Source organism: Artemia franciscana, chromosome 18, assembly GCF_032884065.1.
Source record: "Artemia franciscana chromosome 18, ASM3288406v1, whole genome shotgun sequence".
NCBI lineage: Eukaryota > Metazoa > Arthropoda > Branchiopoda > Anostraca > Artemiidae > Artemia > Artemia franciscana.
The window spans coordinates 9941042-10428083 of record NC_088880.1 but is presented as its reverse complement, the minus strand read 5'-3'; the positions used below and the strand labels follow the sequence as shown (position 1 = coordinate 10428083).

At 34.7% G+C, this 487042-nt stretch overlaps 9 protein-coding genes and 1 long non-coding RNA gene across 16 annotated transcripts in view; 4 read left to right on the top strand and 6 right to left on the bottom strand.

Annotated features, from left to right (window-relative positions):
• Positions 1–17569: 17569 nt before the first annotated feature.
• LOC136038358 (casein kinase I-like) lies at positions 17570–20319 on the bottom strand. Its single transcript, XM_065721429.1, has one exon. It carries the CDS (start codon positions 20314–20316, stop codon positions 18808–18810), a length of 1509 nt encoding a protein of 502 aa, XP_065577501.1. The 5' UTR covers positions 20317–20319; the 3' UTR covers positions 17570–18807.
• Positions 20320–32034: 11715 nt separating this feature from the next.
• Positions 32035–130274, top strand: LOC136038591 (uncharacterized). Of its 5 annotated transcripts, XM_065721790.1 has the most exons (13): positions 32069–32116; positions 43114–43289; positions 58067–58287; positions 64632–64773; positions 69410–69516; positions 75520–75616; positions 79313–79469; positions 89496–91499; positions 96630–97052; positions 99467–99686; positions 107436–107648; positions 118359–118472; positions 130004–130274. In XM_065721790.1, exons 3-13 carry the CDS (start codon positions 58132–58134, stop codon positions 130253–130255), a joined length of 3885 nt encoding a protein of 1294 aa, XP_065577862.1. In that variant the 5' UTR covers positions 32069–32116; positions 43114–43289; positions 58067–58131; the 3' UTR covers positions 130256–130274. The 5 variants fall into 5 exon arrangements, 4 of the variants coding, with proteins under 4 accessions (XP_065577861.1, XP_065577862.1, XP_065577860.1 ...); XM_065721789.1 differs by lacking the exon at positions 43114–43289 and having other exon boundaries at positions 32035–32116; XM_065721788.1 differs by lacking the exon at positions 43114–43289 and having other exon boundaries at positions 32104–32169.
• A 15835-nt stretch (positions 130275–146109) lies between these two features.
• Positions 146110–172880, bottom strand: LOC136038590 (uncharacterized). Of its 2 annotated transcripts, none has more exons than XM_065721787.1 (5): positions 172790–172880; positions 163606–163780; positions 158985–159187; positions 155845–156024; positions 146110–148142 (listed from the first exon to the last, which is right to left on the bottom strand). In XM_065721787.1, the coding sequence occupies exons 2-5, from the start codon at positions 163718–163720 to the stop codon at positions 146397–146399; spliced, it is 2244 nt and encodes a 747-aa protein (XP_065577859.1). In that variant the 5' UTR covers positions 163721–163780; positions 172790–172880; the 3' UTR covers positions 146110–146396. The 2 variants fall into 2 exon arrangements, with proteins under 2 accessions (XP_065577859.1, XP_065577858.1); XM_065721786.1 differs by having other exon boundaries at positions 172772–172867.
• A 6851-nt stretch (positions 172881–179731) lies between these two features.
• On the bottom strand, positions 179732–282616 carry LOC136038589 (ATP-dependent DNA helicase Q4-like). The gene is made up of 15 exons (XM_065721784.1): positions 282499–282616; positions 269681–270939; positions 260656–260846; positions 247200–247577; positions 239255–239484; positions 233922–234179; positions 232101–232313; positions 224817–224897; positions 216161–216290; positions 212068–212243; positions 206384–206707; positions 200562–200724; positions 191141–191327; positions 185129–185255; positions 179732–182993 (listed from the first exon to the last, which is right to left on the bottom strand). Exons 1-15 carry the CDS (start codon positions 282583–282585, stop codon positions 182751–182753), a joined length of 4047 nt encoding a protein of 1348 aa, XP_065577856.1. The 5' UTR covers positions 282586–282616; the 3' UTR covers positions 179732–182750.
• Positions 282617–291150: 8534 nt separating this feature from the next.
• LOC136038377 (protein obstructor-E-like) lies at positions 291151–336089 on the bottom strand. The gene is made up of 6 exons (XM_065721445.1): positions 336039–336089; positions 327903–327918; positions 313488–313706; positions 299076–299285; positions 294586–294799; positions 291151–291248 (listed from the first exon to the last, which is right to left on the bottom strand). Exons 1-6 carry the CDS (start codon positions 336087–336089, stop codon positions 291242–291244), a joined length of 717 nt encoding a protein of 238 aa, XP_065577517.1. The 3' UTR covers positions 291151–291241.
• Positions 336090–336266: 177 nt separating this feature from the next.
• On the top strand, positions 336267–369788 carry LOC136038588 (vesicle-associated membrane protein-associated protein B-like). The gene is made up of 5 exons (XM_065721783.1): positions 336267–336424; positions 349830–349982; positions 353569–353675; positions 356777–356968; positions 364578–369788. Exons 1-5 carry the CDS (start codon positions 336370–336372, stop codon positions 364836–364838), a joined length of 768 nt encoding a protein of 255 aa, XP_065577855.1. The 5' UTR covers positions 336267–336369; the 3' UTR covers positions 364839–369788.
• A 21309-nt stretch (positions 369789–391097) lies between these two features.
• LOC136038585 (high-affinity choline transporter 1-like) lies at positions 391098–444048 on the top strand. Its single transcript, XM_065721782.1, has 11 exons — positions 391098–391383; positions 405144–405251; positions 417582–417737; positions 421578–421726; positions 427271–427420; positions 429211–429340; positions 431277–431368; positions 434184–434306; positions 436521–436624; positions 440892–441022; positions 443561–444048. The coding sequence occupies exons 1-11, from the start codon at positions 391206–391208 to the stop codon at positions 443806–443808; spliced, it is 1569 nt and encodes a 522-aa protein (XP_065577854.1). The 5' UTR covers positions 391098–391205; the 3' UTR covers positions 443809–444048.
• LOC136038587 (uncharacterized) lies at positions 403135–424396 on the bottom strand. Its single transcript, XR_010620251.1, has 3 exons — positions 424274–424396; positions 406331–406561; positions 403135–403260 (listed from the first exon to the last, which is right to left on the bottom strand). It is a non-coding gene; the product is annotated as an uncharacterized LOC136038587 (long non-coding RNA).
• A 15935-nt stretch (positions 444049–459983) lies between the features above and the next one.
• The window catches only part of LOC136038584 (zinc finger protein 267-like), a 33673-nt gene continuing 6614 nt past the window's right edge, over positions 459984–487042 (top strand). The window contains exons 1-3 of one of the 2 annotated variants that reach the window (XM_065721781.1): positions 459984–460082; positions 481006–481128; positions 483265–483435. In XM_065721781.1, coding sequence (XP_065577853.1) covers positions 481074–481128; positions 483265–483435 — 226 coding nt within the window. In that variant the 5' untranslated portion in view covers positions 459984–460082; positions 481006–481073. Of the gene's footprint in view, positions 460083–480963; positions 481129–483264; positions 483436–487042 lie in introns of those variants that run through there. The other variant, XM_065721780.1, reaches the window with a different exon arrangement.
• Positions 469199–470008, bottom strand: LOC136038374 (uncharacterized). The gene has a single exon (XM_065721444.1). It carries the CDS (start codon positions 470006–470008, stop codon positions 469199–469201), a length of 810 nt encoding a protein of 269 aa, XP_065577516.1.

Genomic DNA, 487042 nt, shown 5'->3' with positions numbered 1-487042 from the left:
CTACGAACCTTTATGGGTAATTTAATTTGAGCTTTTTCACATCGAAAGCATCTTCGACTTGAAATTTTCTTACACACGTCAACATGGGGAAATTTACACAAATCTTCTTACCTAACGGCTAAAAACATAAAATTTCCAAATGTGTAGATATTTACAGTTACTAGACTTACATCTACTGTCTAAAAAGCTAAAGCGCACAGTAGGTTAGCTACACTTAAAATCACTGAGCTCATTTTTTTAACATACTTGCATTGGTAGAGAATTTCCGCTTGTAAGTTAGACTTCAATGTCAATTTTTAAAGAATCAACAAAATAAAGTCATTAAAATTTGATTTCAAGATTAAATTACCTTCAGTTAAAATAAGGTCAGTAGGATTAGTTTGCGTAACCGTTTTAATCCCTTGAGAAAATCTGACGAATGAAGTCCACTATCACTTGTTTTATTAGATTTTGTGACCTTTTCTGGTTCAAAAGGTTTAACAGTAGTTTTTACCCAACTTGAAGAAATTTTATAATGGTTATCTAAAGCAGAAGTATCAGCGAAAAGAGGAATTTTAGGTGGTGTAGTTTAATGTATGTATAGCATCAACAATTGCCAGCTGAAAACAGACTTTTTATTTTTCGATTTCATTGTCCTTGAGAAGATTACTTTTCTGGCACTCGTAAAGATCAGATAAGCTACAATAAAGAAATTTAAGATTATTAATCTGCTTTTAGATTGACGATTTTTATGTTTTTTTTAGGCAATCTTCACAAGTACGGGGTTCAAAATCACCAGCCATTTTTGCATTGCTTGTCAAGTCATCTTTGCTTGAACAAAATATATGCGGGGTAATTTGGGATTAATGATAGGGGGTTATTTATGCAGAATTAACCAATCCCAGAGAATTACTGTTGTTATAACTCGAAACACAATGTACGGTTGGAGAATTTACACATCCGATTAGTATGATCAGCGGAAATAGTTGAACTTCCTTTATTTGAAAAGAGGTGGGACTTAACAGGTTCGATAGGTAGGACCACTTTTGACTGATTATCGATGATATTAAACTCGTCATTTTCAACTATTGATGATTGGAATCGTACGCATAACCAATGAGGGCTTTTAAGACGATTACTTTTTGTGATGCCAGAAAAATCTGTGTGCAACCAGGCATTGTACTTAGAACAATGGAATGACCCAGTTTCACATTTTCTGTAGCATTCTTTACAAGGATGGGATATTCTAGACTTAGAAACAAAAATGAGCCACAATCCTTGGTTGGAAGCTAGCTCTTCAATCAAGACCTGGTTGCCTAAGCCAGGCTGCTCAATAGGCTGCTCTCGTATCTTCACTTAAAAATCAAAAGCGTCATTTATTCAAAAAACAAGACGTCTTGACGAGTCCAGATCTAGATGATGAGTTTTGGGGTGTGGAATTGAAATCTCCTTGACCTCCACTGGATACGGCCTTGATATCAATTATTAAACTGACCAGATGGCAAATGTTTTTTTATCTTTCTTTTTTCTGTATATAAATAATCACAAAATATATAATATGGAAGAGACAATTAATTAATTATAATTCCAAGGTTTAGTAAATAAAATTTCAATGTGCCCACATGTTTCGTTGTACAGTATATTAGTTGGTTTTTCAAATGCTTATCTTTTTCAAATGAGATGTTCCTAGGTTAGAAATTGTAAGAGAGTAACATTGGAATTTTACCTAGTCGTGCATATTAAATAACAAAGTGACATAGAGGGTTGACTTGCAAAAAGGTCTTGTGACTCAAAAATTTTTGTTGCTTTTATTGGCTTCAAATTAAATACAGAAGACCCAATCAAATTTAAAAGAACTGCATCGGGATTATTTGGCAGTTTTTTCTAACATACTTTAGATTAATATGATTGGATATAAAAATATGTTATAAAAATAAACTGATGGAATTTAAGCACAATCTTTACCAGGAATTGAGGGAAGTTAATCTTTCATTTCTCTACTTAATTAATTTCAAATTAAACACAATGTATGTGTCCGAGATTAAACTTCCTAACCTTCACCTAATATCGGACTAGATTCTAATGTTGAATTAAAAAAAAAAACAAGTTTTTTTTTAACTGAAAGTAAGGAGCGACATTAAAACTTAAAACGCAGAGAAATTACTTCGTATATGAAAGAGGCTGCTTCCTCATCAGCGCCCCGTTCTTTACGCTAAAGTTTGACTCTTTCTCTCAATTCTTCTTTTTAAAACAGTAAAAAACTTTAGCGTAAAGAGCGGGGCGTTGATGAGGAAGCAGCCTCTTTCATATACGAAGTAATTTCTGTGCGTTTTAAGTTTCAATGTCGCTCCTTACTTTCAGTTAAAAAAACTTATTTTTTTTATTTAATTTCTGAACGTTTTTGAATCAATGCATGTTTTGATTTTGGCTCTCCGCAGAGGAATAATCAAAACGAAATTTGCCTTTTCTTTTTTTTTTGGCTAAATGGCTTTCTGATAATTTTGATCGAATGATTTTGAGAAAAAAAGAGCGGGGGACGAAGCCTAGTTGCCCTCCGATTTTTTGGTTAATTAAAAAGGCAACTAGAACTTTTGATTTTTTACGAATCTTTTTATTGGTAAAAGATTTACGTAACTTATAAATTAGCTTACGTAAAGAACTTTTGTATTCTCATGTTTTTATTACATATATGAGGGGATTCGCCCCATCGTCAGTACCTCGCTCTTTACACTAAAGCTTAAATTTTATCCCAATTCATTAAGAATGACCCCTGAATCACAAAAGCCGTAGAATAAATAGTTGAAATTACTAAAAATACTTTAGCGTAAAGAGCGAGGTATTAGAAGGAGGTGAGCCCCTCATATGGGTAATAATTTCTGTCTGTTTTAAGTTTTATTGCTGTTCCTTACTTCCAGCTGAAAAAGCTTTTTCACATTTATTTTTTAATTGTTTTTGTTAAATAATGCTAGTAAATCCTGCTCTCCCTTCATGGAAATTTTCTTCTCCCATGACAAATTCTCGATGGAAAGTTCCCCCAGCATGTCCCCCTCTTCTCAACCCCTCCCCCAACCAAAAAAGATCCTCCTGAAAACGCCTGTATACTTCCCAATAACCATTACTATATGTAAGCACTGGTCAAAGTTTGTAACTTGTTGCCCCTCCCACGGGGACTGTGGGGAGTAAGTCGTCCCCAAAGACATAGTTATAAGGTTTTTCGACTACGCTGAATAAAATGGCACTCTCAGAATTTTGATCCGTTGACTTTGGAAAAATAATTAGCGTGGGAGGGGCCTAGGTGCCCTCCAATTTTTTGGTCACTTAAAAAGGGCACTAGAACTTTTCATTTCCGTTAGAATGAGCCCTCTTGTAACATTCTAGGACAACTGGGTCGATACGATCACCCCTGTGGGAAAAAAAAAACAAATAAACAAATAAACACGCATCCGTCATCTGCCTTCTGGCAAAAAATGCAAAATTCTACATTTTTGTAGATAGGAGCTCGAAACTTCTACAGTAGGGTTCTCTGATACGCTGAATCTGATGGTGTGATTTTCGTGAAGATTCTATGACATTTAGGGGGTTTTTCCTCCTATTTTCTAAAATAACGCAAATTTTCTCAGGCTCGTAACTTTTGATGGGTAAGACTAAAATTGATGAAACTTATATATTTAAAACCAGCATTAAGATGCCATTCTTTTGATGTAGCTATTGGTATCAAAATTCCATTTTTTAGAGTTTTGGTTACTATTGAGCCGGGTCGCTCCTTACTACAGTTCGTTACCACGAACTGTTTGATGACGTGGAATATATCTTCGAAAGGCTTAATTTGCGATCCCGTATTTCTTCTAGATTTTAGAGAATAGCTAAATGGGGTTGGCTAAATGGGGAATAGCTAAATGGAGAATCAATTTTGAAGTCTTCAATAGCCTGTAAGAATTGTGGATTTAACAGTGGATTATTGTGGATTAATGTGGATTTAATAGACTGCAAAATTGTGGATTTTGATATAGTTTTCTGGGATTTATATGAGTATTTGTATGACGATAACTATGGCTGTAATTTTTATATCTTTAGTTTCTTATATTTTATTATGATAAGAACTCGTGCTAATTGCCAGGACCGTGTACAGCGTTTGATAGCAAAAATCATTTATCGTTTATCGTATGAATCTCAAGCCTAAATATAGCTTAATACTGGTCCAGCTGTGACCTTGCTTGTAAGCAGAGGGAGGGAATATGACTTTCAAATTTGGGGCTTCATTGTTGTTCCATTGACCGTGGAAAGTTTACTATTTATCTGGATCCCTACCTGAAACATATATTTTGCAAATTAGTGCAATATGCTAATTTTTCACTTGAAAAACCAACACCTAAGATTTATAGGCTTCTGCAGTAGTATGGCATAGATGGGTACTGATTCTAAAGCCTGAGGCTCTAAGGATCTTCTATTAGTGCGAGTGCTCGTTACCATATTATAGACGGTGCACCTCATTAGAATATTACAAAAGGTACATATCATTATTATATTACAGATGGTACACCTAATTTGCATATTAATGACAGAATATATTTTACATACTTTAATCACACTTAATATTCTATATTTCCATGACAGTTCTATGAATAGATTTTTATTCGGATTGAATAAAAGAGATTTATTTGGAAACATCATGAATTTTTACCTTAATGTCTCAGTAATTCTATATTGTTTTGTATATGCTTAATGCTCTGTATTGCCGAGACAATTCTATGAATAAATTTTCATCTGAGTTGAATGAAATCGGTATATATTATCAAAAGTTTACTTCACTGAGATAATATAAACCGGGTTTTAAATGTATTATATTAAATGGTGGCCAGAATAGAATTTTAATAACATTGAAATAAAAGAACAAAGTTGAAAAATGTCATTACAAATATTGTTTTTACGAAAAAAAAAATCGTGAGTAACAAATACTTACAATTTTAATTTTGTATTTCAAAAATATCACAAGTAAATTTCTTTTACTATTGGCTTGAAAAATCATCCTGTGATATTGTATTTGAATGTGCTCTTTTGTTATTGACCTTGAAGCATGGAGATACTGACTTTTTATCACCAGAAAAGGAATTATAATGCGCTCGAGTATGATAAAAGCTTGTGGAGTACTACTTTACGCCATATAATTTTTTTGTGTAAATATGTAGTGTTGTACGTGGCATAGTTTCAGTATGAATATTTCATTGAATCACTTTTTTATGTTCCGAATTATTTCTGTGGCCACCCCTGTGATACTCTATAGTTGGTCATCGACAGTAGTAGGTTTATTATATGTTTTTGATGAATATTAATTATGCACTGGAAGGATAGACACATCATATTTAAAAAAAAACTAACGATGAAATATACCAAGAAGCTGTGTGCACATAATAAAGTTATTGTTACGTTGAATAATGACAGAGACAAATATTTGAACTACGAAACAACTACCAGTGGTGACACTTTTGGAAACATATGCATGCAACGTCTTGCAAGTGAAAGATTAAAATTATTTTGAATTCGAAAAAATTCAATTTTACTGATGGTGGATATGAGAGAGTTACATTTCAAGAGATGATAAAACTCAAGTGAAATCTCTGGCGAAATAAAAAGATTACTGGCTGATAATATCACCAAGTAAATTATAGACAATTCAATTAAAAGCAGTGTGCAAGTGAATAATATTAGTGCCATTGATTGTATACCAACAGATAAAGTCAAAGAACTCAATACTAGAAATTTCAAAATGAATATTTAGCCTGTTGGTGACACCACAGTAAAAATTGTGTATAACTCAAAATGGATTAATAATTATTCTACTAGTTACGAATTAAAGGAAAAGAATAACTACACTGTCAAGAGAGAACATGATGAATTATTTTATAAAACACATTCAAAATGTCCAAAGTAGTTCAATGAATTTAATAATTTGTAATATTGTGTGTAACATTGTTTCAATATTAATGTTCCTTTGCATTTTGGTGTTACGATAAGGATTTTTAACAGGTTCATAATAGAATTGGACATGATACTCTGATATTGACGTTGACAAAGATAATTGGAAATGATGTCTAAGTAAATTTGACAGTTTATTAGCGAATGGCTCTGTCATGTGATAATTTGGAAGGGGGCCACTGGACAATAGGCTGTCAAATTGGTTAAGAATTGAGAAAAATTGCACACTTAAATCAAGGATTTGTCTTGTAATTGGCATGTTTTAAGGAAATGTTGGATGTTGAATACTAGAAACAAGCTTGAATCAAGGAATTCACCCTTAGAAACCTTCATTGATTTTGAAAGTTGAAGGCTTTTTTTAACGGTATTATATTAGAAGTAGACATGCTACGTTGGTACTGAGGGTGACAAAGACAATTTAAACAAATTTTCTATAAATTTGACAGGTTGATAGCAAGTGTTTCTGTCAAGTGAATATTATTTTGGAAGGGTGCCATAGGACAGTAGGTTGTGATATTGATATAAATTGTAGCCAACTGTATTCAAATCATGTCTGATATTATCAAACATCTTGCGCTAAATTATCAAAATCTCGCCTGATATGACGAGAATCCTCTATTGCACTATCAAAACACTACATAGTATTATCAAAGTCAAGGAAGTTACTAACAAAATCTGCATGATATTATTAAATCTTTCCTGGCTACATTAACAAAATCTTCCAAGTTATTAACAAGATCTAGCATGATAGTATCCAAATCTTAAATGATCTTAACAAAATATATTCAGCTGCAATTAAAACCTATCTACTCTTACAAAAATCTAATATGATACTATTAAAACAGTTTCTACTATTAAGAAAATTTAACTTAGTGCTTCCAAAATTATGTTTTTCATTATCAACATTATCAAAATCTTGTAAGATATTATCAAAACATGTCTAATATTATCAAACATCTTACATTACAGTATTAATCTCTTACATAATATTATAAATCTTGCTAGATATTAGAAATTTTGTCTTGCATTATCAAAGTCTTGCCAGATATTAAGAGCTAATACCTCTCTGGTATTAGCTAAGCCTTCCAAGCTATTATCAAAATCATGCTTGAATTATCAAAATCTTACCTGCTACAAACAAAGCATTTTCTGTTACTATCTGATATTATCAAAATCAAGAATGATGATATCAATTTTGTATCTGTTCTAGGGGTGTCATTTCATGATAGTATAGGGAAGATTTCATTTTTTAACTTAAGAAGCAAAAGAAAATTATTTTGTGTCTATCAAGGGAAAGGGGGCAATTTTTTGGTCATGACAATTTCTTTGTCAATGAAAATACAAGAAGAAAATATTTCTACGAAGGGGTTAATTGACCCCTTCTCCCGATTGGTTCCTTGTTGCAATGGCTCCTCGCAAAACTAATATTTTAAGCAGTCAAAATTAATAACTGTCTTGATTTATTCTTGAAAGTGATAACACCTTTTCTGGATTTTACTAACTTGAAACTCAGTGGAATCTTAAATCAATTAGGTGACCGGTGTTAAATGTTTGACCATTCTTAAAAAAAATATTTTTTTACGGACTAAAAATGTTGTTATTTACTGACCTAGTTTCTGGACAACTATTTATATTCTGTAAAAATAGATTAAAGCGTGCCAAGCCGTTTTTATGTAACCCTAATTGACAAGCAGAAGAGGGACAATTCCCAACCGTAAGTGCCGTTGTGCCTGCCAAGAGAATCTCGCTTAAACCGTGGGGATCAGATGGAACGGGGGCTGACGCTTCCCTTGTCTATTGGGAGTTCGTCCTAGGATGCTTCCAGATGGACTAGTATAGAATGTTGTGCTGAATTTTGCCGTAAGGGCAAAATCAAAAGAAAATGCCAACACCGATATCATTAAAACTGGTTGCGACTTTTTCGCAGAAGATATGGTAAAGGAAGGAAAAACATTTTTTAGTCTTTAGCAAGCTATGCTGCTCAGCAAACCGAGAGACAGAAACTTACTGAAACTTTTGCGGACATTTTAAAAGTTCTCGACTAATGTGTTAAACTTTCAGTGACCCTACTAAAGCTCATTATATATAACTCCTGCAATTGCTGCTGAGGCAAGCGCTGCGCTTACACGAAAGGTAAACTATTTATGCCTAGAATTCAAGAATTTGGGATCTACAACTAAAGCGTGGGACCTATGCTTCCCCTCGACAAGTGGAGCCCCAGGCCTTGCTAATCAAGTAGCTGTCAATCCTCAGCCATCTTATGTCGTTGTACTCAAAATTCTAAAATCTCTTGATAGCCCCAATGCTTGTAAGCAGTTTTTGGACAGTGTTTGTCCCAACTCAGTAGAAAAAAGTGAGATAAGAAAGTTGAAACAAGACTGGAAATTGTAAGTCAAATCTAAATCATCTACTGAGAAAATTGTTGAGATAATAAAAGCTAGTAAGCCAGAGGTTGCTGCTTTGCTCAAAGAGAAACTGTTTGTTGCCATCCTGAAACAAGTTCCACCTAACATGACACACAGCGATGTAGAGTCCTGACACACAGCGATGTAAAAAGTCATCGAGAGCAATACAAATCAGTAACTTTGAGCTTTCCAAAGTGTTTAAGCTGTATTTTGGTAACAGGAAGAATCTTGAAGATTTTCTTCCAGTATCAGTTGGGGTCGGCTATGAAAACTGCCTGTAGAAGAGTTCAAATTTCTCGCAAAAATGTGTTTTTCCTGTCATGGAATCGGTCATATAGCGGACAACTGCGTACTGACGCCTATTTGTGGTCGTTTCGATGCCTCTGACCACACCTCCACGAAGGATAACAGATGCACAATAAATACTTTTGACATTTTTTGTAAAAAGAAAGGCCATATATGCTACAGTGTAAGGTGTCTGGCTAATAAAGCGATAAACAATGCTAAATACGTATCACAATGAGTCTAAAGCCCACCAATTCAAGGTGCAATGAAGAAAAAGCCAAAGATGCTTCATTTCTTAAGCGATTGTCTCATAGAATTTAAATGGAAATTTGCTAAATCGGTTTGTGATTTTAAAGGACTTTTTATCTAAGTGTCACATAATGTGTATTCAAGAGCCATTTTCAACTACTTTGAGCCTGAGCCTTTTGGAACTAGCAACCAATCATAAAGTATTCTCGATCACTCCATGCCACTCTCAGTTTTGTGGCTGCCCTTGTGGTGGTCTCGCAGCTTTTGTGAAGTCTTGTTATCCTTCGTCCATTTTGATTCAGCAAATGACTTTTTGGCTATCAGAATCCAAAATTTTCATTGTGCTAAACATTTATCTGCCCACGGACTACCGCGATGACCGATCTAAAAGACTTTTTATGTTAGTGCGGCTTGCTTATCTGAATGCTTAAGAAAAATAAATGAGCATGCTTTATGCTGTATTGCTACTCGTGACTTCAATAACCGACCCACTTAATTTTTCTGGTGAGTATGATCGACCAAGTATTATATTCGGCCTGTTCAGTGATGATTATGTAGTTGCACCGAAGAATGAGAGTTTTACTTACGTCTATAATTCGCTTAGTACATCTAACTTGGACCATTGTTGTAATACGTCATCCATAACTATCGCGGAAGTTGTCGTTAGTGATTCCAATTTTATTTCAGATCACTTCAGTACCTTTGTCTTTTATTGCTCTGATGGGGGATTGTGGCCCTTCTTCTAACAGGCTTCCAAAAAAGCAATCTGTATTTTATGCTAATGATTGGGGTAGGGCGTCTCTAGATCTTTTCCAGAATATGTGCAACGATGTCCTCGGGAGAATTTATATACCGTTTGATTATTGATGCTGAGTTCAAGAAAGAATATGTGTGACTCTCGAGTTAGGCAGAACATTGATCGTAGTGAACTTACTCATGTCCAAGCTCTCGCAGAAAAATTTGCAGTATCTATTGGGCGAGTAAAAGTTAGAACTGAAGACCCCGGCTGCTCAACTAATTATAATTTGCAAAACATTTGCTTTTCTACTAAGTTTTGGCTTTCAGTTTGGATTGAAGTGGATAAACCACGAGATCGGTGGCTGCAAGAATTGCATATTTATAATAAACTTCGGTTTGCAAAGTAGATTTGCCTGCATCGAATATTCAATTATTTTGTCTTGTTCGGAAGAAGTTTGATCTCGGCCAAATACGTTGTGGTCCACAGTCTTGTAAAATATATGCAAGTCAGATACCCGTCTATTATACCACTGTCTTCATGGGTTGAGCATTATAAACAAGAATTTTCTTCTCCAGATCATCATCTGCAAAATACTTACAAATTGAAACTCCGAGGCGTTTTTGAGCATGCTTCTAGTCCGGGACCGATTATTACAAAGAGCCTGATTATTTCTACAATGGGTAAAGTGAACAGGAAAAAGTGTAGAGGAATTGATGTTATATCTGCAGAGCATTTGTCGGTGTGTGGTGAACTGTTTATGGAATACTTAGTCCTCCCTTACCAATTGATATTTAATCTGTGATTAGTCCCTGGTTCTTTTTCAATTGGATGTTTGACTCCTATCCCTAAGAAGAACAAACTTCTTTCTGGATGTTCGTCTTTTCGCTCAGTAGAAGTTGCAACTTTATTTTGTAAAATTTTTGAGAAATTGATAATTGATGAATTTAGAAGTAAATATGCAGTTCATGTTAAACAGTTTGGTTTTCAGTCTCGCCTTGGCTGTGGTCATACCATTTCTTCCTTAGTATATGCTTTATTTGAAGCAGAAAAATAAGGCGAAAGTATTGCTTTAGCTGTCCATGATTTAAGACGTGCATTTGATTCACTACTACATGAGGATATTATATTTGACTTGGGTTTGGCCGGCGATGACCCTTGAATTTTAGTCCCACTGGCCAACATGTATGAAGATCTGAAAGTGGAACTTAGACTTCCTCTACTAGCTAATGAGTGCACTAGTTTCATATATGATTCGCCTGTTTCTCGGTGCAGAAACATCCTTCTCCCAGTAAAGAAGGGGGTGAGACAAGATGTGATTTCTTCACCGAAAGTATTTAATAACAGTATTGCAAGGCCACAATCACAGTCTCGTATGACTTTTATTCTGTGTGGTATTGATTTGTCTTTGATTGGTTATGCAGATGATGTGCTGAACCTGAGCCGGTCTCTGCATAGGCTAGAAGCTAATTTTACTGAGTTGCAACAGGGGAATGCCCCTATTGGACTCCAGTTCAATGCTGAAAAGTCTGAAGTGCTATTTTTTTTGCTCAAAATCAGATGCTGGTCGGAGTATCACACTTGGTGATTCTTTTGTTCAGCTTTTGCATGAAATTATATACCTAGGCCACCCTATTAGGCCTAGGCACGGTCAATACTAGAGATATGGCAGCTACTGCTCTCTCATTTTCAGAAGTGTTCCTCTTTTGCTTAAATCTGTATAGTGGAATACGTGGAAGTTTGATCGTCGTCTGTTGGCCCAGGTGTACATTGTACACCTGGCTATGATTTTGCTTACCCCGTTTTGGCTCATTTTAAGGATACAAATAAACTTAAATAACGCTTCATGTGCTAGAAGTCTGAAAAGTTTTTGCTGCGTTTACCACCGTGGACAAACAACAAGTGTGTTGCGTGCCAGTATAGTGTTACCAATCGTGAAGAAGCGATTCTGTCGCAAATTGACCGATATAATTCATCAGTCAAGACCTATCCTGGTGTCTTATGCTTTTGTGTTTTCTTTTTTATGCTCCATCTGTTTTCCCATTGATGGATACTAAATACATGTATTCATTCATTCAACATACGAATATGTTATGAAGTCCGCTTCCGTATATTCACAGTGCTGTCCAATGTTGTCCATTGCATCTGTAAATTGCTCTACAGTTGCGAGTCCATAACTTAGAAGCTTTTCATTAAACAAACAACATTCCTTTTGGATATTACTATGAAGTTTTGCCATATAGTTTCTAGCGGACTTTTTAGCAACATTAGCTATTTTAAAGAGAATTTTGATATCTAATTTTAATATTTCTTGTAATCTCGATAATACATTCGTAAAATGTTTATCAGTTTATAAAAGTCACCTTGTATTTCTGCCATCTTATTCGGCTTCTGGATTTACTGTTTAACTGTATCTTGATGGGTTCTTTGATACAGACTCGCATAGGTTTCAATTTTCTTATTATAGCTTCCGTCACCCTAGTATTTATTATTATCCTGGCAGAAACTATTTCTTATAATTTTTTTTCCGTAATTGTCATCATTATGATAAGGCTCCTTGATCATTTGGTTGGCTCTCTCGAATTTTGCTTCTCAATACCCCTGAAGAAAATAGCTGCTACCAGAATAATGGGTAGGTTATGGGATGAAAAAATCCATAACAAAAAATTAAAACTTATGCGAGGCTATACCAAGTGACCTATAAAGGCAAAGTTAAAAAGTACTTCCAGACATTCAAAAATGGCAAAAAGCAGGCTAATCTTTATAAATTGAGAATCATGTTACGAATGTCTTATCGGAATTATAGAAAATTACAGATTAAAGTCTCTTTGAAATAGCTGATGTTGTTGAAAAATTGGCTAGAAATTCTCTGGCAAAACTTCAAAGTAATAACCAAAAAAATGGTTGTGTTTTTACTTAAAAGCTTCCAAGACATGGAATGGGAACTGTAGCTATATTAAAAGACGATTATATGAAGAACAGAATATATCTTCTTGGACTTAGTTTGCTGCCTGATTTTTGAGGTTCGTCTCTTACAATTCCGAAGAAAAAAAGCTTGAGAATTTTTCCTGTTTGTAATCAACTATGTATTTAGGCAAGACGTTAATGGTAAATTTTTGATCATAATTATGTGATAAAGTGGACAAATTTAAAATGTTCGTGCAATAACATTTAAATGTTCTTGTGTATTTAAATGTTAAGACGATTAAATCCCATAATAAAAAATTAACTGGTCCATAACTCCGAAAAATAGTCAGATGGAAACACAAAGTAGAATATTAGAATTGTCATGGCTGAAACCCTTATACAGAAAATTTATATCCCCTTGGCTTGAAAAACAAGAAAACATCATTGGCTTCAAAAACAAGAAAAGTGGCTGCAACCTCGATATTCTACATCGACGATTTCTTTTTTTTTATTTTTTTTCCCGCAGCTAGCGGGACATTGGAACATCACAAAGAGCTGTTCAAAAAAAATAGCTGTTGAAAAACAAGAAAAGTGGCTGCAACCTCAATATTCTAGATCGACGATTTCTTTTTTTTTCGATTTTTTCTCCGCAGCTAGCGGGATATTAGAACATCACAAGAGCTGTTAAAAAGACAGCCGTTGGAAAACACGAAAAGTGGCAGCAACCTCGATATTCTACATCGAAGATTTCTTTTTTTTCGATTTTTTCTCCGCAGCTAGTGGGTCATTGGAACATCACAAAGAGCTGTTCAAAAAAACAGCTGTTGAAAAACGAGAAAAGTGGCTGCAACCTCGAAATTCTACATCGACGATTTCTTTTATTTCGATTCTTTCTCCGCAGCTAGCGGGACATTGGAACATCACAAAGAGCTGTTCAAAAAACAGTTGTTGAAAAACAAAAAAATGGCTGCAACCTCGATATTCTACATCGACGATTTCTTTTTTTTCGATTTTTTCTCCGCAGCTAGCGGGACATTGGAACATCACAAAGAGCTGTTCAAAAGCTCATTTTCGAATCGATGCAATTAAAAATCTTTCGTAAATAACAAAATAATTTAAAGAATAAAATCAATATTTTACAAAAACCCTTTTTCCAAACATTGTAAATGCATACGGTATTAATATCTTCCTGTAGACGAAGATCAAAATAGGATTTTTAATACCATAAATAGCATGTAGATATAGTTGTATAAATAAATTAATTTTTTTAGGGTTTGAACAGAAAATCTGGTTTTTCATTCGAAACTACAACAATTCCTGAGAATTTTTAACAAAATAATTTTATTATTTGTGTCCAAGATTAAAATTGTGTCCAGGAACCAAACTTTTTTGACTCAACTCATAAAGTGAGCATCTCTTTAACGTTGAGCTATATTTCCATAGACAAAAAAAAATATTTTATTTGATTTTTCAGTTCAGAATCGCTAAGGTTATTATGTAAATTGCAAAAATATGTGTTGTGTGAGGAAGAATTTTAATTATTTAATTCAAACTAGAAAATACTTGAAGATTGAAAAATTACTTTTTACTGTTAGATTTAATCTACTAGATGCGTGATTTATGTGTAGAACTTCATACATTGAAAAGAAATTAGGGTCTCAAGAGAAAAAATTAAAAGAAAGAAGAAACTAGAAAAGTATAAGAGGGAAGTTCCGGTTTCCAGCGGCAGCTAGCAACTTAGTAAGGGGATGAAAGGGGTAGCTAGCAGCCCGGGACGATCACGACCCAGAGAAAAAATAAGATTGCCCATAACTCCTAAAAATAGACACAGATCGAAACATAAAGTAAACCATTAGAATTATCTTGTCCTAAGCCCATATTGAGAAAACTTACTGTTCTTTGGCTTGAATAGTTAGAACATTTCTGCATCGACGGTGCAGAAGTGTGCAGACATTTCTGCATCGACATTTCTTTCGGTGCAGACATTTCTGCATCGACGGTGCAGGAATTCTGCATATTCTGCATCGACGGTGTTTTTTTTTCTGCGCAGCTAGCGGAGTACTGGAAAATCCCATAGAGCTGTTTATTGACTCATTCTAAAGGAAATTGAAATATTTCAACATCTTTCGTAATTAACAAAAATAATTGTTAAACTGAATCAATTTTTAACGAGAAACTAAATTTTTCTATAACACAGTATTAGCTAATGTTATTAACCTTTTATTGTATATGAAAACCAAAATATGACTTTTAACATTAAGAAGAATGCAGATATAGTTGCGTAAAATACAGCAATTTTTAGGGCTTTGACAGAATATCTGATTTGTCAATAAAAGGTAGAATAATTTCAGAAAATTTAATATAAAATAACTTTATTTCATCTTTTACTTCAAAGTTATAATTGTGCCCTGGGACAAAACTTTTTTTAGCTTAACTCCAAGGTAAGTATTTCTTTAAAGTCATCGATTTTTTTTTACACGAACAATCAAATATCTCTCTATAATTGTCCAATGCCCCACTAGTTGCGGACAAAAAATTGGAAAAAAGATCCTATCGACGCAGAATATCGTGCTTGCAACCACTTTTCTTGTTATGGCACTTGGTATTAACCAATTGACATATAGCGATCGCAAATTCTGTCGGTCGGTCGGTCTGTCTATCGGTCTGTCTGTCTGTCCTGGTTTTGCTAGTTTAGGAACTTCCAGAGAAGCTAGGACGATGAAATTTGGTAGGAGTTTGAAGGACCAAACCAGATTAAATTTGAAATAGGTGTTTCAGCCATTAGAGGGGTAGTGGGGGAACGGTTAATTTGGAAAAATTTGAAAAAGAGGTATTTTTAACTTACGAACGGGTGATCGGATCTTAAAGAAATTTGATTTTTAGAAGGATATTGTGTCTCAGAGCTCTTATTTTAAACTTTGGCCGGATCTGATGACATTGGGGGAGTTGGAGGGGGAAGCCTAAAATCTTGGAAAACGCTTTGAGTGGAGGGATCGGAATGAAACTTGGTGGAAAAACTAAGCACAAGTCCTAAATAAGTGATTGACATAACCGGAACGGATCTGCTCTCTTTGAAAGAGTTGGGAGGGGGGGGGGGGGTTAATTCCGAAAAATTAGAAAAAATGAGGTATTTTGAACTTACAAAGGAGTGTTCGGATCTTTATGAAATTTTATATTTAGAAGGACCTCGTTGCTCAGATCTCTTGTTTTAAGTCCCAACCTGATCCAGTGTCATTTGAGGGAGTTGGGGCGGGGAGAACTGGAAATCTTGGAAAAGGCTTAGAGTGGAGTGATCAGGATGAAACCTGGTGGGAAGAATAAGCACAAGTCCAAAATACGTGACTAATAAAACTGGACCAGATCCGCTCTCTTTGGGGAGTTGAGGGGGGGGGGTAATCCGAAAAAATAAAAAAAAAATGGAATATTTGTAACCTACGAACAGGTAGTCGGATCTTAATGAAATTTTATATTTAGAAGGACCTCGTTACTCACATCTCTTGTTTTAAATCCTGACCACAGCCAGTGACATAGGGGGGAGTTTGAGGGGGAAAACTTGAGAATGGAGGTATTTTTATCTTACGAATGTGTAATTGGATCTTAATGAAACTTTATCTATCCAAAGATCTTTTGTCTCAGATACTCCATTTTCAATTTGAATCGGAAATTATAGAGTTATTAGAGTAATTCGAAAAACTTACAAAAAATGATGTATTTTTAACTTAAGAACGGGTGACCAGATCTTAATGAAATATGACATTTAGAAGGAACTCGTGTCTCAGAGCTCTTATTTGAAATTTTGACAAGATCTGGTGACATTGGGGGTGGTTGGAGGGGGAAATGGGAAATCATGGAAAACGCTTAAAGTGGAGAGACCAGGATGAAACTTGGTGGTTAGAATAAGCAAATGTCGTAGATAAGTGATTAACATAACTGGACTGGATCCGATCTCCTTGGGGGAGTTAGGGGGTCCAGTGCTTTGGCAAGTTTGGTCCTTCTGGAGGTGCTAGGACGATGAAAATTAGTAGGTGTGTCAGGGACCTGCACAAACTGACTTGATAAAGTTGTTTTCCCCGATTCGACTATCTGTGGGGCTGAAAAGAGAGGAAAAATTAGAAAAAATGAGATATTCTTAACTTACGAGTGGGTGATCAGATATTACTGAATTTTGATATTTAGAAGGACCTTGCGTCTAAGAGATCTTATTTTAAATCCCGACCGGCATTAAGTCTCTAATTTTCCTTTTAAATCAATCTATTGATTCTTAGAATTTTACTAGAGCTCATGCCCCATATGAGCTCTTGGCTCTTCCGACCTCGTCACAAGTGCCATATGAGCTCTTAGCTCTTGCTTTTCAGGCCAATGGATTTTCCTAGTTATTCAAGCCAAGGATCTGTAAGTTTCCTGTATAAAGGTTTCAGGCAAGGCTATTCTAATAGTGTGTTTTGTGTATCGAACTGGCTTTATTTTTAGCAGTTTAGGGCTGTTTTATTTTTACTGTTACTAGTCTCTTACTAGGTTGCTAGCTACCGCTGCAACTCGGAACTCGGCTGTTATACTTTTCACGGTTATTCTTTCTTGTACTCTTTTCTCCAAAGACCATAATATCTTTTTAATGTATAAAGTTCTACTCATAAATCAGGGATCTAGTAGATTAAATCTAGCAAAAAACGGAATAATTTGAAAATGTTTAGGTATTTTACTTCTTGGAATGAAATAGTTAAAATTACTGCTCAGACATTATAAATACTTTTGCAATTTATATAATAATTTTAGCGGTTCTGAACTGAAAACTGAAATAAAACAAAATTTATTTTGTATTTTTTTTCTATGGAAATATAGCTCAAGGTTAAAGAGATTCTCACTTTAGGAGTTAAGCCAAAAAAGTTTGGTTCCAGGAGACATTTATAACTTTGAATGAGAGATGAAATTAATTATTTTATTAAAAAATTTCAGGAAATATTCTAGTTTTCATTGACAAATCAGATTTTCTGTTAAAACCCTAAAAAAAGTGCATTTTATATAACTATATCTACATGCTTTTTATAATGTTAAAAATCCTATTTTGATCATCGTCTGTAAGAAAATGTTAATAACGTATGCTACGACAGTGTTATGGAAAAACAAGGTTTCTCGCAAAAGGCTGATTCTATTTTTTTTTATTATTTTGGTTAATTACGACATGTTTCTAAATACATCAATTGCCTTTAAAATGTGCCATTGAACAGCTCTCTATCATTTTCCAGTGTCCCACAAGCTGCGGAGAAAAAATCGGGAAAAAAGAAATCGTCAATGCAAAAAATCTAGCTTCAATGCTCGGACATTTTTTACACGAAATGTATGGAATTTGCAAATCCAAAGATCAAAACAGAAAAATTCAAATAAGAAATTTTATTGTTTTGGAAAACAAATGTCAGTTATTAGTCCTAGATCAATTTCTATTCATCTTGTTAGAAAATTAAATTCTACCTTGCCTCACAAAAGTTACCTGTGGGGTTTTAAAAAAATTATAGAAGAATTTCAATGTTAGCGAATCAATTTCCCATCGTATATTTTCTATATTTCCAATATTCCCTTTCCAATTTCCTATATATACATTTGAAATCAACTTCTTCAGAATCGTTTCTAAAAAATCTAGAAGAGACATTGAATTTTGTTTTCCGGTTCTTAGAGAGACAATTTAATGTTTTGTAGGAGTACGACAGAGTTTTTTTGATAAGGTTTCCTTTGGCCACTAGAACAGTTTAATTTGGGTAACATATACAACACAAGAAACAAATAGGTTTATTTTTTTTGTATTATAACTACTCGGAATCTTATAACCCTCACTGCAACTTTTCTGCCCTGTATCTCAATTCCCGTTTTTGAGAAAAATCTCGATTTTGTATCTCTTACCACTTCGGAGCTGCAGAAAGCCAATTATTAGAAAAAGTGAAAGCAACAGTTTTGCCCAGAATAAACTTAACTTTAAATACCGTCAGAAAACCATTTTCAAAAACAATCCTTCGAACATCTACTTGATGTTACAAAACCTTTCTGGATATATTATTTAGACATTGTGGGCAGAAAACTGCATTATTCAAATCTGTTTCAAAATTTGCAACCAGAGGTGAGTTTTTCTGCAATCAGGTATGAGATTAGAAATGAGCTTTTTTCTTCAAATTTTAGTGCAGCTGGTTTAGCCTATATGACAAAAAATTAATATGCCACCAAAAGACAGGTCAATTAAATTAAATCAGCCACGGTGAATTTCATAATGAACTAATTGCATGTCGATTATTCTTTATCAGGTGTCCAGTCAAATTCCTCAAAACTATTATTGCTTATAGTAAGAGATATTCTTCTTTTCTTAGCAGCTCTAAGAAAGATTCGTTTCAACTTGTCATAATCTGGGTCATCATTAAAGTTAAGTTTTCGACAGTATTTCAACAAAGGTTGGCATTCAGGAAAATATGTACATAATTTCTCGATAGGAGTTTGCATTTTAGCCATTCCTATTTTATCAATATCACGGAATTTTCTCCAAGGTAAGCCACCCCTCAGGCTGATTAGTACATATGCAGCAGCCTCAAGATCGTCTTTTTTGCACTGTGTTACACCAAGATGAGCATTTATTGGAGCATATACTTTGGATCCCACAAATCCACGGACCCCACGATTATTTTTCTGTTTACTCTCCCTATCAAACATTTTGGCTAGGCCAAAATCAATGAGGTAGATTAATTTTGGGTTTTTTAGTCCAAGTACAATATTGTCCGGTTTTATGTCTCTGTGTATAACATCATACTTATGTATAATTTCTAATTGTTCTATTAGTTGTACAGCAATATCAAGAACTGTTTCATATTTTAATCTAATAGCATGTCTTGAATTGCATATCTTCCCTAGTGACATCCCAAAAAGGTCTAATACTAGCGCTGAATAACCCTCTGTTTCCTCATAATAATATATCTTGGGCATTCGTTTCTCCCTGGAAAACAATTTATATATATCTCTTTCTTTTTTCAACAAATTACATTTCTTTTTTTTGGTTGTATTAGTGACAAATTCGTATTTTACAGCAAAATATTTTTGACTCTCTCGATCTTGATATTTAAACACTGCTCCGAACGCTCCTGAACAAATATACCTAACACAATCATACCGATTGCCTAGCCTCAGTGGAACAGCTCTATTGAGCTGCCCCTCTTTGGCACCTCCTTCTTTACAGGTTTTGTACTTATTTGTTTTTTTATTCGCTGTAAGAGGAGAAGCTGGTTGAATTGTGGTAGCTGTTATATCAGAAACATCTTCATTTTGGAATACATGTTTGGTTTCAGGCGAGACTAACTGTTGTTCTCTAAGGATAGTACCAATTTCAATTTGATCAGTAGACCTATGTGTTTCAGTTCCTGAATAAAAATTGGAACTCATTTTACTGTCTATCGATCCAGTAGTATCTTTAGCCACGTTTTGAGAAGTAGCTGTAGATCTGACAGAATCACAGTTGTCAGTTTCTGAATTGCTGCTAGTTTTTTCGGAGTCAAAACTTTTATCGCTGCTAAGTTCAGCTAAAACATAAATGATTGTACGAAAGGCTGCTTTCCCGTATTGGAAAACAGCCCTAGTGTTATCATGAGCAGCATGAAATACCTTTTTTAATCGTCGCTTCGTTTTTATTGGTTTTTTAAATAAAATACTTTCTAAATATATCCATGTTCCAAATGAAGCTAGGAATGTTACCTGGAAAAGCTTACACTTTGTTACAGAAGTCATTATTATGAATTCCACCCATAAATCATGCATCTAATATATTACATCTTAAAAAAAATCAAATTAATTTTTTAATTTTCAGTTAGTTTTCTAATTTGAAATAAAAAATTAAAATTATTGTTCAGACAACATGAATATTTTTACAATTTACAAAACAACTATAACGATTCTGAACTGAAAACTTAATTAAAATTTATTTTCTATATTTTTTCTAAGGAAATATATTTTACTAGCTGGGGCTAGGCGGCTTCACTGCCTGACCCAATCTAGTGGCACGCGGCAGGCTACTATATATTGATTCTCATTGTTCCTTAGACAATTTGCTGCATTTTCGTATTGCGGGTTTTTCAAAGATATTTTATTATTAAAGCAAATCCAATTTATAACAATAATTTCTAATAAGATTCAAACTTATGGTTTTCTTTTTTAAGGTTTAAGCCAGTCGAGGAAGCTTAACTTTTCCTCGGGCGCAACACATTCCCATTGCTTCACCATTAAATTTCAATGCCTTGCAATAGGGACAAATTTCAAACAAAGTTCCGATTTGAACATCTCGATTCAAGCTATAATCATCAGAAGGGCAGTACTTGAATGCCAGGCGATTATAATCACATTGATTTTGTAATACATCAACACGCCTGCTTTTTTACTTTCTCTTTCAGCAGCAAGTCTGGTTCCGCATTGCTCTGGTGGCTCCTCGATACACCTTCTTATTTTACTATCTCTTTCAACTGCAAGCCTGGTTTCGCGTTGCTCTGGTGATTCCTCGACGTGCATTCATAGAAATTAATTGGACATTACTAATCTTGCCCTTTTTCTTTGAGCTGCGAGCCTCGTCTTGCGTTTCTCTGGTGTTTCCACCTGGTGTGCTCTTTTTGGTGCCATTGTAGGATTAGTGGTACTTTCTCTTTGAGCCGCAAATATTTATATTAAACTAGCTGTTGGTGTGACGCTTCTTTTTATTAATTTGTTTTCTTTTTAGTTTTTTCTTCTTTTTTTAGTTTTTTCCCTTTTATTTTTTTTTCTTTTTTAGTTTTTTCTGTTTTTTAGCTTTTTCTTTTTAATTTTTTTTTCTTTTTAGGTTTTTTAGTTTTGTAGCTTTTTTAGTTTTTTTAGATTTTTTCTTTTTATTTTTTTACTTATTTTTTTTTTAGCTTTCTTTTTTTTAGTTTTTCTTTTTTTTAGTTTTTTCTTTTTTTTTCATTTTCAGTTTTTTTCTTTCATTTTCTTCTTTATTTTTCAGACGTCATATGCAAACCCTCAAACATACAAAAAAATAAACATGCTTTAATTTTTTTTCTTTTTCCTTTTTTTCTTTTTTTAGTTTTGTAGCTTTTTTAGTTTTTTGGTTTTTTTTCTTTTTAGTTTTTTACCTTTTTTAGTTTTTTCTTCTTTTTTTCAGTTTTTTTCTTTTTAGGTTTTTCCTTTTTTTTGTTAGTTTATTCTTTTTTTGTTGTTTTTTAGTTTTTTTTCTTTTTTTTAGTTTTTTAGCTTTTTTTTCTTTTTTAGATTTTCTTTTTTTTGTTTTGTATTTTTTTTTTTTTTTTTAATCTTTTTTTTAGTTTTTTACCTTTTCTATTTTTTTTCTTTTTTTTCTGTTTTAGTTTTTTTTTTCATTTTTAGTTTTTTCCTTTTTAGTTTTTTTTTAGTTTTTTGAGTTTTTAGTCTTTAGTTCTTCTTTTTTTATTTTTTATTATTTTTTTTCTTTTTTAGTTTTTTCTTTTCTTTTTTCAGCTTTTTTTCTTTTTAATTTTTACCTTTTTTTTATTTTTTTATTTTTTTAGGTTTTTTCTTTTTAGGTTTTTACTTTTTAATTTTTTATTTATCAGTTTTTTTCTTTTTTTAGCATTTTTCTTTTTAGTTTTTACCTTTTTTCAGTTTTCTTTTTCTTCTTTATTTTTCAGACGTCATATGCAAACCCTCAATACAAAAATTCATTCAACTTATTTTTATATATCTCTATAGGCCTATATATATAAAAATAAGTTGTTTGTCTGTTGACTGACGTCATGTTTGTGTATCGACTGACATCATATTGTCGACTGACGTCATTATAAGGATTAAGCATTATGCCGTCATGAAGTTGTTTGTCGACTAACGTCATGTTTGTCGACTGAAGAAATTACATACCGGGACACCGGGACACAAATGACGACCAGGACACAGGAGATATAAATGACGACCGGGACACTCAAAGAGAAATTACAGACTGGGACACCGGGACACAAATAACGACCGGGACACAGGGAATATAAATAACGACCGGGACACAGGGACACAACTAAAACGGGGACGCCGGGGGGGCACAGGGGGGTATATAAATGACGACCGGGACACAGAGAATGTTCGATTAGCAATCACCATCAACAAAGCTCAAGGGCAATCATTAGAATAATGAGGTATAGATCTGAATACGGATTGTTTTTCCCAGGGACGATTATATGTTGCATGTTCAAGAGTCGGTAAACCTGAAAATTTATGTACATGCACAGACAATGGGACAACAAAGAATGTTGTATATTCGAAAGATATCTATATATATATAAATAAGTTGTCTGTCTGTGTGTCTGTCTGTGGATCAGGTGACGTCATGTTTCTGTGTTGACTGACGTCATGAAATTAGTTGTCGTCATTTTTGCTTTGACGGTGACGTCATTCAAGATATTTAAGACATTTGTTCACGGAAAAATGTTTAATTGTAAAATGACTGAAGAACCTACAATGGCAACAGCCGAGGAAGCTGCTCAAAGAGTTTATGCCAAAAAAACTTGCTGCTGATAGAGAAAGTAAGAAAAGAAAGCGTTCCGAGGAATCACAAGAACAGCAAGAAAACAGGCTTGCAGCTGATAGAGAAAGTAAGAAAAGAAAGCGTGCCGGGGAATCACAAGAACAGCAAGAAAACAGGCTTGCGGCTAAAGAACGCAAAACCGCGCATTTAGATGAAAATCCACCTGGACAGCGAGAGTCAAAACATATCAAAACTGAAAATGATAGCGATGATGATTGGCTTGGGGATTTTGACTTGGATAAGGTCATCAATGTCTACCAGATTTAAGTTAAAAAAACAAAGGTTCGTCGATATGTACTTCATAGTGACGCTGAAAAATAAAGAAGAAAAAGAAAACTGAAAAAGGAAAAAAGGTAAAAAACTAAAAAAAAAACTAAAAAGAAAAAACACTCAAAGAGAAATTACAGACCGGGACACAAATGACGACCGAGACAGAGGGAATATAAGTGACGACCGGGAACCTCAAAGAGAAATTACAGACTGGGACACCCGGACACAAATCACGACCGGGACACAGGGAATATAAATGACGACCGGGACACAGGGACACAACTACAACGGGGACGCTGGGGGCACAGGCGGGATATATAAATGACGACCGGGACACAGGGATTGTTCGAATAGAAATTACAGACCGGGACACCGGGACACAAATGACGACCGGGACACCGGGACACAGGGAATATAAATGACGACCGGGACACTCAAAGAGAAATTACAAACTGGGACACCGGGACACAAATGACGACCGGGACACAGGGAATGTAAATGACGACCGGGACACAGGGACACATCATTAGAATAATGAGGTATAGATCTGAATACGGATTGTTTTTCCCATGGACAATTATATGTTGCATGTTCAAGAGTCAGTAAACCTGACAATCTATTTATATGCACAGACAATGGGACAGCGAAGAATGTTGTATATTAGCATGTTTTACGTAGTTAAAAACATATATTTATATCTATCTCTATTCACAGGTGGGACACAGGGACACAACTACAATGGCGCGTAACTAATATGGCGCGTAACGACTTACGCGCGCGGGGGGGCTTGGGGGGCGCGAAGCGCCCCACCAACTAGGTGTTGGGGTGGCGCGAAGCGCCACCCCAACAGCTAGTAAGTATATAAGGCTTTGTATATGAAGTCATCATAAGATGACACTACAGACCGGGATACCGGGACACAAATGACGACCGGGACACAAGGAATATAAATGCGACCGGGACACTCAAAGAAAAATTACAGACCGGGACACCGGGACAAAAATGACTACCGGGACACCGGGAATATAAATGGACACAGGGAATATAAATGACGACCGGGACACTCAAAGAGAAATTACAGACCGGGACACCGGGACACAAATGATGACCGGGACTCAGGGACACAGGGAATATAAATGACGATCGGGACACTCAAAGTGAAGTTACAGACTGGGACACGGGACACAAGGAATATATATGACGACCAGGACACAGGGACAAAACTACAAAGGGGACGCCAGGGGCAGAGGGGGGATATATAACTGACGACGGGGACACAGGGAATGTTCGATTAGCAATCACCATCAACAAAGCTCAAGGGCAATCATTAGAATAATGAGGTATAGATCTGAATACGGATTGTTTTTCCCATGGACAATTATATGTTGCATGTTCAAGAGTCGGTAAACCTGACAATCTATTTATATGCACAGACAATGGAACAGCGAAGAATGTTGTATATTCGCAAGTTTTACGTAGTTAAAAACATATACATATCTATCTATATTCACAGGTGGGACACAGGGACACAACTACAATGGCGCGTAAGTAATATGGCGCGTAACGACTTACGCGCGCGGGGGGCTTGGGGGTGGCCCAAACCACCCCACCTTTGGGGTGGCGCGAAGCGCCACCCCAACAGCCTGTGTATATATATAGAAGATAGTGTTACAGACTTACAACTTATTTTTATATATATTATAATTAAATAAGACGTGATATTGAATAAGATGTCATATTGAATATGACATCATGCATTAAAATGAAAAATTCCTTACATTGCAATGACCTCATTTTGAATATGACGTCATATGTAGATTTTGTTTACTTTTTTAATTTTTTCTTTGTTTTGTTTTTTATTTTTGTATTTTTTTATTTCCAATTTCATCTTTTTAGTTTTTTGTTCTTTTTTATTTTTTTTATTTTTTTTAGATTTTTTCCTTCTTTAATTTCTTTAAGATTTTTTTCCTATTTCTTAATTTTTTCATTTTTATCTTTTTTCATTTTTTTATTTTTTCATTTTTTCTTTTTTTATATTTGTTTTCTTTTTGTAGTTTTTCTTTTATAATAGATTGTAAATAGTGTAACAGATAAACAAACAGTATATTTTTACAGAAATGTACTGCGGTAACTGTTAACACAGATTGTATTATTGAATACTTGATTAATATAGAGTGGTAGAGAAAATGGAAGTGACTTAAACTCACATCCTTCTGTTCGCAGTTATGTTTCTGTTTGTGTATTGTATCAGATTAACGACGCTTCTTTTCTGTTTGTGTTCAAGACCGGCACAGCCATATCTAAAGCGGTGCAGGTAGGAATGGAAATCAAATGTGTGCCTACCATATAAGTGATTTTACCACAATATATGAAGGCATTGGATAAGTAATCGATGCGGGCAGCAGTCACATTGTATTTTCAGTCCACACTTGGCTTGCTTCGAAGGGATGTACATTCTAAACGCACATCAACCCTTGAATCGAACGATAATTTTGCCGATTGTCAAATACTCAGACGGGTTGAAGTTCTTGCTGCATCTTGTATTCAAAGCACTTTCTAGCAAATTAAAACTTGCAAGGAAAGTAAGAAAAAAGAAAAATAAGGAAGTTTTCTCTAAGAGCCTCCTAGAAAAGTGAGGAAGAAAAGGGAAAGGCAAAGGAGGGTGAAAAATATTCAACTTCTTGGCAAGAAATAGTTTGGAATAGCAGAAACACTAAATTTACTACTAAAATGCCGCAAAACATTTAGTTTTGGTATAAATATATGACGGAAGTAGTGCAACTACAGTCACCCTATCGAATGTTAGCTATTCAGGCTCTCTAACAACCGTTTTTCAAAATATTTGACCCTGACAGTTTTGAGCTTTTTTGTTACGTAAGTGGTCGGGTGGAGTAAATAACTATCCCAAAACAGGAGCGGATCCAGGATTTTCCTTAGGATGGGGCCCATAACGGGCTGCTTCAATAAACTTGTGACCAAAGAAACACCCACAATTAAAAGAGAACCTCGACAATTATGTGTCGTAGTTATGAAGTGGAAATGTTTGTAAATAGGGCAAAGCATTAGTATGTCGCCTAGCTTTGCGGCATCGTTTAGTAGCTATGATTGTTGATTTAGTCTTCGACCTGTTAAGACTTATTTTCTCTGTGAAAAGGAAGAATTTCAGTTTTAACCAATTGTGAAAAAAGGATTATTTTCTGAATTAATTAGAGACTGAATCTGAACAAGTGGTGGAAAAAGGATTATATATTGAATTAATTAGAGACCTCGAAAAGATAAGTCATTTACCGTATTTTTTTTTCTGTAATCAAACTTTGAGTATCGAGATATAGTCAGTGATGGCTTTTGTCCCTGCCCACTGATGGAAGGGATGTTTGCAATCGGTGGAATAGTGTTTTGCAGATCTACACACTACAAAAGCTGGCCCGTGAAGATACTAAAATTTATGCGAATTAAGGATGGTCAAGTTAAGTACCAGGTAACCTGCTACGGAGGTAAAAACAAACTCTCAATTGTTACTGCTGGGTCCCTAATGGAATACAATGCTGGTTATGAAGTGGCCAAAACCTACAAAAAGACCGCAGTGGCAAAAGCACCAAAAGAAATGCTTCAAAATCCGGATCTTGGAGGAACTGTCTCGAGTAACGCAACTTAGCTTCGAGAATCGCTTGATAAAATAGCGCTCAAGATAGCGTCCGATCAAGGCAATATTAGCAAAACGGTTTCCGCTGAAATCACTAAACAAGTAGAAAAGACAGTATGCCAGGAATTACACTCTCTCAGATTGAAAAAAACACTCAAGCTGTCCATGATAGTTTGAAGATCGAATACGACACGAAGTTTGAACTGTACCATAAGTCACTACTGCCAATTGAAAAAATTATCTCGATCTTTGAAAAGTCAGTCAATTTGCTATGGCGTGATATTGACTCTTTTTCTCCTTTATTTTTCAGTTTTTTTCCTTTTTTTTAGTTTTTTTTTCTTTTTCAGTTTTTAGTTTTTAGTTTTTTTAGTTTTTTTATTACTTTTTAGTTTTCTTTTTCTTTTTAGTTTTTTTTTGTAGCTTTTACCTTTTTTTGTTTTTTTTCTTTTTTAGTTTTTATTTTTTTACCTTTTTTTAGTTTTTTTTAGTTTTTTCAGTATTTAATTTTTAATTTTTTTTGTAGTTTTTACCTTTTTTAGTTTTTCTTTTTTTGTATTAATGCTAAAGCCAAGATTCGAACCTGGAACCTCTTGCACCTAGAACCTGGAACATAACGCTTTACCAACTCAGCTACTTCGGCTTGAATACATTCGTTTTTGAATTGGTATATGATGAAATAATTCAGACGTCATATGCGGAAAAACACGACGTCTGTCGACAGACAGACAGACACACAAACAAACAACTTATTTATATATATATATAGATTTACCAGACCGAAAATATGGAATTATTTGCCAAATATTTCAAGAAATGCTAATAGCCTACCAGAGTTCAAAAGTAGAATTAAAAGCTTCTTATGGAAAATATTGAACTGGATCCTAATTTTTTGTACCGACAGTTCTCTATATTTTGTTTTATTAGTTTACATTTGTTTTCTTTTCTTTTCCCTTCTTCTTTTCTTTTCTTACCTTATATTTCTTTTCTTGACGATTGAATGAATACTGTCACCCATTACAGGCAGTGCTCTTTTAGGCTGTAGTTAGTTTACAGCGTGTGATTAGTTTTTTGTTAGTAAACGAATTGAATTGAAAATTTAATTGAATTGGTAGTAATGAAGAATGGGGAACGAGGATAAGGCACAACTTGTTTTTTCTTAAAAAATATATTAAATTTAAGAAAAGGTTCTTTTAGGGGTATAACAAGAAAGACAGAACGAAGAGACAGAAATTCATAGACAGCATTTAAAACGAGGGCTTTAAGTATAGGCAATAAAGTATTAACTATTCACTGTTTCTTTAGAAAACTTAATATTTCAATAGATATTGTCGACTTTGACGAAATCTCAAAAATTTACTAATCAAAATCTTATGTTTAACTATAATGTAGCGTATTTTTCCGATTTTTAAAGTTAAGTATATTTCGCTTAAATTACAGAATTCACAAATTTATAAGAAATGGGCCAATTTCTCTATTTCTACTCTTACCATATCTATTTATTACACGGTCGATTTCTACCTCAGTATTTCGGTGAACGTTTGTAATAGTCACTCTTGTCAGTCTAGAGTCCTGTTAGTTTAAAGCTCTTTCTTAGTATTTCCTCTGCTATTCTTCCTAAAATATTCGAATAAAGACCAATTGATAATTAATAAATTGACAATTAAAAAATAAATAAATTATTAATAAATTTATAATTAATAAATAAATTGTCAGAAAAACAGTCGCTCTATTAAATATGCATGTAGGTATACAACTAACTTTAAGAGTCGAATTACTCCTTAAAAAAAATAATTATGTGTGTTATCTTTGTATTTGATAGGTATAGATTGGTCATTAAAATTCTCAGTGTTTCAGTCTATGGAGATCTCTAAATAATTTGTTTTTTTAATCTTGATATTTTCAGATATTCAATTCAAACGTTTAAATATCGATATGCTCCTGAGAAAAAAAAATTGAATTTTGACTCAGATTTAACATTGAGTACGAGAATTGTCCTGCAAAAAATTTTGTAAAGAACTAATCGTAGAAATATGATTGGATAGATAGATAGATAGATACATGTTTGTCTACAAATTGGAAGTAAATTGGCCAACATTTGCTCACCAAAATCCAGAATTTAAATTAATAATTTTTGCACCTCTCATACATTTACTTTCTACTATACAAATCTGCTAAAAAAAACAAACAACAATGCTGTGAAACAAGACAAAAACAACAACAACAACAACAAACAACAAGACAAACAAACAAAAACAACAATGCTGTGAAAACAACCCTGCTTCGCAAATAAAGCGAACCCACAAAACCAAAACAGACAGCCAAAGAATTAATGATATCAATTTTTTTGCCTCAGTACTATAAAAAGACTCAAAAACGAATTTTGGACTGTAAAAAGAATTAAATGTTTAGCTTTTCAGCCTTGTTGCGACACCACCTTTTTATTACAAAATGGAGAATTTCACCTCCCAGTTGGCTCTTGTGGTAAAACGGACAAATTTTCCTGATAAACCTAAATTTAATTGAATAATTTTTGGCAGTATGCGTCATTAGTATAACATAACAGAGACTGCACAAAGTAACAAAAACCTTGTTTCAAACTTGTCAAACAGTTCGTGGTAACGAACTGTAAATAAGGAGCGACCCGGCACAATTGTAAACGAAATTCTAAAAAAACTCTAAAAGTTTCATCAAATTTAGTCTTTGTCATCAAAAGTTACAAGCCTGAGAAAATTTGCAGCATTTTGGAAAATAGGGAAAAACACCCCCTAAAAGTCATTGAATCTTAACAAAAAGCGCACCATCGCGTTCAACGTATCAGAGAACCCTATAGCAAAAATTTCAAGCTCCTATCTACAAAAATGTGGAATTTCATATTTTTTGCCAGAAGACAAATCAAGGAAGCGGGTTTATTTGTTTTTTTTTCAGGGGTCATCGTATCGACCAAGTGGTCCTAGAATTTCGCCAGAAGGCTCATTTTAACGGAAATGAAAAGTTCTAGTGCCCTTTTTAAGTGACCAAAAAGATTGGAGGGCACTTAGGCCCCCTCCCACGCTCATTTTTTCCCAAAGTCAACGGATCAAAATTTTGAGAAAGCCATTTTGTTCTCAGTAGTCGAAAAACATAATAACTATGTCTTTGGTAATGACTTACTCCCCCACAGTCCCGGGGGGAGGGCCTGCAAGTTACAAACTTTGACCAGTGTTTACATACAATAATGGTTATTGGGAAGCGTACAGACGTTTTCAGTGGGATTTTTTTTGGTTTGGGGGTGGGGTTGAAGGGAGGGGGCTATATGGGAGGATCTTTCCTTGGATACATATGTCATGGGGGAAGAGAAATTCAATGAAAAGGGCGCGGGATTTTCTAGCATTACTATAAAAAAAAAAACAAGAGCTAAGAGCTCATATGGCACTTGTGACTAGGCAAGAAGATTTTAAAGCCAAGAGATCATATGGTATGAGCTCTAGAAAAATTCTATGAATCAATAGATTGATTTAAAAGGAAAATAAGAGGCTTAATGCCGGTCAGGATTTAAAATAAGAGCTCTGAGTCACGATATCCTTCTAAATATCAAATTTCCTTGAGATCCGATCACCCGCTCGTAAGTTAAAAATACCTCATTTTTTCTAATTTTTCAGAATTAACCCTCCCCCCCCAACTACCCCAGAGAGAGTGGATCCGTTCGGGTTATGTCAATTATGTATCTAGGACCTGTGCTTATATTTCCCATCAAGTTTCATCCTGATCCCTCCACTCTAAGTGTTTTTCAAGTTTTAGGTTTCCCCCTCCCAACTCCCCCCCCCCAATGTCACCAGATCCGGTTGAGATTTAAAATAAGAGCTCTGAGACACGATATCCTTCTAAATATCAAATTTCATTGAGACCCGATCACCCGCTCGTAAGTTAAAAATACCTCATTTTTTCTAATTTTTCACAATTAACCCCCCGCCCCAACTAACTCAAAGAGAGCAGATATGTTCTGGTTATGTCAATCATGTATCTAAGACTTGTGCTTATTTTTCCTACCAAGTTTCATCCCGATCCCTCCACTCTAAGTTTCTTCCAAGTTTTAGGTTTCCCCTCTCAACTCCCCCCAATGTCACCAGATCTGTTCGGAATTTAAAATAATAGCTCTGAGACACGATATCCTTCCAAATATCAAATTTCATTGAGATCTGATCTCTCGTTCGTAAGTTAAAAATACTTCTATTTTTCTATTTTTTCCGAATTAACGGGCCCCCCACTCCCTCCCAGATGGTCAGATCGGGAAAACGACTGTTTCTAAATTAATCTGGTCCGGTCTCTGATACGCCTGCCAAATTGTATCGTCCTAGCTTACCTGGAAGTGCCTAAAGTAGTAAACCCGGGACCGACAGACTAACAGAATTTGCGATTGCTATATGTCACTTGGTTAATACCAAGTGCCATAAAAACAATAAAAATATAAACACGAAAAAGTTTTTTCAATTGAAATTAAGGAGTAGCATTGAAACTTAAAACGAACAGAGATTATTACGCATACGAGGGGTTCTAAAAATACTTTAGCATAAAGAGCGAGGAATTTAGGAGAAGATAAATACCTTGCTCTTTATGTTAAAGTATTTTTAGTAATCTAAACTATTTATTCTACGGCCTTTCTGATTCAGGGGATATTCTTAAAGAATTGGGACAAAACTTAAGATTTAGTGCAAAGAGCGAGGTATTAACAAGGGGACAAACCCCCTCATATACATAATAAAAATATTAGAATATAAAAGTTTGCTATGTAAGTTAATTTTTAAGTTACGTATGTTTTTTGCTAATAAGAACGTTCGGTAAAAACTAAAAGTTTTAGTTGCCGAAGCATTTCGGAGGGGACAACCCATTTCATATACGGAGTAATTTCTGTTCGTTTCAAGTTTTAATGTCGCTTCTTACTTTTAGTTAAAAAAAACTAGTTTTGTTTTATTTATTTGCAAAAAGAAACAGTCTTAATAATTAAAAACTTATCAAAAACTAAACTCTTAAAAGTCAATTACAAAAAAACCACTTTTCGGCTCTTTTTGTCTTGATAACCTGCTGTATATAGCAGAAGCTACAAAACATTAACAACGTGATCGTTAGCTCTGTCATATTTGAAAACTGAGCTTCAGGTTTGAATCTTCTTCATGCTATTAAAAAGATAAAATGAAATTTAGTATGCCAGGTCATCATTATTTACTTCTGATATTTAAAGAAAAATATTAAAAATGGAAAGTTGATAGGCCTAGGCTATTTAGGTTAATTCCTCTTGATATATGTGGTAAAATTCTAGTTAATTGACTTCTTGCTTTGTTGGAAAGTGTTTAGGTTAGGAAAATTAAACTTACAAGGACGGTTCTACAGGCTAAAATTTCAATCTATTGAAATGTTGACAAAACAATACTTTACCTTAATTTTCAGTTACTAGTTCCTTTTTCTCTGCTTTTAGTTCTGAAAATGCAATTACTGTTCTTTCAGTAGAATTTTGAGCCATAGCAATGTTTTTTTTTTCAAAATTTAGGAAATGTATTTGTATAGCTCTAAAACCTTATAAAATGGGATTGAGCAAAGTTATGAAGCTGAAAACAATTTTATTGTACTTCAATTAAGCAGAAGATATATTTTGCAAGGTTTCACTTTTATAACACACACCTTTATAAAGGTCTTCAAAGGTCAGGGCCCTCTAGAGGGAGAAGGTGTGGAGGTAGGTACTTCAAAATACCTCCCCAAGATATACTTTAGCCTGTGGACCCATCCTTGAAAGTTTCATTTTCCTAACCTAAACCCTTTCTGAGATAGCAAGAAGTCAATTAACTAGAATTTTACCAAATTTTGATCTATGTTGTTATTATGAAACTAGAGTAACATTAAACCCAAAATGAGTAGAATTTTTCCAATTAGAGGGGCACTACCCCTTCCCCATCCCCACTGCTTACAGTTGTAGAAGCTCAGAGGATGCTCAATTGATCAGAAATTGAGAGTTCTAGTCCTTTTTGGTAAAGTTCTTGTCTAGCTACTTTTCCCTATCTTGTAAAGGGGCAAGGTTACGAAAATTAAACTTTCAGTAATGGATCTAGCACCACAAAAATACACTGGGAAGGTATTGCCAAGCTCCCATTTTGATCCTCTTCTGATTTCCAAGTCTTAGAAATTTGTCTAGTCTACTTAATAGGTCTACACCTTTTGAAACTTTGAAAAAACAACACTTGATCTTAATTTTCAGTTTCTTCATCTCTGGTTTTAGGTCTGAAAATGTAGTTCCCAATTTGGGTAGAATTTTAAGCCATATCAATTAATTTTTTTTCTAAATTTAGGAAATGTATTTGCAGATCTTTGAAACCTTGTAAATTAGGATTGAGTGGAGTTGAGAATCTAGAAATAGTTTTTTTGTAATTTATCTAAGCAGAAGATAGGTTTTACAAGGTTCTGGTTTCATAACACAAACATTTTAAAGGTCATCAAAGGTAACTGCTCTCTAGGTAAATTTATAGCAAACCATATAACTGGCTGTTTTATAAAGTGAATATATCACTTGATGCCTTTTTTTGTACTCTTTACAAATATAACAATTGCTTCTACCTTAAATTGATATTTAAGCACTTTTTAAGGTCTTTAAAATGACAAATTTTCAAAAAATTATGACAGTTCATATAGCTAACTTACCAATAAAGCAAAGAAACCACTTAATGCCTTTTTTTATGTTCTTTAGAAATATAATAGTTGCTTCTACCACAAATTCAAATTTAAGCACTTTTTAAGCTCTTAAAAATGATGAATTTTCAATTAAAGCACAAGTTATCCACTGTTTCTGACAAAATAATACTACATTTTCTCAGTGCAAAGAAAAAAATGTCATAACATTGGTAAAATTAATTTATCCAAATTAATGTTGAAAAATCAGAGCTTGTGGATTATATCAAACAGTTTGTGGTAATGAACTGTAGTAAGGAGTGAACCAGCTCAATAGTAGCCAAACTCTATAAAATGGAATTTTGATACCAATAGTTACATAAAAAATTGCATTTCAATGCTGATTTTAACTATATAAGTTTCATCAAGGTTAGTCTTACCCATCAAAAGATACAAGCCTGAGGAAATCTGCTCTATTTTAGAAAATAGGGTGAAACACCCCCTAAAAGTCATAGGATCTTAATGAAAATCACACCATAAGATTCAGCATATCAGAGAACCCTTTTGTAAAAGTTCCAAGATCCTATCTACAAAAATGTGGAGTTTTGTATTTTTTGCCAGAAGACAAATCACAGATGCATGTTTATTTGTTTGTTTGTTTGTTTTTTTTTTTTTTTTCCCAGGGGTGATCATATCAACCCAGTGGTCCTAGAATCTCGCAAAAGAGGGCTCATTCTAACGGAAATGAAAAGTTCTAGTGCCCTTTTTAAGTGACTAAAAAAAAGGAGGGCACCTAGATCCCCTCCCACGCTCATTGTTTTCCCAAACTAGTTGGAAAATAAATATGAAAAAGTTTTTTTCAACTGGAAGTATGGAGTAGCATTAAAACTTAAAACGAACAGAAAATATTACACATATAAGGGGTTCACCTCCTTCTTTTACCTCACTCTTTACTCTAAAGGATTTTTAGTAATTTCAACTATTTATTCTACAGCCTTTTGTGATTCAGGGGACAAAATTTAAGCTTTAATGCAAAGAGTTATTGACAAGGTATTGATGAGTGGGTGAACCTTCTCATATACACAATAAAAACATATGAACATAGAAGTTTGTTATGTAAGCTAATTCATAAGTTACGTATATTTTTTACTAATGAAAACATTTGTAAAAACTAAAAGTTCTAGTTGCCTTTTTAAGTACCCAGAAAATTGGAGAGCAACTGGGCCTCCTTCCCTCTCCTTTTTTGCAAAATCATTTGATCAAAATTATGGGAAAGCCATTTAGCCAAATAAATAAAAATGCAAATTTCACTTTAATTATTCATCTGTGGAGAGCCAAAATCAAAACATTGATTAACTAAAAAACGTTCAGAAATTAAATAAAAAAAAACAAGTTTTTTAACTGAAAGTAAGGAGCAACATTAAAACTTAAAACAAACAGAAATTACCCTGTATATGAAAAGGGCTGCTCCTTCTTCAACGCCCTGCTCTTTATGCTAAAGTTTTTACTGTTTTAAAAAGTAGAGTTGAGAGAAAGAGTCAAACTTTAGCGTAAAGAGCAGGACATTGAAGAAGGAACAGCCCCTTTCATATATGGGGTAATCTCTGTTTATTTTAAGTTTTAATGTTCCTCCTTACTTTCAGTTAGAAAAACTTGTTTTTTTTTCATTTAATAACATTAAAGAAATGGATTTATAATGAAACAGTAAGTTTAAGATCAATGTTTTAAAGTTTAAGACAAATGTTTTTAGCCTTTTTCATACCCTATATTTAGGTCATTTTTAAGAGCTCAAAAAGTACTTAAATCTGAATTTGAGGTAGAAGCAATTATTATATTTGTAAATAGTTCCAAATGGTTTCAATGTTCCAAAACAATTTCTTGTAACAGGTATTTTGTACAAATGACACATTGTCACACAATACTTACTTGTTGTGCATGCATTCTAGATTGATGGGATTAAAATCCATACAGAATTTGGTTGGTTTTTAAGACAGTTTTGTTTTAAATTTTATTTCATAAAATAAACAAATCATTATTTTTTGTACACTTTTCACAATAAGATATTTGGTATACATTATCCTTTTTTATTAGTCAAAATTTATAAGAATGATGATCCTACAGGAAAAATGTTCTATTTTTTTGGGTGGGGGATATGTATCCCCTTAACCCCTCTGGGTTTGCCCCTCAAGGTAGGTACTTCAAAATACCCTCCAGGAACTTACTTTAGTTTGTTAACCTTTCCCTGAGAGTTTCATTTCCCTAGCCTAACCTCTTTCCAAGATAGTGAAATGTAGCTAAACTAGAATTTTACCTCCCTTTTTTATAAGTTGAAAGCAGTTGGAGACCAACCAGCTACAGGGTGTGTTTTGTTGTTTTTTTTGTGGGGGGGGGGAGGGTAAATACCTAGACCCAGGCTACATACATCTAATACATTGCATCTAGGACGTTGCTGTTGACAACAAATGTACTTTGACTCATCTCTGCTGCTCTCTCCAACCATGCTCGGGCTTATCTTGTGGCTCCCCCCAAAATTACTTAAGGAAATCTGATGCCATCTTCTTGACAAGTTGTGCAAAACAAAAACAAAATTATACTGACCAATAACCAAGAACTCTTTTCTGATATTAGATAATACCACTGACCCTCACCTTGGCACAATAATATTGGTTGGGTCCTACTACAGACTTCTTTAATTTTATACATTTAACAATCTAGTTATAATCAATACAGTATTTAGTCATAAAATGGCCCATAAGTTAAAATGGTATTCACATTATGGTAAGACAGCTTAGCTTAATGGCTGTGTTATTGTAAATTGAAGACTGGCAGGATCAGTATAGCATACTAGGGTACATAAGGATACTTGTATTGATGTCAAAAGTAATGATCACCCTCTAGTACTGCCCAAGGTTAATTTAAAGATTTAGGAAAGAGAACTACCTTCCAGGAAGGTATGATACTGGTAGACTTGAGGATGAGAATTTGAGGGAAACTTTCCTGTATTAGCTGAACACTAAATTAGAGAGTTTAAAATTTGACAACATAGAATATTGAGGGAATAATTTTATGAATAATATTTTGTGGAGTTGCTGGTGGGGTCTTGGGAAAGAAAGTTAGAAATGTAGCCAGGAGCATCAAGAGAGCAGACAATCTAGACTTGTCCTTGTTAAATATAGTAATGGTGCCACATTGCCATTAGTGATAAAGAAAGAGTTAAAGAGAGATAGGTAGACCATTTTGAGAATGTACTAAACCAAGATACAGTTACAGGAAAGTTACAGGAAAAGATAAAGAGGAGAAAGCAAAAGTTTATAACAACATGGGATTTGTAGGAAGATTTGTTTTGTAAGGAAGAATTAGTGACACTACTAAAATGATCAAAAATAATGAGGCCCCAGGTGTTGATAGTGTGGTTAATGAGTTTCTTTGTTGTGGTTGTTGTAATGTTGTCTATTGAATAGGTTTATTGACCCAGGCTACCTACAAAAAAACATAACATGAAACTTCCATACAACATAATATAAAAATACTACATCTTCCTTCTCATAATAAAAAAAGCAACATACTAAACTTCCAAAACACTTTAACTTCAAGAGTGGTCCACTAAAGTCTTGGCTTGGTTCACTTCACTGAGTCTTTGGCCGCGTTAAGGCCGCAGCTTTTCATACTTCTTTTCACTTCACTCTTTTTTACAGGTTTAGCTTCAGGGGTCCTCTTAAGCTTTCAAAACACTTTAACTTCAAGAGTGGTCCACTAAAGTCTTGGCTTGGTTCACTTCACTGAGTCTTTGGCCGCGTTGAGGCCGCAGCTTTTCATACTTCTTTTCACTTCACTCTTTTTTACAGGTTTAGCTTCAGGGGTCCTCTTACTATTCGACCATAACGCGTGCGTAGCTGCAATGGTGTTTTGCTGGTACCCTGGGGCTGAGATACGGTGGCCATCTCGTTGGGGCTTGGGCTGGCCTGCTGACCGTCCCGCAGTGGCAATGGGGACATGAACAGGTCTGGCTGTGAAGCTGAGGGTGGTGACTCAATAGCCGTTTCTGTTGTTGGTGGTGCTGCTTCATCGCTTGTCTCACTGACACGGCTCAAACCTTGCTGGCTTTGATGTGGACGGGCTGTGAGATGTTTACGGTTTCTCCTTAGCACGGAACCTTCGTTGGTACGCACCCGGTAGGATCGTGGCTGTCCTGCATGGGATAGCACAACAGCCTGACTCCATGGTCTGTCGGGTGTCTTCTGTATGTAAACTGCGTCTCCAGGGGTGAGTTGTTTCAGTGATCTAGCTGATCTGTCATGATACAGCTTTTGGCGTTTCTGCATTTCAGTTCTTCGTCGGGTAAATTGTGTGGTCGGAATGACTTTCTTCTTGAGGTGTTGTGCAGTGCACGGCAGGATGGATCTTAGCTGACGCGACATTAGGAGCTGGGCTGGTGACGCGAACCCGTCGACTGGTGTATTCCTATACTCTAGTATACCCAGGAAGGGGTCTTCTCCGTTTTCTGTCGCTTTCGTCATGATGTTTTTTGAGATTTGTACCGCCTTCTCGATCAGTCCGTTGGATTTTGGGTATCCTGGGCTGGACGTGGTTAGTGAGATTCCCCACGTCTTGGCAAAATCGGTGAATTCTCTCGATATGAACTGAGGTCCGTTGTCTGACATTAGCTGAGACGGTATGCCGTGTCGGGCGAAATGGGCCTTGAGTTTCGTGATGACTGCACTGGATGAGGTCGTCGGAAGCTTGTCGATTTCGAAAAAACGGCTGTGGTAGTCGACGGTTACCAAGAAACTGGCGCTTTTCCATTCGAAGAGATCGGTCGCAACCTTTTGCCACGGCAGCGTCTCGATGTTGTGGTTATCATCGGTTCCTTTGAATTGCTTGGCATGTTGTTGGCGCATGTTTGGCACTTCGTTATGTACCGCTCGACGTCTGCGTTGAGTCCTGGCCAATATACCAGCATTCTGGCTCGTTGTTTCGTTTTCTCGATTCCGAGATGGGCTGTGTGTAACTGCTGCAGTGTAGCTGCCTGCATATTCTTGGGGATGATCAGCCTTTCTCCTTTGAGTAGGATGCCTTTTTCGAAGGAGAGTTCATGCTGCAAGTTCCAGTATGCTAGGATGTTGGTTGGGCAGTCTTTTCTTGCACTCGGCCACCCCGCTTGGACCGTTTTGATCAGGGTACTCAGTTCTGAATCCTTTGTTGTTTCCACCCAGATCTCTTCGAGCTTCTGGTCACTGGCAGGTAGGTTTCGTACAACTTGGTGTACGTAGACATCTAGACTTTCTTCCAGTGTTGGATCTGCATCGCCCAGGTGTAGGCGGGATAGAGCATCGGCTACAGGAATTTCTGAGCCCGGTCGGAACTTCAGGCTAAGGTCATAAGGCTGGAGCTGGAGCATTAATCTCTGTACTCGGGGTGGGGCCTTGTGGATAGGGTTTGCCACCACCGTTTCGAGTGGGCGGTGGTCAGTAGTAACTTCGACATGCCGGCCATAGAGATAATGGTGGAAATGTTTGCAGCCAAATACGATGGCGTACAGCTCTTTTTCTAGCTGGGAATATTTCTGCTCTGTTTTGCTGAGCGATCTCGATGCGTAAGCTGTGACTTTCCCCTCCAAGACCAGGTGTGCACCAAGTCCGTGGCTAGAGGCGTCAACTATGAGTTCCATGTTGTTATTCTTGTGGTTGAAGAATGGGGTGTTGGATACTATGGAGCTCTTCAAGTCTTCTAGGATCTGCGTGTGTTCCTCTTCCCAGATGAACGGGTCTGCTTTAGTCAGGTCACGGAGTTTTTTGTTCTTTGTTGAGATACTTGGAATGTACTTGGCTAAGTAATTGATCATCCGAAGAAGTGTTCGAGTTCTTCTCGGCATGATGGGCTTGGCATGTTGTTTATGGCACGGATCTTATCGGGGTCTGGCTGCATTCCTTCGGAGCTTATGACGTGTCTGAAGTACTTTACTCTGGATACTGAGAACTCGCACTTCTCTTCGTTGAATCGGATGCCCTTGACAAGGGCGCGTTCCAATATTGCTGCTAGACGTTCGTCGTGTTCTTCTTGGGTGTCGCCATACACGATCATGTCGTCAATGATGATTTCGAATCCTTCTAGGCCTTCGAAAGCGTCTTCCATTCGCCGCTGAAATTCATCTTGGGCTGAGATGATTCTGAAGGGCATTTGCTTGAAACGGTATCTCCCATAGATCGTGCTGAATGTCATGAGATAAGAAGAGTCGTCAGACAGCAGAATGGACCAGTAACCGGATCGGGCATGAAGTTTGGTGAATACTTTGGCTCCGTGTAGCTTCGAGGTGACATCGTCCAGAGTGGGAATCGGGTAGTGCGGTCGCTTGATGGACTTATTTAGATCAACTGGATCTATGCACAGTCTTATGGAGCCGTCCTTCTTTTCTACCATTACCATTGAGTTAACCCATTCGGTCAGGGTCACTACTTTTTCTATGATACCTAGGCTTTCTAGGCGACTGAGCTCTGTCTTGAGCTTATCCTGCATAGCGGCGGGGACTCGTCGGGCTGGGTAGACGGTTGGCGTAGCGTTATCCTTTAGATGTATGTTGCATTCTCCGTCCAGCTTCCCAATTCCTCTGAATACTTCTTTGTACTTTTCCTTCAGGTGCGGTACTTGGGAGGCTGCTACGTCTATGTTTAGGACTAGCTTGATCAGGTCCAGGTTGAGGCTGGAACGGTAGCCAATGATTGGGGAGGATGAGGTCTCGACTACATAGAACTGCTGCGTGCTGCTCACGTTGTCTTTGTACCTACAGGATATTTCACAGACTCCTGTTACTGGGATCCGTGCTCCACAATAGCTTGTGAGGTGCTTATTGGTGGGTTTCATGGTGGGCTTTGGCGTGATGAGGTCAAAATACTTCTTTGGGATGATATTCACCTGGGCTCCTGTGTCGATCTTAAATTGTACAGGGAACTGGTTGTTGATAGTCAGTGGAATAACTGCTTCGTCTTTGTTCTTACTTTGCTCGATGGAGTAAAGGAAAACAGTTTCGTTGCTGGGGTTTGTATCTGCGGCGTCTTCATCAACTGCACTGACTGTCTTACTTCGACAGACCCTGGCAAAGTGGTTGGTCTTTTTGCATATGGAGCAGGTTTTCCCCTTTGCAGGACAGATGTGTGAGGGGGAGTATGTTCCGCCACAGAAGTAGCATGCTTTACTCTTGGAGCCGCTTGCTTCTGTTTGTTTGTTTCTACCACTGTTCCGGTTTTGGTAGCGGAATATAGCGTCGATCTCTTGTTTGATGGGGGCTGGTCTCGTTCCGTTGAATGTCTTGAGTTGAGCCTGGGTCGCTTCGTGGCTTCTGCACATAAAGGTTGCTTTATCCAGTGTGAGTTCATCACCTTCAGCCAAGAGCTTTTCACGCACGTTTTGGTTTTGGATTCCACATACAATTCGGTCCCGAACCATTTCATCTGGGTCGTAGTAGGAGCATGGTTTCACTAATGTCTTTAGATCTGTGATGTATTTTTCCACAGTCTCTGTGTCGTTTTGGTCTCGCTTCTGGAACAGGTATCGTGCAAAAACTGTGTTCTTCTGAGGTGAAGCATATGCTTTGAATTTAGCGAGGTAAGGTTCAATTTTGTGCAGCTCTTCAGGCGCGACGCTGAAGGTGTTGAATATTTCCCGACCTTTTGCTCCAGCCCAGATGAGTAGGTAGGCACACTGTACTTTTTCTGTTTTGCCTGAAAGTGGCCCTGCAAACATCAGCTTAGCGTGTTCTTCAAAGCGGTCCCATTCTTCTGAAAGGGAGTTGACCTCCCAGTTTATTGATGGCTGAAGGACGTCCATTGTTATTTTGATCCCACTTCTGACACCATGTAATGTTGTCTATTGAATAGGTTTATTGACCCAGGCTACCTACAAAAAAACATAACATGAAACTTCCATACAACATAATATAAAAATACTACAGTTGTTATGTGTTAGAAATAAGCTACTGAATATTATGAGAATAATTTTCAGGAAAGAGGAAGTACCTTGGTGTTGCTACTGCTACTAACAACTCACCACAGCACCAAGCTGCATGTGGCCAACACAGCTATGCAGGTGCCCCCTCTATCCCAATCCGTTCAAAGCCACCCTTTTAAAACCCTCCCAGGAAGTTCTATTTCCCTTAAATCTTTCTTTATAACTTTCTCCCACCCTAACCATGGACAACCTGCTTTCTGTTTAGCCCTAGATGATTGGCCAAAAACGACAATCTTTGGCAATCCATCATCCTTCATTTGCAGAACATGCCCTAGCCATCTTGACCTTTCCCTCATTATTATCCCAGAAAGTGGGATTGAGCCATACTTTTTGTACAGCGTACTGTTTGAAATATGGTCTGTTGGAAGTACCAAACAATTTTAGGAAAACTCCTGTACAAGAAAGGTGATAGTAGTGAATGTGGTAATTATACAGGCATTATTCCAGTTTCTGTAGGAAGCAAATTACTTAGTATGATGATGCTTCTTAGACTTAAAGATACTGTAAACAAAGTTTAATAGAAGATCTGTACAGTTTTAGGAAGGGTAGAGGATGTGTCAGCTTTATTTTCATTCTTAGACTAATAACTGATCAGTGCCTGAGTCATCAAACACCTTTAGTCCTCAGTTTTATAGATGATGAGTAAGCATTTTATTCAGCTGATAGAAGAGCCTTGGTGAAAAGTGAAGGTCTTATCCTTGCATGGTATAGCAGACAAATACACTAAAGTGATTACTGATATGTACAAGAATAATGATGCTGCACTTAAGTTAGGAAATGAGCGTAGTAGTTGGTTTTGTGTTAAATCAGGAGTTTAGAAGGGCTGTGTTCTGTCCCCATTTAAATGCATCATTTTGATGGACTTTGTCTTAAATAGCACAGCAAAGGCAATTAGAGAAAAAATTTAATGGGGAAGTAAAACTTTTGTGGACTTAGGTTGTGCTGATGATTCAAGCATATTATATTAAAATCAATGAATTATTAGAGGTTTTGTATGTTTAGGGGGCCTGAATAAGTTTGAAAATTGATGATACAAAGACTAACTTGCTAAAGCTAGTCATAAGTGAAGATGAAAAGGTGACACTGGGTAGCAAAAAGATTAATAAAGTGAATAGCTTCACTTATCTATGTAGTACTATTAGTAAATGTGGTGGGTGCAGTGAAGATGCTAAAAGTTGAATAGGCAAGACCCAGTGTATTTTTTTTTTTTGAAAATACAATGGAAGAATAGGAAAATATGTTTACAAACCAAGATTAGAATATTGGTAGCTACAGTTTTAACAGTGGTCAAGTATGGTACTGAGGCATGGGTGCTCCAAATAACAGAGGACAATATGCTAGATTTTTTTCATAGAAAATGCCTGTGGATTGTCTTTGAGAAAAAAAAATACCTAATGTGAGGCATTATCCTGAAGATATTTCTTGAGTCCCCAACCGGCTGACTGTATTTCAAACAGAATGCTGTACTCAAAAGTCTCATTCATTCCTTTTTTTACAGCAATAAGAAAAACATTTAGATTGCTAGAGCATGCTCTGCAGATGAAGAATGACAGATTGTCAAAGATTGTCCTTTACACCTAACCATCTGGAGGTGTAAAGAAGGAGGTTTTGAATAGATTGGGATAGAGGAAGAGCTTGGGTAGCTGTGTTTGCCTCAGGTGGCTTGGTACTATGGTGAGATTTTAGTTGTAGTAGTAGTTGTAGAAAAGAAAAATAGGGCTGCAGATTTCATCACAGACCATAGCAAAAGGTGAAAATCCTTTTTTTCCAAGCTGCAATTTAAAGTAATGAGGTAAATAGTCCAATATAATGATTTGAAGCAGCTTTTCTTCCTTTATATGTAAATTTTGGCCTATCCTTCTTGGTCTTTATTTCAACATAGTTCTAGGCTGTGAGATCAAATCCTATAGCCCCTCAGTTGAAATACCATCCTGTAAGTTTTTAAAACTACTGTTTGTCAATTCTTATTGATATTTTATTTTGTGGAGCTCTAGTAGTTCTTTTTCCACCTTGCAGAGAATCCACATCTTGGAGTCATACTTGATCACAATATTGTAACTTTTGATCTTGGTGGTTCTTTCAGACTATTTTCAACTTTAGAAAAATGTTTTTCAGCTTAACTGCTCTACTTACTATGTTTTACTACACCTATTGTCCTTACTAATACCCATCTTAGTAAAATTGACTATTTTATTGATTTTCTTTTTGTGTGATCTATGTAGCCTAAGCAACTTTCTGCTAAGTATTTTCCCCAGTTTAAGCATATTAGTCTTCTTAATATTAACTTTGAAGCTATTGTTATATTGACTTTGTTGATATTTTTTTCTCTAAAAAAATGAAATTGTCTACCTAATGTAAGTCAATAAGATGTTGTGTACTCCTGTAGCCCTTTGTGTATTCTATAACACAGAGTTGATCCAAATACTTTTTATATATATGGAACGAGACAAAACCCTGCTTTGCTGTTACTGTTACAGTAATTTTTTTTTTTTTACTACAATGGATGGATACAGTGGATGTTGGTGGTGATATTACCTTGTGGTGCTTTCAACATATCAGTTATAATTATGACTTCTAAAATAATTTGACATTTGTCTCATTATAATATATCAAACTGTTTGTGGTAACAAACTGTAAGTAAGGAGCAACCCAGGTCAATAGTAGTTGAAACTCTAAAAAAGAAATTTTGATACCAATATATATTTCTAAAGAATCGGGGTTTTATGCTGGTTTCAAATATGTAAGTTTAATCTTAACCATCAAAGGTTACAAGCCTGAGAAAATTTGCCTGATTTTCGAAAAAAGAGGGGAACACTACTAAATGTCATAGAACCTTAATGAAAATTACGCTTTCTGATTGTAAATTGTATCTGATTGTACAATTGACCATTGGGTCAGTTGTATTGACCCAATGGTCCTAGAATATCATGAGAGCGCTCATTCAAACGGAAATTATAAGTTCTAGGGCCCCTTTTAAGTGACCAAATTGGAGGGCAGCTAGGCCCCATCCCATGTCCCTTTCTCCCCAAAATCGTTTTATCAAGGTTTTGAGATAGCCATTTTGTTCAGCATAGTTGAAAGACTGGATAACTTAGCCTTTGGGAATATCATGACCTTCCCACAGCCCCCAGGGATAGGTCTTGAAGTTACAAAGTTTGTCTATTGTTTACGTGCAGTATTTGTTATTTGGAAACATTTTTTGGTGGGATTTTTCTCAGGGATAATTTTCCATGCGCAGGGAAGTTTCCAGGGCGTGAATTTTTCAGGAAAAATTTTATACTGGGAGAATTTTTCAGAATTACCATATGAAATTCTTCTTATGTCTTGCTTTCTCTTTTCTGTCTCAGTTTTACGCATGGAGATGTGAAGGGTAATTGTCCTGGGTAAATTTTCCCCAGTATTGAATTATCTAGAGAATAAATATGTGAGGAGGAGGGATTTTTTCTTGGAAGAGTGACTAAATTTCCTGGCATTATTTAAAGAGCAATCAGAAATTAAATAAAGTTTTTTTTCCACTGAAAGTAAGGAGCAACATTAAAACTTAAAACAAACAGAAACAGAAATTTTAACATATACATGTGAAGGAGGTTACTCATTCACAACTCCTTGCTGTTTATGCTCAAGTTTGAATTCTGTCCTAATCTTTTAAGAACGACTCCTGAAGTACTATTTTCGTTTAATTAGAACAATAAGGAGCTTTTTTTAATTGCTAAAAACCTTTAGTGTAAAGAGTGAGGTGTTGTGAAGCAGTAACGCCTTCATATACGTAATAATTTCTGTTCATTTTGAAGTTTTAATGTCGCTCCTTATTTTCAATGAAAAGATTTTTTTTTTTATTTAAAAAGACCAGAAATTACTGTTAAAGAATAAATGAAACCCAAAACGGACAGAAATCAAATAAACAATCATAGTAAAAACACATACAAGTAATAATATACATGAACCAATAAATCTTGAAGCGAGTAATGTTTAAATTGAATATGCAATTTAAGGTTAAAAGAAAAACAATTGCTATTTACACTGGGGGAATATATCAGAATTACTTTACGAAATTCTACTTATGTCTTGCTTTCTCTTTTCTGTCTAAATTTTATGCGTGGGGATGTTAAGGGTAATTGTCCTGAGTAAATTTTCACCAGGATTGTATTGTTTGGAGAATAAACCCATTGGGAGGAGGATTAAACAAACGATCAGAAATTAACTAAAAAAAAACAAGTTTTTTCAACTGAAAGTAAGGAGCAGCACCAGATTATTGCGTGTATGAGTACCAAATTATTGCGTGTATGAGGGGTTTCTTTTCCACAAAACCTTGGTTTTGTTGGTTTTGCTTGGTCTCGCTTAAATTGGAATTCTGTCTCAATCTTTTATAAACGACTCCTGAAACACTATGTTTGTTTAATTAGAAAAATAAGAAGCTTTTTTTAAGTACTAAAAACGTATAGCGTAAAGAGCGAGGTGCTGTGGAGGAGTAACCCCCTCTTATGCGTAACTATCTCTGTACGTTTTAAGTTTTAATGTTGCTGCTTACTTTCAGTTGAAAAAAATTGTCTTTTTTTTAATTCAAAACGGGCAAAAACTTCTATTAAGAATAAATAAAACCCAAAATGAACAGAAATTAAATGAAAAATCATAGCAGAAATACATACAAACAGTAATAATACAAATGAATAAATAAATCTTAAAGTGAGTGATGCCTAAACTGAATATGCAGATCAAACTTTAAACCAAAAAAGAATGTTTTGTTAATGAAGTATAAATGAAACCCAAAAAGAACAGAAATTCAATAAAAATCAATGCAAACAAACATACAATAGATATTAATATAAATGAATAAATAATTCTTAAAACAGATGAAACTTAAATTGAACATGCAAATCAAGTTTGGAACGAACAAAAGTCACTACAAACAAGAGTTTGGGTAGCCTTTCTTCTCACTGTAAAAGTCTAAAATCTACTGCGTCATTGGCGCTATACAGAAAACAAATTATATTACAAATATTTTTTTGTACTTAATATTGAAAATAAACATTAAAATCGCAGTAGAATTTCGAACTGACGAGCTACAACTATGCAAACTCCAAACTAAAGTTCGTATACTGCCCCCTTCCTTAACAGTTAAAACCGAAAGCCTACTGCCTCATTGGTGCTTCACTGAAAACAAATTATATTACAAGTATTTTCTTTTCCAGCTCTTACAGCATTGAAAATGTAAATAAAATTACAGTGAAATAAAATCTTGAACTGATGGATCTTTCAACAATTAATACCATTATATATCAAATATTCAATTTGATCTTGGTTATACTTTCCAAGACTAGACAAGACACGCATAGTTTTAAGTAGAGCACAAATGATGCAGTAGGTTTTAGACTTTTACAGTGAGAGGAAGGGATACCCAAACCCTTGTTTGTAGTGATTTTTGTTCGTTCCAAGCTTGATTCGTATATTCAGTTTAAGTTTCATTTGTTTTTCAATTAAGTTTTTTAATTAAGTTTCATTTGTTTTTCAATTAAGTTTTTTAATTAAGTTTCATTTGTTTCAAAATTCGCAATATTTGATGTTAGAATGATATAAAATGGACTAAAAATGAGGTAAATTGAATGGATGATTCAAGGTGTGGCAGAAACCCCATTTACTATACTGCTGGTATCAAACAGCTTGTGGTAATGAATTGTAAGTGAGGTGAAACTTTGCCCAGTAGTAAATAAAACTCTAAAAAAGAGAATTCTGATAACGTTTGATGCATCAAAAGATCTGGATTTGTGTGATTCCAAACATTCTTCAGTTGGTCTGCAAAGTGCGAACACCTCTTTGAATTTATTGGATTTTAAAGTCTTCTTTGGACTTGTATTAATTAAGTGCTGTGAACTTGAATTAATTCAGTAACTGTAGCTAATTCAGTTGTTATTTCGTAACATTTGCTATAGTTCAACTTGACCTAGATTCAGAGTGAAAACTTTTTTTTTATTTTAAACTTGCATTAATCCAGTGGTTTAAACTCGAATTATTTCAGTGACCGAAGATAATTTTTGATTTCATATCATTAAGAAGTGTACTGGGAACAAGCGGAAGAGGGAAGGGACCTCCCGCAAGCGACGTATTGAACCAGCCGGTATTAAGTTACCCGTAAATTGCAGGGAATAGTTGAGGGGGTTCTTAAACTTCCCTTGTTCCTAGGCTCCTTCATCACTGGTTTGGATTGACGAATGTGCAAGGAAAATTGATTTTGATTCTGAACCTTCGGAATGCTAAGTTTTTCCCCCGTTCTGAACTTTCTTCAGTATAACTTGGAGAGAGGAGCAGAATTATTTTGAAATCAGCTGTTGACTTTTTTGAGCTGGCTGATATTACGAAGGAGAAGAAGCTGCTGTGGGAAAAGCTGTCGATTACGGATGCTTCTCCTAAACGCAAGGGACCAAATGCTCCAATGAATCACCTGAAGGACATGCTTGAACAATTTCTGAAAATGAAAACCGTGCCTTTTCCTATCATTCCTGTTTTCGTGACACGTTCCCCCACAGAGGTTCCGTGTTTGCCTGCAGTGGCCTATTCTAGACTCTCTGCAAAAATTAATACTATTCATCAAACCTTGCTGCAAATTAAAGATAAGGTGACTGCATATTATCTCCACTTTTCAGGATTACCAGGGGACAGTGCTGCTTCCATTCCACTTATAACGAATCAAGCGACAATCGTTATCACGAAGACACCGCGTGATCATGACAACCCGTCGAAACGAAAAACTGTGATTGATAAAGTTGCCGGATATGAACGTGTTGAAAATATTCGTGCCTTTGGAGACAGAATAATAGTGAATATTGACAGCGTTGCGGCAAGTGGCTTTTGTGATTCAGCCCGATCAGTCTTGCGTGGATTGGATGTGAAGTTTCTGGAAAGGAAGTTCTATGGAATCGCAAAGGGTATTGGCGACTCGTTTGATTTATCTCTGTTTCAAGAACTGTTTTCGAGTTGCTGAAGCCACCCGGATTGGAAATTCCCAGTGTGTCAAGATTGCCTTTAGTGATCAAGGGTCTCTTACTTCGGCTCTTTGACTGGGGTTGAAAATTGAATATGAACTGATCCGTGTCTATGAATTTAAGAAAATCCCGAGATGCTGTAACAAATCCCAGTCTCCTGAACATATAATTGCTAACTGTCCTAGTACCTGCTATAAATGTGCTAGATGCTCTGGTCCTCATGAGTATTGCAAAGACACCCCATGTACAGATCTGATAAAATGTGCAAATTGTGTTGATGATCATGCACTGATCATCACTGATGAAATTTGATATTTCAGCACTCTATTTTTACCTTGTGATGACGTAGTGGTACGAGTCTCACACCTCGATCAATGGTTGTCAGGTTCAAACACTCGTGTCGCAAGGAAAGTTGGATGTTGCCTTTAAAGGTTTCAATTTTAATAGCAGGCTGGTACAGTGGAAGCATAAATGAACTGTCGCAAAATTTCGGTGTGCTTGTGTAACATTAACCAGATTGCCAAGTCTGGAGGAAAAGTTTAGCCGTTTTGATGTCCTTCTCCTGCAAGAGCACTTGCTTCCTGCCTGCAGCGTGAACTTTTTACGAAAGAATCTTGATCACATTGTGTTTAGTACCAATGGTAGACGGACTCGGGGTAGGCTTTCTGGTGGTCTCACGTGTTATATCAGATGGAATCTTGCAGATTTATCACCGTTGTGCTACCACTCATCTGAGCATTTTCTAGCTGTAAGACTTAGTGACTCTGTCCTAATTAATCCTTACCTGCCTCATGATAAAAAGTCGGTACAGTCGTTCTCGAGTTTTGCCAAGTCTTGTGATTAGCTACAAGGTCTAATTAGCGGAATTGAATTTCTTGGGTATTCATGGCTTCTTGCTGCTGATCTAAATTGCCACATCCAAATATCATCCAGTCTTTCCGAGACCCTACTAAATGCTCTACCAGTTGCGCATAGAATTATAAATAAAGATTGTGGCTTCTCATATATCGATTATAGTGGAGCAGTTTCTGATTTGGACCATTGTGTGTGTTCGCCCCTTCTTCATTCCTCTGATGTTCATGTCGACAACGAGGACAGAGACTGTGAACATCTTCCTCTTAATCAAAATATATCTATTAGCTCTACAAGCAGTTTCTACAGCAGTGCTCCTCCTAAGCCTAAGAAATTGATTTGCAAACGTGAATGGGATAATGCAAATTGGTCACTCTATTTTTCGACTCTCGCTTTTCTGCTATCCACTATTTCGATGCCTTATCATCTTCTTGGCGCTGGTTATTTTGTCAGTGATGCTCGTTGTAAGTTAAACTCTTACTACCGAAGTATCGTTTCTTCAATTAAACAAGCTGAAGTAATAGCTGTTCCGTTGATTTGCGTGCGACTTAACACCCGTAAGACCTTTTGGAAGCGTAATCCGGAACTTACAAAAGTGAAGAACCAAGCGAAGTTATGGTTGAAAATGTGGATTGCTTACGGTAGACCTAGTTGGCAAGTTTTTAGCATCAAGCAGAGAACAAAATTATAAGCGTCATCTTCGTGTGTCCTGTTTTTGGGCGCTGAATTTCCGACTAATGGTAAACAGTGGCAAAATGTGCTGAATGCGTCGAAACTCGAAGAATCTTCTTCTAGTGATATTATTCCGAGATTACCATGGATTAAACATTAGACGCGCATCTTTTCCGCTATTAATTATGATGTTCATAGCCGTTTTATTGCTTTATTGGCAAAGGTTCTTCCTAATAGTGTGAGCCAAAGACATGTTATACCTGTTAATAAATCTAATATTGTGAAATCTCTTCGACAGTTAAAGTCAAAGTCTTATGACCTTGATGGTATTTGTGCGTTTCATCTTGATCCGAGGTCAGCTGAACTTCTGTCGCATCTTCAGTTATTATTTCAGATGTGCCTTTCAAGGTCTATTGATCCTGATTCGTTTTTATGTGGAAGTATTACTTCTATATTAAAGAGAGGAAAAGATCTAAATTCGTGTAATTCGTACAGGCCGATTACCGTCGCCTGCACTCTAAGTAAATTATTTGAGTATGTTCTACTTCCACATATCGATGAATTTGTTAATTTCGAGACTAACCAGTTCGGCTTCCGGTCAGGTCTGAGCTGTCAACATGCTCATCGTGTTTTAGCGCAGCTTATTAAGGAAGCCACTCGGAATAGTTATAGTCTTTATTTTTGCACTCTTGATATATCTAGAGCATTCGATAGTGTTTGCCATGCTCAGGCTTTGTATGCTCTTAGTCAGCTTGGTGTGAATGCGCCTGTGATTCTGGTTTTGAAGTTTTGGTATTCAAATTCTTATTTCAGATTAAAGTCAGGAAATGGTGATTTTTTTGGACATATACCAGTCAAGTGTGGAGTTAGACAGGGGGGAGTTCTCTCTCCTCACATCTTTAATGCTTCTATTGAAAATGTTTTGTCTGGTATCCGTAGTTCTTGTTTTGCAGGATTCTTAGACGTATCATACTTAGCTTATGCTGACGACTTGCTCCTTATTAGCCGAACTGAAGCCGGTTTTTGCGCGTTCTGGATCTGTCGCTGATGTATTTGCAAGACTTGGATTATTGCTAAATGTAGATAAATATGAATTTCTTGTATTTAATTTCTTATATTTATTGTGTTTCCGTACCACAAGTCCCTTCTTTTCGATGGCTTGGGATTTCTGTGTGCAATTGTCCAAGTTCTTTTCGTTTTCATACTATTCGGGATATTCAATTTAAGATTAAGCTGGGGTGTTCTAAAATTGTTGGAAATCGTGGACATTTCCAGCGACAAGCACTTACAAAGCTGTACTCGAGTTTCTGCGACCGTTCTGTGTTATTTTGTGCTGATTTTTATTTGCTTTTGAATAAAGGTGAAGTAAAGAGGGGTCAAGAAGGATTACTATCGGTATTGTAAGTTCTTACTTTATTTACCACGATCATTTCGGAACCAAAGGTTAATTAGTAAATATCAGGCAACGGATATTGTTCTCTCAGCGGGAAAACTAAGTTCAAAATTAATTGATGAGGTGCTAATCTGTCTTGGTCTTAACAATCATCTTATTCGCCTCTTTTGATAAATTGTTATTTCTTTTTCTTGTATTTGTGTTTTTTGTGTTATTTGTTTTTTTTTTATATTCTTTGTGTTATTTGTAGTTCTTTGTTTTCCTCCTTGTACTCCACTTTTTCCCTTTTGTAAGTGGGTAAGAAATAAATTATTTATTATTTATTTATTATAAACACTCATTAAGTTTAATGTTACCCCTCAAGTGCTACAGGTCTGAGAAAGTTTGCCCAATTAAAAAAAAAAGACGGGAACCCCTAAAGTTAAGTTTCTTGATGAAAATTACATAATTAGATTCAGCATGTCAAAGAGTCCCTCTTACAGTCGTTTCAAGCTTCTAACTACAAAAATGTCAAATTTTGTATTTTTGATCATAGATGTGTGTTTTTCCCCAGAGAAACTGTATTGAACCAATTCCTAGAAGATTAAGAAAGGGTCGTGTGAAGGAAATCAAGAGTTTTAGTGCCCTTTCAAGTGACCAAAGGATTGTTGGGCAAGTAGTATCCTTTCCATACATCCAATTGTTTTCCACAATGGGATCCAATCAAAATTTTTAGACAGCCATTTGATTCAGCATAGACAAAAAGCCTAATAACTATACCTATTGGGATGACATGACACCCCCCCCCCTTTAGCCCCTGGATAGGGGTGTAAGTTATGTAATTTGTGCATTATTCTCATATATTGCAGTATTTGTTTTTGGTAGATATATTGAACTTTGTGGGGATGTTCTACAGGAGGGGGATTTTCCAGGCAGAAAATTTTCTGCAAGGGGGAAATTTTGGAAAGAGGGGGGACTCCCTGGTATGATTTAAAGCATAATAAGAAATTAAGTAAAAAAACTACTTTTTTGCTGAAATTAAGGAGCAACGTTTAAACCTAAAATGAACAAGTACTGTAGAAAGGGGGGGCACTTCTTCCATAGCCCTTGCTCATTACATTAAAAGTTTGAGTTTTTTTTTTACAATTCTTTAAGAAAGAAAGATCAAACACAAAGGTAGTTGATTTTGAACGAGGAATATTTTTTAAGAATTTCATCACCTAATGTAAGGAGCAAGGATTGAGAGAGGGGTAGCCCCCCTCACGCAGAAAATAATTTCTGTTCATTTTCAGCTTTTCAATTGCTCCTTGCTTTTAGTAGAATTTTCTTTTCTTTTTTTATTCACTACAATACAAGTATCGAACCTTCACCAGAAGTCTTCTCCCCAGCTAAATCAAAATGCCCATTTATTATTTATAAAATTTTGTACTGAAGGGGCCATTAATTTAGACACTTCTCTACTACTAATCTAAGTATGGAAAGTTTGTCCAAATACCCACTGCCCTTTGTAAAACCTTACTAATCTTCTTTTAGAACTTCGTCTGTAGTATCGCTAGTCTAATAAGCATCATGGTAAGCAACATGCTTCCTTTAGAAATTCGTGTAATATCTCTGTAATCACTACCTCTTGTCACCTGTCATATAAAGGGGTTTGTCTAAAGTTTTCCTCAAATTGTTAGGTAGTTTTTCCTTAGTGTACCTCTAGCCTTGTTGTCACCATGTTTCAAAAGCTTGTTTTCTGTGCTACGAGCAGTTAAATCCTTGCTATTTTTCTAAAGCCATGTCTCGTTCCTCCTTTTTGAATAAGCCTTTGTTCTCTTCTACATTGCTGAAATTGTCCTCTCAATTTTCTATATTTTTCCCTACGACTTTGATGTGCTTATAGATTTTCTCAAAGAATTCTATCCATCTCTCTTTTTAGCTATCGTATTAGCTATCCCCATCTAATTTAGCTACCTTAAGAGGAGGCTTGCATTCAGTATTTATCTGTTTGGCTGATAGGCAAAGACTGAGATGGAAGAAGAGTTTCTTACAATTCTCACTTTTTTCTCCGCAATTGTAGATTCAATTTTTAAATCATATTTCTTTTTTGTGTCTCTTTCTCTTCCTTACTTTCCTTCCATATCTTTGTTCTGCGAAGTAAATCATCTACTACTTTTAATTGGACCGTAGTGTCATTTTTGTTAGATTTTATTCTCTTGTTTTATTCCCAATGGGTCCTATACCTCTTCCTTCCTCATAAACTCTTTTTTGTTCTTGTCATTTTGTAATTCTCCAAAAATTATATTTTCCGCCACTGAAAACTGAATCGGCAAATTATGTCTCTTTTTATGGCACTTGGTATTAACCAATTGGCATATAGCAACTGCAAATTCTGTCGGTCTGTCGGTCCCGGTTTTGCTACTTTAGGCACTTCCAGGTAAGCTAGGACGATGAAATTTGGCAGGCGTATCAGGGACCGGACCAGATTAAATTAGAAATAGTCGCTTTCCCGATTTGACCATCTGGGGGGGGGGGAGTGGGGGCCCGTTAATTCGGAAAAATGGAAAAATTGAAGCATTTTTAACTTACGAACGGTTGATCAGATCTCAATGAAATTTGATGTTTGGAAGGATATCATCTCTCAGAGCTGTTATTTTAAACCCCGACCGGATCTGGTGACATTGGGGGGAGTTGGGAGGGTGAAACCTAAAATCTTGGAAAACACTTAAAGTGGAGGGATCGGGATGAAACTTGGTGGGAAAAATAAGCACAAGTCCTAGATACATGATTGACACAACCGGAACGGATCCCCTCTCTTTGGGGTAGTTGGGGGGGGGGGGTTAATTCTGGAAAATTAAGAAAAAATGAGGTATTTTAACTTACGAACGGGTGATCGGATCTCAATGAAATTTGATATTTTGAAGAATATCGTGTCTCAGAGCTCTTACTTTAAATCCCGAACAGATCTGGTGACATTGGGGGGGGGGAGTTGGGAGAGGGAAACCTAAAACTTGGAAAACACTTAGAGTGGAGGGATCGGGATGAAACTTGGTGGAAAAAATGAACACAAGTCCTAGATACATGATTGACATAACCGGAACAGATACGCTCTCTTTGGGGTAGTTGGGGGGGGGGGTCAATTCTGAAAAATTAGAAAAAATGAGGTATTTTTAACTTACGAACGGGTGATCGGATCTCAAAGAAATTTGATAATTAGAAGGATATCGCGTCTCAAAGCTCTTATTTTGAGTCCCGACCGGATCCTGTGACATTGGGGGAGTTTAGGGTGGGGGAACCTAAAATCATGGAAAACGCTTAGATTGGAGGGATCGGGATGACACTTGGTGGGAAAAATAAGCAGAAGTCTTAGATACGTGATTTACATAATTAGAAATGATCCGCTCTATTGGGGGGGGGGGGAGTTAATTCTGAAAAATTAGAAAAAATGACGTATTTTTAACTTACGAAGGAGTGATCGGATCTTCATGAAACTCCATATTTAGAAGGACCTCGTGACTCAGATCTCTTATCTCAACCGGATCCAGCGTAATTGGGGGGGGGGACAGTTGAGGGGAAACGGAAATCTTGGAAAATACTTAAAGCGGTAAGATCAGGATGAAACTGGATGGGAAGAATAAAAACCTGTCTAAGACAGGTGACTGGTATAATCGGACCGGATCTGCTCTCTTTGGTGGAGTTGGGGGGGGGATAATTTTGAAAATCGAGGTATTTGTAACTTACGAAAGGGTGACCAGATCTGAATGAAATGTGATATTTAGAAGGGTATTGCGCTTTAAAGGTCTAACTTTAAATTCCAACCAGATCCTGTGACATTGGGGGGAGCTGGAGGGGGAAACCGAAATTCTTGGAAAACGTGAAAATTGGGGTATTTTTATTTTACGAATAGGTGATCGGATCTTAATGAAATTTCATATTTAGAAGGAGTTCATGTCTCGGAGCTCTTATTTCAAATCCCGACCAGCTCTTTTGACATTGGGGGGAGTTGGAGGGGGAAATCTTGGAAAACACTTGGAGTGGAGGAATCGGGATGAAGCTTGGTGGATAGAATAAGCAAATGTCCTTGATACGTGATTGACGGAACCTTACTGGATTCGCTCTCTTTGGGGGAGCTGGGGGGAGGGGTTCAGTGATTTGGCGAGTTTGGTCCTTCTGGACGTGCTAGGACGATGAAAATTGGTAGGCGTGTCAGGGAGCTGCACAAATTGACTTGATAAAGTCGTTTTCCCAGATTCGACCATCTGGGGGGCTAAAGGGAGAGGAAAAATTGAAAAAATTAGGTATTTATAAGATACGATTGGGTGATCGGATCTTAATGAATTTTGATATTTAGAAGGACATCGTGACTCAGAGCTCTGATTTTAAATCCTGACCGGCATTAAGCCTCTTATTTTCTTTTTAAATCAATCTATTCATTCATAGAATTTTGCTAGAGCTCATACCATATGATCTTTTGGCTCTAAGCTCTTCTTGCCTCGTCACAAGTGCCATATGAGCTCTTAGCTCTTGTTTTGTATTTCTTTTTTCTTTTCAACTTTTCTCAAGTTTTTCAATCACGTAAAATAAATCATCATTAAATCTGAATTGTACTCCAGTGTCCACCATCTTTGACTGCATTTCTTTATTGTTCTGAGTTCTGAGTTCTTTATTTAACATTGTATTTGCGTTTAATATTTCTTTTCTTCCTTTTTGTTTTCCATGTTTTTGTCATAGTACTAAATAAATCGTCATCAAATGGGAATTTGATATTGACATTTGGTTTTTTCGCATTGGACCAGAATTATTCAATTTCTAACATATGATAGTGAACTGTGTCGTGATGCTAAAAAGAAAATTCAAACTGGCTATTCTGAGATTGTTGCCGATCAAGCAAAGTATAATCGACATCTGTTTTGCTGATAGGCAAACACTGAGATGGAAGAAGAACTTCTTACAATTCTTACCAAGCAAGCTATGCTAAACTTGTACATACTATACAGATAGATATACTACAGATTTTGCAAAGATTTTCTGAGTTTATTTGTTAATTGTTAATTCCTCATCCACAACCTCCATTTTGTTGGCACTACGCTGAATTTCCAATAACATAGCATTAACTTGCATGACATAAAGTTTTATGTAAAGACTGAGTCTGCATGGAACTTCCTATGTTAGAGGCACAATGTGTTCCGTTATATTGCATAACATAGTGTAAAGTCTTAAATTAAACTAGTGTGAAAGGCTCTACAGCATAGTCTACAAGCACCTTTATTCTCTGAGTTAAAATAAACATTGTGACATTACACTTTCCAAGTGATACTTGAAGAATTTTGTATAATTTGATTATACATAGATATAATTTATACCATGAATGATTTGATTATACATAGACCAGAAGCAACCATGCAGAACATGAGTGCGATCTCGGAAATAAGCGGTGCCGATCCCACAAAGGCTCCGTAGCCCGTAGGGGAGAGAGAACATTCATATCTTATATATCTTTAAACGAGTAATAATTGTATATGTGTTTGTATATTTTTTCTCGACAAAAATATTTTTTCTACTTTTTTGTGAAAATTCGAAAACTAACATTTTCTTGTGTAAAAAACGCACTGACTGGACTTAAAATTCTCACTAAGCAAGCTATATTAAACTTCACTACGCTAAGTTTCACTACTATGCCAAACTTCTCCACTTTGGATTAATGGCTATTCACTCTGGATGCAACTTCAAATACTAAGACAATTGTCATATTTCTGTTTTATGCGCTCTAATTGTTTGCCAAAAGTGAAGTTTATATGGGCTTAATGCTAAAATTTATTGAAATAGAATTACTTGTAATCCTATGGGAATAGAAGAGGTAATAATATAAGTCCTTTGGGGAGGTGAGAGATGTCCTAGCTGTGATTTTTTTTTTTTATCAGTGCTCTGAATAGCTTGGAAAGGAGGCTTAAATATTGCAAAAAAAATTCGAATTATAAGCAGCCTAGATCTGAAGTGGTATTAACATCTTAGCTATGATTGGTCAGTGGTACAGCAATACCAGCAAAAAATGCCATACTGAAGAAGATACCACCATATTTTATACAACAAAAACCAGTTACAGGCAAAAAAATTGTACCACAGTCTGTTATGGTGATGTGACTAACTATTGCAAATGGTAATATTGGTCTTGGTTCTTTGCATGCTTTTTTTGGTAAAATTTCATCTTGGTTATAATACCATAGTCGTTTACTATTTGGCATTTGTTTTATTGGCGGTGGTGGGGGGGGGGGGAGCAGATTAGAGACTTGTGGCAGAGGAGGGTTACAATTTTCTAGGATGTGTGGGATGTCCCTGGAGCCAACTGGAAGTGGTGGAAACCCCCTTCTTCTACTTTGTGTGCAGTATGCCCATTATTATGTAAGATTATTTATTTGTTTGTTTATATGTTCAGTGTGAAGTTATCTGCTTATTCACACAACTTGATTATACAAACTTCAATTGGTATTTCTCTTTTGGAAGGCATTTCCTGTTTCAATGAGCTCTGTGTCAAATTTTTTTTCCACTTTAATCCCTATGCGATGAATTTGCCTGACTATACTAAATTCTTTTTGTAGATGCTGCTGATTTAGATGATTTTTTGCTGAAGATTACATTTGGAATTCTTCTTCAATTTTTCAACATGTCATATTCTTCAGCCAACGATAAGGTATCAAAGCCGCAGCGACGTATATCCAAAAAGCCTCAAAGATGTCCAAATGTTTTATTTGAAAAGTGGCTTCTTGACCTTTACACCTCAGCAGCTCCTGAATCTAAAATGAGACATCTATATAGCAGAGTAAGTATTTTCAAAAGTTGTATTTTTAACTTTGCAATTCTACTAAATTTTGTGTCACAGGTTGTTTTAATTTGGTTTAATTTCCAGTCAATCAATCTGTTTATTTAAATAAAAAATATAAAGTAAAGTAGTCGCATCATCGCTTCACGCATGGCTCCATGCTAGGTAAAGCAGTAAGGAACAGAACAAATTCAAGCACTTTTTCTTTACAGATACTTAATGTCGCAAATAGAAAGAGGTTATTTATTTGTTTATGCATTCAGTATGAAGTTATCTGCTTATTCCTACAATTTGAACATAAAAACTTCAAATGGTAATGGCGTAATCTTATTTGTTCTTATTATAATTCATTTATTTATTCCGTTTTATTTTGAAATAGACGATCGATTCAAAATGGTTTATGCATTCAGATAGTCAATTTATTCATATTATAAATAAAAATAGAAATACAAATTTTAAACAAAGTAAAAATTTTACAAAAAGAGAGAGGGAAAGGGGGTAAATTCCTTAAACCTTTTTTTGAGGCAAATTACGTTTGAACCCTTTAGACGATTTAACTGGGTTCTTGTCTAAAATTGAGAGAGTTATATTTGAAAGTATAAGGCAAAAATCTGCATTACCTATTCCCTCTTTTAAAATGAACATACGAGGCAATTAAGCGGAGAGGAACTTTAAATATTGATATTTTAACAATATTCAATGTGGTATATGGCTGTACGATAAGTGTGGTTCAATCAAGCTTTCTGGGGCCATAATGAAAGGAAAGTTGAGATGGCTGGGGCACGTTCTGCGGATGAAGGATGACAGATTGCCGAAGATTGTCCTTTTGGGCCGACCCTCTTGGCCCTAGACGGTCGGCCTAGACTCTAGGGATAAACGGAAAACTGGTCGTCAGTGGTTGAGGTGGGAAGATGTCATTAAGGAAGATTTAAGGGAACTGGGAACTTCCTGGGAGAGTGTAATTACTTGAGTTTCATTTGTAAAAGTTCGTGTCCCTCTTTTTATTTTATATTTTTCCCAAATCATTGTAGCAAAATTAGGTGAATTATGTTGCAAATAGAAAGAGAGGTGCTAATAAAAAACCAAAAAGACCAAAATAGCTTATTAATTTGACGCTATGAATGACAAGTGGAAGAATGAAGAGAAAACGAAATAATCAAAGAAGAGAATAGAAATTAATGTTGCAAATAGAAAAATAGGTGCTAATGAAAAACCAAAAAGACCAAAATAACTAAGTAATTTGACGCTATAAATGACAAGAGGAAGAAAGAAGAAAAAACGAAGTAATCAAAGAAGAGATAATTTTATTGTGATTTTTCGCCATAAAAGAGCGACATCTATGTAAGGAGTTAGGAAATATGTTCTCGATAATGTGACCATCAAGTAAGAGCTAAAATTATTTATTGATCATTGGCTGTTTGAAGGAAATATGGTAACACAACAATTGAAAATTCTTCATAATAATCTGTGCCTCAGTGCCTAGCTACTACCTTTTGCAAAGAAGCCTGGTTGACCACCTATCCACAGACACTGTTAAACTTAGAATATCTAGTTTGATAATTCAGTGCCTACAATCAAAAGAGCTCTAACAACATCTATAAAACTGTAACAAGCAGTTTCACTGTAATATTCCACCAAGATGGAAAAATGAGAAGAGGGCTGGGTAGTTGCTATTGTTATTGTTGGTAGCAGTGTTGGGAAATACTTAACTAAAAGTACTTAACTAATTACCTACGTAAAAAATATGAGTATTTGTACTCTACTTAAGTAAAAAATTTCTAAAGCACTTAATATTTAAGTAAAAAATTGAAGTTCTTGAGGGTACTTAAGTACTCAAGTGCTTTCTTCATGGCACAGAACAATTATACCGGCATAACGCAGGGCTGATGCGACGAATTGAACTGCCTATATGTTAGCGGATGAATAGATTTTAGTCTTTGAGAACAGCGGCTCCCGGCCCGGCACGAAATTCTAAAAAAGACGCTATCATGGCGGAACTACCCTATCAATTGAACGGAAAGTTTTTTTTGTGATAGAGGAAAAATTCATAAGGATGGTGCAGTATCTATAGTGACCCCCTCGTATAAGGTCTGTGGATTATCGGCAGGGGTTCCGGTTGCAAATTTTTAATTCTAATTAATGAAAATATTTGCTTTTCTTCTGTCCTCGGCTGCCTAGTCAGGGGTAATACCATTTTACTGACTATCTGGACATTTTTGTTTGTAAAACTACCTGAGCTTGTGAAAGAGCCTAGACAGTCAAACTCAAGACGCAAGCACAGACAGATCAGTTTTTGTAAACCCAACTGTCTTAGCTTATAAATGGGTTCACTTGCATAAATTTCGAGGCAGATAGGAGACCCTTTCAGGCTTTAGACGCTTATTCCCCTTGCAATTTCAGTCAACTTGTTGTTCAACTAACATTAAATTAACTTTTTGTTAGTGCAAATGTCTAAGTTTATAAATTGAATCAGTTGCCTTGCCTGACACACATTGCAGAATGGCCCCATTTTGACTTTAGACGCTGTTTCCCTCCCATTCTTCTCATTCTCGTTGATTTTGAATTAAAATGGAATAGTTGTGGGCATCAAGTCGTGGCTAATTTTTGAAAAAGCCAAGAAAGATAGTCCAATTGAGTGAGAAGCAAACCTGGCATTAATCCCCCCCCCCATATTAGGAGTATATAAAAATGTCGTTAGTTCATTTGTTAATATATGTGTCTATCCATTATCCGTCCATGCGTCATTGCTAGGGCAGTAGAAACAAGATAGATAGTCAAAGAGCTAAGATAGTGATAGAACCTATAGTTTTCCAAGAGTTTGGTTAACCAAACAGTTGGAAAACTTAAGTGTCTGGAGATAAATACTTTGATCTTAGTGATAAAGAAACAACTCGTGATGATTGTGGCAGCCGTGGCCGTGAAACCAATTCTGTGAAGGAGGAGGTTTTATCATATTTGAATGAGAGGCGAAAGAAACTATCTTTGCTCAAAGTGTACCCAAGGGTAATGAAAGTTTTCAGGAAATACAACTGTATCATTCCATCGTCTGCATCTGCAGAACGAGTTTTTTCGGTAGGTGGTGGAATTCTTACTCCAAAAAGAAACATGCTCAGAGATGGTATGTTTGAAAAGCTTCTGCTGTTGGAAGGAGCAACTAAAAAATTAAGTGAAGTTATGATGAAGCTGTAATGAATGTTCTTTGTAAATTCTTTTCTTTTTATATCTTAACTGAAGTAAAATTGGATTTTCATAAAACCAATTGTTTTTTTCACGAAAACTATCGGTTTTTCTGAAAAACGGTTGAACACATCTTAAAGAAGTGTTTCGCGTAATATTTACTTTAAGTAAAAGTTAGTACTTGAGTACTTTTTCAAAAGTACTTATTACTTAAGTAGATTTTTAGAGAAGTACTTAATACTTGTACTTAAGTAAAGATTTCTCTGAGTACTTGGTACTTGTACTTAAGTAAAAAAAAGAAGTACTTGGCACAAGACTGGCTGGTAGTGCTTCTGGGCTATGTATATTATAACGTATGTAAAACTGCAACAAGTGGTTTCGCTGTAATTGCACCAAGATGGAAAAATGAGAAGAGGGCTAGGTAGTTGTTATTGTTATTGTTGGTAGTGCTTCTGGGCTATATTTAATATAACATATGTAAAACTGTAACAAGCAGTTTCACTATAATTGCACCAAAATGGAAAAATGAGGAGAGGGCTAGGTAGTTGCTATTGTTATTGTTGGTAGTGCTTCTGGGCTATATTTAATATAACATATGTAAAACTGTAACAAGCAGTTTCACTATAATTGCACCAAAATGGAAAAATGAGAAGAGGGCTAGGTAGCTGTTATTGTTATTGTTGGTAGTGCTTCTGGGCTATATTTAATATAACATATGTAAAACTGTAACAAGCAGTTTCACTATAATTGCACCAAAATGGAAAAATGAGGAGAGGGCTAGGTAGTTGCTATTGTTATTATTGGTAGTGCTACTGGGCTACTGCTACGGCAAGCATGGCACAAGCTATGCAATCAAGTGCAAAGCATTTTATAATAGTGTCACTACGATGCCAAAAACTTGATTTCATATAGGGGCTTTCTTGAAGACTATTGAGATAAGTCCTCAGCTGAAGAGTTGCAAAAAACAGTCACTGTCTTTTCTCCTTCAATAGAGCAACTAAAAGCTAAAACTGGTAATACAAATTAATAATGCTGTTTCTTTAAAAAATTACTAAAAAATAAAATAAGTACGTTGAATAAAACTATTGCAATTAAAAAGTGGGATTATTTTATTCTAATTTGTCATGGTAACCAAATTTCTCAGTAGTTGGATAGATTGCTTCCTGCCCCAACTTGGAGCATAAGGAGAGTTTAAAATACACCTTGAAGAAAAGGCTTTGAAATAAATATTTGCGATTAGAAAGCCCATAACCCATAATAGAAGAACTAGAAAATCTGATTTTACAAATGGAACAGAAAGAATTTGAAATGCATACAAGTCCCAAAACGGTGAGAAATTTTTAGGCATTGTTGCACTTGGGACATTCCTCCTCATTTCTTGAAAAATGCCTAAAATCTCTTCTTATAAGAAAACATTTTCTAATAAGAAAGTGTAAAACATAAAAATTTTTAAGCCCATTTAAAAATGTTGAAATATTTCTATCCTTGCTTCAAAATTAATAAACCATCCGAGGCAATTCGCTGCTAAAAAAAAAAAAAAAAAAAAAAAAAAAAAAACTGCTCCCATTTAAAGCAATTGTCTGCTTCATCAAAACTGATTTTTTTTGTGGATTTTTCCAGTTTACAATGTGGTGCTTTAAAAATTTCAAATTTGTGAGTATCTAATGTGAATAAAGTGGTACTTAATTTGCGAGTCCAATCGGGTCTTAATTGATCTACTTTTACAGGGCGTCAATTCGAAAGGAATACTGGCCTCCATAGATTTCCAAAAGTAACTTTTTTTTTATTTTCATTAAAACACGCGTCTTTTTGTATTTTTATTACAACCCCCCCATAGATTTCGGAGAAAATGTTCATTATCACCTCCTATATTTTAGTGGGTTGGTGCCATTGCCCTTTTGTCATTTCTAAATTTTAAGGGTTAAGACAACAACCCGGGCAATAGGTAGCTCTTTTCTGCACTGAAATATAAGGAATTGGTCTGATTTTTATTATCTGGTGTCTAGGAGAGCTGATGATAATAAATAATCAGTTATTTTTTTAATGATAAATGCCTTCTAGAACCCCCCCCCCCCATTGTATTTTATTTCTCTTACGGTCTTTTTCAAAATTTCTGTATTGCCAAATGAAAAATCTTAGTTATCATGGATATTGAATTTTTTAATAAATTTCACAAGTTCATTATATGGAATGCTTTCAAGCTGCGCTGAATGGTGCCACCCCTAAAAATGTCAGAAATTATGCTAAAAATTACTACTAAAAGGAATGTCTTTTTTTTATATGTGCTTTATTTTTGTACCTGCTGCGCAGAGGACTTATGAAGTTTCAGTTGAGGAAAGAGCAGGGGTAATACGCCAGAAGACCCGACAAAGTGAATGAAAAATCAGTAAAGTATTGGCGAAATAATAGCAAAATAATAAAAATCTGAAGATTTTTGGCGGAATTCGACAAGAATCGTCTGTTTTTTTATTTTAATGTTTACACTAATTCATTCAGGGTAATACGCGGTGAGGGGTAGGGTGTAAGGACGAAGTCTCCTCAGGGGACTCTTGCTACAAAAAAACATCTTAGATACTACGATAAATGGTATTTTGCTCATTATATAGCAAATCTGTTTATTGCTATATGAAAGGCTAAAAATTTGTTCATCAGTTACTTCAAAAATCGGTTCTGTTTTATTGTTGCGACGTTTATTATCTCTTTTCTTCGACAAATGATTCTTTATGCATGTGAAAATCTCACATGAAATTAAAAGTTAGAAACACAGGACATGATTCTACATAGAACATAGTTTATGATTTCCCACTTATGTCTTCCAACATAGAACTTAATTTATGTCTTAATCGACTTTTCGACCAACTTTCTGGTTACCCCAATGAATTCATTTATGAATATTTTTCGAATTTCTTATGTGTAGTTTATTGCACCAACTTGTTTAAAGTGCCATCCGCGAGCAGGTATCAACACAAAACGGCTATTAAGCACGGTTGCGATATAGATGCAGACCTAAATAATCAGTTTTGTCCGCTTTTTGAAGTGCTCTTCTGGTGTCATGGAGGAAATAGCCCAAGTAACCTAAAATGAATGTACACCGCTTAATATAAATTAGTTTGTCTAAGCTTGGACGTGGCAAACCACTTAAATTATTATTTATTATTTTTTTTAAGGCTTTAAACAGCCTGAGGAAGCATCCGTTGAAATTATACAGCGGTAAAGAATGTATAATCCTGCAACATTTTGGGAAGAAGCTTTGTGGAATCTTGGATGAGAAATTGCAGGCTCATTTGAAAAATGGAGGGAAAATACAAGGTACGTTTTTGTGCTTAACCCTAACTTCCCCTCTCCGAGGAGGTCGATATCTCCCTCTTTATTGCGGAAATATTTTAAGCGTAACATAAAAGATTACATTAGTATGCTTACTTGGACAGCTGTGTACTTATTTGTATTATAAACATCTATATTGCAGAAACAACCTCAGAGTTTTAATGTAAAAACCCAAAAGGAATGTATGATCCAGAAATTTTGGAAAGATGATTTGTCAAATATTTGACAGAACTTGTTAGTGGCTCATTTGATGAATGGTGGGAACATTCTGAATATATTTATTGAACGGTTCTAGAAAAATTAAAAGCTATTAGAAACCCTACCTACGTTCCAAATTTAGTTACTTGTGAAAGCATATTGAAAACCTATCCTGTGACTGCGTTGTATGGGCACAAGTTTGATTATTTCGTACTTCGGATTATGTATTTTGGTTTGTATGCGACTGTATTTCGGACCATGGTAGAAATGAGTTGAAGTTAATGTTTAATTAAACTTTTTTGTGGAACTTGTTATAATCGAACTGAAAACTATTCGTGTAGGCTCTCGATAATAATAGTGGAAAAAAGAAACACAGAAACTGACAATCTCTTTGTGTGTTAGTCTTCACTTTTCCTGTGGTGTTCACAGGAAAAGTGAAAACTTGTGCGAATTCAGACAAAGGATAATATTTATGTATCGAAAAATCGGTTCTTTTCATGAGGCATTGATCCAGCAATACGATGCTACTGAGTATCAATATTTATGGTATCTTATCTAGCAATGGGCAAATCTGTTAATTCTGAGGTTGTTTTCAACTTGATTTTCAACTTGAAGATAAAATGTTTTAGTTTGTCAAAAGTATTTGAGGTGAAAACACGGATAATAGAGGATAGAGATCCTTTAGACTATAGGAAGGAATTTTATTAATTTTTCTTATATACTTTTGTAAAAAAAAAAGGAAAAAAAATAACGCAATTACTCATGAAAAAAAGGGAGAAAAAAGACAAGGATGTGAAAAAATGTGGTAGTTTGACAAAAAATTAATGACACCATTCCTGCTATGAAGTCATACATAACAAACAAAAGCTTAGAGCTCGGCCGAGTTATTTTAAGGTTGATACAGCATGAACTGGTGTTGCGCTTGGATTTGAAACACTCTTCGTTACTGTGTATTCTCTAAGAGTTTCTCTCTCGTATTCTTCCCAAGAAGATTCAATAGACATTAAAAACCTTATACTGAAATAAGGTGAAAGATAAACAGCATATCAGATTCCTAAATTTAGGGATACTTAAGGATTTTTTAAAATCCCTAAATTTAGGCACCGAACTTGAGGATTAACAAAGTTATAGCATAATATTTAATAAAAGCATAAATTGAACAATTGAATAGCATTCATTGCACAACATTGTTACGAAGAGGCTGTCATTACAAATACTATCGCTGGAACCAGGCTTTATTGCATTTGTAGATCAGCCTTGCCTCTGGTCCCTCAACCCGAAAGCCACACTTGCTATTTTGCTTAATTCCAGCTTATTCTACTGTTTGTATATAAATTTATTTATAGTTTATTCAATAAAAATAAATTTGGTTCTATTTTTACACAGATAGGACTATAGCAAGGTTCGATTATAGCTACCCAAACGCGGTAATATGCGTTGGGGCCTAGTATGATAGAAAGAGGTAATGATTAGTTTTGTTTCGTTAGTATTATATGGAGATTTTAATGTTTTTCTTATGCGACCCATTTTTTAATAAAAAATAAAAATACCTGCTACTCAAATCAGTTCTTTCTTCAGACTAAGTTCAACAGGAAGTTTGGGTCAAAAATGAATTCAAAATAATGTGGCTTGGATTGCTGGAAATATACTAATAGTTCAGCGTGAAGTTCCATGCTCTGGTCTGTACTTTGCCTTTTGATAACCACCTAACCTCTATATAATAAAGCAAATTGTGATGTAGTCCCTCCGTATCATCAAAAAATGATTCGAAACAACCGAGTCTGCAATGCTTTTCCTTTAACAGAATCTACAAAGTTGATAATAATATTTAGAACTTGACTGCATTTATGTGGCGAGGTTTTGGCTGCAAGAGCTTGGAGATGGAGAAAGTAATGCATCCAACAAGTGCTTGGCATCTGTTCTTTTACTCTAGATATAAATCCACTGTCCCCACCAGTCATGGCTGTTGCTCCGTCACTACCAATAGCAATAAAGTTTTGTCCTAATCGATATTCATATCTTTCGTTAAGGACCATATTATACAAGCACAGACCTGTAAGAGCTTGCAAGAGCCCTTACAAGCTGCAAGAGCTTGGAGATGGAGAAAGCCATGCATCAAGTAAGAGCTTGGCATCTGTTCTTTTACTCCAGCAATAAAGTCACTCTTCGCACCAGTCATGGCTTTTGTTCCGTCACTACAAATAGCAATACACATTTGTTCCTAATCGATATTCAAATCTTCGGTTAAGGACCATATCATACAATCACAGACATGTAACATCTTGCAAGGGCCCTTACAAGCTACAAGCTGCAAGAGCTTGGAGATGGAGAAAGCAATTCATCCAACAACAGCTTGGCATCTGTTCTCTATTCTAGCACTAAAGTCACTCTTCGCACCAGTCATGGCTTTTGCTCCGTCACTACAAATAACAATACATATTTGTTCCTAATCGGTATTCATATTTTTGGTTAAGGACCATATCATACAAGCAGACACCTGTAAGAGCTTGCAAGAGCCCTTACAAGCTGCAAGAGCTTGGAGATGGAGAAAGCAATTCATCCAACAACGGCTTGGCATCTGTTCTCTATTCTAGCACTAAAGTCACTCTTCGCACCAGTCATGGCTTTTGCTCTGCCACTACAAATAGCAGTACATTTTCGTTCCTAATCGATATATCTTGCGGAGTTTCAAGGACCATATATTACAAGCATAGACTTTTAATATTTTTGGGAAATGGCTTGCAAAACAGTATTTCTTGCATAAAAATTGCATTGGAATCGAGACGCACAAAAACTACAAACTACGTACAACCCATAATATCCGTTGATCCGTCAAGTTGCAAGGACACAAAGAACTTCACTTTATTTTGTCTATGACGTAATCACAGACGTCAGTTGCCAAATTGCTTATCTTGTATTAAATAGTATTGTCAGAAAGAAGTATACTTTTGAGCTTTTCGACCCATTGCTTGCAAAACAACCTCTACTATATCTAAAGCCGCTTGTAAATCAAATTTTCGGCCATAGTTTGAGGTTCTCCTGCATTAACCGCACAAATAGCTAGCGAGCAACAGTTATTTATTTAGGTTGGACAATTGTCCCTTAGCAATTTTCTAATGTTCAAGAGCAAGAGCTTTAAATTTTCGCTAGATTTTTTTTTTCATTAGGATGTTTTGTCTTTAGGTGGCGTACCAACTTCGATGGCTTTATGCTTTCTTTTGACAAAATTTCAAAGCAAATTACCCACTGTGGTTTGTTTTCAATCACAGTAAACCCAAATTTCAAATGATTGTCGTCATTAAGATGTTTTCTTTGTTCTAGTGTGCCTGCTAGTGGTTGAGGGTTTAGGTGAAATTTTTAGAAATTTAGCCATTTTCGATTGTATCAAATAAGTCACGTAAATACGTAAAACAATGGATTCGTGCTCTTCAAACTTAAAAGCTGACGACACGACCGTGCGTGTCTCACTCTCACAAATCACTGTTACTCCAACTCCAAGGCATCTTACACACTTTCAAACCTTTACACATAGTCCGTATATAACAACATAGTTCCACTTCCGAATCATTTTCAATCCTTTGGTCTTTTTTCCGATTCCACTTGCTTCGCGGTCTTGCACCCAACTACTGTGGCCGCAGTCGACCGCACTTTTTATAGGACAGTACAGTGTATTCTAGAGACAATCATCTCGAAGCATAACGAAACGTCTCGAAACTTGTGGGCCTTTTGCGCAGGGGGTACTAGTTCCGAGTATTGCCAATTATTAATTGCCCATGGTTTTGATTTAAAACTATATGTTTTACATGTTTGATTGTGTATTTGCATCTGAGCCCTGATAATGCGAACGCTAGAAATTTATTTTTGAATTATACATTTTTAACTTGAGTGAAGAAGAATATGTGGGGAAAAATATTTTTTGATACTAGGGGTGACATGTTATGAAAAAGGTTGAAAAACACTGTATTAGTTCATCCATCTAATAAAGAAAAGAGTAAGAGAATAGCAGTGCTTTGTGCTATTATTTTTACCGAATCAACTTCTTAAAGTTTGATTGAAAACTTTAGGGGCTTTAACTCCCTTTCTCCATAAGTGGCAACCCTCTCTCTCTCTCTCTCTCTCTCTCTCTCTCTCTCTCTCTCTCTCTCTCTCTCTCTCTCTCTCTCTCTCTCTCTCTCTCTCTCTCTCCCTCCCTCTCTCTCCCTCTCTCTCTCCCTCTATCTCACTCTCCCTCCCTTCCCCCCTCTCTCTCTCTCTCTCTCTCTCTCTCTCTCTCTATTTCATTTATCTCTCTCTCTATTTCATTTATCTCTACCCATCCCGCCTCTCTCTCTTTCCTGTTTGCTCTCCATCTAGCTCTTCCTCCTTTCTATCCTTCACTAGCTTATTTTAGGAGAAACAAATGTAAATTTTCTTTCTATAATAGACCTGCATCACGACCAGACGCTTTCGAAGTGTAGAAGTAAAGACCAAAATCCGCGACTAAAGGATCGTGAAGCGTTAGATCATGGATCTCAGAGTACCTCTGCACAGGTAAGTTCAAAACAATATTACACAGAGATGTATGTATCGCAGCTAATATTGAGCTAATATGTCCGAATAGGTAGCTTGTCAGGGGTGGGTCACAGGCACAAAAAATAAATTTTGTCTGAGAGGGGGATATATCGAGATTTTTCACAGGAAAGTATTTGAAACCGCTTGAATGTACTTTGTAGCGAATGCTCACGGGGGATTTTTCTGACCAATTATAGGCCACCTTTTGTACAGGTATATAGGCAGATCAACGACTTTTGTAGGAAGGGGTTAATAATAAAGCTTCGGAAAACCAATAATGATGTAAATTATTCTTTCTAAGAATCACTATAAAATAACTTTTAATATCAATGCTCTGAGAATTAGGGGAAAAGGAACACCTATAAGATCTCTGCCCCCTGCCACCGAAAATTTTGCGGAAACGATTCAAATTATGCAAGAGCTTCATCTTTGAGACTAAGAACGCTTTCTATGGCTACTATGGTTAGGCTTAGTATTTCGCAGGATTATTATGCATGGGCCTTATACCAACTTGTTAAAAAAGAGGTCAATTATCCTACAGGACTTGTATAAACAAGTGGCATTTCGATTAGTTGTGTTACTTACTTCTTTTTTTATATCAAACGCTATGAATGAATGAATGAACTTTATTACCCGTAAAGTATAAAAAGCACAAAGTACGGAGTATTATAAATAAATAAACAAAAACAAATACGATAAACAGCGAAGAAGAACAAAATTCAAACTAACAAAAGACAACATGGACTATTCAACCAGTATCAATATGGAAAAAAGGCTGCAGAGGGTCATAAACGTGAATAAAGTTGACAGTCTTTTTACATAAATCGTCACTGGAAGACCGAATCCGAGAAGGCACATCTACTATACCAAATCAAGCAATTATTTTTTTGTTTCGGTGCCATCTAGGAAGCCGGAGCAGGAATTTGCAATATCTGAAATAAGCCGTACGTAGAGTATGTCGATCTTTCTTACGAAACAGATGAGCCATGCCTGATAAAAACAAAAGCACAGGGGCGCAATAAGCATTATAAATCATGCACAAACCATTGCGGTTGTAACGGCTTTTGTTTGGGGATATTTTTCCGTAAGCGACGCGTAGGTTTTTCACGGCTTGATTCACTAGGGATGAACAGGTAGTGGAAAGTGTTGGGCCGAAACACAGACCAAGCCAACTAACTAAAGAAGAACATGGCAGAATTGCAGTCCCAGCAACGAATGGAGCGACCGCATAAGGGCTATTAAAACAAATAAACTCGCATTTAGACGCATTAACTGACAGTCCAATCTTAGGTAATTCATTGGTCAATATAGTAAAATTAGAAAGCAATCCACGGCGAGTCCGGGCAACAAGAAGAACGTCATCTGCATATGCAATAGAAGACAAACCAGTATTACCGTAAAAATATAAAAATAAATAGCTATGAGAATGTGTTGCTGTGATATTCAAACAAAGTATAAATATACTGCAATTTTCTTTCACAAAATAACATTAATTGTTAGTATATTGCATTTCCAAAAATCTGTCAAATGAATTGTGGTGCTATTGTTTTTTTCCAAGATTTTAGCAATTCTGGAAAAAGACAGCTTTTGTTGGTACCAAGATTCCCTTGTTGATACCATGCCTACCCAGTAGAGATATCGTTGTTTGTTTATCTTTTTCCCCAATATTTTTTGGCAGTGTGGGCGCATTGGGGTTGGGAATTAGGATTTGTGAACCCGTTTGCGGAAAAAGTTTCATTTTCTTCTTTGCATCCGAATAAAAATGATGCTGTAAGAATGTTGACTTCTTTCTAGTATATTATGCGTATGATTCTAATTACTATTTCGAATTCAATAGAGTTTGGATAACCACGGCGGATAACTCTGACTAGATAAACCACGCCCCTGAATAACACCAATTTTAGGTAACACAGTTGTTAAGTTGCTACCCCAAACTTTTACTTTACCTCTGATTTGTCAGTTAGTTCTCAAGTTACCCTTGTACAAAAAAGTGATTTTCTATAAATATGTATAAGAGCACTCCGACACGTTGGGGAAAATGTATTGTCTATCTCTGAGATCGTTGAAGAGCTTTGGGATATTCATATCTGAGAATTCTCCAGCAACGAGAATTTTGAGGTATCTACATTAAGATAAGGAGACGTATTTCTCTATAGGTTTAATTCCCGTTTTGTATCACTCACATCATCTCCTTTCTTTTTGATATGGGTGCCGTGTGTGGGGCCTTAATCCCAATAACCATGTAACAACTCTTTATTTAGTCTAGATCATGGAAAAAAATGTTGAGAAGAAAAGACGAGAATAACTCAAGCCAGTGAAAAATGCAACAACTATATTTTGGTCGAGACCTCTGCTCAACTGTCCTCGATGCAAAAAATGAAATGTTTAGTAAAAAAAATATAGATGAAAGTCCTCTGAGCAAAATAAAAACAAAACAAACCGCAAATATTAAATTAAAAAGGGTCCTCTCAAAACTACGGTGAAAGAGCGCTTAGTAAAAGTATCAGACATTGAGAGACATTTCGCCTATGCTTTGAGAGGGTCTCTTCGATTGCCTTTTAATAAAATAAATCTTTAACTCAGCTTTTAAGTAAAGCCCAAAACTAAAGTTTTACTAAGTCCAAGAGTATGTTCGTATTGCTATCATACTATTCTCTAAAAATTAAATAGGCTAGAAAAAAAAATGAAGGAAAGGATGTGGCTCCAAAGTCCCAACCGGTCTAACCAGTCAAAACTGGCTGTGCTGGTCTCTGGTTCATGGCTTTTTAGCCAGGAATCTGAGTAAATAGGAAGTTAAAAGAATCAGTATAGCAGAAGTAGGATGTTAGGGTAAAGTACTTATGAACTATGTTGTAATAATGCGTTTGTAAACAAGTTGAGGTTTCTAGTAATGGAACTGAAACGTTATTTAAGGCTCTATTAGTGAACTCTTAAAAATGCAAAGGGACTTGCATTTGAAAAAGAAAGTGTTAGATATATCCTGTGTTTGGAGGTAATATGATATAAAAAATGTGAAATTAATGCAACGAAGACAGAGAATTTTTAATTTTTTTAATTGGTTTAGAAAATTTCAAGTCTTTCTCATTGTTCTTGATCCGTTCTTCAAAATTGTTTTCCTACACTACTTAAAAAACTTTGAAAATGTATGTATCGGATCCGTCCTTATGTTGGGGTTAAGACACTATGTTAAGTTTGTAAAATATATAAGAACATGTAAAATCAATAGGAAATAGCGTAAAGTTTGTAAAAATAAATAAATAAACAACTAGAAAAGAGCGATGTAAAGAGGTGGAGCTTCAGTTCATTTTTCAAATTCATTCAGAAAGTTTCATGTCCATCTCAATGTCACTTTTTTTTAAGGAAGATGTTCTATTGCAGAAACCAAAATACTACTACTCTCGAAGTCACGGTTTTGAAAATTAAGGAATATAAAAAAATTTATGTTTTTAAATTGAATGATACTGGCACTGGTGATAGATAGATAGATTTAGACACACGAAAGCCCAATTGGGCCATGGTGAGATACACAAAACAAGCGACAAACTAAATTTACGTTGCATAGGCAATGTGAGGTGTTGCGGCAACCTTTGTTCGGCTTCGCCGAGTAAAGTGTTCCGAGAGCAACACTTTGGTTTTGTTTCCTCGCTTCGATTAAACGCTGAAGTTGTTTATCTCTAAGGATAAGTACTAGGTACACTAACTCACTAAAGTTGCAAACACCTCATTGCAACTAGTAAAAGTTCGAAATTCCTCATCGCTAAAGATGATTGTAGTCCAACAGCCGATTATTATTTACAAGTCCCCTACATGTCTTACCCCTGGAACCAAATTGGTCTTAACATCAAATATACAGGAAACAAATAATAGGTACACGAACTAGTAAAAGTTTCGAACCCCTCATTGCGGAAGAGGATTATGAGCTAAAAACCGACCGTTGCTTAAAAATCCCCTATATTTCTGGCAATTGGTATCGGCCTATTTTTTTTCAGTATGTACCTTTGTACTGAAGTTGTCAACCCTTTTAAACTTTCAAACTGCTATATCTCATGAAGGAATTTTTCTACCAAAAGATGGATGACATGTACTTTGGTCAACTCATTAAGAACTATCGACTGCCGTCGAAAAAAATATCTATCGGTCTTAGTTCAAAAGCTGACTTTTTTGCCGTAGGCCAAGTTTCTAACGTCATCACTTAGAAAGGAGCAAAGGATAAACTCTAATTTCTTTAGCAATGGAGAACTTTTTAAGTTTAAGAGGTACGTATGATACCATTTCCCTACGACAATTCCAAGTGCGAAAAACCTAATGACAAACTCAGCTGAAATCACGAACAGAAATGGGTAGAAACAATAGAAGGCAACACTTTAGGTCCCCACTTTTATATTTCTGTAATTGTTTCTATTTATTACTCAAAGAAGATATATTGGCTGTGGGGCCGAGTAACTGCCGCGTATATTTAACACTTGTAGGTTGTAGTCCGTCTTCAATTTGAAACGGGTGCCTGCCTGCTTGCCTGCTACAACATAGCTTTCCGCTCGAAAGTGGAAACATGGTTTGATGAAACGAAAGCTTGACTGCATAACATCAGTTAGTTCTCTCTCTTATAGGCTGTAAAATTCCAAGTCACTTCACACACTACAGGCTCTGGCTCAAGGACAAGCAAAAACCATCCTTTTTGGCCCCAGGCAAGAGCTCTACGAAGCTTTCTAAAACACAAAGTCATATTCATCAATCCGGCCTAAGATTTTACACTTTCTGTAAAAACCGCAGTGGTTAGATCCTTACTACTTTCTAGAAATAAGCTGAAATCGGGATGCTAGAAAAAAAACACGACAAAACCAAAGTGTTGCTCTTGCAACACAACAAATACAGCTACAAAACATAGACTGAAAAGACACTAACATCAATTATTTATGAAAATCATCACGATACTCATACCTACTCGGATATAATATCAATATGTAAAATCGACTCTTATCGATATGTAAAATCGACCGCAGTGGTCAGACCCTTACTACTTTCTAGAAATAAGCTGAAATCGGGATGCTAGAAAAAAAAACACGACAAAACCAAAGTGTTGCTCTTGCAACACAACAAGTACAGCTACAAAACATAGACTGAAAAGACACTAACATTAATTATTTATGAAAATTATCACGATACTCATACCTACTCGGATATAATATCAATATGTAAAATCGACTCTTCAATTTCTGCGGGTTTTTAAAGATAATATAAACGCCCAAGGCTTTTGACTGATATGTTGGCGGTAGTGCTGTGAGGCAGTGGTTGTAGTGGATCCGAGTATCTTGAATTCGGACACCTCGAATTTGTTGATAAATGAATTTTCCCGACCCCTTGTGCATGCAGCTCCACTAATCCGGACTTTAGTGTCAGGAATCAATCTTATTCTCAAAGCTTCCAAAGTTTTGTCATTAAGTCATCGGAATTCGAATTTTTTTTCTTTATCTTTATCGGAATTCTACTTTATAAATTTGTTTAACCCCTTTAATTTTTACGGTTTATACATATAGTCTAGTTAATTTGAATTTCAGGGTCTGGAATTGTTCCTTGATTCGAAGTTTTTGAAAAATTTTCTGGACATTTCAGTTGTCGAGGTTCAACTTTACTCACTTTATGCTATTGAGTTTTTCCCTTTCTTTTCAAGTTTCTTCCTCTTTCATACTTCTTGGGTAGTACTTTATACTTTAGTCACTTCGCCTAATCGCTTTCTTCTCTTTCCTTTTTAATTTTCCCCCTCTTTCACACTTTAGTAGTACTTCAGGCTTTAGTCCCTTTATCTTATGGTTTTTTCTCTTTCTTTTCAATTTCTTTTTCCTTTCTACATACTTTCTGGGAAGTTAGAACCTCAATACAGAAGTTTTTAGTTTGAAGTCTTAAAAAAAAAAAAAAAACGTTTGAGTTACCAGTGTTTTTTCGTGCTCTGTCTTATTATTTTTTCCGTTTTTTTTCAACTTTTAGGAAAGACCAAGAAGGGAATATATCCCTGCTCCTCGTTCTGGGTCATACGCAATCCTTACCACGTTACATCAAGTCACTTTATCTATAGGACATAAAGGTATGTTCACTATCATAAAATTCAAATATTAACCTACCCAGTTTGGGTTAAGTTGCTAATGATTAAATTTTTATCTTCGGAAATGATCATTTGACCAATAATTGAAAGAAGAATTTATGGAAATGATTATTTCTTCTTCGCTTTTTGAGTTATGCAGGTATTCTTTCTCGATTTCTAATCGACTAGAGTTAATTTAGTGCCATTTCCAATGTTATTCAAATGGTTTTACTTTTTTGCCTTCGAATTTTACCAACTGTTTGCAGAAAATTAACTTAATTTTATTCTTAATTTTTTAATTTATTATTCATTTTTGATTTATTCAATCTGATTTATTCTTAATTTATTCTTCATTTTTGAATTTCATAGGTACTCATTCAAAATTTCCGATTGATTCGTTTGATTTTCCTCATAATTTTAAGATATTTTTTTTTATTTAGTTATTTGCCCTACGAATTTTACCAACTTTAAAAAAAAAAAAAATTAAGTCACTAATAGGTAAAAGGCACATTTATTTTAAATTACATTAATTAATTGTATTGTCTCTAAATTCCTAATCGACTCAAGTGAATTTTCATATGATTTTCTAATATTTCTCAAATAGTTTGAAAATATCTGGTTTTTTGTTTTGTTTTTTGTTTTTTTTTAATTTGCCCTGTGCATTTTACAATTTATAGGAAAGAATCAATTTACCAATAGTAAAAAGCCATTATTTAAGGGATGGATATTTCTCCTTCACTTTTTATTTATATGAATACTTTTTTTGTATTCCTGATCAATTCGTGTAACAATTTTCGTATAATTTCCAGTTTTTTTCAAACGGTATGACTATTTTTTGTGTTTTCTTATAAATTTTCCGTTCAAATTATGCCATATTTTTTGGAAAAAAATGTACTTACTACCAGGTAAAAGAACTTATGGAGGTTGGTCTTTCTTCACTTTTTGAATTACATAGGTTTTGGTGCTAAACTCCTAGTCGACTCGTGTGAATTTTCATATAATTTCAAATGTCTTTCAAGTAATTTGAAAATTTTTTATGATTTTTTTCAGTTTCGTTCCCACATTTTACAACTTTTAGGAAAGAAAAGCCACGATTAATGGAAATGGGCCTTTTTTCACGTTTTGAATCACTTTGGTATTCTTTATAAATTTTTAATATATTCATTTGATGATTATTGTATTTTTTAATATTCTAAAAACAGCTTTATTTTTTTTTTTTTTTTTTTTTCGAATTTGGTCTACCTGCTCTTTGAAAAATTACCTCATTAGCAGTCAAAAGCCACAATTTATGTGGATTTGCTTTTCTTTTTCACTTTTTAAATTACCAATGTATTTTTTCGCTATTCTTAACCAGATCACGGGATTTTCCTCATTTTTTGAATATTTTTTGTGTTTTTTTTTGTAATTTGGCCTCCGAATTCTGCTGTAAAAAGAAAAAAAAAATAACATACCGTCTTAAAAGCTATAATTTGTGAGGTTCGATCTTGCTTTGTCACTTTTTGAATTACGTGACTCTTTCTCTATTCGTGACCAATTGATGTGAGTTTCTTCAAGATTTGAATGGTTTTATATGTGGTTTTTTTTTTAATTTGGCCTTCGAATTCTGTCATTAAAAAAAAATGAATTAAAGAAAAATTGACTTACGAATTCTTAAAAGCAATAATTTATGAGCTTTGGTCTTTGTTCTTCACTTTTTGAATTACATGGCTTTTTTTTCTCTATTCGTTACCAATTCATGTGAGTTTCCTCATTGAATTCCGCCGTGAAAAAAGAACTTACAAATTTTTAAGATCACTCACAATTTATGAGTTTGGATCTTTCTTTTTCACTTTTTGAATTGCATACGTTTTCTTTCTCTATTTGTAGCCGATTCGTGTGAGTTTTTGTCATGATTTAAAGGTTTTTACACGTGACTATTTTTTTTTTATTTTAAAAATAAGTTACAATTTTAATAAGTAAAAACAAACTTATCAATTGTTGAAAGCCATAAGTTATGAGGTTGGACCTTACTATTTCACTTTTTGAACGGCATAGGCTTTGTTTTTTTGTTGTTGTTTTTTGAAAAGTCTTTCGTAGGCTTTCTTTCTTCATTTGTAACTAATTCATGCGAGTTTTTTTTATTGAATTCTGCCATAAAAAAAAAAAAACTTACGAAATTTTTAGAAAATTTAAGAATTTGTGAATTAGTTTATATGATATAATTTTTAAAATATTTTTAGATAATTATATAATTCTATAAAATATTTAAAGATAAATATAATTTATAAAATAATTTTTAGATAATTCTTAGATATTGCATAATTTATGCGGTTGGGTCTTTCCTATTCACTTTTTGAACTCAATGAACTCCTAATTGATTCATGTGACTTCAAATATTTTTGTAGAATTTCGAGATTTTTATCTTTTTTTCTTCTGAATATATCCTTTTAATTTGAGCAAATTTTTACAAAATAAGGATCATCAGCCAAAGTCTTGATAAGTTTTGCTGGTGCATAGCAGACTGAAAAACCTTTAATCCACATGATGTACAACAAGATTGGCTCCAGTGTACAGAATTTAATTGTCAGATATATGAAGTCAGAAGTTACGGTCGTGGTTAAAAGAAATAATGAATTGAAACCAATGTTTTTGGCCAAAGTGACTCTTACTTGAAATTTAAAAGTCTTGTGATGGAGTATGGGTGTCCTCAACGAGCTGTGCAAAGTAGAAGCCTTGTAATTTCGGCCAGAGTCAAAGATGCTTATATTGGTAATTACACCAACCCGCAAAAATTGCCTTTGTATTCGTGATCTGTTTTGAACTATTTTGCTTTATTTTTGACTGAAAGTCAGAAATCTAATAAGAAGTATTTATGACGTTTTGAAGATTGTCCCATATATGCCCTTTAAATCTCAGTTTGGTAGGCTGTTTAACGAGTTAAGGCTTTTACAATTAGACCATGATCCGTTTCCCACCAACGAAAGTGTTGGAATTACTTGTTCCGGAATGTCTTTATGACGGATGCTATATCTAGTCGGTCAAAATATCTGATTGTCAAATTGTTGTCTCAATCTTACACAAGGCAATACTGACACTGAGAGATCGTTTTTAAGTTTGGATTCGAAGTCAGCAAGAGCGTTTACCAGAAACAAACCCTCTGTAAATTCTACGATGTTCAACTCTATACTGATTGTATCCCAACTCATTTTCTAATATTAGTCGAAGTTGGTCTTTTTTTTGTCTTTTTTTTATGTGTTTGTGCACATCGAATTTTAATGAGAAGAGAAATCACCAGTGCAACAGCACAAACACATAAAAAAAATACAGCAATGGTTCGTTTACGTATTTAATATATGCTATGCTTTACCCCCCCCCCCCCTAATGTGTAAATATATAGCCCAAATTTGTTTCTAAACTATTACAGATTTGTAATGACCCCATATATAGGTCACTTTTAAGACGTCAAAAAGTGCTTAAATCTGAATTTCCGGTAGAAGCGATTATTATATTTGTAAAGAGCATAAAAAAAGGCATCGAGTGGTATATTCACTTTATATGAAAGCCAGTAATACTGTTTGCACCAATTTTACCACAGGCCATATGACCAAAGCTGAGTTGATAGACCGAGCCCAGTGTGTATGCGATGCTTCTTTTGTCAAGCTTTCTGATATTTGTCAAGCCTTCTGATTTGTCAAGCCACCTGATATCTCTATATTGCAGGCTATATGACCAAAGCTGAGTTGATAGACCGAGCCCAGTGTGCATGTGATGCTTCTTTTATCAAGCCTTCTGACCCGAAGACACATTACACAGCCTGGAAATCCATGGGAGTCCTCATAAACAAAAATCTTGTTCTTAAGGAAGGAAACCCTGCTAAGTAATTTTTTATTTTATGTCGCTTATGTCTTATGCTTATGTTGAGTTTTCATCAACAAAAAATCATGTTCTTAGAATGGAAACCTAGCTAAGAAACTTTTTATGTTAAGTTGCTTATGTCTTATCTTTATGTTAAGTCCTCGTCAACATAAATCATGTTCTTAAAATGGAAACCCTGCTAAGTAATTTTTATGTTAAGTTGCGTATGTCTTATCTTTATGTTCAGTCCTCGTCAACAAAAAATCATGTTCTTGAAAAAGAAACACATCTAAGTAATTTCTCATGACAAATTGAATTTCTCTATCTGAATAACCCTTGTCGGAATCATTTGTCCAACTCTTGATTCACTGCTGCCTCTAACAATTATTTTTTTCTTCTTTAATTATATAGTCAAATTTTCATTTTTTGTTTCTTTCTTGATTTTTTTGCTGTCTTTAGATTTATTCATTTAGTTTTATGTAGTTCCTGCTATTTTAGGTGGCATTTGACAATAATAATTTGCGATATGTAATTTGCTACTTTATTTTTCAGCTTTATCATTTAGCTTTGTGTTTGTTATTCAGTTTTATTTATTTTAATTATTGATTTATCCCTAAGTTGATTTTATTTTGGTATTTGTATAATTTAATTCACTTGGATTGGTATTTTAAGGCCTATATATTTAGTTTATACTTTCCAGTTTATGCCACCCTGTGTGCGAATGAAGAAATGAAAACAAAGTAAAAAATATTCTAACTTTTCAACAGAATATCATTTTGGGTACAAAACCCTATTCGTTTTAAAATAACAAATGGGTATTTTCAGTTTTTGTTTTATAAATAAGTTAAGCAGGCCATCAAAGCTTGCAATAGGCCAATTTTTTTTGTATTATTTGACGACCCTTTGTAAAATTTTCGGTTTTCGACGACGCAGATATGATGAAAAAATGCACTGTTCAAAATTTGTCATTTCATTAGCAAAAGACACTCCAGTATTATGGTGTTTTGATAGTGAGGTCACATTCTCATTTGTCGGAATTCTGTTTATTTGTTGATTCGATTTTTACAAATTTTTATTTCTGTTCGTTTTCTAACGAACGTGTTTTTACCCAAAAACACCTTTTTTTTTCGTATTATTTGACGGCCCCTGTTTTTGTGAAAATTTGAGTCTTTAGCCCCAATCAAAGTTTCAGTAAATATTAATTGATCGTATGATTTCAGTTAGAATCGGCAATGTTAAAAAAATAATACGTATATTTTACAAAAATAACGATCAGTTGTTCTCACTATTACAATGAATCCTTAATTTTTACAATTGATTTTGTCCTTTTTATTATATTTATTGATTTATATTTAGTTATGCATACCTACTCTATAGCCCCTCTATAGTCTCAATAGATGTACCAACTTGTTTTAATTAAAAACAAAGCAAGCAAAAACAAATAAATAAATAAAAGGGAGTTTGAAAATAATAAATTAGCTTATTGATGTGGTAGCTTGTTTTAGTTGGCAAATAACTATTACAAGAAAACCTAATTTTTTGGGCAATGACGTAAATAAGACGAATAGCACTAATAAAGCTAAAATAGAACACATTCTTTTTTCTTGTTTGTCCTAGCACTTGGCTACAGGCTCTGAATAGCTTTTGGTCCTATTTTAATCCTCTTGTAAGAGGATTTACTTATAAGATGCCTAATAAGGAAAGAGTAGTGTTGTCTAATCGTACCAAATTTGAATGAAGAGCCAGAAAAATCTATTCTTCGTAATTCGTGCATAAGCTTCCTTAAGTGTAGGACTATTAATTAATTTCCGACAAATATAGAAATTGTCTTTTTGGCTTCGTGAGTGGCTTTTTATAAATCCAAATTGGATGTTGTATTGTAGGTCCAAGGAATCGAGTAAGTCACATAGTTGCTTATCGATAACTTCCCCAAAAGTTTTTTTTTAAGATAATAGTAGGATTTATATTAGCGTTCAATTGCTCATTTACTCATTCAATTACAATGCATAACTTAGATGTTGAGCTATTCAATTATATATATACGTTTTTTTTCAATTCCTATCTTGTAACAAGACGTTAGGGTTACATTCTTACATAATTTAACTCGTTCAGTCACAGGATTTTTATCCAGTTTACTGCCAATTAACGGCAACGTTTGATTTCTGCCAAAGCAATCAGGAACGTTACGCCTTCTAAGACCTCTGCGATGATACATTTTTCCGTTCATTTTTCTACATGTTCCTTGTTTTCAAACTTGATACTTGCTAAACGCTAACACTGCATGGCGATATATTGGTCTTTTTCATTAAAAATTGGCTCGTCGGTTTTTCCTAACTTCTCTAAGACGTTTCTACTGAACCATTTTGAAGAATCAGGTTTTACTTTTAATTTCCTTGGTACTTCAATTTTTTTCACTGTGAGCATACAATTCCTCATTACTCATCTCTTGCTTACTCGACCCTTGCTTGACTCTTTTGAGTATTTTACTCATTTACTCGTTCAATTACAATTAATTTCAATTTATCTCATTTCAAGTTCAATTCATTTGTTTTGCCTACTCGACCCTTGCCTGACTCTTTTTGAATCATTTGCTCTTTTATTCTTGCATTTACTCATTTATTCTTTTATTTACTCGTTCAATTTCAATTCATTTCAAGTTCAGTTCATTTACTCACCTCTTGCTTAGTCGACTCTTATCTGACTCTTTTGAGTATTTTACTCTTTTACTCTTTCAGTTCACTCGTTCAATTACAATTTATTTCAGTTCATTTCATTTCAAGTTCAATTCATTTACTCATCTCTTGCCTACTCGACCCTTTCCTGACTGTTTTGAGTCATTTACTCTTTTACTCTCGTTTACTCATTTATTCTTTCATGTACTCGTTCAATTACAATTCGTTTCAGTTCATTTCATTTCATGTCCAATTCATTTACTCATCTATTGCTTACTCGACCCTTGCCTGACTCTTTTAAGTCATTTACTCTTTTTTTCTTGCATTTACTCATTTACTCTTTTATTTACTCATTCAATTCATTTCAATTCATTTCATTTTATTTAAAGTTCAGTTCATTTACTCATCTCTTGCTTACTCGACCTATGTCTGACTCTTTTGAGTATTTTACTCTTTTACTCTTTCATTTACTCGTTCAATTACAATTCATTTCAGTTCATTTCAAGTTCAATTCATTTACTCCTCTCTTGCCTACTCGACCGTTGCCTGACTCTTTTGAGTCATTTACTCTTTTACTCTTTCATTTACTCATTTAATTTTTCATGTACTCGTTCAATTACAATTCATTTCAGTTCATTTCATTTCATGTTCAGTTCATTTATTCATCTAATTCTTACTTGACCCTTACCTGACTCTTTTAAGTCATTTACTCTTTTTTTCTTGCATTTGCTCATTTACTCTTTTATTTACTCGTCCAATTCATTTCAGTTCATTTCATTTTATTTAAAGTTCAGTTCATTTACTCATCTCTTGCTTACTCATTCAATTAAAATTCATTTCAGTTCATTTCAAGTTCAATTCATTTACTCCTCTCTTGCCTACTCGACCCTTGCCTGACTCTTTTGAGTCATTTACTCTTTTACTCTTTCATTTACTCATTTACTCTTTCATGTACTCATTCAATTACAATTCATTTCATTTCATGTTCAATTCATTTACTCTTCTATTGCTTACTCGACCCTTGCCTGACTCTTTTAAGTCTGATTTGAGTCAAGAGTCTGGTATGAGTCTTGCCTGCTTTAGAATATCTGGTAATTAGCCCTTATCCATTTAAACATTAGTAAAAAATAAGATGCTTGGTAATAAACTGCATGCTACGGATTTAACAGCTTTAAGGCGTAAGCCCTATGAAAAAAGGGCCGCACCCTTCAATATGTCATTAATAATTTGCCAGGTCATCCCTGTACCAGCTTTCTAATACAAAGTAGGCCTTTAGAATCTTTTTCAAAATTGAAATTGTACAACGATTATAACGCGAAAACCGTAATAAAGACGTGAATGCTAGAGAATTATGCAAGCTTCTTAATATGTCTAAGGCAAAAGCCATAGTGGACCATTCCCTTCAACTGAAGTTTTTTAGCAGAAAACAGACGAATTTTCAAGTAGAATCCCGTGAGGAGTTTAGTTTGTGTCAATGGGGGCACGAAGTGTACCCTTTGCCTCTCCAATTGCCCACCCTCTGGTCCTCTTGAAATCAAATCTTAAAAAACTTGAGTATATTTATGAAATATTTTAAAAACTTATTTTTTGAGTACAAAAGGCACTAGGTGTAGTAATTTCCTTTAAAATGAGCCATTATACAGCTCTATATGGTTTTCCATGACCAGTTAGCTGAGGAGGAAACAAACGGAAAGAAAGTGAAAAAAAGTGCCGTGCATGCAGAATAACATGGTTGCAGTCACTTTTCTTGATTGTCAAGCCTATATATTTCCCTTGTTGGTCAAGCCAAGGGACGGTAAGTTTCCTAGATAGGGGTTTCGGACGGGCGGTTCTAATAGTGTACTTTTTGTTCTGATCTGACTCTATTTTTAGGAGTTATGGGCTATTATATTTCTTAGTATTGGACGTGATTGTCTCTTACAAGGCTGCTAGCTACCGCTGCGACCCGGATTAACTTGTTCATGAAATTCAATGCAATTATTGATGACGAAGTAACTTGTTTGATATGATACAGGTTTCTACCCCATAACATATTTTCTAGCCTTATTTTTCTGTCTCCTTTTGGATAATTTGCGGAACTCGGGCTTAGGAGATATAATTCAATCAAGTGCTTTGACGCGTAAATTTTCGAAAATTTGAAAATGGGCTTGTTCAAGTTAGTATTTGAAAGACTGACGTACCGCTTAATTTTTTTATTATAACTCATTATAAGCCTGAAACTCATTTTCATTTGCTGTGCATGTGTTGGCTGATTTTTGAATTAAAATCAACATTGTGGAAGTAATGAAGAACTTGAGAGCCATGGCTAATTGGAGTACAGCCAAGACAGATGGTCTCAGTGAGAGGCAAAGCTCGCATAAGCCCTTGTCAGAATTGTATAAAAATGATTCATATTACTTGTTGAAATGGAACTGATGAATCAACTTGGTGGAGTGATGAAAAGCTTTAGAGCCATAGCTAATTGAAGTAAAGCGAAGACAGATAGTCTCAGCGTGAGGCAGAGCTGGCATAAGCCTTTGTCAGAATTGTATAAAAATAATTCATTCTGCCAAAAAAATTTTTTTTGGCAAATTGAGGCTAATGATTCATTAGCCAAAAATGGCTAATTGAAGTAAAGCCAGGACAGATAGTCTCAGTGTGAGGCAGTGCTGGCATAAGCCTTTGTCAGAATTCTATAAAAATGATTTATTTTACTTTTTGAAATGGAACTGATGAATCAACTTGGTGAAAGTAATCAAAAGCTTTAGAGCCATGGCTAATTGAAGTAAAGCCAAGACAGATAGTCTTAATGTGAGACAGAGCTGGCATAAGCCTTTGTCAGAATTGTATAAAAATGATTCATTTTAGTTCTTGAAATGGAACTGATGAATCAACTTGGTGAAAGTGATGAAAAGCTTTAAAGCCATGGCTAGTTGAAGTAAAGCCAAGACAGATAGTCTTAATGTGAGACAGAGCTGGCATAAGCCTTTGTCAGAATTGTATAAAAATGATTCATTTTAGTTCTTGAAATGGAACTGATGAATCAACTTGGTGAAAGTGATGAAAAGCTTTAAAGCCATGGCTAGTTGAAGTAAAGCCAAGACAGATAGTCTCAGTGTGAGGCAGAGCTGGCATAAGCCTTTGTCAGAATTGTATAAAAATGATTCATTTTACTTTTTGAAATGGAACTGATGAATCAACTTGGTGAAAGTAATCAAAAGCTTTAAAGCCATGGCTAGTTGAAGTAAAGCCAAGACAGATAGTCTCAGTGTGAGGCAGAGCTGGCATAAGCCTTTGTCAGAATTGTATAAAAATGATTTATTTTACTTTTTGAAATGGAACTGATGAATCAACTTGGTGAAAGTGATGAAAAGCTTTAAAGCCATGGCTAGTTGAAGTAAAGCCAAGACAGATAGTCTCAGTGTGAGGCAGAGCTGGCATAAGCCTTTGTCAGAAATGTATAAAAATGATTTATTTTACTTGTTGAAATGGAACTGATGAATAAACTTGGTGAAAGTGATGAAAAGCTTTAAAGCCATGGCTAGTTGAAGTAAAGCCAAGACAGATAGTCTCAGTGTGAGGCAGAGCTGGCATAAGCCTTTGTCAGAATTCTATAAAAATGATTTATTTTACTTGTTGAAATGGAACTGATGAATCAACTTGGTGAAAGTGATGAAAAGCTTTAAAGCCATGGCTAGTTGAAGTAAAGCCAAGACAGATAGTCTCAGTGTGAGGCAGAGCTGGCATAAGCCTTTGTCAGAATTCTATAAAAATGATTTATTTTACTTTTTGAAATGGAACTGATGAATCAACTTGGTGAAAGTGATGAAAAGCTTTATAGCCATGGCTAATTGAAGTAAAGCCAAGACAGATAGTCTCAGTGTGAGGTAGAGCTGGCATAAGCCTTTGTCAGAATTGTATAAAAATGATTCATTTTACTTTTTGAAATGGAACTGATGAATCAACTTGGTGGAAGTAATGAAAATCTTTAAAGCCATGGCTAATTGAAGTAAAGCCAAGACAGATAGTCTTATTGTGAGGCAGAGCTGGCATAAGCCTTTGTCAGAATTGTATAAAAATGATTCATTTTACTTGTTGAAATGCAACTGATGAATCAACTTGGTGAAAGTGATGAAAAGCTTTAAAGCCATGGCTAGTTGAAGTAAAGCCAAGACAGATAGTCTCAGTGTGAGGCAGAGCTGGCATAAGCCTTTGTCAGAATTCTATAAAAATGATTTATTTTACTTTTTGAAATGGAACTGATGAATCAACTTGGTGAAAGTAATGAAAAGCTTTAAAGCCATGGCTAATTGAAGTAAAGCCAAGACAGATAGTCTTATTGTGAGGCAGAGCTGGCATAAGCCTTTGTCAGAAATGTATAAAAATGATTTATTTTACTTTTTGAAATGGAACTGATGAATCAACTTGGTGAAAGTGATGAAAAGCTTTAAAGCCATGGCTAGTTGAAGTAAAGCCAAGACAGATAGTCTCAGTGTGAGGCAGAGCTGGCATAAGCCTTTGTCAGAATTCTATAAAAATGATTTATTTTACTTGTTGAAATGGAACTGATGAATCAACTTGGTGTAAGAGTGAAAAGCTTTATAGCCATGGCTAATTGAAGTAAAGCCAAAACAGATAGTCTCAATGTGAGGCAGAGCTGGTGTTAAGCCTTGGTCAGAATTGTATAAAAATGATTTAGTTTACTTGTTGAAATGGAACTGATGAATCAACTTGGTGGAAGGGATGAAAAGCTTGAGAGCCATGGCTAATTGAAGTAAGCCAAGACAGATAGTCTCAGTGGGAGGCAGAGCTGGCATAAGCCTTTGTCAGAATTGTATAAAAATGATACATTTTAGTTGTTGAAATGGAACTGATAAATCAACATTGGAAGTGATGAAAAGCTTTAGAGCAATGGCTAGTTGAAGTAAAGCCAAGACAGATAGTCCCAGTGTGAGGCAGAGCTGGCATAACCCTTTTTCACAATGTTTCGGATAGTTTCTAAGTCTGTGTAAATGCAATGCAAATATTGACAACAGGAATAATCTAGTTGACATGAGTAAGTTGATCTTCTAAGTTGATATATCTTTCCTTTTTACTTAATTTCGGACACTTTCCTTGACTTATCATTTTATCTTAATTTCGATATCACGGAAAATTTAACGACTTTTGAGTTCCTTCAATCGAAAGAATGAATTAAACGACAGTAAAAATTCATTTAGTAGGTTTCGAGTTTTCAGCTACACACTAAAAAAGGAAATTATTTGAATATTAGTCACAAAAAAGAAAAAAAAAGGGCCAAGAAACGGACATCAGCACCGCCAGTAGGGACCGTAAAGTCTAATACCACATTCTTCTTCTTCTTCTTCAAAAAAAAGTCAGGCCTAGAAGAACTGAAAACGAGGAAAGAGAAAACCCCAAAGAAAATTTCAAGAAATGAATAATCTCCAATTCACAAAGCTGCATCTTGGTTCTTTTACTTAGCCCCTCCTTTCCCCTGGAGGGCCATAGAGTAGCAATATTATTTTGCTACAACGCCGTATCCTGATCATTCGACCAGAGCGCCCCGTTAAGGTCCTCGGCTACTTAACCTGTCCCTCTAGCAACCTTTCCAGGATTATTTTGGTTGTTCCTGATTTGCAAAACGGGGGGTGGGGGATATCCATGTGTCGTAAGGCAATCTTCCATTCCGCATTTATTTGATTTACCACTAATACGTTTATCGTCACTTTCGAACGTCATCAAGAAAGGGATTTTGGTTTATCTTTATGCACTTATTTAACAATCAATAATTAAATGTTTTAGTTATTAACGAATTAATTATAATTAATATAAAAAGGTATAATTAATTAAAAAAATACTTTATTAATTTCTAATAATAATTTAAATTGTCAAGTAATAATTAGGTAACTATCATCTAATACTTGGAGTCGTCTTTGTAACTGCAGATGAATGCTCACAGTTTGACAGCCTTATTCGTTGACGGAAAGTACGCTACTATCATGAATTATGTGCTTTAAATTCTGGGAATAATTGTTATTTCTCTGTACATTTCTTAAGTCAATCAAAAGCTGAGACATTCAACGTGTTTCGGCAAACGACCTCTTCTTGTGAATTGTCGCCTTGTGTAAGAATGATACCAAAACACACACCAAAAACAAGAAGAACAATAGGGAATTTCTCAAGACAGTGGGAAACAAATTAGAATAAATATTTCGGCCCTACGTCCAAGGGCCGTCCTCAGCAATACAAAAATATATAAGAAAAAAAAACTTACAACAGGATAAAATCGATAAAACTAAAATGAAGAATTTTTTCAAAACGGTCCCAGTATCCTTACCTCAGCGAAGTTCAACCGGGACCCTTTTTAAAATATATCATTGGTCAACTGCTCCCCACAAGCGAGCCGTAAATAGCGACGTAGACCGCACTGACTTTCCATCACAATTACCAAAAACAAGAAGAACAATAGGGAATTTCTCAAGACAATGGGAAACAAATCAGAATGAATATTTCGGCCCTCTGTCCAGGGGCCTTCCTCAGCAATACAAAAATATATAAGAAAAAAAACTTACAACAGGATAAAATCAATGAAACTAAAATGAAAAATCTTTCAAAAAATTCCCAGCATCCTTACCTCAGCGTAGTTCAGCCAGGACTGAAATATTCATTCTAATCTTTTTCCCACTGTCTTGAGAAATTCCCAATTATTCTTCTTGTTTTTAGTGTTTTTGATGGAAAGGTAGTGTGGTCTTCGTCGCTATTTTATGCTGCCAAAATATTTGAAACCTCCTATTCTTCAGTCCCTTCACTGTTGACCAGATTTCCTTAAGCAATATGGGAAATAACCGCATTTGAAGTTAATTTAATCTTATTTTTGTTTATGACAAGTCCGACAACCTTTTCCCTACGTCCCAGTTCATTTATGTTTTGCTGCGTCTTTTCTGAGTAGTGAGTAAGAAGGGCAATATCCTCATGACGCATGTTGCTTTATTATGATACTTTATATTTTTCCTATGTTGCTTTATATTTTTCCTATGTCGCTTTATATTTTTCCTACGTTGCTTTATATTTTTCCTATGTTGCTTTATATTTTTCCCATGTTGCTTTATATTTTCCTATGTTGCTTTATATTTTTCCTGCATTTATAAGTTAATTATGATTAACCGATACCGAGTATATCAAAGTTTTCTTCAATTCTAGAGAGGCAACAGGTCTTGTTTAAAATATCATCCGCATAATTGAACAGTGAGAGATCCATTCTCCGGAAGATAAAACTCATTTTACCGCGTTCTGGCTCTCAAGGACGCCATTATTAAACAACAGCGGACTTTAACCCCTTTTTAGTTTCTGTATTCTTTATAACAGTTTTGTCTTGTTTAGCCCAACTCTAATTACAGGTATTCCCTTACAAGAGAAGGCATTGAATTGGCAAACAAACTTGTGAATGTAACCTTAACAGGAAATCAAACAGTAGATGCCTCGGAATCTGATATAAGATCTTCAATACGTCCGAAAGATCGTCATAGAAATTGTGCAGAACGCTCTATATCTGGGGACATCGACTTTGATATAGAATCTGCAGAACGTCCGAGAAAAAGGAAAATGATTAAAACTCCTAGCAAACGTGGATTAAATGTACTCGAAAGTGATAAAAACTTTTCCTGTCGTGTAGTAGATAACGATTCTGGTAAAACAGGAAAAATTGTTGGGTCTGGTGATGAAAAAGAAGAAATAACACTTAGTGATAGTGACAGTGTTTGCATGGGAGAAGATAGTAGCTTAAATAGTAAGGAAGGTTTTGTTGAATCTCAGACAATTTTGAAATTTAAGCCCAAACAATGGAGTGGCATTCAGTTTGGACAGCATTCATCTGTATTAAAGAACAAAGAAGCAAAAACCCTCAGATCGGATGATTTACCCTTAGAGACGAATTTTTCGGAAGTATTTGAAAAACCAATAAATTCGGTTGTCGATATAAAATTATCAGAAAATGAACGAGGCCCAGTTTCTCCCCTTACTACTGGTAAAATTACTGTTATCTCTTCCCCCTCTAAGTTAAATGAAAAGAGGTCAGTACGTGCTAAAGACGGCAGTTCGTATAGTGAGATCAACGTTGCTGGGGTATCCGGAAAGCCAATGAAGTTGGCTGTGGATGTTGAATTACCTGAATCTGATAATGAATTAATTACTTCTTTAAACGTCGATAATTGTAGTTATAATATTCAGAGAGACGAGAATTTTCATATGCTGAACGATACTAAAAGCTGTTGTTCAACAGAAGAACTATCTGACCTGGAAATTTTAAGTACGCCATCCAGTCAGTATTTTGAAGAAATTAATAAGGCCTCAAACTCAGGAAATTGTCCAGTAATGCAAGATGCTCTTAGAAAATTCAGTTGTGGCGCTGAAAAGATAAATGGAGAGGAAATGCTTAAATCCGATATTTTTAGTGAAGAAATACTTGTTGAACAAGTCAATTTAGGCTGTTTAAGTGATACCTCTCCAAATAAAATCTGTTGTGGGTTAAGACTTCCGAAATCTGGAGTGTCAAACAATGAGCAAAATATTCCCCTACTGAATAAGAATTGTATTTTTGGAAGATCCAAAAAGGAAAATACGGAAGTTAAGACAGTAAAAGTAGTAGAACGTAACCCAAGTGGCTCTATCTCTTCGCAAACACTAGATAGAGCATCTGCAAATAATCGGCAAAATAATTCAGTCTGTTCTTTTTTTGCAAGCGAAGCTACTGATAATGAAAACCATTCTGACCTTGAAGTCTTGGAATTTGAGACATTTCCAAATGGAAATAAAGATCGGCAAAATCGTTTTCCTCATAGGTCAAAAAAGAAAAAGATGAAAGCTGAGAAAACAAAACCGGAGGAAGGGCATAGTTCAGATAATTCAAGGCACTCAAGCTATGACCCGGACAAAATGGGACGAAACAGTTTAATTCACTCAACTTCTTTAAACAAAACTTTTGACGGCGAAATTCTTCCTGATACTGAAATCTTGGATTCTCGGGCGTCCTCAACTGTAAATAAAGGATGGCAAAATTCTTCTCGTCGAAAATCTGAGGAAGGAAAGACAATACCCGGGAGTGCTAAATCTGAGGAAGAGCTTAACTCTATCGACTCAAGACCTTTGAGTCCTGCTAGCCTCCCTGACATACCAGACATTACATCCTTCCCTAATAATCCTGATGGCGTTAGCCTATTAAGTGTTAGAGTAAAGAAACCAACTTTACAGTATGTATATTTGACACCAGAGGGACGAGATACCTGCTTGAAAGATCAAGCAGAAGTATTGTTTGATGACAGTGATTTGTTTCTGGGGTATGGATGCTTGTGTGTCAAAAAGGACCTGTTAGAATCAGGGAAGAAATATCGAAATTTGATTGATCGGTAAGTTTCTGATTTACATATAACCTCTCATTTACGCAGTGGTTTTTGTTTGAGCCTCTTTTTTGTGTAAGGAAATAGGTAAAGGGTTCCCATATGTTAAGGTTGGTAGTATTATTAGTGAAGACGGTAGGAGCAGTGGAGATATGTTAAAAGTGGAATAGCCATGGCTCAGGTTTTGTTTTCACAGTTAAAAAAGTTTGGTAGAACAGGAAGGAAAGTCTACAAACCAAGATTAGAATATTGGAAGCTACAGTGACAATAGTGGTCAAACATGGCTCGGAAGAATGGGGACCCTGAAAAGCAGATGAAGGTTTGCTAGATGCTTTCTAGAGAGATTGTCTACGGATTGTTCTGGGTACCCGGTTGACTGATTGTATTTCAAGCACCAGGCATTACAAAAACTGGGGCTCAATCCCGCTTTCTAGTGCTATAATGAAAGAAAGGCTGAGATGGCTTGGACAAATACTGCGGAAGAAGGATGACAGATTGCCGAAGATTGTCCTTTTCGGCCATCTGTCTAGGGCTAAGCGGAAACCAGGTTAGGTTAGGTTAAAGCACTAGGATTTACAAAAACTGTGGTTCAATCTCGCTTTCTAGTGCTATAATGAAAGAAAGGTTGAAATGGCTAGGACAAATACTGCGGAAGAAGGATGACAGATTGCCGAAGATTGTTTTTTTTGGCCATCCGTCTAGGGCTAAGCGGAAACCAGGTTAGGTTAAAGCACTAGGCTTTACAAAAACTGTAGTTCAATCCTGCTTTCTAGTGCTATAATGAAAGAAAGGTTGAGAAGACTAGGAAAAATACTGCGGAAGAAGGATGACAGATTGCCGAAGATTGTTTTTTTTGGCCATCCGTCTAGGGCTAAGCGGAAACCAGGTTAGTTCAGGTTAAAGCACTAGGCTTTACAAAAACTGTGGTTCAATCCCGCTTTCTAGTGCTATAATGAAAGAAAGGTTGAGAAGGCTAGGAAAAATACTGCGGAAGAAGATGACAGATTGCCGAAAATTGTCCTTTTCGGCCATCCGTCTAGGGCTAAGCGGAAACCAGGTTAGGTTAAAGCACTAGGCTTTACAAAAACTGTAGTTCAGTCCTGCTTTCTAGTGCTATAATGAAAGAAAGGTTGAGAAGGCTAGGAAAAATACTGCGGAAGAAGGATGACAGATTGCCGAAGATTGGTTTTTTTGGCCATCCGTCTAGGGCTAAGCGGAAACCAGGTTAGTTCAGGTTAAAGCACTAGGCTTTACAAAATCTGTGGTTCAATCCCGCTTTCTAGTGCTATAATGAAAGAAAGGTTGAGATGGCTAGGACAAATACCGCGGAAGAAGGATGACAGATTGCCGAAGATTGTCCTTTTCAGCCATCCGTCTAGGGCTAAGCGGAAACCAGGTTAAGTTAGGTTAAAGCACTAGGCTTTACAAAAACTGTGGTTCAATCCCGCTTTCTAGTGCTATAATGAAAGAAAGGTTGAGAAGGCTAGGAAAAATACTGCGGAAGAAGATGACAGATTGCCGAAAATTGTCCTTTTCGGCCATCCGTCTAGGGCTAAGCGGAAACCAGGTTAGGTTAAAGCACTAGGCTTTACAAAAACTGTGGTTCAATCCCGCTTTCTCTTGCTATAATGAAAGAAAGGTTGAGATGGCTAGGACAAATACTGCGGAAGAAGGATGACATATTGCTGAAGATTGTTTTTTTTGGCCATCCGTCTAGGGCTAAGCGGAAACCAGGTTGCCCTCGACTGGAGTGGTAGGATGTCATAAAGAAAGATTTAAAGGAAGTGGGAAGTTCCTGGGAAGGTTTAAAGAAAGAGAGGCTTTGAATATATTGGGTGGAGGAGGAGTGTGCGTAGCTGTGTTGGCCTCAGGCAACTTGGTGCTGTGGTGAGTTCTTAGTAGTAGAAGCATTGAGGATTTAGAGTTTGTTGGCTCGCCAATCTATAAATCCAGGCTTTTCCTCAAAACGCCTCAAACTTGAAAATTCTCTAATTTTATTTTAATTAATTAAGGAATAATTAAAATTTCTACTTTTATTTAATTAATTAAGAGTTTCTTTTTGAGGGAGCAATGCGCATTTGACGGCATTTACATTGGGTATAATTGTAAACAAGGAAGCATTTTAACGTGTCACCTAGCTTCTTCCCTATTTTTTTTTTTTTTTTTTTATTTAACTTTCGGTACCATAAATTTAATTGCTGTTTAGGCTAAATTTATCTAAAGGGTATAATACGTGACAGAAAGATTCAAACAGCAATATAGTTTGAAGATATTTAATCATTTTTGGGGTATGACTGCATTTGGGTAAAAAGAAGGAATTTTTAGTATATGGGAAGTAATAGTATCTGGCTGTGAGGTTAATTTCTATTAAAAAAAAAAAAAAAAACGGGATATTTAAACAATGATTCGAAACAGTACTTTGGCTTTTTGAACTTTAATATTAAATTTTTATTTTTTGATTGAATAGCTAAAGTGCATTGAATGAAGGCGAACTCTGGTATGAGTGTGGCATATCGTGGAAATACAGCCAATATATTCTAAAGGTAAGTCGTCTGGCACCGGAGGGTTCATTTCGTTGTTATTTGGTCGAAACAAATGTTCTTCTTGAACATGTGAGTGACTTGTGAAAGTTTTCCTAAACGAAAATGATTATGAGAGCATATTTCTGAGAAAGATTTATTATGCCTTTTCCCATGAAATTTCCTAAGTTTAAAATACTCATTTGATTGAACTTATATGAATCAAACAAAAATATGCGCAAAAATGCGCGAAAGATAGGGCTCGATCCTATTTTCTAGAGCTATAATAAAAGGAAGGTTAAGATGGCTAGGCCACTTTTTTTGGAATGAAAGAATACAGATTGCCAAATGTTATGCCAGGTGGGTGGCATAAATACGTGCATAAAATTAAGAGTGATTGTAATTTTACTGAGAAACAAACGTAATACAAATGTAAAGAGATTGGAGTCACTTAAAATGTTGATTATCTGAATAGAAAAAAAGATATAGGTTTATGGTAGTCTCAAAAAGTTTTCTGCTCATAAAGTTTTATACCTTTCTAGGAGGATTTTATGGTTGATTATAGTGTGTGTAGTTATGAGCGTCACTTTCAAGACACCAATTTCCTTTCCGTTGCAGCTCTACAATACTGCAGATGCAGATAAACATTTTTCTATGAAGTATACAATTTTTAATTGTCAGTTGAAAAAAAATGAAACGATCGACGGTGAAACGCCCTCAGAGTTTTAATGTAACACCCTTAGCGGCTCCTATATACAGTTCAAAAAATTGGCCACTTGTATCACTTACAGTCCTTCCCGTATGGATTGTGGAAAATCTTTTTATCCCTAGATACATAGTTGTTGAGCCTTTCGACTATTTTGAATAAAATAGTTTTCTTAGAATTTCGATCAGATTTCTTTTTGTGGTTGGTAGTAACAAGGGACCGGGAAAGAGGGCCGGTTGCACTCCAGTTACTTTTGACTCTTAAAATGGGTACTAGAACTTCCAATTCTAAATCAAATAAGTTTCTTTCGAAGTTTCTACGATAATTTCTTCCATACGAAGTGTCCTAACGAAAAACAAATATATATTTAATTCATATCGCTCTTTACTTGGGTGTCACTATTGCGCTGGTAAAGGTTAGTCAATCTAATAATGAAAGAATTATCACTCCTATTCAGTGTTTTGTAAACTGTAATTTATGGTAGATGGTTCTTCATTCATTTTGTGTATTGTTTTTTTTTTATTGTTTTTCTTGAAATTTTTTTCAAGAAAAAAAGTACTTACTTTTTTATTGAAAAAAAGTAAGGGCCATCGTTTGGCCACACATTTGTTGCACAATGAAAAGCATGCCGTTACTGAATAAGCCGAGAAGGGGTCATAATTAAAATTTAAAGTGCCTTCACGGAACTTCGTGGGAGGGGGTAGAGAGCCTTTGAATAGGTTGAAAAGGAAAAATATCATACAAAGCTGTGTTATCCCTAGACTGCTTAGTCCTGCAGTGAGTTGTCAGTAGCAGCAAAAGTGGTACTATCGTAGTATCGTAGTATTGTTGTGGTACTAGCAGCAGTGGTACTACGTAGTATCATAGTATCGTAGTGGTACTAGCAGCAAAAGTGGTACTTATGCTATAGCGCATTATCGTGTATTTTGTGCATCCTTTTATATTATCAGGCTCACTTGTGTCCCGGACAACAGCTGGCCAAACAAATAATGAGTACTTGTACTGCCAAGGCTACGAGAGCTAATTCCGAAAGCCCCTCTAAAAACGAAATATATTGCATAGGTAATTCTGGTGGATACCAATCTGATGAATTTATAATACCTAAATTTGAGAAAGTCACGTTAAATAATCTCTTAATTTTTTTCTTATTACCTCCTCCTATCCCATTCAGGGACATATTGTTGTCCTTTGGGCTCTAGATGGACTGCCAAAAGCAAGATTTCGGTAGCCTGGTAATCTGACAATCTTATTAAAGCCTTGACTAAGACCACCTTTGTTTCAGTGTAGCCTCAGAACATGGGATTCTGTACGCTCTTTGTACAGAAGGATAGAAAAGGAAAATAAAACACAAAATGGATTTTCACGACAAAAATAAATGCACAGGGAGGTCATTACGTTAAGAGTCGTTTTTATGGTTCATTAATGTGTCATGAATGCCCCATACTTCCATTTTTTGTCTTGAAAAATTAAATTTGTGGGGGCAATTTACAGTAATGTCAAATTTTCCGGGTAGTAAAAAACAGCAATTATTTAACTTTTGTGCATTTGACACATCTTTAAGAAAGGAAGATTATGCGTATTTCCTTCTAAGAAGACTTGTTTTTACTGTCAGATTTTGCTTTAAACTTCATACCAAGATCACGCCTACCTTTCCTTCAAACAGCCAATAGCCAGTGGTACTTCCATATGATGAGCGCTATACCTATAAACGAGTTTTGATTTTCTAAGAAATTGACCCTTAAAACAAGGATAACTTTTAAAAGACAAACAGAACTCTCTAAAAGTAATTAGGCATTATTATCTCTTCCGTATGATTTGTACAATAATAAAAGGCAGGCGTGTTCAACGTGTACTGATGTGACAAATAGAGAGCTTGCTTTTTTTATTCAATTAATGTCAAAATTTTTCTTTCAGAAGTGGAGGACTTGTTAAAGTTTTTCTAAACGACCGTGATTGTGACGAGTTATCCCCTTGTGCATCACAAGCCTTCTTACTTCCAATAGTTCCTCGGGTGACAACCAGTCAAACAAGTATAGAGCCTTTGTCATCAACTAAGGTTGTGAGAGCCATCTCTAAAAGCCCTGCCAAGAAGAAAATCAATAGCACGATTAATTCCGTGGACTACCAATGTGATGAATTTATAGCCCCTAAATTGAAAGCGTCTCATCAAATAGCTTCTTCCCAGAGCACTCCTTCTAATATTTGTTTGTCGTCGGCATCTACATTCTCCGAACTTTCAAGGGAAGCAACTGTGTCTGACCTAACAATTGAAAAAGTAAACCTAAGGCCAGGAGACTTTAAAGTTTATTTACTGGTTGACACGGGAGAAACTTCTGGGTATGTGTTTTAATTACTTAATAAATGTGACAAGCTTTTTAAAGATCATAGCATTTGGCATTAATAAATAATTAAATAAAAATAATACAATTAAAATGCTTGCTGAATTAAGATAAACTTATATTTAAAAAAAAAAACTATCACAAGCAAAAATGACAAAAACTATGTCTTACCTCAATTAATAGCTCATACCTTAATTAACTTACCTCAATTAACTTACCTCATTAACATATGTCTTACCTCAATTAACATAAAGTTGACACTGTCGTATATCAGTGGCAATAGTGGCGAAGCCGATGAAGTAAGGTTAAGCCATCTAATCAGCCGTATGGTTTTTCGTGGCAATCCTTTTTTATAACCCTAGGCTGATATAGCCTAGCTCATTGCTGTAGCCTAGCCATCACTCAAAAATGGATATTTTGTCAGATGTCATCTCATTTTCACTGCAAGTTCATCCGTCATGAAGGTCCAATAGCTACGTTGAAATATTCTTTATTCTTTTCGATTTCTAATGGCGCCATCTTTTTTGTCATACAATCTACGTCGGTTACTGTATGATGATTTGCCCCGCGTTCAACAGAGCTTATTGCAGCTAATTTTAATTAATTATTTAAAAAGAGTAATTACTGTGCTCTTTTGAACGCGGCTTGACAGAAAAATCAATTTTGCGCGATTAGTTGAAAATCAGGAGAAATGGTCACAGTCTTGGCACACAGGACTTGTAATTCTATCTCCTTTGGGGCGAGATTTTAAGTCTTGGTTGAGCAAATCCTTTGACTTGAGGTGGGGGTGAGTGTTTTGACTCTTAAAGCTCATTTACCATGAGTCTGGGGAGCTTATGGTTAAACAAATTTCGAAGTAACATCTGATTTACAGAGATCCTAGGTGAGGCGGAAAAACTTCTGGCTTTCTATAAGAACAAGAACAATAGAATGATCACATTCTATTGGTCTGACTTTTGTCTCTATTAACTGTCTATATTTATATAATCTGGCGATGTACCCGAAGTAAAAAATAATTTTTCTAAAACATTAAACGAGACTTACTCCAAAGGGGGGGGGGTATTGGATTACCCCCGGAAAATCCAAGAACGTGCTGTTGAAAAAAAAATTCTGCCGAATAAATTTCTCAGATGACAGTTCAGGTATCCAGTAATTGCGCCATTATATACCTTTCAGGTTTCTTTTCTGGTGGTCGCCAGTAATTGAAGACTCTGGCAAACACTGATTTAAAGTCTGATTGTTACAGTATTCTACTCTATTCTATACTCTATTCTCTATTCTATACGATTGTTACTCTATTTTATACGCCTATTGTGTTCCTATTTCCCAAAAATTATAACTGAAATGAAAAAAAACAAAAAAACAGTAGAGTCTAAAACTTTGTAGCTCAATAGTGTCGTTGAACACAATCCAATAATTATAATTATTATAATAATTATAATAATAATTATATTATTATTATTATAATTATAATAATTATTTAATTATATAATTATATATATATATATATATATATATATATATATATATATATATATATATATATATATATATATATATATATATACATATATATATATATATATATATATATATATATATATACATATATATATATATATATATATATATATATATATATATATATGTTCGGAATGTAAATGTAAATGTTCGGAATTTTAACCCCCCTAAATCCCTTTGCTCTTTTTATGTAATGGCTAAAAGCGTATAATTTTACTAAACCCATTTCCAGACGGCTTGAATCTCTGTTCCAAAATCTAAATCCAGGATAGTGTCTACTCAGGATACTCCTGCAATTACTCTCCTCGGCCACCAGAACTAGGCTATGGTTGGAGAGAGGAGGGGCACTAGCTCAATTATAGTTTATTATTTGGAAGGCTTATATAAAAAAAAAGTTTAATTTTTATTATTCAGATGAACTAGCCTATATGCACACAATAATGTTGAATATTCTAGTTATTTTTACTGAGAATGAAAGAGCGAATAGAATTTGGCTTCTAAACAAATGGTGGGAGCTGTAACCCGTAAATCTTTCAAATGTAATAGCTAAAATATATTTTTTAGAGGTATTTTATATATAGGTAAAATATATTTTGGGAGGGCTTGGATATCCCTCCCAAAATCAAAATACAAAATAGTGTTTACGCAGGATTCTCATGGCCATTTCCTGGCTTTATAGTATTGGGTTGTATCCTACAGCGCAATTTGACTCCCCATTTTTCAAAGTTTCCGTTTTTATTTATTGTTCCTGAGTTAGTGACTACCCCCCCCCCCCCCATTCACTTTAACAGACTGTAGTGGGGGCCTTTGTAGAGATTCATCTCTGTGTTGTTTTGGATATTTATAAATAATATTTTTGTTATAAAAATATTACTCGTTTATATTGTATAGGTCCTTTGGGAAAAGTAACCAAAAGGTCCTTACTCTAGACGAGTTGAGAAAGCAAGATGTTCCCTTCGAAGTACGGCGATTAAATGTTGGTGATTATTTGTGGGTTGCCAGGAGCAACTCTGACCCATCAAAGGAGCTGGTTCTTCCATTTGTGATAGAAAGGAAGCGTCTTGATGACCTAGCCTCGAGTATAAAAGATGGAAGATATAGAGAACAAAAGGTGAAGAATATTTATTACTCAGTAAATTGAAAATAGTATAATGGGGGCTAATATGTTCTGGGGACTATTGTCAACTGGCGTCTAGCATAAAAGATGAACTGTGTCAAGAACAAAAGGTGAAGAATATTTATTAACTAGTAGTAAGATTATGGAATAATGGGGGCTAATGTGACCTTGCCTATAGCATAAAAACTGGAAGATGTGAGGAACAAAATGTGGAAACTATTTATTGCTTAATAAAATGATAATGGGATTATGGGAGCTAATATGTTCTGTGGGCAAATGTGCCCTAGCCTCTAGTATAAAAGATGAACGGTGTCGGTAGTGAAAGGTGAAGAATATTTATTAACTAGTAATATGATAACAGAATAATGGGGGCTAATTTGACCTGGCCTAGAGTATAAAAGTTGGAAGATGTGAGGAACAAAATGTGGAAACTATTTATTGCTTAGTAAAATGATAATGAAATTATGGGGGCTAATATGTTCTGGGGGCAAATGTGACCTAGCCTCTAGCATAAAAGATGAATGGTGTCGGGAACAATAGGTGAAGAAAATTTATTAACTAGTAATATGATTACAGAATAATGGGGGCTAATTTGACCTGGCCTAGAGTATAAAAGTTGGAAGATGTGAGGAACAAAATGTGGAAACTATTTATTGCTTAGTAAAATGATAATGAAATTATGGGGGCTAATATGTTCAGGGGGCAGATGTGACCTAGCCTCTAGCATAAAAGATGAATGGTGTCGGGAACAATAGGTGAAGAAAATTTATTAACTAGTAATATGATTACAGAATAATGGGGGCTAATTTGACCTGGCCTAGAGTATAAAAGTTGGAAGATGTGAGGAACAAAATGTGGAAACTATTTATTGCTTAGTAAAATGATAATGAAATTATGGGGGCTAATATGTTTTGGGGGGAAATGTGACCTAGCCTCTAGCATAAAAGATGAATGGTGTCGGGAACAATAGGTGAAGAAAATTTATTAACTAGTAATATGATTACAGAATAATGGGGGCTAATTTGACCTGGCCTAGAGTATAAAAGTTGGAAGATGTGAGGAACAAAATGAGGAAACTATTTATTGCTTAGTAAAATGATAATGAAATTATGGGGGCTAATATGTTCTGGGGGCAGATGTGACATAGCCTCTAGCATAAAAGATGAATGGTGTCGGGAACAATAGGTGAAGAAAATTTATTAACTAGTAATATGATTACAGAATAATGGGGGCTAATTTGACCTGGCCTAGAGTATAAAAGTTGGAAGATGTGAGGAACAAAATGTGGAAACTATTTATTGCTTAGTAAAATGATAATGAAATTATGGGGGCTAATATGTTCTGGGGGCAGATGTGACCTAGCCTCTAGCATAAAAGATGAATGTTGTCGGGAACAATAGGTGAAGAAAATTTATTAACTAGTAATATGATTACAGAATAATGGGGGCTAATTTTACCTGGCCTAGAGTATAAAAGTGGGAAGATGTGAGGAACAAAATGTGGAAACTATTTATTGCTTAGTAAAATGATAATGAAATTATGGGGGCTAATATGTTCTGTGGGCAGATGTGACCTAGCCTCTAGCATAAAAGATGAATGGTGTCGGGAACAATAGGTGAAGAAAATTTATTACCTAGTAATATGATTACAGAATAATGGGGGCTAATTTGACCTGGCCTAGAGTATAAAAGCTGGAAGATGTGAGGAACAAAATGTGGAAACTATTTATTGCTTAGTAAAATGATAATGAAATTATGGGGGCTAATATGTTCTGGGGGCAGATGTGACCTAGCCTCTAGCATAAAAGATGAATGGTGTCGGGACCAATAGGTGAAGAAAATTTATTAACTAGTAATATGATTACAGAATAATGGGGGCTAATTTGACCTGGCCTAGAGTATAAAAGTTGGAAGATGTGAGGAACAAAATGTGGAAACTATTTATTGCTTAGTAAAATGATAATGAAATTATGGGGGCTAATATGTTCTGGGGGCAGATGTGACCTAGCCTCTAGCATAAAAGATGAATGGTGTCGGGAACAATAGGTGAAGAAAATTTATTAACTAATAATATGATTACAGAATAATGGGGGCTAATTTGACCTGGCCTAGAGTATAAAAGTTGGAAGATGTGAGGAACAAAATGTGGAAACTATTTATTGCTTAGTAAAATGATAATAAAATTATGGGGGCTAATATGTTCTGGGGGCAGATGTGACCTAGCCTCTAGCATAAAAGATGAATGGTGTCGGGAACAATAGGTTAAGAAAATTTATTAACTAGTAATATGAGTACAGAATAATGGGGGCTAATTTGACCTGGCCTAGAGTATAAAAGTTGGAAGATGTGAGGAACAAAATGTGGAAACTATTTATTGCTTAGTAAAATGATAATGAAATTATGGGGGCTAATATGTTCTGGGGGCAGATGTGACCTAGCCTCTAGCATAAAAGATGAATGGTGTCGGGAACAATAGGTGAAGAAAATTTATTAACTAGTAATATGATTACAGAATAATGGGGGCTAATTTGACCTGGCCTAGAGTACAAAAGTTGGAAGATGTGGGGAACAAAATGTGGAAACTATTTATTGCTTAGTAAAATGATAATGATATTATGGGGGCTAATATGTTCTGGGGGCAGATGTGACGTAGCCTCTAGCATAAAAGATGAATGGTGTCGGGAACAATAGGTGAAGAAAATTTATTAACTAGTAATATGATTACAGAATAATGGGGGCTAATTTGACCTGGCCTAGAGTATAAAAGTTGGAAGATGTGAGGAACAAAATGTGGAAACTATTTATTGCTTAGTAAAATGATAATGAAATTATGGGGGCTAATATGTTCTGGGGGCAGATGTGACCTAGCCTGTAGCATAAAAGATGAATGGTGTCGGGAACAATAGGTGAAGAAAATTTATTAACTAGTAATATGATTACAGAATAATGGGGGCTAATTTGACCTGGCCTAGAGTATAAAAGTTGGAAGATGTGAGGAACAATATGTGGAAACTATTTATTGCTTAGTAAAATGATAATGAAATTATGGGGGCTACTATGTTCTGGGGGCAGATGTGACCTAGCCTCTAGTATAAAAGATGAATGGTGTCGGGAATAATAGGTGAAGAAAATTTATTAACTAGTAATATGATTACAGAATAATGGGGGCTAATTTGACCTGGCCTAGAGTATAAAAGTTGGAAGATGTGAGGAACAAAATGTGGAAACTATTTATTGCTTAGTAAAATGATAATGAAATTATGGGGGCTACTATGTTCTGGGGGCAGATGTGACCTAGCCTCTAGCATAAAAGATGAATAGTGTCGGGAACAATAGGTGAAAAAATTTATTAACTAGTAATATGATTACAGAATAATGGGGGCTAATTTGACCTGGCCTAGAGTATAAAAGTTGGAAGATGTGAGGAACAAAATGTGGAAACTATTTATTGCTTAGTAAAATGATAATGAAATTATGGGGGCTAATATGTTCTGGGGGCAGATGTTACCTAGGCTCTAGCATAAAAGATGAATGGTGTCGGGAACAATAGGTGAAGAAAATTTATTAACTAGTAATATGATTACAGAATAATGGGGGCTACTTTGACCTGGCCTAGAGTGTAAAAGTTGGAAGATGTGGGGAACAAAATGTTGAAACTATTTATTGCTTAGTAAAATGATAATGAAATTGTGGGGGCTAATATGTTCTGGGGACAGATGTGACCTAGCCTCTAGCATAAAAGATGAATGGTGTCGGGAACAATAGGTGAAGAAAATTTATTAACTAGTAATATGATTACAGAATAATGGGGGCTAATATGTTCTGGGGGCAGATGTGACCTAGCCTCTAGCATAAAAGATGAATGGTGTCGGGAACAATAGGTGAAGAAAATTTATTAACTAGTAATATGATTACAGAATAATGGGGGCTAATTTGACCTGGCCTAGAGTATAAAAGTTGGAAGATGTGGGGAACAAAATGTGGAAACTATTTATTGCTTAGTAAAATGATAATGAAATTATGGGGGCTAATATGTTCTGGGGGCAGATGTGATCTAGTCTCTAGCATAAAAGATGAATGGTGTCGGGAACAATAGGTGAAGAAAGTTTATTAACTAGTAATATGATTACAGAATAATGGGGGCTAATTTGACCTGGCCTAGAGTTTAAAAGTTGGAAGATGTGGGGAACAAAATGTGGAAACTATTTATTGCTTAGTAAAATGATAATGAAATTATGGGGGCTAATATGTTCTGGGGGCATATGTGACCTAGCCTCTAGCATAAAAGATGAATGGTGTTGGGAACAATAGGTGAAGAAAATTCATTAACTAGTAATATGATTACAGAATAATGGGGGCTAATATGTTCTGGGGGCAGATGTGACCTAGCCTCTAGCATAAAAGATGAATGGTGTCGGGAACAATAGGTGAAGAAAATTTATTACCTAGTAATATGATTACAGAATAATGGGGGCTAATTTGACCTGGCCCAGAGTATAAAAGTTGGAAGATGTGAGGAACAAAATGTGGAAACTATTTATTGCTTAGTAAAATGATAATGAAATTATGGGGGCTAATATTTTCTGGGGGCAGATGTGACCTAGCCTCTAGCATAAAAGATGAATGGTGTCGGGAATAATAGGTGAAGAAAATATATGAACTAGTTATATGATTACAGAATAATGGGGGCTAATTTGACCTGGCCTAGAGTTTAAAAGTTGGAAGATGTGGGGAACAAAATGTGGAAACTATTTATTGCTTAGTAAAATGATAATGAAATTATGGTGGCTAATATGTTCTGGGGGCAAATGTGACCTAGCCTCTAGAATAAAAGATGAACGGTGTCGGTAGTGAAAGGTGAAGAATATTTATTTCTAAGTATAATGATAATAGAATAAGGGGGGGGGGGGCTAATATGTTTTTGGGGTTAATTTAACATAACCTCTAGTATAAATGATGAAATAAAGGGGACTACTATGTTATGGAAGCTAATGTGATCTATCCTCAAGTATAAAAGATGAAATACATAGAGAGCTAAAGGTGAAGAATTTTTACCAATTAGTAAAATGATTATAGAATAACAGGGGCTAGATGTGACGATTTAGCCTCTAGCATAAAAGATGAACGGTGTCGGAAACTAAATGTGAAGAACATGCATTGCTTAGTAAAGTGATGATAGAATAATGGGAGGTAATGTGATCTAGCCTCAAATATAAAAGGTAAAATATATAGAGAACAGAAAGTGAAGAATATTTATTACTTAGCAAAGTTATAATGGAATCATGCGGGCTAATGTTTCCTGGGAGCTATTGTGACCTAGCCTCTTGTATAAAAGATGAACACTGTCGGGAAAAAAAGGTGAAAAATATTTATTACTTAGTAAAATGGTGATAGAATAATGGGGGCTAATATGTACCGGGGGCTAATGTGACCTAGCCTATAGCATAAATGATGAAATGTTTGGGGAACTAAAGGTGAAAACTATTTTTTGCTCACTAAAATGATAATAAATGATGGAGCCTGCTACGTTATGGAGGTTAATGTGACCTAGCCTCTACTATAAAACATGGAAGAAATGCAGAAACAAACGAGGTTATGAATTGCTTATTAAATGATAACAAAAAAAATGCAGGGTTAATGTGCTATGTATAAGAGACTGTTTATATTTTTCTTATTAATTATCATTACTCTTTTGGAATGCTAAACATTTTTTTTATTACTTTTATATATATTAGCATTTATATAAAACATTAAAAATATTAAGATTAAATTAAAACATTAAAAATATTGCATATAAAAAATATTAATTATTCATTTTATACAAACATTAGAAAATGTTTAGCTATTGTATTATTTTTATAAGGATTTAAGATATCCTTCTCCCTCCAGATTTAATTTGAGGAACTCACGAACGCCAGGAAATTTGACGAAAGAAAAACCACTAGTAATCATCTGTCACCCTATGACATAGAAATAAAAAACAAATTCCCCGAACCCATCTTAGGTCTGTTCATGCCGGAAAACCATGATCTTCCAAGATTTGTCTTTTGGTTCTTCAAAAATTATGAAGTTTTCAAGGCAGTATCTTACCTTTGTCAGTGATGCTACGTTAAACCATGAAGATTTAGAAGCTAGACTGGTTAGTTGCATTTCGCAACTCTTTTCGTCCGTTAAAATCCAAACATTAGCAATGTGTTGAGGCAAAGACTGCTACATTTTGAATGAAATGATACATCTTCTTAAGCTGTGTGTTCCATTTGTTTCTAGCTACCTTTTTTGTGGTCTCTTGCCCACGTTTATTTCTTTTAAATATGGCGCCCGCTGCTACCAGTTTAATTTCTGAATTTTTCCTAATTTTCTTACATATATAAGGTTGTGTTTCGCTTCACCAATTCAGTTAGATTTTGTTTCTTTCATTCGCAAAATCTGTTTTAGCCATTTCAACCTTGTTCTTATTATAGCCCTAGAAAGTGAACCACATTTTTCGTACAGTTCTCCTTTAGAAATACGGTCTGTAAAACGGGAACCCAGAACTATCCGCTAACAATTTCTCTGTTAAACATTTAACGAATCCTCTTTCGTCTTACAAAGTGCCCACTTCTCGGAACCATACATGACCACTATCATCAACATTGTTTCCAATATTTATTCTTATGTCGTACACTTAATTTCTTATTCTTCCAAACTTTTTTCATTTCTAAAAAAAAAAAAAACCATGGCCGTTGGCTATTCTGCTTTTTACATCTTCATTGTATCAACCACCTTTAGTAATAATACTACTCAGGTACGTGAAGCTATCCATTTGATCGACCTCTTCACCATCATTTATTCGTTGTCTAAGCAGCTTAATCTTCTTAGAATTAATCGTGAAACTTAATCTTGCAGCCTGAACTCTAAAAACCTCTTAAAATGTATTCATTTTGCTAAAATTTTTATCTAGGACACTTAAATCGCCTGCATAATATGGCCCTTAGTGAGTTTTACCCTCCCATTTGGTTCCATGTCTTTGGTGTATTCCTTTCGACAGCCCATCAAAATGATCCAGATAATGTGGACAGAGGCAGTAACGATGTAAAAAGTAGGATAGCCAAGACCTAGGCGCATGGGTTGAAAAAAGTCTGGAAAAATAGGAAGATAAGTGTTAAGATAAGATTAATGGAAGCCACAGCAATGGCAGCGGTCTTGCATAGCTCTGAAACTTGAGCCTTTCGAAAGTTTGAGGAAGAAATGTTATATGTTTTCCAAAGGAACTGTCTAAGGATAGTTTTAAGTAGCCTACTCGTTTGACTGGTGGTATGCCAAAGAATAAATTATACGAAAAATGTAGTTTATACATAAATATTAGCTAAAACAGGAAATAGGGAAAATAAGAAGCTCAAAATTTGAGCTTTCTTTAAATGAATAAATAGACTTATACTAAGTCTAATCTTGGTTGGTGTACCTTGTCGGGACAATTCACAATGATAATAAAAGTAATGTCATTTTTTCAATAAAGTATTTCATTAAAATGGTCATTTTGCTTATTGTGCGTTTATTTTTAAATGTTGCTCATTTTAAACGAAAAAATCCTCTTCTTCTTTAAGAAAACTGTGTTTTTTAAGGTAAATATTTAATTTATTTTAGTCAGAAAACATGAAAATCCCCTTGAAGTTGTCACGAAATTGCTAAGTTATGTTTCTTTAATTTCTTTATTTCTTTTTTTACATTATTTTTTTTCTATCTATCTTTCATACCTCCTTTTCAGTTTCGACTGAAGCGTTGTGGTCTTCAAAATCTAATATACTTGGTCGAAGAATACGGTAATCGACAACATCTTGGATTGCCAGAGTCATCTATAATACAATCAATTGTCAATACGTATGTCATAGATGGCTTCCACATACGGTGGACAAAAACAACTACGGAATCTATAAATTATGTTAGAAGAGTCACTTCCCTTTTGACACAAAAGTTTTCAGTAAGTTTAATTAATAAAGCCATTTTATTCTTGTGGTTAATGCTAGTCTAGATCTTATATCTTTTTTACATTCATTATCTTATTTCACGCCTTATTTATTTAAATTCCAGCTATTTGGTTTCTCTTTCATTTTGTGTTTTTACCAATTATAATTTTCTGTTTTTCCTCTCTTTTCGTTTTTTATGCTTTTTTTTGTATATAGTACGTACATTTAGACCTATCGTTTATATCCTTTTCTGTTTTTTTTTTTTTGGGGGGGGGGGGCATATTGAACTAAGAATAAAGGGAACTGTTCTCCTATTTTTGACGTTCTTTTAATTTTTCCAATCACTTTTTTTACCCTTTACTTCTTTCCCTTCCTATGATTTTGAAATGGTGTCCTCACCATTTTTATGGCACTTGGTATTAAATAAGTGACATATAGCAATCACAAATTCTGTCGGTCTATCGGTCTGTCTGTCTGTCTGTCGGTCCCGGTTTTGCTACTTTAGGCACTTCCACGTAAGCTGGGACGATGAAATTTGGCAAGCGTATCAGGGACTGGACCAGATTAAATTAAAAATAGTCGTTTTCCCGATTTGACCATCTGGGGGGGGGGGAGTGTGGGGGCAGTTAATTCGGACAAAATAGAAAAAATGAAGTATGTTTAACTTATGAGTGGGTGCTGGGATCTTAATGAATTTTGATGTTTGGAATGATATTGTGTCTCAGAGCTCTTATTTTAAATCCTGACCGGTTTGTGGTGACATTGGTGGGAGTTGGAGGGGGGGCCTAAAATCTTGGGAAACACTTAGAGTGGAGGGATCGGGATGAAACTTGATGGGAAAAATAAGCACAAGTCCCAGATACATAATTGACATAATCGGAACGGACACGCTCTATTTGGAGTAGTTGGGGGCGGGGTAATTCCGAAAAATTAGAAAAAATGAGGTATTTTTAACTTACGAACTGGTGATCGGATCTCAATGAAATTTAATGTTTAGAAGGATATCGTGTCTTAGAGCTCTTATTTTAAATCCCGACCGGATCTGGTGACATTGGGGGGGAGTTGGGAGGGGGAAACCTAAAACTTGGAAAACACTTAGAGTGGAGGGATCGGGATGAAACTTGGTGGGAAAAATAAACACAAGTCCTAGATAGATGATTGACATAAACGGAACGGATCAGCTCTCTTTGGGGTAGTTGGGGGGGGGGTATTTCTGAAAAATTAGAAAAAATGAGGTATTTTTAACTTACGAATGGGTGATCGGATCTCAAGGAAATTTTATATTTATTAGGATATCGTGGCTCAGAGCTCTTATTTTATACCCGACCGGATCTGGTGACATTGGGGGGGAGTTGGGAGGGGGTAACCTAAAACTGGGAAAACACTTACGAGTGGAGGGATCGGGATGAAACTTGGATGGAAAAATAATCACGAGTCTTAGATACATGATTGACATAACCGGAACGGATCCGCTCTCTTTGGGGTAGTTGGGGGAGGTGTTAATTTCGAAAAATTAGAATGAGGTATTTTTAACTTACGAACGGATGATCGGATCTCAATGAAATTTGATATTTAGAAGGATATCGTGTCTCAAATCTCTTATTTTAAATCATGACTGGGTCTGGTGACATTGGGGGGAACCTAAAATCATGGAAAACGCTTAGTTTGGAGGGATCGGGATGAAACTTGGTGGGAAAAATAAGCAGAAGTCTTACATATGTGATTTACATAATTGGAACGGATCCGCTCTATTGGGGGGGGGGGTTAATTCTGAAAAATAAGAAAAAATTACGTATTTTTAACTTACGAAGGAGTGATCGGATCTTCATGAAACTTCATATTTAAAAGGACCTCGTAACTCAGATCTCTTATTTTAAATCTCAACCGAATCAAGCGTAATTGGGGGGGGGGGGGGGCCGGAAATCTTAGAAAATACTTAAAGCGGTGAGATCAGGATGAAACTGGACGGGAAGAATAGAAACCTTTCTAAGATACGTGACTGACATAACCGGACCGGATCTGCTCTCTTTGGTAGAATTGGGAGAGGGGATAATTTTGAAAATTGAGGTATTTGTAACTTACAAAAGGGTGACCAGATCTTAATGATATTTGATATTTTTAAGGATCTTGTGCTTTAAAGTTCTAATTTTAAATTCCGACCAGATCCAGTGACATTGGGGGGAGTTGGAGGGGGAAACCGGAATTCTTGGAAAACGTGAAAATTGGGATATTTTTATCTTACGAATAGATGATCGGATGTTAATGAAATATGATTTTTAGAAGGAATTCATGTCTCAGAGCTCTTATTTCAAATCCAGACCAGATCTTTTGACATTGGGGGAGTTGGAGGGGGAAATCTTAGAAAAACACTTGGAGTGGAGGAATCTGGATGAAGCTTGGTGGATAGAATAAACAAATGTCCTTGATACTTGATTGACAGAATCGTACTGGGTTCGCTCTCTTTGGGGGAGTTGGGGGGAGGGGTTCAGTGATTTGGCGAGTTTGTTGCTTCTGGACATTCTAGGACGATGAAAATTGGTAGGTGTGTCAGGGAGCTGCACAATTTCACTTGATAAAGTCGTTTTCCCAGATTCGACCATCTGGGGGGCTAAAGGGAGAGGAAAAATTAGAAAAAAATAGGTATTTATAACTTACGAGTGGGTGATCGGATCTTAATGAATTTTGATATTTAGAAAGACATCGTGACTCAGAGCTCTTATTTTAAATCCTGACCGGCATTAAGCCTCTTATTTTCCTTTTTAAATCAATCTATTGATTCATAGAATTCTGTTAGAGCTCATACCATATGATCTCTTGGCTTTTAGCTCTTCTCGCCTCGTCATAAGTGCCATATGAGCTCTTAGCTCTTGTTTTTATATAATACCGGTTTTTAGATTGACTTCTGAACTTATGCCTAGGGGCATCAAGTTTTGGAGGGGAATGCCCCCTTAGATTTTTGAAAATAACTCAATTCTGGTAATTTCGTTGAGGAAAACTGAATAAATGACAAAATTCCTCCCCCTTCTGTAGATATTCACGATCTGGCCCTGTCCATACCCATGACTTTTCTTGTGTATAGTTAATAGATTATATGTTTAGGTATTTTTACAGTTAAACATATGGTTATGGCTGGATATGGCATTGATTGTATAGTTAGCTATCGAAGTGACAAGTTTTCGTAACTCCCAGTCAATTAATAATTTACGGATCTGAAAAAGATTTGTGTTAAATTAGGCAACGGAAGCCTGAAGGCAAGTGTGTATTTGTCATAAACTCTGTCTGCAGGCCTAACTAAAATGATAACCCATTTCTGTATAGTTCTGGGAATTTGGCTTGGAATCAAGTCGAAGGATTTCAGGAATGGCTTTTTTTCTTTGAGGGATGGGGTAAGAGGGTTCGAAACTGTGGGTTTAGACAAAGGGGTCCATATAAGTTTTCTCTGGTTCTCGTAAAAGAGTATACGTTACATTATTTTTTATATGTCTGTGTCCTTATAGGTCCTGGTGCGATTACTTAGGACAATAAGATGAAAACACTTTTCCCCCTGAGGCATCTTAAGTTTGATCATGTCTAAAAATCGCCATTTTCTAAGTTAATCTTTTGGTTATTTTGAAATCATGAAGTTCGTTGGACAGTACCACATATCCATGAATATTGCCATGTTAAGCAAAGGAAATAAAAGCAAAATAAAAGTATTGTCAAGTTGGTTAAATTTGACAATGTTTTTTGTCCGCAACAACTCAAACATTAACAACCTGTTCAGTCTCAAAGATAATAACAATTTTAAAGAAAACAAAAACTCTCTTAAATCATTTGATGCCATAAGTTTTTACCCTTTTAATTAAACCTACTGGCCTCATGTATAATGAGAAATGCTCACTTAGGTTCATTCTTCCATTGCGTATCTGTAGATTACTGTAACAAATTGCATAACTGGAGAATGTAACATGATTTAATTCAGAGATGGAGGTTTTCACTGTCCTTGATACTCAATGAAACTAAAATTTCAAAATCTCGCTTTTGTTACTAGTGATTGTTGGTACATTTCTTGATCATATGATTTGATGATCTCATTATCGAATTCTTGTTTGCTGCGTCTGCAAATTACTCACCCATTAAGAACAATTTTTTGGCGGACGTTTTGTATAATTTTTTAATTGTCTAGAATATCTTGAATATAAAACAATTCTATTGAATTTGATCAAATAAATTTAAGTCAATTAATTTGCCGTTGATGAAATATCATTATTTTAATATAGATAAATTATTTCATTAATGGTAATAAATCGTTTTTCATACAAACTTTCTTTAATGCTCTAAGAAGGCCGTTTAACTTTCTGCTAAATATATTAGATATTTTAGGAAATTTCTTTCATCTGGTTCTATTAGTTTCCACAAAATATTTAAGAAATTTGGTCCGGAAATCTATTTTTATCTTTATGATTTCGTTTCGAATAAGATTGGTAATTAAATGAATGTTGCTGTGAATCTAGCCTAAAAAAAAACTTTCAAAATTAAATTTTGGTAAATTTCGGTAAACTGCGTATTGAATTTATAATAGAGGACCACTGCCTGCTTTTTCTCATTAGTAGATGTTGGAAATCGATTTCTATTATCTATTACAAAAAAAAATTCCGGTGATGGACACGATTTATATTTAAGCAAAAGTTATCTATCGCCGAATCCTTTGACATAAGAAAAGACGAAATCAGGTGGCACAAGTCTCACTTATTTGGCTGTTTGCATAAATTTAATAGATATACTGGCAGACATAATGCGAGCATTTTTTTTCTTTTATCGTTTTATTTTGCATTGGAATCATCAAGCCGCCAGGTGTTTCAATTCACGACAACTTAGGTGGGGGGATTTTTTTTTTTTATTAAGATTTATTTTTGAAATCTTGTCGATAGGGGGGGGGCAGTTTTTTAATCTTTTGATTAAAAAAAACAAAAAAAGCTATTTTTCAAATATGCACCAGCATTTATCTCCGGATCCAATCTGGCCCCCCTGCACATAGTGTGGCTTAGGAAGAAAATTGCATATAGGCTGTGGTTCAAAACGCTACTTCGAACAGCTAAACAAAATACACCTGAGTAAAGCAGGCTCACGTTTCATTTATTTTCGACTTTTTTTTTGCTTCAACGTCAAGTGACATTTCCTCACTTTTTGGATAAAATATTAGTTTTGGGTCAGCCAAATTTGTCAATAAAGATAAAAACTTGGTGAATATATAAACATATATTAGTATCTATATATATAAAAATAAGTTGTCTGTCTGTGGATCAGGTGACGTCATGTTTCTGTGTTGACTGACGTCATGAAATTAGTTGTCGTCATTTTTGCTTTGACGGTGACGTCATTCAAGATATTTAAGACATATGTTCACGTAGAAATCTATTAATGTTTAAGTTTACAATGACTGATGAACTTACCATGGCAAAAGCCGATGAAGATGCTCAAAGAGTCTATGCCAAAAAACTTGCTGCTGATAGAGAAAGTCAGAAAAGAAAGCGTGCCGAGGAACTACCAGAGCAACGCGAAAGCAGACTTGCTGCTAAAAGAGAAAGTGAAAAAAGAAGGCGTGCCGAGGAATCAAAAGAACAGCAAGGAAACAGGCTTGAGGCTGATAGAGAAAGAAAGAACAGAAAGCGTGCCGAGGAACTACCAGAGCAACGCGGAAGCAGACTTGCTGCTAAAAGAGAAAGTGAAAAAAGAAGGCGTGCCGAGGAATTACAAGAACAGCAAGAAATCAGGCTTGCTGCTGATAGAGAAAGTAAGAAAAGAAAGCGTGCCGAGGAATCAGAGCAACCTGAAAGTTATCGCCTGGCATTCAGGTACAACCCAGTCGATGATTATAGCTTGAGTAGATGTGTTCAAATCGGGAAAATGTCTAAAATTTGTCCCTATTGCAAGGCCTTGAAATTCAATGGTGAAACAATGGGAATGTGTTGCGCCTCAGGAAAAGTTAAACTTCCTCTATTGGCTGCACCACCAGAGCCATTGAAGACTTTCCTTACTGGAACTACGTCAGAATCTAAGCGTTTTTTGTCAAAAATCAGAAAATACAACTCATGTTTCCAAATGACGTCGTTTGGAGCCCAAATCGAAAATCCAGATCAATTTATGTCTACTTTCAAAGTAAAAGGGCAAATTTATCATAGAGCAGGGTCCCTTCTACCATTCTCAGGCGAGAATCATAAATTTTTACAATTGTACTTCATCAGTGATAGAAATTCTGAATTGAATGCACGTTGCGAAATTTCTCCCAACGTTGAAAGGACAATCGTTTCCCAATTGCAACATCTTTTCCACGAAAATAATAATTTAGTGCGTCTGTTCAAAACAGCCATCGATTTGATGCCTACTGATACGCATAAAATTGTTATTTCCGCTGACAAAACGCCCCCTGGCCAACATGTGCGTAGATACAATGCTCCAACTATCGACGAAGTGGCAATCGTTATGGTCGGTGATCAGTTTTTACCTCGAGATATTATTCTTCATAAGCGAAACGCTCAGTTGTTAAGAATTGCTGAAACTCATCGATGCTACGATGCCCTACAATATCCTATCATTTTTTGGGATGGATATTCACAAGTTTTACGTAGTTAATTTGTATTGTATCTATCTATCTATCTATCTATATAAAAACGAGTTGTGTGTATGCATGTTTGTTTGTTTGTAAAAAGAGCGTTTGCATATGACGTCATTATTAGTACATACGGCTTTGTATATGGACAGACAATGGGAAAGCCAAGAATGTTGTATATTCGCAATTTTTACGTAGTTTGAAACACATATATAAATCTATCTATATTCACAGGTGGGACACAGGGACACAACTACAATGGCGCGTAATTAATATGGCGCGTAACGACTTACGCGCGCGGGGGGGCTTGGGGGGCGCGAAGCGCCCCCAACAACTAGGTGTTGGGGTGGCGCGAAGCGCCACCCCTAGTATACGCTATATATATATATATATATATATATATATATATATATATATATATATATATATATATATATATATATATATATATATATATATATATATATATATATATATATATTCATAATAATATACAAAACTAGCGCGAAGCGCCCCACCAACTAGGTGTTGGGGTGGCGCCAAGCGCCACCCCAACAGCTAGTTTTGTATATTATTATGAATATATATATATATATATATATATATATATATATATATACATATATATATATATATATATATATATATATATATATATATATATATATATATATATATATATAGCGTATACTAGGTGTGGCGCTTCGCGCCACCCCAACACCTAGTTGGTGGGGGCGCTTTGTGCCCCCCCAAGCCCCCCCGCGCGCGTAAGTCGTTACGCGCCATTGTAGTTGTGTCCCTGTGTCCCACCTGTGAATATAGATATATATACATATATTTTTAACTACGTAAAACTTGCGAATATACAACATTCTTGGCTGTACCATTGTCTGTGCATATAAATAGATTGTCAGGTTTACCGACTCTTGAACATGCAACATATAATTGCCCATATTCAGATCTATACCGCATTATTCTAATGATTGCCCTTGAGCTTTGTTGATGGTGATTGCTAATCGAACATTCCCTGTGTCCCCGTCGTCATTTATATATCCCCCTGTGCCCCCCGGCGTCCCCGTTGTAGTTGTTTCCCTGTGTCCCGGTCGTCATTTTTGTTCCGGTGTCCCGGTCTGTAATTTTTTCTTTGAGTGTCCCGGTCGTCGTTTATATTCCCTGTGTCCCGGTCGTCATTTGTGTCCCGGTGCTTTGTTGATAGTGATTGCTAATCGAACATTCCTTGTGTCCCGGTTGCTTTCTCTTTGAGTGTCCCGATCGTCATTTATATTCCCTATGTCCCGGTGTCCCGGTCGTCATTTGTTTCCCGATGTCCCGGTCGGTAATTTCGTCAGTCGACAAACATGACGTCAGTAGACAGACACACAGACAAACAACTTATATATATGTACTAGCTGTTGGGGTGGCGCTTCGCGCCACCCCAACACCTAGTTGGTGGGGGCGCTTCGCGCCCCCCCCAAGCCCCCCCGCGCGCGTAAGTCGTTACGCGCCATAATAGTTACGCGCCATTGTAGTTGTGTCCCTATGTCCCACCTGTGAATATAGATAGATATATATATATGGTTTTAACTACGTAAAACTTGCGAATATACAACATTCTTTGCTGTCCCATTGTCTTTGCATATAAATAGATTGTCAGGTTTACCGACTCTTGAACATGCAACATATAATGGTCCATGGGAAAACAATCTGTATTCAGATCTATACCTCATGATTCTAATGATTGCCCTTGAGCTTTGTTGATGGTGATTGCTAATCGACCATTCCCTGTCCCGGTGTCCCGGTCGTCATTTACATCCCCCTGTTTCCCCCGGTGTCCCCGTTGTAGTTGTGTCCCTGTGTCCCGGTCGTCATTTATATTCCCTGTGTCCCGGGTCCCGGTCGTCATTTGTATCCCGGTGTCCCGGTCTGTATATACATTCGTTTTTTAGTTTTGTTTTTCTCCTTTATTTTTTTCCTTTTTTTTTCTTTTTTAGCTTATTTAGATTTTTAGATTTTTTAGTTTTTTTATTAGTTTTTAGTTTTTTTTTCTTTTTAGTTTTTTTGTCCCGGTCGTCATTTATATCCCCCTGTTTCCCCCGGGTCGTCATTTATACTCCCTGTGTCCCGGTGCTTTGTTGATTGCTAATCGAACATTCCTTTTGTCCTGGTCGCTTTCTCTTTGAGTGTCGTCATTTATTTTTTTCTTTTTTAGTTCTTTTAGTTTTTACCTTTTTTAGTTTTTTTTAGTTTTTAGTTTTTTTAGTTTTTTACCTTTTTTTAGTTTTTTTAGTTTTTTTTAGTTTTTTAGCTTTTTTATTTTTTTTATTATTTTTTAGTTTTTTTGTAGTTTTTGCCTTTTTTTTAGTTTTTTTAGTTTTTTAGCTTTTTTATTAGTTTTTAGTTTTTTTTGTAGTTTTTGCCTTTTTTTAGTTTTTTTAGTTTTTTAGCTTTTTTATTTTTTTTATTAGTTTTTAGTTTTTTTTGTAGTTTTTGCCTTTTTTTTCTCTTTGAGTGTCGTCATTTATTAGTTTTTTCCTTTTTTTTTTAGTTTTTTATTGGTTTTTACCTTTATTTTAGCTTATTTTTCAGTTTTTTCCTTTTTTTTAGTTTTTTTTATTTTTTATTTTTTTTAGTTTTTTACCTTTTTTTAGTTTTTTTAGTTTTTTAGCTTTTTTACTTTTTTTATTAGTTTTTAGTTTTTTTTGTAGTTTTTGCCTTTTTTTAGTTTTTTCAGTTTTTTTTTCAGTTTTTTATTGGTTTTTACCTTTATAGTTTTTTTAGTTTTTTAGCTTTTTTATTTTTTTTATTAGTTTTTAGTTTTTTTTGTAGTTTTTGCCTTTTTTTAGTTTTTTCAGTTTTGACGTCACCTGATCCAGTTTTTTCAGGTGACGTCACCTGACACATCCATCCATCCATCCACAGACAACTTATTTTTATATATATAGATATTTTTTTATTAGTTTTTAGTTTTTTTTGTAGTTTTTGCCTTTTTTTTCTCTTTGAGTGTCGTCATTTATTAGTTTTTTCCTTTTTTTTTTTAGTTTTTTATTGGTTTTTACCTTTATTTTAGCTTATTTTTCAGTTTTTTCCTTTTTTTTAGTTTTTTTTATTTTTTATTTTTTTTAGTTTTTTACCTTTTTTTAGTTTTTTTAGTTTTTTAGCTTTTTTACTTTTTTTATTAGTTTTTAGTTTTTTTTGTAGTTTTTGCCTTTTTTTAGTTTTTTCAGTTTTTTTTTTAGTTTTTTATTGGTTTTTACCTTTATAGTTTTTTTAGTTTTTTAGCTTTTTTATTTTTTTTATTAGTTTTTAGTTTTTTTTGTAGTTTTTGCCTTTTTTTAGTTTTTTCAGTTTTGACGTCACCTGATCCAGTTTTTTCAGGTGACGTCACCTGACACATCCATCCATCCATCCACAGACAACTTATTTTTATATATATAGATAGATATATATATATATATATATATATATATATATATATATATATATATATATATATATATATATATAATATATATATATATATATTACTATATTTATATATATATATAGATATATATATATATATATATATATATGTATTATTTATATATACTTATATATATATATATACTATATATATAATAAGTATACTATATATATAATACTATATATATATAATATACTATATATATAATACTATAATAAAAATATATATAAGTATATATATATACCTATATATATATATATATATATATATATATATATATATATATATATATATATATATATATATATATATATATATATATATATATATATATTGGTTGTGTGTCTGTATAGATAAATAAATATATTTATTCACATGAAATCCCTATTGGGCCATAGTGACACACAACAAACAATCAAAAAAATAACAACAAAACGTAAATTGACAAAACACTGAAACTGATTATTTAAGAAAACCTTCACGATGCCTTATACCTACCCAGACGAACCTCCCAATATTGTTTGTATCTAAATAACACATACTTTTCAAAATTTCTAAAATCCAATCTCTCCCCCTTCCCCCCGACCAACGTATAATAACAATTTATTATGATACATTAGTACTCATTTATTATCTACTTAATGACCAATATAATTATTCTGTATATTTCAGGTAAAGAATCTTATGAGTTCGACTTATGTTGAAGAATGTAGTAATCTTAGCCATGAATCATACCAAGTTCTGATGACATTTGATGAGTTTAATAAGCAATCAAATAAAAGAAAGGTAAATCCTTTTGTTTATAAATCTGAATTCTGAACAAAAGTTCTGAGTGATAATTAATTTCTAATGATAAATATTAGGAAAGAAATCTAAATAGTTTTTCTTAGGAATGTTTTTCATAGTAGAAAAAAATCAAGCTTGGTAGCAAGAGCTGGTGTTAAGCCATTCGTTTTGTCACGATGTAACTTTTGGAGTTAAATAAACAGAATTCAGAATAAATAAAGAATTCAGTATGATTTATTACCAAGCCATTACTCTCACCACTAGTAAAGTTGGGGTTGAAAAACAAGAATTGGAAATAAAAAAGAATTGAGGAAAAGAAAAGTTTTAGTGAGAGTTGGTGCAAAGCCACTGGTTTCACCACCACACAACTTATTCGGGTCAATGAGAAATCCTCTGAATAATAAGGGATTCAGTGATAATTTATTATAAACTTTTGCTTCTGTCACCATAAAAGTTTTGAGGTTAATAAAAAAGAATTCAGGAAAAGGAAAGATTTAGTGAGAGTGGCGCAAAGCCACTGGTTTTGCCTCACACAACTTCTTTGGGTCAATGAGAAATCTGAATATTAAGGGATTCAGTGAAAATTGATTATAAACTATTGCTTCCGATACCATAAAAGTTTTGAGGTTAATAACAAGGAATTCAGGAAAAGAACAGATTTAGTAAAATTTGGTACAAAGCCACTGGTTTCGCCACCATACAAATTCTTTGGGTCTATATAAATCCTGATAATAAAGGATTCAGCAATAATTGATGATAAACTATGGTTTTCGTCACCGTAAAAGTTTTAAGGTTAATAAAAAAGAATTCAGTCAGAGACAGTGCCTAGCCGTTGTTCACGTTCCCATGAATTTATCGGGGACAAATGAGGAAAATTGAAAATAAAAAAGAGTTGCGCGAGAGATGGCCCAAGCCACTGGTTTCACCACCTTGCAACTTTTGAGGGTGAATGAGGACAATAAAAAAAAAAAAAAAAAAAAATATTAAGAAAAAGACAGAGTAATAAAAAAAAGTAAGATTTAGTACGAAGCCATATGTTTTGCTACCATTTAACTTGACAGAACGAGGAGGATTTAGAATTATATAAAAAAAATAGAAAGATTTGTTGCCATTATCTTTGGCTGTCATTCAACTTTTGAGAATGAATAAGCAGAATGCAAAATTAAAAAATATTAAAAAAAAAAAATAGAAAGATTTGGTGCCATTATCTTTGGCTATCAACTTTTGAGAATGAATGAAAAATCATTCAACTTTTGAGAATGAATGAGGAGAATGCAGAATTAAAAAATGTAGAAAAAAATTGAAAGATTTGGTGCCATTATCTTTGGCTATCATGCAACTTTTGAGAATGAATGAGGTGAATTCAGAATTAAAGAATATAAAAAAACAGAAAGATTTGGTGCCATTATTTTTGGCTATCATTCAGTTTTTGAGAATGAATGAGGAGAATGCAGAATTAAAAAATGTAAAAAAAATTACAAAGATTTGGTGCCAAGCCATATCTTTTGCCACCATGCAACTTTTGAGAATGAATGAGGAGAATTCAGAATTAAAGTAAAAATAAAAAAAAAATAGAAACAATTGTTACCAAGCCATATCTTTCACCAGCATGCAACTTTTGAGAATGAATGAGGGGAATTCAGAATTAAAAAATATAAAAAAAAATGAAAGATTAGGTGCCAAGCCATATCTTTTGCCACCATGCAACTTTTGAGAATGAATGAGGAGAATTCAGAATTAAAGTAAAAATAAAAAAAATAGAAACAATTGTTACCAAGCCATAACTTTCGCCAGCATGCAACTTTTGAGAATGAATGAGGGGAATTCTGAATTAAAAAATATAAAAAAAATTGAAAGATTTGGTGCCAAGCCATATCTTTTGCCACCATGCAACTTTTGAGAATGAATGAGGAGAATTCAGAATTAAAGTAAAAATAAAAAAAAATTAGAAACAATTAGTACCAAGCCATATCTTTCGCCAGCATGCAACTTTTGAGAATGAATGAGGGGAATTCAGAATTAAAAAATATAAAAAAAAATTGAAAGATTTGGTGCCAAGCCATATCTTTTGCCACCATGCAACTTTTGAGAATGAATGAGGAGAATTCAGAAATAAAGTAAAAATAAAAAAAATAGAAACAATTGTTACCAAGCCATATCTTTCGCCAGCATGCAACTTTTGAGAATGAATGAGGGGAATTCAGAATTAAAAAATATAAAAAAAATTGAAAGATTTGGTGCCAAGCCATATCTTTTGCCACCATGCAACTTTTGAGAATGAAAGAGGAGAATTCAGAATTAAAGTAAAAATAAAAAAAAATAGAAACAATTGTTACCAAGCCATATCTTTCGCCAGCATGCAACTTTTGAGAATGAATGAGGGGAATTCAGAATTAAAAAATATAAAAAAAAATTGAAAGATTTGGTGCCAAGCCATATCTTTTGCCACCATGCAACTTTTGAGAATGAATGAGGAGAATTCCGAATTAAAGTAAAAATAAAAAAAAATAGAAACAATTGTTACCAAGCCATATCTTTCGCCAGCATGCAACTTTTGAGAATGAATGAGGGGAATTCAGAATTAAAGTAAAAATGCAAAAAAAATAGAAACAATTATTACCAAGCCATATCTTTCGCCAGCATGCAACTTTTGAGAATGAATAAGGGGAATTCAGAATTAAAAAATATAAAAAAAATTGAAAGATTTGGTGCCAAGCCATATCTTTTGCCACCATGCAACTTTTGAGAATGAATGAGGAGAATTCAGAATTAAAGTAAAAATAAAAAAAAATAGAAACAATTGTTACCAAGCCATATCTTTCGCCAGCATGCAACTTTTGAGAATGAATGAGGAGAATCCAGAATTAAAGTAAAAAAAAAAAATATAGAAACAATTGTTACCAAGCCATATCTTTCGCCAGCATGCAACTTTTGAGAATGAATGAGGAGAATTCAGAATTAAAGTAAAAATAAAAAAAAATAGAAACAATTGTTACCAAGCCATATCTTTCGCCAGCATGCAACTTTTGAGAATGAATGAGGAGAATTCAGAAATAAAGTAAAAATGAAAAAAAATAGAAACAATTGTTACCAAGCCATATCTTTCGCCAGCATGCAACTTTTGAGAATGACTGAGGAGAATTCAGAATTAAAGTAAAAATAAAAAAAAATAGAAACAATTGTTACCAAGCCATATCTTTCGCCAGCATGCAACTTTTGAGAATGAATGAGGAGAATTCAGAATTAAAAAATATAAAAAAATTGAAAGATATTGGTGCCAAGCCATATCTTTTGCCACCATGCAACTTTTGAGAATGAATGAGGAGAATTCAGAATTAAAGTAAAAATAAAAAAAAATAGAGACAATTGTTACCAAAAAATAGAAACAATTGTTACCAAGCCATATCTTTCGCCAGCATGCAACTTTTGAGAATGAATGAGGGGAATTCAGAATTAAAGTATAAATAAAAAAAAATAGAAACAATTGTTACCAAGCCATATCTTTCGCCAGCATGCAACTTTTGAGAATGAATGAGGAGAATTCAGAATTAAAGTAAAAATAAAAAAAAATAGAAACAATTGTTACCAAGCCATATCTTTCGCCAGCATGCAAATTTTGAGAATGAATGAGGAGAATTCAGAATTAAAGTAAAAATAAAAAAAAAATAGAAACAATTGTTACCAAGCCATATCTTTCGCCAGCATGCAACTTTTGAGAATGAATGAGGAGAATCCAGAATTAAAGTAAAAAAAAAAAATAGAAACAATTGTTACCAAGCCATATCTTTCGCCAGCATGCAACTTTTGAGAATGAATGAGGAGAATTCAGAATTAAAGTAAAAATAAAAAAAAATAGAAACAATTGTTACCAAGCCATATCTTTCGCCAGCATGCAACTTTTGAGAATGAATGAGGAGAATTCAGAAATAAAGTAAAAATAAAAAAAAATAGAAACAATTGTTACCAAGCCATATCTTTCGCCAGCATGCAACTTTTGAGAATGAATGAGGAGAATTCAGAATTAAAAAATATAAAAAAATTGAAAGATATTGGTGCCAAGCCATATCTTTTGCCACCATGCAACTTTTGAGAATGAATGAGGAGAATTCAGAATTAAAGTAAAAATAAAAAAAAAAATAGAGACAATTGTTACCAAGCCATATCTTTCGCCAGCATGCAACTTTTGAGAATGAATGAGGAGAATTCAGAATTAAAAAATATAAAAAAAATTGAAAGATTTGGTGCCAAGCCATATCTTTTGCCACCATGCAACTTTTGAGAATGAATGAGGAGAATTCAGAATTAAAGTAAAAATAAAAAAAAAAATAGAGACAATTGTTACCAAGCCATATCTTTCGCCAGCATGCAACTTTTGAGAATGAATGAGGAGAATTCAGAATTAAAAAATATAAAAAAAATTGAAAGATTTGGTGCCAAGCCATATCTTTTGCCACCATGCAACTTTTGAGTATGAATGAGGAGAATTCAGAATTAAAATAAAAAAAATTATAAAGATTTGGTGCCTAGCCATATCTTTTGCCACCATGCAACTTTTGAGAATGAACGAGGAGAATTCAGAATCAGAGTAAAAATAAAAAAAAATAGAAACAATTGTTACCAAGCCATATCTTTCGCCAGCATGCAACTTTTGAGAATGAATGAGGAGATTTCAGAATTAAAAAATATAAAAAAAATTGAAAGATTTAGTGCCAAGCCATATCTTTTGCCACCATGCAACTTTTGAGTATGAATGAGGAGAATTCAGAATTAAAATAAAAAAAAATTGGAAGATTTGGTGCCTAGCCATATCTTTTGCCACCTTGCAACTTTTGAGAATGAATGAGGAGAATTCAGAAATAAATTAAAAGATAAAAATAAAAATTGAAGGATTTGGTGCCATCATCTTTGGCTATCATTCAGCTTTTGAGAATGAATGAGGAGAATGCAGAATTAAAAAACTTACAAAAAAATTAGAAAGATTTGGTGCCTAGCCATATCTTTTGCCACCATGCAACTTTTGAGAATGAATGAGGAGAATTCAGAATTAAAATAAAAAAATAAAAAATAAAAAGTATTGGTGCCAAGCCATATCTTTCGTCACCATGCAACTTTTGAGAATGAATGAGGAGAATTCAGAATTAAAATAAAAAAAAAATTAGAAAGATTTGGTGCCTAGCCATATCTTTTGCCACCTTGCAACTTTTGAGAATGAATGAGGAGAATTCAGAATTAAAAAATAAAAATTGAAAGATTTGGTGCCATCATCTTTGGCTATCATTCAGCTTTTGAGAATGAATGAGGAGAATGCAGAATTAAAAAACTTACAAAAAAAATTAGAAAGATTTGGTGCCAATCCATATCTTTTGCCACCATGCAACTTTTGAGAATGAATGAGGAGAATTCAGAATAAAAAAAAAATGGTTCCAAACCATTTCTTTTGCTACCATGCCACTTTTGAGAATGAAAGAGAAGAATTCAGAATTAAAATTAAAAAAAAAAAATAGAAAGATTCGGTGCCAAGCCATATTTAGCTACCATGCAAAAACAGAACGATTTTGTGCCAAGCCATATCTTTTGCTGCCATGCAACTTTTGAGGTTGAACAAGAATTCAGAATAAAAAGGATTCAGTGATACTTGGTGCTTTGCTGTTGCTTTTGTTTCCATAAAACTTGGAGTTGAATAAGAACGACTTTAGCAAGATATTTCTCGGTGCTTAGCCATTGTTTACGTCCCAATAGAGTTTTTGTTATAAATAAGAAAAATTTAGAGTAAGAATCAAGAGACGGTGCCAGCCAGTGGTTTTGCAACCATGTAATTTTTGGGGGGTCAACACCAAGAATTCAGGGAGAGTTGCGACTAAGCTGGTGCTTTCAACACCATAAAACTTTCGGAGGTGAATAGCAAGAATCCAGAATCGCAAAAATTCAGTGAGAGTTGGGGCAAGCTATTTATTTTGCCGCATAAAACTTAGGGAGTGAATAAGAAGGTCATTCAATAAAAGATTATGGAATATAGTTAATGATGTTGCAAAGAGTGTCAGAACTTAAGTAAATGGTATACTCTTTAATAACCTGTTGTAGCACAGTGGATTGGTGCTCTGCTTGGCAATACGGGGCCCAGGGTTCGATCCCCGCCGCAGCAAGGTTGGGTGACAAGCTTGCTACTTGTTCGTGTAAAAACATCCAGCAACTGAAACGTCGATTCGACGCCCTATGCGCCAGCAATGGCTCTGGAAGATCTTTATCCTTTTTTTTTAATGGTAGAAAAGATTTGTAGAAGTTCTTAAGTTGCAAAAAAAGGTCAAAGATAAAGATAAAGTAAAAAAATAAAAGCTTTAAAAATAAAGCTAAAAGAAATAAAAAAAGGATAAAGCTTTTTACGCTTTAATTATAATTTTTTCATATTGTAATTACTACATAACTACATTTTATTTCATTACTACATTTCATTACTTCATAAATGTTAGAAAAGATTTGTAGAAGTTCTTAAGTTGGAAGAAAGGGTTGAAGCTGGAAGAAGAAAAAGTTCTTAAGTTGGAAGAAAGGGTCAAAGATAAAGATAAAATAAAAAAATAAAAGCTTTAAAAAATTAAATACAGCTAGAAAAATAAAAAAAAAGATAAAGCGTTTTATGTTTTAATTGCAATATTTTTCATATCATAATTACTACATAACTACATCATTTTATTACTACATAAATGGTACAAAAGATTTGTGGAAGTTCTTAAGTTGGAAGAAAGGGTCGAAGATAAAGATAAAATAAAAAAAAAATATAAAAAAGATAAAACTTTTTATGCTTTAATTACAATATTTTTCATGTATCTTCCTTTTGTTTTGTTTTTCTTTCTTAAGTTGTTCTGATGTGTGGCGAGATGATTCTAAAACTTTCGAAAATGTAAATAGTGTTTACTGGGATTAACCAAAATGGAAAACGAGAAACCATCAGCTGCACTCGGACCTATTGTTCAGTAACAGAAACAAATAATGGACACTTTTTATGATGTCACTTTTGGCGATGACTGAAGAATTTATAATTTGAATTTATAAGTGATATCTAATAATAAACTTTAACAACAGAAATAGAATTTGCTTGAGTTAGATGCCTTATTAATTTTTAATGATTTTCAATATTCCATCTTAAGTTGGTTGGCAAGGTCTTGGGTTGGCAGCATGGTAGATAGTGACCAATGTGACCTTTGAAAACCAAAATCAAAAATGACCTTTAAAAACCCATCAAAAAAAATTTTCTTTGTATTTTTATTACATTTTTACAAGCCAAACAAAAAAAATATCAACACACTGGGGGAGGAAGGGGGGCTTCAAACATGATCCTCTTCCCCTGGATACGGCCATGTATGTAAGTGTATGTAACATGTATGTAGGCTGTAATGTAACTGATGAACTTTAGTTTTAAATGCCCTACAAATTCTACTGATCTTAGAATCTAGTCGTGGCAAGTGGCATTGGCAGAGGTGTTGTAGATACCATTAGTTGACGTATCAAAGCTGATAATAAATGGTGTGTCTGGTTCTAAAATAATGTTTCTATTCATACCAATGTTTTCTGAAAAAATTAGGTTTTTCAGCTTTAGTTAGGGAAAAGGAGAGAAAACCCAGTCCCAAGAAGCAGGACATTCTTCTTTTTGTGTGTATGTGTAAGTAAAATTGCAAAAAATAAGTTATTAATGAAAGTACAAAATATAAAAGATATTGGTATTTTCCGGCTGCTCGCTTCTGGTATATTCCTAAAATTTACCCTGAACTACCCTGAACTACCTTGAACTACCCTGATTTCCTTGAACAAAATATAAAAGATATTGGTATTTTCCGGCTGCTCGCTTCTGGTATATTCCTAAAATTTACCCTGAACTATCTTGAACTACCCTGATTTCCTTGAACAAAATATAAAAGATATTGGTATTTTCCGGCTGCTCGCTTCTGGTATATTCCTAAAATTTACCCTGAACTACCCTGAACTACCTTGAACTACCCTGATTTCCGTGAACAAAATATAAAAGATATTGGTATTTTCCGGCTGCTCGCTTCTGGTATATTCCTAAAATTTACATGGTTTCCTTGAACTACCCTGAAAGAAATCGGTTTTTCCGAAATCTCTTTGATAACTAACGTCGTTGAAAACTAACAGTCTGTGCTTCGTGTCTACTTTTTCATATTTAAACAGTACTTTTTTGGGAGATTTTGGAATTCCCAGTCATTACTTGGAAAAGCCCTAAGCCTCTCCTTTCCTCTCCTTTGATATTTTTCTTCATGAAGACAATGACTTATTTAATAATCAGTAAATATTAATACAGTTAATCGTAAACAAATAATAGTAATAGCTTTAATAAGAGTTTAAGAATAACATAATAAATTAAGGGCCCCTAGATAAAACTTCAAAAGAACTTCAAGTGAAGGAACGGTTGGTAAAATTTTTTATTTTATATTTTATTTTGGCCTCACTCCACTTACTCCACCTGAAATATCCTCATTAAAGATACTGTTTTTTTTTGTTTTTTTTTTTATTGATGAAACAGTGGTTTATTTTTTGTTTGTTGTGTATCAATCGAGGATTGTTAATTTTTGTTTATATGTCTTGCCCAGTAGTCGAGCTTGTCTCTCCATTTGGGCAAGTTGAAGATTTTGATGAATATGAATTTTTGAATAAATGAATCTGAATCTTCAAATACCTAGGTAGTATTATTAGTTAAGATGGTAGATGCCGCAAAGAGGCTAAATGCAGAACAGTTAAGGCACTAGGTATTTTCTTGCAATTGAAAAAAGTTTATAAGAATAGGACGATACGTCTAAGAACTCAGAATGGAATATTGAAAAAATCCATGGAACCGTCCGCTCTAACGAATGCCTCATTAAACTGATACTTCTTGTTGAACCCTTATCAACATGGTGGAGAAGAAAAAGAGAACAGTTTAAAATTTGGTCGTAGCTCGTTAGGCAAGATGGAGCTGGAGGTTTCTATATATTCGGCTACGAATGGGACAAACAAAGTTCGCCGAAGACTTGACACAAGACAGGCCATCATGGGAAATCCTCATTCAAAAGGTTCGTTCCGATACTGGCTAAGATGGAAATTCCTGGTCCCGCTGTAAGTACAAGTAAGTACAAAACAATGACGATGGTCAAGTGTAGCTATAACACATGGGTGCATCGAAGAGCTGAGAAAAATTTTTTGGTGCTCAAAGGAATCGTCGAATGATAGATTTAGTACTTGTTTGGTTGTATATCAAAGCAGCGGTATGGTTTGATCCCACCTTTTAGTACTTGTTTGGTTGTATATCAAAGCAGCGGTATGGTTGATCACACCTTATAGTACTTGTTTGGTTGTATATCAAAGCAGCGGTATGGTTTGATCCCACCTTTTAGTACTTGTTTGGTTGTATATCAAAGCAGCGGTATGGTTTGATCACACCTTTTAGTACTTGTTTGGTTGTATATCAAAGCAGCGGTATGGTTGATCACACCTTATAGTACTTGTTTGGTTGTATATCAAAGCAGCGGTATGGTTTGATCCCACCTTTTAGTACTTGTTTGGTTGTATATCAAAGCAGCGGTATGGTTTGATCACACCTTTTAGTACTTGTTTGGCTGTATATCAAAGCAGCGGTATGGTTTGATCACACCTTTTAGTACTTGTTTGGTTGTATATCAAAGCAGCGGTATGGTTTGATCACACCTTTTAGTACTTGTTTGGTTGTATATCAAAGCAGCGGTATGGTTTGATCACACCTTTTAGTACTTGTTTGGTTGTATATCAAAGCAGCGGTATGGTTTGATCACACCTTTTAGTACTTGTTTGGTTGTATATCAAAGCAGCGGTATGGTTTGATCACACCTTTTAGTACTTGTTTGGTTGTATATCAAAGCAGCGGTATGGTTTGGTCACACCTTTTAGTACTTGTTTGGTTGTATATCAAAGCAGCGGTATGGTTTGATCGCACCTTTTAGTACTTGTTTGGTTGTATATCAAAGCAGCGGTATGGTTTGATCACACCTTTTAGTACTTGTTTGCTTGTATATCAAAGCAGCGGTATGGTTGATCACACCTTATAGTACTTGTTTGGTTGTATATCAAAGCAGCGGTATGGTTTGATCGCACATTTTAGTACTTGTTTGGTTGTATATCAAAGCAGCGGTATGGTTTGATCACACCTTTTAGGGCTATAGGAATTTATTGTAGGAGAGGGGGCTCATTTCCATCCAAGATCCAATTAAAGAATGTTAAGGTGGCTAGGCCACGTTTTACTAAGAATGATAACAGCTTGCCAAAGATTATGCTTTTGGGCATCCGTCTGTGGCCAAACGAAAAGCAGGCGTTTCCTAAATGAAGTCGAAAAAGGTCATAAAGAGGAATTTTAATCATGGGATGAGATGTTATGAATTGAGGTATCATGAGTTGTATCATGGAATGAGGATAAAGAAAGAAGTTTTGAAAGTTTGGGCGGAGGAGTAAGGTACTGAGCTGTGTTTGGCCTTGGTGTTTCAGTAAGTAATAGTAATGATTGCTCCCAATTTTTGTGTCGGTAGGGCTGGATGTGTAAGCACTGAACAGAACTCAGCTGCTTAAAATGGAATCAACATGAATTAAGATGGAATAGTTGAGGGCATCAAGTCATGGTTAATTGTAGAAAAAGCCAAGACAGATAGTCCAATTGAGTCAGAGGCAATTCTGGCATTAATCCCCCCCCCCATACTAGGATTGTATAAAAATGATGTTAGTTCAATTGTTAATAGATATGTCTATCTATTGTCCGTCCATGCGTAATTCCAAGGACATTACAACTAAGGTAGATAGTCATAGAGCCTATAGTTTTCCAAGTGTTTGGTTAAATGGCACGGGTAAACAGCGAAAATAATGAAAAAGTAATGAAAGAGAGAGGTGAAACTGAAATATCAGCTGCTACTTTAGGGAGACATCTAACAATTCATAAGTTGCTTCGGAATTGCCGTGTTGTTTTAAAATCACTTTTCTGTGAATATGCAGCGCTATGACGGAGTGCACCTGACGCTTTGACGATAAATCACATCAGTCCAGTTTTGGCTTAGAAAAAAATCAATGTGATACTTTGTTGCATCCCTGACATTGTGCACTCCTAGGCCCAGGCCTATCGGTAAAATAAATAATTTCTGAGACCACACTGGCTAATCATGACAAGACACAAAATCGAAAAGAAAAGAAGAACGAGGACAATAAACAGCCAGTGAAAAATTGAAAACTATGCAAATGTTTCGGTCAAGTCCTCCGCTTGACCGTCCTCATTGCAGAATAAACTGAAAAAAAACACACACAACTACCTCGTTCTTCTTTTCTTTTCGTTTTTGTGTTTTACTATCGGTAAAGCCCGGCCTGCGTATTGAATAGCTTGTATCTTCATCTTGGATTAAACAAAACTGTGTAGTAACCCATACGGAAGTATTCTTTTTAGAAACATCTTTCATTTTCTAGATTTTTCTTACCTAAAGGCCTTTTCTATTACATATGTTCTATTTACTAAGGTTGTTTTTTTATTTTTCTAGGCCCTTTCTGTCTCTGAAACGTTTGGAAAGCAATTAATGCAACTGCATGGACTCTCAGATAAGAAAGCAGCAGGTATACTATCCTTGTTCCCTACTCCTCATAGCTTATTCGAGGCTTACAAGCTGTGTTCAACGGAACAGGAGAAAATCGAACTACTTAGCGGCAGTAAAAGTAATCGAACAGGAATCAGTGCTAAGATTAGTAAATCTATTTATTTATTATTTAATAAGGAAAATTCTAAGTCTACTTAATAAAATTTATTTTTACTTTTTTACAAGGTAAAATGCTAGGCATCAGCTAATAAAAGTTGTGTTGACTTTAAATAAAGATAGTTTGACTGTCACGCCCTCTTCAAAATTCAAGGAATAAATACCATTACAAAGTGCGCTGGGAATGATAATATTCTCACTTCTATATAAACAGCGTTGACATATCATTTTCTAATCCACCTAAGTAGAGGCCATCCGTGTGCAAAATAGAAATCACTAAAAAAAAAACAGTCAAAAGCCGCAAAAACTGCACTAAGTCGAAATGACGTCTTTACCGTTTGCAAGGTGTATCCTAAACAAATTTAAAGTTGAAAATACAGATTAGGTCCTATTTGAGACTTAGAAGGAGTGTGCAGCGGAACATGAAAAAATCGAACTACTTAGCGGTAGCGGTATTAATCAAACAGGAATCAGTGAATAAATTACCAAGTCCAGTTTTTATTAATGAAGAAAATGCTTTGTCGTCACAAAATTTTACTATATGCAACCCAGTAAAATGTTATTGTTATTATTTGTTTGAAAATCTACTACCAATACTACTAATAACTCACTGCAGCACCAAGCCGCATGAGACCAACACAGCTACGCACGCTCCTCCTCCAAACTAATCTATTTAAAGCCTCCTTCTTTACACCTTCCCAGGAAGTTCCCATTTCCTTAAAACCTTTATTTATGACAGCTTCCCGCACCAGACGAGGACGACCTGCTTTCCGTGTAGCTCCAGTTGGTTAGCCAAAAAGGAGAATCTTTGGTAATTTTTCATCCTTCATCTGCAGAACGTGGCCTAACCATCTCAACCTTTCTTTCATTATAGCCCTAAAAAGTGGAATTGAACCGCATTTTTTGTACAACCCTGTTTGAAATACGGTCAATCATCCGGGTACCCAGAACAATCCGTAGGCAATTTCTCTGGAAAACATCTAGTAAATTTTCGTCTGCTTTTCGGAGCGCCCATGCTTCAGAGCCATATTTGACCACTGTCATCACTGTTGCTTCCAATATTCTAATCTTGGTTTGCAGACTTATATTCCTATTCTTCCAAACCTTTTTTAATATATTTTTTTTTTATAATGGAATACAAAAAAAAATAATAAAGAAATACAACTAAACACAAAGAAATACAGAGCATACCAAACACTTCCAAAAATCAATGTAATAACATCGAAGACCAGGGATGGTTCAGCTTCGAAAGAAGGATATCCGCGTTGCAGCGGTAGCTAGAGGTTTTTAGTAAGAAGCGATCACGTCCAATACTAAGAAATATTATAACCCATCAATCCTAAAAATAGAGCCAAATCAAACAGTTCGTGATAACGAACTGTAGTAAGGAGCGACCCGGCTCAATAGTAACCAAAACTCTAAAAAACGGAATTTTGATACCAATAGTTACATCAAAAGAATCGCATTTTAATGCTGATTTTAAATATATAAGTTTCATCAAGTTTAGTTTTACCCATCAAAAGTTACGAGCCTGAGAAAATCTGCCATATTTTAGAAAATAGGGTGAAACACCCCCTAAAAGTCATAGAATCTTAATGAAAATCACACCACCAGATTCAGCGTATCAGAGAATCCTATTGTACAAGTTCCAAGATCCTATCTACAAAAATGTGGAATTTTGTATTTTTTGCCAGAAGACAAATCACGGATGCGTGTTTATTTGTTTGTCAAAACACTATTAAAGAAGTACACTATTAAAACCGCCTTGTCCGAAGCTTCAATATAGGAAATTACCATCGCTTGGTTTAAACAACAATGGAAATATATTGGCTTGAAAATCAAGCAAAGTGGCTGAAAGCACGATATTTTGCATATACGACATCCTTTTTTCTCTTTTTTCTTTTCCCCATATAGCAGGGCATTGGAACATATTAGAGAGCTGTTTAATGGATCATTTTAAAGGAAATTGATGAGGTTAAAAACCTTTTGTAATTAAAAAAAATTTAATTACGAAAAACTGCATTTTTCTATTAAACAGTTTGTGGTAACGAACTGTAGTAAGTAGCGACCCGGCTCAATAGTAACCGAAACTCAAAATAATAGAATATTGATACCAATAGTTACATCAAAAGAATCGCATTTTTATGCTGATTTTCAATATATAAGTTTCATCAAATTTAGTTTTACCCATCAAAAGTTACGAGCCTGAGAAATCTTGCCTTATTTTAGAAAAAAGGGGGAAACACCCCATAAAAGTCATAAAAATCTTAAAATAGAATTGAAAATCACACTATCAGATTCAGTGTATCAGAGAACCCTACTGTAGAATTTTGAAGCTCCTATCTACAAAAATGTGGATTTTTTTTTTTTAGAAGACATCATGGATGTGACATTTTCGGAGAAATCACGAAAATTTGGGGATAGTGTAAGCACTGAAAAGAACGCAACTGATTAATATGGAATTAAAATGGAATAGGTTTGGGCGTCAAGTCATGGCAGGTTAGGTTTTTTGGAACAGGTTTTTTCCCCAGGGGTGATTGTATCGACACAGCGCTCCTAGAATGTCGCGAGAGGACTCATTCTAACGCAAGTAGTGCCCTATTTGAGTGACCAAAAAAATTGGAGGGCACCTAGGCCCCCTCCCACGCTCATTTTTTCCCAAAATCACCGGATCAAAATTTTGAGATGGCCATTTTGTTCAGCATAGTTGAAAAACTTAATAATTATGTCTTTCGGGATAACTTTATCCAACGCAGTCCCAAAGGGAGGGGCTGCAAGTTACAAACTTTGACCATTGTTTATATATATATATATATATATATATATATATATATATATATATATATATATATATATATATATATATATATATATATAGCAATGGTTATTGGGAAGTGTACAGACGTTTACAGGGGGACTTCTTCGCGTTGAGGGGGGGGGGGTCGGGGGAGGGGGTTACGTGAGGATCTTCCCATGGAGGAATTTATCATGAGGGAAGATAATTTCTATGAAGGGGCGCAGGATTTTCTAGCATTATCTAAAAAAATGAGAAAATAAAAAAAAAAGTTTTTTCAGCTGGAAATAAGGAGCAGCATTAAAACCTAAGAAGAACAGAAATTTTAACGTATATAAGGGTGCTCGTCTCCTCCACAATACCTCGCTCTTTGCTCTGAAGCATTTTTAGTAATTTTAATTATTTATTCTACGGCCTTTGTGATTCAGGGATCATTCTTAAAGAACTGGGACAAAATTCAAGCTTTAGTGTAAAGAGCGAGGTATTGACAAGGGGGCTAACCCCCTCATATACGTATTGAAAATATACAAATATTGAAGTTCGTTACGTAAGTTAATTCGTAAGTTACGTATATTTATTACTAAAAAAACGTTCGTAAAAAAGTTCTAGTTGCCTTTTTGAGTAACCAAAAATTAGAGGGCAACTAGGCCTCTTCCCCCACCCCTTTTTTTATCAAAATCGCCCGATCAAAACTATGAGAAATCTATTTAGCCAAAAAAAATTAATATGCAAATTTTGATTTAATTATTCATGTACGGTGATTCAAAATCAAAACATGCATTAATTCAAAAACGTTCAGAAATCAAATAAAAAAAAAACTAAGTTTTTTTTAAACTGCAAGTAAGGAGAGACATTAAAACTTAAGTCGGAACAGAAATTATTCCGTATATGAAAGGGGGTTGTCCCCTCTTCAACACCTGGCTCTTACGCTGAATTTTTTATTAAAAAAAAATAGAGTTGTGAGAAAGTCAAACTTTAGCGTAAAGAGCGGGGCGTTGAGGAGTGGACACCCCCCCAAACGGGGTGCCCCTGGTTCTGACATGTGGTTACTTCAAAAGACGGAGGCACCTAACCTGCCCAGATTGTCCCAAGCTAACTTAGGCCTGCTTTATACAGATTGGATTTTGACTTTATATAATTTTGAAAATAGAAAATATGGTACCGAAGTTTGAACAATACGAAAGATAATGCAATAAGGAAGTTTTAAAGACAGTGAGTTTTAGAACAGATCTATTGAATATTTCGGCGATATTTGGCTTCAATGTTATGTTATGACTATATAGGTATATCTGTTTTTTAGCTAGGCCTATATCATTAGTGAATGTGAAAATTTACATTTGATTCCCTCCCTTCCTACCGTCATCGGCAATACAGACAAGTAAAGATAAAATTTGACTTACGGTAAAGACGTGAAAATTAAAAGCAATAGTATAACAGTCTCCACTTTATACAAGCCCAGCTAGGACTCCCTTTTTTAAGTTATAAGAGCTACCACGAGCAAGGGCAGTTGGTCTCTATTAAAATAGGCGGAAATCAAAGAAAAAAACATATCCTTTTTTTACAAATGAAAGTACATTGGAATGTTAAAACTTAAGACAAATAGAAACCATCCTAAGTAAGATTAGAAAGACACTAAAGTGAAATAGAAAGAGTAAACACTCGGTCCCGTAGATAATTAATCTCAAGCCCAAATCGATGTCGTCCAGCATGTCATCGTTCTGCAGAATAAATGTAAACAGGTCCCAAGTAGAAGAGATATAAAAAGAAATATAAGGAGATTGCGTGGGAGGATCTTTCCGTGGAGGATGTTTTCATGGAGGAAGAGACATTTCTATGAAGGAGGCACCAGATTTCCCAGCATTATTTAAAGACTATAAAATTTAAAAAAAAAAGTTCTACTGAAACTAAGGAGCAACGTTAAAACTTCCAACAAACAGAAATTATTACGTAAATGAGGAGGGGGGGGGGGTTCGCTCCCTAGTCATTACCTCGCTTTTTACGCTAAAGTTTTCATTAGTACTTTCAAAAAAAAACAATCTATTCTAATAAAACGGCCTTTGTGATTCAGGGGTCATTCTTAAAGAATTGAAATAAAATTCAAACTTTAGCGTAAAGGGATCGGTGCAATTCACTTTAGAGAAACAACACTCTATGTTTGCAAGTTGGGCTATAATCCGCCAATTGGGCTATTAGGTTTTCAGTTTCAAGGGACAAGTAACTAAAAACCAAAGATGTAAAAAGAAAGAAAGTGGAAGATACAAAAAAAAATTCCTTTCAAGTAGTCTAAAACAAGGGTAAGCAAAATGGGCTAGTCTTAATGAGAAACAAAGGAATGAGAGAATAATCAAATCGTAAAATGAAAGGCAATAGTGAAAATTGAAATCTACAGCAAAACGGTGTTAACACCATGACTTTAAGCAAGTTCAGCCAGGACTTTTTTTTGGCTATACTAAAGCCACCATGAGGGAAAACTCTATTGTACAGCTGTTGAGTGGTTCTACCGTTTTAATCTAACTTTTTAGTTCATTTCATTCTATCATTCATTTTATTTAGTTCATTTACCATCGAAGTTACGATGTTAGCACTGTTTTCTTGTTGGTTTTACATTTTTCCTGTCTTTATCATATGTCGAATTTTATTTTTACACTGCTTGCTTATATTGGTGAAGAGGGCTATTTAAAACATAGCCGAAATATTCAATGAGCCTCTTCTAGAATTAAGTCTTTAAAACTTCCTCATTGCATTATTTTCTTGATTGTTGTATAATGGAAAGGCGGTATGGACCACGTCGTTATTCATGACGCCATAGCATGAATGAAAAAAAAAGAGAATGAAGACATTATCCAATTACGATATTAATTATATTATACAATTTTTAGATTATACATATTATTATATTATAAGATTTAGGTATTAATATATATATATATATATATATATATATATATATATATATATATATATATATATATATATATATATATATATATATATATATATATATATATATATATATATATATATATATATATATACAATTAATTCAGTTTATGGTAAAGGCCAAATGATGCTCTATCCCCCGCCCCATACTCAACGTAAGTTTCAAGTTGACCCTTTACTTTTCATCGAAAAAGATGATATTTTGTTTCAATCTGTTTGTTTTAATAAATTAAATCAACATACTCTGTTTCGAAGAGGTCTATATTTCAATATTAGCTTCAGACCTATTATCAACAAGCTCAGAAACCTTTTGGCCTTCCGTCTTTCAGTTTCCACTCCTAGAAACACTGTGAGTAAAGGCTGTGTTTCTGTATATTGTACAGCATGTCTTTGTTTGTTTTTTGTTGTTCTTTTTTTTTGGGGGGGGGTCATCACCCTTTGCTAACACCTTGATTTAACACATTTGTACCGTGGCTAGAGTTTTGTTCTGTCGGCCCGCTGATCTAGCCCTTCAATTATATTTGTTTAATCCGTTTACAAACACTCCAATGTGGTCGTCACCTTAAGCTCCTTAATAGGTAGGGAGGTTAGGCCCTCCGACCTTTCAAACATTATAGCTCCCAAGCGATTTCTCAACTTCAGCAGAAGCCCAATGTTTTTTAAATACCTAGTCCTACCTCCACAGCTACTAATGCTTGCGCAACTATTAACCCTGTATGAAGACTAATCCTGGGTTTGTAACAATAGACTTTAAAAAAAATTGTGATAGAACTGGACTTGCCATTCAAAACTTTTCCTAAATATAATCTTCTTACGGTAAAATTGCAGCCCCTCTCCTCTACCCCTCTTAATGAGACAAAATTAAGCTATAGATTATATTCACATTTGGGGAATAGTTGATTAAAATGGATACGATCCCAAAACATGATTCATAAAAATTGTAAATTATAGCTGAAAGTGAAAATTCGGTTAATATTTCTAGATTGTTTTCTTCAGGGAACGGGAGGAAGGGCTTCAATCTCAGAGTCTTGCTTTAGGTACTCCAATTAAAGAGACTAGAGAATCTTTCAATTGCGAACATATCACCAAAAACAATGTGAGAAATTATAAATCATTGTTTGTCAAAAGTTGCCAGACTGATGAACTAAAAAAGTGGCATATACTGGTTTATTTCCATTTTGCTTAAAGGTGTAATATTTTGGTTTCTGCTTGACACAGGTATTGAAAAAAAAACGCATGAAAAATAGCCTAAAATGTCTAAAGTTTGTGTATAGCCATGGAAAGTTTTTGAAAGGCTATCAACACCAAACAGGTGACCAAGTACAAAAAAGCATCCAGTGCTTCATACATATTATTATAAACGAAAACGGGCAAGGGGGATCGGGAAGGGAGTCAACATTCCTAAGCGCCCTGCTTTTCACCTTCCAATAATAACCTACTCCCGAAACGGTCTCTGGAAAATTATAAGTCGAAAGAGATGTACTACCTAAATAGTGTACTAATTAAATATTTATTTTGGAGAAATGTTCCACTCTTGGAATCATGTGGAACAAAATTATCGCACCATCCTAACGTTAGTAAGGTGTTACATGCCCACCTTTCTACTATTATATATATATATATATATATATATATATATATATATATATATATATATATATATATATATATATATATATATATATATATTTTATATATATATATATATATATATATATATATATATATATATATATATATATATATATATATATATATATTTTATATATATATATATATATATATATATATATATATATATATATATATATATATATATATATATATATATATACATACATATATATATATATACGAAGTCTTTGTCTCAACTGGGATATTTGCATAGTGCTGGGCCTTTCTCCCCAGGCATACAAGAACAGTAGGTCCGCATTGACATTTTTTAGGATCTTCTAACCGTTCTGATAAAACGACTAATCTGAAACTTGTTTCTGATACCATGCGGGGGTATCCTAGGGCAAAAAGGGCTTTGAAAGGTGATTGGTTGGCCTTTTTCAGGTTTTTTCAGGCCATTGGTTGCCATTTAAACCCTTAACAAGGGAAGCAGATTATGACTTGTTGCAAAAAAACAGGAAAATCCAGTTTATCAACATTGTTTCAAGCCCGATCGCTAAATTTACAGTCATTCCATAAAATGGATAACTAAAAATATTCCTCTTAAACTAAAATAAAGCACAATGGTGAATTTGAACATGAAATAAAGGTTTCTTAAATCTGTTCGTTTCACGTAAAGTTGGCATATTTTACTGACACAGACAAGCTCTAAACGTTTCAAATCAAAGGATAAAATAATTTATTCCAGGCAATAACGATGTCATGGTTCGTAATATCAACAATAAATAATATATTTGAAAGAACAAAAAACACAAACAGAAATAAGATAATGTCATTTGGTTACAGCTTTCACAACAAGTTCCAATTAACCATACTTGTGCGTTCATTTGCTACAACATATAGATTTGCAAAATCAAGCAAAACCTTAGATAAACACAATAATTTTACTAGCCTCATTTGGGCTGCCACATATACGAATAAATTCTGGGTCTTTTATTATTATTACTAATGCCAGAATCTAAGTATCGGCAAAGTTAGTCAGAATGACAGCCACTAAATACTAATGTTCAAATCTTACAGGGACATTGACAAAGTAACAAGGACATTGGAAATGTAATCTGATTGATATATATATTAAAAATTTAGGAAAAGCCAAGATTTCCATTATCAGTGGAACAAAACTCCATATGGAGTTTTTGATAGAAGCAGGCGCCAAATTTAAAAAAAACACACATGGATGAAAAATCATCAAAACCCAAGCAACAAACCCATGGCACCAGAGAGCTTAAGAAGGTGTGGCTTCTCTCTAAAGGTGAAATTGTCTTTGGGAATCAATAATTGTTAATATTTGATATTTTTTACGCACAAAAAGCGTTGTCAAATTTAACGAATTAGTTTCGGTTATTTATTTTCATGGCTCAACATGGCAACACTGATGAAAATGTCGTACTACCTCAAAAACTTAATAATTTTGAAGGAACCAAAACAAGGATCTTAGAAAATTCCAGTTTTAAGGTATTAGATGAGTCAGGGAATAATAAAAGGCTTTGATTCTGGTGTATTTGGTGCTTGTGCAATTGTGATTTTTCCGCATTTTGCTGAAATTTACATTAACCCACATTTATTATGGGAATAATTTGGCACGTTTAAAGTTATTTTGACATTAAAACGTCACAAGCTGTCAAATTGAAATATTACGAATATTTAGTCAACGTTTTATTTAGACTATATGATAAGAGCCAAAAATCGCCAAAAATCATGGCGAATTTACGATACTGAGGCTGCCACAAACCACCACATTGGACGGCAAATACGAAACACAAGGTGGATTAAACCACAATAGGTAGATCAAATCGTCTCAGAATTAAATATTTTTAGCCTTAAAATTTTAGTTTCTGTTTTATCTCTCTTAAATGTAAAATAAATTGGGTTCTGATTGGCCACACTTCTATCCACCCAAAATTTCTCTACAGTTGCCAAGCTGCCACAAACCACCACATTGGACGGCAGATACGAAACACTAGGTGGATTAAACCAAAAAGATAGATCAAATATTTTCTGAACTGAACATTTTTAGTCCCAAAATCTTAGTTTCTGTTTTATCTCTTAAATGTAAAATAGATTGGGTTCTGATTGGCCACACTTTTACCCACCCAAAATCTCTCCACAGTTACAAAGATGCATAGAAATGTCTTCATTTGATGTCTTTTAAAAGAGAGATTTCTGAAATGATGTTTATCTAAATATCAAAATGCACTATTAATAACATATAACAGCCCTCATATGCTTCCCTCATATTATCAAAACTAGAATCACATCAGCAGCTAATGGATTTTACCAACTAGCTGGTCATTTTTACTAGCAGATTTAAGATTTTTTTTTTTTTTTTTTTTTTTTTTAATCGACGGAGACGTTCTTTCTTCTATAGATTTTACATCATTTTACACCCTTTATACATTCTTCCATGAGTATTCTAGAAGGTTGGATAACATATCGTAACAAAGGGAGATGGTCAAGAGTGGTTAGTCCCAGCTGACCACTCTAGCTTTAGGCCAAACGGTATAAAAACCGCACAGAGATCTTGAAATAGAATTATTTGGCGTCTAGTCATAACGGTCTTTGGATCTGTCATTAGTGTCATGAAATTCTGATTAAATAGGTCTAGGCTATTTTTTTTTCGGCACTTATGTGTTATAGCGACGACACCAAAGGAGTGAAGCTAGGTTAGTCCTAGTGAAATTTCAAAATATGATGAAAATATAATACTTTTAGTAACAAAATCATGGACAATACAACAGAAAACTATGAAAAGCAGACCGCCCAGAAGATATTATATATTAAATATCTAGCCACCTCTATTTATTTAATATTTAACTAAAATATACCTGAAAAATAGTTTATTTCACTTATGCTAAGCTGATAATCTTCGATTGGACACAGAATACCGGTTTCATTACAGATTAAGAGCGAAGTGTGGTAGCTATAACACGTGAGTACATTCTTTTCATATTCAAAAGTTTGAATCATAAGTAAAAACAAGAAACAGAATTGAAGCAAGTCCTATTTCGAAAAAAAATCCTGCCATAAAGTCACACCAAAATTTCAGAACAGAAGATATAAATAAACCTTTAAAAATATTAATGCTGAAATTTTGATCCAAAGTCACTTAGAGGCTACGGGGTGCCTGAGAACAAAACGGACGATAAATAGGTGATTGGTTAATCTCCAGTAAGATTTTTGCTTTACAAGGGTACCAGAATTCCTAATTTGCGATCGAAGTAGCCCTTTCCCAACTTTCTAATTTAAAAATCTTTCTAAAAAAGGTTTAAAAATTTTACACATAAGTTATACGTAATTGGATGAATTGGGCTCGTTCTTTTGAATCAAAACGGAAGGACACAAGAGAAAGCAGTTATTTTATATACGTTTCGATATTCTAGTAGGCTACTCCACTGTTTACATCATTTAAGAAGTGCTTTAGAAATAAATTATTATTATTATTACCGCCAACGAGGTAAAACTTTAAATGGTTAGAAAAAAAAGAAGCGAAATGAAGAAGTAACTAGTTAGGCTTGTGTTTTTCCTAATTTTTTCTCTAGTTACTTTGTTACTAATTATTTTTCCCCGACCGGTGTCGCCCATAAGTAGGAGTCCAAAAGCCCTTTCCCAAAACAACAATAAAACCTTATATTAGATAAAATCTTTTTCATAAAAAGGCTTTTCCCTAAAATCAGCATTACTTTAAATTTCTGGACAAAACAGCTCCTTTTGAAGTGACTACAGCCACCTCTTACATAAAAGTTTCCTGGAGAAGTAATCAATAATTAGTTATTGATTAGTTATTTATATTAGATAAAATTAAATATAAATATAAATTAAAAATTTAATTTTATATTAAATATTAGAATAGAACCTTTCCCAAAACACCGCTGCTTTGCGTCTTGCTTATAAAGGCTAGAACAGTGCGCAATTTGCGGCCCGAGACATCTCAAAATAAAATTTTAGGAAAACACTTGTAGCTTCTTGAAGGCCTTTCATTAATGTGGTAAATAATCTTAATGATATATATATATATATATATATATATATATATATATATATATATATATATATATATATATATATATAGTACTATTCTTCCATTATTTTTCTTTCTAATACCAAGTAATTTGTTCCATCCCATAGCTATCGTCGAGATAAAACAAAGTCGACACCCACAAAGGAAAATGAGAAAAGGAAAAGGAAACCGCTGCTTATAAAGGCTAGAACAGTGTGCAATTTGCGGCCCGAGACATCTCAAAATAAAATTTTAGGAAAACACTTGTGGCTTCTTGAAGGCCCTTCATTAATGTGGTAAATAATCTTAATGATATATATATATATATATATATATATATATATATATATATATATATATATATATATATATATATATATATATATATATATATATATATATATAGTACTATTCTTCCATTATTTTTCTTTCTAATACCAATTAATTTGTTCCATCCCATAGCTATCGTCGAGATAAAACAAAGTCGACACCCACAAAGGAAAATGAGAAAAGGAAAAGGAAACCGCTGCTTATAGAGGCTAGAACAGTGTGCAATTTGCGGCCCGAGACATCTCAAAATAAAATTTTAGGAAAACACTTGTGGCTTCTTGAAGGCCCTTCATTAATGTGGTAAATAATCTTAATGATATATATATATATATATATATATATATATATATATATATATATATATATATATATATATATATATATATATATATATATATATATAGTACTATTCTTTCATTATTTTTCTTTCTAATAACAAGTAATTGTTCCATCCCATAGCTATCGTCGAGATAAAACAAAGTCGACACCCACAAAGGAAAATCCGCAGAGACAGAACAAGAAATAGAAGCTAGATACCGTAAAGTTTCTCGGTCAGATTTCGCCAAAACCACTTCTGCATTTTAGAATGGAGTCTTTAGTCTATTTTTGAGAACCGAAACCACCACGAATCACACCCAAGTTCTTGTTTCCATCATTTTGGTAGAGTCAGCTCCCCACCTCCAAGGAAGGACAAAATAACATACAAAGCGAAACAATTTGCAGCTGAAAACATTTTTTTTTTGGCAAAATTATTGTTTCCTTACAGCTCTACCATCTCTGCCAAAAAAACATGCCCCCCCCCCCATTTACAGGAATAAATACAGGTGCCATTACTGAAATTCACAAATAATACCAGTAGTTCAAGAGAGAGAATATCACACTGATTCAAATATTAAAAACACGTCAATAATTATTTTCAATTATAGTTAATATTTAAAACAGCGAAATTACAGCATTCATTGTAAGATGGATGTATGGGGAAGTGATCTGTCGTTTTCTCTGTAACTAAACCAAACAATCAACTGTACCAACTATAACCTTCCGAAAAATGAATCTACATTTCACTTTCATTACATGCATAATAACCTTCAATCTACTGTTAAACTTGGGAGTCGGTAAGAGTCTCTTCAACTTCATATAAAAGTAGCTGCGTTGAGTTTAGAAATTGCTCAGCCTAACGTTGAGACTCATACTGTTAGAAAAGCTGGGAAAATTTATACTGCCCTTTAATTGTATCTCAAATATGCTGCTCACTAAGTGAGCAGCATATTTATTGTGCTCTCTAAGTCAGCAAGCACATCATGTTCGTTAAGTAAAAAGCCATCAAATGAGCGAAAAAAGCCTTTGGTTGTGATTGGTTTCTTGAACGATTTGGAGGGTTTTCCCTCGAGGGCTGGGTTAAAATTAGAAAAAGCATTAGAAGCTTAGAAATGATAAAATATAGAATCACAAAGAAAAGATGAAAACGAGGACAATAAACAGTCAGCGAAAAAACTGAAAAATTATGCGAATATTTCGGTCAAGACCTCCGCTTGACCGTTTTCAATGCAGAATAAAACTGATGAAAATATAAAAAACCAAACCTTAAAAAAAAACACATAACTAAAATATGATGACCCTTTCTCAGTAACGGTGAAAGGGTAATTGAATAAAAAGACAAGTCTAAATGGCATTTCAAAATTGTATCTTGCGTAAAGCATTCTTAAAGCCTAATCACTTTCCAGGTAGATTATAATCAGAGAATCTATTTGAATGCACAGCATAATTTTACGGATTAGTGGAAACGGTCAGAGTTAATAATTTCATCATAAATGGGACTTAAAAAAGTTTCTCCAATGTCTCTATTAAGAGCTACCTTTCGGTGTATGCACTTTTTTATCTCAACTAAAATGACTTCATCAACGATGTTGAAATAAGGTCAATATTGAGTGCAATTACCCTCTCCTAACTATTTTAAATAATAAGAAGTTTAATTATTTATGTGTGGCGTGCAATGTACATGAAATAGGAATAGCACAACAGTCACGAAGGGCATCTGAAGTGCAAACATCTGTAGCTGAAAATATTAATTTACCTGGAATTTTTGGCCTACCAAAATGTGCGAAACCTGAGAAATTTTTCATACCATTATAGGCGACACATTTTAATTGGTTGACATATCGCCGGATTCAGAAATCGATGATAATTCTGATGACAATGGTCTGAAGAGATTGGAAGCTTTTCTAAATCCAGTATCATACCAAAAACGGATTTCTGCAATTTTATTTGATTTTAGTATAACGAAATCCAAAGATGACTTGGAACAACAAGGTTAAACTTTTCTAGTTAAACTTTTCTACTTCTGATGCAACGACAGATTATGCAGAGGACATACCCACAAATCCCGAAACAAAGACAGAGAAGAAGGTGGATTTTAACGAAAGGGACGTTAAAATCTGTTTTTGTATTTGTTTTTTCTCTATTTAATCGGAGGTTTTTCAAGAAAAAACAGTTTCAAGGTAAAAACAGGATAAAGTATCACCAGCTAGACTTTTTATTGGAGACAAATAAGGTTTTCTTTGCTTTGTAAATGTAAAGCTATCAGAAATGATCTAGGGAAGAAGGGGGCCATTTTGAATGACTTTCACCATTTATGCCACCAAGGTCTCAATTTCAACCACTATTTTCCAACCACGGCCCATAGTAACCAAAAGTAAAAAGACGCGTTTTGAAAAAAACTGCCTAGTGATGAGGTTCGCCCCTCGTCAATACCTCAATCTTTACGCTAAAGTTCGAGTTTTTTTCCATTTCACAAACGGCCCATAATAACCAAAAGTTAAAAGATGGATTTTACCGACAATGATGAGGATCAATTAGGTAAAAGGACATAGGCGGGTGATGTACCGGATCATGTAAAACGACAACTCCGTGGAAAAACTAGAAAAGAGTTGATATGGCTTGCGTACAAGGCTGGCTTTAGACCAACAGCACTTGATATCTAGATTTATGGACGTTTGCTGCAAACGCTGTCCCAATGCCCCGCAGATTTTAGATGAATTCTTTAGTGAGAAGAGTCACTGTTGAAAAAGTAATCTACAGACTAGGGCAGAATCTCTTCATTTCTTTCTCTTAATAAAAATACTTTGTGCAAAAAAAGAAGAGAAAAAAAGCACATACACCGAAAGGTAGCTCTTAATAGAGACCCTGGAGAAAGTTTTCAAGTCCCATTCATGATGAAATTATTACTCTGATCGTTTCCACTAATCCACAAAATTATGCTGTGCATTCAAATAGATTCTCTGATTTTAATATACCTGTAAAGCGATTAGCCTTTAAGAATGCTTTACGTAAGATGAAATTGTGAAATGCCATTTAGACTTGTGTTTTTATTCCTTCCTTTCACCGTTACTAAGAAAGGGTCATCATGTGTTAGTTTTGTGTTTTGTTTTAATGTTTGTTTTTATGTTTGTTTTTATGTTTGTTTTTATATTTTTATCAGTTTTATTCTGCACTGAGGATAGTCAAGCGGAGGTCTTGACCGAAATATTTGCATCAGTTTTCACCTTTTTCACTGGCTGTTCATTGTCCTCGTTTTCTTCCTTTCTTTGTGATTTTATGCTTTATCATTATTAGCCAGTGTGGTCTCAGAAATTATTCAAGATTAGAAAAAGATAAAATTAAAAGATTCTAACATTAAAATCATTTTTCTGTAGCAATTTTCACAAACAATATTGAATCAGTTTAAACCATATACACTAATTATCATCTGAATTATTGATGGAAGAAGTGCCAATATGGCACTATATGGAAGATGCCATGATTCCCCCGCCCTTAAATAATATCTCCATGGAAAATGGAATTTTCCTTGTTGTTGAAGCAAGAGGACTTTACGTACCAATTATAGGGTATTCGGCCATGGTGATTCCAGTGGTGTACTTGTTATTTAAATCCGATTTGTGTTCAAAATAATTAATTTTCGGTTACTATGGGCCGAGGTTAGTTCTTTACTAGGTTGCAGCAACCACGATCTCAGTCCAGGTGACAAATTTGGAACTATAGTTTTAGGTCGTAAACGTTGATCAGCCAGTAAGCTCAGCCAGGAATTTGTTTTAAGAACGGAAATAAATATCGAAAGAAGATGTTTTACTCAAAACTTTTGAATGAACGCCTTGAAAAAACTAATTTAAACCTCTTAATAATTATACATTCTGCTACTTTTTAGTCTGCCAGAACTAGCATTATGAAAGTAAGCAAGTGTAAATTTTTAATTTACTAATACAATCTATTTAACCTTAAAGCCCTGCCAATTACCTTTAGGAAGGGATGAGGGGGTTTTGATTTGGGGGGAGGAGATTTGGATCTGGGGAGAGGGAAAGAGGGAAACTTGTGGTTTCCCTATTTTTATAGGGAAAGGGGAGAGAAAACACTGCACATGATGGTCCTACTTCAACCTATTATAACGAAGTGCATTAAATATAAGTAGGTGAACCCACAAGACTTGCCCCACACGCAACACAGATTCCTCCGTCTGTGTCATTGACTAGAGTACACTTCCAGCATTCTTTGCCACCACTTACAAGACATGGCACTGATTCTGGTCTCAAATTTCTAGATTTTCCACACATATCACAGACATTTAATAAAGCTTTGTTTATATATGTGCAAAACTGACATTCCCATTTTTTAGGCTTCAATGGGTCAAACTCCTTTAAATCAGGTTGAGGATTATCTCGCCTTTTTTCATTTGCTGCGTTGTTTGAAGATGATCGATGTCGGTCAGGTTCGAGTTCTTTCATGTCAGAATGCTGGTTTTCTCTCCGCTTTTCATTTGATGCATTATTTGAAGACGATCGTAGTTTGTCAGAATCAACGTCTTTCATATGAGAAAGCTGGTTTTCTCTTCTAATTTCATTTACTGCATTGGCTGAAGATGACCGCGGTTTGCCAGTATTAAGATACTTTCGATTTTGAGTTGAGCAATGAAAGTTTTCAAGGTCTTCCTTAAGTCTTTTTTCTATTTCACTTTCTTCCTTTCGAATCCCATTCATTTTACTAGAATAGTCATCACCATCATTGGTCTGTCGTGATCTGTTTTCGTCTTTATATAAAAATGTTGACATATCAGTCTGCCCCTTTTGAGGACTCATTCGCTGAAGATGATCATCGTGACTTTCTTTTCCATTCAAATATAACTCTCTGTTAGCTGAGCTCTTCTCTGCATCACGCAGTGCACCTTCTCTTAATTTAGGTCTATTATCATCTCTATAGCCTACTTTGAACTTATCCGTATGTAATTCTCGTGAACTAACTCGATGGTTGCGACCGCCAGAATCCTCTTCTCCGTTTATATATAATTCTCTGTTAGTTGAGCAGTCAACTTTTGAATTCAAAAACGATTCTTTATGGTCAAAGTCTTTCGGCAGCGAACTCGGTTGTAATAGTCGATTTGTCATCCGTTCGTTTCGTCTTAACGCTAATTCAGAATTATTCTGCCATCGACTATGTTGCTTAACGCTGTCTACTTCATCAAACGATGCATCCTTACCATCTGCATTGTCAAGAATATTACCACGTTCACCCAAATCCTTCGAATACCCTTGATTTTCTAAATCTCGATAAACATAGTCCCATATTGTATTCCCTCCAGAATATTGTAAAGAGCATGTACTTGGTGTAGTTTCACCCTTTTTAGGACGTTCGGTAACTGACAACAGACTCAGCTGTTCATCAGTTGTTTTGACATCATCCTGCATTTGTAAAACAGTTAACGGAATTAAAGGCGACTTGATTCCTGTATCCTCAACTGTGCTATCCAATAAGTGGTATTTATTCTCATTCATATTCTGATCATAAGGGACGTTTCTCCCCTTCACAGATCTATGTGAAGGAGCAGGTTGAAGGTATTCTGATTGACAGGGTAGAGAATGTTGTCGGCTTATATCTTTGATTGGTTGGGGGTATGGGTATTGGTTAAAAGGAGGTGCGAGATTTGGGTAGTGGGTGACAGTTTCGGGATAGGGCATTGTGAGAGTTTGACCACTAGGACAGTGAATAGGCGGCCCATATTTCTTATAATATTCTTCTTCTCTTCTGCGGTAAAGAATTGTTCTCATGGCTTGTTCAGGTGTTGAAATATAGTCACGACGAAAATTAGCAATTTCTTCCCATGATATGGAGTACTTAGAAGATACACCTTCCCAAATATAACGGAGAATCTAAAAAGAAAACTGTGTGAATAAAAAGAAAACTTGTATTTTTAACATTTATTTTCAGCCTAAATTTTGACTTCAGATTGCTGTTTAGTTTCTTACAGGTACACCTATATAATAAGTACACCTAAAATTTGATATTTCTAAAAGACAAGTGTAAAAATTATACTCAAAAATTTATAAAATAAATATATCCATAATCGAACAAATGAGAAAATTAACTGAATTGGTAGAGACGACACGAAAGATTAATAGCATAGTTCTCAGTTCTTCCATTGCAAGTTAAAGGGCAAATTTGAAAAGAAAAATTTGGAAAGAAAAAGTAACCTTGTCTAATTGAAAAATTACTTGAAATGAATCAAGTTAAGGGCAAATTTGAAAAAAAAGACAAAAATTGGGAAAGAAAAAGTAACCTTGTCTAATTAAAAAATTACTTCAAATGAATCGAGTTAAAGGGCAAATTTGAAAAAAAAATGGGAAAGAAAAAATAACATTGTCTAATTGAAAAATTACTTGAAATGAACTATTAGCCCATTCGTGTACAGCTTCACCTAAACTATAAACATGTATCCAAAAACTAATGATCCTAAAGATATTTAGGTTGCATAAAAGGCTTACACATCAGATCCTTTGAAATAAAAGCTGTTCAATGTCTTTTGAATTACACTTTTTTTTGCCTATTCCAATCAATCTTCTATATTACAATTGAGGCTATACAAAAATATAGAAATACAATGTTCAATCGTGAAAATCTTCTTTCTTTTCAAACAGTTTGAGATAACGAACTGTAAATAAGGAGCAACTCTACCCAATAGAAACCCAAACTCTAAAAACTGGACATTTGATAAAAATCAATATATTAAAGAACTGGATTTTTAAGTTGATTTCGATAGGATATATAAAATTCATTAAGTTTAATGTAAAAGCTACAAGTCTATGAAAAATTTTCTTATTTTCAATAAACGGGGGGGACGGCCGAAAAGTCAAGAGATGAAATCGCACCATCAGATTCAGGATATCGAAGAACCCCACTGTAGAGGTTCCCAGCTCCTATCTAAAAAGAAAAATGTGGAATTTTGTATTTTTGCTATAAGAAAGACGCCGGATACGTGTTTTTTTTTTTCAGGGATGATTATATCAAAACAATGGTCCTAAAACGACCAAGAGGGCTTTTTTCAAAAAATTTGAACTCGAACGGAAATAAATATTTTAGTGCCCTTTTTAGGTGAAATAAATATTAGACGGCAAATAGCCCCCCTCCCATGTCCCTTTTTCCCCAAAGACAGCCGATCAAATTTTGAGGTAGTCATTTGATTCCACCTAGTTGAAAGGTCGAATAACTATGCCTCTGGAGACGAAATGACTACCCGCAGCCCCTAGGAAAAGGACTGTAAGTTACAGAGTTTGCCCATTGTTTGCATATAGTATTTGTTATTGGGAAATATACCACTTTTTAGGGGTACTTTCTGCAGGGGGGGGGGGTATTTTTCACAGGGAGAATTTTCTGGGGGAGAAGTTTCCAGGGAAAATTTTTACAAGGGTCTCCCGACGTGATTTGAAAAATGGCCAGAAATTAAATACAAAAACACATTTTTTCATCTGAAAGAAAAGAGCAACATTAAAACAAACGGAAATTATTCCGCGTAGCTCTTTAAGCTAAAGTTTGACTTTTTGTCTCATTTCTTTAAGAACAACTCTTGAAACACAGGGACCATAGAATTTGAAAAGAAATATTTCTAAAGAATTTCAAGACTTTAGTGTAGAGAGCGAGGGATGAAGAAGGGGCAGTTCCCCACATACACAGAATAATTTCTGTTCGTTCCAAGTTCTAATGCTGTTCCTTACTTTAAGTGCCGATATAAGCGCAGAGACCAATCGTGTTACATCGATAGAAAATAAAAATAATGTGCTTGAGAATGAACTTGCAACAGTTAAATCTGAACTTCTGGTTTTGAAGAATATTGTGGAGGGTCAATCGGAGATAATTAATAAATGTAATGAAGAAATGAATTCAGTAGTCAGCCAATCTTTATTGAAGAAAATCGCAATAAAATGTGCAACTTATTATTTTGGGACTTAAATGAAGTACCTATCGAGGATGCCGAGTCTCTGATTTCGGATGTGTTGGTGCATGGATTGTCATTTGATAGCGGAAATTTGCCGTCTTTTAGTGTTGTTCAGTGTTCTAAAAAGTTTGTTAAAATTAAAGTGGACACTACACAGGTTCGATTTTCCTTTTGAAAAATGCGAAAAAAACTTAAAGGGAAACAGTTCAACATTTATAAGAATGTTTTTATTGGTGATGATGTTACGCCTCGTGTGCGTATTGTGCGCAAGGAACTCCTGGGTATCCGTAAATGCCTAGTGGATAAAGGAACTGAATGCTGAATACCCCCTACCTTACCCCCTGTTATTTGTATAAAAAAACAGCACTGTAGCTAAAGTGCTTTGGTACAATACAAAGGGTCTGTTGATACCATAATTTGTGTATTTTGGTTGATTAAGTCTTATTGAAGTTTTGTTAAGTTAGTTTTTAAGTGATATTATGATGTTGGGGTTTTTGTTTATTACTAAGTTGTTAGCCGTTGCGTTAGGAGCTTGAGCTTTATACATGAACGGGTTACAGGCAATATTTTCATCGCCTGTTCTTTTTCTTTTTTGTGTTTTGAAGTGGATAATTTTTGTTTTTCAATTTCTTTTTCTTTTTTGTGTCTGTTGGTTATTTTTATTGAAACCATGTACCGAGATTTTTTTTTAATTTAATGACAATGGATAATTATGATCGTGATTCCCGAAGCATTAGCCGTCTTAATACTCTGGAAGCTTCGAATGTAGATTTTGGGGGTGTATTTACGGAGCAGCTGCATCGGAGTTGTGACATTGGGGTAACAGGGCCTTATAATTCTATTAGTTCCAAATATTTGTTTAAAGATGGAATTCAATCTGAGTATGGTGAGCGAGAGGCCTCAATGTTTTCCATCTTAATTGCCAAGGGCTAAATTCTTGGTTTAATTTTTTAAATGAAATATATGATTTTTCGGTTTATCATGTTATCAGTCTTACTGAAACCTGGCTGAATGACCATAACTCCGTTCTTTTAAATATTCCAGAATATAAATTGTACAATAGGAATCGACAGTTTAGACAACATGGAGGAAACGGTTCATATATTCGAAGCGATATTGAGGTTTTGGTAAGAAATGACTTAGTAGTATATCAGGAAATGGTTTTTGAATCATTTATTCTTCAGCTCAGGCTGAAACCTAAAAATGCATTTGTTATTATATTGTATAGGCCTCCATCTGGCTCCATACCCATCTTTATGGATCTTCTGGATAAACAGCTGGAGAAACTAGCAACTGGTTCACATCCATTTATGATGCTCTGGGATTTTAATATTGACCTTTCTGAGCTTGATACGAGTGTTTCTGTGGATTTATAGCAGCTTTGTATGTCCTACGGTCTATTTCTAACTATAAATATATGCACAGGAGTAACCACCTCATCATCGAAGCTTATTGACAATATTTTTTTTTCAAATCTGTTTTTTTTTCAGCTCCAAGAGTTATTATTACTGACGTATCAGATCATTTTGGGATTTCAACAAGATTTGATCTGTATTCCCCAAAAGCCAGCACCAATAATTCATAAGAGTCCAATGCATGTGTTTAGCCAGAGTAACCTTCAAAACTTTAAGCAGGCAATTGCATAAGTCGATTGGAATAATTTGGTCGATCTTGCAGATGATATAAATACGAGTTTTCAAAGATTTGTAATAAACTGATTTTGTTAGTGACAAAAACATGTATAATGGTTCATTCGAGATCAAGGGAAAATAATCCTAAGAAACCGTGGATGTCAACTGACTAGTTGCGTTGTATTAATGAAAGAGATCAACTTTATAAGAATTCCTTAAATAACGGGAATGATCCGATTTGCTTAAGAATTTATAAAAATTATAGGAAAGCCCTGAATAAATTACTGAGAAATGTAAAAAAAAAAATTCGTAAATAAATTTACTGAGACTTGTGGTAACCCTGCAAAAACATAGAAAATAATTAAAAGTGTATCGACAGAAAACTCTATTATTCCCGATGAAGTAGTAATTCAGAATAACCTGCCAACGACGAAACCAGAAGAGATATGTGATGCTGTTTCTAAACATTTTGCTACTATTGGCGCAGATTTATCTTCCCGTATTGTATCTTCTGATGATGATCCTCCCTTGGAGTTTTTTTATGAAGACTCCAATTGATATTTCTATGTATATGAAACCCTTCTCTCGTGATGAAGTAGAGAAAATTATCTTTGGGATGAAATATACATCGGCAGGTAGTGATTCAATCAATCTTCTGGTGTTAAAAATAGCGTTTCCTTATGTTGCTGATGTTCTCACTTCCCTCATTAATTTGTGCTTGAAACAGGGAACGTTTCCTGATTGCTTGAAAATTGCTAAGATTACCCCTGTTTTTAAAGGTGGTAATAAGAATGATCTTGGAAATTATCGGCCTATCTCGGTCTTACCAGTTATTTCTCGTGTGCTAAAAAGTGTATTAACACTAGAGTTTATGATCATTTGGAACTGCATAAGCTTTTAAATCCAATTCAATTTGGCTTCAGGAAGGGGAGAACCGCACAGATGGCATTGTCATATACAACTTCGATAATCATTGGAGCTCTTGACAATAAGCATAGAGTAGCTGGTCTGTTACTTGATTTGATTAAGGCATTTGACACTGTAGGACACCAATTACTACTTCGAAAATGTGAATTTTATGGGCTAAGAGAGGCTACTTTAGCTTTGCGATTACCTCCGAAATAGAGAGCAGCATGTTCACATTAATGGATTTTCTTCAAGTAAGAGTCCTGTTAAATTTGGTACCCCCAAGGGCTGTGTTAGGTCCTACTCTTTTTTTTTATTAATGATCTGCCAAATGCTGTTGCAAATACTTCTAGAATTAGGGATCTAGTTGATCCTGCACCTTCGGGATCCAGCATCACTACACCCTCATTTGCTGATGATGCGACATGGATGTGTGTTGCTTCAACTGAACAACAACTTACCTCAACAATTAATGCAGCAACGATTACTACATGTCTTTGATTGAAGATAAACCGACTTGACCTAAATATAAATAAGTCAAATTTTGTTATCTTTTCACGATCCCCAAATTATTATCCTTGGATTGCGGAAATAGCTTCACCCAAGGGAATTGTTAAGAGATCAAGTTCCGTTAAGTACCTTGGGATTATTATTGGTATTATTATTGATGAAATTTTATCACTTAAGTACCATGTAGAAGCTATAAGTAGAATACTATCGCGGAAATCCGTAAACTGAAACACTTTTTTCCTTCAAATGTTTTACAGTTTTTATATTTTTCTCTGATACATCCGTATATTTTGTATTGTTCGTCTGTATGGCTTGGGATATTCCCCTCAATACTTCGCCCAATCCGCGTACTGCAGAATATTGCCATCAGATCATTTTGTGGAATAGGGAACCGGGATTCGGTCAGGTCAATGTACAGTATGATTAATATAATGCCTGCAGCCGGATTGCGTGATTTTTATACACTGGTTTTTATGTATAAGTACTATTATGGGTGTGTTCCAGAATGTTTTACAGGAATTTTTCGGGAAAGATCTAATGTTCATGGTCACAGAACTCGAACAAGTGGAGATATTGAGGTTCCTCACCTAGTTTTAAGTAGGAATGCTTTTTCAGTTATTTATAGAGGGGCTAAGCTGTGGAATAAGCTTTTTCCAAGTACCAAAGAATTGCCTATTAATCAATTCAAAACTGAGCTGCATGTGGGATTGCTTCGTAGGTATACCTTTGAAATAGATTGAGATTGATGGATTTATTATTGGCAATAATTGTTTATTGGTTTTTTTTTTCGCTTCGGGATCATGATATTATGTTGTTTTATTGTGTATGAATTATTTATGTAAGTTTTTTTTCTCGGTACACGGTTTCACCCTTCTGCTTATTACAGATTAACTCACTGTTTTCTTCTTTTATTTTTTTTTTTGTTCTTTGTTTTTATTATTTTTTTTTTCTCTTCTAATTTTTGTTCTTTTTTGTTAGCAGCACACCCTCGCAAGCGACGCTTTTGGTATGCTACTGATTGATTTTGTCTCTGTTATTTCTTTTGGATAATAAATTAATACTACTATTAAATTAATACTACTACTAAGTTGAAAGTCTCTTTTTTTAAATTCGAAGGAATAAAAAAACTATCCGGTGAATTCATAGTAGTTAGTCTTAAGACCACAATCAGGATATGTTTTGTCTTAAATTGGCTGTCAAAATTAGCAAATTATTTGTTTATTTCTTTTTTAGAAATTAAATGAACTGTCTTAAATGTCTGCTATCTTGCAGCGCGTAAGCAAGTTTTAATGCAATATCTCGGTACACTTCTTCCGATTCCGGTAAATGTGAACAAGCTTTATAAATAAAGTTGTAAGAATATTTTTTTTTCACTATAAAAAAAGACTTATTTGCTGGCTGAAAATGTTTATCTGAATTTTTGGTACTTAAATATGTCTTTTTTCAGGCTGAGTACAACTAGCACCGTAATAGGGCTAACGGTATAGATTTGAATAAAAACATTTTTAAAGTTTACAACAGCAGCATAATATGTATTAAAGCTGAGCAGAGCAGAACTATATTTAGGACCATTTGTTCGATAAGATCACGCTCGGGAAAAACAAACAAATTAAGACACATGTGTGATTTTTCTTCTGATAAAAATACAAAATTCAACATTATTTTATAAAGGAGTTTGAAACCACTGCTGTAGGATTTTCTGATACGCTAATTTTATGATGTGATTTTCTTTAAGGTGGCATGACTTTTTTGGGGTATTTCGCGTAACTTCCGAAAATCAGGCAAATTTGTTCAGGTTCGTAGCTTTTGATGAGTAAAATTAGCCAAGGTAGAATGCCAGATTACCCTCGTAACTTTACATGGGTAACCCAGTTGGGCCTATTTGGATTATTTTGGTAGCCCTTGTCCTAAGGAACACGGCAAAGGCTATAGAAGAACGTGCACGACAGATTATTGACCAACTGTTATTGACAAGGATATTATGACAAACATATTATTGACAAACTGACATATTGTTGACAAACTGTTTGAAACAAATTGGCTCGTAATGTTTCTCTATATTTGTAGAATTTGAAAAACAATACTTTACTAAAGACATTAAACCGACGCAACAGAAGATAAATATAAACATAATAATTTGTAAAGCTCTCAAAAGTCTTTTGCAGATCACAAAATCAATGAATTTTAGGACACGATTTCAAATCTAAAAAACTCAAGAAAGCTTGGTTTTCAGTAAAGTGCTAGCTAATTTTCCAGAATTCTGTAAATACGGGGGAAAATCAAGAGCCGTTTATGTTAAACATTTTGGTCTAATTTGTTAAGATTTTATAATAGATATTTTTTTCTAATTAACTTTAATTCTCTGAGAAAAAAAATCTTTGCATTCTCAGCTGCATTCATAATAGTACAAAAGTAAATAAAACATTCATGCTAACCTAATAAGCTAAAAAAAACAACTCAGTTAATGAGACCAAAGTAAAGCTAAATTTATCCAAAAGGATCACGAATAAGAAAATGATATAACACTACCAAAATCACAAAAATACTTAAATCCTAAAATGGAATGATTTCTAGCCCTTTCTAAGGTCTACTAACCTCACATTCCGTTTTGGCAAGGAGACAGTCTCTTGCAACTCTGGCTACCCTATCTGGGTCAACTGGACCTTCCAGAATTAATCTTAAGCCAGAGATATTTCGGTAACCCAGAAGATTCAACACTTGAACTGCACCAATCAGATGACCTTCAATTTGATGTTTGAACGCACCGCAATATAACTAAAACGTAGATTTGTCATTAAAGAATATAGTCTAGCCAATTTCAAACAAACGAAAGAATTTTAAGCTAGATGTTTGAAGAAACCATAATAACAACTATTTTATAACCACAATATAATTAAAACTCCAAGGACATTAAAATTTGAGTCTGATTCTTTAAACTGGTTAAGTGGAAACTTAAATAATCAAATACGGCTTAAAAAAATGAGGAAAATCCCAATTTTTAATGAAAAAAACCTCCATATGCAACTAAGTAGTTTTACGCTTAGCAGGCACCAAGTTTGAAAATAAGGAACGTGTGTGAAAATCAGTAGAAAATAAGTAAAGAAAATATATCAGCATGAAAAGTGGAAAGCTCTAAAGGTGCAACTTTCCTTGTTGCTTTAGCAAAAGACAAACACTTAATTTATGCTAATTGACTTAGCTACAAAAACATCTTTTCAGGTAGACCATTAGGCTATTCTACACTGTTATATTTATCCCTTTAGTTGATTATTGACATGCAAATAGAATCTTTATTTTCCTTTGTTTTAAAATTTCACTTTTATTGCTAAATTTTTGCATATCCCCACTAGCATACATTTCTTCAACAGCCTGACTAAAAAACAACGGGGATATCATCCTGTTGATTGTTGGGATACTCGACAATCAGCTGCTGATCAGGGTTGCCAACTCTTTGGTCAATGAATGGGACCTTTGAGCATCCAAAAATGTGTCAACACCATAAAGAAAAAATTCAATAGGGAATTTTTTTCGAAAGACAGAGGGAAACTAACTAGAATGAATATTCCTTTTTCCTTTCTTAATAATCTACTACAAAAGACATGATAATTTTCGTTTTTACTCATGCCAGGTATAAAAAGCCATAAGCCTCTTTTGAAGAAGGGGGTTGTAATACAATGTCCTAACAAAACCAAAGAAAAAAAAAGCAAAACAGAATGACAACAAAACTAAATAACAACACAGAAACAACAGAAATTGCTTAGAGAAACAGATGTCATTATAGAAGTGATTATAGAATCAATAGTGATCATAGAAGTGATTATAGAAACAGATGTCATTATAGAATTATTCAGTTGTGATATTTTCTACTTGCTAGGTTGATCAAGGAGTATCAATAGTATACATTGTTTTGAGCTTTTCTTTTTAGCCCTTTTTATTTTAGACTTCTTCCCTTTCTTAAGTTGTTATGTTCTAGATTGCTTCCTTCTCAAGGTCGATGTTGTATACTAGCATAATATTTGCAGGAATTGCGTATATTTCCTTAATGATGGTCAGAGCCGTTCAAAGGGGGAGGGGGGCTTGACTACTATGATCATTATTTTTCACTTTGATTCAGGTTTCTCGCTTATACTTGAGACGAAAGGAGGTGCTGTAATTAATCTTTCCCTGGGCACCACCAACCCAAGGAACGGTTCTGCCAATGACCTTCTTCTTAGGTCTTGTCATGTGCTAGCTTGGCTTTAAATCAAAGTCTTGAAAATGGACTGCTTGACCATAAGACTTTTTAATGGGCATTCGTTTGTAAAGGTTTTCTTAGGCCTCTAAGAGTTGGTAAAAAGAAATATTGATATTAATCTCCCCGGTTCCAAGCATTTCTCAATAAGTCATCGAAACGACCATTTGTCACTGCTACCCCGAGAATTTTATAATTATATAATAGTATATAATAATAGCATATATATTATATTATTATACAATAGAATTTTATAATCATATAATTATAACAAGAACTATGGCTTCATAGCTAATACATAAACCTAAAATAAATTTTGTCTCTGTTTTACTTTTTCTTCGCATTGCTTCTGAGAAACAAAATCAAATTTACCAAAAATGGACATTAGGTTTATGTGTGCATATTTCTTTGATAAACAGCCTCGCACGCTCCTCTTTCTTACTAATCCATTCAAAGGGTTACCCTTTCTCTCTAACAAAGTTTCAAGTCCACTGAGCCTACCCAATTCTACGATAGCCAGCTTTTCATTTGGCACCACATGGATGCAAACAATCACGATTTCCAGCAACCTAACATCTATTAAATTATTCCATCATCAACTTTTTACTCTTAATTTCTTATTTCTACTATAAGGTTCCGATACCGACATATCGATACTGCACCGGTACGATACCGATATAAGTATATATCGGCCATGTTGAAGCTTCTTTCATAGTTGCCCAAGAAACTAAGACCTAGCCAAATTTTTTCTCAGGGTTTTTTTCTCACCTGCAACAATACTTAGAAAATTCTTCTGAAAATACCTAGTATATCTTCCCCAAATTTTTTAATCACCTAAATTTCACAGCCATAATTGACCATTGTCATTACCCTGGTCAAAAATATTCTAATCTTAGTTCGAAAGCTTTACCTCCTCAAAATTTTGAAGCACCTAAGTTTCTGAGCCACAATTGACCACTGTCATTACCCTGGCCTAAAATATTCTAATCTTAGTTCGAAGGTTTTACCTCCTCAAAATTTTGAAGCACCTAAGTTTCTGAGTATGGAAACTTATTCAATATATATATATATACATATATATATATATATATATATATATATATATATATATATATATATATATATATATATATATATATATATATATATATATATATATATATATATATATATATATATATATATATATATATATATATATATATATATATATATACATATATATATATATATATATATATATATATATATATATATATATATATATATATATATATATTCATAATTTTAATACTGAATTTAGTTCTGATTAATTTTTTTTTATGGTGTATGTTTATTTCTTTGTTTGTGCTGTTACATTGGTGATGATTATTATGTGTATTTATTAAGTATTATTTATCTATATACTTATTTCTATTGAAGTTTTATAATTAGCTGTGGATGCATCCTCTCTGGTTAAGTGATAAACTTCCCATTCAACTGTAATTGTTAGACCCCCGCTCACCCTTAGCTCTCGGAACTCTCTTCTCCAAAACTGAGTGAGCAAATTGGACGCATATGTATTCAACGCATCCCACGCCTGCGCTGTTCGAACAGGGTTGAACTCCTCTTCTTTTTTCAGTATTGTCTCATATAATACGTTGTTTGTAGCAGGAAAATAGAATCTTCTTTCCAATGGTACTGAAGATAGGTAGTCTTTCATACATCCTAAAAAAAGCTCTGGGCATTAATCTCATAAGGAATATCTAAAATCACGGGATGAGTGTCCCCCAATACTAGTCGTAAGGGCCCTGCCCCTCTTTCACTGGACCAAAAGTACACTGCTTTCGTTTGTTTTTCCGCCTTTCTCACCAAAAACTCCTATAAAAGCCCGTCCCAAACAGGAATTACAACAATGAGCCCTTATATAAAAACTATTCCAATTTTTGTTATAATAGCAGAAACATAAAGAATTTATAACATATTCTGAAGAGAAGTATATCTTCAATACAAATAAGATACCGTATGTCTGGTAGACCCATTGGCATAACACCAACATGGTTTATATAAAGGTCCTTCCAGAACCATCCAGAGAAGGGGCAGAGTGACAGGGAAGGAAAGGGACAGAAGAAGTCCCGGGGCCCAATTCTCGAAAGAATGAAGTGTGAGATTGCTTCCTTTTTTGAGAAAATTCGAACTACGAGTTTAATTGTTTGAACAAAGGTGAAGGGATGGGAGCAAACAAAATTGATCCAAGGCCCATTCATGTCTCCCAAGAAATTTGTGCCTCAGAACACAACTGGTTCAACCCAAAATTAACATTAGTCTCTAATTGAGCAGCTATCAATATTAGACAATGAACAATTGTAACACTGATTGTCTCCATCAGCTAAGGACAATTGACCTGCAAATTCAAATGATGAGGACGAGTGTCAGAACCTCTTTTACGGACAGAAGAATAAAACTGAAAATAAATTTCATGACCATTTCATATAAAGTTTTGCGAGAACAAACAATTTTCTTTTAAAAAATTAATAGGCTAAAGCAGAAGATTTGTGGCGAAATAGTAAATTTGTTTATTTGTTCTTTCTTTTACTGAAAATCTATATTGAATTTTGGTAATGTGTTCAGGCTTAATAGGAATGAGGGGTCAACCTGCCTAGGCCCAGATACTAAGACGAATCAGTATGGCCAGAAATTTATTTTGGCAAGGTGTTTCACTTCTTTAAGGGGAGACTATGGAAAATAAATTTTTATAGAAGCAAAATGAACAAGTATGAATTACGTTTAATTTTATGAATTTAAGGAATTAGTTAATTCGGGAGTGCTTGTGGATGTTAAAGAGATCCCCGCGATATTTTCCAAATAATATTTTATTCAGCTGCTTAGAATATACAAAAATCTTAATAACAAGCTTTGCAACTTGTTTCTTTTTTTGGCAAAGTTGCCACACATTATATATTGCAACAAACTCGGACATGGCCATGAAACATTTATTTTCGGAAAACTAATTTAAATTTTTACAGGAAAATGATAAAAATTTAATTCAAATAGTCGAATTTTGATATGCGTTGGGTTAGATATAAAGCTACTCAAAATTCAAATGTCATATTTTTTGTAGTTCAGTGAAGAACTTGGACTGAAAATGACCTAAAGTCAACAAATTAAGTGCATAGATTTTACACTTCTTAGAACTTTAAATTTGAGAAATTTTTCGAAAACAAAGAAACGCTGCAGTTTTTACAAATCATCCAGGAAAATAGTAAGGCCTATAAGATATAAAAACAATACAAAATTTTGGAAAAATATACAATGGACAATAAATTATCCTTTCAAAATTTTAATTTTGACCTGTACCATGTCTTTTGGAAAAACAAGAACAACAAAACATTGGTAAGTAAAAACATAATACTGTTTCCGTTTTTGTGATTCTAGAAAAAAAATAGCAAAAAAAAAACCTTCATATGCTTACCTGCACAGAAAGAGGAAGAGTGGGGATTGACATGCCCTAAGAGCAAGGCTTTTCAAAAGAGGCTCCTTAAAAATGTTAAATTATTATCCTTGAGATTCATTTTGTTTCAGACCCTAATTCCTCTCATTAGAACACTTACAAGAATATATTGTTAGATATCCACCAAACTAAATGAAAATTAAAAACTAGTGCCCCAGACATAGTTTATTTATTTTGGCCAATACTAAAAAATTAGCTAATAGTAATATTTCATGAAACAGCCATAATTTGTACATAGCGGTTATTTACATTGCGTAGATAATACTTCATCTGTTAATAAACCAATTGTTAATTTCGTGTCTGTTCTTGACTATACCTGTCCTTTACCCTTATCCTGTTCTCGACCAGACGTTCTGGTCGGTATGAAACACCAAAAAAGCCATGGATCACCCTAGGATTACTTACCATTATTGAGCACAGAAACATGATGCTCAGGCAATATATACATAATCCTGATAGATTTACTACCGAACTGATAAGCTATAAAAACGCTCTGACATCTATGCTCAGTAAAACTAGGAAGGCGCAGCAAACACGCTCAACGAATTTTTTAGACGACTCAGGGGACTCAAAAAATTATAGGTTAGTAGCCACTGCTGCATTGCTAAAAGAAAAGGGAACACTTGATACAGTGAGTAGATCTTTTTTTATGTTTTCTGTCATCTGTTGACAAAGCTGTCCTAATTTTTTAAGTATTTCAGCTTGTATCTTCGACCATAATTTTAGACAATATAGTTAAGTGTATTTACCCCTGATTCCCATTGCTGCGTCAATCCCAACACGATTTTTTTCTGGCGGAATAGACGTACGACAGAATCGGATTCACAAAAAAGCGCAGACTTTTACATCGCTGCGACAAACTCTAAAAGAATTCAAATCAGCCAAAATTAGCTTTTCAATCAGCTCCATGACTTTGGTTATGATTTATTGTTTTTTAAATCAGAACAACGCATGCAATTTGTCATATGAGTTGAAATTACTCAACGCACCCGACATTGCAGCAAAACGGATGGTTTTGCGTCATTTGGCGCATGATTTGTGTCATTTGTCGCATGTCGCACGATTTTGCGCGAAATAACAGCAGTAGGAACCAGGGATTAGTATGGATTCTAATGCAACTGGCTTTTAAAACTTATTTAGCATCCGGTAGCCAAAATGTTTCTATTTTCTATTGACAATTTTTTCTACAATATTCTTTTGAAAGCACAAATTCAAGACCCAAATGAGTTTTTAAACTAAAATCTAAAAAAAAATTAAATAGATTTTTTGGGGGCCAACAAGATCCTAAATCTGTGAGTAGCATAAATGGCAACAAGAGGGTGTTGTGGAAACAAGGATGGGTTTACATGGGAGGATCTTTTCATAGAGGAATTTATCATGAGGGAAGAGAATTTCCATGAAGGGGGTGCAGGATTTTCTAGCTAGAAGTAAATTTTGTTTTTTTTTTTTATTAAAAAAAAAACAATGAGAAAACAAATAATTTTTTTTCAACTGGAAGTAAGGAGTAGCATAAAAACTCAAAACGAACAAAAATTATTACGTATATAAGGGGGTCGTCTCCTCCTCAATACTTTGCTCTTTACGCTAAAGTATTTATAGTAATTTCAACTATTAATTCTACAGGCTTTGTGATTCAGGGGTTATTCTTAAAGAATTGGGATAAAATTCAAGCTAAACTAAAATTTTAAACTAAAATCTAAAAAAAAAATTAACTAGATTTTTAGGGGGCCAAGGAGATATTAAATCTCAAGTAGGCCACGTATCTCATATTTGGGAGACATCTTGGATTCTGTTTCTTCTCCTCCCATGTTCTTATTCATCATAAATACAATTAACAAAACCACGCCTTACTCTCCTTTTTTATTGTCCAAAATTAGTATACCGCAATGATGTCCATCCTTAATATCATGTTCATATCAAAAATATCAAGCTCCTAATACCAAGTACCACTATGTGCCAATAACCGCCATGTACCAATTATGGCTGTTTCATGAAATATTACAATTAGCTAATTTTTTTGGTATTGACCAAGATAAACCATGTCTGGGACACTAGTTCTTAATTTTCACTTAATTTGGTGGATATCTAACAATATATTCTTGTAAATGTTCTAATGAAAAGAATTAGGGTCTGAAATAAGATGAATCTTAAGGATACAATGTTAACGTTCTTTAAGGAGCCTCTTTGGAAAAGCCTTGCTCTTAGGACATACCAATCCCTACCTAAATATCAAGTTCATCCTTATTGAAGCAAATTTATTGGGATATGTTAACATTATTCATTATCTATAGAGTTGCATCACTCTTTTCTATTACTCTTGGTTCCTGTTCACTTCTTCTTACTGCGTAAATTGCCTTCTAGTGTTTAACACATTATTTAGTATTTTAATTTCGTAGGATTTGCCCTTCAGCTCCTTGACCATTAGTAGCCCTTAACCACAAATCTTTAGCTTGCTAACATTTAGCCCAATAGTTACCTTTTAGTCTTTCTTAACAATCTAATACTAAGTCCTTAAATTAACTAAGATTTAGCCTTCAGCTCCTAAGCCATTAGTAGCCAGTAAACCCACTAACATTTAGCCCTTTAGCTACCCTCTAGTATTTTTTTTAAATCAAATATTTAGTCCTTTAATTACCTTCTAGTCTTCTTTTGTAATCTAGCTTCAGTGGGCTTTCTTCCATATCCATAAGAGCAACATGAAGATGATCAATTTGGATCCATAGCTTCTGAACATTGTCCATAAAATTCATTTTCTGTACCAGAAGCAAGAAAGTCAAAAATTTGTTATATCATAGCAGATGGAATCACTCCTAGAAATAATATCACTCTTTATAAAAACAACAGTCTGATTCTTTTACAATAAAGATTGGGGTCTAGGAATAATTTATTTCTCCATTAATACTAATCAGTCCGCCCCTTCTTTTCCCCAGAGGTGGTCTAAGAAGGCTGAAGAGAGTTCCCTTAAATGAAAATCATGTAATAAAAAATAAAAAAACTACCTTGTATACTGCCAAAAAAAATAATTTAGCCCACTGTAAAAGTATTGATTTGGGGTAAGTGAAAACCCCAGAAACTGCCTATTAGCTAAGTTACAATAAAAAAAAAAAAAATTTAGCCCCCTGTAAAAGTATTGATTTGGGGCGAGTGAAAAGTCCAAAAATTATTAGCTATTAGTTATTCGCCTATTAGTTAAGTTAAAAAATAAGTATTTGTATAGTTGTCTAATTTGGGGCAAGTGAAAAGCCCAATAATTGCCTATTAGCTAAGTTAAGGTGAAACAAATTAATTTGGCCCACTTTAAAAGTATTGATTTTGAGCAAGTAAAAAGCCCAAAAAGTGTTAGCTATTAGCCTATTAGGCTAAGTTAAAAAATAAGTATTTGTATAGTTGTCTAATTCGGGGTAAGTGAAAAGCCCAATATTGCCTATTAGCTAAGTTAAGGTAAAACAATTTAATTTAGCCCAATGTAAAAGTATTGATTTTGAGCAAGTAAAAAGCCCAAAAGTACTAGCTATTAGCTATTAGCCTACTCTCTAAGTTAAAAAATAAATATTTGTATAATTGTCTAATTTGGGGCAAGTGAAAAGCCCAATAATTGCCTATTAGCTAAGTTAAGGTAAAACAATTTATTTTAGCCCACTGTAAAAGTATTGATTTTGAGCAAGTAAAAAGCCCAAAAAGTATTAGCTATTAGCCTATTAGCTATGTTAAAAAATAAGTATTTGTATAGTTGTCTAATTTGGGGCAAGTGAAAAGCCCAATAATTGTCTATTAGCTAAGTTAAGGTAAAACAATTTAATTTAGCCCACTGTAAAAGTATTGATTTTGAGCAAGAAAAAAGCCCTAAAAAGTATTAGCTATTAGCCTATTAGCTAAGTTAAAAAATAAGTATTTGTATAGTTGTCTAATTTGGGGCAAGTGAAAAGCCCAATAATTACATATTAGCTAAGTTAAGGTTAAACAATTTAATTTAGCCCACTGTAAAAGTATTGATTTTGAGCAAGTAAAAAGCCCTAAAAAGTATTAGCTATTAGCCTATTAGCTAAGTTAAAAAATAGGTATTTGTATAGTTGTCTAATTTGGGGCAAGTGAAAAGCCCAATAATTGCCTATTAGCTAAGTTAAGGTAAAACAAATTAATTTGGCCCACTTTAAAAGTATTGATTTTGACCAAGTAAAAAGCCCAAAAAGTATTAGCTATTAAAAGAGGTGTAAATGTATAGTCGTTGTGCCTTTCATGATTGCTATTCCTTGCCTTCCAAAATTAAAGAAAAAACTTGATTAATCTGTATTAATTTTGATTAATCTTACTCCAGAGCAAAAACGTTAGTTTTATTGCTTAAATTACCTTTTTGGGGGCATAAAAGAGCAGGGTGTCACTTTTCAGAAAGAAGCCATATTCAAGCACCAATTATGTCTATCAGAAACGAAGATAAAAAAAAACACAGTGAGAAAAAAAAAACAAGAGTGATTTTCAGCAAGTCTTTATCATTGTGTAAATTCTTGGAAGAAACCACTTTAAAATCACCCAATAAATTTTCTTATTCTGCGGCATACAGTTTGAGATTTCGTCATCCTTCTTTTAAATTTTGGGTCAATTTTTTAACACAAAACTTTGACTTACTTGTCTTAATACTGTTTTTTAAGCAAGGTAACCAGCATAGAGATAAAGGTAACAGCATTGCGATTTTCTCTATGTGGCCCTGTTCAATAGAAAAAACAAGTTTTTTTTACTGAAGGTAAGGAGCGACATTAAAACTTAAAACGAAAAGAAATTATTCTGTATATGAAAGGGGCTGTCCCCTCCTCAACGCCCTGCTCTTTACACTAAAGTTTGACTCTTTCTCACAACTGTACTTTTTAAAACAATAAAAACTTTAGCGTAAAGACCGAGACATAGAGGAGGGGACAGCCCCTTCCACTTAAAAAAACTATTTTTTTATTTAATTTCTGAACGTTTTGAATTAATGAAGATTTGAGTTTGGCTCAGTGTACATGAATAATTAAAACGGAATTTGCACATTGATATTTGCTTTTTTTTGCGAAATGGCTTTCTCAAAGTTTTGATCAGAAATGTTGAGAAAAAAGAGGTGGGGGAGGGTGCCTAGTTGGCCTCCAATTTTTTGGTTTGGCCACTAGAACTTCTAATTTTATTTAGGAACGTTTTTATTAGTGATAAATATGTGTAGCTTACAAATTTGCTTACATAATGAACTTCTATATTCGTGTATTTTTATTACGTATATGAGGGGAGTTCGCACCCTCGTCAACACCTCGCTCTTTACACCAAAGTTCGAATTTTCTTCCAATTCTTTAAGAATGACCCTGAATCACACAGGCCGTTTAATTAGAATAAATAGCTCTTTTGAAATTACTAAAAATACTATAGTGTAAAAAGCAAGGTATTTAGGAGGGGACAAAGCCACTAATATTAGCAATAGTTTCTGTTCGTGTTAAGTTTTAATGTTGCTGCTTACTTTCACTTGATCTTTCTTTTGACAAAAAATACAAAATTCCACATTTTTGCAGATAGGAGCTTGAAACCTCTATGGCAGGGTTCTCTGATACACTGAATCTGATGGTGTGATTTTCATTAGTATTCCAGACTTTTAGGGGGAGTTTCCCCCTTATTTCGAAAATAAGGCAAATTTTCTCAGGCTCATAACTTCTGATGAGTAAGGCTAAGACTAAACTTGACAAAACTTATATATTTAAAATCAGCATTAAAATCCGATTCTTTTGATGTATCTATTGGTATCTAAATTCCGTTTTTTAGAGTTTTGATTACTATTGAGCCAGGTCACTCCTTACTTACAGTTTGTTACCACAAACTGTTTAAGTAAGAATGGGGTATCATTTTAGTCAGTATTTGGGTTTAAGAGACCTTGACTTACTACTTCGGACCATCTAGTGTGTGGTCTCACTCAAGGATGTTGCAGGCCATCTTTATAGAATTGATATCCCTGATACTAATTGTTGGGGTTGTTAGTGAGTGGTAGATTTGGTGGTCATACCCCCTTAAGGAACGAGCTTCTAATTGAGCAGATATTCACCAGCTTGAAAATCATATGTATCTCAGTGTTGTGAACCATGTCATGCAATTCGTAGCCTTTAGCTTAACGCGGTTTCAAAAGTGTTGGCCTTTCCGAGCTATGCCCATGTTATCTGCCATGTGAGAGGTGTTGAGCATGATGCTTGAGACTGTAGCAGTGCAAATTTGAGCTTTGGTTGTTGTTTTTTTTCCAGGGTGATTGTATCAACCCAGTGGTCCTAGAATGTTGCGAGAGAGTTCATTCTAACGGAAATTAAAAGTTCTAGTGCCCTTTTTAAGTGACTAAAAAAATTGGAGTGCAACTAGGCCCCCTCCCACGCTCATATTTTTTCCCAAAGTCACCTGATCAAAATTTTGAGATAGCCATTTTGTTCAGCATAGTCAAAAAATCTGATAACTTTGTTGTTGAGGATGACTTAACCCCCCACAGTCCCCAGAGGAAGGGCTGCAAGGTATAAACTTTTCCAATTGCTTACATATAGTATTGGTTATTGGGATTAATTTTACCAATTAATTTGTAGTTTGAGGAATACTGCTCTCAAAAGTTGTCCAAATACAGAGTTTGCCTTGGCTTGTCTGGTTTCATCTGCAATATGAGGGTAAAACTAACCCAAAAACAACCACCAATGTGCAATTTTACAGGTTGTCTAGTCCCTGTCATAGCACCATTTCCACAGTTACAAATGTTTATGATATTTATTTTACAAGTCTCTGTTTCATTGTGTTTCATATATTTTATTATGAACTTTCTATTTAGTCAATATTTTAGTTTTGTGGTTCACTATTGGGCCAGTTATAGTTTTTGCAATTTTGCACTTTTATTCCATTTTTGTGACCAAAAAATTTGTTGTTTTTCTCTTTTCTGTTGGTGCCTCAAAGTGCTAATTCCATTCAAAATCAGTAAAATCCACTTATCACATGCTTAATTTTTCAAAATAGCCATACATTAATATAATAGAGCATGAATTAGTACTTGGCTTAACCTTGTTTCATTTCTCAGTCATGTTGTGCTGCCTAAGTAAAGAACAAAGTGGGCACTATGTATTATTCATTTTCTTCTTCTGACCAAGGTACTCTGTATAGAAGCAATTGTTGTAGGAACTTTGAAAGGAGCTTATTCAATTGGAAATTAAAAGCTCAAGTACTCTTTTTAAGAGCCAAAGGTGATTGGAGGACAACCAGCCCCATCCAACTTCCATCAATCCCCCCAAACAAATTGATTAAAAACTAATATTCAGTAAAATTTACTAGTAGTATTAAGACTAAGGGTACAGAGGTGAAATCTTCAGAATACAAAGGGAAATTTTGAAATAAATCTAAACACACCATGTGCATGCAGATTATCAAAAGGGCTGTTCTCAGGAATAGATTAAGGTATTAAATTGGAACTTCTAGAGAATGCTTAAAAGGGAAGATCAATTGACTGTAAGCGATTTTCTCCTGCTACTACAACTACTACTTCTGAAGCAGGTATTACCAAGACTGAGGATATTGAAGCAAAAATTTGAGGAAATGTTGAGAGGAAACTACTAATATTACTCACTACTAGTACCATAAAAGTATTATTATAATACCATATAAGACCAAGGATATGCAGGTGAAAAAAGGGAAGAACATAGAGGGGAAATTTGAACCAAATCAAAACAAGCTATGTTCACGTAGGTTGTCATAGGGGTGTATCTCAGGAATTGATTAGAAAGTTAAGTTTAGATTTTCAGAGAGTGGTTAAACAGGAAGATAAATTGACCAAAAGGAAACATGTGCATGCTACTACTTCTGCTACTTCTAGTACAGCTGTTCTCATTACTACTTCTATTACAACTACTACTGATGAAAATTTTAGTAGCGTAAGTGTTGAGGTGGAAGATCAACTAAATTAAAACATGCAATGGAAGGGTATCAAAACATCATATTGACACTTCTACTATTAGCCTATTACTATTACTGCTACTACAACTTCACTGCTATTACAACTATTACTAAGCATATGAAGTTAAAATGTAACATATAGACCAGCGCCCTCCCCTCTATAAAATTCAGGACCAAATCCCTCATTCACACCCCCTTAGAAATCCTCAAATATAGGACCAAATCTCTCATCCATACTCTTCTGGGAACTCTTAAATTCAGGACTAAATTTCTCAGTCACACCCCTTTAGTAAATTTCAATTAGAAAAAGGTTTGAATAAAATCATTTAGAATTTAACAGTTGCTAAATTTAACAGTCTGCATAGTCCAACGCAGTTGGACTATGTGCATTTAGATAAGTTAAATGTTACTTAACAAGTTAAGTAACCAGTTATTCTGACCCCTGGGTTTTTCAACTCAAAACCAAAAGGGAAATCCTTGCCATAAAAACAACTTTTGGATGCAGGACTAGTCACATGATTAAATATTACCAATAGTAGTGGAGGTCAACTTCCACAGGTCACCAAGCCTGTCCGGCGAGTGTTTTTTAGAGAAATCGCGCGTTGGATATATGAGCCCAACGCAAGGGCGAATAGGAGTTTTAAGGAGAGATTCGAATGCATTAGATCAATTGCTCATGTTCACCTTTTCATGCAATAAGTCATTGAAGCTATTTTGTCAATAGTTGTATATTGTAAGTAAATAAACCTTATTGTGTTTAATCATCTTTTGTCTATGCATTAGGGCATCAGGTACAGTTCCTCTAGTCTTCAGGTACGGTCCCAAGGGAATCTACATTTGTTTCAGGAGACCTCGAACATCATTGAGATGGTTCTGTCTCCCAGGTTACTGGGGATTATATATAAAGCTGTTTTGCTCTATTAACAATTTAGCTCCCATATCCTATGTCCACATTAAGCTATTAAGACTTCAGAAAAGTCCCAAGCACCTCAACGCAAACCCCCCTTAAGATAAAATCACACCCCAAACCTATTATTTCAACAAAACCACCCCGTAACAAAAATATTCAGGGAACATCAAGGGGAATACTGTTAGTAGGCTAACATTGTTAGTCTACATGGCAACCTCTATAGTTTAAATACTTTGTTTCAACTAAATTCTAACTGAAAAGTTTACTTTAATATCAACTTCAAAAATACAAGAATGGTAAACAGAAGCAATACAAAGAAGGCTTACAAGAATGGATTTCTAGACAACAAAAGTTGTGTTCTTGTCCCTCTATTTACAGAGGCTTTGATCCCCCCCCCCACTTTTTGAACTAAACAGATAATTAGAATCTGCTTAGAGTTTGGATTAAACATGAACAATGTAGCTGGAATTGGTTTTGATGGAGGTGGTAACATGTCCAGATTATACAAGGGCATTCAAGTAGAGATATGTAAGAAGTATCTAATTGCTATTTACATGTTGTGCTTCACATGATTAAATCTTGTCCTGGTGAAGGCTTCCAGACTGAACTTAAACCAAATCTAATATGGATACTATCCAAAAAAAAAACAAAAGCTCCTTCACTTTGCAACACACAGTGGGATGACAACCATGATAGTGTTATCACTTTTCTGAAGTCACTTTTTCTGTTATCACTTTTCTTTCCCTACTGTTGTTTGAGCATTAGGTTATTGTTTGACAACCAGTTGAATTCAGGTCTAATAGCAAAAGCCAACTGCTTATTAGCACCCATGACTAAGTTCGGCTTCAATTTCTCTCTGATTCTTGTTGGAAAAGTAATTTTAAGTCTGCTCCCCCCCCCCTGAACAGAAATCCTAAATACACCGCTGGTTGTTACCCTGATAATCATACTCCTATCCCTCTAATGGTCTTATATATAGTCATAAAAATATATTTTTTGCTTTTTAGCATCTCATGATGTGTCATGTATTCTCTGTGAAAACAGATCAGCTGAGTTGACTTCATATGACACATGAGAACCAATCTATTGAAGTGATTTGAATAGGACTGTTGGAACTAAATGTCACTTTAGAGTCCATTTAAGGGCTTCAAATTGGGTTCGTTTCACAACGATTATCATATTTGGAAAGAGCTTAAAAAAGGCATTGAATTTGTGTTCACTTTGTCTCTTTGTAATCTACAAGATCATCTCTAAATTTACTGAAAACTACTTTTCTTTGGTAGCCTACTTCTATAAGAAAAATTGATACAACAAAAACAATTTCCCTCAACTAGATTTTGTAAAAAAAAAAACACTTATGCTCATCTGTACATTTCAGTGAATCCAAGCCACTGATTACTACCCTTGTAGAAACAACCTTAGGCTGCTTAATAGGAGCAGATATATTTCTAGGCCATACACAAAAGTTTGCAAAAATTGTAGACAGATATTGGACAGGTTTAATCTTAGGCAAGTGTTTTGAAGCAACATAATAATATTTAACCAAGCTAGGCTATATTAATCCTGAATTCAACTCAAATTATGAACTCTATGGCTCTACAAGGAGAAATCCTTAGATTGCTCAAAGCTGCAATTTAAGATAGGTTATAGGAGTAGCCTAGCAAGCCTATTCTCTACATCTAAGGTTGGAAGACATAGGTTTAAGGTAAAATTCTAGTTAATTGACTTCTTGCTATCTCAGAAAGGGTTTAGGTTAGGAAAATGAAACTTTCAGGGATGAATCTACAGACTAAAGTATGTCCCAGGAATGTATTTTGAAGCAACTACCTCTACTCCTTCTCCCTCTAGAGGGCCCTGACCTTTGATGACCTTTAAAAATATGTGTTATAAAAGTGAAACCTTGCAAAATAGATCTTCTGCTTAACTGAAGTACAACAAAATTGTTTTCAGCTTCATAACTATGCTCAATTCTATTTTATAAGGTTTTAAAGATATGCAAATACATTTCCTATATTATGAAAAAAAAAACATTGATATGGCTCAAAATTCTACTCAAATAACAGGAATTGCATTTTTAGGACCAAAGGCAGAGAAAAAGCAACTAGTAACTGAAAATCAAGGTTAAATGTTGTTTTGTCAAAATTTCAATATGTATAGACCTGTCATGTAGGCAAATTTCAGGAACCTCTAGAGGGAGGAGTAGAGGTGGGTACTTTAAAAAACCTTCCTGGGACATACTTTAGCCTGTAGACCCATCCCTGAAGGTTTCCTTTTCCTAACCTAAGCCCTTTTTGAGATAGCAAGAAGTCAATCAACTAGAATTTTATCAAGTTTATCACAATTGTGTACAGAAAATCCCAAATAGTATATATTAACTAGGCTAGGCCTATTAAACAATCCCAGATGTCTAAATGTATAAGCATCATGTTCAAGATTTGACCCTGTTCTCAATATTTAGGAAAAATGCATTTCAATCAAGGTAAACTATTTGTCTAAGAATATGTACTTACTGAGTTCTGAGGATCTTACCCTATAGTAAAAAGGGCATTACAAGACACCTCAGGCAGCATGTTCATCTATTAGCTCAAGAATTAATTACAGATTACACACCTGTAAGGATTTATGTGCTTCTGTTCTATAAATAGGCTAATGCTGATCCAAAGAGTGGAATTTGACACTGTTCTCTGTAGGCTACTTGTTTAACATTGCCTAGAGCCTAGGTGATTTTTAAAGACTTATTGAATAGACAGAAAAACTAATTAAGTCCAAAAGACCTAAAATTGCTATAGGGGAGAATATTTGAAGGTGGACACATGAGAGTGTTCTTGGTACCTAGGCCTACCTCAGGCTGCAGACAGGATAGTTCCTACATTCATGAGTTTTTTTGAACAAGACTACTTAATAAATTACTTCAATAGCCTACATGGGATAACTTCTATCCTAGAGATTTGTCCAAAAAACAACTTATTACATGTGACTAAGTGCACACCTTCGTCAATGATATTTTTCCTCAATACTGATTATTTTTAGCTTTTTTCAAGCATTTTAAAGCTGCCATCGATTTTAGCGCTATCTTTATTAAAACGTGAAAAAGTAGTAAGGACGGCTCAGACAGCGTTCGGAAGGTTCGTAAAGTCGTTCGCAAAGTGTGTTTCCGTAAAGTTTTCACCGCTCATATGAGCCTTGTACTTTACGTGCGTTTTGAGCAGCAAACATGTTTTGTGTTTTTGAGAAGCAATATATACTTCATATTTCACATTTTATCAGGATGAAAGTGAAAATGTCTTTTGATGGCTTTTTCAGGCTCTTTCATAATTCAGTAATTGCTTCAGGGGCTATTTGTATCTTCAGCCTTCAAAGGGGCCCCAAAGGTATTTTATATGAATTAGCAAGAGCATAAAAAAACATCAAACGACATTTTCAATTTCATCCTAGCTAAATTATATGGCCCACTGCAAATTTGCCTTGAACTTTATCCTCTCCCCCTCTTAATGTGCAATTATATACCCTGGACTGGAATATAGACTATCTTGACCTGTCGACAGCAAAGTTTCAAACCAAAAAATAATTGCTATTTTTATTTAATAGCATTAAAAAATTCACACTTAATTGACATGGTAGGAAAACAGTTTATATTTGAGTGGCATAATAAAAAACGTTTGAATTGCTCTTGGACTAGAGAAATCAGCATATCTTCAGTTTCCTGATTCCACATTCTAAATCTGTTTAAAAGTTTTCCTCTGGAACTCTTTCCCTATTGGTCAACTTTATAAAATTCACGAAAAAAGTCAATTAAAATTTAATTTTAATGCTTGTTCACGTAAAGGTTTAAGGAAGGTTAACGAAGTAGCAACTTTACGAACTTTGAGAATAACTTTACGAACTTTACGAACGCCAACTGAGCCGTCCTGTAATCACTGCAATCAGACAAAAAAGGGCTGGAATTTTCTCGGCACCGACTTCAGCAGCTTTTTATTTTTCTCCTAAAAGAAAGTACCTTGAATCCACAAAAGACTCTTTTCGGCTTTTAATAGGTTCCTTTTGACTATTCATTTGATATTTCAAAACTGAGACAACCATAAAATAAATAGAAAGGCTCTTCTTTCACAAAGTTTTTTTTCATCAACATAAACTTTACGTTAACTTAAGTTCTATTTGATTTTTATCTACTAAACAATTGGGAAGGAAAACAATGCTATTTGTGAACATAATATCAATTGTAACAACATAAAACAAAAGGAAATTAAGAAACAATAGAGTTGGATGGTTTGCGGTAAGTGCGAGTGCTCGTTCTGCTTGCTCCTGCTAAAAATTGGGTCACCATAAGGTCAGTTATTGAAGGAGATACAATTGTTCTGCCGGAAGGAAATGGAAATCGTGAAGCAATAGATTTAGTAAACGATTTGGCCCAACATTTTTTGGAAGTAGGTGAGGAGGTGAAGTCGTCCATACGAAACAATGCCAGTGATGGAATTTTCGAGCAAAACCTACCCCCACCAAGTGATACCAGTCTTTGGCTTCGGTCAAATTCTATGCATGAGGTGAATGAAAAAACTAATGACATGCGAAATAGAGACACGGAAGCAAATTTCTTATCATTAAATGTAACAAGCATTAAAAATCCTTAGAGAGTGCCTTCAATTCGTATTTCACCACACTCCCTAAAGTTTTCATTCCACCCCAGAGTCGAGTAAGTTGTGTTCCCTTAACAAAAAAGCATTTTTCTTTCCTTTCGCCATGCAGTGGTATTGGGATTTCTAGTATAATTTCTAAGCTTCTAAGCAGCCGTTCTGTTGATAGTTTTGGTTTGAGTAATTATGTCCTTAAATAAGTTGGTCAGTTTGTTTCTAACCCCATGTAACACATAATTAACGTCTCTCTATCTCCTGGTCTTTGTACTCCTTTCACCATTGTATAAGAAAGGTGATGAATCTCTAATTTCAAACTATAGATATACTTCTCTTCCTCCCGTCTTTGAGGTTGTTGAAAAAGTAGTGTATCGTAGACTCTCTTCATTTGTATTTGCTACTAGTACGACTGCAGGAAATTCTCTCATAACTAACCAACAGAATGGTTTTCGTCCCACTTTCCCTACGTTGTATGCACTTTCAGATGCAAAAGAGTTTATGTGTGTTAATCTGGACAAGGTCTTTTGTGATTTGGGTCTATTTCTTGACATTGTTATGATCGACGACTCTGTTTTATTTTGTCTAAACTATCTTTATTTGGAGGGCATGGAGTCTCACTAGAATGGTTAAGGCCCTATCTGTCAGGGAGATCTCATTATGTTTCGGTTAATGGTACTTCCTCCTATATTTTACCTATATTGAAAGGTGTCCCAACAGGGCTCTGTGCTTGGACCACTTTTGTTTTTAATTTACGTTAATGATCTTGTGAGAGGTCTTCATCCCCTTGTTCACCATGTTCTTTTTGCTGATGACAGTAATTTTTTCATTACTGCAGTGGACCTGCTATCTGCCACTTCCATAGCTCCAGGTGTTCTTGATAAAAGTAAAGGATTGGTGCTGGTCGAATGGTATGGCTCTTAAAAACCGGAACAGTTCCATTGTCAATTTCAGGACCTCGTACCGTATGAGACACGCACAGGATCTAATCGCCCTGACTTATGGGAGCAATATTATTCAACAAGCTACTATGGTGAAATTTCTTGGCGTGTATCTTGGCTGTTTTATTTTTTTTAAACCACATATAACTCACACCCATTCCCTCTTCCTCCGCCAGTCTTCAATGTTGCACCGAATTAACTCATTTCTTCTATCAAATATTATGCTTGCTCTTTATTATGCTTTTATTTTTCCTTACCTTTCTTACTGCTGCTCTTTCTGGTTAAGTAGTAATAAACCTCTTCTCTGCTCACTTCAAAGAACCCAAAATAGGCCAGTGAAGGCTACTTTTCTTGTCCCTCGGCTTTACCTTCCTCTGATCTTTACAGTGATACAGGAAGAGACCCTTGGGAAATTATTGTGGGTAAAGGTAATCTTGATTTAGCGCATTCTCCTTTTTTAGGTACACTTTCACCACCTCTGCAGAAATTTTTTTCGCGAACAGACTCGGGTAGATACTCTTTTTTTTACTAAGTTCTTCTCGCAGATTTATTTTACCCAAACGATCATCTTCAGCAGCCCAGAGGTCTCCTGTTAATCAATCAATTCTGTTATGGAAATCCATCCCTCTGGATGTCTCTTTATGTCTTTCTACAAAGGCAGTTTTTCGCCGGATCTTTCAAATTTATTAATTTTTCTTTCTCCTTTCTTTATTTTCCCTGTTTTCTTTTCCTTTTATTTCTACTTTCTGGAATTTTTTCCCAACTGATATATCTCTCTCCTATTCTTTGTAATGTTATTTTCAGGAGCCTTCCTAACCTTTAAAATACTTGTCTATTTGTCTTTTTCTGTTTGTTTTAGTTTTTTGTCTCATGTTCTAATGTCGACTTGGTCTTTCCTGTTTCACTACTTCCTCGGTTTCTATTGATTGCTATTTTTATTATTAGCAACTTTTTTTTAAGTATGATAGTGTTTATTCTCCTTCATCTTTATTTAATATGTATTGTTTCGTTTAAGGTATTACTTATGGTTCTTTTAGTGCTTTATTATTGTGTTGTATGGCCCATAACAAGTAAAGCATCTTGGGCTGAATCACTTTTTTACGTTTGTAATAGTGTTTTAGAATTAACGAAATGGTTGATTAGCCTGTGACTCTTCCAGATGTTGTGCCATCAATAAACGATTGTCCCAAAGAATGAGAATTCCTTTAACATTTTAAGAAAGTCAGAGTTGTATCTTTGCATAAAGATGGTGACCGAAATGATCTCACCAACTACAGACCGATCTCATTCCTGCCAATTTTATCGCGAGTTTTTGCAAAGATAAAATATTTCCGAATAAATGAATTTCTGGAAAAAACAACTTTTTTCTACAAGAACCAATTTAGATTTAGGAAAGCTTTTTCAAATAGTATGCTATACAGTCTCTGACAATTACAATAAATGACGCGTTTGATGATGCGCTTGAATTTGCAACTATTTTTTTGTATATTCTTAAGGCATTTAATACCGTAGACCATAAAATCCTGTTGAAGAAACTGGAAAATTCTGGAATAAAAGAAAACGCCCTGAAGATTCTTGCTTCATTTTTTAGATGATCACTATATGTACGAGTGAACGAGCCTGAGTTGGGAGATTTTCCAATAAACTGTGGAGTGCCCCAAGGCTCCCCCTTGCTGTTCACGATTTATATAAATGACTTAAAATCAAGAAAATCTCTTGTTCTTTTTGTCGACGTCATCAAACATTCAGTTATGGCACTTACTGAAAGTCAATAATTGTCCTTAATCAAGGAGGATATGATCTGGAAAGAGAGATAGATGAAAACTAACAAGCTCAAAATTAATTAGAAGTCTGCGTTTATGTGTTTTGGAGATCGGCAAACTATTACCTGTGGCTGAAAGAACTTGATATTGGTGAATCGGTCATATCACGAAGAAAAATTGTGAAATATTTATGTGTTCTGATTGATGAAATAATATGTTTTTAAGAACACATTCAGTGCATATCGTCGAAGATTGCAAGAAACCTAGGATTGTTAAGAAAACTGAAATAACAGTTTCCTAAAAAGGGTTGAGGCTGCTTCATTTTCACTAATCCATTCATATTTATTGTATTGTTGTTCGATATGGTCTAATATATTTTCAACTTATCTTAAGCAGTTGCAGTCATTATAAAACAAAGCGATGAAAGCCGATTGCGAGCCGAACTTCTGCAAGATCCATCTATTCTCGCGTCCGAATACTGCCGTTCTCTGGATTACGTAGATTTTGTTTATGTATGATATTATTAAACATATTGCTCCGCTTTGCTTTCGGAATACATTTTTTACTGCTTCGGACCTTCACAGTTATGGAACTAGACAGGTAAGCCAGTATAGAAGACCACTGAAGGTGTCGACAAAGTCGTCATTTCTCAGTCACCATGCTATTCCAGCACTGTGTAATGAGTTGACTTCTTTGTTGAAAAATGCGTTAGATAGGACTGATTTCCGTTGCCAGTTGAGACGTCATTGCCTGTATGACTTTGAGTTTTCATTTCATTTTTATTTATTTCTCTCTTGAGCAGAATTATAATATTGTGTTGGTATGTTGGTAAATGCAAGGTTTGGTAACCTGATGCATATGTGGAACGCAGAGTATTCTAGGAGTAGCCATATAAGCCCAGAATACTAGGCTTTGTGCTTTTTATGTATATATTAGCTATGTAAGAAAGATCTCCATTATTATTACGCCCATTTATATGAATCATTTTGATGGATTTTGTCCTAAGGAGAACTGCAAATGCAATGGGATGACATAATCAAATGGGTAAGTAAAGCTCTCCTACACTTAGATTATGGTGATGATTCAAGAATCTTAGATGAAAATATTAGCAAAATAAAAGAAATTTTTGAAGTTTTCAGGGTCTAAGAAGAGGTTTGAACATCATTGTCAAGAAGAGTAGGTCAATAATATTAGGATAAAGCGAAGTTGAAGAGGAAATGTTGGGTATCAAGAAGATCAATCCAGTAGATTGCCAAAGATTGAGAGAGAATGTCGCAAGAAAATATTCAAGGGAAATATAAACTTCTTGGGAGGGTATAAAAAGGAAGGCTTTGATCAGACTGGGACGGAGGAGGAGCGTGTGTAGCTGTGTTGGCCTCAGGCAGCTTGGTTATGCAGTGAGTTATTAGTAATAAATAATTATACACATAATACTTTGTTAATTTTTTAACTAATATTCAAAACCTAATACTTTGTTAATTTTTTAAATAATATTAAATGATCTTAATTTTGTTTTTTCTTAGGTGCCACAATATTCTGACGAAAATGGTGAGTCGCAGCGAACATAGGTATTGGAAGCAAAGAGCTGCACATAACGGACTTCTGGCTCTTTTCAAATTATACTTCTGCGTCGTATACTACAGCCCGTAATTCTGAAAACTTCTTTTTACCAGGCAAATTCGGAGGACTAAATGTTTAGGATGCAAATATTTTTTTTTTTTTTTTGGGGGGGGGGGGGGGTAAAAATTGAAAATGAGGTAAATTGTGAAATATCTTCCAATTATAAAATGCCTTTTAAGCAGTCAACGTGTATCCATAGCAAGGTCCACATCTTATGAGAAGTCCAGCAGCTCATACTAAGATGTTGTGCAAAGATTTAATGAGAGTATGGAAAAAAGAGCAAGTTCTTGAGCCCAATTTTTTTTTCACTTGTTTTGTGTATGTCACAATGGCCCAATTGGGCTTTTCGTGTGAATAAATCTATCTATCTATCTATTATTAAATTTTTTATTCAATAGAAGGGGGCTTGAAAAGCATAAAATCTAATAATTCATGATTATTAACTAAACTTAAGAATTAAACTTGTAGCACAAATTTTTACACTAAAATAATATTGCATTAGGTTCCTTTGAGGCTCAAAAAGCAGGACGACGCTGAGGCCTCCAAGTCGTGCGGCTGATCCATTTTGGGCTAAACTCTGAACGAGTTTAGTCTTTTATTGAGCATATTAGTTTAAAACACAAAATTCGGTAATAAAGACACTTAAAAGAACCTGGAATTTCAGAGAACTTTCAATGTTTTTATTAGAATTTCAGGTAAGCTAATTAAGACGGTAAATTCTAGGACCGTGCCTAGTTTTTTTATTCAAAATTATCGAGGGGGAGCAGGATAACTACGGAAAAAGCAGTACTTATGAATTGTTTAGCCAATAATTACCTAAAAATTGTTTATCTATTTGTGCATTTTCAAATGGGGAGGAGAAGGAAGGAGGTGGAAATGGGGAGGGGAGGAGGACGGAAGGTAAGAAGTATTCACACCCTTCCTGGGTACTACTTGAAAAAAAGACAAATCACGTCGTGACACCCACTAGATCTTAAGAAAATTTAAAATACATTTTTATTCTAAAACATGAAGATAAATTATTACAAAGACAATTTAAAAAAAGTATTACTGCGACTTATAATACAGTTTCAAAATATAAAACACGGAATACCTACTAATTCTAGCAGTTATAAGGGAAAAAAAAACAATACTTTAGAAGCTCTCTTGGAAAAAAAAACCTAAAAAACTTCCAAAACAAAAAGATTTTTTCGTAAAATGAGGCTAGAAGAGGCTGTGTAGAAGAGGCCAAGTTGTATAAGTCAAATAAAAGATTACCAGATATAATTTTCAAAAATTAACTTGGCAATACATAAAAATCATAGTTTAGCATATGAGGTCTTTCTCTTCCCTATATGGAGAAGATAGCTATTCCCAAAGCTCAAACCTTTTCTAAATTTTTCACTTGTTTTTTGAAAAGAAAACCCTATTTTGATCTTTTTTTCTGTAAATGATTTATGAATAGAAATAAAAACAGTGCTATTTTATTTTAGAATCACTAATGAAACAGAAAAATAAATAAGCTAAAATTTAATACTCATTTTTAAGCTAAACCCCTAAAAAGTTTATGCCAATTATTTTTGAATTGCCATAAATGACATAAGATAGAATGTGAAATAAAAATGGGACTAAGAAATGAGTGAAATGAAACAAATAGTGCAGATGAAGTAGACGAGAATATTCTATAAGAACTAAAAGATTACCAGAAATAATAAAATTTTCAAATATGAAAGAAAATGACCGAAAATGAAATAAAATTCATTACATAATACAAAATATTTTGCTCAACAGTAAGTAATTAGTACAATAATAAAAGATTGAATGACGAAATATGGAAAGTGAAAAAAAATTGAATGAAATTATATACAATGAAATACAGAATACGGAATAAAGTAAAGAATATGAAAAAAAAAAAACAGAAACGAAAAACAATACAATCAGTCGCATCGGCGCGTCAAGGGTTGGTTGTTTACATTGGTTAAATTAAAACCATATGTTTGTCAAGATCAGCTGAACGGCAAAAGAAAATCCTTTCACGATGTTAAAATGAACCAAGATCTGGGTCAATATGCAGAGGCAATCGAGAATTTTTAATTAAAAATTAATTATTAACTTGACTTTTTGATTAAAATTAATTGTTGGCAACCTTTAAATAAAAAATTTATTAAGAATAATAATTATTATGTAATAAACATTGCTAGTTATAATGTAAATTAAATTAACAATAGATAGATTAACTATTTATTATATTCTATTTTTATATTCTATTATAAGCGCAGAATTTTTATGTGTTTTTGTATTTAAATTTTATGCAAATAAAATTTTTAAACAAGCCTATGGAATAGTTCTAGTTGGAAAAATAGCAAGATCATATGTTTTTGGGGGGTGAATGGGCTGTAAAAAAAAACAAAGAAACTTCCGCGGTTGAGGATGAGTTTAAAATGATTTTTTTTCGTCAGTTTTTGCACTTATTGTTTAGTAAAATAATATATATATATATATATATATATATATATATATATATATATATATATATATATATATATATATATATATATATATATATATATATATATATATATATATCACAACACACTGTGTAAATATATGCGTTTTTGCGTCAAAAGGAAGAAACTGTTTACATCATTCATAAAAGAGGAAGAAAACACGTTTTATTAGAGAATCTAGCCTTCTATATCTCGCCTTTTCATCACCATCATCAGGAGTGGAAAAATAATTGCAATAAATTTTATTACTTAAGCAAGCAATGATTTGCTTGCTTAAGTGTACATATATATATATATATATATATATATATATATATATATATATATATATATATATATATATATATATGTATATATATATATATATATATATATATTTATATATACAATAAACCGAACTTACTTATTTGAAAAAAGGAAATAAAACACAACAGTCTCTTCTTGAGATGTTTCATGAGACATAACTTGGGGCACATACCCCTCTCCTCCCTTGATAGCTCTACAGGTACTTATTCATACCATGAAATTATATGCCTGAGATAATTTGCCTTATTTCCGATAAAAGGGTGGAAACACTTCTAAAAAGTCAAAGATTCTTAATAAAAATCGCACGGTCATATTCAGAAAAAAACTACTGTAGAGATTTCAAGCTCATATCTGCAAAAATGTGGAATTTTGTATTTTTGTCAAAAGAAAGATCACGGGCCATTTGTTCTGGCAAAAGAAATCCACACTTTTAAAGATACGAGCTTGAAACCTCTGAAGTAGGGTTCTTTGATACACTCAATATGATCCTGGGATTTTCATTAAGATTCCATTGCTTTCTGAGAGTATTTCCTCTCTTTGTCGAAAGTCAGGCTAACTCTCTTGGGGTATGTTTCATGGATAGAATAAGTGCCTGTAGGGCGAGCATGGGGAGGCACATGTCCGATATTGTGTTTAACCTATAATTTTAACATCTTTTTAAGAGACTGGCGTGTTTGATTTGTTTCTTTCAAATAAATATATTCGACTTTTAGTAGACTGAAATTCCGAGTTCTTTTTTGGAAATCCTGTTTATATATATATGCACTCTAAATAGATACATGGCCAGTATGGTAACAAAACGTATCTGTATTTGTTCTGATGTTTCATACTAATTATTTATAAATTTAGATTTATCTAATTATATAGTCATTAAATAATTTTATAAATACTTACAGAATTTTATCATTACAAAATTTACATAACTGGTGATGATAGTGAAGAAAAGGGGGATTGCTTGGAATTAGTCCCATGACAGTCATAAACTGGAATATGGCCGATCAAGGTTCATTCTCACGTTTTCTTACAATGTCAAACGCGTTTTGTCTGTAATTACTATCTATTGAACATGGATCAACACAGACACCATCTATCACAGATCCATATCTATTGGATCAACGACACAGACATCGCTGCGCTAGCGACGTCTTCCGCAAACATAAACATTTTGTGTCAATACTCTACAACCAAAAGATTAGTAAAAAAAGCAACTCATAACAGCTTCATTTCTTCTGTTGCAAGGTCCAGCAAAGCATTAAACGGCACATCCAAGCAAGAACGCCAAAACCGGTTCTGCCGCCTCCCATAGATATCGGCTGGAAAACAAGGGGATCCAATACCATGAAAAATCCTAGCCACAGCTCTTGGAGTAAAATCAGCGTCAGGATAGGCAGCTACAAGGTGTCGGATATCATTTCTTATTGAATTTTTATGAACATCTGGTAGACAATTGTCCTGAAATAAGAAATAACTTTTCTACATTATGACAATTAAATTCATCTACTAGTAACTAGGGAGGAAGGCACCTGAAACTAACAAAGCAAAGAAGGGAATAAAATTTTAAAGGATTTCGAACGCGTTAAAAGGGAAATTAGGAAGACGAATACACCAAAACTGGCAGTATATAACATATAACAATACAGCATACAACGCCGCATATAACAAAATCATTATTCAAAACTTTGAACAAACTTGAAAAATAAAGTTTAATATGCAGTATTTCAACAATGTTGAAGTGATTGGCTAACTGAATTTCCACTGGGCAAATTTTTGGCACTAATCACTGTTTTATAGCACAAAATGGCCAACAACGGCACTTTGTTAAGGCAAAATCAAGTGTACTACTTAAAGGCAGTGGCCTCAAATGGGGAAGGACATCGACCCCCAAGATTCCCCCCCCACATTTTAGATGCGTTATTTTAATGTATAATTTTTACTGAAAAACGACTTTCTGGTACATTAATGGTTACCCCCACGAGATTTTGGAGATTACATTTTAGAAGCACCCCCTATTTCTGTGAACTGAGACCACTCTTTAAAATGGCAGCGATTACCTTTCAGAAGAGCTCTTATTGAACCGTCTAAGACCGTCCGTTCTATGTAATACCGATTCAAAAAACAACAAGTACAGAAACAAGACTCATCACTTCTACCAATGTAACAAGACGAGTTTTCCTCGTTTTAAAGGGGGGGGGGGGTAGATTAAAGTTTATGGTTGAATGTTAACAGCTAGGATTTTTCCATTGTGCACTTTTATTTTCTATTAGTAAATAGAAATTGCTTTGTGGTAGCACAACAGATAGATACTTCGCTTGGCAACAAAGGATCCAGGGTACAATTACATGAGCCACAAGGTTGGCCAGCAGACTTGTAACCCTCCCCCTTGAAAAAAAATAGCAACTGAAACGTCAATATGACTCCCTAAACGTCAAAATAGTTGCTAAACGTTGCTGAAAAATAGCAACTGAAACGTCAATATGACACCCTAAACGTCAAAATATTTGCTAAACGTTGCATAACGTTGCTAAAAAATAGTAACTGAAACGTCAATATGACTCCCTAAATGTCACTGATGACTCGGGTGGATCTTTATCCCATTTAAAATTAGAAATTACAATTATTATTAAAGAATTATTATTAAAGAAGACTGAACAATATTTTACACTTTTGAATCAGTGTCAAATAAAAAAAAAAAAAAAAAAACTAATTAGTTTCTTTGAGATATATTTACTTTTCGACTAATTTCAAGTCAGGATTGAATCTTAAGTGGATTAAAAAATACAGCTATATTTAAGGCCACGCGGCACCTTAGAACTCATTAGCAAGTTTGCGCCTTACTGTCTTCTTCGACTGACCGCTTCAAAGACAAAGGGTCTATAAGTAAATCCTCCCAGGGAATTAGCAATCATCAAGAGCTATTGAGAATCCTTGGTTTGACTACAAAATTTGTCAAATTTTTAAAGCGGGTAGCACCACACAAACTCCTAAAGCTGACAAATTGCTCTAATGATACTGAGAAGATTTTTCAGGTTTTTCTAGAAGGTATGCTAGAGCAGTTTTTAGGGGACTGCCCTTCCCTGAACTTTAAAAGACAATTCTGGGCCGTTTAATCGAAATAACAGAATGCGCATTTTTGGTGATGTAAGTTTCATGAGAATTCAAAATCTCTATCTCCGGCACAAAATAAGATACTAAATTTTTTTCTGATATATCCAAGAAAATAGATGTCAGCTTTTAGTTGTCTGTCCTTTAAGTTATGGCAAGACAGCCCGATCCATTCTAAATTGCTTAGCTACACGAATTAAATAAGTTTATAATGGATGAGTCAGAGTGATCCTTTGAGGAGCGCTCTATCAGACCATAAATATAGATGGGTTTAAAGCAAAAGATTAAAAATATTTGCATATTAGATTTTGAAATTTCAGAATTTTATGAACTTTAGTTTCATGAAATTTCAAAATTTCATAAACTTTAGTTTCATGAAATTTCAAAAATATTTACATATTAGATTTTATAAAATTTCGAAAAAAAAGGATTATGTTCAATGAGCAAGTATTAAAGGAATAAAATAGTAAAGAAATAATATTTACCTCACTATTATCAAGACCTTCAAACATTGTGTCTGATTCAAAGTACGAGCGAATAAACTCTTTTAGCTTTTGGCTTTTTGCTTCATCCCCGCTGCTGTAACATCCTCTAAAAGATGGCTCCGAACATCTGAAAGAGAAGGAAACTTACAGAGTTATACTTGGAATAGAAGAAAAAGAAGAATAAACAAACTTGAAGCTGGAAATGGAGTCAAAACACTGAACATATTCACCTTAATTACAATCTGCTTAGAAAGTCAAAACCAATTATGTTTAAATCTTGATACATGTGGCTTTTTGTCACCTCCTTCCAAAGGACGAACTTGAATTAACACAAAAAAATATCACTGATTTTACTCTAGACATACATCTCTAGACTAGACATACATTGAGCTTTTTTTTCAAAACAAATGCAAAAAAGTAAACATTTTCTTTAACTAATGTCAAAAACGTATGCATGAATTCCAGTGAATTTACAAGCTCAAGCTTGTATATTTAATAACTATTATGCACTAGCCTGCTTCATACTGGGGAGTACTAAAAAAAAAGCAAAAAAAAAAAAAAGCCATATTTAGAATCACCCAACCCAAAGTTCTCTTAGCATCTGTATGCAATTCTGGAAGTAATACAGTTTACCTGGGATATGGATATCTTGCTTTACTTCGTGCTTGCTTTACTATAGTCGATTAAATTCCAGTTTAGCAAGGTCAAAAATCCGCTGATTTTTGAATTAAAACGGAACAGTTGTGGGCATCAGTCAGGTTCTCACCCTGTTGAGGTTCTTTCAGGTTATTCATGCTCGGTTCTTCCATTATAATGGAAATTTTCCATTATAATGGAAATTTTTTATAATAGAAAACGGAATTTTCCATTACCATGGAAAATTCATTATAATGTTTAGAGAATTTAGAGAATCCATTTAAAATGGAGAACCCAAGAATTTAAAATTGGCATAGGACCATTAAATTACCTGGATTAATCTCAACTTCTCAATCTTCTTCTCATCATCATGCCAGGTTTTAAGGCATTTAAAATGAATTCACATAAACAGAGAAAGCGTTTATTTCTAATATATAAAAATCAAACTATTTAAACAAAATTAATTTTATCTTCACTTTTTTGAAATGAAGGAAAACCGTATGTTTTAAGTTTTTTTTGAAAAAAAATTAAAATGATTTCTGCATCTAAAGAAAAAAAATTCGTTGTATAACATCAACTGACAAAAATAATAAACATTTTGTCATTTTGTAAAAATATTTTTTTGTAAAAATAATGACATTTTGACATTCATTGATTATGACATTTTGACATTCTTATGACACATTATGACATTTTTTGACATTTAATGGAATTTTGTATTTATTTACCTGCATTTTTGCAGGTAAATAAATATACTAGTACTATACTTTAAATATACGATTTAAACAAAATTAATTTTATCTTCACTTTTTTGAAATGAAGGAAAAACCGTATGTTTTAAGTTTTTTTGAAAAAAAAATTAAAATGATTTCTGCATCTAAAGAAAAAAAATCGATGTATAACATCAACTAACAAAAATAATAAACATTTTGTCATTTTGTAAAAAATATTTTTTTGTAAAAATAATGACATTTTGACATTCATTGATTATGACATTCTGACATTCTTATGACACATTATGACATTTAATGGAATTTTGTATTTATTTACCTGCATTTTTGCAGGTAAATAAATATACTAGTACTATACTTTAAATATACTATTTAAACAAAATTAATTTTATCTTCACTTTTTTGAAATGAAGGAAAAACCGTATGTTTTAAGTTTTTTTTGAAAAAAAATTAAAATGATTTCTGCATCTAAAGAAAAAAAATTCGTTGTATAACATCAACTAACAAAAATAATAAAAAGATGATTTAAGCTCACAAATATTACAATAAAGAAAACAATCTGGCAAAACAAGAAAACAAGCACTGAGCTTATCGTTGGAGGGGAAAGAAAGTCGTCTATTAAGAGACACTTTTAGTCCTCACGAGCACAGAATTCACTTTCGACTAATTTGTGACCATACACATGGTCATGTAATACCACATTTCGAGGTGGCAATTCCTATGTCACTTATGGACAATTCGATTAAGTAAGATAATATTGTTAAGTGGTTAAATTAGAAACAAAATAGTTGGAGGCCATAGAAAGTTCTTATTCAAGTAGGTTATTTGGCAAGGTTAAAGTTTGTAAATGCAAATACTGCTTACACAATAGGAATCGTATTTTTTTTTAAGAGGCAGAGAACTAAAAATCAAGGTTAATTTTTTTGTCAACATTTACACAAGTATAGTAGCCTAGATTTGCCATGTATGCAATCTTCTAAGCCATAAAAATAAGGATAAGGTAGAGATAGCAGCTGGTTGCTACTTACCCTTTCCTAGATATAGTTTAGCTCACGGATTCAGTGGTATCAATTCAAAAAAGCTAGGGGGGGTCTGGGGCAAACATATATTTTTCGAAATCTAGGAGGGAGGGGGAGCAAAAATGCAGGTAAATAAATACAAAATTCCATTAAATGTCAAGAAATGTCATAATGTGTCATAAGAATGTCAAAATGTCATAATCAATGAATGTCAAAATGTCATAGGGAAGGGTGAACACACTGCTGAATACTCTTTCTATACTCTATCTAAATATAATAACCATTTCGCTCGCAAATATAGTTAATGACTAAAGTTAATACTGTCTCTAAAATATGAGCCCTACAAAAAGTTATGGAAGGTGTACGAGTTGCTTTCCAGAGGAATTGTCAAAGGATAGTCTATATATTATGTTTATCATTAATGTATATTTGTCATATCCTTCCGTATTATTAAACTGTCTTCTTGATTACTAGTACCAATTGTGGCATTTATTTGTAGGTGCATTATAATTCCAGATTATCCCATTGATACTAATCGTGTTTGTAGTTTAAAATAACGAAATGAAGTTCAATGAATATTGTATAATGAAATGAATGCAATGAAATGAATATTTACCATTGAAAAGGTTCAACTTGGACAAATTACTCTAAGCAGCACTTGATTTTGCTGAATAGATTTTTATAAATGAATTAAATAATTTTTTTAACAAAGTAAGGAGCGACATTAAAACTTAAACGGACAGAAATTATTCCGTATATGAGAGGGGCTGTCCCCTCCTCAACGCCGCGATCTTTACGCTAAAGTTTTTTATTGCTTTAAAAAGTAAAGTTGTGAGAAATAGTCAAACTGTAGCGTAAAGAGCGGGGCGTTGAGGAGGGAACAGCACTTTTTATATATGGAATAATTTCTGTACGTTTTAAGTTTTAATGTCGCTCCTTATTTTCAGTTAAAAAAACTTGTTTTTTATATTCAATATCTTAACGTTTTTGAATTAATGGAGGCTTCAATTTTGGCTCACCGTACATAAGTAATAAAAACAAAATTTACATATTAATTTTGCTTTTTTTGGCTAAACGGCTTTCTCAAAGTTTTGATCGGACGGTTTTGAGAAAAAAGGGACGAGGGAGGGGGCCTAGTTGCCTTCCAATTTTTTGGTTACTTAAAACAGCCACTAGAAATTTTAATTTTATTTACAAACGTTTTTATTAGTAATAAATATACGTAGCTTATAAATTAACTTACGTAACCAACTTCTATATTCGTATATTTTTATTAGGTATATGAGGGGGTTTGCCTCTTCGTCAATTACCTCTCTTTACACGAAAGTTCGAATTTTGTTCCCATTCTTTAAGAATGACCCCTGAATCACAAAGGTCGTTTAATTAGAATAAATAATTAGTAAAAATACTTTAGCGTAAAGAGCATGGTATTAAAGAGAAGACGAACTCTCTCATATACGTAATAATTTCTGTTTGTTTTAAATTTCAATGCTGCTCGTTACTTTCAGTAGGAGAAACTTGTTTTTCAATTTAATTTCTCTTTTTTTTTCAAATAATGCTGGAAAATCCAGGGAAAAAGAGAATGGAAATTCTCTTCCCCCATGATAAATTCCTCCTGGAAAGATCCTCACACGTAACCTCCTCCCCCGATCCCTTCCACCACCAGAAAAAAATCCTCTCTGAAAACGCCTGTATACTTCCCAATAGTCAATACTATATGTAAACAATGGGCAAAGTTCATAACTTGCAGCCCTTCCCTCGGGGACTGTGGGGGATTAAATCGTCCTTAGAGACATAGTTATTAGAATTTTCGACTATGTTAAACCAAATGGCTATTTCATAATTTTGATCTCGTAAATTTGGGAAAAAAATAAGCGTGGGAGGGGGCCTCATTGCCCTCCAATTTTTTGGTCACTCAAAAAAGGCCCTATAACTTTTAATTTTCGTTAGAATGAGCACTCTCCGGACATTCTAGGACCACTGGGTCGATACGATCACCCCTGGGGAAAAAAAAAACAACAACAAATAAACAAGCATCCGTGATGTTTCTTTTGGCGAAACACACAAAATTGCACATTTTTGCAGATAGGAGCTTGAAACCTCTACAGTAGGGATCTCTGATACGCTGAGTCTGATGGTGTTATTTTCATTAAGATATTATGACTTTTAGAAGATATTTCCCCATTTTTTTTGAAAATAAGGCAAATTTTCTTAGGCTCGTAACTTTTGATGAATAAGACTAAACTTGATGAAACTTATACATTTAAAATCAGCAGAAAAATTCAATCCTTTTGGCGTATCTATTGGCATTAAAATTCTGTTTTTTAGAGTTTCGATTACTATTGAGCCGGGTCACTCCCACTGTTTGATAAGTAAGAATTTTGGATTAGAAATATTACTTAAATTGAGTTGTTCTTAACTAAATTATGACGCTAAGAACGTTCAGAAATATCAGTAAGTCTTATAAGAAAATTTGTCAAAAATTAAAGTTTTTTTTTAATAGGGTCAAGTAATACTGTTAAACGAATAATGATTGTAATAAATTAATGATTCTGAAAGAGAGTACAGAATTTCTAAGAGATAGCTTTAGGTACGGCTTTGAACACCGGTATATCAAACAGCGGCCTGTACAAAGAATGTGATACAATCCCAGTATCTACAGCTACAATGAAAGTAAAAATTTGCCAAAACGCCAAAAAACAATGCCAAAAATTTGGCTTTCAGCAATAATTATGGGGCCAACGGACACGCATGAATGAGGTGAGAAGAGGTCACAAGAGAGGGCTTAAATGAAATATTCATGGGAAGGAGTAAGGATTCAGCTCTAGACAGGCAGGGGTGGCAGAGGGAAGCTCCGAGGGCTAAGGGAAATAGAGGGAAGCTCCGATGGTACAAAGAACTGCTGGTAATAGTTGCATTAGTTCAAGATGAAAAGCAAAAAAAATCGCATATTTAAGTAAAACTTCGTAATTCTATCAGCATCACTTGGTGTTAATGGGTTTGACACACCTGTGATGCGTGAGTTTAAGATACTAAGCTACAAATTGAAGCAAATATTTTCCTGCAGTATCCTCCCCGGTTCGCAAAAACCACTCACTAACACTTGGCTGAAAATGTCAATTTTACGTAAGATAGTGTAATGGAAGGGATCCTGAATATTAAAAGGATTCAGGGATCGGGGTTAAAGAGATCTTAAAGATTTCATGCCAAACGACTATTCTAATTTTGCAAAAAATAAGAGGGGAAAAGAGTTTATATCGTCTGGCTAAAGGTCTAAAAGCTTACCAAAAAACAAGAATGGCAAAAATACAATAAAAATAGGCTACAAATTCCACCACAAAGGATGGTCAGCTTATTTAATGAGCTTTTTTAAAATAGCTTTTTTAATAACTACTTGAAGAAGTAGCCTATTTTGAAAGCGACAATGTTTTCCCTTAGATTAAAAAAAAAAGTTTGAAAAAGCAACCATTTCTGTGCAAAGCTCTTGAAAAGATCATGAAAGCTCTTGTCAGACCAGCCCAGGACTGAATCATAAATCACTTTTTTCATGTATACATTTTTGACCTTTTTTACTTTAGTTAAAGTTAAAGCTTTTTACTTTAACTTTAGTAAAAGTTTTAGCTTACTCTCGGAGGGCTTTATAGAGAAGTGTCAGTTGGGCCAGTTCAGCATTTTCTCTTGCTTTTGTTCTGTTGAGCAAAAAATTTATAACTTCTTCTTTATCTTCAGATGAAAGATCGCCCTTTGAATGAACAATAAAAGCCAAGTCGCTCATCTGAACCAATATTCCACTTCTTCTAGACTGACCATTCACTAAAAATAAAATAAAATTCAAATACGAAAAAATTCTAGGATTAGAATACAAAGCATCCACACAAGGTTGGAAAGCCCCATTTGAATGGCATGAGAGGATGAAGCCTCACTTACAAAATAAGAGAAACTCGTCAAAATAAATGCAAATTTGGGTATCTGGGCACATTCGCAAATCGTATCTTTAAATTCGTATCTAAATTCATTTATTGATTCATAAACAAACTATGTGTTGGCCCAAATTAAATTATCATACGCCTTTAATAATTTAAGAGTACAACATAATGATATTGACTAAACTTAATTGAAAAAAAAGTTTTCTGATGGGAGTAAAGAGGGAAGATTTTAAAACGAATAGAAGATTTTTGCTTTGAAGTCTATGCAACACCTGTCTGTCATATTGGTTTAAATAAACTGACTCGTCATATTTCCCTGAATTTACAGAATTCTGAAATACTAGCGCTTTACTGAAAACTCAAAATCCACACAACAAAGCACAATTAGGAGCAGAAAATAAGTACTGTGCAAAAAATAATAGGATATTTATTAATTTTTCAATAGTCTTTCGACGGCCATGAAATCAATATACTTTGGTGGATAACCTAAATTGTCACAAAACCTCAAATATGATCCGTAAAAACCTTTCGAGGGGTTTCAGCCTTTTTGGTCGAAATTCTTGTAAATTTCTTTTCTTAATACATTTTTACTCTTAAGATACCTATTACTAATTCTGATTGAGCTTGAAACGGCAATTTTTCTAGCTAGACGTTTTTTTTAAATGATTTTTAAAATTTTCGGTTACTATCGGTCGCGGTTTGCTCTTTACTAGGTCGCTAAAGATGCTAACAGCGGTAGCCTTACAAAGGAGGGATTAAAAACCTCTGGTTATTGTTTTTCAACCATACAGGTCTGTATGGTAACCTTTACGTGCTTCCCAGCATTTTTACTCCAGAAAAGGGTACTCAAATGTCATTTTTGGTGGCACGTGGCAATTTATGATAGAGTTGTCGAGACAAATATACAAAGAGCACATAGGCATGTTCATGATATTCACAGGTATAATCGCAGGGTCTTCATAAAAAAAGGTTTTATAATATCATATCTTAATACAGTTATCAAGATGAACTTATAAAGAGGACATAGGTATGCTTATCTACACAATTAGCCATTGAACATCTTTCTAAGATGTTACGATAGACTTCTAATTCTGGTAGTCAGCACACACTTTATGAGACTAAGGGATGGAAGGGAAAGTATATAAGAGGGGAGAGGTATTGTAAAACTCCAGTTTCAGGTTTTTTATCATGAAGATTATGACGGTGCCTTTTTCTAACTTTCTATCGTTCTCCCACAGTTACAGGACAGAAAACTACCATTTTTGGTGCCATATGGTACTTAATGACGGTGTTATCAAGGCAAATATATAAAATTCACATAAATATATAAATTATTTCTTAAATCACACTTTAAACCCAACCTATCCAACTATCTGTTCTGGCTGTACTCCAATTAGCCATGGCTCTCAAGTTTCTCTTCACTTCCACAAAGTTGATTTTTGAATTTAAATCAATTTGGTTGAAGTAATGAAAACCTTGGCTAATTAAAGTAAAGCCAAAACAGATAGTCTCAGTGAGAGGCAAAGCTGGCACAACCTTTTTCAGAATTGTGTAAAGATGATTGATTTTACTTGTTGAAATGGAAGTAATGAATCAACTTGATGGAAGGGATGAAAAATTTGAGAGCCATGGCTGATTGGAATAAAGCCAAAAAAGATAGTCTGCGTAAGAAAGAAAGATGGCATAATTTTTTTCAGAACTGTAAAAAATGATTCATTTTACTTGTTGATACATAGTCTATCATCCATCCTAGGACAAAATTAAATTAGATGGCCATGGAATAAGGGTAATTCAAATAGTGTGTCAGTTCTGCGAGTCATCTAATGTTGCAATATCCTGTCAGTTCTGTTAGCTAGCAGACGACTATGAAAACTATTGGGGGGGCTGAAAGGGGAGAATATAGAAGTGTGCGATTGTAAGCCTCAGGCTTTGAGCTTTCAACCATGGATATTATGTTAGTACCCTTTTCATTCTTCTCAGCCTTTTTTCCTCCGGAAATGGCACTTGAAGTGCACTTTCTGAGTGCCATATAGCACTTAAAAAAAAACAACAAAATATTATGCATCTCTAAGCCCATTTTGGTTACATATTAAGAGTGAATACGATATTTTCTCAAATGAAGCTTTAAAAGTACTGCTGCCGTTCGGAATGTCTCATTTGTGTGCCACAGGATTTTCTGCATTTACTGAAATGAAATTAAATATCGTGTTCGTTTGGTTTTAGAAAAGGAGCATATAAATTTTTTGTACTATTAATTTTTTTGTTTGCTTTATTTATAAAATAGAAGGAAGCCGCAATACGATTTTTTTTTTTTTTTTTTTTTTTTTTTAAAGAAAACAGTGGTAAAATAAAGTTTTAAAACCACTGAGCTAGGGTTGTGATTTTGTTTTCGTATTTGTTGTCACCATTCCGTTTGTTTTCTCTTTTTATTAATGATACTGTTGAGTTTTTAGGAATAGAAACGTGCCAAGGTTGAAATTTATTTCGCTTGAACTGATTTGTCTGTTATTTACTGATGGTACAAACAGCTGACAATACTGGTTCTAAATTTGGAAAATATACTAGATATTTTAGATAGTTATCTGGATATTTTTTTGGGGGAGGGGGGGGGTTGAGACGTTGATGATGGGAAGTGCCGAATGGGTTTTTCGATTTTTGTTTTGTCTTTCACCTTCCATAAGTTTATTTACATATGGCTCAGTGGTGTGATTATATACCTAAACACACTTTGCTTCAGGTTTTGTTATAAACCCTTTCTTATTAAAAAAAGTATAAAATTAGCTTTAAATTTGGATAAATCCGCTATAGGAGTTTTTGGGAAAGATGATAAGGAAAAATAAGTATTGTTATAAAGAGAGGTAAATGTAAAAGTAAAGGATGCGGCACTAGTCCCTTAGGGTACGAACTGGTTGTGCTTGTTTCCGTCTCAAGACCCCTCAGCCAGGAAATACAATGGGGGGATGGGGCCAGACATCCTATGCTTTCGCACACCTTTCCTGTTTAGCTTCCCAAGATTTCTCCAGGTACCCATTTAGAGCTACGAGATGATTCATCTTCCATAAAGGGAGATGAATGACTTAAATGATCTTATTCATTTGGGTTGTAAGTTTTCAAGTTCAGGAAGGTTCACTGACCAAATCCAACTAACGAATTGTAAAGCTCAGAAGTCTTCACAGGTGTTATAGAGTAGCCTCTTTAGGCATCTAGGAACAACAGACTGATATTAAACTGCACAAAATGTTTGTTTTGACAAAAATAAGAACTGTTTTAAAGCTTGAGGATTTGAAAAAGGGTAAATAATAGAAAGAATGGATTAAAGACATTTCACCTAGCTAAGCGGAAAATACAAATTGTTTGGTGTTAAAGGGCGAACTAGGTTTTGCTTTCATTGAGAATAAAAAACTGGTTAGAGTGATAAGATACTAGAAAAGGGCTATTAGATAACCAAACAATAGATGCCGCTTATCTGGAGCTACTGCACGATAAAAGCCAAAGCTCATGGGCTTTACAGGTGCGATCAATTTGAAATAGCTTTGGGTTATCAGGTGTTTGGGATTAAGGGATAGAAATACTTGACTTGACTTGATTTATTGATTAAAAAAAAAAAAAAACAATACATACACTTATTCCCGCACTGCCAACATTCCAGAGCCTATAAACGGCTAATACGGGGATTTGAGAAATCATTTGATAAAAATATCACAAAATAATCATCAAACAAAAATATTCTTTTTCTAATATCATTAAGCAGAAAAGCAAAACAGGACAACAAACAAACAAAAAATAAACAACAAAAAACGTAGGAATTTTTTTTTGTCTACTCAATAGGACAGTTTAATATTTTTTTTCATAACGGGATTAGCGAAATCAATTCTTCTATATATTTGGGCAATATAAGAGTATTCCACATACGAAAGGAAATAAATCACTTCACAAGATTACCGCATATGCCTTGTTCACAAAATATCAAACGGAAAAACTAAACAAATAACTTTTATCTACTCAATAAGATATTTTTTAAAGTTTTTTCGGAACGAACTTAGCGAAATTGATTCCTTTGATTTGCAGTAGAAATTGATTCTACACCAACATGCGTAATGATAGTGCACCTCTATGGCTGTGACGCATTTCTGATATGAGTAAATTATTCTTAGATTTGATCGGTTTTAATGATATTCTTAAACCGTTTGAAACATACTAAGCTGTCTTAGTCCGAGTGGTGCTAAAGAATTAATACAGGAGTAAACCAAACTTGCAACTTGGACTATAGATATTTTAGAAACGTTCAGAATTTTGCCAGGCGGAATGAATCACTTGTGGAGTGCTTATATGAAAATAGAGATTTTATTGCCCGATTTAGTATTACTTGGATTTTACGTGCATTATAATTAAACGAAATAGACCAAAGAACGCATCCGTACTTTAAATATGAAGAAGAGAGAGGATAATATAAAGTTGTAAGCGCTTCATGAGGAATAAATTGTTTTGGTTTATTTAGGATACCTGTCCCCTGGGAAATTTTGATGGAAAGTGCCATCACATGATCTTTCCATATAATCATTTCATAAGTAATCGTTCCCAGATAATTGAAATTGATTAGCCTTTCAATTACTATATTTCCAAATGAAAGTATCTTATTTGTTTCAAAATGTTGTTGATTTGAAAATATCATATATTCTGTTTTCGAAATATTTAATGATAGATGATTTATTCTCAAATAACTAGACAATTGAGCTAAAAAGGTCTCCATAATAGGAAACAAACCATCTACCGTATATGACGTAAATAACATTATTGTATCATCAGGATATCTTATTAGTATACAATTAGTTATAAATTCTTTCATGCCCGAATCATACATTAAGAAAAGTAGTGGCCAAAGGATTGAACCTTGTCGAACCTCGCTTTCTATTTTTCTTTCTAATGATGTTGATGATCGGACAACTAGTCTGCATCCTATCTTTCAAATGCAAATTTAACCATTTTACCATCCAAACCGGAATATGCATTTTATTCATTATGGCACTTGGTATCTACCAAGTGGCATATAGCGATCGCAAATTCTGTCGCTCGGTCGGTCTGTCCTGGTTTTGTTAGCTTAGACACTTCCAGGTAAGCTAGGACGATGAAATTCGGCATTCGTATCAGGAACTAGACCAGATTAATTTAGAAATTGTTGTTTCCCCGATTCGATCATCTGGGAGGGAGTGGTGCAACGGTAAATCGGAAAATTAGAAAAAATGAGGTATTTTTCACTTACGAACGGGTGATCGGATCCTAATGAAATTTGATGTTTGGAAGGATATAATGTCTCAGAGCTCTTATTTTAAATCCTGTCCAGATCCGGTGACATTGGGGGAGTTGGGGGGGGCCTAAAATCTTGAAAAATGCTTAGAGTCGAAGGATGGGGATGAAATTTGGTGGGAAGAATAAGAACATGTCCAAGATACGTGATTGACATAACCGGAAAGGATCTGCTCTCTTTGGGAGAGTTGGGGGGAGGTTAATTCTGAAAAATTAGAAAAAATGAGGTATTTTTAACTTACGAAGGAGTGATTGGATCTTAGTGAAATTTGATGTTTGGAAGGATATCGTATCTCAAAGCTCTTATTTTAAATCCTGACCGGATTCGGTGACATTAGGGGAGTTGGGCGGAGCCTAAAATCTTGGAAAACGCTTAGAGTGAAGGGATCGGGATGAAACTTGGCGGGAAAAATAAGCACAAGTCCTAGATACGTGATTGACATAACCGGAACGGATCCGCTCTCTTTGGGGGAGTGAGGGTGGGAGGGTTAATTTTGAAAAATTGAAAAAAGTGAGGTATTTTTAACTTACGAAGGAGTGATTGGATCTTAATGAAATTTCATATTGAGAAGGACCTCGTAACTCAGATATCTTTATTTAAATCCCGACTGCATCAAGTGTCAATGGGGAGAGGGGGGAACCGAAAATCTTAGAAAACGCTTAAAGCGGAGAGATCAGGATGAAACTTGGTGGGAAGAATAAGCACAAGGCCAAGATACGTGACTGACATAACCAGACCAGATCCACTCTCTTTGGTGGAGTTGGGGGGGGGAAGGGAGTAATTTGGAAAAATTTAAAAAATAAGATATTTGTAACTTACGAATCAGAGACCAGATCTTAATGAAATTTGATATTTAGAAGGATCTTGTGCTTTATAACTCTCATTTTAAATCCCGACAAGATCCGGTGACATTGGGGAGAGTTGGAGGGGGAAACCGGAATTCTTGGAAAACGTGAAAATCGAGGTATCTTACGAATGGGAGGTTGGATCATAATGAAATTTGATATATAGAAGAATCTTATGTCTCAGATGCTCCATTTTGAATTCGAATCTGATCTGGGGACACAGAGGGTTGGATGGGGAAAACAAAAATCTTGGAAAACGCTTAGAGTGGCGAGATAATGATGAAACTTGATGGGAAGAATAAGCACAAGTTATAGATGCGTGATTGACATAATTGGAATAGATCAGTTCTTTATGGGGGAGCTGGGGGTTGTTAAATTGGAAAAATTAGAAAAATTGAGGTATTTTTAACTTAAGAACGGGTGACTGGACCTTAATGAAATCTGACATTTAAAAGGAACTCATGTCTCAGAGCTCTTATTTCAAATCCCGACAAGATCTATTGACATTGGAAGGAGTTGGATGGGGAAACCGGAAATCTTGGAAAACGCTTAGAGTGGAGAGATCGGGATGAAACTTGGTGGGTAGAAAAAGCAAATGTCTTAGATACGTGATAGACGTAACCGGACTGGATCCGCTCTCTCTGGGGAAGTTAGGGGGTGGAGTTCAGTGCTTTGGCGAGTTTGGTGCTACTGGACGTGCTAGGACGATGAAAATCGGTAGGCATGCCAGGAAGCCGCACAAATTGACTTGATAAGGTTGTTTTCCCCGATTCGACTATCTGGGGGGGCTGAAGGGAGAGGAAAAATTAGAAAATTTTTAATATTTTTAACTTACGAGTGGGTGATCGGATCTAAATGAATATTAATATTTAGAAGGGCCTCGCGACTCAGAGCTTTTATTTTAAATCCCGACCGACATTAAGCTTCTAATTTTCCTTTTAAATTAATCTATTGATTCTTAGGATTTTGCTAGAGCTCATACCATATCAGCTCTTGGCTCTTCCGACCTCGTCACAAGTGTCATATGAGCTCTAAGCTTTTGTTTTTATTATTAATGAATGCTTCGTGATTAACAGTATTAAAAACTTTTGAAAGATCCACAAAATTGCCGACGTCATGGACCCAAAATCCAAACACTCCTTAATGTTTATAATAAAATGATATACAAAATATGTAGTGGAATCACCTTTACGAACAGACGCTTAATTTCCATTTTCATTTATAAATTCTGTTTTATGCAACTTTATGCAAAATTAAATCTTTTATGCAACACCTTTTCAAATGGTTTAGAGAATACCGGTAAGACTGAAATTGGCCTGTAGTTATTAATTTGGTATTTATCTCCATTCTAATGTATAGGCTTTATCTGAATTTTTTTTTCAGTTGTTTGGAAACAACACATTTCTTAAAAGAAATGTTTAGCAAAAAAAGAAAAGCATAAAGAATAACCGGGAAAATTAAATTTAATGCTCTTTTTGGTATTCTATCAACTCCCGGGGATTCAGAGAGACCAAGCGATATAAAATACTTTTTCTAACTCAGACATTTGTATCATACCATCCTGAGTGACAACTGAGTCAACTGTATCAAGTACGTTAATGTTTTCAGTTGTTATTATTATTATTTTTATTATTAATAAAAATATGATTTTTAATATTATTAAATATTAAAAAAAAGTATTATTATTAATTTGCCGAGATATACTTGAACCAACATCTTAAAAATAAGGACAAAATCCATTAGAAATATCGGCATCCTCCTTTAACAAAGCCCCATCCGGAGGGGTATTAACATTTGGAATTTCATCTTTGAGGTGTTTCTTATAAGGTGAAAGTATTCCATTTCTTATTTTCCATGTTGCTTGTATATTATTCTTATTTAATTCAAAAACAGAATAATAATAATTTCTTTTTAGTTCTCGTTTCTTTTTATTCACAGTAGCTCGAAATTCCTTATAAAGTTTATCATTTTCAATGAAAGGGAATTTTATTTTCTTTACGTAAAAGCTATTTCTCAATTTTATCATATTTTTTTATCTCAGCTGTGAACCAAAGTGGTTTCAAACAGAGGGGTTTTCTAGAATCCTTTGGTTTGACCATACAACGTAAATCCATGCTTTGAAGAATTTTATCCATAAATAAGGAATATGCACTTGCCACGTCACATGTTCCACATACCTCTTCCCAATCTATCTTTGAAAGAAAAATTTTTAGTTTCTCACAATTTTTAGTAAAAAAAAAAAAAGAAAAACATTTCCCCGAGGGTTGTGGCTGGTTACCAAAATAGGACTGAAGATAGGAAACGCAGTGGAAGTTGCATAGGAAATTTTAAAAGACCAAAGATTCAGACACGTCAGTGTAAAGTTCCAGCTACGACATCCCTTGCAGTTTACCAGTAATGGAAGGAGGTCTGCGGTTATGATATTTATCTTAGAGCATGTTCAAATCATAGATGTTTTCGAAAATGTGTCGTTAGAAGTACGTTTTCCTTCCGCTCTTATATTATTAAGCATCCTTAAGTAAAGATTACTTAGACAAGAGAAATAATTTCTGTGTAAATAAAATAGTGCTCCTACAAAATAAAAGTCCTGAAGTTGAGACTCATACTCTTGAGTGTTCTTAAGTAAAGACTAATATCCATAGTAGGATATTATGGATAATATCCTAATATCCATAGGTAGAGACCAAAGAATGTCCTTCTTTTAAACCTCTTGGCAGGTAGAAAATAGAAGTATTTATAAAACGAAGTGATAGGATAATTTCACAAAAATGGGTGGATGTGAAATATTGAGATTTCATAAAGAGTGCTACCCAATTTGACACAGTCTATGCAAGTTCGAATAGATCCAAAAGCTTTTAATCTATAAAACCAAAAAACCTTTACCCTTGCTCATTGTTATAAGCTGATATAAATCAGTAAGTACTCGATTTAAATAAAGTATGATTTGGTATAAATTAGGAGGAATAATTACCTTTCTCCCATTCCAATTGTTTAAGAGTTTTCTTGGCAAAGCTTGACAACCATCCAACAGATGAGGCTGCACGAACAATGGGAAAAGTTACAGATGAACTTGGCTGCGACTGCTTTTTCGCTTTTTGCTTCTCCCAGACCAACGCAATGGTAAGTATAGGACACTTGAAAGAGGAAAAATGAAAGGTCATAAAAGATATAAATAGCATATATATATATATATATATATATATATATATATATATATATATATATATATATATATATATATATATATATATATATATATATATATACTAGCTGTTGGGGTGGCGCTTCGCGCCACCCCAACACCTAGTTGGTGGGGCGCTTCGCGCCCCCCCCAAGCCCCCCCGCGCGCGTAAGTCGTTACGCGCCATTGTAGCTGTGTCCCTGTGTCCCACCTGTGAATAGAGATAGATATAAATATATATTTTTAACTACGTAAAACATGCGAATATACAACATTCTTCGCTGTCCCGTTGTCTGTGCATATAAATAGCATTTATATTCCCTGTGTCCCGGTCGTCATTTGTGTCCTGGTGTCCCAGTTTGTATTTTCTCTTTGAGTGTCCCGGTCGTCATTTATATTCACTGTGTCCCAGTGTCCCGGTCGTCATTTGTGTCCCGGTGTCCCGGTCTGTAATTTCTATTCAAACAATCCCTGTGTCTCAGTCGTCAATTATATATCCCGCCTGTGCCCCCGGCGTCCCCGTTGTAGTTGTGTCCCTGCGTCCCGGTCGTCATTTATATTCCCGGTCGTGATTTGTGTCCGGGTGTCCCAGTCTGTAATTTTTCTTTGAGGTTCCTGGTCGTCATTTATATTCCCTCTGTGTCGGTCGTCATTTGTGTCCGGGTCTGTAATTTATCTTTGAGTGTTTTTTCTTTTTAGTTTTTTTTAGTTTTTTACATTTTTTCAGTTTTTTTTTCTTCTTTATTTTTCAGCGTCACTATGAAGTACATATCGCCGAACCTTTGTTTTTTAACTTAAATCTGGTAGGCATTGATGACCTTATCCAAGTCAAAATCCCAAACCCAATCATCATCGCTATCATTTTCAGTTTTGATATGTTTTGACTCTCACTTTCCAGGTGGATTTTCATCTAACTGCGCGGTTTTGCGTTCTTTAGCCGCAAGCCTGTTTTCTTGCTGTTCTTGTGATTCCTCGGCACGCTTTCTTTTCTTACTTTCTCTATCAGCTGCAAGCCTGTTTTCTTGCTGTTCTTGTGATTCCTCGGCACGCTTTCTTTTCTTACTTTCTCTATCAGCAGCAAGTTTTTTGGCATAGACTCTTTGAGAAGCTTCCTCGGCTGTTGCCATTGTAGGTTCTTCAGTCATTTTACAATTAAATATTTTTCCGTGAACGCATGTCTTAAATACCATTAATGACGTCACCGTCATAGCAAAAATGACGACAACTAACTTCATGACGTCAGTCGACACAGAAACATGACGTCACCTGACAGACAGACACACAGACAGACAACTTATTTTTATATATATAGATATATATGGAAAGGTTGAGCAGATCGGTCAGTCCCGCACTTTCAGACTTTTTTTTCTCGTCAAAAGAAGCCTTGGAGGCTAACATGAAGGAGTCTCTGAAGATCGGTTTTAAACGCTTTCGCATTGATGTTTTTCAAACATTATCACGCCGTTGTTTGAAATGCGACCATGTAGGAGTCAAGGTCTGTTCTCAGTACGCAGGCTCCGACCATAAAAGTACAAAAGAGCAGCCATGCATCGAGGTCTGTTCTCAGTGCGCAGGCTCCGACCATAAAAGTACAAAAGAGCAGCCATGCATGCAGAAGAAAAGATGTGTTGTATGCTAAGCTTCGGGTCACTCATCTTATTCAGTCTCCTGTCCCGAAAATCGGAAATTGACTGCTGAACAGTACAAATCTAACAGCTTTCAATCAATATTGATGGTTTTCTTTCCGCTATGTCATGGAATATTAACGGTGGCATTCTTGATAAACTACCAGTCCTGGAGAAGTTATGGGAATTCTTTAGTGTCATCTGTATTCAGGAGCCCTTTTTGATGGATCTGAATTCTCAGCTTTTATGCCCTTCCTCTAACGTAACACTGCATCTCTCCCCTGCAAGAAGATTTAAAGCTAAAGTAAGGTCAAGCGGTGGTTTAGCCGTCCTGAGAACTTGTCAATCAGAATTGTTTGAAATGTGATTGCTACCTTGCTGTGACGGTTGATAACTTGGTATTAGTCAATCTTCCAACCAATTACAGGGACAAAGCTTCTGAAAGAAAATTTGCTATCGCTTGCAGAAAGGTGGCCAAACTGTTAAAAAAGAACGAGAAGATGAACAGAAAGTGTATACTTATCGGAGACTTTAACTGTGATCTACTTGAGAATTCATGTGCTAGAGCTGAAACGTTTCTATCTATTCTACCAACCGGTTACTCGATTGTACCGAAAGACCAAAATTATTCGAGGATCCAAAATTATACTTCTGGAAGCACTTCTAATCTTGACCGTGTAGTCTTTCTCCATCCTCCCAATGCAGATCTTATTGTTAAAGTCGGTTTGGGAGGTGAATCTAGTGACCATATCCCTTTGTTCCTGTTTGATCCCCGTCCGAGATACTTCCTCTTCTGAATTTGTCAAAAGGAAATCGAAATTTTCACGTGTTAAATCTTGGGACAAGACTGATAAGTGTATCTCCTAAGAGGAGTGTGACTTTATGCTAGATAAAATCCGAATTCTGTTTCAACTGCTCCAAGGGCAACCTGGGATGGATGAGTCTGACATTCGTATTGAACTGAACTTTTATTGTGTGCAGATCACCCACGCTCTAAAAAATCCCAAGAAATTCACTGTCCCAGTGAGAACGTATACATCTGGAACCGAAAAATTTGGATGGTCCAGTAACGAGAGCCTCAAATCCACTTGTCAGTCTTCGAAATTTTGGTTACGTCTATTGTAATAAACCTAGAAACGGAGTTGTAAATACTTTACAGTTATTTACTAAGTGGCGCTTTCAGAGGGAGATCAAAGCTCACCGAGTTGGCCAAAATGTTGCAATTGCGATATCGATCCAAATGACCCTAATAAGTTACGGAAAACTCGTTCGGCAAATAATAAAACTCGGGAAAGTAAAATTACCATTAGTGAGAACCAGTGGCATTCATATTTCAAAAGTCAGTTCACCGAACCCGATATTAACAATCTCAAAAATTTTTAAACAGAATTAAATAATCGCTTACGTACTCCTGGACCGGGTATCTCTGTGGTAAGTTCTAATGAATTACGTGATGTTATACGAAAGCTTAACAAAAGACACTCTATGGGTTATGATGGTATATGCGCTCTTCATTTACAAAATGGGTCTGACAAGCTTATTTGTCATCTTTCTTTGTTGTACCAAATGATTTTTTTGCTGTGGTGCAGTTCCTGATTCTTTTTGTGTTGGTCTCATTTCATCGATTCTCAAGAAAGGGAAGGATCCCTCTGAATGCTCATCGTATCGACCTATAACTGTTTCAAGCGTTTTTGCGAAGGTGTTTGAATTACTTACAATTAATAACCTACGTTCTTTCTGTTACATGCCTCTTCACCAGTTTGGCTTCCAGCCTAAGCTTGGTTGCTTCCATGCTCTGAAATGTGTGTGCAATTTGTTGATCGATGGAGATAAATCCACTGGTACTTAGCGCTTGGGGCATACGATGTTAGCAAAGCATTTGATTCGTTGTTGCACCCCCAAGCAATGAATGAGCTTTTGAACCGTGGTGTATCGCTAGACTTAGTTAGACCTCTTCTGTACATGTACCGTTATATGAAAGCAAAATACGTATACCTGGAAGCAATTTGCTGACTGATGATATATCAATTCATATCGGGGTTAAGCAGGGTACGGTTACTTCTCCCACGGTTTATAATAATGCAACGCTTCCAGCTCAGTGCCAACTTTCTTCGCGCTGTATATATAAAGGTACTGATCTGTCGATATTATGTTATGCAGACGACATTTTTAATATTAGTAGGACTACCAGTGGTATATCCTCGATCAGCAATATATATATATATATATATATATATATATATATATATATATATATATATATATATATATATATATATATATATATATATATATATATATATATAAAGATCTGAATGGTACAGAAGTAAAGCCTTGTGTTACGTTGAATTATCTTGACCTTCCTGTTGAAAAAAATCTGAAGAAAACTAAGCTATTGATGCTAGAAAGTATGGAAACTAAAAATCCGTCAGGCATATGGCACATTTGTTTGTTCTAAGTTTCATTGGAATATAGCTTGTCTGACCCGTGTGCTAAGTTAGCTGAGCTGAATGTACACACGTCCAATAAGCAAACCGGCAATGAATGGCAAAATGTTTTTGACGTGGAATTAGTTTTGTTTGTATTTTAGGATGGATTTACGATATGTTGTTTCTTTCTTTTTTTCAATGTACTCCCTCACTTCATTATTTTGTATGACGGGTTATAAATAAATACATAGATACATACATATCAACAAACAAAAGATAACATTGGAGATTTTTCTTTTCGACCCGTGTACTTTCATCTGAGAGGACGCGGGTACGAATCCCAGTGTACCCAATTATTTAGTTTCGGACGAGGGTCAGTGGCGTAACTCTGCAACCTTAGCCAGAGTCGACCCAGATCTAAATGAGTACCTGGAGAAATCTAGGAAAGGTAAACAGAAAGGGTGTGCGAAAGGACAGGATGGTTAGCCCCCAAACCCCATTGCACTTCCTGGCTGAAGGGCCAAGAAACGGAGATCAGCACCGCCGGTAGGGACGGTAAAGTCTAATGCCGTATCCTTTACCTTTTTTTTTTACCTTTACTAGTTCTAACTCCGATAAATTTTCCATACTCATTGCATTCAGTTTATCATAGCTAAACTTACAAAAAAAAACATATGGTACACACGAGTGAATACCAGCGAATATTCAACACCAATATCAACAAAGATAACATTGGACATTTTTCTTTTCAATCCTTGTACCAGTTTCAGATTCGATAAATTTTCCATATTCAGTTTTATCATAGCCAAATTTACGAAAATATACACATGATAAACCAGAGTGAATATCAGCGAATGTCCAACACCTATAGAACCAAACACAAGATTACGCTGGAATTCTTTTCAACCCTTGTACCAGTTTCAGCTCCGATATATTTTCCATATTCGCTGTATTCAGTTTTTTCATAGCTGAATATATGAAGAAACATACGTTAAACACGAGTGAACATCAGCAAGTATCCAACACCAATATCACCAAACACAAGATAACGCTGGAGATTTTTCTTTCCGACACTAGTACCTGTTTCCACTCTGATAAATTTTCCATCCTCGTTGCATTCAGTTTTATCATAGCTAAATTTACAAAAAAACCATATGGTAAACACGAGTGAATATCAGCGAATGTTCAACAAAAATATCAGCAAAGATAACATTGAAAATTTGTCTTTTCAACCCCTCTACCAGTTTTAGGTCCGATAAATTTTCATAATTCGCTGTATTCAGTTTTTTCATAGCTGAATAAACGAAAAAACATATGTTAAACACGAATGAATATCAGTGAATATCCAACACCAATATCACCAAACACAAGATAATGCTGGAGGTTTTTCTTTTCAACACTAGTACCAGTTGCCACTCTGATAAATTTTCCATTCTCGTTGCATTCAGTTTTATCAAAGCTAAATTTACGAAAAAACATATAATTAACACGAGTGAACATCAGCAAATATCCGTCAGAATAATACAAATTAATATCCATGTCAAAAATAAATAAATACCTTTTTTGATAATTCCAAAAGCTGAGACGGCCCTTTATAACACTTTATATTGCATGTGGAATACCCCTGTGATTCAAACGAAATCCAATCTGGAAAACGAGTTGCAAGATGACAAAGTAACGTAGCAATCGTCTCTTCAGTAACGTCCATTTTATTGACCAATTCGGCAATGGGTAGTGCCACCTCATGACGTCGACAGGATATGGCACCCAAAGAGTGGTTGCATTTACAGGAAGGGAAGGCTTCATTTACTAGGGTTTTAAGTGCAATGGCGTCTACTGCATTAGTATAGGTGAATCGCCGCAATTCATTTAAATCTGACGACTAAAAGAATAAAATTTGTTTAAACGAGTAGAGTAAAGCACTCTAATTGTTTATTTTTCGTGATGCAGTGTTCCCAGATATGCTTAGTTATAATCCAAATATGGCTTGTATCTGAAATTAAGGAATAGGAATAAACTATAAAACCCTGAATAATATTATAGAGCTTAAAATTGCTTCAAAATCAAAATACTTCAAAACTCAAGCTTATACACTTTAAAATTACCTCAAAATCAAAATAAAAAATTACTACAAAATTCACAACTCTGACATATACAGTTTAAAATTACTTCGAAATAAAAATAATAATCACAGAATTCCAACTTGTACAATTTTAATTACTATTATACGAATCAATTTTCCCGAATACAGAAGGAAGATGGAAATGGCAATATATAATTTTTTAATTATTACTACACAACATAGAGCTAGTAATTAGAAATTTCATCTGGTTTTATCTCTACACATTTTTTAAGTTCTTTTTGATTAACTGCAATTTTTCACGGCGTATATCTACTAAATATAAAACTGAGGCCAACCTTAATATCCATGCATGAAAAGGTAAACTAAATCTATTTATCACCTTTTTCCCGTTATCCTACTTTGAAGTTTCCGTTTTATGTGAATGTGTAGCTTTCTCCCAATAATTTTTGGTCCTCTGCTTCTTTTTTTAGACAGACATGGCATAAAACTGAATGCGTAAATACGCAGCTCTCTCTCGAAACAGTTCTTTCACTCAAACTCTTTTATTTATTTGCGGTATTTGCTGTGTTCGGTTTTACAGTATTGATCCAGAGTTCATGGTGTGAAAACCTCTTTTTGGACTTAACCTATTACTAATAATTGGTAAAGGATTATAGTTTCTTACTGACATACAGCCAGTATTTTGATAATAATTAATTCAGTGACCAAAATGATTATAATTTGAATAAGCGGATTATTTTACTATTTGAGTGAGAATTCCCTTGGGATTATTTTGTAGTTTTTCTTATTTTCATGATCACTGACCTATTTTATCAGAGTAAAATCAATTATTGAATGTGTAATGGAAGAACTGGTTTATTCGCCAATGCTGAACTATGTGCAAAGTAATATAATGAATGGTATTGATAATGACATGATTAATAAATATGGAATAGACCTTTTTGCTGATATAAATGAAGTGAAGGATGCAAAAGCCAAACTTTGGGAGATGTGTGCTCCCAATGAGGATTGAACGGTAAGAAAGGGTTCTAATGCTATTTCCAGCCACTTTAGTGACAATATTTCGCTCCTAATAGCTAGAGGTAGGAGTGGCGACCCTGTACCAACTTTCGTGATTAAGCTTCCCACCGAAGTACCATGCCTTCCAGCACCTGCTTATTATTCGCTATTTGTCAAAATTAACCAACTGCATCAGACTGTCGTTGGTATGTCTTCAGCCCTCGATAACTACCAGCTTGAATATCCAAAACTCGCCCTGCCTGTTTCAAGTGCTGATACCCATGCAACCATAGCTGTTTCGATTGTACCTACTGACCTTTCTGATCCTCTGAAACGGAAAACAGTTATTCATATGATTAATGGTCATGGATTAGTACTCAGTGCTAGGCCACTAAAAGAAAAATGGTATATAGACATTGTGAAATCAGCTAGTGAGGATTTTTGTGCTTCTCTGCATGAAAAAATGACTTGTACTGCTACTAAAGTACTTTCTAAGCGGTTTTTTTGGGAATAATAGGAGGTGTACCAACCGGAGGAGACAGTGATATACTCTCTATTCAAAATAGCATAAAAAATGCAAAGAGACTTGGCTCATCCGTAAAACTCAAGTTCGAAGACACTTGTTTTCACTCAATTTTTTTTTATAGGAAGGAGTGAAGCTTGGCAAATAATTCTTTCGGGTCTACCAATACAAAGAACTGCCAAAATGCTGTTTTAAATATCACTCAGACAACCACTTTTAACACGCTTGTCCGGTTGATGCTCCCAAATGTGCCCGTCGTGCTGGAGCACACATTTCTACGAAATATAAACCATACATCCCCCCCCAGATGTGCTAACTGCGATAAAAATCACCCATCTTACAGCTTAGTTTGTCCTGTTACGCAAGAGAAACTAAAAAAGGACCCTAATCCACATCACTGACTTTTCAGTTTTCTGTGAAATCCTACAATATTAATGGAGCTAAAGACAAAGACTTTTTCGTTGATGAATTTATTCAGCCAGTACGATTTATTTTGTTTGCAAGAGCATTTTTGACCTCAGCTAGCCTTAATTTTCTGCATCGAAGTCCAAACCACATAGCATTTTTGACCTCTGCCAGGGTAACTGGTGGCCGTCTATCAGGGTGTCTGGAATGCATCTTTAAGCGTAATGCACATTTCCCCGCCCCTATCCTTTATCAACATGATACATTCTTCTTAGCACTCCGTGTCGGACCAACTATTCTGGTCAACTCATATTTTCCGCATAACAATAGATCTAATCGCTCAATTACAATTTTTGCGAAAGTTTGTGCTTCTCTGAGAAAATTAATTAGACCCGCTATACCGCATCATTCCTAAATCTCCTGTCTCCCGCTATACCACATCATTCCTAAATCTCTACCCTTCATCTATATCCATCACTCTGGAAGTACTGCTGAAATTAACCACGTTGTGTGTTCTTCATCTATTTATTCTTCGATTGTAACTGTCCATGATGATCATGATATTGACCACCTACCACTATCTGTGATTTTTTCGTTTCCCTAAGTTCCAACAGATTTGACATTCAAAAACAAATCAAAATGGTTTTCAAAGTATAATTGGAAAAAAAAAGCAGATATCTCGTTATATATATCAACTCTATCTATATATATCAACACTTATCATTTATTGCAGCTTAAATACATCGGATACGACAGAGTTTCTGAGTTAAATTCATATTATAAAGAAATAATATCTTGTTTAAAAGAAGTTGAATGTAGAGCTGTTCCATTAGAACGTATCCGTATTGGTACTAAAAAATCAGTCTGGTCAGCAAATCCCAATTTAAAGACTGTGAAAAACAAAGCTAAATTCTGGCTCCGAGTTTGGAACGATTGTGGCCGCCCACGATTAGGGTGTGTTGTGGATTTAAAACAAAAAATAAAGCAGATTACAAGAAGTATCTTAGATCAGTAAGGTACCGTGGCATGGATTTCCCTGTGAATAAACTTGAATGGCATTAAGTGAATAATTCTGAAAGGCTTGAAAATGATTATTCTTGCAATGATGCCATACCTCCATCTATCTGGCAGAAGCATTATTCTTCAGTTTTTTTTCTGTTGTTAACTATTCCGTACATGCCGTGTATTCTCGTCACATTACACCTTTCTTTTCTATCCGTATTTCCCAGCAACATGCAATTCCCATTACTTGTTCTGCTGTATGTAGTGGTATTAAGAATTTAAGAACTCATTCTATTCATATAGAAGGGATATCTAAAGTTCATCTTTCGCAAAGTTGCCCTAAATTTGTTTTATATTTACAGTTACCTTTTCAGATGTGTATATGCACATCTAGTGTTCCAGAGAGTTTCCAGTGTGGCACTTATAAGTTCAATATTAAAACGGGGAAAATCTCCTTCTGATTGTTCTTCATACCGGCCCATTTCTGTTTCTGGTAATATAAATAAATTACTTAAATATATAACTCTTCCCCATCAAATTAATAGGACTAATGAAGGAGAGAACCAATTTGGTTTTCGGCCTGGGGCGGATTGTCAGCATCTTCATCGTTTTTTAGCATCTCTTCTTCTGGATAATAATTCTAAGAGTAAAGGAATTTATATTCGTGCTTTAGATCTTTCCAAAGCATTTGACTGTGTAATCTATTCCCAGCTTTTTTTATTCTCTTTATACTTCGGGTGTTAATTTTTCAGTCATTCTCCTTCTGCAGTATCGGTATTCTAACTCTTCCCTTAGTTTGAAATCTTCAACAACTACTACTATTAAAGTTAAAAGAGGCGTAAGACAAGGTGGCGTTTTGTCACCTACACTTTTTAAAATTTGTATTTTTGGCGTGCTTGCAAAAATATCCGCTACGTATTTATCTGATTTTTCAGATGTTTCTTATCTGGCTTATGCTGATGATCTGCTCCTAACTAGTCGGACTAGGACTGGTATCTCAAAAATGATATCTTCTGTTTCCAATACTTTTTCTGGGATTGGCCTTCCGTTGAATAAAGAGAAGTGAGAGTTTTTATCGTTCGCTTCAACTTCTTCATATCCTCTTAATTGCGACACTTTCTCTATTCCGTCTGTTGATTCTTTGCAGTGGTTGGGCATAAGCCTTACTGATAATCTTTCCTGTTTTCGTCAGCACACTGTTTACGACACTTCTAAAAAAAATACAATCTGGATATGGGGAAATTGTTCTCAATCGAGGGAAATATAATATACGGGCGCTGGCAAAACTCTACTCTACATATTGCGAGCAACCCGTCCTTTATACGGCAGGAATTTATCCCATCCCGAGATAAATTGATTTAGAAAGAATTTGGAGTAGTTATTTCAGGTACTGTAAGTTTCTCCTTTTCATTCCTCCTTGGACACGTAACCGGATTCTAATTGGTAAATATGGTGTACCTGATATAACATTAAAGTTGGAAAAGCTACACAAAAAGCTCTCGGGTACCGCTCTTGATGGGCTTTCTCCACAAAATCATCTTGTAAAATTTTTTCTATACTTATCTTTCGTTGGTTGACTTTTTTTTCTTTTTTTTCGATAATTTCATTTCTTATTTGTATTTAATATTGTTTTTTCTTATTTTCTCTATAGTTTTTTTTGTGTGTGTGCGTGTTTATTTAATGTAAAATATTTTTCATAGTCATTATTTTTCGTTTTTTGTATGTTTTGCATTTTTTGTGTGTATCTCATTGTTTTTAATCCACATTTTAATACTTTTGTAGTGTTTTTGTGGGTAAGTAATAAGCTATTATTATTATAAAGTTCTGTTCGTATATTCGAAGAAGGGCAATCAGAAGTAAATATAGGACTCAATAAGAACTGATGTGATTCCTTGGTGTCTAGAGCTGTTTCTGCAATACAGCTGTTGCTGTTCTCACTCGTTCAACCAATAAAAAAAGCTGTTTATTGTGACATCAACAAGCTTGAGCTCAAAATCCTGTTCATTATTTTATCAAAATCCTGTTCATTATTTTGGACAAATTGCGGATAGGACACGAGGAGAAACGGTGTGGTTTCTTGGTGGCTTAAGTGGTTTCTACAATTAATCTCCCATATATTCTTCTTTTTAGGAAAAATTACATTTTATGATATTAAAAAAGCTTGGTTTCGAAATACTGTTGAACAGCCCTTGAAGGTAAACTAGAATATGTTGTGCAATTTTCTACTTACATTAGAGTCTAAAAATAGATGGCAGTGAGCCAGTTTCCCATCTCTTCCTGACCGACCAATTTCCTGGACATAGCTCTCAGGATTTCTTGGCATATTATAGTGGATTACAGCGCGAATGTCAGATTTGTTTATTCCCATACCAAATGCGACAGTTGCAACCACTATCTTCAGCTTGCCTAGAATATAAAGTTAGAATCTTAGCTGGGGCTTTCTCCGATTTCTTTTTTTTGTGCGTTACTAAATAGAGTATAAAAACGCCTATAACCGCGTTATAGTGCCCTCCCTAACCCTGAACAGCTTTTCTTATAGGCATCCAAGCCTCTCTATTGAGTGAGATCTGCTCACTAGCTGTTCTTGTTACTGTTGTGATACAAGACTTTATTAATAACTAATAATAACTAGTCAATATTAATTTAATTGATAGTTGTTTAATTACTATATAATTAATTCATTAAGATTAGAGTGTGATATAGTTGACATATTACTAATTAATATAAATAATAATTAAATATCATGCTACTAAATACATGGCTGGAAAAAAAAAAAACGTTTTTTATTATACATAGCTAGAAAAAAAAAAACAGATTAAGAAAACACAAAATTAATTCAACGATTTATTTTACAGAGCTCTTAAATTCTAAGACAGGTAAAAAATAACTTTTCTGCGTTTATTTAAAAAATATAACAATTGTATCATCTTACGAAAGACTACATAAAGCTTACAATTAACATTTGTTTGAAAATTTGCAAAAATCTAAACAAAAACTAGAACCCTTAAATTATTCTAGATTTGAACACATCTTCCGTTTCTCAGATTTATTAAAGCCACAAGGTTACTTATCATAACTGCTCTGAAGGAAAACTGACACACTCTTGCTACTTGCAAGATGGTTTACTTGCTAGAGTTAAGCGAAAATTTGATAAAGGAACGTTGGGTAGGCTTAATAATTCATTTTCTGCTCCAAAAATATTTCTTTGCACCAATTTGGTAGTTTTTTTCCTGCAGCCGAACGCAATCAAATCCGTTCTTTTTTTTTTAATTTTGTAAATATTTACTTCAGTTTCCTAATTGAGTAGAAATGGCAATGCCCGTTTTTTTAAAAGACGTTTTTAATCTTCGTTTACAATTTACCGTGGTTCGTTCTTTATTATGTTGGAGCTACCACTGCAACCATGATGGCAATGCTGAATATATTTTGTGGGAACGTTCTGGAGAGGCAAGACCTTAAACCTATATTTAGCTGTTTGTTTTTTTAAAAAAAAGGTGATGTTGACCTTATTTGAGTCATCACCTATGTCCAGCATAGACTTATCGACAAATTTTTGTCGATTTTATTTGGTATATAGAAAAAACTTATAACAAGCAAAAAGTCATAAAAAAATATAACATTTTTCAATGGAAGTAAAACACAAAGTTAAAGCTTGAGGCTAAAAAGTTATTGCTTTGTCCTTTAAAAATCCTGTAGGATAGCTCATATAAACCACCAAGCGATATTTACTTTAAGTTATAGAATTTAAAAAAATAATACTTTTCTAAGAAAAAACATAAATAACTTAAACAGAAACCTTGAAATACATGAGAAAAAAGCAAAAACTGATTAAAAAGTAAAGTGTTTCTGATAAATGCAAACAGTGAAGTTGAAGGTTAAAACCGGCAAAAATTATGGCTCCGCAGCTAAAATAAAACTAGCTGAAATACACCAACTCATAATATTTCTCTATGGTTGTAAAATTTTGAAAAGCAGTACTTTACTGAAAGCACAACACTCAAATTAAAAAGGCTATCTTACGAAAGGCAGAGAAGCCCTTAAGCCACCTGCTAAAAATAAACATTAACTTAAATTCCCTAAAAACTCAAGCAAAATAAGGAAGAAATTCTATTTTTCTAGCTGAAATGTCACTAACATAAAAAAAAAGATTGTTACCCCCATAAAAGGACTAATTTAGAACATCTTTTACAAATATACAAGTTTCATCTTACTCCTCATTTCCTACTCTTCATTACTACCATAATCACTAAGCAATACCACAAAGTTAGGCAACATGCTGAATGGTTTGACCCGTGTCACAAAAAAAGCATGACCCCAAAAGATGGTTCAAGACCTTTTTTTTTACAAAGCTTAACTCACTCGCTGTAGCGGTCAGAAGTGCGAAGGCGATTTATGCACAAAATATTAAATATTCTTTTTTTACTGATGGTCAACAGCTTTTTATGTTTTCATTTCGGGGTAGTTTTTATACCTTACTATTTTTATCAATACTTTCATACCATTTTAATTTTAACGAATTTATTAGAACTTCAACCCTCACCAGATTTTAGACTCAATTTACGACCATTTCAACTACCTAAGTACGACACATAATTGTCGAGGTTCCTTCTACAGTGCTGGTATTTCTTTGTCCACAAGTGCATCAAAGCAACCTATTATGCCCCTCCCTTAAAGACAATCCTGGATCCACTTCTGTTTCAAGCAAGTAAAAAATCAAAGCAGGTATTTCGACAGATATTTCCAAGCCTGATTTTAACCACACAGGCTATACATGACGTTTGACAAAAACGAAAAAACAAAAAGAACTTAAAAAACACCCCAAAAAGGCGATTTCTAGCCTATAGAAAGGAATCAGATGAAAAGTCAAATCAGATGTACAAAACTTGAAGCCATAAATACATTCTAAAACCACACTGTCTATACACGAAGTTAGACAAAAAAAAAAAAAAAAAAAAAAAAAAAAAAAAAAAAAAAAAAAAAAAAAAAAAAAAAAAAAAAAAAAAAAAAAAAAAAGAAACCAAAACAAGGGTGATTTCCAGCCGGTAGAAAAGAACCAAATGAAAAGTCAATCAGATAATTCGGCAAATGTTTCAAAACCTGATTCGTTCCTGTAAGAACTTTTAAGCCAGTAAATACGTTTTAAGACCACCTGGGCTTAGATGACACTTGAAAAAAACCGAAAAAAAAAAAAATAATAAAGAAACCAAAAAAGGGCGACTTCCAGCCGGCAGAAAAAAAACAAATGTAAAGTCGAAAGATAATTCGTCAGTTATTTCAAAACGTGATTAGTTCCTATACAAAGTTTTAAGCTGGTAAATACGTTCAAAGGCCACACTGGCTATAGACGCAGTTTGACAAAAAAAAAAATAAATAATTAAGGTACCAAAAAGGGTGGTAAGATACCAAATACTTCAAAACCTGATTAGTTCCTATACAAAATTTTAAGCTAGAAAATAGAATCTAAGACCACACTGTCTATACACGACGTTTGACAAAACTATAAAAAATTAAAAATAAATAATTAAGAAACCAAAAAGGGTGATTTCCTGCCAGTGGAAAAGAACCAAATGAAAAGTCAGAGCAAATAATTCGACAAATACTTCAAAACCTGATTAGTTCCTATACAAAATTTTAAGGTAGTAAATACGTTCTAAGACCACACTGTCTATACACGACGTTTGACAAAACTGTAAAAAAATTAAAAGACAAAGCAAATATATATATATATATATATATATATATATATATATATATATATATATATATATATATATATATATATATATATATATATATATATATATATATATTATATATATGCATTCTTCTTTCCTAAAAAACAAAAAAACAGGTATTTTGCTTTAAGTCAACAAATAGAGTAAAAATTATCTATAAATACTTTTACATCTATTTGTCTTTGCCATTTTTATGTCGACTTACTCTTCTGTTAATAGCTGTTAACAGTGGAAAATTAAAAAGTAAGAAATTTTTTTCGTTTTTGTCAAACGTATGGTGTTAGAACGTATTGGCTAAAAATTTTGTATAGGAACTAATCAGGTTTTAAAATATCTTTCAAATTATCTTCTTTAACTTTTCATTTAGTTCTTTTCAATCGGCTGGAAATCACCCATTTTCGGTTTCTTTGATGATTTTACATTTTTTCGCTTTATCAAACATTTAAGCTAAAAGGAACGAAAAGATAAATTTTATCTGGTTGGTTCTCCTGTGTGAAATTTTAAACAGGTATGAAAAGAGAGAGGAGTAATAGAGTCACTGGTGTGCTTAGAAGTACACTCTATTCGTCTGTGGTTAAATACTATTACCCTTCATAAAACTGTCCTGTATCGTCCGTCTCCTAGAAGAAGACAAGCCAGCATGATATGCTTCGCAACTCCATGATATTCCCCGTGTCTTCTTCTTCTTGGAATTAGATTCAAGATCTAGTAACGAATCCTGGAAGAAGAAAAAATTTTAAAAACCTGTAACATAAGTTAAGCTTATATTACTAATCAACAAGTAAATAATGTTTAAGGATTTTGAGAGAGGACACAGTTTTGCGTCAACGCGGAAGCTTTTGCTCTTTCCTGGTTACCCCAACCTTGTGCAAATATCACAAACAGAAGTTCGGGCTATTGTACACACTTTAACTATAAGCTTGTTTTATAATTTAATTTTATTTATTAATTTATAAATTTATTAAATTATAAATTTATAATTATTTCAAAACGTGTTTCTAAACGTACGTTTAGAAAATTATTTCTAAACGTTTCAAATATTTCAATTATTTCAATATTTATTAAATTAATTAATTTATAAATTATTTTAATTTATTAACACTTTAATTTATAGCTCGTTTTAGGATTTGTGAAATATCTGCTCCCACCCCACGTTGAGCATCAAAGGTTTTTGAACGCCAAACTTTTATCCAAAAGTGTCTATAACTTCATTTCAAGGAGGACACAGGGAAGTTAAAAAAAACACCTTAGTTATAAAAAAGGAATCTTGTTTCTTATGGGGGGGAGAGGCTTAGATAAAACACATGGAAATCAGAAAAAGTAAATGTTAAGATAAAAAAAAAGATAAAAGCCGTACCCAAAGAGATATCGGATTGATTCTTACCATCCTCCACTCCCCCACTATGAAAACCCCAACCAAATCCAATGTTAAGCTATGTAACGACTAAAAAATGTCTTTGACATTTTTGAAGTTAAATAATTTCACAAATATCTGAAATTTTGTCAAGGGGTATAATATGTTATATACCATAGCAGCTGTCTTTATCAAATAGCCTCTTACTTAAATAATGACTAGTTAGGCTGATTAGTGAAGACTGATTAGGTTAGTATAAGTTTAATTAAAGAATTAATAATTAATCAACATACATTTTAAGCTGAGTGAAGTATTTTATGGTAGAGGGGAGACAAAAATAAGAAAACTAGATTTTTGACTTTTATATAATCAAATTACAAATCTTTAGCTTTCAGATTTTTTTTTTTTTTTACATTTCAGCAGGAGCTTAAACCAACAAACCTATTCACGACTATATTACAGCCCCTGACTACAAAGATCATATAATCTGACGATTAGTCCGAAAAAGGAAGCGATGCAAGGAAAGAGAAAAGTCTGAGGGTAGCATTTTTCTATTTTCTGAGGAGGAAGTCTCCTGGACCATTCTCACGGCGAAGATCCCTCTCTACTATCCACCATGTACACACAAATAAGTGCAAATGGGGGTTAACCTTTCAGAGATTTTGCGGGTTCAGGGTGCGAGGCTAGGTTTTGAAAATATTGTAAAGAAGGCTAAGTCGCTAAGGCTAGGAATAAGTGAAGATGAAAACGGGATGCTGGGTAACGAGAAGATCGATCAAGCGGACAGTTTCACATACTTAGGACCCTAGGTACTATTATTATTAAAGACGGTGGGTGCAGCTACGATGTTAAAAGTGTAATAGCCATAATTATGCTGGCCCCAGGCGGCTTGGTGCTGCAGTGGGTTGTTAGCAGTGGTGGTAGTAGCATAAAAAGTTCATACAGAGACTGCAGGCGGTCGCGTCCCTAACCGTAAAAAACCTATTTTATGTTTCAATTAGTATAAAGGTAGGAAAAGATATAAAGGAGCATGAAAAAGCTTTTGAAACCTAAAAGAGGGAGACTTTGAATAGACTGGGAAAATGCATCTATTAACAATAGTTTCATGACCCAAAACAATTGTTCAGGTAATAGGAACATTGACCAGAATTCCTGTTGTTGATTTTTTCCGTTACTCATTTTCAAATGCCCTTCAAAAAACTTTGAATTTTCTTTTAGCTCTATTGAATAGTTGTCCTCATATAGAAAACCTTTTAACCACACCTTTTAGGCAAAAATACCAACATTTTAATTTTCTTTCTTGAGCTTATTTTGTGTTCTCTCGCCCAAAGTCCCCTCCTCTCTCCCCCATTTGTCTCATTTTTAAAATAATAACAACATTTCCTGCATCGTCACAAGCCTCCAGGACCCGTGGTAGGCGTTGTAAGTTATGCCTTGGGGGCATATATTATTCTTATAGAAGGGATTCTCGTATATACTTCAGACTTCAGAGAGGGCTAATTTGCTTAGAAAGTGAAAGTTCTTGTTCATTTTTTAAAAGTGAAAGAGATTGGAGGGCAACTAGCCCTCTTCCCCTCCATGTCTTTTTTCCCAAATACATCAGGTAAAAATTTTGAGATAGCTACTTTGTTAAAAATAGTTAAAAGGTTAGATAACAAAAACTCTGATGCCGACAAAACCCCCAGGCCCCGAGAGCAGTCGCTGTAAGTTATGCCCTGGGAGCCTATATAGTTCTTATGGAAGAGATGCTTGTATAAACTTCAGAGATGACTCATTTGATTAGAATTTAAGAAATCTAGTTCATTTTCAAAGCCAGAACAGATCGGATGGCAGCTAGCCCCTCTCCCACACCCTTTTTTCCCCAAATGCATCAGATAAAAATTTTGAGGTAGTCATTTTGTTAAAAATATCTCAAAAGTCAGATAACAAAAATTCCATGGTCGACACAACCCCCCAGGGGTCGATGGCAGGCGTTGTAAGTTATATCCTGGGGGCATATAAGGTTCTTATGGAAGGAATGCTCGGCTAAACCTCAGAGAGGGCTCTTTTGATTGGAAATTAAAAGTTATAGTTTACATTTTCAGAGTTAGAAGAGTTCGGGGGGCAACTAGCCCCCCCCCCACGCCCTTTCCCCCCAAATGCATCAGATAAAATTATCGAGATAGCCATTTGTTAAAAATAGTGCAAAGGTTAGGTAACAAAATTTGCAACTCCCAGGGCCCGAGGGGCAGGCACTGTAAGGTATGCCCTGGGGGCATATAAGGTTCTTATGGAAGGAATGCTCGTGTAAATTTCAGAGAGGACTCATTTGATTGGAAATTAAAAGTTCTAGTCTATTTTTTCAAGAGTAAAAAGTGATCGGAGGGCAGCTAGTCCCTCCCCCAACCTTTTTTACCCAAATACATTGGAACATTTTTTAGATAGACATTTTGTTTAAAAATAGTTCAAGTCAGATAACAAAAACTCCAATGTCGACACAGCCCACAGGACCCGAGGGCAGGCGTTGTAAGTTATGCTCTTGGGGCATATTTGGTTCTTATGGAATGAATGCTCGTATACATTTCAGGAAGGGCCCATTTAAACGGAAATCGAAATTTTTAGTTCACTTTTTAAGAAACAAAAGCGATCAAAGGGCAGCTAGCCCCCCCCCACGTTCTTTACCCCCAAATGCATAAGAAATGTTTTTTTAGATAGCAGTTTTGGTAAAAATAGTTCAAGAGTCAGAAAACAAAATTTCCTGTATCGACAAAATCCCCCAAGGCCCGGAGGCAGGCGTAATAAAGTATTTCCTGGGGCTATATATGGTTCTTATGGAAGGGATGCTTGTATAAACTTCAAAGAGGGATCATTTGTTTGGAAAGTGAAAATTTCAGTTCACTTTTTAAGAGCCAAAAGAGAACAGAGGGCAACTATCCCCCCCCTCCATGTCTTTTTTCCCCAAATGCATCAGATAAAAATTTGAGACAGCCATTTTGTTAGAAATAGTTAAAAAGGTTAGATAACAAAAACCCTGGTGTCGACACAACCCCCCACAGCCCAGAGGTAGGTTTTGCAAGTTATACCCTGCAGCACATATGGTTCTTATGGAATGGATGCTAGAATATAATTCAGAGAGGGCAAATTTGTTTGAAAAGTGAAAGTTCTTGTTCACACTTTGAGAGTCAAATGAAATCGGAGTGCAGCTGGCTCCCCCCCCCCCTTCCACGCCCTTTTCCCCCAAATACATCAGATACAATTTTGAGATAGCTCTTTTTTTTAAATAGTTAAAAGGCCAGATAACAAAAACTCGACACAACCCCCCAGGGCCAAGGGACAGTCGTTGTAAGTTATGCCCAGAACACATATACGGTTGTAATGGAAGGGATGCTCGTATAAACTTCAGAGAGGGCTCATTTGTTTGGAAATTGAAAGTTCTAGTTCATTTTTAAGAGTCAAAAGAGATCCAAGGACAACTAGGCCCTTTTTCCCAAACCCATCTGATAAAACTTTTGAGATAGCCATTTTTTTAAAATAGTTCGAACATCAGATAACAAAAACTCCGGTGTCAACATGACCCCAAGGGCCGTAGGAAAGGCATTTTAACTTATGCCCTGGGGGCATATATGGTTCTTATAGAAGGGATGCCCGTATAAGCTTCAGAGAAAGGCTAATTTGATTGGAATTGGAAGCTCTAGTTCACTTTTTAAGAGTCAAAAGCGATCGGAGGGCAGTTAGCTTCCTCCGGTCACGCCTTTTTCTTCCAAATGCACTGGATAATCGTTTTGGGATAGCTATTTTGCCAAAAATAGTTCATAGGCCAGATAAAAAACAATCCGGTGTCGACACGACCCCCTAGGGCCTGAGGGAAGGTATTGTAAGTTGTGCCCTGGGGGCAAATATGGTTATTATAGAAGGGATGGGTGTATAAACTTCGAGGAGGGCTCATTTGACCAGAAATTAGAAATTTCATTTCATTTTTTCAGAGTCAAAAGAGATCGGAGAGCAATTAGACCTTCCCCCCTCCACGCCTTTTTTCCCAAAACCATCTGATAAAATTTGTAATGATCATTTTGTTAAAAATACTTCAAACATTAGATATTAAAACTCCGCGGACTAATGTGGGAAACCTTTTCTCAAGGTTTGTCTCATTGAAAGCGATGCCTCCTGTAACAAAAGGGGCTAAAAAGGGCAATGTTTTTTGAATGGCCTGAAACTTGTCTGAAACTTTGGACTAAGAGGACCCCAATGCAGAAAAAAAAAAGTTGCTTGCCTAGTAATGCAGCCCTAAATCGGCAAGAAAAGTGCCGAAAGTCTTTTCCCACCCTCTTCAAATGGAAGGGGGCTCTAATGTATTGGCAGTCCCTCCGTACCTTTTGAAAGGTACCGGTATAAAATAACTCAAAACTTATAAACTCAGGAGGGGACGCATTCGACAGCAAATTGAAAGATTTTGTGCCCTTATTAAAGACAAAAACTACTGGAGGGCAGTCAGCCTCCATCTCGATTCAATTTCTGCTATCCTTCACTCCTTTAACCCCTCTGATATCGAAATCAAATTTGGGATATCTGATTGTTCAAAACCTTTGAAATGTCTGATAAGTTTGTCTTCGGAGTTGACATCAGCCCACAGCCCCAATGTTAAATTTTTATCTTACCTTGCTATTACAGATGAGCCCCCAGAAACGCATAAAAAAATTCAAATGAAACAAAAATGTAAAAATAAACACTATAAGGTATTTCACATCACATGTTCTGGCTATGTTTGGTAGAATAACTTGGTAGTGATATAAGTATAACTCAAAATAAAATATATAGAATAATATAAGAACTGAACACGGACAAATGAATCGAAATTGCATATTATGAGTTGGGGCTCACCCAAATCATGGGCCAGGGGGCTCACCATTAGAAAATCTATGAAATCAATCCTAAAATATCAATATCTTCCAGAACTAAAGTGGTCCATAATTCTACAGTCCAAAGAGTCCTAAACCGGGAACGGGGGAGATAATTGAAGTCCGGCCCCTGAATGGGTGTCCAACCTTACCACCGCCCCACAGTCTACACTAAAATTTCTTCTTTATGCCAACTACGCTGGGGGACCCCCCCCCATAGACCTTAATGAGAACTAGCTAAAGAATTGGCTATCGAATTACTCCCCGAAAGTCTCTTAAACTGAAAATGCTAAAATACTCAAAATTTCTGCCATACACAAAATGAGGTTAAAATACATAGTTTACGATAGATGCTAAATTGTTGTGGCACAAAAAATTCGATAAAGGTCAAATCAAAATGATCCTGTTGCCTCTGAGTCAACAACTGAAATAGTCTAACCATTCTTTTTCGAAGCTAGTCTTTCGTTCCATTCAACTTTGTGTGAATAAACCAAGTAGGATTTATCAGACACATGTATTCAAGTTGCCTATAGCAAAGGTCATAAGGCTTCATTGTTTTATTGCTATTATTAATTAAAAACCCTAGCATAAAAAGAAGTTTTCTGAGAAAAGTAAAGATTCATATCGAACTCAGGCCCAACAGAAATTAATTCCTATTATAGTTAAAACTCAAATAGACCAGAAATTACTGTAAAAGAATAAACAAAACCCCAAACGAACAGACATTAAAATTAACTTTCTTACAGCGCCAACGAAGCAGTTGGTTTTAGACTCTCGGGCGGGCGTCCCTTGCTAAAAGATAACAAACAAGTATTGGTCCAATAAGAGAGGCATACTCACTCTTGACCCTTATCCATGCCATTTAACCAAACACTTAAAAAATAGGTTCTATCACTATCTTAGCTCTATGACTATCTACCTTGGTTCTACTGCCCTAAGAATAACGCATGGACGGATAATAGATAGACAAATCTATTAACAAATGAACTAACATCATTTTTGTACAGTCCTAATAAGGGGGGATTAATTCTAGAACCGCCTCTCACTCAATTGAACTATCTATCTTGGCTTTTTCTACAATTAGCCGTGACATGATGCACACAACTATTCCGCTTTAATTCAATTCAATTTGCGTCTTTTGTTTGAAAAACCCGGTCCCGTCCATCCATTTTGGCTAGAAACACCTCTATTTCTGCTATGATGTAGACACAAGGAAAGCTAAGGTTTTTTTGCGTCAACCAGCCGGTTTAATCTATTAACAATTGAACTAACATCGTTTTTATACGATCCTAATTGGTAGATTAATGCCAGATTTGTCTCTCACTCTATCAGACTATCCGTCTTGGCTTTCTCTACAATTAGCCATGGCTTGATACCCACAACTTTTCGATTTTAATTCAATGTTCAAAAATATTTAAAGTAAATATTTGTAATATAATTCGTTTTCAGTATAAATCGGGCTCCAGATTTATTAAATAAACTTAAAGTGCTACACCAGAAACTATCCGACTCGATGCATTTTACTATTAACCCTTTTCATGATCTTCTAAAATGTTTTCTACAGTAATTTAATGTGTTATCAGAAGTTGTTTTTTTGTTGTCTTTTGTTTTGTTTTTTCTGTGTGTTTGTTTTTATACTCCGTAAGTGGGTCACAAATAAATTATTATTATTATTATTAATATAGCGCCAATGACACTGTAGGTTTTAGACTTTTACAGTGAGAGAAGGAGGCGATAACCGAACTCTTTTTTATAGTGATTTTTGTTCGTTTCAAGCTTGATTTGTATATTCAATTTAGGTTTCACTTCCTTTAAGATTTATTTATTCATTAATATTAGTATCTATTGTAAGATTTTTTGCATTGGTTGTTTGTTTAATTTCTTTTCGTTTTGGGTTTCATTTATACTTCAATAGCAAAATATTTTGTTTCGTTTTAAGCTAAATTTGCATATTCAATTTAAACATTACTCGCTTTAAGATTTATTTAATTTATTTATATTATTACTTGTTGTATGTTTTTTGCTATAATTGTTTATTTCATTTCTGTTCGTTTTGGGTTTCATTTGTGCTTTAATAGTAATTTCTGGTCATTTTGAGTTTGAATTTTAGCAGGTATTTGTATCTACTGATCTTAAGTAAAAAATGACCTTTTCTTTTCTTTGAAAAATTTCTTTTTCGGAAAGTTTTTTAAAAATTAATTGCTCAAAAATGGGAGAATGGAATTCTTTTATATAGATTTTACAGCTACCAGGAATTTTTGGCAATAGAGATTCCAACAGTGTAGTTTTCATTCCAATTCAACACCTTTTTTGAAAAGTTTCAGGCTATTTTCGAAATTTCTATTATTTTTTTTTTTTTGCAATAGACTTTTAACACTAAGATTAATAAACATAATGTTACCATTAGACAATCAGTTTCAAATGGCCATTCTTCGTCGTTTGACATTTTTGTTTCTTTCTAAACGTGTCCATAAAGTTCGGTTACTATTGGTTACAGTTCATTCTTTGCTAGGTTACAGCAGATGCTGCAATCATGATAAGCAATTTTTTCCAATAAATTTGACATTCCAAGCATCTGTGAAGTTTCCAAGTTCAGAAAAAAACCCTTTCTCGTCTTATGGAACAGGCTGCATCCACAATTTTTTTATTTTTTGTTTTCATTGAATCCTCGAGAAAAAGATATGGAGAAAACCTATTCCCACCCTCTAGTTTTCAGCAAACTATTCTATTTTAATATTACTTTACTTGCTTTATATTATTAATCTGATTTATCACCCATTATTTTATTTCTTTATACAGTAACTTTGTAATTTCTATTGTAATCTTGCTTTATTTTTATGTACTTTATAATAATAATTATTTTAACAAATTTGCATATTGAAAGATAAACAAACGTTTGAAAGGGTTGAAGTCGCGATTAATTATTATAATTCTTCGTAAATATTAATAAAGGATTTTATTCCAGACCTATTATCTCCACTTACCTTAAATCCACTTACCTATTACCTCCACTTACCTTAAATTGCGATCGTAAAAAACAAGCAAGATTTTCACATGTTTGCTGCCTCGTACAATATATGATAATTGAATCACATCCCTAAAAAAAGAAAAAAAAAACACTAAGCATAACGTACTCTGACTGTCCATTACCACCCTCCTCACAATAACAAATCTTCACGCACTTACATCTATAACACAACTAATCCAATTGTCCCATACGCTCTTTTCAAGTTTGGCAAAATGGACTCACGAAGGAAATATAAAAAAGATAGTCAAAAGCTCATAATTTTTGCGGTTTACCGGTCTCCAAGGGTTAGGAATTGTTGCACCAATGAGTATACATATTTTTTTTTTTTTTTTTTTTTTTTTTACGGCCAGGCTAAGAAAAAATCAATACATTGATTATTTAACATTAATTCTGTTACTTAATTGTTATATATAAAATAAATTAATAAATATATTCGTTTTTCTTTTTTTTACAGATGAGTCTTACATCATGTATTGAATAAAATACCCTGTATAAAACGTACTGAACGCATAACCCAGGCAGAATTTTTGCCTGTTTTGCAAAAAAAAAAAAAATAAACTCATTACTGACATTCAACAACTCTGTATAATTTTTAGGAATGATTGGAATTATTGATTAACGTTAACTTATTGTAAATTGGAATAAATACACAAAAGTGAGGATGATCTATCAAAATGAATGAAAAAAAGTGATTGAATGAAATTCTTAAACGGTATCTAAAGGAAAGTACCAGTAACGGTAGAAATAAAATGGGGTTGTAGGAATTGATTAAGTGAAAACTTACACAACGATATATATCTTAATAAATTTAGAAAAATAAAGGATCCAATTTTTAGTCAAGTAATTTAAGAAATTTAAGCAAGTTTGCGCTGTCATGCAATGCTCTACAACGAATGCCCTAACAACCAATAAATATTATAACAAATAATGATATTTTTGATTTGGGCGAAATAGCAATAAAAAAGAACGGAATTAATAGCTAAATTTCGGCAACTGTGTCTGACTTTTTAGGAATACCGAAGTTAGCCGGACATCACTGAAGGACACTACTAATTTTGCATCTGCCAAGGTTTTCTTTATTTTTAAGATTTTTTTTTTCAATACACTGAGTAAATAGTGCTGGATAATATGTACATATCGCGTAATATGTAAAATCAGGGTTTTGCTATTATAAACTGTTATTGCTGTCACAACTACAAAAACTTCAAAAATACTATGACACATTCTAATGGAAAAAACTGAATTGACCACCAAATATGAAACCGGTTATCGGTTTCATTATTTGAATTTCATTATACTTATTATATTTCATTATATTCATTCATTATATTCATATTCATTATATTCATTATTTACTACATATAATATTCATTATTACATATAATTATTTATATTTACATATATATTACATATATTATTTAATGAATTTACATTATTACATTCATTATTACATATAATATTCATTATATTCATTATATTCACACATATTCATTATTTCATTATACTTCCGAATTTCGGTTTTCATTAGATATGCGGATAGGTTGTCTTATATGTAGACTGGGTGAAAATATTGATAGAGTCTATTAATATTGGCTATAAATAGAGACACAGGAGATATTTCCTTAAGCTTAGTTTATAACAACTTAATATTAAAGGACTCAATCTATGTTTTCACACAGTTTAATTTAAGGTAACCTGTCCGCATATATAATGAAAACCGAAATCGCAAATAGGCGAAATCTATTGCAAGGCAAAGAATATTTGTTACATCGAATTGGTGAATTCTTTTTCACTGATTTCTGGCTGGTTCTTTCGATTCAGTATCTTTCCTCCTTTTGTCAGATTAACTTCGAAAGGTTAGATTTTTTTACCACTGAAGACAACTTGGCGGAGGTCCTTGTCGACATATTTGCCTGTTTTTCGTCTTCAAATTTTACTACTGGCTAACAAAATCCTCGTTTTTTCACCTGTTTGATTTTATTTTTAATTTATTTTATCCTTTCCTTTCTTGATTTCATACATCATGTGTAGCCAGTGTGGTCTTACAATGTATTTACGAATTGACCACCAAACTTCAGCAGCTTTGTCTGAAACTTTAGGAATGACTGGAATTATTAGACACATTTATTTGTGAGAATTCATAAAAATATTTTAATGTGGGGGAAATGGCGATAGAAAGAATTTAATAAATAGTAACTCAGGAATAAATTTAGAAGAACAACACTGAGGGCTAATTTCTTTATATTGTTTTTCCCATACATACTAAATATTTTTTATAGTTATTATTTTTGTTGAGTAAACGGTGTTGTATCAGACGTGTTATATTACGCTTCCCTTTTTGCACAAGCATCTGCTCCAAGTCCAAGCTAAGGGTGGGTATCCTTTCTGGCTAAAACATATATACACATGTGAACACAAAGTATTATTGCTCGTTTAATAAGATAGTTTTAGCATAATCAATAAAAAAAAAAAAAACACGTGAAAATTCAGCTTCTTAAAAGTAATCCTTCTTCTCATAAGCTACCTCTACTTGGCATTAACTATACCACCCTGCTTCCCCTCCATGGCCTAGTCCAGGCTACAGCCATGGATCTTAGAGTCGAAAGTAAAAACATCTCCTCTGGAAAAAAAAAAATCAAGAGTTGGATGCACCAAATATGGTATATACGCCATAAAATTATATCTCATAGAGTTACACAGCCTATATGTGGTATATAGACCATAAAACTATATCTCATAAAGTTGCACAGCCTATATGTGGAATATACGCCATAAAATTATATTTCATAGAGTTACACAGCCTAGGTATATACATACAGCAGAGTATAAATATTAAACAGTAGACAAAAACTCATTTACTCTCCATTGAATATTTTCATGACTCAGCCTTCGCGAACGCGCAATAACAAATTTGTAACGCAGATTGCTCTGAAGCTATTTAAGCTATTCCTCTGACGTATTGGTAAGTTCCCTTTCCGCGCGCTATGATGTTTCCCATTTCTTAACCAAATTTTCGCTGCTATTTAATATTTATACTGTGACATATAGTCATGCACGTCCCTAATTTCTATATTGAACAGTTCTGGGACACATCACGTGTAGCGTGTTTCTCCTTGACTCCTCCTTAGCACGTACGCAATGGCGAATTTATACACCTTTGCTGTGCTTTGACACACATTTAGAAAATTAATTAATACTCAGCTGACAACGCCCATGTACGGCACTGTGGTCAGGGTTACTATCATTGGTGATTTATCACCAAATTTGGTGATTTTCTTTCGTTTGGCAATTTGGTGATTTTACATAAAAAAAACCGGTTATTTTATCATAAATCGGTGATTTGACTATGCTTGCGCGACAACTTCTGAAAGCAATAAGGCAAATTCTGATGACAATACTATTAAAATAGAATCGATAGTCAGTGGATGGCAAATTATTGCTTATCAAAATAACTAATCAGAGGAGACAATCACAAACCATGCCATCTATACTGATTAATAATAAGAAAAATTTTAATAAATCCAAGGTGGGGTGGTTGTTTGATTTTAGTTTGCTGCTGGCGCAGAAAATATATTTAAGAATTAACGACGCTTCTTGACTACTAGGGTCCTTTCGTCGGCCCTGCAGTGCATTCCTGCAGCGTGATTCGATCTCTGGGTCCTGTATTACCAAGCTAACCACATATATTATATTATTATATTATATTATATTATATTATTCTTATTATATTATATTGTATTATATATTATATTATATTATATTATCTTAATATTATAATATCTTAATATATATATATTATATTATATTATCTTAATATTATATTATATTATATTATTCTTATGCAATATATTATATTATTCTTTACTATATTCAAATCGTAACGCCTATGTAGGAATGGTTATGCACAAATACCTCTAGATATCAACTACAATAACAGGCAGAGATGGGCGATACTCTAGATGAAGTAGAATTCAAGCTGAGGAGCTTTTTATTATCCTGGAAGAACGAAGTTGCACTAGGAGAACGAAGCTTTCAAGAATGAATACAGACCCTAAATTATGAATCGGAAAGACGTCTTCTAGTTCCAATTTTAACTCTTTTCTAAAGCTTAGAAAATTGAATAGAAGACAGGTCGATACCTGTCTTAACTTTTGAAAAATTCCGTTTTCTTTAATATTGGTTTATAGTCTTCTTTCCTTTAACCCTAGGTTTTAAGATAAGAAAAGATATTTAATTTCAAAAAATGACTATCACAAGCTCCGAAGCACCAGATTTGCATTTCATAGTCACAAAACCATAAAAATAAAAAATAAACCGTAAAAATAGCACAACAGCTAAAAAAACTGGCTAAACAATGTCGAAAATAAAATCAGAAAGGCAAAGCCATTCATTAGTAAAAAATAAAAAAATAAAAATAAAAATTAAGCGGCAAAATGTCAGAAAGTTAAAAAGGATTGCCTTTCCTAAAACAAGTTTGACCAAAGGAATGACCTTTTTTTGGTCTCGGCTGAACTTTTATAAAATAATGAAGCTAGAACTCCTTTATCGTTGCTTTTATTTTTGGTTTAATCCTTGATTTCCCCCTTTTTCGACTAATGCGTCGATTTTGTTTCTCAGTGACACAACTCAGGATAGCCTATCTCACTTACATCCGACCAATTTTAGAGTATACATGTCCCGTATGGGGCCCACAAGTCAGTAGCACTATTTACCTAAGTGACCAGCTTGAGTCAATACAAAAAAGAGCAGTCAAAGTAATATTGTGCGATGCTTTTACTGAATATAAGTTAGCATTATCCACTTTACAAATTCCCTCTCTTCAAGAGCGTCGTCTCAGTTTGATCCTTGAATTTGGCCAATACCTTCTCAGAAGTGATAAACACAGATCAATACTACCATCAGTTTTAGTGAAACATCGAAGTACTAGGTCGAAGAACATTGACAGATTAGCAGCATCTCCTTCACGCACAAATCGTTTTTCCAACTCATTCATCCCTTTCTTTGTATCAAAGTATAACAATTGTTGATTTAATCCTATTTGTCTTCTGATTTTTTTGTCGTTTGATTTAATTTTTTTTTTGTAAGCACAAGCGCCATTTAGTTTTATGGCTATGAGAGATTGTGCAAATTAAACCGATTTGTTGTTGTTGTTGTTATTTTAGCTGTAAGTTGAACTTTTTTAGGAGCCAGTTATGTATTTCTATTATTTAAAATGCGTCACCTTTCCTAAAACAAGTTTGACCTAAAGGAGTGACCTTTTTTGGTCTCTGCTGAACTTTTTATAGAGTAATCAAGTTAATAATGTTACCATTAGACAATCAGTTTCAAATGGCCATTCTTCGTCGCTTGACATTTTTGTTTCTTTCTAAACGTGTTCATAAATTTCGGTTACTATTATTGTTCGATTACTCCTTTATTGTTGCGTTTATTATTGGTTTAATCCTTGATTTCTCCGTTATTTGCTGTAAATTGAACTTTATCTTTATTCCACTTTCGTGTTTCGCTGAACACGACTATTAGTTTTCTGTCTGCAATTAAATGATTTTCAAAGGTTTTCTTCAGCTTTCTGATTTTCTAACGAGATTCTCAGGCTTTCCCTCGAAGAGGAAACAAAGCCTATAAGATTAATCCCACCAAAGATATCAGAATCGTAGCATAATCTAGGAAAATATAGAACAGCCTATAACATCACATCTAGAAATAAAAAAAAACAGTAAAGATGGTCTTTCGATGAAACTAAAAGCAAATTTTTGGTGCACCAATAGTCCAAGGACTGTCTGAATATTTTTAGTTACGACCCTGCGGTACGTGGAAAAAAAACGCTGTTAGGTATATAGCCGAAACATCCAATTTATTTTTGTGTACAATTCAGTGATTTGCAGAAGGTTTCTGATTGAGTTTTCTTCAGCTTTCTGATTTCGTATTGAATTTCTCAGGCTTTCCCTCAAAGAGGAAACAAAGCATAAATAATAATCCCCCCAAAATAGCAGATTCGTAGCATAATCTAGAATAACATCACATCTAGAAATAAAAAAAAAACAGTAAAGATGGTCTATCGGTCAAACTAAAAGCAAATTTTTGATGCACCACTAGTCCAAGGACTGTCTGAATATTTGTAGTTACGACCCTGCGGTACGTGGAAAAAAAACGCCGTTATGTATATAGCCGAAACATCCGATTTGTTTTTGTGTGCAATTCAGATTTGTAAAAGCTTTCTGATTGAGTTTTCTTCAGCTTTCTGACTTTGTATGGAATTTCTCAGCCCTGCCTTCAAAAGGTCTGATTGACAGAATGAGAGTATCAGAGACAATGAGAATAGCAAAGCTGAAGAATATGAGAACCAGAGAGCAGGAGTACACCAGCTGGTGGAATATCTTCTCCCATGAAAGGGTCTGGTTAAAAGATTTCACTAGAAATACACACCACTGGTATCGTGGTTGGAATGCAGCAGATGTATAAATAATAAATGCACCCTTGTTCTTTGCATTCTATTACTATTTTACTGGTAATACATGTTTTGTTTCATATTTATCGAATGGTTCACGGTAAAGAACTGTAAGTAAGGAGAAATGCGGCTCAATAGTAACCAAAACTTAAAGAAACAGAGTCTTGGTAACAATAGATACATCAAAAGAATCAAATTCTGAAGCTTTTTCAAATCTATAAAATTCATACACTTTATGTTACTTGACATCAAACTTGATTACCCGTTCCTACCCCACAGTCCCCGAGGGAAGGGCTGTGAACTTTGATTTTTGCACATTTTTTACATATAGTATTAGTTATTGGAAGTATACAGACATTATTCGGGGACGGGGGGATATTTCCATTGAGGAATTTCGTCGGAAAAGATAATTTTCCATAGAGCGGGAGCCGGATTTCTCGGCATTATTTAAAAAATAATCGAAAATTAAATTAAAAAAAGTTGTTTCAACTGAAAGTAAGGAGCAGTATCAGAACTTAAAACGAAAAGAAATTATTACGTTTAGAGGGGATTTCCCCCTCTTCAAGATTAAGTTTTTTTCAGAACCTTTGGAAAATTTATTATAATAATTAAACAGCCCTGGCGTTTTAGTTGTCATTCTTCAAGAACTGGAACAAAAAGTTAAACTTCAGCGTAGAGAGCAACGTATTAAGAGGGGGGGGGGGCAAAGCCCGGATATACTTAATAATTTCAGTTGATCCTAATTTTTAATATTACTCCTTACTTTCAGTTGAAAAAAAACTTTTTTAATTTAATTTGCAAAAGAATTAACTATTCTTAATTCTTACCTCAAATCTAGGTCCTTGAAGAAGTGTAATTAGAGCATTGTCTTTATCTGAGTCTCTTGAAACAGTAAGCAAGAGGTTATCAGGTAGCACTTGTCCACGAATTACACTTTCTGGTGGTACTCCTAGGGATTCACACACACCACTAAGAGTAGGTTTGGTTGCTGTTGCTGTTAAACCAAGGATAGTTTTAACTCCCATCCGATTTCGAAGCATCTGGAAAGAGAAACTCATTAGTCGTTACAACAAAAAATTATGTCTGCTACTACAGCTAGATAAGATAATATTTAGTTTCAAAAGGCTATCGCAAACTCTACTAGAGCCGAATTCGCTTCATATGTCAAAAAAGAAAAAGCAAAACAAAGAAGCAAATAATATAGCAGGACATAAGTAAAAGAAACATCAATAAAGCGTAAAAATGGTCGGTAAAAATTTAACGCGAAAGAAAAAGAAAACAAAATTCCAAATCCAAGAACTAAATGAATTTCAGACGATTCACGGCAAAAACAGAAAAAGAAAGGTTGGGTGATAAAACGAAATAAAGGGCTAGAAGAAAATATTGTCGAATTCGTATTCAAATAAAATACTGTAAAGTAAAAAAAAGAACACTTAAAATCAGGTCAACTGAACTATCAAAATGAAATATTTACCATTAAAGAAAGTATTGTGCCGATGACAACAATTTGTCATGGCACAAAACCGCATAAGGCCAACATTGCTATGCACTCCCCTCCTTCATCCTACTTTACTCGAATATTGAATCTTTGTCCTCCTCCCCCAGGAACCGAAAATCTAAAGCAAATGCTTTATCAGTATAGGAACATGGAAGCCACTTCTCTTACATGTTTAGGTGCAAAAAAAACACCCTTTCGCCCTTAAATTTGCCACCCTTTTGCTACGTTGAGGTTAATAGAAAGGACGCTTTAAAAAAATGTATTTTTTCGTTCATTCTCTATCTTCATTTTAAACATTTTCATTCCTCCAAACGTTTTATTAGCCGCAAAAAATGCAGGGCATAAAGAAAATAATAATAAAAAAAATTCTGGACGCACTCAATCGATTTATAAGCCACAAAAACTGAAGAGCATAAAGAAAATAATAAACAAAACAATATTCTGGACTTATTCAAACGTTTTCATTTCTCTAAATGCTTTATTAGCCGCAAATAATGGAGAGTATAAAGAAAATAATAAATAGAAAATAACATTCTGGACGTGCTCAAAGTTTTCATTCCTCCAAACGTTTAATTTGCCGAACGTTTTACTAGCATAAAAATGGAGAGCAAAAAGAATTGTTGCAACCAGTATGTACAACCATCCAATGTATTTTGAAACTAGAGGAGTGATATTCCTATAATATTTCACAGATATTGAACGGCTGTAGAAACGTTTCAGTCAATTTTTAAATTAGAACTGGAATGAGAACTCTACACAAAACCAGGCCAAAAACCTTTAAAAAATTAATGCACTTTTCCAGATCAAATACAGAATTTTCTTAGGTTTGGCGGTTGCCAGGCCAGAACTTCGTAGAAAAACTTCCATCCAAGAGCAAGGCCTCACAATTTAAAGTAGATTATAAGGTTATTGACTATTGACTATACTACAGGTCATCTATACCGTCAAGACAACGTTACTCATAATCGTATCTATTCAATAAAAAATGTTTATAGATTTGTAGAACCATGTGGGTGGCTTTAATTGCAATTGTTATTTACCAATTGTGTTATTACTGTTCAACTGTAAATGCTGTGAAATAGATATTTTCAAATTGTGCATTTACGTTTTCAAAAGGAGCTCGGATTGCGCTAGAAAATCCTTTTCTTACCTTGCACACCCTCAAATAGGATGGGCGGAAATTGTGAGACCACTGAGATATACAATGAGCTTCGTCAATACAAGCAAAAGAAATGGGAGGTATTTCATGCCACAGCATTGCCATTGAACCACTAACAATCGCTTCAGGAGAGACAAGCAGAACAGCAACTTCACCGCTTTTCAACAGCTCTGTGACTTTTCCTTTCTGTTTTTCTGATTGTCCGCTATGTAGACAGACAGCTTTAATGCACTTTGGTAAGCCCAATAGCTGAAAAGGATCAAATATTAAAGCTAGTAATAATACCTAGATTCGACTATTACTAATAGTATTAAAAAGGATTCCCCCCCACTTTCTTGGGGAAAGTATCTCAAAAAGTTGAAGAACAAACTTGCAGCCCTCTTTCAAGCTCACCCAATCCAACTACATCTTCAGTACAACCCAGCTTCTCCAATATCCGGTGACGTCTATCCCATTCTACCTCCAGATCATTTCTACTTTCCTCTAAGAAAAACCACCTCCGCCCTTTAAAGCTCGTAGCTGTGCGCTGACAAAAATTGACTCCCGTACAATATTACTGTCAATCAGTGCGGATTGAATTCTCTAACTGTGCCTCTTTTTTGTCTCATTTTTTCTTTCTTGCCCTTCCTTTTTTCCACAGCAGGAAGAAAAGAAGTCATTTTTAAACTGAATACTAGTAGAACTGAACACTAGTGGAACATATTAACAATCCCTAGGAAAGACATGAAATCACTTGATACTGGGCGACCATATATATCTTTCTTAAAAAAAAGTAAACAAACAACCAAATTATCATCAATCTTTTTAATACGAATATGAATAAATATGCAAAAAAAAATTGACAATAGCAAAAAAATTATCTATGGACCACCGTATTTATACGGTTTGTTCGAATTGTGAAAGCTTGTATTGGCATGTTATTTCTAAACGGACCATATCGGGTGGGAAAAATTGGTGGAACTGAACACTAGTGTTTGTGTCTTTGGCCTAAATTTTTAAATTATATACTTTTTTGGCTGTTTTTTCTTTCCTTCTTTTTCTAAATTTCACATTTAAATAAACAAATCCTCTCCAAGTGTAAATGGGGGTCCAACACATGGTTTTACCAATCAAAGCCTCACTATGTAAGTTATATATAAACTGCACTTTTGCTTCGTACCTCTTATCTCTCTTTTAGTTCTCTTTACGTCCGCCATAGAAATAAATAAATCGTTATTGAATTAGAACTGGATTCCCGCATAAAGTTTGTCATACTGAACACTAATTTATCGAACATTTCAAAGGAATGTCCGTGCTTCAAACTGTCAGTCCGTTTGGCAGGGTCTAAGGGCCTCATTTCTAAAATCTGAGGATTGCTTCACCTCAATCTCATAAGCCTTATTTTTCTGCCTAAATATTGTCACCTCATCTTAGCAATACAAGGTTTGAAGTCTATCATATTTCGACAAAGGATGACAAGAAAAACCACGAACTAAAGAAGTATTTTCATTCCGAACTAGAATACCAAGTGTTTTACTTTCAAAACAGGACGGCTTCGCCTCTCCCGTCTCCCCATCTTGCCTAAGGCTTGCAATGCCTACACGCTTGTCACCAAAGTCGCATGTGTTTCCTACCTTAGACGGCCAGGCTCGGCCTTTAACGTCTCCCCCGGATTTCTACACCTCATCCACCGTTGTCATTAGAATCCCCTCTAGGGATAAGAGATTCCCACTCCCTCTACAAGAACGTCTACTAGATCTACTTTACTATTTTGCTTTGGAAAATGATGTTTTTTTTTTATTTTAACCCTAGTTGACCGGGCATTCGTGTTTATCTCCAAAGAAACATACTGTCGTAACCTGTCTGAATGGTTAATTTCATTTCTGTTAATTGGATTACTTGGTGCATAAGCTTGATCGCTACCAGAATCAATGACCATTTCTACCGACTGTTCATTCTATGTTCAAACTCTGCATCTTGTATGATTCCGCATACGTATAGTTTTTTAGCTTATTACGGGTCCTCGCTAAGGCCGTTAATGCCCGGGGTTACTACAATTGTAACAAGTAATCATCCTTTATTTTGGTTGAAATATCCTTTTTCTTCTACACAATGGTGCATATTTTATTCTTTGTACCCTTTATGTTGCTATTGTTCTGTGTCGAATAATTCATTCCTTCATTCCTCGAGAAGCAATTGAAATTAAAATCAAAATAAATAATAATATTTCTTTAAATAGGGATTTGGAGGAGTACTCACTAAATGCTTTATACACAAAACTAAATTGAAGATGATCTAAGAAGTTATATTAAAAAACTAGTAGACAATACCGCTGAGCCGAGAACTTAAATATACAACTGAGTAAGTTGTTCGTTCTTCTGTTCATTCCTCTGTTAATTTCTGCGTTTTATCATTTGTCCGTTCCTAAGGTCCTTCTTGTGTCTGTTTTTACCTTCTATTTTGTGTTTACTTCTGTTTCTTGCTGTGTTCTTTTATTCCTATGCACGCTTCAGTAGTCGTTCCTGCATTACTGTCTGTCTTTTCTCCTGTATTCGTGCATGTATTTCTTCACTCCTGCTGCGTCCTTGTTTTTCCATGTTTTATACTGTGCTCTTTCCCTGCTATATTACTTCGTTCTTTTGTACCTGTGGTTTTTAAGTTTTTTCTTGTGTCTGAGCTTTCCAGTGATGGTTCTTGTAGACAGTCGTAGACATGAATTGACATATCGGCTAGGACTAAATTCTTTGAATTCCAAAACTCATCGTAGTCTATAACCCGACCTTGAGAGCCACCGCTGAGGGGCCAGTCACTAGACTCCGAAAAATAAAAGAAGTATTTTCCCCAGTTAATGACTTACCTAAGCTCTAACGCCCTTAGATATTGCAATTGTAATATTCTGTATAAATGGCCGCTATTATAATCATTAACCATGGAAACTGACTCTTGAAATACGAAAATTTTGGTACTTGCGTGTTATGGCGACCACACTTTTCTTTGATCTATAATGAAACCAGTTTTCTGTGCCCACTTGGGGATAATCAGGTTAGCGATATAAAGTACTATGCAGGTATATTTTAATTAAATGTTTAATATATAAATGTGGTTATATTAGCTTAGGTATTTAATATAATCCGTTTTGGGCGGCCTGCTTTCCATAATTCGCTGTTGTAGTTTCCGTAATTTTGTTGCTTATATATTATATTTTCATAATATTTTGGTATTTTTCTATTGACCCTTTTCTATTTATCCATTGACCTTGAAGCAGCACTTGCTGCTTTAAACTTCTGTGTTGCTATTTAATTCTTGTTTTGTTTTTGATCCTTGTTTTGTGTCTTCTTTTTTTTAATATGATGTTAGCTCCAGCTATTGTAGTCAATAAATATGTTCTATTCTTGTATTAGAAATTTTCGCTATATTTTTTCCCCAAAGAGAGTCAATATACGAGGAAACCCAAATTCTTAGATAGTCAATCAATTTGTCATGGTTTAAGACAACAAGAGGTTCCAATCCCCCTCCAATCTTGATAATAGTTCTACGGTATGCAGATCAAGCCTTATTGTATAGCAAAACACAAATTACATTGTCAATAATGACTACGCTTCCAAAAAAATGACTATAATTACTATGCTTCCGAAACCTGTTTTTATTTTATTACCATTACAAAAGGGCAATAGGCCTGACAAACTTTTCGGAAAAACTTTCATATTTTATTACCATTACAAAAGGGCAATAGGGCTGAAACCTTTTCGGAAAAACTGTTTCTTATTTTATTACCATTAAAAAAGGGCAATAGGACTGACAACCTTTTCGAAAAAACTGTTTCTTATTCATTACCATTATAAAATGGCAATAGGACTGATAAACTTTGCAGGGCAATAGGACTGACAAATTTTTTTGTCAGTCTTACCTGACTGACAATCTTTTGACAACCTTGATACATTTAGTGTCTTTTGAATTAGTTTAGAAGTCCAACCAATGTTTCCTGAAACTTCCAATTTAATACCCTTAGCAGCTCCTGAAACATTGGACTAACCCACTTTTTCATTTTAAATCATATATTTAAATAATTGCCAATTTGCATTATTTACCACCCTTAGCCCAGGGGCTGTTCGGATCATGTCATCCCCGCAGGTATTTTTATTGGACAATTTGAACAAAATGGCTGTCTCAAATTTCCATCAAATGTCTTTACAGGTTACAGGAAGTCGAGTACCAAAAAGGGCAAGAAGACGGGCTGGGATACCGCTAATCGCTTTCAACCCTAAAAAAGAGTACTGAACTTCCGATTTCCTGCCAGATCCCTCCGAAGTTTTTAAGACCAATTCTCCATATGAAGTGGTTCTGATAAAAAATAACAAACAATATGGAAAGGGTTATGACTGTTTACTACAGAACACGCTAAAGCGTTGCCTCTGATTCAAGAACTTTCTAGAATGCGGAGATTTCTGGTTTTTATATTGATTTATCATTTATGCCCACATTTTCTTATCGTATATTTATGCTGATATCAATATTCATACAAGTGTCTTATCAATGTACGACTGATGATGCCAGATCTTGCAGATGGTAAACTTTCATTTTGTTTATTGATTGGAAGCTCAATATTCAGGTGTGACCATAAAATCATAAGAGCTTTAGACGTGACTTAATAAAACAGTCAAGACCTTCCAGAACATAGTTTGTAAACAAAAATTTTAGGAAGCAAAGGTGAGCTTCAATGGAAACCCTGAAGTGACACCTCACCATCCCTAGGGAACCTTGATAAAATGTCCCTAGGAATGTTCCCTAGGGACATCCCTGGGGAATGATTTAGCTTCTTTATGCATAAACGTTTATCCCAACTGCAAGCCTATATTGACTAATCTCACTTTTTAAAGAATTTTCAAATTTTAAAATATATTTCAGAAGCCAATCATCGTTAGCAATCACTGATTATTCAATTATTCTAACTTAATCAATTAGTTAATCCTTAATTAAGACTTACCAAAGGCGCTAGATCCTTTTGGTGAGCATTTTCCTAACTTTTTTTTAAGTACCAAAAATCATTTATCTTCGTTGGTATTTTCTCCAAGACCCCACTGCCTTGTATATGACGAAACAAATAGAGTCCCAAATTGGGATACGTCCTTTTATTAGACAATAAAATAAATATATACAAAAGCTCTAGATATTTTGATGACATAGTGGATCACCATCATCAGTAGAGAAACTCTAATAAAAAGAGCTACCCCTATTTGGAAGTCTTATTTGTTTCGTTACTTGTCCTCGCTCAAAAATCGCAACAATGCCTCACGCCTTGGGTAAAAACTAAATAAAACAAGTTAAAGAAAAAATAGGGTATATACCTGATCTTCCATAAGGGACACTAAGGGCGACACAACAAGCGTTAAGGCAGGTTGCTGCTTCCAATACAACATAGCAGGAAGTTGATAGCAGAGAGACTTTCCAGCACCAGTACTCAAAGTTAACAATGTAGATTGACCACAGAGGATCCTCATTACGGCCTCTTTTTGTCCTGGTCTGAATGACGAATGGCCGAATTCGGCAAGTCCCTTTGAAATTTCGTCAGGAATGTCTTAGCAGGGTAAAAAAATAAAATTAGTTAGTTAGTTATGTCAATTAATAAAAATATAGCTTAACAAAACGCATACATAAATATATCATGAAAAGAGAAATCACCAATGCAACAGCACAAACACATAAAAAAAAAAAAAAAAAAAAAAAAAAAAAAAAAAAAAAAAAAAAAAAAAAAAAAAAAAACAGAAGGAGAAAAGGAAGACTGTTTTCCTACGTTAGTGACTAATATAGACCAGCACTTGAATGAGGCCTTAACCCTACTCATCCATACAATCACATAGGTCAAACAGCATAGCCATACACAATCAACCATAAAGAATAATCCATGGACAGGCAGTCATGTCGTCAATAAGTATAAGTCGTCATTTACCAAACAATAGAAACAATAAAGACAAATAATTCAGAGGCAACAACCCAACACAAGGGCTCATCAGGAGAATACACTTGTCTATAGGGTTTCGCCACATTATAATACAAGAAAAACAAAGTCATAAAGCTAAATCTTCTAAAACGAAATGACAAATAATTCCTTAAACTTCATAATTAGAATCCCTTTTTGCCTTAACTTTATTTCCAAATTCTTCAAACCTTTTCATGTCATTAATTGTCTGATCATTACTATTCAATAATTCTATTCCTCAATAAATAAAGGAACTTAGACCTTGTAGTGATAGGAATTGGAGCAGAGCGCCTTGCTTGTTCGAGTATTATAATTGTGGCAATCAGACCTAACCTGAAGCATACCTGAGAATCATAAAGGTAAATCATTATTATTATTGTTATACTTAAACACAAATAACAGGTGATAAGAAACCCTTAGGCCAGCAGCTGATAAAATTTGTTGTCTTCCATGCTCCAATCTCAGAGAATTACTATAAAATTTATTGCAGAGTAAGCGGATCGCATTATTTTGGAGAACTCGAATTGGATTTACTAGTGACAGAAACGTCCATAGCCATCCCGAAGAACAACATAAAATGTACGGGTGTATTATAGAGAAATACAACAACCTTAAAATGCGATACGGGACAGAATGTGCGAGTTTTCTAAATATTCCGATGTTACGTGATAATATCGCTGACATGTTCTCAACATGTTTTCTAAACGACAAAGTTCATCAAGTGTAATACCTAAATACTTGACACAAGACTTCCTTTTAATCTCGCCATAACCGTGTTTTAATCGACAAATACTTGGATAATATGTAGCTGTTCTCGAGTATATAATAAAACTACTCTTAACCGGGAGAGCTTGTAATTTATTTACGCACATCCAAGTTGAAACTCTGTCTAACGCTTGTCTGCTTAATTCAAGTAATCCATTCTCAGTTCTTGCAAGACAAACATGCGACGTGTTATCAGCAAACATTGGTACCCTCACTTCTTGTGGATCATGGAATAATTCATTGAAATTATTTTTGATATTAGACATAGATTGACTTAGGTCATTTACAAAAATTAAGGATAATAGCGGTTCAAGAACAGAGACCTGTGGAACTCCACATGTAATAGGAAAGCTTGGTGAACGTTTTGAATCAATCTGAACATACTGTAGCCTTCTTGTTAAGAATCCACGTGAGCCCAGGACCCCTTATGCCATAAAACTCACACACTAAAAATAATAATAAAATTAATTTATAAGTCTTCAAGATTAAAAAGGTAACGAAAGAAATAAGCAAAAAATAACTTTTCTCTAATACGAAATATGGTATTATCTACCTCATACTAGTGCAGTGGATTTTGGGATGGAGGAGGAGCGTGCGTAACTGTGTTGGCCTCAGGCAGCTTGGTGCTGCAGTGAATTATTATTATTATTAGTAGTAGTAGTAGTAATTCTTGCAAATCCCCCTGGGATTTGCAAGAATTTGCGGGATTGCGGGATTTGCAAGTGTTAGTACCACTGGTAGTATTATCTTGTTCTTCTTCTCTTTATTCTTTCGTTTTCGTAGAACAGAAAGAATTTCAGGAGATACAAAGAAAGGCAATCAACTACTTCAATTACAACCCTAAATCCATGGCCATAACTATAAAAAAAGCTCGATCAAGCTTACTTACGTCTCCAAGTTGTCTAGCAATGATGACTTAAAGTAAATTTTTCAACTTATTAATATTGAAAGATAGTCTAATTAATTTTTCAGCTTGCTTGTTAAACCATTTTACAATGACCTCGCAGCATAGCAAAAAACAATTTTATAACAGATTTGTTCTTGTTTTCCAACTCAGAATAGGCTTTCGTTTTCTAAGGCATTCTTTTACTAGTACCATACTACAAATTTCGCAGCATTATTCCGCCTGAGGTCAAAACTATGGCAAACACTTCTCCTCCATCCTGTCCAGGTACGTCAATTGGAGGGAAGGGGGTCTATGTGCTACAATCACCCAATCACGAACTTAACAGAAAGTATATGTCAATGGATATCTGTTTTTTTTTCTAAAAAGTAGAACGGCCGAATTGATTCAGCACCTTAATACTACTGCATCATGGACGCAGAGTTGTGCCATTACGCCTGTAGCTGAAACATTACCAAAACCTTCTCATATACCTCACTCTATTCAACACATGACAACGAGAAATTATATTTTATTAAAAATCTGACTTTTTTCTAGAAAAAAGAGCGTATGGGTATAAGAAACACCTATAATATTTTCTGTATTTAACATTTTTAATTTATATATTTAGGTTGATAGTCTACTTCCCATGTTTAAGTAAGTTTCCTATTTCTATATATAAGTTAGCCTATATTTAGCTTCCAGTGGTGACCCTGAAAAAGAACTACGCACCAGAATAGTCCTAGCTAGCACAGCTATCCAGAGATTTTCACTAGTCTGAAATCCACAATAATACTTTAAGAATCTGAAACTCAAGCTGTTCCAGAGCAAGGTGTGGTCTGTTATGAGGTTATCTATGAAATGCCTAAAGCCAACTGGAAAATGGAACAGGAAAAACTTATAACTACTTCTGAAAATAACTGTGATCAGTAAATCCTATAAATTAGCAGGAGAGACCATGTCAGCAACACCAAGATTTTGTACTCCCACAGGTCAACAAGATATCGCCTCCGCTGTGAGATAGCGAAAAGGATACCTTGGACATATCCTCCTTATTTCAGTCCGTAGACTGCCGAAATTCTCCTCTGCTGGCAACCGAAAGGCATCCGTCACCAAGAAAGACCATGTGATAAGCTCCGTAGAACGTAAGAACGTGACAGAAGAACCCTTTCAGAGGAGTGTTATTCGAGAGTGGGAGGACATATTTGCAGCGGCCCACTTGAGGGAAAATTGGAGGCACTCTTCTGACGCCCTTTGTGCGTCCAGATACTCTGAAGGAACCAAGCTCTAAGGTAAGGTATAATATTTAAGATAAGGTAAAATCGAGAAAACCTTTCTTTTTTGGGGTATTTTTAATCAAAAAATAGAAAAACGTTAAATTTGCCCCACCACCTTTAGATACTGAAAACTCAATTTGCCCCCTCCCCTAAACAGTCACGAATTAACACCATTGAGAGAATTGTCTCTGCTTTATTTTCGGAATCAGACACAGTGATAGAAAGTATATTCATTAGTTTTTCTAGGTGATATTTTTATAACTGAAAAATGATTAAATTTAAACAGCTTCTTTAATAATTCGTACAACCACAAAAGCTTAAACTTAGGAACCTTAATAGCTTAAGCCTGACTTAAATTAAATAAAAAAACAAGTTTTTTTTTAACTGAAAGTAAGGAGCGACATTAAAACTTAAAACGAACAGAAATTACTTCGTATGAAAGGGGCTGCTTCCTCATAAACGCCCCGCTCTTTAAGCTAAAGTTTGACTCTCTCTCTCAACTCTTCTTTTTAAAACAGTAAAAAACCTTAGCGTAAAGAGCGGGGCGTTGATGAGGAAGCAGCCCTTGCGTAAAGAGCGAGGTATTAGGAGGAGATGAGCCCCTAATATGGGTAATAATTTCTGTTCGTTTTAAGTTTTAATGCTGCTCCTTACTTCCAGCACTTTAATGATAGTAAATCCTGCGCTCCCTTCATGGAAATTTTCTTCCCCCATGACAAATTCCTCGATGGAAAGTTCCCCCAGCATATCCCCCTCTTCTCAACCCCTCCCCCAACCAAAAAAATCTTCCTGAGACCGCCTGTACATTTCCCATTAACCATTATTATATGTAAGCATTGGTCAAAGTTTGTAACTTGTATCCCCTCCCATGGGGACTGTGGGGAAGTAAGTCGTCCCCAAAGACATAGTTATAAGGTTTTCCGACTACACTGAATAAAATGGCTATCTCAGAATTTTGATCTGGTGACTTTGGAAAAATAATTAGCGTGGGAGGGGGCCTAGGTGCCCTCCAATTTTTTTGGTCTTTTAAAAAGGGCACTAGAACTTTTCATTTCCGTTAGAATGAGCCCTCTCACAACATTCTAGGACAACTGGGTCGATACGATCACCCCTGGGAAAAAAAACAAACAAAAAAACAAACAAATAAACACACATCCGTGATCTGCCTACTGGCAAAAAATACAAAATTCCACATTTTTGTAGATAGGAGCTTGCAACTTCTACAGTAGGGTTCTCTGATACGCTGAATCTAATGATGTGATTTTCGTTAAGATTCTATGACTTTAGAGGGTGTTCCCCCTATTTTCTAAAATAACTCAAATTTTCTCAGGCTCGTAAATTTTGATGGGTAAGACTAAACTTGATGAAACTTATATATTCAAAATCAGCATTAAAATGCGATTCTTTTGATGTAGCTATGGGTATCCGTTTTTAGTGTTTTGGTTACTATTGAGCCGGGTCGCTCCTTACTACAGTTCGTTACCACGAACTGTTTGATTAGAGCTGAATTTTCGATATTTATTTTAGAGATCGAAATTACCGAAGGCCATAAATATATTCTATCAGAAGTGTTCTTTTTTTCTGAATTGAGAAGTAAGTTGACTTCTCAATTCAGTTGAATTGAGGTTGAATTCAGTTGAATTCAGTTGAATTCAGGAAGCACCCTGAATGCTTAATTCTGGTCCAGAACCTTCACTTACAATAACAAAGACTGTATTTTCTTAATATACAATATGCTCTATAAATTTAAGTACCAATAAAAGTGAACATGACATGTGACTGTTTAAATAGGCTAAGTTAGAATTTAAACAAGCAAATGTCTTGGAAAATTTAGAAAAAAAGGAAATTCATTTTTGATTATTAAGACCATCATAAGCAGCTACGCAGTTCTTGGTAGTAGTGGGCACAAAAGATAAAAAAAAGGAGAAAAATGGGTTAAAATCAGCACAAAATAACAAAGGTGCCAAATAGTTTAGAAGGTGCAGCTGACCTTTGAAGGGGCAGCAGTGGTGGAATTTCGCCTAAATCCAGGGGGATTGGGCCAATATTCCCAAAAACAGTGGAAATCACAGTGGAAACTGAGAAATGAGCCATATAGCACCATAAACATAAAGATATACTGAAGGAAACCGACCTGTTTCTGTGGATGCTTGAATTTTGTGGGCTTATCTAAGTTTTGACAAGATATTTGAAGAAGTTAAAATTCAGCTGTGGATAGGGGGAGGGAACTTGGGTCAGGGGGGGAGGTAAACCAAGGTCTGGGACGGTCAGTTATCCTCCCACTCCTGCCCCATAGAACATTACTCCACTGAAGTGCAGTTGCTTAGGAAATCAACACATTGTTAAAGTTTCAATTTCCATAAACAAAAGAGTTGCGAAATTAAATTAATTAGTTTTACTTATCATTTTCACAGCACAGTTGGGCAACACTGACGAACAATGAGGCACAAAATAATTCGTTAGCTTGAAACTAACTATCAAAAGAAAAATCTTAGAAAACGGCGGATTTCAGACATGAAAAGAACTAAAATGAGTTCAGGGCGTAGCAGGTAAATCTATTATAGAATTGTCTTCATTGAAATACCTTGGCCTAGTTACTGTTCAGATAGGCGTGGTACTCAAATTCTTACCGTCGAGCAAGCCATGTCAGATTTCCCCGCCAGCTATGCCAAACTTACTGCATTGAAGTATAGTTATAGTTAGCATGTACTTGCTTAGATATATAGTGCCATAGCTCTCCCTCACGCGCTGTACATTTTACCAATTTGAGATTCACTGTCTAAAACTGAGCAGTTAAAGGTTCGATTCTGTCACTACCTGAAGTTTTTATCCAGATTCCCGCTAATTACAGGAATAGTTTTATTTTGCAAAGACATTGTCTTTCTGACCCTTTAGATGTAGTGGATCCAATAGAGTGCGATGAGTTCAATAGAAGTTTGAACCGCTTACTTTTCTGTCATTTAACATTATTTACCAAAGCAGTTTGGATTAATTTTGTATTACCTACTTTTCTTGTTTAGAAGTTGATTTTTATTTATATTTTTTTTTCATTGCTCCGCTTCTTTTTTGTATGTTTTAAGAGGGCAAAAATAAACTTAACTTATCTTATCTTTATTTTCGAACCCAAGCCTAAAAAAGACAACAAAGCCTTTGTTTAAAAAAGACAACAACAACATTAAATTTATCAATTAAGCCTACCAAAGACGGAACATAAACCTTGTTTTTCCTTTACTAAATATACTGCTGATGATGAACACTGTATATGTGTCCGAAATATCCAGTTAAAAATTTTTATATCTGTTCACTGTTGATTAAAAGGTTTCATCCCTATTTCGAACCGTAATACTTTCGTCATGGAAAGGCAGTGTGGTCTCCGAAGTTATCTAAGCCTAAAATAGACAACAAAGCATTTTCAACATTAAATTTTTTTAAATTAAACCTTCCAGAGTCAGAACATAAATTTCGCTTAGATTTTGCTTTTTTTTTACTGAATATAAGGAAAAGCCTTTCATACTTTGTTACCACAGAAAATTTACTTGTAACATCAAAGAATGGACAATGCTTTGTTTTAAGAACCAAGCTTTAAAAGACAAAAAAGCATTGTCAACGTTAATTTTTTTTTTTCAATAAAGCCTACCAGAGACAGAACAAATATAAATTTTGCTTTTTCTTTATTGAATATAGGCTGAATTCAGGAAAAGCCTTTAACACTTCTTCCTATTATAGAATACTCCTTAGTACAACAAAAAAATCAAGATACTTTGTTGTTAAACTTCTAGCTTAAAAAAAGAGAAAATAGATTTTATCAGAAGCCTATTTTTTCTTTTTAATAAAGAATGGCTAAAATCGCGTCACTCCTCCGCTACTTAATCCTACTAAACCAATTTCAATTACAACAACTAAGAACGGCTGATTTTTTCTTTAAATATCTTAATTTTAAATTACTTAAAGAATTTAAAGAGCTTAAATTTTAAGTTCTAACAGTTCTTGCCACTGACATACAGAATTGACCTTAAGTTAGTTGTCTTGAATTAAGCTACAGTTGATATTAACTGACCTTAAGGTAGAGAAGGGCCAAAAAACTTTATATCCCTCATCAGTTTAAAACTTAGAGTCGTCAGTCCTTCGACCAAATAGAACCTAATTTACAAAAAAGTAGTTGTGAAGACCACCCCCTCTAAATAAAGTGGGGCCTCAAAGTCCAAACAAACTTTTTTCAAGGTCGTTTTGAAATCTGTTCGGCTCAAACCAATAAGTCGAGTGTGATAATAATAATGAAAAAGTAATGAAAAATGACTTATACAGTCTTGAAAAAAAAACGATTATCTATTTAAAATCTAAAAAAAAAGAAATCACAGAGAAACGCAAAAGTCTTGGAAAATACTCACTTGGTGAGTTTTTGAAGATTTCCCAGTCAAAGAGAGGTTCGACCTTGTTACTCCATTCTTTTCTGGCTTTTGAAATCGGTTGAGACGTTTGAACTGATTGGTCTACCAGTGGGTTTTCTATACCATCATTGCTGTCACCGCTAAATTCAGCGAGCGTAGATCCTCTCACCTCTTCACTAACTTTCCTTTTCTTCCTTGTGCTTTTTGCACTTTCAATTTCATTGTCTGCTTTCCTTTTTTCTCGCTTCTTTGCTCTAGCCCCTTTCTGTTTAAGCGAGGGTGGATTGTCCACTTCAAGGTTATTTGGATTTATTTCTAGGCTGTCACAGGTTTCATCATTTTCGTAGTCCATTTCTTTGGGCAGAAGGCTTTCTCCACCTAAAACAAAAAGAATGAGGAAAGTGGTAACTTTCCTGGAAAAAACTTGAAATAAAACACATTTATTTTAGATTTATTTTACACAAGGTAAGGGTTTATTTTTATTTTATAATTTTTTAAGCTTGTCCTCCATTAAATTTGTACCTACAAAAGTGTTGGGTTTATTGAGTACATTAAAACTAGTTGAAAAGCCTCAAATACTGAGTTTTTATACATCCCCAAGTTTTTCGTGCCCTAGAATTAACTGAGTTCATTTTTTCTGTCAGCCTTTTCGTACAGTTTTATTGTACATTATTACAAGTTAATCATTCCATTTAAAGGGGGAGATCTCATGAAATATTGAACATTAACGTCTTTGTTTTAATTTCTCTTAGTCTTGGTCGCTAACTTTCTCTTATTACCACCATTATTTACTCTAAAATATTTCGAAGACTTCAGTATGACAGTGAATACTTTCCTATTAAAATACTAAGAATGACAAAACAAAAACGTAACGAAGAAAAAACAAGAATAGTACAGTCATTGAAAAAAGACAATAAAAAGCTATAATTCCTTCAAGGCCACCACTCAACGGTTAAGCAGATGTCTCGACCAAAATATCAGCTTTATTAAAATTAATTAAACATTAATTAATTATCTAACAATTAATTAATAAAAAATTAACTCATTAATTAAATTAAATATTAATCTTTCATTATTTTTGTCGTTTTTTTTAATAGCTATGGCTATTCGTGTAATTTTCTTCCTATGCGTTTTCTTCATCAAGTCCCTTTTAGGATATCTTCGAATTATCAATAATCTAAGCTTAACAGAAACTTTTCAGAGGAGTCATCAAATCTTTTATCATAAAAATGGTTTGTTTATCATTTTTTGTTTGTTTTATATTTTGTTTGTTTGTTTGTTTGTATGTATGTTTTATGTTTTGTTTGTTTGTTTATATTTAGTTTGTTTTATCGTTTGTCATCTTTCATTAATCCTCTAAGGTCTTATTCATGCATCAACTGAGATGTTTTAACATCTGCTTAAAGGCTCTATAAATAAATGCTCACCTTGGAACCGAGTCAACATATTACTCTTATTATTTCCCAGAAAGATATAATAATACTTCTCACGACCAACCTTAAGCCCTAGACGGTACTTGCGTCTTATAGCCACCACACCCAAGAAGTGAAGTTAGGTTAATCCTAATGAAAAAATTCTTGCCTCATAATAAGATAAAATTTTTTGCAAAAAGCCTGTGGGCCATAGCAACACAGAATACTGTCTACAAACAAAGCTCCAACAAAATACAACTTTAGACAAAAAAAAAAAAAAAAAAAAAAAAAAAAAAAAAAAAAAAAAAAAAAAAAAAATGCCAAGGTTGAATCTATTAACCAGCAAACACCAATTATATGAACCGTAACAAGGTATCACCTCAAACATGATTCCCTATGTTTAATCTCTAAGCGAAGAAACTTACACAGCTGTTTAATAGCACATGAGTTTCTTTCAGCCATCCGCTCAAGCAACCAGCATTCACTTCCAAACACTCGTCCATATAACTTGGTCCAGCTATTCATTCAATCAATTGACGTGTGCTTCAATCAACCCTTTAATCTTGATCAAAACTTATTATGAATTTAGTTTTCAATTCAGGTTGTGAAGTGTCTGATGTGAAATATCTGTGAAACCCACTCTGACTCCGGGTTCGTACACATGTTCACACAGGAGCAATTTAGTTGCCAGTTTGAGCAATTTTAGTTGCTCAGTTGAGCAACTTCGCAGAGTTGAAAAAATTCAACTTTAACCAGCCGATGAAGCAATTTTTATAGCAATTTTCTGCGCGCAACAGCAAAATAATGGAGGATACTGATAATATTATTGGAGAAGCTGATAATGGCTCTTCAATTTAATTCTATAAAAGAAAGCAAAGTTCAGTTTAATTATATGAAAAGAAAGCAAAAGTTCAGTTTAATTCTATGAAAAGAAAGCAAAAGGTCACAAAAACTCAGTACTGCTGCTAAAAGCATGGGAGCTTGCAACAAGAGATACAAGCAGAACTTCTTCTTGATTCATTCTTCTCACGTGCTTTAATTCCAAATTTTTTGCGAATAAAAATTGACCGATGCGAGTATCCTGTGTGAACAACAAGGCAACGAAAATTACCAATTGCCGCGATTGACGAAAATTACCTATCGCAGCAACTTCTTGTGTGTGAACCTAAGGTAACGCAAACTTACCATTTCCTGCCTTGACTTTGGTTATCCTTAAGGTGAATGTTCATTCTGAAACAAGTGATTTTACGACAAGCCTTCAGTTGTAAATTACACCAAAAGGACAAGACATCCGTGTCATTTGATTAATTAGTCTCAAATCTATTCACTAATCAATGTGCAATTATGTTATTATTTAAGCTTTATTTGAGAAGGGTTTAAACTTGCTTAAAAAATAGGGAAATTGTCCTTTTTTCAACAAGTGTTACAAGTATTTTCCATCTAAAACACTAGGTGCAGCTAATTCTAAACTGTACCAGACAGCTTACAACCTAAAAGAGCCACTGGCATTCTATTTCTTAAACAAAACCCTCGTTTCGTTTAAGAGAATAAGTAACTTACAAGAATGGAAACTGACGCTAGCTTCATCAAATTACTAACGCCATCTAGCATTTTCTCGCGTCTCTCAGTATGTTCTCAAGGTTTTTGATCGAACTTACAGATGGCCATTTTTATTACACTAATTTTGCCTATTAAGAACAACGTCAATTACGTTAATAAATCTGTCCACAGATTTAATATATCATTTTCATCACAAAGCTTTGCTGACTATAATAGGAATAATAGGAAAACTGTCATGTTTCGTTGATATGTTAAAACTGTAGGAGAGGTGAAAAATTAGACACTACGAATTGCACAGGAAACAGGAAAAAAAATAGTTACTTGGAAAAGTGGCTGGTCTATGAAGAGATAGAAAATCAGAGGATAGCTTCATACCGTACTTCTACAATTCTTGTCAAGTTAAAAAAAAATCGTATAATTCTTCCATTAAACAAATAAATAAAGTTTCACGAAAGAATAAATCAATATATAACAAGTCTCATGAGGAAAATCGTCATAATAAGTTAAGTTTTACAAAAGAATACATCAGCACATAACAATTTCACGAACAAACCGGTTTCACGAGGTGAAAAATCGAAGTACAAGTTTCACGAAGAGAAAAGTCCACATGCAACAGATTTCATGAAGTAGAAAAAATATCAGACTCTGAATTGACTTTCCGAGTTTCGAGATGTGTCTTCCATGGTTACTGACGAGTGACTGATGCAATTACTGATCAAAATGGACAAAGAGGGCCAATCAATTCTGTCAACCGCTTGAGTTATTTAATTATTCTATCAATCACCGTCAATCGATTGACTCAAGCGAACAAGAGGCTCTCAGACGGTCAATTACGCTTGAATAAACTGATTGAAGGAGGCTTTTGATAAAAATTATTGACCCTCTAGGGCTTCTTTCAGTAGACGAGGGATGGGGAGGGGTCAAAACAGGGAAAATGGTTATTTTATACAACATGTTTCTGGTGAAAGGGATTCAGACCAGGGTGTTATTAGGTCCCAATATCGTAATTTGGCCCTAAGCTCCCGGATTAGCTCCTCCTTCCTTTTTAATTTGGACTACTCTTGACACTTAAGGGGATGGGGGGTGGGTCATAGCTCTGGACTTGCCCTTGCCAACAATTGATTGTTAGATTTTAGTTCTTACTTAAATTATTTAGAAATACAAAAATTCAAGATACGTACAAAGCCCAGATACATTGCATTTAGTAGCCTATTCAATTCCGTTTTATTTCAATGGCCATTTTATTTTTGCGAAATGGGCTACTTGAGTACTTTTGATTTTCTTGACTGATGATTCAAATTAAAAAAATAAATAAATAAACAGAACTTGACTAGACTGAACTTGACCGACGATTCAGAAAAATAGCCTAGTCTAGTTCTTCAGTCTTTGGGACTAAAAAAGGGTTAAGGTAGGGTAACACATAATACCCTATTTTCGCTAAAGTATTCTGAAGTATATACACCATATTATTTAAAGACAGATCCTTAGATAGAGCTTCGTTTTGTCTACAATTGTGCCCCTTTAAATTTCAAAAATACATTTCTTTAAAGTTGCCAAGTAGCAATTAAAACCATTGCTGTGACGCAAATGGGTTTTCCTTTCCGAGTGCTTTAATCTGTATCACTTCTGAAGAAACTTTCACAAGTATACTTCTGATATATACTTGTACTGTGACTGGATCTACTGTAGTACTGAGCAATCTTTTGACAATGCTGGTTCGGTGTGTATTCGAGAATTTGACACCCTTTTAGAAATTATTAAAATACCTTTAAATGAAGATTCGTAAATGCTGGTGTTACCGTGGCAGAAACCAGGTAATCCTAGTCCATCATTTCTTAGCTTGGAATGGGTTTAAGGCTCTCTTAGATAGGAGATCACAGCTGTTCAGAAAATTTAAAGATTAATGAATGAAATGAAACTCCTATCTGTTGCTTGATATATTTCAATAACATGAAAATATACATACGTTTAAATGTGCACACAATTACAACAACTTGAGAGATACAAACTTGCATGTGTCAATCAATAACTAATAAGATAATTCGGCTCAATTGATTATCCCGCTCTACAAGCCTTGCATCAAATATGCCGCAACTGATTATCCCGCTCTACAAGTGCTGCATCAGATCCACAGCTGTAGCTGATTATCCCACTCTACAAGTCCTGCGTCAGATCCGCAGCCGCAGCTGATTATTCCACTCTACAAGTCCTGCATCAGACCCACAGCCGCAACTGATTATCCCACTCTACAAGTCCTGCATCAGACCCACAGCCACAACTGGTTATCCCACTCTACAAGTCCTGCATCAAACCCGCAGCCGCAACTGATTATACCACTCTACAAGTCCTGCATTAGACTCACAGCCGCAACTGATTATCCCGCTCTATAAGTCCTGCGTCCGATCCGCAGTCGCAGTTGATTATCCCACTCTATACTAATAAGATAATTAGGCTCAATTGATTATCCCACTCTACAAGTCCTGCATCAGACCCACAGCCGCAACTGATTATCCCACTCTGCAAGTCCTGCATCATACCCACAGCCGGAACTGATTATCCCACTCTACAAGTCCTGCATCAGATCCACAGCCGCAGCTAATTATCCCACTCTACAAGTCCTGCATCAAACCCACAGCCACAGCTGATTATCCCACTCTACACTCTACAAGTCCTGCATCAGACCCACAGCCACAACTGATTATCCCGCTCTACAAGTCCTGCATCAGATCCGCAGCCGCAGCTGATTATTCCACTCTACACTAATAAGATAATTAGGCTCAATTGATTATCCCACTATACAAGTCCAGCATCAGACCCACAGCAACAACTGATTATCCCGCTCTACAAGCCATGCATCAAATCCGCAGCCGCAACTGATTTTCCACTCTAGAAGTCCTGCATCAGATCCGCAGCCGCAGCTTATTATCCCACTCTACAAGTCCTTCATCAGACCCAGAGCCACAGCTGATTAACCCACTCTACAAGTGCTGCATCAGACCAACGGCCGCAACTGATTATCCCTCTCTACAAGTCCGACATCTGATCTGCAGCCCCAACCGAGTATCCCACTCTACAAGTCCTGCATCAGATCCGCAGCCACAGCTGATTATCCCACTCTACAAGCCCTGCATCAGACCCACAGCCCCAACTGATTATCCCACTCTACAAGTCCTTCATCAGACCCACAGACGCAGCTGATTATCCCGCTCTAAAATTCCTGCAACAGATTCGCAGCCGCAGCTGATTATCCCACTCTACAAGTCCTGCGTCAGAAACACAGCCACAACTGATTATCCCGCTCTACAAGTCCTGCATCATATCCGCAGCCGCAGCTGATTATCCCACTCTACAAGTCCTTCATCAGACCCCCAGCCACATCTGATTATCCCGCTCTACAAGTGTTGCATCAAATCCGCAGCCGCAGCTGATTATCCCACTCTACAAGTCCTGGATAAGACCCACAGCCGTAACTGATTATTCAGCTCTACAAGTCCTGCATCAGATCCACAGCCGCAGCTAATTATCCCACTCTACAAGTCCTGCATCCGACCCACAGCCACAGCTGATTATCCCACTCTCCAAGTCCCTCATCAGACCCACAGCCACAACTGATTATCCCGCTCTACAAGTCCTGCATCAGATCCGCAGCCGCAGCTGATTATCCCACTCTCCAAGTCCTTCATCAGACCCACAGCCACAACTGATTATCCCGCTCTACAAGTCCTGCATCAGACCCACAACCACAACTGATTATCCCGCTCTACAAGTCCTGCATCAGATTCGCAGTCGCAGCTGATTATCCCACTCTCCAAGTCCTCCATCAGACCCACAGCCACAACTGATTATACCTCTCTCCAAGTCCTTCATCAGACCCACAGCCACAACTGATTATCCCGCTCTATAAGTCCTGCATCAGATCCGCAGCTGCAGCTGATTATCCCACTCTCCAAGTCCTTCATCAGACCCGCAGCCGTAGCTGATTATCCCGCTCTACAAGTCCTGCATCAGATCTGCAGCCGTAGCAGATTATCCCACTCTACAAGTCCTGCATCAGACCCACAGCAACAACTGACTATCCCGCTATACAAGTGCTGCATCAGATCCGCAGCCGTAGCTGATTATCCCGCTCTACAAGTCCTGCATCAGATCCGCAGCTGCAGCTGATTGTTCCACTCTACAAATCCTGCATCAGATCCGCAGCTGCAGCTGATTATCCCACTCTACAAGTCCTGCATCAGACCCACAGCCACAACTGATTATCCCACTCTACAAGCCCTGCATCAGACCCACAGCCCCAACTGATTATCCCGCTCTACAAGTCCTGCATGAGATCTGCAGCCGCAGCTGATTATTCCACTCTACAAATCCTGCATCAGATACGCAGCTGCAGCTGATTATCCCACTCTACAAGTCCTGCATCAGATCCGCAGCCGCAGCTGATTATCCCACTCTCCAAGTCCGATTATCCCGCTCTACAAGTCCTGCATCAAACCCACAGCCGCAACTGATTATCCCGCTCTACACGTCATGCATCAGACTCACAGCTGAATATGAATGCCCCTATATACTGGTGCTCCAAAAACTCTGTTGGCACCACTCTAAAAGATCCAGAACAGAGAAAATAGGTCGGCCTGCATCTCTACACATGATACACTCCATCCTCTAAATGAAAGGTTCGATGTAGCGTCGATGTCTGTTTTCTATAATTACATGAATTCACCTCCCTTAGACGTGCTCTCTCGCATTGGGCCCCCCTTTGTCCAGCCGTCAAAAAAGACACGAAGGTACATAGCTCGGTCCAATTATCTGAAGGAAGACACGCCAAGAGCCGAGTACTTTAGGAACAGTTTCATCCGGCGTTGTATTTCTATCTGAAATAATCTTCCTCTGGATATTATTCCTGCAAATCCCTATGTTGACTCCTTGAGAAGAAGGTTCAACAGAGATTTAAAACCCCAAACTTTTGGAACAAGGTAAATGATTAGCCGCATATCAGATACCTTTTGGTACCTGGCGCCGTGAATATAGAAATACAAAAAAAAACTGATGAAACGGATAACAACACTCAAATTTCAACGTGATACAGATGGCACGCTAGGTGAATGATCTCATTTCTTCCTGATCCTGGTTTTGTTGGGGGATTTGGAAGGGGGCACAACAAAAAAGAATATTGAACAAGAGCTAAGAGCTCATATGGCACTTGTGACGAGGCGAGAAGAGCTAAGAGCCAAGAGATCATATGGTATGAGCTCCAACAAAATTCTATGAATCAATAGATTGATTTAAAAAGGAAAATAAGAGGCTTAATGCCGGTCAGGATTTAAAATAAGAGCTCTGAGTCACGATGTCCTTCTAAATATCAAAATTCGAAGATCCGATCATCCACTCGTAAGCTATAAATACCTAATTTTTTCTAATTTTTCCTCTCCCTTTAGCCCCCCAGATGGTTGAATCTGGGAAAACGACTTTATTAAGTCAAATTGTGCAGCTCCCTGACACGCCTATCAATTTCCATCGTCCTAGCACGTCCAGAAGCACCAAACTCGCCAAATCACTGAACCCCTTCCCCCAACTCCCCCAAAGAGAGCGAATCCAGTATGATACTGTCAATCACGTATCAAGGACATTTGTTTATTCTATCCACCAAGCTTCATCCCGATTCCTACACTCCAAGTGTTTTTCCAAGATTTCCCCCTCCAGCTCCCCCCAATGTAAAACGATCTGGTCGGGATTTGAAATAAGAGCTCTTAGACATGAATTCTTTCTAAAAATCAAATTTCATTAAGATCCGATCATCTATTCGTAAGATAAAAATACCCAAATTTTCACGTTTTCCAAGAATTCCAGTTTCCCCCTCCAACTCCCCCCAACGTCACAGGATCTGGTCGGAATTTAAAATAAGAACTTTAAAGCACAAGATCCTTCTAAATATCAAATTTCATTAAGATCTGGCCACCCTTTCGTAAGTTACAAATACCTCAATTTTCAAAATTACCCCTCCTCCAATTCCACCAAAGAGAGCAGATCCGGTCCGGTTATGTCAGTCACGTATCTGGTCAGTCACGCTTGATCCGGTTGAGATTTAAAATAAGAGATCTGAGTTACGAGGTCCTTCTAAATATGAAGTTTAATGAAGATCCGATCACTCCTTCGTAAGTTAAAAATACATCATTTTTTCTTATTTTTCAGAATTAACCCCCCCCCCCCTCATAGATCGGATCCATCCCAATTATGTAAATCACGTATGTAAGACTTCTGCTTATTTTTTCCACCAAGTTTCATCCCAATCCCTCCAATCTAAGCGTTTTCCATGATTTTAGGTTCCCCACCCCAAACTTCCCCTAACGTCACCAGATCCAGTCAGGATTTAAAATAAGAGCTTTGAGACACGATATCCTTCTAAATATCAAATTTCATTGAGATCCGATAACCCTTTCGTAAGTTAAAAATACCTCATTCTTTCTAATTTTTCAGAATTAACCCCTCCCCCAACTACCCCAAAGAGAGCGGATCCGTTCCGGTTATGTCAATTATGTATCTAGGACTCGTGATTATTTTTTCCACCAAATTTCATCCCGATCCCTCCACTCTAAGTGTTTTTCAAGTTTTAGGTTTCCCCCTCCCAACCCCCCCCCCCCAATGCACCAGATCTGGTCGGGTTTAAAGTAAGAGCTCTGAGCCACGATATCCTTCTAAATATCAAATTTCATTAAAATCCCATCACCCATTCATAAGTTAAAAATACTTCATTTTTTTATTTTTTCCGAATTAACCGGCCCTCCGCTCCCCGCCCCCCAGATGGTCAAATTGGGAAAAAAACTATTTCTAATTTAAGCTGGTCCCGTCCCTGATACGCCTGCCAAATTTCATCGTCCTAGCTTACCTGGAAGTGCCTAAAGTAGCGAAACCGGGACCGACAGACAGACAGACCGACAGAATTGGCGATTGCTATATGTCACTTGGTTAATACCAAGTGCCATAAAAACTGTACACTGGAGGTTAATAACCATGAAGAAAACTTGTGTCCAGCCTAGTTTAGCGGACATGTCGTTATTTTTAAGACATTTCTGGTTTTTATGGCACTTTATAGCTGGGTTTTAGGCACTTCATGGTTTTTATAGCGATCGCAAATTCTGTCGGTCGGTCTGTCGGTCCCGGTTTTGCTAGTTTATGCACTTCCAGGTAAGCTAGGACGATGAAATTTGGCAGGCGTATCAGGAACCAGAACAGATTAAATTAGAAATTGTCGTTTCCTCGATTTGACCATCTGGGAAGGAGTGCGGGGACGGTTAAATCGGAAAATTAGAAAAAATCAGGTATTTTTAGCTTACGAACGGGTGAAATTTGAACGTAATGAAATTTGATATTTAGAAGGATATCGTGTCTCAGAGCTCTTATTTTAAATCCCGACCGGATCCGGTGACATCGGGGGGGGGGGCTAAAATCTTGGAAAACGCTTAGAGTGGAGGGATCGGGATGAAACTTGGTGGGAAAAATAAGCAGAAGTCCTAGATACGTGTTTAACATAACCGTAACGGATCCGCTCTATTTGGAGTAGTTGGGGGGAGGGTTAATTCTGAAAAATTAGAAAAATGAGGGATTTTTAACTTACGAAGGAGTGATAAGAACTTAATGAAATTTCATATTTAGAAGGACCTCGTTACTCAGAGCTCTTATTTTAAATCCCGATTGGATCCAGCGTCATTGGGAGGAGGAGTTGGGGGGAGCCAGAAATCTTGGAAAACACTTAAAGTGGAGAAATCAGGATGAAACTTGTTGGGAAGAATAAAATCAAGTCCAAGATACGTGACTGACATAACTGGACCGGATCCGCTCTCTTTGGTGGAGTTGGGGGGGGAGTAATTCGGAAGAATTAGAAAAAATGAGGTATTTGTAACTTACGAACGGGTTAACAAATCTTAATGAAATTTAATATTTAGAAGGATCTTGTGTTTTAGAGCTCTTATTTTAAATCCCGACCAGATCCGGTGACATTGGGGGGAGTTGGAGAGGGAAACCGGAATTCTTGGAAAACGTGAAAACTGAGGTGTCTTTATCTTACGAATGGGTGATCAGTTCTTAATGAAACTTAATATATAGAAGGATGTTATGTCTCAGACGATCCATTTTCAATTCGAATCGGATCCGGGGACATAGGGGGTTGGAGGGGGGAAACAAAAATCTTGGAAAACGCTTAGTGTGGAGAGATCGGCATGAAACTTGATGGGAAGAATAAGCACAATTTATAGATACGTGATTGACATAATCAGAACGGATCCTTTCTGTTTGGAGGAGCAGGGGGGAGTTAATTTGGAAAAATTAGAACAATTGAAGTATTTTTAACTTAAGAACGGGTATATTAACTTAAGAACGAGTATAATTAGGTATTTATAACTTATGAGTGACTATTCGGATATTAGTGAATTTTGATATTTCGAAAGACCTCGTGACTCAGAGCTCTTATTTTAAATCCTAACCGACATTAAGCCTCTGATTTTCCTTTTAAATCAATCTATTGGTTCTTAGAATTTTGCTAGAGCTCATACCATATGAGCTCTAGGCTCTTGGCTATTCCGGCCTTGTCACAAGAGCTCCTATCTCTTGCTCAAGACAACGGTAGCATCTTTGCTAGGAACTTAACACCACATAGCATCTCCAACCGAAAAATCTAAAGCTAACAGTCTTTTCCACAAATTTTAATTTGTAATTGAATTTGGTAGTAAACATCAATAAGACGCAGAAAAGCGATAAAACTTGATACAGGAGAAAAACCTATCAAAAATTGTCTAAAAATTGACATATTTTTCAAAACATATCTTTATCTTTACCATAAATAGAAAAAGAGAAGAATTAGCTTACAAAAAAGAAACAACTTCGTAGATTTTGGTAAGTGCATTTATTGAAATGCATTTATTGAAAGTTATTGATAATGAACGTCTTGTTTATTTTTCTAGCATAATTGTAATTCTTCTCTAAAAACCCAGGTTAAAATAAGGAGTTGTAGCATTAATAATTATAAAAACCTAAGAAAAATACTAAATGTTGTTAATCTTTTCCTGACCCCCTTAACTTGTGGCTGCATTGGGGTTTAGATACGTTTCTTGGTCTTCTTAAAAAAAAATTTTCATATTTTCTTTGTTTTTTTTTTTTGTCTTTTATGCAATGTTATATTGAAGCTTCTTTTTCCAGAAAATTCGATGAATATGGTGGCAATCTTTTGGTCTGTCTGGCACTAGTCAAGGTAGCTGGTGGAGCTTGTAAGTCTGGAAGTTATCAATCCATCTCTTGCGATGTCGGCCTTGGCGGCGCGTGCCATGTACTCATTCTTCGAAGTTTTCTTTTTTTTTGGTAACTGGTTGTCTGACGTTGTTGAACGTGACTATGCAGCTGAGCTGTTGACTTTTGATCCTACCCACGATGGAGCAGGAGCAAGGGAGGAGTTTACGAAGGTTTTCATTTGATCAGGTCGTCAATTGGTTTTATCAGCTTTTATGATTGGTTTTATGATATTGATCAGCGCAGTATCAGTTTCGCGCACAAAAATACGGTCTTGATCAGACCACACATTGCAAATAAGCCTGAGCCACTCAAAGCAACTTTTTCGCTTTAAACACTTGAATGGCATTTCTTTTGAGTGAAACTGGACGAGATCAGGGTCAACTTTATTTGGTCTATTAGCATTGCTTGAGCCAATACTAAATCGCTGAACACTAACTAGGTAACAAACAATCCGTAATAATAGTTAGAGAAAAGAATCTTCAATATTAAGTCGAAATTTTCTAGCCAGCCAGTTTTTTATAGTAAGTATTTAGTTATGCATTCGGAGTTGGTTTGGGAAGATCCATTTTCCAATCGTATGGATCTCCATACGGTACGATCTCCAGATGGTACGATTTCCAATCGTATGGATTGATAACCTGCACTGTTTTTCACCTTTAAAGGGGCTGAAGCAATCCTGTATCACGTCGTATGGACGTTTTTTGCATAGGTGTGTCTTATTCTATCATCATAAGAATTGTTTCATGCCCTGTTTACTTTTAAACAAACCCTAAATCAATCATATCTTTTTCTAAGACGAATAGCATTACCATTTTATAGGTTTTTGTAATTCAAACATTTTCTCTAGCATAAAAAAGCCTGCCATCCTATGCTTTACAACACCCTTCCTATTTAACTTTCCCACATTTCTCTAGGTACCCATTTAGAGCTGGGTCAACTCCGTCTGGTCCTAAAGAGTAACTCCGCTGACCCCCGTGCCAAACCAAATAACCAGCAACACCATGACTCGAACCCCTGTCCTAGCAGAGAAGGATTTCACGTCTAGCGCGCTAGCCTCTCGGTTAGGACGACTCAAAGCATATATATTCATCTTCGTTGCTAAAACTAGAATATTTTGGACTGTATCCTTAAAAGACCCAGCAAATTCAATTAAAATTCAAATTCGTAGACAAGCCAGCAAACAAACAAAAGTTCAACAAGCTTACCAAAATTAGTGCATTCTGATTCAATATGGCCAATCATATTGCACTGATGACATTTCATTCTTCTCATTTTCTGCTTCCATATTTGTCTCTTGAGCTTGCTCCCTTTCATTGATCTTTTGCCACGAACGAAAATCTTCTTTTTTAGATTAATTTTGACATAGTTCTGATTTGCTGTTCCATCCGCTACTTTTCTAAAATGACAGCAATAATGTAGTCATACCTTCACAGAGAGGGGTATAGAAGAAAGAATTCAATCTCAGGATGGTTGGAAAATTCTCTTCCACCAGAAAAACTGAAGAATAGTAGCCTAAACACTGGTTCAGGCTGTGATCCCCCCTCCCAAGAACAAATCGTGACCTCCCTAAGGATAAGGCCTGTGTACCTTTGAAATTAATTAACACCAAACAGTTTCAAAACAAAGGTTATATAAAGTTTACTCGCAGACATAGGAGGGGGTCTCCTCCCAGGGAAAATTTGAGATCTGAGCCCCCAGCATGCATTTCGCTCAACGTTTCCTCATCTGAAAAAATCTTTCGACCTCATCCCCTCCCCTCTCCCCCTATAAGAAGCATTTGACCATTGTTTAGCCTATATATAACGAATATGGTAACTTGTACACACTTTATCTAAGTGCACTTCACTATAGAAAACAGTCCAAAGCTTTCGACTTAATTCGACTTAATTCACTTAATTCGACTTGTTTTCGACTTAATCCAAAAATGCATATGTCGCTACATTTTAGACATATTTTTTGATGAACACTTGTCATTATTTCTAGCTAATTTAATTTAATGGCAAAGAAAGAAGACCGAAAACAAATACAATTGGTCACGACACGCGTTTTTTCTATTATTGACAATTTTAGCTTTACGTTTTGCAAAGCAGCTATACCTTTCACAGGCAAAAATAAAATTAAGCACATAACAGTAAAACGGCATGATGGCATATGATGGTAAGGACTCTACAATAGCCTTGTCCCTTCTCTCGTGATCAATAGCATTAAATCATACCTCGTTAGTGCAATGGATTCTGATCACCTCTCAGAAAAAAAAGGACAACTTGAAGGTTCTGTTGATGCTGAAGCATTTCCAAGATAAAATAAAATATGGAAAGTCTGAGATAGGCTTTAGGAAAAAAGAAATCGACTCCTATCCTGATATGAAAAGGCGTATGATTTGAAAGCTTGATTAGAATAGAAAAAAGTTAGAGACAAATACGCAGTAAATACACCCATAAACTTTTAAAAAAAGAGAAAATTAATAAGGCCATTTGCATACCTGAGATGAGTCATACTATATGAGATAAATTAAAAAAAACCTTTTCCACAAAACAAGTTTTTCAAAGAAAAGTAAAGAGCTCCATTTAGCCAAAAATAATCAAAAATAAAGTCAAATAATCTTCCAAGCGTAGAACTGCCACAAACCACTATCAATAAATAAATGAAACTCAAAACGGACAGAAATTACAATAAATAGCCGAGTCAAACTCTAACCAAGCAGAAATTAACACGAGTATGGCTGATAACCCCCATGCCTTCTTTAGACCAGAACATAAGCTAATTTGCACTCTACTGAAAAAAAAAACAAATAACCGTGGATTATCAGTTTAATTGACATAAACTGATATTAATTCCTTAAAGTTTGGTCATTTTCTATTTAAGAAAAAAAAGGTGAAAATATTCAAATTTATTTTGTTTTCGGTAAAGCGCAAATTACGTTCTTAGGCTCATCAAACGAGCCTCTTCTAAAGTTCACACGACCACCCCTTCCATAAAAACCTTATATGCCCCTGGGGCATAACTTAAAACCCTTACCTCCAGACCCTGGGGGATTCTGTCAACTGCAAAGGCTTTTCTATAAAATTTTAAAACAATTTTTGAACAAATTACTATCTCTAAATTTCTATCGGATGCATTTGTTGAAAATACGAAGTGGGGGAGGGGTTCCCCTGATCACTTTGACTCATAAAAAGGACACTAGAATATCTTATTTCCAATCAAATTACCCCCCCCCCAGTGTTTCTACGACCACGCCTTCCATATAAACCTTATATGCCCTCGGGGCAAGGTGAACAAAATGACTATTTCAAAATTTTTACTAGATGTGTTTTGGAAATTGATGGGTGTCGGAAGGGGGCTTTTGCCCTCAATTTACTTTTGACTATTAAAAAGGGCACTAGCCCTTTCAATTTCCAATCAAATGAGCCTTTTTCGAAGCTTCTACGACAAATAATGGTCATCTCAAATTTTCTATCAGAAGGATTTCGGGAAAATGCCGGGTGGGGGGGGTATCGATCCTCCAATCACTCTGAATCTTAAAAAGGGTCTTAAATCTTAAAAAGTTATGCCCTAGGGCATTACATAAAACCCTTACCCTGAGGGCTGTGCGGGGGGGGCATCTTCAGAGGCATAATTTCCAGACCTTTCAACTACATTCAACTGTCCTAAAACACTCAGAAAAGGTTCATTTGAACAGGAATTAAATGCTCTAGAGCACTGTCTAAGTAGCCAGTGGTGTCAATCCACAAAAATTAAAGGATTGGAGGGGAACATATTTTTCCAAATATAGGGGGGGCAAATTTGCACTCTTTTTTCAATTTTTAATGAAAATGCCAAACCAGGCATTTTTAATGAAATATAAAAAAAATGGATATTATAAAAAAAAATATTACGCTTCTCATATTCAGAGACCCTAAAGCCCCTCGACAGCGCCTCATGCATCCTATGCCCTCGTGCATCCTAAATATGTGCGTATTCTACACAAAATGAATAGTTAATGCAGGTATATATTTCAAAGCTCTCGAGGCATAATAAAATCATGTACAGTGATGTATTCCTGTGCATCAGCTTTTATAGGGAAGGGTATTGGATCTTTGTGTACATGAAGGAGAGGCGAACTGAGGTCTCAAGTTCCATGAAGCCTCAGGAAACTGGGGCAAGTTCTAACAGGAGTTTTGCTTTCATTAGGATTTAAAGAAAATATTCCTCAATTTCCTTTTACCTTGCTTCTAGAGAAAGGAAGGACTTCAAGTAAATTTAGAAGGTGGTATAGAGGGGAGGGGCATTCACCACCAATATTGCTTCATTCCCGGAAATATTTTTGAGGGATTAATGGTTATAGCTCCCCTGTTATTACGGATTTCTTTGTGTCAAAAAAAGGAAAATCAGATTGATGTGCTTACCAGCACATACAAGTACTAAACTTGAATTTAAAAAAAGGTGTGGAAATAGGAGAGCAATGCTTGTCAATAGAAACTCAAACTCTAAAAAATTAAACTCTGTTTAAAATGCATGGAACAGTAAAATCTTTGATTTATGCTGGTTAAAAGTATGTAGAATTTGTCCATTTTAAAGTTGCCTATCAAAGGCTATTTACTAAATAAAAATTTACACAATTTTGATTAGTCACGCAGGCGACCATCTATAGTCTGTAGTACTAAATTATTAAACGAACGTTCATTCGAATAGATACCTAAAGATCTAGTGCCTCTTATAAGTAATTAATTCAAAAAAACAAAGTTTTCTCTGATTGAAGTGTGGAGTAACATTGAAACTTAAAACCAACAAAAGTTATTGTTTTGCAACTTATGCAACACATACAACCAAAACCGGTTGAATTAAACTGACTCGTGACACTTTCCCATATCTTTGAACTGTCAAAAAACTAGCACTTTACAGAAAATATAAAAAGACTATTAAATGAAGCTTATATTACAAAGACTATAATAATATCCTTACACCAGCGATGATATCCAGAACTTGAACTATATGATTTTAACTCGAGACTCAAGCAAGCTGTTTTCAGCAATAAGTAAGTTTTCTAGAATTCCACAAATATGGGAAAATATTACGGGTCAGTTTATTTGGGCTAGTTTTATAAATATATGTTCCATAAACAGCAAATCAATAATTTTTGTTCTTATAAGGTTTCAACATTGCTCTTAGCTAGGATGAATTAAGTAGCTTTTGCTCCTTTAAGTGGCAGCAATTGGGGGGGGGGGGGGGTTATTACCCTCCCCCCCGCCTTATATTTATAAAAATACCTTTGTGGGATTTATATTTAAAATACCGTTTTTTTAGTAGGTTCCATTGCAAAAAATCAAAAGACAAAATTGCCCCCCACCCCCCAATTTTGATGAATACAGAAGTTTAATTCTCATTGTATTGACAGAGGCTACTGACTAGCCAGCTTGCTTTATACAGGAGACCAAACATAATCTCAATTTACAGTTCAATTTTTTATAAATTCCATTAATTATTATTTAATTTATTATTAAAGCTTTTAAAATATGTTATAGCTCGTGATTAAGATTCCAGGTATAAACAGAATACTGAATATAACAAATTAATTATTTACGTTAAAGCATGATTCTCTATATAGAGCTTATTTTATTAGCAAAAGTTCTTGGAGAAAAGGGTATCTATACTGTAGGATTGTAATTCAATCATATACATTAAAAATAAAATAAAATTTGCCTGGCATTAATATTAAATAATTTTTGAACAGCTATTCAAAAATTAATTCCAATTTCTCTATTTATTAGAGTTCTAAAATGTGAAAGGGTTAATCACTACATAAACAAAAATATTAAATAATTTAGTAATAAAAAAATGTCACATTTCACAAAGTAGTGCTGTTTGGCTGTTTCTCACTTTTTTTTTAGCATTCAGGTTTTGGCAGAAATGTCGCAAGTAAAGTATTTTCTCAAAAATAAGGAATTTATATGAGTTTCGTGCTCATGCCGAAACTCATATAAGCCGTCCTGAGCCGTCCACATATTTTGAGCCGTCCTGGCCGAGTGGATTGGTGCGCTGGATTCGGGATCCCTTGTCTGAGAGGTCGCGGGTTCGAATCCCAGTGTACCCAATTCTTCAGTTTGGGACAGGGGTCAGTGGTGTGACTCTGTAAGCTTAGCCAGAGTCGACCCAGCACTAAATGGATACCTGGAGAAATCTGGGGAAGGTAAACAGGAAGGGTATGCGAAAGCACAGGATGGCTGGCCCCCAACCCCCCATTGCACTTCCTGGCTGAAAGGCCAAGAAACGGAGATCAGCACCGCCGGTACGGACTGTAAAGTCTAATGCCGTATCCTTTACCTTTTTTTCCGTGCTTTTACACTACATTACAACAACAAAAGAGAGAATAATGAGGACTTTTTTCCCAAGACAGTGAACCAACAAAACCTATTTGAATATTTCGGCCCTATATCTAAGGGCCGTCTTCAGCAAAGAAAAAATAAAAACAATAAAACACTTACAATAAAAGTTCTCAGTTAAAAATCCATTTTTTTTAAATATCCTTGGCATCATTACTTCTTAACGAAAAGTTCAGCCAAGACTGTCTGATAAAAGCTAACATTTTACAAGATAAAAAGGTTCATTCATTTCACTAACTGTATTTATTAAAAATTGGAATGATTTCTTATTGCGATATTTGCCTTCTCTGCAGCTAATCTGATAGCTCTTTTGATATTGGGCTTGTTTTTGTTCGTTCCTAATTTTGTTTTATTTTGAATTAGATTATTTTCTATAATTAATTTTGTGTACATAGGGTCGAGTGTGTATTCACCCAAGTCTCTATTTAGGGATGTATTATTATTTAAGTTTCGTTTGATTTCGATTGCCTCGCGGACAGTTTGTTTGATTCCTAGGTCATTGCTTGCTAATTAGAATTGTTTCGTCAAATAGAACATAATGGTTTGGATTTTCAAAAATATGATTACTTAAAGCTGAATCGAAAGATATGGAGTTATTTTTAGACTTTAATGCTTTTTCAATACTTTCTTTGTGTTGCTGTAATCTTGTTCCTAAATTTTGGTTTGTTCGACCAATGTAATAATTTCCACAATTACATGGTATTTGATACACCCCTCGTAGACGAGTAATTGGGGTTTTATCCTTACCAGAATTGACAAGGTTCATTATACTTGAATTGCTTGTGAATACAACACGTAAATTGTTCTTTAAACAAACTTTCTTCAGTTTTGAAGTAATTTTCGGAATATAAGGTAGGTAAATCGTGCTTGTGGGTTTATTCGAATCATTTACTGGTGTGGGATTTAAGGCTTCAGAAGAATGCATCTTTAATCTTTGAGCAATAACAGTATTTATGAGAGAAATTGGGTACCCGTTGCCAAAAAGTATGTCTGTAATAAAATTTAATTCTTTTTTAACATACGGCTCTGAACAGATATTAAGTACTCTATCCACAAGAGATATTACCACACCTCTTTTAACCTGTGGAGGATGGTTAGATTTGAAGTGAAGGTATCTATTGTTATGTGTAGGTTTTCTGTAAACCGTAAAATCAAGTTTATTCACACTGCGTATTATCAATACATCTAAAAAAGGTATTTTTCCATCTCTTTCGGTCTCTAGAGTGAATTGCAGGTTTCTATCGTAAGTATTTAAATGTTCTAGAAAACCTTTAAGTTCACTTTCGCCATAATTCCAAACTGAAATTACGTCGTCCATGAAACGTCCCCAAAACACATGATGAAGAAAATACGAATCTAGGGCCCAATTTTCAAGATTCTCTACGAAAATATTTGCGAGTAGGCCTGATAGAGGTGCTCCCATAGGAAGGCCCCTTACCTGTTTGTAATATAAATCTCGAAATTGGAAGTGCATGGAATATTTGTTACATAATTTAGCCAAATGCATGAGAACATCAATGTCTAGACCTATTGCTGACTCTTCAATTAGATGGTAATTGTTTTCCAATTTATTTTGTAATAATTGTTCAGATTTTGAAACATCAATACTAGTATACATAGAAACTATGTCAAAGCTGCTTAATATGGACTTTTCAGAAATGTCTATTTGTTTCAATTTTTCTACAAGATCAACTGAATTTTTTATATAAGATTTTTGGGAGTGAAGCAATGGTTTAAATGCACTGCATAACCATTTTCCAATGTTTGAGGCAGGTGATTTTGTACTAGCTACAATGGGTCTTAGAGGAATGCCTTGTTTGTGCAATTTTGGTAATCCATAAAACTTCGAGCAAAAAACACCACGAGGGATTCATTATTTATTACACTACATTATTTTGTATGAATGTTTTACATAGATTTTTTCATTTTCGTTGTGTTTGATTTTAACTGGTGGCAAAACCTCTTTTGGTCAATAGTTCAACTGGTAAAAAAAAATTAACTTTTAGTTTTTGAAATTTCAGGATGGACACATTTTAGTTAAAAATGGCACAAATTAGACACTCAAGGGATACATTCATGAACCAAAAAGTAGGCACCCTGGCAACTACTGCCCTACAACTATAGACAAGTCCATAGCATTTCCCTCAGAAGGTATTAACTGTAGAGGTATAAAAAAATAAGAGAGGACGGGTTTTGTTATTAACAAAGAGACAAGACTAATTTTTCTCCTAATGAAATACACAGACACAAACTATCCATTAAGACTTCTGTTAGTGGATTTGAACAATTAGAGCTAAATGTAGTATTTCTGAACCATACTAGAGTCATATCATTCACCTTAAGAGAAACTGAAAAATAGTGGCCAAAAATGCATTTTTTTTTCAAATTTAGAACCCTTTCCTTTCCCCCCAAAATAAATTAGCTGCCTCCCCTCCCCATTCAGTGTTGGACCTTTGTAGAGGAAAATACTATATCTTGGATGCAATGACATTTTTTTCTCATGTAAAACCACTTGGCACTAAGGCTGAAGTTCATTTGTAAATGATGCAAATTTATGCCAAATAAAAAAAAGGTGGTCCCTAAATGTGGTGGGAGGATGTCTCAAATAAAGATTTAAGGGAAATTAGAACTTTCCTGGGGTTTTAAAGAGGGACACTTTGAGTAAATTGGTACGGAGGAGGAGCGCGAGCAGCTGTTTCAGCCTCAGACGGCTTGGTGGCTTGGTGGATGCTAGGTAGTAGTAGTGTTTATGAAAATAGTAGAGAAGAGTTTCCGGGTAATATTTGAGCATTTGAAATACGAAAACTTTTCAAGAAAATGATTGGATAAGGACTCCATATTATGAATATCAGTATCATTATTGGGTATTTTCAGTCCATTGTTTGCATCCCAAAAGTGTTTCTAAATTATTTGTCAAATATTGTTAAATTCAAAAGCTGGTTAATTCATTAAAAGGGCTGGATCAGAAATTAAACCATTGTAGCGAGTATTGGTCCATGGGTATGGGGCTGCTGGTAATCAATATTTGTGGTATTTTATTGAACATACAGCAACATTATATGCAGTCGACAGTAGTTTCTAACGTGTTGTTAAAGTCAAAAGTTGTTTAATTTACTAAAAGCATGGAATATGGAATTCTGCTGAGCAGATATTAGAGGCAATGCTATTGAGGGGTAAGTAGGTTTTTTTATTATTCCTATTATTCTGTTTCCATTATGATTTTCATTCTAAATTAAAAAAGTATTATCCAAGAAAAGTTGAGAAGTTTTGACTTTTGAAAAGAAAAGTCAAAAGTTGTTAAACTTATTAAAAGCGTTGAATATGAAATTCTACTAAGAAGACATTAGGGGCAATACTATTGAGAGATAAGTAGATTTTTTCTTATTCCTTTGATTTTGTTTGCACTATGACTTTCATTCTAAATTAAAAAAGTATTATTCAAGAAAAGTTGAGAAGTTTTGACTTTTGAAAAGAAAAGTCAAAAGTTGTCTAACTTACTAAAAGCATTGAATATGAAATTCTGCTGACAAGACATTAGGGGCAATACTATTGAGAGATAAGTAGATTTTTTTCTTATTCCTTTGATTTTGTTTGCACTATGACTTTCATTCTATATTAAAAAAGTATTATTCAAGAAAAGTTGAGAAGTTTTGACTTTTGAAAAGAAAAGTCAAAAGTTGTCTAACTTACTAAAAGCATTGAATATGAAATTCTGCTGACAAGACATTAGGGGCAATACTATTGAGAGATAAGTAGATTTTTTTCTTATTCCTTTGATTTTGTTTGCACTATGACTTTCATTCTAAATTAAAAAAGTATTATCCAAGAAAAATCATTTAGAAATGCTGACAAGCTTCTAAAACACACTTACTTTTGAAACCTTTCTTCTCTACTGTTAATCTTTGTAGGAGCCGGCCTTGATTTTACTTTATATAATGCTGTATCAGCTAGGTCTAGAATAGAATCATCCAAATTCCTGAACTCTTCTATTTCGTTGTCAACCTCCAGTGATGACCTTACACAACTAAGCTCTCCTTCTGCAATTGTTTCATTACTTGTAAGTGAAGACTTATCACATTCGACACTGACTTCATTGCTTATACCAGATGATACATTTAAAATCGAATGACCAGTTTTAAAGTTACTAACAATAGATCTATTCTGCTTATCTAGACTAAGAGAACAGTTTTTTATCTTGGATAGATTAGAAGAGCTGACTATCTTAATGGGTTTGATAGCTGACAACACTGTTGGCTTGTTAAGATCATTGTCAAGAGTATCCTGCACAACAAGAGCCCCACCTTTTACTGATTGAGACTCTACTTTTCCTAAATCAGAGATATTTTTTTTATTTTTTGTTCCACACTTTTGAGTAGCCTTACCATAAACTGGATCTGCTGTTATATTCCTTAGTATATTATTTTTTGTTTCTAAACTTGAGGTAATGCTAGAGCACGATAAAACTGAATTAGTTTCAGAACTTTCTTTGGGTAGCTTTTTCCCATAATACTTTATAGTTGATTCACCATATGTTTGATCAGTTGGTGTGTTTTTTATTTGAGCAAAATCTGTTTCTGAGCCATTAGTATTGCTATGACACATACGGCTTGAAACATTATTTGACATGTCTTTGTTGAACAAATTACTATCTGACAGCAAAGTATTGACGCTGTAACCGTCTTTATCAGACGCCAACAGGTTATTCACGTTAGATCCATCATTATGACTGGCTGACACCACATTAGTCAGCTTATTTATCTTAGATTCTACCCCAGGAGGTGCTCTTGGACTTTGTGATTCTGAACTTGTAGCAGATTTTATATCAGTGTCCCAATCACCATATCTTCTTTTATTTTGGTTTATACTAAATCCACTTAGGTTAGCCTGAAGTTTACAGCTCCAATCTTCAGCAACAGTAAGGGATCTAGTTGCAGTTTGGAATTTATTCTCTTTTTTAGCCTTGTTCTTAGAAATTTGTATCCACGCTTTGCTATTAATTTGCTTCGCATATTCATTGGTTTCTTTCTGCACAAGGTTTGTATCAGAATCAAAATGCTTCGAATCTGCTTTATTTTTCCAATATAGCTTGTAAGCTTGTCTTATGTTGTCTGGTGCATGTTTCAGATCATCCTAAGAAATAAAAAAGTTTAATTAATAAAAATACTGTAGAGATAAGAAAAAGTTATCTTAAAAGAAGGTAAAATTCAATTAAATAAAGGAAGTTTAAACGGTATTTGTAACTTTGAAGTCGGAGAGTCTGATTAAATGCAATTAAATTTAGTCGTATCTTCAAACTTTTCATCACTTATAAAAAAAGCCGCTTTTACAGCACTGTCCATAAAACAAAAAGAGGATGGGGAGTTTTATGGCCTCAAATATCTGTGTGTTCATGAATTTACACATACATTTTCCCAATAGACCTAAGATTTTCCCAAATCTAAGGGCAAGAAGTTTTCCCTTTATCTCTATGTATTGGTACCCTCATTAAGAATACGATACCCTACTTAAAAGAACAATATTTTCAGATACAGTGCAAAATGTAGGGGGAAAAAATCCAAGAAACCTGTTCAAAACATACCCTTACCAAGGAAAATCTTAAAAACATATGTTAAAATACATGTAGGAAAAGAATCCAAGAGAGCTGTTCAAAACATACCCTTACAGAGGAAAAACTTGGAAAAATATGTTAAAATACATGTAGGAAAAAAATCCAAGAGAGCTGTTCAAAACATACCCTTACCAAGGAAAATCTTGAAAACATATTTTAAAATACAAGTAGGAAAAGAATCAAAGAGAGCTGTTCAAAACATACCCTCACCAAAGAAAATTTTGGAAACATATTTTAAAATACATGTAGGACAAAAATCCAGGAGAGCTGTTCAAAACATACCCTTTGTTAAATACATGTAGGAAAAAAAATCCAAGAGAGCTGTTCAAAACATATCCTCACCAAAGAAAATCTTGGAAACATATGTTAAAATACATGTAGGAAAAAAAATCCAAGAGAGCTGTTCAAAACATAATTTTCGGTTTTTCCAATTACGTTGAAAAAAAATCTCCAAATTTTTATTGGATGTGTCCAATGAGACCCTCCGAAGTTTACACAATCACCCTTTCTATATATATACCTTATCTGTCTCCAGGGCATAATGTAAAACTTTTGCCTTGAGGACTGTGTAGGGGGGGGGGGGGTGCCATCCTCAAAGAAATAATTTCCGGACCTTTCAATTAAGTTCGTGAAATGGTGAGCGAAGAGGGGGGTTAGTTGTCCTTCAATCACTTTTGACTATTAAAAAGGGTACTGGCCCTTTCAATTTTCAATTGAATGAACTGTTTTTGAAGTTTTTTCGGCAACAAATGACCATCTCAAAATTTTCATCAGATGCATTTCAGGAAAATAAGAGGTGCAGGGTGTAGCCACCCTTTGATCACTTGGAATCTTAAAGGGGACTAGAATTTCTGATTACCAATCCAATGAGCCCCCTCCAAAATTTATGATATATTTATCATAAATATATTTATATATATATATTTATATATATATACAAAGTTTATATATATTTTTTTTAATTTTTTATAAAAAAATATATCCAAAATATAAGGGTGTCGTCATCCTTAAAGACAAAATTTTCAGCCCTTTCAACTATGTTGAACAAAATGGCTATATCAAAATTTTGATTGGACGTGATTGAGGAAATGGTGGGCGTGGGAGGGGAAATAGTTGCTTTCTAATCACTTTTGACTATTAAAAAGAGCACTATCCCTTTCAATTTCTAATCGAATGAGCTTTTTTCGAAGTTCATACGACAACAAATGGCCATCTTGGATTTTTTATCAGATATATTTCAGGAAAATACAAGGTGTGTGGGGGATATCCACACTCTGATCACTCTGAATCTTAAAAGTACACTAGAACATCTGATTTTCAATCCAATGAGCTATTTCGACTTTTCTATGACCACCCTTTTAATACAAACTTCATACACGCCCAGGCATAACTTACAACCCTTGCCCTGAGGACTGTGGAGGGTTGTCATCTTAAAAAGACATAATTTCCAGACGTTTAACTACGCTGAACAAAATACATATCTCAAAATTTTGATTGGATGTGTTTGGGGAAATGGTGGGCGTAAGAAGGGGGTTAGTTGCCCTCTAATCACTTTGGACTATTAAAAGGGGCACTAGCCACTTCAATTTGTAATCTAATAAGCCCTTTTAGAAGTTTATAAGACAACAAATGGCCATCCCAAAATTTGTATCAGATGCATTTTAGGAAAATATGAGGTGTGTGGGGGTTATTCACATTCCGATCACTCTGAATCTTAAAGAGGGCACTAGAACTTTTGATTACCAATCTAATGAGCTCCCTCCAAAGTTTATATGATCACCCTTTCAATATAAACCTTTAATGCCCTAAGGGCATAACTTAAAACCCTTGCCCTGAGAGCTGTGGGGGGTCGTCATTCTCAAAGACATAATTTCTGGATCTTTCAACTATGTTGAAAAAAATGGCCAGCTCACAATTTTGATTGAATGTGTTTACAGAGGGTCTCCAGATTTGGAGGGATCAGGGGTGGGCAAATGCCCACTCCAGATTTTCCAAGCTTCCACCACAAAGGGTCCTTTGCCGGCCATAATTATCCATTATGTCCAACATAATCCATTCTGTTCAAATGATTTGAACTAACTGCACGCCTATTAACCAAAGAGCATAATTACCTGACGACCCTTGGGGTAATTATGCTATTTGCTATTAATCATTGTAGACTTTGAAAGTAGGTTAGATTCATAATAAAACTCTCAAGTTCTGTCAAATGCCCATTTTCTAAATAATTATATTAACATTATAAATTCTGAATATTTGCAGTTTTTCCTCTAAGTTGACAGATTAAAATAGTTCAGTTCCTGTCAAATGTTTCGATGTTAATTTCCTTGTTTTAGTGAATATAAGACACCGTTTTAGATTACCCGAGTCAGTTCTTATTTTCTTTCTGTCCTTGTTCTATGTACATTTACTGTATCATAAGTGAAAATAAACATTTTAATACTCGACACATAAAGCTTAAGAAAGTTAGAGACGCTTGGCATCCTCTACCGGTCGAATCCCAGATTGTAGGCCAACGCTACCATTAGACTCTAAAGACAAGAGCACAGAGAGAAGTAGAAGACTTTACAGCATTAAGCATATTTGCATTAGAACTCAAAAGATCACCAAGCATCTGAAACAACCTGTGATAACTTTGACGCTTGGAAAGAACTTCATCCAATCTGGAAATCAGACTACTACTTTGGCAGATGGAAATGAAGCGAGAGTACTCAGAGACTTTCGACCGTCTACAAGCCGAATTTGACAGAAGGTTCACAGATAACTTGCCAGTGCTGAGCACACTCGAAGCCTTGGGTCCAAGCTCGACCAAGTTTATGGACACAGAGTTGCTCAAGCATTTCTCTGCTCTTTACGGCGAGCTGGATATCGACGACATTCTTCTCGAATCTCAAGCTCGTATTGCCAAGCGTTTCTTGTTGGATGAGGAGAAAAACCAGAAAACTTCCTAGACATCGTCGACCATCTTCAGGCATTACCAGTGGCTTACTCAGAAGTAATTAAAGTACTTCGTATTGCTGCCACACTTCCTGTGACAACAGCAAGCAATGAGCGTTTGTTTTCTAGCCTAGAAATAGTGAAAAACTACCTACGGTCTACAACAGGAGACGATCGTCTCAGTCACCTCCTTTTGATGTTTGCAGAGAAGGATTTAGAACAAGATTGGACTACGACCAGCTTGTTGACGATTTTGCAAAGATGAAACCTCGGCAGTTCCCCTTGTTACCTTGAGTGTTGTAATATTTTTTTCTCTTTTTATATTTTTCTTTTTTGTAAATATATTTGATCTGAAAGATTTCTGCTGAAAGAAAACCGAGATTTTGGTTACAACCCTCAGCATGTTAACGAAAATTACTTTCACCAACATGTTGTTTACTTAAATGAGAAAGTTTCTTGCTGAGGAAGGCCAGCCTGTAGTCTGGTTGAATTTTCCACTTTCAGTTTAATCATTTAACCTCGTTGATTGTGAAGTTCGATGTTATAATTAATCTTAGAGGTCAGTGTGGCTGAGTTCCACATTTGGTTACAGTACATTTCCAAGCAACACATGGGTGCTGAAAACACGTTTTTACTTCGAATATTCGATCGATGTGCTGTCAAAGCCCAAGAAAAACATTTTTTCTTACGCGACACGAAGTGAGTCGGGGGGGGGGCAAAGATGGAGTTCATGCCCACCCCAAGATTTGGCCCAAATGGCGCCTCTGATGTGTTTGGGGAAAAGGTGGGTGTGAAGGGGAGTTAGTTGCCTTCCAATGACTTTTGACTATTAAAAAGGGCACTAGCCCTTTCAATTGCCGATTGAATGAGCCCTTTCCGAAGTTTCTACGACAACTCCTTCGTTATGAAGTGTCCTGGTCTAATAAAAAATAAATAAATAAAATGTTGTGCTTACATTACTCTTTACTTAAGCAACTCTACTGTGCTGCCTATGATTTGCTCTTGCTAGATATTGATATGTTGCATGATGTTTCTTGTAATGCTTTTTCCTAATTTCATTACTGCAACATTAGAAAATTCTATTTTGAGCTAGAGCTCAAAATACCATTTAGAGCACAATAGAAAAATGAAATAATATGAAAATTAGATTGAATGAAATTACAATGAAATGACATGAAATTGAAATTACTGAAATGTATTATTTACTTGCTGGATGATTTTATTAATCCAACATTTATGTTTCCTTCATTATTATCCACGTTTTTAAATAAAAATTTTGTCCAGCTATTCACAATTCTTTGGTAGTCATATGATTCTTTTGAAAGGCGAATAATTCATTTACATGTTAACAAAATAAAGACAAAAGAGTAGCACCAGACTTGTTTCTGAGACTGATTTGAGACAGTTTTGAACTATTTCTGAGACCATTACAGACAGGAAGGAGGGGACACATTCAGAGTAGCAAATATTTTGTTTGAAAAGAGAATATATTGGGTATGAAACAAAATTACTCTTTTGTTATTATAGCACTACCTTCAAAGCAGCATCTCTCCCACACTGTTACCAATGGTAGATTTTTTTTTAAGTTTTACTACCAAACAAAAAAGATACCCATGTGTTATCATACGGTTTCAAACCCTTTAAGGGTTAAAAATGAAATTAAGATGATAGTGATGGTAGAGTGCAAAATGATATACCAACTAGTGTCTTCATTGGCAAATATCTAGTTCATTACTGGTGGTTTTTCATATTGTAATGCGAAGTGTAACATGTAGATACATTTTCGACTTGATGAAATCCAGTTTTTCCAGTGTGATTACTATTAAACTGCAGAGAAGAATGCTAGTTGAAATAATTTAGGAATGTGGATAACTATGAAAGGAAACGGGATAACCTAATTAACAGTAATATGCTGCATATTGTAAAGTAAGTATATTCGTATTTTTGTAAGTATATATCATATTTTAGCATCTTCATTGAGTTTTTTTATGAACATCTGGAAGCATAAGGGAAAGTGGATGTAGTGTACATTGTTAGAAAAATAACTGTGATATTTATAAGAATATAAACAAAGACTTTAAATCATACTACTTATTTAGGAACTATCACACTACTTGGTGTCTTTTTTATGCTCGTTCTCAATATAATTTTTTTTAGCAACAAATCTAATTTAAAGACATTAGATGGACCCTGAATTCAGGAAACCTATTTACACAAAGAAAACACTAAGCATCACAAGAAATAAAAAACAAAGAAATACATTGTTCTGGAGTATATATTAGACCTTCAGGAGGGGGAAGGTGTGTGTGGTGCATAAACCAGGGTACTGTCATGGTGATGCTTTAATTGTCATCACTTGTGGCAAGTAGTGACACTAATTGAGAATCACTATAAGGTGTCTTTAGGGGCTTTTAATTGGATTTGCAATTGAAATGATTGTCATATTTAAAACAATCATATAAAGGAAAAAGTTCACAATTAGACCACTCCAGAAAGAGACATACTAGAATAAAAAGAGGCATTTTTAGGCACATTTTCATCAATTATCATCATCATCAGTTTTAATCTTTTCTCTATGTATCCTAAGGCTACATAAGACCATTGCAGGAATGCTAGGGATGAATTGTCAAAATACAAACCAAACCATAAAAATAAGCATAAACTTAGCAGTGTAAAAATCTCTCTTTTTGTTTTAGCAGGTCTTCTTCCAAAGAAGCCTAATTCTCAAACTTTGCCCATAAAAAAGGCATCATGTAGGATGTTCATCTTGTCCCTATGTAAGTAAAAAAAAAATGCTGTATATGTAGAATACCATGGTTGCAACCACTTTTCTTGATTTACAAGCCAATATGTTTTCCTTGTTGTTCAATAAAAGGCACAGTAAAATTCCTAAAGAGGGGTTTTGAACAAGGTTTTTTTAATAGTATACTTATTGTTTTGATCTGACCCTATTTTCAGGAGCTATGGGCTATTATGTTTTTTAGCATTGGACATGGTCATCTCTTACTAGGCTACTAGCTACTGCTGAAACCCAGATTAGTAAGGGATTTGATTGTCATTTACTAGGTTTCTAGCTATCACAGCAACCTGGATTTACTGTAGTATTATTATGTCTTATAAATAAGCTATGTTTCATGTGTCTCCAATGGTACAATGTTAAGCATGCCTGCTTTTCACATGAATGCTTGGAGTTCAATTTCTATTTGAGGGAATCTTTAATAAGTTGAATTTAAATGTAACAGTACAAGCCTATACTACAGTTAAAATGCTTATACAGGTTAGTTAGGCAAGAGTTTGTTCTTTATTATAATAATACTCTAATTTGAATTCACAAATCATGGGTGACTGGGTTCAATTTGCCAAAGGGAATTTTTAATACATTGACTTCAAATATAACTGTACAAGCCTGTATTATAGTTAAAATGCCTATGCAAGTTAGTTTAGGCAAGAGTTAGTTCTTTATTATAATAATACTTTAATTTCAATTCACAAATCAAATTTTTGTTAAATCCCCTAAAGGAATTACTGGATTTTACTTACTATATATCTACATGTTCTTTATAATGTTGAAAATAACACTTGCTGTAACAGTGTTAAAGAAAAGGAAGTTTTTTGAAAAAAAAAATGATTCTTGTAATTATGTATTTCTTATGTTATCTTCTTGTCAAAAGATAAGCATGTATAAATATTGCATATGCATCATATATGGTTATCACCTATATGATCATATTGTCATTCATCAAGTTTGTACACAAAAATGCAGTTTTTTGTCAAAATTAAAACTATTTTATTTTTAATTACAAAGGGCACTAGATATAGCAATTTTCTTTAAAATGAGCCATTATACTACATCTCTCAATGATTTCCCAGTGCACTGCTACCTAAGGAGGGAAAAAAAGGAAAGAACAAAAAAAGATGCTGTATATGCAGAATATCATGTTTGCAGCCACTTTTCTTGATTCACCAATATAATTCCAATATAATTTCCTTGTTGTTCAAGCCAAGAAATGGTAAAATTTCTATACTGCGTTTTTAGACAAGGCGGTTCTAATAGCGTACTTCTTTTTTTGATCTGATTACAGGTTATTTATTTTTTACTATGGAGCATTGTCCCTTAATAGGTTGCTAGCTACTGCTACAAACTGGAGCAAGTTATCTCCAAATTCATTGATTTTATTGGGCTAACATGTTCCCATCAAGGGGGTTTTAACTGTACAACAATGCCAATCCTCTTTCTAAACATCATAGTTACTTTTCTGACAGGCCTAACATACATATACCCCACCTCTACCTTCCTAAAGGTCCTAGATATAGTCCTTGGCTAAATAATATAGGGTATTTCTCCATTGTTTTGTATTCCTGCAATCAGTTTCTTGGCCTGTCAAGAGCCCTTGGCTTATCTAATTGCAAAAGAATTTAAGGCTATTGCATATTAAACATGATTTTAAAATGTGAAGAGCAAAGGAAGGAAAAATGAGGGGCATAATCTGATTAACAGAAGTATTTCATTGTTGGTACTAGTGTAGTCACTGGCCCTATCATAAAGAAATACCACAAAACTCCAAAAAGTTCTAAAATAGTTACTTATATCATTCTTAAAAGCACTTTACTTTACTCTTACCTCCTAGCAGCTAAATGTATAGCCCAAATTGTATGTTCTTCAGTGGTGTAATTTCATCAAAATCCTAGGAAGAGAGGGAGGGTGGCAAGGCTAGAGCTAATTTTCCCAAATCAAGTGAAAATGACAGTGAAAACTGGAAACAACCCATATTACCATAAAGGTAAAGATATAGGCTACTAAAGAAAACTCAGCCATATCTGTGGATGCTTAAATTATGCAGGCTTATCTTGGCTTTGACAAGTTCTAGCAAAAGGACTGCATTGTGAGGGGAGAGACAAACTGTGGTCTGAGAGGGGAAGTTGTCTCTACTGCCCAATAGTAAATTACACTCCTGATGCTCTTTGTAAATTTTTAATGTGTACCTCTTTTTTTTCAAATACATTTAACAGCAAACTGGCAACACTAAATATCAAGTTAGCAACTTTTTGCTATCTAGGAAAGGAGTTAAGTTAGGAAAATGAAATTTTCAGGAATGGGAGAAAAACTCATATTTGGTTATGGATATGGCTTAAAACTTTACCTAAATAGTAGAAACTACATTTTCAGAATTAAAACCAGTGACAAAGAAACTGATAACTGAAAATTCAAGTGAAATGTTTTTCTGTCAAAATTTCAATGGGCCAAGCATTTGTCAAGCAAACAAATTTCTAAGACTTAGAAATCAGAAGCAAGATCACATGGAAGCTTGTAAATACCTTCCCAGATTACGTTTTTGACCCTGAAATCAGAGGCGCCATTTGAGGGGGATCAGGGGTGGGCAAATACCTACCCCAGATTTTCCAGGGGGCCCAAGCTTCCACCACAAAGGGCCCTTTGCCAGGCATAATAATCCCTTATCTCAAACATAATCCATTCTGTCCAATTGATTTGAAATTACTGCATGCCTATTAACCAAAAAGCATAATTACATGACAACCCTTGGGGGTAATTATGCTATTAATCATTGTACACTTTGAAAGTAGGTTAGATACAAAATTCTCAAGTTCTTTCAAATGCCCATTTCCTAGATGATCATATTAATATTATAAATCATGAATATTTGCTGTAATTCATCTAAGTTGACAGATTAAAATAGGTCAGTTCCTGTGAAAAGTTTCGACATTAATTTCTTTGTTTTAGTGAATATAAGCCACTGGTTTAGATTACTTGAGTCAGTTCTTATTCTGTTTCTGTCCTCATCTTATGTGCATTTACTATATTGTATGTGTAAATAAACATTTTTATTCTTGACACATAAACCTTATGAAAGTTAGAGACACTTGACATCCTCTACTGGTCAAACCTCAGATTGTAGGCAAATGCTACCATAAGACTCTAAAGATGAGAGCACAGAGAGAAGTAGAAGACTTTACATCATTAAGCCTATTAACTTTTTACTTAGGTAAATATAAAGGTATTAATAGCCAATAGCATTAGAACTCAAAAGATCACCAAGCATTTGAAACAATTTGTGACAACTATGATGCTAGGAAAAAAACTTCATCCAATCTGGAAATTGGACTACTACTTTGGAGGATGAAATGAAGTGAGAGTACTCTGAGACTTTTGACTGTCTACTAGCCAAATTTGACACAAGGCTCACAGATAAATTGCCAGTGCTAAGCACACTCAAAGCCTTGGATCCAAGCTTGACCAAGTTTATGGACACAGAGTTGCTCAAGCATTTCTCTGCTCTTTACAGCAAGCTGGATATCAATGACATTCTTCTTGAATCTCAAGCTGGTATTGCCAAGCATTTCTTGCTTGATGAGGAGGAAAAACCAGAAAAATTCCTAGACATTGTTGACCATCTTCAAGCATTACCAGTGGCTTACTCAGAAGTAATTAAGTTACTTTGTATTGCTTCCACACTTCCTGTGACAACAGCAAGCAATGAGCATTTGTTTTCTAGCCTAGAAACAGTGAAAAACTACCTACAGTCTACAACAGGAGACAATCAGCTCAGTCACCTCCTTTTGATGTTTAAAAAGAAGGATTTAGTAAAAAATTGGACAATGACCAGCTTGTTGATGATTTTGCAAAGATGAAACCTTGGTGGTTCCCCTTGTTACCTTGAGTGTTGTAATATTTTTTTCTCTTTTTATATTTTTCCTTTTTGTAAATATATTTGATCTGAAAGATTTCTGCTGAAAGAAAACTGAGACTTTGGTTACAACCCTCAGCATGTTAACAAAAATTACTTTCATCAACATATTGTTTACTTAAATGAGAAAGTTTCTCGCTGAGGAAGGCCAGTCTGTAGCCTGGTTGAATTTTCCACTTTCAGTTGAATCATTTAACCTTGTTGATTGTGATCTTTGATGTTATAATTAATCTTAGAGGTCAGTGTGGCTGAGTTCCATGTTTGGTTACAGTACATTTCCAAGCAACACATGGGTGCTGAAAACATATTTTTACATGTGTGGTAATATTTTTTTCTCTTTTTATGTTTTTCCTTTTTGTAAATATATTTGATGAAGGAAAACTGAGATTTTGGTTACAATCCTCAGCATGCTAATCAAAATTACTTTCACTGATGTATTGTTTACTTAAATAAGAACATTTGCTGAGGAAGGCCCACCTGTAGTCTGGTTGAATTTTTCACTTTCAGTTTAATCACTTAACCTCATTGATTGTGATCTTTGATGTTATAATTAATCTTAGAGGTCAGTGTGGCTGAGTTCCACATTTGGTTACAGTACATTTCCAAGCAACAAACAGGTGCTGAAAATGCATTTTTACTAAGAATATTCAATCAATGTACTGCCAAAACCCATATTTTGTCTTACACAACATGAAGTGAGTTGGTGGGGGGCAAGATGGAGTTCATGCCCACCCAAGATTTGGCCCAAATGGCACTTCTGCCTGAAATAATTACTGAAAGTTTCATTTCCAAACTTAGCCTCTTTCAAAGATAGCAAGAAGTTGCTAAAATAGAATTTTACCTGGGCAACATCAATAACATTCAAGTAAGAGCAAAATTCATGGAGAATAGCCTAGGGCTGTGCAATTTAGATTAACCTATGTATTTGACCATTAGCATGGCTGGGGGTTAAGTATACCCCTAGTGAAATACCTTTGGGAATTATATTGATTAGGCCTGATTAATGTTTTTATAATTTTGAAAGTCTGCTTGTTGACTTTACTTTGTGTTTCCTTCTGAGCAGGCCATCTAATTCACTAGTAGCCTGCACCATTGTTTTTTGTTTTCTTTTGGTTTGGTACATAGGCTACCCTAGGGTTAAATCTGGAACCATTAACAGGAGGGGTAAAATTTGAGGTGCACTGTCAGAAAAAAAACAGCCTAACCAAGATAATTTAAATGCACATAAATAAGGAATTTAATGGTTGCTACTTTTATTTTATTAGCATGTCTCTTTCAGAAGTGGTCATACACTAACCTAGATGTGCACCTGTACCTATGCATTTCTTTTCGTGCAGATTCATTAAAAAAATGAAAAATTTACCAGCTCAGTTTATAGGCTAATGGGCTATTCAATAATAATATGGCAAGCATAAGGCTTGTTTTGGAAACAGGTATTATTACTTTGGAGGGTTTCCTTTTATTTTCCAACACAAATTTATTTTCCCATTGCTTAAGAATCTCCTTTGAACTCTGCAAGGATTCATCCATATGTTTAGCTTAGCAGGCCTCGTTATTCAAAATTTAAAATTTTTCCTTTATAATTGCCAATTATCAAAGTATAAGAGAAAATTGGGAAGGAATCCGCCGACTGCTGATTTTGACTCTCCGCTTAGCGAACAGAAAGGTACTGATGGCAGGTTACGCAACGGGCGTATTAAGGCTGAAGACACAGCACAATGTTTTTCAGACACTAGAGTTAATTTTCAACCACTCCTTTCCTAAATATCTAAAAGAGCTTAAAATACTGAAGAATCTGAAATTTCAATCACTTATACCATTTCAGCATACATGCTGATTTGTTTTAGTTTCCACTTCCTTACCAGATCCCTTTGTTTAGTTTGTTACGTAATTTTGATTCTGAGTTTTTCTTATTTCCAAAGCACGAATGTTCACTTTTAGAAGTAAAATACATAGTAATGTTATAAGAAGCGAAATTTCAATATGGTTGAGGTAGTTAAGGTCAGAGGTAAGCTTAGAACAAATATTATCACCTGTTTCTTAGAAAACTACCTGAGTTTAGTACTTGAAAAACTTTAAAATTGCATTATTGATAAAATTACAAATCAATCCCCTAATCAATGATTAGCATCCCAAAAAATTATTTTAGCCCCCTCTTTAGAAAATGTTTGCCTCAAACGTTCCATCTTGCTTGAATTCTGAGAAATATTTATGCGGGAAATTTTACTTAATAAATCTTTATTATATTTCAATTAAAACAATTTAAACAACAAAATTACCCCTCCCCCATAGATTTTGAAAAAAAATATCCCTCTCTTCTCTTTTACATTTCTATAAAATAATACTACTGATATATTTGCAAAAATATCCATTTTTATCTTCTTTCCTCACTGTTTATTTGACTAATTTTCAACCAACTGTAAAAACATTGCATATAGCAATACTGTGCAGAAATTAGGATTTCGCCTACTTTGAAAAAGTAGTTTCCAAAATAGTTTTTAGTGATATCGTTATACCGTTTTAAAGCCAATAAAATATATGTTGCAGTCTCCATACGATTAATCAGGCCATGTTGTGACACTGAATTCTCAGCCATTTTCTGGGAAAAAAAATATAACTAAATGCGGAGCTAATATGCAATAACAATTGTTTGAAATTATGCGTCAAAATTAAAAATTACTAATAGGTGATTCCAAATTATACTTAAGGCTGCATAATTACTAATGATAATTTACAATACGTGGTAAAGAAGTTTTGGAAGAATCAATTATCGGGATTGATTAGTTGAGTATGTTGAGCTGCACAGCGGCATTTTTCAGTTTTTAACACTAGGATTGTTAAAGACACAGTCTTCTGTTTTTGCAAGCTTTGACTGTATGTTTTTGTGTTTCAGCGTTATTCTTTGCATTTAGCTATTTTTAAAAAGGGTTTTAAAGGCAAGTTCACCCAAAAACATTACTACCAGATTCTGAATTGACTTTTTATTATGGCACTTGGTATTAACCAAGTGACATATAGCAGTCGCCAATTCTGTCGGTCTGTCTGTCGGTCCCGGTTTTGCTACTTTAGGCACTTCCAGGTAAGCTAGGACGATGAAATTTGGCAAGCGTATCAGGGACCGGACCAGATTAAATTAGAAATGGTCGTTTTTCCGATTTGACCATCTGGGGGGGAGTGGGGGCCTGGTTAATTCGCAAAAAATAGAAAAAATGAAGTATTTTTAACTTATCAGCGGGTATTTGGATCTTAATGAAATTTGATGTTTGGAATGATATTGTGTCTTAGAGCTCTTATTTTAAATCCCGGCCGGATCTGATGACATTGGGGGGAGTTGGAGGGGGAAAAACTAAAGTCCCGGTTTTGCTACTTTAGGCACTTCCAGGTAAGCTAGGACGATGAAATTTGGCAAGCGTATCAGGGACCGGACCAGATTAAATTAGAAATAGTCGTTTTCCCGATTTGACCATCTGGGGGGGGGAGTAGGGGCCGATTAATTCGGAAAAATAGAAAAAATGAAGTATTTTTTAACTTATGAGCGGGTGATTGGATCTTAATGAAATTTGATGTTTGGAATGATATTGTGTCTCAGAGCTCTTATTTTAAATCCCGACTGGGTCTGATGACATTGGGGGGAGTTGGAGGGGGGAAACCTAAAATCTTGGAAAACACTTAGAGTAGAGGGATCGGGATGAAACTTGATGGGAAAAATAAGCGCAAGTCCTAGATACATGATTGACATGATCGGAACTTATTTTCTCTCTTTGGGGTAGTTGGGGGGGGGGGGAGTAAGTCTTAAAAATTAGAAAAATGAGGTATTTTCAACTTACGAACAGGTGATCGGATCTCAATGAAATTTGATGTTTAGAAGGATATCGTGTCTTAGAGCTCTTATTTTAAATCCCGACCGGATCTGGTGATGTGGGCGGGGAGTTGGGAGGGGGAAACCTAAAACTTGGAAAACACTTAGAGTGGAGGGATCGGGATGAAACATGGTGGGAAAAATAAACACGAGTCCTAGATAGATGATTGACATAAACGGAACGGATCCGCTCTCTTTTGGGTAGTTGGGGGGGGGGGGGGGGTTAATTCTGAAAAATTAGAAAAAATGAGGTATTTTTAACTTACGAACGGGTGATTGGATCTCCATGAAATTTGATTTTTAGAAGGATATCGTGGCTCAAAGCTCTTATTTTAAATCCTGACCGGATCTGGTGACATTGGGGGAAGTTTGGGGTGGGGAGACCCAAAATGATGGGAAACGCTTAGATTGGAGGGATTTGGATGAAACTTGGTTGGAAAAATCAGCAAAAGTCTTGCATACGTAATTTACATAATTGAAACGGATCCGCTCAATTGCGGGGGGGGGGGGTAATTCTGAAAAATAAGAAAAATAACGTATATTTAATTTACGAAGGAGTGATCGGATCTTCATGAAACTTCATATTTAGAAGGACCTCGTAACTCCGATATCTTATTTTAAATCTCAACCGGATCAAACGTAATTGGGGGGGGCAGTTGGGGGGACCGGAAATCTTAGAAAATACTTAAAGCGGTGAGATCAGATGAAACTGGATGGAAAGAATAGAAACCTGTCTAAGATACGTGACTGACATAACTGGACCGGATCTGCTCTCTTTGGTGGAATTGGGAGGGGGGAGGTAATTTTGAAAATTGAGGTATTTGTAACTTACGAAAGGGTGACCAGATCTTAATGAAATTTGATATTTAGAAGGATCTTGTGCTATAAAGTTCTAATTTCAAATTCCGACCAGATCCTGTGACATTCGGGGGAGTTGGAAGGGCGGATCCGCTCTCTTTGGGGGAGTGGGGGCGAGGGTTAATTCTGAAAGATTATAAAAATGAGGTATTTCATTAGGTTCTTTAGGATTCTTTAGGTTTTGACCTTCTCACAAGTACCAAATGAGCTCTTGGCTCTTCCAACCTCGTACCATATGAGCTCTCGGCTCTTCCGACCTCGTCACAAGTGCCATATGAGCTCTTAGCTCTTGTTTATTCTTTTGTTTCATTGAAAAAATAGTGTTAGTCTGGTTTTATGGTTTACTCTGACCGCAAATTTTTCGGAATCTGAGCTTTATTCTTAGCATTATATTCTATTGAAAGGAAAAGTCAATGTCATTTATATGAATATTTGTTGTGCCTAGCTTACTTGTGTTGATGTTTTTGCAAGAATAAAAGATATTATCAAAGGTAATTTATATTTATATTGAACTATAAATTCAGTAGTAAATGTGAGAAACCTGCAAGTTGCAAGACCCACTCCCTAAGGAAGGGGTGATCTATTAGATATAGTGCGCCATTTATATGAATAATTATTGTGTCTAGCTTACTTGTGTTGAGTTTTTTGCAAGAATAATGGACAGTGCTCACATCTATTTCTAACATGCAATCTCTGTTGACTGAAATTTGAACGATAAAGAAATACTGCACTGTCCCTGGCTCTGACTTAGGAGTTTGTGCTTCCAGTGAATGTAGTTAGTTTTGATTGGAATACTAGTTTAGATTGGAATACTGGACTGTCCCTGGCTATCATATTAGATTAAAAAAAAGGTAAAGGTAAAGGATACGGCATTAGACTTTACAGTCCTTACCGGCGGTGCTGATCTCCGTTTCTTGGCCCTTCAGCCAGGAAGTGCAATGGGGAGTTGGGGGCCAGCCATCCTGTGCTTTCGCACACCCTTCCTGTTTACCTTCCCAAGATTTCTCCAGGTTTTTTCTTGGACAGTTATTTTAGATCTGTTGCTCAACATTGTCACCAGATCCTTGCTTAATGGTGCAAAAATTGATCTGATTATCGGAAAAGCTCTGAGTTTTTTTTTTTTTATCGTGGTGCTATTATCAGTGCTAAAGAGTTTTTGTATAAGGAGTTGAATATTCAGAGTCGATGTTTGAAACCTGCAGAGAATGAAGAAAGTGTATTTTACATATGTAAACAGTTTAATCAGGCGACAAAGTATAATTTGCCTATTTCCACTTTTGTGACTTTCTCGCCTTCTGAAACACAAACAATCGAGGAGGCAGTTTTGGCTACTTTAGTCTCGAAAGTTAGCGAAGTCTCTCAAGAAATTGTCAGCTTTTTAGAGAATGCGACGCATCTGGGCCCTGTTTGGCCAGTTAGAATCGATACGAACGTTACAGCTAACCCTTACCCAGCTCCTACGTTTGCTGTTGTACTAAAAAACTGTCGTGCAAACCTGGCCTCACATAGTGCTCATAAGGACTTTATCGATAAACTTTGCTCTGAGGCACCAAGTGAAACAACTGAACTTAAGAAATAGGCTTTGGAATGGAAAGTTTTTGTTAAGTCAAAGGGTGCAGCAAACATAATTGCCGAAAATGTTAAGAACAGTACCTCAGGTATCTTGGTGAGTGTGAAATCCCCACTGTTTGCGGTCTTGAAAGATGTACCGTCTGAATACGATGAGAATCAAGTCAAATCTCTTATACCAAACTGCGCAAAAGTCTTACAGTGTGGAAAGTCCCGAGTATTCAAGATGTACTACGAAACAAAACCTGATTCAGTTCTTGAAGGTGTCTGTGAAAGTATGCTACAAAAAAATTTCCACAAAAGCATTTGTATGTCCCAGGCGTTGTTTTTCGCGTCGTAAAACAGGGCATCTGGCCTCTCAGTGCTCCAATCAGGCCCTCTGCTCTCGCTATGGATCATGCAATGACACCTCTCCTAGCTCGGAAAAAATGCTCTGACTAGAATGTAAAGTTGCCGGCCATGCTTGTTCCAGTGCAAAGTGTCACAATAACAACAGTCAATTAGTAAAGCAAACGGTATGATATGGATCTGTCTACTAATGCGCAAGCTGTACTTTCGTGGAATAATAATGGAGGACCTTTAGTCAAACTTCCTGCGATAAAAGATTTCCTTTCGGACTGTGACGTATTGTGCTTGCCAGAACAATTTCTTGACGAGTCATAGTAAAGGCCTTCTGGAAATTGACAATAATTTTGCTAGCTACTCGGCACCCGCTAAACGATCCACTTACAGTGGAAGTCGCTCGGGTGGTATTTGCAATGCGTTTTAAGACCTCGTGCCGGTCGTGCACTTTTGATTCATTTGATTTTTTTTTCTTGCTGTCCGAGCAGAAGAGTATATTATTGTAAACGTTTATCTCCCTACATATTACCGTAATGACTGATCAGAATTTCTATTTACTTCTGCGTGCAAGAAAGTAGGGTCTCGCCTTTCAAATATTCGCCAGTTATATAAGAGTTGTGTTATTATAGGAAATATAAACTGTAATTCAACTGATCCCTCGCTATTGCCTACTTTTATTTTGTCTGGTCTTTTTTACGATTGGCTTTGGATCTTACCGAAAGACCTTGATTACACTTACACACACAATTCAAGTCACATGTTGAACCTTGACCACAAAGTTTTTTCAGCAAATTTTCAACTGTCACCTGTTCACGTCGTTACTGAATTCCAACTATCAGGCCACTTTCCAATATCTGCATTTATTTTTCGTCCTTCTGCTCAGTCTAAACCCCCCCCCCCCCGCCACAACTGCATCTGCCTCAGGCCCAATTTTAGAGGGATTGGAAAAAATCCAAGGCGATCTTTTCGCAACAGTTACTAATTCAGTCGTATACAAAATTCATGTTCCGTTCTAGTTGCTCATGAGAAATTCGCAAGCTATTACAAATGAAACACGGATGTTGCTAGATTTCTATCTTGCACAAATTTGCCATGTCCTGCAATAAATAGAAACAACCGCTATACCTCTTAAATGTATGCGTCGGGGTGTTATGAAGCATTGGTCCTGTAATCCGAACCTGGTTGAAGCTTGGAGAAAATCTAGATTTTGGTACCATTTGGAGCTCCAGTGTAGCCGTCCTCACTCTGGCTGAGTTTCCGACACCTGTCTTTCTACCAAAAGAAAGTTTGCAAAAGAACTATTTATGCACACGAACCAGACGGTTGAAAAGACGTCCCAGCAAGCTTTTCTGTCACAACCTTCCTTCTGGAGAAATGTATCAAGTGATCCTCCGAGAGCCACCTATCTGCTCAAGATATTCCTGATTCCGAATTGAATTTCTACTTCTCTACTGAATTCTCCCCGCCAGATGCCACCCTACAGTCCGAATATGAAGATAAGTTTGATAAATTTGTGTCTAGTTGTTCTACCCACAATTTTGTTGTTTCGGTTGATTCTGTACTGCGAGCAATCCAACTCCTAAAAAGTAAGAAATCTTCTGGCATTGATAAAGTGAGCGCTCCTTACATTCTGTATGGAAGCGAGCTGCCGGTAAACCATATTGCTCTTTTGATGCTGCTGATTGTTACCCAAGGATTCGCACCTTCTTCTTTCTGGATCAGAGATCTCACTTCAATTCCAAATAAAAGAAAACTCACCATCCACGGATCGTCTTTCCGCCCTGTAACGGTGGCTACTACCTTCAGTAGGCTTTTTGAATTTCTGTTCAGTGACCATCTGAACGTAAAATTCTATGTTCCACCTTACCTGTGTGGATTCCAGCTACGTCTTGGTCGCTCCCATACTTTATCGGTTGTCGTGAACGCATTGATCGATGCTGATGTATCAGGTGAAACTTTCGTGTTAGCCGGGTACGATGTTCGTAAAGCGTTCGATTTTCTCATTCACGTCGATATACTACACCTGGCAGCAAAACATGGAGTGAGCCCTTTATATATCAGAGCCCTTCGAGACATGTATTATCGTCTTAAAGTTCGCCTAATGCTTCAGCCATTATCTAAGGCTGTCAGATCTCAAGTCTACGCTCCAACCCGTAATATTTTTGTCAATATCGAAGAAGGTACCCGTCTATGTGCTGTTTCTTCTCCTTCACTTTTCAATAATGGAGTTCTTGATGTACAGTCAGCTTTTTACACATATTTCATCTTTGCCGGTCTTGATGTATCTCTCGTATGTTATGCAGACGACATTCTGAATTTGAGCCGCACTATCCAGCGCATTAGTAATATTTTCTCAACGCTACAATCGGAGTATCTAAGAATAGGCTTTTGGTTCAATGCTGAAAAGCCTGAAGTTGCATTCTTCAACTGGAAGCAAGCGTCGCCAGGAAAAATTCCTCTCGGAAATAGTAGGATTAAACCGGCAGATCATATCGCCTACATCAGACTTCCCATTGGTTCGTCAATAATGCACACGCGACAACTATTAATTGCTCACATTGAACGTAGAGTTGGGTTATCATATGCTTCTTTTGTTACGAATAAGTTACGCTTCAATCGCCGTCTTCTTTCGAAACTTTTCAACTCTGTCGCTCCACCACATAAACCGAGTAGTTTCTGTTCGTTTCAAATTTCAATGCTACTCCTTACTTTCGATTGTAAAAAATTGTTTTGTTTATTTCAGTAAAAAAAAAACATTTTATAATAATGTAAAAATACGACAGAGAAGTGGCTGGCCTCGCTCTTTTCCATGTAAAATTTTTACAGGCGAGAGATAAACTTTTCAGGTGTCTTGAGGTTTCTATTACAGCTAATTAAAAAAATGTCACATTTTAAAGTATATGCTATTTCAGATACTGTTTTAGTGTATTATAAATACTTTCGTTGTGTCTTTAAGTGTATGATGTAACGAAAAATATTTATATTGATCACTCACACCTTAGAAAATTGTAATTTTTCTCTCTCATTACTATGGTTGTCAGGACGTCAATTATGAGATAGTTTATATCTCGAAATCAATCTACATCATAGGGAAATGGTCCAAAAAAGACAGAAGTGACATTTTGTAAATAGAGACATATACTTGATGAAGTTTAATATGTTTAAAATAAGGTGTACTCTAATCATAAGAGAGCGCAATTCCCATCATTACTTTAGTAATCAAGGTTTTGTATAATAATATAATACAATGTCTCGGTTTAGGCTTCAGGTGACAATAAATGTAAAATTTGAATAACAAAATTTATATCAAAAGGGGAGTATCAGGATTTTAGAAATGCCTAGGGAAGGGCATGGCCCAAAATCGTTGGAGTGATTTGAAACAAATCCCGGTTCAATAGTTATAGGAGGATTAGTCTTACTCAGCCTATTCAGTCTTCAGAACTAAAAATCACAGCAATTGTCAATGACACCCAATGTTAGATATTTTAATTTTTTATACAAAAAGTAAACTTAAAAAAATAAACTTTATTGCAGCCTTTCCATTGTTTGAAGCAGTCTTCATTTGCTGAAAAAGGTAACAAAAATGAATTATTAATATCTAATAAACAGGAGAGAACTACAACAGTATGTTTCTTACTTTGATATTGAAAGTAGGGACTTCGGGTAGAGAAAGTAGAGAATGTAAATTTAAAAGTTACTAATCATTAAAATAAAAGCTACCAGTAATCTAGCACATATCACAACTTGCTTGATTATAGGTTTAAAGCAGGATATTTACTCATTTTGTTAATTAGAACGTAAGACAGATTTAGTGTTGGAAAAATCAGAAATTTATAGTAAGTAAAAAATTATCAAGAATCAATTATTATAGTTAAAAATTAATATTAAATGAAAGAATGTCATAAATAATCATTCTAAGTTGAGATTACTACTGTTAGTTTGTTATGGCTTAAAAGTTTTCTTTAGTGCGTTTGGTCGTTACAAGATTACTTATCCGGCAAGCCCGATCATTTATCCTTCTAACCCTGGAAAAATGCAGGATTACTGAGAATAAGTGATGTCATATATAAATAAAAATTTAGTATTTTCGAGAATGGAAAAAATATGTGATATTATGTATAGAAAACAACAAGAGACAGCAATTATGAAACTTGAAACACTCTCTGGCTTGTAAATAAGTTAGAGTTGCATTCGATTCAACAAAACTTAGTTAACTAACAAGCCTACTTTTTGCGCTTTTATGGTTTTATTTACCAGAAAGTAAACAAAGTGAACCAAGAAATATGACAAGGTTTTTGCAAATACAGCAAAAAGTTTGGCAGAAATTCCGAATTTGCTATACCGTTAGCCGTGGAAGAAATTAGGAATAAGCCATCAGGTTCAGGAAGGTGAGGCCTGAAAGAGTCAAAACAATGAAGAAGGCCAAAAACAAACCTTTTCTGAAAATTTTAAATCTCTTGAGTCCTTTTATAAGAAGAAAAATAAATTCGTAAATTTAAAATTCAGCCTCTGAGTAACTGCTTTTAATAAACAGCTGCATTATTCAATCTGGGAAACCCTTAATGAATCATCATATCTTGCAAAAGCCATAACTTTCCCTATAGAGGTAAGAAGGCCTTCTCCGTATATCTGCAGGTGCGTGAATGCGATCATTTGACAACCATGTACCAATTAAAAAAGGAATAACGTGTAAAAAAGTATTTTGTGAATAGACATTTATTAATAATCTTGTACCGATTTGGTAAAATTTGTCTAATCTTAGTGAAATACTTTACATTTTATTTTTTTCCAAAGCATTTAGTATTATTCACGCATTATTGAATGTATTATTTAGTAGGCTATTTGGTGTACGCTGCTGGGTTTTGAGTTCCTTTTGAGATTCAAGGTTTTCCCCTGTTTATTAAGGTGTGCATGTTTGTTTAAGTTTTTTCTTAACCAAATTCAAACGATTAGATTTCATCTTCTTTGTAATTTGAACTTCAAGCTGGGAAACCCGGGCAACAAGGCTAAAATACTTCCTAAAATAAGGAAAGCTAAAAATAAGAAAATAATTTCCCTTAATAGATTGCTTGATCTAAAAAAAAAATCTAAAATATGGCTAAAAATAACGGAAAGATTTCCCTTAATATATTGCTTGATCTAGAAAAAAAAAAAAAACCTAAAATAAGGCTAAAAATAAGGAAAAGATTTTCCTTAATAGATTGCTTGATCTAGAAAAAAAAAAAAATCTAAAATAAGGCTAAAAACAAGGGAAAGATTCCCTTAATAGATTGCTTGATCTAGAAAAAAAAAATCTAAAATAGGGCTAAAAAATTAGGGAAAGATTTCTCTTAAAGGCTCATACTCCTACATACTCTATACGAATCGGCCATATTGCTACCTTCATCAAAGCCAATTCCAAAAAAATCTTGATTATTTTCAATAATTTGCTTAGCAAGTTTTACCCCAGTCAAATCATTTGCGTTGTCCTAGCATGAAAATCGTTCTTTTATTCAGTTATTGTTGTAGGAACGAGTGACAAGACCAAGCTGCACCTTTTTGCTCTAGAAACGATTTAAGATATTGAACTTTCACTATAGAGGCAAGCATAAGCTTTCGAGTTAGAATTTTTTGCCAGAATTTCTTTGTTGATCTACAAAGAATGGCAAAATATTACAGCAGAAAAACGGCAAAATATATAGTTAATTCATAAAGTAACACAAACAAGGTTTAGGTTTACAGCGAAGTACATGTGATTAATGTTGTCATTAGCCTTTTTTGCCTATAATTTTTCAATTAACAAGTTGCCGAATAAGTATTTGTTGTTATCTTTTACACGTTACATCCGGGAAGTTAATATTAAGTGGATTAGTCGGATAAGAGATGCTTGAACGCATTCCTGTTATTCTGATCAGTTTTGTAACGCAGTTTATTCACTTCAACTTTATCGAATATTGAGGTTTTGATAGCCACTGTTGCTCAGAATTTTGTTTTGCCCCTTTTCCTTTGGTTGCGCAAAAATATCGTTCAAAAGCCAATTACTATTATGAACTGCGTTCAAAAGTACTTATTGAAATCTATTCTTTGCTTATACTGCTTCAGAGCACAAGAAGCTACAATTCGTTCATTTAAAGATAGAAAATTCATGTATTCGGGATTCGGGAAAATTCTTCGGGAAAATTTTTGGAATATACATCTTTTCGTATATGCTAAAAATACTTTTGGTTAGTTTTAAAGTTCAATGGATTTGCAAGAGCCTTCCATTTTTTTTGTAAAAATTGAAATTCTTTGTTGTAAGCTTCATTGAATTCGGGAATAGTCGTTTTGGCATTACTTTTCAATAAATAATTTATAAGACAAAACTGGCTAGGTATGACAAATGAAAGGAAAAATTATGAAGCCAGAAAAATTCGAGGCGGTGAAAATTGGAAGGATAAATTTGCATAGTTGTCCTTTCACTGTTGCTTGGAAAGGACGTCTTAATTAAAAGTTTATTTTTTTGTTTTTTTTATTGTTGCCGTTAATACATGAAGTAATTTAATGATATATACATATAATAGTACGTGCTAGTTGAGTTGTTGGCACGGTAGACTTAGAAACCCTTTATCCGTGAGGACAGGGGTAACTCATCTTCATTTTTTTTTTTTTAAACCCTTTTAGGAGGGTTTCTATCCGTATATTTTTCACCTTTTATTTTATTTTCTCCACTAAGGGTGGTTGAGTGGAGGTCTCGACAAAAAAAATATCTACCAATTTATTATTGCTTTTTTCACTTGCTAAAAATATTCTCGTTACTTCTTCTTCACAATAATGTTTCGTTTTGTTAACTTTCAAATCTCTTTACACCCTATTACTCTTTGAACCTTCATAGAAATAACCATATTTCTTACAATTATAACGATACAAGTACAGCGTAAACTTACCAGTTTGGTACGTTATCAATACTATCACAGGAGAGAGAATACTCGTTAAATGCTTCATACTCTCCACAGGTTAATAACCTTGGATAGCCGTTAACGCATGTAATCAGCCTTTTACAATCACCTGGTACAGCATACCTTGGGTATGGTAGAAAAGTCTGAACCAACGATCCTTTTGGTAAACTGTCGGGGTCTGGGCAAGTAAACCCGACAACTCCTGAAAAAGCAATAATTTTTAAGAACTTCGTAGCTAAGTAGGACGGCAAATTTTGAGTTTCTGCAATTACTTTGCTAGGCGGAAGATAAAAACAAACAAAACAACTGGATGCGCTTTTTTATGCTTTTTCAAATTATACAATGGCTACTATCCCAAACTCTGTTTTGAGCCCTTAAAGTGACATTTTTTTTGCCCGTAAAAATATGTTAAAAACCTACCATTGTATTCTAAATCCAATGATAACCTGATATTTCATTGCCAAATATTCCACATCAACGGACCTATCCAAATCAGACCTGATAAATCTAACAAATAATCAATCTTATAGTTTCCACAACTTATTGAACGATTTTTTCTACGTCTTCAGAAATGGTTCAATTTTGTGATGAAAATTCAATTTTTAATAAGATGAAGCTGCTGATAAAAATGAATTATACAATAAAATGGCAGAATTATAACATTTATACATTGCTGATTTGATTGGATTTTATTGTAATATATCCATATATGTTGAACAAAGGACTGCGGGATGTCTCAGCATTGGGGTATGGGTATTCGAATGGTATGTCTTGTATCTAACACGTTAAGAAAAATAAGAAGCTATGTGTCACTATGAGGGTGCCTTTAAGGGCTTGAAATGATATACGCGATAATAGTGACTAGTAAATTTGAAAGAGCATCAAAAGGCGCATAAAGCGGTGTCTTCCTCTTCTTCCGAGCAAAGTAACAGAAAAATATTGAAAATTTATCAATAAGACTACTCTTTATGATTCATATGCTCTTGTTTCCACCCGTCCAAAGACGCTGTGAACTTCTATGGGAATCTGATAAGAAAATGGTTATATTTTGCTTCTAATTGAAAAAATAAGCCCACCTGGTGTCACTCATTACAAACACAGAATTAATTAAAAATTTAAACAAATATTAGCTGCAGTTATATTAGTTATTATAAAATAAATATAAAAAGAAAGAATATAAAAGAAATCCAGATTAGCATAAACTGAAATAAGCTATTTTGATCAGTAGAATACTAGTTATGTAAGAAAATCTACCTTTTAATCTCGTTTATGAAAGAAAACAATAACTTCGCTTCGTACCAGATCAAATATAAAAGAACAAATTTAATCAAAACGGCACAATAAGTATATTTGTATACATTTCAGGTTATGTACGTGAAAGGATATATACGTTAGTAGATACATAGATACAGGCTATACAGCTAAGGGATAAAATGTACATATAGGCAACATATAGGGATGTTTAATATTTGACCGGTCTAGTATTTATGTTAAATAAAAATTAAATTTAAATTTATATAAATTTATAAATAAATTTGTGATAAATAAATTTATTATATAAATTTATAACATAAATTAAATTTATGTTTCGTTGTTTGGGGTTCTAAATTTGGAAACATATCTTTATGCACGTTGTTTTCATTCCTTTTTTTACTAGCTTCTATTGATTTCATTTTGATTGATCTATGACATGAATTATTATAAATGTCAGCAAATGAAGGTAATACATCTATTCAAAGTTTAGTATTGTTGTAAGTAAAATATTTCCATGATTTCTCTTTGACTTTTCTATTGAACTGTTCAAACAGTTCGTGGTAACGAACTGTAGTAAGGAGCGACCCGGCTCAATAGTAACCAAAACTCTAAAAAATGGAATTTTGATACCAATAGCTACATCAAAAGAATCGCATTTTAATGCTGGTTTTAAATATATAAGTTTCATCAAGTTTAGTCTTACCCATCAAAAGTTACGAGCCTAAGAAAATTTGCGTTATTTTAGAAAATAGGGGGAAACACCCCCTAAAAGTCATAGAATCTTAACGAAAATCACACCATCAGATTCAGCGTATCAGAGAACCCTACTGTAGAAGTTTCGAGCTCCTATCTACAAAAATGTGGAATTTTGCATTTTTTGCCAGAAGGCAGATCACGGATGCGTGTTTATTTGTTTTTTTGTTTGTTTGTTTTTTTTTTCCAGGGGTGATCGTATCGACCCAGTTGTCCTAGAATGTTGCAAGAGGGCTCATTCTAACGGAAATGAAAAGTTCTAGTGCCCTTTTTAAGTGACAAAAAAAATTGGAGGGCACCTAGGCCCCCTCCCACGCTAATTATTTTTCCAAAGTCAACGGATCAAAATTCTGAGATAGCCATTTTATTCAGCGTAGTCGAAAAACTTTATAACTAGGTCTTTGGGGACGACTTACTCCCCCACAGTCCCCGTGGGAGGGGCAACAAGTTACAAACTTTGACCTGTGCTTACATATAGTAATGGTTATTGGGAAGTATACAGGCGTTTTCAGGACGATTTTTGTGATTGGGGGGAGGGGTTGAGAAGAGGGGGATACGCTGGGGGAACTTTCCATCGAGAATTTGTCATGGGAGAAGTAAATTTCCATGAAGGGAGAGCAGGATTTACTAGCATTATTAAAAAAAAAAACAATTAAAAAATAAATATGAAAAAGCTTTTTCAGCTTGAAGTAAGGAACAGCAATAAAACTTAAAACAAACAGAAATTATTACCCATATGAGGGGCTCACCTCCTTCTAATACCTCGCTCTTTACGCTAAAGTATTTTTAGTAATTTCAACTATTTATTCTACGGCTTTTGTGACTCAGGGGTCATTCTTAATGAATTGGGATAAAATTTAAGCTTTAGTGTAAAGAGCGAGGTACTGACGATGGAGCGAATCCCCTCATATATGTAATAAAAACATGAGAATACAAAAGTTCTTTACGTAAGCTAATTTATAAGTTACGTAAATCTTTTACCAATAAAAAGATTCGTAAAAAATTAAAAGTTCTAGTTGCCTTTTTAATTAACCAAAAAATCGGAGGGCAACTAGGCTTCGTCCCCCGCTCTTTTTTTCTCAAAATCATTCGGTCAAAATTATGAGAAAGCCATTTAGCCAAAAAAAAAAAAATATGCAAATTTCGTTTTGATTATTCCTCTGCGGAGAGCCAAAATCAAAACATGCATTGATTCAAAAACGTTCAGAAATTAAATAAAAAAAACAAGTTTTTTTAACTGAAAGTAAGGAGCGACATTAAAACTTAAAACGCACAGAAATTACTTCGTATATGAAAGAGGCTGCTTCCTCATCAACGCCCCGCTCTTTACGCTAAAGTTTGACTCTTTCTCTCAATTCTTATTTTTAAAACAGTAAAAAACTTTTGCGTAAAGAGCGGGGCGTTCATGAGGAAGCAGCCTCTTTCATATACGAAGTAATTTCTGTGCGTTTTAAGTTTTAATGTCGCTCCTTACTTTCAGTTAAAAAAACTTGTTTTTTTTATTTAATCAACAATTTAAGCTGAAATCAAAAGCTGCAGTAATTCAAAAACGTTCAGAAATTAAATAAAACAATTTTTCTTTAACTGAAAGTAAGGAGACACATTAAAACTTAAAACGAACAGAAGTTATTCCGTACGTGAAAAGGGCTGTCCCCTCCTCAACACCCCTCTCTTTACGCTAAAGTTTGACTCTTTGTCACAGTTCTACTTTTTAAACCAATAAAAACTATATATATATATATATATATATATATATATATATATATATATATATATATATATATATACATATATATATATATATATATATATATATATATATATATATATATATATATATATATACATACATATATATATATATACTTACAATAACGTAATTAAGTGTATAACCTTGGTTGAATTTTTTTTGCTATCGCTTATACTTAAATTAATCCTCCTTATTCAGGGACACCAAGATGGACGGGGGAATTGTACTCTTTTTATTTTGAAAAATTTGATTCTGTCATTGAAAAAACAAAACAAAAAAAAAGCATACAAAATTAGCTTCAAAATCTCCCAAGATTTTGGAAACACCTGCTTCCGTATCTTCATTTTAAAATTTTAAGAAAAGTATTTAACCCCCCCCCCCTTCTAAAATTCTCGTGAATTAGTGCCCTGCCCCCATTACGATCGTACAATGTGAATACCAATATTTCCACTAAATAATATTCTATTAAATATAATATACAGTATGTCAGTTTCACAGAGTATAGTTATAATCTTCGTTTTTACAGAACACTATTACGATCTTATAAAGCTAAGAATGGATCCATTTCTGTTCCACTAAAATTAAAAAAAATAGATTTCATTAAACTTTAATTCGAGATGCTCAATTGAAGGTAGTCGATAATATTATGTGTGCGTCCAAGTTTTAGAGACACACCTTGTTTTAAATTTTCTTCATTTTTTCTTATCCAAAAATTACTTACTTTCCGGGTCACACCCATTTTCATCAATCAATAAGTCAGGCCAATTACAAGCATGAATTCTCTCGTCGTATGCAAGGCCTTTTTCGCATTCTGCAATTTCTGCTTCTCCATAAGCACAGCGATAGTACCCCGTTTCACAGCCACTAGATATTGGAAATATACCAAATAGGTAAGGGCAGTATGCTGATTCTGATCTGTCTGCTTTCTCTACTGAAAAGAAGGAAATAAATTGTTTTGAAATTATGCATATTTTAATTAAGGTCTATGTTTAATGTGCACTCCTGGATCCACTCAAACGAATGGTTGCATCTTATGCAAGACCATATCCAGCGGGTTGGTTTCTGGGTTTGTCCCTCCTCTCCACAAAAAAATTATAGGACAAATAAATAAGTAATAAAATGTGTGTAAACAAATTTTTTACACGTTTGGTAAAGTTTTTTTTATAGTAAACCTCCGAAACAAAAATACCCTCTTAAACAAAAATACTACCCCGAACTACAATTCTGAATGCGGCCTTGTTCTCATGTTTTCCTAGATCTTAGCTGATTAAAAACAGGGTTTGTCAAAAAGACAAATAGGATAGCCTATTACAAATAGTAATATACCAATTGTTTATTTAATATCTAGAATACATTCTTGGCTGAATCGTAAATCAGAGCTTAATAATTTAATGGGTATAGTTCTGACTTTGCATTAGGAGATTCCATACGCGTAAAATGTCCTTCAGAAATGTGGTATAACTTAGATTCAAAATGGGTATCATGTAAAAAATTGGGTATATAAGCTTTTTATTGTTCAGGAAGATTATTGTGCAACCTCTCCCACTAATACGCCAGTTAAAATCGACTTGCTTCCCACCTCAAACACATGTCACTGAATTTTTCAGCTTAATCCCACAGATGAGATGAGAAGTAGGGTGACCTACCAAAGTAAGAGTGTATACTCATTTTTCAAGAGCAAAGATACCCTACCACCCCTTTAAAAAATGTTCTTTATCTGTGTACACGTAAAATACTCTAATATCGATCATATTTCAACAACTGCGTCTTATCTCCGTATCGGAATATATTTCCTCATATTTAATACATCATAAAACCGAATCGAACTTGGACCCGTGGCCCGCAGATAGGAAGTCTGGTGCTCTGACAGATGAGCCAGCCAAGCTCTTTTATTGGTTTTACAATTTCCGGGTATTAATACGCACAAATACGCATATTTCCTAGTGGCAGATTTCCCCTTGAGTTATACACTTACTAATGATATAAGTAAGTAAAAGTAAGTAAGTAAGACGACACTAGACCCTTAAGGTCCAGACCGGCGATGCTGATCTCCGTTTCCTGGTCCTTTAGCCAGGAAGTATAATGGAGGGTCAGGGGCCAACCATCCTGTGCTTCCACACACCCTTCATGCTTACCTTCCCCAGATTTCTCCAGGTACCCATTTAGAGCTGGGTGGACTCTGGCTGAGCTCACAGAGTCGTGCCACTGACCCTAAACCAAATAACCAGCTACACCTGGAATCGAATCCTTGCCTTAAGGACAGAGAATTTTAAAGCCAGCGCGCCAACCATTTAGCCAGGACAGCCCGATCATATAAAGTTGCATCCCAAGTTCTACCTAAATGTTACTAAAGGTTACAAAGTTTTCGCTCTGACTGACGTTGTCGCAATAGCTGAAATACCAGAAAAGTAAATTTGAACTACTTTCGTAGTAGTTTTTACTAAAGATAGTAGACCGGCATCTTTAGTGAAATAAATTTTCATCCTTGTCATCATCGGTATTACGATCAGATTGAAACAAAGATAGATAGATAGATAGATAAGTGTATTTCAAAAACCCGTGGGTCATATACACAAAAATATAAATAAATTACAAACAAGCAAGGAAATTAACAACAGTACGAACACGCACAAAAAAAAAAAACAGAATTCAACGCAAAAAGTACCTAATCTAACTACAAAAGAAATTAATCATATAAAACTTTTTCTTCTTATTAAAGATTTATCTATATATACTCCCACTCGAAATATTGTGGTTGGGTTACTATTTTGTAGAATACCCGGAAGCATCAAATTAATCCCATGCAAATAAATTTCCCGTAAATCCAAGAGCACCGGGCATTTCCGGAGAAAATGATCCAAGTCTTCATCATCATCTTTACAAAGGGGACAAACATACCGCCTATCAGGACCAACTATCATTTTATTTTTGTCGAACGCTTTTTGCCTGTTCTGGATTTGAAGACAATTTGCCCTAAGCTGAATCCAACAACGTAGAATCATAGCCGGTAAGTTAAATTTAAAATAAACTTCCTCCCCAAAACTAGGTTTTGCCTGATTATAATGTTGTAGGGTTGTAGAATCAAAAACCAGCCCTTGCCAATGCTGAATTTCCTGACTCTCTAATATAAATCGTACCTGGCTTTCTAAATTTGTTGGTACATCACGAGAGCAAAGACCATTATTCCATAAATAAGGCATTCCTACTTTTTCTAGTAATGATTTAATTTGGGATGGCCACGAGGTTTTTAAACCACATTTCAACATCTCTTCATATGCCGCTCTTACTAGTCTATCTTCATTACTCTTAGTTAACTTCAACCAGAATATAAGCATTAAAATATACCTACGTAGCTTTAAAGAAAACAGGCCCATATCACCTTTCAGAATCTGTGAATGAGTTGTCTGATGTAGACCAAACACTCTTTTATAATACTGGAGCTGAAGAGACTCCAGTTGCTGCACCGTTTCTCCACCCCATATCTCTGCTCCATATTCTACCACGGGTAAAATTTTTGTGTTAAATATTCTTTTATGCATTTTTAGGTTTTTGATCCCCATTATCGTCGGGTTTCTAAATATAGCTGACATGGCCACCCTACCTCTCTTAATTATTTCATGAACATGACTCCTTAGGCTTCCATTTTCCGATAAGATAAAGCCTAAATATTTTATTTTTTTACTTATAAATAGTTCCTTATTATTAAATTTAAATGTATATTTTTCATCGTCCCCAACCCTCCTTTTTTTAAAAATAACAACTTCGCTCTTTTCAGTATTCAGCCTTAACTTTTTATATGCAAATATTCTTCTATGAGATTCAAAAGAGTCTGTAGATCTTGCGGTTTATTAGCCACCAAAGCAATATCATCTGCAAATAATAAGAGAGATAGTTTTTGAGTCCCTAGGCTAACTTTCGGAGCCCATCTATTCTCTAGAAAATTAACAACATCATTAATAAAAATATTAAACAACTTAGGTAAAAGGGTGCTGCCCTGTTTTACTCCCCGCTTAATATCAAAAAGCTTCGAAAACCTATTACCAACTTGAATGATTCCACTCACACAAGTATACATGCTCACTATCAATCTAACAAATGAATGGGGAAGGCCAATATTTAGCATGGCATCCTTCAATAACTCTCTGTCGACACTATCAAAAGCCTTATGGAGATCCAGAAATCCCACATAAAGACAAGTTTTACCCTTTCCATATTTATCTATTAATGCCTTTAAAATAAACACACTATCTGTCGTCCCATACCCTGTCCTGAAACCTCCTTGTTCCTCATGTATTAAATTATTTTTATTTAACCAATTGGAAAGCCTGGTATCTAATATTTTCTCCAAACCCTTACTTAAAGCAGGGACAAGTGCTATTAAACGATAATTTTCATGAGCCTTCGGGTTTCCTCTCTTAAAAAGTGGTATAAACAATGATGTCTTCCAAGCGCTTGGCCATTGTCCTGACCTTAACACCTTATTACAAAGAAGAACAATTATCGGAATCAAAATGGAAAGAAAATTCTTAAATAACAATATTGGTATACCATCAACACCCGCAGCAGTACCACCTTTTAAATTCCTTAATATTGACTTAATCTCTTGGCCATCCACATCACCCACTAAATCGTAATCATGTTCTCTCATGGGATAAATAACCATCTCTGGGGTATGCACTACCTCCTGAAGATCTGCACAAACACCTTCTAAATTAATTAGGTAATCAGGCCATGATTCAGCTTCCGGAACAGCCTGGGTATTAACATTTCTCCTTCCACTATTCTTCTTTATATAGCCCCAAAACTTTTTAAAATCTTTATTTCTAAAATCATCAGCAATATCCAGTTTCTTCTTATTCTCATACTCTTTTTTTTTTATTAAACTTTTATATTCTCTTCTTTTATCTTTATATTTAGCCAATTTTAGACTTTGATCTTCCGCACTATCAAATTCATTCAGACGATTTAATAAATATTTTGCTTCTTCTTTCATTAACTTGCAATCCAAGTCAAAATATCCCTCATTCTTTTTTAATTTTTTAGTCAGGCCACATGATTCTGCACAACAGCCCATTATTTCATTTAACAGCATAATTACACTATGTGCATCTTTTTCTTTGTCTTCTAACGCTTTCAACTTATTTTTTACATGCGAGTCCAAAAGCTCCCTTCTAAATGCCTCAATATCTTTATCTGTTAATCATTTCTAATTCGTTTTTCTAAACCTATTTTTCTATAATCCGCATTATAGAAATTTCTTACTCGTGAACCGTGGTTCACAAACTGCCCAATCTTCACCTCAAGCATAATAGCTCTATGATCAGATCCAACTAAATCTAATACTCCCATATTTATTGCTTCAGGTACAAATTGCGTATTAATTAGCACATAATCTACAACACTTGGAGTTGGACCCGAAAGGCAAGTGAACTCGCCCCTGCCCTTATCATTCCCAAACCTACCATTCGCAATCATCAGACCATGTTCCCCACAAAACGCCAGGAGCTTTCTTCCCCATACATTTATTTTTCTTTTTTCATCCTTGTTGCTTCGTGGTATTCTACAACAAATTGGGACAAATCACCTAAATCTGGGATCAACACATCTGGGATCTCAGCCTCCCTGCCGGTATAAGCATTGAAATCCCCCATTAAAACACAATCCAGATCTTTATAACTTTCTTGCATTAACGAAAATTCTTCTCCTAAAATTTCCCAAGTATTTTCTCGATTGTACGAACTATTCTGTGGAGGTATATACACTACACCCAAAATTAATTTCTTCCCACATTTCAAATAAATAGACAGCCAAAGCAAGTTTTCAGATCTACTAGTAATTCTCTCATAGCCGTTAATAGCAGATGCTTTAACCAAAACCAAAATGCCACCATAATGTCTATTATTTCTTGCTACATTACGCATGGTCTGTTCAACGAAATACCCGGGGAGAGGTGATATAGGAGAACAATCGTTCCATGTTTCAATAAGCGAAATCACATCAAACGAAAATAAATCGTCATATAAATAGGTCAACTTATCACGTAATCCTTGTATGTTCCATGACACTAGACTCAGTATATGGCCCTCTATATCCTATGTTTCTAAGCCTTCTGTTAGCACATTAACATCACTAGCCTTTGGTTAAGATTGCTCGTTACTAGTCTTAGTCGGGGGAAAGGCAACATGATAATACTCACGAGTGCGGTTATTTATATCCGCTAACTCACTTCGGTGTTTATTGTCACAAAAATCACGTGAAAAACCACCACGATGTCTTTCATTAAACTTCTTTCTTGGCGAATGGCTTCCTTTGGGTGCTACATTACGAGTACCTGGTCGAAACAAGTCATTTGGGCTGACAATAGCACTAGCAGGTCTTTTAGCTGTCGATACTGCCTGAGGAGTGCTGGTCGATGGTACTAATGTCTCAGTATCACTATCACTGGCATCACTAACTAGCCTCATCGGAATATTATTGGGATCATTTGGGAGCCTAGCACTAAAGGGTGGACCAGAATTTTGTACTGGCTTCAAATTACGCTTAATCTCGACTATTGAATTTCCATCATACCTGAATATTCGGCCTTCGATGAATAGTTTGTCACCTCGTAATTTTGCATCACGGCCATCATTTTGCGCAGTAGTCAACATTTCCTTTAAAAGTTTACGGGCCTCCCTTTGTATACCTGTGTAATCTGGAGCCACCGATAAACCAAACCTTCTTATTACGGAGCTGTTTCTTAAAATATAGTCTCTGATTTCAACCGAGTTTAGCTTTACTACTATCGGCCCTGATTTCAATCTAAAAATGTCACGTATATCACTTCGATTTATTCCGAGAGAGGGCATAGTACGATTTAATAACCCGTTATTTCTTGCTTCAGAGTATAATCGCCGAGTTGTTTAGGGGTGTAATTATAGAAGATTAAATTCGTTCTTTTCTGCTCTGCTTCGAGCTTGTTGGCTCGTTCATAAGAGACTGCTAGGTTACATTTCACATTCTCCAGCTCTTTTTTAATTTCATCATTTGTCTTAGCATTGTTAGATAACTGCGTAATAATATTACTTAACTGTACTTAAGGTTAGATAACTGCAATTAAAGCCTATGGAGATTATATGTCTAATTGGTCTTTAGTTACCACACAATTGTTCCTAGTGAATGTCAACTTTAAGTGAATTAAATAGTATAACTCAAGGTACTATGACTTACGTTATATTACGAACTACGACTTGCTTTACTAAGTTACTGCGACTTAATGCCTGTAGCACAGCAATATATGTGTGGCCGTGAATATCCGAAATGACTTTTTTTCTTCCTTGGATTTAGTCAGCGTAGCCAGTGAGCATTTTCATGCAAAGTGTGATGGTGACAGGTTAGATTATGTTAGGTTTTTAACCCATTTCTAAGATTTACAACCTAAATTAACCTAACCCAACGTAGCTCAACCCAATATAACCTTAACTTTTACCATCAAAGCTTGCATATGATTGAAAAATGCTGATTCGCAAATCAAAGAAAAGCAGAGATTCGCAATTGAATCCAAGATGAATTGAACCCTGATGAATGTTAACATTGACCAGATTTCAGACATTCACAGTAACATATTTATCAACTAGACTTATGTGGAGGAAGAGTGGTCGCACACGATCACAGCAGTCGTAGCCAAGTGGTTCGCACACTGTTTTTGTAGTCTTATTTCCTTCTGGGCAGATGATTGAGTCCTTCTTTCGTTTTTTTTTTTGGTTTGAGACGGGGTTCAGCATTGTGACTCTTTACGCTTAGCTAAAGTCGACCCAGCTCCATAATGTGCCTGAAGAAATTAGGGGCTAAAACACGGGAAAAATTAGACGATTTTCCTCCCAGTCACGCATAGCCCTCTCTTCCAAAGCCAGAGAATCAGGATATCAGTACCTACACTTCACTACCTATTGATCAAGCATACAAAAAAGTTTCCTTTTTTACGTGGAGGCAAGTAAAAAAAAATTATTTCGCTAACAAAAAACACATGAATGTTGCTTAAATTAACTTTATCTGGTGTCTCTAGCAATCTTAGGTTTCTTATATATTCGTATTAGAAAACTCTTGTGGAAGCCACAGGTGATCTTCAGGAAGAATGTAGCAAATACGTTTAGTTTTGGGCACCCCAAAATGTCGATAGGCTCCATAAAGCGCATTGGCTTTGGAATTAAGTCGAATAACGAAGAAGATTGTTTAGTAGAAGAAGTAACAGAAAGTAGACCGTACGGAGTCAATCAATGGTCTGCAATGGTGAAAAAAAAGTATAGAATGCTTTAGTTCAACAGTTTCCAGGGTTGATATTTTAGAATATACGGAAATCTAAGGTCACTGTTAAGACCTGACAATTACAATAAACGAACGTTTTGGCCCTTCTTTAAACGATGTAAAAAATTGTTTCCTGAATTGACAATATGGTTTGATGATCAGCCAGGGTACTAAGTTTTAATTTTTCAGGAGATAATATGGTAATATGGATTTGGCAATAAGAAATAGGAACACGGTTAGCGTATAATCATCAGTTATCATTAAATCAGGTATTGGCAAAATGGCTTACTATTGAGCAACGGTACTGAGTTTTAATTTTTCAGGAGATTGCAAATAGGCATTATGAATTTGGCAATATGCAATCGGAATATGGTTATCATACAATCATCAGGTATATAATCATCAGTTGTCAATAATTCTGGATTTGGCAATATGGTTTACTAATGAGTCAGGCTTCTAAGATATAATTTTCCAGGAGATTGGCAAAAGGTGATAACGGGTTTGGCAATTTAGAATGGGAATATGGTTATAATATGATCATCAGGAATAGAAGTGTGAACTCAGTGTAAGGATGAGAGTAAGTCCAGCACTGTGATATTAAGCTTTAAAACGCGGTTTAAATGGACTGATTCCATTTGTCAAATAGAAACGACTTAGAAATAATGGGGAAATTTTTTCCCAGACAGTGGAATGCATTTCATATTTTGGCCCAATGTCCAAGGGCCATCTTCAGTACTAATCCAAATACATATATATAAACTTACATCAAAATGTGAAAATTAAAAATAAAAATGTTTAAAAAAACTTTTTTAAACAGCACTAGTATCCTTACTTCAACGAAGTGCAACCAGGACTGATAAATAAAATGATTTGGGACGATAAATTCAATCAAACTAAACAGAACACAAATAATTAAATACAAGTTTTAAAAGCTAATCTTGTTTTTTGGCAGCTTGCCTCAAAGGCATTTTTTAACTAGTTCAATACTATTATAAATTGATTTAATAAATATTTTGTTAGATCATTTTTAATTATATTTGAGTTTAGAGAATTTAGTGAATACTCTCCCAAGTCTCTACTTAAAGGAATATTATTATTTATCTCGAGACTAATTTTGATTGATTCCCGAACCACTCGTTTTATCCCCAAATCATTACTAATTAGAGAAGATTTTTCAAAAGTATTGTGTGGAAGGGAATAGTAAGTATATGCCAGGCTAGAGGAAAATCAAAGGAGCTATTACAACTATTAGAAATTAACGCTTTGTCTATATCTTCTTTATGCTGGTGTAGCCGTTTTTCTAGATTCTGATGGGTCCTACCAACATAGTAGACAAGCACATGGAATTCGATGAACTCCTCTTTGGCGAGTATCTGGGGTTCTATCTTTACCGGAGTTTAAGAAATTTGGGATTTTAAAATCATTAGTGAAAACTGCATACAGATTTTTTTTGTGCGAATATTTTTTAATTTTGTTGTTATTTTGGGAATGCACGGGAGACAGATAATATTTATGGACTTATCAGGAGCCTCACATTGTGATGTATCTTCGATTTTACGGGAATGTCTTTTTAGTCTACTGATAAAACAGGTGGATCGGGAATCAATTGATATTAGTTAAAATTTCCCTATTGTTTCTAAGTTTTTTTTTGTTTGATATAAAAGACAATGTGGTCTTCGTCACTATTTGATTCAATTTGTATTCTGAAGATCTCATGTATTGAGTACTGGCCTTAGAACTGCGAATTTAGAGATATGTATTTTCTTAAAATCGTATAATTATCTACTTACTCCAACATTTAGGCTCAAAAATTCAATATTTAAGCGCAGGAATCATTCTGTCTCTTTTTCCATTTTAATGACTTTGCCTTTTAGCTTAGAAAACTATTCTTAATTTCTGTTAGTGAGGTAGCCTGAACCCTTGAAACTAATTTGAAGTTTTAAGCAGTATATAATGCCAAATCTATTACAAATTTACAAGTCTAAAGATCCGGTTATTCAGTCGATTTAAAGAAAGATGATGTTTGGTTGTATTCATGCCAAAATTTTCTAATAACTTGGCAAATTTTATTACACGTGCGATAACGTAATATTACACGCCATGTTTTGATATAAGAGAAATCGAAAATCCATTATTCTGGCAGGAAATATTTTTTATCTCTAGGGTTGAGCTACTTTTATAACATTGTTTCAGGGTTTCGACCCCCCGCAAAGCATCTAAAGGATGCATAATTATGTTATACCTAATCAAAAACCAAGACCAGACCTTATAAAACTCGAAGATGAGCAACCTCTGAAAAATTTAGATTTAGTGCCCTGCCTCATCAGTAGACAGTATTTCCAATTCAGGATTTGTCGAAAGCTGATGATTGTATTCCTGGTGATTATGTTATAACCACATTCCAATTCTCCATTGCCAAATCCATATTACCTTTTTCCAATCTCCTTAAAAGTTAAATCTTAGTACCCTGGCTTCTCAGTAAACCATATTACCAATTCGGGATTTCATGAAAAATTAAAACTTAGTGCCCTGGCTCATCATTTGACAATTTTCCCAATTCAAGATTTATTGAAAACTCAAAATTATTATCTAAAAATTCAGGAATGTATTAAAAACATATGTACAAAAAAAAATTCTATAAGAAAACTTGACTCCTTTCTTCGTTCAATTAAATGAAATCCCAGTTCCTGTGCACAGACGAAAAAAAAAAACTTTCATTCTCTAAGCACAAATTCAAACAAAAACACAAAAAATCCCTCTCTTTACATGGAAATACACTAGCAAACACAAAAATATAAATCTCTATAAAAAAAAACATGCAAGAAATAGAAAAACAGTATTATCTACATGCGAACATACAACCAAAAGCCTGCACATCACATTTTCTACACCCTAACACGCACTAAAACGCCAGCACTCTATATGCAAACCCATTAATCCCATTCACTATTAACAAGCACACGAGTATACACCAAAAAAAAGAAAAAGAAAAAAAAAGGCTCTTTGTAATTATATACAGATAGACGTAGATCAAATCTTTTATCTACAAAGATATAAGAACACACATAAAAAGCCCATTCTTAATGTAAAATTACACTAAAATTCTACTTTATGTGCACAAACACACAAACAAACACCTAAGAAACCCGTTTTCTACACGCATACACAGAAGAAAACAGAGTAAAAAAATTCTTTATGCAAAAAGAGGATGTAAATACCATAAAATCCCATCCTTTGTATGCAAAACAATAGCAAACATCAAAAACCCCATTCTCTACCAGCAAACTCCACTCTACCCATACTCCAAAACAGGCCCATCCTCAGTGCGTAAATAGCACAAAAAATCTCATTCTCCACACGCAAGCGCAAAAACAAACTCTGAAAACCCATTGTCTACAAAGAAACACACTATTAAACGTCAGAACCTATGAATTTTCTTTTCAAAAACACAGGAAGAGGCCAAAACAAACAATTTTCTATATGCAATCCCACAAGCAAAATCTGAAAACTCATTCTCAACAAGGAAACACACTATTAAACGTCAAAACCTAAGAATTTTCTTTTCAAAAACACATAAAGAAGTAAAAACAAACATTTTCTATATGCAATCCCACAAGCAAAATCTGAAAACCCATTCTCAACAAGGAAACACACTATTAAACGTCAAAACCTAAGAATTTTCTTTTCAAAAACACATAAAGAGGTAAAAACAAACATTTTCTATATGCAATCCCAAAAGCAAACTCCGAAAACCCATTCTCTACAAGAAACTACACCTTAAGCGTCAAAACTAAGAATTTTCTTTTCAAAGAAACAGAAAGAGGCAAAAAAACATTTTCTATATACAATTGTACAAGCAAACTCTGAAAACCCATTCTCTACAAGAAAACACACAATTAAACGTCAATAAATAGAAGTTTTCTTTGTAAAAACACAGGAAGAGGCAAAAACAAACATTTCTATACGTAATCCAACAAGCAAACTCTGAAAACCCGATCAAACAGTTCACGGTAGCAAACTGTAGTAAGGAGTGACCCGGCTCAATAGTAACCAAAACTCTAAAAAACAGAATTATGATACCAATAGTTGCATCAAAAGATTCGCATTTTAATGCTGTATTTAAATGTATAAGTTTCATCAAGTTTAGTCTTACCCATCAAAAGTTACAAGCCTGAGAAAATTTGCCTTATTTTAGAAAATAGGGGGAAACACCACTAAAAGTCGTAGAAATTTAACAAAAATCACACGACTAAATTCAGCGCATTAAAAAACAAAATTCAGAAGTTTCAAGCTCCTATTTACAAAAATGTGGAATTTTGTGGTTTTTTTTTGGCCAGAAGACAGATCACGGATGCGTGTTTACTTGTTTGTTTGTTTGTTATTTTTTCCCCCAGGGGTGATCGTATCAACCTACTGGTCCTAGAATGTCGTGAGAGGGCTCATTCTAATGGAAATTAAAAGTTTTAGTGCCCTTTTTAAGTGACCAAAAAATCGGAGGGCACCTTGGCCCCGTCCCACGCTCATTTTTTTTCCCCAAAGTCACCGGATCAAAATTTTGAGATAGCCAGCGTAGTCAAAAACTTATTAACTATTTCTTTGGGGACGACTTAATCCCAAACAGTACCTGCGGAGGGGCTGCAAGTTACAAACTTAGACCATTGTTTATACATATAGTAATGGTATAGCGAAGAAAAAATCTCACACATAGTAAAGACAAAATCTAGTTGCGCTTTTTAAGTAACTAAAAATTGGAGGGCAACCAGGCCTCCTCCCCCACTCCGTTATTTTTTATCCAAACCGTCCAATCAATACAATGAGAAAGCCATTTAGCAAAAAAAAATTAATATGCAAATTTCGTTTTAGTTATTCATGTGCGGTGAGCCAAAATCAAAACATGCATTAACTCAAAAACGTTCAAAAATTAAATTAAACAAAAACAAGTTTTTATGACTGCAAGTAAGGAGCGACATTATAACTTAAAACGAACAGAAATTATTCCGTATATGAAAGGGGTTATCCTCTCCTCAATGCCTCGCTCTTTACGCTAAAGTTTTTTATTGTCTAAAAAGTAGAATTAAGTGAGAGTCAACCTTTAGCGTAAAGAGCGAGGCGCTGAGGAGGGGACAACCCCTTTCATATATGGAATAATTTCTTTTCGTTTTGATGTCGCTTCTTACTTGCAGTTGTGATTTTTTTTTATTTAATCTCTAAAAGGAATCACACTGTTAAATGTCAAAATCAAGAATTTTCTTTGGAAAAATATAGGAAGAGGCGAAAATAAACATTTTTGATATGCAATTCCTCAAGCAAACATTAGAGAGCCATTCTCTACAAGGAAACATACTGTTAAACGTCTAAAACTAGGAATTTTCTTTTCAAAACATAGGAAGACACATAAAAAAAAAAATTTGTATGTAAGCCCACAAGTACGTAGAAAAATATTCCCAAATTCTTAGCGCCAACACCCAAACATCCCATTCTCTGTGAAGACAGGCAAGCGAACACAGAATAAACTAACTCTCTTCAAACAAACACACGATCAAACACCAAAATATCCTTCTCTATGAGGAAACAAACGCCAAAGCATCTCGTTTTCTATACAGGAAACACAAACAAATAAAAAACAAAATTTTCATCATAGCTCCTGTCAGAGGACCGTTATATCTTAATAAGGACCGATTTCCCGGGGAGGTAATAGCTCAAGGGTTTATTTAACGGGAAGAAGGAGTAATAAAAATTGTAGAACATTATTTGAACAAGAAGTGCTGAGAAATTAAAGAAAATTCGGATATTTCGGGGGGGATCCTAGACACCATCCCCTTTTCTGCGTCCATCCCTGATAAAATTTGAAACTGCTTTTACATTTCCTCTTTTTAATATAGCTTAGACTCCAAAATTTATTCATCAAAGCCATTCAACTCAACTGTAAAGGCTCAGCATGTATCCTCTCAACAAAGATTTTACTTGTTTTAAATATTCTTCTATTATCCAAATAATATCCATTCTACGTTGTTTTGACGAGCACTCCAAGTTTTTTATAGAAATTAAATAAAAAAAAACAAATTTTTTAATTGAAAGTAAGGAGCGACATTAAAACTTAAAACGAACAGAAATTACTTCGTATATGAAAAAGGGCCTGCTTCCTCATCAACATACCGCTCTTTACGCTAAAGTTTGACTCTTTCTCTCAACTCTACTTTTTAAAACAGTGATTTTCGTTAAGGTTCTATGAATTTTAGGGGGTGCTTCCCTCTATTTTCTAAAATAAGGCAAATTTTCTCAGGCTCGTAACTTTTGATGGGTAAGACTAAAATTATATATTTAAAATCAGCACTAAAATGCAATTCTTTTGATGTAGCTATTAGTATCAAAATTCCATTTTTTAGAGTTTTGGTTACTATTGAGCCGGGTCGCTCCTTACTACAGTTCGTTACCACGAACTGTTTGATAAATTTGTGTATATAAGCATTACTGTCCCAAAGTGAGATACTTCCTGAAGGAATGGATACGAATATGTTCGCCAAAGAGGGCGATTTCGAAATATGTGTAAAATTAGGTTAACTTCTCAGAGAATACGAGAATCAATAGAGAAAATTGTAAAGAATTTCGAGATGTTCTTGGAAAGTGGTAGGTACAGGTCCAATTAGATTAGTTTCAAAAGAAGTTTGATACATCGATGTTTGTGCGTCAAAAATAAACCATGGACAATGTAAAATACCGGTATATTGATAAAACAAGCTTTCTAGACAGTCCAACTCTAAATAAAACCCTTCCAAAGTTTTTACATGGTTGGGGGAATAGAAATTTTCAAATTAATAGTAACTATTGTAAATATAAAATTGTCACTTACATTCATAAGTTCTATCTTTGCAATCAACAGCCCAGTGGTAATTACAAAAATTATGAACGGATCCCTTTCCGTCAAACAGTAAACCATTCTCACAGCTTTCTAGGGTTAATGTGCCATTTTCACATTTGTAAAATTGATCACAGTACCGTGGATGAGGGTAAAGTTGCAAGCCGTAGTCCTGTGGGCAAGAACTGATTTCACCATATTCCTGAGCTAATGCTGCAATAAAATTACAAAATATACTATTTTTGATAGCTCTCTTTCGGCAAAGACAATTTTGAAACGACAACGCCTTAATACAAAAACCATACATAATGGTACTGTTAATGGTTGACACACAAGTAGTGTCAACCATTAACAGCCAACAAGGCTGTTCTAGTATCTCTTGTGCCTAAGGCAACATCTTTATTAGTGGCTCTGCTCCTGTCTCCTACCAACTTTGCAGGCCAAATTTTAACAAAATTGTCATCTATTGACAAAATTTAATGCAAAATACCACAAAAAAATTAATCTATTTATTTGGTCTACTTCCTTTAATTTTCAAGAAATGGTGATGAAGCTATGGGAAAAAAAAAATTTAATTTCGGATTCAATTTGCTTTTGAGCTTTCAGACAACTGCGCCCTCTACCTTATGTAAATAGGAATAAAATTTTAGAAATTAAAAAATCATTATAATCGATAGATTATTGATTTGAAATTTTGTACCCCTAAAATTTCTGCACCCGGGGCAAGTGCCCCCTCTCCCCCTTAAACTGCATCTGATGTATGCATTATTTATTATAAGACACATTCGCTTCCCTGTAGGCACAGACATTACAATGTTTGCTTCCGAAAACCATCTGATTAACCTAATTGTTAAAGGTCCAGATAGCCTGTTATCTACTTTCCAGCATATTAGATATCTTGAGCTGTTTCCCTGCGGTAAATTTTACTTCGCAAACGTTTCGCTAGGGGTTCGTGACACTAGCTTCGCTGTACTAAGAGATTTTTTAGTCCTAACCTTGCCGCATGGGGTGTTCGTGGCGCTACTGTTGTTATACCTTGTTTCCTTGTACTTCACACCAGGGATTTTACTTCCCAATCCTGTCGCTAGGAGCATTTATCATAATAGCATCTATTTTAACTTTATTCTAAGGTTTCCAAGCTCTGTCCCTTGCATAGTATTTTCTAGTGAAAAGCACTACTCCCCCCCCCGCGAAGAATTATATTATATTGATCAGTCTAAAAGATATTGTTTATTCAAAGAAGAATCTAACTATAGCTAGCCTACTATTTTTCTTATTCGTGTGTTTCATTCAGAGGTGACCCCCAACTGTAACCCTACCATTTGTTTGCCCGCAAGAATAGTTTGGTAAAATAATAATCTGATATAGGACATTAGTTTTAACCCTGAACTAAGAAGTCATAATAACTTTATATTGTGTTCATACTAGAAGTTTTATTTACATTGAGAGCATATTTCAATATATGCAATGACCAATCATACGATAACCAGATGGTATTACAAAAGTAATTTTCATTGGATATACCAGAGGTTAAGGAAGCTTGCAAGGATTGCCCCCTCCATTGACTTATCCATGTTTACATGTACTTTTCAATCCCTGCCATGGGTATCCATGGATTTCTGGTGAAATCATGGGAAGTTTTACTTTTTTCATACTCTATAAATTGCTGTCACTCTGAAACAGCAAAGACTATTCTTTTACGGTCCAAAGTGGGCTCACATGGCTCACAGATAGCTTCGTCAGTGTACTGAAGATGCGCGGGCAATTCGAAGGTTTCAGCGTGTGATCTCTTTCTACCATACCTAATAAAAGCAAGAAATTTGTCCCTGCTGTTGCCACCGCTAAGGTAAATTTCTTCACCTTCTGCACAGAGATACTGCACAACTATACTGGCTCACTGTCGTTCCTTGGCTCTTTGCAGAAGAGCCAACTTTTTTTGCCAAGAAGAGGCACACGAGAAAATGGAAGACAGCTTAAAATAACAAGAAAAAGCTTTCAGAATACATTTTGCCTCACAAACCCAGCACACTTTAGTTCTTCAAATGCTCTTTTATTTAATATAGACTGCAGTATACTATTTTTCAAATACGACAACCTTAGATGGAATGACACAAAGATTCAACCCTAAGGTTGGAAAACGTTATCTTGAAAGAACAGCGGGATCGAGACATTCCTTTAGCCGACCTCATTGGTTTTGCCCCGAATAACGTAAGAGTGATGCTTGGGAAGCAAGCAGGTTTTTTTTGAGATTTGGTTACTATTGGATATTAAAATAGTAACCAAATCACCATGAGATTCAGCGTATCAGAGAACCCTATTGTAGAAGTTTCAAGCTCCTATCTACAAATATATGGAATTTTGTATTTTTTGCCAGTGTTTTTTTTCCAGGGGTGATCGTATCGACCCGGTGGTCCTAGAGTCTTGCGAGGGGGCTCATTCTAACGGAAATGAAAAGTTCTAGTGCCCTTTTTAAGTGACCAAAAAAAAATGGAGGGCACCTAGGCCCCCTTGCACGCTAATGATTTTCCCAAAGTCACCAAATGAAACTTCTGAGATAGCCATTTTATTCAGCGTAGTAAAAAAACCTTACAACTATGTCTTTGGGGAAGACTTACTCCCCCACAGTCTCCGTGCGAGGGGCCAAAAGTTACAAACTTTGACCAGTGCTTATATATGGTGATGGTTATTTGGAAGTGTACAGACGTTTTCAGGGGGATTCTTAGGTTGTGGGGGGGTTGATAAGAGGGGGATATGTTGGGAGAACTTACCTTGGAGGAATTTATCATGGGGGAAGAAAATTTCATGAAGGTAGCGCAGGATTTTCTAGCATTATCTAAAAAAAACAATGAAAAAATAAATATGAAAAAGTTTTTTCAACTGAAAGTAAGGAGAAGTATTAAAACTTAAAACGAACAGAAATTATTACGCATGTGATGGGCTCACCTCCTCCTAATACCTCACTCTTTACTCTAAAGTATTTTTAGTAATTTCAACTATTTATTCTAAGGTTTTTGTGATTCAGGGGTCATTCTTAAGAAATTGGGACAACATTTCAGCTTTAGTGTAAAGAGCGAGGGGGTGAACCCCTTCATATACGTAGTAAAAACATGAGAATACAGAAGTTCGTACTTAAGCTAATTTGTAAGCTACGTATATCTTTTACTAATAAAAACATTCGTAAAAAATTTAAAGTTCTAGTTGCCTTTTTAAGTAACCAAAAAATCGGAGGGCAACTAGGTCTCCCCCTCCCCGCTCCTTTTTTTCTCCAAATAATTCGATCAAAACTATGAGAAAGCTATTTAGCCAAAAAAAAAAAATGCAAATTTCGTTTTAATTATTCATCTGCAGAGAGCCAAAATCCAAACATGCATTGATTCAAAAACGTTCAGAAATTAAATATAAAAAACACGTTTTTTTTAACGAAAAGTAAGGAGAGACATTAAAACTTAAAACGAACAGAAATTACTTCGTATATGAAAGGGGCTGCTTCCTCATCAACGCCCCGCTCTTTACGCTAAAGTTTTTTACTGTTTTAAAAAGTAGAGTTAAGAGAAAGACTCAAACTTTAGCGTAAAGAGCGAGGCGTTGATGGAAGACCTACAGGTTTCACGAACGAAATTGTGAAAAACCTGAACGAAATTGTATTATAGAAACCAAATCCAGTTATTTGATCTGGTTTCGCAGAGGTATTTAGAAAAACAAAAGTAAATTAAAAGTAAAGGAACAACTTTTTTTGCCCAAATTAGAAGTGATATTCCAGTGATATATGATACTCTTTTTTTCATATGAGCCTTAGAATTGAGGATTAAGTTTAGAAATAGGGGATTAAAATCAGTAACTTGGGACATGATTTAGGTCGAAGATCCAAACTGGACAACTATATCATGTAGCTGAAATCACTGTCTAGATACTGAAAACCCCACGTGTACGGATACCAAATCCACCTTCACATTTCGGTGGTATTTATACACTCAAGGTCAAAATAAGTCACAAGAAGAAATGCGATTGGCCACAAGAAATACAGCTGACACATCGATTTCTATTGTGGTTATTTGTCCCTGAGTCTTGGATTTATATCTAGATCAATTCTAAATTATGATTAACTCTGTAAAACCCCGAAAATCCTAAGAAATTTTTGAATCTTTAAATTCCAGAAGAAAATCATTCTGAATTTAAAAAAATCCTGAATTTCTAAAATATCCTACCAAGTAGAATCATTGAATAAAATTGGGTTAAATTTTGGACTGGAGCTACAAAGAAACCGAGGGTATTTCGTCATAGCAAATTACGCTCCTGATTGCTCTCCCTGAACAGAACACTTCACTCAGTTTATAAGTAGATGCCTGTGCCGAAGTCAATGTAGACATGCCGAGTGCCGAACATGTAACAAGTAAAGTGCCGAAACCCTATAGGCGAGTGTGTATTCTCCTGATGAGCCCTTGTGTTGGGTTGTTGCCTCTGAATTATTTGTGTTTATAGTTTTTATTGTTTGGTAAATGACGACTTATACTTATTGACGAAAAGACCGCCTGTCCGTGGATTATTCTTTATGGTTGATAGTGTATGGCTATGCTGTTTGACCTATGTGATTGTATGGATGAGTAGGGTTAAGGCCTCATTCAAGTGCTGATCTATATTAATCACTAATGTAGGAAAACAGTCTTTCTTTTCTCCTTCTGTCTTCCTTTTTTTTTCTTTTTTTTTTAAATGTGTTTGTGCTGTTGCATTGGTGATTTCTCTTTTCATTATATCAGGTACGTTTACGTACCTGATTATTTATTTATTATTTATTTATTTATTATTATTTGTTATTTTATTTATTATTTTATTATCTATTTATTATTTAGAGCCAAAGTCTACAGCCAGAAATCAATGACATTTTGACGCTTGCTTATTATTGTGGAGCATGTGTGCTGCACAATAATTTAGCTTCATCTGTTTGGGACCTATCGGATTTTGAAAGTCGAGGCTTTTATCTTTAGAAATTACGTTTGCTGATTCGGCTAATGAAAATATGTGATGGATGAAAGCAAATGAAATTAAAAACTTTTTAGCACGGAACCATTGCAAAGTAACGTCTCTTGTTCTGGAAATAAAGGGTAATTCTTTCCTTGATTATGAAAATACTTTTTTGTTATTTATATTGAAATCCTGCTTTTCACAATGGCGTCAATAGAGAGAGAGGGCAAGGGGCATGAGTCCCCTTTCTTGGTCCCTCCGATTTAAAAAAACACCATTTTTGGCTGGCATTTCCATTGAAAATACCTGTTTCGGAATCATCATTGAAAACATGACAAACTACCTCCCTCCCCTGGATTAGACGTAAATTGATGTCAATGCTTTTCTGTTATTTTCATTGACAAAATTAAAGAAAAAGAAAATCCTATCCTCCCTAGATTCTGAAAAATAAATTTTGTCCCCATGCCCAAAATTTTGTAAATTTACGCCATCAGATAAATACGTTTCTAGACAACACTGGCAAGACACATGACGTAAAAAATTGTAGAACAAAGTAGTGATCATGGAGAATTTTCTGTCCATACCCCCCCCCCTTCAAAAACAGAAAAACAAATATTGTAGGCCGAGATCCCCACTCGTCAGTGCACAAAGAAGGAAAATTTAATTCTGAATTAAATCAGAATCCACGAATACAAAAATTCTGAGAGCGACTGGGCCAAAATATTTGCTTTATTTTCTGGTTTTCACCAACTGAATCTTTTTCGTGTATTTTTGCAATTTTTCTTGCGTCTTTATCAATTAGCTAATGTTAAATATTGATTAATACTAAAAATAGACTTCCAGAGTCTATACTCAAATGCTTAAAAGTGCTAAAAATAGACTTACAGAGTCCAAAAAGAAATAAGAATCCAGCAACTGTCCTCATTGTGAAAAGTAACAGTGGAATAAGAAATTTGTTATCGTGCTAAAACCCGCTAACCTTAATTAATTAATGGGCGCGGCCAGAATCCTTGGGGGTATAACAAGTGAATAAGGTAATTGCGACAAGGAGATGATAACTCAGTCCGAGCCGAATTACTGACAAATACGGGAACCTAGTTCCAGATTTTTCTCCAAAAGGATGAGGAGCATGAGACCAAAATTTGTTCACCGATATTTAAGATGTGGAAATCTTATTTTATCTGTTTTTGAATAGATATTTTTATTTCTGGAGACCCCCATTCGCAAAATGTAAGGGGATAATATTTCATCAGTCGGTTATCAAAAGGACGTATCTGCATAATCGTAAATTTTCAGAAGAACAGAAAAGAAGCCTCTCAGCTTTTTTTTTTCGTCCGATAACCGTAAGACAAAAACGAATTGATCTGTATTGGTCTTACATATCAATTCGTTTTTGTTTTACGTTGTGAGGTTTGAGATTGAAGCGAGGTTTTTTTCTACTTTTCTGAAAATTTACGATTATGGAGATACGCCCTTTTGTGACCCAACTGACGATTTTTTCTTCAATTTCTCAAATAAAGTTACAAATAATGGTATTCTTAAAGTCTAGAAAAGTTTTCTTTTCAATTTTTTTAGTGAAAATACCAAAACAGTTTTTTCTCAAAATTAAAAGGGGAATAAATTTCAGGGCATTTGACACTATTCCCTGGTTGGTTTACTCTGTTTAAGGATTATTACCACAAATTTTTAACCTATTGAAGGGACAGGGCCATTCAAAGAGGGGGGCCGGGACAAGCTACCCCGGACACCGTGCATGGGGGTGCCTCGGATGAAGGAAGGTGCCATGGACGGGTCTCGGGGGTCATTTTTGTGTTTGAATTGGAAGGGGGACCGTAAATAATTTTAAACCGACCACCACCGACCCTAGGAATGTTTCTGTGAAGGTAATAACTACCCCTTTTAGTGTATCAGGGGCTATAACTTATCTTGGACACTCACATTTTTTGGTGGAATTGCAAAAGTCCCCTTTCCAGAAACTGCCAAGTCTAAAGTAGACTTAGTACTTTTACGGAGCGTTCACACGGGTTTTTAAACTCAAACACTGGCACTTGTTTGGAATTCCGCCGTGGAATTTGTTCAGGGGATGGGGCACAACCAGAGAGATAGGAAAAAGTACGGGGCTACATGGTTTGAGCTATTTATTCGATTCTTCCATAATAAAACTGCATTTTAAAACAGCCGTGACTCCTACTCTACGGCAGAACCTAGCTGCAATTACAATTTTTTTTAGTTTTCTTTTTCTCCTTCATATTTCAGTTTTTTTTCTTTTTTAGTTTTTTTTCTTTTTTTGTTTTGAAATAATTTTTTTGTTTTTTTTTCCTTTTTTCTTTTTAGTTTTTTTTTGTTTTTACCTTTTTTTTAGCTTTTTTAGTTTTTTCTTTTTTCATTTTAGTTTTTTTTTTGTAGTTTTTACCTTTTTTTAATTTTTTTATTTTTATTTTTAGTTTTCTTTTTCTCCTTTATTTTTCAGTTTTTTTCTTTTTTAGTTTTGAAATAAATTTTTGTTTTTTTTCCTTTTTTCTTTTTAGTTTTTTTTTGGTTTTTACCTTTTTTTAGCTTTTTTAGTTTTTTTCTTTTTCTTTTTAGTTTTTTTTTGTAGTTTTTACCTTTTTTATTTTTTTTTATTTTTTTTTTAGTTTTCTTTTTCTCCTTTATTTTTCAGTTTTTTTCCTTTTTTAGTTTTCTACTCTACGGCATAACCTAGCTGCAAAATATTTCAGAATCTTGCCTCTGCTTTCCTGAACTCTGATCTCATTTTATTTATCGTTCAATAAGCTTATTGCAGTTGATTTTTTGTTATTTTTAGCGTTCAATAGTCCATTGCAATTATTGGATGGCGCTCAAAAGCACATATTAAAACATATTGCAGTTTTATATTGAAACCTAATACTGGCTTATTGTTTTTCAGAGCTCAATTCGTTCTGCAATTCGTTCTGTCACATGTGAAAACTTATTAGAATATTCATTTCTTAGCAAAAGCTAGCACTGTTTTCGATTAGGCTCAAAAGCTCGGGTTTGCAAGATTTTTTTTTTTTTAATTTATTTTGACATCCAAACTATGTTCATCAGACCGCAATGATTATGCTTATTTATAAGCTACTATAATTAATTGTAATAAACACTGTTGAGCGTGGAGTATATCTTCATAGACGTATCTTTGAAAAATGCACCAGAATAGGAAACCTATACAGATAATACATGAAAATATACGACAAATCTAATTTGAAATAATTTTGAAACTATTTTTCGCTGACCAGTAAAAAAAATTCTTTCCAGATTTAAGGGCAATAACGCCAGCTCTTACTTAGCAATGTGAAAACCTATTATGGTGAAATATTTGAGCTTAAATAGGATTTTTGAATTCAATATCAGATTAATTGCGGCAATTTAGAAGCAGGTTCAATTGACATTGCAAAATAAGTCCTAAAAAAATTAGAGGGCCTACAGTAGTAATAAGTAAGTAGGTATAAGTTTTGGGTAGGGCAGTAGTCGGGCAGTACAGTAAGAGCATAATACAAACAGAGCACTAGTAATAAGTACAGGGTATACATCCTGCGCCATCAGGGTCGCCAAATCAAGAAAATGTAGGGAGAGGTCCTGATTCTTTTCAATAAAGATTCCAAAAATGAAGTTCAAAAGCCTGGGTGGGGGGCATTTTTAATTTTGTTAAATGACAATATCAATGAAAAAGATTTTGTTAAATATAAGTGGGGACTTACTTTCCCTTATCCCCCTAATTGGCTTCATTGCTCCCTAAGTTTCATTAGTGTTTTTCTTTATATGCAACGGGAAAACGGTCGACTATTCTAGGTTTCTTCTTGAAAAAAAAAGCTGATCAGCAGTTTCTTCCAGACTCAGTAAATAGTTCTAAGAATCGTGAAGCAGATTTCCAGCTTCTCTAAATTCACTATGAAGTGATTTTTATTCTAAAACGACCAGACTTGACGAAGAAAACTACCCAAAAAAGACCATGGGAATTATCCTCTCCTAATAATTGTGTAATGCGAAAAAAAAATTAATTAAAAACACATTTGGCAACAAATAGTGCAGAACAAATTTGTGAAAATTTCTCCCAGTAAGACTTCTAATAAAAATTACGAAACGGAAAATTTTTGATTAGCAGCCTTTGAACATATTTGGTCAGACCCTGGGTCGTATCCAGGATTTTTCTTCGGGGGGAGATGGGTACAATTTTTTTAAAAAGAATTAAAATTTGTTTGCATTAATTCTTGTTAAGTTTTTACGAGCCGGACAAACATTTGAGGGAAGGTGTTCAAACCCCTAACCCTTTCCCGGATACGGCCTTCGTCAGAACACACTATTTTTTTACAATTTGGGTCTTACTATTACTATGAATATTAGTCCGTGTGTTTAGGGGGCTTACGGCTAAACGAATTCCCTTGTCACATCAGAATTTCAGATGCCAGGTAAGGTTGGTGCGGGACAACGCCCGGTCCTAAGCAAATACAGGTAAGTATAAAATATTTGTCTAAAAATTAAAAAAAATATTTAATTTAAATAATTAAATAAAATAAATAAAATAAAAAATACTTTAAAAAAATATTTGTCTAAAACGGTACATGTTTGAAGGCTTTCCATTAATGGGGCCATGGGAGGCTTATGAGTTAATACCGCCTATGGTTTGTTTTATATATAAAAAAACAGAGGTTAAGTCTAGTTTAATCAAAATATCAACCAGCAATTTTGATTTCGCGAAACGTCCAGATAGTGATCTTAATTAGCAGCAATAATAAGTTACACATACCACTGATGAGTTTTCTGTCATTTTGTTTTATGTTAGGTATTATGATTTTTTTTCAGGAAGGAGCTTATAATTCTACTTTATAAATTGTGTACTGAATAATTTATTTTATATGTTGTAAGATTTTTCGGTTAAAATTATCTAGTCGAGATGACAAGAAGGACCAGGAATACCGGTCTAAAATCAGGAGTGCCTGTTAGGAAAATGGAGTGCTCTCCCCTAAAATCTGGGAAATAGCTGTTTGGTACTTTTATTGAGCCAACTGAAAAAAGGCCACCCTTCTAGAGTTTAAGAAATATTTTGTTTTATATATTTGTCTTAAAAAATCGAAAACACCTCGCTATACCTTTGTAAATTGGCACAACTGTCCGAAATATACGCCATCTTTTGGAAGAAGGGGGTAATATCAAAAGCATTTTTTTGAAAACTGAATAAGGAGTAACCACAAACTCGCAAAAGGTTATAATTTCGAGGGGAACCTAGGTCCCCATTCTCTTCCCCTCTCTAGCTACGTTCCTTATTGGATTAGTTCTGAGTGTTCACAAGAAGTGCTTAAATGTCTTGTGGGAACCATAACACTGATCAACAACTTGGTGAGCATAGATACCCTTGAATATTCTTTTAAATTCACCTATTAATTACATCACGAAAATTGTAATCGCTTATAATCACCACACCCTTTTATCAAGACAGAATACCGCATATTTATTGTTCTAATCTATCTTTTCAGGAAATGAAGTTTGAACTTTTGGCAAACGTGGAACTTTTGTCTGCGTCGTCTGACATTTTTTTTTCGACTGTATGTTACAATTGGTTCCTTCCAATTTCAATCAAGACACAATTCAAGCCCCATGAGAAATTCAACTCAACAAAACTGAATATAGCAAAACCAAGGACAATTTGAGCCATACAAAATCATAACACTAGATTTGCATTTTATTCTGGCCTATCTTGAGTCAGACAGGTATATAAAACGGATGTGAGAGTTACCTACGCCGTTCTTTGAAGATTTATCTCAGCAGAAGGAATCAACTTGGAGAACCTAAAAATTTTCTGTCTAAACATACGTTTTTCCTTGTTATGACCTACTCTTTCGGAATAATCTACGGAGACTTTAGCATTTGCCTTTCAGAAGCCCAAGTTACAGAGGACTTTTTCCAGCGAATTAAATAAAAAAAACAAGTTTTTTTAACTGAAAGTAAGGAGCGACATTAAAACTTAAAACGCACAGAAATTACTTCGTATATGAAAGAGGCTGCTTCCTCATCAACGCCCCGCTCTTTACGCTAAAGTTTGACTCTTTCTCTCAATTCTTCTTTTTAAAACAGTAAAAAACTTTAGCGTAAAGAGCGGGGCGTTGATGAGGAAGCAGCCTCTTTCATATACGAAGTAATTTCTGTGCGTTTTAAGTTTTAATGTCGCTCCTTACTTTCAGTTAAAAAAACTTGTTTTTTTTATTTAATTTCTGAACGTTTTTGAATCAATGCATGTCTTGATTTTGGCTCTCCGCAGAGAAATAATCAAAACGAAATTTGCATATTTTTTTTCGGCTTAATGGCTTTCTCATAATTTTGATCGAAAGATTTTGAGAAAAAAAGAGCGGGGGACGAAACCTAGTTGCCCCCCGATTTTTTGGTTAATTAAAAAGGCAACTAGAACTTTTAATTTTTTACGAATCTTTTTATTGGTAAAAGATTTACGTAACTTATAAATTAGCTTACGTAAAGAACTTTTGTATTCTCATGTTTTTATTACATATATGAGGGGATTCGCCCCATCGTCAGTACCTCGCTCTTTACACTAAAGCTTAAATTTTATCCCAATTCATTAAGAATGACCCCCTGAATCACAAAAGCCGTAGAATAAGTAGTTGAAATTACTGAAAATACTTTAGCGTAAAGAGCGAGGTATTAGAAGGAGGTGAGCCACTCATATGGGTAATAATTTCTGTTTGTTTTAAGTTTTATTGCTGTTCCTTACTTCCAGCTGAAAAAGCTTTTTCACTTTTATTTTTTAATTGTTTTTTTTTTAAATAATGCTAGTAGCCTATATCCTGCTCTCCCTTCATGGAAATTTTCTTCTCCCATTACAAATTCTCTAAGGAAAGTTCCCCCAGAATATCCCCCTCTTCTCAACCCCTCCCCCAAACCAAAAAAATCCTCCTGAAAACGCCTGTATACTTCCCAATAACCATTACTATATGTAAGCACAGGTCAAAGTTTGTAACTTGTTGCCCCTCCCACGGGGACTGTGGGGGAGTAAGTCGTCCCCAAAGACATAGTTATAAGGTTTTTCGACTACGCTGAATAAAATGGCTATCTCAGAATTTTGATCCGTTGACTTTGGGAAAATAATTAGCGTGGGAGGGGGCCTAGGTGCCCTCCAATTTTTTTGGTCACTTAAAAAGGGCACTAGAACTTTTCATTTCCGTTAGAATGAGCCCTCTTGCAACATTCTAGGACAACTGGGTCGATACGATCACCCCTGTGGGAAAAAGAAAACAAAAACAAAAAAACAAAAAACAAATAAACACGCATCCGTGATCTGCCCTCTGGCAAAAAATGCAAAATTCCACATTTTTGTAGATAGGAGCTCAAAACTTCTACAGTAGGGTTCTCTGATACGCTGAATCTGATGGTGTGATTTTCGTTAAGATTCTATGACTTTTAGGGGGCGTTTCCCCCTATTTCTAAAATAACGCAAATTTTCTCAGGCTCGTAACTTTTGATGGGTAAGACTAAACTTGATGAAACTTATATATTTAAAACCAGCATTAAAATGCGATTCTTTTGATGTAGCTATTGGTATCAAAATTCCATTTTTTAGAGTTTTGGTTACTATTGAGCCGGGTCGCTCCTTATTACAGTTCGTTACCACGAACTGTTTGAAAATAGTTAGATCTAAGAAAGAGTATACAGCAGAGTATACAATTAAACTCAACAAAACTCAATATAGAAAAACTCTGCCCAAGGACAATTCGACCCACGCAAAACCATAATACTAGCTTTCTACTTTATTCTAGCCTATCTGGAGTCAGACATGCACATAAAGGGGATGCAAGAGTCGCCCATGCCGTTCTTCAAAGATTTATTTCAACAGAAGGAATCAACTTGGAGAACCTGAAAATTATCTGCCTAAATATACTTTTTTCCTTGTTATGACCCACTTTTTCGGAATAATTTACGGAGACTCTGTCCTTTGCGTTTCAGAATCCTAAGGAACGAGGACTCTTTCCAGCGGGAAATAGTTTGATCTAAGAAAGAGTATACAAGTTAGCCGGGTTTTTAAAATTAGCATGAGAAATCCTTGGGCCGATGAGGAGAGGGATTTTTCAAACTACCATGGATTTTTACTATTAAACAATTTAAGCATCTTCTTTAAACTTTTTTTAATTACTTAAAATAAAAGTAGACATACCTTTCCAACCGGCGTCACAACATAATGATTCCTTTCTTGAAGCGTGGACAACTAATTTTAAACTGGATTTCATATTTTGGACTGGTCCCATTCAACTTCCATATTGGTTATTAAATTCAGAAACCGTTTAAGTAGAAAAAAGGTGTCCACATCTTCAGGTAAGGTAGTATTTGAGATTAAGCATTGGAGTTTTTCCAACTTCGGATCGTTTGGGTCAATCCACTTGCGCATTTTTGAGCCTGTCTCTATGAAAGAATTATGACGGCTCACTGAGATGTGGTGAACCAACTTTCACTGAGGAGCCACACTTGAAGGGAGGATTTTATGAAGCCTTTTTTTCTCCTCAATCTCCTGCTAAGTCACCTTCACTGTGGTTAATGAAAAATAAGAAGAGTGGGTTTCTCTATTCTAAGATTCGTTTCAGGATATCCGTCGTGTACTTGCAGTCTGCAGCAACTTATAGTTTTCGACCTGACAAAATCCCAATATTAATTTAGCTCGCCCTAGCTCTTTGCACTGTTTGCCAAAAATCGTTTAACACCATGCCTATAAATGTTAATTCCTTCTGGCAACTTTATACTAGACGCATCAATTGTAAACATTATTTATGCTAGATATAGCAGTCTGAAGAATTTTTAAAAACAAATTCTATTCTAAAAACGGTGTTTACTGAAGCGTCAAAAGTCACCCTGCTGTAAGTCATCCCCCTTTATTTTTCCCTCCTGTGTATACCAGCATACCAGTACAAAAGGAGAAGGTTCAGCTGTAGCGAGGTGCAAGGTGCTTACATAGAAAAGGCCCTTGGGCACACCCAAAGTGCTTCAAAAATAAATTATTTGTTTGTGCTAACCTCTGCTGATACTATCTGTTGATGCTATCTTTAAAAAAATATCTGTTGATACTAAGCTCTCATTAAATTACTTGTCAAAAGTCTATGCGGCTGAGACCATATTTCCATAATATGCCTTTTTTTCCATTTGCGTTGAGAGCATAGTTTGTATCTAGAACAAATTCTTAGGTATGTTTTGGGTTGGTGCAAAACGTTTTTGAAAAATTGTATCACTTTCGGAACAACAAGACAGACATTAGAAAAGTTGTGGTCTGGTCGTTGTTTATTCATCATCTTAAATAACCTCATTTGCATATATCTTAAACCTTATTCGCATATTCCAGCCAGCACCTCATTTACATATTCCTGTCAAGACATGATTAACATATATTCCAGCTTAATCACAGGGGGCACCTTATTTGAATATTAAGCTGGTACTTACCGAATATTTGGGAATCCTATGATAACATACACATCATACACAATAACAATAAGAAACCCATGTGGCTGCATAGATTTGAACCCTGGATATATATGTATTAAACTGTGAGATAAAACTGTTTTTCTTTGTTTTTTGCATTTTCCCTTGTCTTGTGTTACCCTACTTGTTGATTTAAGGGACCTACCTCAGTGCTGTGATTGATATATTTAGACTTTTGGGCAATTCATTTTATTTTCAATTCTCCAGGGAATTAGACATCTTCCCGTTCTTCATTATTTACCTACACAGTGTTGCCGGTCTAAATTTGCGAAGTATCTGTTTTTTTGATAAAACCACAGATTACGTTTGCTGAATCGTTTATCTTCTGCATTTGGGGAAACCTGTGCAGAAGAGAGCGATAACAAACACAAAGAGCCGTATTGGTACCGGCGGGATATCCATCCTTAAACTGCTGGGGATAGGCGATTTGAGTATCCGCGCTTCCCACAGGTCCCCCAAGTTCTGACCATAGATTAGACCATAAATATAAGACCCTAAATTAGACCATAGAATAAGTGACAGTGAATGGAAACGTACTCCTGGTGTAAATAGAAACAGTAATGCCGCCAAAACAGAAACGTCCAAGGCAAAGCCCTAAGAAAAATGTTGATAAGTGTGTAACCTGCAGTGCAAATTTGGACGAGAGTTCATCAGCACTAAACTGTGATGACTGTGAAAAAACTTCACATCAAGGTGCTTCAGCTGCCGAGATCACATCTATTGTGGGCAATGCACTAACCACGCTACAACTAAGTATAAATCAGTCTATTGCACAGTCGGCGGAGAGTCTGAGAACTGAGCTAACGACCATCCGTGAAAAAGTTAATGTGGTCGAATCGTCTCTTGCGAGCAAATGTACCGCTGATGACGCCAGACGAATTGCGCGGGGTGAACTCTCTTCTCTGCAGTTCAACTTTAAACAGTCATTAGAGTCGGATGTTCGTCGTATTGTTCGTGCCGAAAAAGACAGAGAGAATAGAAAAAATAATGTCATCGCTTATGGTATACAACCCTCCCAGGATGACAGCAGAGCTATTCTTTCGATTTTAGATAATGATTTTGGTATAAAATGCGACTTGGTAACCAACGTGCGAAGACTCCTGCCTCGCACCAGAGAGGGATCCACGGTGCAGCCATCGGGTAGCCGCCCACCACCAGTCATATTCATGGTTAGTTCCTTTGCACTAAAAAAGCAAATTCTTCAGAAATCCTTCGAGAAGAAAGGTGAAATACAATTCAGAAACGACATGTCAAGGGAGGACCGCGCCTGCCATAAAATTATTGTAGAAGAGCTTAAAGCCAGAACTGCCGCAGGGGAGATAAACCTAGCCATTCGTGACTTTCAAATTATGTCAAAAAACGGACCAAGCCAAAGAGAAGTACCCCCATCCCAGTCGGCGCCCATGCACCACTAAATCTGCATAATAGGGGACCTGTATATAGCATTGTAAATAAAGTGTCTAGTTATAGTGAGCATAGTTTAGAACTAAGTGATAGTGTCCAAGACCTACGGCACAGTTCCTGTGTATTCTTGCGCGACGATGGGTTATCCTCGACTTCAACGGATGCATCCTTGATATCCTTAACCGGCAGTTCCAGTATCACGTCTCTAGACTCTCAGTCAGATGCTACCCCTTTTGAGCCGATTAAAGAGGATCAGCTGGGACCAGGTACAAAAAGCAGTCACCAAGTAAGTCCTGATTTTTCTATTCTCATATCTAACGTTGATCAACTAACAAATAAATTACAGGAGCTTAGGAGTCTCATGTATCAAAAAGACTATGACCTGGTCTTATTAACAGAAGTGTGTCCTAAGAATTCAAGAACAAGGCTAGAAGATTCTCATATTAACATGCCTGGTTACCGAGTCGTCTCCAACCTTTCTCGTACAGGATGCAAACGCGGTGTTCTGGCTCTGATCAAAAATACCTATGCAGTACGTGAGCTAAGCATCGAGGCAAATTCAGCCTCCATCGAATCTGTATGGTTTGACCTTACTGATGAAGACCAGCGCCAACGCCCTCTCAGAGTCGGTTGTATTTATCGAATCCCGTCCTCACCCTCAGCCATTGAGACTGAGAACACTCTCTCGTTAATGTTCCGCCTAGCCATTGAAAACTTTAAAGGCGAATTTATTGTCGCAGGTGACTTCAATTTCCCAGAACTGATTTGGAAAGATGGGTACCCTTACAACCCTACTGCCAATAGCCCGATTAACGCTAGACCATTCATTGAGACTGTACACGACCTTTCTGCCTACCAACTAATTGACCAACCAACTCGGTTTCGCCCTTCCCAACAACCCACGATATTAGATCTGGTGTTTGTAAATGGAATCGAAGCGATTCAGAAGGTAAATTATCTCCCACCAGTTGGGAAAAGCGACCATCTTGCCATAGAAATTATCACCTCTAGACGTCCAGTGAAAAGTAAATACAAAAGAAAGGTCTACATGGATTACGAGGCGATTAGAAAGGAGCTAAGACTTATCGACTGGGATGAGCTACTTCAGGGCGATGTCGACGACCAGTGGGAAAAATTCCTGACAGCTGTCACCGAGATTCAGAGTAGAAACACGACAGTAAGGCTGGTTCCTGTACCAAAGACATTACCGTATATGACCCCTAGCATTAAAAGACAAAGAAATCGCAAATTGCGCCACTGGAAAAAAAGAGATAAGCCTGGTCACTATGAAAAGTACGTTCAAGCTCAGAACAGACTACAAAACTTAACTAAACAACTATACCAAAATTTTGAGCTTGGACTTGCCAATGAATGCAAGAGTAACCCAAAAAAGTTTTGGAATTACGTCTCTAGTAAAGACCACGCTAGGCGCTGTGTTAAACGCCTCACTACTGATGATGGAGGAGAAGTGACTGACACCCAGAAACTAGCAAACTTACTAAACAACCAGTTCGCTTCCGTCTTCACAACAGAACCAGATAGTGAGTCTCCACCCCCTCCTAAATACGTCATACCGTCTCCCATGAGTACAGTTGTTATCACTGTACTTATGGTGGAAAAGAGGCTAAAAAACCTCGATGCCAACAAATCAGCCGGCCCCGACGGAATCCATCCGAGGTTGCTCAAAGAAACAGCCACCGAGATTTCCCCCGCTTTGTGCCATTTATTTCAGTTTTCTCTCGATTGCAGAGTTGTTCCCTCAAAATGGAAGACTGCTTATGTTACACCCATATTCAAAAAGGGTGACCGGTCTAAAGCTGAAAACTACAGACCTATAAGCCTTACGTCTGCTGTTGCTAAGGTTTTAGAGAGAATTGTCAACGACGCAGTTCTCAAGCACCTAGTTTCCAACAGCATTATCTCGGACAAACAACATGGTTTTCTTCCCAGGAAGTCAGTCGAAACCAACCTACTCGAAACTTATGAGCTAATTACTCAGCTTCTTGACAGAGGAATTCCTGTCGACCTAATTCTACTAGACATTGCCAAAGCCTTCGACAAAGTCCCCCATAGTCGTTTGCGCTCCAAACTTGCAGCCGTGGGCATTGATAAAAAACTAGTCGACTGGCTAATGGACTTCCTTGGTGGCAGAACGCAAAAGGTTCGGCTCTTTACCATGGACGGAGAAAAGATCTATTCAACACCTTGCCAAGTTCTAAGCGGCGTCCCTCAAGGAACTGTGCTCGGACCGACCTTATTCCTCATCTATATCAATGACCTGGTAGCTGAAACAAAAAACCGCTTGACTCTTTACGCCGACAACTCCAAGCTATTTGGTACCGCGGACAACATTAGCCTACAAGCCGATCTCAACCAAATTCAAGCATGGGCAGATAAATGGCTTCTGTCCTTCAACATCTCAAAGTGCGTCACTCTTCATTTCGGCCGTGGTAATCTGCAGCACCAGTACACTATGTACGACGTCAAAACGTCATCGACAGTCTTGATTCCTACTTCTAGTAGTGGTAGAGACCTGGGAGTCCTGTTGGATGACAGCTTAAAATTCCACGAGCACACCGCCCAAGCAGTTTCGAAAGCAAATGCAAATTTGGGACTCCTGAAAAGAACCGTCAGTAGTCAATCCTCCACAGTTTTTCTGAAATTATATAAAGCTCTGGTCAGGCCAATCCTAGATTTCGGAACATGTCTTGCTGGTCCTTTTTACAAGAGTGACAACCAGCTTGTTGAGGGAGTCCAGAGGAGAGCCACCAAATGCATCGACAGTTTACGCAGTCAGCCCTACTGCAGAAGATTACAATCTGTTAACCTCTTAACACTCGTTTTTCAGCGTAGGCGTAACGACATGCTGCTCACCTACGGGTACCTCCAGCAAGTGGATCAGAAGCTGTTCACTTTCTCTCCCCACCAAAAGCAAACACGAGGACTTTCCAAAAAGATGTTCAAATCCAGCGTTAACATCAAAGTCCGACTAGATTTTTTCAGCCAGCGAGTGGTGAACAATTGGAACCAACTAAGCCAAGAGACAGTCTCGGCAACCTCACCCAAGGAATTCAAAAAGAGGCTTGACAAGGAATGGGAGGCCAAACCATGGAGATTCCAGTGGGAAAACCCCTCCCAGCCCTCACTACCATAACAGTCGTGGAACACAATAGAGAGTTAGCTTGGAGCATGATGCGGCTTGTCATACCCAACCATCTCACACACTCTATCCGAAGTTGCTGTTGTGCGGTGGTGCCAACTCTAAATTGCTGGAGAATGGTCCTTGAACCATACCTACCATGTGATCACCGTTACCGAGTGGGCTTAAATTGCATCTCTCCAGCACTCTCTAGTCCCTATGGTTTGTCACTTGACCTTAGCACAGCAACCAGATCTATTGCCATCATCAACTACGGAGCATCACAGTTCTTGCAACTAATTCGCTCTGAAGTGCGAATTAAGGTAATTAAGGTAATTCCATGAACAAATTTTTATCTGGGTTGAATTAAACCAATTTATATTTTCATAAGTTTCCTACACTGAGTGAATATAAAGCAGGATTTTAAATGTATTATGTTAAAAAGTGCCGTCTTCAACAATATGCCTGGTGATGGAAAGAATTAATGAAAAATAAAAAAACAAATTTAAAAATTAAAAAAATGAAAAAATGAGGAAAAATAAAAACAAATTTAAAAAATTCAAACAAAGAAAAAAAATTAAGAATGCAAAAAAAAACATAAAAAAGAAAATAAAGAAAAAAAAATTAAAATTAAACTTCTTGAAATAAGAAGGAAATAAGCAATTGCATTGTTCAAAATATCAAATATTTTCTTCAATGAAAAGAGATTTGAACTGATTTGACCAACAAAAAGTATCAACAACAGAGACAATGATGTGAATATTTGAATCAATTTGTCTTATAAAAGTACCAAGAACTGTGAAAAAGAAAGGGGTTTTAATTGATTTTGATCTATAGAAGTACCAATAACACTGAAAAACGAAACAAGGTTTGAGTAAGTTTTATTTGTAAAAGTGCCAAGAAACATGAAAATGAAAGGAAATTATAATGGATTTGATCTTGAAAAGTGCCAAGAACAGTGAAAATAAAATGGGACTTGAATAGGTTTGACCAGTAAAAGTATCAAGAACAGAAACAATGAAATGGATTGGAATCAATTTAAACACTAGATGTACCAAGAACCAAGAAAAAAAGACTTTTTATCAGTTTGATCTGTAAAATTATAAAGAACAGAGACAATGAAATGAGATTTGAACCAATTTGACAAACTAAAATATAAACAACAGAGACATTGACATGAATATTTGGATCAAGTTGACTAGTAGAAGTACCAGGAACTTTGAAAATGAAAGAGGTTTTAATTGATTTTGATCTGTAGAAGTACTGGTAACACAGAAAAATTCAACAGGATTTGAAACGGTTCTATATGTAAAAGTGCCAAGAACCATGAAAATTGCAAGTTTTGACCTACTTCATACCCCTGGTCTCCAAATTGAAGATAAATTTATTGAAGCTAGGAAACATAGAACTCCTCTCTGTTTAAAAGAAAATGGATGGACATAAGTAAGTTTTAATACACTAAAGTCCTAGGGCCATGGCAATTAAAACAAAACAATGAAGATTAACTTTAAAATGCTTGACATTACATAAATATAACATTCACAAAAAAAAACCATTCACAAAATTTTACTTTTGTGCTTAGTTGCCAACCTGAGCAATTGCCCTAAATTTTTAAACCTTGCAAAACATTCACCAGCCACCTCTTATGACCTACACTCTTGTCTGTACATCAACAATTCATTTAATAAGGAAGGACCACCTTACTGGCATTTCTTTCATTGTACTTATATTTAATGGGTTTAAAAGAAAGCTTCTATGGCTACATCAGAAGCCCAGTAAAGGACCAGGTGGTCCTTTAGCCAGGAAGTGCAATAGGAAGCTAGGGGCCAGTCATCCTATGCTTTTGCATGCCCTTCCTGCTTACTGACCCCAGATTTCTCTAGGTAACCTGTTAAGTTTGGGCCAATTCTGGCTGAACTTACAGAGTCACATCACTGACCTTTGTCTCAAACCAAATAAACTGCTAATGCCAGGAATTAAACCAGTGCCCTTTGGATAAAGGATTCTCAACCTAGAGTGACAGCCACTTAGGAAGGAACACAAATGTCACCAGAGAACAAAAAATATTTGGAAAAAGAAAATATTGAAAAAAAAAACTCAAGTCATAGTTGCTCCCATTTTTCACTGCTGTCCCATAAACAATATGTATTTTATTTAGACCAATAAATTTTAAGACAGGTATCAACAAAACTCCATCAGGGATTGTATTTACTTAAGATATAATCAGCAATATGAATGCTTAGTTTTGTCATATTCTAGTCTTGAAATAATAAAAAAGAGAAATTATATGTTTTATTTGTTTTCCACCAGCCCATTTGAGAAAAGTCATTTGTGACAACAATATACCCATGGTTGGCTCAAAATCTCTCTAAAATGCTTTAAACAGAAGGAATTTAAAAACAATTACACTGATCAGCAAGAAGAATATTAACATAACTGTCTATACTTGGCACTGTTTAAGACAATTTTTAGCAAAGCAAATGCAAAACTTTAATGGTGTCCTGTGTCATCTAAAAAAAACAAAAAACACTAAAATGTGTCAGATGTATTTTGATATAAGATGCCTCAAAGACTTTCAGTTGAATCTATGAAATGAATGGCCAGGTATTCCTTTATATTTTATACAACATGTAAAAAGAAAAACAGTTCAAATTTTTTCACAAAAGAAGAAGCTTGATGTAAAAAAATAAATGTATTTTTAACAGAAAGCAACTGACATCAATGAAATCAAATAAAACAAAAATTCATGGAGAATAAATAATATAAGCCATATATTTAACCTAAAATGAGGTGCCATAAAAGATTATTTCTAAAATTAGAAAAAAAAAACAGTGTTATGTCTTAAAGTTCTGCTCAATCAACAGGAATTGTCTTTTCAGAACTAAGGCTAGAGAAAAAGAAACTGATCACCAAAAACTAAGGCACCCAAAAATTTCAGGACCCTCTAGAGGGAAAAGAAGTAGAAGTAGATACTCCAAATACCTTCCTGGGACATACTTTAGCCTGTATACACAACCCTGAAAGTTTCATTTTCCTAGCCTAACCTCTTTCAAAGATAGCCAAAAGTACCTAAAGTAAAATTTTACCCCTACTTTACCTTAAAAATCCAGTTTAAATAGCAATATCAACAAATATAGAATGTATAAAAGGCTATATGTATTGGCCTAATCATTCTAAATTTTTTTCAACTAAAATTATAGGATAATTTAGAAACTAGGCCTGTTTGATATGGCAATATTTGACTAACTCACCAATATGATAGCTGCCTTCCTAAGAACCAACTTTTTTAATAACCAAAAAACTTTTCTTCTGACTCCTTATGAAGCTTAGCCTATGCAAGACGGGCCTAGAACACCAAAAACCCTTTTGATCCTAAGAAATATGCATAAGATTACTTAAAGGTTACTGAAAAGCTAAGATTATTTCCACTATTTACAGTTTCCTCGTCTTTTCTCTAGACTTAACTTTTTATTTACGAATTAACGACGCTTCTTGACTACTAAGGCCCCTGCCTCGGCCCTGCAGCGTGATTCGATCCCTGGGCCCCGTATTACCAAGCTAAGGTCAAATCCACCACGCCACAACGATTTCACATGTTTATCCATTTAAAAAAAAAATGCCACATTGACGTCACTTATGCTCAATAAATTTTTTATGAGTTAGCCCACGGACAAGTAATCCTGAGCGTTCGCTGGGTAATCCCAGTAGCCTCTGACGTCATGTGCGTCTCATAAAACGCTTGGATTAGTCAGATAGGTAATCGGACAAGTAAAAGAACACGGGGTTAAATTCAAAAATATCCACCAATTCAGTTTTAGAAAGAAAAGAAGCTAGCCTAGTTACTCCTAGGAACCTCTTATAAGTTTGTAGCCTAGCATTCAGAAAATGTCAATTGGAACACTAATTACTGTTGAACCTAGACATGAACTTAAATTTAAAGGTTAATCACAACTTTCATTTTGACTGCTATTGGCCTAGATTGGTTGAATAAGCTTAGGTCTAACTTTGACATAGGTTACAATTCGTACTTCTACATTAGATTTCGACAAGGCATTTTGGTAAAATTCTAGTTAATTGACTTCTTGCTATCTCATAAAGGGTTTAGGTTAGGAAAATGAAAACTTTCAGGGATGGATCTACAGACTAAAATATGTCCTGGGAAGGTATTTTGAAACAACTACTGGTAAAATTCTAGTTAATTGACTTCTTGCTATCTCGGAAAGGGTTTAGGTTAGGGAAATAAAACTTTCAGGGATGGGTCTACAGGCTAAAGTATGTCCTGGGAAGGTATTTTGAAGTACCTACCTCTACTCCTTCTCCCTCTAGAGGGCCCTGACCTTTGATGACCTTTAAAAATATGTGTGTTATAAAAGTGAAACCTTGCAAAATAGATCTTCTTCTTAGCCTAATTGAAGTACAACAAAATTGTTTTCAGCTTCATAACTTTGCTCAATCCCATTTTATAAAGTTTTAAAGATATGCAAATACATTTCCTAAATTTTGAATAAAAACTTTGATATGGCTTGAAATTCTACTCAACAGGAATTGCATTTTCAGAACTAAAGGCAGAGAAAAAGCAACTACTAACTGAAAATTAAGGTAAAATGTTGTTTTGTCAAAATTTCAATTGGTAATAGACCTGTCATGTAGCCTAGGCAAATTTCAGGGCCCTCTAGAGGGAGAAGGAGTAGAGGTGGGTACTTTAAAATACCTTCCTGGGACATACTTTAGCCTGTAGACCCATCCCTAAAAGTGTCATTTTCCTAACCTAAACCCTTTCCAAGATAACAAGAAGTCAATTGACTAGAATTTTGCTGGCCATTCCAGTAACATTTCAGATGAAGATAAATTTGCAGTTTATAGCATAGGCTAATTTGGCTAGAATTAAAATTAAGGTATCACTCCATGCCTTTTTTTCCTCTTTCATAACTCTGAGCTTTCATATTAAAGTGTGAATCCCTAAAAAAATTGACCTGTTCTTAACTGGCTTCTCCTGTAAAGTTGAAGTTAAATTGTTTTTATAAGATTTTCAAGAAAGTAGGTGTTCACTTTTGGTTCTCTTATGCTATTTAAATATCTTGTTAAGGCTATGCAGGTTATAGCAAGACCTCCCAATCAATTCTGAGTAGTTTAGACCACACAAACTATAAAAGTCTAGGTAGGCTAATGCTCTAATGTAGCCAGCCTACTTTTTGCTATCTCAGGATGGGTTTAGGCTAGGGAGATGAAACTTTCAGTAATGAGTCCAGGTCCAAAAAGATACTCTCAGACAGTACTACCAAGCCTCCATGTTCACCTTCTTCTGATTTCTAAATCTTGGAAATTTGTCCACTTGCCTTGAAATTTGATTTTGCTTATTTAAATTTTGACAAAACAACATTTTACCTTAATTTTTGGTTATCAATTTCCTTTTCTCTGTTTTAGTTCTGAAAATATGACTCCTTTTATTTGAGTTGAATTTTACAATATATCAATGGTTTATTTTTTCAAAACTTAAGAAATGTATTTAAGGATCTTTGAAATCTTATGAGTTATTAAGCAAAGTTGCAAAGCTGAGAACAGTTTTCTTGTTCTTTATCTAAGCAGAAGGTAAGTTTTCCAAGGTTTCACTTTCAAAATGCAGATTTTTTAAAGGGTCATCATAGGTCACTGCCCTCTAGAGAGAAAAGGAGTAGAGTATGTACTTTGAAATATCTTCCTGGGACATACTTTAGTCTGCAGATCCATCCCTGAAAGATTCATTTTCCTGACCTTATTCTTTTCCAAGATAGGAAAAGTAGCTAAATTAGAATTTTACCTGTGTTTATAATGGGTAAGACAGGGTAATCCTTAATGGTATGCTATTAAACAGCCTTAACCATATACAACAGTGAAACTTTCAAATGTACTTATAGTCAAATCCAAGTTTGTGCCTAAAATAGGAAGATAGGTTACCACCCAATATGAACACAGGAACTCATGCTTAAAGTAGGCTGTGGCTGTCTAAATCATAGACACCCAGTTTCCTTTGATTGTTGTTGGCCAATATTAACTATGGTAAAAGACTTCTTCTTAGGAAAAAACACTTTTCTTCAGCATTTCAGACAAAAAAAAAAAAAAACATTCCCAAAATAGGTTTTTGGACTGACCATATTTACTAGAGCATGGCACAGTTTAGACTCAATCATCTCTCACTAGAACCAGACCAGCAGGAATAATTTTTCATTTTAAAATCAAACTGTTATCTCTGTTTTGACAAACAACTGAAAAGAGAAAATTCCTATTTGGTAACAAGATGCAAGGGTTTGGGTTTTACATAATTTTGCTCAATTGGATGCTTATTTTTTATCTTAGCTTAGTTTTGACCATCAGCTAAACCCAAATATCTACATGACTAAATAAGATAAGGAGCCATTTGTTTATAAAAGTTACATTTTAATCAAAGACTATATTAAGAGCTAGTCATTGCCTGAGTACTAAAGGTATATCCCTTGGAAAAATATGTGGTACCATTATGCAGGATTGGTGTTTTGGTATATGCCTAGAGAAGGAGTATGTTAAGAAAATAGTTCATGCTTTATAATATGAAGAATAATCTTAGCTAGCACATTTTGCATGTAGTCCTGCTATACTGTAAAATATTTAGCAGTTTATATAATTGACCCACTAATAAAGTATCCATTTGATGACATTTTTGAGGCTCTTTGTGTATATAATAATTGCTTTTCTTACAAATTCAATTTTAAGCCCTTTTAGGATCCTTGAAAATAGTATTTTCTTTCTATATTTTTTGGATATAAAAAGGGGTTAAAACATTAGTTCCAAGCTTAAACTTTGTAAAAGTTGTATAATTCACAAACATTGATTTGTCAAGATTAAATTGAATAAACAAATTCCAAATAATTCCACAATGTTTTCTTCTTAATCTGTTAAGCTACTTAAAAACTGTCATTTTACCTATATGTCACCAAAAAAGGGAAAAAACTACAATTTATTAAGTATCTTTAAAACTGTTGCTCATTTGAAGTGTCAAATTTGCTCTTCACTTTGAGCAATTTTTTTTTTTTAATTAATCCATGTTTTTTTTTTAAATAAGGAAAACAAGAAAAATAGGTATCAGTTGCACTTCATAATATGTTCCACATTAATATTCTTCCAAATATATTGGCTTGGAAACCTTATCATGAAGTAAAAATGTAGGCCTAGTTAGTTACAAAATTTGAAAATATTCTATGCTTCCTGTTTTGAAACATTTGCTCAGGTCAATTTTTCCCTGTATATTTAAGGTGTGTTCACTCCCTAAGATCTCTCAGTTCAAATTGGGTCTCTTTTTTTAAGACTTTTAAAAATAGAAATGAATGCACCTTCTTAATATGTAAATAGAACAGAAATGGAACCTCTAGAGAATAAAAAAGCGGATGTATAGTGAATAAGATTTCATGAATGAAAAAGAAATCATTCAAAAAGAAGATAAGACTTAGTACTTGTTATAATCATATTTTTTACTGTAACTAGATAAGTCAAATCTGTTGTAGTTTGGTCATAGAATTGGGTAGGGGGGAGGGGAATTGCTCCAGGAATTATTTAATTGTTTTAATTTTAAATCCAGCATTTAACTGTAATTCCAATTCTTTTGTTATTGAAATGCCGGGGCTAATAACATCCTATTCATTATGTTTTGGATTCACATATTAACCCACAAGTGTTAGATAGCCACTATGTACAATACTAGGCTGACTTTTTGCTATTTTTACTTTTTGAAATTCTTGTTTTAACCAGCCCCCAAAAAAAGGATTGACGTAAATATGCTAAGAAATATGACTGAAATTAGTTGCTTTTCACACAATGCCAGTGCTACTTGTGGGACATTTATCTCTGCATGAGCATGATATTTAAAATGACTGCTGAGAATATAATAAATTAAATTTAAAGAAAATGTGTATAATTCTCTCACAGGTTAGAAATTTTGTATGCACATATAGGTGGTTCCAATTCTTTCTCTTTTTCTATTGTTGTCAGTTATATCATGCAGCATAGGAGACTGAGCTTTGTTTGTAAAGGGAATTATAGACATAAAACGAATATTCAGTGTAGCCCCCTTGGGAAATGTATATCCCCAAAAGCCTGATTTACACAAGAAAAACTTTTGTGTTTTTTCATCATCTAGAATCTTTAGTGATCCAGTCACTGGTGAATCTGCAGGAGAAACGCAACTATTTTTAGTCACCCTTTTTCATGATTTTTTATAAAATCTTTCTGCTCATATGCAACCTAATTCCATGCTCATAGGTCCTTTACTACAACATGAGTTGGAGTTTGATGATTCATGCATTGCACCTGAACTGTTATTTTTTGTTAAGGCTCATGATATTGATGGTGTTTTAAATGTTGTCATGCATGAATTGGCTTCTTGCTTTACCAGTCCTCTTGCTTATCTTTTTAATCTTTCTTTATATTCTGGTGAATGCCTTGTTGCATGGCAAAAGGTAGTGATAAAACCTCTTCATAAGGGTGGAGTAAAATCAGATTTCAGTAGTTATTGACCTATTTCAGACACTTCAATTTTTCTAGAATCATGGAAAAAGTAATGGTTGATAAGGTCCAAAATTATTTTGAAAAAAATAACCTGTGGTATGTAGCACAACATTGTTTTAGGAAAAACAAGTCTTGTAATACTCAGCTAATGGAGTAATTAATGATTACAAATGATGACTGACTTAGGTCAAAAGTTGGATTGTGTTTATGTTGTTGATTTCTGTAAGGTATTTGGAAAGGTATCAACACCTCTACTGTTGAAAAAATGTCAAAAAGTACAGGGTTGGATTGAAAACTCTGGCTTGGATCTCAGATTACCTAACACATAGATCACAGAATGTTAGGGTTGGCAAAGCCTTATCTAACTAGTGTAGGGTTTTGAGTGGAGTCCCTCAGGGGAGTTGCTTAGGACCAGTTCTGTTATGTATATTTATAAATGATTTGTCACAGGTAATTTAACATAGTAAAATATAGTAAACATAGTAAATAACATAGCAAACAATGTTTGCTGATGATGTAAAGCTTCACAACAGTGTATCTTCCCCAGATGATGTGACTCTTTCACAGGATGATTTAATTACATTGGTTAATTGGTGTAATTTAAATAGACGTTTGTATTATTTTGGATAATCAGTTAAGGTTTGATAAACGAGTATTGGCTGTATCACATAAAGCCAATTGGAGTTTGCTTTGTATCAAAAGAGGGTTTAAGCTGTATAATACAATGCCACAACCAATAGTTGAATGCTGCACATCTGTGTGGTATCCAACAAGAGAATAAGTACAAAAACAGGCATCAAATTTTGTTCCTTATTTGAAGTCCTTGCCTCATGAGTATAGACTAAGGTGTTTGAGCCTACCATCCTTGCAATTCAAGAGGGATAGATTAGACTTAGTTAATGCATTTTGAATTCTTAAATGTGTTGGTAATTTGTCATTTAGTGATTTCTATCAGTTTAGCCAATATTTACCCACAAAGCAAAATTCATTGAAATAGTAAAAGGGTTTTGAGAAAGGTTGGACAAGGTCCTTTGTAAATTAGTCTATTAGATCATGGAACATGTTACCTGATCATGTTGTTTCCAGAAATAATGTTGCAGCTAATAAAACAGCTTTGGTTGGGATCTTTTTTTATGAAGGACAGTATGTCAATCCATAATATTTATAGCATTTCTATGATTTGTTTTACTCAGTGTCCCTAAACAGTTTAATTAATTTGTCTCTTCGTGTATTCTGGTGCATTTGCTTATATTTTTAAAGTGTTCAGCCTAAGGAGTTTATTAGTTAATTGTGGTACCAATCAATACCCTGGGGTTCAGTTCTTGTAGGGGAGAGTGGGGCAGGTTGGTCACTTTTTTGCTTTGGCAGACTGTGTGGCCAAAGTTTGTGAGCTAGAAAAAGCATTGACTACAGGTCTGTTGAACTGTTGAACGCAGTAGCTCTGGCAATACTAGTTGCTTCTGGAGACTGGAGAGAAAGTATTGGCTTGTGGTGTTAGAAGGCCAAGAGCCAGTCCTTACCAGCTGCTTTTGCTTCTTCCCAATCATTAATATCCTTACCCAATTTCTTAGCAAAATCAAATGCCAATGTTCTGACCTCCTTTGTCAAAAGTCCATAATGAAGTTGGGATGCTCTAATAAGATAATTTTCAAGGCTTTTCTCCTTTTCAGCCATAAAAATTTTGCGCATTGCATACTGTGGGATAAATTTCTCCAGTGGTACTTCACTAACATCATTTGCACTTGTTCTACCTTCTTCTGAGAACTTCTGAGTGTAATGCTTAAGAGTCGATTTGGGGATATGCATCTTGCGTGCTATGGCAGCAAACTTTCCTCCTTCCATTATTTTTTGGACACCTTGTCTCATAGCCTCAGGAGGAATGGTCCCATTTTTGGTTTTTCTGTTGTAGGTCCTCATTTCTGTTTAATTTCACTTACAAAGATGACAAATTAAGACAAAAAAAAATGAAGAAAACTTGAAAGAAATATAAATAACATTTTCTTTCACACTGTGGGTCAGGTCCTACAGTACATCTTCAAAGTGGCCAACCTGCCCCATGCTGGAAAGCTAAACAAAAACATGGCTACTTCAAAAACTATTAAAGTTAAAAACTCAGACCTAAGCCTAAAATGGAGCCAATTAGTTGGCTTTCCTACCATGAAATTTTCATTGCAATTACTCTTTTCGTTTCCTCTCAAAATGACAATACGTCGGCCTAAATTTTTCCCAAAAACTTACCAAAAAATCAAAATATGTCCGCCACTTTTTTCATAAAGAGGCTTTAACCACCATTTTTTTCATGGCATGTTTATGATGCAATTTCTCACATTCAGTAGCAGTTCCAGAATTTTTTGGCAACCGATGGCAGACCAATGCCCAAGTGTTCAACCTGCCCCACTCTTCCCTATATTGTATTGTGTGTATTGTCTTCTTTACTGTTAATTTGTAACAAGACTAGTCTATGGCTTACCCCATTTTTTGTTTAAAATAATGATTTTTAATGAATTTTTTTTAACAGACACAAAGGAGAAGGTAATTTCGAAACTCTAGGATTCAATTTCCCTTCCAACTGACATCCCTGGCAATTTTTAATTAATTTAAAGTTTCTTCTGCAATGATGCCAAGATTTTCTGGATATTCTTTATCAAACAATGCCCAACAAATAAGTTAATAATTCTAACTTTTAACTTTTTAAAGTTCTTTCAAATTGAAATTTGGTTTCCATTTAAATGTGGGGAATATGTCACAATATGATGTTACACAATCAGTGGCAAAGCTTGACTTATATTCTGAAATACTTTCAGAATTAAAAGAATATGAAATACTAAAATACTAAATAAAATACTAATTATTAAATATTAGTACTAATTATTTAATTGTAGAACTTTATTTATTAATTATTTATTTATTTACTAATTATTTAATTGTAAAGAACTTTATTAATTAATAATAATTATTTAATAATTAATACTAATTATTAATAAATAAATACTAAATAAAATACTAATAAAATACTAAATAAAATACTAAAATACTGAAATACTAAAAGAGCTATTTACTGAAATAGCTCTACTGTGCTGCCTTTGATTTTGTTTTGGGTTTCTTTTTTGTTTCTACTGTGTTGCTGATTCTATTGTGTTGTGTTCGGGTTTGATTTTGTTTCTACTGTGCTGCTGATACCAATGCTATTTGTTAAAATAAATTGGCAAACCCACAAATAAATAATTTTAACAAAAAATCTTACAATAAGTTTTAATAAATCAGGTATATTAAAAGTTAAATACAATGAATTGAATCTTACAGAGTCAGAATCTATTCAAAATTATTAGCAAATGAATAGCACAATACTTGGGTCTATTTGAATTGAAGTTGGTTCAGTTATAAGACTGAGCATCCTGTGCTGGGCTTGGGGGGTTGAGGGAAGTAGAGGGGGCGGGGCATCTACTACAGTATTAGTGGTGAATTTGGCTGAAAAAACCCAAGTGTATACAATATTTACCTTTACCCTCCTGAAAGCTTGTTTGTGCTATGCTACTGCCATCTGCAGCTGCGCATTGCTCACAATTGTAGTAAAAGCCGAGCACTAGCGCTTAAATTTATTACTGTTTAATGTGTGATTATTGTTTGTGATGTATTCTGTAATGGTTTTTGATTCACCAAGTAGCATGTTTGTTAAATAGTTACTATTCTTCACTACTGCTTGAATAGCACCTACTTCAAAAACACCCCCTCTTACCCTCCAGCAAAAATACTGTAGCTATACCCCTGGAACGAGCATAAAAAATGGCATCTAGTGGTATGTTCACTTGATTTGTAGGTCAATTCTGTAAACTTAATATTTACCACTATACTTAGCTCTGATCCCCCCCCCCCTAATGGGCAAATATATAGCTGAAATTATATATTTTTCATCTATTCTCCCAATGCATCTCTCTTGTTTCAACCCATACACCTTTAAACTCAATCAACTTTGATGACACCAGAACTTGTAAACAAGTCATGGTTAGCAGAATGCATTGAAAATATATAATTGGGTTTATATATTTGCTTATTATGGGGGGTTGGGACTAAATTGTAGCAGGGCTGGATGCAAAATATGTTAGCTACAATTATTCTGCACATTGATTTTTTTTTTAACAAGTTAGGTAAATCCTAATTAAATACACCAAAACATGATAATATAATACTTTAGAAACAAAAAATGGAAACTGCAACAAAGAATTATGGAAAGCAGGATGTACAGAATGCATTATATTGAATACCGAACTTAAACTAACCTCTAATGATCTCTAAATATTAATTAAAATTACGTACGTTGTAGTTTTCTTATTCAAATAAAGTAAATCATAATCAATTCCAAAGAGGCAAGCTGGGTTTTTTTTTTTCAATCTTGGACAGCATAATTCTTGAGTATGCTCTGTTTAACAGACAAGTACCTCTGCTTTCAATGTTTTTGTGGCAAAATAATTTTTTTAATCTTTTTTGTTCACTCACTTGGACTTGGGTTAAATGGCAACCATGTACTCATGTGAACTATAATAATAATATTTATTACCCACAAATATACAAAAGTATAAACAGTGGAGTACAGAGAAAAAATTAATAAACAAAAGTACACTGAACTCAACAATGGTAAGCACAATAAATCTAATATAACAAAGAAAAACAGTATAATAAAATAGACTAACAGATCAGTAGAACAGACGAAGTAAAGCTGTATTGATAACTAGAAATATTTACAAAAACAATATAGACTGCCGCTCATCTTTCGCATTCAACAAATTCATCATTTTGTACTCTTTTTAGTACAAATGAAGTTGATCATATACTTGATTAAAGACATATTCAATTGAAAAATTATGTTCTGTCTTTTGTTTCAAGTAATTTAAAATTTATTGAATTCCAAATGTTGAATGAAATTAACAAGTGTCTACAATAGTTAATAAATCAATAGTAAAGCTTTAATGTAAAGATACTGGATAATTTCTGTTTGCTTAAATTCTTAGGGATACTCAATATAATATATAACTCAATATAAATATAAACATGTTTAATTTCAAAATTAAGGAGAGGGGGTGTAGAGGGGGAATGATTCAAACAAACTGATTTCAAATAGAGGCAGGAAATAGAAAGAAAACAAATTAATGCATAGTAAACGGTATTTTACAAGATTTATGTGCAAGTGTTCAACGAAGTGCTACAGGAGAGAAATTTTTGGAAGGTAGTACTTATTTTTCGGAATGGCACTTCTCGGTGGTTTCGGTTGGTATCATTGCCTTGTTCAAGTGGCAACCGTGTATGCGCTTATTAGCGTATAAGTGGCTACACACAGGGTTATGTAAATGCACCATTTCTTAATGTCGTTTATGAAGGCCTTTTGGCACAAACTTTTTTCGTACCAGACAATACGCTACATTTCTACCACCAGGAGTCACCAAATTTTACCAAAAAAGGTACATAAAAGTAACAAATGACATGTTAAAAATGTAAGATTAACAGTATAACAAGCGTGCTTATTACCAAAACAATTTTAGTTATTATGATATCACATACTATACTCTATTGCTATACTCTATACTCTATTGCTCTTGCACCATCTTGGACTGGATTAAAAGCCAAAAATTCGGCTGGTTTGGTCACACCCAATGAATGTCAGCCAACGAGCTACCAAAAATCACTATTAACAGACAAATGTGTTTGTTTCCGGATTTGCCCCCTTGGGGCTTGTAACAGTTATTATTTAAGAATAAATATATGAACTTACAAGTAAACAGCCTTTGTTTCTAGGCTGATGTCACAAGAGATGGATTGATAACTACCAGACCTGTAATACTAGTAAGGCACTAGACCTCTAACTATTGCCACGCTGACTAAAATATTGCCACCAACATTCATGAAATTTTCAAAAAAGAAGAAGTTCCAATAAAGCCACAAAGGCTAGATGAGACCTAAATTAATTTTAAACCAGATAGTAAAGGAAAGCAAATAAGCATAAGAAGGCTAATAAAATAACAAAGTAAGAAAAGAAAAAAAGGTGAAAAACAAACAAAAAGTGGTTAACAAAACATAACGAAGAACAAAATATAATGCAACTTTATTATTTAATTTCTAAGACCCAAATAATAAGCCTAGTTATGGAACTATTGAATTTTTTTTTTATCAGTTTTCTTAAATAAAAAGAATCATCTAGATAGTATAACTAATATCAACCATGTTCCCTAATTTGTAACCACAAATTAACAAAAAACAAAACAAATTAACAAAAAACTGGAATGTTAAATCCTACAAATTAACAAAAAACTGGAATGAGTTGACTCAGATCCAGCTATTAATCTCATTAAAGTATTTTTGACTAAAAACTGGATGTACTGTAAAAAAAAAAAGACTACTTTCATAATACAAATTTGCCAGTGTACAGTATGAGTTGTGTAAAAATCATGGAAATCATAAACCAGTAGAATTTCAATATACTTGTAGGCCTATTTGTCACTAACTTAATTCTTGTGCTGTTTGACAACTAAGAAAACAAATTGACCCATTTCGATATAATTTAATGGTTTGAACACCATGGGAAAAGTGTCAACACAAAACAGTTCAACAACAAAGGATGTGAAAAAAAACAGGCTTTTAGGGCATTCAGGAAAAATGAATATTTGTATGATTCCTAAGCTCCTCAATAATTCCAGACTGACCTCCATAGCATGGTCACTGAAAGACTCACTTTCTTCAAGCACAACATCTGAACATTGTGCAGATACAATTCTGATTAGTTGTATTTTTCATTATTATCCCTGTAATCTTGAACCCTGTTGTCCTATATAATTCAAGCATCCACTAAAACAGATAGGTTTTCTTTGACATATGTTTGCTTTTATGTTGCTATATGGCTCATTTTTTTACTATCATTCTCAATTGTCATGGGAAAATTGGCTCCAGCTCCAACTAGAATTTCTTTCCTTTTGATAACCTTCTGGAGTCCTGGACAACTAGATTCCAGGATAATTTGAGTCCTGGTTGAATTTCCCTCAAGTAATGATGCTAGGACTATTTTGAAAATATTTTAGTCTTAAAGATTATATTTTAATGTGAATTCTCTTATATTCATTTTTTTTTCATTTGCTTTGCTGAAATATTCATTTAAAGTAGTATTCCACTGTTATGTAATTTTTCCTATTGTTCTACTTGTTGTTTAAGATGGAAAGGCAGTGTGGTCTTCATTGCTATTTATGTATAATTAAAGTTGACAGAATCTGGATAAAGATTAATAAGAATTACCTTGTGAAATACCAAAGCCTCTTGGAAACATTTTTAAATTCTAATCTTTGAGAAAATCTGCCAATCTTTAGGTCCTGGGAGTATCTTCTAGTAACTAATCCTCCCCCCCCCCATAAAAGATTGGCTGTGTGAACTTCTACCTGTATATGTGTATATGCTGCCCAAAACTATCCAAACATCCTTGTGCTTTATGTTAATACAGGAAATTATAAGCATTAGGGATAAAATAAGTTTTTTTTCAAAAATTTGCTTTTTTCCTAAATATTAGCTCTGGGTACGGAGGCGGGTCATCCTACTGGAAATGTTCAAATGACACAAAACAAGAGTAAGGTCATTTGCATCATTGGAGTCTTTGCGTATTAGGTATTGTCAGGCATAATGTTTGTTTATCCTTGTTTTGTCCTATGGCCAGTGCATGGTAAAATAGTATGCATGTATGCAGGGGAATGGTAGGGAATCTATTCCCCCGCCCAAAAAAAAAAAAAAATTGGCTGCATCTCCCCTTTACCCTGCCTTTACATATTAGATAACAGTTGCAAAATTAAGTTTTTTTTCCAGTTTTTTTAGCCCCCTAACTACTGAGGAGAAACCTTCTGATTCCACAATGTCTCTTTCTCTCTTGGGGGGAATCCACCATTTTGCCAACTGACCTTTTCCATTTTTCCTCCTTAGAATTTGAAGTTTTTGTCCCTAGGATAGCTCAAGCATATCTATGTTTAATTATCAGTATTAAGCATATTTCCTCCCTCTTCTATCTCTCTCTGTGTGAGCAAGCTCACATACAGACAATTCCACATATGTTTTAGAATGGTGGAGGGGGCAGGCCTTTGGACCAATCAGAAGGAATCAGATAGGTAGAGGCAGCTCAACAGGTTCTAGTGCACATAAAATGTATTTTGACTTCAAGTATTATGGTTTGAAAGAAAAAACTTCTCTGTCAAACATGTAGTGAAAAAATAAATGACTGGTGTAAGCAAGATTCCAATAAGTTTAATTTTGTAAATATAATGAAGTAAAAAGTGTTGTTTTATTTAGGCAAAACAGAGTAAACCATAGGCTTTTCTTGTACATTATAGTGTTCTTTTCTGAACAGGACACAAACTCTGCTTGTACCTAATAGTGATGCTGAAAAAGGAAGAACCATGTTTTATTTTAAAATGCATGTACTAAAGGTTTTAAAAATATACGATTTATGTGTAAAAAATATTGATCTTGAATTTTTAACTGCTTCCGATTTGACATCATGAGTGAAGTACCAAATAAAACATGGAAATGGTTGGTAGAAAAAGGTTATTATGTTTTTCCTGGGTATTTAATTATTTTTGTTACAAAAAAAATGATTTTCAGAACCTTTCAAAGAGCCAACACCAGTAACAATGAAAAAAAATTGTATAGAATAAGATTATGTTTTTTGGTGTATTTTCTTATTTCTTTTAGAAAGAAAAATCTATTTTCATGACTTTTCAAAGAGCCATCACCAGACACAATTAAAATGATTATTGTGTTTTTGTAGTGTATTTACTTATTTATTTTAGAAAAAAAAAATCTATTTTCAGGGCCTTTCAAAGAGCCAACACCAGCAACAATGTCACTTACTAATAGAACTGATAAGCGTGTGTGTTTCAAAGTAAAAACGACAGCCCCCAAAAAATATTGCGTTAAGCCCACCACTGGTATTTTAGAAGCTAATAGCACTGTCTATATTTTGGGTAAGTTGTATTTTTTTTCCTTATAATTAATTTTTGCTATCAATTTTCCGTGAAAAAAAGGAAATATTGTCTTTGGATTTAGACGACAAAATATTTCCAATGGGGCTTTGAAACCAGGCATCAATGACGGGGATATAGCCATCTTGGGGTAACATTTGTTTTCTGTGCTAAACACCATAATAACAATGGAGTATTACAAATGTATTCTCCCTTCAACACTCTTCCCAAGCTTAATAGTTACTTTCATTTTAATTTCATCTCAGAAATCGCGAATAGGATCTTCTGCAAATAGATACTGTCCCTTATTTCCAATCAAGCTTGATTGAAACTCATTCTAGTATTATGGCAATCCAGCCATATACTAGAATGGCAAACCCGGCAACCCGACTCTGTACTCTGGGAACCCAGCCATGTGTATGTGTGCTACTCTTGTCTAAATAGGCCGTATACAGGTTTGTCACTCGCTAAAAAAATATCACTATATTGTATGGATGACTTAGTGATTTGTTTCAATATTCAGTTATTAAAGTACGGATTCATTGATTTTCTTATTTAGGAAATATATAAAAAAAATCATTGGAAATAGTGGTAAATCACTAGTGGTGGCAACCCTGGTAGAATAACTGCCTTGAGGGAATGATGTAAGCCCCATACATTGAAACTAGTGCTGTAAATATATCTGTAATGTTCTTTTGGCAAAAACATGTTTAATGTAACAAACATAAAAGTTGAGAGTAAAAAACAGTATATTTTCATTTAGATTTTAATGATCGCTTTTTGAATTTTCTCGGTCACAGTAGATGGCATTGAAATGTCATTTTATCAGACAAACTAGTATATGCTGCAGTGGCAAGACGTTTGTTGCTTGTTGTTTGAATTTTGGCAAAAAAATTTATAACTGTGGTATAGAATTTTGGGTGGATGGGTGGGGGAATTTTACTCAATTAACTAAATTTAAATTCCTGTTGTAAATCATGTTATCGTCTTATCATGTTACAATCATGAAATTAGACGAATATTGATAGGCGAATTTATTATAAGCAGTTTTTTCTTTTTATTTATTTTTAACTGCTTTTTGCTTAAATCAATGCATTTTGGGCTCAGTTATTAAAGAGATTTTTGACTTGTTGTCTAAAGGATATTTTCAAATTTGATTGCAACGAAATTGTACTTTTAAAATATTTTATTTAAGAATTAACTCTAAAATATCTGTCAAAATACAGTTTGAGAGGAATAGCAATAACCAATAAGCAATAAGAAAAAGAGAAATGTAACAAATAAAATTTACGAATCAATGGAGATATGAACTTTATTTGTTCATAATAGTTATTGTATTTTGTATTTACCTTTTTGTGCAAAATCCTTTCTTCTTGAATCCAAGACACATTGGGTTATAATAAATCCCATAATTTACTTAGAATTGACTGTTTTTTTTCCTATTTTAACCAGTTTACCTTTTATCAAACGAGGAAAATTATTTCCGAGTTATTTTATGTGTTAAAATCATTATTCTTTTTAATCATATGCAAATATATCCATGTGCATTATGTTAGACAATTACATGTAATGTAATTATGTGCAAACAACTCGTTATCACAAACAGTCTAGAGGAAGGTAGTATTGCCATAAGAAAAGAATTAACTATTTTTGTGAAGAGGAATTTAATAATGGATAGGCTACCACCAGCCCTTCCCTACATTCTTGGGAATTGGTGCCCCCTGGGGCATACCAAGAAAATAAAATGTCCTTGGTGCTTGGTATTTGAGTTAAATACACATACAGTACTGATAATACAAATAGATATGCACCTTTTTCCTTATTGAGCTGCTACTGAGTCACTGTGATAGCGAAAAAAAAAATATAAAAAAAAGATATGCACATTTTTCCTTATTGAGCTGCTACTGAGTCACTGTAATAGCGAAAAAAAAATATAAAAAAAAGATATGCACATTTTTCCTTATTGAGCTGCTACTGAGTCACTGTGATAGCGAAAAAAAAATATTGACAACTCTCCCCTGGCCTCTTTATACCATCAAAATGGAAAGAAAGAAAGAAATTCAAATTCAATAATAACAGGATGATTGCTGTTGATTTAGAATAAATTTCTTTCTTGGTTTTTTATTAGTAGCCCATTGCTTGAGAAACTACATTTATAACTTTAAAATTTGTGGTAAGAAGTTGTTTTTCTTAAACTTGTATTTTTTTATTTTTTTTTTTTTGTATTGTTCATTTTGTTAAACTAGCCATAGAAGTAAGTAATTGTTACAGAAATTCTGCCCTTTATATCAACTCTAGCATAAGAATTCTGAGATAGAAAGGAGGCTTATCATTTTTTTTTTTTTTTTTTTTTTTTTTTTTTTTTTTTTTTTTAATAGATTCTTTTATAATACCAATCTACGAACTGAATCAGTTAGTTTAAAATGCATTTAGACTCTACACAAGCAAGTCTTAGACAAAAAAATAATAGTTAGAGAAATTGAAGGTCTCTGTTTTTAGCCCTTTGATTGAAATGGCAACTCTTCTTTTATAGTGCGTTGCTTACGCAGACCCTTGTTGGTATACAAATTTTTGGGTTTATCAAATCAAAAGAATCAGAGGATGGTTCTTTTTGAAAAATTTATACAGCTTTGTGCATACCTCTGCCTCTGCTTGAATTTCTTTGAGTTTTAAATACTATCTGGCTGCTTCTTTAAAAGTCCAAATAGCCAGAAGTCCAAAATAGCCAGATAGTCCAAAAGTCTAAATAGAAAAATTCATACAGCTTTGTACATACCTGTGCCTCTGCTTGAATTTCTTTGAGTTTTGAATACTATCTGGCTGCTTCTTTAAAAGTCCAAATAGCCAAAAGTCCAAAATAGCCAGATAGTCCAAAAGTCCAAATAGAAAAATTCATATAGCTTTGTACATACCTGTGCCTCTGCTTGAATTTCTTTGAGTTTTGAATACTATCTGGCTGCTTCTTTAAAAGTCCAAATAGTCAAAAGTCCAAAATAGCCAGATAGTCCAAAAGTCCAAATAGAAAAATTCATATAGCTTTGTGCATACCTCTGCCTCTGCTTGAATTTCTTTGAGTTTTAAATACTATCTGGCTGCTTCTTTAAAAGTCCAAATAGCCAGAAGTCCAAAATAGCCAGATAGTCCAAAAGTCTAAATAGAAAAATTCATACAGCTTTGTGCATACCTCTGCCTCTGCTTGAATTTCTTGGAGTTTTAAATACTATCTGGCTGCCTATTAAAAGTCCAAATAGCCTCACTTATAAGGAGCCACATGGCGCTAATGTCAAATAATACACATTTAGGTCATACAATCGAGCTCTCATGTAAATTACTGCTGAATACTAATGAAAGCTTGGTCAGTCCAATTTTTCTTAATTGGTGTCATCATATTAAGAAAAACCGCATGAAATTATAAATAAAGATAACTTGCATGGACGTTTTGCAGCTACTTCAGTAACGTCATCTAAAAGAATATCCTAGCATATCTCTACATCATCTTTCTTCCTTATCAGTCACAGGATACTATAGCTTGCTTTGTGCCGGAAATTGTGTAGGCCAGCTGTCCTAATCTGTTTTATCTTCATTCTAGTGAATCTCCAGCCATTTGACGTTAATGATCCATTGGAAACTGTCAAACACAAGTTCCAAATTCAGAGTGCTGTGGTTCCAGAGGAATTTACTAATTTAGACAATGTCGTAAGTACTCTACTTCAACAGCAGTAGCTTAAGACGTAATGTGCTGGCCCTGTGTAGGCCCTATGAACCCACATTTTAAATCTTATCTTAATTGCTATAGCCCTATTAAGCCCTATTTTATATGGCAAATAATTGTAACAAGCATTATTCAATAAGGTAAATACAGCTAATAACACCAAAATAGAAATTTTATTTTTCTTATTTATCCTGGTGTTGAAGCAAGTACCAGTTACATGTTCAGAATGAGCATTTCCTTAGAAAGAGAGGGAGGCGTGGTTACTTCTAATTACCTTATTCTGTTTATGAAGACACCAATAAAGAGAGGAATCTGAATCTCTTTTAATCGTCTTGTCTATGGATGTATAAGCTTTCTAAGGTCAAGAATTTTTATGACTCTTGTTTTGCCAATGAGGATAAGGTTTCTACAGGATAAAGGAATAGAACTAATCATATTATTGAGACTCTTTATAGAAAGGCCGGCATGCTATTAAATAAAGCAACAGCAAAAATACAGAAAGTGTTATTTCAAGGTCAACGCAATAAGATATGAAGAAAATGTCAAGCAATATAATCAATGGTTAAAACGATGACTTAAATGCTGCTAAAAGGAACTACAGAATTTAACTTGTTCTCTCTTTTTGAAAATGTCTATCATTTTCCCTTGTCGTGCCTAACAATCCGCTATGATCCACTTTTTTTGTCTCTTATGATATTTCGCCGATTCGCTTTAACAGCTAAAAGTGTAAAATATTTGTTGGTGAGCCAGTGAATTTGGAAGATTTAACCTTGCTCAATACAATATTCTAGACCACTCTCACGTTAACTTTAGTTTCCACATTCTGCGACTTCTAGAATTGAAGTAATTTTTTCTATAACTTTCTGTATCTATTATGGTATTTAGTTGCTTAGCCGTCTTGGTAGGGAGAAATTTTGTGGTGTGTAAAGTCATTCTGTAGCCATTTCAATCTGAAGTATTTGGTAAGTTTATGCCATATTACTTCCAAGGAAGCCAGGTGAATCTGACGCAGACCATCCTCGTAACATTTTTTCTGATCGTATTTTAAAGTGTTTATTGTTTACAAGCCTATCTATGTGACAAGTTGGTTACAGATATCTGAGATATTTTACTTAAGTTTTGGCTTTCGTGGTATCTCTTTCTAGTATTAGAGGAAATACTTTTTAAAGTATGTGATTTCAATTCGAATTAAACCTGAGTTGCCAAAGCACCATTTGAAAACTCCGAGCAGGGTTAACATATATGTTCTAATCAAGGGTGGATCTAGAGCAAAATCTCGGGGGAGGGGGGGATGTGCAAGGCTGCCAATAATTGACAAAACTGACGTTTATATTTAAAAAAAGTAAAAACCGGGAAAACGCGGAATGAGGGCGATTTGAAAAAATCTTGGGGGGAATCACAAACGAATTCCCCCTGAATTCGCCATTGGTTCCAATGCTCGTGCGATTTCTTAAAGTTTAGCTAAAAACATGAGCCAAATGCTCATATGGTAATTGTGACGAGCTCGGAAGACGCGACATTTCGTAATGTCGTGGTTATGTTTTTTTTTTGAGGCTACCATGATAAGCACCGCTGTTTGGGATTTCTGCCTCTGAAGCTGAGTAGCTTTTTCTATAATTTTGGATCCCTTTAAATCCATTGCTTGATTTAGCTCCTCCTACGCTTGCTGGCCCATACTATAGCAAATTCCAGAAATCACCATAAAACGTGATCCAATCTGATTTTTGGTAAAAGTGTAAAACAAGGCCAGACATTTTAAAAAAGGTTTTGAAATTAAACTAAAAATTAATACTAAAAATTCAAGAGCAAGAAAAAAAAACTTATAAAAATTGTCTGTGATGAATTGAATCTTCGACCTTTGGAGTAGAATACGAGCACCATATCTACTGCCCTATGCTGGCTTGCAAGGAGATATTTTTCTAATTTTTCCGAATTAACTGTCCCTCCACTCCCCCCTCCCCCCTGAGCTAGTCGAATCGGAGAAGCGACTCTTTCTAAATTAATATGGTGCAAATTTTCATCGTCCTAGTTTATCTGGAAGTGCCCGAACTAGCAAAACCAGGACCAACAGATCAATAGACCGACGGACAGAAATTGTGATCGCTCTATGGTACTTGACCGAGGGGCAAGTGCCATAAAAATAAAGATTGGTTAGAAAAAAAAAAAAGGAATATAAAAAAGAAAAAAAAGAAAAGAAGCATAGTAGAACAGGATAAACATAACAGTGTCCGTCCATACTCAAAACTCCTCTACATTTCTTATGATCCATCCTCTCTGTTTTCTTTGTTCAAATTACTTGCCCAAAAATTTTCAAGTAGATCAGAGCACTTCCCTGCAAAGATTGGAGAAGAAAAGAATGTCTTTTGAAATCATCATTTTCGATTTTCCAGGTATTTGTCCCATAAATTTTAAATCTATCGGTGACAAAGGCATTTATATCTTTCTGCTGAAAAGTAGGTTGTAGCCGGTATTGAAGGGTTTATGGTCTACTTTTGTGAATCAGATAAAACAGATTGAAAATTTGTGTATGATTGCACTTTAAAAAGATGTAACATGTCTTCTTCCCTGCTATCAACTAGTGATGAGACGTAAGGGTGTAGTTGTCAGGTCCACGAGCCAAATTTTGCCTTAAATTATTTATGCCGAAAGTCATCACATGTTTCCAATTCATATAAAATACAAAGCACATTGTGATGACGGGTATGGCAGCTAGAGAAAACACATGCCTGTTGCTAAAAATATAGAGGTAGTAGGGGCGGAGTGTCGGAGGAAATGAATTTCGATCTTGATTCGTACTGAAAAATCCTCGTATAATTTAGGGTCGAAAAAGTGCAGCGCTTCTGACTTTTTGGCGAGGGGTTGCAAGAGAGGGTTTGAGGGTCGTCGCACCAAGCGAAAATTGTTGTGTAATTTTGGATCAAACAAGGTGGAATATGCCTATTTGGCTAAGGAGAAGAAAAGGCTAATTTACATTTTAAAATGTATAATACTTGTGTAGCCTACTCAAAATACTTATATGCCAGTATTTTTTAGTTTTCAATAAAACTTTGAGAAGAGAATCCCATATATTTTGTTTGCTTTTCAGTGGAAAGAATTAGCTCCCGAGGAGATACAGGATTGGAAATTGAAATGTTTCCTGGACATTCCTACTCAGTTAAAAGAAATTGCAGAAAAAAAGGTATCCGAGCAAGGTACTTCAGCGGAGCGACTAGATGCCACTCCTCCAAAAATAAAAAATGAGGCTGACTCCGGAGAACCTAGTCCACCGATTGAACAGGTTTGAAGTTGCTATATCTTTGAGATTCCTAGAATTTTACTTTACGAAGCAATTCGTCACGTGCCTTTATGCTGCTGAGATTTTAAAGTTACTGTTAATTTTAAAACTGTTGAGATAGCTGTTGCTGTCAGTTAAGGAATTGCTAATCATAATCAAAAAATTTAATGAGTCATTATGATTGGTTGTGTCAGCTAAATAAGTAATTTTTGTCGTGTGCTTTGTTTTCTTGAATGGTTTTTCAATAAATAATAGGTAAGTACCTTAGGTAAAGGTACAAAATAGGTAAGTAGTTATAATTGGTAAGTACCTTATGTAAAGGTACAAAATAGGTAAGTAACTATAATTGGTAAGTACCTTAGGTAAAGGTACAAAATAGGTAAGTAGTTATAATTGGTAAGCACCTTAGGTAAAGATACAAAATAGGTAAGTAGTTATAATTGGTAAGTACCTTGACGCTTGCGAAATTTTTTTGTCCCTTTGATTCTTGCTCTTCATAATGTTTTAGGCCTATAGTGCTATTCATAAATATACTTATAAGGGGCAAAGTTTAGTAAGGAGGGTAAGCAGAGGCTACTTAGAAAATTACAAAATTTATGATTTCTTTAAATTTAGAAATTCAGAAAATTTAGAAATTGAGGGGGAGGCGGCCGGAATCATCTATCGTATAGATTCTTGATAACAAAGTTAGATAGAGTGGTGTCTGTCAATGACAGACATTACTCTATAAAACTGATTCTCTATAAAAGGGAGAAACGCCCCTAAAAGCATTAAAATCTTAATGAAAATGGCACCATCAGATTCATCGTATCAGAAAACCCTACTGTAGAGGTATCAAGCTCCTATGTGCAAAAACGCGGATTTTTTTGGGGGGGGTGATTGTGTCGACCAGAATGGTCCTAGAATATCATGAGAGGGCTCATTCGAACGGAAATTAAAAGTTCTAGTGTCCTTTTTAAGTTACCAAAAAGATTGGATGGCAACCTGCCCCTTCCCCCTCCCCTTTTTTCCTATCAAAATTTTGAGATATCCATTTTGATCATCATAGTTGAAAGGCCCAATAATTTTGATTTTTGATATAGTATGACCCCCCCCCCCACAGCTCCAGGGGAAAGATCCTTAAGTCATAAAATTTGCCAGTTTTTTACACATAGTATTTGTTATTATGAAGTGTGTATACAATTTATATGGGGGGGGGGCGAATTCTTTTCTGGGGGTTTTTCCACAGGAGAATTTTCTGTGAGGAGGGAAGTTTTTATGCCGTGAACTTGTCAGGGGGAATTAGCCAGAATTCCTATGCAAAATTCTTTTTAAATGTGTTGCTTTTTCTTTTCCGTCTCAATTTTACGCGTGGAGATGTTAAGGGCAATTGTCCGGGGTAAATTCTCTGGGATTGAGTTGTCCAGAGGAAATTTCCGTGGTGAGTGGGATTTCTCCATGGAGGTTGGGCCAGATTTCCTGGCATTGCTTAAAAACAATCATAAATTAAATTAAAAAAAAATTCAATTGAAAGTAAGGAGCAACATTAAAACTTAAAACCAACAGAAATTATTACGTGTGTAAAGGGGATTGCTCCCTACTCAACACCTCGTTCTTTACTCAAAAGTTTGAATCGTGTCCCAATTCTTTAAGAACGTCTACTGAAACACAAGGGTCGATTAATTAAAACATTGAGAAGCTTTTTTTAAAGTATAAAAAACTTTAGCGTAAAGAGCGAGGTGTTGAGGAGGGGGCAATCCCCTTCATACACGTAATAATCTCTATTCGTTTTAAGTTTTAATCTTACTCCTTACTTTCAATTGAAAGAACTTTTTTTTTAATTGAAGTCGTACTAGCACGAGCTTTGGTGCTAGAGATCAGCCTAAGCTGGAGCAAAAGGGAAGAGAATTCATAGAAGAAAAGCAGTGCAAATCCACTGTAGTTGTGTATATTCTTATAGTTGCGTTTCATGATTCTGTTGGTATAGATAGATACTTTATTTGTAACTGAATCTACAACTACTACTACATCTACAGTTACAAAAAAATGTAAATTGGTACTAACAAAAATGAGAGATAATCAGGGCAAAATACAGAAAGGAGAAAAAACGAGTATAAAATAGAAAAAGAAAAAGGGCTAAGATTTAAATAATGAGCTAATTTAAAAAATTAAAATAAAAAAGGAAAGAATAATTTAAATAATAATAAAGGACCACAAATTAATTAAATAATATACTCGCATGTTGGTCAGACGACCACCGGTATTGATTGTGTTTTTGAAAACCGGAGAGTAACAGAAGTTTTTGCAAGATTAAGGGCATATAGGAGTGCTGTTATTGACGTTGTAAATAAATTTCAGCATCTAGAGGTGTCTAGCGTTAACCTAAAGCTGAAATTTGGAAAGGGTAACTGCTCCCCGGGTAGTTTTGACGTAAGTAGATTCCAGGATGAGAATTTGAAAAAAACCTTTTAAGAACAGTTGAATGTTAAACTAGAGTCTAAAATTTTATAATGTGGAAGATGGACAGAATAAATTTTTACAGTTATTTGTGAAGTAACCGATGGTATCAAATGAGGAAGTTAGAAACGCACCTATGACTATAAGTGAAAATGCCTAAAGTATAAAAGCGACGAGGGTGCATTTATAAGAAGTATTTGAATGCTAGATCATATTAAAGGAATACAAGGGAGTTAGAGAAAGCATTAAAAATATGAACTGAGGAGGTGTGAAGTGGGGAACAGGGATGGAGTGGCTGCAGATCTGGAGGATGTGGCTAGACGGCAAATTTCAGAAAGAAGAAAAAACCACGGATAAAATAAAAAAAGGACTACATTTTAAATATTAAGCCTATCACTTTAGAAATCAACTGATCAAATAGGGCCGTATCAACGAGAAATTTCATTACTAAAGACCGAGCAAGTTTATAAATACTAAGTAAGTATAAATCGAAAGGAAAGAAGATTAACAGCTCATTTCAACAGTTTTTCAAGAGCGAAGGAGGAAAAGATGAAGTGACGGAGGATGTGGCTAAAATCACGGATAAATGAAAAAGGATGAAAAAAGGATTACGATTTAAATAATAAGCATATCACTTTAGAAATCAACTATGAACATTGATCAAATAGGACCGTATCAGTGAGAACTTTAACTAACAAAGACCGAGCAAGTTTACAAACACAGTGTATATAAATTGAAAGGAAACAAGATTAACAGCTCATTTCGACAATTTTTCAAAAGCGAAAGAGGAAAAGGATAATTAGCTAGTGATAACCATTTTCAACACCACCACACGAGCAGAACGGAGTTGTCACTTTTCCCAATTCTGTGCTGGAAATAATTTAGGTGGTTGTGACCAGCTAAATTATGTGTTATAAATTGGGTTAAGGTCCAAACCGATCCAAAACTAATCATCAATCTGATCTTTCAGTAAGGTACGTTCCACAAGCAAATTCTGATTAATTGTAATTAATTATGTGTGCTTACCTTCATCTCAATATGGCTCATTCCTACTATTCCACCCTTTATATGCTCAAATTAAAATATGGTGAAATTTCAAGTTTTTCTGTACTTATCAAACAGTTCATGCTCATTAACTGTAAGTAAGGAAAGAATCGGCCTAATAGTAACGGAAACACTAAAAAGGGAATTTGATAACTACTAATACGTTAAAGCATTAGCTTTTTATACTGATTCCAAATATATAGAATCCATTAAGTTTAAAGCTATCCATCAACACCTACAAGCCTAAGAAAATTTGTGTGATTTTCGGTAAAGGCGGGAAACAACCCCAAAAAGTCAAATGATCTTAATGAAAATCATACCGCCAGATTCAGTATATCAGAAAACCCTATTGTATAGGTTTCAAGTTCCTATCTACAAAAATGTGGAATATTGTAATATTTGCTAGAACAAAGACCATTGTGTTAAGGGTTGATTGTAATGATTGTTTAAGATCGGGATCCTATACTGATCCTAGAGTGTCGGGAGAGGAATCATTCGAACGGAAATTAAAAGCCTATATACCCTTTTTACGCGACAAAAAAAGATTGGAGGGAGACTGTCCCACCACCTCTGTTTTTCCCAAAGACTTCCGGTCAAAATTCTAAAATAACCATTTGGCTCAGTACAGTTGAAAGGTTCAGTAATTTTGCCTCTGAAGGTGACGAAACTCCTAATGCCCTCGGGAAAGGGCAATAAGCTATGCAATTCACCCATTATTAACATATAGTGTTTGTTATTGGTAAAAATACGGATTTTTGGAAAAGATCTCTTTGTGCGGAAGATTTTCAAAGGGGAGAATTTTTTGCGTAGTTGTGTCCCTGTGTCCCACCTGTGAATATATATGTGTGTGTATATATATATGTATATATATATATATATATATGTGTGTGTGTGTGTGTGTGTGTGTGTGTGTGTGTGTGTGTGTGTGTGTGTGTGTTTTTAACTACGTAAAACTTGCGAATATACAACAATCTTCACTGTCCCATTGTCTGTGCATATAAATAGATTGTCAGGTTTACTGACTCTTGAACATGCAACATATAATTGTCCATGGGAAAAACAATCCATTATCAGATCTATACCTCATTATTCTAATGATTGCCCTTGAGCTTTGTTGATGGTGATTGCTAATCGAACATTCCCTGTGTCCCGGTCGTCATTTATATATCCCCCCTGTGCCCCCCGGTGTCCCCTTTGTAGTTGTGTTCTTGTGTCCCGGTCGTCATTTATATTCCCTGTGTCCCGGTCGTTATTTGTGTCCCAGTCTGTAATTTCTCTTTGAGTGTCCCGGTCGTCATTTATGCTCCCTGTGTCCTGGTCTTCATTTGTGTCCCGGTGTCCCGGTCAATAATTTCGTCAGTCGACAAACATGACGTCAGTCGACAAACAACTTCATGACGACATACAGCTCAATCCTTATAATGACGTCAGTCGACAAACATGACGTCGGTCGACACACAAACATGACGTCAGTCAACAGACACATACAAACAAACAACTTATTTATATATATATACTAGCTGTTGGGGGGGGGGGGCGCTTCGCGCCCCCCAAGCCCCCCCGCGCGCGTAAGTCGTTACGGGCCATATTATTTACGCGCCATTGTAGTTATGTCCCTGTGTCCCACCTGTGAATAGATATATATATATATATATATATATATATATATATATATATATATATATATATATATATACTAGCTGTTGGGGTGGCGCTTCGCGCCACCCCAACACCTAGTTGGTGGGGGCGCTTCGCGCCCCCCCCAAGCCCCCCTGCGCGCGTAAGTCGTTACGCGCCATTGTTGTTGTGTCCCTATGTCCCACCTGTGATATATATATATATATATATATATATATATATATATATATATATATATATATATATATATATATATATATATATATATGGTTTTAACTACGTAAAACTTGCGAATATACAACATTCTTTCCTGTCCCATTGTCTTTGCATATAAATAGATTGTCAGGTTTACCGACTCTTGAACATGCAACATATAATGGTCCATGGGAAAACAATCTGTATTCAGATCTATACCTCATGATTCTAATGATCGCCCTTGAGCTTTGTTGATGGTGATTGCTAATCGACCATTCCCTGTCCCGGTGTCCCGGTCGTCATTTATATCCCCCTGTTTCCCCCGGTGTCCCCGTTGTAGTTGTGTCCCTGTGTCCCGGTCGTCATTTATATTCCCTGTGTCCCGGTCGTCATTTGTATCCCGGTGTCCCGGTCTGTATATACATTCGTTTTTTAGTTTTGTTTTTCTCCTTTATTTTTTTCCTTTTTTTTTCTTTTTTAGTTTATTTAGATTTTTAGATTTTTTAGTTTTTTTATTAGTTTTTAGTTTTTTTTTCTTTTTAGTTTTTTTGTAGTTTTTACCTTCTTTTTAGTTTTGTTTGTTTTTTTTTTTACTTATGTCCTGGTCGTCATTTATACTCCCTGTGTCCCGGTGCTTTGTTGATTGCTAATCGAACATTCCTTTTGTCCTGGTCGCTTTCTCTTTGAGTGTCGTCATTTATTTTTTTCTTTTTTATTTCTTTTAGTTTTTACCTTTTTTAGTTTTTTTTAGTGTTTTAGAGGAAAATTTTTTTTAGTTTTTTCCTTTTTTTCTTTTTAGTTTTTTATTGGTTTTTACCTTTATTTTAGCTTATTTTTCAGTTTTTTCCTTTTTTTTAGTTTTTTTTATTTTTTAGTTTTTTTAGTTTTTTACCTTTTTTTAGTTTTTTACCTTTTTTACTTTTTTTATTAGTTTTTAGTTTTTTTTGTAGTTTTTGCCTTTTTTTAGTTTTTTCAGTTTTTTTTTAGTTTTTTATTGGTTTTTACCTTTATTTTAGCTTATTTTTCAGTTTTTTCCTTTTTTTTAGTTTTTAGTTTGTTTAGTTTTTTACCTTTTTTTAGTTTTTTTAGTTTTTTTAGTTTTTTAGCTTTTTTATTTTTTTTATTAGTTTTTAGTTTTTTTTTGTAGTTTTTGCCTTTTTTTAGTTTTTTTAGTTTTTTAGCTTTTTTATTAGTTTTTAGTTTTTTTTTGTAGTTTTTGCCTTTTTTTAGTTTTTTTAGTTTTTTAGCTTTTTTATTTTTTTTATTAGTTTTTAGTTTTTTTTGTAGTTTTTGCCTTTTTTTAGTTTTTTCAGTTTTGACGTCACCTGATCCAGTTTTTTCAGGTGACGTCACCTGATCCACGATCCACAGATCCACAGACAACTTATTTTTATATATATAGATATATATATATATATATATATATATATATATATATATATATATATATATATATATATATATATATATATATATATATATATATATATATATATATATATATATATATATATATATATATATATATATATATGTTGCATGTAAATAGATTGTCAGGTTTACTGACTCTTGAACATGCAACATATAATTGTCCATGGTAAAAACAATCCGTATTCAGATCTATACCTTATTATTCTAATGATGTGTCCCTGTGTCCCGGTCGTCATTTATATTCCCTGTGTCCCGGTGTCCCAGTTTGTAATTTCTCTTTGAGTGTTCCGGTCGTCATTCATATTCCCTGTGTCCCGTTGTCCCGGTCGTCATTTGTGTCCCGGTCTGTAATTTCTATTCGAACAATCCCTGTGTCCCGGTCGTCATTTATATATCCCGCCTGTGCCCCCGTTGTAGTTGTGTCCCTGTGTCCCGGTCGTCATTTATATTCCCTGTTTCCCGCTCGTGATTTGTGTCCGAATGTCCCAGTCTGTAATTTCTCTTTGAGGTTCCCGGTCGTTATTTATATTCCCTGTGTCCCGGTGTCCCGGTATGTAATTTCATCAGTTGACAAACATGACGTCAGTCGACAAACAACTTCATGACGCATACAGCTCAATCCTTATAATGACGTCAGTCGACAATCATGACGTCAGTCGACACACACACACAGACAACTTATTTTTATATATAGATATATATATAGATATATATATATATATATATATATATATATATATATATATATATATATATTTGAAATGGATATATTTACATATAACATTATGAAATGTATAAAGTATAATGAATTAAAAATGTGATTAAATATTTACTTATTATATATACTTTTATAATTGTTTTATTGCAGAGACTGGTAGAAGCCGAGAGAAGGGCAGCTGAGGAATTGAAACGCTTGCGTGAAGAGATCTCGCGTGTGACCCAAGAGAACGTGAAAATGAGGGAGGAGTGTAGCAAACTGAAGAGATCAGCTGCTATTGGTGAAAGCAAAGCGGATAATTTTGCTCGAATCCATACGCAGCCTATTGCCCAGCCTATGACTTACACCACGCTAATTTTTTTTGTTTTAATTGCAGTTTTTTTCGGATACATTATTGCCAAAATTTACTAAAATTTTGGCATATACTGTTTCTTTTTTAAAGCCTGTTATCCTTCTCTGTTCTTTTTATGTTTTCTATTGGAGATTCTAGGAAACTGTTGAGAGGCAATTGCTTCTGATAAAAAAAAAAACCTATTTCAACTATCTCAACGCCATATAAAAATTTAGATAAAATATTATCTGCTTTTATCTTTTATTTTTCCGTAAAATTGGGCTGAAGGTACAAGAACAACTTTGTGAATAAATCCTATAGGTTAGTGTTGCATAATGTGTACGTACACATTAGTGTACTTGCTTTTAAAATGACATCAATTTTTCCATTCTTGCCTAGTTTTAACTATTTTATAATCAATACAACTAGTTTGAAACGAAGATAACACTGTTAAAAAATTCTTGGTGGGTTGTATATAAATTTTAGATCTTTAATTGAAATCCAAATAAAAAGATTAAATTTAACTTGTTTTTAGTTTTTCTTGTTCCAATGGGCAACGCTTCATTACCAGTGGCACTAATTTCAATTTAATCGGTAATTTCGATTAAATTTGATAATTCGATTCGATAATTTTGATTAAAGCGTACAGCGTCAAAGTTTTGTTTCTCAACAGTTTCTTGCTCTATCTGATTGGTATGTTGATTACGGAGAATCAATTCCTTTTTTCAAGAAGTTAATGCAGAACCATCTGTTAACTGAGTGTTTTTTTCTATGAGAGTAATTGTTTTTTTCTACCATCTTATTGTTAATTCGCATTTTTTTGTAACTACTTTTTGTTAATTTGTAGAGATACAAATGTTAACTAACAATTATCACTTTTGTCCTGGAAATTTGAAAAGATGCAAGATTGAAAGAAAATTTAGCGTGGCCTACTAAGCTAGCCTATAAGTGATGGTATTTGCAAGAAACGTGTTTACTTAAAGAAGGATTAGCAGTTTTAGATTCTCTATCAATATTTATTGTATGGAAACAAGTCATTCTGAACAGATTTTTTTTTTTGGTCATTTTTAAAAGATCTTTCTTTTGAATAGTATTGGAAATATCCAGCATTTTTCTTAGAAAAACGATTTGATTTTTTTTTAAATGATTATTGTTGTTACCAACTTCTTTGCAAGAAATACAAATTTTTGTATTTTGCAACTTCTCGCGAGAAAACAGAAATACAATTTTTAATAAAATTGTTGGCTAAAAATTTTGTTATGACAGCTAAAAAACGGCTTAATTTTAAACAATTGTATGACCTTTTTACATAATTACCAATGTTACTTACCAATAATGGCCAAGAATAATTACCAGTGTTTTTGTGCATGAAAGGCTTGAATTCAAAAATGGACTTGAGGCTTTATCTCTTTAACTCATATATAGTTAAGCTCCTCCATATAAATTTGCTAAAGGTTTCGTAATTATTATGAAGATTTTGCTTGAAAGTTTTAGAGGAAATGCTTGGCAATTCTGTTAGCTCATGAAAACGTGATTGTTAGTAAAACTATCAGTTAAGAATATTTGTTTGAACTGCGGTAAATCGGATTGGGTATTGTCATTCTTTCACGTTAGAGATGGTCTTGGAATAGCATCTACTTCAAGTGGATGTTGTTAGCAGACCTTAAAATAGTGTATTAAAAAATTAAGTTTTCGAAGCTGTACGAAGGCTATCTTAGCTAGTTCTTGAGATTCTGAGCTGTCCAAAGTCTAAATTAGTTAGTTATTAAGATCCTGTTTTGTTTTTTGTTTTTTTTGTTATTTTTTTTCAAACTCTACTCTTTTCTCTTTTTTTTTTCTTCAACTTGGCAAAGGTATGTTTTACAAACTCATGTTTTTTACGAACTTCACAAACTTACGTTTTTCTACCCAAACTTTACTTTTTTCTTTTTTCCCCAACTTGACAAAGATATGTTTACAAACTCGTGTTTTTTACGGACTTCGCAAACCTACGTTTTTTTTGTCCAAACTTTACGAACATACTCATATTTTCTCCAAATGCCAAAAAAAATTAAGAACCACTTTTTTTTAGCTTTATGTACTCATATTAAGTTATCAAAAGGTCTTTTCAATTATCGCTTCTAAACTGGAATTTACATTGATTTATCTTACTTCTAAACTAACAAAGGAGATAAATAAATTTACCATATTTTGAGTCACTTATGCTTTGCTGATTGTGTCACCTAATGAAAGTGATATTTTAGATCCCTTTAGCCTATCACATAGATGGCTAAGGCTGGGGAAAAAAAAAACGAATATCGTGTTATGCCCAGTGGCTGTATCTGACATTTCTCCGCTTTTTGTCAAACAGTGACAAAACTGTTTGCTCTCTAAGTGAGGATCGGCTGATCGATGCACCATCTGCTTTCTAAGTGAAAGGCTGCTCTCTAAGTGAAGATCAGCTGATCAATGCACTCGCATGTTCAGTCAATTTAATTTTCCTAATCCAAGCTGTCTCGCTCACTCCTCCTTGGAGAATAATTTAGTAAACAGTTGTTTTTTTTAATTGTGTCAGAAGCATGATAAAGTCAAACATTACCTCTAGATTTGTGACAATGACGTTCGGATTAAACTTCTAATTTAAAATTACAAATTAAATCCAAGCTGTCTCGCTAATTAAACTTACAAATCACAAATTAAATCCAATTTGTCGTGCTAGCTCCTCCTTGGAGAATAATTTAGAAAACCCTTTTTTTAATTGTGTCAAAAGCCTGATAAAGTCAAAAATTACCTCTAGATGTGACAATATCGTTCGGATTAAACTTTTAATTTAAAATTAAATTCAGTTTATTTTAAAATTAATTTAAAATTAAAAAATTAAATTTGAAAAATAAAAAAATTAAAATTCGGATTAAACTTTAAATTTTTAATACTCCTCTTTTCAGTTTAGGAATACGTTATAGGACCATAGATGTATTTTATAAATGAACTTTAAAAAAGTATTATTAATGAGCTAAAAATCAATATTTCGTCATTATCTGCTGGAAGCGACGAAACAATTCTTCCTAAAAGTTTATCAATTATTTGATGAGAAATTGGGAGTTGAACCAAACTAAATAGGCATGTCAATTTCATTTGGTTTCAGTTTGATTGTCCATAAATATGCTATTGATTAACCATTTTATGTCGAACCCCATCGTGAGGATTACTCACCTTTCTACACTATCATCACTAACACTAAAGTGCGTATTACTGCATATAGCAAGATTCTGATGATTGCATATTGTTTCTTTGTCATTATTTGAGAAGCGCATCCATTTTTTAGCTTTCTAAAATCCCCCTCCAACAAGACTAAAAATGTGTAAAGTGGGCTTGCTTACAGGTAACATTACCTATAGACCGTAGTGTATTAGTCCTTGAGCCCCGCAGGCAGCGGGGTGAGGTCTGTATTCTATATTTATTCAACAAAGAGTGATAAAACTCAAAAAAATATAATACAGACCTCGCCCCGCTGCCCGCGGTGCTCATGGACTAATACGCTTCGCTCTATAGGTAATGTTACCTGTAAGCAAGTTACGCATTTTTAGTTTGCCCCATGGAGGGGGAAGGTCAACCAGAAATGGATTCACTTCTAGAATTAGCATTTCTAAGTGCTCTAAACATTTACCCTTTTTCTTAAAGAAAAGTCAATTTTCGTCGTCTAGTGTTTTATTACAAGCTACTCACATGTACTTAATTAAGTTTTATTGCAATTTTACAAATATTTAACAGTTTCTAAATACCGACTTTGGGGACTAATCTGTTTAAGAGCGCTGAAGTCGTCTAGGGCGGATTAACTGTATTGATGCTGACTATTTGATTCCTTGCAATCTATGATCTAAACTTTTTAAGCATTAGTCCTGTTTTTTGGCAATTGGATTGCTAGGATTTTACTCCGAAAAGGATTTGAAGCCGGTCAAATTGAGTGGGTTTTGCTAAGTTTCTTCTCCAAAAGGATATAAACATCTGATTATAAAATGATTAGAAGCTTATTGGATTGAGTGGGTTTAGTAAGTTTCTTCTCTAAAAGGATACGAGCATCTGATTGTGAAAAGATTTGAAGCTTATTAGATTGAGTGAATTTAATAAGCTTTTTTTCTCCAAGAGGATACGAGCTTCTGATTATGAAGAGATATGAGGATTATCAGATTGGGTGGTTTTGTGAAGTCTCCTCTCCAAAAGGATATGATCATCAGATAGGGCGTACTAACATAATGCCTTATGCAAAAAAATTACTGAAATGATGGTTTGTAAGTAGTTGGCTAAAAGATGGATCTTTGGTAGATTTTTTTTCTGCCCAAGGAAGATCTGAATCAGAAAAATATGTCATTAGTAATTTGGTGGAAGAACATCGAGCCTCTTATTATTTTTCAACCCCGTGTTGAGGAATCTACATTATGATTAGTATATGAAAGGAGGTAATTAACCCAGCAGTACGTAAGCATAATTAGGTTTCAAAAAACTACAACCGTTAAACTGATCTTTGATGATTTTTGTTGTCACGGTAGAGAACTAAGGCCTGATTGCAGAAGTGAATATCAAAGAAATTAGGCTTAACTGATTCGATGACAAAAACCGGGTCTATTGTTATTTTTTTAGATAAAATATGGGTCTAATCTACGAATTGATTTTATACTAAAAATAAAAAAAAAGAGGATAATCCAAGTATTATATCTTAATCTTTTATAAGATTTAGTAAACCACTAACTCAAAGACTATGGGAAGCTCATAAGAGGAAGCTCAAGTTTGTCAGAGAGATAAGAACTTACGCCATGTAGCGTTACCCAGCGAAATTAATTTGATTATAAAGACCTTCGACAGCGCGTAAGTTTTTATCATTCTTTTGTGGTTTTGTACCAGGCTGAAGATAAAGAACGGTTTTTACCAAAACGGGATTAATAACACAAAAAGGTACAATTTTTTTGCAGTCTTTTTTACAGCAGCGTACATTCTGCACACTAGCCTTTTTCTTAATAATAAATAAAAACAAAAGAATAAGCCTAGTTTAGAAAGCATCAGTTAAAAATGTAAATACACTGATATCTCAAGTTAAGTCCAAATTACTGTAATCAAACTCAAGCTTTTTTTCAATCTTTTAGTTCTGCTGGATAATAATGTCGTATCAGTGGCATTAGTAGCTTTTAATTTATGTCAAGTCCCTGTTAAAGTATCACAGTTCAACGTCTCTCGATTAAGTGGTTTAAGCCTCTTAAGACCCTAAACCAATTAGGAAGTATAAACCATTTAAGGGGTTAAGCCTCTGCTCCGTTTCCCATGTTGAATGTGATATGTTCCTTCTCTAATGTGGAATTTCCTTGTAGGCCAGCGTTGCCTACGCCTTGGCCAAAATTGTGCTGGTAATCTCACCAAAGTACTGCAGAAGATTCTTTTTGGCACAACTATAGCATTCTGTTGTTCTGTTGTTGTTTCGATTTCATACACTCGCAAAAGTGAAAGCAACTTTTTGGTTTTCACCCGTATCTTCATTCTCTCATAAATTGATTTTGAATGTTTTTTATCAGTTTAAATTCTGCGAATTTACAACAATGTTCTGTTGTTGTTTCGATTTCATACACTCGCAAAAGTGAAAGCAACTTTTTGGTTTTCACCCGTATCTTCATTCTCTCATAAATTGATTTTGAATGTTTTTTATCAGTGTAAATTCTGCGAATATTTTTTTTTTGTCGCGTTTGTGTTCGATGAAAGTCACTTTTATTTTGCTTAAATTTCTTAAGAATTGACTGAAGAAGTTTCGAAATTTTTTATCAAATATAAATTGCCACGGCGAATACAGCCCCAATGTACTAGAACATTTGGATTTTACCATAAAATGTTCAAGTGTACTATATTGTTGCATGGCCACTTAATTGTCCCAAAAACGATACAATTGTATGGCGGTGGCAACGCTGGTACGCGCCCAACCGAAACCGTATATGCAACAGAGCGAAGGGTTTTGAAGCATATAATGCTATGTTTTTTTTCATGATTATTATTATCAATATGAAGCTCTTTAGGAATGTTAGTAGTGATTTTGAATAGAATAGTAAACTTAAGCCCCAACATCTTTTCTGATAAGTTGAATGACAATAACTGATAGAAATGTTTATGTCTGAGCCACACTATTGTCACTCCCAGGACCGTATCCACAAAGGAGGGGGATACCTGGTTTGACCCCCCACCTGAAACAAAAACGTTGGATATGGTTTTGGTCACACCTCTTAATAAAAAAACAAAGAAGGAAAAAAACAAATCCCATGAATGACATGGTTTTGTTTCGTTATTTGAACGTCACACTTGAATTTCAAAAGTATAATATTAAAACAAATTTTAACAAGTCTGTAAATATATTTCTTATATTTTGGGAAAAAATTACATAACTAAAAATCCTATTGAAACAAGAAGAATTGGATTTTCTCTCTGGACACAGAGCGAAATTCCAGCACAGATAAAACACAGACCGAATTCCAGCATAGACAAAAGCATAATAGTAAAATGGTATGAAAAGCTTGTATCTCGTTTTACTCTTTTCTCTTATTTCTGTCTCGTTCTAATTTTTCCACCTATCTCTGTCTCGTTCTGTGTCTTGTTCTAATTTTTGCCTCTATCTCTGTCTCGTTCTGTATTTTGTTTTAATTTTTCCTCCTATCTCTGTCCTTATACTTACTTGATATCCTTACTTGACGAAATGGAATGTATTATTTAGACTCAAATTTATCACTTTGACCGAACCGGTCTCCAGTCCGATTCAACCAACTCTTATTTGTTGATCACAAATTTTCTGCTTAAAAGTTCAACAGTGTTAGATTCAAGAAATCGCAGTCGGCATACATATTTAGCGAAGTAGTTGGGTCCAATCTTGATTTAACGGATAAGTGTGACTTTAATGCGGCCTGTGTATTAGTTTGTTTAATAGAAACAGTGTCCGGTGAAATGCATTACCACCCTTCAGTTAGTCTGTTTTATTGTCAACATGTAAATGCAGTTTTGTTGTTTTTCTTTTTTCTTGTACTAATTTCTTATATGTTTCTATTCTTTCATTCAGTGGTTGTGAGTGATTGTGTTTTTCTTTTGTTTCCCCTTCTTTTGTAGAAATACAAAAAAAAAAAATTCTAAAAATAATGCAGCTGTCTTCTGCCAATACGCAGTTTCTGTATTTTTTCGCTTTTTTTAGAAAACTACAAAATATTGATTATTTTCATTTTTAAAATGAGAGAAACAGATTAAGAACCAAATTTTCGTATTCCTAGGTCATTTTTTCTTCGTTTTTGCTTCTGCTTTCTGCTGGACGTAGACACTAGGTACTGTAATTTACTGTGTCCTTACTAGGTTTTGGCTGCGGGAAACTGGTGAAATCTGTTTTCGCCCTTGTAGGTTCTAGGTCGTATCTCGAAAAGTATAGTGGTTATAAACATTCTGGCTGTGTCATTGGACACACCGTGTCAAGGTCAAGGGAGGTCGGCCTTAACTTAAATTTTAATTATTGTGGAAACTCTGGCTTTTGGCGGAGGGCAGCTGAACGCTTGTCGACATTTTGAGTTATAAGTGAAACCGAAGTGAAGTGATTTTCGTGATATTCTAATACAACTTATAAAGCAAATTTTGTCTTCTTGTAATCCAACTTTGTAGGTTTTTATGGCACTTGGTATTTACCAAGTGACATATAGCGATCGCAAATCGCAATTTCTGTCCGTCGGTCTGTCTGTCAGACCCGGCTTTGCTACTTCGGGTACTTCCAGATAAGCTAGGACGATGGAAGTTGGCAGGTTTATCAGGGACCAGACCAGATTAAATTAGAAATAGTCTCTTTCCCGATTCGACCACCTTGGGGGGAGGGCTAGCGAGCGGACGAAATATTTGATAAGAATTTTATTTGCCCATAGAATAAATGATTGTTCTTCTTCATTCTGACTTGCTGGTCTAGGGTTATGATTCTCGTTTACGGCGCGAGAGGTCTCAGATTGAATATAGCGATCAATATAGCGATCGCTCAAAGTTGGCAGGCGTATCAGGGACCGGGCCAGATTAAATTAGAAATAAATCGCTTTCCCGCTTCAACATTCTGGAGGGGAGTGGAAGCTCTATCTTGTTATTTATATTATAGGTTTTCTAACAGGAATACCCCTAGAACAACTTAAGGTTCTTGAAATAGTAGTGTTTAAACCAATATTCAGGTGTTTAGAAACCTTGATGAATTGATCAATAATTTCTTAGGCCACAAGCGTGAGAAATTTTGCCAGATTTTCTAAAAATTGGGGAAGCTCCCCAGAGGCGCCATTTGGGGGGGCAAATGCACACCCCAGATTTTCCAGGTGGCCAAGCTTCCACCACAAAGGGCCCTTTTCCAGCCATAATTATCCATTATGTCCAAAATAATCCATTTTGTTCAAATGATTTGAACTAATTGCACGCCTATTAGCCAAAGAGCGTAATTACCTGACGACCCTTGGGGTAATTACGCTATTTGCTATTAATCATTGTAAACTTTGAAAGTAGGTTAGATTCATAATAAAAGTCTCAAGTTCTGTCAAATGCCCCATGCCCACCCCAAGAATTGGCCCAAATGGCGCCTCTGAAGCTCCCCAATGAAGGTATGATACCTTCATTAAAATCCTAATATCCAATCTATATATATAAAAATAAGTTGTCTGTCTGTCTGTGGATGTGTGGATGGATGTGTCAGGTGACGTCACCTGAAAAAACTGGATTAGGTGACGTCAAAACTGAAAAAACTAAAAAAAGGCAAAAACTACAAAAAAAACTAAAAACTAATAAAAAAAATAAAAAAGCTAAAAAACTAAAAAAACTATAAAGGTAAAAACCAATAAAAAACTAAAAAAAAAACTGAAAAAACTAAAAAAAGGCAAAAACTACAAAAAAAAACTAAAAACTAATAAAAAAAGTAAAAAAGCTAAAAAACTAAAAAAACTAAAAAAACTAAAAAAAGGTAAAAAACTAAAAAAAATAAAAAATAAAAAAAAACTAAAAAAAAGGAAAAAACTGAAAAATAAGCTAAAATAAAGGTAAAAACCAATAAAAAACTAAAAAAAAGGAAAAAACTAATAAATGACGACACTCAAAGAGAAAGCGACCAGGACAAAAGGAATGTTCGATTAGCAATCAACAAAGCACCGGGACACAGGGAGTATAAATGACGACCAGGACATAAGTAAAAAAAAAAAAACTATCTATATATATAAAAATAAGTTGTCTGTGGATCTGTGGATCGTGGATCAGGTGACGTCACCTGAAAAAACTGGATCAGGTGACGTCAAAACTGAAAAAACTAAAAAAAGGCAAAAACTACAAAAAAAACTAAAAACTAATAAAAAAGCTAAAAAACTAAAAAAAAGGCAAAAACTACAAAAAAACTAAAAACTAATAAAAAAAATAAAAAAGCTAAAAAACTAAAAAAACTAAAAAAAGGTAAAAAACTAAAAAAACTAAAAACTAAAAAAAAACTAAAAAAGGTAAAAACTAAAAGAACTAAAAAAGAAAAAAATAAATGACGACACTCAAAGAGAAAGCGACCAGGACAAAAGGAATGTTCGATTAGCAATCAACAAAGCACCGGGACACAGTGAGTATAAATGACGACCAAGACACAAGTAAAAAAAAAAATTAACAAAACTAAAAAGAAGGTAAAAACTACAAAAAAACTAAAAAGAAAAAAAAACTAAAAACTAATAAAAAAACTAAAAAATCTAAAAATCTAAATAAACTAAAAAAGAAAAAAAAAGGAAAAAAATAAAGGAGAAAAACAAAACTAAAAAACGAATGTATATACAGACCGGTACACCGGGATACAAATGACGACCGGGACACAGGGAATATAAATAACGACCGGGACACAGGGACACAACTACAACGAGGACACCGGGGGAAACAGGGGGATATAAATGACGACCGGGACAAAAAAACTAAAAAGAAATAAAAACTAAAAACTAATAAAAAAAACTAAAAAATCTAAATAAGCTAAAAAAGAAAAAAAAAGGAAAAAAATAAAGGAGAAAAACAAAACTAAAAAACGAATGTATATACAGACCGGGACACCGGGATACAAATGATGACCGGGACCCGGGACACAGGGAATATAAATGACGACCGGGACACAACTACAACGGGGACACCGGGGGAAACAGGGGGATAACCTGACAATCTATTTATATGCAAAGACAATGGGACAGCAAAGAATGTTGTATATTCGCAAGTTTTACGTAGTTAAAACCATATATCTATATATATAAAAATAAGTTGTCTGTCTGTGGATGTGTGGATGGATGTGTCAGGTGACGTCACCTGAAAAAACTGGATTAGGTGACGTCAAAACTGAAAAAACTAAAAAAAGGCAAAAACTACAAAAAAAACTAAAAACTAATAAAAAAAATAAAAAAGCTAAAAAACTAAAAAAACTATAAAGGTAAAAACCAATAAAAAACTAAAAAAAAAACTGAAAAAACTAAAAAAAGGCAAAAACTACAAAAAAAAACTAAAAACTAATAAAAAAAGTAAAAAAGCTAAAAAACTAAAAAAACTAAAAAAACTAAAAAAAGGTAAAAAACTAAAAAAAATAAAAAATAAAAAAAAACTAAAAAAAAGGAAAAAACTGAAAAATAAGCTAAAATAAAGGTAAAAACCAATAAAAAACTAAAAAAAAAAAGGAAAAAACTAATAAATGACGACACTCAAAGAGAAAGCGACCAGGACAAAAAACTAAAAAAAAAGGCAAAAACTACAAAAAAACTAAAAACTAATAAAAAAAATAAAAAAGCTAAAAAACTAAAAAAACTAAAAAAAGGTAAAAAACTAAAAAAACTAAAACTAAAAAAAAACTAAAAAAGGTAAAAACTAAAAGAACTAAAAAAGAAAAAAATAAATGACGACACTCAAAGAGAAAGCGACCAGGACAAAAGGAATGTTCGATTAGCAATCAACAAAGCACCGGGACACAGGGAGTATAAATGACGACCAGGACACAAGTAAAAAAAAAAATTAACAAAACTAAAAAGAAGGTAAAAACTACAAAAAAACTAAAAAGAAAAAAAAAACTAAAAACTAATAAAAAAACTAAAAAATCTAAAAATCTAAATAAACTAAAAAAGAAAAAAAAAGGAAAAAAATAAAGGAGAAAAACAAAACTAAAAAACGAATGTATATACAGACCGGTACACCGGGATACAAATGACGACCGGGACACAGGGAATATAAATAACGACCGGGACACAGGGACACAACTACAACGGGGACACCGGGGGAAACAGGGGGATATAAATGACGACCGGGACAAAAAAACTAAAAAGAAATAAAAACTAATAAAAAAAACTAAAAAATCTAAAAATCTAAATAAGCTAAAAAAGAAAAAAAAAGGAAAAAAATAAAGGAGAAAAACAAAACTAAAAAACGAATGTATATACAGACCGGGACACCGGGATACAAATGACGACCGGGACCCGGGACACAGGGAATATAAATGACGACCGGGACACAACTACAACGGGGACACCGGGGGATAACCTGACAATCTATTTATATGCAAAGACAATGGGACAGCAAAGAATGTTGTATATTCGCAAGTTTTACGTAGTTAAAACCATATATATATATATATATCTATATTCACAGGTGGGACATAGGGACACAACTACAATGGCGCGTAACTATTATGGCGCGTAACGACTTACGCGCGCGGGGGGGCTTGGGGGGGGGGCGCGAAGCGCCCCCACCAACTAGGTGTTGGGGTGGCGCGAAGCGCCACCCCAACAGCTAGTATATATATATCTATATTCACAGGTGGGACATAGGGACACAACTACAATGGCGCGTAACTATTATGGCGCGTAACGACTTACGCGCGCGGGGGGGCTTGGGGGGGGGGCGCGAAGCGCCCCCACCAACTAGGTGTTGGGGTGGCGCGAAGCGCCACCCCAACAGCTAGTTATTTATATCAGAAAACCTTGTTCCAAGCTACTACCTACAAACACTTGTAATTTAGTATTTTTCCCCAAAAGAAGGAGCACCAATTTGTGTTTATTTGTTGTTGTTTTTTTTGTTTTCAAGATTGATCAAATCAAACTAATGGTCATATAAGACCGAGAGAAGGCTCCTTTGAACGGAAATTCAAAGTTCCAGTACCTTTTTAAGTGGCCAAAAAAAATGTGCCACGGGAAAGTGGTGTTTTCTGCCATTTGCGACGCCAAACTACGGTGTTGTCTGAAAAGGGCCAAGTTGAAATCGGTAAAGAATGTTTATATAACTAATCGATATAGAAGTGTTGAACAGCTATATATGGAGTTTCCCAGTTGCAGCGAATGTAATGCCGCCTGGTGGCTTGAAGAAGGCCTGGTCTGGTGCCGCCAGGTGGCTTGGCCTGCTTGCATTCAAGAAGCTTGAATGGAAGAAATGAGGTATAATGAAGGATGTAGTAGCATTCCTTTATATTTGAGTGAGCTTTAGGTGAAACAGCCTTTAGTAACAAACTAAGTAAAGAGAAACCCTTTAAAAAAAAAACGGAAAAGGTTTGTATATATATGACACTTATGACACTATATTATTGACACTCGTTCTGAATACTTAAGAATAATTAGCTTAGAGTTACTCATGAACAGCTGTTAGTCTATGATGTTTGTATAACTTCAGAAAAGAGAATTCAACTCCCTTATTAGAGTGTAATTTTGATGGAAATTATGCAGCGAAATTCATCATGATTATGGGATATAAAGGCATTATCTGCAAAATGTTTTTATTCTTATGAAGCAAATAAATATAATGTGTATATACATATATAGGAGATCATGACTCAGTTATACTTTATTTCAGGAAGCAACTACACTAAAATAGCTCTGTTTCTCAAAGTACTCCTGTGCAAACCTTGGATTATGAATCAAAGAGTCGGTTTTGAGGGGTGATCACCCTCCTCCTAACTAATGTAATCCTGGACATGGTGTTAAAAGAAACAGAAGCTAAACTTGTAAAGAGAAACAATAAAACTTGAAATGAATAGAAATTATTTCATATATATATATATATATATATATATATATATATATATATATATATATACATATATATATAACTAGCTGTTGGGGGGGGGGGCGCTTCGCGTCCCCCCCCCCCCAATCCCCCCGCGCACGTAAGTCGTTAGCTTTGTTGCTTTGTTGATGGTGCTTTGTTGATGGTGATTACTAATCGAACATTCCCTGTGTCCCCGTCGTCATTTATATATCCCCCTGTGCCCCCCGGCGTCCCCGTTGTTGTTGTTTCCCTGTGTCCCGGTCGTCATTTGTGTCTCGGTGTCCCAGTCTGTAATTTCTCTTTGAGTGTCGCGGTCGTCATTTATATTCCCTGTGTCCCCGTGTCCCGGTCGTCATTTGTGTTCCGGTGTCCCGGTCTGTAATTTCTCTTTGAGTGTCCTGGTCGTCATTTATATTCCCTGTGTCCTGGTCGTCATTTGTGTCCCGGTGCTTTGTTGATGGTGATTGCTAATCGAACATTCCCTGTGTCCCCGTCGTCATTTATATATCCCCCTGTGCCCCCCGGCGTCCCCGTTTTTGTTGTTTCCCTGTGTCCCGGTCGTCATTTGTGTCCCGGTGTCCCAGTCTGTAATTTCTCTTTGAGTGTCGCCGTCGTCATTTATATTCCCTGTGTCCCGGTGTCCCGGTCTGTAATTTCTCTTTGAGTGTCCTGGTCGTCATTTATATTCCCTGTGTCCCGGTCGTCATTTGTGTCCCGGTGCTTTGTTGATGGTGATTGCTAATCGAACATTCCTTGTGTCCCGGTCGCTTTCTCTTTGAGTGTCCCGGTCGTCATTAATATTCCCTATGTCTTGGTGTCCCGGTCGTCATTTGTGTCCCGATGTCCCGGTCTGTAATTTCGTCAGTAGACAAATATGACGTCAGTCGACACACAAACATGACGTCACTCGACACACAAACACACAGACAACTTATTTTTATATATATAGATAAAAAAAGAAATCACCAATGCAACAGCACAAACACAGAAATAAACATACACTATAAAAAAAAAACATATAAACAAAAAGAAGACTGACTGAATAAACAAAAAAGGTCAGTGATATTGAATGCGAAACATTTTCGAACCACCAAGAAAAGTTTAGCGTAAAGAACAGGAGGTGCCCCTCTCTCATGTATAGAATAATTGTTGGTCGTTTTAAGCTTTAATGTTGCTCTTTACTTTCATTTGAATTTTTTTCAGTGCAGTACCCCTGTAGGCTTACGGTCATATCCCATGTAGAAAATTCTGACTGCGCTATTGTACCCGCGATCGATAGGCAAGGTTGCCATCCCTAGTGATTTATCACTATTTCTAGCGATTTTTATATTGCCTTAAAAAATCACTATATCAGCACATAAATCACTAGATTATTGAAAAAAAAACTCTAAATCAACCAAAAATTCATCTGGAATTGGTTCTATTAACTAATATCACTCATTTCTGGATTGTAAGGAGTTGGTTATATACTTATTACTTCTATTTCATTGAAATATCTAAGTCGCAGTAAAAAAAAAAAAAAAAAAAAAAAAAAAAAAAAAAAAAAAAAAAAAAAAAACTAGTTGGTTCGAGATCTACGCAAAGGATAACCTGTTAGTTTTCATTTGAAGTTTGAGATGATTCTATAATTGGGCAATTAATGGGGTTGGTGGTGTCCTAGAAAAATTATTTGCAACGCTTCTAACCTAACTCAAATCTAAGAAAAAAAGCCGAATCAAAGTTAAAAGTTTGATCAGAGTAAGTGATCCCCTATCAGTGCCCTCCCCCTAAGCTTTGGCATCACGGGAAGCTGACTCGGTTGCCCCCCTTCCCCAGAAAGGCTCTGACTTTACACATATTTTGCCTTTATAAACGAGCAATAATTGTATATTTATTTATTTATGTATGCATGTATTTTTATGATTTTATGATGATTCTATACATTGAAGCTATTGTCTGATGCATTAACTTCCCTGAGGGGCAGTTTATTGTCAAAGCATTTTCAGGGTCAAAGTCCTCCTGGGTTTAAAATGTAAAAATTTTGTGGGAGGATCCGCCCTGTGGCGGAACGCAACGTGGGACGATCTTTCTATGGAGGAATTTATCATGAGGGAAGAGAATTTCCATGAAGGGGGCGCAGGATATTCTAGCATTATTTAAAAAAAAACAATGAGAAAAAAATTGAACTGGAAGTAATGAGCAGCATAAAAACTTAAAACGAACAGAAAATATTACGTATATAAGAGGGTTCGTCTCCTCCACAATACCTTTTTCTTTACGCTAAAGTGTTTTTAGTAATTTCAACTATTTATTCTACGGTCTTCGTGATTCAGTGGTCATTCTTAAAGAATTGGGACAAAATTCCAGTGTAAAGAGCGAAATCTGATGCAGTTACTTCCCTGAAGGGCAGTTTAATGTCAAAGCATTTTCAACATCAAAGTCCTCCTGGAATAAAAATGTAAAAATTTTGGAATGCCTAAATTCTTATGTAAATCTTTAGTTTAACTTAGTTGATTAGTGGGCTTAATTAATGTAGCTCAATTCCATTTTTTGTAGAAAATCTAAAATTTGGTTTTAATATACCAATTAGTAAATATCCTGAGTTCATTGATGTGAATTTGGTGAACATAGCGAAAAGATGTATTTTTGAAAAGCTAAGGGAGGAATTGTTGTTTTTCCACTTTTTAAATGAATTTCTGTTTTTCGTCTTTTAGCATGGTTTGTGTATTTCTAGGGTTTCCTTTATAATCTCTTGAAGTCGTTTATAAAATATGATAACCGTGATGATTTACAGCACTTTATGTGCAATTGTAAGGAGTTGGATGGTCTGAGGGAAGAAGTGTTTGGTATTAGGGTGACAGGAAAGGAATTTTGAAGAGTATTTGCCAAATGGATAATATAAATTTGAAGAAATACGTCAGTTTGATGACGCACCACACATAGAGTATTTTGGGGAATCGGGGATCAGTAAAATAAGATAAAATCATAAGATAAGATCAGTAAAATAAGATAATATCAGTTAAATATGATAAAAATTTACAGCTGACCAGTTGTGCACTCATAAGATATTAATGAGGGGGTCCCAGGGCCAACCAAAGGGAAATTTAAAAAATCCTTGTAAAAAACGATATTTTAAGGCATCACTTTAAGTTTAGCTCTTTAAATGCAAGTCCAGAGTAGAGACCATAGAATAAATGATAAAACGGACCAGATTGTATCAGATTTAAAAACAGAATGTAGTTTTTTCTTTAAGGGGAGCTACAGCCTTTTTGCCCCCCCTCCCCCTTCCAGTGCGTGTACACCTGCCGTTGACCATCGATAAAAGATAAAGATAGCCGAAATGGCTATTAAAGATGCCTTATTATCCAAAATAGCAAAAGCTAAAGCAGGTACGTCATTTAAATTAATAAGTCAGAGCATTCACATTTAATAAAAGCGCATTCGGATCAGAGCATTCGCATTCGTATTTAATAAAACATTTGCTGGTACACATCATACAAATTCATATAATAAACTACTTCATAGATAGAATACTTCCTAAAGTTTTATCATTAAATTGCCAAATAAAATATGGGACAAATGATTTACAATATCCTTCGGTACTAGACGCTGTGAATCATTAATTGTTGACAATTCTTTTTGATCTGTCAGAGTCCAGTGTTTGGTTCTTTGTTCGAACGCTAAATGCCGACAACTTGGAACTTTGGGTGAGGGTCCCTCCATAGCTCTGCCACGGTGTGGAAGTCATCCGTTGCTACTTTGTGTGCCGTAAGGCATGGAAGGACTTCTAAGTGAGTAAGTCTAAAACTTTGATTTCCGTGTGTTGAAAAACCCTGGGCTACTAATTCAGCCAATTCTCCGAACCACCCCTGAAACAAAATTTTGCGTGCCACCTTGGCTATCGGGCTACTTATGTGAAAAATGTATAAGGTGTTCAAAATCAAAAAGGGCTTATGCTGAAAACAAGGCTCGGACATAGGAAGTAGTTTTCTTTGAAGGAGAGGGGTACACTTAAAATACACCAGAAATTGCGAAATTGTTAGGGAAATATAAGGAATTAAACAATTAATTTCAATACTTTAAGGAAGGGGCCCACTGCCATCATCCCTATGGACATGCCTAATGGCAGCTTTTTACTTTTTTAGTTGCCTTAGGTGACGATCAGGCAAACATAATGAGGCTTCAGGTAACCCTGAAGGACTAAATCGAAGGACTTTGACACGTCTCCGTGATTTTTTTTATTCTTCTTGATGATAGCCAGAATAGCGGAAAAAAGTGTGTAATCTGGGTCATAAACGTACACAATATTTTTGGAGGGGACGGAGGCAAATACGAAATAGACCAAATATACTTTAATGGTATGGAAAATTTAAGGGATTTTAGGGAAAATCTTATTAATACTGGCATTTGGGATGGGATGCACATGTTTGGATGTTCTCAAAGACCCTTGCCTATGTAATGCCGTGTTCTACTAAGTGTGTTGCGGATATAACATATATCGATCAACTTGTACAACTTTTGGCACTTATATCATAAACGCCCTACCGCTCAAGTTATTCATTCATTGACGCATCATAGAAACCAGTTTTTTTCGTTAGTTTCTTTCCACTTAGCATAAGAAAAGACAACGAGAAGAGACAGAATAGGTCTAAAATATATAATTTGGGCTATGTATTTTGACATTAGGAGGGGGGGTAACGCGTCTGTACAGTGTGAAGCTAGAAGACAAGTCTTACTACATAATATGCAGTATAATTGTACTTGAAATATTAGGCATGCAGACCCGTTATCCTTCACCCCCCCCCCTAATATGCAAATATAGCCCAAATTTGTTTCTAAAGTATTTTATTTTTATCTTACTTTGGTATATTTCATTAGGATTGAGTTTGAGAGAAACGTATTAGAAGAAGATTAGGTAGGGCGTATATCATACTTGTATCCAATTTTTTTCAATACAGCACAGAAATAGGATTTTCATTTGGCATTTGGTTCGTAAAACTCCAAACGAAGACGTAGCCTAACTGCCTGGTTCTTCTTATCGGATTTGCGATCTTTTGACATCTTAAACCAAAATTTGGAAGCTTTGAATATTTAAACAAATGCTATATATAATTTTATTCATTATAATTTAAGGAATATAGGGTGAGAAATATATTATTCAAGCTTAGGTCAAAGCCTAATTAAGAAGCAAATCTAATCATAATATCTTGTATCCCGGGTCAATGAAAAAACCATTTAATGTGAACAGCGGACGTACAAAATAATATGCTTTTTTAATAACATGTTGTTTTTTGTTGTTTTTTTTTTCAAAAAAGACTCGTTTTTGATTCCATATTCGGTGCAACCTAAATCCGAAGGTAGCTCCCGTATCTGGCCTTTAAGCTGAAATACTTTGTTAAAGGCCTTTGAGATGGACCAAATGTTACGTCTTGGCTCCTAACTTAGCATTGCGAAAATGACGACTTCGTGTCGTTCGTGACATAGAGTGGCGTCGACGAGGCAGAAGGTCTGATAAGGCGCATACGAGTTCCAACTCATTATTGACAAAATGCCCAAAGGAGATGTTGTTAAAAATTAACTGTTGATATACGATTGTGATTAGCGTTTCAAATTCATAAGGTGGGATATGCCAATTTTTCTACTAGAAAGCCGATTGTTTGGGAAGGACCGAGAGTGTAAAAAAATGTCCTCTGATAATACAAATTAAGTCGTATACGATTCTGTATCAAAATATGGGGAACATACTACACTATTTACTATTAACTCACCACATCACCAAGCCGACTGAGGCCAACAAGGCTACGGATGCTCCTCCTCCATCCCAATCTGTTCAAAGCCCCCCCCCTTTACACTCTCCCAGGAAGCTCCCATTTCCTTCAAATCTTTCTTTACGACATCCTCCCACCCCAACTGCGGACTACCTGCTTACCGTTTAGCCCTAGACGGTTCGCAAAAAAAAAAAAAAAAAAAAAATCTTTGGCAATCTCTCATCCGCAGAACTTGCCCTAGCCATCTCAACCTTTTTCTCATTATAGCCTTAGAAAGCGGAATTAAGCCACACTTTTCATACAGCCTACTGTTTGAAATACGGTCAGTCAGCCGGCCTACGGTAAAATACAGTCAGTCATGGGGAACATACGCTCCATTGTGTATTATTTTGTATGGGCGCTATTTAGTTCATTTGTTCTTTTTAATAACGACCTTACCCACCCTCGGCTGCTCCTCAGATTGGGACACTTTCTTTTTAGGTGTGTTGATTTAGGGAATCTAAGGGGAGATTTTTTTTAATGGTGGGAATGACTTTTTGGCTATTTTCCTTTAGTGCTGGTTATTCTCATATGGATATACCTAGTTCATAATTCTTCTCATTCAAAAGAATTTTCGTATTGCTTTCGGCAAAGTAATTAGTTGTTCCCTCTTCTTTTTTAATAGTTTGATTGAATTTTAGTTAACCAAAATTGGCAATTATTTTGGAATTTCTGATTAAAAAGTAACTACGGCTAAATTCCGATAAAAGGCTTAAATTTTTTCCAACGACCAAGCGACGCTATGTGAAGTTTATGTGACGCTATGTGAAATCTAGCTCGGAGTCTGTTTAAAAGCACGCAACCATGTACGTATGACATATCTTCTATTAGAGTGTAAAGTGTTTAAGGAGTTTTTCCAGGAGAGGGGAAGGAGGTTCAGCGTGAAAAAAATATACCATTTTTCTAAACATTACAAAATTATATGCCACTCCTAACTTCTCCTCTGGACGAGATAAAATGCTCATTATATATTTTTTTTATTGTTATTTATTTATTTTGAACAAATCCATGCCAGCCAGGAAAAAAAATTTCAACTGTTGTTCAAAATAGAAGCCAACTGAATATTTGCACAAGGATGTCTTTCTTTTTCGTCGACACGACGAAATTCGGCTTTTGAAGTAAGATTTGATTCCTGTCAGAACCTTACTGTGAAGTTTATGTGACGCTATGGGTGCGTTTCTTTACTTGTCCGATTATTAATCTGATTAATCCAAGCGTTTCTTTAGACACATATGACGTCAGAGGTTAGTCGGATTATCCCCACAAACGCTCAAGATTACTTGTCCGTGGGCTGGCACTTTATAACCCCCAAATAAAAAGATTATTTGAGGATTGTGACGTCAATGCTATATATTTTTTTAAATGGATAAACATGTGAAATCGTTAAGTCTAGAGAAAAGACAAGGAAACTGTACATAATAGAAATAATCTTAGCTTTTCAGTGACCTGTAAGTAATATTATGCATATTCCTTAGTATCTAAAGGGTTTTTGGTGTTCTAGGCCTGTCTTGCATAGGCTAAGCTTCATAAGGAGTCAGAAGAAAAGTTTTTTTGTTATTAAAAAGGTTGATTCTTAGGGAGGCAGCTATCACATTGGTGAGTTAGTCAAATGTTATTATATCAAACAGGCCTAGTTTCTAAACCATCCTATAATTATTAGTTGGAAAAAATTTAGAATGATTAGGCCAATACCTATAGCCTTTTATATAGTCTATATTTGTTGAGACTGCTATTTAAACTGGATTTTTTAAGATACAGTAGGGGTAAAATTTTACTTTAGCTACTTTTGGCTATCTTTGAAAGAGGTTAGGCTAGGAAAATGAAACTTTCAGGGATGTGTCTACAGGCTAAAGTATTTCCCAGGAAGGTATTTTGAAGTACCTACTTCTACTTCTTTTCCCTCTAAAGGGTCCTGAAATTTTTGGGTGCCTCATTTTTTTGGTTATCAGTTTCTTTTTCTCTGGCCTTAGACAACTCCTGTTGATTGAGCAGAACTTTAAGCCATAACACTGTTTTTTACTAATTCTAAAAATAATCTTTTATGCCACCTCATTATAGGTTAAATATATGGCTTATATTATTTATTCTCCATGAATTTTGGTTTTATTTGATTTCATTGATGTCAGTTGCTTTCTGTTAAAAATATATTTATTTTTTTACATCAAGCTTCTTCTTTTGTGAAAAAATTTGAACTGTTTTTCTTTTTATATATTGTATAAAATGTAAAGGAATACCTGGCCCTTCATTTCACAGATTCAACTGAAAGTATTAGAGGCATCTTACATCAAAATTCATTTGACACATTTTAATGTTTTTTTTTTTTAGATGACATAGGACACCATTAAAGTTTTGCATTTCCTTTGCTAAAAATTGTCTTAAAAAGTGCCAAGTTTAGAGAGTTATGTTAATATTTTTCTTGCTGATGAGTATAATTTTTTTTTAAATTCCTTCTGTTTAAAGAATTTTAGAGAGATTCTGAGCCAACCATGGGTATATTGTTGTTACAAATGATTTTTCTCAAATGGGGTTGTGGAAAACAAGTAGAACATATAGTTTCTCTTTTTTTATTATTTCAAAACCAGAATATCACAAAACTAAGCATTAATATTGCTGATTGTACCTTAAGTAAATACAATCCCTGATGGAGTTTTGTTGATACCTGTTTAAAAATTTATTTGTCTTAATGAAATACATATTGTTTGTGGGACAGCAATGAGCAACTATGACTTGAGTTATTTTTTTTTTTTTTCAATATTTTCTTTTTTCCAAATAATTTTTGTTCTCTGGTGACATTTGTATTCCTTCCTAAGTGGCTGGCACTCTAGGTTGAGAATCCTTTATCCAAAGGGCACAGGTTTAATTTCTGGCATTAGCAGTTTATTTGGTTTGGGACGAAGGTCAGTGATGTAACTCTGTAAGTTCAGCCAGAATTGGCCCAAACTTAACAGGTTACCTAGAGAAATCTGGGGTCAGTAAGCAGGAAGGACATGCAAAAGCATAGGATGACTGGCCCCTAGCTTCCTATTGCACTTCCTGTCTAAAGGATTACCTGGTCCTTTACTAGGCTTCTGACTTAGCCATAGGAGCTTTCTTTTAAACCCATTAAATATAAGTACAAAGGAAGAAATGTCAGTAAGGTGGTCCTTCCTTTTCCATGAATTTTTGATGTACAGACAACAGTGTAGGTCATAAGAATTGGCTGGTGAATGTTTTGCAAGGTTTAAAAATTTAGGGCAATTGCTCAGGTTGGCAACTGAGCACAAAAGTAAAATTTTGTGAATGGTTTTTCTTTGTGAATGTCATATTTATGTCATGTCCAGAATTTTAAAGTTAATCTTCATTGTTTTTTTTTTTAAATTTCCATGGCCCTAGGACTTTAGTGTATTAAAACCTACCAATGTCCATCCATTTTCTTTTAAACAGAGAGGAGTTCTATGTTTCCTAGCTTCAATAAATTTATATGCAATTTTGAGACCAGGGTTACAAAGTAGGTCAAAACTTGCAAGTGGAACTATGATATGACTAATTAATTTGTAAGAAATGTATATCAATTTAAAGATTAAAAAATTATGTAGAAAACAAACAAGACAAATAAATAAAAGTATCCCTTTACAACCATTTAATTAAGTGTAACAAATGTAGATTATCCCTAAGATTGAAATGAACAAAGCTTCAATTATGAATCTGTTTTCTTTAAACAGACTGAAGGGACAAACCTCCAAGCTATGACAAATTCAATCTCACTTTTGATCTCTTTCCTTTTCAATAGGAACTTTCTTTGGATTTTTTTTCAACCAAGTAAAAACATTAGGGACACGATCAGGTATAAGTGACCTTCCACTAAGCCTACATACCCAGGGGAAAATTGTGCAGCTATACTAATAATTGGTAAATTTTTTGTTGTTCATATGTTTGATTTACAAATAAAGTGAACATACTCCTTGATGCCCTTTTTTATTTTTTACAAACATAATAAGTGCTTCAAGTACAAGTTTTTGAGCTCTTGAAAATGACCAAAGTACACTCAAATAGTTTTTGGGTATAAGAAAGCTTAAAACATTGGTCTCAAACTTACTGTTTCATTATTAATCCATTTTTTACATGTTGTATAATCTATGAGCACTGATTTTCCACAATTAAGTTGGATTAATAAATTTTACAATATTATGCTGTATTTCTTCTTCTTTGATGCCAAATTTTCAATTAAGGTATGTATTTTTGGTCATTTTTGACAAAATAATGTATGTTTTTCACTGCCAAAATTTGTTAGGTTAAGTAAGGTCAAAAAGTGCTTAAACTTGAACTAGCAAAATAAGCAATTATTATATTTGTAAAGAACATACAAAAAGGCATCAAGTGGTATATTCATTTTATTTTTAGATCAAAATATGAACAACAAGAAATTCACCTCTAACATGCCTAATTTGCAAACATATAGCCCAAATTATATATTTCCAATGTTTTCTGCCACCTGTTACTTGTTTTTCCAGTTCTTGTTTTGCCACAGTTGCCTCAATTAACAGGTACAAGGGTTGAGGGATAGATTGGCAGAATCAATAGAAAATATGTAATTTCAGCTATACATTTCCATATTAGCAGGGTTGGGGCTAAAGTAGAGCAGGGCTGCATGTAGAAAGCTATAATTATTATGTAAATTACAAAGAATCATCTTTTTTTAACAGGTTTTCTTCTATAGGTCTACAGGTCCTTCTCTTGGCTTATACCACATCAAGCATCATATAACCAAAAAAGAATAAGTAGCAAAAAGCTATATATACATAAGCACATGTTATTTAACAATGACTTCTCTAGTGCTTAACTATGACCCCTTAGTAATATTAACAAGAAACAAGGGTAAAACTGGTGCAAACAGTATTACTGGCTTTCATATAAAGTGAATATACCACTTGATGCCTTCTTATATGCTCTTTACAAACATAATAATTTCTTCTACTGCAAATTCAGATTTAAGCACTTTTTCACCTCTTGACCTCTTAAAAATGACCTATTAATGGAGTCATTACAAATCTGTAATAGTTTAGAAACAAATTTGGGCTATATATTTGCACATCAGGGGGGTGGGGGTAAAGCATAGCATATATTATATATGTAGACTAACCATTGCTGTTTTTTTTTAATGTGTTTGTGCACATCAAATTTTAATGAAAAGAGAAATCACCAGTGCAACAGCACACACAAAAAAATTCAAGCAATGGTTGGTTTACATATTTAATATATGCTACACTTTACCCCCACCCCCTGATGTGCAAGTATATAGCCCAAATTTGTTTCTAAACTATTACAGATTTGTAATGACCCCATATATAGGTCATTTTTAAGAGGTCAAAAAGTGCTTAAATATGAACTTGTGGTAGAAGCAATTATTATATTTGTAAACAGCATTACAAAAGGCATCAAGTGGTATATTCAAATTATATGAAAGCCAGTAATACTGTTTGTACCAGTTTTACCCAATGGTAAAACTGGTGCAAACATAAATAGGTAACAGAAAAAGTGAAATTTAATGTAAATGACAATCAGGAACTGGATCAAGGGGGCCAAAAACAGGGCTATATAATTGGAGTTCAAAGAACGTGGTGATTTTTTAGTGAAAAAAAAAAGCACTTCCCTAGCTAATTTAGGACTTTGAATTAATTAGCCTACCAAAATTTTCCTATCCTATGCAATTGAAATAATTTTCCCTTTTCAGAGCATTAAGACAATTTATCACAATAGAAAATATCCAAAGCATCTTGAATGGAATGACTTAAAAAGGCAAATGACAACCACAATTTGAAATCTTACAATTAAACTTCTGGCCACACAAATTGTATTAGGCTACCCAGCTCTGAAATAATTGCTGAAGCTGTATTTGCCTGTAAAATTTGAAACAGGCCCAAAGTCCTAGCCTCTTCCTTGTCAAAACTTCACATAGCATTAAAATAATAATTACACGTGACCAATGTTGTTATTATTCGCAATTAATCTTGCCGTTTTCAGTAACACGTGGCCAGACAAGTATTTGTTGCTATCTTTTAGGGGTTAAACCTCGATTAGTAAAAATCCCATTGGACAAGTAAAGAAACGCACCCTATGTGAAATCTAGCTCGGAGTCTGTTTAAAAGCACGCAACCATGTACGTATGACATATCTTCTATTAGAGTGTAAAGTGTTTAAGGAGTTTTTCCAGGAGAGGGGAAGGAGGTTCAGCGTGAAAAAAATATACCATTTTTCTAAACATTACAAAATTAGAAGAAGATTTTACGTCACTATTTACTAGTGACTATTTTTCTCATTTTAGAAGAAGATTTAAAATTAACTGAAGAAAATAGTTCATAGGCGGGTTTACGTCACTCAGCCAAAAAATGTACGAGCAAATATCAAATTCTTTTTTATAGAGTTAAAACTCCACTTCTCGACCCAATAGATATGTGTTTAAAAATAATAACAATAACAGCTTCCTGTTAACGCAATTATAAAAACTTAATAATTTTAACTTCCTTTCATTTACATCTGTAATGCATAATTAAGAAAAATAGATTACATCGATGGGTAATATTCAAGCAATGATGCTTAATTCATTCATTATCCTCTCGAAAAAAGGTACTCTTCTTCAACACAAAAACGGTAAATAAAACCAGCATTCGGGGTCAAGCTACCTAGGTAAGAAAACAATTTAATTCATTGACTTTCTCGTTAACCAGCATTGTCTTCGATTTTGGCTATCTATTCGAAATAAAGTTTAATATATTGCGACTTTGTTGAGAAATCCTTGCTAAACGTTCATGAGCCGAGGCTAATTTCTTTTGATGGCATTTTTGCCTGTTTGTACTCTTTGTATGCAAAAACATTTTATTGGGAAAATTGGTTCTTGTTTGCGTTATGAAATAACGCAACAATGGATGTATAACTTATTTACTCTAAGAGTGGGAAGTGTGTAAGGAGTTGTGCCATGGGGGTGATGTGAAAAAATTACACCATTTTTCTAAATATTACAAAATCATGTGGCACCCCTAACTTCCCCTTTGTACGACATCCATACCCGAGTACAACTATTATTGCTAAGTGTAATTATTAGAGAAGGGGTGGATGAACAAGTTAATGTATTCAATACATATGTTCTACCTTTTCAGTGAACCTAGTATTTTGCCTGGGGACCCATGAAACAAGCTCCTATACTCAGTAAAGGTTTTCTTACGTAAAATAAACTTTTGGAATAGTTGGACAGAAAATGCAGACGTTTAATTCATTTCAGGTTTTTTCAGTTGTTATAATTGTCCTTATGAAGTCATTTCTGTCGTTCCGGCAATTACGACTATGTCAACTGAAAACGATCAACATACGCTTATACACAAAGGACAACTAGAAGCACATTAAATACTCATTCTTGATAAAGGTCATAAATAAAAAACGACATTTCCTTTAGGATTTTATCTCCTGTTTAAATTATACCGAAAATTATAAATTTAAATCAAATATGCTATCTATGAATTTCAACAAGTTTTGCTAATCGACAATAAAGAAAATTCAGCATATTATTTGAATTTTTAAGCACGTTGTGCTTCATGGTTGAAATTGAAACAAATTCAGTTATTCTTTATATCTCAAAAGATACGGGTCGGACACATTCCAAAAATGAATTGGACAGGGTTGATTTGTATTGGCATATTTTACTTGATGGTGTTAGGTGTTGGAATATTTGCTGGTTTTGTTCAAAGAAGGAAGCTTAAAGACAGCGTTGAATCTCAAGCTGATGTAGTTTTACTTGCAAAACGAGATCTAGGATTATTTGTTGGAATACTGACTATGACAGGTAAAAAAATTTCTAAATAAATTTGTCAAAATTAAACCTAGCTAGACCTAGGCTAGTCACAATTTTCAGATACCATCTTTGCTGGGCCTAGGCCTATTCCCTATGGTAGGCCAACACTTAATCAAAAGTTAAAATTGGAGTAAAATTTTAGTTAATTTACTTCTTGCTATCTCAGAAAGGGTTTAGGTTAGGAAAATAAAACTTTCAGGATGAATCTACAGACTAAAGTATGTCCTGGGAAGGTATTTTGAAGCAACTACCTCTACTCCTTCTCCCTCTAGAGGGCCCTGACCTTTGATGACCTTTACAAATAGGCTATGTGTGTTATAAAAGTGAAACCTTTCAAAATAGATCTTCTGCTTAATTGAAGTACAACAAAATTGTTTTCAGCTTCATTACTTTGCTCAATTCCATTTTATAAGGTTTTAAAGATATGCAAATACATTTCCTAAGTTTTGAAAAAAAAACATTGATATGGCTCAAAATTCTAGGCTACTCAAATAACAGCAATTGCATTTTCAGAACTAAAGGCAAAGAAAAGCAACTAGTAACTGAAAATTAAAATAAAATGTTGTTTTGTCAAAATTTCAATAGGTGTAGACCTGTTATGTAGGCAAATTTCAGGGCCCTCTAGAGGGAGAAGAAGTAGAGTTGGGTACTTTAAATTACCTTCCCAGGACATACTTTAGCCTGTAGACCCATCCCTGAAAGTTTCATTTTCCTAACCTAAACCCTTTCTGAGATAGCAAGAAGAACTAGAATTTTACCAAAATGGGCTTTAAACAAAAAAAAGTTGAGTAAAATTCTATAGACCAATAAGAAGCATTTTTCTATCTTTGAAATTGGCTTAATTGACAAATGAAATTTTAAGAAACAAACAAGAGCCTAAATCAGCCTAGGCTATAGGAACCTGTTGGAAATGCTTTTTCTTCTATTTGCTAATGCTATTTATAAGATGTAAATCATAATATGAAATTGCAGCACAACTCCTTAGGACTTTCTTTTTGCTGCATTAATCTATTAGTATTGTCATTTTTATCTATGTTTGTATTGTGGATAAAATAAAACTTACCTACCTACCTACCTTCCTTATATCCAAGGTCTTGAAAATTTTAATCTCAAGATAAAGTATATCTTATCATAATTTTGGTTTGAGTCTACTTTTCAATGACCTTTGGTTTGGATAGGCTTGCATGCTTTCAAGCCTTACCATATCTAATCTAATGGGAATTAGATTATAGCAAGGATATGGACAGTCAATACTAGGCCTAGTCCTAATACCATTAATTAAATTTATTTTACACTGAGGCAGTGTGGTCTGAGAAACTCAGTTTAGGATGTCTTTTCACAATAACAGTAACAAGAGGTCATCATCAGAATATCATACAACACAAATAAAGATAATAGGTTAAAAAGCAAGGTAAAACTAGAGCAAACAGTATTACTGGCTTTTGTATAGAGTGAATATACTACTTAATGCCTTTTTTAATGCTCTTTACAAATATAATAATTACTTCTACCAGAAATTCAGATTTAAGCACTTTGTGACCTCTTAAAAATGACCTAAATATGGGGTCATTACAAACCTGTAATAGTTTAGGAACAAATTTGGGCTATATATTTGCACATCAGGGGGATGGGGGTAAAGCATAGTGTATATTAAATACATAAACTAATCATTGCTGTATTTAATATAGTTAAATTTATAGCAAACAGTATAACTGGCGTTCATAATAGCCGGCTTTCATATTTTCAACCAAAAACACATGCTTGTATTTAAAGTTTGATGTCAAGGAAGAAGAAAACATAACATTGGAAAAATTCATTTATTCAAATTAATATTGGAAAATCAGTGCTTGTGGATTATGTAACATTAAAAAAAATTAGATTTATAATGAAACAGTAAGTTTGAGATCAATGTTAAAGGTGTTTAAGGTTTGAGGCCAATTTTCTTAGCCTTTTTTATACCCCATATTTAGGCCATTTTTAAGAGGTCAAAGTGCTTAAATCTGAATTTCCAGTAGAAGCAATTATTATATTTGTAAAGAGCATTAAAAAGGGCATCAAGTGGTATATTCACTTTATACAAAAGCCAGTAATACTGTTTGCTCTAGTCTTACCAAGTGCAATACAATTTTATCCAAATTTATTTTCCTGGACAAATTGTCCTCTTTGTGGTGTGTGCTTGTTTTGTGTCTGCTTGTTTTGTTTAGTTTGGTTGTTTATTTTAATTTCAGTTTGTTTTGGTCTCATTTATTTATTGGTTTTGATTTATAATAGTCTTTGTTTGAAAAATTATTTGACTTAATTTCTCCTTATCTTTGATTTAATGTAGCTCTTTACTTTTCTTTGATTTTTTTTTATTCAAAATTAATCTGTTTGTTTTTAATTGTCATTGGTTAAGAAAGAGATATTAAATGTTTTTCTGCTTTTCTCTATAAGAATGCAGAAGGCTTACTTATTATATATTAATGAAATTTTTCAACAGCTTATAATAATAGTTATATTATAATGCTTTAAATTGATGGTTACAGGGAAAACATTCAACTAAATGGGTTGAAAATCTGTATAGTCATTGGGGTCCTATAGGGCTCACAGAATTCTGACCTGCATCATGTTACAATCTTGAGCATAGACAAACATTAATTAGCTATCCCTGTCCACATACTCTGAAAGTTTCAACTTAATTCCTTTAATGTTTCCTGACATATTGCAAATACTTCCTTTTGATGAGAGAGAGAGAGAGAGCCTGTCCATGAAAAAAATTGCTGCAGGGGCAATAGAAGAATACCTAGAAAAGCAGAATGCACTAAATAAAGATTACTTTTACCTATAATATGATTGAGCAGAGCTATTCCAGTGTCATTAGAGGAAGGTTAAAGCTGAGGGAGAAGAAAAATAGCCTTCACTGCCCTATTTTGGACTCTTTGAAGTGAGTAGAGAAGCAATATATTAGTATTACCCCAGACAGAGCAGCAATAAGAAAGGTAAGGATAAATAAAAGCATAATAAAGAGAAACCATAATATCAGGAGGAAGAAATGAGTTAACCCAGTGCAACATTGAAGACTGGCAGAGGATTAGGGAATGGGTCTAAGTTATATGTGGTTTAAAAGAAAAAAAAAAACAGTCTAGAATCACACCAAGAAATTTCACCATAGTAGCTTGTGGTATAATATCATTCCAATAAGTCAGGGTGATTGGCTCCTGTACATCTCTCATCTGGTAAGGGGTCCTGAAATTGATAGGCACTCTTTTGGCTGTTAAGAGCCATACCATTTGACCAGCACCAATCCTGTATGTTATCAGGAAGACCTTGAGCTATGGAAGTGGCAGATAGCAGGTCCATTGCAGCAATGAAGAACTTACTGTCATTAGCAGGAACAGGGTATTGTTCAATACAAAATATTGAATATGTACAAAATATTGAATTTGGCTAAATCTCAGAATTTTTCTTTCAAAATTGACACCCATTTCATAGAATCTTTCAAAAATTACAAGTAAAAAAGAAACTAAGGTCTACAATTAAAAAAAAATCTTGGGATCCATATATAGAATGTGGATCCATTATTATGGTTTGTTGTTGCATAGCAACAAACTAAAGAAAGGTGTGAATGGTCAGTGCCCTAGAAAAGGTAAATGAGAATACTTTGAACACCTTCCCAGACACTACCTTTGTATATATTACTATTCTAATAGCTTCTTATTACTAGCTTAACTTTCCTAATCCTGGATTTTTCTCCATTTGAGACTCTTTTTTAAACCAAAGAACTGGTTCAATTTTTACATGTAAGGTAGAAAAATAAAACTCACCACCATATTGTAAATTTATCCATATTTTAGGAGTCAGGTTAGAACATTTGTAGACCTAATATTGAGGCCTCCCTATTGTTATCTGTCTCCTCATAAAGCCATTTGAAATAGGACAGTAAGTTATTGAGTCTAGTTAGATATTAAAGTGTTCTTACATCTCAACTAACAAGAATATCAAGCAGTTCATGCTATTGAAGTGTAAATAGGGAGTGATACAGGTCAATAGTAACCAACACTCTTAAGAAACAGAGGAATACATCAAGAGAATCAAATTTTATTTTTAGTTAAAATATATAAAATTCATTAAGTTTAGTTCTCCCCAACAAAAGTTACAAGCCTGAGAAAATTTGTCCAATTTCCAAAAAAGGGGAAACACCCCTAAAACATCTAGTGATCTTAATCACTTGGAACCCCCTCTCATGTGTCAGACCATTTGATGGGTCTGAGCTGATGAGGCTGAATATTGGTAATGTTTATTCAGAATTAATATTAAATAACAACAGCAACAGATAATTTGATCACATAAGAGTCCCTCTTCACATGACTGTAAAGGCAGAAAGATTATACAAAACACTGGGCCTCATACTGACCTTCAACCCTTCTTTGAGTCTAAGCTTGGCATCTGTCTAATTAGATATTTTAAACTTTGTATTTTCTAATTTTATCCCCTTCCCTTATCTAAGGTATTTTTAATTGTAACATGTCAAGCAGGGAAGTTTTCTCCTGGATGTAAGGTATAAAAAAACAGGCATGATATTAATTACTCTTGAAAAAATAGTCAGTAGAAGTCTATCCCCCCCAGACATCTTGGCTAGTACCACTTTTGCCTATGAAACCTTTATTTACATCAATTTAGTCAGTTATTTTAACTATTTTGCTAATTTTTTTTACCTTTTTAAACTCAACTGAGCAGAGCATCTTTCAGTTTTGCCCATAGATGTTATCATTCTGGTCAAAACATAAGTGATTTTCTTTGCATTGCAATTTTTTTTGCTCAATAAGTTTCTTATATTTTACCTTAAATCAAAGCTTCGAGTTGAGTAGGGATTTTCATCTTGTTGACCAGTCAGTTCACATTCTGGTATGTGTGTGGATTCCCAAATGTACTTCTATGGCTTGTTGCTCCCCTCCTTGTCCAGGCATCTCTTAAAAATTTCAGAAGAGGTAGTGGATATAGTTTCTTCTTTTAAGGACAATCATTACCTTAAAGATTATTTTTGCAGGTCTCAGCACCAGCTGTCCATCTCATAGACAGAGGGCCCATTAACAAATCTTCTCAACACCACAGATAACTCACAAACCTACTAATTTACTCAGATTATATTTCCTTAAATGATAAAAATTGATATTGGATATTGAAAACCCAAAGAGATGCTAGTTTAAAACAAAGACAAATATAATACTTTATTGATTATTAAGCAAAGTGTTGTCTACTCAATGTACCTACAGCATAAATAATATGTCCCCCGTGTTGGCAAGACTTTGAACCAACAAAGACAACACTACAAGGAACTCCCAAAGCTGTCAAATTGCTTACATTATATGTCCTTTCTTTCAAAAGAAAATTCTTCTCAATTTAATAAAAAAAAATCTACAGTTTATAGTAATGTAGTTTTCATTAAATGTGAGTTTTCAATCTCCAGCACAAAAACAGTAGAGGTTAAATAGTTTTCCTAAGATTTCTTGGAAAGAAGGTGTTGGCTTTTAGTTTTCTGTCATTTATTCAGATCTCATCCAATCGCTATAAAGTATGAAAATACTGCCAAATCAATTCTAAATAGTTTGCCTAAACAAATTAAAAAATATCTGTAATGAATGAATTTAAAGTGATTCTTTAAGGCACTACATCACATTTAGTCATTCACTGTTCGGGATACATTTAGAAAAGGAGCTCCAAGGTTTTTTATTCCTAAATTTGTGGCACCAGGTACTTCTTAGCCTCTGATATGCTGCTAGTCTTTACATCGCTTTGTCAGCAGGCCATTAATGTATGTTGAATCTTCTTTTGAAGGGGCTGACAGAGACATTCTTAGCGAAAATGTTCCCAGGTAAATTGTTCTTGTGGACAGCTCATATGTAGCTCTTTGTGGACAGCTCATGTTGCTCTTTTCCGCACAGTCAAGCTTCTTATAACCAGCATTTCTTGCCTTGAAGTGACTTGTGGGGCTTGCTCACCGGCAAGTTAAGTCTTCTGGTCATAGGCGTAGTCTGAGCACATTGCAGTGTAAATTACTGCTTAACGTTTCAAAACAGCCTGGCTGACACCCAAGTTTCTCACAAGTGATTTTCTCCTGAACTTCAGCATCTAGCTAAAACTAAACAAAAAACGAGTTTTTTCAACTGAAAGTAAGGAGCAACATCAAAAGTTAAAACAAACAGAAATTATTATGTAAATAAGGGGGTTGTCCCCTCCTCAATACCTTGCTCTTCACGCTAAAAAAGTAATTCTAGAAAAGCTTCTTATTGTTCTAATTAACTAACCCATGGCTTTCAGGAGTCGTTCTTAAAGAAGTGGGAGAAAAGGGCAAACTTTAGCGTAGAGAGCGATGTATTGAGGAGGGGGTAACCTACCTCACATAGATCATAATTTTTGTTCGTTTTAAGTTTTAATGTTGCTCGTTACTTTCTACTACTACTACTACTAATAACTCACTGCAGCACCAAGCTGCCTCAGGCCAACACAGCTACGCACGCTCCACCTCCAACCTAATCCTTTCAAGGCCTCCCTCTTTACACCCTCCCAGGAAGTTCCCATTTCCTTTAAATATTTGTTTATGACATCCTCCCAACCCAGACAAGGACGATCTGCTTTCTGTGTAGCCCCAGACGGTTGGCCAAAAGGGACAATTTTTGGCAATCTGTCATCTTTCATCCGCAGAACGTGACCTAACCATCTCAACCTTTCTTTCATTTAAGCCCTAGAAAGCGGGATTGAACAACATTTTTTGTAAAACCTACTGTTTGAAACATAGTCAGTCAACCCGGTACCCAGAACAATCCTTAGGCAATATCTCTGGTAAACATCTAGTAAATTGACGCTACTTTCAGTTGAAAAAATATTGTTTTTTTTTATTTATTTCTGATCTTTTTTTAATTGTGCCGGGAAATCCGGCTCCAGCTCCACATAAAAATCCTAAATAATTCAATACCAGTGAAAATTTACCCCAGACAATTACCATTAACATCTCTACGTGTAAAATTGAGTCAGCGTAGAGAAGGCAAGACAAATAAAAAGAATCTCGTATAGGGCCCAGGAATTCTGGCAAATTCTCCCATTGCAAAATTTACCCTGAAAAGTTCCGCCCCTACAAATTTCCCTTCCCTTGGAAAATTCGCAGTGTGGAAAATCTTAGCAGAAAAGTCACTCTTCCCCACCCGAAAAATGTATGCATACTTCCCAATTACAAATACTACTATACAATGGACATTTCATAACTTAAAGACCCCTTCTCAGGAGTTTGGGGGGTCATGTTATCTTCATAGATATTGTTATTGGACCTTTCAACTATGTTGAACAACATGGCTATCTCAATCTTTTGTTCGAATGACTTCGAATGGCGAAAAATGGCGTGCTATGTGAGCTAGCTGCACTCTAATTTTTTTGGTACCTTAAAAAGGGCACTAGAATCTTTAATTTCCGTTTGAATGAGCCCTTTTCCAATATTTTAGGACCACTGGTTTGATAAGATCGCCATTGGAAAAAAATAAATAAAGACAGATCCATGCACTTTCTTCTGACAAAAATTCAAAATTCCACATATTTGAAGATGGGAGCTAGAAACCTCTAAAGTAGAATTCTCCGATACGCTGAATCTGAGGGTACGATTTTCATTACGATTCCTTGACTTTTAGTGGGGGGGGGTGTTTCCCTCTTTTTCGAGAATTAGGCAAATTTTCTCAGGCTGGTAGCCTTTGATCGGTAAAACCAGTATTTCAGTAATCTTTTGCAAACATTTGAAAAATTGTTTGCTTCTTTTATGATACTCAATAAAACCATTTTTATGCTCTTAAGTTTAAAATTGTAATTACAATTTATTTGGTAATTTAATCTTCGTCGTAAATCATTGAAAAATGATTCTTATTCTGTGCAGCCATTTATAGGGATGGGGTGGCACAGGAATCTGGTGTCCCCAGTGTGATTTTAAGGGGACAGAGGGGATAATTGCCCTGGACACAGAAATTTTAGGGGAGCCAATTTACAAATAATTAATCTAATGGTTATAATCATTTTGCAAGTTTAGAAATTTTGTTTTTATTAAAATAAAGTTGGGAGCACAGTTAATAAATGGAAGCAATTATTAAATTATTAATTAATTAACAAAAGTAAAATAAATTAAAACATAAAAATGATTAAATAATGATGAAAATTAAATTGAGATAATAATAATATAAAAGTAAATTATCAATTAATTAGTGAAATAACAATAGATTCAAAATAAGAAAACGATTAAATGGTAATATCTACCATTTAATATCTTAAACGGTAATGGTACTTTATCTACCAGTACGAGACCAAAACGATGTGTAACTTTTACAGGAGGATCTTGACTCTCTAACTTATTGGTGCGAATTTTATTGGTACGAATTGGTGCGAATTCCATGTTCATAAACCCTTCTAAGTGTGTTGTTCTACACTATGCTCTTAAACTCCCACCTGTGCATACTTACCAGCTGTCTGGCATACGAATCCCTTCTAACGAACTGACCTTGGCGTTTACTTTGATACCCAATTGAAATTTGATAAGCATGTTTCGGAAATTGTAAAGAATGCAAATTATCGTTTATCGTCTATAAAGAGAAGCTTTAGTAGGTTTAACCTTCGTAATTTCTTACTACTATATAAATCAATGGTCCGCCCTCTTCTTGAGTATAATACTTCTATTTGGGTTCCATTAAGTCTAACGAATGAGCATAGGATAGAAAAGGTTCAAAGAAGGGCCACTAGATTGGTCCCATACCTTCAGCGCCTTTCCTATCCGAAGAGACTTTCTAGGCTTCAAATCCCGTCGTTGAAGTTTCCTAGACATCGCAGTGACCTTGTAAATGTGTTTTGTATAATTAAAGGAGTGGATGATGTTGATCCAAATTTATTTTTGGCACTTGGTATTAACCAAGTGACATAGCAATCGCAAATTCTGTCGGTCTGTCGGTCCCGGTTTTGCTACTTTAGGCACTTCCAGGTAAGCTAGGACGATGCAATTTGGCAGGCGTATCAGGGACCAGACCAGAATAAATTAAAAATAGTCTTTTTTTCCGATTTTACCATCTGGGGGGGGGCGTTAATTCAGAAAAAAATAGAAAAATTGAAGTATTTTTAACTTACGAACGGTTGATCAGATCTTAAAGAAATTTGATGTTTGGAAGGATATCGTGTCTCAGAGCTGTTATTTTAAATCCCTACCGGATCTGGTGACATTGGCGGGGGGTGTTGGGAGGGAGAAACCTAAAATCTTGGAAAACACTTAGAGTGGAGGGATCAGGATGAAACTTGGTGGGAAAAATAAGCACAAGTCCTAGATACATGATTGACATACCCGGAACGGATCCGCTCTCTTTGGGGTAGTTGGGGGGGGGGCTACTTCAGAAAAATTAGAAAAAATGAGGTATTTTTAAATTACGAACAAGTGATCAGATCTTAATTAAATTCGATATTTAGAAGCAAATCGTAACTCAGACCTCTGATTTTAAATCTCGACCGGATCCAATGTCATTGGGGGGAGTTGGGGGGATTGAGATCCAAAATTTGATATTTAGAAGGATATCGTGTCTCAGAGTTCTTATCTTAAATCCCGACCGGATCTGTTGACATTGGGTGGGGGAGTTGGGAGGGGGAAACCTAAAATCTTGGAAAACACTTAGAGTGGAGGGATCGGGATGAAACTTGGTGGGAAAAATAAGCACAAGTCCTGGATACATGATTGACATAACCGGAACGGATCCGCTCTCTTTGGGGTAGTTGGGGGGGGGGGGGTTAATTCTGAAAAATTAGAAAAAACGAGGTATTTTTAATTAACGAACGGGTGATCGGATCTCAATGAAATTTGATATTTAGAAGGATATCGTGTCTCAAAGCTCTTAATTTAAATCCCGACCGGATCTGGTGACATTGGGGGGTTGGGGTGGGGGAACCTAAAATCATGAAAAACGCCTAGATTGGAGGGATCGGGATGAAACTTGGTGGGAAAAATAAGCAAAAGTCTTAGATACGTGATTTTACATAATTGAAACGGATCCGCTCTATTGGAGGGGGGGTTAATTCTGAAAAATTAGAAAAAATGAAGTATTTTTAACTTAAGAACTTCATATTTAGAAGGACCTCGTAACTCAGATCTCTTATTTTAAATTTCAACCGGATCCAGCGTCATTGGGGGGGGGGGCGGACATCTTAGAGATCAGGATGAAACTGGATGGGAAGAATAAAAACCTGTATAAGATACGTGACTGACATAACCGGATCTGCTCTCTTTGGTGGAGTTGGGGGGGGGGGTAATTTTGAAAATTGAGGTATTTGTAACTTACGAAAGGGTGGCCAGATCTTAATGAAATTTGATATTTAGAAGGATCTTGTGCTTTAAAGCTCTAATTTTAAATTCCGACCAGATCCTGTGACATTGGGGGGAGTTGGAGGGGGAAACCGGAATTCTTGGAAAACGTGAAAATTGGGGTATTTTCATCTTACGAATAGGTGATCGGATCTCAATGAAATTTGATATTTGAAGGAATTCATGTCTCAGAGCTCTTATTTCAAATCCCGACCAGATCTTTTGACATTGGGGTAGTTGGAGCGGGAGGGGTTCAGTGATTTGGCGAGTTTGGTTCTTCTGGACGTGCTAGGACGATGAAAATTGGTAGGCATGTCAGGGAGCTGCACAAATTGACTTGATAAAGTTGTTTTCCCAGATTCGACCATCTGGGGGGGGGGGGCTAAAGGGAGAGAAAAAATTAGAAAAAATTAGGTATTTATAACTTACGAGTGGGTGATCGGATTTTAAGTAATTTTGATATTTAGAAGGACATCGTGACTCAGAGCTCTTGTTTTAAATCCTGACCGGCATTAAGCCTCTGATTTTCCTTTTATCTGATTTTCTGATTTTCCTCAATAGAAATCATTCTATTGATTCTTAAAATTTTGTTAGAGCTCATACCGTATGAGCTCTTGGCTCTTAGCTCTTCTTGCCTCGTCACAAGTGCCATATGAGCTCTTAGCTCTTGTTTACATTTACTCTACTAGTCAGCATGATTATAAATTATATCCCCCAAATCCACTGAAAAAAAAATGGTCAAATATCTTTCGTTAGTAGAGTTGCCGGACCATGGAATGGTTTGCCTTTGGAGGTTGTCGAGGCAGAGAGTGTTCGAGTTTTTAAGAGTGCATTAGTAAATACGCCTTTTTATTTAGACGCTTTTGTTGTGTAGTTTCGTGTTATTTAGAAGTTTTTGCCGTTTAGTTTGTCGTGGCCAATTTACTTTAGATTAGTATTATGATTTTGTGTTTTTGTGTTTTTGCGACAAGCATTGATGCTTACCGCTATTCGTAATAATAAAATGAAAAGAGAAACCAGCAATGTAACAGCACAAAGACACACACAAAAAAAAGAAAGGAGATAGAAGGAGAAAGGGAAAACTGTTTTCCTTAATTAGTGGCTAATATAGACCGGCACTTCAACCACATAGGTCAAACAGCATAGCCATACACAATCAACCATAAAGAATAATCCATGGACAGGAAGTCATGTCGTCAATAAGTATAAGTCGTCATTTACCAAACAATAAACACTAAAATATGATAATGCACATTATTATGTACTTTAATAAAATGATATAATATAATTATTATATTACATTTTTATTTATTGTGTATATATTCATTAACGATTATATTATGAATAATATAATATAAGAATATGTACATTAATATAGTTTATTATAAAAAATCATTTGCACATAAAAAAAATCGAGGATTTTGCTGATCGAAGACAATCCAATATATTGATTTTCTGACGATCGTCTGATATCCCCAGTGTGGGTTCAGTCCCTGAGATGAATGATCCTGAATGCGTAGAGTCTGAAAAGCACATTTTTAGGATCAAATTTTAAAACTTGAATTATAACTTTCTAATTTAAAGCTTACTATTAGAAGTCTTTTAGAAGAATATCGGAGCGTAGATTTGACCCTTGACTTTTTTCTTTACCGATCGTATGAAAAAAGCCTCTACCCCCTCCCCCATGTAAGACTCAAACCTTGTGTACGCATATATTGTTCAAAATTTCGTGAAATATTCAGTGCTCCAATTGGCCGGCACAAAAAAAAAATTCTTTTACACATAGTCGTGGTCAATCAAATGAGCCCTCTCCGAAGTTTATACGAGCATCCATTCCATAAGAACCATATATGCCTCCAGAGCATAACCTACAACGCCTGCCCCGGGCTCTGGGGGCTGTGTTGACACAGGAGTTTTTCTTATTTTACCTTTGAACTATTTTCAACAAAATGGCTGTCACAAAATTCTTATCGGATGGGTTTTGGGGAAAACAGGGTGTGTATGGGGGGGGGTATTCGCCCTCGGATCTCAGTGACTTTTAAAAAGTGAACTAGAACTTTCAATTCCCAATCCGATGAGACCTCTCTGAAGTTTATACGGGCATCCCTTTCATAAAAACCATATATGCCCTCAGGACATTACTTACTATTTTAAAAAAATGGCTATCTCAAAATTTTTATCGGTGGGTTTGGGAAAAAGGGCTTGGGGGGGGCTAGTTGCCCTTCAATCTCTTTTGACTCTTAAAAATTGAACTAGAACTTTAAATGTCTAATCATATGAGCCCTCTATGAAGTCTATAGGAGCATCTCTTTCATAAGAATCATATTTGCCCACAGGGCATAACTTACAACTCCTGCCCCCGGGCTCTGAAGGGGTTTTGTCGACACCTGTGTTGTTTTTTTTATCTGACGTTTGAACTATTTTTAACAAAATGGCTATCTCAAAATTTGTATCAGATGCGTTCGGAGAAAAAGGCGCGTGGGGAGGTGATTAATTGCCCTCCAGTCTCTTTTGACTTTCAAAATCTGAACTAGAACTTTCAATTTCCAATGAAATGAACCCTCTCTGAGGTTTATGCGAGTATCCCTTCCATAAGAACGATATATGCCCCCAGGGCATAACTTACAAAGCCTGCCGCCGGGCCTTGGGGTTGTGTCGATCCTCGAGTTTTCGTTATATGATCTTTGAACTATTTTTCATAGTTCTTATTGGATAGGTTTGAGGAAAAAATGTTGTGGAGGGGGGCTGTTTGCCCTCCGATCTCTTTTAACTCTTAAAAAACTAACTAGAACTTTCAGTTTTCAATCAAATGAGCGCTTTCTGAAGTTTTTTTTCGAGCATCCCTTCCATAAGAACCATATATGCCCCCAGGGCATAACTTACAACCCCTGCCTCGGGGGGGGATTATATCGACACCAGAGTTTTTGTTACATGATCTTTGAACTATTTGTAACTAAATTGCTATCTAAAATTTATATAGGATGCATTTTGGGAAAAATGGGCGTGGGGGGCTAGTTGCCCTCTGATCACTTTTGGTTCTTATAAAGGGCAGTAGAATTTCCGATTTCCAATCGAATGCACCAACTCCGAAATTTATGTGACCACCTCTTCCTTGTGAAGTGCCTCTGAAAAAATAATAAACAATAAAATATTGAAGCCGTATGGCCTTTACTATATGCAATGCTATAGCGGTGCCTCTGATTTAGTCAGCGTTGCCATTCAACTTTTTCACTTTAATGCAAGGTTTGAAAAAAAAGAAATTTCGGATATTCACCGTTGAATGTCGCTATTGACCAGATTTCCGACATTCATGGCAACATAAGCGTTGATTTTGTCCTTAATACTATTAATTTATATTATGTAATGAACGTATCTGTATAATTAACTAATTTATATTTTTAAATAGCTACATGGGTTGCTGGAGCCTATATAAACGGAACAGTTGAAGCTATATTTTCTCAAGGAATTGTATGGTGTCTTCCGCCAATCGGATATTCTTTGGCGCTCATCGTCGGTATGTATCGTCTTTTTATTTATTTTGTTTATTTTTATTTTTAGTTCTTATCCATGATGTAAATTTATACTCCCATTTCCATTTTCAACTCTTCTGATTCAATGCTGGGGTGTCTCGTCAGAAAGTGAAGTGTCTAACTCATAAGACTTTACCTTGTAAACATCAATGGCATCTATCAGCAGATATTTCAGGTAGACTGCAGTAATTCCAAAGGAGGTATCCTGTACTGTGAATTTACAACAGACAGGCGTCACAAAATCGGGGGGGGGGGCGCGGATTCTTCAAAATCTAGGTGGGGGCTAGTTTAGTTGTTTTTTTTTCAGTTTTTCAATGAAAATACCAAAAAGGTATTATTCCGTAAAAAATACTCCCAAGGGTATTTTTCGTAATCTAGGGGGCCCCTGCCTGTCCTCCCTCCCCCAATTGAAGCCAGTGACAAGGGAGAAAAAAACGGTTTTTTCTATAAGAAAGGCTTTTAATGGCATAAGGAGGGGGTTAGAAAATGAATGAGCCCCCTCCCAAGTTTTAACACCCCTTTTATCCGAATTGGCTTGGGAAAAAGTAAAATGTGGGTACCATTCTCTCTTTACGTAATCATCGTTAGTGGGTGATCCTTCAGATGTGGTGCCTAATTTCTATTTTTTAACTATTTCTGAATGTGTAAAGCAGGAGGATAGGCCATCTCGAAGGAACAATTCTTGTAAGGATCTCAAAAATGAAAATTCATTGAATTTAACTGAACTTAAGAATGTAGAATATTGAAAAACTAGTGCCTTACTGAAAATCGAGTCTGCTTAAGTTTTTTCGAGAATTTACATTGTATGCCAAACAGTAATCGATACTATGACGATCAAAAGACTATTCGAAAACTTCTAAAGTCTTTTATTTTCTGCAGGCTATTTAAGACTTTTCTGGTCCGGACAGAATTTCTTGTCTTTGCGTTGCTTTTGTGTTTTCAGTATAGACCTAGTTTTTCAGGATTCTACAAATATATGGAAGTGTCACGAGTCAATTTATTTGAGCTATACAGAAAAACATGTTTAAAAAGGAATCATTCCATAATAAGCAACTGTACATACAAACCGCCCAAAAGATGTAATTTCCACTGTCTCTTCAACTGTTTAACTAAAGAAATCACGTATATTATGTGGTATATGCCTTGCAAGACGAAAGTGTGCCAAACGTTGCGAGCGCTGCACCATACGTAGTTGAACTAGGAGACACACGTGGCGCTCTGAGATGTATTCCATGTGGCGCAAAGTGGGTGACTCCTCGGGAAATTCCTACCGATTGAGTTTTTTCATGGACACCTAGTGAAAGATTCCGCTATTAAATACCTATTAATATGATTGATTAATAACTATGGTACGGTAATTAGTAATGATTGCGTAATTAAATGAACATTCCAGTTTATCCCGTTGTCATTCCCCGTAATTTCCTGGTTCCCGAAAGAACAAAAGTGTCACACTTGGCAACTCTATCGCAGAGTAAGCTGTAACAAAATCTGTACATTTTGCTACCTTTCCCTTTTACCTTGTTGTTTTTTTTTTATTTGTTGTTTTTTTCCCTTTTACCTGCACTAGAACCTTGAGAAACTCTAGGCGGGCGTGCCCTGCTAAAAGATAACAAACAAGTATTGGTCCAATATTGAAAAACAAACAAAAAGAGAACCTCTCTAATTGGTCCTTAAACAAACTCTCTTATTGGTCTAATAAGAGAGGCACACTTACTCCCGCCGTTAACCGGGCCATTTAACCAAACACTTGCAAAACTATAGGCTCTATGACTATCTTAGTTTTATGACTTTCGACCTTAGTTCTTCTGCCCTAGAAAAAACGCATGGACGGATCCTGCTAATATGAGGGTTAATACCAGATTTGCCTCTCACTCAATCGGACTATCTGTCTTGGCTTTTTCAAACAGTTCGTGGTAACGAACTGTACTAAGGAGCGACCCGGCTCAATAGTAACCGAAACTCTAAAAAAACGGAATTTTGATACCATTGGTTACATCAAGAGAATTGCATTTTAAATGTATAAGTTTTATCAAGTTTAGTCTTACCTATTAAAAGTTATGAGCCTGAGAAAATTTGTCTTATCTTAGAAAATAGGGGGAAACACCCCCTAAAAGTCGTAGAATCTTAACGAAAATCACACCATCAGATTCAGCGTATAAAGAACCCTACTGTAGAAGTTTCAAGCTCCTATCTACAAAAACGTGGAATTTTGTATTTTTTGCCAGAAGACAGATCACGGATGCGTGTTTTTTATATTTTTTCCAGGGGTGATCGTATCGACCCAGTGGTCCTAGAATGTCGCGAGACAGCTCATTCTAATGTAAATTAAAAGTTCTAGTACCCTTTTTAAGTGACCAAAAAATGGAGGGCACCTTGGCCCCTTCCCACGCACATTTTCCCCCAAAGTCACCGGATCAAAATTCTGAGATTACCATTCTGTTCAACGTAGTCGAAAACCTAATAACTATGTCTTTGGGGACGACTTATTCCCCCACAGTCCCCAGGGGAGGGACTGCAAGTTACAGACTTTAACCATTGTTATGTGTACAGACGTGTACAGACGTTTTCGCGTTGGGGGGGCTAAGGGGTTTACATTGGAGGATCTTACCATGGGGGAAGAGAATTTCCATGAAGGGGTGCAGAAATTTCTAGCATGATTAAAAAAAAACAATAAGAAAATAAATAATTTCTTTCTTCAACTGGAAGTAATGAGCAGCATTAAAACTTAAAACGAACATAAAATATTACGTGTATAAGGGGGCTCGTCTCCTTCAAAATACCTTCCTCTTTGCGCTAAAGCATTTTTAGTAATTTCAGCTATTTGTTCTTCGGTCTTTGTGATTCAGGGGTCATTCGTAAGGAGTTTTGTCTATATTCAAGCTTTAATGTAAAGAGCAAGGTATTGACGAGGGGGCGAAACCCCTCATATACGTAATACAAATGCACAAATATAGAAGTTCGTTACGTGGGTTAATTCCTAAGGTACGTATGTTTATTACTAACAAAAACGTTCGTAAAAAAATCAAAAGTCTAGTTGCATTTTTAAGTAACCAAAAATTGGAGGGCAACTAGGCCTCCTCCACCATTTTTTTCAATCGTCCGATCGAAACTATGAGAAAGCCATTTAGCCAAAAAAAATTAATATGCAAATTTCGTTTTAATTATTCATGTGCGGTGAGCAAAAATCAAAACATGCATTAATTCAAAACGTTCAGAAATTAATTAAAAAACAAGTTTTTTTTTTAACTTCAACTAAGTAGCGACATTAAAACTTAAAACGAACAGAAATTATTCCGTATATGAAAGGGGTTGTCCCCTCCTCAGTGCCTCGCTCTTTATGCTAAAGTTTTTTTATTATTTTAAAAAGTAGAGTTGTGACAAAGATTCAAACTTTAGTGTAAAGAGCAAGGCGTTTTGGAGGGGACAGCCCCTTTCATATACGGAATAATTTCTGTTCGTTATAAGTTTTAATGTCGCTCCTTACTTGCAGTTAAAAAAAACTTGTTTTTTTTTATTTAATCTATAGTTAGCCATGGCTTGATGCCCACAACTATTCGATTTTTATTCAAAATTAATGGAGTGTTTTAGAGTTTCGCCCACATGGTTTTCACATAAAAGATTTGACAGGTGTTTTTGTTTCTTAATAACGCATTCAAAAATCAAAGCTGTCAGAATTTCAAATTTTAATCTATGCTTGAAATCAACTGTATCATTTATTCATAAAAAGAATTAAAAAAATTATTTAGACCACTAGTTTTATACTATATACAAATTTGTGCGAAAACTGAATGTCGTACAGACAAGAAAATGAATTATTAATCAAAAATTCAATGAATTTGTTTTTGTTTTGATGAACATAATGTCCACAGACAAACATAATGTTTGGCTTCTTAACTGATCAATGACAGCTGAAAAGTTGCTATCCTGCAAAAAAAAATAACTTAACACTTAAGAAGGAAAAACATTTAATTTTTCCTATGGCATTGGGAAACGAAAGAAATACTTCTAAAAATGTACAAGGCAATCCTGTCTCATTGCCGATATACAAAATTTATTCCCGCCACCGGCTATGGATATGTAACTTCATACATGGGTAAGAACCCTGAATAAAGAAAAAAAGCTCCATAAGAGAATTTGTGCGGTACTTGACCCCAAGCTTCTGAGTGAAAAATGTCTGCAACTACGCAAATTACGTAGTCATTTTTGGTTGCGCAACGTTATAACACGTAATTCTAAGCAATCAGTCAATACCCTTTACGAAGTCAACAGATTTATAGAAACAATGTTCAGATGGGTTTTTCCTTCCAAATTTTTTTCACCTTTACAGGATGACTTTCGCACTGACTAACGAGCCCTGTTATAAATTACATTTCTTGAAGAAGTATTTTCAATTTTCGTCACAGTGTAAACACAAACGAAGGAGTTTTTCCAGTGAGAGGGTGAACAATTTTAAGAGGGAGGGAGAGCAATAATAATAATAAAAATTATTTGATAATTTGAATAAGAAGTACCCAAAAACCTAATGGAATTTAGGACTTCCGGGGTGGTTTGGGTCCCCCCTCCTGTGTACGTCCATACTACAGGGTGCATATTAGAATTCGAGATTCTTCCTTATAAGTTTCGGGTTAGTTTTGTCGCAAGACAACAGTCTGTAGGATCGTTGGGCTAGTTAGGATCATTGGGCTTACACAAGTCAACTTATTTGTGATTGGTGGATTATTTTTAGCTGACCAATCATAGACCGTCTTATATTCTTACATTTATTAGCTAATTTGACGGAACGACATTCAAAAATGATATAGCGATAACATTATGTTTCTTGAGCTTTCTTTAATTGTTATACCCCTGCTGAACTCGAAGCTAGTCAAAAATATTTTAATGTCAAAAATGTAATTGTTCAATTATCTATTACTTTTTGGAATTATGGTATACTTGAAATAGGTATCCTATTTATGGGTTTTGTCATGGGGCGAGGATCGGGTGTTGATGCAAAAGTTTGAAAAATAAAACAATGGGCCTATTGTTTGGAAAATATGAGAAATAGAGAGGCATAATTATAAACTTTGCATGCTTAATAGTGGTAAAAATACTACTGTTATTTTTCTTATTTCTTTTTTATAAAGTTATGGGTAGTATTGACAGGGATTTGCTACGAATTACGAGTACTGCGTTTAGTCATTTGGTTCTTTGATTGAACTATTCATCTCTCTTGATAATTGTTGTTAGTAGGAGTAGTGTTTCTGTTATTGTTGAGGTCGAGACTTTTTACATATCCCTGCACAGAGAGAAAGAGTTCCCCTAAGGTTAGTCCTAAGAATTCCAGTAAAATATGAACTATTTTGGAAAAACTATTTAGAAACTAATTTTCTCTTCAAGATTAATTACTATCATTCATCACACCGAAGTTGCCTAGATTCATTACAAGCCCTTCGATCCAGAAGAAGTTTCGTAACAATTTGTCTCCGGTGACAAACATTTTACAAATCATTTGAGATGTGATTTTATCATTTTTTTTTTCAATGATCGTAGCATAGAGATAGGAAAAGGAACTAATACCAGATCGAAGTCCCATTCTGACACGCTTCAGATAAATGGCAACCGTGGGACTGCATTATATTTTTTACCTGATTAGAGCATTCACTTTTTAAACAATCGAAGTCCCATTCTGACAGGCTATAAATACACGAATAAAAGAAAAAGAAGCAAACCCTTGATAATATATTTGAATATTTAATGATGATTTGAGCATTTAAATTTTTTTTTAGAAGCTTTATTTTATTTTTATGGCATTTGTTATTTACCAAGTGACACATAGCGATCGCAATTTCTGTCTGTCTGTCGGTCCCAGTTTTGCCAGTTCGGGCACTTCCAGATAAGCTAGTACGATGAAAGCTGGCAGGCGTATCAGAGAACAGACCAAATTAAATTAGAAATAGTCTCTTCCCCGATTCGACCATCTGAGGGGGAGTGGAGGGACGGTTAATTCGTAAAATTAGAAAAATGATGTATTTTTAACTTAACAACCGGGTGATCGTATCTAAATGAAATTTGATATTTAGAAGGATCTCGCGCTTCAGAGCTCTTATTATAAATCCCGAACAGATCTGGTAACACTAAGGGGAGTTAGAAGGGGAAACCGGAAATCTTGGAAAACGCTTTGATTGGCGAGATCGGGATGAAACTTGGTGGGAGAATAAACACAAGTTCTAGATACGTGATTGACATAAATGTATTAGATCCGCTCTCTTTGGGGGAGTCTCTTTTAGGGGGATTTCCAGTGCTTTGACGAGTTCGGTGCTTCTGGACATGCCAGGACGATGAAAATTTGTAGGTGTGTCAGGGGCCTGCACATATTGACTTGATAACAGTCGTCTCCCCGATTCGACCATCTGGGGGAGGGGGGCTAGAGCGAGAGGAAAAGTTGAAAAAATTAGGTATTTTTAACTTACGAATGGATGATCAGATCTTAATAAAATTTGATATTTAGAAGACCTCATGTCTCAGAGCTCTTATTTTAAATCCCGACCGGATCTGGTGACATTGGGGGGAGTCGGAGGGGGAAACCAGAAATCTTTGAAAACACTTAGAGTGGAGAGGTTGAAGAGTCGGGATGAAACTTGGTGGGAAGCATAAGCACAAGGCGTGGATATGTGATTGACGTAACTGGACTGGAACCGCTCTCTTTGGGGGAGTTAGGGGGTACAGTGCTTTGGCGAGTTCGGTGCTTCTGGACGTGCTAGGACGATGAAAATTGTTAGGATTTTCAGGGAACTGCACAAATTGGCCTGAGAACAGTCGTTTTTCCCGATTTGACCACCTGGGGGGCTGAAGGGGGAGGAAAAATTGGGTATTTTTAGCTTACGAATGGGTGATCGGATCTTAATGAATTTTGATATTTAGAAGGATTTCGTGTCTCAGAGCTCTTATTTTAAATCACAACCGACATTAAGCCTCATATATTCCTTTTAAATCAATCTATTGATTCTTAGAATTTTGCTAGAGCTCATGCCATATGAGCTCTTGGTTCTTCCGACCAAGTCACATGTGCCATATGAGCTCTTAGCTCTTGTTCAAGCAATGAAAGAATGGCATTCCTCAGCTTACGTTTATGCTACACTAAGTGTATGGATACAAGTACTTTTGAGGGAGGGGTAGGGAGTATGCGCCTGCCTATTTTTTGAAAAATAACGTTTATGGGACATTGTCACTGAAAATGCCTTTTTTAATTCTCTATGACAAATTCAAAAGAAAGACTGGATTTCCGGACAATCCGGAACACACCTGAGAAGTTTTATAATAGATCTTAATGTAAGATCTGAGATAAACGGTTTCACAGCCACCAAGACAAATGACGAGTGACAGAATGTATTGGACTTATATAATTTAGGCTTTCCATATATTTGCGTAGTAGGGGGGGGGGAGAGGATAGGCTGATTTGAGGGGCGAAGGATAGGCTGATTTGATATGCAAATACATAGCCCAAATCATATTATATGAAATAAAGTTTTATATTTTCATCGTGTTTTGGTATAATTCATTATGATTAACCTGACTTCACTTTTTGAGCGTGTTCAGGATTTTACGAAAATACCAAAAAGACAAATTCGTCTCCCCCCTAGATTTTGGGAAATATTTCCAACTCAAGATTTTTGTTGATCCACGCTCTTGATGGATACAATACTTATGCGTGTGATACCATCTCCGAAACCCCACGCTGTTAATGGTATGTAGCTACCACAATATTGAAGTTTTCATCTTGAAATTTTCGAAATGTGGCATCTGCTTATCGAATTTTGTAGGAAAAAGCTGATGTATTCTATGTTCATCTAATCAAGGACTATTGATCAGCTTTGGGAACAAGATCGATCCGTTTTGGTAAGGGTTCTATCCAGGATTTTTTTTATCGGGAGGGGGTACAAAAGGATTTTTTCGGGGGATGGGTACAAAATGATTTTTTGGGAGGGGAGTCTAAGAAACTTTAAAACACACGCATTAAAATTTATGCTTTTATTCATTTTTATTACGTTTTTACAAGTCAGACAAACATTTTTTTGAGGGGCGGGGGTTAAAACCCTAACTGCCCGTCTATACGGTCTTGGTCTTAGTTAAAAAGTTGATATTCTTGTCGCACAACAACACCATAATATAATGACCAGGGGGACCCGGGGCTCTGGTGGGGGGCATTGGGTCCTGGATGGGAATGTGGGGACCCATACTCTTGCGCAAGCCCGGTAATGGAAAACTGATGTGTTCAGGGTCATTGCATTACATTAATGATACCTGGTCGGTTGTAGTCATAATCAAGTATCAATAATCGGCTTGATACCATTATAGTACAAAAAGATCCCTACCAATTGTATATTAGCATCCATATCAAAATTTTGTTTATTAGACATCATGTCTCTTCAAACTCACTTCAATTATTGAATACCATACCTTGGCAAACGAAACTCAGATAATAATAGTTCCAAAAATTTTCCTTCTCTACCGGAAATGGAGATAACACTATAGGCCCGCTTTAACAGAGAGAATGGTTTCACCAAGAATATACTGTTTCCGGGAAAATGTTAAATCTTGTAGAAGCTTTTAGCTGGATGCCAGGGACTAGCAACTCTAAATAGTCCTAGGAATGGTGGGAGTACTGGCCGCTTAAAATAATGGGGTACTGGCCCTTTGAAGTAATGGGGAGGCTGGGTGCTTAAACTCACAGGGGGGATACTACTCAGGGATATATGTCGTCGGAATGGAGGGATAAGTGTGTCGTGGAATAGATTGGGCTTCCACTACTCTCACAGTACGTTGCCACGAACTGTAATTTCTTGTTTTGCATAGTTGGTAAGTGTTTCTAACTCTAGAGAAAAGCTTTTTTTTTTAGCAAAATATTTATTTGTATGCATTAATACATAAAAGGTGAAAACCAACTAACAAGCCCGGTGATGATAGAATTTCACTACCAACCTTGGGGTCTTGGGTTCGAGCCCAGCGTTAGAATTTTGTTCCGTTTTTTCAGTGGTGCATTGAAAATATATTCCTTTTCAGGTAAGGGCTGTATTTGTGGATAAAAAGTCGACATTGGACTATTTTACTCGCGCAGATGGATAAATAATTCGATTAAAAGGGAGATTTTTTTTTCTTTGTAAATGAGTTCAGTCTTGTAGCTTTGGTAAGTCTACACTATTTTGTCTCACGGCTTTTGCATTGAATTAAATTTTTTTTTGGAGGTGGGAGAGGGGAGCAAGGAAACTTCGAATTTTGTGTGTGTTTGTGTGTGGGAGAGCGAAACAAGTTTTGCCAGATCTTCGCAAAAGGGTTTACAATACGGTTTAAGGGTTTAATAGGGCTTTCCAAGTTTTTCGAGCCCGAAAGATATTTTTTTAGTTTGATAAGTCTTTTATATGCGATTTTACGACCAATTCAGGACTCGAGAAATATTTCTAGAGGAGGGTAACGCTCCCTCCCCCTGCATGGGGACATCACTGTATGTCCCCATGCATGATGATGCTGATGAGTCTTTGTTTATGCTTTATCCCGACGATCAGTTAGGCATCTTTACCTAATTAGTCTCTAACAAACCGGATACAGTTTGTTATATGTTTTGAGGAATTGTGTTCATCGGTGCACTGAAAAATTCGGTCACGAATTAGGCCTTAAACCTAAATTTTGTTTAACGGAGGAAAGAGAGGTTTTAGCTATTGCACGAATAAAGAACTTGAATGCTAAAGTGTATTCCAATGTACTGAATGCCATTTGGCATTTGAATGCCAACTTGTTTTTGGATATTTATATATCAAAACCAAAATAATGTCACGTTATTTAGTTAAATACTGTCATTTTTACAAGAATTTCCCCATTTAAATCTTCAAAAACCGTGCGCATCACCGTGGACACTGAAATATTATTTAGCACTCTTAAAATTACCACGATGTGAGATACGCCCTTTCGTTTCATGGAAAGTGTATGTATAATGGCAGTAGAGATTAGGAGGCCTTACTCTAATTTCTTAAAATTAGTTTGTGTATTCTTCCGTTTTTTCATTTCCCAACCCTGAAGTAAAGTTTTACATTCATGCCCAAAAGATAATGTTTCTTAAGTATCTAAAGTTCCTGAATTTTAGAAAGTCGATCAGAACCACAGAATGCACTTTGAGCAGACGCTTTTTTTTATTACTGAGGGACTGGTTTTCAAAAAGCGACTGTTAGTAAACAAAATCAAATTACATGGAAACTTTGAGACTTAATATATCAGAATAATGAAGTGCATAAGCACATTCAGGACCAACCTTTAGAAGTGGTGTAAAAACACGAAAAATGCGGTCTTTTGCCATGACGTTGCAGTTTTTCTCGACGTTTTCACGAAAAGAGACTTCCTTTCTGGCTGAATTTGGGGTAGATGTCCCTCTTTCTTTTGAGTAAAAGTATGACTAAGTCGATTTAGATGCAAGAGCTAGTATGCTCGGGCGGTCATACTTAAAGTGCCAAGGAAATCAAAACAAAAAATTTTTTTTTGCCCTTTGGATCCATCCAGAACTAATGTTGGGGGTGCCCGAGGAAAAATTAATTACAACCTCTCCCCCTCCTGACTAAAAATATAAGAACAAATCCGAATCAAAGTAGCAATCCCCCAGCCGCCCTCCAACTGTGCTGCCAGGGGTGGCTGACTCAGTTGCCCCCCAGGATCGGCTTCGGATCCATCTTATGGTTTGTTCCTGCCTGAATGTCATTGCTAGTTTCAGAATGAAGTCTTTAGGACAGATCCACGTTTTTGTCAATGCTGCCACGTTGCACCGCAAAAATAAATGAGCGAAACAACTTAATTAAATTTGACAACGCTTGTGGTCTGTAACAAAACAAACTGGAATAGTTTGTTAATTTCTAAAGACAACTGTACTAAGAAAGCTACACCTTCTTAGACTCTTTAAGTGTCATACGTTTTAGCTTTTTTTGCTAATTTTTCACGCATGTATTTTTTTTACACAATCTGGCCCCCTCACTACTACCCAAAGTGCATACAGGGGCTTCACGTAAGGAGACGCTCCTCCCTTAGTTTTCAGCCAGTCGGTAAAATAGTTTTATTTATTTGGTGAATGACCTGATGGAAATAAACGACGCAAATCAATGTGGAAGAAAATTGGTTTCAGTCGCAATAAAAAAATAAAATAAGCTCAACAACAAAATATCAGCCAAAGTAGTGGGTAAAAATAACCGAGCCGTCGGTAAAATCCTTAAAACCGAATTTTTAATTTTCCCTAATTTTGAAGATGTAGCCTATAGGAGTGTGTGAGTTTTCACTTTAAAAATTTGACATCTGGTTTCGTTTGCATTGTTTTTTGTACTTTAAGGTTTATGTCCTCTGTGAAACATGTGGTTTTAGGTTAGGTATGGTTAGGATTTTACCAACCAGTCGGTAAAATCCTTAAAACCAAATTCTTAATTTTCCCTAATTTTGAAGATGTAGCCTATTAGATTGTGTGAGTTTCCACTTTAAAAATTTGAATATTCTGGTTTCGTTCGCATTGTTTTTTGTACTTTAAGGTTTATGTCCTCTGTGAAACATGTTGTTTTACGACAAGCCTACATATCTAAAGCTCGAGATAATTGTATTAATGGATTCGTTAGTTTCATATCTATCCATTTTCCTCGTCAGAATTAAGATATTCAATAGTGTTCCTTAGAGAATGTTCTCTAAGAAACTTGTTTAGAAAAGAGACTTGTTTTTTTTCTTCGCATTCTTACGCATTTTACAGTACAAAAAGGACAAACGCAAAGGAAAATTCGGAAGTGTGATCCTGCAGATGGATAAAGCTCAATCTCTGCCAAGAGTAGAGTTATCTGACAATGGTAAAAATCGGTACTAGTGTTGATAAAAAAAAGAGAAAAAAAAATCATCAACGCTGTCTATCTAGCTTTTGGCGTTTATTGGTATTTTTCAGTGTAATCATAAGGCAAAATTGCAGTAATGAATGTCTAACCTCGATTTCTGAAAAAAAAAAACAAACAAAAAAAACAGCACAATTATGAAGTTTGAAAGAGTGCCAAGAAACGCCAAATGCTGGTTGGCGTTGGGGATTGTCCTTATCAATACTGACACCAGTTTCCACTCTTTTAAGTTATCCGTACTGCTTAATCTCCTGCTATCAAACGAAAGCACTATTGTCAGCTTATGTAGAAAGATTAAAACCGAAATATTTTTGAAAAATAACATACCAAAGTTTGCATATGCAGCATTATCCTTAACATCTATATAACCGATTAAATGTACCATTTCTTAGGAAGAAGAGTAGGATTTGCCCATATAATAAGGTATTTCATTTCCAGGTGGAATTCTTTTTGCCAAGCCATTAAGGGAAAAAGGCTACGTGACAATGCTGGACCCCCTTCAGGACAAGTATGGAAGACGGATGGGTGGTCTTCTATTTATTCCTGCTCTTGCAAGCGAGATCTTTTGGATTGGTGCCACACTTAGTGCATTGGGTAAATAATTTTGTTCTCATTTATAAGAGGGTTGCAAATGTTTTGTGCCGTTTATTCTGGAGGGCTTGTGTGGGCTGGATGGGTAGATCCCCTTTCTGAGGTGGAATTTCTTTGTTTAAAAGAGTGCAGAAAATGACTAAGGGACTAAGCTCCGACTTGCATGACTGTTGACTAGGAATTGTGGGAGATACTGAATGGCCTCCCTCCTCATGTTTTAGGATTGCTCATGTCAGCATTTTTTTCTTTGAAAAATTTCTAGGTAGGCTACTTACGTGTTATCCTGATCACATTCGAGTTAAGTTAGGTTAAATATAATGAAATATACCAAAATCTGATGAAAATATAATATTTTAATAACAAAATTACGAAAACTACAACAAAGAATTATGGGTCAAGCAGAACGTATTATATTACATACCTAATCTAATCAATTCTATATTTTGAATATTTAATTAAAGTATACCTACATAATAGCTCATCTCACTCCGCCTAATATATCTATCTCATCATCTCCAAATGCACTCATCTATCTCCAAATGCAGATAGAGAAACCGGTTTTACTCAGACGAAGAACTTACGTGTGGTTGGGATGACAGGTAATTACCAGCTTTTGTTTTGATAACGTTTTTAAGCTAGCTTCTGTTTGTTTTTAATTGACATAAATCTACAATTTGTTGTTATCAGGAATATTTGTAATTTTTTCATTTTTTTTCTGCTTAACAATTAATTTTTTTATAATAATCACTCTATAATTGTTTTATTATTTTTATTTCTGTCATCCTGGACCTTATATATATTTCAGTAACTTCAGTTTTGAGACTAAAAACAAGTAATTAAATTTCATTGCAGCACAAAACGAGGTGTCTTAAAAAGAGACACTTCTTTAATTATCCCTAATTAACACAATATTTGCATTATAGCATTTTATTGTTAACAGTAATCAATTAAGAAAAATGTTTTGATTTGTGAGGTAAACCTTGATCCGAGACCAAATTGAACTTATGCCGGTTCAACTGACACTAAAGATCAATATTAGGAAATTTTGATTGACCAATCTTAGTCAAATCCAAATCTAACTCGGCTTTAGCTAGTTCTATCTCTGGCTGCTAGTTAAAAATCTAATTTAAAGAAGTTTGGATTCAACCGACTCTAAAGGTCAGTATTAGCAAACCTTAATTATCCAACCTTAATCAGAGTCAAGTAGAAGTTTGCTTAGTCCTAGCTCTGGATGCTAGTTAAAACTCTAATTTAAATGAATTAGAATCAAATTGACTTTAAAACTAATTTTAGAAAAGTATTGTTGGTCAGGTTCCTTAAGACCAGATTGAACTTTGGCTTTGGTTAGTCTTAGCTCTGGATGTTAGCTGCTAAAACTCTAATGTAAATGAATTTAAAGTTAGCTCCTCTGATGCTTAAACTCTTATGTAAATGAATTTAAAATCCGCTATGTTTACTTTCTAATGTTGTCTAATGTTTTTTCTAATGTTTACCTTCTAATGTAGCTTTTCTAATGTTTACTTTCAGGGTTAGTTGATTCTAAATTCATTTACATTAAAGTTTTAGCAGCTAGCATCCAGAGCTAGGATCAAAGCCAAATCACACTATGGCTTTGGTTAGTCCTAGCTCTGGATGCTAGCTGCTAAAACTCTAATGTAAATGAATTTAAAGTTAGCTCCTCTGATGCTTAAACTCTTATGTAAATGAATTTAAAATCCGCTATGTTTACTTTCTAATGTTGTCTAATGTTTTTTCTAATGTTTACCTTCTAATGTAGCTTTTCTAATGTTTACTTTCAGGGTTAGTTGATTCTAAATTCATTTACATTAAAGTTTTAGCAGCTAGCATCCAGAGCTAGGATCAAAGCCAAATCGCACTATGGCTTTGGTTAGTCCTAGCTCTGGATGCTAGCTGCTAAAACTCTAATGTAAATGAATTTAAAGTTAGCTCCTCTGATGCTTAAACTCTTATGTAAATGAATTTAAAATCCGCTATGTTTACTTTCTAATGTTGTCTAATGTTTTTTCTAATGTTTACCTTCTAATGTAGCTTTTCTAATGTTTACTTTCAGGGTTAGTTGATTCTAAATTCATTTACATTAAAGTTTTAGCAGCTAGCATCCAGAGCTAGGATCAAAGCCAAATCGCACTATGGCTTTGGTTAGTCCTAGCTCTGGATGCTAGCTGCTAGAACTCTAATGTAAATGAATTTAAAATCAACTAACTGAAAGTAAACATTAGAAAAGCTTACTGGTACCGTAAGGCTTGATCAAAGCCAAATCGAACTTTGGCTTTGGTTAATCCAAGCTCAGGATGCTAGCTGCTAAAACACTAATATAAATGAACTTAAAATCAACTAGTTCTGAAAGTAAACATTAAAAAAGTTGACTGGTGCCGTAATGCTTGATACAGCCAAATTGAACTTTGGCTTTGGCTAGTTCTAGCTCTTGATGCTAGCTAAAATACTACAGTACAAGAGCTTGGTTTCAATTCACTTTGAAAGTCTACATTAGCAAAACTTTGAATATTAGCAATAGACCACTCTAAACGGTCCTTGAGATTTTTGTTTTAATTAGAGCTGTTTATGAAAGATCTAATGTATGTGACGGTTCATTTTCGAATTTCTAAGGCCCGTGCCCCCCTCCCCGAATACCCTATATTGTGCCTATTATTTTTTCCCCAAAATTTGTGCACTTCCAATATATGTTCCTCCATAGATGTCTAGCTATGAATTTCTCCAACAACTGTACATCAAAATTTTCATCGGAAGGGGGAGGGGTACTAAGAGAGGACTTGGTAGTCACGTATATGCCACAAATCACATAGATTGCTTGGATGCTTCGGGAGATCCTCTAGAATGTTTCCCGAAGAACAGCCTTACAGTGAGTTACCTAGTCAGGGCAAATGTAAATATTATCCAATCCTGGGGCAAGGATAACTGTAGTCTCAGACCCCCTCCCTTTCACTTGGCTATCCTGCTGCGGTAAAATTCTAGTTAATTGACTTCTTGCTATCTCAGAAAGGGTTTAGGTTAGGAAAAATGAAACTTTCAGGGATGGGTCTACACGCTAAAGTATGTCCCGGGAAGGTATTTTAAAGTACTCATCTCCACTCCTTCTCCCTCTAGAGGGCCCTGAAATTTGCCTACATGACAGGTCTATACCTATTGAAATTTTGACAAAACATCATTTTTACCTTAATTTTCAGTTACTAGTTGCCTTTTCTCTGCCTTTAGTTCTGAAAATGCAATTCCTGTTATTGGAGTAGAATTTTGAGCCATATCAATTTTTTTTTTCTTTCAAAATTTAGGAAATGTAGTTGCATATCTTTAAAACCTTAAAAAAATGGAATTGAGCAGTTATGAAGCTGAAAACAATTTTGTTGTACTTCAATTAAGCAGAATATCTATTTTGCAAGGTTTCACTTTTATATCACACATATTTTTTAAGGTCATCGAAGATCAGGGCCCTCTAGAGGGAGAAGGAGTGGAGGTAGTTGCATCAAAATACCTTCCCGGGACATACTTTAGTCTGTAGATTCATCCCTAAAAGTTTCATTTTCCTAACCTAAACCCTTTCTGAAATAGCAAGAAGTCAATTAACTAGAATTTTACCCCTGCTGTTTTTCGAGCTTCGCGCAACATTAAAATAAAAAAAGTGTTCTATCGACAGGCTACATAGGAGGGAACATTCAATTTTTTTGCTTATAAAAACAAAATATTTGTAATGTGTCAAAGAAACAATTTTGGTGTTGGCCTTTAACTAGGGTAATTTGCCCCCCCCCCTCGCTAACACAGTGTTTGATTGCATAGGTGGAATCTCTACAGATTTCAAATTTGTTTCAGGGACAACATTGGCTGTGATAGTGGACATTGATATCAATCTGGCTATTGTTGTTAGTTCTTGCATCACCTTAACCTACGTTCTTTTTGGAGGATTATACAGCGTTGCATATACTGATGTAATACAACTTCTCTGCGTCGTACTGGGATTGGTAAGGTAATTATGACTTTTAGGGTTGGTGAAGTAACGACTTCACAAGGTTTAAGTTAGAGTTGAGTTTCATATTTAGCGTTTTTTTTAGTGACCAGTGACCCGGAAAACAGATCAGTGACCTAGAAAGCCAATTTGAATGAGATAATATACAAGAACCAGATTTAGTTGACATTTTCCTAGGACTTGGGGGGGGGGGTAAAAGACACATTAAAGGGAAGCGACGGTAATAACGAAAGATTTAAGCGTATCTTGGCGACTACAATCTAGAAATACAACTATTTAACCTACCAATCAAGAACAGACTAAGGAATTTCTAACGGGGGGATGGGGAATTAATGTCTAAATTATGATAAACAGGTAGTTTAAACGACAGATAGGGGGAGTCAATTCTAAGAATCATGACAATTGAAAAGTTCTAATTAATGCCCTTCCCCTATATATGTCTAATATCAATCGATTTTGCTTCTCAAGGAGAGAGAATTTGTTTAAATTATGTCTGATTACCCCATCCCCCTTTGTGTATCTGGTATTAATATATTTAATGCTTCAAATTCTATAGTCTAGTCTTATTTTGCAAAACTATATAATTGGAAGGGACCATAAAAAATTCCAAAGGAAGAAAAAAAATTATATTGAGACAAGTTATTCAGTTAGCGGAAAAATTAAGCTAAATACGAAATAATTAAAGTATTTAAACTAGGTGTCGTGGACAAAACATCATTCTATGGGTTTCACTTCTCAAGGAGAGAAAAGTTGCGCAAGTTCCTACCCTTTTTCCTATCTCTTCCCCTCCTAATTACCCTCTTTCTCCCTTTCTATTACCCCACTTCTATATATCTGATATAATATAATCAATGCTTCAAATTCTATGGTCCAGCCTTATTTTGCAAGACTGGTATAGAAATTTAAATGGACCGAAAAAAGTTAAAGCTCCGAAGGAAGGAGGAAAAAAATAGATCGAGATAAGATACTCAGTGGAAAAAATAAACTAAATACAAATTGATTGAAGTATTTAAACTAGGTGCCGTAGACAAAACATCGTTCTCTGGGTTTTACATCTCAAGGAGAGAAAAGTTGCATAATAGATTTTTTAGTTTCTCCCTCTCAGAAGATCAATACGAACTGAAGTTTCGCAATCATATTTAATAATCCTAACGATCTGCAATCGATATAGACAAATTTGTAGCCAAGTCAGATGAAAGTGATCTCATAGTTTTCAATTGTCTGCTATCTTTTGGCATCCATCGCCACTAGTATTTTCCTTCTTTTATGAAAATTGCTGCCAAGACTAGTAATTTAATCTGTATTGTACAAATTGTTTTGAAAGATAATTTTGTTTGTTTGAAACGTCTTAGCTTTAATATGCTTAAAGCTGTAAATTCTGAAGTGTAGACGTCATTTCAGGGAATCTAATCTAAAAGTTTAAACGGACCAAAAAAAAAAATTAAAGCTCTTATTGAAGAAAAAAATTGAATTAAGAATTAGAATGACAATTATAAGGAGCATTTAAAGCTGATAAATGTTCGATACATTATTTGAACTACTCTGCTTCACAGTGGTGTCGTTTGGGGGGCAAGGGGGAAGTTGCCCGTAATAATTTGGGGAAAAATTATTATATAACCCTTGCCCCTTGACTCTTCGTATGTGGACCCTTTTTGCCCCCCTTCCCCCGCTCCCGCGCTCCCCCTAAAAAAATCAATGTGATCGGGAATGTAGCAATCATACATTTACCGCTTCCTATATTTGAGTAAGATAACAAATTACAGACAATCAGACTAGAGTCAAGCACCTCAGAAATAAATTATAGTGAAAATAAGTTAAAGCTATATTTTAGCTGTTGATTGTCTGCTATTCCCTTCACAGAATAATACTGTTTCAGCCACGTATGCATATTTTCTCACGGGGCCAAAAATATGCTCTATTTGGGGGGGGGGAGAGGAAGATAGTAGAAAAAACTAATTTTATTTGATAATTGATTAAGAATTGCCCACAAATTAAAAAAAAGAATTTCGTGGGGGGGGGGGCTTTTGAGGCCTTCCTTGCGTATGCCTTTGTGCTCATTCCATTATATATTTTTTGTAAATTTCTGTAAAAGGTAATTTATTATATATCATTGGAATTAAGATGAAGTATAAAGCTGTATATCGTATGATGGATATTTAGTTCGCTTGTTGAATTTTCCCTAACAGGTGAAATTCTGTTAAAAAATGACAGAAAATGTCAAAAAAATATGCTAAAATAACCAGTTTCCTGTTCATTCACTGGTAAAACACTTAGGTGTAGCTTTAGTTTTCACCGCCTGGGGGATAATGTTTATTTTTGCCCCCTCCCCCATCTAATACTCCTATATTATGAATGAATCAAATTAAAGTTAATTTTTTTAGCGTCTCCTCAGGGGCTTTGCGGGGGGACAGCTGTCTCCTTTACCCCCATCAGCTCCGTCACTGGTAAAAAATTATTAGCTTTTGCTTTCAAACCATTATTTTACAGACTTTAAAAAAAAATTCTGGGAAGATCAGAGAATTTTGCCTTTACTCAGACTTACCGGCTATTATTCCATTGTCCCTGAATTTTAGGGTTTCGGGAACCCGCTTTTCGGCACCTCGTGTAAATCTCAGAATTCCTTTGTGCCGTACAGTTCTGCCAGGTGTGGTACAATTCCTGCAGCGCTGTTAATTTAAAAAAAAATTAACAGCAAATAAATCAGGGAAATATAGAATGAGAATCACTGAGGAGTTAGTAGCTTCCAGCTAAGTGTTCTATAATTTTTGCCCAACTTCTCCCTCTCAATTTCTTAGTTTTATGTATTTGAATTCAATTAACTACATTAAATTAAAATTTCAGCTATGTGGCACTTCCTGTCCATACATACCACTCTTCCTCCCTTTTCTCCTTTATAATTTTTGAGGTTCATATTGGATAAAGTCCAACGACGTGATAATTTATCATTTAGCAGGGTTGCCACCTGTAGCAGGAAAGTGTTATTTTAGCTCTATTTGATTATGTGTAATACCGTAGTACGTGCTCCGGGTTGCTAAAATAGCACGAAACTGTTCTAATTAGCACCATTTGGCACTATTAAGGTTAATTTTTTTACTATGGAAACGGCAATTGCAGCACATTAGGAACTGACCGTGGTGGCAACCCTATTGCTCAGTTTCCCATTCAACGAGGGGCTCTGGGACTGTATTTTTGCTGCCCTCTCTTAAGAGGAACTTCTGATCCATCTGTAGTTTCAAGACAGTTCAGTTTCTAGTTTAGGAATACCTGAACAAGAAAAATGGCACTTTAAAAATATAATTTTTCTTCGTTAGGCTTCCTAAAACCCCAGGGAGGAGGTTTTGGTGCCCCTTAAACTGTGTGCCACAAGACTTTACCTTCAAGTATAATACATCCGTAAAGGAATAAACCCGTGTACACAACTACTTTTTTTTAGATATTTATTATTGCAAGACCATCCTGCATAACAACGGCCAGGTGTGCAAAAAGTGCCATAGCAAAGTAGCAACGTTACTTGGCCGTTTTCCAAATTTGTTGGCAAGTTATGCCTGAAAATACCATTTTTACATATGAAAATACTATTTGCTCAAATAAAAGCTGTCGAAACACTAGTTGTGCTGCTAAAGTGTCATTTTGATACTTCAGCATACCTGACAGTGTGAGAGCTCAAGAAGAGTTTTATAATATGTACGAGAGTCTGATGTTATTCTGCCAAATTTGAGTAAAAAGTTTGAAGTGCTTAAAATATACAAAAAATAAATGCAAATATATATAATAAAAAATAAAATACATATATAAATATATACCTATAAAAATACTATTTGCTCAAAGAAAAGCTGTCTAAACACTAATTGTACTGCTAAAGTATCAGCAGTTTTTAGGATTTTGTCGAGTTCTGCCACTGGCAGGTTTGGAACATTTTGCATACCTGATAACGACTAAAACTTTGACGACTAAAAACTTGGCAATGAGGATTCATAAATTATTTAATTATTGTGGTTTCGTTTTTTCTAATTGATCGACTTTTTGTAGCTTGACTAACCCGTTTTATTATAATTCTCTTTTTTTCTTATCTTTTTCCAACTAGATATTGGCAAAGAGATGATGAGAGATTACTGTACTGTTCTTTACCTGTTCAAAATATTATCTAATTCTATGGTCTATTTTTCTGACGTCAATCGTCATGGTTTCTTAGTTCGTCTCATTATTTTTTAAGTGTAGGTCAGAAATGGAAGCCAAATCATCCACTCTTCTGACCACTCTTCTGCATTTTCCTGGGGCTGAAAATTCATTAAAAAGAGTGAGCAAAAGAGTAAAAAAATCTCCTAGTAAAAAAGAGTAAAAAGGGAAAAGGAAAAAGTCAGAAATGGAAACTAAATCATCCACTCTTCTGACCTTTGTTGCATTTTCCCGAGGCTGAAAATTCAGTAAAAAGAGTGAGCAAAAGAGTAAAAAAATCTCCTAGTAAAAAAGAGTAAAAAGGGAAAAGGAAAAAGTCAGAAATGGAAACCAAGTCATCCACTCTTCTGACCTTTGTTGCCTTTTCCTGAGGCTGAAAATTCAGTAAAAAGAGTGAGCAAAAGAGTAAAAAATCTCCTAGTAAAAAAGAGTAAAAAGGGAAAAGGAAAAAGTCAGAAATGGAAACCAAATCATCCACTCTTCTGACCTTTGTTGCATTTTCCTGAGGCTGAAAATTCAGTAAAAAGAGTGAGCAAAAGAGTAAAAAAATCTCCTAGTAAAAAAGAGTAAAAAGGGAAAAAAGTAAAAACAGGTTGATTCATTTTTTTGTGAAGTTTAAAACAAGAACAGAAACCAGTTTTTTTTTATCACAACATTTTTTTCAAATAAACTCTCTGCTTCTATTTCTATTCATAATTCTTGATTCCTAATTTTACTTTCCACTTTTCTTTTTGTGTGTGTGCCATCTTTCCACGTAAAGGACCAGACAAAAATTATTTTTCCAATTTTTATTATTGTTTTAATTGATTAACTATTAAACATCATAGATTACTGATCAATTATTTATCTATAAAACTTAAATTTAATTCTCGGGTATCAAAATTTGAATTAGGCTTATTGGGAATGGTACTACCTTTCATCCTTTTGGTCAAGGTAAAATGGCAGACAATTCTTTGATCCTTTTTTTTGGGAAAGGGGGGGATAGCCTTTTATTGCCCTTTTGTGAGGGCGGACAAAACTAAAAATAAATAGCTTTTACTGTGCTGAATTTATAGGTTACATTTACCTCTTGTGAACGCGTTTCTGCAATCTCTGAACGTTGGAGGAGGGAGAAGGTTCATTGGAGGAGGTAACATTGAGTTACTGGATACTACATCCAAATTCATTAAACTTCAATCCTATTCAAAACTTGAATTAAACTATTTTGGAATTTTCCATGTCGAGACGTGATTTCTTATAGGTAGTGGTTGTACCATCTGTGTATGCTAACCCAGCCGTTCGTTATTTTTTTGGTAATTTTGGCAGTTGATAATTAATTTGTACTGCCTCGAAATTTTTATTGCCGCAACGTAATTTCTTATAGGTGGTGGCTGTACCATTTGCATGGACTAACCCATCCGTGGGTAACTTGCACCCGAGTGAAACGGACTGGATTGGAACAATTGAAACACCAGACATAGGCATTTATGTTGAAAGTTTACTCTTATTGATATTTGGAGGAATACCTTGGCAGGTAATTTTCTAGGCCTTTTTTACCTTTTATTATGATATTCAAACCTATTTCACTACTGTTTAAAATCAGAACCTGTTAGACTTGACGGCACAATTTCTCACAAAAGTGCTTTTTCCAGAGTAAAACACATAAGATTCAATCCAAGTTAAAATTCCTCGATGTTCGGCTGCATTCCTGCAGCCTGATGCTGCATTCCTGATGTTCAGCTGCAGTCGGATGCAGCTGACAGGATTTTGAAAGCAGCATGTAACACTTCAAGTACTTCAACCTGTAAATGAAGGTTTATTATTAGAATGAATAAACGTCTAAAATCTTTAAAAACTCGAAAAGAGTCTTGCAGAAAGCTCAGATTTAAAAAATAAATCGAATGTCCCTGAAAAAGTCTAACAATTTTGCAAAAAAAAATCATACAGAAACACGTGCTATTAAGAGCTAATCAGATAAGATACAATCTTGATCGAATGTACAGGTAGTATACAGATCGAAATGCTACCAGCCCTGTGGCTGTGTTCAGTCATAAGAATGAGTTTGAAGGAGAATAAACAGAGATGAACTGACCTTAGATAAATCATCGCATAACGGAGAATCGTAGAAAGTTAACTTAGCAGCTTAAGGTTATGTTCTCTCTTGAAGATACGATTTTATGACAAGCCTACGGGTGCAACCTGCAATAAAAGCACAAGATATAGATGGAACAAGAACAAGAACACTAAAAGAACAAGAATACAAGATGGAAGATACGATTTTATGACAAGCCTACGGGTGCAACCTGCAATAAAAGCACAAGATATAGATGGAACAAGAACAAACAAGAACAAGAACACTAAAAGAACAAGAATACAAGATGGAAGATACGATTTTATGACAAGCCTGCAACGGGTGCAACCTGCAATAAAAGCACAAGATATAGATGGAACAAGAACAAGAACACTAAAAGAACAAGAATACAAGATGGAAGATACGATTTTATAACAAGCCTACGGGTGCAACCTGCAATAAAAGCACAAGATATAGATGGCACAAGAACAAAGAAGAACAAGAATACAAGATGGAAGATACGATTTTATGACAAGCCTGCAACGGGTGCAACCTGCAATAAAAGCACAAGATATAGATGGAACAAGAACAAGAACACTAAAAGAACAAGAATACAAGATGGAAGATACGATTTTATGACAAGCCTACGTGTGCAACTTGCGCTACAAGAACAAGATATATACATTATTGGATGCGTTTGTTTCCGTTTTGTCCATTGTCCATTCACGGGGCCAGAGCTATAATATTACGTAGATTGTTTACGTTATGTACAAAATAGGGGTATTTTCCATTTTCGTGTATTTTTTGCCAACTTAAAACTAATTTTTCAATTATAAAAATATAAAGAAAATTTAAAAAAAAAATTGTTTTGTCAGATGGATAATCGGCTAGCAAATATCGGCTTAAACTACAGATTTATTTGCAATGAAGCTGAACGTCACCGAATTGCTTTTAAAAGTAATGTTTCAAAAATTGTAAAATTGTAAAAATTTAGTGCTAGACACATGCATAGGACTTTTTCGTGGGGGAGGGGAGTGTCAGGAGTAAATAAGACGCCTACAATATGGAAAATTTAAGAAATTATTAGTGGAGATACATTAGATAATACCATTGGATTACGGCTTTTTGTTATGACGTGAGCCCTTCGGTCAACAACGTTTAACATGTTATAGCTGCTGCAGTATATTGCTGGCAGCATATAGCTACATTGCAGGATATTCAACATTGTTTACAGTTTTAATTCTCTTTTTCAGGGCTACTTCCAGAGAGTGTTGTCGACTAGGAGTCCAAATGATGCACGCACTCTTTCCCTTGTTGGTGGATGTCTTTGTCTTCTTGTCGGAACACCATGCATCCTTCTTGGTATCGTAGCTAAGGGAGCAGGTTGGTAGTCTTTCCAATTATACCATATCGTATTATCGAATTTTTTACTCTATAATATGCACAAAAGATCTTAAGTAGAGCTGGTCTACGATGACATAAACCTAAGTGATAAATCTGGAAGATAGTATTTTTTATGGCCTGTAGCAATGTATGGCCTTCCTATTGTGCTATATCATTTTATCGATCTATGCACTCAACAATATGTACAAAACCTCTAAAACAGAGCTGGCTTACGATGACAAAAAACTTAAGGGTTAAGTCTGGAGGATAATATTTTTATGGCCTGTAGCAATGTGTGGCCTTTATGGCCTTCCTGTTATACCATATCCTATAGTCGATCTGTGCACTCTATAATATGTATAAAAAATCTAAGGCAGAGCTGGCATAACCTGACCTTGACTTGAAAATAAAGAGGTAAATATTGAAGATAGTATTCTTATAGGCTGTAAGAATTTATGGACTTTATGGCTCGTATCACCTTCTTATTACACCATATAATATGGTTGATCTGTGCAGTCTAATGCAGATGTGCATCTAAAGCAGAGCTGGCCTACGATGACAAACACCGAAGAGGCAAATCTTGAAGATAGTATTTTAATGGTCTGTAGTAATTTGTGGTCTGTATGGCCTTTCTATTATACCACATCATATGATTGATCTGTGCACTGTATAATATGTATAAAATATATAAAGCAGAGCTGGCATGCGATGACAAAAACCAAAGAGTTAAATCTTGAATTTTTTTATGGCCTGTAGGAATGTGTGGCCTGTATAGCCTTCCTATTATACCATATCATACGATCGATCTTAGCAATCTATAATATGTCCAAAAGATCTAAAGCAGAGCTTGTCTACAATGACAAAACCAACGATGTAAATCTTGAAGATAGATTTTTTTTTGTGGGCAGTAGGAATGTATGCCCTCTATGACCTTTATAATATACCATATCATATGATGGATTTGTGTACACCATATTATGTATAAGAGATCTAAAGCAAAGCTTGCCTACCATCACAAAGGGAAGTGGTAAATCTTGATAGTATTTTGATGGTCAGTACGAATGTATGGCCTCTAGGGCCTTTATATTATACCGTATCATGTGATCGATTTGTGCCATATTATGTGTGGCCTTCCTATTATACCATATCGTGTGATCGATCTGTGCACTCTATAATATGTGTAAAAAGATCTAAAGCAGAGCTTGCTTATCATGGCAAAACCAAAGAGATAAATCTTGAAGACAGTATTTTTATTAAAAATGGAAATGGAAGAAAAAGGAGAGTGAAATGAATATTGAAAAACTACATCATAATAATTTTGAAAAAAAAGGAAATAATCTGAAATAAGAAAGGTATAGAACGAGAAAAAATCAAATCAATATGTACAATATCTATTCCGTGTAGCGATGAAGTGGTGCATGGATTAGTTATGGTATACATTATTTTGATTTTTTCTTTTTATTCTCTTTTGATCGACAACTCTAGGTGTTAAATTTGATTTACAACATCGATATCTAAATTACAAGTAATTAAAAACCAATTAGTTATTTGTTTCTTTTCGTCATAGATAAATATGCAAGATCTTAAACATAGAGCAAAGCATCCAACATTAATTAATAACATTATATAAAATTAATTATTGAACGGGAAGCGGGGTTCCTTTTGAACCCCCCTTGCCGTTTACTGACTAAAACAAAAGCTTGTTGTCTAGTTATTTGGGTACGATTTTTTTTTTAGGGGGGGGGGGGTACCTTTAAAATTTGGTCTCGGTTATCAAAAATTAGTGAAGTCAACACCCCAGCAACGGCCAAAAGTTTAATTTTAGAAATTGAGCGTTTCTTCTCGATGTACAACTTTTTTTGGCCTATAGCTATAGGCTATTTATTTTTTTTCCTCTTTGTGAACAGTTTCAAATCAGAGTTTTCTGAATTTTTAGATTGGGAAATGGCTGGCTATCCAGGCAATTTCACTACGCCAGATGAAGTTAAAAGCATCCTACCCATTGTCTTGCAGTATCTTACCCCGGAGGTAGGTATCACGTGATTATTTCTTTTTTCTTAGGGTCCAAATTATCAAAATACATCCCCCAAGAGTGTAGGAAAGCAATATGATGCGTAGACCTATGTATATATTTCTTTTTAACCTGAAAGGACATACATCTTAAAACTTTGTCAAAGATTAATAAAATAATCAAAGCATAAAAATCTCTGTCAAAAATTTCAAAACCCTGTACTAGAGGATCCCTTACCTTGAACACGAAAGAAACCCCTTTTTCTGTGCATAGGAAGCACTGACGTGTCCTTCTTTTCGAAGGGTGATTACACTAAACCAGTAGTCGTAGAAAGTTGGAAGATGGCTCATTTGAGCCCTTCACATAAACTATCTGTTCATTTTTAAAGGCGTTCGTTCTCTACTGCATCTCACATTAGTACTTTTATTGGTCCTCTATAATATATTAGAATAAAACAAAGCTGAAAAAAATGATTTAATGAATTAGAATAAGTTATAAGAATAATAATTAAAATAAGATAAAAGCTAGTGTAAATTGAAAGCACCAGTAAAAAATCCATTTTATTACGTTTCGCCCTGTAAAACAAGTACAAATTAGATTTGTCTATTTCCCAGATTTGTCGAGCCAGAATTATGCTTTCATTTAGAATTTTCTTAAAAAATTGCCTTGACCTGCTTAAAAAATAGAAACAATCGTACGTTTTCCTCGTACCATCTCACGTTTCCATTTTTCCGCGTTTGGCTTTTCAGCACATTTTTCAATCTAATAAAACAATTTAAAACAAATTTCTGAAGTGTAATCTGAAAACAAAACTATGTTGAAATCCTATGTTGATCCGATGTGCAACCAGTTTGGGCTGAAAAGCAAAACATATTAAAATTAACATAGAGAGCAAATATGGTAATTTACTAATTTATGATTGATTATATTTTCTTAAAAAATTGTTTAACAATTTTTATTATAAAAATCATTATAATATATGTCATTGTAATAATCGTTTAATATTAATTTTTGTTTAATATTTAATGACAGTAATAATATATTAAAAATTTTATAGTAATTTAACATAAATGTTTTAATAGCAAATTTTTTATTTTTTAATAGCGAGCCTACTTAACCTGCCAATATTTTCCCAAGCCAACCTAGTCCTGGTATTGGACTTGGACTGAATATTATTCTTGAAAATCAGAAATTCTGATTATGTATATATATATATATATATATATATATATATATATATATAGCGACATTACCTACGGATTGTTTTGGGTACCCGTCTGATGACCGTATTTCAAACAGTACGATGTACAAACGTGTTGTTTAATCCAATTTTCTAGGGCTGAGAAGGCGTTGAGATGGATAGGTCATTTTCTGTGGACGAATATGACAAATTATCAAAGATTATCCTTTTCAGTCAACCGTATAGGGCCAAACGAAAAGCGGTTGGTTCACGGTTGAGGTGTGAGGATATCTGTCTGATGACCGTATTTCAAACAGTACGATGTACAAACGTGTTGTTTAATCCAATTTTCTAGGGCTGAGAAGGCGTTGAGATGGAAGGTCATTTTCTGTGGACGAATATGACAAATTATCAAAGATTATCCTTTTCAGTCAACCGTATAGGGCCAAACGAAAAGCGGTTGGTTCACGGTTGAGGCGTGAGGATATATATATATATATATATATATATATATATATATATATATATATATATATATATATATATATATATATATATATATATATATATATATATATATATATATATATATATATATATATATATATATATATATATATATATATATATTCGTCCACAGAAAATGACCTATCCATCTCAACGCCTTCTCAGCCCTAGAAAATTGGATTAAACAACACGTTTGTACATCGTACTGTTTGAAATACGGTCATCAGACGGGTACCCAAAACAATCCGTAGGTAATGTCGCTGGAAAACCTATAACAAATCTTCCTCGATTTTTGAGAGCACCCTTGCCTCAGAATAATACTTAACCACTATTATAGTTGTAGCATCCAATATTCTAGTCTTGGTTCGTAGATTTTTCCTCTTATTCTTCTAAACTGTTGTCAACCGTGAAGGAACACCCTCGGCATTGGCTTTTTTATTTTTAACATCTTCAGTGCACCCACTGTCTTTACTAACAATGCTACAAAGGTTATTAAAGCTGTCAGCTTGATCTATCTTTTTATTACCCAACGTCACCTTTTCATCTTCACTCATTCCTAACCCTAGCGACTTTGTCTTCTTAACATCAATTTTCACACCTATTCTACCACCATAAACTAGCAAAACCTCTAAAAGCAAATATATATATATATATATATATATATATATATATATATATATATATATATATATATATATATATATATATATATATATATATATATATATATATATATATATATATATATATATATATATATATATATATATATATATAATATTTAATGAAATTGGAGTCAAAAGATTCTTCCCCCGCACAGGACTCCTTAAATATACTTTTTGAGGAGCAAATTTTCATGGAGTGTATACACATTTCGAGTATAGTAAGCTTACCAAGAAAAGAAAATACGTGTTAAGTAATTCTTATTTTAAAGAGGCCCTTTTTAGCTTTTTTGATAAAATTTTGAGTCAATAAAATGGATGCATTATTTTTTAAGTCTTATATTATTGATCACATTATATATTTTTATGTTTCTGCTGGTGATTTATTTGTAGTCGAGTAATTGATAAAAACACATATAGTCGATAAAAACATTAATATTCTTTTTTGTATTTGTTCATTCTTTTATATAATTTTTTTTATAGTGGGTGTCGCTTCTTGGACTTGGAGCTGTCAGTGCTGCCATCATGTCATCAGCTGATTCCGGCGTTCTTTCTTCAAGTACCATGTTTGCACAGAATATATTCAAGAACCTTCTTTTTCAAAAGGTATCTTTCACTTTAGCGAATGCAGAAAAGATTGGCTGAAATGAAGAATTCACCATCGCTTATGATCATGTAGTCGAATAGCTGTTTTATGAAGCTATATTATGATGTTCAATTTTGCCCTTGTTTGGCAAAGATTCAAAAAATTTCCCAGTTTACTACAGATTATTCGAGTAGTTGGCAGCTTAAAAAAAACGAAACAAAACGTTCTATTATTGTTGGCCATATCGTCGAATTATTGGAAGTACCTTAAAACCCTGGCTTTTCTTGTTTTTTTTTGGGGGGGGGAGATGAAAAAAGAAATTACGCGATTTATGGCCATGTAGTTGGATAGTTGGCAGTGTTGTGAAGCCAAAAAACTTGTTATTTGAAAATGAAAAGATTTTTCCTGGATTTATTAACCCTACCAAAGTCTAAAATCCTTTTTTTGTAGCATGGAAGTGGCCGTGGGAATAAGTCTAATAATACTGGATTAATTGAATTTGTTTGGAAATTACAGGTGAATATGAAGTTAAAAAAATAATACTGAGTTTTCAGTGGGGTTTAGGCATATAACCCGTTCCCTTTGCACATAAGCCCAGGTTTGCAAATTGCTTTTATATGAATAACGAAAATAGAGGTTACAGAAAAGTTGAAACACACTTCTAGCCTACATTGAAGACTGAAAAAAGATCTTACAAAATTGGATCCAAATTAAATCCAAATTACAAATTAAATCCAAAAATCTGTAATTAATGCTTTCCATTGGGGCAAGATTCGAAAATTAAAAAAGGAGAGAAACAGTGGCATGACATTTTTCTATTGTGATATGCTATTTTGGCTATACAACTAATAGCTGTCGTGGTGATTTCAGTTGGTTTTCCAAATATGGCCAGACAAATAACCAGGTTTCATGATATGAGGATTTTAAAATTATAGTGGCATAGCTTCTCTTGGCAATTTAATGTATTTTGAATTCGGTAATCTCTTCTACTTTTTCTTAAGCTTGCAACAGGACCATGTGATTTCCGCCTAACTTGGTGACTGAAATTTAAATGTTCTGTCAAAATTTGTTTTGGTGTAAGCCCCCTAAACTCACGGTAAAAGCTAATGAATTAGTTAATAATCGCTTGGGAGTTACAACTTAATCATGCTGAGTTTTGTGACCCTCATCAAACCGTGGTTCTCCTTCTATATTTATTTGAAAATCCGTTGATGTGCTATTTGCAATAAAATTAAGTTGTGTAGAAAGTAGATTGAACAAGCAAGTTTTTTATTCTCTGGAAAGTGAATAGCAATTTTTAAAATAGCTTAAAATTTTTTAACTTAAATTTCACTAAACTTAAATTTAAAATAAACTTATTATCAAAATAAAATAAACTATAAACTTAGATTAAATTTTTTTTTAAATCTCAGTGGGATTTATCCTGGTCCTTATAGGTGGTACTCGCCTTTCAACGTCCTTTATTCTATAGTTTTGATTTAGAAAAAGTTTAAAGCAAATGACAATGGAAACGACTTGAATATAAAAAGTTAGTTTATGCCAACCTGAAATTAAATAACGAAGTATCTTAAAACTAAAAACGTAACAGAACTTATTCCAGATCAGAGCTGGCCTGTTAACCATAATGTTAACTTATATATTTAATATCAACATATTAAGCCGGTTCTTTTGATATATTTGTTGGTATCATAATTCTATTTTTTAGAGTTGCCCAACTGCCTCTCCTAATTCCTGTACGTTTTAAGGTTCGACTTTGGGACGCAGCCTCTTTAACTCTTTAAGAAAACGAAGTTTTTTTCATATTTTGTGAAAAAAAAAACCGCCCGATAGGGGACTTGAACCCTTGACCCGAGGATTAAAAGTCCCATGTTTCTACAAGTATAACTTGAACTTTGCTGAAAGTTACAAAGAATACGGACCATGGGATAGTGCTATGCATATGCTTTTGCTAGTCTTTTTGTAGATTGTTTTCTTTTAATAAAATTGAAAATTTGGCCAGTTCTGGCCAGAAAGTTGGCCATTGGTATTCAAAATCATGTTTTAAGTTATAGTTTAACTCATTTTCAATGGTTTAAATTTAACTTGCGCTTTACTGAAAGCTTACTATATAACAAGGAACACATGCCATGGACTAGCTCTAAGCATATGTTATTATATATTATTTCATTATAAGTTTGTTTTGAATTCTTCTGGTTATTTTACATGGAATTAATATGTATATTTTCTTGATTTAGGCAAGTGACAAAGCTGTAGTAAGGGCTACATGGTGTTCAATTGTAGTAGTAACTATTATATCGACATTAATGGCAATGTCTGTTACTACCCTACTCGGCATGTCGTAAGTTCTTTCTTTCTTTACTTCAACTTTTTACTAAACTTTCTTTAATTAATAGTTGGTATATGCTAAGTTGTTTTATTCCTTTTTATTTATTCTATTTTTCAATTATTCTTCCTTTCCCTTTGTTAATACCCTAGTAGGCATGTGGTAAAGTGGATTTTTTTTTATTGATCCCCCCACCCTTCCCAACTTTCTCTTTTGTTGCTGACCGAGTGTGTACTTTCTAACTTCTTTTTCGTTTTTTATTTACTCTTTCTTTTTCTTTGTCAATATCCTATTGCGTATTTTGCCATTATTTTGTTTCTTTATATCTCCGGTTTTGCTTTCCTTTTCTTTCCTCGTTTCCTCTCCTTTTCCCATATTTGGCATATGCTAATTTGTTTTATTCCTTTTTATTTAATCTAGTTTGTCAATTACTTATATCAATTATTCTTCCTTTTCCTTTGTTAATACCCTAGTAGGCATGTTGTTAATTTGTTGTCTTCATTGACCCCCCCCCTTTTACTTGTCTGAAATTGAAAGTGCAATCAAGGTTCTTAAATAGTTTTTAAATAATTTAATAATAATAATAATTTTAAATAATGTTGCTTTTAAATATGCCACAAGTTGTTTTTTTTAATCGGCTAAGCTAACAAGAACCTACAATCTAACAAACCTAGTAAGCCTATTGAAAGGCTATGTCTGACAGACGTGGATCTAGAGTAAAATCCTGGGGGGGGGGATGTAACAAGGGCGCCAATAATCTACCATATTGACAAGTTTATTAAAAAAGGAGTGGAAAACGTAGAATGAGGAGGTCAGAAAAACATGGGGAGGGATACTAGCGCCTCCCTGGCCCCCTGGATCCACCAGTGATGTGTAATACGACGCGCAAGTTCCTATATCTCTAAGAGAAAACTAGATATATCTCTGAAAGGCTAAACAGAGTTTCATTTTTATAAAAGTTTTCCCAATTTGCAATATCATCGCATTATGCTGTTGGGATTTTTGCAACAACTGGCTATGGGAAACATAGTTTGGAGTTTCAAATTTATTGAAGTTTCGTTCATTAAAAATTGAGAATTTGAAAACTGAATTTCTTCCCCTTGATTTTTTTGGATTCGTGTTTGAGCATGTCCGAATTTAGTGCTTTATTTTTGGAGCCGATCTTTAGTAACCGTGATATTAAAATATGTTTGGATTATAAAATATGAGTGCAATTATTTGAAAAGATCTTATCAAAAAGTATTTGCTTTAGAAATTTGCAAAAATTTTGCTTTTCTCTTATTAATTGAGAAATAAATGTAATAAAATATCTTTAATTTCTTTGGTTTTCATGTTATTTGTTTTATTCAATTATTTTAATAGCTTAAAATAAATGTTTTTATTCCCTCTTAGAAACATGGAAATATCATATTCTGGAGTAAAAATAATAATAATAATAATAATAATAATGATAATAATAATAATACTAATAAGAAAAAACAGAACAGAACAATCACACTCCCTTAGGTTTGTAAAGCAGTTCAGACATAAAAATTTTGACAAAGTTTCAAATGAGGTTTTAGGGAATATTTTCGCCAGTATTGTCACGTTGAATCGTGAAAAAATTAGAAGACAAAATGATTTGTTAAATTTGACAACGCCCTTCGTTTGTAGAAATTAAACACTAGGAATATGATGATTCAAAGAAGGAAACTGAACCTGCGAAGTAAAGATACCTTAAGCTGTTTGGGTCCATTAGTCTTTTCGCTCATTATTTGCTTATTTTTAGCTCACGTCTCTCTATTTAATTTTGAGCCTGTTGCTACTGGAACTGCACAATTGCATATGGAGTGTTTTTTCATTAGAAGTTGATTTCCCGGTTTCTCCAATTGTCTAAGATACAGAGGGTTGTGTAAATTTCCACTTTTCTATTCCAAACAATCAGATTCCATTTTCGCTGTCCTTAGTACTTTAAGATAACGTCTGACGTGCCTAATCTAGCCCAATGGAATATGCAACTGAATCGAAAGGAATGTTCGGCTCTATATTAATCTCGTAATGGAATTGAAAGTTGCTCAGGCCAGTGACAACATAACATTATCCAGACTAAACCGGAATTTCAATCTTAAACCAGGACTGAATGGTTCTTAAGCAAACTGAATGATCATGGTCGTAATAGAATTAAAAATTGCCCTTGCCGGTGACATTATATCATTATCCAGACTAAACCGGAACTTAACCTTGTGTTTGATTAATATAATGTTTGTTTAAATTTTCATGTGAGTGTTTTTGAAGGTTTTTGTATTGTATTGAATAAATATATTCTATTCTAACCTTAAACCAGAACTGAATGGTTCTTAAACCAACTGAGTGATCATGGTCGTAAAAGAATTAAAAGTTGCTCACGGCAGTGACAGTACAACGTTATTCAGACTAAACCAGAATTTTAATCTTAAACCAGGACTAAATTATTCTTAAGCCAACTGAAAGATAATGGCCGTAATAGAATTAAAAGTTGTTCACGCCAGTGACAGTATACGTTATCCAGACTAAACAGGAACTTAACCTTAAAAAAAACTAAATAATTCTTAAACCAACTGAATGGTCATTGTCTTAATAGAGTTAAACGTTGCTCACGCCAGTGAAAGTACAATGTTATTAAGACTAGCCAGAATTTAACACTAACCAGGACTGAATGATTTTTAAATCAACTGAATCATCACAGTCGTAATACAATTAAGAGTTGCTGACGCCAGTGACGGTATAACGTTTTCCAGACTAAACTGGAATTTAACCTTAACCAAGGCTGAATGATTCTTAAACCAATTGAATGATCATGGTCGTAATAGAATTATAAGTTGCTGGCGCCAGGGACAGTACAGAGTTAACCAAACTAAACCGGAATTTAATCTTGAGGACTGAATGATTCTTAAGCAAATCATGGTCGTAATAGAATTAAAACTTACTCACGCCATTGACACTATAACGTTATTCAGACTAGAATGGAACTTAAGCATAACTAGAGCTGAATGATTGTAGCAGTCTTAAATCAGCTGTAATTCTGTAAAAATTGGGTGTTAGTTCAAATCCTGAAATCAGAAAAAAACAAAAATTAAGTAAAATTAAACAAGACTTAAACTCGAAATAAGATCCATCTGATACATTCCAACACATAAACTAAAATATTTTTCATTGATATTAAGTTGATGCCAGGCATATTGTCCAGCACATCTTCAGCCCGACGAAATGTGCAACTGGATTGAAGCTAAACTACTTTGATGCCATACCCAGGGTGAACAGAATTCAAATCAAGTTTAATTGAGTAAAAATCAAATGCTAATTAAAATCTTGAAAATAGAAGAAAAATTAAAATGTAAAGCAAATTAAAAAAGGCTTAATACTACAAAAAGTTTCTCTTGTTTCCTGTTAGCTAAAGTGAATCCTTTATCATGTGCTAAATGCATAGACAGAATAAAGAATACAAATTTAGAAAAAAAATTCAAAAGCCACCGAATTTAAAAAATTCAACGACGAAGAAAAAATATGGAGATTTTGGAAAATGCATGGAATTATTTATAAAACTGTAAAAATCTCGATTAAAAAAAACAAAAAAAACATGGCTCATGAAAATGGTGTTGATCGCTTAAAATCCTCCATCTTCAGAAGAAAAGAAATTCAATTCGTAAACTTGGTGATGTAAAAAGCGACCATTAGTTCTACATAAGCTCCCTATAATTTAAAGCTCTGTAGGCTCACTTAATTTACTGTATAACCAGAATAATTTACAACTACCCAAGGTTTGTATTTTCGGGAGGAGGCCTGGAACCTTTAAAATTTTGAATACCTCTTTCTGTGTTTCGATGAGTTTTTAATATTAATGCTGCTTTTAACTGAAACACATACTCTACAATAGATTTCATATCTGTATTGGGACTAGGTCTAGGGACAACTGGGACTAGGGCCTAGGGACTTTTTTATGAGAGCTTTTAAGCTTTCCACAATTCCGTATAATACTATCTCTATCAGTAATCCTTGTCAATGTGACTAAAATTGGCACAAACTTATTCCCAGCAGAAGACCTAATAGGGGGTCGAAATTTGCTTAAACCTTTCTGAATCATTTTAATCGTATTTTTTCGTGTGCATTCGATTTCTCGCTCCCCGTATCCCTCAGAACAATCCTCTGAATAGCCAATTGTAACCTATTACTTATATTAGACTATGTTAGGAACTATGAGTAATGTGTTCTGCTGCGTAGAATTGTCTCTTTGTTTCTTCTCTAATGTTTCCTTCATTTTTTAAAGGTATCTTTGTGCAGATTTCGTCTACGTGATCCTTTTCCCCCAGTTGTTGCTGGTTGTTCATTTCGAAAAGCATTGCAATACCTACGGTGCTTTTTTGGCATTTCTACTGGGACTCCTCCTGCGTATTTTAGGTATGTTTTGACATTTATGTAAATTATGAAGTTTATATTGCCTATTTACGTTTACTCCATGTTTAGATATGAAATGTGCAGACACTATTCTATATATGAAGAATGCTCCTCCTCACTTTTTTACTAACGCTCGAGTTTGTATTTGTTTTTCAGTGAAATATGAGTTTTATTTTAGTGTTTATCCTTTAGGTTTAAAAAAATATGTACAAAAAAGTCTCTCATTTGGTCTCAGCATAAGTACTTATAAAATCAAGGTATCGAGACTGAATGTTTCCCCATCGCTCCCTTCTCTTTTGGCTACAGTTTCAGCATGTTGTCGATTGTTATCAAACTTTTCATAAAACGTGAGTTTGAGTGTAATGTTTCTCTTGTATGTTTAAGAAAGGACAAAAAAAAAAAAAAAAAAACAACTCTGACTTGGTCCCAGCATGGACCCTTATAAAACCTGGGTATTAAGAGTATTTGCCCACACCCCCTTTCTACCTATCCTAAGTGCAGGAGCAGGTAAAAAAAAAAAAATCCAAGGCAGGAAAACAAAATCACATCTTTACTGTTGGAAGCTTGAAACCTTTACAATAGGGTTCTCTGATACGCTATACTTGATGATGCAACTTTCATTAAGCGACGCTTCTTTACTACTAAGGTCCAGGAATGGGATCAGGAAATTTGTTTATGTGTCTATTCATGTGTAAGTTTTTTTTGGCGGAAAGTAAGAAGCGGCATTAAAACTTAAAATGAACAGAAATAACTTCGTATATGAAAGGGGCTGATTCCTCATCAACGTCTCGCTCTTTACGCTAAAGTTTTTTAGTTTTTTAAAAAGTAGAGTTAAGAGAAAGAGTCAAACTTTAGCGTAAAGAGCGGGGCGTTGATGAGGAAGCAGCCCTTTCATATACGAAGTAATTTCTGTTCGTTTTAAGTTTTAATGTCGCTCCTTACTTTCCGTTAAAAAAAACTTGTTTTTTTATTTAATACTACTGAGATCCAAGAATGGGATCAGGAAATTTGTTTATGCGTCTATTTATGTGTATGGTCAGCGACGCTTCTTTACTACTAAGGTCTAGGAATGGGGTCAGGGAATTTGTTCAACCGTAAGTTCCCTAAGTCCGTGGTGACTGATCTTGCTTTCACACTACTGACCTCAACCGAAGCAAACAGACCCTTTTAGGCTTTGGACGCTTTTAGCCCTTTTAGCCCTTGCAATTTTAGGAAACTTTTTGGTCAGCTAGCATTGGATTAAGTTTTTATTAGTGCGAATGTCCAATTGGGATTGGACCCAATTTGGGCCCAATTTGGCTTTGGACGCTTGTTTGCCTGTCATTCCACGCAAATTAACGGTCCTGTGTCAATTCTAAATTCTTGGTCAACCTGCCTAAGACCATAGGTAGGTATGCCTTGTTTCAAGTTCAAGTTGAACTTGAACTTATGCTTCGTTTACCTCTCATTCTAAGCAATATAACGGTCTTATGTCAATTTTAAATTCTTGGTCAAGCTGCCTGAGACTCTAGGCGGGTGTGCCTTTCTTAAAGCTTACAAACAAGTATACTGCTACTAACAACTCGTTGCAGCACCAAACCGCCTGAGGTCAACACAGCTACACACACTCCTTCCATCCCAATCTATTCAAAGCCTTCCTCTTTACATTCTCCCAGGAAGTTCCCATTTTCCTTAAATCTTCCCTTGCGATAGCCTCCACTCCAACCAAGGATGAGGTGCTTTTTGTTTAGCCGTAGACGGTTGGCCGAGAAGGACAGTCTTGTCATGTGCCGATCTGTCATCCTTCATCCACAGAACGTGCCCTAGCCATCTCAAACTTTTCTCTCATTTTAGCCCTAGAAAGCGGGATTGAACCACATTTATTAGCCATATCCTGTGGTGAATATTTACTGCCATCTGTGTTCTGCGTACCATGCGTATTAGTTTGTTTTAGCTAAGGATCCAATTCCTTAAACGACGTTAGCCTGCCATAATATAAAGAAGTCCGCTTTTCGCGTTGAAGAAGGGAGGTGGCTGTCCTCCCGAAATGTTCGCTTTGTTTTTCAGTATTTTCGTTGGACTTAAAAAAACCCGTTTTTGATCGATTTTTATTTAGATTTTATATTGTTTTAGCCGAACTTAAGAAATGCCAGTTGTTTATTATAAACCTTGTAATCGTGCTTCTTTCTTCTTCTTCTTTTTTGGATGGGGGCGTTTGAAAGTTCTATATAATTATATCATAGCTACTATTTACTTCTATTCATTTATCGATAATCAAAGTGTATTTTTGGGTCGTCCCAATCACGCTGACATGGGTCGAGACCTTTCTTTGCGACCCTTTTGTGAAAAAAGTGGGTTTTCGTCAAAATATATCTGTTTTGTTTTTAGGATTCCTTACAATTTTTTAATGAAAAAATAAAAATGTGTTTTTTGTGAATAGGTAAAAATGTGTCTTTTTAATAATTTAAAAGAAAAGGATTTAGTGAAATCATGAGGATGGAGACAACTTTGTCTTTTTGTTACTTCTTTTATATTATCTTTTACTATTGTTTTTTTTTTTAGGTGGTGAGCCTCTCATTGGCCTGCCTGCAATTATCCAGTATCCATATTTCAGTGACGGAGTTCAAAGATTTCCATTCCGAACAATGGCCGTTCTCCTCTCAATCTTTTTACAAGTTACTGTGTCAAAAATAACCAATTGGTTATTTATTGTGAAGAAAATACCTCGTAAATTTGACATTTTTAATGAATTTCCAGATAGTTCTTCCAATAGTTTAGATATGTTAACCATGCGCAAAGACCAAGCATAGACCTGAAATATTTACAATGAGATATGAAGTCAGTAGCGACCACTAGTATTATTAACAATCTCATTGGCTATTATTGACTATGATAAAAGTAATGCAAGAAAATATATTTGCAAAATCCATCAAAATTGTATTTTTGCCTAATTGGGCTTTAAATATTATATCTAATTAGATTGATGTCTAGATTTTAGATGGATTTATTCAACATGATTTTTAAGTTAGAATAAAAGTTCGTTCAGTTTATATTGAAATTCCCATCTAATTTTATCAAACGGATTTATATGAAGCAGGTTGTGCTAATTTCAGTAGATTTAGTACCAAATTTAGTGCCATCTATTTTTGAAGTTTCAAAGTAAAAAATGGCTTTCTCTAGAATTTTCAAGATTTATAATGATTTGATTTCTTTCTTTTTAACTTTTTGTTTTCTTTAATTTTATTTTGGAATTATTCCAAAAGACTGACTGAATAGTCAGTCCGAATATCCTTCTGACTGAATGACATATTTTCTTCAGTTAGAAGTTGCGTTTAGCTGACAGTTCCTGGAACCAATAACTCAGTTCCAGTCAGCTCAAATGACCAATTTCCGGTATGGATCTGTTATTAAAAAAAATGATGATTTAGCATAAATCTTTTGTGCATGAGTATTATGTTATTCTTGATGGTCAATTTTATTATAACATTTATATATTAACTACTTTAAACCAACCGCTTGCTGGATGAAACGAATTTGGCTAGCATTTCTATAAAGTAAAAAAGACAAAACAGTTTAACCAATTGGTTGGAAAATACAGATTTCAAAATTAAATAAATTGAAAATTTAAAAAATTTACAAAAAAATGGTGGGTAACATTCAAGAATGTAATAATATATATTAACTTCAAAACAAATTAAAAAAATTAAATATACGAGTTATTAATTTGTAGTATCAGTCGATCATAGCCTAAAACGCTTAAATCCATACTTGAAACTTCGAATACAGTGTTTAAGCCGAAACATCTACAGAGGACTGCAAAATAATTCAACACTCTTTACTGTTAATGGAAAAGTCGGCATGTCAAATCGATCTCGTGTACGTTTTGTTTTGTATAGTATAGCCCACAGCCTAGGTATATATATATATATATATATATATATATATATATATATATATATATATATATATATATATATATATATATATATATATATATATATATATATATATATATATATATATATATATATATATATATATATATATATATATATATATATATATATATATATATATATATATATATATATATATATATATATATATATATATATCTCCTTGGCTCTTCCTTTGCGCATGCGCGATGACGAATTTATATATCTTTGCTGCACTTTTATACACTATTAGGCAATATCAGTAGCTCAGTCCGCTGACCATCTTCCGCCTGTGATGCTATGATGTGTCCCTTTTCTGAAACAAAAGTAAATGACTGTGCTAGGAGAATACCCTACGTGTAAACAATATTTCCAATATGGAAAGAATTGAAAAATATCTACTACATCTACTATAAGGCCTACATAGTTCTCATCGAACTCGAAATAATATTCAAGCTATAAAAAATATAGTTCCTGGGTAGGTCTAATATCTTTACTATAGGTTTGTTGTACTTTATATGTGACAACTAAAGAGATAATATGTTATGCTTTTTGTGGAAATTTTGAGATATATTCCGGCTTTTCAAATAAAAAGAACTTCATCTATTGAAAACTATTCCTCCTATAGTATTCAGTTCCCAAGATATAAAAGTTTCCAAATTTAGCTGCCTAACAGTAAGTAATACTTGATAATGATACTGTTTATCTAATAATTGTTAATAATAGAAAGTTAAATTCTAATTAAGGATAATTGGTTTTTGGAATCCACTCACATTTTAAAGTTTTTCTATTCTCTGTAAAACTTATGTTGCCAGTCGATTTTTTCTTTTTCTAAGCTGTTTTTCTTTTTCTAAGCTGTTTTATTTTTCTAAGCTGTTTTTCTTTTTCTAAGCTGTTTTTCTTTTTCTTAGCTGTTTTTCTTTTTTTTGCAAGCGGTTTTTCTTTTTCTAAGCTGTTTTTCTTTTTCTTTTTTGCTAGCCGTTTTTCTTTTTCATGCTAAGTTTCGAGTTTTGATACCAATGCTCGTTTCTTGTAAGCAAAATAAATTTTCATAGGAGTGGCGATTTAATCACTTATTTTCTCCTAAAATATTTTGATGAGAGTTCTCTTTTCTTAGCTCTTATTGTCTTTATTTTCTTATTTTTCTTCGTACTTTGAGAGTTATCTATGCTATTCTTATTTTTAGTTATAATTACACTTATTCTGTCAATGCGTCTCCCTCTCTGTTGGTGGATCTTTAGCTGTGATGAGTTTCTCTTATTCCTATTTTTTCTGCATGTTTCTTTTAACTTATGAGTCATTTTCCACTTTGGGGCTTGCCAATTTTTGGTTTCGGTCCTTTTTGAATTTACTAATTTATCAGTGGGCTGTGACTTAGATTACTTTTTTCTAGTCTAGAAAGTAGAGTGGAGAAAAAACTGGTATTAGTAGTCAATTCTCAGCTACAGCAATTGTTAGTTAACATTTATTAAAAAACATTCGGGAGTGCAATAATTGAACCTTGAAGAAGACTAGAATATGGGAGAGTACCTTAGACATTGCTTTTTTTTTTTAGTTGGATAGCTGGGAGTGAAAAAATATACTTTATTATTTAGTTTTTGAAAAAAAAGGTATGATGAGAAGGACTTTTTTTTAATTGCATAATCTGAGTAGTTGGAATATAAATAAATAAATTGAAGAAAACTAGAATATGTGAGAATACCTTTGAACTTTTTTTTTAATTGGATAAAATAAGCTTCTGGGAGTAAAAATTGCACTTTATTATTTAGTTTTTACATAAAAAGAGGTACGATGAGAAAGACTATTTTTGTGTTTTTTTTTTTTATTGAATAAACTTAATTAATGAATAAATTGAAGAAAACTTTTAGTTTTTACTGTTTTATGTTCGAACTGTTTATAAACCTAAGGTAGTGCAATTGTTCTGTTCTCTTCTGTTTTTTTCTTTTTTTTATTATTATTATTTTTACTCCAGAATATAATATTTCCATGTTTCTAAGATGGAATAAAAACATTTATTTTAAGTTATTAGATAATTGAATAAAACAAATAACATGAAAATCAAAGATATTCTATTACATTTATTCCTCAATTAATAAGAGCAAAGCAAAATTTTTGGCAAATGTCTGAAGTAAATATTTTTTGGAAAGATCTTTTCAAATAATTGCACTCATATTTTACAATCCAAACATATTTTTAATAAGATCAAATGGAATAAATTGAAGAAAACTAGAATATGTGAGAATACTTTTGGACTTTTTTTTTTATCTTTTCAAATAATTGCACTCATACTTTACAATCCAAACATATTTTTAATAAAATCAAATTGAATTAATTGAAGAAAACTAGTATATGTTTTTGGACATTTTTTTTTAATTGGATAAAATAACTTTTTGGAAGTGAAAAATTGTACATTATTTTTTAGTTTTCACATAAAAAAAAGGTACGATGAGTTTGTTTTTAACTGAAAAATTGGATAATTGAATATAATTGATTAAAGCTAGAATATGTGAGAATACCTTTGGGCATTGTTTTTTTTAATTGGAAAAATAAGTTTCTGGGAGTGAAAAATTGCACTTTATTTAGTTTTTACATAAAAAAAGGTACGATGAGAAAAACAGTTTTTGTGTTGTTTTTTTTTTCTTATTGAATAAACTAAATACTTGAATAAATTTAAGAAAACTAGAATATGTGAGAATACTTTCGGACATTTTTTCTTTTTTTAATTGGATAAAATAAGTTCCAGGGAGTGAAAAAAATGTACTTTATTGCTTAGTTTTTGCATAAAAAAAAATGAAAGGTACGATGAGAAAGATTGTTTTTGTATTTTTTTAATATTTTTTTTTTTGAAGAAATGCAAGGAAGGTCGAATATGTGAGAATACCTTCCGACATTGCTTTTATTTAAATTGGATCAATTAAGTTTCTGGGAGTGAAAAATTGTACTTTAATATTTAGTTTTTCCATAAAAACGCTACGATAAGAAATGTTATTTCTGTGTTTTTTTTAATTAAACAAATTGAATGTAATTGAATAAATTGAACAAATTTAAGGAAACTAGAATCTGTGAGAATACCTTTGGACATTTTTTTTTAATTCGATAAAATAAGTTTCTGAGAGTGACAAATTGCACTATCATTTAGTTTTTACATAAAAATGCTACGATGAGAAAGACTGTTTTTGTGATTTTTTTTCAAATTGAAGAAAACTAAAATATTTGAGAATACATTCGGACAATTTTTTTTTTTTTTTTATTGGATAAAATAAGTTTATGGGAGTGACAAATAGCACTCTATTAGTTAGTTTTTACTGAAGAAAAGCTACGATGAGAAAGACTGTTTTTGTGTTTTTTAAAATTGAATAACTGAATATATTAAATAAAATTGAAGAAAACTAGAATATGTGAGAATACCTTCGGACAATGTCTTTTTTTTTCTTTTTTTTTAACTGGATAAAATAAGTTCCCAAGAGTGACGAATTTCACTCTATTATTTAGCTACGGTTTTTATGCTTTTTTTAATTGAATAAATTAAATAATTGAATTTTAATATAAATAAAATGTAGAAAACTAGAATGTACGAGAATACCTTCAGACAGTGTTTTTTTAAGTTGGATGAGCTAAGTTTTTGTGAGTGACAAATTGTACTCTATTATTTAGTTTCTATATGAAAAAAAAAGGTATGATGGGAAGACTATTTTTGTGTTTTTTCAATTGAAAAAATTTAATAAAAAAACTCGAGATCCACTTTCAGTTTCACTTAGTGGGTGCGTTGGGGGGAGGGGGTATATTTTTATGGCTTAGTTTCTATATGTTTTATCAGGAGGGCTCTTTGGATCAGTCTCAATTCGTCCATTTCCTCTCCTTTTAGGTAAGATTTATGTACTGATTAAAATTGCCTTTCCTCTCTTTTCCTTTTGTTTCTCCCTCTTTTTTATATTTCTTTTTCTTTATTTACTTAAAAGATTTCTCTATATTTTCTTTCTTTTTTACGAACTGGATACTTAAAATTCAAAAATGAACATTCCTATCTCATTCGAGGCATTGTAGGAGCCTCCTAGTTGGAGTAGTAAATTGTTAGCTTTCTACAAAATTTTCTTTTTTTCTGGAGAAGAAAGGTCATGAAGGCTTTATGATGTAAGGGTAACTCTCTGAACGAAGGTTTGTTGGGATAATGATCTTAAAATATTAGAGAAAAAACTTATCCTTTTTTGATATTTTAACTGGAGTTATGGATTGCTGTTTCTTTTAATTCCATGTAATAATTGTTTCCTATTTGCATATTGAAAGTTAATTAGTTGTGTTTTCAAGTGAATTAAACTTTTGTAATATGGTGACAAGATAATGAGAATCTGCCCCCCCCCCTGGATTTGAACTCTAGCGGTACTATTTGTATACGTAAATGAAAAATTGTAGCCTCATTCCACCCTCTCCATTTTTTCCTGAAATTAATTTTGTAAATTTGGTCTTTTTATTTAATGGACACCTGGTCCACTTTCTGCCAGGTAAGAGTCGCTTTAGGCTTTTCCAAAATTCAGTTTTGGAGAATTTTAAGTTTTCTTTTCACTTTCTTTTATTGTTCGTTTTATTTTGCAAGTTTTGAATTTAATTCATTTAGCTATTTATTAGTATGTTATTTTATTTATTATTTAATTTACTTATTTTCTATTTAATCTAATTGTTAGGAAAATTGGTTTTGTTTACTTAACACCCCCCCCCCCCATGTCGAAATACCCACTAGAAAATATTCCAGTCGAGAATTTTAGAAGATTCGCATGCTCAAATGCAATAAACCTCCTAAACGACTCTTAACAAAGTTTTTGTTTCTGATATTCTTGGCAAATTAATAAAGTTGAATTACATTTTTTTTTTTTTTTTTTAGAATATTCTTATCTCAAACTCAAAGACATTCTAAAAGGCTCGCAAAAGTTATTCTTGGAGATTCTAGAAATTCTAGGTTTCTCTTTTTAGAGTTTCATTACCTTTTTTTTAGTTAACTTATACTAATGTTAATTTCATCTATTATTCATTCTCAATCTATTACTATTTATTCCTATTAACTATTTATGATTTCTAGAAAAGTCTATTTTGCCATTTATAGAATCATTTTAATTTCTTAGAATATGATTCCTGTTTGATTTTCTTCGCCTGTTATTTCTATTTCTGTACAGTTTTTCTTTTACTATACTCTTTCAATCATCATTGCATTAAATGGTGCGGCTAGAATTATCCTGAATCCACGCACTCCTAGCCAAAAAAAATGTAGCCAAGTAGATAATTTTGCTTAATCAGTATTGTTCATTGTATTCCATTTGCCACCGAGTGTCTTAAACCCTTCGCCGAATATTTAAACACCTAACGAAGATGGGATGTGTAACTATGTATATGACTAAGCAATTATAGCCTAAATTAACTAGTTGCTGTGCACTATACTTGCTCCATATTAATTAATTAATTAATCAATTTATTAATAATCATATTAATTAATTAATAAATTCAAACAAAAATTGAATTTTTATTTGGTGTATCAAAATTATGGCTATATGTAGGTAGAATTTGAAATTGTAAATTTAAGAACTAAAATTTAGAAAATAAACCTCGTTTTGTCACTTTTTGTCTAATGTTTTGTCACGTTTAGTCAGTACAGCCTCAAAAAGTATTTACTGTTTATGTTTGAGAAAGAAAATCTTACAGATTTTAGAAAACTTGCAGTTCAAATCTTGTAATCAAATAAGATTTACAGTCCCCCCTTTTTTTCCTTTTTATAGATTTTTTTTTAGCATGAAAGCACTTTTAGCTTAAGGTTTTTGCATTGTCCAATTATTTCTATCAGTATTAGCTTACAGGTATTTGTTTGGACGGCAAAAACAGAATGTTAGCTAACAAGAAATATTTCGCTTTACGTTCTTCAACAAGAATTCTATTTGTTAAAGATATTCTCTAATAATGTTAGCTAACAGTTCTCAGTGTGACAGCAGAAACACTATTGTTGGAAAAATTGTTAGCTAACAGTTTTTTGTTTGAACGGTGGAAAAACCCCTTTAATGTATCAAAAACATAAAGTATTTGGAATGCAAGGAAATTTATTAGTATTATTCTTGTTATGAAACAAATGACTATTTCTTTTTAAAAATAAAATGTGAGAATACCTTCGGACTTTTTTTTTTTTTTTTTTTTTTTTTTTTTTTTTTTTTTTTTTTTAATTGGATAGAACAAGTTTCTTATTTTTGAGGTTATTATTTAGCTTTTACATAAAAAGGTTACGATGAGAAAGACTGTTATTAAAGGTAAAAGTAAATAAAGTAACATAAAGTTAAAATAAATGAGTTTCATTCATATTAAAAATTAAATATATACTAGCTTGCAATATGAGCTAATAAGCAGAAAGTTAACGAATTCTTCTATGAAAAGTAATGTCTTCTACTATCTTGATCAGATATTTGCTCAATGTTTTTAGTGTTACATCTTCTAGGTATTTAATAACCTCTCCCTTAGGGCCTATACTATATTCGCATTAGTCCCTCCCCCAAGATTTAAAAAGCTATCGAAGATGACATATTTATATTTCTATATAATGGAACACTAATAAACCAGCAGATGGCAAGTTTTTGTGTTTATGCAAATGTTGCATTCTGAATAAAAGCGTATTTGTTTATTCTTATATATAAAAAATTATAGGATTTCTTGTCAAAAATACCATCTCACAATGCAATCAAGAATTAGCAAAATATATAATTTTCGTATAATACTAGTTTTATATTCATGAAAGTTATTGACAACGCTTCATTATCTTGAAACACCAGACCAAATAATACCATCTACATCATGGTAAGATGTCTTTACAGCGTTTTCTATGACACATTTTCTTTAGGTGTTTAATTCTCAACCCCCTAGGCCTAAAAATTATTTTGGCCATGTATTTGTGATTGTATTACATGCATTTCTGTACCAGAAATAGCTTAAGTACGTATATAGATCAGGGTTTTAATCATATACTTGATGTCTGTAATCACTTTTTTCCATTTTTATTTTATGTTTTAGTCCACTTAATCTAGTGTTTTCGAATAAATTTACTTAAAAAGAGTTACATACTTCCCAGTGGCGGTTCAGGCCTCTCTGGCACCCGGGCAAGCTGGTTATTGTTACCCCTCCTTTCTCCCACAGAATTTTCAGACCAATTTAAAACAATTTCATTTGTCAATTTTTTTCCATTTATTAATTGGTTGATAAATTATTTTTATTATTTTTTAATTTGTTATTTAACTTATTATTTTTATTTTGTTTTAATTATTTTTATTTTCTAATTTATTTCAATAATCAGCAAATTATTAATTATTTTCATTGATTAATTACGCCCTCTAATTTCCTTTAATAAACATAAAATTTCAAAAATTACACAATTGTTATAACCGCTTGATTATTTATGTGAAATTTCGGCCCCTAATATTTTTGCGTCCGGCATGAGTTGTTTCTTAGTTAATTTTCAGTTTGGGTATAAGCGAAGTACAACCCTAAAGTTTTATTGATTTGGTTTATACACCAGTTTTGTAACAGTACTTATTAGAATAAATTACCTTATGGAATCTTAGTCTTTTTGAAATCATGTTCTGTGGTCCTTTGACTCGCTGCATCGGGAGACTCTATGGAAACTACTAACCTTTTATGGGATCCCTGATAAGTTAATAGCCCTCATAATGGCTCTATACGAAGAATCTGAATGCTGTGTTAAAACAACAGAAGGAAGGACAAGATATTTTCGTGTCTTTTCCGGTGTTAAACAAGGCTGTGTCTTGTCACTTTTCCTGTTTGCGCTAGCCATTGACCATCTGCTCCGTAACACTGGCACCAGAAGCATACAATTAAACGTAGAACATCAAAATAATGATCTAGATCTTGCCGACGATATCACGCTTATTGAGTCCTGTAAACAAAGACTACAAGAATTTCTAGAAGACGTACGTGACAGAGGCCGACTTATGGGACTAAGAATCAACGCTGATAAAACAAAAAGTATGGCAGTAATCGATTCACCTTTACACCTGAGATGCGATAATCAGGACATTGAGCAGGTTCTAGAATTCAAATATCTTGGGAGCACAGTGTTAAATACAGGATCGACTTAAAAAGATACATCATGCCACGATGGGCAGGCCTCCGGCACATTCAACAGACTGAAACCGATATGGAGGTCGCAGAATTTCTCCCTCCGACTCAAGCTTCGTCTATTCAATAGCAACGTCATCCCCGTCCTGTTATATGCTTCCGAAACCTGGCATCTGAATAACACGCAAGAAAGGCGAATTCTAGCTTTCGAGAATACATGTCTCCGGAGAATACTAAACATCCATTTGTCACAAAAAATCTCTAATGAGAAGGTGAGACGGACGACCGGACAACCCATAGTGACAGATGTCATTAGGACACGTCGGTGGAAATACTTGGGACATGTGCTTCATATGGACGATTCCCAGATCCCGAAAGCGACGTTCCAGAGGCAACCAGAAGGAAGAAGAAGAAGAGGCAGACCGCGCAATACACTGCGGTGCACCTATCAGACGGACCTGCGAAACATAAATGCTTCCCTTCAACCGGCGTGGGAAGATGTCCTTGCTGCGGCGCACATAAGGGATGACTGGCGGTTTCTCGTTGATGCCCTGGGCGCCTCTGGAGGCACAGGAGGATCTAAGGTAAGGAAGGTGAGGTTCTGTGGTTACCTCTTTCTTGACTGAATGTTTTATTTTCCTTTTCCTGTTTTCTATTTTTTTTTTCTCCCTCTTCTTTATTCTTTTTTTTCTGTTTATTTTCTTTATTCCTTGTTTGGGATGGTGATTGGCTTCAGAAAACTGTTATAACTGGTACTGCTGGCGATTCTTGTAGCACTTAATCTATAAATAACCGAAATCAATGAGAATCATAAGAGGCAGAATTGTGTACCCGTAAATCATCGCATACTTTTCTAGAAAAGAGGGGTCTCTGTAAAATTCTCCGTTATTTCTTATAGTTCTCTTGGAATTCGCTGTTAATTGTTTAAGATAGTAAATATCGTTAAGCAAAAAAAATTTCATAGGCGAATTTTCTGGGGGAGGTAACCATTATTCCGTATATTGACGAAACCATTCTCATCTACCAGTTTTTATGGCACTTGGGGTATTAGCCAAGTGACATATAGCAATCGCAAATTCTGTCGGTCTGTCTGTCGGTCCCGGTTTTGCTACTTTAGGCAATTCCAGGTAAGCTAGGACGGTGAAATTTGGCAGTAGTATCAGGGACTGGACCAGATTAAATGAGAAATAGTCGTTTTCCCGATTTGACCATCTGTGGGAGGGAGTGGGGGGCCAGTTAATTTGGAAAAAATAGAAAAAATGAAGTATTTTAACTTACGAACATTTGATCAGATCTTAATGAAATTTGATGTTTGGAAGGATATCGTGCCTCAGAGCTCTTATTTTAAATCCTGACCGGATCTGGTAACATTGGGGGGGGGGGGGGGGGGGGTTGGGACGGGGAAACCTAAAATCTTGGAAAACACTTAAGAGTGGAGGGATCGGGATAAAACTTGGCAGGAAAAATAAGCAAAAGTCCTAGATACATGATTGACATAATTGGAAAGTATCCACTCTCTTTGGGGTAGTTGGGGGGGGGGAGGTTTATTTCTGAAAAATAAGGAAAAATGAGGTATTTTTAACTTGCGAATGGGTGATCGGATCTAAATGAAATTTTATATTTAGAAGGATGGTGTGTCTCAAAGCTCTTAATTTAAATCCCGACCGGATCTTGTGATATTGGGGTGAGTTTGGGGTGGGGAGCCTAAAATCGTGGAAAACGCTTAGAGTGGAGGGATTGGGATGAAACCTGGTGGGAAAAATAAGCAGAAGTCCTCGATACGTGATTGACATAATTGGAACGGATCCACTCTATTTGGGAGAATTGGGGGGGCTAATTCCGAAAAATTTCGGAATTAGATCTTCATGAAACTTCTTACTAAGAAGGACCTCGTACCTCAGATCTCTTATTCTAAATCTCAACCGGATCCAGTGTCATTGAGGGGGGGGGGGAAACATAAGAAAATATTAAAGCGGAGAGATCACGATAAAACTGGACGGGAAGAATAAAAACAAGTCTAAGATACGTGACTGACATAACTGGACCGGATCCGCCCTCTTTGGTGGAGTTGGGGGGGGGGGGGGGTAATTCGGGAAAATGAGGTATTTGTAACTTAGGAATGACAATAAACAACCAAGAGAGATAAAACTCTACAAAAAGAAAACTTCAAACGAGACGACGGCCAGTAGAAGTGAAAGACTAAAACAACGCGGATATTTCGCCTGTATCCAAACAAGGCGTCTTCAGCACAAGATAGAAAATTAAAAGAAAACTAATCTAAAAACAAATAAAAACCACCGCCAGTAATAATAAATAGAATTGTCGCTACTTATCCACGTAGGGAAAAGCAGCTATTTGAGTTACTTCAATGAGAATCAAAGAGCAACTGAGGAAAAATTATGAAAATTGAAACTTAGTTAATTATTTAGTTAACTTAGGAATGGATGATCAGATCTTAATTAAATTTGATATTTAGAAGGATCTTGTGCTTTAAAGCTCTTATTTTAGATTCAGACCAGATCCTGTGACATTGGGGGGAGTTAGGGGGGGACCAGAATTCTTGGAAAGTGTGAAAATTGGGGTATTTTTATCTTACGAATAGGTGATCGGATCTTAATGAAACTTGATATATAGAAGGATCTTCTGTCTAAGATGCTCCATTTTCAACTTGAATTGGATCCGGGGACATTGGGGGCTGGAGGAGGGAAACAGAAATCTTGGTAAACCGTTAGAGTGAATAGATCGGGATGAAACTTGATGGTAAGAATAAGCACAAGTTCTAGATACGCGATTGACATAATTGGAACGGATCCTTTCTCTTTGGAGGAGCTGGGGGTGTTAATCTGGAAAAATTAGAAAAATTGAGGTATTTTTAACTTAAGAACGGGTGACCGGATCTTAATGAAATTTGATATTTAGAAGGAATCCATGTCTCAGAGCTCTTATTTCAAATGCCGACCAGATCTATTTACATTGGGGTGAGTTGGAGGGGAAAATTGAAAATCTTGGAAAACACTTAGAGTGGAGGAATCGGGATGAAGCTTGGTGGACAGAATAAGCAAATGTTGTAGATACGTGATTGACGTAACCGTACTGGATTCGCCCCTTTGGAGAGTTGGGGGAGGGGTTCAGTGCTTTGGCAAGTTTGGTGCTTCTGGACGTGCTAGGACGATAAAAATTTTGTTAGAGCTCATACCATATGAGCTCTTGGCTCTTAGCTCTTCTGGCCTCGTCACAAGTGCCATATGAGCTCTTAGCTCTTGTTTAATCTGGAACATCCACGAAGATTTCTTGTTCAACTGAATCTCATATTTAGCTTTACTTTACTGTACAGAAGAAACAGCTCTCGCCTGCGGGCTTTTAATTAAAAAAAAACCTCAATGACATCTTGTTCAGCTGAATCTCATATTTAGCTCTACTTTACTGTGTATAGGAAACCACTATCGTTTGTGGGCTTTTAAAGACAAAACAACAACAAAGACATCTTGTTCAGCTAAATTTCATATTTAGCTCTATTTTACTGTATAGAAGAAATCACTCTCGTCTGGGCTTCTTAATCCAAAACAACCACAAAGACAGCTTGTTCAGCTGAATCTCATATTTAGTTCTCTTTACTGTATAGAAGAAACCACTCTCGTTTGCGGACTTTTTAATCAAAAACAACCACAAAGACATCTTGTTCAGCTGAATTTCATATTTAGCTCTACTTAACTATATAGAAGAAACCACTCTCGTCTGTGGGCTTCTTAATCCATAACAACCACAAAGACAGCTTGTTCAGCAGAATCTCATATTTAGCTCTTATTTTATTGTATAGAAGAAATCGCTCTCGTCTATGGGCTTTTTCATCTAAAACACCCACAAAGACATCTTGTTCAGCTGAATGCCATATTTAGCTCTATTTTAATGTATATAGGAAAGCACTCTCGTTTGTGGGTTTTTTAATCCAAAACAACCCGAAAGATATCTTGTTCAGCTGAATCCCATATTTAACTTTATTTTACTATATAGAAGAAACCACTCTCGCCTTTGGGCTTTTTAATCCAAAACAACCTCAAAGACATCTTGTTCAGCTGAATTTCATATTTAGGTCTACTTTACTGTATATAGGAAACCACTCTCGTTTGTGGCCTTTTTAATCCAAAACAACCACAAAGACATCTTGTTCAGCTGAATCCCATATTTAGCTTTATTTTACTATATAGAAGAAACCACTCTCGCCTTTGGGCTTTTTAATCCAAAACAACCTCAAAGACATCTTGTTCAGCTGAATATCATATTTAGCTCTACTTTACTGTATATAGGAAACCACTCTCGTTTGTGGCCTTTTTAATCCAAAACAACCACAAAGACATCTTGTTCAGCTGAATCCCATATTTAACTTTATTTTACTATATAGAAGAAACCACTCTCGTTTGTGGGCTTTTTAATCCAAAACAACCACAAAGACATCTTGTTCAGCTGAATCCCATATTTAGCTCTATTTTACTATATAGAAGAAACCACTCTCGTCTGTGGGCTTTTTAATCCAAAACAACCACAAAGACATCTTGTTCAGCTGAATTTCATATTTAGCTCTACTTTACTGTATATAGGAAACCACTCTCGTTTGTGGCCTTTTTAATCCAAAAGAACCACAATGACATCTTGTTCGGCTGAATCTCATAATTAGCTCTACTGTACTGTATAGAAGAAACCACTCTCGACTGTGGGCTTTTTAATCCAAAACAACCACAAAGACATCTTGTTCAGCTGAATCCCATATTTAGCTCTATTTTACTATATAGAAGAAACCACTCTCGTCTGTGGGCTTTTTAATCCAAAACAACCACAAAGACATCTTGTTCAGCTGAATCTCACATTTAGCTCTATTTTACTATATAGAAAAAACCACTCTCGTCTGTGGGCTTTTTAATCCAAAACAACCACAAAGACATCTTAATCAGCTGAATCTCATAATCAGCTCTACTTTACTGTATAGAAGAAACCACTCTCGTTTGTGGGCTTTTTAATCCAAAACAACCATAAAGGCATCTTGTTCAGCTGAATCATATATTTAGCACTATTTTACTATATATAAGAAACTAGACTCGTCTGTGGGCTTTTTAATCCAAAACGACAACAAAGACTTCTTTTTAAACTGAATCTCATATTTAGCTATACTTTACTGTATAGAAGAAACCGCTCTCTTTTGCGGCCTTTTTAGTCTGAAACAACTACAGAGACATCTTGTTCAACTGAATCTCTTATTTAGCTCTACTTTACTGTATTGAAGAAACCACTCTCGCCTGCGGGCTTTTTAATTCAAAACAACCACAAAAACTTCTTTTTCAACTGAATCCCATATTTAGCTCTACTTTACTGTATAGAAGAAACCGCTCTCGCCTGCGGGCTTTTCAATTCAAAACAAACACAAAGACTTCTTTTTCAACTGAATCCCATATTTAGCTCTCTTTATTGTATAGAAGAAACCGCTCTCGTTTGCGGGCTTTTCAATTCAAAACAAACACAAAGACTTCTTGTTCAACTGAATCCCATATTTAGCTCTCTTTACTGTATAGAAGAAACCACTCTCGCCTTCGGGCTTTTCAATTAAAAACAACCACAAAGACTTCTTGTTCAACTGAATCCCATATTTAACTCTGCTTTACTGTATAGAAGAAACCGCTCTCGCCTGCGGGCTTCCAAGCGTTCTTCCCAACCCATAATATCGCTTTAGGCAAGAGACTACACGATAATTCATCTGTAATGTCTGTCGAGCTAAATGCCATAATCTTGGCACTAGATTTCCGTATGGTTAATGAATATATGAATGTTAATATTAAAAATATTATAATATATTCTGACTCTTTGTCAAGCCTTGAGCTGCTTTCTTCAGTTTCTCAATATGACATGGATATTGACACATTTCTTTGTCTTAGGATTATTAATATTTTTGCTTCAAAAGGTATTTTAACTCATATCCAGTATATTCCAAGCCGCTTGGGTATAATAGGTAACCACAAGGCAGATGAAATAGCAAAAAATGCTTTAAATATTAACCAGCCAAGTGGGAGACCAATCCCCATAAGAGACATTTACCGCTGGAGACTTACACAGGTACTAATAAATAATAAGAATCCAACCCTATCACCTTTCCCCAGTAAGCACCTTTCCAAGATTTATCATAGAATTCGGTCAGGGCTAAATTTTCAGGCATTTTCATATCAGATCCTAAATTTAAGTGGTGAAGTTCCCTCGTCCCCCCTTTGAAGGTAAGGCAATCTTAAAAATGAAACAATAGATCATTGCCTACTTGAATGTAATATGCTGACGTCTGCACAGTATACCCTGCAATGTAAAATGTTAGAATGCTTCAAACACCATAAAACTCCACCAACAGCCAAGAGTCTCGTTGACCATACTTGCACACAGAGCACAGAGCTCAATATATGTTCTCTTATAATTTAACTGCTAGTATCAAAAGATGTACTACAAGAAATCTGAGCAGATACAAATTATATAAGACAAACCAGCTCCATAGCTCTGTCGATCTCACAAAGTGAGTCAAAAGGAAAGGGCTGAATAGTATCACTGAAAAGCCCCCGCCTGCTGAAGAAGAAGAAGAAAAAATGGCATAAAAGTGTTATATATTGGTTGGTTTTAGCTGACACTTAGGCCTACTTAAAAGGGAACACTATTAAATTATGCAAACAACATTATCTGGGTTGCCAAACGGACACTTTTAGTGCTTTTTTGACACTTTTTCACTCTGGGTGACACCGTGCCACTATTGGGTGAGAAAAGGCCACTTTGTGAAAAAAAGGAAACTTTTTGGCATTTTTTCAAAATCAGTACCATATGTATTTATTTTCAGTTTTTTCTTAACTGTAACTGCTTTTAATTTGTGCTTTTCAGGTTCGTTTCCGTCTTAGGGATTTTTTTTTATCGTATCCGCACTGCTTTTCTTTTCAAAAGCGCAAAAATTCAAATGTGGTGAAACATGTGACTTGTTCAAGAGAGTTTAGAAAAAGTTTTTTTGATAAAAAACGGAAGCAAGCATATTGCTGCTGGTAAGTAAAAGCTTAGGGTGTTTTATGAATTATAGCCTATAGGAGTATGCAGAAGTTCGGCCTGGATAGTAGTTAGTAGCAAACTATCTGATCCTGATCTGATTTGCTGCTGCTTAATCATTTCTTGGACAAGGGTGAACCTCAGTTGATTTCCTGAATTAAGACATTAATCTTTTGGTAAATATACAGTTTATTTTCACATGCATTTGAGAGGGTGGACCTGTTCCATATGGGCACAGTCTAACCCACAAGAAAATTCTCTGGTAACTATAAACATGTAATACTGTCATTGACTGAACATCAGATCTAGTGTGCCAAGTGCTAACTAAGAAAATATGCTTTTTGCCCAAAGTGATGAAAGGATGCAAGAACAACAGTGAAAAATGTTTTGCTTTACATTCTGTAACCTAGCAGACTGTTTAAAGCAGAAACAGAAGACTGTTATCAAAACCAACCAAGCTTCCAAGCCATTTCATAAGCAAATTGGCAAAATTGTACCTACCCAATCACATGCAGTGTGGTCACCCCTGGTTTCCTTTTTTGTGAAATAGTCAAAGGAACTCTCTGCAGACAAGGCTTCAAAAGATAAGGATATCCAAGATTTTCCAAAGACAATGAAAACGAAAACTGTCGGGCTTTACTGAGTTTTCGGAAGAAGAATAACTATTACAACCGAAGGTTAGAGAGAACCAGAGAAATTGTACTAAATTCTTTTTCTTCTTGGCGTATAAGGCGATTTGAGGTTTTAAATGGGACTTTACTGTATACCCATCCCTGACAGTTTTGTTTTCCTAATCTAACCCCTTTTCAAGATAGCATGAAGTCACTAAACTAGAATTTTACAATACTTCCCTATAACATGCCTAAAAATGCTTTACTTCACCCTCCTTTTTATCAAATATTTCACTGTCCTAAATTCTATAGACCTATGTTTTTTGGCAAAACAGTGATTAATGGTAAAAATAAATTGAAAATATATGACTTCAACTATAGGTATATTTTTAGTTGGCTATATAATTTAGCTAGGATGAAAGTGTAAATGTCATTTGATGCCTTTTTAATGCTCTTTCATAATTCAATAATCCCTTCTGAGGCTATTTGCATCTTCAACCCTTAAATGGGCCCCAAAGGTATTTTATATGAATTATAAAAGAGCATAAATAGCATCAAATGATGTTTTCACTTTCATTCTAGCTAAATTATAGAGCTAACTACAAATTTACCAGACTATATAGGCCTGTAATAATCTATCACTAGGAAGGGAGAGAATAAAGGCTAGGCTAGATTTTCACATTAAATCAAAAAAGTGAAACCTTGCAAGGTATAAATTTTGCTTTAATGAGAAATAGTAAAACTGTTTTCAGCTTCACGACTTTGCTCAATCCCAACTTATGAGATTTCAAGGATCTGCAAATACATTTTCTAAATTAAGAAAACTAATTGTTATGTTTTGTGGCTGAAGATACAATGTGTCTTCAAGCATCTAGTAAATAATAGTAATTGGATTAACAATGCTTTATGACCACTAGGGCCCAATCTGTGTGTTGCTTCAGCAAGGTTTGATCTCTGTGTCCCATATTACTCAGCTAAGGTCAAACCTAGAGCATCATAAATTTGTAACAAAGATTTCAAAATATCTAGACAAGTGTTGGAGCCTCAGTGTAAAGGTTACTAACAAAATTCAAACTTTTGACTTGTCTTAGGTCTATATGAACCAAATTGCAGGATATTACCCAACATTTATCCAAATAGGCCAAAATGAAAAAAAAATGTGAAAATTTGCTTTTGCATGGCTAGAAGGTAAAATTATAGCAGTTCATATAACTGGCTTTCCTATTGCTGAATATACCATTTGATGCCTTTTTTGTGCTCTTTATAAATATAATAATCACTTTTACCTTCAATAGAGATTATCGTAGATATATAGAGAAGGACTTTTTGGGCTCTTAAAAATGACAAATTTTCAAAAAATTATGACAGTTCATATAACTGACTTACCAATAAAGCAAACATACCACTTGATGCCTTTTTTGTTCTTTACAAATATAATAATCACTCAAATTTAAGCACTTTTTGAACTCTTAAAAATAACAAACTTTAATTAAAGTATGACTTATTGCTTGTTTTCCACAAAATAATACTACATTTCTCAGTGCTGAAATTATGTATAATAAGGTTTGGTTAGGTTTGATTAAAAGTGCTTAAATTTCAATTTAAGGTAGAAGCAATTATTATATTCATAATGAGCATAAAAAAGGCATCAAGTGATATGTTCGCTTTTATTGGTAAGCCAGTTATATGAACTGCTATAATATTATTGGCTAGAATTCTATTTGTCAGCTTAGAGTTCTTATCTTATGTAAAATTATTTTTTAGCCTACAAATTGTTTTTTATTTGAAATTTATGCCTAAAAGTTCAAGCAATGGTTATAAACAGTAGAACTCTAGGGTTTTTAAAAATGAAAAATTTGGTTAAACCAGTCTCAGCCAGTTAATTGTTTCATGCAAAAACACTTTTCATGACACCCTGGGTTCTTATTGTTTCATGCAAAAACAGCAGTTGAACTCAACCACACCCAGTGGTTGAGCTCAAATGGTATTTTCGGTTGACACCAAAAAAGCCTAAATAATATATGTTCTGTGTGTCAATATGGTCTGTCTGTGTGTCAAATAATATATGTGCTTTGGGAGAAATTTTTGGTAGGTAGTATGTTTACTGTTTTAGAGACCCTGAGTAGCATCATTAATTTTGTTCAAAGTGGCTAGTGGCAACCCTGGTTGTTCCATGATTTTATTTCCCAAGCCATGACTTCAGAATGAAATAACTAGCATAAATAGATAAGAAATACATTGGATTAGCTTAGAAATACATTGAGTAAAATTTATTTTGTCAAGAACTAGTTAGAATAAGTTCACTGGATCAAGTTTCTTGTAATTTATGTTCAGGGTACATGGACAAGGTCAGCACAACTTATCAAGAAATTAAAAGGGAAGATTTTTAATCCTAGGCAGAAAAAATTCAACCCTTAAAAACTGTATTCCCTTGCTCTTTTCCACCATAAACCTGTTTTGGCAAACAAATAAAATTTAATATTTTTTTTTTTGCATAAAGCTGCCAAGATTATTAAATTTAGATGAAAACAGGCAATCTGATGTAACCTAACCTGCAACTGGGTCTGATGTGGCATATTATATTTTTACGAACAGAACTAATATGACTTATGAGAAAAACCTGACCTTTTCTTACTCTGTTATTTGTCTGTATAAGAAGAAGTAAAAACCCCCTAAAATAATGGTAAAGACCTCCACTTACTATGGTAAAGACACCAATGATTCAATAGTGCAATTTTGGAACAACTGTCAAAATTTTTCTTCAAAACAGGATAGCTCTACTTAGTCATGACTTGGAACACCATCTATTCAAGCCTTTGTTATATTTTGACAATGCAAAATGGGGATACTATATCCAATACACCTGGATTAAGAAAAGAATTTTCAATTCAGTTTCCTCTTTTCAACACAAAATGAGCTCCCAACAATTTTTAGCTATGTATTGTTCAAACTGTCATTACTTGGTTATTTTTAGGTAAAAAAAAGCTGGAATCAACACCAATGCATCAAGATACATCTGGTTTTCTCTAAAATGTAGCCATATTGTCTTTTTTTTATAAAATTAAGTTAAAATGGCAGCTAATATTATATTGACAAAACTCTGTTCCAAGTGTAAAAAAAAAGTCTGGTGTAGTGGAAAACCAGACTAACTAAAAATGTTCCTTCAGCTGAATTCAATGTAGATATTGACTTCTATTATGACATTCATTTTTTTTAGAATATCTTGTAGTAACCTTGTTGAAATTTTTGAATGACAGCAAAGTGCCCTGTCAAAATATAGTTGACTCTGTTGAAACTTCACTGAACATGTAAAACAGATGCAAAGGGTCCTCTGACAAAACAAAGTTGCCAAATGTATGGGTACTTTCTCAACAACAAGAAATTTTGCTGATTATTGTTTGCAATAATATTTCACATGAGAAATTTTTTTTAAATTATAGTTTTATTCATTTGATGCTAATTTTTCCATCATCCGAGGAACTGCTGCTTAGCCTCATGCTATGGTCATATTTTTAAGTGTTTGACTTGGTTGATCTCAACTCCCTAATTCTTTTATCACTGAATAAATTTGAAGTAAGCCTACACCCTCTTTTAGTAAATTTTATACATGTTTTCGTTCAAATAGATTCCAAGCTGTTAAATACAAAATATTCTCTCTGAACCCCTCCCTAATTAGTATGGAATTTCTATCCCACCCAAAATGCTAATGAGACATGTTAAACTCATTAGTGTCAGAAACTTCTAATAATCTTAAGTAGGACATGCATATTTCAAGAATTCTAGGCTTTCCAGACAGAGGATAGTCAAAACTAAAAATTTTTAAAGTGGATTAAACTGGTAGATTAATTTATAAATGGCTAAATATTGACAACACTTTAACTGTGAGCAACAAAGAAATCTTTGCCAGACCATTAAAGCTGAGAGGAACTGGGTCATTCCAGATAGCGTTTATAAAGAGACCCATATCACATTTTTATTCTGTTGAATTTGTTGGTGAAAATACTACAATCTAAAAAAATCAGAGTTTTGTACCCTTTTCTGATAAAATGTCAAACTTCTGATCAAACAGTTAGATCCATAGATACTTTTTTTTACATACTGAAACCCTTTTCAAAATAAAAGTCTTTAAATAAGCCTTCTGGAGTAGAAAAAGTGTTTTTTTTTTTTACATAAACTGTTGAATCATCAGTATCTTTACCCTATTTCTGCTCATAAAGACTAATGATAGCTTTCAGCATAAATCTGGTTCCAAATTTTTTATTGATTTGCAAATCTCCAATCTAACTTTATGATCCATGAAATAACTTAGCTTATCAACTGAAATATCAGCACCACTTATCTGCAAATATCAGCACCACTTAGCACCAGCTTATCAACTGAAATATCAGCACCACTTATCTGCAAATATCAGCACCACTTAGCACCAGCTTATCAACTGAAATATCAGCACCACTTATCTGCAAATATCAGCACCACTTAGCACCAGCTTGTCAACTGAAATATCAGCACCAGCTTTTTGAGATCTTATGCTACTTTTTTCCAACACAGTTTTCCAACTACTTTTTTCCGCGCAGTACTAAAAGGATTAAAAAATAATAAGGCCCCAGGTGCTGATAGTATGATTAATGAGTTCCTTAAATATGGTGGCTCTGTAAGTGTGTCTTTTGTAAGTTGACAAAATTGTGCTTAACCAAGAAACGTACAAATTTTTGAAAAAGATTGTTTCTTTGCGTATGTAATAATGCAGACCAATACCTAATTTAAAGATTACAGAGGCCTGTTGTTTAGTCACCAAATTACTCAAGTGTTACCTCGTTAGTGACGTTAGTTGAAAAACTATAGCAACAAGACTGCCATAACAAACAATCAGAGTCGATTTGCAGAATAGCAGCTCTCAGAAGAAGACTTGCTAAAACAAATAGAGTGGTTTTTAGATTGCCTAATTTTATATATCTTTTTTATGGTTAAAATCCAGTTCGTCACAATTTGCCCTGGCTCCACTAATCATCCAATATATAGTCTTAGGATTTATAAATATTTGAACTAAAAAGAAAACACAAAATTCTTATATTAATCTGGTCATCAGTTTTCCTTCTATTCTTATCTACATTTTAAACTCTTTTAAAATTGTACTGTTATCCAATATTCCATTTAGTTGCTTAGGCTAAACTGTATATCCAGAATAGATAAGTTTCTATCTAAGAGGGGGGGGGGGGGCATTGTCATTGGTAATGACTATTATGTTGCTGAGGAGCATACAATATACAATCTAATGATATGATTTTTGTTTTACTTTGTGAAACTTCAAGTTATATATGGTTATTAAGGTGGTGGAGGTAAACAATCCAAATACAGCTTTACCCATATAAAAAAATCATGAAATTAGCAATGCAAAATGCTTCTTTTTTTGGTTTTAGCAGGTTTTTTGGTGGAGAACCATAATTTTTCAAATTTACCACAAATTATGTGTTAACTAATTGACCTACATCCGGGTGTACCTAGGGTACATTTAGTCTCTTGAGGATTCATTGGGAAGTTTTAGACCTTGTTTTTATATGATGAGTATTAAGCTGATTGAGTTATTGATTTTGCTTGATTAAAATCTCCAAAAATGTATTTTATCTACTTCCTAGATTCCCCTTTCAAGTGGTACTAAACATTAACGAATTGAGCTTTTTTTATGGTACTTAAATCTTGAGCACAAATAAAGACCAAGAAGTGTTTTGACCCTTGTGTGTTAATTGCCTGATGGAGATAGTTTTGAAAATTAAGTAAAATGTGTTTTAAACTTGAGACAAAATCAGTATGGATTACACCAAAAGTCCCTCTCAAATCATGGAAATGAGGTTTTTTGAAAAGTAGAGGTGCTGAATATAACTTAACAGAAATTAGGGGTATAGCAATTTTCCAGTTTTATTTCAATTTTTCCAATTTCATAGTACAATTTTTCTGCTTTGGACTTGTTAGGTTTAGGATTTTCCAAGTCTTGAAATTGAAGAGTTGCTATAGAGCCTAAAACTTCTTTCACCAATAATACTTTAGGCTCTAAATTCATTTTTAAAAGTTACACTCTCCTAAATACAGTAGTTTCAGGATGGAAAATAGATATTTAGGCTTGTTTTCTCATTTCTGTGCTTTTTTCAGGATCATCTTGATTTCCAAGAGGGAAGGGGGTATTGTTTGACAACTAGCTCAACTAAAACAATAATAATAACATTAGTAGTCTGTGACATTCATAAATTTCAATACATGAAAGAGCCTACAACTAAGGCATATCTGTACTTTCTGGAATCTGTGCTTGGTAAGATAAATACATTGAATGTACAGTTCCAGTCTGGGGAAACAATGATCCACAATTTGATAACAAGCTTCAGATCAACATTGAAAGTGATCATGAGATGCTTCATGAAACTAGGAATCCTGAACAGAAGTGATGCTTTTGAGTTGCCTCTTGATCCCTGAAGCTACAAAGATGTGAAAGATGTGTTGTGTGGTCCCAACACAGAAGCTTAAGTGAATGAAGAAGGAGCATCAGGGAAAGCTGTTGAACAGTTTAGGCTGACTTGCTTGGGATTCTATGTCAAACTGGTGAAGCAGATGAGAAAGTGGGTTAATCATAAAGATAAGACGTTACAAGCTCTCGAGTATTTAGACCCGAAAGTTGCCATGAATGGAACTGTTGAAATGATTAGTCCATTAGAACCATCAGATTTAGCAAACTCCTGGGGAAAAGTCAGAGCAAGATAGAGTCTGCTAGAGACACTCTAGAAAACCAGTGCCTGAACCTGCCAGATTCCAAAGAAGAAATGAGCCTGAAGTCTGGTGGTGAAGAGCTAGTTTCCTCATCATCTTAGTTATGGAAGATCTTGTTAGATGGGAAGAATCCTGACGGCACTCCCAAATTCTTTGAACTATAAACCTTTATGTTGAACTTATGCACATTACCTCACTCAAGTGCTGGTGCTGAAAGATAATTTTCTCAACTAACAAACATTAAAACTAACTTGCGAAATTGGTTGGAAATAAAAACTGTGGATTTCCTCATGCATGTAAAGCAGATGGTTACTTGTAGTGCTGCATTGGTGGATCAGTGTCGGATTTCACCAATATTACCTAACAACTTTTCGAGGTGGTACTGCAAGGATGAGAAAATATAGAATGAATCTGAACCTGACCTATTTGCTGACCAATCAGAAAACCAAATAATGGAAATCAGATTGATGTAGCTGAAGTTTTTTGTCTCCAAAATGGTTAACCACTAGAAATTGATTTTTTTTTCAAAAATGAAAGCTGAAGATTTGAACAGATTTCTTGTACAGGAATTCTGCATTAAAGTTTAATTCTGCATTAAAGCATAAGCACGTCACAACAAATACAATGATAAAATAAATGTTAAGGGATAAACATAGTTACAAAGTTATATCAATTATTAAAATGTGAAACAAAATAGGGAATGAAAGAGTTTTTGTACCTCATGGTCAACAATTGGGGACACAAGTCAATTTGGGTATTTGGAGCTCTACAAGCACTAAGTCTTGCATTAGGAAGAATTAGGGGGTATTCTTTGAAGGGGGGAAGAAAACGTCTATGATAGTCAGAACTAAGGCACTTGTGCCCAAAGTTCATGGTAAGGAAGTGACGTTGTGATTCCAATGTAGTGAGTTCAAGTCTAGCCAAACCTTCATCATAAGTAGTATAGGACGTCCCTAATATAGATTTTATAGCTTTTTTTGAATGCTTTCAATTTTGGAACATTGGGATGTGGTTAACCCAGGGTGTCAGACAGGGCAAGCACATTCAAGACAAGGTCTTATATAAGAAAAATACATTATTTTAAGGTTCTTGATTGATTTGGGAACTGTTTGAGAAGGGAGAAATATTTAAGGAGGAAACTGCCTGTTTTAAATAAGTGAAAAGAGTGAGATTTCCATTTAAAGTCACTGTCCAAATGCAATCCAAGCAGCTTAACCATGTTTAAATTTGGAATGCAAAGGTAATTATTGATTGGGGGTACATTTTTTAAAAAGGAGAATAGGATTAAATTGCTTTTTAGTGTGCTTAGATTGAGTTTAACATTGTCAAGGTCGTTCTTTAAGTTGTTAATGAGTGATTCAAGTTTAACACCCAAAGTGTTAAGGGTTTGACAAAGGTTAATTAATGTCACTTAATCTGCAAATTTAAAAGTGTTGTCAAAGTTTGGTAAAACATTGTTAAAAACAATTAAAAATACTAAAGGACCCAATTTAGTCCCTTGGGGTGCTCTACAGGAAATCTAGGTAAAACCTGATGAATCTCCATTAGGGAGGACTACACATTGCTCATGATCAGACAAAAAACTAGCTACCATACGTAAAACAAAATCTCTGACACCTAAAGCCCTTGCATTATCAGTAACTGTCTGATGATCCAAGTTGTCAAAGGCTTTGCTAATATCAGCAAAAACAGCCTCAACATAGGAACTACTTAACTCAAGATGTTTGAAAACAGTGTCAAGTATATAACATTTAATAATGGGTGGTGCTATGATTCGGCCTTAAGCCAAACTGATTTGGATTAATTTTATCTTGAATATCATCAAAGAGGAAATTGTAAATAAAACTTTCAAAAATTTTAGAGAAAATAGAGGTTTTTGATATTGGTCTTAAATTGGAGGGAACTTTTGGGGTCTTGTTTTTTGGTGTAGGTGACAAAATAGCTCGCTTAAAACAGACTGGAAAAACACCATCTACAAAACATTGGTTAAAAATTGCAGTTAGAGGTACACTTAAATAAGGGGCACATTTCACACTCAATTTGGTAGGGATATCACCTGGGTATACTGACTTATTTGTATCAAGATTTTCGAGTTTAAGCCGAGTCTGATGTATTTCAATCACAGGAATTTCAATCACTGAACTGTTGGCCAGTGTATTTTGGAGTGGCGGGTGAGCTTTACAAGTTGAAGCAAAATAATCATTTATGATGTCCGCAGTCGCAGGGTCGCCATTACTATCCAGCAAGAGAAACTTAGAAGAGACCTTTCCCATGAGATCTTGGATACATTTGTGGAAATTCTTAGGGTTAGAATACAGTAACTTATTGACCATGTGAGCACTGTGCTCTTTTCTTGCTTTACAGATTTCACTAATAACAATGTTTCGAAGTTTTTGAGATTCTTGGAAAAATCCTTTTTTAAAGAGTCTATTGCATTCATTTATTAGGCACAAAATTTTTTTATCTATCCATGGTTTACAAGTGGATTTGCGATTGACTTTTTTCACTGGAAACGTGTCACAGTATAACTGGAAAAGTTCTGCTGAAAACTTAGAAGTCATTTCATCACCATTAGTAAGACATAGGATATTGGCCCAGGATTTGGAGCTAAGTTTTAGTTTGAAATGAGATATCTTCTCGTCAGTAATGGGCCTGTTTGAATAACTGACCAATGGTTTAGGGGGAGAGGATGATAAAGGGGTCCAAAAGATTCATAGATGGTCACTTGTCCCTAATGGAAGGGCAATTTTTGGGGCAAAATAGTAATCTTCAATTTTGGTAAAAATAAAGTCTAGGGTTTTATCACTGCATGTAGGCGATCTGACAACCTGATCAAGACTAAGAGAAGCGCTAAGCCACTTTTGGTCTAGCTCATTAAAATCACCACGTAATGTAATTGCAGCAAAGGGGTACTTGCGGCAAATTCTGTCAGTATAAAATTGCAGATATGCCGTCAGCTCCATCTTAAATCCACTACGAGGCGGGTAATAAATAATACAAAAAATCATGCACGATACGTCTTTTGGGAGGTTTTTGGGTCTGGTCCAGAGCCATAAAACTTCAGTTTTTGAGTTGTTCTCTATTTCAGGAGATGAAAGAATCCGATTTGGGAGGGTACACTTACAAAAAAAAAGCCACTCCTCCACCATGAGATAGAGGAATACCACCATTGCCCAATCTGGCTTAAAATGATTAAGCCCCAGTCTGTGGGAAATGGTAGACAAAATTTTGTAGAAGATCTCATATGCTACTGAAGGAAAAGAGGGAGCGAGGGCAATTAAGCCGTGTCGGCAGCGACAGACATCGTATCTGTGGTCTGCTGGCACAAATATTTTAAGCCCTGTCTTCGTTATGCCGTTTTTTGGCCGAGACGGCTGGGGCGGCTCATAGTGAAGACAGGTTTTATCGCCTTTTTTGTTTTATCGCCAGAGTAGACATTTTGGCTGAAAACACATAAACTAAACAACACAATTTGTCATTCATCTTAGTTGTACTCCAACATTTCTTCTGTAAAACCGCAAACGCAACACAAATGACTCAAAATTTTCTGCAGCTCCTGAAATAAGACTGCACTTTCTAATTTTTTTCCAAAGACAATGAAAACGAAAACTGTCGGGCTTTACTGAGTTTTCGGAAGAAGAATAACTATTACAACCGAAGGTTAGAGAGAACCAGAGAAATTGTACTAAATTCTTTTTCTTCTTGGCGTATAAGGCGATTTGAGGTTTTAAATGGGACTTTACTGTATACCCATCCCTGACAGTTTTGTTTTCCTAATCTAACCCCTTTTCAAGATAGCATGAAGTCACTAAACTAGAATTTTACCATACTTCCCTATAACATGCCTAAAAATGCTTTACTTCACCCTCCTTTTTATCAAATATTTCACTGTCCTAAATTCTATAGACCTATGTTTTTTTGGCAAAACAGTGATTAATGGCAAAAATAAATTGAAAATATATGACTTCAACTATAGGTATATTTTTAGTTGGCTATATAATTTAGCTAGGATGAAAGTGTAAATGTCATTTGATGCCTTTTTAATGCTCTTTCATAATTCAATAATCCCTTCTGAGGCTATTTGCATCTTCAACCCTTAAATTGGCCCCAAAGGTATTTTATATGAATTATAAAAGAGCTTAAAAAGCATCAAATGATGTTTTCACTTTCATTCTAGCTAAATTATGTAGCTAACTACAAATTTACCAGACTGTATAGGCCTGTAATAATCTATCACTAGGAAGGGAGAGAATAAAAGCTAGGCTAAATTTTCACATTAAATCAAAAAAGTGAAACCTTGCAAGGTATAAATTTTGCTTTAATGAGAAATAGTAAAACTGTTTTCAGCTTCACGACTTTGCTCAATCCCAACTTATGAGATTTCAAAGATCTGCAAATACATTTTCTAAATTAAGAAAACTAATTGTTATGTTTTGTGGCTGAAGATACAATGTGTCTTCAAGCATCTAGTAAATAATAGTAATTGGATTAACAATGCTTTATGACCACTAGGGCCCAATCTGTGTGTTGCTTCAGCAAGGTTTGATCTCTGGGTCCCATATTACTCAGCTAAGGTCAAACCTAGAGCATCATAAATTTGTAACAAATATTTCAAAATATCTAGACAAGTGTTGGAGCCTCAGTGTAAAGGTTACTAACAAAATTCAAACTTTTGACTTGTCTTAGGTCTATATGAACCAAATTGCAAGATATTACCCAACATTTATCCAAATAGGCCAAAATGAAAAAAAAATGTGAAAATTTGCTTTTGCATGGCTAGAAGGTAAAATTATAGCAGTTCATATAACTGGCTTTCCTATTGCTGAATATACCATTTGATGCCTTTTTTGTGCTCTTTATAAATATAATAATCACTTTTACCTTAAATAGAGATTATCATAGATATATAGAGAAGGACTTTTTGGGGTCTTAAAAATGACAAATTTTCAAAAAATTATGACAGTTCATATAACTGACTTACCAATAAAGCAAACATACCACTTGATGCCTTTTTTGTTCTTTACAAATATAATAATCACTCAAATTTAAGCACTTTTTGAACTCTTAAAAATAACAAACTTTAATTAAAGTATGACTTATTGCTTGTTTTCCACAAAATAATACTACATTTCTCAGTTCTGAAATTATTTGTAATAAGGTTTGGTTAGGTTAGGTTAAAAGTGCTTAAATTTCAATTTAAGGTAGAAGCAATTATTATATTCATAAAGAGCATAAAAAAGGCATCAAGTGATATGTTCACTTTTATTGGTAAGCCAGTTATATGAACTGCTATAATATTATTGGCTAAAATTCTATTTGTCAGCTTAGAATTCTTATCTTATGTAAAATTATTTTTTAGCCTACAAATTGTTTTTTATTTGAAATTTATGCCTAAAAGTTCAAGCAATCGTTATAAACAGTAGAACCCTAGGGTTTTTAAAAAGGAAAAATTTGGTTAAACCAGTCTCAGCCAGTTAATTGTTTCATGCAAAAACACTTTTCATGACAACCTGGGTTCTTATTGTTTCATGCAAAAACAGCAGTTGAAATCAACCACACCCAGTGGTTGAGCTCAAATGGTATTTTTGGTTGACACCAAAAAAGGCCTAAATAATATATGTTCTGTGTGTCAATATGGTCTGTCTGTCTGTGTGTCAAATAATATATGTGCTTTGGGAGAAATTTTTGGTAGGTAGTATGTTTACTGTTTTAGAGACCCTGAGTAGCATCATTAATTTTGTTCGAAGTGGCTAGTGGCAACCCTGGTTGTTCCATGATTTTATTTCCCAAGCCATGACTTCAGAATGAAATAACTAGCATAAATAGATAAGAAATACATTGGATTAGCTTAGAAATACATTGAGTAAAATTTATTTTGTCAAGAACTAGTTAGACTAAGTTCACTGGATCAAGTTTGTTGTAATTTATGTTCAGGGTACATGGACAAGGTCAGCACAACTTATCAAGAAATTAAAAGGGAAGATTTTTAATCCTAGGCAGAAAAAATTCAACCCTTAAAAACTGTATTCCCTTGCTCTTTTCCACCATAAACCTGTTTTGGCAAACAAATAAAATTTAATATTTTTTTTTTTTTGCATAAAGCTGCCAAGATTATTAAATTTAGATGAAAACAGTCAATCTGATGTAACCTAACCTGCAACTGGGTCTGATGTGGCATATTATATTTTTACAAACAGAACTAATATGACTTATGAGAAAAACCTGACCTTTTCTTACTCTGTTTTTTGTCTGTATTAGAAGAAGTAAAAACCCCTAAAATAATGGTAAAGACCTCCACTTACTATGGTAAAGACACCAATGATTCAACAGTGCAATTTTGGAACAACTGTCAAAATTGTCCTTCAAAACAGGATAGCTCTACTTAGTCATGACTTGGAACACCATCTATTCAAGCCTTTGTTATATTTTGACAATGCAAAATGGAGATACTATATCCAATACACCTGGATTAAGAAAAGAATTTTCAATTCAGTTTCCTCTTTTCAACACAAAATGAGCTCCCAACAATTTTTAGCTATGTATTGTTCAAACTGTCATTACTTGGTTATTTTTAGGTAAAAAAAAGCTGGAATCAACACCAATGCATCAAGATACATCTGGTTTTCTCTAAAATGTAGCCATATTGTCTTTTTTTTTATAAAATTAAGTTAAAATGGCAGCTAATATTATATTGACAAAACTCTGTTCCAAGTGTCAAAAAAAAAGTCTGGTGTAGTGGAAAACCAGACTAACTAAAAATGTTCCTTCAGCTGAATTCAATGTAGATATTGACTTCTATTATGACATTCATTTTTTTTAGAATATCTTGTAGTAACCTTGTTGAAATTTTTGAATGACAGCAAAATGCCCTGTCAAAATATAGTTGACTCTGTTGAAACTTCACTGAACATGTAAAACAGATGCAAAGGGTCCTCTGACAAAACATAGTTGCCAAATGTATGGGTACTTTCTCAACAACAAGAAATTTTGCTGATTATTGTTTGCAATAATATTTCACATGAGAAAATTTTTTTAAATTATAGTTTTATTCATTTGATGCTAATTTTTCCATCATCCAAGGAACTGCTGCTTAGCCTCATGCTATGGTCATATTTTTAAGTGTTTGACTTGGTTGATCTCAACTCCCTAATTCTTTTATCACTGAATAAATTTGAAGTAAGCCTACACCCTCTTTTAGTAAATTTTATACATGTTTTCGTTCAAATAGATTCCAAGCTGTTAAATACAAAATATTCTCTCTGAACCCTCCCTAATTAGTATGGAATTTCTATCCCACCCAAAATGCTAATGAGACATGTTAAACTCATTAGTGTCAGAAACTTCTAATAATCTTAAGTAGGACATGCATATTTCAAGAATTCTAGGCTTTCCAGACAGAGGATAGTCAAAACTAAAAATTTTTAAAGTGGATTAAACTGGTAGATTAATTTATAAATGGCTAAATATTGACAACACTTTAACTGTGAGCAACAAAGAAATCTTTGCCAGACCATTAAAGCTGAGAGGAACTGGGTCATTCCAGATAGCGTTTATAAAGAGACCCATATCACATTTTTATTCTGTTGAATTTGTTGGTGAAAACACTACAATCTAAAAAAATCAGAGTTTTGTACCCTTTTCTGATAAAATGTCAAACTTCTGATCAAACAGTTAGATCCATAGATACTTTTTTTTACATACTGAAACCCTTTTCAAAATAAAAGTCTTTAAATAAGCCTTCTGGAGTAGAAAAAGTGTTTTTTTTTTTACATAAACTGTTGAATCATCAGTATCTTTACCCTATTTCTGCTCATAAAGACTAATGATAGCTTTCAGCATAAATCTGGTTCCAAATTTTTTATTGATTTGCAAAGCTCCAATCTAACTTTATGATCCATGAAATAACTTAGCTTATCAACTGAAATATCAGCACCACTTATCTGCAAATATCAGCACCACTTAGCACCAGCTTATCAACTGAAATATCAGCACCACTTATCTGCAAATATCAGCACCACTTAGCACCAGCTTATCAACTGAAATATCAGCACCACTTATCTGCAAATATCAGCACCACTTAGCACCAGCTTATCAACTGAAATATCAGCACCAGCTTTTTGAGATCTTATGCTACTTTTTTCCAACACAGTTTTCCAGCTACTTTTTTCCGCGCAGTACTAAAAGGATTAAAAAATAATAAGGCCCCAGGTGCTGATAGTATGATTAATGAGTTCCTTAAATATGGTGGCTCTGTAAGTGTGTCTTTTGTAAGTTGACAAAATTGTGCTTAACCAAGAAACGTACAAATTTTTGAAAAAGATTGTTTCTTTGCGTATGTAATAATGCAGACCAATACCTAATTTAAAGATTACAGAGGCCTGTTGTTTAGTCACCAAATTACTCAAGTGTTACCTCGTTAGTGACGTTAGTTGAAAAACTATAGCAACAAGACTGCCATAACAAACAATCAGAGTCGATTTGCAGAATAGCAGCTCTCAGAAGAAGACTTGCTAAAACAAATAGAGTGGTTTTTAGATTGCCTAATTTTATATATCTTTTTTATGGTTAAAATCCAGTTCGTCACAATTTGCCCTGGCTCCACTAATCATCCAATATATAGTCTTAGGATTTATAAATATTTGAACTAAAAAGAAAACACAAAATTCTTATATTAATCTGGTCATCATTTTTCCTTCTATTCTTATCTACATTTTAAACTCTTTTAAAATTGTACTGTTATCCAATATTCCATTTAGTTGCTTAGGCTAAACTGTATATCCAGAATAGATAAGTTTCTATCTAAGAGGGGGGGGGGGGCATTGTCATTGGTAATGACTATTATGTTGCTGAGGAGCATACAATATACAATCTAATGATATGATTTTTGTTTTACTTTGTGAAACTTCAAGTTATATATGGTTATTAAGGTGGTGGAGGTAAACAATCCAAATACAGCTTTACCCATATAAAAAAATCATGAAATTAGCAATGCAAAATGCTTCTTTTTTTGGTTTTAGCAGGTTTTTTGGTGGAGAACCATAACTTTTCAAATTTACCACAAATTATGTGTTAACTAATTGACCTACATCCGGGTGTACATAGGGTACATTTAGTCTCTTGAGGATTCATTGGGAAGTTTTAGACCTTGTTTTTATATGATGAGTATTAAGCTGATTGAGTTATTGATTTTGCTTGATTAAAATCTCCAAAAATGTATTTTATCTACTTCCTAGATTCCCCTTTCAAGTGGTACTAAACATTAACGAATTGAGCTTTTTTTTATGGTACTTAAATCTTGAGCACAAATAAAGACCAAGAAGTGTTTTGACCCTTGTGTGTTAATTGCCTGATGGAGATAGTTTTGAAAATTAAGTAAAATGTGTTTTAAACTTGAGACAAAATCAGTATGGATTACACCAAAAGTCCCTCTCAAATCATGGAAATGAGGTTTTTTGAAAAGTAGAGGTGCTGAATATAACTTAACAGAAATTAGGGGTATAGCCATTTTCCAGTTTTATTTCAATTTTTCCAATTTCATAGTACAATTTTTCTGCTTTGGACTTGTTAGGTTTAGGATTTTCCAAGTCTTGAAATTGAAGAGTTGCTATAGAGCCTAAAACTTCTTTCACCAATAATACTTTAGGCTCTAAATTCATTTTTAAAAGTTACACTCTCCTAACTACAGTAGTTTCAGGATGGAAAATAGATATTTAGGCTTGTTTTCTCATTTCTGTGCTTTTTTCAGGATCATCTTGATTTCCAAGAGGGAAGGGGGTATTGTTTGACAACTAGCTCAACTAAAACAATAATAATAACATTAGTAGTCTGTGACATTCATAAATTTCAATTGGTGCTTTTCTCTTAAATGGAATACACCCATGAAGTAAAGCTAGGTTAATGTTAATGAAACATACCAAAACATAATGATAATATAATCCTTTAGAAATAAAATTATGGAAACTACAACAAAGAATTATGGAAAGCAGGGTGCATAGAATGCATTATATTTAATACCTAACCCCCAACCACCTTTAAACATTAAATGCATAATTAAAATACACCCACATTGTAGTTTTCTCACTCAAAATAATAAATCATAACAAATTCCAGAGATTCAAACCAGTTTTTATGGCACTTGCTATTAACCAAGTGACATATAGGAATTGCAAATTCTGTTGGTCTGTTGGTCCTAATTTTGCTACTTTAGGCCCTTCCAGGTAAGCTAGGACGATGAAATTTGGTAGGCGCATCAGGGACTGAACCAGATTAAATTAGAAATAGTTTTTTTCCCGACTTGACCATCTGGGGGGGGGGGGGGTTAATTCAGAAAAAATAGAAAAAATGAAGGATTTTTAACTTACGAACGGATGATGGGATCTTAATGAAATTTGATTTTTGGAAAGATATCGTGTCTCAGAGCTCTTATTTTAAATCCCGATCAGATCCGGTGACATTGGGGGAATTGGAGGGGGAACCCAAAATCTTGGAAAATGCTTAAAGCAGAGGGATCAGGATGAAACTTGGTGGGAAAAATAAGCAGAAGTCCTAGATACGTGATTGACATAACCGAAATGGATTTGCTCTGTTTGGGGAAGTTGGGGGGGAGGGTTAATTCTGAAAAATTAAAAAAATGAGGTATTTTTAACTTATGAAGCAGTGATCGGATCTTAATGAAATTTCATATTTAGAAGGACCCTGTAACTCAGATCTCTTATTTTAAATCCCGACCGGATCCAGAGTCATTAAGTGGGGAGTTGGGGGGGGGGCCGGCAATTTCGGAAAACACTTAAAACAGAGAGATTGGGCTGAAACTTGGTGGGAAGAATAAAGACAAGTCCAAGATACATGACTGAAATAACCAGAACGTATCCGCTCTGGATCCGGTGACATATGGGGGAGTTGGGGGGACCTAAAATCTTGGAAAACGCTTAGAGTGGAGGGATCGGGATGAAACTCAGTGGGAAAAATAATCAGAAGTCCTAGATACGTGATTGAAATAAACGGAACGGATTCGCTCTATTTGGGGGAGTTGGGGGGGGGGGGTAATTCTGAAAAAATTAGAAAAAAGGAGGTATTTCTAACCTATGAAGGAGTGATCGTATCTTAATGAAATTTCATATTTAGAAGAACCTCGTAACTCAGATCTCTCATTTTAAATCCTGACAGGATCTAGTGTCATTGGGGGGGGGGGGATTGGAAACCTTGGAAAACACTTAAAGCGGAGAGATTAGGATGAAACTTTGTGGAGGAATAAAAACATGTCCAAGATACGTTAATGACATAACCGAACTGGATTCGCCCTCTTTGGTGGAGTTGGGGTGGGGGAGGGAGTAATTTGGAAAATTCGAAAAAATGAGGTATTCGTAAATTATGAACGGGTGATTAGATTGTAATGAAATTTGATATTTAGAAGGATCTTGTGCTTTGGAGCTCTTATTTTAAATCCCGGCCTGATCTGGTGACATTGGGGGGGGGGAGTTGGAGTGGGAAACCGGAATTCTTGGAAAACATGAAAATTGAGGTATCTTTATCTAGCGAATGGGTGATCAGATCTTAATGAAACTTGATATATAGAAGGATCTTATGTATCAGATGCTCCATTCTCAATTCGAATCGGATTCGGGGACACGAGGGTTGGAGGGGGGAAACAGAAATCTTGGAAAACGCTTAGAGTGGGGAGATTGAGATGAAACTTGATGGGAAGAATAAGCACAAGCTATAGATACGTAATTGACATAATTGGGACGGATCACTTCCCTTTGGAGAAGATGGGGGGCATTGATTTGGAAAAATTAAAAAAAATTGAGGAATATTTAACTTTAGAATGGGTGACCGGATCTTAATGAAATTTGATATTTAGAAGAAACTCATGTTTCAGAGCTCTTATTTCAAATCTCGACCAGATCCCTTGACATTGAATTTGATATTGAAATTGAATTTGAAATTGGAAAATTGATGTATTTTAACTTACGAAAGGGTGACCAGATCTTAATGAAATTTGATATTTCGAAGGGTCTTTTGCCTTGGAGCTCTTATTTTAAATCCTGACCTTATCCGGTGACATTGGGGGGAGTTGAAGGGGGAAACCGGAATTCTTGGAAAATGTGAAAATTGAGGTATCTTTATCTTACGAATGGGTGATCAGATCTTAAGATCTTATTGAAACTTGATATATAGAAGGATCTTATGTCTCAGATGCTCCATGTTCAATTCGAATCGGATCCGGGAACATAGGGGGTTGGAGGGGGGAAACAGAAATCTTGGAAAGCGCTTAAAGTGGAGAGATTGAGATGAAACTTGATGGGGAGAATAAGCACAAGTTATAGATACGTGCTTGACATAATTAGGGTAGATCTCTTCCCTTTGGAGGAGAGGGGGGGGGTATTGATTTGGAAAAAAAATTAAAAATTGAGGAATTTTTAACTTTAGAATGGGTGACCGGATTTTAATGAAATTTGATATTTAGAAGGAACTCATGTTTCAGAGCTCTTATTTCAAATCTCGACCAGATCCCTTGACATTAGCGGGAGTTGGAGGGGGAAACCGGATATCTTGGAAAATGCTTAAAGTAGAGAAATCAGGATGAAATTTGGTGGATTGAATAAGCAAATGTCGTAGATACGTGACTGACGTAACCGTACTGGATCCCTTCTCTTTGGGGGAGTTAGGGGTTGCGGTTTAGTGCTTTAGCGAGTTTGGTGCTTCTGGATGTGCTTGGAAGATGGAATTTGGTAGGCGTGTCCGGGAGCTGCACAAATTGACTTGATAAAGTCGTTTTCCCCGATTAGACCATCTAGGGGGCTAAAGGGAGTGGAAAAAGTAGAAAAAATGAGGTATTAATAATTTACGAGTGGGTGATCAGATCTTAATGAATTTTGATATTTAGAAGGACCTCGTGACTCAGAGCTCTTATTTTAAATCCCGACCGGCATTAAGCCTCCAATTTTCCTTTTAAATCAATCTATTGATTCTTAGAATTTTGCTAGAGTTCATACCATATGAGCTCTTGGCTCGTCTGGCCTCGTCACAAGTGCCATATGAGCTCTTAGCTTTTGTTTACCAGATCTTGGATAGCATAATTCTTTAGTGCGTTCTGTTTAAGAGACAAGTACTTTTCAGTTTATTAGATTTTCCGAGTTGCTTTTAATTTACAGTGTCCTAGTTCTTAGGTTAAGAGATTGTCGTACCGATTATAGTCCAGACTGCCGAATTATAAGCCAGGTAACCAGATTTTAGCCCAAGAGGGTGTTTTCAAGTTTACCCAAACCCTCCTCCAGTCCACAGATATCCAATGAAATGGAAAATATCTGGGTTAGAAAAGAATAAAACATTTAAAATGAGCTATTGACAGTAGGGCATAGATATGGGTGGCCTTTGAGTAAAAAAAAAAACAGATCATATATATATATATATATATATATATATATATATATATATATATATATATATAAAACTTAGGAACATATGATATGAATAGATGTTTTGAATTCTATATTTTTTTGTTCTTTTTTTTTAGGATATATTAAGTCTATCATATTGAGATTTGATTGATTTTCAGGTTTTCAAGATCTCAAACCATAAGGAGCAGACCGTGATTAAAGGAGAGTTAACTGTGTATATCCATTGATGGAGGGAACTGTGAATGCAACCAACCCTTCTAGCCATGCTGTTGTGAAGCAAGGTAAATTAAAAGCTTAAAACTATTTAGCCTAACACTAATATTATTAGTGTTAATAAGCAGAATTTGTTGTTTATTGGTGCTACTTTTGTTTCTAATTAAAGAAAAATGTCAAAAATACCTGAATTCACCATTCCCTCTAAAACGAATTTGGACTTTTCAAAAAGGAAATGAGCAAGGTTTATTTTGTTTTAAGTGACCATCTTTATCTGTAACTATGTGATATTTACACCCATGCACATGTTATTGTAAAAAATTACGAGTAGTATTATGTGTTTCTGAGGTTTCAGAGACAATGCTATAGCATTGCCTGTAGTAAAGGCCATATGACTCCAATGTAATATTGACATTTGATTGGGCTGAATTGGGACCTACTATAATCTCATCAAACCTTATAGGCAAGTGTGTATTCTCCTGATGAGCCTTTGTGTTGGGTGGTCGCCTTTGAATGATTTGTTTGATTTATAGTTTTAAATTTTTGGTATATGACGACTTATACTTACTTATGACATGACTTTCTGTCCATGGATTATTCTTTGCAGTTGATTGTGTATGGCTATGCTGTTTGACCTGTGTAATTGGATGGATGAGTAGGGTTAAGGCCTTGTTCAAGTACTTATCTATATTAATTACTAAAGTAGGAAAACAGTCTTTCTTTCCTCTTTTTATATATATTATTTATTATATCTCATACATTGTTTATTATATGTTATTATTTTTTATAGTTTATATTTTTTGTGTTTGGTTTACTGGTGTGTGTTTGTTTCTGTGCTTGTGCTGTTGCATTGGTAATTTCTTTTTTAACTATACCTCACTACCAAAACCCCTAATTTTTTTTACAATAACATGTGCATGGATGTATATGGTATAGGTTTACAGATATTTTTTGATATTGAGTTATAGTTGGTCCCAATCCAGCCCCAGATTCGGCCCAATCAAATGTGCTTATGCGGTTTAGTAAAAAAAAAGAAGTTCTTTAGGAAAAGTAGAGAGCTATATTAAAATTTTAACATGAGCATAACTAAAGTCATACAGCAAGCCAAACTTAAAGTGAACAAAAAAGGGAAAAACAAACAGAAATTGAAATGAATAGTCACACCAAACTTAGGAATAACACACAACTTAAAATGGATTGATCAAACTCAAAACAAGCAAAATCTCTTAAAAAATAAAAATAAAAGGACTATTTTCTCCTCAAACCCTGTGCTTTTCAAAAACTTTTTGTATTTCAAGGTCTGAGTTTATTTCTCATGAATTCAACAACTAAAACCAAAATCCTAATGCTAATGAAGGTTTTCAGTTGAGGCTTACACGAATGATAATTATGGTGAAAAGTCCTTTCTTCAGAATATCCACAATAAAAAGAAGGAAGTCCCAATACTAATCAAGGCTACAGAAATGAATAAGATAGAACGATTACGTTTGTGAATTTCAGTTTAATTTTACTATTTAAAGGCCTTTTTTTTGTCAATGCTTCTTCTAATTTTGTTTCATTCGAACATGTAAAAAGTTAATGCCTGATGTAAAAAAATATTTAGTTAAAGATCAATAAATGAAAGATAAAAAAAGAAAGATAAATTAAATTAGATGAAGCTTAGATTTTTTAGTATTTCAGGTGAGGTGGTTGTACGTCTGGGGAGGGAGGGAGGAACCCTATTATTAAGATTAAAAAAAAAATATATAATGAGGAGGCGTGTGGTTGTGTCGAAATGTGAAGTGCGAGCCGTACTGCGTGTTAGTGAAGAATCTTTTATGTTTATGGGCCTCAGCGTGAGTTTTGTCACAGAGCTGTGTACTTTAAGTTTAGTTATTTCCTTTTTTTAGTTAAACCCGATTGAACCTTGAACCTTTGAAGCAATCGATTCGGTTGGTCAGCTGTACCTTCGTTAATCTAACCCCCATACTACTAAACCCATGTAACTGAACTCTCGTGTATCTGTAAATCTGTAGATAAATAAAAAAAAATATACAACCAAATTTATTTTCAAAAATGTATAATCTTAATGTGATTTTCGTTTGTCACTTTTTTGTCTTTGTTGAGGTCTACCTGGTTCTCTCAACCTAAGTCAATTTTCAGCTCTGGCTTAGATTAAACAAATAATTTAAAAATGGTCATATGAATATAATATTTTTTTCCAGAATTTGATGACAAATTTCTCCATGAAAATCAACAGTGTTTTGAAGTTGAAAGGCCTTATTTATCACCTAAACAAGAAAGCCATTCTCCAGTTAGTGGGTCCAGAGTATCCATAAAGGCAGAAGATTATTTCGACTGTCCGAAAGTGGAGTCAGCTACTGACTGTAAAAAAGGTACCCTTTCAAGTATCCAAAGCCTTTATGCATAAACTTACAAATTTTTGTGCACATGATTGCACGTTTTTCAGGTTTTGGCCCCATCCTCCGGAAAATTCATGAGTGAAAATGCTCCTCAAAGACTAAAGATGCTCAGCTTCGTGCAAAATTTGGTGGAAATTATGATTGTCATTTCACATTCCTCTGTAATACTGTGTATTCTTGACAATGGAATTTAGATCAAAAACGCTCATGCAACGTTTGAATGGTATAAGCCAAAGCAAATAGTCTAAATTTAATGCAGCAATAGATATATAAAAAGGTATTTTGTGTTACATCATTTAATCAGATCTATACGCAGTACAAACCTTCTTGGTGCCATTTCAACTGCCATAGCTCCTCCACTGCAATCTATTCGAGTTATCGGTCTTGCCCAACCTCCCTTGAGGTTCTTATTTTCTTTAAACCCTTTTGATACACTACTTTTATAGCTATTGCGGAGGATCAGCTTTCAATTTGTTCCCTGTTGGATCGCCAAAAAGAACAATCTTTCGGAATTCATCCTCCTTCATCTGTAAAAAATGGCCTAGCCATCTTAGCCCATCTTTCATTATATTCTTAGAAAATCACATACATCTTTTGTAATTTCCTTGCTACCAGTCCCAAGAGAAAGTTTGTTGTTAGCACAGTATCAATTGTAGATGTCATTGGCCGTTTAAAACCTAAATCATCCAGGGTTATTTACGACATCATTTATGTGCATTTTAAGTTTGGGGGAGAGGCGTTAGTTTAACACTTGGCACTATTCATGCTTTACACAGCAAATTGTACCCTCTTCTTTTTGCAGTGGAGATCTTATCCCATTTCCCGAAAAAGGAAAAAAAAGAATGTTCGTGATTTGGATCTTTTATGATTGCGACTGCCTTTTGCAAAATCTTCGAGCTTCTTTTTCTATCTGACCTTGAACAGACATGTTACACTACACCTCACATGTTTGGGTTCAAGCGAGAAATAGGCTGTTTTGATGCCCTTACAGTTGTAGCCAATGTAGTAATTGATACTGAATCCTCAGGAGAATATCCAATTCGCGCTGCACGATATCGAACGCGCCTTTGATTCCCTCATCCACCCAGTTATACTCCACAAAGTGGCCAAACGTTGACTAAATTCTTCGGTAGTTGAGTGTTTTCGAGATATGTACTCTCGATAATGTATTTGCCTGAAACTACCTCTGGATAGAAATATGCCCCTTGTTCCATATAGGAAACTCAATCCTGTTTTGAAAGCTATACATCAAGGAGCAGTTCCTTCCCCTAATCTTTTCAATAATTGTGTGTTGGATGCCCAAGACCAGTGCCCTACATCTCTGATACTATCTTCATTGAATCTATCTCTAGTTTGTAGAAGATGACGTTTCAAATCTTAGGTGTACCCTCCAAAGAATGAATGAGATCTTTGTCATACTTCAACGGGAGTATCTTAAACGTGGCCTTCGTTTCAATGCTGACTTTTCTGGAATAGTGCTTTTTAATTGGAAAGTGAGCCACCATCATCTAGCGCTTGGCCTTGGCACTGTTAGAGCTGTTGGCCATCTCGTTTATCTAGGTCTTCTCTTTAGTTCGTTGCTACGCCGCACCCGATTCTTTCTGCTGGATCATCTTATACGACGTATATCTGCTTCTTATGCATCGATTGTTGCAGCAAAAGTTCGGCAATTGGGAAGGTGAGCCACCATCCTCAAGCGCTTGGCGATGCCACTGTAAGAGCTGTTGGCATTTCGTTTACTCAGGTCTTCCCTTTGGTTTGGTGCTATGCCGAACCCAATCTTTTCTCCTAGACCATCTCGTACGACGTATATCTACTTGTTATGCATCGATTTTTGCAGCAAAAGTTCGGAAAGTTCGGCAATTGGAAAGGTGAGCCACCATCTTCTAGCCTTTGGTGATGCCACTGTTAGAGCGGGTGACCACTTCGTTTATCCAGGTCTTCCCTTTGGTTCGTTGCTACGCTGCACTCTATCCCTTCTCGTACGACGTATGTCTGCTTCTTATGCATCAATTGTTGCAGCAAAAGTTCGATTCAACTATCTACTATTAGCTAGCCTTTTCAATGATAGACCCCTCCTTTACATTTTGTATATTGCTCCGTTCTGGAAGCTGTTTACTAGAATCGATTGTCTGAAAGTACGGTCTGTTTTCTTTTGGCTCGCCAAGTATATGCTTAGAAGCTGATATGGCAATCCTGCTTGCTGGCGATTCTAACCAGACAAAGAAAGCTTGGCTAGCCTCCACTCTTTCTCTTAATCAGATTATGAACATTTCTACTCACTCGTCCGGAAGTACCTTTGATCTGATCCTTACAAACACTGAGGACCTGTACCACCCCCAACATCACTTGGACCAGTTGGCTCAAGTCAAGAGTTCTGTGAGAAAATCCAAGCTTTCACGGATCATCACTAGACTAATAACTGACTCTGCAATCCGTGAATATGGCCGCTGGATTGCTAAATGTGACTTCCGAAAGGTTTCAACGGACGTTTCTCTTAAGCAAAGGGTGTTCGCTTTCAGCGGAAAATTGTACTTGTAAGTACCTCGAGATATTTCCAGCAAATACTGTGGTTCAAAGTGAATATGACAAACCATGGATGTCCTGATCCGTGAGCGCAGCCGCCTTTACTCGAGCGAAAAGGGAAATCAAGGACCGACCAAAAGAAACCTAATAGTTAACATGATCGGAACCGAAAAACGCAAATATGGTCGTGAAAAAGTTGACCCCCTGCTCAACACTGAACCAGCAAAGTGGCACTGCTCGATCAAAGCGATGAATGGAAATGTTTTGAAAACCAGCGTCAAGATATCTGACGATAATGGGCGAATAATGGGGTCCAGTGACGTTAATGCATTTCTCGCCTCCATTTGTACCACTTTTCCTGCCGTTATTCCGCAGGAGAAAGCCTCGCTTCTTTATGATTGCCCCAACAGAGACGCTACAGCACTCAGTGAATTGAGGTGTATAGTGAAATCAGGAAAGTGAAGACAAACGTCTCTTCTTTCCCAGGCGCAATCCATGCAAAGCTCATACGTGAATTTGCTTTGTTCCTAGTCCTGCCACTCTCGGTTCTTATAAACCAGTGCTTTGCATCCGGGACTTTGCATCGTGGAAAAGGCCCACATCCATGCAATTCCCAAAGTGAACCTGGCCAAGTCGTGTGATTATTTAAGACCAATCTATATAACGCCATGCCTTGCAAAAGTGGCAAAATCGTTCATCTTGCGGCGGTTACTAGAGCAAGTAAGTGAGAACATAGACAAATACCAATATGGCAGACTCCCGAAGTGTGGGACGTCTATATACCTAATCAGAATGTACGATCAGATCCTGAAGTGGCTTGAGAAGCAAGGCTGTTTTGTCGATCTAGGAGCCATCGACTCTCGCAAAGCTTTTGAATCCCTATCACACCTAGTGGCCTGTCAAAATCTGAAATGAATGGATTCTAAACGCCAAACACTAGCCATTTTGCTCGATTTTCTGTCTGAAAGACATATTTTTTTTTTTAATTTACACGAAGAGGACTGTGACTCAGATTGGAGTAGAATAACGTGCAGTGCCCCGCAAGCGACGAAAC

Excerpts from the sequence above, each read along its gene's own strand:
- LOC136038590 (XM_065721787.1), bottom strand. The coding sequence starts at position 163,720 with ATGAATTTTATGGACAATGTTCAGAAGCTATGGATCCAAATTGATCAT. Across the intron at positions 159,188-163,605 it reads TTACAAAAGAAGACTAGAAG|GATGTATGAAAGACTACCTA; the intron begins GTAATTAAAGGA and ends AGCTTTTTTTAG. Across the intron at positions 156,025-158,984 it reads GAGAGTTCCGAGAGCTAAGG|TTATATTGCGGTGCGTTCAA; the intron begins GTGAGCGGGGGT and ends TCTACGTTTTAG.
- LOC136038588 (XM_065721783.1), top strand. The coding sequence starts at position 336,370 with ATGTCAATTGGAACACTAATTACTGTTGAACCTAGACATGAACTTAAA. Across the intron at positions 349,983-353,568 it reads TAGCACTGTCTATATTTTGG|TGAATCTCCAGCCATTTGAC; the intron begins GTAAGTTGTATT and ends TCTTCATTCTAG. Across the intron at positions 353,676-356,776 it reads TTACTAATTTAGACAATGTC|TGGAAAGAATTAGCTCCCGA; the intron begins GTAAGTACTCTA and ends TTTGCTTTTCAG.
- LOC136038358 (XM_065721429.1), bottom strand. The coding sequence starts at position 20,316 with ATGCATGATTTATGGGTGGAATTCATAATAATGACTTCTGTAACAAAG.
- LOC136038589 (XM_065721784.1), bottom strand. The coding sequence starts at position 282,585 with ATGGATGAATCCTTGCAGAGTTCAAAGGAGATTCTTAAGCAATGGGAA. Across the intron at positions 239,485-247,199 it reads AATCTTCAAAAACTCACCAA|ACATTCCTGACGAAATTTCA; the intron begins GTGAGTATTTTC and ends TACCCTGCTAAG. Across the intron at positions 206,708-212,067 it reads ATCTATTTTTAGACTCTAAT|TCGTCAGATTTAAATGAATT; the intron begins GTAAGTAGAAAA and ends TTATTCTTTTAG.
- LOC136038374 (XM_065721444.1), bottom strand. The coding sequence starts at position 470,008 with ATGACTTCTAAGTTTTCAGCAGAACTTTTCCAGTTATACTGTGACACG.
- LOC136038591 (XM_065721788.1), top strand. Across the intron at positions 75,617-79,312 it reads TTTATCTATAGGACATAAAG|GCTATATGACCAAAGCTGAG; the intron begins GTATGTTCACTA and ends TCTATATTGCAG. Across the intron at positions 91,500-96,629 it reads TATCGAAATTTGATTGATCG|AAGTGGAGGACTTGTTAAAG; the intron begins GTAAGTTTCTGA and ends TTTTTCTTTCAG.
- LOC136038585 (XM_065721782.1), top strand. The coding sequence starts at position 391,206 with ATGAATTGGACAGGGTTGATTTGTATTGGCATATTTTACTTGATGGTG. Across the intron at positions 421,727-427,270 it reads TCTGCGTCGTACTGGGATTG|GTGGTGGCTGTACCATTTGC; the intron begins GTAAGGTAATTA and ends AATTTCTTATAG. Across the intron at positions 434,307-436,520 it reads AGAACCTTCTTTTTCAAAAG|GCAAGTGACAAAGCTGTAGT; the intron begins GTATCTTTCACT and ends TTCTTGATTTAG.
- LOC136038377 (XM_065721445.1), bottom strand. The coding sequence starts at position 336,089 with ATGGATAAACATGTGAAATCGTTGTGGCGTGGTGGATTTGACCTTAGC. Across the intron at positions 299,286-313,487 it reads CAAAGATAGAACTTATGAAT|TAGAGAAAGCAGACAGATCA; the intron begins GTAAGTGACAAT and ends CCTTCTTTTCAG. Across the intron at positions 294,800-299,075 it reads AAATGGGTGTGACCCGGAAA|GAGTTGTCGGGTTTACTTGC; the intron begins GTAAGTAATTTT and ends TTGCTTTTTCAG.